This window comes from Phalacrocorax carbo, chromosome 11 (genome assembly GCF_963921805.1).
Source record: "Phalacrocorax carbo chromosome 11, bPhaCar2.1, whole genome shotgun sequence".
Taxonomy (NCBI): Eukaryota; Metazoa; Chordata; class Aves; order Suliformes; family Phalacrocoracidae; genus Phalacrocorax; species Phalacrocorax carbo.
In genome coordinates, this window is record NC_087523.1 from 13,062,839 (window position 1) to 13,639,554 (window position 576,716).

The 576,716-nt window shown below is 39.0% G+C and overlaps 1 protein-coding gene and 2 long non-coding RNA genes across 3 annotated transcripts; 2 read left to right on the forward strand and 1 right to left on the reverse strand.

Moving 5' to 3' along the window:
• The first annotated feature begins 30,505 nt into the window (after positions 1-30,505).
• On the forward strand, positions 30,506-448,324 carry LOC135315299 (uncharacterized). Its single transcript, XR_010374732.1, has 5 exons — positions 30,506-30,629; positions 197,955-198,002; positions 431,841-432,000; positions 433,004-433,111; positions 447,251-448,324. It is a non-coding gene; the product is annotated as an uncharacterized LOC135315299 (long non-coding RNA).
• A 2,153-nt stretch (positions 448,325-450,477) lies between these two features.
• On the forward strand, positions 450,478-453,728 carry LOC135315300 (uncharacterized). The gene is made up of 3 exons (XR_010374733.1): positions 450,478-451,989; positions 452,383-452,508; positions 453,603-453,728. It is a non-coding gene; the product is annotated as an uncharacterized LOC135315300 (long non-coding RNA).
• Positions 453,729-499,154: 45,426 nt separating this feature from the next.
• SLITRK4 (SLIT and NTRK like family member 4) lies at positions 499,155-508,607 on the reverse strand. Its single transcript, XM_064463170.1, has 2 exons — positions 508,518-508,607; positions 499,155-505,829 (listed from the first exon to the last, which is right to left on the reverse strand). The coding sequence occupies exon 2, from the start codon at positions 505,777-505,779 to the stop codon at positions 503,266-503,268; it is 2,514 nt and encodes an 837-aa protein (XP_064319240.1). The 5' UTR covers positions 505,780-505,829; positions 508,518-508,607; the 3' UTR covers positions 499,155-503,265.
• Positions 508,608-576,716: the final 68,109 nt, after the last annotated feature.

Genomic DNA, 576,716 nt, shown 5'->3' on the forward strand with positions numbered 1-576,716 from the left:
GGCATCGTGTCTCTACAGCCCCCCCAGGCATGATACTCAGCCTTAATGTGCAGTTGAACCCCTGTAACTATTTCAGAAGAGAAGCTTATTAGTCATAATTTTGTAGCTGAAATATTTCTACCTGCAAGCCTTCTACCTCACTGAGAAGAATGTAATTTTGTTGGTAAAAATAGCAGCACTGTAAGTCTTTCTCTTTTGAAACAATTTATTTCAAACAGATATTTTAATTAGTATTTTTACACAGATGCAAAAAAGCCAAGTTTATTCTCAACTTTTTAAATCAAGGCCAGCCTGTCATTATGCTGAGCATTATGTAATGTTAACAAAATAGAGGTGGTGCCTACACATCTTATGCTAACTGATGCACTTTATAGAGATACGAATATCAATTTACGAAAGCAAATAAGTGCAGAACAAACAGTATAAAATCAATTCCCCCACTGCAATGCTAGCAAAAACGGGCACAATCTTCTGTGAACTTACAGAGCAGTTCCAATGACAGTGCTTATCCACAGCAATATAAACAGGAACGCAGGTGGTAGAATACAGAGCTGGGCCAGTGGATGCACCCAGCTAACTGGTGGCCTGATTCGCCTGTTATCATAGTTTTCTGCAGATCTGCACTGGTGCAATCCAGACTACTGCAGCTTAAAAATGAACCACTGACACTCCACCATGATTTCATGTCAGAATGTAATTCCTGTATTATGTTATATTCTATTATACAACCAGGGATTATTATCAGACATTATTATTCTGTGTATGTTTTAGCCTTGAAGCGGGTTCAGTCTTTAGTGGGTTTCAGGTTTAAAAACCTACATTTTTGTTATGCACACACTCTTACATTGCTTGGGTAGCAGCAAAGAATAGAAGAAAAAAATTAGAAATTATCATATCTGTATGAAATAATTCTCAGTTACTGGAAACTTGACTTTTTTCCCTTTTTTCTTCCCACTCCCCCCTGAGATACTGTTGCCTTCACATTTTCATCATGACTCTTTGGTACATCCTTACATTCTGTCAACTTTTGTATATCTGACTTCATATGTCTTGAATCGCTGATCATTTTAATGTAATACATAGAAAATAAAAAATTGCAGGAAAAAAGGGAAGGACTTTGAAGTTTTTCACCTTTTAGCATGTTCCCACTGCACATAAGATAAAAGTAGCCAAAAATATTTCCACACCCCGTTGCTTTGTAGTGTTTGCTTGATTCTTAAGAGGAAAAAATGCTTCTCTGCTAGGTCTCCTTAGCCTTTTTAGGAAATATAACAAGATTTTCCCAGGAGAACCAGAAAATGGACAGTTTCTAGAAGACTGAACGTGATGCTGAGGAGTGCAAGCATGTTTTAAGAATATAGGCCAGAAAATAAAGTATAAAAGTGGGATACCCTGAATCTTATTTCGGACTATTTTCCTAGTCCTTTGCACATTATGGACTTGTTCTGCAATAATCCACTCAAGGTCATGTATGGAATTCTAGTCCAATAAGGTTTAGCACCTCCTAAAACCTTTTTTTCTATCTCTTCTAGCATACGTGTATGCATGCTTGGACTTGTTATTTAGATAAGGAGTCTGAAGATTATATTGTTTCTCTATTTTGTGGTGTGGAGGGGAGCAAACGTAAAGGCATTTCTGCTGCTTCCTTCCCCTCCCTGTGTAAGCAAGATGGGTGATGTCAGAAGGTATAAAAAGATGCATGAATAAATGATTAAGGAACTGGATTACGTATGGTCTGTGAATGTGCTGTATAAGTATTTGGGACCTGAATTCTAAAAATAGTGGTATAGCAGACTCTGTGTGGTAGGTTTTGGTCTTACTCCCCCCAGCCGCCCCGCTCCAACAACCAGTGATTGCAACTGTTAGATTTCCTGGGACTTTTTATGAAGACTGCTAGTTACACTGGTTTTCATGAACTGACTAATTTACCTGGTACTACATGAAAACTTTTTGGCACCTCAATGCCCTTATTTGTAATTATCACTTCTGAAAAAAAAATGGTTTATATGGAGATGATGGAAGTTTTTCATAAATGTTAAACTTCTGTTAAGAAAATCCTGTTAAAACCCAGTTACAAGCATTAGTGGCATCTGAGTTTAATAAATGAACAAATATAAATGATCATAGCATGGCAGTTAATGAGGGCTTCCCTTGGAAGACTTTGGATTTAGATACCAAATCTGTAAGCATTTCCCAGCTCATATACACAAATGCTTGGTGCGAGCGAGTCCTGAGATGCTGTCATAGAGAATGCGTGTATTCTAGAGCTGGAGGTTACCCTACCTTGGTAAACCTGTGACATGTTTGAATTGGAAACATATATGCAGATGTTTGATGCACACTTGCTGGTTTTGTCATCACCATTAAATTCATCACAACTTAACAGACAGAAGTTCAATTTCCATTTAATTAATGTGCTGTGATACTTTGAGTAATTTCTTTTATAAACATGTAACAAAATCTTTCTTAACTGTGAGTATTTGTCTAAATTCCATTACTCAAGGTTTCACAATGGCTGAATTTTCAGGAAACATTCTTTGATGTAACATTTAATCATTTAGTTCTTTGTAACTGACTTTTTTGGCATTTTCAGTCACTATTTCATTGTGCCTTAAAATAAAAGCAAAGCTTAAAAATCATAATTTTCTACCTGAAAGAATATTGAAATGAAAGTACATATAAAAAGGATCTAATTACAACATGCAAAAATAGAACGGTAAAAATCCTACACTTTTAAAGAACTTTGTTTTTAATTGAAGTTTAATCAAATTGCACTTTAGGTGTTTGAGTTCAAACAGAAAGGAAAGCTCAGAGTATTACCCTCAGTCTTACAAATCCTTTCTCCTGTGATAAGTCCTCCTTCACCTGAACAGTCTGACTGATGTCACTGGCTTGAGCCCTCAACTGCCTCAAGTTATATAGCCCAATTCACATGGAAATTAGCCTTTGAAATTTTGGCAGACTATATTACGGCCACATAATATGCCTACATTAGTCTTCCCTCTCTACAAGACATGGGAAAAAGTTTCTGAGACTGATGCAATGACAGTGGAGACTGTGACTGCCTGGAAGGATTAAAGATGGTGATTCTCTTGTTTGTGGACCATTACTTCAGCTGAATACTGTATGAGGTCTGATCAATGTGAATGTACCATGCATATGTTTGCAGCCACTGCCTGGGCTCTCCGCAGCACGCTGGGGGTTTCCAGGCTGATAGGAGGTGCCGTGAGAGTATCTGATGATTCACAGCAGGTATTCAGCCACTAGGTATGAATGCGTAGTGGTTTGGGGAATGTCCATGAAGAAAAGCCCACAAAACCAAACCCAACAAACACACATCTAGGGAATACAGTAAATCCAGCTCTTCAGAATCATTTCAGAAAGACTGCCAGATAGGAAAAGAGACATGACTGGGGGAAAAGCAGATGTATGACAGAACTAGTCACAAATGCCAAGTATAAATAGGGACAGATTTGTTAAGAAGCAGTTATTGATTCTTGTGCCTTTCCCTTCTGCTTTGATTGATGCCTTCTATTCCCTCTTCCCACAGACAATTATTCATTTCTCATTTTTCTTACAGCAGTGTTCCCATTTTCTTCTGTGCGTAAAGCGTGACCCCTCAGATTTCAGCAAGGCTTCCACTTATCCTTCAGAACTGGCTTCCCCTGCACTGCCTTCAAGTAATTAGCTGACTAAAATCGAGCAGTGAGTGTGGGTGCACTTACCAGAAGTAAGCAAACACGAGACATGAATTCTATGTTTTATTCTTCGTATGTTGCCTGTGTCCTCTATGCGTGTTCCTTGTAGATGCGCTGTGTTTGGAATGAAAACAATCCAGCCAGAGATCGCTTAACTCTGGTTAGAGCTGGGGGATAAGTATGTGGAGAAAGAATGCAGTGAAAATTAACTAAAAAAATAGATTCAGATCGAAATTCTGCAAGAATATTTTGTTCTTGTTTCTGCTTTTTGTTCTTTTGTTGAAATAAGAAAGGTAATAAATTTAAGTTCATTCTGAAGCTCCTTGTTCTAGATGCAAAGAATGCATCTTTGGGTTTTTTTACACTCTTTCAATTTTATTCAATTAAAATACTACTTTGAAATGGAAAGTGTAAATTCAATCTGAAGTGTTTCAGAAATTTCCTTCCCCATATGTTCAGTGAGATTATTCAGTAATTTGATCTGTATTTAAAGTTTTTCAAGTACCAAATGCTCTTTATGTTCAAAAATTATATACAGTGTCAAAACACCCAAGTGCGGTAAAATAGGTAGTTTAAAAACACAAATAATTAATAGCTTATAGACTAAGTACAATCCTAGTGTTCGTGTAATATTTCTAGCGTACTAGAAGGTAGTACAAATGCCTAAATGAGATGAATCACTCTGATAAAGCTGAACTGAAAAATTACTGTAACCTTTTTGAAACAACGCAATTTGACATTTCCAAAATGAAACAAGAGCCAAGATTTCATGTAGACTTTTCCCACTGAAGCTGTCAGAAAAATCAACAAGCTCTCATGATGCATTTTGAAGGAGAATGCATTATATTTTCTAGTTGGAAAATGGTATTGTTGTTTATCAGTCTTTTTGTTACTTGACTCTACTGTTAAAGAGATTTGGGAACTTAAAGCATGGGCCTTGCTTGTCTTTTGATGTTTTTTTAGCCATGTATTTTCTTTGAACACTTCTTCACCTTTAGTAATTGAAGTCCTGAGGTACAGGAGTACTTTACAGCAGGGATACACTTCTAATCTGAGGGTTAACTTCAGCTGGTCCACAGAACTGCTACCCCACCAGAATCCAGCGCCATGATAGTTGTAAAGAACAATTGCACATGAATTCTGTAAATTTTAAATTTCATCCACAATATTTGCCTTCCGTGAGAAAGCATTTTCGTCAGTAAGGTGTGTATTGACTAGAGAGGCATTTATTAGAGGAAGACATCTCCTGAGTGATTGCGAGTCCGTTAGGAGTTTGATCGAATATGCGGACACTGGTACTGTGCTCTGCACCACAGTTGGTCTCAGGTCCCCCGATGGCATTTCATGGAGAGAGATGGAATCTGGTTGTTTTTTTTTAATAGTAAGGGAACTTAATGAAAAATCTGCATTTAAGAGACTACTTAGGCCATTTGCAACCATGTACAGATGTTCAAGTTGCAATTGATAGTAACTTTCAATTATTCCTCTGTGAAAAGATATTGTAAGCATTTCCCTTTTTCTTTCTTTTCTTTTTTAAATCTCAGTAACTTACTGTTGCCGTCAGCCACAAGCAAGTTTGATGGAACATCACTGAGCCCAATTCTGTTCTCTGCTTTATTTGTCTAAATAAACTAAAGCAGTCACATTATGGCAAAACTGGTGTTGGAGCAGATTCAGACTGACAGAATAGAAGCCTGCTGATCTGCTAAATCCCATGTTAGTGGTGTACAGAGAGGAGAATGACATGTGGCTTTTCAGAGCCAAACCTGGATAATAAATCTCATATTGGCTAGATTTAGGCAGATGAATGAAAGTGAGCGCTAGTTAAACAGGCTGTCTGGTTTTCACCTCTGAAGAGATCAACTGCTATTTCACATACATAAAGGGAATACTATGTTTTACTTCTGGTGGCTTTGATAGAAATAGTTTAAAAGAATGCTGTCATTTTTTTAAGATTTCCCACAAGACTTCATTATATGGTGAAGCCCAAACAACAAAACCAAAAACCCCACCAGTCATGTCACATATAATAAAGTGGGATACTGAAGAACGCATTCTGGATCAGATCCAAAGTCTATTTTAATGAATTCAACTTTTCCCCGTGACTTCCCTTAAGCCTCACAAGCTCTTACAGAAAAAAGAACTTGAGTATACTTGCTATTGTAGAAGATTTGAGACATTTCATATTTTTATCTCTTCTCCTATTTCTTGTTAAACTTTCAAATTATTTTAGGTGGGCCTATGACTGTCTTACTGAAGGAGGGGTTATTGTAGGCCTGAAAAGGACAAGGTATTAAAACCAAAATGTAGATCATTGTGAACAATTCTTATAGAGAAACACAGTTTTGGAACTGGGAGATCAATTACTTGATCTGGTAACTATTTATAATAGCCCTCAAATATTTCAAGATATGTAATTTTTAAATATAATGTTACTGGAAAGGAATGTAAGGGTGGCAAATGATTGAAGTGTCTGTCAATAATGATTTAGGTCAGAAGAAGGTGAATGGTGCTCTCACAGTCATGTTGAGTCCTATTTTATACAGTAATTGTGAAATGCAATGAGAATAGTGGGGTGGAACATTACCTCTGTACACAGCAGATTTGACCTTGATATTGGAGGACTGCATTTCACAGAATCACAGAGTGGTAGGGGTTGGAAGGGACCTCTGGAGATCACCTCGTCCCACCCCCTGCTTGAGCAGGCACACCCAGGGCAGGGGCACAGGGCCGCGTCCAGGCGGGGTGTGAATGTCTCCAGGGAAGGGACCCCACAGCCTCCCTGGGCAGCCTGTGCCCCTGCTCTGGTGCCCTCACAGGGAAGGGATTTTTTCTCATATTCAGGTAGAACTTCCTCTGTTCCGACTTGTGCCTGTTGTCCCTCAGGCTGTCCTTGGGCACCATTGAAAAGGGTCTGGCCCCATCCTCTTGCCACCCACCCTTTAGATATTTGTAAGCATTGATAAGTTCCCCCCTCAGCCTTCTCTTCTCCAGGCTGAACAAACCCAGGTCTGTCACCCTTTCCTCATAAGGGGGATGCTCCAGCCCCCTGAACATCTTGGTCGCTCTCCCCTGGACTTGCTCAAGCAGTTTCACATCCTTAAACTGGGGGGCCCAAAACTGGACCCAGTACTCCAGATGTGGCCTCACTAGGGTGGAGTAGGTGGGGAGGATAACCTCCCTCGACCTGCTGCCACACTCCTTTTAATGCACCCCAGGACACCATTGGCCTCCTTGGCCACAAGGGCACAGTGGTGGCTCAGGGTCACCTGCTGCCCACCAGCACTCCCAGGTCCTTCTTAGCAGAGCCACTTTCCAGCAGATCAGCCCCCAGCCTACCCTGGTGCATGGGATTGTTCCTCCCCAGGTGCAGGACCTTACACTTGCTTTTGTTGAATTTCACCAGGTTCCCCTGGGCTCAGCTCTCCAGCCTGTCCAGGTCTCGTTGCATGGCAGCACAGCCTTCTGGTGTATCAGCCACTCCTCCCTGCTTTGTATCATCAGCAAACTCACTGAGGTTACACTCTGTGACTTCACTGAGGTCATTGATGACTATGTTGAACGGGACTGGACCCAGCCCAGACCCCTGGGGAGCACCGCTAGTGACAGGCCACCAAACAGACTCTGCCCGTTGATCATGACCCTCTGAGTTCTATTGTTCATCCATTTCTCAGTCCACCTCACTGTCCACTTATCCAACCTACACTTCCTTAGCTTGCCTGTGAGGATGTTATGGGAGACAGTGTCAAATGCCTTACTGAAGTCAAGATGAACAACATCCCCTGCTCTCCCTTCATCAACCCAGCCAGTCACGCCATCAGGTTGGTTGAGCATGATCTTCCCGTGGTGAATCCATGTTGACCACTTCACATAACCTTCTTTTCCTCTGCATGCCTGGAGATGACCTTCAGGATTTGCTCCCTGCATATAGATTTGTGAAAGGATGATAGAACCTTCAGTAGAGAGAAGAGCTTTAAAAGTCACTGACAGAAAGTCAGAGGTCAATTGCTAAATTTATTCAAAACAACCAACAGGTGTCTTTTCCCCTCACTCCTAAATCTACTTCCATCTATGGTACTTCAGAAAGAAATTACAAGTTTTAAGTTGGCAACAGCAGAAAAAATCCTAGCAAGAAACAAAGGCTTGAAGTTAAATTCAAATCCATATCTGCACATTCAGTGACGAATGACTGGTGCCAGTCAGAGATAAGAAAGGATGATTAACCTTAAACTACCATTTTAAGTAGTGGATCTATCTATCTTTCAAATCAAAACTCGACACTCTGTAAACAATGAGGTTTAGTACAGGAGCATCTGAATGTGGTTTGCATGAGAAGTCAGTCTACGTGGTCTGGCATTAAAAGCTCTGTTATTATTAAGAGTTATAGGGAAATGATTGCTGTTAAAATAACCTCCTGTCAAAATAAATATAATTATAATTCTTAAATTATTAAGGAATGTCTTTATTTTTATATCAAAATATACTAACAAGACAAATCTGTTGTTAAATCTATCTAATCTAAGCTTATTCTGAACTAATCAAAGCTGTACTTTTAATTGTATCAGACTTCTCAGGCGCATCAGTTACACGTTGATATATGCCCTTGGAAACCTGAAAATGCTATATTGGTTGGGATAAATTTGATCTGAGCTAGATAAATTGTCTGTTAATTTAGTATTGTGTACAAATTGCTATCTCAGTGGTGAACGTTTCATATTCATATAAGGTTTCACCAGAAGAGAGATAGCATGGCATAAGATAAGCCCAAGGGAATACTCAGGTTTCTGATCCTCTGTCATGCTTGTCTCCAAATGCGAAATGGGGTTAAAACCAATGTGTGTATCTGGATTATATTCTGACTGTGGTTTGAAACTCCATTTTGTGTTTCAAACTAATAGGTTTCAAATAGTAATAAGCTTGGGTTTTTTTGCTTGTAATATTAGGTCTAACCCAATCTGCTGCATTTTTTTTTTACTTTTTTCCAGTTTACAGTATTTTTCCAAATCAAAGGTATTCTAAAATTATTTTAACCTCTTGATAATGAAGAAATTCTGTACTTGTAAGGACTTCCAAATAGGGGAACAGGCTAAAGCGAGTAAGTTCTTACTAAATTCATGTAAAGAATCCAAAGGGCAGAAATTGGCCCTCTCTACAGAGAGAATATGCCCTTTGCCTCCAAAACTAATCCAGCCCTTGAACCAAATATGCCCCATGGTTAACAGCAGAGAGCAAGACTACTCAGTTAATTATGCTAATTATGCTCTACCTTGGCAGAAAGTAAATAGTTAACGCACACTTGGAAGATAGAAAATTAGTGCAGCCAGAATTTTATGACATAAATATTACAAATGAAAAGTCCCATCTTTTCATTTGCTCCTTGGATTGGAGAAATGTTTTGTTTCAGATTGCTTGACCCCCTCTGTCCCAGCCCGGTGATGGGAGCTCCTGCCACACAGCCCAGTATGGTGTAGGGCATTTTCTTCACTTTAACAGGTTATACTGTTGACTCCTATACTTAAGTGCTTCCTCAAGGGCATTGTTGGACTCGAGATGTTTTTTTACATTCTGTAAAAGTCAGTTGACAATAAAGGCAAATTCTGAATGTAAATGTTCATGGAAACTGTAGTTCTGTGAGGAATGACAGTTGCCATTTCAAAACGTCAGACTGATTACAGAAAACACAGGAAGGTTGCAACTGCAATTGAACCTCTGCTCTGTCGTCCTCCTTTGCAGTACCCTTCTTACCGAAATAGTTTCCCAGCAGTACTCTGACCCACTTTGTTCCGGCTGGGAAAATTTTTTATCAATATATTGTGTCAGGTTCCTACACAAACTTTTTATTCAGAAACCCATTGATTGTTTAGGTATAATTTAATGCCTACCTCTGCAAGTAGTTTGTCATTATAATTAGATGGAGTTAACAAAGCCATGCCCTCCATACTTGTTCTCTTTCCTATTCCCTTGCTTTCCTTGAAAAAACAAAACAGCAAGAAAGCACAGTACACAAACCTCAGAATATATTGTATAATGTTTAAAATGGTGTCAATTTAGCTTCATCACCAGTGTCTGGAAATGTCTCACGCATTGCATTCTGTTACGTTATTCCCGAGTGGTTTTTTTTTGCTGTAGCATTGATTTTTCTTAGGTGGCACTGACTGTTACATGCATAATTTCTAATTTACTCTGCCAGGTGAAATTTAAGTCTGGCACTCTTTTGCTTTATGTAAAGGGTTCTCAAATATGTGTCTTCTGACAATTGCGTGCCAAATTCTGTCCTATAACCTCTTTTCCTCTTCACCCCCATGTATCCCTGTATTCAGCACCTCTGCCCTCCTGAGAGATGCCTTATCATTTTAATGTTACTATGTCCCAAACTGGAATACTAAGGTCACTCTACATAGAATCACAAATTCATAGAATGGTTTGGGTTGGAAGGGACCTTTAGAGTCATCTAGTCCAACCCCCCCTGCAGCAAACAGGGACATCTTCAACTAGAGCAGGTCGCTCAGAGCCCCGTCCAGCCTGGCCTCGAATGTTTCCAGGGATGGGGCGTCTACCGCCTCTCTGGGCAACCTGGGCCGGTGTTTCACCACCCTCGTCATGAAAAACTTCTTCCTTATACCTAGTCTAAACCTACCTGCTTATAGTTTAAAACCATTACCCCTTCTATTGCTAGAGGCCCTACTAAAAATTTGTCCCCATCTTATTTATAAGACTCCTTTAAAGTATTGAAAGGCTACAGTAAGGTCTCCCTGGAGACCTTCCTTGAATCCTTAGAGAACTGTGTTTTAGTACTGCCTGACCAGAATTAGGATTTACAATTCAAGTTTACCAAGTATGAACCTCTCCCATAAAAATTTTCTTCAGTTCAACCTTTAAAGCCTTTTCTCATTTTATTACTGCAGGGGGAGATTCTCTCTATACCTTTCTACTAGTTGTCTTTAACATGCCCCTTGTCATCCCTAACAAGTTCCCACATTCTGTGTTTTTTATATATATATACACAGACACACACACATATATATCTATAAATAAATAAAAACACATATTGTGATATTTGCTGTGGTGGTGGGAGAAAGTTGACAAAATTTCTGTAGGGGGAAGAGCAAAAATGGACAAGAGAATTTTGCCATCCATAAGTTATCAGTGAAGATAAAGATACCAAGTTATTTAGTACCATGTGATGAACGCTGGTCACAGTCCAGATCAAATGATCTAACACCTGGTTTTCATGAAAAGTGGGTGACTGACTCAGTCTGAAGAGAGCTGATTGGAAAGGTGACGGCATAGATCCGTACGTGAAAATATGGCCTGAAGCACAGAAAATGATTATAAGTCTGTTTTTAGTTTCATACATCTTGCCTTTTGTATTTTGTGTGTGTGTTATAGCAAATCAAGCATCAGAAAAAAGTGTGTTCTTCTGTTTGGCTTAGACAAATCAAAGTAAAGCTGTAACAAAATTATTCAGGTGTTTCTGAACTGAATGAAAACCGTAAGAAGGTAGGATGTATATACTATTTTTCTTTCTAACTGGAGCTGTCACTATGTTTAAAATATAAAGAAGTGAGAGAGATATTTGGCAAGTAACAGCAAAATAAAATTTGAGTTAAGGTCAGACTTTAACTTCCAAATCAGCTGTCCAACAGTCAGGGAAGCCGTTGTCATTTTTTCAACATAGTTTTCTCTTAGGAATGATTTCCTTGTAGGATCACGCAATCAAATGCATTGCACCCCTCCTCTGTGCCTGTCATTTAGATGTATCGTGTAAATGTGGAAAGGGAAGGTCACCAAGTTCAGTGACCTTCACTGTAACAATATTAGAAAACTAAGTCTCCTGTTGTCTTGTTCGTTTTTACTTTTGTGTGCCCTAGAAGAAAACAATTTTTTACTTCTTTCGGAATTGTTAAGTGGACAGTACATAACCAATCAATTAAAAAACCAGAATAACATCCCAGAAAATAAATTCTCAGGGTGCTTCTGTTGTGCAGGACCTTTACTGTATAATAATGATGTAACTTTAAACTAACTGTGCTGTGAGGTTAGAACGCATCGTCAAGTGCCGAGCTTTGGCTCCAGTGTATTTCTCTTAAATAGATACAACTAGACAAACACATTCTAACACATTCTACTTAGATCTTCACTACTGTCTGTCTATAATGTTTTATTTTCTTATAATGACCAGGAGCTGCTGCATTGTGCCTTTTTAAATTCAGTTTGTGTGCTGCAAAATTCTAAGACAGGTGTACAAATGTCAGCCAGGCACTTTCCTTTTACAGGATTTACAGTTCTGTCTTACTTTTATACACTGTGGTAGAAATGTCTGCCAGAAGCACATAGGTACTTAGGTCTTTAAATGGAATAAGAATTACAATAATAATATTGATACTTTTAATTTGCATAAATTGGAAAACATTTCCCAAAGGTGTTTTAAAATTATCCTCTCGTTTTGCCAATAAGGAAAACAAGACAATGGAGAGACAGTAGGAATGGCCTAAAAGCCAACATAAATCAGCGATTAAAAAAAAAAAAAAAAAAAAAAAGAGTAAGATTCAAGAGCTTGGATGATATAAATTTTCATAGCTCTGCTGAAGTCAGCTGTATCCATTTCTACTGACTGGAAAGATAATATTGATCTCCAGAGTCTTGATGCAAGTTCCAGATTCCCCTCTTTTTTAAAATTTTGTTATTTTTTTAATAGGTATAATACAGTCCTCTCACACTCCCTCTGTAAACTCACTAGCTTTTAAACCGCTCTCAAGGTTTGTTGTTGTCGTTGGTTTTTTCCCTGAGTAAGGACTTCTGGTATTTGATATTGTCCTTTGGCAGGAAGCTAAGAGCTGCATTAAAAAGAAAAAAAAAAAGAAAAAAGTGACCAGAGCTGAAACTTTTGTTTAAATGATGAAGCAAGAAACAAAGTGGTGAGGTTTCTTAGACCCAGCTTTCCTCTCCAGACGGGTTCCAGTGTGGAGTGCCAATGCTGGACCCACACTTGGTTTTGTTTTGCAGCAGATGCAATTATATATTCATAATTTCAAGCCGGCATTCTCCCTTTGTCAAGGGCACTATAGACAATATAAGTAAGTGTTTTACATGTGGCTATGTAAGCTGGTTTGTTGGGGGAGAAGGAGAGGGTCCCTAGATTTGGAATTTGTAAATAGGTATAATGAGCTGAGTTGCAGCTCATCCACTCTCAGCACCTCTTAGAAAGGGTGCCTAGTTTTAAATTTTACATATACAGGGCAAGAAAACAGTCTCCACCTTGCAAAACATCTAGGAAAAAGAATCCTTTAATGTAGATCTGCTATAGCTGTGAGATTGATTAAGTCTGTTCTAGAAGAATCCATACAAAGGAATGACATCTGTCCACGGACGGGCTGTGCTAGAAGATGGGGAAGGCTGTCACTCTGTGCCTGTGTGGCTGGTACTTCTTAGTGTCACTACTTTGCCTGGGCACATGGCATCATCTGTCCCTGCTTTGTAGTGCTGAGGCTCAGTAGAGGGGAAACGGAAATGATTTAGAACTACTTTATGGCAGTGCTAATCCTTTTGTCAAAAGTCTCTGCTCCGCCGCAGCCTGATTCCCACTTTGACACTTCTTACCCATTTGGTTACTTGCCTTCTAATTTAGGATATTTTGCTAACAGTTACTGCTTTCTGGATGGTAACAGATTTTAGTTTCTTTCAGTTACCAGTACTCATACAGCAGATGATGCAGACAGGTGGGCACACTTTTCCTGAGTACCCATGAGACAGTCACGTATCTAATTTCTCTGAGGAAGAAGAGTATATTGAAAACTTTATCTGGGAAAAAATTAATGTCCTGGGCTTTTTATCTACTAGAAAACTTGCAATCTGCTATGTGAAATGAGTTGGTTTGAACCTGTCTCTCTCGAATAGCTAAATGCACTCTTGGTGACTGACCTGCCAGTGGAAATCCTCCTTCAGCTGCTGTCTCTCAGGTCTTCTTTCTTGCTGAAGTTCAAGGTTTATTTGAGGATCTCTGACCCTGCGTCTAGGGCCTCTTTGCTCCCTGATAGCTTCTAGCCTCCCAGCCTCAGTTATAAGAAGCTGCTCAAGCGGTTTGTCCCTTTTAATCTTTTAACAACCAGCAAGCTGGACTTCTTCTGACCTTTCTGCTTCTTTGCTCTATCGATCTGCCAAACATCAGCCCAACTCCCTTGGTGAGTGTTGGATCTATTAGGAGAAATCCTGGAAAGAGTTGGCTGGGATAACTTTCCTTTTTGGATGCTTTCCCTGGAGCTTCTCTTACCTCAAGCCTTCCGAGGAATGCCTCAGTACAGGCAAAAACCTTAAAGTTCAAAGTTTAGGGTAGTGCATTTTCCCTTAATAATTCTGTCTGTACGGTGGTGTTTTATCTGTCCCCATCAGCATCCTGCAGTCTACAACAGTGTTGCTGAAATGTTTGAGGTTTCTTAAGACATCCCTCCAAAGTGACACTGTAATGAAGGATTGTTCCGCTGGGTCTCCTGGGTACATTATTCCCCAAAGGATAGCTTTTATAAAGCTTGGCAAGCACATGGAAGGGTTAAGCTGCAGGTCTGTCCTTGTCTCACTCAGCCTCGTGCTCATCAGCTCTCTCTAAGGAACTGTAGATTTAATTACTTCACAAAGGCTTTGTTTTAACTTATCTCTTTGCTCATCCGTGCTGTTGATGTCAGTAGGGACTTGGCTGTAGGCTGCTGGTGGCAGACAGTCCCACGCCTATATGCTGCGGCACTGCCCATAACTAAGAATGGAAGCAGCCCTCTCACCTGAAGCAATTTGCTGACCCTGCTTTAGTTTCTGGAGGCAGCGCTGAGAGTCCGTAACTGTAGCTAGTCTCCTGGCACTGTCCTGTGACGCAACCGCCAGAGCATGCTCATTTTCTCCCAGTGCCACTTGGTAATCATTTGAGAATAAATCCATTAGAAGACGTTTTGGATATAAGAATTATAATTTTGCAAAACCGCCATCGCTACAAGCATTACCCTTTAGCTACTGACAGTGAAGTTCAAAAATCTCATCATGTGCTGGTTTCACAGCAGCTGATAAAGGTTAATGAAACAGAGGTTTAAAAGGCAGTGTTTCTGAACTTTTATGCTCAGAAAGGATGATTCTCATTATTTTTGGTTGACTCAGCCCACACGTTCCATTCACATTCAAACTGTATGACTCTCACATCCCTTCTTGCGTTACATGGAACCGTAAGCTATAGGCCTTGTTGCTGTTACAGCTGACAGAGAAGATTGGACTTTCTGAAGTGAGCTGGTGTCTGTAAATATCAGTACGAGATAAGATTTGTGCAGTGGCCTCTAGAGAATGGAACACCTGCTTCACTGAGTTATTTATATTAATTTAGAATGAGGTTCTGTACAATATTTCTAATAGGAATTGTTAACTGACTAGAGTATTAAGATTTTGTAGTTTACTTATGTCACTGAACATAGTTATGGTACAAGTCAATGACATATTCCAATAGGGAGGATTTTACTCAGTTTCCTAAAAGTCTTTGGTTTAAATTTGCTGTGCTCTTTAGAGTTACTGCTAGTTTTATGCCAGTTTGAGTGAGAAAAGATGGTGCCTTTTGACCTGCTTCTCGTTAGTAATGCACGATGAGAGAGGTTGTATCAATTTTTGCAGGATGTAGTAATTTTACATGTTCCTCAGGTGTGTGCTTTGAGATTATTCTATGCTCTTCTGTAAAAAGATGTATGTAAATATCTTGAATTTGTGGCACTACACTGAGTTCCACTGATGTAAGACCATAATAATGGGTTATTGAATTGGACCCGTTATATTCAAAATCCAGTCCCTGTCTTTTCTGCTCTGCTGTCGAATGAATGATCCTGACCTGAATTACTAACCTGAAGACAGGTTCAGAGCTGGTTTTTGGTGTTTTGTGTGGGGTTTTTTTTGTTTGTTTGTTTGGTTGGTTTTTTTTTTCTTTTTTTTTATTTTTTTATAGTGGGCCATGTCTAAGCACCAAGGTGCTAATAAAATTTAGGGTAACAATACTGAGCAATACTGAGATTTCCTGGTCTTAAATTCAAGATAAATGAGATTTGTGGTTTTGGTTTTATCCATTGTATTTATAAATGCTTCATACATGAGACAAGATTGTAAATAGTGGGCTTTAAGCTTAAATCAATGCTATGAGCACAGAGTGGTTGTTACAGCTGCTTTGCAGTTGGTAAGATACATGAGGCCATTTCATTTTTTCCATCAAGTTCCACTTGAGATGTCTCAATTGATATTTGTGTCAGAACAGAATTAAAACAGGAGTGAAATAGGGTGTTGGACAGGCTGTGGTGTCTGTGTGGATTTGCCCTTCTGAGAGACTACGGGTGTCCTGCGTATTATGAAAAAATACAGTCTGGCCGTTTGGTTGGAATGAACTGTTTCTCACACTGCGGTTGGAATGATCAGGGCACTTCCCAAGAACTAGGACTGGTGCGGGACTATAGACAAGGTGAAGTAACTCAGCTGTCAGAGGTGGCTGGGCTGGCAATTTCAGTTCTCTAGGAAATTCTTAAAATCATCACGACACACTTTGTTCTGTACATTTTATGAGAAAACAACAAGGATTTGCATCAGAATAATGGCTTCCATCTCTGCCCTCTAAGAGTGCCCTCTAAGAGTACTGAAAATGACCGGCTGTGAAGTTCTTAGCATGCCCGATGTACGAGATGATTAAAGAGGTGGACAGAAAGATTAAGCAACTTGCTCAGGGCTGTACAGTGAGTGAGAAAAGCCTAGTAGAAAGCCCAGTGTACTGACATTTGACCTGCAGTCTTACCAGTAGACTATATTGCTCTGATGTAGTTTTGACAAAATTAATCTTTTTATTGTATGTATTTTTAAAATTTTTGAATAGTGTGAGGTACTGACTGAGCTTGACCAAACAGAGAAGTTAATAAATAGAGGAATTTTTTAATATACAGCAACTTGATATCTATCTTAATAAGATTAAAAGAAGCAATAAAACTGTCAGATGCTGTCACCAATAGCTCATGAGGTTTCAGGTATAATAGCAGCAAAATGTAATAATAATAAAATGCCATCAAAGCGCTCTGGCAATGAATAAATGCTCTTGCCCATAATAATTTTAAAGAAAATTTACATTTTTAAGACCAGTTCCTTTATTATTTAGGCCTGTTTGCAGTAGCACAGCAGGATGAGCTGACATTTCAAATAATTGCTGCTGTAACAAAGACTGTAAGCATTTATCATAATATGCCAATTAAGCTTTAAAGGCTATTCAGCACATTTAATGAAGGCTGAAGATAATCACCCCAGAAGTGTATTATAATGTGCTGCACATCCCTGCCCCAAATACTGTTTTGATCTTTAAGATTCGTTTTCTTTAATGTAATGGTTTTGATTTTACCAAACTTGGGAATTTTTGATGCATAAATTAGGTATCTAATCATGCAGATCGGTTCATGCTTGGAGACAAACACGCGTACAATCAGCAGTAGTCAAAAGGGGGCATCTGCTACCGCATTGTTGTATAATTTGAGTGATTTACGTGTTGGTGTGATGGCCCATATACATGCTGCTTTTTCTGATGCTCTCTCATTGAGTGCACGGCTTTATGACATTTGATCTTTTCAATTTATAGTCTCTCACATATCATTTATGTTTACTATCAAAAGGATCATTTGTAAAGCGCATGTTCTGTTGATCTGAATTGGCAGAAGCATTTTTCAATCTGCCAATTTTTCCATTTAAATGAAAAAGAATTAAATTTATTAGCCTATAACTTTCTTTTTTTCTTTTAATGGTGGGTTTATCATTGTACTTAGCATTTGCTCAGACAGTGGAGTCATTCTTTCGGACCAGAAAGCGGAAGAGTGAAACATTTACATCTGTTTTGAAGCTGCTGTCACAAAAAGAACTATAAATCAAGTTGACTCTTCTTTTGGTTATGTCTTATCAGAGCAAAAGTAAGACATTGCTGATACCAAGGCAGGAGTTTGTCTCATTTCAGATGCATGCCAAAAGACAACTGTAGTTTATCCAACTAGGAATGGGCCTAAGTGTAAATCTGAGGTGAGGAGTAGAGGGTAGATGAATACACCGCTCGCCACACGTTGCTCTTGGGTGCTGTGCAAAAGCTGTCATGCCTTAACTATGGTTGCACGTTTAAGCCTAGGTTAAGTTATGGCTGACTGACATGAAGTTTCAGTTGTTTTGGTTAGTTTTCTGTGCCTGGTTTGTAGACTGTCTACCACTGTGGTTCCACTGAAGATCTATTGTTGCCTTGAGTGACACTGTCATGTATTTTCTTGTATCAATACATTAATGTTTGTCATGTGTTGTTTGTAACGTAAATGTTTTTCTTTATTATTTTTTTCTGACTCTAGACATCTCTATTGTCTGCTGCTACTTACTTACACTAGTTAAACAAACAGAATGGAAAATTTGCTGGCATAAAGCAACCAAAGGTTAATAATATATTTGTGAATTAACGCCTCAGAGAAGAGCATATTTTGTAATACTGCATGACATAAAGTCTAATGCTAAATACAAGTGGTGAAGAGACACAGTTTTCTTGAATTTAGTTGTTAACAAATGTCCTATTGAAAGCTAACAGGGGCAGCAAAGGCTTTGTCCAGAACTAAGATAGGTCCTGCAGCAGAGTGTTTCTATATATGGAGTTGCCATCTTTTTTGCTTTTAGTGAAATGTCAGAGATGTGTTGAGTCATGAGTAAAAACCCCAAGGAACCAAAGCAAAGGGGCAGAAGTATTAACATCTAGGAATGAAAAGCTAGATTCTGCAGGTGCTGAGCGCTGCTGAGTGACACTAAGTGGCCCCAGATTTTGTTGTCTCTTGTTTGCATCAGTAACTGTCACCACTGTCCTGCAAAACATCTTATCTGGCTTTGCTCATATATATTATTTGCACGTCTTTATTTCCAGAGGAAGCAACCGGTGAAATTGCCCGCACATTTCTGCTTCCCCTCCCTTGCATCTACTATGATCTTTCCATGGGTTTATGCTTTTGTATTTCTGTTTTGGACTGAACTGATATACTCCTCAAGGTTTTCCAAATACAGACACTCCAAGTGATCTTTGTCAGTCATGCTTTGCAAGTCCCCACAGTGCATGAATACCAGGCAGTGCCCGCTTAGTGCAGTGCCCAGTTCCTGTGGCCAAGTCATCTGACGAGTGTTGCGTGTCAGTGGCCTGACAAATGTTACTGCCACTTCCCTGAAAACTTCCAGATCTTCTTTTCCTAGTGTTTGTTCTCCTTTCTGCCTTTCTATATCATACAGATAATAAGCAAGTGTTATAACATCAGGATGTGCAATGCATATTTTGTCTTGACTAAGTATATGAACAATCACCATCAAATTAAATGGTTTTTATTACAAATATTTAAATTAGAATTAGCCTCTGGATTTTGAGTTGTTGGATTAAACTCAGCCCTATTGAAAATAGCTGTAATTCTAAGTAAATTTAAATAGCAGTTGGATTTTGCTCTGCTTTTGTGTGTTCTTGACCAAAAGCCTGAATTTGATCTGACACCCAGTCCAAATAGGAACGACCGTGATACTAATGGTGCAAACACAAGACAGAAGCAGGTCTGGTACAGTTCCCGCTGGCTGTGACAGGGCTATATCCATATTGATGCTTTTTTTGTCATGTAATTGGAAGATGGATGAGACACTAGGTATTATGGAAACAATAACAGAGTCTCTGCTAGACTGCGAAGACGTGCAAACTTCAATTTGACTGGGACATGAGGGCATTTCAAAAACAATGTTTTAAAATGTTTTAAAAAAACAAAATTGCTGTAAATTCCAAAGTGGAATGTGGGGGTCTTGCTGGAATGTAATCATAGATAACAGCAAACATCCGTAAGTAAACATGAATAAATCCTACAGCAGAAGCAGGTTACACATTTCAGTTTTGTGGTATAACTGAAATAATAATCTGACTGTTTTTGTCAGAAGGGGTGAGAGAGGACGGGTCCCTGTTTAAATTATATTCTGTTGAATCTGAAAATCTCCAGAATACACTGCTACAGAAAGTGTAGCATTTAAATACATAAATCCGTGGAGTTCTTACAGAGAGGTGCCTGACAGCCAGAAGGCAGTAGGCTAGTGCCCAGAGGGGCTGTTAGAGAAGATTCTGTGCTGGCTCAGCTCCCTTTCCAGTGCTAGTTTTTAGACAAATACAAACATTTATAGCCTCATATTATCAGAAACATTATCACCCTAAAGAGACCCACAGACACATGCTGCGAGTTGAGAGATCACAATGTTATGACAAAAAAAGTACCAAAAGTTGCACTTTTCCAATAAAACACAGGCTGCAGTCTCTTTACACGGAAGATTCTGTTTTAAAGATTAGGATATAAATTCCTAGGAAATCATACCTTAAATTGAAAACTCAGAGTGTTTTTATTTATTTAGGCTAACCCTTCACAAGTCCAGAATCAAAATATCCATATCTTCCTATTTAGCATGGCATCCAATGTGGTAATACCAAACATTTCTGAAATGTGGTGCATTTAACAAGCGCTGTGTTGTCACACAGCTGGCAGGTTAACTCTGCTCTCCTGTGTTGTTTCCTTTCGTCTCAGCCAGGGGGAAATCTTCAGAAGTTCTGATCACTCAAGTCACTAATAAAATGCCATACATTTAGTGTAATTAATTTTCAAAACAAGACTGTACGAAGTAAGAAATATTAAACAAATGCTTTGGTGATAAAAATAAATAACAGCATATATTTTAGAGGTTTTTGTTGTTGTTGTTGTTAATCACACCTGGGAGCCTGTCTCCTCTTGTCCAGGAGACATGTATCCTATCAAAGTACTTTCTGGAGTTGCTTTTCTGGTGCATATTTCCTTTCTATTTTTTCAGGTTTAAAAAAAAAAAGTAATTTTTTAGTATAAAAGCAAACTCCTTAAAAATATATCTTAAACATATTACCCATTTCATTTACATAAATATTTAAAGAGGTATTCTTGAAAATTACATAAGTCCTTGCTAGGATATACCAAACCTTACTGAGCCATAGAGGCTTCTTGTATGAACACCCTTTAGAGCTTTTAAGAAATGCTAGCTATATAATTGGAAAATGATCTTTTTGCCTTGGGGAACCCTAAGATCTACAAGGAAAATTTGCATTTAGGGGCCTTTTTAAAGCACTTTAAATTGATACCACATGTCTGATCTGTTCCAAACTACTTTGCAGTGAGGTAAGTTAGTAACAGAGGAGGTCAATCATATCTGTAACAACCTGAGCCGTTTTCGAGAAGAATCAGTCTTTGTCATTTGAAAGCCAAACAAAATTGAAGTTTCCCTCTCTATAATTACGAAGTGCAGGTGTAAGAGCCTATCAGATCTTAAGGTTAGAAACGAAAGCTTTCCATAATTAAGTCATTATTTATTTAACCTGTCTGCTCAGTGCTCTGAACGTGCTTGGGTTGAGTCATTCATTTTAAACTTATTTTAAAACATTAAAAAAAAATTACTTCCCTTGAAGCAGAGCAATATATAAGGGAATATTTTTATACAAAATCTCTTTCGATGTAATTTTCTCTGCCTCTAGGAAAAGAACATAAGAATTCTGTGTTTTAAAAAAGTTTGTGCAGAGGTGCCAAGTGTCTCAATGTGCCTATTCAACCGTATCAAGAAATAGATAAGAAAAAATATGTTTACACAGTGGCAGTAGAAGGTACCACACTGACAAAAGGCTCTAGTGTAACGGTTTCTTCATAGGATCTACATTGCTTCCTGGAATTGCCTGTTTCTCTCACATTGAGGCACAGGAGAACTATTTCCTGACTTGAGTGGCTTTGTGAGGTGCGCAAAATCCATAGGAAGAATCTGGCGCTTCGCACTCTTTTCTTTTATGGCACTACGGCGAGGTGTTGGTTCATTTCTCCTGTCATTAAGTATGCGGGGCAGGTAAAAATGATATATGTATGCCTTGAAATTTCATTCCATTTCCCTATTTGCTATCATCATTGAGAGAACGTTCAGATATTATTCCTGTAGGCTGTTACATTCATTCATCTTGGAACAGGATTTTATCCCCTTCCTGTTTGGTGATCAGCCTAAACTCCTAGCCTGCGGTAATGAAAAGTTATGGGGAGAAAAAGATGTGTATAAAGAAGTGTAGGACTGGAGATTAAACTCCCTATTGCAATTCATGCTATGCTAATGAGGCACGTAAGATCATTCAGAGCAGGGTAATGCAGTGATATTACCAAGAAATCTACATAATTTACTATGGGGAGCCTTTACTTAATACATCATATTTCAGCAAGAAACTTAATAAAAAGAAGCTTAATACATAAATACCACCAAGAAGCGTAGAAGATAATGCAGCATTTGATCAGAGTAATATATAAACACTACTGTGAAACCTAATTTCCAACAAGTTACTCGAGAATCAAAATATACATATTGCTTATAGTTACTGCTGAAACAATCGCTTAATAAGTAAGGATACCAGAAGAGGCATAATAAACATTTCTTATTATTTATTGCCTACAGTGGCAATATAACTCAATATTTGATTGAATGGTCTGGATAGGAAAGCTATTTCGCTTGCAAAGGAGGCCTAGCACTCAGCTCCAGTACGGCAAGAAGTGTTACCATGGTACTGACATGAGGCTTATCCCATGATTTTTTCCCCTCAATTTCATTGATGCTTCCATTTTTAAAGCTATCCAGTTTCCTTGAATAATATATATTTTGTGCTATATCATGTTTTGACTTTTCTTCCATCAAGGCTGAAAAGAACATCATTCATTTGTTCAATCAAGATAATGTTACTTGTTATTATTAGCGTTATGTGAGCGTTTAATATCTCTTTGAGAATCTGGCATGTCCGTTTGAAACAGAGATGTCATTATGTCCTTTATTGGAGAAGCGTCTTTCAAAACCATGGCAGAAAAAGGGTAGCAAAAGAAAGTGAAAAGACTTACATGAGATGATAGCTACATGATTTAGAGTCCCAACTCACTGGCAGGGGTCCATGTTTCTCTTCTGCATTATGTCTGGAGGCAGCGGCCCTGCATGTGAAAATATAGTTGATCTGGAGGTGTCACCTGTGTAAATTGTTTCAGAGAAGTGCAGAACTGTACCAGATTATTACTGTATTTCCGTGGGTATTAGGCAGCCTATATTGGTGTTAAGGGTCAGCTAATTTTCCTATGGAAAATTCTTAAATTGATCATTTTTTTCTCCTGTGTTTTTGTTTCAGTAAACTTCTACAACTAAAGTTAAGCAAAGATTCAAAAACTTGCCGGGTTGGTTTCTGTCAGGCCCGCTGAGAATACAGACTTCTGGGGCAGATGAGTTTAATCAGTCCTGATAGGCACACTGTCCCACAGCTGAAGACAGGAGGGCTGTATAACAAATCCTGACTTACAGCAGGTTACCTTGAAAACACTAAGAACCTGACTATAATTCATGGATTTTAGTGACTTGGATGTTCCTGCTGAAGATCTGGAAAGCTCTGGGAGCTTTGGCTTGGGCTTTCTTCCATCCACACAGAAATCTGAAGTCATCAACTCCACATTCTGTGGCTCGTAGTTTAGCCGTTGCTTCCAAAGTCTGAACATTTCCAAATCTTCATCAGTCAACTAGGTCTGACAGGGAACCAGAAACCATGGCTTTTAGTGCTGTAGTGGAGTCAGATGAATCTCATTCTTTGTCTTAAGGCCTTCCAGCTACCCTAAGCTCATTTCTCCCAACAAAATCAGCATGTCCTTTCAGAAATTCCCCACTTTCAGAAGGATTTTCCAAAAATAGGTGATCAGGACTGTCATGCGCTGAAGCAAAGATGCATCCAGCAGGGAGGGTGGTCAGGTGGAGAGGCTGGAAAGGAGACGGAACACTGAGCTATGCTGCAACATTTGGTAAGGCATTAAAATTGGAAAATTAAGAAGGCTGTGTTTGCTGGGCCGTCACCTAGCAAAGATACGACTGGGTCAGAGATAATGTCAAGTATTTTCCCCCTTCTTTTTGAAAGTTCAGGATTACTTTTGTGTCTTCTAGTCTTATACTGTAGGTATTAATGGCTGAAATATCCGTAGATACTTTTTTCTTTAAATGCCACAGCATTTCAGAACAAAGTATTTCAGAACAAACTTGAAATTTTTTAACCTTCCTACATACTCTCTAAGCTGTCTCCATGTCTCTAGAACTGGTGGAGTGCTGTCTGTCATCTTCAGCTCCTCTTCTGACACGCTTAGGTCCCAGCCCAGCCTGCAATGTTACAACAGGTTTTAGAACAGAGAGCCGGGGGACATCTGATGTGGCCGGCATTGGACTGGCTGCTCAAAGCTCAAGGTCTGGGTGTCAGTCATGCAATTTCTGTTGTCCTGTTTTTATTGAATGCCATTCCAAATGAAGACAATCAGAGTGATTCATGAATTACCCAGACAATTATTTTTTTTCAATCCTTTAGGTTTTTTCCCCTGATTTTCAGTCAGTTTTGGAAAAGCAAAATAGTTGGTCAGTATTGAAATGTGATGAAGTATGTCAGCTTATTTCTCAGTATCGGTAAAGCACTGTAAACCTTACTCTATTTGTAATCCCCTGCGTGAGGAATGCAATACCCCATGTTTTTATCTTTATTCAGCACCCTTATTATTCCAGTCACAGGAGTTTTTTTCCCAGTACTGTGTGCATGGAACATTATTTGTTTCTTTTTAGATTTGTAAATAAAAATTGATTTAGGAAAAAAACCTCTTTTCAACGGTCGTCTTGTTCGAGCCTTTAAGTATACCTTACAATGGGTATGAAATAAAGCTGAACTAATTTATGCTAAGGTGATCTGTCAGTGATCATCTCAGGAAACTATGATGGGTCTGATTTTGATCCCTAATTATAAGAGGGTAAGTAAAAATGATTCCATAAAGGTCATTTTTGTAAAAGAACTCTCAGCCAGAATGTAAGGCAGCTGTTATACAAGAGGAGGTAAAAGTAGGTGAGATGCTAATGAGATCTACAAATTAACCTGCCATTTCAAGGTCCTTTACATTAGTACTTACATAATCAGAACATGTTATCCGTTTTTGAGTATGAGGAGTGCTTAAGTCCTGAAAACTTTTTTTTTTTTAATTCCATGCTACTTGTTAAAGCATGTCAGTGAAAGAATATAGTTGGCATTTAATTTGGTACATACTGCATCTTCTAGACAACCTAACATTACACAGAAAAGGCATTTTTATGAAAATGATCAACATTAGTTAAACAGCCTGAAAATCTAGACTAATCAATTTAGGCTCCTTTCTTAAATAAATAAAAAAATGTGTTTCCACTCATTTATTGCTATGTTTATAGCTATTTACACAGCACAAACTGACAGCAGATAATATTAACTATTATTCTCAGTGTCCACAATATTTAGATATTTAACAGGGCATAAGAAAAAAAGAAACAAAAAAGTCGCCCCTCACATAGAAAACAGTTTCTCCTAAGTATCACTTGTCATCAAGAACAAATTTGTTCTGATTCTGCTCCCGTAATTATAGCTCACTGGTCAGAGTCTGTCTTTATAAGAGACAACGTAGAAACGTCTGCTTTCCAGCTCTGCAAAGTGAATCGTGAAGTCTAGTCACGGGGCTATCTTAAAGGTCACCTCACACAAGTTTCTCCAGCTGAGGAAGACATTGCATGCTGCGAACTTCACCCTCATGTTCCTTGCAGCAAAGTCTGACTCGCAGCATTGTGCTGGGGGCTTTCTCCAGCTCTGGCTCTTCTCCGTTAGCCGCTAACCAGCTGCAGCAGCTGCTTCCGCAACCCCGCCGTGCCACGTGCCTGTGCTCTGGAAGGGCCCTTCTCCAGTTGCTACCTGCTGCTGCAGTCTCCCCGGTGTCACTCGGCCCTGTTTGGTGACATGCTCCCATCCTGACAGTCTTACATGCTGGAAAAGAAGGAACTCAGTAGATCTGGCTGCTAACGCAATCTTGCTGGCAGATCCTTCGGGTATAGTTCCACAGTCCATTGAAGCTAATGAAAAATCTCTCACTCACTGAGTTTGAATCAAGTCTGTATATCCCTGTGGGTAAATTTCTTAAGATCTGGCTCTGTGGGGAGCTGAGTATCCAACTGATAGTTTAAAAACTATATTTAAATTAACCCTCTTAGTCCAGAGAAGTATCTTATCCTGTATCACTTCATAGGGCTTTGCACTGAAAAGGGATCTAACAGGTTGAATTGTGCCCCGGCCCTCACCTTTGCTGGCTTGCCACACTTCCACAAGTGTCTACCCAGCAATTAAAGGTCAGACCTGAACTAAGTCAGAGGATCATGCAGAAGAAAAGTAGCAGCAGGCCAGGTCATGGTGATGCCCCACTGTACGGAACAATAACGGCTATCAATAGTAAGGGCTTCTCTTGTCAGAAGACTTGTATCTCTCTGCTTGAGAAGATGGATTATAATGTGTTGCTATAAATGAAATAACTCAGCAACCTCAGGTGAACAGAATTTGGTCGATTTTCACTATATAACAATATTTTTGGCATATAAGATGCTAGGCCTTTAGTCATATCTCTCTCAATTAGTTCTGTATGTTTGGTTTAGCTTCAGCTTTCACTTTGCCAGGGGTTTTCTTTCTTCTCCCCATACGTTTTCACTTAATCTTACACAAGATCCTTCTTTGCTTTTCCGTGTTTCCCCTCCACATCCTAATCAGTCTGCCATGCCATTCTCAGTCTCCCCAGGGCCAACATGCTTTTAGCTGCACTCCATAACCTCTGCCCTGTGTCTTTCTCAGTATTTCTTAGATGTTTTGCTTTGACTCTGTGTTGCGCTGTCTTCAAGAAACCTGTTTGACTGTGGAGAAAAAGGCATGCAATGAGGCATCAATAAAGGGACAAAGATCAGGTACCTGGAGGAGGTAGAACATCAATAAAAAAGAAGGAAGGAATGCCTCCGAGGAAGATAAAGCAGCATGATTCACAGCTCTGGAGAATGCTAAGCAGGCATGAAATGTTCGTAAGGTAAATAATGGCCTAAGATCAAAAAAGAAAACAAAAGCAGATGAAGCATAGTATCAAACAGAATTTAAATAAATCATTATCTGGGAAACCTCTTTCTTGAACCATAGGACACTGAACAGCATTTAATTAAAAATGTGTGTTTGATCTTCTCATATGACTACTTTTGTAATATCTTGCCATTTATTTTGTTGATATTAAGGCCAGAAGGGCTGGTGTCCTGGGCTGAACAAGATTTAAATAACAAAACTTGTGCTGAGGTCAGTGAAAACAATTTGATTTACTTTATTGGAACCATCAACTTGCCTCTTCTTGGATCCGAAAAGCAATTTTTAACTTGACACCCACCGTTTTATCTCACTTTCTCTCTTACTTAGCGTTGTAGCTGGTAAACGTAGGAACTGGAGCTGTGCATAATGCCCTGCCGGGGGAATCCTTGACCCCTTTTGTAGCCAGGGCTGCCATTGAACTGACAGGTAAAACCTAGCCCAGAGGACTGTGCAAAAAAAGTTTGATGAAATCTTGGCCTTTGAGCATCTTTGCCTTTGGCTTCATCAGGAGCAAAATTGAAGTAGCTCGTATCAGTGTACAGCTGGACAAATAACAGCTGAGTAATTTTTTCTCTTTTCAGAAATATATGGTGATTTTTAAAAAAAGAAGTACAGAGAGTAATTTTTTCCCTTCACATTGCTGTTCAAGATCACTTGTTCTGCAATGGATAGCATTAAGTAGGCCAAAGATCTTTACATATGTCATTGTTGTTTGCCAACGTTAAATCAGAAGAGCGTCAACCATGTATTACCTAAGGGATGCTCCTCATTTATATTATCAATGCATTCAGTTGCTGTCTTAGGTACCAACTGTAGGAATTGCTTTTTATACAGCAAATACTTTACAAATATTGATAACAATTTAGCTCTAGGGCTTAGCTAGCATGTTATAGATGAGAAGAAAAAGGTAAGTAAAAGGAAAAGTGTACTAATGTTTGTTCTACAAAGTCAAATAAGTGATTTAGCATTTGGTAAGGCCCCTATGAATCACGGCAGGCTGTGTTTTCAGCAAGTTTCTGAAAATGAATCTGCAGTCCTTTTTAACATACCCAGGCCTGCCCAGAGCACTTGCCTTACATAAATCAATTCTGTTCATACCTGCTATGAAATGTAAGTCTTGATTCTCAGATTGCCAAATCCCTTACCTTAGGGAAGAAGAGCTGAGTGCTGTGGAGAAGATATACAACAGCAGCAGCACAGAACCCCTCGTTTGTAAAGCCCTTCAAGGAGAGAACAGGTCTTCCATCATCAGCTTTTCTATGTATTTTACAGTGTACTTGGTGCTGATGACATAAAAAAGGTGCTGTTCGGTCCTCATTGAGTCATGGGTGTATTTTTATGAGGCTTTTTATTGAATTTGTATGTAATTAAAAAAAAAAAAAAAAGAAAGAAAGCCTAAATGTAGATCAGCAGCACTGGAACTCTTGAAGCTGAAGATACTAGGCTTCAAATTGTATTTTTATGGTATAGCTCCCATATTTTCTGTTTTCTTGCAACCTTGTCAACCACAGGCCTTGTCCCAGCTGAGAGTGTCAGGGGTAGAGGCTGGAAAGCAGCTAAAATCCCCCCCATAGTGCGAGTTGCCTTCTGAATAGTAATATCAGTTATATGCCTCTAGGTATGATGGTAGTGCAACACTACATGACAGAAAATATTGTTATGTTTAATACCATTTTTTAACTGTAACGAAGTATCTGTTTCTGAGTTTCTGTAACACTTGCTCGAGGTACATTACCCATATAATTAAGCATGATTAAATGATAATTGCAGTCTTTTCACAAAGTAATTCCATGGTTGTTTATGCTTTGCAGAAAGTAGATGGCATTTATTTTGCATGTGTCAAGGAAAAGCTCTAAATGTTAAAGAAGTTGCTAGGGAATAATTGCCATAAATTTACAAAGGAATTATTAGGTAACATATGCCTGGCATTGAATAAGGTACTACACAAATTTCCATCAAGATACAATTGTATTTTCAAAAAGTCATTATTTTTGTCTTATTTCTGAAAAAAAAAAGTCATGGTAGAGTGAAAACATCTGTATTCAGTTATGGGTGATACATTATTTAAGTGAGCTGCCATGTTCTTTTATTTGTGAAACGCTCTTTTGTGAGCACCACAGAAGACCCTTTTTGCACCTAATTCTGGAGACACACAAAGCATGCACTGAGGCTCTTTTGCTTTCATATCTCTTCCTTTGAACGAGGATAATGCTGCAAGCAAAGGGTCAGAAGTTCTGTACCACAGCCTGTCACTTTGTATGTTAGAAAAAATACTCATAAACACTGGCTTCATTTGCATTAACTTTCTAGTTTGGATCAAGAGTGCACCTGTGAAGCAAACCTGATTATCCACACTTACTGTGCTTTGTTTCACATCCCATGTTTCAGTGCAGTCTTGCATCAGGCACAGTGGATTCCTTTTAAATGAAGTTAAACAGAAAGAAGGGATGCAGGAGCGCACCTAATGCTTTCCAGCAAGAAGGTCCAACACAGAGCTAGGCTGAACAACAACGTCAAAACTCGTTTCCTGAGGGTGTCAGGCCCTCAGCAGCAGCTCTCTGGCTCTGCAGGTCCACTTCTTTTGCCTGCCATTATTTGCTTATGTAAGCATAGCCTACGTAGCTTTTGGGGCCAAATCTTGGGTGATGTAAAAACCAGCATGTTGTTAGCCTAAAAATCTTCCTGGAGGTAGAGGTTACAGCAGCATCCTGTCCGGTGCTCCATAGCTGCTGCTGTGGAAGCTTCTGCACTGCTCTCTTGATGTGGGGTTTGGAATGAGACTGTACTGGTGCTCTCCAAAATCTTATTCCTCTCTGGAGGACATTTCAAATGAAAAAAATATTTCTTTTAAATCCAAAGGAAACGATCACAATATAATCCTAGAAATAGAATTTCTCTGAAATAGATTTGTATATTTATCATTGTGATTTTTATTTTCTTTGGGATAGTTGCTTTTTCTTTTTTCCAAATTGTTTGCTTCCTCTTTGGGAACGCCCTGCTCTACAAAAGCAGTTTGTATTTAGTGAGTCCTCACCTCTGATTTAACAAATAATTAAGCATAGGCTCAATATTAAAATGATCATTTATTTCAATTTTATTAATTGTTAATAGTAGTGGTCATAGAGCATCTCAGCATGTGGCGGAGAGGCCTGGGATTGTTTGGCCTGGAGAAGCCTCAGTGCAGACCTTATCAATGTTTCTAACTACCTGGTGAGGGTGTAAAGAAGAAGGAGCCAGGCTCCTCTCAGTGGTGCGGATTCATCCTCAGAGACATTCAAAACCCGATAGGACACAGCCCCAGCAGGGGCGGGGCGCTTGGATCAGATGGTCTCCAAAGGCGGCTCCCCACATCAACCAGTCTGATTCTGTGACGTTTTCCTCTACCTGGACCATAGCATTGGCTGAGGGATGATACCAATCTATGCCTTGTGGTACCTAGCTGTTGCAAAATCTTAGTGCAACACTGTGCAGAATGCACAGGTTGGAGCCCTCATTTTCTCGATATTTCTTTTCAGGTTACTTTTGCTTTGCAGTAAGCTTGACTTATGTCCTTTATCCTCTAGTGCTCCTGTGTAGTGAAATGACTTTTTTCCCCCTAAGACTTGTCTGCTTGGAAGGGATGTCAACAAAGTTACAGAAACCAAGACAAGTATTAAACACAAAAAGTCTCTGGGGGTGAGATATGCCATGTATATCCTGCCACAGTCAAGAAAAAAATTACCACTCAGGTGCCTAAATCAACTAATTAATCCATACTACATTAATTATGATAATGAAAAACTAATCATAGCTTATTGGCCTAAAAACAGATGCAAGAGAATGAGGGAATTTTTCAAGGCTGGCTGGGGGCCCCAACTCAGCATGCTCCAAGTCTACTGGAGGTACCAAGCAGAACCGAGCAGTGACTGGAGGTAAGAACAAATCCATTAATTTTTTTTGCTGTTATCAAAGGCAATGAAAAAATTGTCAGCCTCCTCTTGGAAACTAATTAAAGATCGTGTCAGTCTTCATGGAACATTTCTGTAAGCTTTTGTCTATTTCTAAGTTTGTGTAACATTTATGGGTTTCTCAAATATTCTTATAAACGCATTTCATAGAAAGAATGTTATAGTATTGGATGATACGCATTTATCTGGAATATTTACAAATTTCAGTCTGTTGAACTGCGTGTTTACAGCGTTAGACAAGACTAGCAATCTTTTAGTGACTAAGAGAGATTTCTGTGTTAGTTTTGATTACTGTGGTAGCAAAGTGTATCTGCAAGTGACGGAGTCAAATGTGTCTCAGGCAGAACAGAAGGGATGTTAAATCTGGGATGCCCCTGTTGGTTTGCATTTCCATCTTTCTGTTTATCAAAGCAAATTATAGTCTAGCAGAGACTAGTTTGGATCTAAAGCTTAACCTACATTCCCTTAACATCTGTTCCTAAGGAGTAAAAGCATATGAATCTGTACATGCTGATTCATTTTCAAAGGGAGACACTTCCTGTGAAAAGTGTTTCCACTAGTTCGTTGAAACATAATCCAAACACTATCTGCGGGACAAAAATGAATAATATAAACCAGGCTGAGAAAAAACTAAAAAGAGAAAGTGGGACAGGGGTTTTCACAGCAATGTACAGTGCAGGTAACCAACACAGAGATAACCCAACATAAGGCGTAACACAGGAACAAAGAAAATTCTTGAAAATAAAACTGAAGTGGGAAAAATGGAGCTGAGAAACACTGCACTGTCATGTGACAATCAGAAATAATAAAACAGGAGGAGAGTATTGGGAAAGCGCAAATTCTGAGTGTTAAAGCAGCTCTATAGGAAAAGAGAAAGAGTACGACATTATGGTGGAAAGAAATCAGCCTAAGGGCAGCAGAAAATCATCCTTGACTTAAATCAGTGTGAAAATACTGCCATACTTCATGTAGGCAGTGACAAGACTAGATAGGTTTATGAGGAAGCAAATTTGTCATGGAAAATGAAAGTAAAAGAATTATCACAAATTTTCACCCAGGGACAATTTCAACTCTTGTGCTGCAGGGTGTCACAGCAATAATCCAGTGGTGGAGAATCTAACCTAGAAATTTAGTAGGCACTATAATAAATGTAGCTGGATATTCTGTATCATTTTGGGTTATGGTGCTTGAGGATATGGTTTAGTGGTGGACTTGGCAGTGATAGGTTAGCGGTTGGACTCGATGATCTTATGGGTCTTTTCCAGCCTTCATGATTCTGTGATTCTATATCTTTGTTGTCACCACAACGTAGAAGCAAATGGCAAATATTTCTACACTTGTTTTTCTGAATCTTTGTCCAAAATCCTCTTACACGGGGGACATAATCTTACATCATTGGGGATAGTGGGCTTTCTTTCTGTTTTAACTAGGAATGTGATTTCTGTTTTTAAGTAATGCAGTTTCCATCACATCTGCTGCCTTTATGATTGAGTTCCTGGTAGCTGGGAAGGGCTCTATCCTCATGTCACAGCTGGAGTGAGAGAGATGGTATTCAAAGTTGCTTTCTTTCTTTTGAATGTGAATAGAAAATTATATCTTTTTTCCCAAATGGGAGGTGCAAGCCAGGCTGCAGAAGGAGTTATGTTACTGTTTCTATGAGGATCACTTTGTTAAGAGCCTTCAGATGGAGTGTAGCAGTGTTAACCAGTGTCGAGTCACCACAAGTGCCATACCCTCACAGACATGTGGATAGTGTGCTTGTATTATCCAGGACATCTGTTAAAGTGTGCTACTTCTAAATCTTCCAAGATGTGGGAAGGGAGAATGCTACATGGCAGAGGACAGGACTGTGGGTGGAAGGAGACTGGAGACCATAAAGAAAATTTAGATATAAATTGAATGGAGCAGGAGAAGAGAAAATGCCCTGATGATTTAAATGTATTTTACTGTGAGGCATTCCTTTATAACATACTGTCCTTATCCACTGAATTCTCCAGATACGAAAGTGAACACATTTAAAAATAGAATATATTCCTGAAACTACATGAAGATACAATTCCTGCCTGGTACACCTGGTTTGAATTCAGGATTTTTATTTGAAGTTTTCAAGACCTAGCTAGACCAAGCCTTAAGCAGGCTGGTCTGCATATGGTTGTATTGGGCTTGCATGGCCAGGTTTTTGTAGTGGGAGGGCTACGGGAGTGGCTTCTGTGAGAAGCTGCTGGAACCTTCCCCTATGTCCAACAGAGCCAATACCAGCCAGCTCCAGTATGGACCTGCTGCTGGCCAAGGCTGAGCCCATCACTGATAGTGGTAGTGCCTCTGTGGTAGCATACCTAAAAGGGGGGATGGGGCACAAAACTGCTGTGCAACAGCAGCCAAAAAAGAGGAATGAGATTATATGAGAGAAACAACTCTGCAGACAACAAGGTCAGTGAAGAAGAAGGGGAAGGAGATGCTCCAACTGTCAGAGCAGAGCTTCCCCTGCAGCCTGTGGTGAGGCAGGCTGTCCCCTTCCAACCCGTGGAGGTTAGCGGGGGAGCAGATACCCCCCTGCAGCCCGTGGAGGTTAGCGGTGGAGCAGATACCCCCTGCAGCCTGTAGAGGACACCACACCAGAGCAGGTGGATGCCCAAAGGAGGCTGTGACCTCGTGGGAAGTCTGCACTGGAGCAGGCTCCTGGCAGGACCTGTGAACCCATGGAGAGAGAAACCTTCTCAGGACTTGTGACCCTGTGGAAGGGACCCACAGCTGGAGCAGTTCATGAGGAAATGCAGCCAGTGGGAAGGACTCACATTGGAGAAGGTCATGGAGGCCTGTCTCCTGTGGGAGGGACCCCATGCTGGAGCAGGGGAAGAGTGTGAGGAGTCCCCCCCTGAGGAGGAAGCAGCAGCACAGAAAAGCTGTGAAGAACTGACTGCAACCCCTGTCCTCCCTCCCCACACTGCTCAGGGGCAGGAGGGGGTAGAGAAAATCAGGAGTAAAATTAAGCCTGGGAAGGAGGGAAGGGTGGGGGGAAGGTGTCTTATGATTTGTTTTTACTTCTCGTTGCCTTGCTCTGATTTGATTGGCAATAAATTACATTGTTTTTCCCAAGTCAAGCCTGTTTTGCCCATGACAGTAACTGGTGAGTGATCTCCCTGTCCTTATCTCAACCCACGAGCTTTTTGTTACATTTTTCTCTGTTATAGTGTGGCTTGGTGGGCACCTGGCATCCAGCCGAGGTCAACCTACCGCAGCAGTGTTGACTCTTTTGAGTGGGAGATTGACCTCCGTGATTTCCTGAGATCTCTTCTAACCAGAATTGTTCTATGATTCTAAAACTGAAATAATTTTCTGGAAAGGAGACCTATGTCTGTGAAAATTTAACTTATCTCTGTTTTCAATTACTGGGCCACAGACTGCTTGAATTCACTGGCTTTGTTCCAATGTAGCTGCATTAAATGTCTTACCGAAAAACCAATGTAACAAAGTACACAACCTGGCATTTTTTCCCAAACTTTGGCTTGGCTTCAGGTCAAGGGAAGGCTGATTGTTTTTAAAATTAATAATTCATTTTTTCTAAAATTGATAACTAATCATTAATTTTTGGCACTGTCACTCACCAATGTTTTACTGTACTTGTATTTGAAAAGCCTTCTGCCTGAAGGTAGGTATTGCTTAATTGTACAAACTTAACTACGGAAATATATTTTGCAGAGGTCCTTGGTTATAAGTGGTTGTAGCTCCGCTAAAGTAAATGTAACTAAGCACTAACTAAGATGCATAATTATGTATGTACCTGCCCAGGCAGCATGGGTCTATGCACCAGCATGCTTGTCCGTCTACTGGGCTGTTTGAGTTCCTGAAGGGCAACTGATGATCCTGGCAAGGTATCTGACTTGCTGTGGATGTTGACATAGACCAAACTGAAATATTTGTTGTTAACAGCCAGAGACATTATCTTAACTCAAGTGAATTTCTTTTTGGCTTCCTGGTGATTCCCAGTATTTGGATGTCAGTATTGTTATTGGCAAGTTACTTTATTTATGTTGTATGTATTATTTCACCTTGCTTTGGAGGTCTTTTTCAATGCCCTTTGATAAAGTTCAACTTTCTCTAAGATACGGGTAATTCCTCTCAAGGAATTCCCACTTCTATGACAAAATGAACTTTTTGTTCTAGAGCAGGGTTCTCATTTGTTTATGTAACCTGGAGCAAATCTGTGGGACAGTTTCGTCGCTGGTGAAATGAGAGTATAGACCCTTTCTTTCTGAAAGCAATCCAGGCTTTCAAGTGAAAACGACATGAGAAAGACATAGTTAGTTATCGGCGTTCACCTAAGAGAAGATGCCACATCTGCGGATCCCTGCACAGTATCAGTGCAGCTCATTTCTCTAATATATAAATGCGCTGCTGTTGGCTAGACCTTTCTCAAATAATCCTTATGCATATTGTAAATAAATCTTTAAACTCCTAGTTGATATGCCTGGTTTTCTGATCAGTGAAACTTCACTAACAAATGGAGTTGAACATTATGAATACTTTGTGGCACTACTGCAATTTAAAAACCAGAGAATCTGGACAGACTGCAGTGAATGGAACTTCTCATGTTGAATTCAGTGCAATCAGGCTTCCCATCGTCTCTCATTATTCTGTTTTCTCTTTCATTCTTGTTGGTTGAGTAATCACAAGTGAATACAGCTTTCTATGGAAGTGTGTCTTCTCTACCAGGCACAGAAGATAGTATGATTTTTTTTTTCTTTTTTTTTTCTTTTTTCTTTTTTCTTTTTTGTAGATTCAAGCCATATCCAGGGACTTTGAGATTATATTTATTTTTTCAGTGTCCTTTTCTTATTTTCAGATGTACCTAGGAATTTCTTTTCTCTAAGCTCTCCTCTTTCTTTTGTTCATGCAATAGGAGTCTCCAGATTTCTGCATGTTTATTTATCATGACGTTTAGTTATTGCTGTAATATAACACTCTGGAAGCTCAGGTATTGTATATATTTGTACCTAGTGTGATACTATATTGGATGTCTAGTGGATTTATCCTAGCAGCTGCAAGTGGTGTAGGTCTTTGTCAGACTTCTGTCTACTTCAATAAAAGAAATAGTGAGCATGAAGATTCCTTCATTGGCTGGGAATTTGTGTTCGGAGAACTGCTTTTTACAGTGAAATTAGTGGAATATTAAAGGTGTCTCCAACTTCATGGCGTATCAGTTGAATGAGCTGGCACATCTTTATTAAGTGCATTTTGATATTTTGCAAGCCATTTCGTGCCCTAGCTCAAATGAGTTAGGATGCCTTTTCCTTACAGGAAGGGAGAAAAAAAGTATAATTTTTACAAGAAGTTATTTTAGGGTCAGCTTATGAAAAACTAAATGAACTGGCAGTCGCAGTTCCCAGCAGATGGCAGACAAAGTGACTAATATTGGAAGGTCTGCTTTAAGGATTCTGTTCATGTTTCCACTGATTTGCACATATTCTGTGAAACAACCTACAGTTTCACTTCAAATGACAGTATTAATCAAAGTTTCAAAGTTTTGATATTTTTAAGTATTCTGTCTGAAACATCTCCTTTTTCAGTGCTGAATAATAACAACCAAAAATAAAATATTCTGTTTCCTTCTCGATCCCTGCTAGACACCTCTATTATGTCTACCATGTCCCGAGTTTCTACTGCCTCTGAGCTCCCCAGCAGCTCTGCCTTTGGTGCGTTGTCCTTTTCTCCTGTGCTTGCTTATGGAGCTCATTGGTCTCTGTTGTCATACCTTGCTTCTCCCTCATATTCTTATTGCTGACTCCCTCTTCCACATCTTTTAATGGGTTTCTTTTTGCCACCACTAGTCAAATCCAGCTGATGTGCAGAAACCTCCTTTTCCCTAGAAATACAGCCTTCTGCTCTTTTTTATCTCGTGTCCAATATTACAAGTTATCCTGTTATGAGTAGTTATGGATTCCTTCCTCTCATTTACGTCTTCTGCAGTTGTGCTGACCCTCAGTTCCCTTATATTTTTCTTCTCCTCTTAGGAAACTCTTCTGTTAATTTTGACCATTATGTTTTCTAACAAAATTAAAGATAAGACCTTAAAATCAACCAGATTGTATTATAAATAATGGAGAAACAAACCCACAGTGTTATAGACTAGGCTGCATGGCTTCCTAGACAGCTAATTCTGCAGATTCTCTAAAATCCATTCCTTCCACCTCTGGTTCTACATTCCTACCGATGCCTCAGTGTCTTATCCATGCCTTTCAAACCCCTCTATATGCGTTTATGTTACCCTTCCCCATTAAAACAATTACACAAAGAGGTTTTATCTTTTCCTTTTATTTATTACTTAAATTTACTTTTATTTACCAGTTAAGTTGACAAAAGCAGGCAAAACTTCTGTGTTTTGGACAGAGGTGTTGACATTACATGCAAGTTCTTTCTGGCTCTCTGTTATGAGGCTGAAGGTACCTGGTTATTATGGAGTGAATACTTGTAATTAAAGCAAGTAGTCTGCTGTCTGATCACCTCCAAAACCATAGTTTCAAAGTGCCTGGGGAGGCTCTCTTACCCATAGTGAGCTGCTAGATTAAAAGCTACACAAGTAAATTTCCTCTCAGTTTAACTTTTATTCTGACAAATGTTTAATATGTATGGTGTTTGCATTACAACTATAAAACATTTCCACAATATTCACTTAGCTTTACTGATTTATAGCAGAAGTTTGTTTTGTTTGCTGAAAAAAATTCCTCACTGTACAGAGAAAATAAGTGGAAACTCACTTACTTCACTGCTTTCCCAGCTAGATAAAAGTGACATCTGTGAAAACTCTGTATGAAGGAAAGAGTTTTTTGAGATCTGAATGAGACTGAGGGGCAAGAAGGAGGACCCAAGAAACTATAGGCCAGTCAGCCTCACCTCCATCCCTGGAAAGGTGATGGAGCAGTTCATTCTGGAGGTCATCTCCAGGCATGTAGAGGAAAAGAAGGATATCAGCAGTAGTCAGCATGGATTCACCAAGGGAAGATCATGCTTGACCAACCTGATAGCCTTCTGTCATGGTGTGACTGGCTGGGCTGATGAAGGGAGAGCAGGGGATGTTGTTTACCTCAGCTTCAGTAAGGCTTTTGACACTGTCTCCCATAACATTCTCATAGGTAAGCTTAGGAAGTGTGGGTTAGATGAGTGGACTTTTTGTAGTGGTGCCCTACGACAGGACAGGGCAGTGTGCACAAATTGGAATAGAGGAAGTTCCACCCGAATATGAGGAAAAATTTCTTTACTGAGAGGGTGACAGAGCAGTGGCACAGGCTGCCCAGAGAGGGTGTGGAGTCATGGTTTAGCCCCAGTCAGCAACGAAACACCACGCAGCCGCTTGCTCGCTCCCCCCACCCCTGAGGGATAGGGGAGAGAATTGCAAGGGCCAAAGTAAGAAAAATTTTGAGTTGAGATAAGAACAGTTTAATAATTAAAATAGTAATAATAATAATATAATGAAAAGGAAAATAATGAAAGAGGTGAAACCCTGGGAGGAGGGAAAATAAAAAAACCAAACAACAAGTGATGCAACCGCCCACCACCTGCCGACCGATGCTGCCGGTCCCTGAGCCGCAATTGCTGCTTCCCCTGGCCAACTCTCCCCCATTTAATATACTGGGCATGATGTCATGTGATATGGAATATCGCTTTGGTCAGTTTGAATCTGCTCTCTTAGCTGTGCCTCCTCCCCTCCCGGCTTCTTGTGCCCCTGGCAGAGCATGAGAGGCTGGAAAAGTCCTTGACTAGTACAAGCACTACCCAGCAACAACTAGAACATCGGTGTGTTACCAATACTATTCTCATACTAAGCTCAAAGCACAGCACTAGGCTAGCTGCAGTGAAGAAAATCAACTCTATCCCTGCTAAGACCATGACACTCCTCTGGAAATATTCCGGAAGTGGGGAAGGATCGTGGAGATCAGAGAGATTTGTGGAGATGAATGCTGGGGGATGTCCAGGGACCTTGGCTGTAAGGTCAGAGCCTGGTAGATGCCAGCAGTGGCACAGCACAAACCAGCTTGACTTTCTGCCTGACCTTCCTGGACCAGCTGCAGTCTCCTTGTGGGGAAGGGGCATGAAGTCCTGGTAACTGTAGCGCTGGTAAGAAACAAGAGAGTATGTGGGGAAAATCAAGTCAGGTAAGAGCTCTAATCTCATGGGTTCAAAGGAAGTCTGATATCCAGATCCACTAGGGTTACTACCGTTTCAAATAGAAGCCTATCAGCTTTCTGTGGTAGAATTAGAAGCCTGGCAACTTCCCTCTCCTAATATATAATATGATACATAACTATATAACTTTCCCTTCCTAATAATAAATAAAAAAGCAAAAAAGCAAATGTTTTAAAAATGTGGGTGCCCTGCAATATACTGTCCAGATGTCCTGAAAGATAGTGGGCTGTGAAACCTGGTAATTAGTAACAGAAAACACAGAGCAAGTCTAGATTCAGATGGTTGGTGGTTTTTGTTTTGGGTTGGTTTTTTTTTTTTCCATTTAGCTCTATAGATGCAAATTTGAAAGAGATGTGGAATAGTAGAGAACTGTTGGGGAAAACATGCAAAGAATTTAAATAGAGAAGCTAGCAATTGAACATAACTTTTCTGGTAAGAGGGGAAATGTTGCTTGCAGTTCACATCTTTGTGTTTGGCAGGTCATGCTACCCAGGAGAAACTTTTCCCTTCAGAGTGTCTGTGGGTGGAATCGTGGTTTAGAGTTGCTGCTGTAATCTTCTCCTCATCCCTTCCTGTGGCAGCTTTTAGGGTACTCATGGAAATGGAATAAATTTATACTCCTCTATCAAAGTGGTTCTTTAAACTTTGGAGAATTCAGGATAGGTTTGTAAAAAATGTAAACAAGCCAATAAGATCTCAAGGAAAGTCTAAGATTTATGCTGCAAAAATATTCTCTCTGAAAGCAAACGAAAAACAGGAGGAGGAAGGAAGACCTTGTGCTGTTCTACAAGTCATTACTGGAGGGACTGATTAGTTAATGAAATAGAGGTAACGGGTTCTGATGTATTAATTAAAAATATTGTTAGTCTGTCAAGAAAAGGCATTTTGATTTTCTGTGGTGGCTAACAATTTATGTGTGCATCTGACATTTTTCTCACTTCTGCTACTTTTTGAGCTTTGTAGCACATGGAAAGGAGGAAATGGTTGAAGAACACATGAGGCATTGCATTAGTACGTGGATGTGGTAGGCATTTGAAATAGATTAATGAGGAATGTACTGTGTACAAATAACATTTCACAAAGGGCTCTATGTTCAGGTTTGACCTTGTCTGTCTCTGTTCCTTTAGAGTACAACACCCAGAAGGGTTTGAGCAATGAGTAGAAATGCTGCTGCAGTCTTGTTCTTGCTCCCTGAGATTTGTTGCTAATGGCTTGAGTCATTAGGACCCACTCCTACAAAGATGGACTCAGAAAGTCTGCAAAATAAAATAGGCTGCCAACAGCTACCCAGGTGTAAATATATCAAAATACTAAGTACCACCTCACAGCTACAGTTTGTTTTACCCACCCGCCTCTGTATTTATCCTGAGGTCTCTTAAAGCTGATTTTGGGACATACTGAAGTAATTTAAACTAACATGCTTACATCAAAGGATCACTCTTATTTCTCACTAACTGACACTGTTGTGATTACAGTGCTTTACATCTATAAATGAACTGTGCTTTTCTAGATCTTCATTGTCTCTATTTTGTATTAAACGGGGGATATTTCATGTATCATTAGCACAACTTTTTAACATCATTCATTCCATGAAGTAGTTGTACTGAAAATTACCTTACATTGTTTTGTCAGTCCTGTGCTGTATATGTTTTTTCTTTGTTTTTCCACAAGACTTGAATTAACTAAAAAAGGAATGCAAATGAAAAAAAATAGAGGATTCCTCTATTCTCAGAATATGAAATGGTCACAGAAAAGTACTTTGATGTGCATTCCTGTGCACTAATCACTAATGTGTAGTCTACTTTACTGGCCCGAGAATCCAGGCCTGTGGCATTCAACTGTTTGTGCTGTCAGTCTTTCATATTCCTGTGGGTGATCCGTTTGCCTTTTCACCAAATGTTTATCTGAATGCACAGGATTATTTTGTAGCGTACTGAAATTTTGCAACAGGTTTGCAGCAAGTTTTTCAGGGCTTCCCTAATCCTTGCTCTTTCAGGACATCATGCTATATTATTTGTTTGCAAAACTGTTTACAATAGCAAATACTGTAATTGCACTACAAGGGGGTACCCGGAACAGTAGGAATCTGTCAGCCCAGAATTTCATCTCCCAAAGAAAAGCAGCTTCATCTGAGGACCTTTTCTGGACACTACAAGATGAGTATTTTCTTCTATGAGCATATGTGCTGGTTCTGGCTGGGATAGAGCTAATTCTCTTCACTGTAGCTGGTGAGGTGCCGATGGCACGTCGGTGCTTTAGCTGCTGTTAAGCAGCGGCGCCTGCAGCAGCCGGGGTCCCTCCAGCTCCCCGCGCTCTGCCACTGGGCAGGAGGCCGGGGGGCGGGGCCACAGCTGGGACAGCTGACCCCGACTGGCCAATGGGATGCTCATTCCATGCCATGTGACGCCATGACCAGGATATTAACCAGTTTGCGGCTTGGGGACTGGTGGCGTTGGGTTGGTGGGCAGTGAGCGGCTGCATCATGTGTGGTTTGTGTTGGGTGTTCATTCCCACTTCCCCCACCCCGGGTTTCACCTCTCTGCTTATTCTCCTTTTCATTGTGGTGGTGGTGGTGTTATTGATTTAATTATCAAACTGTTCATATCTCAACCCACAGGCTTTCTCACTTTTACCTTTCTGATCCCCTCCCCACTCCCACCAGTGGGGAGTGAGCGAGCGGCTGGGTGGGCCTGGGTTGCTGGCGTGGTATGACACTACTCTTACTAATTTTTGTTTCTAAGCAAAAACACATTGGAAGACAGTAAACAACACAACTGAAGTGCTTCTGCCTGATGGTGTATTTTATATCTCAATGTATCTCCTATCAAACCAGAAGTACTCCAGGCTGTGCTCTTTTGAAAGGTCCTCAGAACAGTAACGTGTACATACAAACATAATTTCACGTCTTTAAAGGCATAATAAACTTAAATCACAAGACATTAACCTTGAATGCACATTTAGGAGAAAAATGGTGCAAACAAAACAGCAATACAAGTTGATTACCATAAAAAATAATTTGCAGTATTTGAAAAACTACTAAAGCCAGCACTGCTGAAATGTTAATTCCAGGAGAGGGAAAGCCCATGAAAAAGCTTTTATAGGAACAATGAATAATGGAACAAAAGGACTTGGAGAAAATATGGATCATTAGTGTCCTTGACAAGGAATGTAACTGTCTATTTATCTTTAGAAGCTGTACATTTACAAGTGAGACATCCTGTTAATACCTATCACTAGGGAAGCTGGGTTATAGGGCCAGGGAGGAAAAGATGATGTACAAAACAGTGTCAGAGACTAAAGATAGTGAAAGAGACTGTGGAACTCTGTGGCTGGAGGTTGTTGTTGTTATTATTATTATTTAGAAAGAAGAGTTTCTGTGATGGGATAAACTTGGAACTAGCCAAATAAGAAGGCGGCAGGAGAACGATCCATCTGTGTAATCCAACAGTCATGGAAAGGAAGAAAACAGAGTGGTGGGTGCAAGTCGGGAGGGGTTGAAAGTTTTCATTATGAGGCAAGCAAATTTCTCTCTCAAAGCAAAATAAAAGGATGCCTGGCAAAAGGAATGGGTTGAGAATCATGAAGAAATAAAAGTGTAAATAATAAGTGAATGAAACAAAGAGGAGTAAAGCTGTATTTTAATAGAGTTTAACAGTTGAGTTGGATCTGGGAGTTAATGGGTTTGGATGACTCCAGGATCTGTCTTCATTTGCTAATGTTGGGGAAATACTTCCATTCTTTTAAAAAGAGATTCTAGATCCATTACATGTAAAGAAAGTGCATTTGTAAGGGGAAAAAAAGACAGCATCTTTGGGATGCTAACAATGGGATTCATTGTTATGCTGGAGATGGGAACTGAGCGTGGCAGTCACAAAATCATAGTGTGCTTTTACTATTGCATGCACGGTATAAGCTGTCAGCTGCAGAGAACTGTAAGACCAAGTGATTAATGAATTTTTGACTTGACTTAATAATTTTTAATGCGTTCATATTTGTGTGTAAGCTCTGGTCTTCATCAGACGGAGCAACTGAATTGTAATGCAGGCCGGCAGGAAAGAAATGCTCAGATATATTTTGAAAAATTGTTATGAATTAAAAAACTGTCAAAAATCCATATGCTACTAACCGACCAGAGCTTGAATTAAAATGTATGCTTGAGTAAAAATATCAAAGAAATCATTCACTATGATGATGTATTACAAGTTTAACAATTTTTACAGTGGTGGCACTTTTTGTGAAAAATTAAAAATGAGAGGATCATTGACTAGATGGTATAAGTACTTATAAATTATTGTTTCCATTTAAATCAATATTGGAATGTAGAACCAGTTTATACATTAAAAATACCTCAAATTTATCAAAGATTTTATAAATATGTATGACATTCAATTCACTATACTTCCTGTTGATCTTTTGAAAGCATACTTCGATAGTTCTACACCTCAGTGAAAATATTTGAAGGTAGAGTATATATTGGCTAGTCTGCCATTGTTAATGTCTGACCTAAAATAGAACGGTAGGACCTTTTCTTTAAAGGTATCAAATTGCTGAGTAATTAAATGTCCACAAACACAGTTAATTGGAAAGTCTTCTCATAGTAGCGTTTCTATGGCCCTATAAAAATGCAGAATTTCCCCTATTGTCAGAGAGCCAGGTTTCAACTCCCGTCTCTATGTATGTATGCATGTAACCTGTCAAAGTAACAAACATTTTTGTAATTATACCATCGTGGTCTGATATATTTATAGAATTGTAGGAAACTGAAGCTTTTTAGCAACTAAAGGTGCGTATCATTTTGAAGATCCAAGACCCTTCTTTAAGGTTGATATGGTTGGAAGTGGAAGAATCACGTAGTTGTCAATTTATTATCCCTCTGATAGTTTTCTCCGTGAATTGGCTCAGAATTGTCAGTCTGAGTCAGAAGTAGAGCTGGAATAAAGCTGATCTGCCTACAGGGGAACTGTTTGTGTGAAGAGAGATGCTAATGATCGTTCAGGAACTTAAAACTAGGTAAAGCATTAAACTAAATAAAAATTCTCACCATTGTGTGCTAACCATCATAAAACAAGATTCCAGGACCTCTTGCTGTGCAGCCTCTGCAAGCACCTGCTGCGGGGCACGTATGGAGTGCAGTCATAGCTCAGAAAACATCAACAAAACTAGCCTCCTTTTTCAGGTACAGAGTTCACCCACTTAGTGTGTTATAAGCAAAGAATTATATGATTGTCTTGCACCTGATGTGCAGCCCTCCTGCCTCTCCTGCAGTTAAGCTTAGGTGAAAATTTTCATGTTCCTATCTAAAAACGGCATATGTTTAAGTGCCAGTCTATTCTGGAACCTTTTGGAAGAGAGAGCTTTGTCTTGGGAAAAAATAGTTTATTTTCTTGAATTTATTAAGGGGAAATATGATCCATTTTTATGACTGTAAATATTCTGTTGAAGTGTGAGTGGTAGAAGATTCCTTGAAAAGTTCACAAAGCGTAGGTTAGCTTTTATATGTTTTGTAAAATAATTCAGAAATTCAGAGGGAAAAAAGCATAAAAAATAGCTCACTAAAAAATCTTCATTGAAAGAAGAGTCCAGTTGCTGGAGACATTTAATATAGGGACATTTTCTGATCCAAATATGGAGAGTGAAGACAACAAAACTGACAAAAACCCCAACTCAATCGTCAATGAAACTTTCCCATAGAAATCAGAGATACAAAAAAAGAACAGCTGGCATCAAGTGACACTTAGAGAAATTAAAATTGGAAAAAAACCCACAACCAGCAAACGATTTATTTAAGTGATAACAATTATTAGTACTCACTGGAATAAGTCATCCAGTGATTTGATAAAATCTCCTTAATTTAGAGTCTTTAAGAAATTCATAAGCTCACTCTAAGTTCAGATGGGATAAAACTTACACCTTATGTGCTGCAGATCATCAGACACATGGTGAGACCAATGTGTAAATATTTCACAAAAAAATAACATTTCTGTGGGGAAAGCCTTCCACTCCCATATTGAAAGTAAAATCATCTTTCTGTTTTTGCCTTTTTTGGTGACAGATAACAGAAACTGGATAAAATTTCATGAGAGTTTACTGCAAAATATTCTCCTTTCTCGGAAATAAATGGAAATCTGTTCATGTAATACTGTTAAAAAATTGAGATGTTGGGTCATTCTTTCTTCATTATTTTATGAAGACAACTAAAAGGAAAAGTGCATTATTAACCACAAGATTAATGTTTAAAAGAAGTAAAAGATCCATAAGGTCTCTGTTTCTGATCAGATGGAGGATGTGGTAGTAAGTGCTAGGCAACTGTGAGAAGGACGGCGTGCCATTTGCAAGTGCTTTGCAGCAGAATGAAGGGAATTGGCTGTGCAGTATAAAAGAAGCATTTAGTTGATTTAGCTGTACTGCGTTTCCCAAAGCTTGCAAATTGGGAGGTTTTGCTTTGCAAACTCGAGAAGGGACTCAGTAAAGCATTGTTTGACATTTATGGATACTCTGTCACATGAATCAGGAAAGCTCTTCAGCATATAGCATTGCCATTTTTTCTTTTGACAGTACCAAAGCAGCTTGTGAATTTCCCTGACCATCTTAATCCTTCCCTGAAATCATAAACTGTCTGTAACATCTCAGTATGGTGCCTTAGAATAGAATATGTAGACAAATATGTAAATTCACAGTCTTGACACAGGCTCAGGAGAAAGAATTTTGATCCAGGCTGAATTTTTTCATTGAGTTGGGTTCTTTTTCATTCATTTGTTTTTCTTGTGATGGATATGTGGTGAGTGGATGAAACAGGAATGCATATTGCCAAAAAGCCCATAGTGCCCATCTTGCATTCACGTTAAATAAGTTCCCAGTAAATACAGGACAGGAGGAAATTTGGTCCCAAATATAGGTTAAAAACCCCCTATTGTTTATGCAAGGCATTTTAAATTATATTTTCTTATGGTTTTATACATGGATAATTCTCTTTCTAGAACTTCAGGCATTGAGACCTCTTGAACCAAAAGCCATGCCAAATCCAAAAGGCCAGGCCACTGTACTACTGCCACAGCTATATGCCCACTGAGTAAGGCAACTGGAAAGTGTGAAGTATGCTGTATTGAAATAATAGCAATGTGGAAGGACAGCTTTAAAACTCAGTCTCATATGCATCAGTAGTTATTTAACTTTCAGTAAGAACCACCAAATGAAGCCTGCACCACAGGACTCTGCTGCTGACGGGTTCACTGAGCATGGCGTTCTGTTTCCTATGAAGAGATAGGTGGGGAAAGGTGGTATTTTTGACCAGATTATCCCAATTAAGAATTTATGATTAACTTAGAAATAGCTGGGTGAAATATTATAGTAAAAATTGTAAGTAAAGACAGACAGAAGTGGGATTATTCAGGGAAACAATGTTCCAAGTGAGTAGAAGGAAAGCCTGAAAATCTTAACTGCACTATTTGAAAAAATGATGTACAGAGAATATGTGCCAAGTTTTTCTTAAATAAATTCTTAAGATTTTATTTCTGATCTTCAGCCAAATCACATGAATTAAAGATCATTGGAGATTAAAGATCATTGGAATTTAAAGATGTCAAGTAAAACTACATTAGCAAAAAACTTCAGTGTTGAAATTTACCAGTATTCTAAGGAATTACATCCATTTGAAGTGCTGCAAGTTTTACATATCTATTCCTGTGCCTAAGGTTTTTAATCTAAATGGATTAGTGATTGTCGTTTTTGGCTTTGTAGGGAAGCCAGAAGAAAGCTTCCTTCCTATACATGCTATTTTGGAACTGGATTTAAGTATGTTTCTTCCATTAAGTAGAATAATCCACCTTTCAAGAGCTGCATTGGTACATGAATGAACAGGTATGCGCATAGGTCAGGTATCCACTGTAATGTTTTGCTAACAAGAGAGAAAAACCTCAGCTAAATTAGATATTGTGGCAAAATCAGTACAGAGATAAGCACTAGGTCAGAAGTGCATGTTCTTGTAGATAGTTTACGTATATATATGAAAGCACAATTCGTTCCTTTCCCACTGTCAAGCAAACACATAAAATGACAATACTAACTCATCTGGTTACTCTAAAAGCATGCAAACTTTGCCTGTTCTTTTCTTGACAGAAATATAGGTACTATAGTGCTGTGTTTTTGTAAGGTTGTTCTGAGGTAGTAGGATGGTATCTCTACTGTCAGCCTTTAATGATTGTCAGAAATGTGAGGATAAGGGAGAAAAATTCTAGTTCCTTGGGTTTAATTCTCATCCTTAATTAGACTGTGCTAATCTCAAAGTCAGGCCAAAATTAGCCTGTGTCCAGCCCATGTGTTGTGCAAACGGGATGACGGCGGTATGGTTCTGTAATCAACGATGCACCTACAACTGCAGCGGCCTCTGTGCTCTCTTGCTTCAGCACTCCTTTGGGAAGTTGCCTTTTTCCTTGGATTACACTTGCTATGACTGAACAAGACCTAAGTCTATGTTCCTTAGTAAGTGCCTTAACAATATTGCCACAACACTTTGCTAGTTTAAGCACTGAGATATTTTTTACCCAGACATATGTTTGATTTAGCAATATAAAGTCCATTTGGATTGGTAGTAATTGGAGGTTGTGTAGCTAGATTTCTTAATTATCCTTAACTTAATTTGAACCTTTTCTAGTTTCATGTTCTCCCCTTTTCTGATTCTGCTACAAAAATGCGAATAATTACTTGGGAAAAAGAAGTAGTAAACAGTAGATAGTATCGTATCCCCTCTATACTGACGACTGCAGCAGGTGGTAGTATATTTTCATAATGGCTTGCTCAGATTTCATATCCATAAACATATCTTTAAATTACCAAACAAAAGCTAATTTGAAAACTTAACATATGAAGGCTATGAACACCCACATTCGAATCACGAATTTGGTAGGAATCGTTTTTGTTTAGCTCTCTTGGCAGCAACATTGTTGCAAAGAATGCACGCCAAAAAGGGAAAAAAAAAAGAAAAAAGATATAAGCAAACGACACACTGTGGTTATCATCATTTTAATGAAGCCACTTGAACGATATTTATCTGTGACATATTGAAAGTGAAGTTCAGTCAATTGTGCAGAAGGCAATACAAATGTATGCATTCATCCCGACTCAAAAGCATAATCTTCTGCTTTAATTTTTTTTAATCTATGCATAGCCATAAATTCAAATCCTGTTTTTTCAAGAATTTATTTACCCACCCATGCTACTTTTCAAAACAAACATGAAATTCATCACCAGAAAAAAGCTATTTCATTCCCCAAGTTCGTACTGCTGATAATGACAAAGAAAGAAAGAAAAAAACACCCAGAACTGTAAAGAAGGCGATTTATCCAGCTCTGCTTTTCATTTAATACTTCTCTAATAGGATATAAGTTTTACAAAATGGGTTGTTTTTCACTGGTGATAAATCACCTTGGAAGTTCACAACCACTTAACCCATCCAAACCGCGATTAAGCTTCCTTCAATGCATCTGCAACCAAGAGCATCTGTATTTCATAAACGTTGTTTACAGACTCTTCTCTGAGAGCTCCCTGTTGAAAAACAATATATGCTGATGCAGGCAGGTGTTGCAGCTTCGTACACCAGCAGTCAGACTCAGTTCCTGCAGGCCTGGACAATCGCTGTAGTAATTATTGCAATTCCTACAGCAACGTTGTCGGAATTGTAATAATTTAAAACATCACAGCACGGAAACTTAATGTGTGTGCATTGGGTTTGTGTGGCCCGGTTTTGGTAGCAGGGGGGCTACAGGGGTGGCTTCTGCGAGAAGCTGCCAGAAGCTTCCCCTGTGTCTGACAGAGCCCGTGCCGGCCGGCTCCCAGGCACACCCGCTGCTGGCCAAGGCTGAGCCCATCCGCGACAGCAGGGCAGAGGGTGGGGAGGAGGGATCGGCAGAGGGAACGTGTGATGAACTGACCACAGCCCCATCCCCCTGCACCGCTGTGCGGAGGAGGCAGAGGAAATCGGGAGTGAAGTTAAGCCTTGGAAGAGGGGCCGGGTGGGGGAAGGTGTTTTAATATTTACTTTTTGTTTTCTCATTATCCTTCTCTGATGTGATTGGTGATAAATTAAATTAAATTTTTTTTTCCCAAGCTCAGTCTGTTTTGCCCGTGATGATAACTGCTGAGTGATCTCCCTGTCCTTATCTGGACCCACGAGCCTTTCGTTATACCTCCTCTCCCCTGTGCGGCTGAGGAGAGGGAATGGTAGAGCGGCTTTGGTGGGCACCTGGCATCAGCCAGGGTCGACCCGCCAGAGTGTGAGAAGAAAAGCATGCGCAGTAGGAAATGTTCCTTGTCTTTGCAAGTAGGGTACTTCCAGGAGAATATTTGGGTTACTGGTGTGGGCAAGGAAAGAGTCTACGGCACTTAAAAAGCTTGAGGCAAAAAATGTTCTCACTGGAGAAAGTGGGCCAGAGGGAGACCAAGCTGGGAGGGGAGTGGGGTGCCTGAAGAGTTACAGTGCGAGAATACCACATGGCCAGAAAATGTACTGGTGTGTGGAAAAAGCTTGGAAAAAACCAACCTAGATCATCACCTCTGCGTAACTGCCAGAAAGCCAAGGAAGCCAGGCTCCTCTGCAAGGTGAGTGAAGGAAATTGGGAATGAAAGGGAAGGTGGTCAGATAAAAATGATTATTTTTTTGAATTACTGGGAAGGAAACCTAAACCCACACTTTGTAAACACTATGTTAAGCTACTGGAAGATTCGAGGTCTTTAAATGTAAAGACCAATAATAAATTGCAGTGATAACTTGATCTCTTTAGAGGCAAAATTTGGAAAATACTTTCTGTATCTCACTCATGGACTGCGATAGAAAACCCAGCCTTGAGCATTTCTATGAACAATCTTTGTTCCGTAAATCCTGGCTGAAAAAAAAAAAATCAAGAGACTGATGTTTCCATTTTAACTTTTTAAAAAAGACAACAATTTTGCTGCACATTAAAAAGAAATGGCATCACAAATTTGTTTCACTTTTTTAGAAGTTATGTAACTTAATCATTTTGACAGTGGCAAATTTTTGCTTGAATGCTTTTTGAGTCAAACAGTATGAGAAGTTTGGCTTCCAATCAAAATTTTTCAGGTGGGAGGAAAGGTAGTTAAAAAAATTCTTGCACACCACTGATTCCACTTGAAATGTGAGTTAAAAACATCAGTGCACACAAAAAAGTAGTAATCTTTTTTCTCAAGTGCTGTAACAGACGTTAGCCATTGGACGCTTCACACATGCACCATAATTTTTATTTTATCCTATGTTTGCACAGCGATTTGGCACGTACTTTGGGGGATTCATAGGTTACTAATAGATAATAATTTAATGAAATCTACAAAAAAGCTAGAGCTGCTAGGTGTTTTCTCACAGTGGGAAATGAAGTAATTTTTGATGTGTTCATCATCACCTAGCATTGTCTACTAGAATTTAGAAGTAGCCTAATAAGGCTATGTGCTTTGGATTCTCGGCGAATCCTGCTCTCAGTGAATAAGGCTCTCAAAGCACATTAATAATATTGCACAAGCACACTGTGAATTGGACCCTCCACAGTGTAGTTTTCTCCAAAGATGGAAACCAAATTCCCGAGTGCTTTGGAGGCGGCAGTGGCAGAGCGAGGACAAGAAGCCTGTCTCTTCTTGCAAGCGTCTGTGCATTCTGCCTTATGGTCTGCACCCGATTTCCAACTCTTTCTTTTAAAATAACTGTTTATTTGTTTGTGTAGTTCTTCTGCTCAGGGGAGTCATAGTGGGAATGGAAGCCAAACCCAAAGCTCCTGTATCACAGATACCTATTTTATTTAAGCCTGTTCAAAAATTTAAACCCAGATAATTTTTTCTCCACTCTCATGTGGGAAGGCACTTCCAGGCTTCATCTCTGTTAGAAACTGCGTTCCGGTTTTGTGGCTTGCAGTTACTCAAGGTGACTTCATTTGCCTTTTGTTCCGGTGCAGATTGCCTTTGCGCTTAAATAGACCTTTTTCTTCCTTAGTCCCTTTCTGTCTCTCGCATTCCAATGAGAGATCACAGCTTCTCTCGGTGTGAGGCTTGCCATCCCCAACCAGCAAGTCACTTCTCAGGAGCAGATGACTTTTTACACAGCATGTGTTTCTACTTCCAGTCACAATGAAGGACTATTTAATTCCTTCAATACCAGGACCTGAAACGCATGTGACTTGCTTTCTTGCCATCATTCTACAGTGGTCAGAGAATAGATCTGGGAGAAAAACTAGAGGGCTAGTGACCGAACCTGCTTTGTCTTAGAGAAAGTCCCGTCACAGCGTTGAGAAGAACTGCTATTAGTCCATGAAGGTGGTTTGGCTTTGCATTTGCAGTGAGCGGGTCCCCTTCAAAAAGTACTGAAAATTAAAGTTCTAGCAGAGTTTCCCACCAAAAAAAAATATGTTCTTTTGCTGAAACTCATCCTCTGGCCCACAAATAGCAGTGTGCCCATGTAAAGGACAAGAGTGGGGAAGGAGAAGGGATTCCAGGGCGAAGTCCTGCAGAAAATCCTGGCAAGATCTGCCCACACTTAATTTAGTCTTTTTTCTCCTATCTTTGTCATGCCTCAGGCACCGCGGTGGGCGGAACTGTTTAACTGCTGTGCTGCTGTAACAGAAATGAAACTTTTATGGGAGGTTTTTTTTTTCCCAATTAGCTTGTCCCCCTCCCTGCTGACCATATAGGAATTCCAGTGTCATCTTTTAGTCAGCTTCAGTAAGTGCCTGAAGTTAGGCAGTGCTCATACTTCTCCGAGGAGCCGTACAGGCACTTGGTTCCGCAGTGGAACTTAGGGCTGTGCACAACTTTAACTGCTTGGGGGTTGCAGTGAATTAGGCATGTACCAAAAGTGTTTAAAGTTTTTAGCTGTTTGACAGGTTTGACCCCTGAAAGGAAAAAAAAAACTGTATCTGTCATAAAAACTTGTTGGATGGTTAAAGGTCTGTCATTAGCTTATTAGTTATTGTATCCATTAATAGGTTCTGCTGTGCTGAGGGAGATGAAGCCGTGTGGTCTTTGTCTGGTTTGCTAAATGCTTCATTATTCTTCCCAGCTGGAGTTCTACTGTGCATGTGTTTGTTTTCTGCACTGCATTATAAAAAGAATATGCTGCTGCAGGGTTATGGCAACAAGCAGCCAGTGCACTCAGTTTTACAGTGAGTCACTTGTGTCCAGAGACAAAATATGTGGACAACAGATTCAGACTGAATATATAAACTTTATTAACTTTTATTTGTAATAGAGTGTCCTTGTGGTAAGTTGTAACAGCAGAAGGTGCATGCATCAGTCTGGCATATACCAGCTACAAAATGAGTATTTCATACATCTGCGCCCACCTGTGGCACATAACTCATCCAGTGTTTTGCACAAGTGCATACAAATCCATGATTTTAGCATCTATGTGTAAGGACCATCTATGCGCCCAATGGCTTGGAGATTTAGGCATGAGACTAGTTTTTCAAAGGCATTTGAGAAGCCAAGGATGCAAATAGATACTGAGATTTTCAAGGAGGCCTGAAGAGGCTACATAAATAACTTCCTCTGATTTCCTAAAAAACACAATGTGATCTTCATTAGTGGTTCTGTAGGCCCAACATTGCCTATCTTTGTCCCAAGGATTCTTAAATACTTTATGAAGTATGTTGCATGGCAATTAATGTGGTAAATTCTACCCTGTCTCTGAAAATAAATGCTGTTGGCCTTGGTCTTCAAATACTGCAGAAATTTTTTTGAGTCAGAGCGAGCTAAATAATGTTACCTGGTTTGAAATTTTCCATCTTTACCTGTCATAGAAGTCTCCTGCTTCCCTTTAGGGCAACATAAGTATCACCTCTCTTCATTGCTGAAGCTAAATAATTTATGCAATAACCTACAGTAATTCTGTAAAGAGCAGGGACCAAAACCCCCTCCTAGCTTCCCCAAACAGTGGTCCCCATTTAGCATTACCCTTCCTTTTTTTTTTTCCTGTATGGAGTCCTGCGTGGTTTTTGAGCTTGTTTATCTTTGCAGAGGTTAAGGTCAGAGCCCACGTACCGGTACTGGACTTGGTCTAACAGGAGGCTCTGCGCAAGCGGAGCTGGCAGTTGCGCTGGTTGGTGGGAGTCGGTTGTGGCGGGGCACGTGTTTGCGGGTGGAAAGGGGCTTTGTAGGGCTCCAGGGCCAGGTCCCTGAGAAAAACAGATTTCCATGGGGGCTGATGCAAAAGCTAGAACACCACAGGGAAATGCTGTCAGTGGCCTGTGTTGCAAAGCAGATGGGCTGCTGAGCCTTCTTCCAGTTGGAGCATCTATGGGGCTTTATCACTTGGTACATGACGTAATAATTAAGACCAAAGGCTGTAAATATGTGCAAGCCTATTATGCCAGTGATGTATACATTCATTGGATGTTCCTGGGGTATCCAGAAGTAAGAAAGTGCTACACGCCTGTGGATTATTGTGGTAGATTTACAGAAGATCGCTCTCTCTATTTGAGGACTGACAGTAAATCTCACAAGCAGTCGACGTGTCAGTCACAGATACATCAGATAAGAGATTTACTAAAAATAAAAGTAACAATTTCATATTTTGCAGTGACTGAAGGCTGGTAACCCAACTGATAGTCTTGGGGAAATGGAAAAAGAGGAGAATATCTCTTCAGATAGCACCACTGTGCATGTACAGCATTCACATTGACCTCCGTTATCTCTAAATGTTTTAGTACTCTGCTGGAGTACTAGGCAGTACTCTTATACTCCAGGTTTAATACCAAGTGAGAAAAGACACAGTACCCTTTTCATGTAAACTCTGCAATGTATACACATTTCACCCAACAAATCATCAAGGGATTCTAAGTTAAAAATAACGCTGTTTGCATTATTTGTGGTTTCTGTTACTTATCTAGCAGGTGTAAAGAGCCATGAATTAAAGGTCAGTAATCAGTGTCACTGATGTGAAAGAATCCTTTGTAACAAAGAGCATGTACTATTATAATAGTCATGATTTGAACAGCATACTTGGTATAATGATATGCATCACAAAATCAGTGTACACAATGCTTTGCCTTCTATTTAAAAGAAGTATCTTTCATGAAATACAAATTACACCCAGACCATTCTAGATGTAAATTAGTTTTACTGAAACATGTACGAAGGATGAAATCCACTCTCAGATCTGCAGTTCCCTGATAGCCCATTGTATGTAGGCATTAATGCTATTAAAGGACACAGTGACTACTTCAGATCAGACACCCTGTCTGGTGGAAATCCCCTCCCACAGAGGTTATGGTCCTGGTCTCAGGTACTGCAGCATTTTATTAACTTTTTATCAGACTTCAGCACATACATCGCTAAAGAAATTGTAATTTCTCAGAAGCAAGACGTTCTATGGTGATCATAACAAACAGGCTGGAAAGATGTGCTTTAAGACTAGAGTCCTTAAATGAAAGGAAGATCAGAAATCCCAGGAGATGGAGACTCCATTTAAAAGCTTTATAACTTTTTAATGTATATATGAAACTTCCAAATTGGTATCTGCATGACCTCTATCCTATTTAAGCCCTTTTATGAAACCTCACATCATTTCTTATTAAAATGAAATAGAACCTTAATTTTTATAATTCTAAATCATATCCACACTGAGTAAACTGACACAACAAATACTTGTGAATTTAAAACTGTGACGAAAATATTATCAGCATGTCATGTGGCTTCTCCCTGAGACCATCTTGCTAGGAGCAGCCAGGACAGAACAGAGAAAGGAGTGTGAGGGTCCCTGGGCAAATGTAGCCTTTGGTTTGGTATAGGTTGCTGTAAATATTACATTAGAAGTATCAGGGAGACCAAGCTAGTCCAGAATGCTGCAAGCCCTAGGCTTGAAATAAAGGAATAAGAACTGAAACAGTTTGGTATATGAATAATTTTTACTGCAGAGTCCAAGAAAGGGATGGTAATGTTCAATGCCTTCAGTCATTCTCACAGTGCATTCATTTATTCTTATTACTGTAAGGAAGAAAAGGTGAAAGAAGGAAGATATACAGTGCAGGATGCAGATATGAGGAGCTCTGCTGCAGCAGAGGATTTAAAAAGCCACTCCAGTGTATCAGCCGTGCTGCCTGCACTGCAGCATCGCTGTCAATCAGCTGTGCTGAGACCAGACTTCAACAAATACCTGTGCAGAGAGCTGGAGCTTTAAATTTCTACCCCTTAGGAAGACAGAGAGTGCAAGAATCCTGTGACCCTTTTTATTAAAGGAGGAACTTGCAGTTATCGTCCCCCAATGCAAGAAATTATCTGTTGGAGGGAGGCTGCATTAAAAAAAAATAATTTGTTGTCAAATATTAAATGTCTCATTCCCAGCTCTAGCTGAGGGTGTTTGATACAACCTGATGTCTACGAGAGCAGCTTCAAACACCTTTGCATTCCTCTCTTCCTGGGCCAGGCTTCCCTGGAATGGATTCCAGTCTTAAAGGCTGTCAGCATCTTTGAGGGACTGTTAAAGCAACAGGGAAATGTAGTTTGGCCACACTCCTGGCTTACCTGTTTCTTCTCAGGTTACCAGAGAGGTGTGTATGTGTGCAGTTAAGCGTAGAAGTTCTAACCCAAACCGGTGTCTTGTACGTGTAAGATTTTCTCATAACCATAAGAGTAAGAGGCAGGCAAATTGTGCAAGATTTCTTCTTCCTGGAGGAGAATCTCTCCTGATAGTTCATTAAGAGAAATTTCCTTTAAGGTGAATGTGAACAAGTTGGGAAAGAAGCCTACAAAACTTGAAGGCAAAACATATTACTCATTCTTACTAATTTTGTGCAGTAACCTGGCTGCTTTTAATAAAAGTTTCTGAAACAGTAATTCATCATAAGCTGGCTCATGTTGCTACTCTTGGTACACTGAGCCTGATTTTTTCTGAGTCTGATTAATAACTTTACTTCTTCTGCCTATTTATAGTCCATCATGAGGTTTATCAAATGCCTTAGCTTTTTCCTCTAACTATTGTTTGTGATATTTTGTATTAAATATGTACATTTGAAATCTCATATAATCCTTACGTTATAAATCTCTGGTATAATAAGTTGTTGGGCTCTTGTTGTAATAATTTAAATTTATCTGGTTCTGTAGCTGTTAAAAATTCTGACCACATCAAATTTGGACACCTTATGAAAAATGCAACATCATGGCAATTGTACTTTGTGTCCTGGTGGATGACCTTCTTCTTCTAGTGTCTTTGTTAAACACAAATTAATTAGACCTGTAGGTACAGAACAGAAACGAACATGTGAAAGTCATCTGGTGACACTTGTTTTTTGCTATGGGAAGGGAGCACCTGCAGAATGGATTTCTGCCCACAGCAGCACAGTTTGCTGTTCTTTAACATGTGACTTTGAACAGCATAGAAATTCCTGAATTTGCCTAGAACAGCAAATAATCCTGAGTCTGTCAACATTTTAGGAGATAATTTAGAACCCAGTTGTAGAGAGCTACTTGTATCCTGTTTCATCATACTTCTCTCTTGATCATTTGTTCTGATCATCTCTTTACCTCCTGATTTGGCACTTCCATGACTAAACCCCGCCAGAATTCACCAGCCTTTGTTAAAATATTAGAATAACCTTTGCAAGCGATCTTTCAGTAACAGAGTGGATTTAATTCACATAAGCATTTGCATGCAGACATGTTGTATTTGTAGCTAATATGGCTCTAAAGTATTTAAATTTGTTTGTTTTATGAGAAAAACGCGAAGAAGTCTTGAGCAGAGATGATGTAGATTTTAACAGTTATGCCAATAACTCAGATGTGATTGTCTGATTGAGGTTACTAGTTCAGAAACTTAAACTAGGTCCATTGTGAAGCAAAGTAGGAAGAAGAAAACGTAGGCAGACATAGTCTGCAGGGTTCACCAAAAATTTAGAGGTTACAGGTGTGACAATAATATTGGCCAGTTTAAAATATCAATTATAGTTGTGAATACAAATGAAAAGGAGATAAAGTAACGGAGCGTAGTTGTTTCTACATTAATGTTTGTATAGCTCATTTAAATAGTCAGTGTACTTTGTGATAAGATTTTCACTCTACCTTGTTTTAAAACAAGGAATAGAAAAACCTGTGCTTATAATCAGTTGTGGTTTTTTGTTCTTTCTTATTTATGAAAGATATTTTTGACGGAAATTACAATGGCTTTAGTGATCTCTGTCTATTATCATCTTCATAATCATAATGTATACATGTAATGATAAGATATTTTTAAGGCTTAATAATTTTTCTATATTTTCTTGCCACAATAAAGTCCACATCACATCCTCCCTCTGCCAACAGTCGGAATATCTCAGTGACTGAATGAAGAGGAAAATGGGAGTTATTAGTCATGAAAAAAGCTAAACCACCTGTAGTCCTTGCTTGAAGAAGCAATTACAATAATCTATTTCTATTGTCATAATTTTGCTGGAAACATGAAAACAAATGTGGCTACTTGAAATTGAATAATGTTCTAGGTAATTTATCAAGACAGTTATTGTTATTACAAAGCCAGTGCAGACTAAGAAAAAATATATCAAGTAGAGATGGAATGGATGCTTTGCAAATAATTTATACAATATGAAAGTAACAATTTTCGCTGGTTTTGATCATCACAAATGTTTTCCCCCGCATTCCATTTTGCTCCTAATTATTGTAGTTATCTCAGGTTACCGTGTTGCTTATACCATTGAAGATAATTGTGTATATGTACATAGATCTGTCTGTGTGTCTAGATATACACGCAACCATATTTTAAAAAGCAGTTATTCAACAGCTTATTATCTTTAATCAGTAAATCATCTGATTTTTACAGGGCTGTGCCATCCAAATATATCTTCAAGACAGTGTTTATGTGCATTACACCCCAGAATCCATTTCAGGGAGACTGAAACTGCAAACGTGTGCTACACATTTCTGTGAACGCTACTTCCCTGTAGAATGTACTTTAAAAATAATTTCCCCCACTTGGCATATGTTCAAATGCTTTAGTTACTTGTTTTACATCAGACTGCTTAGAATAATGGTTTCCAAAAGCAATAATTTTTTTCAGAGAGGACTCTAGTTCTACATCGAAGAGAGTGTAAGAGCAGGATTTGTTTAAAAATTCCATCAAAACCCAAAAGGTATCCCAAGTTGCATCCCTTAGTATTTATATTAGAAGCGTGATGTTGTCAACTTTTTTTTTATGAATGCGTATTTAAAAACATATATCCTCAGGTAGCATTTGTGCTTCTGACAAAGCATGGTTTATTGCGTTCCCTTCTAGATCAAACAGTTTATGATGGCAAGGTGAGTGGTTTTCAAAATTAAAAATTTGCTGCCTGCTTGTCCTTCATGTCAGACATGATATTTCAGATACTTTAAAGGCAAGACAAAAATGACTGCACTGTTTTCATTGCTTCAGAAAAGAATTTCAGCTGTACAGGCATACCCAGCACTTCAAAACAGTTTGCATATTTTTAGCTAGAGGACTGAGGACGTGGAGGAGCTGGATTAGCGTAATAAACTGTCATGCTCCAAGCTCCCATTTAGTTTAGCAAGTCAACAATAACTTGTTTTGTAAAAAATGCAGTAAAAGAATGTTCAAGAGAAATGTGTTTCAAGAGATTCTGCTTGAGACTCTTTAGAGGAGAAAAGATTAAAGGACGTGGCTCTTTCTGCTTTGGAGAGATGTGTGTTTATGAATACTAACAGAGCTCTGGGCCTGTGAGCATACCTGGCTGCTTCTCATACCCTGCAGCCGCTACTCAGTCAACATAAATGCAAAGTTGGAGCTGTTCTGCTTTTTCTAGAGGCTACAGCGATGTGACAGTGCTGCTGAGACCTTCTGGTTTCCTGAATGTTACTGAGGCTATGACATTGCAGCATGACATCTTATGCCATTGCAACAAGAGAAGAGGGGTCCCCGCAGGTGGCTAAACCGCATTCACAATGCTGCATGCTGCCTGTCCACACCACGGATAAGGAGGCCCACAAATGCAGGATGACGCTTACCACATGCAAGGTGTTCCCTTGGGGTATGGCAGCTGGCCGAGAACTGCTCCGGGACACGTTGCACCAAGTAAGCAGTCAGGTGATCTCTGCATCTGGCCTCCAGCGTGGCCTCGCAGCCATACCATGGACAGTTAGATATCGCTACTATCGCCCAACTCTAATCTTTTTATAGGATTCCTTAAAGAAAAGAAGGCGCTAGCTGTGGAGGAGTGAAATATTCTTTTTCAAAATTGCACAAAATGTCTGAAAGGAAACGTGCTGCACCTGCAGTTGTTCTGTTCCATCATTAAATTCTGCTTCTTGTTTCCATATCGAAACACGGGGAAATCAGATGCCACATTTGGCAAGAACAAGCTAGCGGTTGCAACAGCCCAATGAGGAGACACTAAGAACGGTTCTCTCAATATAAAATTTTCTTGCACGTGTGTGACATCTACAGAGGCTTTCATTAACAAAACCGGTCTCCTTATGGTTTCAGAGCCATCCCTGATATTCCTAACACTGGCTGGTTTGTAATAAGGTCTGTAAAGACTTTTTTAGACTTCTGAAACGTGCATTACTGTGCATCTGATGTTTTTGAGGTAATGGCTCTAGCAAAAGCATTCTAACGTATCTGAAGATTTCTTGTTTGGGTGTTAACTGTTTTTATGATATGATAGCTAAGCAATAAAGACATCTATGATGTCCATAATAATACTTGCTGGGCATCATTCCTGCAGCAGGGGATTGTGTTGTGCACTATAGCTTAAAGGAGCTATGAGCAAACTCATGAGACACTGAAGAAAATAGTCACATGAAAAGATTTAGTGAAAGGAAATTCCAAATGCCCTCTAATATGTGGGCAAAGTATAAAAGTGCCGAATCTGCATTTACTCATCCTTGATTTAAAAGGTTAATTCCATTTTGTTCGCTAACAAATGGGATTGGATATTCAAAACACCAGGAGCAATTTTGACGACTATTAACTTCGCAGTTGTGAAATAACTGCAAAGGATCTAAGAACCATGACCTGAGGATCTATGTGTCTTTGCTTATTCACTTTTACATGAGCAGCTATTACTAACAACTAAACATTTACTTTTAAATTAGCCTTACAGGGAATTTTACAGGGCTTTTGCTGTGGGAAGGTGTCATTACTACATCGACTGCACTCTCATTTAATTCCATGATGGAAATTGCTTACGTTTGTTTCCATTCTGCTTCTATAAAGTGCTTTGCCTTACACTAAGTGCACTTTGGCTTGTATAAACATAAAGTCAGAAAAATTAATGTTCAATTTTTTGGCATATTTAGTCATACCCTTTAAGTGCCTTTCCATCAAATAGCTCACACCTAATAAAGGTAATGAAGTTATTTTAGATGGGCAATAGCATTCCATTTAAAACACTTACATTTCAGAATGAAGTCTGTATTATTTTTAAGAAACTTAGCGGCATAGCTACAGAGTGATCACTTGAGCACATGAGTTTGGTGCCTTGTTGAGTTCATTTTATGCTAAGTGAAAGTTTAGTAAATATTCTTTAGGATATTTTCATGGTTTAGCCCCAGTCAGCAACCATGCCCCACGCAGCCGCTCGCTCACTCCCTCGCAGTGGGACGGGGGAGAGAATTGGAAGTGTAAAAGTGAGGTAACCCATCGGTTGAGATGAAGACAGTTTAATGGGGAAAGCAAAAGCTGCACGTGGAAGCAAAGCAAAACAAGGAATTCACTCACTCCTTCCCATGGGCAGGCAGGTGCTCAGCCATCCCCAGGAAAGCAGGGCTCCATCACACGTAACGGTGACTTGGGAAGACAAACGCTATCGCTCCAAATGTCCCCTCTTCCTCCTTCTTCCCCCAGCTCTATATGCTGAGCATGGCGCCACATGGTATGGAATATCCCGTGGGTCAGTTGGGGTCAGCTGTCCCGGCTGTGTCCCCTCCCAGCTCCTTGTGCACCCGGCAGAGCACGGGGAGCTGAAAAAGTCCTTGACCAGTGTAAGTGCTACTTAGCAACAACTACAACATCTCCACGTTATCACCGCTGTTTCCAGCAAAAATCCAAAACACAGCCCCGTACTAGCTACTGTGAAGAAATTTAACTCTATCCTGGCTGAAACCAGGACAGATTTAAAATCATGTATTATGACTTTTTCTCCTTAGAACAGTGCAATCTTTACTCACTAGTATCGCTGATGTTGCACTTGAGCAGGCTCTTGCTTAAACACTTTGTAAACAATATGATTTTGTTGTTGCAACTGAAACTTGTTTCACTCCTCTTGTCAAACGTTTCTGTATTTCATAGTCAAACTCTTGTTGCGTGGCTGCCAGAGCAGCGACCTCTGCAGGTCCCTAGTCAAACAGGACATGATGTCAGTATGCATTTATCTACCTTTGTATTGGCAGGCTTGTTTTATGCTGGAAATTAGAAACCCGTCCTTCTTGGTTTTATGCTGTGGCTTCTAAAATCTTTCTGTTTTCATTTAGGCACTAACATATATAAATTTAACAGATCCAGAAGGATTATAGTAACGCTTAAATATTGCAAACCCTATTTCCCTTGTGGGTTCTTCCTTCTCCTTGGGAATAAATAAACCCACGAACATTTCACTCTAAATAAACAAAAGTGCTATAGATTGGCTGTACATTCCAGTTTGCTGAGGTGGGACAAATTCTGCCAGACCAGTGTGTTAAAAACTAGGTGCCTGAAATCACAAAGTAAATTAATATTAGAACATTAATATATAAATCCAGATTATCTAATGCCATGAAGCATTTGAAACTCCCTGAAACTTGAGTGGAATTTGGAAATCTCCAGTCCTTTGAAAATCCATGCTGTTTTATTTAAGTATGTAAAAAGACATTTATAGGCCCTGTATTGGACTGGGATAAGTATGAATATTTGGAAAAGGTGGCTTAGGTGACTTTGATGTGATTTATAAGGAAAAGTTTGCTCACAAAGAAAGTTCTGCCCCTCTTTTCAGTATCTGTAAAGATACAAAGCGTTTCATTTTGGGTAACACTTGCTACTGCTTACTATCCCTGACAAACTTATTCCTCAAAACATTTGTTTGCAAATAGAAGATGGCATAACCTACTATAATAAGAACATCAGAAACCCTCAGCTGCTGAAGAGCAACCCTTTTCTTGCTTGCCCCTCATTAGTGTCGATATATAAGGTCCAGCTAGCCTACTGCCAGTAACTCTACTAGAATTATTCAGCTCTTAGAATTTCTTCTAACTGAACACTTGCCTTGGAAAACACAACTGTTGGCTGTTTTAATAAAATATGAGGTTATTTATTTATTTACAATGTCACTTTTTTTAACAGTATAACTAATAGGAATACCTTTGATCGTAGTAGTTGTCTGATTCCAAAATCTACTAATGTTGTTTACTGAGTGCTCACCGCAGTTACAAGAAAATTAGATATACAGTGACTCTATTTAGTAAGAAATTATTCAACTTTAATGAAAGTGAACCGTAAGATAATTTTAATGAACTGCTGCATACTGCATGTTGCTTTGCTTCATAAATAAATCCTTTTGCATTCATAGTTGTAAGTGAACATTTCTGAAATGCATATTCAGATAATTAACAATTAAAGATTTCTTCTTGCTTTTTTTCTCTTTAACAATATTTTAAACAGGAAGCCCTTAGCAAAAAGAGATAAACAGCAGTGCTCTAAGCCTGTAACAACTCACATGAACACCAAGTTTTATCCACTATGAAAAGAACACGTGTGAGGATGAGGATTAAATAAAGGCCTTGGTCCAAATCCCATTGAGGTCCCTAGAACGACCTTTACTGATAGCAGTGTATTTGAATCAAATCTGTGCATGTCTGCATTTAAGCTTCATGTTCCATCCTGTCAACATGCTATTCAGATACATCCCAAACAAAATCTGCAATGGCAGTGAAATGGCCTCTAAAACTATTCTATTTTCATAAATCCATTTTTCTGAAGAAATTTTTTTTTGACCTTTCAGAAAGAAGGACTTTGGATACAGGCACAAATTCTCTGGATGATCATGCCAGTCTTGGATTTCCCCCAGACACCTTTGTTTCAGAAATATCTTCTCATAGCCACGTACGTTAGCTTTTGCTTGGGCGTTAGGATGGCTTTTTGCATGTAGCTGTGCTCAGATCCGTATGTGACCATGTGATTCTAACAAAATTTTTCCCTTTTCGCTTTTCAGTTCTTCATTGCAAAATTACACATTAGACTCAAGAAGGAGAAAATAGTCCTCTTGTGTGAAATCTGTGCTGTTTCAGAACCTGTAGGAATTCCTGCATCTCTGTCATAGCACAGGTCTCAGCTCACTCTGAGTTTCATCAGTAGATCTTCAAGCGAGATCAGTGTATAGTAGTGAAACATGCTTGCTGAGAAAGCATAACTAAATGGGTTAAAATCCTGCTGTGCAGTGTAAGAACTGCAAACACTGCCTGACTAGGTAAACTAGTCAGAAACCCTCCCTGTTCATAGGATTCACATCATCAGCCTTGTTGTGAACAGCTTTTGTTCTATTCAGACCTACAGCTACTGAACCTCGATCTTCAGTATTAGCACTAAAAATATTGATGCAAATCCTTACTGTGTATGTTTGTATATTTTGCTGATAACAAACACATTCAGAGCGTGCTACTCATTCATCTCCATTGCATGTCCTTTTTGTATGCCTGTTCTCCTTTACAAAGTAAACGTCTTTTGCTTTCCTGATAACTAGAGTTGACCATTCTCCTGTTGGAAATCTTCAGGTTGAAGTACTACTGCACTTCCTACAATACTAGCCATTATTTGTCTCCTCTGTTGCCCTCCCTTCCTGCTAACTGTATTCTTTGTGTACAGTTAATATTTTTCTATATTAATCAAGCAGTTACACTTTGCTGTAGTGCTGTTCAAGAGAAGGCTTTTGATGTCAGTGAGCTGTGTGTATGAATTATTTAAGAGAATTTAACTTGTTTACTTTAGCAGCATGATTGGTAATGGATGCTGCCTTTAACAGGGATCTTGCTTTAGTTTAATCAATGCAAACTGAGCAATAAAGGCAGAATATCATATCTTATTTGAAAGTAAGTCCTTAACACAAAGTATGTGAAATCATAGAATCATTAAGGTTGGAAAAGATCTCTAGGATCATCAAGTCCAACCATCCACCCAGCACCACCGTGTCTCCTAAACCATGTCCCAAAGTGCCACGTCTACATGTTTTTTGATCACCCCCAGGGATGGTGACTCCACCACCTCTCTGGGCAGCCTGTTCCAATGCCTGACTGCTCTGTCAGTTATGAAATTTTTCCTAATATCCAATCTAAACCTGCCCTGGTGCAACTTGAGGCCATTTCCTCTCATCCTATCACTTGCTGGGAGAAAAGACTGACACCCACCTCACTACAGCCTCCTTTCAGGTAGTTGTAGAGAGCAATAGGGTCTCCCCTCAGCCTCCTCTTCTCCAGACTAAACACCCCCAGCTCCCTCAACCTCTCCTCATAAGACCTGCTCTCCAGACCCATCACCAGCTTCATTGCCCTTCTCTGGACACGCTCCAGCATTTCAGCGTCCTTCTGAGGGGCCCAAAACTGAACACAGGATTCGAGGTGGGGCCTCACCAGTGCCGAGCACAGGGGCACGATCACTGCCCTGCTCCTGCTGGCCACACCATTCCTGACACAAGCCAGGATGCTGTTGGCCTCCTTGGCCACCTGGGCATGGTGCTGGCTCATGTTCAACTGGCTGTCGGCCAACACCCCCAGGTCCTTCTCCATTATCTAGCGTCTTCTAGCTATTAAGAACAAGTGAACTCCCAGTTTTGATTTTTGTAAAGTAATCAGATAAAACAAATTTGGCTTCTACTTTTTACCGGAATAATATTTACAGAGTAGTATAAATAGTACCGATGAGATCAATTTTCCCTTGTGAGAGCCACACATTTAGAGGGAGATGGTCAAACTGAATTTATATTCTGCCTGTAAATATTTTACATCTGAAAAGCAACAATTCAGAATGTAACTCCACCATGAGTTGCATGAATAGGCCTCCCCTCCTTTGGAGGGATCCTCAAAATGGATTTTTTCATTGTTTCAACATTATATTCAGTTTGTTATTTTTCCCGAGTCATGTGGGTCCTTCACATCAAAGCAAAAACAGTTTTAATAAATAGAAAAGTATCATAGTGAAATCAGATGAGTTGGAGAGGAGTTTCAAGAAACGTATAAAAGAATAATGAAACAAAATATCTTAAAAAGATGAATATTAAGGAAATGAGGAATATGAAGATGCTCACTATGGACTTATGTCAAATTCTGCTGAGAGTTTATTGCCGGGGGAAAAAAAGATCGAATGGCTTCCAAACATTCTCTTCTTCCCAGTGCTGAAGTGAAACAACTAAAGGTCTCCCTGCTGGAAGACCATGGCTTCTGACGTAACCTTATCTGAGACTAGGGGTAGCCTGTGATTCTTCTGTTGTATCATTGCGTTGCCTGCATTCACAGTGAGGACAGTCACCATTGGAATAATCTCCCCAGGGAAGGGGTTGACTCGGCCACGTTGGACACCTCCAAGATCCGGCTGGACAGGGTGCTGGGCCATCTTGTCTAGACTGTGCTCTGCCTAGAAAGGTTGGACTAGATGGTCCCTGAGGTCCCTTCCAACCTGGGGTTCTGTGATTCTGTGATATGCATTTCAAGGACTTGGGGATCAGACTGGAACACATTATGTAACAAGTGGCATGGAATCTTTTAATTCACTGGAAATATTATATTCCTGTCCCTCTGACTCAACATGCAATGATATTAAATTTCACTGAATCAGCATATATATGGAAATAAATGCTTTGCATTATTCACCCAGTCTGCACTAATAAGCATCTTCCTGGGCATAAGAGTTTCAATTTTAAAAGCCAAGTATGTGAAACTCCAGGTATTAAGGCATACAGTCTTATTGGCATTCACTCTAGGCTGTCTACCCTAAATACATTGCTGCTGTGCTTACTGCAATGCTTCATACTAAGATGTATGTGTAATTGCCACAGCATAGCTGCATGGCTCCAGCATTCATTTGGGAAGAAAAAAGTATTGAGGAGAGTGAAAGAAGTACAGAAATAGAAGTGGCAGAGTGAAATATCAGTGAGTGTGGTCTAGTTTGTCTTCATTTCTTTCAATACCTCATTTCTTAGACCACAGTTTTGCTAGTAGAATATAATTTTTCTGTGAGACTATCGTCTCTAAAATCATTAGTTCCCAGCTTCTATTTCAAATCCTTTTGCTGAGCAAGACAGAAGGAAAAGAAAAAAAAAGAATTCCTTATGTTCGTGGAATTTTATTCTGCCTGCATATGAATGTTTGAGACTTTGTGGACTGCCTGGCTTGAACACAGAAACTCTAGCCTAGCAGGAGGCCTTGAATTTATGGAACTGAAAGCACATGTTCTACCATTTGAGCAAAAGGACTAATTTGATCAGCTGTCATTAATTAGTCCACCTCTGAGAAAATGCAGAAACTGTAAGAAGAAAACTTCATGTAGATTAAATCACTGTTTTATTACCCAGGCGTGTGAGGACAGAACATCAAATATACTGATATTTATGGCTATGGCAAATAAACAGTTCCACTTATTGGGTTGCCTGTTGCTCAGTTACGCACATTATCCACATTGTGTCCGGAGAGTTGCTGGTGGGTAACTGGGAGGGAAGTCAAGGTCCGTGGTTGAGACTGCGAATCTGCTGCATTACTGTTTCGGTTCTACATTGGTTTCAAATGGCTGTTCAGTTGCTGTGGCTGTTTGCTTAGAAACTACACAGTTTCCTGCCCTCTACAGACACCACCATTTCAAGATTTCAGTTAATAGTAAGATTTGCCTAATTCTCCTATGTGATTAAAAAAGTTATTCTGTGCAATTTAAAAAGATCCATTAGCAGGGTTTGAAACACCATCTTTAAGTATGTGGATAAAACATACCTGCATAATTTGAAGGGGTTTAAGGTTGAACGCCAGCTAATGGAGACTGCCCAAGCTAGAGGTATGAGGAAGGAAAAATATCAAGCTGACTTAACATAAAAAATCAGTAAGTAATATGTGAGAGTTTGAGGAGAGCTTGTTTCTCATCTGGGTAGGGTGATTAAATACATGTGAGAGGTTTGCAAATAATGTATTGTGACTGGAAATCCACTGGTTCAAGACTCAGCTTAGCTCTGAAGCTTGTGGGGTTTCGGATGTCTCTATTGGTTAGGAAGAAGAAAGACAGATCTGATGAAGTACTGTGTACTTAATGAGATGAAGACAAGTGCTATCCCGAGACGCATTCTGAAAAGGTGGTGTGATACAGATCTTACCCTCTGCCCCATCATGCGAATTCTTAAACATCATTTTGCATCATAGTTCTTTAATCATTCACTTAAAAGCAAATCTGAATGAAATGCTGAAAGAAGCTCGTTGTGGTCAGATTTTCATTTTGTCTGTTTCTTGATTGTGTTTAATATCAGTGTGTTACATCTTTCAAAAGTAACTTATACCTTGTTTTTATACTTAGTCAGCTAGGATTAGTCTGCCATAGCGTGTAATGGAATGAGATATGCTTTGGATTTACTTTTGCATAGAGAGAACAACTTTTAGACTGTCATTATACCAAGACTAAAATTGCACCCAGTAATGAAGGCCAACTAAAATGTGAATCAGCTTCTCACTGATTTATACCTGCAACTCAATACTGTTTAATAAGAAGCATAAATATCTGGACCTGCACCTGTGCCTGAATTAAAGTTGTAGATATGCATTTGCTTGCAGAAGAGGAGACAAACTGGTGAAATTCTGGTATTTGAGCTCTAAGACATACACAGTGATGATATCTGGAGGATGTTTGAATTGCTTTCCCCAGTTCTCAAAGCAAAATATTTTACTTTTATCAGTTTTGTGTGCTTCAAACTGGATTAAGACCCTGAACAGATACTTGTCCTTTAGAAAATTTGAACAACATTTTCACTTTTTTTCGTACAGCAGGGTATGTCGCAGCGCCTCGTGTCCAGCTGTGGCATGTGTTGTGTGCACCCCTTTGGCCATGTTCAGCTTGCAAAAGCATGACATCCAGATGACATACAGAAGATCAGATCAGACCATCAATGTTCTTATCCGGCTTTATACTCCAAAGTCTCTCCTTTCTCATAAGTATCTTGGGTCTGTCTTTTAGCTATTCTGTCAATGTTTTACCTTTTCCCAAATCTTGAGACATTGTTATCAATTTACAGCAGATTCTCCTCAAAGTCTCTTACTCACACAGAGAATACACTAGCTGTGACGGTAGCAGTAAAGTGAGAAACAGCTCTTCCATAGACACTAGAATGAAAATGCTTAAATACCTGAATAACTTCGATGGTCACAAAGTCAAATCTTTATACAATTATAAATTCCTTAAAGTTAAGGTTTTGCTCAGAATAGCTATGATGGCAAAAATCAAACTAATAAATATAGCTACTTTGATTGCAAATAATAACTCAGAGTAAACTAAGTCTTGATTTGTGTTAATTGCTGAAGTAAAACCCAATTTAGCAATCCACTGATACTTGAGATTCCGTTATATTAATCAGGAATAACTGACCATCTCTTCCTATTTCTAACACAGAAACATGAAACTGCATTTTACCACTGTTTTTCAAAGATTATTTTATTTCATTATTTTAGAATTTAAGTATCGTTTTGCACATTGTTATATGTGGTTTTCAAAGCCCCTTTAGATTCTAATAATTGGAAGTCTGGAGAGCTTGATGTTATTGAAACTCTGCAATATGCTTATCTTGAACTGGTTTGGAAAACAAACGGAAATGCGTGAATACTGTGCAGGTTAAAATATATAATTGCAGAAGCTTTTTCTGTTGACTTTTGAGTCAGTGGCTCTCAGTAAGTGAATAACACAGCAAATGTTGATTCCATGGTGGCACATTCTATACACTTCTCAGTGCAATCAGCAGGAATTTTTCATTTCATGCATCATTTATAATTTGCTGCAATGATTATGAGACTTCTCTCTCTCCCTTTCTCTCTCTCTATATGTGTGCATATATATATATATTATTTTTTTTTAAGAGGAAGAGAATATGCCTTGTCAGCCTTCTCTAAGCTGTGAGTCTTTTCCTGTGTGTAAAATCTGATGGAATAAATTGCATCAATGCAAGTTTCTACATGCACTTATCTCTGGAGGAGACAGGAAAGAACACTAAAATAGTTGATGTAATTTAGGCACTTAATTATGGGATATGTTAGAGCATTTCAGTAACATCCCATCTGCTGCCCAACTGCAACCATAATTAATTCAGACCTGAAAATGCAGAAGCCTTGAGAAAATCAGGAGCATGAGGACTGACGCTGTTAATAAGGGTCTCCTTATCTCTCGAGCTTTTTATTGGGTTCCTTTTCAGAAAGACTAAGTAGATGATCGTTTTCCATTAACGTCACATGGAAGTTAGATCGTGGGCTCTTTCTGATTGTACTTTCGTTTATCAAACTAAATTTATTAGTTTATTACATCAGTGAAGTTTCAAACTTCCTTGCTTGCCTGCTTTCTGTTCAAATCATATGAGAAATTGCCACTTTGATCTCTCTTGTGGCTATTTCTATAATTCTTTAGACACCTTGGTACATTGCAGAGGATGATATCGGTCATCATTATTTGGGCAACTGGAAGGCAAATATGATAGATTTCTGTACTTCTAGGTAGGTTTCTCCACTGGAATGCAAATATATGGAAAGTTGAGTATTGGCAAAAAATGTGGCTATATACTCATTTAGCCTTCCCAGAATGTTAACTGAAAGAGCACAAGGGTTGTTTGATAGTATTTGTTCTTTCAAAATTTAATAAAGTCCTAAACTTTTTGTTGCAAGCTAAAGTCCATTGCAGTTTTTGCCATGGATAAAAATGTCCTGCTTTTATTAGTGAAAATAGTCTTTCATACTGACAAAAGCCAAAGTAAGAATTTTTGAGGTGCAAAACTGGTTCTTACCATGAAAACCAGGCATTTTTCAAATTGGAAAAAGCAAATAAACCTAAGTAAACAAGAAAAGATATGGACACAGGCAGGATTGATGGGGTGAATGGCCAGGTTAAACAGACCCAATTATGTCTTTTTGACTCCATATTGTTCTTAAGGTTTGTTAAGGCACTCGTGGGAACTTTAGGGAATAATAAGGCCACAATCGCTTCTCTTCTCGGTCTAATGAATGCTAAAGTTGCCTGTTTACAAACAAATTTTTTTTAAAAAAGAAAACCCTCAGCCAGTGTAGTAATTATTGCCTTATTCCCTCCATTTACTTATTTATACATGATAAAGGGTCTACTCAGGACTATGTGTGGCTGTCTGCTTCATGCTCTGATTCCGTCTCACCCTCTGTCAGAATCTTTTCAATCCCACATCTCCCTTTTTTTGTAGTTTTGTTCAACTGGGTTGAGATGCGTTGAGTCTTGTGGCTGCCTAGCTTTGATTGATCTCTGGGAATGCAGCCTTCTGAACAAGTTTGCTATAATTTACTACATGAACTGCCCTTTCATACTCAATGTTTTTTCTTGTCTGGCTGATATATGTGGTGGAACATCAGTAAAACTGGATAGAAGCTGACCTGGGCAGAGGCAAAAGACCTGAGAGTTGAAGGTACACAAATGTCTTAAAGATGTCTTGTTCTTGCCTGATCTGCTTTAGGTCAATCCCGCTGACACTGTGTGAGTTGAAATATAGCCTCCCTCCGGTGCCAAAAGGGGCACTAGAGCTACAGATTGCCAGCAAATAGGGGCATTATGTAGTGTCTTTCTTCCTTTACTGTTTTTTACTGTACTGGTCTATGAGAATGAAACCAAGACAGTAACTTTTACTCATGCTGCCTGTGTTTGGCTACCTCTCTCTTTTTTTCTCGCCTTTCCTCATGTCAAGAAAAAGGAAAAAGAGAGATTATTAAAGATTCCAGTGTAGAAATGGCTCAAAACTCCCCTTTAATCTACATGGAAGAAAAAAAAATGTTGACTATATGCAAAAAAAGGCTTTGATCAGACCAAAAAAAAAGTCCTCAGCAATCTAATAAGGCCACCTTGAAACAGGAAACTCCACAGGACACCACAGCTCCCAAAATCACTTTCTCTTCATCAAACCCTTCCAGTCAAAGTATCAAGGGAGTTCACAGCTTTGAGTATAGCTCTTCTGAGGGCAAACAAGCTTCCCTTTGCCAGTGGAAATATGTAACCCCATGCTTACTCATCCCCAAATAGTCTATATTACTTCAATTTTAATCGGACAGACAAAATGTATAGACAACACGTTCTAGTCACCCATGCTTCATTATGGCTTTTGTTGAATGACAAAAATAACCTGTTTAATCCATTTTACTCTCAAAAGAAAGTGTACGGTAATCAATATTTCAGATGTTTCAAACTTAGAAGAGCTATGGTTCTTGTTTAGAAAACATGAGGCAGTGCCGGAGAAATTAAATTAAATTGCTCAGCTATTTAGTGTTCTTATAATGGCAGCAGAACAAGTCAGGCTTAAAAAAGTTCTGTAAAGAGTGCTGTGTTTTTCCAGCACAATTATAATTAAGGTTGATGGATTGCCAGGGAGGGAAAGAATAGCAGATTTTCTGCATAATTTTTAGAGTTTGGATAGAAACTGGAAGCTGCTGAACTATCTGGTTGGAAGAACTGCTAACTGTGAACACCTACGGATGGACAAAGCAGGCCAGACAGCACAAAAACAGCTCTAACCTTTTTTCACTAAATGAAATCCTTCTTGACCTTCAGAAAAAAAATTGTAACTGATCCTCCAAGAACTTTTTATGTCACTCTTCTCTGGACTTCAGATTGAGTCATTAATTTGCTTTAGTATGCCTGTGACCTCTCTGGTGTTCTCACATGCCTGGTTTGGCTATGTTTGAATCTTTGCCTGTATCATCACAGGATGACTTCTGGCTGGCAAGTGAAACCCACTGAGCTGTTGTCACAGCTGTGCTAGAGGAATGTTGCTTTGGAGAGCTGGCAGTGTAACTTCATTGGTGCTCACTACCATACTGTTAATGGAAATCTCCCTAGTCAGGGGGAATTTCCAAGCACGGTCCCTCCCCTGTTGTCTCACAGTTATAAAGGAGTCAAACAATATGGTTCAAAATGTTGCCTAAATGTAAAGGACAATTTTTATAGGTGCTCCAAACCTACTCAAAGTCTGTTTGGATTTAGAACCATTCCATAAGACCCTCAAATATTGCAGAATCACAGAATCATACAGAATCCCAGGTTGGAAGGGACCTCAGGGATCATCTAGTCCAACCTTTCTAGGCAGAGCACAGTCTAGACCAGATGGCCCAGCACCCTGTCCAGACGACTCTTGAAGGTGTCCAATGTGGCCGAGCCAACCCCTTCCCTGGGGAGATTATTCCAATGGTGACTGTCCTCACTGTGAAAAATTTCCCTCTCGTGTCCAATCAGAATCTCCCCAAGAGCAACTTGTGTCCATTCCCCCTTGTCCTCTCCATGGGACTCCTTGTAAAAAGGGGAGTCTCCATCTTCTTTGTAGCTACCCCTCAAGTACTGGTACATGGGGATGAGATCCCCTCTGAGCCTCCTTTTCTCAAGGCTGAACAAACCCAGCTCTCCCCACCTATCCTCGTACAGCAGCTTCCCAGTCCTCTGATCATCTTGGTGGCCCTTCTCTGGACCCCTTCCAGCCTGCCCACATCCTTTTTGTACAGCAGGGACCAGAACCGTACACAGTACTCCAGGTGTGGCCTGACAAGCACTGAGTAGAGCAGAATAATGACTTCTTTCTCTCTGCTGGCGATGCCCTTTTTGATGCAACCCAGCATCCTGTTGGCCTTCTTGGCCGCAGCAGCACACTGTTCACTCATGGTGAGCTTTCCCCCCACCAGGACCCCCAGGTCCCTTTCCACAGAGCTGCTCTCCAGCCAGGTGGATCCCAGTCTGTGCTGCACTCCTGGATTATGTTTTCCCAGGTGCAAGACCTTGTACTTTTCCTTGTTGAACTTCATAAGGTTCTTGTTGGCCCGCTCTTCCAGCCTATCCAGATCTTCCTGCAGAGCAGCTCTCCCTTCTGGAGTGTCTACTTCCCCACTCAACTTGGTGTCATCTGCAAACTTCATCAGGCTACACTTGATGCCGGTATCCAGATCACTTATGAAGATGTTAAATAACATTGGGCCCAATATTGTTCCCTGGGGACTCCATTTGTGACAGGTTGCCACTTGGGAAAGGAGCTATTTACCACCACCCTTTGGTGTTATTCTCAGATGATGTTTGGTCTTCTGAATAAAGACAAACTGCACAATCTACATCTTCATGAGATTCAGTTTGTTAGTGTATATGGCTATAATAAAAATATTTCTGCTTGTGTATTTTAGCTGTGTGTAGGGGAATAGACAGGGATCGGTGACCGGAAGATCACGGGCTGTGACGGAAAGATAGACTCCTCCCCATAGGAGTGGCAGGAACAGGAAGCGCAAGAGCTATATAAGCGTGTGACGCAGCTAAATAAACGGACATTTTGTATCCATCGTATTGATGTCTGTGCATCACTGTCCCCAGGGTGGGTAGAGCCCTGTGTCCCGGAGATATGTGGGCCAAGATAAGTTCTCCCATAGAAGCGTACAGCAACAGCTGTGTACATTTTAAAGCTTTTTGCTCTAGTTCCTGATGATTCCTCAAGAGCAAGTATACTGACACCTGTAATATTTGACTCATCTTGGAAGTTCTTAATTTCCCCATGTGTTTTTTAGCTTGTTCTGAGGTAACTTGTGTTATCCACATATTCACAGCCAGAGTTACCCCTGAAGAAGGGAAAAAACCATTGTTTCTCTTTATGGAATGAAGTGTCTTTCCCCCCCCCCCCCCCCCCCCCCTTCATCTTGCAGTAGTAAAAATGGCATCATATAAGGTTTTAGAGTTAGATTCATAGGAAAAGACATTTATGTAAGCTTGTCTGTAGTGCGAGTACAAGTCACTGGAGAGGGCTATAAATCAAATATGTATAAACATGCAGTATTTTAGTTTTTATGAAGTATTCTATACCATTGTGTTTAGCTTTGTTAGGAGTATTACTGATCAGAGAATCACAGAACTGCATGAGTAAAAGAACCTAAAAATTATGTATCCCAGTGTATTGAGATAGAAACACCTCACAAATGTTTGACTTTTCTACTTAGCAAATAGTAACTTAAGCCAGATATTGCTGACTCTGTATAGCTACTAGGTGTATTCACCGTTCCCTCTCTGATGACAGACAAGTCAGTTCTGACTTCACAAGCATGCAGATACATGTATTGATTTTCATATTCCACAATTAAACTTGCTGAGAATGTAAAGAGCTATCAAGTGGAAGATTTTAGTCAATATCTAGTGCCTGCACTATTGATATATTTTAGTAATGTGTTTTGCTTTATATGAAATGAGGGTGCTCTTCTATGGTGAAAAATTAATAAATTAAATTATGTGCATATTAGGCAACTTTTAATAGAATTAATATCAGTGCAATTCATCATCTCCAAGTTCCATGTGTTCCAGTCCATGAAAACAACAATCTTGTTGGGTACTGTCCTAATAAATAATTATTTCTGCACCCAGTCCTGAGGAGCTTGTGAGGTTACTTGCTGGTTCATCAGTCCTAGTGTTGAGGTAAACCTTTTGTGATCTTCAACAGAACTGTAGTTCATCTGGGTGATTTTTTTTTCCTTCACAAGAACAAAATTTACATGTTTTGTTTCATTTAAAATTGACAAAATGGAAGGGAATTACTTGTATGAACATCTGTGAACAACTTTAATGGATAAATGCCACGGTATTCATCAGCAAACTTCTTTGGTTATAGTAAACCTTTGATAGTAATTTTTGGAAGCTTGTTGTAGGTCATAATTTTACTTACATTGCTAGGTCACAGCGTAGGATTTAAGAGCTGGAGGTTCAAGTCTTGCTCTCACTTTGAGTCAGAGACTTAAAATGATGAAAAAACCCCCCTTTTTCATGAAACCTCATAATTCAAATAAAAAAAAACAAAACTACCCCGATCATCTCTGCATCTAAGCTTTATAATGGTGGTTTCAGAAAAAAAAATGCAAGAGACTTAGATACTGAACTCCTGGTGAATAGAAATTGAAAGAGCTAGCTAAGTATTTGCTACTAGTTGATGATCAAATAAACTGAAGCATAAGGGTATGTAATGTACTTGAGAGTGGTCATAAAACTGCAAGTGGTACCCTCAAATCCTGAAAAGCTATGTGAGAGTGAACCACATCCATATAACATATAGAGCTAATTAAAGAGTAAATGAAGGTTTTTTGTTAATTGGTATTCTTAAAAAGTAGTTATAATAAACTGAGTATTTAAAACAAACCGAAAAACTGATTTTAAACTTTGAAGCAAAATAAAAATAGTTCCTATTCTGAATATTTTAAAGCTTATTTCTTCTACAAGGGTATTAAAAGAAAGTTCTGAGAGAAAAATCACGCTACATTTCATATAACAAATCTTTATTTCTGAAAAACTGAAAAATGTTTGTGTGGCTCCTTTTGTTTCTCTGAGTTGAGCTTGTTGAATTTGACTGGATTGTGTGAAAGATGTTAGTCTTGCCGAATATGTGTTTCCTTAGTCAAAAACTAAATATGCGTTTCCTTAGTCAAAAGCTAAACAAAGTGCTGCTCTTCCCTCATGTGCTGATTGCACTGCATCAGATTTTGGGTCAATCCTTCATAAATGCTCAGTGTGCATCAGGCCTGTTGCTGGCTATGGTTTTACCGCTACAGGTGTACGATTAGCAATTAACTCATTTGAACACTGAAGAGCCATTAACCAGCTTGTATTTGTTCTGACAGGTGTGTTGATGTGTTCAGGGGCTGGTGAAGTGTGTGCTTGGAAGAGTCCGTTACCAACTAGTCACACAGCTCATGTTTCTCTGCATCGTTCCTCTGGTTATCAATGACCCTGTACTCAAGGGAGGAAAATGAAATATTCTGTGGTAATTGAAAAAAGACTGCAGTGTGTGCGATGACACCAAGGCAATCAAAACTATCTCCATCAAATTGCAGGTGACATTTTCATTAGCTCAACAGTTTCTGGGTTTTGATTAGGAAATGACTCCTGGAAGAAAAAAAAGTCATGTCATCTCATAGTTATCTTACAGATGTTGCACTTTTTAATGTGCTTTTTTCAGCCTGCCTTAGCTCTCATATGGCAGCTGACAAAGAAATTTTGTAATTTAGGGCATTATTTGGGTAAGCGCTGAGATACTTCTAGTAGAACACAGGGAAGGTTTTATTGTCGTGCTGTCTATAGACTAAAAGTTCATGAATATGGACTTTTATGGACATTATATAAAGGATATGTAAAAAGGACATTATGCAATGTATTTATAGGAAAAAAGCATAACTAAAAAGTTGTATTTATAATTCCTACTGTGTTCAAAAGACAGTTTCACTGAACTTTATAATTTAGTTGCATGTTGAGGTATAATGAATCTTGAATATGAAAACCATGCAAACATAAATAAGTCCAGACAGGTACAAGTGCATTATTTTTCTGTAGCTTTGTGTGAATTTGTTAAAATCAGACTGGGGAATCGCCTGTCACATCAATCAGTAATGTGAAAGTGTGATGTTTCTTTTTCATTAATTCTATCTTTATATAACTGGAAGCTTTTTCTGCTTCTTCCTGGTCCAAATTCTGATTTAAGATTTGCCATGGGTGGTTTACATGAATAGTTGTTGTGAAGTTCTGTTCATAACAATATCCTTTCATTACTTCCTCCAGCTAAGAAAGATTCAATCTCGAAACACTCGGCAACTGCTAATTATTAAGCACATCTGCGAAGTAGTTTAGTATCGTCCCCACTTTACATATAAGGCGACAGATCCTACTTAGGTCTTGACGCTGAGATGCTCAGCAGCAATGCAAATCAGATCACACGCGGTTCTTCTCATCACAGGGGACACAGGCACTGTCCTGCTTCCCAAAGCCAAAAATTAAATCAGGATAGGGATTTGAACTTTGGGCTCTTGTTCCCCAGCTCCTTGGCTATTCTGGGCTGGCACACTCCCATAGAAGCTGCTCTAATTTGACTAAATAATTAAATATTAATTAGAGCAGAGGTAGGCAGTCACGGCCAAACAGTTTGGTTTGAATAAATCAGCGTTTTCTTGTTAAATAAATGTATTCTAAATAGGACGCTTTCTGATGCATTAAAGCAGTCTGATTACCTAAATGTAAATTAAAACCTATATGAAATCTCTAAAGAAGAACCACAGATAAATAAAAAAACGAGGAAAATAGTATTTGGATTTCATTTTTGATCAGCTGTAAAGAATGTGTAACTTTGGTTTCATGATTTTGTATTCTTGATGTAAATTTACAAAATCAAAGACAAGTTTGAGGGACAACAAAATACATGAGAACCTGATAAAAACTGAGACAGCTGAGGAGCAATGTCCCAAAGTGGACTTTGTAGGAATTATATGTGATTTTCCTGCAGCCTTCAAATGGTCTTAAGCAAATTCTATTGACTACTTCTTGGTAGTGAACAGCTTGAAGGAAAAGTAAATGAGAAAACAGGCTTTTAGAAAAAAAACAGAAAGCATTTTTTTTTTTTAACAGAAATGGTCATTTCTTTCATAAGACTAATCCATTTTGATGACTTTTCTTGGATATTTGCTTTATTATTTTCTTGCCGTGTCCCAGAAAAACACAAGCTATTATACAGCATTAGAAGTTGCAGGGAGCAGGAAGGCTAACTTCAGTGCTGTCTTGGAAGGGGAATCCAGAGAGCATCCCAGCCAGGCTCCATTTCTGACAGCTGACTTCTCTCTGAGCAGGAGGGTGGGTGAGGGCTTGCAGCTTATGGAGCGTCATGACTGAGCAGCAATAGAGGTATCATTGGTGATATTCTGATTCCTACTCCTTGTAAAAGAATCCATAATTTTCATGGGGAAAAAGTAATTCTGATTAATTTTTGATTTTGCAAACAGTTTACAAAAATGTTTTGACATTTTCAGAATTGAAGAGTTCTAGGATTTTGTTTGAAATAGGATTTCTTTTAGAAAACTAAGGTAATCCTTCGTTGGAAAATATGAAGGAATAGCATTAAATGAAAGACAAAATATTGAAACCAAACAATCCAGGTGAACAGCGTGGATTTTTCTTTTTTCTATTTTCAGACTATTAAATATTTTTAATATTTTACTTTTTCTTTCCACTCCGAGATAGGAAAAAAAATGGGAAACTTGAAAAACTAAGTCAAATAGTTTTTCAGCCTGTTTCAGAAAAATAAGAGCTCCTCATTTGGTGATTACTTTGGCAGCGGGAACAGCCTGGGGTTCACCTACTGTAACTTTGAAATGAATTCTCCATTTGAAGTACCTACAGAGAGTGTTTTGGGATACTAACCTCAAATTGCAGCCTTGGTGAAGTATTTGAGGTTAGGTGGGGCTTGTCTAGGCTCTACTCATCCTCTTCCCTGGCCAGACATAGTAATGGGGATGGAGGCAACATTTTCAGGTGGATAAATCAAGCCTGTGTGTTACAAAACTGTAAAGGGTGGTACAGCAAGGCAGGAGCTGAACCTGCTTTGGGAATGGAGAGCTTGGGCCACTTAACTGTCACTAGATTTCTTAGCTGATCTGCAGCAGAACTGAAAGACTACAGCGTTTTTTCAGCTTATTAATCCTGCATACTTATTAAGTTTACTTATACTTTTATGCATATCATGAAGTGTTTCTCCAAAATACTGCATGTACTTAAAGCAGATGAGTTCCTCGACCTTTTATAACAAGATGAGGCATGATTAGATGCCAGAGCGATGCTTCATTTGCACGTTAAGATAACTGTAACTGGAAATAATTCTCCATGTGGCTGGCTCAACAATTCCAAGTTTTTATACCCCGTTCAAAAAGAAAAAGGAGATTATTGAATACTGAGTTCCAGAAATCTCAGAAAAGACGCCTCTGTAAGAAAGTGTGACTTATCACAAAGGCTGCATATTTCTCCTCCCTGAATGCAAACACACATTCACATTCTTCTGTGTCTTATTGCTATATAACTTCTAAAATGCCATTAAGCATTTCCATTAGTGATGGGCAAGCAGGAAAACTGGTGGTACTTTGTACATTAAATTAACACTAAATGTTAAAAGTCATCCATATTTACCTGGCTGGTACTGAGAAGACACAAACTCAGAATGGTTTATGAAAACAAATAGTGTGGTGTTTTCAAAGTCCTTCCTGGAGATCACGAAGTTTCATTTACTACTTTTGCTGTAGCTGTGAGGTTCATTTCACAACCTTTCTTTTAATTTTTCTCATACCTGCTGTCTCTCTTACCTGGACAACAATTCTTTTTACTCCCTACCTCCCAAAAAGAAAACCCCAACTTTGACGTGTTTGTTTTTCAGTCTTCTTGTACAGCTTCTGTGAAGTTCTCAGCATCTTAACTCTGATTCAGCTCATAGTCCTGCCTGTTAAATGAGTTTTGGTAAATGAGTCTGACTACGTCAGCTTTAGAGTACAGTAGATTTGGGTCTGGATCTCTCAGTGAAAAACTTTATCCTGGTATTGAAAGATAACCTGGAGCAAACATACCTAATCTGGGAAGTAGCCTGGAGCTAGCCCAGAGGCAAATAGTGAAATTTGGGCCTGTTCTTTCTGAGGGCTAGTTTATTTGTAAGATGTTTGGTCCAGTTGTCATTGCCCATGGATATTATAACCGTTAATTTGTGGGGATTATCCCAGAAAATAGTCTTTTTTTTATTTTCCTCTATTTGTGCATGAGGGTATCATAGAGGTTGGTTTAATACACCAAGTGTTCAGCTCACTCCTGTCGGTGCAATGTAACCATCCACCAAGACAAACAGGGATACGCAGCTCTGGGCAAATCCTCCATCTTTTATGCTGTGCTGCCAGTCTCTCATTTAATAGCCAATGTCTTCAAGCAGGTAGGCTTTTAACAGTCCATGGGGTGCTAGCATGAATTTGGCATTTTTATCTCTTTACTTATAGTTTCATCCTCCATGATGGGTCTTATCAACCCTTTGTTCTGAGGAGAGGACAGAAATCTCTTTGGCTGAAGCTTTGATGGTCTTATTTGTCCAAATTTGCACTTCTGTCAGACTCTTGGCTGCAGCTCTACATTTCATATGTGAGGCTGTTATGATCCATTTAAATGCCTATGGGGATCTCAACAAGCTTTTTGAAAAGATTAATGACTTAGCTGTGGGTTTTATGATAGTGTTTCTAAAGAAAAGCCTGCATACCTAATAAGGTTATTTCTACAAGCCAAAATTTGCATTGCTCACCATAAAAGACAGATAGACTTTAACAACAAAACATCTGAAGCTTCGTTGTCTGTTTTTGTCTTTTGGAGATAAGTTTTGTACAAGAAAAGGGAAATAAAGAAGGGAAAATGAAAATAAATAAGAAATGCATCAGCTTTAAAATAACAGGAGAGGAAGGACAGGGATGTGAAGAATTCTTAACTTTAGAATCTTGAACCATATGGATATACCTTTGTTAGACTGTTATTGCCTGCAGTCTTATGTTTTTATTTGGACATGACTATAAATAGGAGTAATTTAAAATAGTGCTTGAACTTTCATAAGATTTATTCATGATTTATGTGAGTGGTTAGAAAAAGATTAACTGAATCATTAGCTAAATTGCATTTCCTAATACAACCACCAAACAGCAGGCTGGAAGGAGAGCGTTCCATTTGTGCTTTTATTAAACTATTGACCTAATAGAGTACAATTTTTGAAGTGCATTTCAAACTTCTGTGTTATACTCTTTAGAGACTTGTAAACATCTATCAAATATCAGCGATCATCTCACATGCAACAATTGTTTTCGGCTAAAATTTGACTGATAGCTGTTCTGATTTTCAAAATATGACAAGTTTTTTACTAGCATAAATCTTTTTCATTTATTGTGGAGATGAGTGACCTAGTGTGGCAACAGCTTCATTTATGAGTAGTACAGCACTAATAAGTTCTGACTTCTGGCTCTTACTTTCTCTAGTTTTCTGACTCTTTTGAGTTATATTTTATTAGAGTTGAAAATTTCAATGAGATTTTTCTTTTTCAAACTGTAGACAGTCTAAGCTTAAGATGTATTTTTTATTAGCACTTATTTTAAGCACATTCTACAGGTGAATTCCTGTAGGACTAGTAGACAAACCTGAAATTAGAAAATTGAAAATTTGACATAAACAGAAACTTACAAGGGAAAACAATAATTTGAGACACACTCTTCATGTAATGCCCTGACCTTAAGTATATGAAAGCAGTTCTGCTAAGAAGGACCTGGGAGTGCTGGTGGGCAGCAGGTGACCCTGAGCCACCACTGTGCCCTTGTGGCCAAGGAGGCCAATGGTGTCCTGGGGTGCATTAAAAGGAGTATGGCCAGCAGGGCAAGGGAGGTTATCCTCCCCACCTACTCCACCCTGGTGAGGCCACATTTAGAGTGCTGGGTCCAGTTTTGGGCCCCCCAGTTTAAGAAGGATGTGGAACTGCTTGAGCAAGTCCAGGGGAGAGCGACCAAGATGATCAGGGGACTGGAGTATCTCTCCTATGAGGAAAGGCTGAGAGACCTGGGTTTGTTCAGCCTGGAGAAGAGAAGGCTGAGGGGGGATCTTATCAATGCTTATAAATATCTAAAGGGTGGTTGTCAGGACGATGGGACCAGGCTCTTTCCAACAGTGCCCAACGCCAGGCCAAGGGGCCACGGGCACAAGCTGGAACAGAGGAAGTTCCACCTGAACATGAGGACAAACCCCTTCCCTGTGCGGGTGCCAGAGCAGGGGCACAGGCTGCCCAGGGAGGCTGTGGGGTCCCTTCCCTTCCCGGGAGACGTTCACACCCCGCCAGGACGCGGCCCTGTGCCCCTGCTCTGGGTGTGCCTGCTCAAGCAGGGGGTTGGATGAGATGATCTCCAGAGGTCCCTTCCAACCCCCACCATTCTGTGACTCTGTGAAAATGCTAGTAAAATCTCTCTTCCATAATGAATATGTTAGAAAAAATGCCTGCATTTGTGAGTAAATGAAGAAGAAGCAGTCCTGATTATGCAGCTATAAACCAGAGCAGAACAGATGCACGATTATATACATCTATTGCTTTTTCCCAAGTTATATTTCTTTTTTTCTAAACCGATAAACATTTATTTATTTAAGGTACATAGTCACTTTTATTATCATCTTCTGGATGTTTCATAAGAAAAATTGAGAAATGATAATATTAGCTATTGAAAATATCTTCCAATATTTGGAGGGTAAATCTGTTTGGAACATAACGCGTTGTCTGGCTCTAAATGCTATACATCTGTTGTTTGATTTGCTGCTACAAACACTAGATGCAACAGAGAAGAGAAATATGGTTACAGATTCTCTGATAATATTGCAAGGCACTTTTCACAAATGTTGACTATGCCTGGGTTAAGACTTTGTCAGATGATGAACAGACTAACAGGAAGACACAGATGTCTGCCTGGAGCAAGCAGCGAGGTGCCCTGGAGTCCTGTTTACTGTACAACCTGCTTTAGTCAAAGGGCGGGAAACATCTGGACAGCTGTGCGGTCTGCCCAGGGCACGCTTCTGCAAGATCAAAGTGGTGTTTGCTGTGGAAAACATAACAGAGGGTCCTCAGAGCCCTTACTAACTAACACATGTGATCCCATTTGCATTGCACAGGAATACTGAAGCCTGGGATTTCACAAGAAATCACAGACCACAAGAAACCACAAGACCCAGAAATTGACCTTAATCCTACCAATGATTCTCCAGCCTGTTTCCCACTGTGTCAGCTCTATGTGCTGGGAATTTATTGGCAGTTGTCCCAATGTCAATACATGATTTTGACAAGTTCTGTGGAAAACAGAGCTGCTTTGGCATTACTTCTGACACCTGTAAGGGGAAAGAGTTTCTCTGAAGCCCCCTGGTCCAGAGATGCCTGTGGGTTTTCATGCACAGTGTCTTTGTGGCAAAGCAGTTGATGCTTGCATGTAGAAAGTTGATTTTTAAAGGCAGATATGTTCTTATTTTAGTCTTATAAGGCTCATTTTATGATGCCCAGGGGTTTATATGTGGCTGTATGAACATAATTTTCTAATGAATGTTCTCAGCAGAATTTTTAATCTGAGTGCTAAACCAAATGAAGTAAAGAAACAGTGTATTATTCATCAAGATGATGCCAAGGTCACAGAAACTCGACTCTACAGCTGCTTAGGCGAGTTTTACATCACTCTACATTTTCAATTATTCCTGATTTGCAATTTTGTCTAGAGAATTTCTCCCCTGAAGCACTGTGCGAATTTACAAGAGGAAAAGAAGGAGTACACCAGATTCACCTCTGAAAGTTTGGGGAGTAAATTAAGAGTCTTTGATTTTGAATCTTTTGCATTATTTGCCTTTTTGAAAAAAAAAATACCCAAAGAAAAGAATAAAACCCATTTTCCTTGTTTCTAACACTTAAAGGTTAGTTGTGTGTTTCTCCTTCAGGGTTGCCATGGTGATGAAAGTAATGTTAAGGCCTAGCTAGGCAGGTACTAGATTAGGCTAAAATCATTTATCCTTCCTTTCACCTGCAAAATGCATGGCCAGAAGACGAATAGCATCACTTAGAGCACTCAGTCCTCTGACAGGCTGCTGTAAGCTCAGCCCCAAGAGTTCACATTAAAACATAGGTAGAAGTTTTGCAGGACTAAATTGTACCGCAGAAGGAGGCTGGCTTTCAAATGATATCTAAAATTACAAATATATCACTGGAATCAATAACAAAACTCAGCAACAGCAACAATAAAAGCCCCAGCTCTACCCTCTGCTCAAGAAAAAAAGGAGAGGGGAGAACATGCAGGCAGAGGAAGCCAAATGATTTCTTTTGTAGTGATGCTGAAACTTTTACTTACTGCAACGCCTCATTAGCTCTCCGAGGCAGGGCTCTCCCAGCCGCATAGGCTGTTTCACAGTCTTACGCTAACTCTGAATCTGATAAAGTTGCCCCGTTGTGTTGTTGGGCTCAGGTGTCCCTCCCCAGCTTTCTCAGATCCATTTACTATTCTGAATAATGCTACTGATCTGCCAAAGAGGAACCACAACTACACACTCCTCTGAAAATCAGCCTCAGGAAGACTTCAAAATGCTATTTTTTTTTCCCTGTGCTTCAGGGCAGTCATTTGTCTCTGCACCAGGCAGGTGCTTGTCTACTATGCTCTCAAAGACCTTCAGAAGATAGCTACAGCTACCTTACAGCTCTGGGCCGGAATTACGCTTCCTACTTTGGCTTTCCCTTTCAATACAATTTTTTAATTTAACTTTCTTCACAATATGCACATATATCATTAACGTCAGTTTCATTTAATATTAAATAAGCGCGTATAATCTGTTTCTTCCATCACCCCCAAAAAAATTATTTCAGTACTTCATATCTTAATTTAACTCTCAAATAGACTCTGAGGTTTGTATTGGTACCTTAAAAATGTATTTAGATGCATATAGGCTGGGATTCTTTATTTAATTGTTGAAAAACTAACAGCTTTGTGGTATATTCCTCTTAAGCAGAAGTGGAAAAATGTTATCACTCTCCTTCATACATTTATTTATATATGGCATAAGCAGTTAATGGATATTTCTAATGCCTCTTACGCAGTAAGTAGATTACCTGATGCCAGTTATTTAATTTCAAATATCTCACATTTTCTTATTTAGGATAATCAACATATTTTAACATTAATTATTTAACTGCCATTTTCAATCTTTTTAGTCAGGCATGCTTCTGCCTACTCAGGGAACAATTAGTCACTGCATTATTATAGATCTAAACCAGTTTAAGTGAATAAAAAGTAATTTGTACGTTTTGAATACAGTTGCATTCTGTTCTGAATATTTTTACACTGAAGACTGGCTTTCAGTTTCACATTAAGACATTTTTATTTTTCAAAATGGGGTAGCTAAGACTTATACAGTTGTTTTCTTATTTTAATCCTGAATTACTTTCAGGAACTCCACTTCCACTTGACTCTCAACCCCCTCCTCATCCACCAATAGCAAAAAGACAATATGGCAAATAAAATAATTCTCAATTAATGTTAAGGGGTGAAATAAGCTGATTAATATACAGTGTATCTACTGTACTTGTTCTCACTGGAAGCATAAACTGCAAAGCCAACCCTCTTTTCTATAAATGTAGATTCATACTGATTCTATGATGCAGCATGTGGTGCACTACAACCACCACTTCCAGCCTCTCAGCCAAGTAATTTTTTTCCCAAATCATGTTTATGGATGTTTGATTCCATAGTTGGTTGCACTGAAGATTTTGAAAAGAATTGTGTATTAGAGGTTGGGAGGATGAAAGGCTGAGCTCCGTGTTTGAGACACAGTTAAGATTTTGTTCCATGTCCTTGGGTCCTAGGTATTACCGTAATACTAATTGTAAGAGAAGGTAAATTTATAAACAGTAGAGTACCTGCCCTGATGCAACTTGAAAATTAAAAATAAAATATGGCCATGCTGTTTTCTAAGCATTTTCGAGACCAGGAGACAGTAGAAGCACACTAAAGAAGATAAACAGCTAAGAAAAAAACCTTAAGCTTGAGGAAGAGCGTTTCCTCACCAGGAAACAGGTCAACTCTCTTTTTCAACTTTTAATGGGATTGTAAAATGAAAGGGGACTTATTTCATGACCCCTATTCATCTTTCTTATCTGCGTTTCTTTCTTCTGTCTTGCAAAGCAAGCTTTGACTCTTTTGGAATATTAACCTTGATTGTGCAGCAAGAGATAATTTTCTCCTTCTTAATTAACCATTAAGTGTGTATTTGGATCAAAAGTATTCATGAGCAAAATTTACAAATATTACAGGATCTCTAATGTGCTTCTTAGAAGGTTTATTTTTTAATAAAGCTTTCCTTAAATATAAGAACGTAAGGTGGATCTATAATGGACATGAAAGAATGTTACAGTAAGACATGTGAAGTGAAGATTTTCCATTTTATCCCCAGATGACTGAGTCTTCCTTTGGGAAATGTTATAAAGAAATAATTCCATCGGTGGACAAAGTTTAAATATATTTCCAATTTGTTATGCTTAAAATATAAATAACCAAGTGAGACTTTGACAAGTAGATACATATTTTTCTTAATTCGTTCTATCATCCTCATGGAAATAATAAGTCTTCCTTCATGAAGGAATATTCTTTTTATTAATGCACTCCTAGAGAGCTGATTTTGGCTTTCTGTCTACCTTCTTCCACGAGGAAAGTCAGTAGAACTTCCATCAGTAACATCTATCATATTGTTCTAAAGTTTCCTAAACGAAGAGTCAGCAAAACAGCAGATAGAAGTGGCAATGAAGTGTCTCTTGTGAGGCTGCCAGCCCTTCAAGGCTTTCACGTGCTCCGTGAATTAAATGGGATGAGCGCTGCTACCAGGACTCCAAAGGAGGGCTTAGATTAAAGCAGCACCGTTGGTGCCACCAGTGCTAGAAGTCTGTGCATCAGTGTCATTCCCCAAACCTCATTTTAATGATGTAACTGCTTTTGCACAGAGGATGGCTGTGACTGCCATTTTTGCTGCTATTGCAAAATCTGCTCACCTCTTTTGAAATCTAAAATTGTTCAGTCTCAACTAGCAAAAACTTGACCTTGCAAAACTTTACTAGCACAAATAGTCTCAATCATGAAAGCAGAGCTGTTTGTGTGTATAATTATCCCTCATATGAGTAGAAATATGCAAGACTGACCTTTAAAACATGCTCTCTGTGCTATCATAACCTAAGAAAAAGAAGGCTATTTTTTGCTTTTAATTTAGGTGGCAAAGATAGCAAATAATTTACAGTATTAATTAATTGCTTTCCTTTTTTGAAAAACAAATATTAATAGTTGACTTGTTTTAATTTGAAAATATATTATTCTGAATATAGAGTATGTGCTTTTTCATGAAAAATTTAGTAAGGCTGTTTAATACTGTATATGCATTCACTATGTATCAGCAGCACCCACATTAACCCAGCAGACTGAAACAGCTCCATCCATTGACTCAATGGGCCGTGAAATAAAAACGTTCTCTCTATAAGCTTTGACACACTAGAACTCAGTGGATTGAAGCTCCCGTGATGAGTTACCAGGTGAATGATACTCTAATAAGACCTTTTTCAGGCCCTGACATAACAGATTTACAGTACCAAAGAAAGAGAATGAAACCTCATTTTTTCAGGGTTCTTCAGTTTAATGTATATTTGATAGTTAAAGTAGTTATATTTAGAGGTCATTTCAATGCTGTCCAAGCTTCATGTGAAATTTTCAAAAATGCTTTTTTTACTTATGAGGCTAATTCTAATTTTCAGTAGACATTTGGGGGACAGGCATATTCCTATCGCGCATTGCAAATGGTACAGCAGATTTTACGTGTCCACCCTTCTGTGAGCTAGTAGTTACTGTCTCTCTGCGGTGCTGGTGTGCAGCCAGGGAATGGATTGAATGAGTCCTGTTCACACTTCAGTGTACGGTTGTCTTAATTAAAACTGCCAGGTAAGGTGGTTTGAGTGGCTGACATCGCACTGTAGAGGATTAGGGAGTAATGGGTGTCCTATCCTTTTGTCTGAACCCTGGCCGTGATAGTCCTCAGCCTCTGCAGAGGACTCTTCTATGTGCCCTAGAAATAAAAAGTCAAATGTGCACTGACTTTTGAAAATATTATATTCAGATTTGCTCTTACTCTCCATCAAAGCTCCAAACACTCGATTCAGTTGTACCTCTGCTTCCTCTCTTGCCCTCACTCCTTCGGCTGCAGTGCTAGCCTGTCTGAGGGTAGAAATGTGTATGCAAATAATGCAGCAAATTGTTCTTAATGCAAAGTACATTTTACTGCAGATGCCAAGCATTTCTCAACCAACACAGAGCACAGCATTGCTTCGTGAAGTCAGCTGAATCTTTCTTGCTGGAAAGATAGTTCTTGCCTGCTCCCTGCATGGTTCCAGTCATTCTCAGACCACTCACTGCAATGGACTTAGGCACCTCTAACAGTATCTAAATTCAAGGGGCTGGTGAGAGCTGTAGGTAGCCTGCTGCTCCTGCATAGTCCGTGCAGGAAAGCTAAGCTAGGCACTGTGGAGGGTCTGCATGCTCTATCTTTCTCTAGGGTCTCTAAGTGACTTGGAATTTTTTCCAGGATCATGTGTTATGACCGTGTTGCCACAGGTTTTCATTGCTATACATTTCCCATGGCTCTGGCTATCTCTGTTATTCCTTGTTGTTGCTTCACTCCTATTGGGAAGGGTAAGGAGAGTACGTAGGTTACCATGAGAAAGCTTTCCGGTTCTTTCTGCCCTCCAGATAGGGTGGATGCTGTCTACTGTAATAGAAAATTAATCCAAATAATTTAATTTGAAAGGCAGGAGGTCCCTGAAGACACCAAATCTTTCAAAACCGGATTTTCACATTTCAGCTTCAGAACTGCAGGTTATAGACTGGTGAGTTGGAAAAGTTCTTAAGTTTAAGATGGACAAAGCACTTGCTGCTGCACTGTGGTTCTTACTAGGCATTCAAAATGCGTATAATGCTGCTAGCACGTATAAGAGCAGTAATGCACTTGAGTTTGCTTGTTGTCACCGTCGGTCGCTTGCTCTAGACTAGGTTTCATTTTGATGGGACTGTCTGTTAGGGTCACGCTGACAAAGCCACATGACCAGTTCTTTTGATCCCAAAAAGGAGCCGCTAGGGCAGAGAACCCTTCGCACTCCCTCTGAGGTCTGTTTCTGCTGCTCTGCATTCTGATGTCAATCATGGCCTGCCAGCCAGACCTGTATCAAGTCTTTCTGTGCTCCTGAGGCAGTACCAAGACACCTTGATGGGCTTTTATGCTGCACCTACACTTGCTGGCCCAGCTTGCAGGTGAGTCTGTTCCCAACCGCTGTGGCCAAAGAGCATGAGGGATCTAGAGCTGGGAAGCTCACCTGACCCCTGAAAACATGCAGTAGTAAAAGTCTATCCCTACACAAAGTCTTATCACTTGCTTTATAGATTTAAAAAAAAAAAATATTTTCAACAACTATATGACTCCCAAAGGGAAAATCATTTTAAAGCAGATACGATCATGATATGAAATACTGCAGGAAGCTGGCCATCAGAGATAAAGTTGTATGGTTTTGTGTTAATGGATGCAGCAGGGAAGTGGCCATTCCTACATAAACGTACTGCTAACCTTCTGCCCTGGGGGATAAGTTTATAATTAGGTCAAAGAAGAAAAAAGACTTCACTATTTCCTTGTCAATAAACAAGGTAAAGAACTTTTAAAAGGATGCTGTGATTATGATGATTTTGCTGTGAGCCAAGTTTATCTATACATAGTTAAAAAATAATAACAAACTTCATGAGACAGACCAGATAAGTATCTCTGGAGAGAGATGAGTCGTGATTGCAAACTTCTCCACAGTGTCTCCCTACCCATGGAGGCTACAGCTTCACAAAATTAAAAGTAGCAGATAAAGAGTCAGCTTGCTGTGGAGATTGGAGATTATTTTATTAATTTTAAAATTACAATGTCTTAAATGTTATCTGCCATAAATTGAATGAATTGAACCACCATGCACTGAAGTATTAATAAGCTTTCAGTTAAACTTTGCCACAGTGTTCTTACTCACTTATTCTTTCCAATACCAGCTAAAGGAACCCCTTTTATAATACAGCTGTAAATGTTGGACCCCAATTCCCACGTTATAATTGATGATAATATAACACACATTTGGCAAAATATCTGTAATTATGTATTTGTGTGAGGCATCAGATGCCTCCTCTAGTATTTTACAGCTTTAAATCTTTATTTAAATGGAGGTTATTTCTTAGCATTCATATTATTCTAACAGTAATTTGTATTTAATATCACACTGTCTCTGCTTTTGATTATATTTTATAATAAGATGCAGCAGGATTAGTTATCAGATGATGCTTAATTTGCATAATGAGCTAATTGAATCTTCTGGATTTGGAAGCAATCATCCCAGAACCTTGTTTTTGAAAACCCGTAGTCCCAAGTAGCAGTGACAAACACCATGCAAAGGGAAGTATTTTCTGGAATGTAGGGCAATTCAAAGCAGAATTTATCTAACACCTTCTTCAGTATGTTCATATGTCGCTTGTGAAAGAAATCAGAATTTGATAGATGGCATAGAGTGGTAACAAGTTCCAGAATGCCCGTTTTAAGTTGATCATCAAAAGGTTCGCCTTTCCTGAACTCTTGCTTTGACAAAAGGACATTGAGGTGCTGGAGCGTGTCCAGAGAAGGGCAATGAAGCTGGTCAAGGGTCTGGAGAGCAGGTCTTTTGAGGAGCGGCTGAGGGAGCTGAGGGTATTTAGGCTGGAGAAGAGGAGGCTGAGGGGAGAGCTTATCGCTGTCTACAACTCCCTGAAAGGAGGTTGTAGTGAGGTGAGTGTTGGTCTCTTCTCCCAAGTAACGAGTGGTAAAATGAGAGGAAACGGCCTCAGGTTGCACCAGGGGAGGTTTAGATTGGCTATGTTGTGGTTTAGCCCCAGTCACCAACCAAGCAGCACCCAGCCTCTTGCTCACTCCCCCCTGGTGGGATGGGGGAGAGAATCAGAAGAGTAAAAGTGAGAAAACTCATGAGTTGAGATAAGAACAGTTTAATAGGTAAAGCAAAACACTAATAATAATAGTCATAATAATATAATGAAAAGGAAAAGCAAAAGCTGCACATGCAAGCAAAGAAAACAAGGAATTAATTCACTGCTTCCCATGGGCAGGCGGGTGTTCAGTCATCTCCAGGAAAATAGGGCTCCATCAAGTGTAGCAGTTACTTGAGAAGACAAACGCCATCACTCCGAATGTCCCCCCGCCTTCTTCTTCCCCCAGTTAATATATTGAGCATTATGTCATATGGTATGGTATATCCCTGTGGCCAGTTTGGATCAGCTGCCTTGGCTGTTGCCTCCTCCCCTCCCGGCTTCTTGTGCCCCTGGCAGAGCATGGGGAGCTGGAAAAGTCCTTGACTAGTTTAAGCACTACTTAGGGACGCTTAGTACCAACTTAAGAACAACTAAAACATCATGCGCATTTACAGGGTCAGCATGACAACAAAAAACCAGAATTTTAAGGTCCACATAAACACGCATGCCTCAGTTACCATGTCTAAAATGCTTTAAACAGGTGCTACCTCTACAGTGGCTTCTTTAAATTTGTATTTTATCTGAAGGATTGAAATCTACTTCTAAACAACTGAGTATTAACAAAATGTGTCAACTCACTGTATCTCTAATGCATGCAATCTTGGAGCTACTCATATTTAAATAAGTTATGCTGAGGATCATCTGCCCTAATGTGTACAGACAGCACCATTCCTGTGAAAACTCCTCTTGCTAATCTCAGGGACCTAGATCAATGATTTCTACAGAAGAAAATCACTAAGGGTTTAGGGAGTAATAAGACTTCACTGCTATTCCCCCCGTATTGCTATCTCAAGGTGTCCTTGTCAGACTGTGTGTGTAACAGAATGGGCAAAGGGTTTATTCTCCTGATTCCAGCCCCTCAGATCCCTTCAAGTTTTCATTGAGATACTGTCTCTCTTACTCCGTTATATCTCTAAGTCACTGATCTAACCCAGTGGAACCAAGTTTCTGCTAAGGAGTGGAAAAGTACAGCTAGCGAACGCTCCCTTCTGAAAATCAAATCCCCGACTGTGCAAGGTGAATTCAAAAGATGTAATCTCATGGTTGGGGCACTGCATTAGGATTTGGAAAACTGAGCTTCACCGGTCAGCTCTGGGCTCCTTTGAAAATGACTTTGGGTCAGACTCTTAAATATATGCAAGTCTATTTTTTTGCTAACACCAGTGGAATTTATGCAGTCAAGATGCAGATTCTTGGAACCATCTAGGGTGGTTTTGTTTTGTTCTGGATTTTTTTTGTTGTTTTTGTCCAGTAAATCAGAACAATAGGCTATTCTGCTGGAAAAAATTTTGCTCTTACCCTTGGAGATGTATTATGACCACAAGTATGTTCAAATAAGATAGACCAACAGAGAAAAAATCAAATTAACCAGCGGAGGATACACATGCAAATAGCTGTTAAATGATGTTGTGTTCACTGGTTGAAACCCTTAGTAGCCAAATTTGATAGGTTTTCTTTACTTTAAATATATGTAAGACAAAAAAAGTTGTTTGAACTGGGACTCCTTATGTCCAGTTTTATTTCAAAATAGATAATATGTTTTAAGTAGCAGAACCCTAAAGAGAGTGCTGCGATGTTGCTAAGTATGTGTATGTTGCAAAGTTAAAGGTTTGCAAGAAAAGGAACTAGATAAACAACTGAAAAAAAGTAAGAATGCCCTTAAAATAAGTCTGAGGTTGTTTTCTGGAAATTGTTTTTTATCAGAAATATGTTTAATAGTTTTGAGGGTTTTGGGCTTCTAGCAGTAGCTGGCTGCCAGATCAGCTGAGCAGTCTTGCTCAGCATTCAGAATATCTTGTACAAGTGCATAAGTTAGGCGCCTTGACCAGGTGTCTCTGTGGAATAACAGGAAGTGAAAGCATCTACTTATTTTGAATTACTCAAGTTCTTCACTCTCTTTAATTTAGAAGCAGCACCATCACGGGTTATGAGTTACGAGAGTCCCATGCAGTTGATGTGTAGGTTTTAAGACTTCCAACCGGATACAAGGTGGCCTTGCCATTTTTTTGAGAGGTCTCTGGCACAGCGGATTCCTCTCCAGAACGCTGCGATGATAGAAGAGGTTTGGAAAGTTTAAAAGAACATCTAGCCTGAAGAGTTTATTATCCAAGCTAAAGTTAAAAACTTCTCTGTATTCATTGGTGTTAGTGTTTAGTCATCCAATGTCCAAATTAAGGACTTTTTGTCGCAGCAGAAGCTTGCAGTCTGGGAACATGGGCCAGTGGAAGCGAGGCATGACTAAAATGCTGGCAGACAGATTATTGGTTGGTGTTGTGCAGGAGGAAGTCTCTAAACTAAGAACCCTCAATCAATAGAGAAAGCCTGTACGCGGCTGGGACTGGGAGGCTGAAAGCTTCTGAACCACAGCTGGTGGTGGGAGTTAGAGCTTAAAAGCTACAGCTAAAGATTTCTTTACTCAGACCGTGGATTTTTGATCCTGAGGCATAGCAGCTAAAATAAACCCTAGCATGTGTAATCAGCTCATGATTACATACACGCCTGCTGGATATCTGAATCATACCTCTAGGAATCAGCTGATGGTGATGGATATATGCCAGGTCTGCGGGATCTAAACCACAGCGCGCCCAGGTGACTGGCCATATCGGTATTTGCCTGCCGGTTTGTAACAGCTTTTGAAGTGATGCTGGCAGTAGTTATACCTCCCTCACAAAAGAAATGGAAGCCTAGAGAAATCCTTTTCTTGTTTGGTGTCCTAACTTACTGGGAAGGCATTTGGGAGAGTGGTGGGTGAAGTGAAGAGACTCAGAACTTCAGGCAGAAATTTTGGGCCAAGCCGGTGCCGTGGAAATCTGGGGGTTCTGATACACTGTGTAAAAGCACATTTGAGCAATTTCTACAGATAAGCTATTCCATTTATTACTCTAATGGTAAGTGAGCCAGAGGATGCAACAACTGCTGAATTTCAGGGCCAATCCCTAGAAAGTTTGCTTGTCCTTCTGGCAGTTTTGAAACACTCCATACGTGTCTTCTACCGTAGCTGCCACGGGCCAGTGCGTGGTGAAAGTTCTTCTTCAGCTTAGATATACAAACAAGCTACCCTGGTATAAAAAACTGCAGTGAATCAGCGGCCTTAATTCACCGTGAGCTTGCTATCTGTGTCTGCGGGAATTACAGCAACCGTGCTTTAGCCTCATCTTCCTCTCTAAAGATTAAGCTGCTTGGCCCTATCTTTTATGCAGTGCGCTCTAGGAGGGTGGACACAGAGCGCTCTGTCTCGGGTGAGGTTGACCTCAGTAAATTGATTCTGTGATCGATAGCAAGTGCCCATCTACTTTGTAAGAAGTTCACTGCGAATCCCGGCACAAACCAGAAAGTAAAATATCCTTCAGCTTCATACCCATAAAACGCTGCTGGTGACATCCTAGTCTCACATGTAAGAAGCCAATGCCAGGTTCATTTGGTTGGGAATGGTTGTGTTTTACCTTTTGCTAAGGTCAGTATGAAAGTTTTATGTAAGGAGAGGGTGGTGCTTTCTTCATAATTGAATTCATGGTGAATTATTTCATTCAAAATATCTTAGAGTTAAATAGTCCATAAATTATAAGTACATTTTCCTAGCTGATCCTTCAACACAGAACGTGGCACGTCTGTAGATCACTTTCATGCTGCAGTAAAGTCTGTCTGCAGACGAAGTAAGGCACGACCACTCGGACGAATGTGTCTCTCCAGACATGCTGAAGAGCTAACGCACAGGGAATTAAACAACGAATATAGACAGAAAGCAATCTTTCACATCATTAGTAATAGATACTTTCTGCGTTTTGCGATTTTAGTCAAATTTAGAGCCTGCATAATTAGGAAGGCATTTGCACAGATTTGAAGTAACTTGAATAAATTAGGTGAAGACACAAAAATGCAAAAGAACTGTCTTGATTTAAATAATATTGCTGCTCATAGCTTGGCTAATTTACTGTGGTAAATTACGTGATAAACATATTATAATAATTTCTTATGTACTAGAAATTTTTCTCTGGGGTTTGCTAGATGTTTGTGAATTCCTGTCCTGCAGCAAACCGGAATGTTTAAGAATACAGTGCTGCACTGTCATCTTTCCAGTTACTACTATTTATCATTTATATTGCAGTAACATCTATTGCCTGCCCACTAATAAAAATGCAGGGAATGTTTCAAGTCCAGCCTCTAACTAAAATATCGAAGCCAAGGATAATCTCCCACTTCATGAAAATTGAAATGTTTTGTAGCAAATAAGATTTTGTAACTACTTGTTTTTCTTATCGCCAGCCTTCCTTCCTTAGAAAACAAACCAAGTTGTTTTTAACTTGCAAAAAAGGCGTAGACAGTCCGTGTTGTGACAGTTTGTCCCCAGAAAGTCGTACTCGGGCTGACTCAACGTCTTCGATCATCAGTAACAGTCTCCGTTTAGTCCATGGTGAGAGACGTTTGGTTTAGCTGAGTTTGAATGTTTGTTCAATTATTTTTCTGTGGTTGTTTGTTTCTGGGCTTGGCCTCTGCAGATTTATGTGTGTGTCCCTGAGTCAGTCATTCCTGCTGTACAGGCCATGTAAAAATAGCAGTGAAGGTTGTTTTGCCACATTAGAAGAAATTCTCTGTGGCACAGGAGCCTTTTTCCTGTGGGTGGCCATGGACCTGAGCAGCCCCAGCGGGAACCTGGAGAGGCGTAACATAAAAAATGTGGGAGCAGGGCCCGTCCGGACTTGCAGTGCTCTCTGTGTGCTCGTGGCAGGCTCTTTTGTGCATTCTCAGTCCACGGTTCTTGCATTTTAGGTGTGTTTAATTGGCATTTTTGTTGGGTTTTGCTGTTGTTTTTAGCTTCTTTGTGGTTTTGGGGTGGGTTTTTTTGCAGTTTTGTGAGGGTTTCTTTTCGTTCTTAGTGTTTTTCTTCTTCAATATGCCATTTTTTGTTATGGTACATTTTTTTCATCATGGTGCTTTATTGAGTGTTTTTGGTGCTTTCTTTTCATTTTTGGTGCATTTTTGGCTTTTTTTCCAAGCTTTGGGGTTTTTTCTGAACTTAGTTTGCAGTTTTGCTTACTTTTACACTTTTGGTGGGCTTTTTAGTGTGTCTTCTGTTTTTGGTTTTTTTTGTGGTTTTGTAGATTATATGCACTTTTTCCTTTTTTACATTTATTTTGTTTTTGAGCTTTTTTAATTTAGGGGATATTTGATATTTTGTCGGACTTTTTGATGTGGATTTTTTTGCTTTTATTTGTGGGTTGGTTTGGGTTTTCTTGCCTTTTTGGGACTGTTTCCCCTTCCTACATTTTCTTTTCCTTTTTTAAAATTTTGATTTTATTATTTTAATTCTTTTTTTTAATTATTTTTTCCTCTTTTCAAATTTTTCCTCTTTTTTTTTAGTTTTGGATGGTTTTGGCATTGAATTACATCTTTTTATTATTTGACAGTTTTGGTGATGTTTTGGTGATTATTTGACAGTTTCGGGGGCACTGCTGCACGTACCGCGCGCTATGGGACTGGGCACCACGTCTTCTGCAGTTCAGCCATTTGGAGAGAGGAACTAAAACACTTGGTAGGAGAGTAAGTGATGTTGGATTCTTTGTTTATGAGACAAAATAATGCGATCTGATCCTGGACACACTGTGTGCGATTTCGGGTTGAACCTGACAGAAGGGTGCCCAGAAACCCGAGAGCGTCCCCTGCTCCATTAAGTGCTTTTGCAGGCCTCTGGCACACGCGTGGTCTGTGGGAAGTGAAGTGCTCCCCGCTGGGCTCAAAGAAATCTCACCTCTCACGTGGCTCTCAGAAGAGCTCTTTCCTCTCTACCCTCTACCAGTCACAGTGTCCTGTCTGAGAGGGTGCCTAAAATGCTTGGAAGAATGCTGTGGAGGCTCTGAAATGGTCACACCCTGGGTACGAACTGAAAAAACACCTTTGGCATGAAGTTTCTCAAGCCACATGAGGAGTTTTGTCCTTGTAAATGCGTCCGCTTTCCTCTCATCCACTGATAACAGAGGAGATGCGCTGGTGTGCTCTCATACATGGTGTCTGTTTGACTGGGGGGTTCCCTGGGATTGTGTGCAACTTCTGTGGCAATCGGTGGTTTTTACTGCAAAGCTTGGTCTGTTGTGCTGATAACAGCTTTTATAATTTGTGCTGCAGCAATACCCAGAGGGTCATAATCTGACCGGGGATTCTGTGCCAGGCACTGCTTAGACATGGTGTACCTACATTTACAATTAAATTAAACCAGCTGAAAATGGGAACCTCTCTTGCACGCACCGCAGGAGAGAAGGGAACTGTGAAGCCGGCTGGGGATGCTCATCTTACCCATCAACCCTGTTTTCAGTATCAATATAGCAGTGATCGCAAGAGAGGGGGGTCTCAGGGCCCCAGGTGGGGGTGGCAATGATACTTGAATTTGTAGTTAAAGCAGCACAGATGTGAAATGCTTTAGGACCACAACGTGAGGGTCTGATTTTAAATGTAAACGTGCCCAGCAGGAGGTGGCCCAGGATACTGGAAGTCCATACAGGTAAGGTGGACAAATGGAAGTAATAGTTTCTCTGTGATACAGACAACTGAAGAGCCATGAGGATGGGCAGCCTGCGTTCGCAAAACAAACGTGTGGCAGAGGTGGAAGCCCAGCAGCCCGGACCCTCGGCCAGAGTCACCCTTTCCATTACCTGTCTGCGCTGACCCCTGTTGCGGATAGGCGTGCAGTCCTGAGTGAGACACAAGCTCGGGTCCCGTGAGCGGCCCGGCTGGCTCTCCGTGCTCGGCCCCAAAGCGGGGCAAGGCGAGTTGGACCTCAGCGCCGCGGGGTTCCGGTTCCAGACAGCCTCAATGGCAGCCGCTGCCCACGTGCTTTTTTCAATGCTGACACGTCATTACTTTCAGTAAGAAAAAACGCCCTGTAATTCCTTCTGAGAAGAGTGTGCAGGCTTGACTGTCCTGTTGTGGAGGGATTGAGCTGGTGTTACTTTTGGTGGACTAAAGGGGCAGTTAGTGCAGTGTACGTCCAAGCAGCATTTCCACTGAAACCACGGGAACTACAGAATGTAGCCTGGGTTTCCAAATCTTAATTAAATGTCCATTAAACTAGAACAACAAAATACCAGCTAAAGATAATGCGGGTTTATTTTCTTTTTCATTTTGTTTTTAATCCGTAGCTCTCTAAATGACAGACAGGAACTGTAATTCCGCAAATGCATGTGGTAACTAAACGACAACACGACACTTCTTTCTGTTGCAGAACAGTTGTCTACAAAAATGCATCCACATTTTCGCCGATTGTTTTGGAGATATAGATGAACACATTAATAATGTTGAAATCATAGTTAGGTTCATTTATGGCCCTCTGATTTAACCACCAGGTGTTGCATTCATGCCCTAGCAATTTATTTGATAATGTTTTCCCACCTTGAAACATACTGTATCATCCCAAATATTCTGTTTGGAATGGTTGTTTCAGTTGCTCAGTTGGCTCTTGCAAGTGTAATTTAACATTTTCATTAGTTCAGTAAAAGAAAGAATTTAAGGCCTTTTATGTTTCAAAGGCATAATGTGTGTCATGCTGGGAATCAGGTAGGAATTACTATTGCTTAATGAATACTTTACAGATCCTGTAAAGTAATTACATAGTGTAATTAAATTATTTGAAATTCAGTTTCTCACTTTGTTTCCTGAATAGACTTAATTTGATCTTTGGGTAGGGAATAACTTACTTTCAGTTAAGTCCTCTGCAGGCAGAATAGAGAATATGTCATTTGAACATAGGTGGCTTGGGACTTCATGGGTAAGAAAAACAAAGAGCTACCTTGTTTTGATTATTCTCTGTCTGACGTCTTGTGTTCAGCATGGGGAAGTCACAAAATTGCCATCAAGTACTCACTGGATTAGCTTATTTAAAATCTTTTTCAATAAATACATTATACAGCAATTAACAATAGACTTGTAGGTGAAATAATACTCGTGCTCGGTTTCTCAACAGGAGTTTCCATTTACCACAGTAATGCATGTAAATCCTCCTACAGAAAATACAGCACATATAAGGATTCAAATAGAAACCAAATATTTATGGGGCCTGATCAATTAACTCTTAGTGAGGCAAACTGACATGGAACTCAGTGAACACATTATTGTTGGAGCAAACTGAGACTGAGACTTCATGAATTAAAACATTTCAAATCCTTTTGTTCGGTCATCTGGGAAAATAAGTACATTATTTCTATCTTGGACTAAGTCAGATTTTTTTCTATTGGCTAGCAGGCCTTCCCGAGGACATCAGTTTTCTCCTGCAGCAACTTCATCATGGTTGCTTAGAGGACCCCATTGTTCCACAGCCCACAGCCCAAGTCCCAGCAGATCACACATACCACAGGACCTCTGCACTGGTTCTGTGACTGCCATAAATAGGTATAAAAATTAATCAGCTCTATATATCTCATCATTTAGGGTAAAAGAGAACTCTATTCAGGAAATGCAGAACAAAACCTTGGAAAATTACATACTTGAAAGTCCCTAGCCACTAAATTATCACTGAATAGGCACAGTTTTGGAGATGGAATTAGAAATATGTTCCAATATTTACAAATTTCCTTCATTTCCTGCAAGGGAGTAAGATTCAGCTCTGAGTCTTCAGTGTGAAAAGCTTCTGAACCCAAAGTCTTGGTTCAGGTCCATCTCTCACTGTGCTTAGCAATAAATAAAAAGGATTTCATGGCTGATTTAAAGAGTTAGGAGGGCTGAGCCAGTAGGTAAACAGTCAAGGTCTGAGTATATCATGAAATGTCAGGGAATGAACTGTACTTCTGAAGTAGGGAACCAGAAGCAGAGTGTGGGGACTCTGTGAGGTGTCAACCAGCTATTTACTGAAAAATCTGACCTTCACTTCCAGAAAAATTAGTGCTTTAAAGACACACTTCAGTATAAACAACCCCACTATTTCATAGAAAATTAAATAATTATGTTTTAAGGGAAAATAATTTATTTTTTTCCTTTTTTATTTTTTTTTTCTGTAAGGGTTTTAAGTAGGCAGCACAAAAGTATTTTCCTAATTCAAGTTTTAAAAATGTGACTGTGTTCAGGATGGACTGTAAGAGCATGCAACCTGCCAGCTTAATTAAGTTTCTGGAATGCTTCTGGGCAAAATTAATATATGTGGATGAAAGCCAAAATCAGCCTGACTAAACAGATTTTAGCTAGCACACAACTCCGAAAAACACAGGGACCTTAAAACACCCAGCCTAGCAATATTAATTATAGTGGTTAGAGAACTGTCTATCTTTTTTGTGGATGCCAATCTCCATTTATTGTTGTTTATTTCCAAGCCAATATGGTGATCAGAACAATCTTATAGTTAAATTAAAAATTAGAAGATGATTTGCCATCATTTTCTGCTTCAAACTCTTGATAAACGGCAGCTGATAAAAATAGAAAGCTAGACTTGCTCAAATAGCCTCAGTGCGAAACTGAATTAGTTCACAATGCAATAAAAGCCTCTGATATTGATGTCCTTTATGAACGTGGACTTCTAACTTGGCCTTTATCTCTTCCTAGAAAAAGGCCTCTGAATTAAATGCTTTCTTAGTCTTGTCACCAGACACAGCTCCAGAACATTTGGAGTCTAGCAGTGCTTCGCAGAGGCTGCCTTCGCTTGCCACAGAGAGAAGAAAACACATAGTGTGCCTTTGATTCCCTAATTCTTCACGTCCATGCCGTGCCAAGGTGGTAGCTCTGCTGCAGTACTGTGTGCTCCAGTGCTTCATTTTGCAACATTAGAAAAGAGGTAACGTGGCAAAGATAGATTTTTTAGTGCAGCAAAATCAGAGAACTCATCCTGATGTCTTTACTGAAACACGTTCCCATTGCCTGCGGAGGAAGGTTTACCCAGGAAACAAGGTGAGAATCAGACCATTAGGGGAAAATTCTCACGTATAGCTCGGTTGCATGTTTCCAACTTGTGTTGTTTATCAGCTCTGGTGAGCAACCAGGAGAGGTTCGTGTACTGAAAACACAGGATTGCACTGCACTGCATGCAGTAATACAGTGGTAATTATGGAGAAACTGATTAACTGATGTCAATGCAGAACAGAGACATTTTGGTCTTTTAATTACCCCCTTGAAGGTGGGTAAACATTGTCAATCTCTCTCCTGTTCTCTGAAATCTCTCAACTTCTGTGAAAGGACGTTCACAAAATCTCTGCTCCTCACTATAAAGTGGCCGAGGGATGCTCTGAATTAGTGCGCTGCAGGTACTGCTTTCACCAAGCCTCTCCTGGAAAGATAAAGAGGCCTTTGGGAGTGACACCCCCCTGGCACTTCTGAGTATTTTTGATGATGAATGTCCCTTATCAGAGAAAATTACACTTAGAAAACCTCCCAGAACCAGAAATTATATCTTCTGCTTTTCCTTTGCATTGTGGTTACCAGTAAGAACTTGGTATTTATCAAGTTGAAAACAGTAGCTGATTCATCCAATTTTCTTCTGCCATCAGTAGATTGTGAGCTTTAAAAGGTAACCACTGACTAATGGCCTATTCCTGATAATTCTGTCCTGTCACCCAGCAGTGGCAAAGGCTCCTCCGACTGAACCAGGTAGTTTCAAAAGCAGGAGAAACACTGGAGCCTGCCTTCCTATGCGTTACAGTGTGTGTTTGGATCTTCCAACATCTCAGTAATGGGCCCTTAGGCACTCACCATCTGACACAATATAATCACAAGCACTTCCTTTCCTTACAGTGTTCTGGTGAAAGTATGGGTCCCGTTGACCACTATGACGGTTCAACAAATGCAGTGATGCCGACTTGTTCCGCAACTGGCATAGTGTAGTTTTGGTCAGATTTATAGCTGAACACTAAAAGGACTTCAAATAGGTTTTGAAGCAACAAAGATACATATTTTCTTCTCAAAGCTATGCATCACCTTCTGGAGTACAAACATAATACTTGAACATCATGTCAGATCCCTCTTACTTTTTCTGGGCTTTAGTGTGTCAATTGTTATGTATAATATAGGAAGGATGTCTGTTTCCCAAAGAAGTCAATAACAAAACTGCTGATTTCAAAAGGAAAGTCCTCTCCCTAAGCTCAGATCAACCAAGCTATGGCAGTATATTCCATAGAGAATTTACAAATACATACACAAATATATACATACAAATATATAACCCAATAACCCATGAAATTATATAATAATGTTAAAAATGAGAGTCTGGTACTTTTATGTCATAATTTCTAATCATATTTAATTAAGATTAATGGCACCTTATTTCCCTTGTGTTCGTGTCACAGTTGGTTTTAAATCATGTTTGTTATGTGGCCTGACAATTTTTCATGTAATTACCTTTCAGGAATTCGTATAACTGAGCAATAAACTTTTAGAAAAATAGGCATTGGTCTATCTAGAATTATATGTAAAAATGCATTCTACATCTGGTTATTGGCATGCTTTGCTTATGACTTGAGATTATTTTACAACTAGAAAGAATTTTGAACTTGGACTTTACTCAGTATGCTATACTTTTGATGTTCTTTTTGATTAGTGAAGGTTACATGTGGAGTTTCATAAAAGCATGCATAAAAATATGTAACCTCAAGACATAGGAGCAAATTAATTTAGACAAAATGGAACAATATATCCCTGGTGTAACTGCGTGGAAGTTGGTGGCAGTAAGCCAGACGCTAGTTTGGACCATCAAACTGCGTATTGTTTACTTAGAAATTATTTCCAGTTGGAGCTGGCTTAGCCCAGGTTGGCTGTGTTGAAGCTCATTTGGGAGAACCACTGTCTGCAGATTTTGAGGGTCATGGTCTGCAATTCAACTCCAGTAATGTTCCGGATTACAGCCTTTGCATGGGAGATTTTACTAACTGGTTGAGATAGCTCCACTGTTCTTAATCCTTGTGAATCTAAATGGATATAAATATTGGGGAATACATTCTGCACAGAGAAATAAGCTTCAGGCACAACAGACACAGTTATAAAATATTAGCTGTCTTCATAAGCAAAATGTTCCTCATTTTTTACATACACTCTTTGTGGCTGCTCCAGCTTCCTTTGAAGTCAGTTTTGCCTTTGATTTAAATAGGAACTCTATGGGCCACGGACAATTTTAGTTATCACTTTTTCAAATTTCCACTGCTTCATTCTGACAACGCAGAGTTTCCAACACTGGTACCAGTGGCTTTGAGCAAGCCATGTAACTTTTCTGTATCTATCCATCTCTTAATGTTGACAGCTGCTTGGAAACTATGTCCAGGCTCAGAAACTTATATTTAGTTTGATGCATCTCTTTAATAGTCCATGTCTGAAAGTTCTCACTTTGGACAAAGTTCATATTCACTGCCGCATTTTCAGCCCCAGTAGACTGGAATGATGAAATTCAGAAAAGCCAGACATGATTCTAAATGCAGTTCTGAGGTGACGACAGAGCTCATATTGTTTCTCTGGAAAGCACTGATGTTTCTACTGTATCAGAAAAGATTAAATCTCACTTAATGCTTGTGAAGTGCTTTGAAGGTGAAATGTGCTATACAAATGATACATTATCGTTATTTATAATAATACTACAATATGCCTCAAGAAATAATCATGGAATTTAATAACAAATTAATTTTCCCTAGGTTGTTTTTTTTTTAACATCCCATAAAAATTAATAGAAAATTAAAGACCTGCTCTCGGAGTCTGACATAATGGTTCAAAAGACCTATAGGAAGGACATGTTTCTCCCTTTGGAGAATCTTGTATGAAACTTTCCTAGAGAACCTCACAAGTTTCATTTCTGTTAAATTCTGCAGGATTTTTTTTTATTATTTTTGCAATACATAGAATGAGAGATTATTAATGCAGGAATCTGTTTTTCATGTTCATGTGAAATTTTCAATCCAAAAATTAAAGGCTGCTTCTTCTCTACAGAAGAAAGAGCAACATTTTCAATCAGATTTCTAAAGAGAAAAATGAAATTTCATTTTACTTGTGTGCTGTAGCACATCAAGAGCTGTTACAATGTGTTCAAAATGCATTTACATGGGGTTTCTTAACATAACTCAGTGTAGGACCTTGGACGCCAATGGAGCTAAATGGAATTTTACTAGTCAGCATTAGCCTCACCCATTTCCACAAAGCATAAAAGCAAATATATCAATTTTATTTCTATGCTGTGGTCTCCATTTCCCTCTGTCTTCTCTTTCTGTATCTCTTTCTCTATTTTTCAAATCCTTCCCTGTATTTTTCCACTTCTCCTACTTGTTAATAGGAAAATATTTCACTGACAAACTGTAATAGTACAGCAATATTTTATTACTTCTGGAAGAAATATTTGGGGAAATAAAATAACATGTGGAAGTTACTGAAACGAGAAAAGTGAGAACTTTGTCTGTTTTATCAAAGTTCCATCTTCGGAACTGACTTACTGTTGATTTTCCCTGACAGCCCTTCCTTCTTTAACCAAAACAATCCCAAATTACATTTGAAATTCAACGAGTTGGCTGAGTAGAATTAGGAGGAGCTACTTTACATTTCTTATGAAGTTAAGAGGGAGTGTTAAGGAGTGCTTCATTAATTTCAGTCCTTTGTGAAAAGTCATCAGCCTTGAGACTATTGGTGCAGCAAAGAATCTGAGAAGTACAAATATGCAGAATGCTCTGTGGAGGGTTTATATGCATATTGCTCTGTCTGGTTTTATGGATGTGTGGAGGTCTACTGACACTTTTTTTGCCCAGCTTCAAATTAATTGAACTTTACCCCCACTAACTCCCTCCCCAGAGCTGTGGTGTTAGCAGTCGGCTCCCAAAGGTCTGAGATACAAGAAAAGAGAAAACAAAAATAGTTGAAGCAGCTTTCACTTAGATAAGAATAAGCTTTTAGAAATAAGGAACCTATTGTGGAATTTACAGATTAACTAATCCCAGGATTTGCCAGTCAGTACAAAGAACCCTGTCTCAAGAAGGGAGGAATGAGACTGTCATGCTGCATTTCAAAAGGCAGCTTAGCAGTAATGAAGTCTGAAAGTGAAGCGATGTTGTGGAAGCAGAAATCTGACTGGATTGGGGAAAAGGGTGGGTTGTGCCCAGTTTCTCATACAAGCCAAACTCTACCTGTGGTAGAATGAGGCAGTATGAGCACACCTTCTAACACTAGCAAGCAAAAAGGACACCCACATCCTCCTCTGGGTCTTCAGCGGCGCTTGGGCCATGGAGGTCGAGCGCAGTGACGGGGTTGGGCTGGTGACTGAAGAGCAGCTGGCTGTCGCGCCGCGTGCCAGGTGAAGCAGAGGAGCACTGGGTGGTTACGCACTGAGAAAGGCGCTGTGTGCCAGAAGGGGCTCACGAGTAGGGATCAGAAAGGGGACAGAAGTCATGCATGAGGATTTGGAACGAGCCTCATGCTGCAGAGCTCTGCACACAGGAGCAGCTTGTGGGAAGCACCCTCACGCAGGGCATGCCCTCCCTCCTTTGCCTCCTCTCTGTGTGCGGAGCAATACGGAGGGGCAAGCCAGCTTTCCTCTAACTGCAGAGTAAAGCCAGAATATGAAGCATCTTTATTAAGAAAAACAATAATGCTAAGCCTAAATACAACACATTTGAGATGGATTTGGGATTCTTTATATACCTGTTCTGCAACATGGGGTCAGTTTTCCAGAGGGGACATACTGACGAAGGAGCTTGGGCTGCAGAGGGGAAGGGTGCTCTGTCGTCTCCTAATCAAGGGACCTACAACAGCATTTGCACAGTGGAAGTATTTGGCTTTCAGCAGTAATGCCTTTTGCTATATATGTCCTTTTGATTTTTGTTTATTTTGCCAAGTAATCCAACGTTTCTGTGGTACGTTCCAACAAAAATGGTTTACTAATCCTTGTCAAAAAATTCTATTCAAAAAGACCAAATCAAAAACCTGGACTAAAAGACCAGTCAAAACTCTTGTGTTCCCTCATCTTTCCCTAATTCAGGACAGAAGGCAGCTAAAATTCCTTCACAGAATTTAAATTCAAGGAAATAAAAACATTTTTTTAGAGAAACAGCTCTTTGGCCTGTGCTTCCTTTATTCTTTTACTTTAACTTAAAGTTATTATTTTGTTTATAGCATATTCCTACCATTCCTTCAGTCTTATTTCATCTCTCATCTGTGTAATTTCCGAGAGTCTCTCACATGCAAATAATGTAATGAGTGCAAGAAAAAACTTGACTTGTGCCATTGTTGAAAGGGCTTGTCAGTCAAGAATTCTTGTGCCTTTTTCTGAAAAAGCTGCACTACAACAACAATTTTGTAATTTTCAACAGGGAGAGATTTGTCTTCAGAGAAGCAGCTGGGAAACCAGATGGGAAGTCTCTGTTTCTTCTTCTTCTTTTTTTTTTTTCCTTCTTGCTTTAACTGAGTTCTCTGCCATCAGAGTTGGTTCCTTTTCTCAGGAAATAGATGTGGCTGATACATACTTGGCATAAAGTTTGAACATTTCCTCCTCTTTAAGGAATTCCTGTTGTGCTGCAGAGTTGCCAGGTTGGGTTTGTCCGCTTTTTGGAACAAGTGCGTACAGCGTACCCTGTGATAGCTGGGTGGTCACAAAGGATGCATGTAGAAAACAAATGGGAGTCAAATTCTGGCTCAAGGCTACTGTCTCTGAATTGACCTTGAATCATTTTTTTCAGAGTGGGTTCCCAGTAAAAGCAGCATTCAGTTGAAATAAACTGAGTTCTCTCTTCTAACCATTTTGTAGCTTAGAAGATGTAATCAGACTCGTTCCTTTTGGTTTCTTAAGCTCCCTAACAAAAGAGAAGGAATTTCAATTCAAGAGTATGCTCTCTTTCAACTAGTTTCCAGAGGGCATTTCCAGCTTCAGAACTAGCACACCATTCTGGATCCGAGCCACGACTTAAAGTTTCTTTTTATTTTTGATGGTACCAGTTAAGTCCTAAGCCTTTCATCTTCCCCCCTTTGATATGTCAGTGACAATTTGGAAAACAAAAGTGTGTGTATACTTACCCTTCCTGACAAAGCTAAACAGTACCAAAGTCTGCAATACCAAATGTTTGTGTCATATCTGTAGCTTTGGGTATTTCTGGCTCTGATGTTTCTGGCTGGGATTTGCTGAACCACTGTCTTCAGTCTGAGCAAGCTGCACATGTAAATGTGCTGTTTCCTGATATGTCTAAGTATCTCTACTGTCTTCCAGCCAACTGTATAGTCAAAACAGAGCAAATCTTGTTTCAGAATCTTAACGTTTGATAGAAGTGTGGAAAATTACATAAGTTAGTGCTTAAATAATTTTAACTCTATCCTTCCATTCATACAATCCCGCAAGAGACTGTTCTTTCTGCTGTTTTAGTTGGCAAGTGACATTTCTGGCAGTCTTTTGTTTAAGACGTTTTCCCTATGGAGCTCCTTATCATACAACTTGTTGTGAGTACAAAATGTTGCTGATTTTAGTTCAGCATGTGGTTAATTTTTCTGAGTGAAGTGTATAATATCCTTTGTTCTTCATAGTGGGGGGATAGCTCCTATAATTTTGAAGAAATAATATTAAAGAACATCCTAATTTCATATCTTGCAGGCATATTCAGCAGGGACAGTCTTTCAGAAGATATTCATTCTTTTTAGCCCGAGGTATCAATCTTAGAACTAAATTAATAAACTCTAATATTTATTGTATCTCAATAATTAATTATCATAATTTTAATTATCATAACCATACAAATTCACATGAACCTTTGCAAGCAATACTATCACCTCTGGCCTTTTAATTGCTACCATGTAAAACCGTATCTTAACCCTTATAAATTATTCCAAGACTTCCTCTTTTACTAATCTGTTCTTTTCTGACATCATCATGACACTGACACAAAATAGCTGCTTGCGCAGATGTAAATTCATCTGTGATCAGCAGCAGATGGAGCAGGTGTGGTCAGATTGTTGGCTGATTTTTGCCTCCATGAAAAGGGATTTGGAAAATCAGCCCCTCCATTTTGTCAAGCAGTTTCTGAGTCCGTCAAAAATATGCCGTTTCTGAGTGATTCACACAGTGTGCAGACGCATACCAGCATGGCTATGCCAGCTACTTTGTAAAAGGAGTGAGTTCTTGTGATAAGGACCACTCGCTGTTAGTGGAGATATTTGTAGGACAGTGTCACAGGTGAGGCAATGCAGGAACATTTGGAGAGTCCCCAACGTGCCGCGTTCCCACACAGAAATGGACGTGAGTAGCAGCACTCTTAGAGCAGGGTGCGTGGCTGCCCTGCAGCTCCTGAGAAACCCCACGGCTGGTTCCTCTTAGACCCTGCCCTCGAAGGACCATTGCGTTTGGTCATTAACTCCTCACCAGAAAATGATGCAAGAACTCATTTAAACACCATCAAGGACACTGCCCTATTCAGAGTCAGAAAGCAATGTTTTTTCTTGAATCTTCCAGAACCAAATAAAAAAATGCTCATCCACTGCTGGTGAATCTTGGAACCTTGCCCACCGAAGTCTGTACCCTTTCTCCTCTCACCAGGACCATCAGTGTTTTAGCTGGCTGGAGCTATGCCAGGCCGGAAGGGGTCTGTCTTGGCTTTTCTTTTTTTTTTTTTTTTTTTTTTTTGGTGTTTTTTTTTTTTTTTTTTTTCTCTGTGGAAGGTGCAAATGGCAGGATATGTATTTACCTTGACTGATTTAAGTGGGTGTTATATAGGGCTTGAGACTCTCAGTTTCTGTGTTTCAGAGACAGAGAGTGAAACAGCAGAGGTGCTGTTCTGCTAGTCAAGGCAACTTACCAAGCCCCATCTGAAGATAAAAGGATTGCTGACATGTTTGAGCAGAACAATATGTCTTGGCACTGCTCCTTGACCCTTGTTTAAGAGCCAGATGGTAAATGTTCTCTTGCCAGGGTTCTATGTAGAAAACAGGCAAGCTATTTTGCTAAGAAAATGGCAGGCATGTCAGAATCAATAGACTTGGAAAGCTCACAGTGTGTGCCTCCTCCTGACAGACCGAGGGAAGCTGAGGATAGGGTGAGCTGTGACAAGGCAGTCACAGTGAGAGGTGATTCTGTTCTGCAAGCAGGGCAATTTCTTAATGACATATTACACGCTTCTGCCGTCTGTTTAATGCTTACAAGAAGCTGCTAGAAAGTGGATTGCAGTACAGTGGATTGCTCACCTTCAGATGTCTACGGATAGTCCACAGGCTGACGTGGCAGAGAGAGTCTGGCATCGCTTGTATCTGGCCACGGGAATGCGTTATAGCCTATCCTGCGGTGCCGCAAGTGCCTACAGAACTGCGGATTGTTTCCATTATTTGTGCAGGCATCATGGTCAGAGACATGGAGACAGATTCAGCCATACCCGTCTGAACTTGATGATTTCCACATGCTGTCAGTGGCCCTACTGCATGTCAGGGAGAAAGTGCCACGGGCAGCCTGGCTTACAGGAACTTCCCTCTCGTGTTGTACAAAAGGAAGCACAGGAGAGGAGGAATGAAGCAAAATGTAGATGTAGACTTGCCATTTAATATGGCCAGAGGATGCCACTGCATTGGGAATTTTCTATGCTTTCCTCACTAATATAAACACACGACAGATTTACATTGGCTCCAATTTGAAATTCAACCGGCTTCTTTAAAACAAATTGCAGAGTCCCATAAAGCAGAAGAATAATGGATGGAAATGGTTTACATGTTTGAAGAGAAATGGGAGAGTACTTAAATGTGATAAAGCATTGTGGAATGATTTACAGGATTGTTTTGGGGTGGGAACATTTTAAATCGCTTGAATCCTTATAGGATAATTAAACAGCTTATAGGACATGATCTTTTCAGAGTAACTGGTGTGACTGCAATCCTCTATTACTGGATTTAGAAATATATTTCAATTCAATTCTTAGCCCTGAAGAACATTTTTAACAGGCTATTTAAATATGGAAGCAAACGAGTAGCTGCTAGGTACCAGACTCTCAGCCACGCTGGCCAGGTTTAGAACTAAAGCACAATCTTGCAAACGGGAGTGTGGAATTAATTTTAAAAGAGTTACCAACTCATGAAAGTAGGCAGAGGGTTTTAATTAAAGTCAGAGGGGATGAGAGGTAGCCAGATTAATCTTGGAGGCTGGATTAGTTTATGAGTGTAGCCCTTTTGTCTGTTCTTAGCTGATACTAATTTCTGGTGCTGTATTCATTTTCTATAGAGATACACCATGTATTTTAAATAATTCCTGCTGCTTGGGAGAGTTAAATGTCTTTATATTTTTTCCTTTCACCTACTTTGTTTTGTGATGTATTCTGTTAACGGTTTTTGATCATAATCTAAGTCAGAAGATAACCTTAGGAAGCTCACAAGCTAGCCTTACTAGTCCTTTACCTTAGGTAACTCTCTTCAAAACAAACCATTTTCAAAAGCATCCACCAAATGGAGAATACCACGCATCATATATGTAATCTAAAAGGTAATCCAAAAAAAGGAAATGTAATCCAAAATGTAATCCAAAAGGTAATCCAAAAAAAGGGAAAACAAACATTCAAAAATAATAATAAAAACCCAAAATAATAAACCATTCAATCACACAAATACATAACAGACAATTCAGTCGGCTCAATGTTAAGAGCACAATAAATGTAAAGACTTAAAAACATGGCTGGATTGAACAGTTGTTTGGAATCTAACCAGATCCTCAGGAATCCAGAAACAAGTCTCCTTGAAACAAGGGCTGGATGCATCAGATGTGTTTAATATTTCTCATGGAGTCAAATGTCATTATATGCCCTTGACAATGCAATTCCATTTTCAGACTAAGGTCAAAATCTGTCCTTATTTCTTTCAGAAGTGGTTCTATCTATCCTTTATAGTACCCCTCATCATTATGATGAAAAACTATTTCAATCCGTGGCCAGCAATAGAAGCACTGTCTGGATGAAAGTTCTTTTATAGTAGCATGAATGTTGATTCTTTCAGGATTCAGACCTGTTTGTAAGGCAAGAAGCACACTTATTCTAAAGACGTCTAGTGAATGTATGTTTTAAAAAAGAACTTTTTTATAAGCCCAAAGAGTTTTTCATTGACGGCTCATAACCTTCATTTAAAAACACTCCTCACACACACATTAGTTTTTGTCCCTCTAAATCTTTTGTTCTCCTTAGAAAAGAAGGCTTTTGTTCATGTTTTAAAGTTAAAGAATAGCCTTTTTCCTGTATTTTTCAAAACAGTTTTGTTAAAAGTTCCATTTCCATATTTTTCTCACTTTTAGCTACTGTAAAACTTTTCCAAAACAAACACATAAACCAGATGTTTTCATGTCAACATCCATAAATCCCCTAATTTTTAAAGGTTTGGGGAGATTATCAGAGAGGCTTAGTGTTTCTATATTACTGGGGCTTTGGAAGGCTGGGGTGTTTCAGTATGCCGTTGTAATCGGTGCTTGTTTGACATCCTGAATGATGAGATATATTCTCATCAATATGGACCTCCATCATTTATATAACAGCTAATCTGATCCACCTTATTGATTTTAGCAATGATTTTCAAGGAGGAAGGCTACATTTTGCATGTTTATGTAAATGGTAAACATAAAGGTGTTATTCAATGACACATTTCGAGAAAATATGTAGAAGCAGTAGGTTCTTTTATTTTGCAGACTTCCCACCCATGCTGAATGTATTTCAGCTCTGGAGCAGGATATGGACAACTGAAAATATATTACTAAATGAAAGAACTCTATCAGAATGCTTTAGAACAATGCAGTCATTCCCTTGTTCTTCTGTAGTAGCTCCTCCTCCTTCTCCTTGTTTTGTGCAGCAGTGAGCCTACAGAGAGCACCGTGGAACAGGCGTGTTGGCAGGGGTGGAAATTAATAAATACCCTAAGTCCAGACGTTGTCAGGAGAACATCCAGAGCCAATGAACTGGAGATAATTCAAGTAGTAAGTTATCTACAGCCTAAAGAACCAGAAATGCTCTATGATGGAACCACATTTGTAACACAAACAGAACTTTTAGACTACCTAGCCATTTACATTAGTTATTCTGTCCTTGTCACAGTAGAGGTATTGTCCTTTAACAAATCTTTCTGAACACGCTCTGTTTGCTTATGTACAATAATAATTTTGTACTTTTTAATTAATACTTTCATTGTTTGCTGAGGACTTTAGATCCAAGAAAGTTTTTTTAATGGACATTTTCAGACGGTGGTCTAAATTTGTACATGTTTATGTTCCATGTTGTCACAGTTAAGCAGAAGGCAAATATGGGTTTCTCAGACTAGTATAATAATTTTTCAGTATTGCTAGTTATATTTCAAACATAGTTAGACATACTTAAGCTTATGCTAACATATGTGTGTGTATATGCACGCTAATTATAATAATTTCTCAAAGTCAAGAAGAGCTCACGTCCATTCTTCTACTATCTCTGGCTTTACCAGAGGGAATCAGCTAAAAGTACAATGAAGGTCAGGCTTCTCTTAAAACTAACTAGTCCTGTTGGCATATAATTACATACACTGGAATATATTAGAAATTGACCTTCCCTAATATTTCTAAATTTGTTCTTGGTGGCACAGCACAGTCAGGAATATCAGTATTTCTTAGACGCCATTACCAAAATTCTTCTCGGTGACTGGTAATGCTGGAATGTAATAAATAGGAATAGGAATATTCTTCCCTTCCTGTCATTTGTTCCTTCCTATCTTCTGCCTTTACTTCATTGGCTTTATGCTTAGCAATGCCCAACAAAGGTTTTAAAGCATAAACATGTTGATTTTAGTGGAATATTGATAAAGCATTAGGATAACTAATGAATTTGATATGATAACCTCCACTCTGGCATTACAGTGTAGACAGCATGAACAGATTTTTCAGCTGGGACAGAGGTTGTAGCCTTAGAGTTTATCTGCTTCAATAGTTGCCAAAGCTCCTGCCATTTTCTCAAATCATCTGTTTCCAGTGGGCATGTGAAGCACTGCCTAGCAAGATAGCCCACAGTCTATGACTTCCATTTCATGCTTCAGTGTTTTACAGTTATGTGCATACTTAAAGTGCAACGATTGCTGCTTGTTACCACTCAGATGGTGATATAGCATAAGAGTATCTGTTAAAGATTTCATTTAAACTCTGTGTGCTCATCACTGACAACATTACACATGCCAGTTGACTGCAAGTGATAAGACATGTATTTCCCCTGATTTTATTTTATTATTTTATTTTATTTTATTTTATTTTATTTTATTTTATTTTATTTTATTTTATTTTATTTTATTTTATTTTATTTTATTTTATTTTATTTTATTTTATTTTGTTTTGTTTTATTTTATTTTTTATTTTTATTTTAAGTTAAGTTAATTTTTGCTGGTGCTAAAAGGATAGACAGTAGTACCATGGTATTTGGGTTTAACATCCCTCTGCACTTGGCATTTGTCATATGTGTGACTTTTCTTCATTGCTTGTTTGGCTACCAGGCCCTCAAATTTCGGATCAGTCAGACCTATTGCTTTTGGGCAGCTCCACAGGGTGGGTAAAGACTCTGCCTTCCTGTAGCAGTGCTGGTGTGCATTTAATGGACGAGCATATACAACAGGCAAGACTCATAGTTAAGAGGCAAAAGGATTTTGTTAGAGTAAATTACATGGCTGGGAAAAATTAACTTTTTTTTTCCCCCAGACACCTGCTCTTTATTTCACCTGTTGGGTAGAAGCAGCAACCTTCAAAGCAAAGGAGAGGTTAAGGACAGTTCTGTGCAGCTTGGCTGGGTTTGTGTTTCTGGACTCGGGTAAATACCCAGGTAGATATTTTGTGATTTTGAACTTGTAAATCGTTCAAACTATATTATATCTGTCTTGGACAGGAAACCAGTTCTCTTGTCTGCCTTTAAAATCTCTTTGCTCCCATTGCTGTGGCACCAGAAATTATACTTAATTGCCAATGATGAATTGTGGCTATCATCATTTGGCTTTTCATAAAGTGGATGTTTCTGTTTCATTTTATTCTGAGAATTGCCCTTCCTCAGCCGTTTTGTTTAAGGTTGGAGAATGAGATGATAAAAAGTGATATTAAACATCTTTTAAAATCCTTAAGACTGAGGCGTTAGAGACTGTGATGTGGAGATTGTGGTGTAAATACATATAATTGTAATGACTTCACCACAGCCTTGTCTAGCTGTACGGGGAGAAAGGTTACTGCTTTACTAGTAAGGAACTACACTAACACAAATCTATATTAAGAAGAGGAAGTAGCAATTTTACTAGTAAAAGTGCTCCAAAAATCTTAAGTGTAGTGCTCAAGAGCTACTGTGACTGCCCAGTATTATACATTAAACTTGAATATAAGGCATAAAATGAAAAAAAAAAAATCTTCTCCCCGTAACTTTGTATTCTCTGGCTCTGAAGCAGTAAGTGTCAGCTTGACTAGATCTGTTAAAGAGCAGAATGAAAAAGAAAGCAGTATTCCTTGAGAATGCAGGGAATAAAAATGATACTGTTTTAACTGATGTATTTAGCTGCAAGAACACTTTATTTCTCCTGTGCTGTAAAACTGTGTTACAACTGCTGTCTTTTGCCTTGGGACTTATTTTGAATTCTATCCTTCTGGTGGACTACAGAGGCTATAAAAGACTAACTTTTCTGTGAATTTCAGCCTCATGCACCCAACAGAAACACAATCAGTCATCGAGGCTGGGCATCAAGCAAATAATGAATGTTACAATTAACATTAGAAAGCACTTTGCAGTATATTAATCCAGCCCTATAGTCTTGGGAACCAAGGCTAGGAACTTCCCAGGGTGCAAGATGGAAAACAGAATATTTTCAACACTGATTAGTGTAGTAATAGCACACTGTTCCCATTCCTACCTCAGGACCTCATTTGTTACGGCCAAAAAGAGGGATGTGCGTTGTGCATGACCCGTTACAGGTATTTATCCTGAATATTGTCAATATGCCATTGGAATGTTGTATGTATAATAATCACCTTTTAGTGTGTATGCATCTCTGCACCAACCCACCCACCCATCCATCTATCTATCTATCTATCTATCTATCTATCTATCTATCTATCTATCTATCTATCTATCTATCTATCTTTAATGTATGATTTTGAAAACATCTAGCCTCTTTGGGGCATTTAGGAGCACAGAGGAAACGTGTGGTTGCTATCTCACATGATGCAATAAATGTAATGAGATAATTTCTCAGATATCTATCATTCTACATCTGTAACTCGAGACTCACACCTAATGTAGAAGCCTTTTATTGCACGAAAGTGTTAAACGCTGCACTGTCTAAAGCCATGCTAATAAGAATATCACCGGTCATAATAAAGGCAGCATTTCTAATTCTAGGCAGGTATTTCACAGGATTGTTTAAATATTCATTATGCCTATGCCTAAAATGTCAGTACATACTCTTAAAATTTCACTACTCAGGTTTTCAAGGTCCTAATTAAAATAACCGTATGGAGTAGCGGATACCTTCTCTTTCTATACCTAATGTTTTCCTACATTATAGCTGCAGTAATCTGCATCAGGCTATAAGAAAGGTGAATGAGTTTTATTGCTACCTGACAGCATTTTGTAAAACCTGCATTATTGCTAGATGAGGAATACACAGCAGCGCCAGCTTGCTTTCTTCCTTGGGCATGTTATGCATTTCCTGCAGTAATTTGTTTCTCATTGCTATTAGCTTTTAAGGCCACTTTGACTTGAAAAAGAAGCACTACACTTAACATTTACTTGAAAAAATGCAAAAGAAGAAAGGGAAAAAATATATTTTGTGACTGTTAATTGTGCATTCTCTCTACACTGATGCAGAAGGAGACAGGAATGGTAAAAACAGAACATACAAGCATCAAGTGTCTCATCCCTGCTAGGCAAAGTATAGGGCTTTGTAGCATCACAAAGGACCGTTACCGTCCTGACAGCAATTTGAAGATTTTCCTCTGGGATGACTACATTTCAAAATAAACTCAAAGCACTGTAAACTTCAAAAAGAGCCTCAGAGACTTGGTCCATGACAGAGGGAGTCCCATTTGGCAGCCACAGCAACGTCTGTGGGATCTGAGGACCTGCCATGCCATCTTAATGGAGTAGTACAGCTTCCAGGGGATGGTGTAGGAGAGGAGGGTGAGGTAACAGATGAAGGAGTGTACTGCCACATTAAAAATCTATTTCAGGAAAACAAGCAAACAATATTGCTGCAAGATCTGCTTTGCAACTCTTCAAAAATATTTGTCCTTTGATTACCCCAGACTTAATTATTTTTCAGCAGTATCTCAGATAGTCTGTCATCCAGGCAGCTCCCAAGCTATCTGGAGCACATATAATACCGTGCAGTGGCACTGTGCAGTTGTACCTCGCTTGGCTGAGTCAGCTACCCCCAGAACTGCGCAATTACAGTGCAGGTCCTGGGCTAATTCAGCCTTCAGGGAACTGGCTGTTCTCTTGCAAGGGCTGCACTCTGCTACAGTGACTGGTGGCAACTTGTTTGGGTGTCTCTACCTCAGCACAATTCAAATTCCTAGTCAGATAACAGCAATACAAATTTAGCTTTTAATAAAAAATAAATACGAAACCAGAATGAGGAACATAGCCAATGAAGTGACATTTTATTCAGCTGATGGCTAGCCAAAAAGCCCCAATGGCTTGGGAGGTATGAGCTGCACATTCATCTCAGCAGAGAAGTCTGTTTGGGAATCTGTAAAGCTGCACTGATTTAATGTGTTTGTGCCCTCCTCCTTAACCACCTTTCTTTTGTCATCCAGAGGATGCCTTTGTTTTCTGTGCCTCAGCCACAGCAGTCCCAGTAACTCTAGGTGTAATTATATCCCCCAAATCTGTCCACTATAAATATTATTAGATAGTGAAATCCAGACACATGACAGAGCCATGTGCAATTAGTGGAGATACTGAAAACTAAAACTAATGCAGGTCACTGATTAACATATTCTGTGATTTTTTTTTGCCAGAATATTTATTAATTTTTAAGAGGAACATGCAGAATTTCCAACCTAATATTCCAATGTATCACAGAGTCTGGAGTTTTTGTGCATGAGGCATTGAATCCTACTCTATCTAGTTTTCCTTTTTGAATGTACCCCTCTAACCCATACTCCTTATGCAATTTCCATTGGTTTTTACTGGTTATGAGATGTTTTTCCCCTTGCTCAGCATGCCCTCATTTGCCTTTTTTTCACCTAGGATGTATTTATCCTACTGTGAATGCAAATTTTCCAAATCTTGACTTATTCCAGCCACAGGACTCATGACCTTCTACCTTCCCCACTGTGTTCAGATAATACACCAATAGTCTGTTGTCAGATATGATTAATATTACCTTTAAAAAAAATGCAGTGTGAGCCCTGCAGTGCATTTTACTTCCAGCAGATTTATGTATAGTCCGTTAACTTATTTTTGGCCAGTCTCCCACCATTAACAAACTAAAAAGCAGCCTACACTGAGCAGCTTGTGTAATCTACAGACATAGAAGTCAACAGGTATTTCCACCACACCTTGACTTAGCTTTAAGTGGGATGGTGATTAGCAGTTACTCAGTATTTGTGTCTGATTCCACTCCCAATAAATCAGGAGAAAAGGACTTGGATTTGAATCCTACCTGGTGAGGTCAGGATTGCACCGTTTCCATATTTAACTGTGGAAAAATACATCATACCTCACTTCAGTTGAGGAAAGACAAACATGAGTAATAAGCACATAAAACTGAGGACCCAGCAAAAGTCATCACAAATTCTACACCAATTGCTACTGCCAGAAGTCAGCATAGTCACGCAGAGAAGCTGTGCCTTTGGAAAGGTGAGGCAATTGTTCTCCTGTATCAGTGCTGTTATTCATCCACCTAGGGAGATAGGTACTAGCCACCAGAGAGGTGGGTTACAAACCTATGAGTCATTGATTTAAATATTAGTGCAATTTTAAATATTAGTGCAAACTGTTTTAAGAAGCCATTTCAGATAAAATTATCATTGCATGTCAATAGTAATAAGGTTGCTGCTGGAGGCCATCATGTAAGTGTGTGATTCCCCCGCGCTGCCCAAGAGTTTGCTGTCAGAGCGCTCCATGGCTGCCAGTTTTTTGAACAAGCTGAGTTCCACAAGAAATGGGTTGGATCAGTCCTGTTGTAATGTGAGCAATAGGGAATGAGCTTGAGTGTCCCTTCCTGGGTGAGATCAAAAGAGGAAAGAAGCTTTTTTTTTTTATCCCCCACATTCTGAGGACAGCAGAGATACACGTGCGTCTGAGTGACAGAAAAGCATAAACCTGATTCTTCACCTCTCCTCTTCTCTCTGAGCAACCAAACTGCTTGACACTTAGTGATGGCTGATTTATTAACTGGGTTTGACCTGCATTTATTGAGTTAGCACAAGCAAAATCACATCTGCCAGTGTCTGCCACTGTGGATGAAAGTTAATGTTTTAATGTGGGTACCTTAACCACAAACATCCTGAATCTCTCAGTTTCAAGACTTGTCCATTCCTGCAAATTACATTATTCCTTGTTATACATGGATGGGTTTTGCCTGCTGTTTATTTAAATATATTTAGTAATAAATGTGTTACCTAGTTATATGTGTAGTGTGTGTCTATATAGATACATATATGCAGCCTGATGCAGAATCACAAAGCTGTTGATAGCAAGCAGTACAAATATTTACAATCCAAATGAGCAGGGAAAACACGTTGTGCTGTTATGCTAACTTACCAGTGGAAGCGTGTCATGCATGGCTGAACAACAGAGTATTAAAAGCTGAGAAAATGCTAAATGGTGCTGATAATCAAAAAGATCCCTAAAGGCCAAAGACTCAAACAGATTTATTCCATGAAAAGTACAGTCTGTGTCCAGACCCTTGTACAACAGGAGTTTTAATCTGTTAATCAGGAAGACTTAAATAATTATTTCTATTTATGACAGCACTCAAAATGTTTAGGCTGTGTTCAGCCATATAGAGACATAGTATTCGAACACATCACTGGCTTCATAGTTTCCACATGGGAGGAGGACAGTATATAGAAAAGCAGCCAAACACAGAAACATGTGAGAAGGGTAACTGTTAGTGTGCATCACGTTAAGCTAAATGCTTGGGGTAAGTGTTGGTTCTAGTGTCTGTGAGACAACAGATCTGATTTTCATTCCCTTCTCTCCTAGCAGCATAACTAAGTTCTCTGATTTTCTACAGTTTGCTTTCTTCTTAGCCCTTCTCCACTTTTGTAAGCTTTCTGTAGCAAAGCCTGTTTCACACCTGTGTGTGCTTTCCCAAGTGAAACTGAAGGTAGATTTCCAGCGGGGCTGTTGGTGCTACTGTATTTCTACAGGGAGAGCTGTCTGCAGTAACAGTGTGTCTCACAGAAATTATCTTCTGCTGAAATAGCAACGTCCTAGTGTTCCCAGTCTTAATGAAAACTCTGCAAATTGGTGTTTAGTGAGTACGATTTGTAATCAAAATGAAAAATGAGTTTAGGTTGGAGAACTGCAGATAAAACTAATTATAACACCACCCCACAGGGAAACTGAAATGAAGAAAAGTTTTGGTAAAGGTTCCCAACTTAATGTGGCATGTCTGCAAACCAGAGCTGGTAATATGTAGCTGAGATTTCCATAGCTGCCCCAAATAAATAATACAAGTCTTCTGTATGTTTTTATTCTAAATTCTTAGACTGCTTTGCAAACCTCAGGCTGGTTTCTTGAGTACCATGGCCCTATCACCCTTACCCACTCTAGGAGAAAAGGTTAAGTTTTAAAAGAAAAGGCAACCAAGTTTCTCTTCATATGTTTGGTGAATGAAGGTGAGAGGCAGCTGGGGCTGTTATCTGTTTCATAGGTTAAAAATATATAAATGCATTAAGAAGAGAGTTTTTAACCTCTGAAGTAAGGGAATGGATTTGTTTCTTCTTTCCCTCAATAACACTAGAAAACTCCTTTTCTAGAACCAGGGAATATGACCGAAATGAACTAGACATGTATTGTTCTGTAGGAAAATTTAAAACATCTTTCCTTTGGTTTGGCAGCGTTTACTAGAGATACAAGAAAATCAAAAGCATTTATCTCAAGACCAATATCCTTTCTGAGCTGTAGGCAGGAATTTTTTTTTTGAGAGTTTAACTGAAAGGAGAAGTTGTCGGAAGCCGTTCCATATTTAGGTATTGAAAAACCAAATCCACCTCTCATTCTCTAGTACACACCAGATGATTAATATGTTGTTGCAAAGTACTGAGTGTTCAACTTTCAGGTTACAATGCCATTACTTTTCCTTTATTGCCAAATACCAAGAACCTGTCGTTCTCCCTCTGAACGTAGATGAAGTTTTCTGGCATCTAGTGTCATGTTTTTCATGTGATAAATCTACCGTTTTTACATAAAGATTGAGTAAGGTTGCTATATCTCATTTCAAGTGTTTAAATGTTTTATTTAAACTCAAATGTGAAGGGATTTATGTTATATGAAAAGAGATTCCTTGGGTACAAGGTTGTTGCAGATGAGAGGAATGGACCTCACTGAAAAAAGAGAAGCAGCAATATGTTTTATTGGGTTCAAATAATAATTTGACAGAGTTCAATAAATTAGATGGAATTTAACAAAGTTTAACAGTGGTTTACCAAAGTTCATTAAGTTTGATGGCAAGGTTCACCTTGTTAATTACTGCATGGAAGAAACATACAAAGGAAAATTGATTTAGAATTAAGTCAGAATGATTCACATTTGATGAGACTGGAGAAGCAAAGGGTAAGGAAGACCCTCTCATTGAGTCACGAGGTTCAGAGTAGATCCCCTTGCTTTCTAAACTCCTGATGAAGCCTAGGTGTGGCTAGGTCTAGTCTTAGTCTCAGACTTGGACAAGGGTTTATGTCTAATGGAATTGTCTATATAAGGTTCATAATAATTAATATTGAGTAGCTACATGGATTAGTAACATTTCATTAGTATGAACTCAGTCATGTACTGAGGATCTGTTGCGAGTAAGTGACCTCTCTGCCTTGGGCAAGGAGGGCCCTCTTATTCTCCTATCCTCTTAGTCTCAGGTAAGGGATCTCAAACCTTGAAAGGCATCTCTGCTCAAAGGGAGAGTCATGTAATGTGCAGCCCAGCCACAGTTCAGAGAGAGCTCCAACTGGGCTCATACCGATGGTAATATTTGTAGAGTGAAGTAGCTGGCGGCAAGTAAATTGTATAGACAAGATAGATGTCTTCGTTTTAGCTCTGGCATCTTGTTCTGTGCATTAGTTATCTTGCATTTTTGGCCTTCAAAACCACCTTTCAAAATATTTTTCTGAGGCACCTTCACTCCCTTGTATGTGAACCAGGAGCTTTCCAGCCCGCAGGTTCTCCACAGAGCATGAGGCCTGTTGCTGCTTAGTCAGCCTGAACCAAAGTACATGTCAGGGTCAAGTGTATCCATCACAAAGTAAAGAAAAAAAAAAAAGGATGGTGGGAGGTGAAGTGCTGCATAGCCAGGATATAAAGCAGTCAGGAAAACATAGCTCAGAAAGGTTAAGGTAAAGGCCAATAACACATTGCATAAACTTTTCCTGTCTACCAGAATGTCTTTTTTGACTAGAAAAAGCTATGAGTATGTTTAAAGCAAATCCCGATAGAAAATCCAGAGTTCAAATCACAAGAGATAGGCATTATCATGATTCGGCATTTTGTAATAAAAAGGGTGGGTTTTTTTGTTTTTTTAATAAATAACATGTCAACCCCCTCAAGGCTCACCTGCTCCGGCACCAGGAATCCACCCCACTAGTGCTGGAAATGGCCGTCTCACAGTGTGCAATGAGCTTCAGAGGAGACCAGAGAGAAAAATCAGAACTCACCAAGATGTCTAAAACCACCTCTGCTTCTTTGAGTCGCAGTGCCAAATGAGTGACCACAAGTCACTAAGCCACTTAGTTCACACAAAGGCTAATCAGCCCTCATTTTTCAGTGTTTTTTTTACTTTTGTTTGAATATTTTAAGGTGAGGTTGGCTTTTTTTTGCAACATTGCACAAATAGGTACTTCCTGTTTACATGGCTTATCAGATTTAATTCGTGTTGGGCCGTACAGATGATTTAATTAGAAAGTATGTCACATGTACTCCAGCTAATGTCAATGAACTCTGAACCTATTACTATTGTGTCTATGACTGCTTACACATTATGTTGTAATTAGCAATGAACTGTCAATGAACAGAGGGTACGGGTGTGATGTGCCTGACTTTGCATGAAAAAACCTGAAGTTAGTTGTATTTCTGGATAAAGTAATTTCAAGCTCCACTCTTGGACAGGGTAGATGTGTTATCAAGTTGTCAGAACTGCTATAAGGTTTCATTTATTTTCTTTGTGGTATCTGAAAGTCATGTCTGTGTTTGCTATTACGGCTTGGTTTCTGCATAGCTCTTTAATGTGTTTGTAGACATCTCATCAACAGCAAGAAAAATTAATACTGGAGCCAGTGGAATACATAATGCCTACCTGCAAATGGTGACTCGTTGCATTCAAACAAAGGTTGGAAGATGTTTGACCAGAGTAGGCTGTGAGGGGAGGGTAGTGATGGGAGAGATTATGATTTCCCAGGATAATAAACTGTCTGAATTGGAGAATGGAAATGTTCGTGGTTAAAATAAGAAGTGTGTTACCCTTAGTGCTACAATAAGTTTCCCATAAACTTTGTAATAAAACTATGCTTGTAGGAAGAATTTGGATGTATTTAGGGCATTAGGCATGTAAAGCCTGTTTGATTAAAATTGAAATGTGTATGTGAAAACCTGATAAACGCGAGTCCCATGTGACTGGAGGGAAAGAAGGAGGACAGTGTCAGGAAAGAACAGTATAAAAAAGGAAAAGCAAAATGGATAAATACTGAAATGAATAAAATAGTGCCTTGAAGAAGCCAACAAAGTGAGAAAAATAAGTGAAGGGGCTCTTAAAAGTGGATGGCGGTTGTGTATTACTTTCAAGGCAGACAAGGAAAAGCAGGGTTTGAAATTGCACCAATCAGGTTCAGCAAATATTTCTTGGAATGTTGCAATATTTATATAAAATGGGCTGTGGGATGATTAAAAAGGTCTTTTCAACAAAATCTTAAATAAAACCCTCCATGACCTGTTTGAATGCACGGAGAAACAGAGTCACAGAGTAAGTAAAACACTTGCACATGACTCCTGAAAATGTAAGTGAAAGAGCAGAGAGCACAGGTACCATTAATTGCCTTGGGCTTGGTCTCTGAGAGTTTGTCAGCCCCTGGCCATCTCTGAGCAGAACAATTTAGAGTAAAGACTTACAGAAGTTGAGGCGAAGCTTTTTTACACATCCCTGCTTGTTAGGGATCCTAAAATTCTAATTATATCTTTGACACAGGAGTGTTTCTTTTACCTTCTTCTGGGGCACGTAGTGATGGCTTCTGCTGACAGCATGCTAGAAAAACTCGATTAAGAAGGTGAGCCACTATACTTACTCTCACGATCCATTGAATAAATATTTCCAAAGCCTGCCCAAGGTATTACTCCATCTGGTTCCACCTGGCATTTTGGAACATGTTTCATTTAATGTGTTTAGTATAGATTTACGATTGTAAGGCAAAAAGCAGAAGTGAGACTAAACTGGTGCGTAATTCACACCTCTTTCTACCATGTAGGCTATACCCTTCGGCTCAGAGTGGATTCTGGTGTGGAGAATTTGAACGGTGTATGTGCTATATATGTTGCAGTGAGTTGAGAAACACAAATGTTGCTTGAAAATGTGCAAAAATCAAAGCAAGCTGGAAATTACCTAAGAAGACCAAGTAAGCACTGATATCACTGAGGTTATTTTAAATTTCCTGCTTATTTATTTATTTAAAAAAACCCAACATGACTCACTGTATTCAGATCAGTTTACGTCAAAGTCTGCATTCAGGAATGAAGTATTTCTAAATCAACAAATTTTTAGAATGATTTAATGATTTCATGGCTCTCCTACTCAGTTTATTTGCTAAATATATATCTATATAAATATTAAAATTATTTGCTTCTGAGCTCCAAGAGTTTTAACTGCATTCCATGGCCTGTCTCCCTTTAGTGCAAAATTAAAACTGCATATATATAATAAAAATATTTATCAGTGTTTACATAGCACTTCTCATTCAGAAGGATCCAGAAGTACTCAATAACCTTGAAACAAACTACATCAAGGCGTACTTTCTCCCATCATTGAAATGCAAGCAGGATGCTGGACTTGATAGAGCAATCATCTGTTCTGATATGGTGTCCTGCATTCCTGTGTTATTGTAGGCTGCTCTGGGGAGTATATGCATAGAATTGGAAATGATGTATTGTACTTGGTATGTAACTTCTTATTTGGGGTTGTTAAGTATAAATATTGCAAATCTATTTCTGTCATAAGCTTCCTATACTATAATAGTTTCCTCCACTTGACTAGAATATTACATGTTTGGCTGGAAGTATTACAGGTCATTTGCAGTTGCTGGACCAGTTAGATACAATGCTGACCTTCGTCTAGTAATTCCCTCCTTCAGCCACAAGCAAACACCTGTGGAGTGTAAAGAGATTAATGAGAACTGTCTGTCACCTTCCTCTGAAGTACTAAAGAATTGTTTTATAGAGTGAAATTGTTTTATAGGTTGTATTACTGAGTTTAGATGAAACATCCTCTCATTTTAGTGACTGCTAGAATTAGGACTCTGGTATGAACTTGAAGTGTTCTTATTAATATATGTTTCAGTGGACCTATGGGCTCCAATGAGTCAGTGAATGTCTTGTTCCTGGACAGATTCGGTATGGGAGTTTGCCCATTCCCTGCAGAGATTATAATCCAAGCAGGTTAGACACTTAAGTAACGAAGTCAGTGTTTAGATAGGTTGCATACAGATACGTTAAATAACTGTTATTGATATTTATTAGTGGCTTATTTTTGTTCATTACTTCCTCCTCCTATATTTCCATAACCTCTGTGTGATTGCGGTTAACTTCCCCCATGCTTGTTCCAAGAAAAAGTAATGCAAGATAAATTAAAATTATCAAGACAGGCATCAGTTACAGACAGTGTCAACTCATTCTTCCAGATATCAATCATCTATTCCAAGTACCTCAAAGACAGCCTGCTTTGTGTGAGTAGTACCCGATTGTTTTCCTCACTTTCTGTGGAGTTCCCTTTGGGTAAAAAAAGACAAGACAGAAATAACAGACTACAAATGGACACTTGCATGCTTCCTGAGGGCTTGCCCTGCCTCCTTGGTGAGAAAACTCTGCAGTATAGCTGAGCTGTAAGGGTTTAGTATGTTACAATAAACATATATAAAAGTGAATGGAAACTCTGTCTCTGTTCTGAGGCACTCTACATTTTCCTGGGGGCAATTAGATAGCAGGAGCAATGTTTTATTGCAATTGCTCCCTGTGGGAGTTTTTCAGAGACATGCTGTATGCTTGGGAATCTCAGCATGTCTAGATTTTACCAAACTCTCTGTGGCTTCATTTAGGCAAGGGTACTTCTAAATTAGGTTTTATGTACCTTCAGTTTCACTAATGGTGTTACAGATTACTTGGGACCAAGGAAGTGGTCTGGGACTCTCAGTTTTGGATTCAGTTCTTTGTTCTGCTGAATCACCCCTACTGACCCTGGGCAAGTCTTCTGACCTCTCTGACTAGGATCTATCCTACCTAACTTCTGATATTTAATGAGACAAGAAGTAGTCATGCTGTTGCCTAAAGCTTCCTGAATAATTAATAGACAAAGTATGGCATTTCTACATAGCTGTACCAATCTCTTCCCCTTGAATACACAAAAAGCTTCAAGCGTCTGTATTCTTAACTAAGGCATTTCAATTACTTTGACTGTATTTATGTGGTGTGAAACCACTGAATTCCTTGCCTTTGCTACTATCTATGAAATGAAGAAGGCTTGCTTTTTTCTCTTCTCTTTTTCCTCCTTGTTTTTCCCTCAGGCAAGTACTGTCTGCAACAATACAGCTCTGTACAAATGCAGCCTTGATTTCCATTCTCTAAATACAATAGTAGGGCCCTTGAATAGCCATAATACAGATAATCACAGAAATGCAGAATCATAGAATTAAGTTGGAAAAGACCTCTAGGATCATCAAGTCCAACTGTTAACATAGAACTGCCAAGTCCGCCACTAAATCATGTCCCTAAGCACCACAACTACACACCTTTTAAATACCTCCAAGGATGGTGACTCAACTGCTTCTCTGGGCAGCCGGTTCCAATGCCTGACAGCTCTGTCAGTTAAGAAACTTTTCCTAATATCCAATCTAAACCTCCCCTGGTGCAACCTGAGGCCGTTTCCTCTCGTCCTATCACTTGTCACGTGGGAGAAGAGACCAACACCCACCTTGCTACAACCTCGTTTCAGGTAGCTGCAGAGAGCGATAAGGTCTCCCCTCAGTCTCCTCCAGGCTAAACAACCCCAGCTCCCTCAGCCACTCCTCATGAGACAGTCCCATACTCCAGACCCTTGACCAGCTTCATTGCCCTTCTTTGGACATCTTCCAGCACCTCAATGTCTTTCTTGTACTGAGGGGCCCAAAACTGAACACAATATTTGATGTGCAACCTCACCAGCACCAAGCACAGGGGCACGATCACTGCCCTGCTCCTGCTGGCCTCACTATTCCTGACACAAGCCAGGATGCTGCTGGCCTTCTTGGCACACAGCTGGTTCATCTTCAGCCGGCTGTTGACCAGCATCCTCAGGTCCTTCTCTTCCAGGCAGCTTTCCAGCCACTCTGCCCCAAGCCTGTAGCGTTGCATGGGGTTGTCGTGACTAAAGTCAGGACCCAGCACTTGGCCTTGTTGAACCTCAGAAAGTTAGCATCAGCACATCAATTCCAGATCCCTCTGTAGAGCCTTCCTGCCCTCGAGCAGATCAACACTTGGGCCCAATTTGGTGTCATCTGCAGACTTACTGAGGGTGCACTCTATTCCCTCATCCAAGTCATTGATAAAGATATTAAACAGAACCGGCATCAACACTGAGCCCTGGGTAACCCCGCTCATGACCGGCTGCCAACTGGATGTAACTCCATTCACCACAACTCTGTGGGCTTGGCCATTCAGCTATTTTTGACCCAGAAAAGAGTACACCTGTCCGAGCCAGGAGGAGCCATTTTCTCCAGGAGAATGCTGTAGGAAACAGTGCCAAAGGCTTTACTAAAATTTAGGTAGACAAAATCCACAGCCTTTCCCTCATCCACTAAGCTGGTCACCTTGTCATAGAAGGTCATTGGGTTAGTAAAGCAGGACTTGCCTTTCCCAGACCCATGCTGACTGCATCTGATCCCCTGGTTGTGCTGTACATGCTACATGATGGCACTCAAGATGATCTGCTCCATAACCTTCGCCGGCACTGAGGTCAGGTTGACAGGCCTGTAGTTCCCCACATCCACATACTCTTTTCAGCCCTTCTTGTAGGCGGGCATCACATTTGCTAACCTCCAGTCAACTGGGACGTTCCCTTTTAGCCAGGACTGCTGATAAATGGTGGAAAGTGGCTTGGTGAGCACTTCCAGCATCTCCCTCAGCACCCTTGGGTGGATCCCATCTGGCTCCATAGACTTGCGTGTGTCTAAGTGGTGTAGCAGGTCACTAACCATTTCCCCTTGGATTATGGGGGCTTCATTCTGCTCCCTTTCCACAGCCTTCCAGCTCAGAGGGCTTGGTACCCTGAGAAACACTGGTCTTACTATTAAAGACTGAGGCAAAGAAGGCATTAAGTACCTCTAGCCTTTTCCTCCTCCCGGGGTGAGAGCCGGGCACAGGCCGCAGCCTGGCACCGTGTTCCCGTTGGGCTCTGGGAAGCGGCGTCAGTCGTGGCGGGTGCAGAGCCCGGGGGGCCGTGGCTCCCTGGCCGAGGCTCGGTGCCCTTCCTGCGGGTCCTGCCGCGCCCTCTTTGCGGTACTCTCGGCCACTAGCGCTGCCATGGCCTTCCTTCATGTGTGGCGGGGAGGGGTGGCGGGGCGTGGGGGGTTCGGCTACCGCAGCGCCCGGCCCCGCCCGGAGCTCGGAGCTGTGGCGGCAGCCGCGGGCTCGGAGCGGGTCTCAGCCGCCGGGGCGGTTTCCCGGGTGCGGGTCCCCGGGTGCGGGTCCCCGGGGCGCTGCGCGCCTCGGCCCGGCCGTGGGGAGCCCCCCTGGGTCACACGGCGTTTGGATCCCCCGCGGGGGCTCCTGGCCCCGCCCTGGGCAGAAGCTCTCGCTGTTTCTGTCCCGCATCAGTCGCATTACGTTTCCTCTGCCAAACTACGGGGCTGCCTAGTTTGCTTTATCACAGGGGAGGCTGTTAATTACGATTTTGGACTTGAATGTAGCACCTTATTTCCCGATTAAAGTTAATGCGTACCCCCCTGGCAGAAGTTTGAGTGATAGGAATCTGTTCAAGGGAACGGTTGGCATGTGCATCACAGGAAAGCAGTTCTGTTCAGTGGGTATTGCTTCCTTCCCTGTTAAGTAGCCTTCGGTCTCTGTTCAAACTAAGCCTCTCTTCCTACTGCAGTTTAACCCTTGTTACTGGAAGCCGAGTGCTGAGCGCTTTCAAAAGCTCCAAGTGCCTGAGAACGTATTGCGGGCCGCTCTACATACGCTTTGCTCTTCGGGGAGCACATCACACAGGTGCAGCAGCCTACCTGTAGAGGTCATAAGTTTGCTGGATTGCAAACTGGTATTTCCAAGGTGTCTTCTCAACATGCAAGTTCAGAGTTATATCAGCTGGAATTGCTCCTCACAGTCTGTCCCTGTCCCTGCCCGCCGCCCCGCCCTTCCTCCTCTCCCCCCCATTCTAGCTAAGGTTAGTTCAGGTAGTCGTGCTTTGTTTTTTGGAGTTCTGATTCTGAAATGTCTTGATTTATTTTTAATTAACTCCCTTTTCTTAGATTTTTCTGTATCGATTTAAGTACAAGGTTCTCTGCAGCTTGCCCACACTCTCATCATGCGTAAGAGCTCAAAAACCCGAAAGATATTTCCAGCACATACGCTGACACAGTGAGCTATTCCCTTTTCAACTGTCACCTTGCCTCAACAAAATGATTCAAATTATATGATTCTAAATAGTTTGTTATTGCCGCCTTGCACTGATCTTTTCTCCTAGTTTTTGCAAGGAGACTGTAACGCCATGGCTCTCTGTGGATGCAGAATGCAGAAAATGAGTGTTGTACCTGCAGCTCTTGTCTTCAGACAAGGCTGACTTCTAGACTCTGTTGTCAGGAATAAATAATATGGTGGCATTTTTATAGGCTGAGCCAGAAAGATTCTCTTATTTTAAGACAAAGGAGTATGACAGCTACTACTCTCAGAAGGAAAGCTTAATCAAAGCTTAATTCCCTCTTATAATTAAGTCTTCAAAATTGATACATGACACATTCAAGCATGGCATTTTTAATTTAATTAATTTGCTAAGGACTAAAAGAGTAACTCTGATTAAAAAAGTACAGTATGCCAAGCAAAACTTCCAGAACCATATCAGGAATTCTTTGCCTGCAATGCTCCAGGAGCCATGCAGGCCCTGGAAGTTATGGCAGCGCTACAGCAGGAACAAAATATGACCTTACGAATGCCACGCTGGTTCCCCTCTCTGCATTTTCTTGAAAAGAGAGTTGGGGCTCAGAGCTGAAGGTTGCATGGAGGAAGACTGGAAGGAGACCTGGAGTTATTGCATCGTATTGAATTATCCTTCTTTGAGAAGAGGTTCACATTAGTGTTGTATTAGATATCATGCTTGTATAAGGGAGAACGCACCTCAGTGAAAATAATTCCCAGGGATGAAATTGTCTGTATTTTCTCACTGGCATGGTAAAACAAAGCACAGATCGTTCTGTTGCTTGCTGCCCTCATCCTTACTGTCTGTTCAAACAATGAAGTGAGCATCAATTAAAAAAAATCAAAGCTACAAATTATGTGATAGAAATTATATGTCAGCATGCACTGTTTGGAAGTGTTGTTGTGTGGGTATTTGACTCCAAAAGTTCTCTGTCTAGTCTCAAGCACTTTCCATCCTGTCCCACAGCTAGGCTGGGTATTCTGGTGCTTGTCACATCATGAAGACAGTACAAGAGTGGTGGAGAGAGTGCATTAAAGCAGACTGTGATTTTGCTTTTCTTGTGATAAGCCTGATAAAACTTAGTCCTTGTAAGACAAACAGCCAGTCTTTTCAACGGGAGAACACTGTATGGGGTCACGGCAAAACTGTACACATTAGGAGGAGTCATTTGGAAGCACCTTTCGCTCAATTATCCTCAGTTTAATAACATTTTTACCTCTCCAGCAGGTGTCCCCATGCAGTAATTACCAAACAGGAAAAGACCAGACGTTGGTGTTGCTATACTGAATTCAACAGAGCTAATGAAGGCTTGTTGTAAATGAAGTGTAGGGAGAAACTGTTAGGGACTGTACTATTACCAGTTCTCCATGTGTCATCAATATCAAATAACTTATTTCATTAGAAAATCTGAGGGAACAGCTGACAGCTGGCTGAGCAAATTCGCTTCTTCTAGATCCCGGCAAATTTCAACCATAATTGTGGGGGTTTTGAGAAGACTTGCAATATTTGATGTTTTCTTGAATCATAAGGTCTTCTATATTATTTAGATGTAAAGACAATATGTAATATTTATATTTGTTTTCATAATACATTCCAGGAAAGGAATGAACTGTGCCTAGAGATTAGTAAGAATAATCATTCTTTGATGAACTGGTATCAGGTGCGTATTCTCACCAGAATTGTTTCCGGGAATCTGCATAGTGCTTTGAAAAGTTTCTGCTTTAGAACTAGACTGTACAGACGGATGACAGTGCTGAAATGAACCAGGATGCTTTCCCAAAGTTTCTCTAAGATGATTCATGCAGTAAGAGGTGTAGTATGTTCTTAAATAAGATAAATAAGAGCATTTGGGGTCACAATTTTTTGGAAAGGCCTGAAGAATTAAAAATCCAGCATAAAGCATTGGCTGCTTGTTGTTCTTGACAAGCCCATATACCTGTTTGTACACTTGTCTCACTTTTTCTGATGTCTGGACTTCCATTTCTTGAGTTACAGACGATGGATGATGACTTTATCATCTCCTTTCAGTAGAGGTAATAAGTGTTCTGGCACTACACCCTCTGAACAACAGCAGATTCTGTTAAATTGCCAGAAAAACGTCTTTTGACTAAGTGATATTTTCCAGTTCTAGTAGTCCCTTTCATTTTAAGCTGTCCTTCATATTTTCAGGATGTGTGTGATATGATAGCTCTCAAGTGAAGCTATGCACTGTTTGTTCTTGGAAACACTAGAATCAGATTCGGGTGATGATCAGGGGAGAACAGCCCAGTTTACAGAAAGGGACAACAGTACTTTGCAGTCATATTTGCACGTCACTGTATTCAGATCGAAGAATGTTACCGATGTCCTGCCCAGCCAAACAGCGGTTGGGTGGTCGCAACTTACACTGCTGCTTGCGTCTGGCCTGATTCTTCGTAAGAGCAGCAGTTGGTGAAAACTGATGGCCAGAATTAGACAATGTTTTTGTTGTTGCCACCAGGGATGCTGTGTTGTACTCAAAGGCTCTGCTGCTGCTAGTGAGCAAGAAGAGCTGCAAATACCTTGTGGTCAGTCTCTGGCAAGAAGTCGGATTCTCTACAGCCATCTTGTAGCACTACAATTCAGTTGCTATTGTCAGTTGTCACAATCCACCTGATTTTCTGGGGGGAAGACCTCGCATTTCTGTTGCAGGCACTTCTTCCTAACTGGTTAACTCTTTTGACAGAAAATTCTCCAGACATATCTTTTTCATTTTTGAGGCATTGGAGCCTAAATTTTCTTCAATCAGAAGCAAAGACTTGTTATAATTACTTGAATTTTTAAAAACTAAATGCTAACTTGGAATATTTGTCCTTGTTTTTGTTCAGTTGAATCCTGAGTAGCTCATAAGCTTTGTTGATGTTACTGCGAAATTAAACAGGAGCGACGCTCGAACTCTGAACCCCTACTGCTAATCTGAGTCTGTTTTTTCAGACCTCTGGCCTCAGAAACAAGTGCCAGCAGATTTACTTTCTTTTGTCACACCTGGACCTGAGATTCTTAACTTAGAGTGGGCTAGGCAGGTAAATATGTTGTGTATAATATTTTTTCTAATTTTCTGACAATTGTCAACATTGTAGAAAATTAAAATGCTGAATAGAGGTTGCCCCATCCCATCTCACCTAGCCAGGGTCTCTACAAAAGGGATATCTTTTATTTTTCCATCCTAAAGTAATTTTGATTCTTGCTGACAGGGTGCATTCACTTTCCTTCAGCACACTAGCTCTGGGCCAAATCAGTTCACGGCTGCACAGAGCATGTTTGTTCTCTTGCTGAATGGCTGAAAATGCTCCATGTAGCAGAAAGCAAATTCAGCCTGGATCTAATATCCACGCTACCAGCACAGTGCAGATTTAAAGTATTGTTTAGTAATCCGGAGCTCTTAACAAAGATGTGGCATAAATGCAGAATGCATTTAAGTACCAGTATATCTCAGTAATAGTAGTTGTATTACATTACATGTGCATCCCTCATAATTTTGGTCAGAACTTCACAAAAGAGGTTTTGTGCAGAGGTCCAGAGGAATTCTTTTTACTCCAAGGGGCTTTAATGTGGAAGCAGTTTGAAAAGAATGAAGAAAGAAATACTTTTCCAAATATACTCCTGACATACAGCCCTTTTTATTAATTAAAAAATTGATACTAGAAAAATTAATAGAGGTTAAAATCAGGTACGTTAACATGAAAGTAAAGCTCCATCAAAGAGAAGATAAAATATTAGCTATTTACTTGGATTTTCTGTGACAAAATGTATTTGGACAACAAAGATCATGAACTGCTTCTGGCATGTATAGAAATTACAATGAATGAATCAGCTGCTAATCCAGAGCTTGAGGCACTGTGATCGTACAGATGACATTTTGAATAGTGACACTCATGTTTAAACCACATGGACAGCAGCGGACTTTTCTATGGAATCTTTTTCCAAATATTTTGCTCACCTTGCTGTAATTCACTGTCATTTCGAATATAGCTCCATTGCGCCAAGTCCCAGAAAAGCAAAATGTTTGTTAAACATTTTAAAACCATTATTTCTAAGCATTTCTGATGACTGTGAGATTGTGAAAGAAAAGCTTCTGAAACTGTATTTATGTAACTCCACTCTGTTCTTCTAATGCTGGGCAGCTCTGACTTTTTAATATGTAACTACGGCTATTTGAAAGACTATTGCACTTCGACGTGTAGAAAGTCAAGGGAGGAGAAGAGGAAATAATTTCATAGCAGTAATATCAGTTGAAAGCAATAGACTACTTCAGGAAGTTTATATAAGTACCAGTTTAACACTAGCTGCCCTTTCAGTTCATCTCAGTTATGACCTGCTAAATAAAAATGCAATAAATATCTGATCTGAATAGTCTGGATATTATTTAATATCTTCCACTGGAAATTACAGGGTGGGTTTTTTTTGGTTTTGGTTTTTTAAAGAGGAATCTACACAGGTAGAGCTCAAATCTCATGAGAAAAACACTCGTTTCAGTTTTCCCAGCTTCTGACAAGCACATAAATTGAAAAATTTCTCTATGCTGTATTTAGGAAAAATATATACAAATAATAACTTTATTATTAAAAATTATTCTTAAGACACAGAATTTCTGGATGGAAATTATTTTGTCTGCCATAGAGGGAATAAATCGAGGGCCCGTCAATTCGTGCAGTTTTACTTCCAATATTTACTATATATCTTAGAAACTAGACCACGAGCCTTTAATTATTAATTCATGTTTTTGACTTTGTAAATGCCAGCTGAAATCACGGCCGCAGTGAAGCTGGTAGCAAAGCTACCAAAGAAAGCAAGACTTCACCCTGCAAGTAGTCAAAGTAGTCAAGGGAGCAACTGCTAGGACCGAGCACACGTCTAGGTCTTATGGTGATCTTGGCCATTGCTAGAATCCATCTGTGGAAGCTTGTTTACTGTCTGATGAGCTCAGGTATTTATGCTGTTTCTGTGAATATAGTATTGGGTCTTTTTATTGTTTTAGAAGTATTTTTTCTACTTAATCACTGTTAGGTGGAGGAGAACCTAAACAATGGAACATCTGTTCTTTTCCACTAACTCTTCCATATGAAAGAGTGTAAGATAATTACAGGGGTCTAATTATTAGTCATTGTTACAGGTAAAAACTATACAGGAGCTAGCTATTAATATGTGTACAAATATGCCTTCATTCATGCACATGTTTCTTTTAACATCAGCCTTACCCCAATGTCAAGTAGAGCCTTTCTGGCATCATTAAATAGTAGATTAACTTAACTGTTTTAGGAGCAGGTTTTTGAATAGTTATTTAAATTTTAAAAATCTTGCTATATTTGAACCGGTGGCAAACTGTTGATTAATTTAAATAGGGAAAGAGCTTTCAGTCTGCCCTTTGTATTTTGCAGAGAAGATTGAGGATTGCGTTGTTGGTTGGAGTACCAAAAGGCTCCTAAGTCAAAAATACATGCTTACTTGCAAGCTGTGGGGGGTTGACCCTGGCTGGATGCCAGGTGCCCACCAAAGCCGCTCTGTCACTCCCCTCCGCAACTGGACAGGGGAGAGAAAATGTAACAAAAGGTGCGTGGGTTGAGATAAGGACGGGGAGAGATCATTCACCAATTACTGTCACAGGCAAAACAGACTCGACTTGGGGAAATTAGCTCAGTTTATTACCAATCCAATCAGAGCAGGGTAATGAGAAAATAAAAAGTAAATCTTAGAACACCTTCCCCCTACCCATCCCTTCTTCCCAGGCTTAACTTCTGATTTTCTCTACCTCCTCCCTGCAGCGGTGCAGGGGAATAGGGTTGTCGTCAGTTCATCACGGGTTCTCTCTGCCGACCCTTCCTCCTCACACTCTTGCCCTGCTCCAGTGTGGGGTTTCTCCCACATGAGACAGACCTCTATAAACTTCTCCACTGTAAGTCTTTCCCAAGGGCTGCAGTTCTTCATGAACTGCTCCAGCGTGGGTCCCTTCTGTGGGTGCAGTCCTTCAGGGACAGGCTGATCCAACGTGGGTCCCCCACGGGGTCACAAGTCCTGCCAGAAAGCTTGCTCCAGCGTGGGCTTCTCTCTCCACAGGTCCACAGGTCCTGCCAGCAGCCTGCTCCAGTTTCCCTTGGGGTCACAGCCTCCTTGGGGCACATCCACCTGCTCCAGCGTGGGGTCCTCCACAGGCTGCAGGTGGATATCTGCTCCACTGTTAACTGCCACGGGCTGCAGGGTCACAGCCTGCCTCACCATGGTCTTCACCACGGGCTGCAGGGGAATCTCTGCTCCAGTGCCTGGAGCACCTGCTCCCCTCCTTCTTCACTGACCTTGGTGTCTGCAGGTCTGTTCCTCTCATATTCTCATTCGTCTCTTGCTGCAGCTGTGCAGGTTTTTTATCCCTTTCTTAAATATGTCATCCCAGAGGCACTACCACTGTCGCTGATGTCTCAGCTTTGGCCCGTGGCAGGTCTGTCCTGGAGCCGGCCGGCACAGGCTCTGTCGGCCGTAGGGGAAGCTTCTAGCAGATTCTCACAGAAGCCACCCTGTAGCCCCCCGCTACCAAAACCGGGCCACGCAAACCCAATGCACAAGCAGTTTCTGCTTAGAATGAATTCAGAGAAAAATACAGAAACTTCTGATGTGGCTAATGATTAAAAATGTTGCATAGCAATAATATGTTTCATACATCTTTTATTGGTATTTCTGTTGAATTATAATGTTTTTCAATAAAACCACTTTTCTTAACCTTTGAATCAAAGTCAAAAATTAAGAACACATTTGCTTGAAATTGTTAAGGTTTATATAACGGGTTTCTGACCCTTAGTACCTCTGAAACAGTTCAGTGAGAAAACCTTGAAGTAGGCTTGATATACGTTTTAAATAAAGGTCTTTAAGTCAAAAGGAGGTCAGTTGTGTGCTTACTGAACAGCATTTTTATGGATAAAAGACTAAGTAATTAAAGAAAAGACATACCCTCCTTTGTAAATACTGAGTTCTTTCATATTCCTAAATTACTGTTTCCATTTGTTATATCTCAAAGAATGCATTTGTTTACACAGAGAAGATAAATGTAATATAATCAGATTATAAAAATGAAATTAAATATAAACTCTTCTACATTTATTAACTTTAAGTAGCATAACTCAAATGATAAAAATATTCTTCTAGTCTTAGATTAAACATATATTGCTTGCTTATCCATTTTGTTTTGTGCAAATGCAGATTAAATTTTGAACTTGTGTCCTCCCCCATAACTGAAGAATAGACTTTGCTTCCACACTTTCAGTGCTGAAAAAGACTCCTCCACTTTTAAGAAAAGCTGCTATCTCAGTAGTTGCCATGCTTTTGTGGTTCTAACTTGGCTAAATACTACATCAAACAGCAGAGCATATAAATGATTGCAAAGCACTGTCTGTAAATTCTTTTTCAGCTGGCTGGGCAGGGATTTCTCATTTTATACATCATTCACAACTTGCTGCAGTGATTCCACAAAGTCACCCAGGAGGCTTAAAACAGTTAATGGGAAAGAAAAACTTCCTTTTGGTTTGGAATACTTTTTCTTCTCTCCTTTTAGCTCTGCAGTTTGCTCTGCTCTGTGCCTGCCTCTGTTGGCAACACTGGTAGAGCTTCGAGAGAGTGTTTAAAGCAGTTGTATTTGCTGGAAATCTTCCCAGGCTGCTTCTTAGTAGCAAGCGGCTACAGCAAAAGCAGCAGCAAGTAGGTGTAGCTTTCTCCCTGTAAAGGCAAAAGAGCCAAAAGAGGATTTGACTCTGATGTGCAGGTTAGGTGACTGGTTTGGACAACTAGCTCCAAGCCTGCCTCCGCAGCCCGGGACAGCCACACTTTCCTTGTGGAACGAGGGGCTGCCCCCAAACAGTGGCTGGCTTTTACAGAGTTGGTAAACAGCAGAGCTAAGGCATAGAGTGTATGCCTCCTCATAGGAAACATCGGATTTGTTGGAAGCCAAAGACATTTTACATCTTACAGGAGGTACAGCACTAACAGTACCCACTAGCTCTCCCCTGCATCCAGTATGTCTTTCACTTGCTGATGCGTAGCGTTTTCCATTTCAGCTTTACCAAAAATTTCATTTATCAGTTTATAGACCGTATTTTAATTTTGCTCATGTAAGTTATGAATAAGCAGCTGAATATCTGTCTTACAACAGAAAGGATAAACAGCATTAGGAATTCCAGGCAACAGAATAGATTTCTTACCACCCAGATCTGTGAAAATGCTGTGTACAGTAGCGAGTAAAGCAGGATTTTGCTGGATGTAAAGAAACATTATATTCCTTTAAGTTGGAATTTAAAAGTTAGTGATTCAGAATTTGACCTAAATTATGCCGGCAGAGAAGTGGAGTGATTTTATTGACTCTAATGGGCTTTTCTGGAATGACTGTAAATGAATTCAGTATTTCCAGGTAGGCAGTTAACTTGGAGTCATTTTCCTCTTAGAAGAAAAAAAGAAGTCTGAGGCCTGATTCTGTACTGCAGTGCTACCTTTTTCTTTCCAGGGCCTAGCATAAAGTGGCACTAACTTTGCAATCTCAGTTCAGCCAAAGGACTCTAAAAGCAATGCTCTTATTTGTTATTAGCATGGTACCCATGGTCAGATGGATGCCTCTCCACTTCAGTCATTACAGGACTTTGAAAAGGTCCCTTGTAGCTACTGATTGTAGTTGAAGTGTCGAATGAACTTCATTTATGTCAGAGGATCATTCCCAGATGCTCCTGCAAACCTGTGATGTCTCTGTATACTGAGAGATTGTGCAGTCATTACACAGTAGCCAGCACCGTGGTTCCAGCAGTGTCTATTTTACATTCCCTCTTTCTCTAGCTAGTCCACTAGATCATCCCCCTGTGGATAATAAGTGGCTGGTCAATCATTATAGATTGCTGTACAGGCTAATGTGTTGCTGACTATTATGGACCATCTTTAGCATCCTGTGATTGTGTATTTATAATTGTCAAAAATACATAGCAGTCAAATTTTGCATGACCTGTTATCAGCTACTAATCCTTTATTAAACCTTCAAATGCCATGTTCTTTGAGTATGAGATGTTACCATATTATACATTATTAGGTACAAACAAAGCAGGAGAATTTTTTTCCCCTTTCAGTCTGACACGTTAGCATTGTGATTGCTTTTAGTCTTATTTTATCTGTCTGGAGAATCCTGGATTTTAACTTGAAATGCTTAAAATCAAGTGGTTTAATTTAGTTGATGAGTAAGAGCACTGAGCTTCTCTACTAGATTTCGTTCATGAATGTTCACATCCAATGTGCTTCACTTTATTTTCCTTTACCTTGCTGGAGTTTCAAGTAGTGCCTGACCCTGATATTTAGCACTATAAAGTTATGCCTCATGGAACTCAACTGACAGATATTTGTTTGTAAGCCAATGAGATCCCAGTGCTAAAATCAGAACTACTGATGCCAGTGTGTCCTTATTTCATCTGTTCTTATTGCCAAAATAATTAAGGTTAAAATAACAATCCATTGTATATAACACATATACCTTAGTATCAAAGCTAGCTATTCTGCAGGACAGCAGTCATCTTTATGACTGATTGTATCATTCTATGATTTATGTATGTATGCGCATGTCCCTTTTTTGTTTAATCATAAATAGTTTGTGCTATTTAAGATGTACATTGTTTGAATTCTATCCTTGTGTACAGATTTGTTAAGATCATCTGTATGGAACACAGAAAAAGCCAGGCATAGGATGCTCAGAGTTTGTACGCTGCAGATATTTGCCAGAATTTAAAAAAAAAAAATCACCATTGAATTTATGAATTTATTTTTGGCAACTTATTTTACAGCAGTTAATTATTCATACAAATGAGGCAGAATTATTGTGAAAAATCCAATAAAAAAGTTCAATTAAAAATCTAAATTATAAGTTTAATCAGAATCTTCAGCAGCACAAAACCTGATTTGCATATAGTCTCATTGAAAAATGCTTTGTGTAAGATTGTAACATTGTACTTTTGTGCAGTCTCAGCTCTATTAGTTATTTCTGCTGCATAAATGATTATATATCATTTTATCAATGGCAATTTTTTTCCTGCAGCTGCAGTTCCTTTAAAAAAAATCACTAGCTCTCCATCTTCATACTGAGAATTCAGTAGGTTTCTCTTTTTTGTATAGGAGCAGTATCAACACAAAATAGGAAATCCAGAGAGTGTTCCAAAGGAAAGCTGTCCCTACCCGACTATTTCCTGTTTAGTTCTACTGAATTGTTGGCCTGCCATCATAAAAATTCATAAAAATTGCATTACTACATTAACAGCAAGTTTCAGAAAAGCCTTCTTGTTTTGACTAAAAGCACATAAATCCCAAAGAGTATCAGCTGTAATACAGACTGATGGGGAGGTTAGTTTATTCAGGCTAACAATATAATAGAAGTGAGGCCCCCCAAGAAAATTGATTTTATTGACTATGGAGGAAAATTACATTAAAAAAATCCACCTCAATTGATGCCTCCTTCTGTTTGGTTAGAAGGTGGTACAAGTTCCATGCAGAAGAGGGTTCAAACCCAAAATGGTTGAACGGCATTGGCTAAACTCTGCGAGTAAAGCAGTTTTTAGCACAACAGGATTTTCAGAATGATCAGTGAATACAGCCTGCTCCCCTGATAGGATATGTTTGTTCTGTAGATTCACATCCTCGGATTTAGATGTGGAGTTTCTTTCATCCTCCTTCTCATGCAGTATCCTCAAGCGTGGTGTTTGGATCTCAGTTATGTAAATGTAAGTTTCTCAAGAGCGAGAAGTGTGAGTCGACAGAGATCTAGTTACACAGATTGCTGTACATGGCTTTTTGGCTATACTTGTGATAGGGAAGTGTTCTATCTAAGAAAAGTATTTGACTAATAATGATTTGTGAAGAGAATAAGCTGAATGCAATAAGTGAAAAGAAAAAAACATCTGTATGCTGGTACTTAAGTGAGAAGTTGCTTATTTCAGGATGAAAAATTGTTTGCTCTACGGTCATTGTGGCTTTCTGTGACAGAACTCACTGCATTCATTCTTCAAGGTGAAGTCACCAAGGAACAGTCATCACTACAGTGTCCATTTTTTTGTATAGCCCTATGTCCCATCATTCAAATAATTCCACAACTCCCATAGATAAGTTGCTGAGCAGGAGAGAGAATATCACTCTCATCTCTTTTCATCTGGCAGCAACGCAGAAGGCTTGGTTGATCAACGCCTCTAATGAGGGCTATAAGGGTGCAGAGATATTTGGATCAAAGGGTAATCTCTCTCTTTTATGTAACTGCGGAGCCTCACATATCACTAGATTATTCTCTGCACTTGCTGTAAATAATTCTCCCCATCAGAGCTAAGCACTTTGCAACCATTGCCTCTAAATTATAAGATGATCTATACCACCTCCACCTCTGTGCAGTTCCCTGAGCAGAAGATGCTTATTTTCACTCAGCTCCAGCTGTAGATTTATGGCCATGGTATTACATTTTCTCTCAAGAGCACAATGCATTTTTCATATCAGACTGATTTTTTTTTTTAAATGTAACATTTCATCATCACCTATTATTACCATACTTTGGAAAGTGTAGTGCCCAGCTGAAAATATGAACTTCTCTCTATTTATTCATTTAATAGCTTAGTGCTGTAGCATGGTTGGGAGCAGATGCATCTTCCTCTGAAGGGGTTTCAAATAGAACTGGGTGTCCATGTATTGTGTGTGCTCAGTTGCCTCTTTGGGTGGCCTCTGACTGGCACATAAGGCAGAGGATGGAGGTTCAACCTCGAAATCTTTCTTTACAGCTGTGTTTATAAAGGTACCTGGATAAATACAGAATCTATAGACATTCAAGAATGGCTGGAAAGCCCTCAGCACATTAGTATCTGAAGTACTCGAGGCTGTGCATTACCCTGTGACCCTGACTTAGAGGCCACCCCTGTAGCTGTATAGCTGTGGCCTCTGGAATTAGTACTGTACTAGAGTTGCATCATTGTGTTGTTACCACACAAAGAAAAATAATGTCTAGAAATATGGATATAGCAAAGGATTCTAGGACAGTGGGATTACTGAAGGTCCATAAGGTTGTGTCAGAAAATCTGGAAATCTATTTTAACTTACCCAAGTGGCAGCATTACATTCCTTTATAAAAAAGATTAAATCCATTAGGGAAAGTCAAGCACAAAATAGCTATTGGTGTATGGCCAGTGTCATACACCAGAAATAATCTTATCTGTCCGAAAAACGAGGCATAACTTGCTAAGGCTACTTGACTATAGCTCCTGTTCAAGGTTCAGCATGCATCAGGGATGAATGAGATACTTTTCACAGCTAAGTTTTCACTTAGCTCATTCCATAGGAGCAGATACCAAGAGAAGAGTTCTGATTATATCACATGCCTGGGAGAAATGTGGCCTTTTTCAAAGTAACAGACTATTAAAAGTCTTCAAGAGCAAGAGCACAGTATCCTATTCAAGGTTAAGGAGATCTGCTTGATTTATATATAACTTTGAAAAGAACCGAAGTGCAAAGTAATATAACATGAACTGTTTGCTTGCCGAACATGACTTAAAAAAATAAAAAGCAAAGTAGCAATATCTTTTTTTAGCTGCAAAGCTCAAAAACAATGCAAAAATTGAAATGAAGAACTATTTTCCTGTGTCTCTCACGTGTAACAGCTTATTCTTTTAAATGTCTAATTGTTTAAAGCAGAGATGCCAGAAGGGGATTTCCTACTGCTTGTTGTACTTCTCTTTTCACTAGACGTTCCTGCTTCCCTTCACCTCCCCATCGCTGTCTGGAGGCAAGATTCAGTCTAACACCATTTGCCCTCATGAATATCCTTTTCCCACAGTATATTACTTGTTTTCTCTGGATTTCACTCCAGCAATCTGTTATCATTCTGTTACCACTGCCTGTTATACCTTTCAGTTTGACACCTAGTGTATCAGCATCACCCTTCTTTTTTGTGGGAGGGGGATATGAACTGGTCTGGGTGCCATTTTACCTGTCTTATTCCCACCCTGAAAGTCTGTAAACAATGTGAACTTTACTGCATCTATAAATCGTTTGCTGATAGGCGGAGAAAACATCTGAACGCAGTCTGTCCCCAGTACAGAAAGCTCCGCGTCCTGCTGACCTTGTGCTGGGAGCGCTGACAACTGACCAGTGTGTGTGTCCTTGTCCGGAGGTGCTGAGCAGTGTCAGGAGCTGCTCGTCTGTGAGTGAGTTGGCTGTCATGGAGACAACGTGAATGGTAGAGCACACAGAGTACTGTGTTTAACACCTTGGAGATGACAGGCTTATAACATGCCTTTTCAGAGTGAGTGTTAGAGGTGAGAATGACCACAGTAGCGCTGAGTCCTGTAGCTGTCTTTCCTTTGGCTATATTCTCTTCTTTTAGCAGTAATTAACACATGCGGTATCACACCAAACAGTCCACCTCTGCCATGCCCGGGACATCATGCCAGTTTTCAATCAGGAGCATTACGATAGTCACCTGCTGTGGTGAATTACCTCCAAGTACACCTTTGTGTGTCAGGTGTTGCTATGCCGTTTCAGATGTCATCAGCCTATTGTGATAGACACTGCAGTAATGAGACAGATAAAGGGCAGAGTAGAGCATTCAAAGGGTAAAGAAAAGAGTGAAATACAGAGCATACACTTTGCAGAAGGAGTTGCTATTATGATAGAAGGAACACACTGACAGGCAAAATAGAGATGAACCTCTTAATGCTTCAACTCTAGTGGAGCTGAATGAACATGATTGCTAGCGTTCTGTTAACTTACCTCTTCCTGAGAATAGATGCACTCAGTACTGCTGCTTGTGTCTATTCACAGAAGTCTCAGCGTGTGCGGAGGGGGGGCTTCTGAAAAATGCCTACCCAGAAATGGTGCAGTCTTTTATACAGTAATCTGGGATCAAGAATATAGCGGGGACTTCTTTACCACAAAGATACCGAGACAAAAATATTTGTGACTAAATTTCAAAACAGGAATACATTCAGGAGAAACATAATGAATTGAAAACTCTGTAAATTGAAACTAATTAAGCGTTTGATGAGTTGTAAGGAAAAATAGAATTTGGTCAGTGAGCAAATGTTTAGCTGAGGTGGAACCAGAGATGCTCTTCTCATGCGATTGGTTAAGGGTATGTAAGAAATGAACATGAGAGCTTACTCAGCGATGTGCTGCTTAGGATAGATGAAAACAGGATAGAAAAAAATCTATGGAGAGAAACATAATGCCTACTTAGGACATCTCGTTTGGTGTTTTAAATCACAATCCTGGAGGTTCCTACTTCACTCCACGGATGGAACATAAGCTTTTAGCTGTGGTCCATGAAATCCTAAATTAAATGTCTGAAGTAGACTCATGCCTGCACAAATACCAGCCATACAGTTTGAACAATTTAGTTGGTTAACCATTTAAAATTCAGTATGCCAATTCAATCTAACAGACCACTGTAGAGTGACGTACAATTGACACCAGACTCACAAATGCCCTACAAATGTTCAACCAACCAAAAAACTCACGCTACCCAATCTCTAATTCTGAATAACTTCCAATCCAAAATTCAAGACTTTTGACTGGAAACCCGGTAGATTTGATTCAAGGGAGAAAGCAGGAACCAAAGAAAATGGTCAGCTATGAAAGTTGAGAAAAGGAGGTTTAAACTCCAAATTGCTGTTCTCTGAATAGCTACTCCGGAGCAGCTGTACACATCTCAAACAAAAAAATCCAGAGTATAATACTAAAAGCTTCTACAGGAAGCTATGAGTGTAAAGTTGGAGTTCTGGAGGTTAGTCTGGTGTAACCAACTTCCTGACTGGCCAAGGGACCTCTTCAGTCGTTCTGGGGCTGTGTTTCTGCATTGACAGTGAAAGGACAGTAATCTTTGGAGTGCAGGACTGTGGATCGTGCTCTATACAATGTTTTGAGCATTTCTATGTTCTCTAACATGGTAAGGGATGTAAATACTGGATTCAGTTTGGCTTGGTTCTCACTGGAGAGACTCAGTAGTCAGTGGTGCTAAAGAACACTATACAGGCAGGAGCTACGCTATGCCGTTGGTCACAGAAATAGCAGAATCGGGCCATCCTGCATTGGTTTGGGGTTGTACAGTGTCACACAATCTTGAGAGAAAAGTATTAAGGAAAATAGTTGAGATTTGAGGGATGGTATGGTGCTGCCAACTGCACTGAATCTTTTAGTTTATTATACGATGGGTTCATAGACACTTCAAAGATGGAAAAAAACCAAAACTTAAAAAACCCCAACCCACTGAGTTTGAACCTAAATGCTTACCTGTGCATGTCGCTGTTGCTAATGCCAGCAGCGACCCTGGCCTTTCCTGAAAGTAAGTGCAGCTGATAGTAGAGTGTCAGTGCATTAACAGACTCTGCTGAAATCTTCTAATATATTGGTATATTTTTTAGTATATTGAAAAAACCGGTGGGGATTTTAAGGTGTTGGAAATTAAGTCTAATGAGCTGAAAGGAGAAAATAAGACACAAGCTGTAGCTGAGAAACATTCTCAAGACATAAATCAAGATCCTACACGTATGAAACTTATTCCTAATCACTTCACTCACTCATAATAAAACACTACATGCTTAGAGTAACTTTTATGATTAGGGAGAGTCAGTAAGTTTCTTTCTTAATTTATTTAAAGAAAATTTGAGCTTCAACCCATTCTTTAAATTTAGAATGTGATAAAAAGCAGAAACTAGAAGCAGGGTTAAATTGTGGTTTGATATTATTGCCAGCTTTTGAAAATTAAATTCCTTTTTTGACAGATAATCTGAAAAAATGTCATTCAGAAATTCTATGGTACTGGAATAATTTTGAAAATTTCGTGGGTCAAATAATTGATATTTTTGGGACAGCTTTTTAAAATTTTAATTAAATCTTCTTTGTAGCTTCTTAGTATCTTTTCTTCTCTTTCTTTTCTGTATTTTTCTCTTTTACTCTAAGTCAGGGAGCTTGATATTCCAAGTTTAATACTGTAAAGTGGTTTCTTTAATAACAGACGCTGTTGCATTGTATACATTACTGCTTGCTTTCCTTCCATCAGTATAGAATGAAAAACTGTATAGCTAAAACCTAACAAAACTGTACACTGAAAATCAAAAGCTCTGTTAAGACAGATCACAAGCATACCTTTTGAAGTTAAGTAAAACTGACAACATTCATTTACAGAGTTCAAACATCTACAGTGAAGCAAGAAGAAGAGACCCAACTTTCACATATAATTGGAATACCTGAAGGTGTAATGCTCAGACAAGAGGAAATAAAACAAAATGCCAAATGTAAGGGATATTACTGATAAGTTTATTCCACCAGATGAAGAACTAATATGAACAGGAGGGAAAACTAAGTCGTGGACAAATTTAGTTCAGTATTTCCACATGTATAAATGATGCTGAATTTTGCTGATTAAGGTGGTGATGTCATGTTTATTTTTTTTGCTTTCTTTGATATAATGGTGACTTTGTGGCACAATGTGTGTCTGTTAAGCTTTGAGCTAGCAGAGTATTCTAAGCATACATGTAACATTAGACATGGACTTCAGATCTTACTGAAAAACGACATGCCATAACTGACTGCAAACTAAAGCAACACATTTCTTTCCAAATTTGGGGCCTTTATTCCTGCACCCTTAGCATTTCCATGCCTGTCCAACACCCATAGCACAGGAATGAGCCTGTGAAGCTTCCTCTCTTACAAAGGGCTACCAGCCACCAGGGCCTATGATTTCAAAATAATACTTTATAGTTTTCATCTCCTCATTTTCAAGTCCCTGGTTATGGACTTTGTGGAGCTGACTGTTTGAGGTGCTGAGCCTGCCATGGTGGGTAACACAGGAGTACAGAGTTGTTCTTGTGGGCAGGGCTTAGACTAAGCCTAAACAATCCAGTGGAGGAGAGCGGGAAGGTACAAGTGAGCCTCCCACAGCATTTTCCAGCCGCTATGCTGATGCTGGCTCGGAGCCTTCTGCGATGAGTACTGGGGACGGAGGGATTTGCATAAACATGGGTCTGCACCGCGAAGGGCTCTCCATGCAACTGAGGAGGATTGCACAAGCTGTTTTATAAGGGCCTTTCCATATGGCTATAGCTGGGAACTTAAACACAAAAAGCCAGTTCCTGTTTTCATTGCACATTGCATATCCTGTGTGTTTTTCATGGAATCATAAAGGAAACGGTTCAATGTCTGCCTAACAAGTACTTTTTGAGGACTCTTTGTGCTATTACTATTGCCCAGGAGATGATGCCACCTGATTCAAAGCATCTGAAAGGTTTAAATGATACAGAAACTGCAGTAGCAAAATGTTAGATGAGACAGGCTCTAATTGTAGTGGTGAATGTAATATTTTAATATTTTAAAATATTAATAAAGAGTGAAAAGGGGAAGGATAAAAGGACAAAGGAAATATTCAGTCTGGATAAAACTCACCCCAGAACATGTAAAAAATAGAGTACCCATGGGCCATAAGAGCTATCAAAACAGGAGACAGGCCAGCTGCCTCTTGGGATGAGAGTCTTACGTCTTGTCAGTCAAGAAGAAAAGAGGTTATCTTTGCCTTTCACAGTATTCAGAATACAGCCACACGTGATGGTCTAGCTGGTGGAGGACAGAGAAGTATAGAAGGTCTGCCTTAATTTCTCCTTTATTTTCAGCACAGAATCAGGTTGGACAATTTTTAAAGTCTCTCTTCATTTAGTTAATGCAATGAAATTTTATGTCATGCAAGTTGCTCCTGAAGACATGATTTGAGCTTAGACATTCTTAAATTACTTACAACCAAACTGATTTTATCTGTCAGTCAGGAATACTTTATAATTGGTAGCTGGTTCATACTTTTTAACAAATATGAAGTAGAATCAGAACTTTTCCCTTCAGAGATTAGTCCAATGTGTCTTTGATATTTCTGATAGCACAACTTTCTGTTGTTAATTAGTATGCAAATTCACACTTCAGCGCTCTGTAGCCTGCCACTGAATTTTAATGGGGTCTATCTAAAACTTCATGATAAAGTACTAAATGAATAAAGGTATACAAGTACAGGGGAAGATTTTTCATATGCTTTCACAGGTGAGTGGATTTTACTTAGCCTGTATACTGGTGTTTCTGTATATCGTGAATTGAACACAGGTGATGTGGCTGGTTTTATGGTTCCTTGTGCCTTAGAGGAGACTGAGAGGAGGAGATACATATGCCCTAATTGCACAGCAGTCAGAGTATACCAAGGCAGCCATCAGCTGCAGACTCCTCCCTATGAAAACAGTGTCTACCAGTCTGGGTGTTGATGTTGCATCCTGCATGTAGACACTGCTGGCCTGCCTTCAGTGCTTGTTCAAAATTAAATATAACATTATTACAAATGCTTGAGAAGCATCATGTCTCACATGCATTTTGCTTGTCAGAAATATTGACTGATTTCCATCCTGATGAGATGGGCGGAGGTCAATCCTTGCAGAGAAGATTCTGGTTAATGTATAAATCTGTCAACAAAACATGAAGGAATATATTTTGTGTGTTTTGGTGTAATTTTCGTAATCTAAACCAGATTTCAGACACCAAACTACTCAGGTGGTTAAGGGCACAGCCATTGTGAATTTATTATTCTACTGCCAACTGCTGTCTTTCAAAAATGAAGGAAGTCTCAATTTTTTGTGGTGGACCTAATTGCATTTGAAGCTAGGTGTTTGAATATTCAGGATTTAAGTTTTCAGACTTTTTTTTGTAAGAATCAAACATTTTTATCTTTAAAGAAAGTAAAAATTCTTGCACGGTCCTTGTGACCCCCAGAGGGCATTCTTCAAGAGAAAAAAAACAGTATGTTTTGAGGATTTGCAATAAAAATAATGGCTGTATGCTTTTCAGTGTTTAGTATGATGGGATTATGATTGGAGCCACCCTGTCATTTTTTTCCCCCAAAGATATAAAGACAGAATATTCTTACATTCCAGATACTACTTTTTCATTTTTGTTTCTGCCTGTCTCTATGTGTGTATTTTAAGAACAGACTTTTGGCAGGGGGGAATGAATCGTCTGGAAGCCATTCTCTCAACTTCTGTGTTGCTGTTATGACCACAGCAATGAAAAAAAGGAGAAAGGAATTACTAGTATTTGCTTCTCTTCTGCATTAGAACAGATGTGTTTAAACAAATGCCGAGCAGTGGGGATACCCTAGGTTGATCTGCAAAAGATACACCAGCCTGAGCACAAGAGAGCCGTTTCAGCATGCCTGCACCCATGCTGATTTACCAGCTCTCTCACCAGAGCTACTGAACTGAGACACAGCACTATGCGAACAGGGAGGCATTACTTCCAATATCCAGCCAAACTTATTTAACTTTACCCTGAGCATCTCTATGCAATGCTCTGTTGTGTAGACATATAGTGAAGCAGATATTATGTGCTTTTAATAAACTAGCAGGGAAAAGGGGGGGTGGGTGGGGGGAACCTCTTCTGCCTGCACCTGTTCTGAACTTTTTGCTCTGTGCTTGTCTGAATGCAAAATGGCTCTTTGATAGCACAGGAATTACTTGAAAACAATTTGCTTTTTGATATGAAAAATGAGCAAGCAGACATAAAGCCTTTTCGTGTTGACAAAATCAGTGAAAAAGCTTTTGAAAGAAAATTAAAAAAGAAATCACTGATTTGTTTTAGTCAGAAGACTATATAATTAATCTACTCTCACGGTCAATTGGATGTGTGTGCAGAAAATAAAGTCCTGAAATATGATAAAAATTCTGATACTACCTTTCCCTGTAGCATTTACTGTCTCCCCTCCCTGGAAGTCACAATTTACGTATCTATTGAAAAAAAGTAAATTTATCTCAATTTATCTCAAAAGTTGCTGTGTAACCAGGTACTACTCTGGAAAGTAGTTTTAAAAAATGACTACTCTGTAATTTTTCAGGAAGCTTACTGTATTGTAGAATATCTTTTATCAGATCAAAGCATTTTACTTTTTTTGTTTCAGGAATAACCAGATAAATTGAATTAGCCAGATAAACTGATAAGAGACAGCCCCAGCCTTGCCACAATGCCTAGGGATTTCCTCTTGACATCTCTATGCCCATTAATATCCTCCTCCTACCCATTGTTTGAGAACTGTTGTGGAAATGTTTCTCAAATTGTGTTGTGAAGTGCCAGCACATTGTAATTTGTGTGGTTCATGATAAAACAGCATGATAACTCTTGCTCTAGGATATGGAGAAAAGTATGGGTCCATCTCCCTTGCTCCTCAATGCCACCCACCTATTCTGGTTGGCCTTAAATATGTCAACAAACTCTTCCCTGTTCATCTCTTGCTGTTCCTCCTCCCCTCAATGCAATAACAGGACTTGTTCCCCACCTCTGGCAGATCCTGGAACCTTAAAATTCCCTCTGCCCTAGAGCTGGCAGAGTGTCCTTTTATTTTTTTCACTGTTTAATGAAATTCATTACAGTTAAGTGAGACTGAAGGAGAGGAGTTATAGCTGCCTCTTGGAGTTTTACATTCCTGGCCAATGTAAGAAAGTTTTAAACCATTGTTATAATATGGTTTCAATGTGAAGCACCATTAAGTCAGTGGGCTGCTTTATTACGCACTAAAGCTTTAACACTCCGCTTGTTAAGGCTAACAGCACCATTCCCAGCACATTCAGAGGTGCACACCTCTCTGAAGGGCCTTTAGGTGTGATTCCTTGGAAATGTACGTAAAACAATTCTGTTCTGGGTATATTTTATTGTACCAGCAGTGATGCAACTTCAAAGGTAGGGAAGGATTGGGGAATGATAGCTAGGATAGTACAGAGGTATGGTTTTAAATTTTTGAGACTTCCTGCTTCCATTTGAAATGCTATGCAAAGTCCTAAGACTACTTACAGAATAAGATATTAGCCCCTTTTTGTTCATCCCTTGTTGTCTCAAAAGCATTTCTATTATCCACTCACCTATGCATTCACCTTCTATTTCAGTTTTTCTGCAGGGACGGAGCCTTTCACAACAAAATCTTTTTCAGGGAGCATCACAATTCACTCTTACAGCACAAGGTGAAAACAGATCTTCACATTTTCATATTCAACTCATGCTTGGACTGAATTAAGACTACAGAAGGAGAATGAATACATTTTCATGTTTGTTTTCATTCATAGTAGTCTGATGGGATAGATGAAAGTGTTTGAAGTTAGAAACCCATAGCAGGGTAACGTGCTAAGTACATGTTGCTTTTACCATTGTCTCAGCCCCACATTTAGATTGTTGGCCGGGCACTAATGTTTTTTCTCTGCTCTGTGTCAGAGTCATTATGTTGTTATTTGGCTTAATAATAATGTTCAGAATTTATATATAATAGAAACTGTGCACATTGTGAGCTACGTAACCATCTTTGTTTTCTGAGTTCTGGGTTTACAGTACAGTATGTCAGATGCTGCCCGCAGCTTACATATCACTTTTTTTTTAAAGCTGAACCCTTCAGAAGGGTCTTTTAGCAGAGCTTCACTGAAAGCTCTTTGGCCAGAGGGGTTCTTTCACTGCCACATATTACATCCTTCAGTAGAAATATAGCCCTGTCATTGCAATTTGTCTTAAGTGTATTTGTGTGTCTCCTGTATCAGTGTAGGCTTGCCTCTTGAATCAGTTGCCACTGCATGCTGATCTGGATCAAAACCCAGTTCCACACGTATGCTGTGCAAGAAAAGAATAGGTAATAAGTAGTTTAGGAAGTGACACAATATCTCCACGTTAGTTTTCACTAGACTAACATCCTCCCAGTCTTCATGGCCCTCCCTAGATTTCATGCAGTTAGCGAAGGCCTCCATTTGTTCTCCCTTCCCCATTCACTCCCCTTTCACTCTGAAGTGCCTCCAGACTCCTGACACCACTTTGCCTCACTGTGCTTTGAAATGAACAATTATTTCCTCCTCAGACTGTGAGGGGAAAAAAGCACATTTGGCTTTAAGACCAACTGTGAGGATGCGGGCTGAGAAGCCAAACGTATGATAGGTTTGGACAAGACTAGAAAACTACTGAGCGCTTTCCTTACACGTTTGATCAATTGTGTACATATTACTGGTTTAGGGACACATTACACTTCTAATCTGCCTCTCCCTGCCCTTTAAAAATGCCACAGTTTAAAGTGTTTGATAAAAATTAAACTACAAAGTTAGAAGCTGGAGAATTCATGTCATTATGCTTAAGTTGGTGTAAAGTTAGGTATTTAGTCTCTGCTGGTTGTCTTCAGCCACCTGTTTTTCTGTGAATATCCCATCCTTAGGCTGGTTTGCAGGGAAATGAAACGAGCTGCCCCTGCAACCTGGGTTTGATGTGAACAAAGTAAAAGTCAAACACACTTGCTAGGAGTATTTCCATACTCTGAAATATTAGTTAGTGTTTTCCTCCCTAGCTTACTGACCTAAATCCAGTTTGATATCTGTTCCTATGCATCACATTGCTTACACTATTTGCTGGCAGGTAATTGGGTTATTTAGACAAAACAAGCAAATCTCTTTTATGCAAGTTTCTGCAGTATGGCCACGTACCTATGACAGGTACTAGAGACATGATTTTCTCTGGTTGAGATGAAACGAAAAGCTGTACAAATACTTTCTCTCACCAAGCAAAAATGCAAAGCAAAAACATTGCATTACAATATTTTAGAAACATTTAGAAACATTTAGAAAAAGCGCTCTCAGAATGTTCTGGGTTTGTCAATTTTTGCCCAGGACAACTTACTTTGTTTTTGCTGAAACACCTGAGGACCCAGAGCAATAACATCCAGGTTAACTTCCATTTCCTCCTGAATGTGTTCATAGACCAAATGTGAGCTGGAAGGTCGAATGTGGGAGGGAACAAGTAGATACCCAGGAATTAAAAAATGAGAGATACCCAGTGGGCAATTTAAAAGCCATTGTCTGAGAAATCAGTGACCAGGCTATCAGAGTCTCAGAAGATATTGTTGTGTTTATTTGTTAGTAACTTTGCTTCACCCATTGCTTATAAGATGGAAAAATGGAGGAAAGAAATTAAGATAGGGAGTATTACGGGGGATATTCTAAAAGCTCTCTGAGAGGAAAGAGGGAGGCAAACATACAGTGATGGTTTGGTTTACTTAAGTAGTTGCTACTTAAAAGAACGTGGCTCTGAAAAATCTGCAATTGGTGAAATGAGGAGGGAGGGTTGGAAGATTCATTCTGCAGGTTTTTTTATGTTCATTTTGTAATACTGAAAAAGTCATTTCAGGAAAAGTAAACAAGAATGATTTCATTCTTGTGGTATCAACTGCTTACAAAAGACCTTTGAAATTCAGTAGGGTGGAAGCCCTCAGGGTAATATATGTCCACAACTGGAATCAGCTGGGAACGTTCTGTAACAGATTTAGAGGTTTTCTGTGCGAAAAATATTGATTACCCTAAAATGAATCTTTCCTGATCCCAAACTTTGGACAGATGTAGCATGGAAGGTCTGGTCAAAATGACAGATAAAGACATACACAAAATGGCCAATATCCACAATGAAAATGAGACAGAACACCACCTGAGAACAGCCAGGCACCAAGCACTTAAAATACTTAGACTCCATCATATGGGAGGCTCAGATTTTAATTACTGCTCTAAATTAATAGCTTGAACCTGTACTTTTAATGTGCTAGATGAGTGCCATGATGTCTGAGCTCTGGGGTTTGTAGTTATTCTTTCTCTCCTTCAGTAGAAGGAGAATTCTATATTTGACATGCATTAATTTGCTAGCAGTGCGCAAAATCCTAGGGAGCTGCACTTCACTTTGCAGGTACAAAAACATTGGCAGGTATGAAAGAGGAAGTCAGGCCTCACTGAGACCTGCAGAAAAGTTTGGCCTCATTAATAAATGTGCTGAATTACATAGATGTGAACCATGTCATCTCAGCAGAAACAATTTAAAACCAGTGTGACTCTAAAGTTGGAGTTATCGCAGGACTAGAAGGACCACAACTTGTAATGCATGTGGCACACTCATCTCCAGACTGGGTGGTCTATTTTCAGCGTAGATAGCATAGTTCCTTCTGTGACAAGATGTTTTCAAAACATCTTCACCTGAAAGATGAAGCTATTCTGTAACTCAATCACCAGCAGGGGAAAGTCTGTCAGTTCATAAAAGGTGTTACTTCTAAACTCCAGATTATATGGCTTTTAAGGTGACTGAGTCTATGCATTATTGATTATAAAGCATCCTCCTCTACAAGTATTTGGATAGTTACACTTCAGTAGTGTTTCTCAGATAATAAATGGAATGGACATTTCTCCAATTGCTCTTTTTCAGGAGGTAGAATCATTAATCACCTGCAGTACTCTCACACTGCAGCATGCCTGGGGATAATAAACACCCATTAGGAAACAACAGTAACAGACCATTCTTTTCTGAGCTCTATGGTGCTATGTAATGAAAATGTTAGTCAATAGAGGCTATTTTACCCCATTGAATTTCTTTTCTATTTGAGAAGTGAATTTAATGGTCGTGGAAAGTGTTCAGATGATGCCTCTACGAAATCACATGCTCTATTATTCCACTGTAGTGATATAGCGAGGGTTTTTATTACTTCTGGCCTGGTGGACCAGCTTCATAAGTAAATTTTTTGGTGCAGCTGCCACATTTCGTCTGCCCTGAGAAAAAATCAAAGGAATATTACTGAGAGGAGAGGGGACTCGTGTCTACTGGGAACAGACTGCAATCTTTGAAATTACTCAACAAGCAGAGGGGAAGCTGAAAGGAAATTAGCTGTTATTTTTATTTCTATCATTTACTTTATCTTGGGAGTCACGGGTTCAGGCCTGTACTCTAAAGTGATATTGATGCTTCCAAGTAATTTTTCCATGTAGTGCTTCAATTCTTCCTCTATAAAATGGAAGAAATGGCATTACCTTACTTTGTGAAGACTGCAAAAATAACTATATCAGTGAAACACTGATATTTCTTCCCTTATGAAAACTATTTTCCCCAAATGTATTCCATTTGATCCCAATCTTTATTAGACTTCATTATTTTCAATACAGTTGACAAAAATTACATGTAAGACCCCCTAAAATCCCTTCCCAATCAGATCCTCTTTCCTCTGAACAGCAATTAGTGAAACAAGAGTTTGAAAGCAAAACGAGTGAGGAAAATCGAGGCAAAAAGTGACTAGAAACATTTGCAAACCAACCTGTATTTAAAGTATAATGCTGATGGTTTCAGGATAAGTGGAATGAACAGATGAGCACAACAATTAACAAATTGTTGACTGTGAGTAGAGTGTTTGCATGTTACCAGTATATATGCCTGTATATAGCTCATAGCATATGAGAAAATTCTTAAATCAAATGTTCACGTTCTACTTCACACTAGGGCATCCTGGAGGCAGGGACAATTACACTATTAGCACCTTAAATTGCAAGATGACAGTTTTGTGACTTAGTTTTTTTCCTCTGTCTGTATCCTCCAACTGTTGCTTGTTGTTTTTGAAACCAGAAACCTACAAGGGAAAGTCTTCACATATAAACACTTTTTGTGCTGACTGCTGAGTGCTTTCCTCATTATCCTTTCAGTAAAGGTCTCTCTTGCTATTGTCTTTTAAATGGTTCACTGCAGACACATTTTAATATTTCACAAAATTTCTTCTCCTTCTTTGTTTCTTTTAGAGGGCAGAGTTTTCTCTTTTTTTTCAAAAAATAATAACAGTATTGCTTTGATGACATAACAACCTGCCTTTAAAGGCTAGAGCTTTGATGAAAGTCGGTGATTTCTTTTTGCAGTAGGAGTAAGTGTAGCTAAAAGAATTTCAACTAAAAAAAAAGACATGAAGACAAACTATTAAAAGATAGGAAAGAAATTATAAACTTTTCATGTTGTAATCACAGGGTAATAATAGCTAATTCCCTAAGTAAACTTAGCTAACAAAAATTGGACCTGGACGCCAGTTAAGTGCTGGCAAAACTTAGATGCTTGCATTTCTAGCATTGGCCACTTCAGCTTGGAGGCACTGGAAATTCCCAGGCGCCTATGTTTAATGTTCGCCTATGGCTCCAGTCTGGGACATGCCCTGTACCAGCGCTGACTGCAATGCCAGTCAGGGGGCCTAAAGCAGACGTGGCTGCCACGACACTGGGCTGTGGAGGTCAGCGGTAGGTGTCTCTGGTGCAGAGAGGGAACTGGAGAACTACACGCTTTATACAACACATGGAAAGATTTATGTAACTTAGGCAGGTTTCCCTAACACTCAGTATCCTTTCTGGGGATACGCCTTAGTTAACTGACGGGATACACTAAGGACAGGGGACAATTAAACCTTCTTGTGAATCAAGCAAGGTTGAACATGTCTGGTACATAAACACTGTGAAATGAAAGTAGAAGCCTGACCACACAATTTTTAGGTCAGGGAATGGTCTCAGAAACATGCTACCTACTTTTTTTTTTCCCCCTCAAATATTTAAGAACTTGAATTTGTTCATGAAATCATCTGGGGAAGACTTACCATTGGTTGAGAAAGACTGGGTCAGAAATCACCTCTGCAAACTGGATCCTCACAAATCAGTGAGCCCTGATGGGATGCACCTGCGAATGCTGTGGGAGCTGGCGGATGTTCTTGCTGAGACACTCTCCATCACCTTTGAAAGGTTGTGAAGGACAGGAGAGGTCCGCAAGGACTGGAGGACAGCAAATGTCACTCCAATCTTCAAAAAGGACAAGAAGGAGGACCTGGGGAACTACAGGCCAGTCAGCCTCACCTCCATCCCTGGAAAGGTGGTGGAGCAGCTCATCCTGGAGGTCATCTCCAGGCATGTAAAGGAAAAGAAGGATATCAGAAACAGTCAACATGGATTCACCAAGGGAAGATCATGCTTGACCAACCTGATAGCCTTCTGTGATGGCATGACTGACTGGGTCGATGAAGGGAGAGCAGTGGATGTTGACTATCTCCCATAGCATGCTCACAGGCAAGCTAAGGAAGTGTGGGTTGGATGAGTGGACAGTGAAGTGGACAGAGAACTGGCTCAACAACAGATCTCAGAAGGTCGTGATCAATGGAGCAGAGTCTGGTTGGAGGCACACAACTACTGGTTTTCCCCAGAGGTCTGTGCTGGGTCCAGTCCTGTTCAACATAGTCATAAATTACCTGGATGATGGGATAGAGTGTAACCTCAGCAAGATCACTGACAATACCAAGGTGGGAGTGGCGGCTGATACGCCAGAAGGCTGTGCTGCCATCCAATGAGACCTGGACAGGCTAGAGAGCTGGGCCCAGGGGAACCTGATGAAATTCAACAAAAGTAAGTGTAAGGTCCCGCACCTGGGGAGGAACATCCCCATGTACCAGCACAGGCTGGGGGCTGAACTACTGGAAAGTGGCTCTGTTGAGAAGCACCTGGGAGTGCTGGTGGGCAGCAGGTGACCCTGAGCCAGCACTGTGCCCTTGTGGCCAAGAAGGCCAATGGTGTCCTGGGCTGCATTAAAAGGAGTGAAGCCAGCAGGTCGAGAGAGGTTATCCTCCCCATCTACTCCACCCTAGTAAGGCTGTATTTGGGAGCACTGTGTCCAGTTTTGGGCCCCCCAGTTTAAGAAGGATGTGTGGAGAGCTACCAAGATGATCAGGGGGCTGGAGCATCCCCCTTATGAGGAAAGGCTGAGAGACCTGGGTTTGTTCAGCCTGGAGAAGAGAAGGCTGAGGGGGGATCTTATCAATGCTTACAAATATCTAAAGGGTGGTTGTCAAGAGGATGGGACTGGACTCTTTTCAGTGGTACTCAATGGCAGGCCAAGGGGCAACGGGCACAAGCTGGAACAGAGAAAGTTCCACCTGAATATGAGAAAAAACTCCTTCCCTGTGCGGGTGCCAGAGCAGGGGCACAGGCTGCCCAGGGAGGCTGTGGGGTCCCTTCCCGGGAGACATTCACACCCCACCTGGACGCGGCCCTGTGCCCCCTGCTCTAGGTGTGCCTGCTCCAGCAGGGGGTGGGACGAGGTGATCTCCAGAGGTCCCTTCCAACCCCCACCACTCTGTGATTCTGTGAAAATCATGTTAAATGCCTGTTTGTATAAATTTCTTTTCTCTTTGCAAATTGTTCACCTTTTTGTAGATTCACTGGCATAACTCAAGTGAACTATGTATTTATAATTGCAAGCAGATTTAAAAAATCATATTAATGATACTTTTGTTAGGAAATTGTAAAGGCCTAGGACTAAATTACAGTTTTCAATGATCTTTACTTTGAAAATTGATTAGAATAGTACTTTACACTGTCCTACGATTTGCTCTCTCTTTCATCTAATAACTTTTAACATGCTTGCTTAGAAAATAGAAAACATGAATCATACATTATCAAGATTGCATTGCAGACAGAACTAATAACTTCTAAAAACTTATAGTTTACTACAGATGTATTTCCAATGAAATTTATTATCCTCTTCCACCAAAATTATGTGTTCCAGTTTCCCCGCTTCTGTAATTTTCTCTTGGTCCTTCTTTTTCACCTAGGATCAAAATGAAATGCAGATTAAACATATAGTGAAAATTAATCTTTTGCTCCCATTTCCTAGTTCACTTACCTATGGTACAGAATATCAGCAAATTTCTTTCTGTACCTAGATTTATCAAGCCAGATTGTATTGGTTACAACCTTTATTTCTGGCAGTTTTTATTTGCTTTTAAAGAAGTTCTGTCTCTAGATGAAAAACCTCCAGTACATCACTGCATTTGAATGGTTTTAGGAGCTAAAATGCAGACTACAGGCAGATTTCAGCTGATATAAATCTTAGCTCCATAGGAGTGATAGGTTAGGTTATTTCAACCAGGTACCAGGCAAACAATGTTTTGGATGGGGAAAAGAAAGATGAATTTTTGTCAACATATAATTTTGTATGTATAAGCTATTTGTCTAGGAAGACTGTCCATCTTAACCCATTAGTTTAAAAGAACATTACTCTCTCAAAGAATCGATAGAGTTTGCTTAAAATGCAAAGGTGTATAGGGAATATGCTGTCAAGATCAACAGTGACACTTTTTAAACCCCAGCTTGATACTAAGCATCTTTAAGAAGGAGCTTGCAGCTCCTAGCTCTGACTGGCTTCAGCAGCAGCACTTGTTTCTCTTGGGGTACAGGGAGACCTGAGGAGTCCCTGATGTGATTGCCATGGGACCAAGGTGTGCGTGCATGAAACAGGCACATTTTCCAAGGCAAACCCCATCCTTTTCTAATTCTCTTGGTGCCTGCCAGGATGGAACTGGCACCACTTGCTAGTAGAAGAGACTGCTCTCTGTAAGAGAACATTTTTTCCTGAGCACACCAACAAGCCTTGATTGCCTGAAGCAGCCTCACCTGGGACCACCAACCACACACCTCTGCTCTTCTCCCTCTTCAGGAGCTACATTTAAGCTGTGGTCATGGCTCGTACTCCTTTCTTGAGCTGTGTAGTTGCTAGCCCTGTCTCCTGATGTCCTGACTTGCCAAATTGAATTGAGGATCCTCAGAGTTTCCCATGGACTTGATTTGCTACCTGGTCATGTCTGTTGATCACTGGGTGGCCACCAAAGCATGTTACTATCAGCAGCCTAGCCCTGCTTGGATACTACAGCACTGCACTCCACTGGGTAAGGTTGCTGTCCCTGCCATGCTGTGGTCAACCTCAGCTCTTGGTCTGTCTACTCTTGTGGAGCAACCCTGGTTCTCCTGCTCACTGACATGTCCATCAGCTAGTTTCAATTTGCATTTATTGTATCCCTTACTGACTGTAAAGTATCTTCTTTACTGCAAGTACGTACAAGGTGTAAGTGGGTCTGTCTCACTTCTGACAGTGTACTGGTCAAGTCTATTTTCTGATTTCCCAAGTCAGGAATGAGTTTTGCGTTTGCTAGACAATTCAGAAAATTCTTTGATAATAAATTCTAAGTTACTGGATAGTTAAATTAACTTTAGAGAGTACAGGCTGACCCTCTGTTCCTGCTTGTTTGTTTATTCGGTATAAAACTATATATAGTTTTCATCCACCCTATCTGAATGGGAAGAATGGATCTTTTAGGGGATCTAGCAGAGGGTAATTCCAAACTCTAGTTGCCAGGATAGAGGGGAAAACAAGGTTTTGTGTGTAAATAGAATGAGGTCAGGAGGGACTAAATGGAGGGAGAGAGATATAGACTAAAACCTACAACTGCAGTCTAGAACTATCTACAAAGAGAAGCTGGGCAGCGGTAGAAAAGAGTTGTTGAAGTAGAAGTGTTTATGTGAAAAGCAACCTTATGTTATCACAAAGAGTCATTGGACAATTGGTTATTGAAATATGTGATAATTCCTGAAGTCAGAAAAAGAGACCCAAGATGTGCCCTCTTAGACAACTGTCCTAGTTGCTGTCTTAAAAACTTATGCCATTTTTCCTTATTTTCACTAACTCAGAATCTTACACTGAATTCATATCAGTCCTACTTCAAAAGAAAGGATGAGAACAATTTGTCCAACTTAGTCCATTTTCTGTAGGATATTTGGCTTGAAGAAGCATAAGAAAGCATCATATGTGGATATTCTGGTTTAGCTAGGCCTAAATGTAAGCAGCACCATCACAAAATGGTCTTTAAAAGGAACCACACACTTGCTTAGCTTTTTGACTTGTGCATACGTGTTAAGAGCCCAGGGTCCTCACGGAACTCTCAAGGGACTTCAGCATTATGTGTGTTCTGGAACATGGATATTAAACCTGCCATGTCAGTTTCAGAAACTGAACTGATAATCTTTGACCTTTGTTGTTATTTTGGCCTTTAGATACCTCAAAGACTTTTTACATATGCTTAAATATTAAAATGCCTTAATTTATATATTTCATTTTTATGTCTTGATTGTGAAGCAGTTACATTTAATGAGCTATTGACAACTAGAGGAAAATTCAAATGTATCCAAATCTGACATCAATTACAAGTAAACCCATGGTTCTTTCTTTCCTTCTTGAAGGATGGTAGGAACAGTTGAGGAAATGATTATTGATAACAGACGTTTGCAAGACTGCATGATAGGCGATGTTTGTCTTGTTAGGTCTTGGCTTAGGAAATTTTGTTATTCATAAAACTGCTGACTTAAAAGGAGCTAAAATTGTCAGTGATCAATCTTTGGATTGCTTTCATTATGGGACATCCACTTACACGGAATGCTGTGTTTGGTTCATTTTTTCCTTTTTGCCAAGTTGCATAATTTATAATGATAGCTTATGAATGATAGCCAAATAGTTTGTGAAGCTAGGAGAACTTGATCTTCAGAGTAGTTTGAGCTTGGGGCACACCAAAGGCTGGCATTATGTAAACTTTTCTATGCAATTGTTTTAGTCTTTTTAATTGTCTCACTTAATCTTTTTTTTTTCCCAGCATTAAATCTCTCTGTCAGGAACTCTCTCATACCATAGGGAGGTGTATCAATGAAGTTGAGTTAGGTCTAGAGAAAAGACATTGATTATCTGGATAAATATTTAGCATGCAAATTTCAAGAATGATAATCTCTGCTGTGTGTGCTAGATTCTGAACTGGCTGTAATTACTGTATTAGCATGGCAGTAAAAGGATCTTTTTTATTTATTCCTGTTGATGTTCAGTTCCTTAATATGTATACAAAGAATTAAACTAACAATATTTTCAGGGTTTTTTTTAAAATGTATGCTATAAGTATATTTCTATTCTGTTATATAGAATACCAGTTGGTCTGTCTAAAGAGTTTTGTGGCATTAATTTGTATTCATTGCCACTGGAACCATAAATTAGAGAAGTGATTTGTTTATATACCCATTTTTCCTCAATCCCATCAGTGCCTGGGAAGAATACTGAAAGGAAGAGGAAAACTCATCTGATTAACACATGGCTCAGAGGCTGGTGCCATTGGTGGAATTTTGGTTTTTTTGATCACGGGGAGGTTTACAAGGCCTGGTGGTGGCAGATGGGGTTCAGCTGTCTCAAAAGGGGAAAAGGATTCTTGCTCATGCCTTGGCGGGGGTCATTGAGAGGGCTTTAAACTAGGTTCAAAGGCGGAATGGAATATAGCCAGGCCCACTCGAGGGGGAACAGGCTGCCCAGAGAGGTGGTGGAGTCACCATCCCTGGAGGTGTTGAAAAAAAACATGTAGACATGGCACTTCAGGGCATGGTTTAGGAGACATGGTGGTGTTGGGTTGATGGTTGGTCTTGATGATTTTAGAGGCGTTTTCCAGCCTTAATGATTCTATGATATTGAAAGACAAGCTTTACAGCTTCATATAGATTCCACTTGTAAGATGTAATTGTTTGTTATCAACAGCCTGAAATGCTGCCTTTGTTCGGAATCTGTATCCAAACAATGCTCCTTATATTCTGTGTAAAGGTAATTGAAAACTGTCTCAGTCTTTAAGTTTGCCAGTGTTTTGTTTACTGCTATAAAATTACTGTTGTTTTTAAGACGGCATGTTTAATTAAACAGTTTTCATGATTATGAGGTTACCTGCTGTATATGTTCAAACTCCACTGTATTCTAGACTTTTGAATTTGTCTATAGTTTTTCATCTCCTGATACTACAGTTTTATTAGGAATTGCAAGAGACAAAATGAACATTGTAGCATAGGATCAACTGGCATCAATACTATTTTTCCCCAAGTATGTTGCCCTTGACAAAAAAATTTGGCAGGTATGTTCAAGCCATGAAAAAAAAGAACACTATGGATGTTTATGGGCAATAATTTCCACAGATATGTGATGACCTGAGAACACAGTAGGAAAGTTTACATGTAACTATCTTCCAAGATAAGTTCCTCAACTGTATAGAAAAAACTTTGCTTTCTGAAAAACGTTACTATGTATAGAAAGTCAGCACTAATCTAGTTACACTGGTAGGCGTTGTCCTGCATACAGGACCAGCTGATAATACATTTTTCTGATCTTTTATTAATTATTATACTGTAGGAAGATTTCGCAAAAATGTCCCATTTTTCTGACTTCCTCTCTCTTACAATAACACAATGTGACCGGTTCTAAAGAGAAAACAACAAAGTTTTTTTCCTCCATCTTTTTGCATGTCCACTTTTGTACTTGAGGTGCTAGGAAAGCCATTGTTCCTGTCTGTCTGATCTCTTATAACTGTACAATTGCTAAATTCTCTCACAATTGCTTAAGTATTAGTAATTAATAAGTTCTCTCAGCAGGTTTCATAGTATTTCATTGAATTGTGAAATGGTTATTTGAAAACTGCCTTTGTGAAATCTTCCAAGCCCATATATTTTATCAAAGTAAACTTACAGGTAGAAGATTAGAGAGTTTAATACAAATAATTGTGTTAGTATCTATCTGAGCATTTATCAAGAAGAGTAGATCACACCAAAATTAATTACAGAGTCTTCTATAACTTATTTAGCAAAGCCTCAGCTTATTTGCAAATAACAATTGGGGTACTATCAATAATAGGACAATCTGAAGTCATTGAAAAAACTAATTAAAAAAAATTGGTTACGTTTAGTGAAACATCAGTTCAGATCAAAATTGCCTTCCCAAGTGATAATTCATCATCAAGTTTTTTTCTTTCATATGCTGGATAATGCCTGCAATGAATGATTCAAGCTAATTTTAGCTTCTTTTGAAATTCATTAGTAGCTGTAACCAGGGTAACCTGTAATTCTAATCTTAGTTCACTACAAAGTCTTACGCTGTTTTTATCAGATATTATGATGAACTCTTAATTTATACACCAGACATTCATTAAATCAATGAATCCACTGTCCAAGGAACCGTCAGTTTTCTGAAATATACAGTGGTGCTGTCTTTAGATTGTAATTGTTGGGGCTTTTGGGGTGTGTGTGTTGTTTCTAGGTAGTTTTTCATTACATACAAGGGATGTTTTCCAATATAATAACTGACTGAAAATGTATCTTCTCCTGTTGTCTCAGTATGTGAAAGTGAATGCCAGAAATTATTTTATTTAGACTGGAAACTGATACACAAAAATTAATAAATTTAGAAATGCAAATAATTTTTCTCATGCTCTTTGTTCCTGCTGTTAATGTGTTGAGCCATGTAGGTAATTCCTTGTGTCAGTTCGGTAAGGGATGGATGCTGCGTATCAGAGGTACACGTGTCTTTGCGTGGAGCAACACTGAGTGCAAAGGGCCCTATGGGGTTGATAGGAGTAAATGTGTCTCATGCACATATAAGCGATTATACAGAGGGGAAGAAGTGTGCATAGATAGGGCTAGTGCCTCAGAAGAACGCTATACCTAGTAGAATGGTTGTGTGTAAAGACTGTATCAGACAGAAATTATTTGTTTATCTCCCAGCAAGCATGGCTTGCATAGACATAGAGAAACTGTCAGAAAGTACACTTCCTATAATGACTTGGTCTTTTGTGGAAGTAGCAGTCTTCTGTCTTTTATCCCTTAGTGGGGAGACTTGCTCCTGAGCATCTTGATAATTAGGTGGATGTCAGTATGATTTAAGATGGAGAGAATATATTTTTTTCACAGTGTGGATGACTACCTTGTGTTTTCAATATTTATTTTTAGCTAAAGGATAATCACAATGGCTTTTTTCAAATGTTGTGTATACTTCTTGCTATATAGAACACAATTAAGTTTCTTTCTAACTGCATACTGCGCTTCCTGCAGCATCAGTTATATTGAATGATAAAGTTAGAATCACTTTGGGATTTCATCTTTATTGTTAAAATTGTCAGCCTTACAGAAGGGGACAATCAAAATTCCATCAGCATCAATAGAACCTATGCTTGTCCCAGCTGCATGTTATTTGTCCACCTCTGGTATATGGTGCATATTGCTGAGCAGACTCTAGATAGTCATGCATGTGAAATCCCTTAAATATCAAGAGTGACTCCTCCTGCCAGGACTATTCATTGAATTCCACGTAGCAGTCAGCTAAATATGACAGAATGAGTGAAGCAGTTACTCTAACACTTGCATAGAATATATACTGCATTATTAGCTTTCTTTCCATATTCCTAATCAGCTGTTCTGGTTTCTTCTAATTCTTACTAAATTACTTTTTTTTTTTTCTTCCTTTCAGAGAAGAGCTCAACTAATTTCTTTTTAGCTGTAGTTTGAATTATGTGCTATTTAGTATAGGTAAGTCTTGCAAAACAAATTTCAATTCTATGCGTTTGAAAGCTTTCATTGTTGTTCATCATTAGTCCCATTGTGGACTAATGTGTAAGACTGGGATAACTGAGTTTTTCACTTTCATAAGTTCAAGGTCTAGAACTTCTAGTTGCGACTTCTCTAGGAGGGCCGAGATGCTGATTTGAAGTCAGCCTTATTATGCTGGAACACAGTGAAAACCGTGGAGACCCACACTCAGCCAACACTCACCCGTCTGCAGGGACAATTGAATATATGCACAGGGCCAAAAAATGTCCTCACTTCTTAGGTGGTGATTGCTTAATCTCCCCTCAGGTGATGAACTGCCGTGCTGTTCACAAATAACTGAATCCCTTCCTGCAGTAGAATCCGTTTATTGTTGTGCAAATATTCTGTATATATTCTAGACCACACACAGATCTGAGTGACATCAGAGTAAGACTGCAGTAACCCCAATTAATTTCAGCAGGCTTATTCCAGATCTATCCCACTCAGAGATAAAAATGTGTGTATTTATCTTTGAATTACATGGCACAGAGTGTAATGATGAGATGCACTGAGCTCCATTCTCAGTCAGCATAATTTAATTTATGGTAGTCAATGGAAAAATGGTGATGCACACCAGATTGACAAGCTAGATGGACACTTCAGTTAAGCAAAACATGAATGCTAATTAATCTACTTTGTTCTACCCTGACTTAAAAGAAAAGAAACTTTTAACACCTGTAAGTTTTTCTTTATTCTTTTTTTTTTTTCTTTTTAATTGGTTAGTGAGAGCTGAGGATACTGGCATTTGTAGGAAAGGAAAATGAAATTCTAACTGGGTGGGCACTTTTCTCATGTACTAGCTTTGGTTGATAGGAGTTGGGTTCCTGCAACAGAAGATTCCTACATTCCTAAAAAAAAAAAGAAAAAATAGCATGCCCTCAAATATGCATTTTATTGATCTTCATCTATAAATTTTTGGCAGAAAAGGTCACTAGAGAAATCTGTTTCACTGTTCTGCACTCAAATTTATGGCGCAGATTCTGCAACTGTGTTCCATGGTACTTTACAGTTACAGCCCCAGCTGATGCAAAGGCAACGATGTCCAGCTACAGTGGAAGCACATGCCTATCCCTGAAGCACTGTTGTGATACGCAGTGATACACCTTCAGAAATAAAAATAAATTTTCTGGAGGAGGTTGTCACAATTTAAGTTAAAAGACATTCTTTTCCTTTTTCCTGTACCTCTGTGCATTCACATGGCAATTAAAACAAACTGCATGACTTCTCCATGGTTTTCTCCATGCCCCTCTTGTGTCATGGGAATAGCTTTGCAATCTGACTTGAGTGACAGTCCTTTCCTCATTGCATGGAAAGGATTCTTTTTACACACCACAGACAATATAGTCAAGGTACTCTGTACTATACAGTTCCTTCTACTGGATCTTCCCTGCATGGTCCCATCTTCTTTCTTGCATTAGGTCAGGAAAATATGTTTCAAAATCAAAAAATGAAAAAACTATTTGCGGTTTATAAAGGCAAATATCCTGGCATCACTTAATGTGCTGGAGGTTTTTATGTAAATGTTGATGAAATTGTGATTTCACTCATTCCTTTTATCCAAAATTTTTATTTTCACCTATATTTATTTTGAATTTCATCACATTTTACTACTTACATTTAGATTGTGAATAGGTGTCTGTTCTGTTTTAGGCTTGGCAAAGTACCACACAAAGTTATGGAGCTACAGAACTGTGTATTGTCTCATTTCAATAATAATATTGCCTTTGGTTTGGATAATTTTATTATTTCAATAAATATGCCTTATACGGAACTGGTGCCTTTTTGTCTCTGGATGCTATCTTATGACCATTAAATAATCAGTAGCTTTAGAAAAGGAAAGTAAAACTGCAATCCTGTACAGTAGCCCTCTTTACCTCTGTTTTATTCTATCAAACTGCTTATTTACTGGTTGGAAATCCAACTGATGCTGAGGTATTTCTTCCAAAACCTTTGGTGTTCAAGGAAATTTAGAAAGAATAACATCTGATATTTTAATAAAGAAGTGTGGCTTTATGCTGCAGTCAGCATGCTTGACTAGAAAATGGCCAACCGTGCAGAGAAGATAATAAAGGGTTTTTTTTTTTCATGTCCTCTAACTTGAATCCAGTAATTGGAAGAATGATGCAGTTCTAGGACCTAATTTGAAGGTAAAATTGTGTTATTGAAAGCTTTTGTTGTTTCCTATTTTAATTCATAGGGTTCAATCTGCTCTCAAAATGATGTTGTCATTGCTCTATTATGCCTGAATATTCCAAGTGCTGGAACAAATTTTGACTTATGACCATTGAAGGGGAAAAAACACAACCCAGGCCAACACCACCTTGTTTCATTTATTGTAGTCTAGCCACATCCATTAATCCAGATATCTTTATCTTCCAGTTACAGAAGGATGTGGGTTTTAAGAACTGGGATATGTTCAACAAATACGTTCTGCTCTTGGAATATACTCTGGAGCACAAAAGAAAACTCAGTTTTAAGACAAACTCAGTGCTGTTTAGTAAAGTAAAAATAACATAAAATAAAGCTCTTAACCAAAAACATATCCTCATATATCAGAACTTCAATTAGCTCTTTCAGTTATGCACATGATCTGCATAGTCTCAAAAAGTGTCATGAAAGCATTGAAAGTTTGCACTAAAACAATCCTTTTAATAGGTTTTCAAGCTGGAAATATTTTTTAAGAGTAGCTGTTTACAGTTGTTATTCAACAACTATGTAGATCACAGTGATAATATTTTTAGGTGTTGAAATTCAACACATGTAGGCCCTAAAAGGATGCAGGTCTCACAGGAGGTCAGAGGGAGTCTGCTCTGTTCAATACTTGTAGGTGCTTTGTAAATCATCACTCTAAAATGTGGGATGATGTTCAGCAATCTTGAGATCTCATAGATCACGTCTGGTACCACAGGAAGTTAGGAAAAGGGAAGAGATGGTGGCTACTCGGTATCTAAACAAATTGGTCTGATTTTGATCATGATCTAAATATGGGTCTTACCTTTTGCCCTCGGTGAACTAGTTCAATATTTTCTCAAGTTCAATGGACTTGCTGCTCGGGTTTTGGGTTTGCTTGTTTCTTACAAGGAACAGATTGTTTTTGATGCATTTTTGTGGGGAGGGGGAATTACTGTAATTTTCACTGCCGGTCCTTAAGTGCTTTATAGATGCTTTGTGTGCAATGACAATCAGCTCCGTCTCTGTTAGCAAGTGTCTTTAGCTAGATTAGAGATCAGGGAGCTGGACAACAGATTTTCTTAAGATTCTGCTGAAAAACAAAACAAAGACTAGACCTTCCATCTAGTAGCACAGTGCAATAACCTCAGGGTTATTTTGCACTTTGCATGTTTTTAAATGGTGTCAGTGTGATCGTCTGCTTGTGTTAGACTTGTGAGAAAGCAGGAAAACACAGTGAATTAAAGCTGGCAAGCAATTGTTACATTTGAGTGCTCTTGGACTTGCAGGTTTCATGTGTTTCTGTTGGTTTCGTGAAGTATTACAAAAATACTGCTCTTGAGGTTTTTTTTTTCTTTCTACATTACTATATCTGAGTTTAATATGATACTTTTTTGAAATGGGAGTTTTGCCACAGTTTTATTTGGAAGAACAGAAGGTGGTGCTTGAATTAAAGCTCCTTCAATCATCTTTCAAATTAATGAGAAAATATTTCCAATTAAAATCAGTATTTGATTAATTAGTAGTTGACTTCCTAAGAAGGAGACAAAAAAAGTCAGGAATGTTGTTAGGATGTATTCAATGCAAATCATGGGAGGAGAATGTGACAGGAAAGAAGCCATCGGTGCCTGAAAGGATACTGGTTATTTTGCTATAGGACGTCCTCCAGCAGCCTGTTCAAGTTGGTTTGAATGAACTAATAACGAAAACAGCTATCACTTATAAGTAGTTTGAGGCTAATAAGAGCACCCATCCTTGAGCATGAGGATTATGTGCACTTGCACATAATATCTTGCAAATGGCAGTCTACCGCATCAAAATAAATGTCAAGGACACGTGCACATCCTCAGACAATCAGTCTGAGGAGCAAATAAATTAGTTTAATTTTACTGTCTTATGTTGAGATATATGGTCCCTGCGAGACCAAATAAGAGAATGAAAATATATGATCTTTGAAAATGACACAGAGAAAGAGGTATCACTTAGACTTAGTTTTAGAACTTCTGTGTCCTTGACACACTCTTATAAATGGGTCCAACACGGACTTTTTTTTTTGCCCTCATGTGGAAGTTGTAACGCAAAAAGCAAATACAGTACTCGGTGAAGTAAAACTCAGCTTTCATAAAACTTGTGTGAATTTGGCCCCACAATGCATTCATTCTTTTCGGACTCTTCTAGTCTAGAAATCAGTCTAGTCCAAATCAGAGTTCTAATACTAAGGCAGCATTGTTTGTTTTCACGGTAGTATTGTAGCAAAGCCTACACACATGTAATCTGCCTGGCGTCTTCCTTCTCCTTCATATGCGTACCTATTGTTTCCTGCATCTTGCTGCTTCATGACAAGATGAATTACATTTATCTCTACACAATTTCTTGATCTGTCAGACAGCAGCAGAGCCATTCAAAAACCTTCCATGTAGTGTATCACTTGCTCATTTACATGCGATATAATATCACTGTCTTAATGTTACTAGTAGCCTGAATATTCCATCTGAAACATTAATGCAAAATGGCCTCATCTCTAAGGGAAGCAAATGATTGACTGCTTGGTTCTGGTTATTTAAATTAAAATTTTCAAGTGGAAGTAGCGAAGATTGTTGATATATTATCCAGAATTAAGAGGAAATCAATACAAGCCTTAATGACCTCCCCCCACTGCTCTTTAGCTTGCATTAGTCACATCTTGGGAGAACACTGTGGCCATCAATCAAGCAAGCAAATTACTTTATTTTCATATTGTGAACTTAATGGCAGCTCTTGCATAATCTTTCCAAGCTAGTTCTGAAATTTCGCATGAAAAATACAAGCAGAAAAAACTTCTGAAGGATGATAAACTTTGAAGAATATACAACCAATAATTCAGATGCAATTTAAACTTTAGAAAGCCAATTTTTGTTCTTTCCAAGAATATAATAATCTAGATATGTGACCATGCATGTTACTGTGTTGAACCAGGACACCGGATAGAATGAGAAGAGCTGTGCAACAGCAGCTGTTCAAGAGTGGTCTAAGTAGACCTCCTCTCCAATCTCTGAGATACCTGTGGGCTACAATATAAATAAAATGCTTGCTCAAAATAATAAATAGTTCTTTTTAAAATCCAAACCTCTGACCTAATTCATGGTTTATCAGTGACCCTTCATAAACTCTTCCATACAGAGTAAAGACTCATTTCAGATTCGTTCTAATGACACTAATGTATCCATCCTAACAAGGTTGTTTTTTTCACTTATTTGCCCAGGTTCCTACAGTGTGTTAGTAGAGCAGCTGAGAACTGAGCTCATAGCCCTCAGAAATGTTGGAAATTATTAGAAGAGGAATAGAGAAAAAGCAGGACAACACTGTTTCACCACTGTATAAATGCTTAATTCATACACTGCATTTTGAGTAACTTGCTAGCAATGAAATGATTAGCAGCAGGTTTAAAACAAATGAAATGCAGAGCTGTTTTACATAGTACAAATCCAGTTAGAGGTAACAATTTTAAGATGATTAGACAAATTTATGGATACCAGTTCCATCAGTGATCATTACATACGATGATTGGGGTACTACGTTTACTTCATGGTGACCTCAAGGCACTGCTTTCTCAGGATGGAGAAGAAAGATCACCTACTTGAAGAAGGATCACCTTATATTTATCCTTATTTCTTATGCTCTTTCCTTAAGTATGGGTTAGCTATTGTCAGAGAGAAAATAAAAGTAGAAGGCTATTTGGTTTATCTATGAAACTTATAGCCTTTGGTCCATCTTCTCCACCTATGATAAATCTTTAGCTATGATGAAAGATATGTTAAGAGAGTAAAACCTCTGGATTTGAGAGGCGAAGATTTTATTTCTGGATCTAAAGGAGATTAAGTCTATTTTCTGTGGCTGACTTCTATGTAGACATGCAGAAACTAAAGTTAAGTAAGATAGCAAGATTCTGATGTGTGTTGCTATTTCTGCCCCCCCAACCCCCACCCCCACCCCAAGTGTTTTATTCAAGAAGCTCACTATTATAAGACAGCTGAGTGGCATCTGCTCTTAACAGAGCTATGCAGGACAAGAATTTGTATTATCTACAAAATCAATGACTAATAAATGACTTCAAGTTACTAAGAGAATCTCAAAGTCATTGCTGTACCTAGCAGCCTCTGCCCAATCCTTAGAAAAACCTTTCTGCTCTGTATTTGTTCACGTGAGTTGATTGTAGGCTTACATTTTCACAGAGCAAAGCAGGTGAAATTACGTATCTCATATATTTGCTAGGAAAAACGTTTCTCAGAAGGTTAAATGAGGGATTAGTAGATACTTAGTGATTTAAATATATCTTGAAACCAATTTAATGGAATTAAGCTGTTGTGATATATGAAGGTATTTCAGTCTCATGTCCTCAAATGAAAGAGTACATGACCTGGCCTAAGTGACTCTTTCAAATATGGAAGAGAGAGGAAAGTACTGTTGCTTTTAGATGCACTCTCAGCAATCCCACCACGTCCCAGACAGATCTAGCAAAGGTGACAATTTCTTCAAGAGGTACTTAACTGATTAATGTGGGTCTTGCTGACTGTTCTTCATGCCTGCAAGGTGCTGGTGGCACTGCAGAGGTTAAGAAGTTCCAAACTGAAATTAGACTGTAAATTCTACTTTGTGGATGCAGTCCTTAGTACAGTGGCTTTCTAAATCTTCATATTTATTGGATATTAATGAAAGACAAATAAGCATGAATAATAAAAGCCAAAGCTGTCTCCCATTGTACTTCTCAGTCCCTAACAGTGGGAAAAAGAATGTAAACTGCTTACTCCAGAAAATGAGTATGACCCTCAGAAATTGATCCACGTCCTAAACATAACATGAAGAGAAGTGACAAGATGAAAGTTGAAGAAATGCCTTCTGAACAGCACCTGAAATATAAATAATAATCAACCATTCATTTGCTAATAATCTGTTCTGCTAGTCTTGTTTACGTTAAAACCTAAATGTGCAGAAAATAGACCTATTAATAAATTAAGGTCAGCATTATTTAATAGTCTTGAATCTATTCTACACTTGGTTTCCTTGCTTAACTGCCCACCAAAAAACCACCACCAAAACCAAACCACAACCCAAAACCCAACAAAGCAGTGATTTTTTTGTAGGAGTAAGTATATTCTCAGCATTGCATTATGGCAGAGTGATACTAATACACCCTGGAATCAGAAAGGAATGACCTTAAATCAAATTCTTTCTTTAAATACAACGTTTGGTTTGACTGTTAGTAGTAAGATAATGTTAGTGTCATAATAACAAAGTTGTGTTTATTTTGTTTGCAGCCCAACCAGAAAGTTCCATATAAACACTACATATTCAGGTTCTTAATCCCCTTTCACTAAAGTAAACAAATTAGTTGGGTTTTTTTTTCCCCCTCCCCTCTCTGAAAGAATGGTGGCATACCAGCATGTTATTCTGGGATCAAATCGGATTGTATTAGATCCTGCGGGCTGATTACCTAAATTTGACTGCACAAGATGGATTAAGATCACATTCCAAACTGCTGATTTAACTGGGTAACTGCTTCTTCCTACTTACCAGTGCAAGTTTATTCTGCAACTGCAATATTTTTCATGGCTGCTTTAATGAAGGAAGAAGAAAACTACAGTAAAGTCATTTTTTTCCCTGTGAGATTTCTGCTTTCTGGTCTGTCTTTCGTATTTAATTTAGTTATCCTGTTTTGCTGTCGAAGCTGTTATGAGTCTGCTGGGTAAAGTCTTTGTCATTTATGCTCAAAAAAATATAAAGGCGATAGGAAAAAAACCCTTCTCTCTCTGATAATCAGTTTGCCATATCACATAATGATCTGTGTTAAGTATCCCCAACCTTCTCTGCACCTTTACTGTACTGGTACTATGTGCTTTAGCCTGTCACAGGCAACTTGTGCTGAACTCATGAATTGCAGTAATCTCTCTGTTAGTTTTTACCAGAGTAGTTGCCTATCATAGTATTTCACACGCCTAGCAGAAACCCACTGGGGTCTTTTTGTGGTTTCTGAAGACTATTTTATGCTGTGTTCTGTTGATGCTGCTGCAAAACAGATGATGCTATTAATATCTATTGTATCCAGTATAATGACACCTCCATTTGACTCAGTTTATTATTCCCCATACTGCACTAAAAGATCTACATAATTTATTTTTCTTCAGTTTCATTCCAGCATGGACTTTTAATATGGTCTAAGAAAGGAAGGTTTACCCATCTTGTCCAGAGAGATGGGTGAGATTCTTAGAATCCAAAGAAATGTTGATCTAGCTACAATGATTAATGGCTACATATTTGCAGTTCCTATATGTTCCAGTGACCTTCAGTCATGCCTGAACCTGTTCTTAGTGTTTTCTTGTTTGTATGTGAAATGATATGGGTCTTGAGGACAATTTTAGAGATGTTTTTAACTTTCAGCATAACATAACATCATCTTACTTCTCCAATATAAAACATGCTAAAAATGCTTCTATTTTTCATATGTATATTTAAGTTCAACAGATGAAAAGAATAATCACAATATAAAAGCTGTGCCATTGCTGTCATAGCAGAGAGGATGGGTGCCATAGCCACACTCTACATCCTCTTTTGCCAAGTTGATTTGTTTTCCCAGTAGGCTTTAGTAGATTATTCTGTAGTTAGGGACTGTATCTCTAATTATGAAACAGTGCTGCAACTCAGCTAGTTAAAAGCTTTTCCCTTTTTTGACATTCTTTATCCTCTTGCTTCACCTGAGAGAAGACTGTTTTGGAAAGACAATTATTTCTGTCACAATTGCTTAAATTCGTGATTTAGGGTAGGAAGTAACATGCTGAGTCAAAGTTAATGAGTCGTCTACTGCAAACTGTGCCTGCGTTGACTGAAAAAGCATAAAGCAATTCAATTATAATCACTTATCTGTGTTTTTCATGACTGAGTTCTATTGCATGTACATGTTTTGTAGATTTCTCACCCCCCCTTTTAGGACATTCAAATAGCTGACGTAAGAAGCCATTGATTTGACCTACCACAAATGTTGGTTTCGAGTTTCTGAGGAGATGTGGAATTTGAGTATTCCTTTCATTTAGTGGTAAAAGGCATGCAGTAGCTTGTCACAAATAGTCCGAAGAATCCAATTTCATATCATCAAACCTTCAGCTTCAGAAATAATGCCACTTCTCTGCATTACTTTTGTCACTTGTTATAGGTACACTTTGTAGTCCTGAGTGCTGCAAACTAAAAGGCAAGTTTACTGCTTAGTACCAGTCAAATACGTGTATACACAATTAAATCAATCATGTTTCTTTCCCCTCCCCCTCTACCCCCACATGCAGGTGAAATTTTATTTTTAAAATATTGAGAGATAGGGAATCACAGTGAAAAGTTTTAAGTCAGTCGAAGGATCTAATAAATGAGCAGTCAGTATAACTGTGAAAAACTGGGGGAGGCATGGAGAATATACACTGTTTAATTTAGTTTCTTAAATGACGAGGCAAATATCCCTAGGATTGTGACAGACCCAAAAGAGGGGGTGAAAGAGAAGAGATTCTCTCACAAGGCAGCCCATAGCAGAGTGTAACTGAAAAAATGGTAACAGCAATGACAAAAATCTTCATGGATTTTTGTTCCAGTGATTTGGCCTTTCTGACTTCCTCTTTACACACTCTTCTGGTTTAGTAGGAGGCCTGACAGCTTGTACACTTGAAAATGTCTGTCGTTCTGACAAGCTAGGTGCCTTGAAAGCATTACTATGGATGTAGTCTTAATTTATCTCAGAGAAGTCATGATCAAGTTGATACTTTTTTCCTCCATGTCTATTACAAGTACGATCACTATGTTTTCTCTTTCTTGGGATGACATTTCAAGGAAATAAGTATTTCACAAGAATCTGAGAAAACTGTTAGTCATTTTTCTCATTTGCGTGGTGGTCTGTAATTTGAAAGTGGAAGCTTTCCAAGCTAAATTCTTGCATAAGGTCCCATGGACTAGGTATATTTTTCCCAACCAAATTTAAATCTAATAATTAGAAAGCATCTGGAAGCTAGCTCATGAAAATTATGTTGACAGAAAGCTCAGTGAGACTTTGCCGTGTTCAGCTTTGTAAAGCAGTGAGGCAGAGGATCCATTTGTGCTCAGCCTGGATGCCATGGTTCAGAATTAAACAAATAATGGGAAGCCAAACTGAAATGATTGTCATTTTGTGTCCTTAGTCTGATATGATATTTGTGTCTTTATTCCACTACCATTTGATTCACAGATCAAACTTTACAGTATTCTTCCAGAAGCAGTTGCACTCCTTATTGGCCAGAATGATGACCCCAAGCAGCTGGTGAAAAGGTGAGATTCTTGGGGCCAGTGGAATATAGCTGTGCACTGCAGAGACTGTTTGGTGCTGGTTGCCGCCTCACAGTTTCTAATCTTAATGTCATGCCATTGAAGTGAAGCACTGCTGGCAAAGAGCTTTTAGTGAACCCCAATTCACATTTCTGGCTACCTCTCGCTGCTGTGCATAACAGCTCTTGCTCCATTGCATGCTATTAAAAAAGTGGCCTCTTCATGACTCACAGTAGTGGAAAAAAACCCAAACAATTCAGAAAATAGATTCAGCCAATCTCTTAATATCTCTGCATTCTGGAGGCTGAAAGAACAGTCCTCCCTGCTCATTGCACCCAGAACTACAGCACAAACCTATTTGGCCTGAGTTTAGTGCTTTGACCCAATAAATAGCAATACACAAATATAATACAAATGAAAAATTATACACTCTCCTTTTAAGCATAACTGGCTATACCAGTATGGGAAATACCTAGGGGCTTGGGTAATTAAACTCAGTTTCCTATCTCCAGAAGTAAAGCTAAGAAAGTGGGAGCTGAAGTAGCATGTGAGCTCCTCAAGTGACCTTAATTTGAACTCTAAATGCATGGCAGGTTCAGAACATTTCAAGATAAGCTAATCAACCAAGACCGTTCCTCTCCAGTGCAAGTGAATAGTCTGCAGACATTAAAAGTATATCACGCAGTCCACTACCAATTGAAAGTCAGGTCAAGTTGGAGACAATTCTACTTCTGAATGTGGTTCAGACTGAAAATAAATATTTTATACAGCTATTGAAATACCAAACTTTAAGAAGTCAGTCATTAAGAGAGCTAATACCATGAATCAAGAACAGAACAGGATTCTTTCATGGAATTAATTCCTCTTTGAGCTTTTACTATAAGTGAATTTTGTGAGCTCAGCTTCACAAGGGTGTTCCACTCTTGCTCAGAAAAATGTCTGTCCCTGTAAGTTACAGGACCAATTAAGGGACAAAGCAAAGTCTCATTCAGAGTCCCTCAGCTCCAAAGGAAGTGTGAGTGTGACCATCAGTTTCTGTGCGAGCTGGCTCAGGTTCTGTGCATTGTGCTGATATGGCCACTTAGTTGTCTGATAGGTGCTCTACGTAATCCATGCATGTCCCCCATGAACCTATCATGTAAAAAATACAAATAGTTGCACTGTGGTTCTTCCAGATTTACAGTTTTCTCCAAATGCTAGCAAATTCAGTAAGACTTTTTCTACTGACCTCACTGACTTTGAATTAAATGCAGAAAGTTATGCCACACAAAAAGGCAGGTACTGCACTGCCTGTGAGCCCAGGTAGTTATACCCTGGTAGTGGTTCTGTTCCATTCAGTACTGATATCCTTTCCTTCCCACCTAGTGCAGTCTTTCTAGAATAAGAAAAGAATTTTCTCCTGGATTCTGTAACCTTCTTTCTCCTTTTTCATAGAGCTTTTCTGGGGTGACAAGTAGTTAAAATGTAAGTCACCTTTACTATCAAAGAATTAAGTGTCTTTTCATAGTTTCCTGCGCCATGTGGTACCACAGAAGTGTGAGTCTAGGTAGGCATTTGATATTCACACAAAAGAAAGCATATTGACTTACCTAGGGTTAGATCAAGTGTTACCTCATTAGCATTAAACAGCTATAATGGGAGAAAGATGAAAATAACTACAGAAATATGAGGTACAAACAAAGATGAAAAAGAAGGTGTGAGAATGGGACAAAAACATAGTTCCTTATTTGTAGGGTGAACTTAAAAGGTATCCTTCTCAGCCTGCCTAGCTTTTAATATATTCAGAAATGGAAATTAATCAGCAGTTGTTTGTATCTGTGCAAATCTGGCACAGGGTTCAGCTATGATAGCAATGAGCAGACTTTGAGACTAAGCTGCAGCTCTTCCATAGAGATATCTTTTGGCACTAATTCTATTCCATAGCTTCAGTATCTGAGCTGTTCCCATGTTCTTTTTTCCCCTTGACTTTGATGTATGAACATATTCTTCACTCTTGCTGCTTGAAGTATAAAGATATTATTCCTTTATATTTGGATCGGTTCAAAATTTTTTGCACTCAATGTGCTTTTCTCTATTACAAAATGAGCCTCATTGATAATTTCTGCTATTTTCTTCTAAGATTAAAAAAAAAGATTCAAAGGCAAAATGGTCCAATCAAAGCTTAGCTTAATCAAATAAATGTATTTTATTGCAATGGTTTTTCAGCCACTTTGTGTCTGTCTTTAATTTAATTCAGCTTCTGTTTGGTCCTGTTATGAACTAGAAACTTGTTTAATGTTGATACACTAGTCAATGTGATGCCATTATCTCAAACATCCTCACATCCATTCTAAAATATACAGGCTGTTTACCTGAAAATGGAAAGGCGTTATGATCTTTTTCCCAGATTGGAGAAAAACTAAATGGTGTGAAAGCTGAAGGATTGATTATTGTTCTCACATTCACTTACATTAATACAGTCTTTCAGGAAAGGTATTAGTTTAAGTTCTTAATTTTGAACAGTCAGTGCAAACAAATCTGCTGATTTCTCATGGCAATTAATTTGCTGAATGGTAGCAGTAATTTTGTCTGGAATTAGTGCCATTTTGCTTTGACTTATTCATGATCTCAGTCATATTCTGATATATGGCCTCTCTCTGGTAACAGGAGAGTCAAGGTATATAAGTCGACGGGCCACTGGTCAGCTGCTGTATGATTGGAATGTTACCAAGCAAAAGATGTGGTCTTGCTCTAAAACAAGCCATGTATGGCAGGGGATTTTCTTTATTAGCCTCTGCCAGTCTGATCCCACTGTCAAGAACACTAGTAATCCTTCTGGTGACATTAAGAAGGCTTGTGTCAGAATTCAGAAGAATAATCTTAATAATTTCTCTGGATTTGAGCACATTATTTGTATGAAACTGAATAATGTAAATTGCTAGTTTACACTGGTACACATATTATTTTAGGTTAAGCTTGTTATGTATTCCACTATAATTAAAAATAATTCAGTTCATTTTAGTTAATTGGGGGGTGGCTACTAAAAGTGGTAGAAAATGAGTACAAAATATTTTTCTTATTGCTATATTAAATGTTTTAGTAAATTACATTCTTGGCAGAAGTTCTTAAATCCTTTCTACTTTTAACTATTGAACTGTCTTTAAAGCATGGAAATTCTGTTGTGACGATGTTATGCACACAAAAACTTGTGTCATGATTTCTGAACCATTACTTCTTTTTACTTAGTTTGTATAAAAGTAATTTGGAATATCTAACTTTTCAGGTGTTCATGATGTTTCCCTCAGATAATGCTGAGTGATTTAAACACACAATTCAATATTGCAAAGAAACAATGACTAAGAAAAATATTTAGCAGAGAAATGTGTTTGTACAGTATTACATCTGACTTGTCATGCTTATATCTTTGATCTCATTTACTGCGATTCTGGTGGGTTTTTTCCTCAGCCATGTTTCACGTGTTGTGTTTTTTCCTCTTAATTACTCATTCACATGCATGTTGAATGTGTATAGCTGAACCAGTTAAAAGGACACTCTAAATGCTTGCAAATCACCCTGAGTTTATTTTGAAGTGATGAGAAAGAGGGTAGGAAACCTGTGGCTTAATGTGCAATGGAGAAATGGATTTGTGGGCATTGACTGCTCCCTTCCAGGTACCCTACAGTGTTATACATTCTCTCCAACCTATACATGACAGTTCAGACTTGTTACTGCTCATGAGGTTGTATCTAGACTTACTGTTTGCCAGCATGCAGTATTTGTTACTGTTTTTCCTTGTGGTAGCTGTTGTGCAGTACACGTTGAGTAGCTCACTGACCTAGAAACATCCAGATGATGCTTGGTGCAATTTGATGACCGAGACTGAGAAAAGTGTGATATGGGAGAACTCAGGGAGCAAAAGATCAAACCGATATAGGTTGGGTGCTGTTGGTGATGGTTACAAAAAGTGATTGGTTACATTGCAGTCAGGAAACACTGGGTGAGACTTTTACAGATGCCCTCTGTTTTTGGGGTGTACAAACCTTGTACCAAGTCTTTAGTCTGGGGTTGAGATTTCCCAGGTGCTAAAGGGCTTTAGACAACTTTTATTCATTTTCAAGGAACAAATATAAATCCTGTTAACTGCTTGGTATATTTCAATTTATATGTCTAGTTCCTATCCGTTCTTTGAATAGCATATTCTAGATGTTTAATACACCTAAATGGTACTAGATGTTAATGGTAAAACATCCTTGAGTTTGAAAAGAAGGTGATAAGGGACCAGGTTGTAAATCTGATCTTAGAGGCATGGAAGGTTTCTAGGAATAGTGTTAAGACAAACACAAACTCTTCCACTTACTCTATATGATTTTTTTTAATATAAAAAAAGATTTCCACCCACATTTTTCTAAAATCCAAGTGAGGGATTAAGATGATAGGAAGCTGGCAGGAAAATGTTGATGCCCCCTTAAAGAGTGGACATTCTGCTGCCTCTGTTGCTGTAAGGAATGTGTGAGGGAAATACTAGATTTTCTTCAAGGCAGTATGATTCATGGATCCTTGACAGCCTCTCATGTTCTGCAGCCACTGAATATTCTCGCTTTATAAACAGGGAAGCTAGGCTGAAAAGAATTGTCCTGTTGCATCTTTGCTACCTTCATTCAGAGTAATAATGTGGTTACATTGAGAATACTTACTGAGCATCCAGATGTATGAAAGGTGATGCATTCCTTCTTGGCTAAGACATCACTGCTTTGAATATCAGGGGATATCTGGAATATTAATGAGACCAGGATTTCATGCTCAGTATCTCAAGTTTGGACTCACTGCTCAAGTAGCTATAGTAAACAACATGTTTGTTTAGCTGGAGGACACATACCAGTCATAGTTCTCTTGACCGGTGTCATGTTCTATCCCAAGGACACAAGCTTTGGATCCACAGAACAGGCCTTAGTGAAGGATTTATTTTCCTCTTTAAAAGCCTATCACTTTTTTCTCTTTCCTTCATTCAACAACGTTTACCTCTCTAAATGTTTTGTCTCAGAGATCACGTCGACTCAGCCAGTGGTCTTCTGAATTGTATACCAGATGATAAAATAAATTACAAGAAGAGTATCGGTTATTTGTGAGTACAGTCCTTCATGCCAAATAAGAATTGTTTGAACAGGGAAGACGGATTGGTTTTGGTATTTGACAGCCTCGTGGTTTTTTTAACTGTCAGGTCATTTTTCTCTCTTGGATCACTGAGTATTTATAACATCTAAATATAAAGCAAAAAAATTGCTTCCAAACATATGTATATGTGTGTGTCTGTATCTGTGTGTATACAGTAGCTTATGCCATTGTCACATAAACAGACTATTCAGCTATAATATTATGCAGTTGTATGATAATTGCAATGCCAAGAATTAGGGGTTATTTAAAAGGTGAACAAGTAATGGTGAAATGGCTTTAGAGGATCTTAAATTCACAGTGGTCATTCACATAAATAACACTTTACCATTTCCCATCTGTCATCCTCTGTGAAGATTTGTGGTACCCTTTGATCAGATGACTTGTCCTTGAAGTACAGTTAGCATTCTAGTGTGAAATATCAACTGTTCTGCTGACAGAATGAGTTCAGTCAGCAAGCATCAAACACTATGTACAGCACCCATCATGGGAACAAACAGCTAAATAATTTCAGCCCTTGGGCAGAGAAACCTGCACTAATAAGTGTTGTATGAGGATTATGAAAGCCTTAATATTTAAAAATTAATTAATTCTGGTAGCACCAATATTATTAGTGAATTTGTTTTATCAAGCAAAGCAATGAACTGTAGTTACCTGATAATCTTGCCAAAGTAGTCACCTCATTGTTTAGGAAGCTCCTTTATACCTTTTCCCCTTGCTTTTTATTCAAGTAATTTCTGCAAGCAATTCCTTAATGTTAGTTCTAAATGTATTGTTGTCCCCAACTTTACATTTTTATGTAGTTAGGTCTGTATTATAAAGGGAAGAGCTGACTAATAATGCTGATTTGTAGTGGGGCAAACAATTTGAAGTGAAAGAAAATTATCATATCTCTCCAAATACAATATATAAATAAGTTAGGTGATACCTGTTCAGGTTTTAGAGTCCTGATTTTTTAATGACCTGATAAGTGAAGGAAATGAGTATCTATTCCCCACTCATCAGTCAGAGAATCTCTCTATAGAAGCTATCCAGCCCTACCATGTGACTATAAATTTGGTTGAAATCAGGCTGAACATCTGTCATCTTAATGCATGTAGGCCCTGACTGTGCTGTGGGGCAGCTGAATTTTGCAAATTACATCATAGCTTTCATGCTTTCATCATTCATAAGTTCCTTCTGGCTCAAATACCTGAGCTGCCTTTCTGCACAAATAAAGGCATGCGCACAGCGGGCTCCTGATTTTTGTTTCCCCCGTTGGAAAAAAAGTAGCACCAGCAGATATTTGGAGCCATGAAATGCTTTTGCTACCTACAGTGTAGCCTACACTACAGTGTAGTTCAGTTCCTTTACTTTTTCTAAAATATATTTTAGACTGATGACTATTAAAGCTGAGGAGCTGACCTTGAAGGAGCCTATGCTGCTGCTTGGATGGAACAGGGAATACTTAGAACGCAAAGAATTTGTGTATTTGAATACAAAGTAAGGATGATTGCATTTTAAATAGAGAATCAGCCTCTTCCATAATGAAATTTGGAGGCTTTCATATATACCCCCTCCTACAAGCATTTAAAAATGGAAATTTCTTTACTACATAGAATACTTGTATGAATGCAGATTGTGTGTCAAAGCATAAACACTTTGATGGGAGCTATGTTGTGTTTGAGACCGAATGCAGGCTACTGTGCATTACTGAAGTTTTTATTCTTCCATCACTGTTCAGACACAAAATGAGAAACAACTCTCTCGATATAAAAGTGCTGCAATCATTATTGTGTTACATGCAATGAACTTTTATTCTGATATTAGCTCCAGTTTTTCTTTTGCATGATGAAGAAATAAATATTGAGTGACGGCTTTACAAATAAGCTCTTACAAATTAAAAATATAACAAATGCATGTAGATCAAGCTACACCCTTCAGTTTATTCATTCAATAGACCTTTACTTGTTATGCTGATACAGATACACAGACTGCAAGGTCTAAATATCTGAGGATGCACTTCTTTTCTATCAAGTATGAAGTGGACTTAGTTATTATGAATATGTTAAATCCTCCAACCTCAAGTTCAGCTAATGAATAAATCTTGGATGAGCTCTATGAATTTTGCTACCAGCAAACAGATCCCTTTCTTTAGATGTCTGGATAACCCTGAGCAGAAATTTTTTTAAATAGTGATCAATATTTATGATAGGTTCATAAATTTATGTTAAGAAAATTAAAATAAAAAAATCTATTGATTTTACACATTATAAACGTAGTTGTCTTAATCCTTCGTTTCATTTAAAACCAAAACAAAACACACACACAAAAAAAAACAAAACACAAAAACAAGCCCCAAAAAACCCCAAACCAAACATTTTGAGCTGCGCAGTGGGGAACTGGTACGTTGTTTCCACTGAGGCTTAAGATGATTTTAAAAAATGACAAGTATATCTGTGACATTACTCAGATACCTGGAGCCCATCCAATTGTCCTTATAATTCCTAGATGGCATGAGACATTCTGCTGATATTGATTTTCACTGTTTTTCTCCTCCTTCCACAGTAGCAACTGAAGTGAGGAACAAGACAAAGATCTGACAGATTACCACAAAAATTCATTGCCTGCTCTCCCCCAGACAGTGTCTGGGCAGGAAAAGGGATGCACTAACTAGCGTGACTATGCTTAGCACCCCGTGATGCTAATCACAATTGTCATCATGTCTTTGAAAGGATGGTTACTGGGCTGAAAGGGTGTGCCAACCCCCACTCAGATACAATAGCTGCAGATTTAACAATGGGTAGAAATTATTTTCTTAAATCATAACATATTCATTATTCATGTTGTTTATCACAGTGAGATGGACTTCAGTAACAATTTATTGTTGGAATTATTTTCTGTGGTGGCAAGATATAATTTTGGCCACTCTTTTACATGACAATCCCTTTCTTTAGTGATCACTGATGGTTGAATTGCTGAAACTTCAGTTCCTCATAGTCTGAAACAGTCCACATCTTGGGAAATTATCAGGAATGAAGGAAGACTTCTGTTTTATCGGTAACTTTCCACATGATTAAGGGATGACAGAAGGTTGTTTTTCCTCTTGTAAGATGGTAATTCTCTTGCAGTAATGCTGATTATTTTATTGCTGGTAGTATTTAATAAGTGTTAAGTGTTTTAGGAATTTAGAGCCTGGAGTATGTGTCCTTTTAGCTAGATTTCATATATCTAGGCCAGTCTTCTCACTAAAATTATAATATATGGGTCTGATTCTGCATTCATTCAGGCAAAGCTCCCGTTGTCTTAGTGGTATGAGTTCAGACTGTGCATGGTATGTATGTAAGATGAATACCTGTATTGTTTTTCAGACAAAAGCTACATTAAATTTTCCTGGTGTGACTGAAGCTCACAAAAGGATGAAAATTCTCAGTGTTAAGCTTCTAAGACTTTGCTGCAAAAGTGTGACTTGAAGTTAAAATGGTTCCCTGTTGTGCCTTGATCCTGCTTGTGAATGTCTGTTTTTGCTGGTGCAGACAAAATTTAAAGTGATGTCTTTTTAAAAGCTGGGAGGGAGAAAAGTATCCCTCAACTCTTCTAGGGATATGAAAGTAGAGTGGTCCACACTGGCTAAGGCTTTCAAAGTCAGAAAATTTCCTTTGTCAAACCTGAAGCAGTAGATGGAGCTGAACAATGGCAGTTCTGACTTGAGGATATGTTTATTAAGAAAATGACTGTTGTCATCCCCCAAAGAACGACATAAGATAATAGTCTGTGTTGCCTACTACAACACCTCAAAGAGCCTCCATAGTAAAATGGCAATCGTTCAGTATTCTCCAGTACTTTATTACTTCACTAGGCAAGAGCAAGCCTATGTTGCCTATGACTCTACAGATGGTTTACCATTAGCTTAAAACTATGCATTTTCAAAGACATTTGTCTTTGGTGGGGGGCAGGGCAGGAAAACATCTGTTTATCCTGTAAGGTAATGAGCCAAAACTGAGCAAACTGGAAAACTGAAAGACTGACAAATAGAGTCTAGTGAAAATGTAAGAATTTGTGTTGCACAGACTCAGTAATTACAATTTTATTGCGATGGAAGGAGCAAGTTTCTCATTCAGTAACTGCATAAACCAGAAAGGTTCGTGTGTGTGTGTGTGAACTTTGCAATGGTTTCTTGATGATGTCTGTGTAATCCTGGATAGCAGACCAAGCAGGTGATGCAGATAAATCAAGGACGCTTCCCCTCAGGGCTTGAATAACAGTTCAGCTGTTGGTAAGTACTAAGGTAACAGTAGCTTGTTCCTGGGCTCATCCTATAAGTGTTTATACTTTCATGATTAGTTCAGAGGAAGTTGCTGTGGAGCCAGTCAGTAGAAATTGATAAAGGGGAAGAATTTTTAATGCAGCTTATTTAAGTGAAGCTCCTGTACTCCTACCATAGTTAGGGAGCAGAATTTCTTTCTAAATCAGACATAATTATATTGTATCAGTTTTAAATGCTGTGCTGCTAAGACTGTGTTAGGAGTTCAGTGTTGCATCTAACCTAAAAAGTAATTCTATATATCTATAATATATTAGATATTAGAATACAATAGAAAATAATGTACTTTTTAATATATCTCACCGCTACTGATTCAAACTCATCCTCACATTCAAAGTTAGAATTTATTTTTACTTTTTCTTCCCATTCTCCTTTTGAAAACATACACTGTGAGCTTACAATTAGACAAATGAAATGCACTTTGACAACCCCTGAGTCAAACTAAAGGGATGCTTATTATATTGCACATGAAAAATCATTCTTAATAGATTCTTTTTCATCAAGAATACCAAAGTGACAACTGTGACTCAAGCTTAAAAGCATAAGTAGAGAGAATACAGGGGAAAAACAACTACTGATAAGAGCAAAATGCTCTTTCATGCTGCTGGAAATAACTTTTCCACTTGTTCCTTTTTAAAATAGCTCATCTGTTGGAAAGAAGTTTGAGTATGCAACGCTTTAAGTTGATGCTTCTTTTCACTTAGAAGCAATCCATTAATTGGATTAATTTAATTGAGAGCCATTAATTGTTTAAGGGTCAGTTTCACTTTATGATCTAGAATATTATTTTCACATTCTAAAAGAGTTTGTCGTTGACTTCTTTATCAAGAAAATTTATTTTAGTGTCACTTCATCCAGTTGACTTAAATGGCCTATGGTGGATTGATATATAGTCACCTAAAAATATTTTACTTATCTGATGATATTATTTCCTGATTTGTACTTGGGAAAAATTGGAGAATACATTCTGATATCTTATAAATGCTTTGTAGTCTCAGTATGCTCCAGCTGTTTCATGGAAATTAGACAGTTGCAAGTGAGCTTGACTATCTTACAAACTGCAAAACCTGACGAATCTGGCACCCTTTACTTTGTTTGCTTCTTCAACAAAACCTGAGAAATAAAAAAACAACTTCGTTGTTAAGCAGCTTAATGAATATGACATTAAAATCACTGTTTATATGCAAAGACAAGCATACCAAAGTTTCTATTCTTTCCAGCAAAGCAGTGAAGAGCCTAGATTTAGCTCCACTCATCAGTAACCTGAACTACCATTAGATTTGTTTCTTTATGCATAGTAACAGTACAGGTATCCTTCTAAATAGGCTGGAGAACAGCTGCTTTGGTGTTCATTAGGCTAGAAATGGTAACTGACTTCATGAACCACATGTTTTGGAGCGAGTGACTCCACCATTTTTCTGTGGTTACACTTTAAGTCTTGAACGGCAGCCAAAATAATATGTTAATATATAGTAGTAAGTAATGCTGCTTATTCTTCAAACTATGTAAATACAGCTAAAACAAACTAAAGAAGATCACAACATGTCTCAGTTTATCACTTACTAACATTGATTGTTGTAAAATAAAGTGTGATTTCTAGAGATGAAAATATCATATCCTAAAAGATTTCATTGACTGATACTTGTCAAGTATCAGGATAATGTATAATTTTTGATGGATTTATTTTAATTATTATTCCTTTTAAGAAAACTAGATTTCCTTGAAATATTAATGAATTAACTTTAATATTTTTGAGTAGAAATAAAATTTTCTGAGGCTCTGTCCCAAAACCGTTCATACTCCAAAAGTTTCACCATAAAAAATCCTGAGGTTTTGGGCACTTAAAGTTCTTCAGAATGAAACAATCTGGTTGAAAGCTTTAATAAAAGTATCACTAAGTTATAAGATAAATATTGTCAGTATGTCCTTTTCATAAAAGTACTTTAAGTGAGACAAAGACCACCTAATGGCAAAATCTGGAAACTCTGTACAAGATCAGAAAAGAAGAAATAAATGTGATTTGACTATTCATTTACCTCCTTTTTGTGGAAGGTTCTTGTGTAAAGCTTAAGGAACAGATCCTGCACATCCTTACACAAGTAATTTTCATTCATGGCTCAAAAAGGAATTCTTCCACTGGATCTACTAATTTGAATGAAGGCTATTTTGTCTTTAATGTGAAAGGTTTTCCATGGCTGAAATATGTTTGGAAGAAGGACAGGTTGAGAAATATTTTTACCTCATTACTATCTTGGGAGAGACAAAATTAGTGGGAAACTACAGGCCAGTCAGCCTCACCTCCATCCCTGGAAAGGTGATGGAGTAGTTCATCCTGAAGGTCATCTCCAGGCATGTAGAGGAAAAGAAGGTTATCAGTAGTCAATATGGATTCACCAAGGGGAGATCATGCTTGACCAACCTGATAGCCTTCTGTGATGGCATGACTGGATGGATGGATGAAGGGAGAGCAGTGGATGTTGCTTATCTTGACTTCAGGTAAGGTTTTGACACTGTCTCCCATAACATCCTCAAAGACAAGCTATGGCAGTGTGGGTTAGAGGAGTGGACAGTGAGGTGGATTGAGAAATGGCTGAACAACAGATCTCAGGAGGTCGTGATCAATGGAGCAGAGTCTGGTTGGAGGCACACAACTACTGGTTTTCCCCAGAGGTCTGTGCTGGGTCCAGTCCTGATTAATATATTCAGTCCTGTCCAATATATACATCAATGACCTGGATGAAGGAGCAGAGTGTAACCTCAGCAAGTTCACTGACAATACCAAGGTGGGAGAGGCGGCTGATACGCCAGAAGGCTGTGCTGCCATCCAATGAGACCTGGACAGGCTGGAGAGCTGGGCTGAGGGGAACCTGATGAAATTCAACAAAAGCAAGTGTAAGGTCTCGCACCTGGGGAGGAACATCCCCATGTACCAGCACAGGCTGGGGGCTGAACTACTGGAAAGTGGCTCTGTTGAGAAGCACCTGGGAGTGCTGGTGGGCAGCAGGTGACCCTGAGCCAGCACTGTGCCCTTGTGGCCAAGAAGGCCAATGGTGTCCTGGGCTGCATTAAAAGGAGTGAAGCCAGCAGGTCGAGAGAGGTTATCCTCCCCATCTACTCCACCCTAGTAAGGCTGTATTTGGGAGCACTGTGTCCAGTTTTGGGCCCCCCAGTTTAAGAAGGATGTGTGGAGAGCTACCAAGATGATCAGGGGGCTGGAGCATCCCCCTTATGAGGAAAGGCTGAGAGACCTGGGTTTGTTCAGCCTGGAGAAGAGAAGGCTGAGGGGGGATCTTATCAGTGCTTACAAATATCTAAAGGGTGGTTGTCAAGAGGATGGGACTGGACTCTTTTCAGTGGTACTCAATGGCAGGCCAAGGGGCAACGGGCACAAGCTGGAACAGAGGAAGTTCCACCTGAATATGAGAAAAAACTCCTTCCCTGTGCGGGTGCCAGAGCAGGGGCACAGGCTGCCCAGAGAGGCTGTGGGGTCCCTTCCCTGGAGACATTCACACCCCACCTGGACGCGGCCCTGTGCCCCCTGCTCTAGGTGTGCCTGCTCCAGCAGGGGGTGGGACGAGGTGATCTCCAGAGGTCCCTTCCAACCCCCACCACTCTGTGATTCTGTAAAGGTTCTGATATGGTGGCTTTGAGAACAGGAATAGTGACATTAGAAGTGCCAGCCATAAAGTATCATATGTGGATGCCCTCCTGAAAATGACAAAATTGAAAGTCAGAGCCTGCACAGATAAAGCACACGGCCTGTGATTTGGTGACAGAGAACTAGGTAAATGAAGTTTGTAGAATGGTATAGTTAATTTGTAGATAGAGAAATAAAAAAGTCTTGATTACTTTTTTATCCTTCCATTTGCGTTAAGGTGAACTTAATTGTATTGGCATCAGGAGTGAAAAGAAGATTGTCATATCTAAATATTACATGGCTAATGATACCCTTAAAAATTTGCCATTGTCTGATAACCAGCCCAGAGAGATATTTAAGTAGGGGTCATGGCAGAAGCTGTGGCCAGACCTTTGATCTTCTGATTGACAATCCTGTGGTAGAAAATAATTACATTACAAATAAAATGAAGCTATTTTTTAGGATAAAGTACAAACACTGCTCAGTGTACTAATGTTAAGGATAAAGATGTAATTATAAGAGTAGGAACAGAAATTGTGTCCTGTCTCATAAAGCTTCTGGTAAACATCTACAAAACCTGAAATAAAGAGTTTTAAAGAAAGGAAAAAAGAAAGAAATTGGTTTGTACATATGCAAACTTTGCTGTAATAAGACTGTACACCATGATATATTGGCCTACCTTTGTTTTGTATCTGTGTGGACAGCTGCAGAAACTGAGTTCTGCTGTCCCCATTTTAAGCAGCCTGGGTGAAAGACATCTACTGTCTCAGACACCTGCATTGCTGTGCTTGAAGTAATAGCTTCGGAATAAGAAGTATTCTGAAATATCAGGCTCATGTCTGAACTCTATAGAGCTATTCCCAATATATGCAAATAATATACCTTGGACTGTAAACAGCATCCTCTTAAGTAGTATTTGAGACTGTGAATTTCATAATATAAGTAGGTCTATGCAAATCCCTCATTACTAATTATTTTGTGCATGTAGCTTTTTATTTTCCTTTTTTAATTCCTCAGAGCTTGCATAAGACAGCACATGTTTGAGTTACCAGGTAGGTAAATCTAACTTAGAAAGTGTTTTGTATCCCACAACGGTGTTCATTTTCTTCAGAATGTTTTCAGATACACATGCTCAAGGAATGGTCATTCTTTTTTAAACAATAATGTTAAAGTAACATCCTAATTCTAATAATGTACAAATTATTTATTAGCTTTTTCCCTTTCTATTGCAAGAGCCATGGGCTTAGATTCTTTTTTGTCAATGATCTCCCATCATTGTAGCTGTCAATGTAGCTGTAGCTTCATTAGCCAAGCATGTGGCTCTGGGCATTAGTGTTTAATGGGCCATGGTTTTCACCTGTGGTTACCAAATCCGAAGTCCTACAATTTCCACCCTAGAAAACACTACGTGACCAAACACGGGTTTATGGGAACTTAATCTGTAACAGTGAAAGGGTAATGTAAGGATACCAAAAGCAAGGGTGTCTGATGTAGACACGCAGTTTTGCAGTAAGGGAGAAAGAAGTATGTTTCAGTTTTATAATATACACTTCAAACTGAACAGAGTATTTTAAAACCAAATTTTACCTTTAGTTTTTATTTTATAAATTATTTTTATTTTTATTTATTACTTTCAGATATTTCTAATCAAAGTTTAATTCTATTTAACCGCAGTTCAAGAATTTGTTCTAAGTACTTAATATGTTAATTACCAAATCTGGTCAACCTTAATAGGAGGGTATGACACATTTACCTATGAGTTCTTTGGGTAGCATGCATGTTTTGTGCTAGATTGTGCTTCATGAAGTCCTGATATAAGTACTGTAGCAACAGTGAAATATATATACCCAAAGTAAAATAAACTGAGACACAGTGAGGATAGATGACCAAAATTGTCTCTGGTAGGCATGACAAATATAGTTCTTTCCTGCTTCTTGACCATATGTAAGGTCTCATTAAAAGTCCAGTCTTCCCCAAAAACATTTTTAATTAAAACACATAGTGAAAAGTATTTTCCACATTTATCTTTTTTTCTCCTCTCTCTGACCATATGAAATTTCCTATAGTTTGGTGTATCTGGCTTTTGCAGCTTCCTGGGTGTAGACACCCATGCAGGAAAGGAGGGCTGGGACAGGATTTCTGTCAGAGCTGGTGGAGTAGAATCATAGAATCATAAAATCATTAAGGTTGGAAAAGACCTCTAGGATCAGCCTCACTCGCATTCTGAGGGGAGGTTTGTATTCAAACCAACTGTATCCAGTTATGATGAAACTAGATATCGTCCCTGATCTGGCTAGAGTGCGTCATCCTAAATCAGAAAAGATAAATTTGGCCACTTCCTATAATTGTAGTTTTTAACTCTGATACTTTTCTTGGCCTCAGATAAAACAGAGGGAACATTTTCTTTAAAAAAAAAAAAAAAAAAGGCAGCTTGAAAGTGGGCTGCCAATGTCCTCCTCTGTCTCACAAAATGAAGTTTCCTTGAAAGTATTTTCATTAGTGCTTTTTATTCTTTCCCCTGTATGCATTTAAACAAGTTGACACCTTACCAAGTTCTGCTCGCAGTGGGGATTAGATGGCTCCCAGATTCCACATTTTCACTGCAATCCTCCTGCAGCTGAAACATTTGCTGCACCTTTTACCAGACATCAGGAGAAAAGCCACAGCCCGTAATCACTTCCAATGACACAGGAAAGTGAAGAGTGAGCTTGATTCAGAGATCATTAAGTCTTTTTACTGCACTCAGCTATCACAGGATCCATTTGGAGAAGGTTTTGTGGCAGAGGGCGCCAGATGCCAGGGTTTCTCTTCCCAACTCCCTTAGTCTTTCTGAGTAGCCATGGGCAAGTGATCACGGTTTGCAGAGACATGACATCTTGAAATTCTGTCTCTGGTTTGTCTCATTACAAAACCTTTCTCCTTGTGTCTCCCACTGACTTGACACATCCACTATTGTTATTTTGTACGCTGCACAGTTTAGCATATAAATAGGAAATACTTTTTCAATATACCATTGTTCATTAATGAGCCACTTAATCATTAATCAGCTTTCCTCCTCTCAGTAAAACACAAGAACATTTTGATATCTACCTCTGGCTTTGTTGGGAGCTGCCCCAGATAATGTTCATAATGTTTTATTTACAACATACTTTACAGCTGATAGTGCAATAAGACATTGCTACATTTTGCTTTATTAGTCCACTAATCTGGCAGTTCTCAAGCATGATTCACACCATTTCTTGGCAGTTGGATAGTAGATAGGTATATCAGCAAAGCTTCATTTGCTTTTCTGAAATCTGCTGCAGTGCATATATTATGTACTATGGAGTATTACAGACAGCAGAACTCTCCAACTAGCTCAGGTTTCATGCCTCACGTAGCTGTTCATCCCTCTGAATTTTTATTAAACTTTGGAGTTTCACTGTAGGCTTCCTGGGGTCTAATTAAGTGTTTACTGATCTGTGTCATAAACAAGATTTCCAGAATATCCTTATGGTAATGAAATGGCTCACATGGGAGGGATCCCACTGAAAGTGGGTTGATTCTGGTAGTCTGCCTCTGGGCCAACAGCACACAAAAACATTATGTTTTTCCAACTCTGTTAACAAGGGTCCTGACCTCTCCAACCATTTATTACTCTTGGGAGGTATTATGATCTGTTTCTAAATTAGTTAATTGAAAACAAAGATAAATTGGGATGAAAACTTCAGGTGGCCAAGACACGTGCATTAGAGCAAATTGGGGTTTGCTCCAAAGAAATACAAACCTGGTGATAACTTTTAATCTTCCTCCTCATGTTTCCTTGCTGCCCTTACTGCCACCTCCTGCAGTGCAGCAGGGCTGAGACGGCAGTGGAAGGTGCCATCACGTCCTTGGCTTGCTGATCCTTTGTGGTGAGGAAGCAGTGGAGAGGGAGGGGGCAGTGAGCTGGGTCCCTTTGTGGGAGCGTCCCAGAGGCAGGCAGGAGGGCAACAGCCCAAGCAGTTGGCCACTGGCTGTTGTGTGTGGATGCTAGTGGCGGGTGACAGAAGAGGGAGGTTTTGGTGGGAGCCCAGAAGAATCTGTGTGGTTCCAGAAGCCTTCTTGAGCCTGGGCTGGGGCTGGCCTGACTGGTGGGCAGGGGGTGGTGAGTGCCTCTCTTGAAACCTTTTATTTATCCGGGCTCACACATTGCATCTGATGTATCTTATTCTAATCTGCTGGCTTATATTCTTTTAAAACACAGTTTTAGTGGTATAGAGCCTACAGGTGCTTTTGGCTTGTGATTATAAGTTTTTCCTTGAAGAGGTGGGCAGGAGTACTGGGAGCCTGGTGATCTTGTCATGAAGAGGGAGTCCCAAAATAAATATCCTTTCTTCCTTCTTTCTGATAATGATGATAATAGAGCTGCTTTCTTCTATGATTTTAGGTCTCTTATCTAAGAAATCTATCTGTGAAGTAGTCAGTCCGCTATGAGACAGAAATCTCTTTTGATCAATTTTTTTTTTTTTTTTTATCAGAAGATAGTTATTCTGGGGCAGGCTGTCTATCTTTTAATTAGCAGAAAAAAACATCAAAGGTTTTGGGCTCCATCCAGCATAGAATAAGGGCATTCTGACATCTCAGAGGTTTTAGCAAGAAAACTGCCTCAGTCCGAAGGGAAATTCATGGCTGAAAGAACGTGCTGACTGAGGAACAGCATGAACCCCCCAGGAGGGGTCCAGGGTGGGAGGAAGACTTTTGAGGAGGAAGGATGATGTGAGTTAGAGCATATATCCTTCCCACAGCAGAAGTCTTGCCTGAGGATCTGAACTTCAAAGTCATTTCCCACAGACAACCTACCACGTCAGGCAGTGGCTGAGATAAAATCCTGGGACAAAGTTGAAAGAAAATAGCCTTTTTCAGAGGAGAGTCAATGGCAGCTCTACCTCAGCTGAGTCTGTGGTTTTATTTGTTTGTAAAGAATAGCTCACATAATGATTAAATTGATTTTGTGTCACTTTTCTGTCTTCTGGCAGAAAGACTTCAGACACTAACAAAACCCCATATACCTTTCCAGGAATTAATAATTAGAGCTGCCCAAATTATGGTGAGGATGGAAGTTGTTTTGGAACACCTTAATTATTCTGAGAAAAATGGCAAGCTCATATTTAAATTGTTTGTATGTTATGTAGAAATGAAAGTGCATCTATAAGCATTACTGAATGAGAACAGTTTCTCTAAGGTTCATCATTAGAGTTAGAATTGATGAGTTCAGATAGGGGCTTGAGAACATGCCTGTGTAGGTGACACAACTCTCAAAGGACAAGGTTGTGGGTTTTGTTTGTTTTAATAATTTTGTCACACAAAGGGAACAAGGAAAAAGTTAGTTGAGTTAAAAGAGAAAGGGGCTTGTTTTGTTAGGGAATAAAAAGACTTAGAGGCAGAAAAGGAAATTAAGAGAAAACAGCTAACCCTTCAAACGAGGGGGTTACTTCCTCATAGGAAACAACTGTGACAGTAAAAGCATATCAGCTGTATACAGGAAGAGTGAAAACCCGTAGAGTTATAAAGGCTCTTAAAGTTTGCATATTCCACAAACTTTTTCATAAAGGTATATACAAACTTGACAATAAAAAACCCTACACATTTCTCTGTGTAGATCACTAAGTCCCTCAGCTGCGGTCTGATCTGATGTCCATATCCTGGCTAATGTAATGACTGAGTAGAAATCCAGCCAGATCTGTGCTGGTTCATGCTTAGAATCAGTTTGTGGAATATAGGGCTTTAAAGTCTGATCCAAAACCCTCAAGAATAAGCAGGAGTTAATGAGGTGTTTCAGTACATGCCTACCTTCTGCACTAACAGGCGCTGTAGAACAAAGTACATGTTTACTAAGAGTGATTTCACTGTTTAGCACCTATTACTCTAAACAGAGTCATGAAGTAATATCAATACCTGTATCCTAAGGAGGAGAATTCAGAAGCCTTTTATTTGTGTATGGAAGATCTGGCATTAAATGACTTGGAACATTCTTACTTGAAGCAAGGCATATTTTATAATATCCCACCACTACCCCAGGCACTGCAGATTTATAAGAAGTACAGATGCACAGGAGCTTGTAGGGACCTGCAATTGCAGTGGGTATTGTGTTACTTCCAGATGCTTATTAAAAAAAAAGCAGTCTTGGTTTAGCTTCTGTTGCATCAAAAAATATAATCAGCCATGGCATTGCACAAAGTAGGCTGATAAGAAATAACAAAACAGTCTGTCATGTTAGGAATTTGAAAGGGAACCACTTTATATCCTCCCTCATTCCACCCCTGTTAAATACATATGTTTCTTTTTAAAGACATCTTTGATCACTCATGTTTTGTTAAAATGTACAGGAGCGTACAATGTCGTGTTAGGACTGACTTTCAATGCAAATTACAATCACAATCAAAGATGTACGTGGAATATTTGTTGCAAAGGAAATGACTTTGCTATGCCTCCATCCCTTGCTATATATGCTTTTTATTTGTCTTCCTTTATATCAGCTTACTGTTTTGATGAAAAAATGAGTTTGCTTTGAGAAACTCAAATGAAGATAAAAGTTTGATTGAGTGAGTTGCTTTCTATTAATTTAGCAGAATTTATCAGCCAGGAGGAAAGGAAGAAGGTACAAAGCAGCCCTTGATATTTGGAAACTCAGGTATCACTATGTATGTTTGTAGGAAGAAAATCTGTTAGGAGAAAGTAAGAGTAAATTTTTTTTCTTCTAAGTAGCTGTCTCTGCTGTATCAGGAGTTACAAGAACTTTTTTTTTTTTTTGGCTTTTTGACAGACTATGCATTTTCTGGCACTTCCCCCGCCCCCCCCCCCCCCCCCCACCCCCAAGCTTGCTAGGCTTTTGCTCTTGTCTCACAATTCTCTTTGAGTACCACTTAAATGCACCCCTAGGCCTAGAAGGTCTATAAAGGCATGACTCATGTACTTTGATTTTGGCCTTTATCATTTAGAGGCACTGGTTTGGTAGTGCTAAGGAAACAATGAGATTTGCTGCGTCCATATCTGCCATTCTGAGGGGGACTTCTCTTAAGCCAAGCAATCCAAACCAATTTTTGAAATTAATTTGTCAAGCCAGCATTTATTAGTTAAATAAAACTTCTTGTGTAGAGCTATCAATGAGCTTTGTGAAACTAAATGCAAAGCTGCTTGTAGTGGGAGTAGTTCTGTGTAACTGAAGATGGCTAAAATGTGCACTAAAAGCTAGCTGTTGGGACTCAATTCATAATCAGCAAAGAAGTAGGGATTTCTCTCATGCAAGTCATCTCAGTTGGAGGTGCACACTGAAAAAGATTGGCTGACTCAGGCTATAGTATGTCCTCTTTCCCTGTGTTGACTGTGAAGTCTAGATTCTTAGGTCAGATGTAGATATTTGGATTATAGACGTCCAAAGCTAGGTGAGGTGAAACTCATTGTCCATGTCTGCAGGAATCATGCGATCACTATGTCAGGCTTGCCCAAATACCTTTTTCATTCTGTACTTATGGAAGTGTTTTTGCTGGTGTTCAGAGTTGACCTTATCCTTCTGAGGACACTATGAACAAAAAAGCTGTTCACATACATTGTTGTGTTCATTTGCCAAGCAGAGCCCTGCTGAGAGCCAGTCTATTGGTTAACTTTATTTCATGTCAACTGTCCCTTTCTGTACTTTTTGGCAGATGAAGGACAGGAGTGGGATTGTAGCAGACAGAGTTCTTATTCTGGAGACACTTTTGTGGGAAAGCATTGATTTTATACTCAGAACTCTGCTAGGAGAGAAGCTAAGGAGTTTACGCTGTAGTTGGTTAAGGATGCAAGGACAGCCTGAAGATCAGTTCCAATTATCAACATAACACTAACTTCTGTGTCACTTCTGACCCCCATGCTCTAAGTTGTAAAGCAATAGCTTGTAGAAGATACCCTTCCCTTTTTATTTACAGACTTCTGATACAAACTGTTAATATCTCTTATTTAGTTGTTTGGATTTGGTTCTCTTCAATCTACCAGTGTTCCGGTGTTTTCTTAGGAGGATGTTTCTTCTAGCTAATTATATTCTCATTTTAGGAGAGAACACATGGGTAAGACCAGATCAGGACTACTGCATCCAAGCTAAGACATCTCCACCCAGTAGTGACAATTTTGTTGAAAGTAGTCAAGCAAAACCTGAGGAGAACTGAGGTCTTTATTAATGTTATAGGGACTCTGATCATGCTCCAAGAAACAAAACACCAGTAAAGGAAGTCCCAGGTGACTTTCCAAGGTTTTCAAATTTCTATGTGACTGTCATGTACCTATGGATATTTGATGAATGAGAGAAAGTGGGAAAATTGTGGGAAAATACCCCAAAACAGCATTGGATTGAAAAAAAAAAAGGCATTAGTAAGGTTGTGATATTAAAATGTTGTTCCTCTGCAGAGCAAATAGAGAAATGGTGTGTTAGCCTACAAAGGCGCAGAGATGCGGTGTTAATGCAGCGGCAGAATGGAGCTGTCACAGACACAGAATAGTCATATGGTCTGGCAAAAGGCAGACTGTTATGGTTTTTTGGACTAGAATGATTCCGTTCATTTACCTTTTCGTGCAATGGGGACATGCTACCTCATCCCAAGTTGCTAAACAGCAGGACGAAGAAGCTACTACAAAATTCCAGTAACCAGCTAAATAACTTGCTGGTGGTGCTTGCAGGTTCATGGTAGGAGGATAAAGTATTGCCTTAGATGATCACTTTTCATGATGAATAAACTGAGTTGGATATGCCTTCCACAGTATATAACAGATAGAAAGATGGTACACATCAGCTTGTTACACTACATTTGTGTCTTTAAATGAGATGTTTTAATCAATTACTGCAATAAACAGCATAGGGTGTTACAAGCAGTAAAATAATTCAAATCTGAAAGCTAGCCACAGCAAATGACAGGATGTTTTCTGTCTCGATACCAAGAGATGAATAATCTGTGGCTGCAGAAGAGGATATAGTATAAACTGGATAATGCTAGTAGATTTAAGAACCCACGTCATGGAGAAATGTGTTTCACAGCTGGTCAGGACTAAGGCAAGTCAGGGAGTATATCTTATGGCTAGTTGTGAATTCCTACGGACAGGCATAAAGCAGTATGATTCATGTAGAAATTATGGACTGATAGGGGAAAGAGACCATCTGATCTCATAAAATTTTGTCCTAAGTCTGAGTCCAATATTTTTCCTCTTTGTTCTCTTTAAATGATGGAATCTAAGTTTTGGAACATTACTTCTCCCAGTTCTGGAAGACGAATTGTCACTCAGACAAGTGCTATGATTAGAAATCTAAAAGTGTGTATTGCTGTATAAAACGTAGCTGACACTGACTGTTTAGACAATGAGCTACAGTTTGCTGAAGCAGAATTTGAATGATTCAGCACCAACGAGGAGGTAGCATGATGTCCTCTGAGTACCCGCAAAGCAATGGGAAGAGATTGTCAGCAAAAGCCATCAGACAGCTGATGGAAAAGGCAAAATAGAAAGCAAGCCCTGCTGCCTTGTTGGACCACCCCCTTCTGTCCCCAGGTCTCAGAGATTTAACAGTCTGGAGAACACTAAAAGCACAGATGCGTGAGTGAGGCCTACTCAGCCAAGCAGCCTGATTTAGCCCAGATCCCTGGCCATCACAGATGGGAAAGAAAATGTAGGTTAAATGTTCAAGTTGGGACACAAAACAGTAACAAAAGTTATGTACAGGAAGACATAGATCAGATCAGAATAGGTATCTGTCAATTCAGAACTGTAATGGAAATGAAAACGAGGACAGTTGTGAAGTACTGTTGGACAGCTGATACACCCAAACAGATGAGATTGATGCCAGGACCAGAACAAATCTTAGCCTTCTGTTGTTTTGAAGCAAAACTGGTTGACTTGAAGCAAGACTTGCATAAGCAGCAGTGATGGAAACTAGAGTATGATTCTAAAACACTGTCTTCTAGAGACTGTGATGCCTATCAAGCCATACTAAGGACCATACAGTTCAAATATACATTGTAATAATAATCTCTGACAATCCCTAAACAAGCAAATCAGGTTATTAAACAGCTGCCATTTACATTGTTTAAAAGATGAAAGGACCTTAAATGTCAGAAAAGGGAAGAGTATGGAGGGAGCATTCAGAAACTTTGTTGCTATGCATGTTGCTTAGCCAGTAGCTACACTTTTTTAATTAGTTGTTTCTGTAATATGCAGACAGTTAAATTTTGTAAGCAAAGGATTCTTTCTCACTGTAATTAGCAGCACAGCTGGTTTTTGGGAGGAGTTTCAGTAACCCAGCCTACAACTGTTTTTTTAAAATTAATTTTATTTATGCCTCTGTACTTTTTTGAGAGGAAAGACTTAGCCATGCTCCATGTGTTTGTAAGGGAAAAATACCTTTGACTGACAGTATTCTGAAGTATTCATTTTTACTTCATACAGAATACAGTGTATATTTGAATGTACACATAATGTAATTAGCAAATTCTAATCAAGAATGTAAATTCTAGGTAGGCATTTGTCAGATGTCATCTCAATATTTAATGGGATTCCTGTTTATGACATTATAATATTGAACTAAAAATAATAAAGTTGAAGAGAACAATTTTTGTTTTAGTAAACAGAAGAAAATTGTCCACAGTTACGCGAACATAGGAAAGACATCACAGTTTGTGTGTATGCATTGGTATGTTTAGATATGTCACAAACATTGAATTGCTCTGGAAATATTGTCTCAGAATTAGAAAGTAAAGGTATGGTCTTATGATGCCAATACAGGTCAGATAACACCAGTACTAGATTGTGATGTTGAAAGTCTAGTAGTGGATAAGAGTACAATGATTTTCTTTTCTTCTTCTGAATTTATTCCCTCTCTGTTCTTTTGTTTTCAGGGCATTAGAGGAGCAATCATAGCAGAAAACCAGGGGAGAAGAGGACTGGTAAGATGATGGTCACTCTTTCTTCTTTCAGTGTTTCACACATATATGTGTACACACATGTATACATATATAAAATGTTGTGTACAGCTATATAAAAATATAAGTTTGTAAGTGGTGTTAGCATTTATTTCTGTTCTCATGCCAGTAAAAAAAACGTTGACTTATGACAGTCTTTAACTAGTGTAAATGAGAACACAGTCTTACACAGCTGAGTTTTAGTTCATTCTACTATTGACTTTCACTCTGAATCTGTAGTTTTGAAAAAACTTGACCAATTCATATGCAACCTTGTTTTAATAAAGGGTGTTCTTTTTGCTTCTTTTGGTAATACAGTATACATAGTCAAAATGGAACCATTTTGACACTAGTCTATTCTTCTAGTGTTCAGTCTGGAATAAAGATGATAACTGCAATAAATAGGGCCAAAGTGACTGTTCAGTTATCCCTTTCCAGGCCTGGTGTGAAATACTGTTTCCAGATGTGAAACAAAGACATGCTTATGTTCTACAGTAGTGTTAGATTCAATTCATGAATAGATTTCAAAACTATTTACATGTGTCATAAGGCTGATCACTGCCACAAATATTTTAGTCTGAAGAGAGGAGGAAAAGATATTAAAAATGAAAAGTAGTAAAAGAATATCTATGTCTATTTGTATGAACATGCATATTTTCCAAACCAGCTGGACAAGCTGAAAACTGTTTCTAACTAATCATGCTGATGAAAGCTTTAAAAACCAAAACGCATTTGTGTGTATTGAAGATATCCTTAAAGGGGAGCTGTGAATTATGTTGTGTTTGTTTTCTTCAAATTTGATCTTTTTGTAACTGTAACGTGAGGTCTCAGGGCATGTAACAGTCTTCAGCCATTTCTGTGTAAAAGAATGGGTTTGTGTTTATGTAAAGTATAAGATATTTTAACAAAATTAAACTGAACAGGATCTTGTTTTTTAAATAGCCTGGTTACATCATCAGAGCTATTTTTAGAAGCACGTCCTCGTTTGACTCATTCAATGCCTCTTAAGCACAATATGACATTTAATTTTTAACTGTGTTCTATTTGGAGATAAAAATATTGAGATGCTAACATTTTTTTAGTAAGTATCAAAGCAGAATCTGGACATCTTACAAGCCCTTAGCATTGATAGGCCGAACACCTCCTGCTGAAGGACCCAGGCAAAGAACTGGGTCTTGCACTGCGTCAAGGTCTTTAAATTCTCTTGGAAATCATGGCTGTATCCTGTAACAGCCCTGCTAAACTTACTGCAGCATGATTCTTTTGCTGTTGCAAAAAGGATCTGTGCCTGATGATTCATTTTTAAGCTCCAGTTAAACAAATCAATGAAATGTAAAATTCTTAAGACTTATTCAGTCCCATGGAGAGAGGGAAATGATGCTTCTGTCCTGACTGCATGACTGTATTATTTTCCAATAATTGGCTCTTTGGCTAGGTGATAAAATACTTTTTTTTTTTTTTTTTTTGCCTCTGCACAGTCAGACTTCCTGAAAGGAAGTGTAACAGCAGTGCAGAACATAAAATAATATAAAATGCCGTGGAAAAAAACCAGCTGTGAAAGGTAGTGCAGCAACAAATATCATGGTGTGCTATCAAAAATAGTTTAGAAGTAGTAACATGAGAAACAATGTAAAATCAAGAAACTGCATGTTTGGGATCTGATGCTTGTAATATTGCTCAAGTCAGAACCTTTCCTTGGTTCTCTCCAAGAAAGAAGAGAGCTTCTTCCCAGAAAGAAACCTCCAGGTTAGAGAGTCATTAAAGAAAGGTTTGCTGCTATCTTCATTTCACAGCATACTCTCTGAGATTTCTGCAGTCAAGTTCTTAAGGACTATTTCATTAAAATGAAAGTTTTTTCTTATTTCCCTAAGTGCATAATAGTATTGTAATGTTTTTGCAACAGGTAGCTGCTGATACTCATTTATCCAACTAAAAGCTACGTTTTGCACACCACCCTATCTTCAGGAGACAGGCAGAGCGAGATACCTTTTCTTGCATTTTAGTCACATCTACTGTAAAACATTTCTCTTTGTGTTATTTTTCTTTTTAAAGATACTGATGAAAGCATCTGTGCTTTTCTTGATTTACATTTGATTCTGAGGGAAGAATGAAGGAAAAAAGTAATAGTATTTAATTCTTTATTTTTGCATATCAGTGATTGAAAATAAAATGCTCACATACAACTCTGAGAATCCAATCAACTGTAGTAACTGAATTTTGCTGTGTGATTGGAAATGGGTGAATTACTACAGCTGTTTTCCTACCTTAACTCTGTATGCCATTCCCTGTAAAAGGTCGTATGTGTTTTGTTATGCATTTACTAAGTTTATGTGGTGGATTTTTTCAGATGTGTTAAATGCCTTCTAGCATCACACAGAGTTCATAAATATTGTGCTTTGCAATCTGTCCTGCAAGGAAATAACAGATTATTGCTCAGTTGACAAATTAGCAATATTCTGTATTAATACAAGGCCTTCCTTAGATTCAAGAGGTAACCAGCAACTGTTGGAGCCAAGTTTTGGCAATTTTACAAGGATTTAATAATTTTTCTCTCTCTCTCATCCCATATCTAATGCAGTGCACATACAGAGTGCAGTGCAATATGGTGATACTTTCAATATCACGTTATAAACATAGGCATCTCTACAGAAACACAAATTCCAAGTATCAGTACAGTCGCCAACTAATGTATATTTTATCTCACTCTTAAATAATTTCTGAAAATAATTTTTATATTACTGAAACATGCAACTTTTCATTGCTAGTGGCCCTGTGCCCATTATACAAAAGTGGAAAATCTGGTGTATTTTTTGGCAGTGAGATGCTGAGCATAAGATTTTGGATCTTTCTGTTATGCATTGGTACTGTCCTTAGCACAGACAAATGAAAACTAGGTATCTAGGTGTTTTGAGAACATACTTTAAACATATTCTAGTATTTAGGCTGCAAGTCTTGAGACTTGAAAGACATATTTTCTAAGTATGCAGGAACAATTTGCCTTTTTTTTCTAGTGTAAGAAGATAACTTGACTTTGGAAGCAATTTGGAAAGCGTCTGGTGTGTGTGCTTTTACGTCACGTTGCTTTTAAAAATCTTTAACATAAAGAGGACCTGAAATTAAGAGACTTGTTTTCCACCTGTTAGGTCATTCTTGAAATCACCCATTTGGGAGACAAGTCAGTGCTGAATCTGTAAATGTTTGCCTCTGTCTTGTGTGATTTAGAATAGAAGGACATAACGGATCTGTAGTTAAGTGAAATCACTAGTAGTCTTTTCCATCTGTCACACAGGTGAAACCCTAAATCGGCACGGTTTGGTTTTCTGAAAGCATAAATGATTCCAGAATATGTGTTTGTTTCTGCATCCCATCATTGCATATGAATATATTTACCTCAGTGCCACTTACTAAAATCAAGACATTCTAGTTTTTCCATTTCTAAAATAACGTAACAGGGCTTACAATTGTTGCTGCAGTGGGCAGTTAAGGAATGTTTTTAGCTTAACCAGATAGTGTCCTACATAGCGATGTCTCGTGATTTTACCATAAAGGCTTTGTATCTTTTCCATCTGTGTCTTAAGGAATGATAGGTGACCTTGTTGTACTGAAAGGAAGTATTGATCTCCTCAGAATCAAAGAAGTTAACCTAGCCTTAAGTACAATGTTAAAATACATCAGCAATACACACACAAAGGAGAAGTGTTTCAAGGAAACAGGTATTTTCTGCTTACCCCTAAAGTGTGTCAGAAATTAGAATGAAAATACAGAGCTGAAAAGCTGTCAGGTTTTGTCATGGTTCTCCGATACTTCTCTTCACACTTTGTTTTCTGTGGTCAACAGAGTTCATGAGAATCTCAGTTTTCATTTTCAGTGAAATTGTTTCTGACCATTGTTTAGAGAAAACCTTGAAAACACCCAATGGCCTCAGAAAAGCAGGAGGCAAGCAAGAAACTTTTACACTTTTTCTTCAAATGAAGTCTTATGGCTTTTAAGGTAACATTAGGATTTTTGCAGGGCACTGAATTAGATTTTTTTTTTTTTAATGTTTGTGCTTGGCAGTGCTAAAAATTATGTTGGGGATCTATTTGAGCACATTCTGGGAATAAACCATGAGGGAATTTTGAAGCTGCAACAACCAGTGTGCAAGTCTGTTCTGGCTTTTCTGTTCTGCCTGTGAGACCATCACATTCTAAAAAGCAATGGTAATTACTGTATATCATGAAAAAATACACGCATTATTTTAAAAGTTACTGCAGAACTCTGCTGCTCAGTATCAGTGCACCTATAATATAGATCTGGTGGATATCAGTGTTAATCTTTTCCTGTATGAAAAGTGTGACCTTGACTAAAATTACCTGCATTTTGATATTTAAGTGCCCTGAAGTAATCAAGTTTCAGCAGCCAAACTTTGGCCTTAGGTTGATTGCGTTGTTTGGTTTATAGTTTTTAGTACTAGAAGGAACTATTAGTACTCCTTGTCATGGGTTTGTTTTGGCAATTGTTAGCGAGAGGTGTTCTTTCTCTTATTGAGGCTGTCAGGATTTATCTCACTAGAAACCAGTAAACTTGTACTAGCTGTAATATAAACTAATGGAAACCCCTGATGGGTTGTTTGTCTTTGTAATTCGTTATACTTTAGCTTTGTGTGAACTTTTAGTAAATCCACATTGGAACCACTTTATATCATCAATAAATCACTTCTTCCCAGCTGTATGTTTGCCAAGTAGTTATAACAAGATAAACATGTAGCACAAAGGACATCTGAAAAGCTTGAGATGTCCTTTCAGCTGAGGGATGTGTTAACTGCAAGCACACAATTTTCTGTAGAATTCAAGCATTCTGTTCACAGAATTTGAGTTATTTGGTGTCAAATAATAATATTTTCAAGTATGAGATTGTGGGTAAAAAAAAGGGGTGGGGGAAGAAACTATGTTTTTGCTGTTTTACAGTTATGTGCTTGGATCGTCTGTGCAGCACCTCTCTGTAGTTGGAATCAAGTGAAACTTAACTATACTTCTGAATGATTCTTCAGTAACAGAGAAAATAGGCCTGAAATTTTCAAGATCAGCATGGAGTTATTGAAGAGTTGTTATAAACTAGTGAAGGCTTTATCCCGAGGCATAAGATAAAATCTTTTCCAGTGTTTGTGAGATGAATAGTCATATTGAAACAGCTTAGAAAAATTATTTTTAATGACTGAGGGAAGTTATTCATTGTGGAGAAGAGCTGGAAAGCTGTACAATAATTCTAAAAAGTCAAATTTGTAGCAGGAGAGAGATGCTTGACTTCGGTCCCAGTCCTGGCTATGTTTTTTTCTGAGAAGACTGGATGGCTTCTTTCTAAATGGAAAGTCATCTGTCAGCAGGAGGTATCAGAATAAAATGGAATAATGTTGGTGTAGGTTCAATGCACTCCAGCAATCATTTGAGGTAAATTATTTTAGAGAAAATAGACTGAGTTCTCTTACAAACTTCACTGTCTGTTGTAAGCCTGGAAAGTTCCTCAGCCACCATATCCCATATGCCTTCCTTTCCATTTCCCCTAGTCTAAGTCCTTTCTCATATGCTTTGTGTATGAATATGTGACACTTATTCTTCCGTAAGAATCTGTATGAATTTGCAAAGCTTTTTGTGGTAATTGCTGATAAAGCGGAGGCCCTGGATGTAAAACTTTTTAAATGCAAAAATTCCAGTTTTAATATCTCTGTTCTGTCCCATAGTTCATTTTGGCTGCCTTGCTCATAATCTGCACAGATTATTTTACTATGATATAGGGAAATTATTAGCACTAATGCATTTAATAGGATTTTTTTGTTGTTTCACAGAATGGATCCTCCAAAGCCCTCTGGCTCTCTAGTATGTTGCATTAAGTAGTATTCACTGTATTAAATATCAGTAGAACACGTGCAGCACTGGTATGCAGGATATTAATGAAAACACGTTGTTTTCCTTTCTCTGTCTTGGATCATCTAATCCATTATATGGATGCCTTTCATCACATTTCCTTAGAGGTTAAGAACTTCTAAGTAAGTGGCATTTTGAATTAAGTAGTCACTTAATATGTTCCAGAAAGAACTTGGAGCTGTTGGGGGAACATAGCGTAAAGGTCAAGGAAGTTAAAGCTCTGTCAGTTACAGTTCATGTGTAAAATAAATTGTAAGCATTGAGCAGAGCATGGATGTAAGTAGGCCTAGATCAACAAGAGATTACTATACTTGATTGTAATACCCATGTTTAAACCAACATTGACACTCATGCTTATCTATACCTAGTACTGAATGCCTAAGTGCTTTTATCTATAAAATCCCTGGTTTGACAGATAATTCTGTAAGTGCCACAGTCTTAATGCTGCTGGGATGCTCAGTGCTCTGTCGTACACAAAACACAGCAAGATTAACAACGTAGGTAGGTTCTTGCAGCAAGACCTGATCTGGTGTTTCGTGGATACTGTTACTCTCTGGAGTTCAAGTGGTTTAGGGTGCAGTTTTCTCTTACTGAGCTCTGTAACAATATTTTTTGTATTCTTACTATTACAGTTTATAATGTAATTATATTTATTTAAATATATATTTTATGTTATAAATAAATATTAATACATTATTTCTGTTACAATATAATAGTACTAATAGTATCTTATTAAACAAGACAATCTGTTACAGAGTGTAACATACAGATGCTTGTGTGCATACCGTGTGACTCCAGCACTGGTACGTTCCTCACAGCCTCAACTGTAGTGAAATCAAGACCAAACCTACATGCGGGGGTGCCATCCAGAGCACCTCGTCTGTAATGCGGATGCAAGGTCCTCCGGCAGTTAGCGCTATAGCCGCACACAGTGCGTGCTTAGGACAGGCAACTGGCACAAACTTTGTTGTTGGTAAAAGCTTTCTTGTTCCTTTTTAGGTGTACCTATCTATCTTCTTCTGCACATTATGGACAGCAGAGAATGTCTAAAAGTGCCCAGTTGTTTTATAAGCTTAGTCACAAGAACTTTGCTCATTCAGTTTGAGTCTGCTCCGCCTCATACGCCCTCATGCGTACAGTAGTAATTACGGTGCTTTAAGGATGTGCTGCAGTGACATTATGGTTTGTCAGCAGGGTACTACTACTGACTGTTGTCATGGAAAATTTATATTAACAACATTGTTAAGTAGGATGTTTACTGGTTTCTTAGTGAACTGCAACAAACAATGCCACTGTACCTTGTATGCTGTTTAATAAAGAACATAAAGTTAGTGGGGAGGTACATCATATCAGAATGAGTACCAACATGAAAAAGTACCCCACCCATGCTTATAGCTCTTACAGCTTTCGGTCATTTTCTTTGATACTACAGGTGCACGCATTTACATCAGCTAAGGGTCTGTCAAAATAAAATTTTATATCTGTTATAATAATTACTATGTGTATTGGTATTAACTTTATATCAATCTTTCTGAAGTCACAAAAGAACCCTGCGTTCAGAAGATGTGTGACAGATGCTCCGATTCACTGCTGAGTGTAAGGCTGTGTCTCAGATCTGCCTGCTCAGACCTGCTGAGAAGTAGGTGCATCAGGCTGAATTAGGGGGCTTATGGAAGCTGCAGAGTCATTTGCTTAAAGAAAATAGACTTTCCAAAGCCACGGGCCAGCTCCTATTAAAATCAGTGAGTCTCCATCTGACTTTAATGGACTAGATCAAATCATGGAGAGAGCTGATGGTGCATGTTGAAAACATAGCATTTAAAGAGAAAGAGCCGCCTTTTCACATTTAAAATTTGCAGATACTGCTAGGGAGAAGATTTTGAGTGCTTGTGCTGTTGGCATCAGGAGATGAGGAAAGACTTGGAAGGATGTTAGGAACCAAAACAGAAGCAAAACTGTACACAGAGGAATTGTGAATATAGTCCTAAGAAGAAATCAAAAGCAGCCCATTCACAGGGAGCCATGTGACACCGGAGAATGCAGTAGTGTTTATATATTGGCTGATTAGGTACAGAAAAGGAGAGGAACGAGGGCGTGGAAGTCATTCTTCCTGAGCTGAGGTGTTTTCACTTGCTGATAATAAACATGGTTATTAAATTTACTGTCAATGGCAAAGACTATAGAAGCAGACCATCTAAATATATTTGTGTATTACTGTGTTTCTAGCTTTTTTCCCTAAAAGCTCTTTTGGCCTTGGGAACCTCAGCCAGTTAAAACTCACCATTTAACTCTTCTCAACACTTAAGGTTGGCTTAAAACATAATGAGATTTTTAAAAATAATGAATTTTTATTGCTTTTTATTTGCCTTCTAATTTTTAGCCTTTAGGTCCAACTAGATGTTGAGAAACCTCCATTAAATACAAGCTGGGGAAAACAAAAAAAAGATCTTTCTTAGGCTTATGAATTCAAGAATCAGAGAAGCAGCTGCAGGGCTTGGAATGTGTCTTCTTTTAACATAATGATTTTCTGAAGGTGATCACTTGCATGTACTTCCAGGAGTCCCAATGAATTTTCAAGAACTGTGTTTCTTAGTTTTGATTTACATATATGCCTACTGTTCTTATAGAAAATTCAAGACTTTCTCAAATTTGTGCTGCTTTTAAGAGGCCTCAGTGGTCATTCACAGTTAAATACAACCATTAGTCTCTTAAAAATTAGGCCATTTTAGTTCAAGAAATGAGACATTTTTAAAAACTACTCTTTATCTGAAACTCTAGTTGTGATGTGAAGTGCTGTGATGAGCTGTCATATTATTCTCTTGTTGTTGCAAGGAGTCTGCACTGTTACAACCTCAGTGAAAGATTCTGTTTCTAGTTCTTACTCCACTAAAATCAAGAACTAAAGAATTCCTGCTGAACTCTTGTGTATGATTCTGTGTGTTCCCTCAGATCAGAACTAGTTGACCATCTGTCTCCTTTACTCTTCTTGTCCTATGTTACACTTATTTTAACTCCGATGTGTGACATATCTTTGCTGAAGGGCTGGATGATCACCCACTTCTTCTCATACAAATACCTTATTGCAATAGGTCTGACAAAATCTGTATTGCTGGTCTCTTCTTCAGTTTCTACAACTTAATATTAGGGACCAGTTGCACCACAACTTTTGAGTTGAGAGGAGAAGCAAAAAGCTCTGTGTTACTTCCTCTATTTTAATCCTGTTTGGAGAAATGTAGACTGTGGTTGGTGAGGTAATGTTTGGGTGCACTAGTCAGCTAAAACATTCAGTGGAAGAGACCTACTGGTTTTGGAGTACAGAAGATGATACTTATGAAGCTTTAAGACAAGGCTGTGAAATATGCCAATTTACTAAAGTAACAGGATTTTTGGATGTTATGTCATAGTGTCTGATACCTGGTTGGTAGTGCTTAGACTGTGCTATCACTAATTATGGGGCAAGCAAGTAGTGGCAGATAGTTGGAGAAATGTTTGAAGACATGCTGCTTATCACAGATAAATTCTGTCTCAAGGTATGCAAGATCAACTTAAGGCTCATTTATTCATTTGACAATCTAATCTTCTATAAGTGTTCCGCCTCTTCAGGGAGGATGCTTTCAGGTTAGTAAATATTTATCAATGCTAACGTCTTTTTAAAACTGCATCCTTATCTTTATTGTTTAAAAATAACACTTCCTGGCCTGGGGGGGAGGGACATGAGGGAGCTGATTGTGTTCCTTTATTTCTCCCAAGACTCAAGCAGAAATTATTTATAAGGTTTTCCTAGCTCTTGCTTTTACAGAGAGAACTTTTGGCCTTTTAAAGAATGATATTTGGTTGTGTAATTAAATTTGGTGTAGCTACAATATTCTCCCAAAGTTTGCAAAATAGTCCTTCCAGCACCTTGATGCAGATTATATCATATAGCTATTAAACATTGATTATCTTTTGAAGGAAAAGCAAAGATTAATGACTCAAACTAAAATGACAAATTAGATGTGTGTGATGAGATGCAGTCTTGCAGTGATGTAGGAAATAGAACAATAGGCAAAAACATTAACTTGAGATTAATAGAGCCACATTCTTAAGTAAAAAAAATTAGCTACCCCTTTTTGTAAAAAGGAAAAAAAATAAATGCTTGTCTTGCACATATTAGATAGGCATATAATGATGTTTTAGGACAGTCTGGCTGGCAACTGCAGTCTTACTTATTTGGTAGGAAGCCTGTCTGCAATGCTGACAAAACAAAGTCTTCCTGGGAAGAGACTCTGTAAAGTCCGTTCTCTAGAGCGTTCCTGAGAATTTTTAGAAATTAGTGTAGATGCAAATACATTTTATTGGTAAAGCTTATCTATACAGAGCTAAATCAGTGGCCAGATGTGGTGCATGGAAGGGATTTCTCCCTGGTCAGCTTGGTAATGACTTGTTGGCTTTTATTTCCTTTCCTATATAGAATAAGTTTCAGTCCACTTCCTGGGATTGCCTGGGCATTTTGTTCAACATATTTCTGTCCTCGTGGATACTGCAGGTGGGATGATCCCACCTCTGTGGCTGCAAGAGCTGGAGCCCTGTGGTGTTATAGGAGCAATAGCAGCTGCTGGCATTAGGCAGCGGTTCCGGAGGCAGGGTCCCCGCTTCATTTTGTTATGAACAGAACCATGTCCTGGATTTCAAACACCAGATAACAGGTGCTGGGAGAGGCTTCTGCTTTTGCGCTGGCTCCACCATCTGACTAGCTATTTCCAATCTCCTTGTGTGACAGGTCCAGCCCTGGGCCACCCACTGGCGTGCTGAGTGAAATGCTGGTAGTACGTGATGCAAAGTGACACCTTTTTCAGAAGTAGTTAGTAACTGATGTACCTGCAGACTTACAGAAGTCTGGACTTGTGTTGGTGCTCTTATGGAAGTTAACCTTCTGTAAATATCTGTGCTGTTTTCTCCCTCTCTGTGAGCAATGTATGAGTACTAATCCTTGTATAACCCGCCTCTACAGAAGGTACTCTGTCTTAAATGTGATGTGTATGGTTAGCTGGTTGTGTGCTTTGCTCAGATGAAAGGGTGGTGTGTTTTTTTCATTTTGTTTGTTTAAGGAAGAGTTACAGGAAGGTAAGCAGTTCTTTTATCTTTGTTCTTATGTATAACATCTTTCTGGCAGGCCTATTCTGAATGCAAAATACTGCATTCATTTCTAAGTTGGTTGAAAATGAGGCCAATTAATGTAGTGTAAAATCATACTGTAGATACAAATGAAGATGCTTTAATCCTTAGATAAATCAGGTTGTAGACAGGGCTCTGTGCTTATCTGTCATGGGAAGAAGTTACCGTGATCCAGCTGTCACCATCCTTCTGTGGGTGCTTGCTAAAAGAGCTGCTCACATAAATACTCTCTAAAACTCCCTTTAAATGTGTAGGTTTAAGCAGTTGAAATTGGTAGGCTGACTTAGCTCATTAGTTTCTTGACTGAATTAGGTGACTCTGGGAGCACATGCACAAGTAGTGTCTGCCAGCAGATTGGCTGAGTGTCCTGTCTGCTGGAAAATACTGACAAGTAGATGAGTATTACAACTTTTTCCAGTGAATTAGCTAGATCTGGAAGAGGGTATCTGTCTGCAACCTTTTTTTGTCTTCCCACTTCTGTTGGTAATTTTGGCCTTGTAGATGTATATAGTCTCTTTTTCTTCAAAATGGGAGTCATGTGAATGAGTACTTCCTTACGTTGTCTTGAAGGTGGTTACCTATGGTGGGCCTAATTTATTGATAATGTGTAACAGGGTGTTATAAATGGTACGACTAAGGAAGAACAGAAAGGTGGGTTTAAATCTATGTTAGGTCTGTTTAAGTCTGTGTTTAATGTTGCAAAATCTAACAGGTGTAAATAAAAAGGATTTAACTTTCTCTACACTTGTTTTACCTCTGAGGCAAGATTCTCAAGCCAATAGAAGATATCAAGTGTTCCAGGTTCACCCATCCCCATAGTTTGCTGATTACACGTTGAATATGTCTGATTGGTGAATACTCTATACACTATACAGTGATTCAGTGACTTGTTCCTTTCTTGCTAATTGCTTAATATTAGTTTTCAGGAATGTATTCCTAAAATCAAAATCATTGATTTCCAGAATATGTCATTCAGTTTAGTTCCTTTTTCACTCTGTGTAGCAGATATATCAGGAGAAAAGTTCAATTAGATGGCTGACTGCCTAGTATCTCTCTTGGTAACTGTAGATTTAAAATGGCATTAAAGTGCATTCCAAGTTGTTCATGTTTTAATGACTACTCATTTGACTTTCTGCCGAAGGTGGGGAGCAATATTCTTCCCTGATGCTTCCTGGCTTTCTAAGGCAGAGCGGCTGAATGAATTTGGAAATATTGTACCTATCTGTTTTGCTTGGTATCTCTGCCTTCCACTTTTTTCAGTGACTTATTCTTTGGTCAGCACAAAGTAATTTGCTTACTCTGACTGCTCTGGAGAAGGAGCCTTTCCCTGCTTTTCTGCTCCCTGTTTCACCCACCTACACATACACACAGACCATATTCAAATAAGTATTGAAATATTGAGTAAAACAGAATTTAGCATTGCCTGAACACATATAAAGGGGAAATTCTAAACAGCGTCTGGAATTAATAATGTTTTGCTAGCGTAGATACATTTTCTGCATGGCTTTAATAGCAAAATCAAGCTTTGAGTATTTCAGGAACTGAGTTTACTGGGCCAATTTAGAGGCAAAGTAAACATAGGTTTTGTGATGGCATTTTGTCAGAAATGCTGGGTTTTTTTCAGCAGCCTAATAGTATTTGAGCCTTAGCGGTGGGCCTATTCTTCAAATAGAGTGTAGGCTCTTCCTGCTCAAATGCCTCTTCTTTACGCTACCTCCATGTCCTATGTATAGTGGTTACATTATCACATATTTTAGTTCTCTGTATATAAAAGCTGCAATGGTAGTAAAGATAAGCATTCAAATATTTTTGTTTAACTTGTTGGCACAGAGGTAATTGTTGTAGGATGGTACTGGGATGTTTGGAGGCTGCATTGTTTAGTAAATTGGTTTGGTTTTCTTTTTTCAACTGAGGATTAAGACCTATTTTAGGGTTGTAGAAAGATCAGCAGTTTCGTTCCATTAAGACGTGGGAGTGAGTAAATACTTGTAGACAGTTATTACAGCCTGGTTTTGTTCCAGTGCTGAGGAGAAATGGAGGTGCTGGTGCCTGGGGAGGAGGAGGGATAGAAGGAATGGAAGGGTGGCAGGAAGACAGATGAGGCAAAATGGATTGCATTTTAAAAATGTTTAAAAAACGCTGTCATTAGTAGTTAGACAAAGTTTAATGTTAGCTTGAGATAGAGTAAAAACAACATGGAATAGCTCAGTGATTGATGACTCACTCAAGATTCAGTTAGAAAAAAATAATCTTTAAATAAACTGTGTAGATCTTGAGATGCGCTGATACTGAACTGCTTCAGGTACAGAGAAAATACTGTGCAGTGTTCCATTTCAGGATGAGACTGCTCTGAAGACTGGGTCATTGCTGGCAGTTTGTTTCTGGCCAAAGCTGACTGGTCCAAGTCATCACGTTGCTAATATATTCTCATTCTAGAACTTTGTGTGTAGCCAAAAGGGTGCTTAGCTTTTCTGTTTGAGTAATGCATTGGCCATCTGCACTCTCTGCTCCTGCAGACTGAATACAGTTTTGCCTAATGGTTTCCTCTCAAAAAGAACTTAATAAAATCTGCAATAGATGAAACAGTGATTCTCAGCTGCACAGTTTAGCTGTGCAACTGTACTTATCTTACAAACAATAGGATGCCTTGGTCTGGTTTAGGATTTGGCTCAATATGACTGTCATTCATTATTTTTAATAAAGATGCTCCTGTTGCCTACAGAGGGACTTCTTACAGGATAACGGCAGAACATGTATAATACTCTGAAACATCCTTAAAAATACCTGCGTGCCAAGTGCTTTATTTCATATTAAGTGCTCACTTCTGAAGAGGGCACTGGACCTGCTCCAGCAAAGCACTCAAACATGGACTTAATTGTAGGCACAAAAATAGCTTCTGTTCATGAAGTATGGCTTGGCACAAATCCAAAAATGAAGTACCTGCCCACAGAGGGTCTAGGCTGGTAACTACTGAGGGCTACTGAAGTCAATAGGAATGTGTTGGTATGCTTAATGGCAAAAAAATGGATAAGCAATCTCTTAGCCCACAGTGTTCGACATCTTCAGATTTTTCTGTTGCTCACTCTTTTCCTCTCTCCTTTCACCCAAGACAATTGTTCTCTGGTTTTCCGTCACCTGTGTTGACGTTCAGTGTGCTGTCTACACATGGCCATTGCTCTGAGAGCTGTAAAGACGGCCTCGATTGTCGCAGCAATGCCATCCTAATCATCTGGGTTATAACTGCTGGGATTTTTTCAGTTTTAGCACTCAGCTTCAACCCCTTAGTGGGGAGATGCTTTGTAATAGAAATACTCGTATAAGCATGTGCATATTCTGCGGCCTGGTGAATAAAGATGGTGTTTAAAAATCTCCGTTCTGTTGCTGGTTTTCCTTCTGACCTTGTATCTATGAGCTTAAGACAAGACAGTTCAGCTCCTTTGTGGATCAGTGCTTCTTGTGGTATAATGAGGAATATGAAACATGCCTTCTGAGTAGTCCTGTTTGCCCAGCTGTCTCTACTGATGAGCTATAATACCTTTGTAATACCTTTGGTCAAGCCCAGCTGTCCTATGGATGGGACTGAATGGGGTGACTTTATGTGGCTTTATTTGGAGTGACAGAAAATATTCGCGGAAAAACACAGTCTTCATGTCTTTTAGCCAGAAGAACAGGGGGAGAGGGAATTTTACCAGATATAAGTGAACTCTGAAGATTCAGAATGGCTTCTTATAGGTGCTGTTTAAAAACAAAACAAACAACCCACAAATTGCTAAAAGTGTATCTGGATGCATTCATGTAATTTCACAAGTCTGCCAGAGTTTCAGGGGTAGTTTTGTGAAGAAAATCTCTTGTAGCAATGGGTAGAGCTGGGAAATTGGTATGGAGTGTGCTATGAATACAGACCTTTAATCAGTTAATAATTCAAAATAAATTTAACATCTGGGTATACTGGGGTTTTTTGTTGGTTTTGTTGCTGCCATGTGCCTTATGGACAAGTTCTGAGCGATACTGTATTGTAGACAAAGAATAAGAGAAAATTCCCATTAAAGAGGATTACAAAGTAGAAAAGATGAGTAAGTATGATGGGGAAAAGAGAGTATTTCCATTTTACAGGTGAGTTATGAAGCTTGGAATGCTTGTTTAGAAATACAGAGAATGCTGATGGTCCTACTGGGAACTGACTCAGGCTTGACATCCAGCTTTCTTTATCCTATGTGTTGTGGAACCAGGTCATGATATATTTCCAGATCCCTTCAGAAAGCCAAACTAAAGCTTTTTGCTACAGGATATAATCTGTTTCCTGTCTGATGTATTGGTGGTATTAAAGCCCATTAGAATTAATCATCAGTTTAAATTGCTTCACCACTTAATCCCAGAGAGAGAGTGTCACCTCTGGGATGCATGCTTTTGAATCGCATGTTTTCTTGCTGTGTCTCTCAGAGTTCCCCTCAAGGTTTATTGTCAGAAAGGCTAAACGATTCCCGTGGTGCGTCATGAATCAAATGTGCAACATTGCTAAACTTTGTGTGAATGCTCTTTTCAGAATCTCTCCACTAAACCTCGCTGGGGGTACCCCAGCTTCAGGAAGGTGTAAGAGAGGGGGCAGGTGGCAGTTTGCCATCATAGCTTTGTGACATGCCTGGTTCTGAAGTACGGTGGACTCCACCGAGGAAGAGGCTGAATCATAAGCTGTTGGCATAACCAAAAAACATGAAACCCTGCTACACAGTGTTGGTGTTTGAGATGTTCCTGGTTCTGCTGAATTCTATCAGAGGTTGCTGCAGACTCAGGCCGGTAGCGGAGCTGGCTTTTATTTGCCCTGGGGAAAACTGGAAGTTACTCTTCCTGCATAAATTGCTTATATTTTTTTTGTAATGGGTGTTTTTCCTGCTTGCTTTTTCTAAACATAAAAATTTATCACAGTCTAGGTCTAAATAGTTGCCATAACATGCAAATGGTGATGGGTGTCTCGTTTGTGTGCAATTCCTGCAGTTGCCGTTCTTGCAGTAGCAGAGTTAAGCACAGGACTGGGGGGGCAGTCTGGGATTGGTCTGAAACTTTTTTGAATTTTCTGATACGGAGCCTCACAGGGTGGGTTTCTGGACTATGGCTACTAATACGAATAATATATGAATTCATTTCTTGGGGAGACGTAATGATCCTGAAGATGCAGCATATGTCTCGACAGGGATCTATTTTCCATGGACTGTGCTTATTAGTCCCACAGTTCATTATGTTCCATATACTCTGTTTTCCTTCATTTACAGCAGAAACAGACTACAGAAGTGGTCAATGGATGAGAGAGTGATTCCCACAGCAGTTACAATTTCTTATGAAGAGTTTATTGGTATATACCTCTCTTGAGGCATGTTGTACCATTTTATGACCAGAGTGCAACTGTAAATCTGCTGACATCCCTGGAACTTGCTTCTAATCCACCTATTTTGTGTTTGTCCTAATCTCAAGGTAGATCTTAGTTTGCTGTGTGCAAAACATTTTATTCTGAAGTTGATATTTTTAAGCAAAATATATTTAAACTATTAATTCAAAATAAAAGTCAGATCTCTAGAGTATCGCTAAAAGAATCCTTTGGCTGAAGGTCTGTTAAAGTTCACTAGAAGGTAGATTTGGTTTGCAATCACCGTTTGTCCCATGCCAGAAAGTCCTATAATCTTAGTTATTGTCAGTGAAATGTATGTGTTTCTCCTTCATCAACTGGTCTAGTAAATTATTGTGAATAGTTTTAAGACTGGAATATTTAACAGGTCCATGTGGAAACACAGTCTTACGTAACTGAGGGCATAGTAACTTACCTCAAGTCAAGGAGCCTAAAGGACAAGCACCTCTTAAACTGGAGGTCCTGCTGAAAGGATCCGACTGTGGCAACAAACAGAGCCCATCAGCTCTGATGAGGTGACTGCCTGTTCTCATACGCTTACTGTGCGGTAAATGCAGGTGTTCTACTAAAATTAAGTGGGTCGACTTGTAAGTGGACATTCTCATTTGGACTAGTTTAAATCTGACTTAAGTTTCCAGGGTCTACAAATTTAACTGCTTCTTGAGTTTAAATGCTCTAGGATTTTAATTAATTTGTCTATCAGTCCAAACTTGGATCTTAGGTATATTTCTCATTTCAGGCTCAATAATGACTTTCTTTATACACAGTTTATAACTGGTGGGATAATGTCACATGCTATGTACTCTTTGTACCCTGGCACAGGGAGTACAAAATTCTGGATCTCTTCCTTCCACGGCTTACATAGAATTTTAATATATGTTAGTTTGTTTAAAGGATCAATGTGTGAACTAAAACTTAAAAAAATTGAACAAGAGTTATTTTCACAGCTGCAGGAAGTAGAGGTGAGAGCAATGTCTTACTGCCTATATTCTCCTCCAATGCCTTTTTTAAATTATTAATGGATTCTAGAAGTAAAATGTAAAATTTTACTCTACAGTAACAACCCAATTATGTTCCTTCAGATAAATATCATGACAGTTTTTCTTACACTGGCTGAATTTCCCAAGAACAACAACAAACATTATGATCAAACATAACTCTTCAACTGAATGACTGTTCTGGTTTGTTTTTCAGGAGGGTTTCTGTTGTGTACATGCACCCATCTCTAAAATCCTAAAGTTGTGGCAGACTCATGAGAGATGTTGCAAGTGTTCTGATCCCTCAACGCACTATTAATTCAGATAAAGCAGTGTAGATGCTGTAAGGTCACACTAAGTTTAATGAAAGCTTAAGTTTTGGCCTGTAATGTATTTGTGTTTCAGATCGACAATGATTTACTCTATAAAGTAGCTATGGCACATTCCTTAAACCTTACTACCTTCTTAGTGGCTGAATAATTTGTTATGTCTTCATATATGCACCAGTTCAGAAAAGCCTTTAAACTGGTTTAAAACTTCAAGCAATCAAATAATCTGGTGAGGTTTGTCATGTTCTTAATTTCACCTGTAATTAAGATGAAATGAACCCTATGTTGGATTCTTTGAAAATGTCTGGTGAAGAGAATGATCAGCTGAGTTAACAGCAAAATAATCAATGTTGTTATGACAATAATTCAGCAGTGTACCTGCAAAAAATAGCTGTGAAGCATTGTGGAGTGCTACGTCTTGCATCTGATGGTTTAAAAGCAAGAGATAAATACTCAAAAATCTCCCACTCTGGATAGCATGGAAGTGAAACAAAATCCTTCAGATTTTTTTCCAATGATTTTCCAATGTTTGGTAGAAGGAGAAACTGGGGGACATGGTGGAGGGGGAGTGTTATTTGAAGGTATTCAGCTTTGGTTTGTCTTCTTCTGCACAGTGACTGGAATGAGATACCTTAGTCAGTGATTCTGCATGCCACCTGAAATCTCAAATTCCCGAAAGGCTTTCTTTCCTCACCTTTAAATACAAACTCTGACTTGATGTCTTTCATTCACAAAGATAGATGAAAATAGCTAAAGGGCAGCGAGCTCGCTTTGGGTGATATACAGGGGAGCCTGCTGTCAATAATTATTACTGCAAATAATAATAAAAAAGCTAAAGCGGTTAACTTTGGACAAGAACAAGTACTGAACAATTACATCTGCTGTCTAAATCTAATTGGTGCTGTGGGTCTCTGCCCATGAACAGGGACAATACGTGCTTGGAACAAAGTAACAAATCTCTCATTGACTTCAGTTGTATAGGATGCAAGTATAAAATGGCAAGTAACCATAACTTTATGTAGGTACTGAAGAGAGGGATAGATCAAGAACGTGGTTAAATTGAAATAAAGCAATTGAGGAGGTCTTCTAGTTGTTCTTCCTGAATACTTTTAGATATCTTTGTGCAAAACCCACAAAAATAATACTGCATATGTGAAGGTCGTATCCTTTGAGTGTTTCTCAGCGCTCTCCTCTGGTTTTGTAATGAATAGGCAAGGAAAAAAAAGTGTTTGCCTATGAAGTGTTTAGTGAGCTGATTCTGATTCATCTGGTAATGGTCGTGGGTGTTTTTTTCTCTCCTTTGAAGTGCTAGTTCTCTTTGCGCTTGACAAACAAGAATTGAATTATCCTGCTCTGTGTTTTTAAAATATTGTAGTGCCTATAAAGAATACTATTGCTGTGCCTTTCCAGAGTGTTGTATCTGCACAAAGATGCAACTATTTATCTTAGAGCCTGAGACAAATGAAAGGGTTGTGTCAAAGAACCGAGGGAAAGAATTTGTAGAGAGATCTGCTTTTGCCATCTTGGGTTTGGTTGATGTATCATTCTGTTACAAAACCTGAAAGAGGCTTCCTGCCCCTTCAAATTTGAGTTTTATTTTCAATTTATATATCTAGTTCTGTTTTCCAAGCTAATGGTTTCTATCATTAGACCACAGACCAAATTTTGGACTAAAAGACCAAATTTTGGATGGTCTTTTAAATAAAAATAAATCACATTCTCTTAAATAGTCTTGTTAAGGCACAAATCTTTTACTTACAATAAGCAGATGTACTGGAGTAAGAAATCATTTCAATTTGAGGGTCAAGCTCAGTATCAGGTTTTCAAAAACTGTGAAAAACTAGCCAAAGGAAAAAAAGTAAATTGGTGAAGTTTGTAAGGAAACAGCAGTTTTTCTGGGCCTAAATATAGACCAAATAATGTGGTATTATGTATGTAGATTCCATTTTGATTAATGATCAAGTCCTATTTCAGATCACTGAAATAGCCTGGGATGTTATAACTTATTAGTGCTTCACCTATATTTTCGATGTGTCTAATTCATACAGGCTAACAAGAGAAAGGGCTGTGAATTTCAAAATAACTGTGCAGTGGGAGAAAATAAAAAATATTCTTTGCCTTTATAATTTTCCTAGAGTTTCTTTTTTTTTTTCCACTTACTGTTAATTTCCAGCACCATCCAATAGTAACAGTCTTTCTTGTAAGAAAAAATGTTAATTAAAATCAATGAGCTCCTCAATTAAATTGTCAGATTGCTTGGAACAAGCATCTCAGAGTAAAGGAGATGCTCATTAATACAATAAATTATTTTAATGTCTATCTCTTAAACAGACCACCGCATTGTTACCATCATGACTAAGATGTGAATTATTGGAAAACCATTGTTTGAAACCTAAAAAGCATGCTAAATGAGCTCACTAAGAGACTGTATATTGAACCCATAACTGAAGATTTATATTGTACATTGTAGGGATGAATGGTTTTCTGTGGAGTACAAGAAGCCCAGCCTCTTACACAGTGCCTCTTATAGGAAACTTTCAGTGGTTTTAATCTGACATCCATTTTTTTGTGAGCAGAAGCTACATTTACACACATCTGTGCATACAAATAAGCCAGAAAATGTGCCTGCAGTCCTAAAGTGGTGTTTGCACTGGCAGAAGTTGCTGCGTGCAAACATTTTTATCTGCATTGAACTAGAAACCACCCTTTATTTTTCTACTTTTGATTTCCTGCCTGGTTTGTCAAACTTCCCTCAACCAGCCAAAATTTCAGTAATAGGTGAGAACGTTCTCGGTACTGCATGTAACAGATTTTTGCCTTTGAGGCATGTAACATTAACCTTCCTCCGCCTTTCAGATGAGTTAGGACACTGTCCTGCTTTAATTGGGCCAGATGTTTCAAAGTAGCAATAGAGGTTCTGCCTAAACAGCATGATTTAGATGACAAAGCAGTCGTAGCTTCTGTACTTCTGTACTGCCAAGTCAATTAAGAAGATGCTACTCTTCCATCATGGCATGCTGTAGAGACGCTAAAGAAGCAAATTGCTCCTACCACATATCCAACATCACAATCTCTTAACAATGCAGTGCCAAGTTATTTTGGTCCAAATATTACTTGAAATAATTTATCTACTTCAGACCTTGTAAATCAGGGAAAGGACATTTATATTAGTAATGTACAATTAAAGAACACTCTTACACTTATGTAAAACTTCTGTTGATTGTAGTAGGATAACATTATCTTGTGAAATAAGCTCATGATACACAGGACAATAAAAACCAAAAAGCAGCCCTCTGCTCTGTCTTTTTGGGCTCTGCTGCTTTTTGGGCAGCATTTCATTCAGGTTCTACTAATCCATGTTTGCACCAGATGTTGGAAGAGCTTCATCATCCAGGCATGATGAAAGAAACATAAGTGGATATTCTTTAGAAACTGAGGACAATGTGATGATTAATTTCTCCCAATCTCTTGATGCAAGTTTGGTGCTTTGCCTGGTTTTTTTTCTATTTTCTTTTGTGATATAAATTTATGCAGAAGTTTGAAAAGGTTTGGGTGTTTCTGCTCTTAGTTTTGAAGTTCTCTAAAGAAAGGGTAAAGATATCTATATGTTTCAATAGTCCTTGCATAACTATAGATAGTATAAATATAACTAGAATCCCCCAAACATCTAGGGCTTAAAAAAATCTGGGGAAGAACGTTAAGCCCAGGTACAGGTGTAGAATTTCTGTGTGCATGGTAACGTTGCAGAATTCCTCTGGGATAGGGAAGGTGCTGCTCATAGCTGCCCCATCAGTACTGCATTTAGATTCTGCTCTGAGGCTTTTTCACTTTCTTTGCCTTATGTTTTTGTAGTATGATGATATAAATTAAAAATGGAATCTGCTGTCCCCATCCAAAATTCCTTCTTTGCTTTGGCTGGCCAGAAGGAAAGAAAACGGAGCATATTCCTGTTTTATCTTCTGATGCACTAGTTCCTCAATTTCTATAGTAATTACCAAGCTGGAGCTAGACAAATTGATGGGGTTTTTTGGACATCTAAAGCAACCAGTAAGTGGTGAAATGATACAGCAGCTGCATTGCCCATTGTATCTGAAAGTGCTTCCCCTAAGCTAGGACTACACTGACCTATGGCCACTGCGTTCTGTACGTTCTCTGGTGGTGGAGAGAAAGAAATGCACCTTCAAAAGCTGGGAATGCCAGTGTGAAAGGTGTGTACAGTCCACTCCTTATATAAAAATGAAAAGTCATACTTGTATAATGTCATTTTTTAAAAATCCGTATTATTATATCCTGCCTTTCAAAGTAAGTAGCTGAATATTGTGTTAAGTACTGGGGGGGACTTGGATGCTTCAAATCAGGTGCTTCAGCATGCTACAGCTGTGTGTCAGTGGTAAAGTCAACTCATCACTTATTGCAGTTTGTTTCTGACAGAAATGTGGACATGATTTAAAGACAGCTATCTATTATGGATTATTTTATAATTTACGTTAGCCGCTTCTCTTTCAAAATTTGCAGCACAACAGTAAACGTTCAGTCATGCTGACTCATTGCATGAAAAATAACAATTACTTTATTAACTAACTAAGCACAGGTATGTTCTTGTTGATTCGCACCACTAATCTAGGCTGTATCACACACATTTGGTATCACTGAAGTGCTTAGAGAGGGTTCATTTTGATTCCACCAAACCACACAGTGGGTTTCAGATCTAGGTTTCTAGTTTTCCTAGGTAGCTTGCCTGGCTAGTAAAATGGACAAAAGCCATGGCTGCATGACTAAAGGAAGAGGCAGGATTATTCTTTGGCATTTCTGGTCAGGTAATTGAGAACAAGGGCCAGCAGGTGGAGTTTTATGCAACTACCACAAGCTAGAACCTCATTTAGAAATGCTTTTGACCTGCTGTGACACAGCAGCAATACCTTCATTGATGCTTTAACTGGAATACTTAAAGACTCCACCTGTTGCATTGGTTGCATAAACTGGAATATTAGAAAGTAAAGCAAATGCTTAGAAAGCCAAATCCTAAAAACAGCCTGTCTGGCTTTTTAAATTAAAAGGAATTCAGGGTGCTTAGCATGTATTTACTGCCTTAGCTTTCTGAATGATATCATCATGACAGTGAGGTAACTCAGAGGGAAGCAAAATCTTAGCCAGCCAAATTCACTGTCACTTTATATTTTTTTTTTAAAATCTGTCCAACTTCAACTAGTAATTTAACTTTTGGTAGTATTTCATGCTGAATTTGCCCTGAGATAAAAAATTGTAAAGCGGAAGATGAGAAAATCAGTCTCCATTTTCTTTAATTGGTGTTTTTATGCTACTTCTCAGCCCAACACATGGCATTTTCTCTCCTGTGTACAAAATGTAATACTTTCTTAACATCAGTTTCAATAAGAATAATTTCAACATTTGTTAATAAAGATTGATGGTTTTTTTAATATTCCAGTAAAAATCAAAGGCAATGAAATGAATGCTTTGACCTTCTAACCTGTGCTAATCCTCCTCAGCACCTAACTTAAGATGCAAAGGTAATCCAAAGCATGTGGTTTGGGTCTTTCTGTTTTGGTCTGCATTTAGTGGTTGCTAAGCACATAAGTCTTACACACAGAGTCAACCTTCATCTCATAAAACTGCATTATTTTGGACAGCCCTTTTTGATAACCTTCCTGATGGACTTGTGGTATTATCAGAAAACTAACATTTTCAGTTTTGTTTTGGGTGCTAAGTACAGATTTATGCATTCAGATTGGCAATTTAGTACACAATTAAAATATCCAGCAATGCCTGCTTCAGCAATATCAGTGCTCAATTTCTAAGACATTTCCCTCCAAACACCCTATTTTTACTGACTATTGATTTACTAAACTTTCATCCGCTTGGTCCAAACTCGACTTTGCTTTGGAAAGTTCCGTAACAAATATTCAGCTAGATCCATGATTTACAGCATAAGAATGTGAGGAAAAGTGTATTTTCTGCTATTCAGAAAATGTTGGCACTTTTTTGTGTTGCATAAGTCTAAAAGCCTCTTTTAAAGCATCAAGCTCAGCAGGAGGCATGAGTATGAGTAATCTGCGCTTTGCCATGTTTGAAGCAATTGGTTTTGAAATAACCAAGCTATGCAAACTTGAAAATACCTGTTTGTGGGAGCCTGGCAATATGTTCATTTCCTTGATATCAGAGAGAGAAACAAGCACAGAAATGCTGTTAACTTTTGTTAAGTGCTGAAGTGGTGGTGAAGAATTGAAGTCTTTATGGGTATATTGACCATTTTAAGTTATACAGACTCCTCTTCCATACCGGCTCCTTACAATAATGTGATCATTTATAGAAAATTTAATATTTAATTAGTTTGTTATGATATGTCCCTAGGCATCGATTGATGCACAGGTTCTGTATCACTTGTTCTGGAACGCACCATTGGAATAATCTCCCCAGGGAAGGGGTTGACTCGGCCACGTTGGACACTTTTAAGAGTCGTCTGGACAGGGTGCTGGGCCATCTTGTCTAGACTGTGCTCTGCCTAGAGAGGTTGGACTAGATGATCCCTGAGGTCCCTTCCAACCTGGGATTCTGTGATTCCTTATAAACATTGCTTTAATTACTTTAATAGAGAACAGATGAACTCCTATTACAAAAAATGGCACGTATGTTTAAGAAGTTAGATCAACCCATTTGATTTTGCTAAAATGCAAAACCTCATTGTCTTGATTGGACAAGAAAGTTTCTCAACCTGTTCATCAGGGCATTTTCCTAATATATTCTACATTTATGCATGAAACTGCTCCAGAGCTAGGGAATGATGTCATGATGTAACAAGTAATAACAGGCAGTGCATTTCTTGGCATGAGTTTGGGTTGGCTTCACAAATGGGTGTGCTGAAAGCATGGTAATGTGGTTAGAAGTTATGTATCTGTTAAGCACCTGGTTTCATGTAAAAATTCTTTCATTGCAAACTGCCGCCTGGATCTCTCAGGTATGATGAACACATGTATTTTGAAGTTGTGATGAGGCATTTGCTGAGGATCTTTATTGTCAATATTTTTCTAATGCATAGTGCAAGACATCTGTTTATATTAGTTAAAATTGCTTCCAGCAGACCACAGGACAAGAGGTAAAAACATTAATGCTGAGACATAAACAATTACATAATATTTATTGGCCAATCTCAGGCCCATTGTGTATCTTCAACAAGAAATAGTCTCATGGTTCTTTTCAGTTTTTGTTGCTGTCATTCCTAAAAGATTTCATTCTGCTAGAAATTTGTCTTTCTAAGATTCTCTGCTATTATTAACAGTGCCATATTGATTGGCCACTGCCTGGATATTGTTCTTTCAAGTGCCTTCTTGGGCTTAGATTTCTAGTAGTTAAAACCTATGGAGCTGGATGAGTAAGGACAAGTGTGAAATATACAAAATGAGAACTTCAATATCATAAAAGACAACTAGAAAATAATGAAGACTCACTGCAAATAGTTCTGTTTCTGCAGTGAAACCAGAGGAGTAGCTCCTTCTAGTTTTTATAAGATTTTGTTTTCAATTTTTTTTTTCTGACTTCCCTATCTATGAATACAGAGAAATCTGGGCTTTTGCTGTAGACACATAGAAATGTCTCCTTGGTTAAATGTAACACCACATGCAGTCTCGTATTTTTTTTCAAGCAATGTGCAGAAAATCTATTGAAAGTGAGTAGAGGTAATCCTGCAGACAAACTGCCCCAACATGGTACTTTTTTTTTTCCTGTGATATCTCGTGAGGTTAATTTGTGCTTTATAACCAGGTTTTGAATAACATTAACTCATTTTTTTATGAAAACAGGAAGAAAGGCATAAAAAGCACCACTGAGAAAGACTGGAATTTACAGCACAGTTTAGGTGATTCAGGCAACATTACTACAACAGCAGCATTAAGCAAGTTCATGTCATTGCTGCTTGCTGTACTGTGCTTCCACCATGATTCACAGAAACTGAACTGGGGCATAAGCACTCAAATAACAGCATGTCTGCACTGTGAACAATTGCCTATCTAGGCAAATCTGACTGCAAAAGAATAATGATGCCCGGTAAAATGGGAAACTCAGTAATTCATTGAATAACCCAGTCAGAATAACTACAAAGCAGAAAATCCTAAGGCAAAGCAAAAGCATAAAAAAAATGAGCAACAAAGATGTTTAGGGTAGAAACCATGAAAAGTATAGCTGTAATTTTGATGATTCATCACCAGATTTTAGTACCAGATATGATTTATTAATGCATATTGTACTAGGTGCACATTAAAGCCAATAGGGAAGAAAATACCACAGGAGAATAAGTCTCAATCTTGTTTTCAAGGTAATCGGAAGCCTTAGAGCAAAACCAGCAAGTCCTCCAGGTATAGCACGTAGCGTAACTAGATCAAAAGATAAAACTTGGTTGAGTGTCAAGCAAAAGATACCCACGGTAACTATTGTTGAACATAGAACATTGCCCACATGGTACTTACTTCAAAGACCTCTGAGGATTGTGGTGGGGTGTGTGCAGTCTCTTCTGTTCAGAATGAATGGAATTATCTTTTTCTAGTAGTGATTATCTACTTAGCATTTTGCAGTTGTTTGTGCAGTGGCTGTGCTAGAATGATGAAATGCCTGTCAATTATTACATAGAAATAAAATCATGGTACCTACACAGCACCATTTTTTCACTGTATGCAAATCACAAGGAAGTGCTATAAAGAAAATAATTACAGCTTTGTTTTTGGAAGCTATATTTAGGTGCTATCCTATAGGTGGCAATATACTGTAATACTTATGCATTTAAAATCTTACCGCAAGAGACTCGGTGACTGTTAAAAAGAAGAAATGCTTTTTTCCTTTCACATGATATCCTTACATACTGCATTTGGACATAGCTGTTTGTGTGAAACAGGGTGGTCTTGGTGTGCTACAGTGCAGTTTCAGAGTTTAATGAAATATAGCAACCATTTTTTTTTAAAAATGGACTGTTAAATATATTTATTTCAATGATATCCTAAAAGGTAAAAGTGGCTTTTTCTTCCTTAGCCATATGTTCCCTCTAAGAATACACATTCAGGACAAAAATTACACCTAAGTAGGACATATCTTTTTTCTAGCTTGGTCTGCCACGAAGACTTCTAAAGTAGGTTCCTAATATGGATTAGCACTGGAGTGATATTTATTGGCAGTAAAGATAAGACATTTCTGAACCCTCTGAAAGTTGAATCTTAGGTGTTGAAAAAAGATCAGTGTTACTCTATTTAAACACCAGGAAAAAATGACACTCCAGCACTAATTTGTGCCCAGGTTGATGGCTCTGCCTATATGGGTTCTCACACAAAACTATATTTCGTTATAATCCTGTTAATACTAAATGAGTGTTGAGGGAGTAGGACAGAGGCCCTGGGAACCCAAGTTAGTATGCAACAAGCTTTGTGTACTCTGCTAGTAGTCTGAATGGCCAAAGAACTGCAGTCAAGCTGGAAAACTGAATATTTTTTGAGAGATTTCTTGCAAACTGTTGCTTGCAAGATGCTGAAAGGCAGATTGGATAAAGGCTTTCTGTAATATAAACAAAACTAGCTGAAACTCAAATATTTGATGCTTGTGATTCTGAACCCTTACATTCCTACATCATCTGCTCTTTAAGGCACAAAGTGGCTGGAACGAATATGCATGCAGTCCTGTGGTATTTGTACTACCTCTGTTTCCTTCCCTAATCACTTTTGACAATTTTTTTTTCTACATTTTGCACATTACTTTAAGCTATTTGAAATAGTAACCATTCAGGTTTCATTCTTAACACGTCTTGGATAGAATTTAAGTACCATTCTATAAAAATTCTCCATGAAAAAAACACCAATATGTTTGTCTTGCTATTTTTCAATCCCAGCTAAAAAAACAAACAAACAAAAAACCCCAACAAAGACAAAGGAAAAAACCACCCACAAGCAAAAGCAAACAAAATATTTGATCTTCTCCTTACATATTTTTTTGGAAGGCATATCACGTGTCAGGATAGAAAATGCCATTTAAATAGTGAAAACAAATCTCTAAATGTTTCTCCGGTCTTATAAGACGTGGTTTACATGCTTTGCAATAATTTTATCAACTATTGAAATAATTCATGATTCACTAATATGCATAGTGTAACTCAAATCTAGTTAGCAGTTATCGTAGCATTCTGTCCTGTCACTAAGTCTTTTACAGGCAGGGAAAAAAAAGTGCTGTATTTGAACAGGTGATCTTGAAGAACAAATGGCTTAAGAGTTAAATGTATTAATTTCCTGTTGTCAGATCACCTAAGGTATAATTGAATTTCAAGTATAAGTTGAGACTTCATTAGGAAAGCTTCATCAAAGGCTATTTATATAAGCAATATAAAATTAATGCCTTGTATGATACAGTCCTCTTTTCCCTCCATGTTTCTTTTGTATATTTAGGTGCTCCTTGACTGCCGACATAGCATACATTAAAAATAAACTCATTTTTCTGGCACAAAATCCCAAATGTCTGTTATCTAACAACTGTTAGTTTGTCATGGTGAGCCAATGGAACTGAACTGGCTGGGCCATCCCCTGCTGTGTTTAAAAGAAGTTTTTCTTTCTATTCTCAGAAGTATCTGAATTTAATGTCTTCTTTTATGGAGAAATAAGATTTTGATGTGAAAGTAGGCAACCACAAAGGATGTGAATCTTTTGCAGAGACTCAAATGAATAGAAGTTAACAATGCAGGCTGGACTTTTTTGAAAAGAAGGGTAAAATGGGTGACTTGTCTGCCCTCACTGAGATATTTGAGAGAGGAAAGGGGTACGTGTTGTAGGATTTCCCTCCTCATTGAGCCAGGTGAACAACAGAAAGACCTCTGATTCCTTCCTCTCCCCCACAAAATTGCTCCTTTTGCTTTTCTGTATGTCCGTATGTTTGCTTCCTTTCCCTTTCTCCTTTTCTCATAGAAAGATTTGTTGTCTATTAGACAACAAATACTGAGTACCTTCCTTTCTCACCTCTTATTTTGATTAGCTATAACTATCTTCTAGGGCGAAATATTGTGGAAATGTTCATCTGTGGAAATGTTTTTAAAAAAAAAAAACCAAAATCATCTGCAAAGATGGAAAAACACCACCTTACTTCTACCTTAAAACTTTTACCTTGATAATTAGATAAAAAGTATTGAGAAAAGGAAGACCTGATAGGTACTGTTCAATTTGTTTGAATTGACTTTCAGTCAGGAACTGTTTACTCATATAGTTGACATTAAAATATGTTGACTATTTCACTTAAACGTAAGCCAATTACGCAGATGACAATCATAGTACCAAAAGACAATATATGGAGGCACACTGAGATGAAAATACCAGAACTCACTAAATGCATGTTAAAATAAACTGAAAACATCTGTTTGCTCCCTGAGTGCAGGAATGCTGGAGGGTTTTTCTTATGCTATTACAGGGAATATTAATGACAGTAGGATCGGGACTAAGTACGTTTCTTGATATTTTAAGCAACAACAGTTCTAGGAAAGGACGCAACAGGTCCAGCTTTAACATTGAACTTTATTCATCTTATTTGATCTTCTTTGCTTCTAATTTTCTCCTGATACTTTTCCATGACACTTCCTTTATCCTCTGATCCTCTTCCTGCTTTCACTCTGGCCCCAGCCTTTCTATCGATTTGTTATGCTTCTGTGTCTTTCGGTTCTGTTTTGCTTCTTGCTCAAAGGACCTTCATTTTGATCTAGAAGGGAGGGAGGAGAATGAGGAGAGGTTTCCTTTCAGTTTTAAAAACTTATTGATAGGAGATTTGAGAACTTCAAACACGCCTTTTTTACCTTCTTCTTTTTTGCAGTTAACTTTCTTTTGATCTCATATTACTGATCTCTCTTTCTCTTCCTCTTTTTTCCTCTGTGTATGTCTATCAAATGGATGAAGAATGTGTCTTACTCCTTATCTGCTCTTACTCTGTTTTCTTAAAAGCTCTTCATTTTTTGTTTTGAGGAGCGCATCTTCTTGATGCTCTGTGGGGCTAAACTACAAACAACCGAGAGCAAGTACTTTGTATACGACAGCGCTTTACCCTGGGTTACACAAAGTTCCCCAAAGGACTGGAGGAAGTAGTAAGAATAACCTCTGTACCCTTTTCACTGTGAAATCCCCATTATTCTTCCCTCCATCTTGATGTCATGTTTGATACTGCTGTTTCTGAAGCAACTCCTTTCATTCCATAGAGAACCTTGCAACGTGAGGGAGAGAGTCTCACACAATATCTGGAAAATTAACAGAGACATGAGATAACGGCAGTGGAACAAATGATACATTACCTTTTTCCTCCCCACCCCCACCCCCCCTTTAATTTTCCTCCCTTACTCCACAGTCATGTTTGGATTTAGTTCAAGAGAAAGGGGAAGAACACTGAGAGTACATACGTCTCTCTGTGTGTGTGTCCGTATATACATTTTTCTGTCTGCGCCGAAATATATGGAGGAAAAATTTAGTGTCCAGAACAGCAATCGGTAAGCTTAAAAAATTGAAATGTAGCCAGATTATAGTTTCTTAATTTCAGCAATTTAGGTGTCACAAGTGATAGGGATGTTCAGTATTTTAATTCTCAAATTGACAACAGATCACCTGTGATTTAATAAATAAACCAGTAATTTTGGGGGTTAATGTAGTATATCTTTAAGACACGAATACTCTGGAGAAAAAACAAAACCACCACTTTTTCTTTCCCCACTTGCTGCTGCTCCCCTTTAGAAGTCATTACAGCTAATTACCTACAAGGATTAGCTTTTTCAGTAGGTTTTTCTTACAATGTGTCATTTTGAGCTGAATTCTGACTTAGAACAAATGCAATCATCTAAAAGAGAAAGCAGAGATTAATCAGCTAATAGTGAAAGAAACTTGATTACACAAAAGTGGCAAAGCATGAAAACCCTTGCACTTGCAACCCATAAAATATTAAAATAATTAAGATTAGACAGTAGTGAATGTAAAGAGCTTTGTGTCCTACTCCACTTTTATTTTAGAAGCGTCTTGATTTGCTTTGCTTGAAGAGACTCTTGAGCTATGTGACTGACATAATCTGAGTTCTGTTGCTCCTAGCTCCTATAAGTAATGCCTTGGAAGGTGTCATCTGGGACTTGGTTGTTTTCTCTCATTTTTAACTGTACAGGGATTTTAGTGTTAATACTGTGAGGAGATGAGAACTGTGCCAGGTGAGGTTACAGATTTCCTGTGGATCAGTGCTGTGAGACAATTATGGGCAATTATCTTTTAACCCCCACCCCCCAAAAAAAGCCCAGACCCCTCACAAAACCCTCTTCACACCTACATCATTGTTCTCCCCTCTTCATGGAAGAAACAGAAGGTAGATTTCCTATGGAACAGGAAGAGGACCCAATCTTATGCTCCTGGGCTGAAGCGATGCCTGAGGAGAAGGCAGAGAGAAGAGAAAGCCATGGGAAGTGAATCAAGGCAGTTGATCAGAGATCAGCCTTTCCAAGCATTTTCTAGACTGCAGTCTGAATTCTGCAGTTCTCTCTGCAGCTGTTCTAGTGCCTGGGAGTGGAGAGCAAGCCCCACCTCAGGCAGCACCCATCACCCGTCAGCTCAGAAGGTCTGGGTAGTTGAGCAGCACAAATCAGTGCAGAATGTAAAGCTGGCAAGGTTAAAGAGGTAGAAAGGAGAGATTTGAATTCCCCCTTTACATGGATGTTTTCTAAATGAAAGTTTTTTCCTCAGGAATATTTCCCCTCAGGAGATTTAAGGTTCATTATGGAGAGATTAATACAGATTTCAGCGAAGTTCACAGCAACAGAGAATAAAATGCTGAACTGTTGTTTAAGGAGGAGATTGTTTTGTGCCTTATCCTCTAATACTTTAGTGTAAACTGATATTTTCTTTCCTGGTAATTATATAATTTAGACTTTGTTATTTCAGAGGGAGAAAACAAACTGTGTAATACCCCAAGAGTTCTGGAAGAACAAAAGCTGAAGAAAAGGACAGTAAAAATGTTACAGGTGTAGAACAGGAGGGAAGGAGGTGACAGTATCAGCATATAAAGGAGGAGAGGAAAAGGATGTTGTGCGTTGTGGGATAGTTGTGCAGGAGTGATGACACAGAAGCTCATAACAGCTTAAAATATAGTGACAATTTTTAAAGAGATTTACTCCAAAGCTTTTTTCTTTTTTTTTTGCTTACAGGGAGGATTCATGATACCACTGTAAAATGATCTCTAAATATGTTTTAACATTGAATCTCTCAGGAGTATGAGAAAGAGAAATTTCCTTCATAGATATGTTTTCTGTCCATTTGTTTTCCAAAACCACTTCTGCCTTCAACAGAGATTTTTTGTGTAATGCTTTATGTCTACAAATTATTATTAGTTCTCTAGGGTAAAAAACCAAAAAGATAACCACGTCCCTCCTCTTCCATATTAATTAACAAGTAAACCTTAAAATATAGGAGGGTCTCTCCATTCAACTCCATTGGTGTTAATTGAGACCCTCCAGGCCAATTTTTGTCACTTAACTGCTGTTCATGTCAAACAGAGCCAAATGGATTAATTTTACAGTTAATGATATGTCATTTAATCTTTGGCTTTATAGAGAACAATATTGTACTGTTTCAGCATTAAGGTATTTATTCATAAAAAATTTGATGTGTTTATGATCTTACCAGTGAATTTGTTATCAAAACCCAAGCTAGCCATTACACTTAAAGGTTGATTAAGAGCTGTTATTTTATTAAATACAAGCAGGTTTCCACGCACAGAAAATTAACTGTTAGGGGAGCAGAGCAGTGCTGCATATTTAAGTGACACTGTAGATATGTTGTGTAATCCATTACATAACAACAACAGAAAAACACCAAATGTTTAATTTTCCTGGAAAAAAAGCACAGAGATAATTGGAACTTGATATATTGTTGGTGTAAGTAGAGGAGCTATTATCCAAAGACATAAAACTTGTATTTTTCACACTCCAAAATAGCTTTTCTTTTTTAACTTGCATTATAGCTTTATACTTCGCTGACAGAACATGATATCCAGCAGATGTGCCTAACTAGAGACACAATAGAGCTGGTAGAACTAGCTTCTCCCCTGCCCCCCCTTTTAATCTTCTTTTTAAGAATAACTGCATTGGATAAATTACTCCAAAAAGAAGTTATGTAACATGTAGCTATTTTTTTGAAACAACCAGTAGAAAAATTCTAAATTTTTTCTTCATTTACATTTACTTGCAATTGGATGTAATAGATTTGTTATATATGCTGTATTTATTGCTCCGTTTTTACTAAGTGAGGCTAAGAGGCATCATTTTCAAAACAAGAAAGAAAATTGTTAGTTTTTTATTGTATGAGGAACCTTTTGTGGACTTACTTTCTGCAGAACGCTGTGGATGAGAAAAGTTTTCAGGGTCTCAGTGAAAGAATGGAGAAGAGTATAGAAGAGAAATTCCTTAAGAGTTCCTAATCCATGGAAACAACTTTAGGTCAGGCAGACCCTGAACTGCTGAGATTTGAGAATACTTGGAGAAAGCATCACGTATGCCTGAGGTAGTCTTACATTCCTGTTTCTTATCTGCTATGGTACTGTCACAGGCAGTGGACCAGACTGAAATAGACAAATCTTTCAACTGCTCTGATTTGGTCAATCCTATGTTCAAAATATTTTGTTTTGGTCCTGCAGGAACTTTTGAAGTGAAACTTTTCAGAAATTTTATGCTATAATTTTGAAAACACACTTAACACTTAGAATTCCCTGATAGATAGGAGCTCTAGTGTCTGGGCACGAGACTACTATAATGTCATGCACATATAAAACCTCTAAAAGTATTAAAACAAGGCTTATCTTCCTCAGATTATGTCCTTGCATACTAGAACAAGAATGATTGTCTTTTTGCTTGCCTTTCCATAGCATGCTGACTATTACTAAGGCCAAAGTCTATAATAAAAAATAAAAAGAAAAAAGTGCAAAATGCTGTGCTCTTGATAATTCTTGTAACTCTGTCTACTTATGATCTAGACTCTAGTGTTTGAATCCCTGCATCTATTTCTTGATTTTAAAAAAAAATCACTAATTTGAGAATATATATCTAGAATATAAAACTGTGCCATTAGTCATATTGTCACTTCTGCAAATAAACATGACAGAGTAAGAAAATTTAAAACTAATGTTTAAATTAAAAGAATTTAGGCTTTTTATATCTAGAGGGGTAAATATTAAAATGAGTATCAAAGAACCTATATCTTTGCATTATTTTCCTGTAAAATGACAGACATCCAGTCAGTCCCCTTGTATTCGAAGCAGCTATTCTCTGGAAGTATTGTTTCTGCAAACCCTGTTTCACATCACCCCTCCCTTTTTTCTGTCTCAACGATGTGCACTAAATTTCCTTTTCCTAACTAGAAATGTACTTGTATAAGAGTGTTAGTCTATTTGTACTAAGAGTTCTAGGCAGTGCTAGTCTGATTTGGGAGTTACATCCACAGAAACACGAGTTCATCCCCACTTCGAAAACTGATCTTATTAGTTTCTATAGACTCCTATGGTACGATGGTACCCTATGACCTATTTGGCCCACTGATTTTGGTCATTCAGCAGCGCTTCACAGCTTCGCAGGCTTCTCATTTCTAGGCATTCTAGTTTTGCTTTTTTAGGCATCACACAGAACTGTTCTCACCTTTCCCCCCGACCCCCCCCCCCCCCATCCCGTTGTGCCTCTTTCTGCTCAGCCCTCCTTATCCTGACACTCTGTTTCAAGAATTTACCTCAGTGATAATGTTGGCCATTTCTTGCCCTGGTTCAGCTATAGTTTCTGCCTTTTCTTTTACTGAATGCAGGAATACTGCTTTTGTTTCAGCATTTTCAACATATACCTTTGTTGACCTTGAGAGTTTCTCAACATTAATTACCTTTTAATTCCTGCAATAGGCACAGAAATCCATTACTTTACCTAATTTTTGAGGGGAAATGAATTTCAGATAGCGTCCTCTTCTTTGCCCAAATATGATTTCCAACAAGTAACGAAAGAGGCCAATTTGCACCCCGTCTTCCTTTTATTTCTGCTGGTTATGGGTACCCAAAGAGATGCATTTAGTAAAATTTGCTTTGGCTCTGAATTCTTTTTAATATATATATAAAAGTTATAACTTTATCTTGCCATGCCCAGAATTTTGGTGTCTCTCTCCTTCTAATGTTATTATCAGTGTGTACTGGAAATTAAAGTTCCTCCAAATGCATTCAGTCTGGCTACCTTATGAAAAAAATCTCTGCAAGAGTTAAGCAGATTTGTTTGTGATTCTCCTTGTACCTCTATCCTTGGATATTTTTTCTTATTTCTGTATTTATTAGGCAGTTTATATTCTTATTTTGAAACAATGTATTATTGCTTAAAAGGTTATTTTTATACTGGAGATGAATAGTTTGATTCTGATGTGACCTGAATAGAGAGTGTAAATTGGCTTGGAATTAGACTGCAATGGAAAGATCCCTTGATCTTGCGGATTTAACCACCTATTCTTTAGCCGATTCATGTGCACCCCTAAATGAGCTTAGGAATAAATTACTAGCTGTCCTAGATGTGAACCTCTCATGTTATTGGTTTTGCATGGTATCAGCTGCACCACTTTATTATAGAAACCTGTTCTATTTAGATAAAGAGCGCATTGGAATTTAGCAGTAAATTTAGGAGAAAATCCATGTGCTTGAGCTGAAAGTGGTTCTTTTTACCTTATGATTTTTAAATTGAAATCTTTGAGCAAAGTTAGAGCAGAGCATGTTTTCCCACCTGTTTTCTCTCTTTTCTCCTGAACACAGAACGATGACTCTGGTATGAATCAGGGGTCCTTTACTTGCTGCAGTGACTCAGCCAATGACTCTGTGTGTCAGTAGGAATGTGTTAACCCACCCTATTAACTCCCTGACTGTTGGGAGAGCCTTCCCAGGCAGACCTGTGGTCAGGGAAGCAAAAGCTGACCTTTTTTTTTTTTTAATGTAGGAAAGGGTTATGGTTTTATTCATGGAAGCTTTACTTTCTGAAGTCTGTTTGGTTGTTTTGCCTAGAAACTAGTTAGAAATGAAACAGTGGGCTCTGAAGGGAGTTAAAGTCTTGATAACCGTGCTCTAAATAAAACACTTCAGGTTAGCAGAAGTGAGTGAAAGTACTTTCAGTGACTAACCAGGGAGCAAGAAGAAAACTTTTTCTTTTTCTTTTTTAAATTTTTTTGTCATCTTGGAGGATGTAAACGGAATAGGCTGGGATTTGAGTGTATAGTTCATGCTATGGGGACAAAAAGGAGATAACTTACACCTGTAGACTGTCTTAGCCTTAATCATTTCTTATACAGATTTTCTTCTGCAGGGAGAGTGGTCCTTTACTTGAAGAGCAATAAGCAAAGGATAAACCTGCTTGTAGAAACAGGTTTGCTTAAGCTGTTTGCTTAAATAGCTAAAGATTGCTCAGATTACAGTTCTGTTCAGCACCTCTTAATTGGATGAATGGGTGGAAAGGAAAAAGCTAGTCACCAGAGGAAGGAAAAGAAGGAATGCGGAACCCCTAGACAGAAGTCCTAACAGAATTTCCATGGATGTTCAAAACCCAAATCTATGTTTAAATGCTTATTATCTTGGCCCGCTGAAGTCTTTTGGAGCACTAGCCTGGGGTGAATATACAGTGTGCGTGTATCTGAATAAGCTAACTGATGGTAGATCTATTCTTGGGTCACCCACAGGCCCTTTTTAGCTGTTTTTTTTCCCTAAATCTCTGCTGCTGTCAGTCATGTGTGCCCTGGGAGAACAGGATTTTTCAACCTTACCAATACTGATTCTCCCTGCACAAGTTGTCAAACTGATGATTGGAGTAGTGAAAAATCTACAAAGTCGCTATAGAAATTCTGTTTATTATTAACAAATACCTTAAAATTAGCTTACTTAAAGTCGTAAAAAAGACAATAAATGCTAGCATTTTATCGATCGCAGAACCAAAAAAAAAAACCCAAACCACCACCTTTGGCAATGCTAAACAGGAAGTTGTCACTAACGGTTAAAGAAACAGTTTTGTGTAGTGCCATGTAATCTCTAAATCCCTCTCCTCCTCTGATGATTGACCATTCTTCATCCCATGCCTGGCTGAACAATTACTGATCTTTTTAACTGTCAGCAGGATGCTTCCTTGCTGTATCTGGGGCCATAAGGCTTTGTAGCAGAACATATTAGCATGCCTTTGTAAATCAAAAAATGTGTTACCTATCTCTCTGAGTACAGGGGGCCTAGGTTTTTAAGTGCCACTGCAGAAAAAAAATAAGCTGTGGCAACAAGTGTGGGTACTGCATATGCGGTGTATATAGAATCACAGATTCGTTAAGGATGGAAAAGACCCTTAAGATCATCATATGTCACTGTTCACCCTCCATTGTGTTCCAGTAGCAGCATTTTGGCATGCCATTTTGATGTAATGAGATTTTAAAGTTGAATCCAAATCTGTAGCATTTTTCACTTTCAGGAATATTTAATTTGCCTTTATCTCTCTCCTTCTCTTTCTATTCATCTTTGACAGTGAAAAGTAAAGAACGACCACGGTAGGTGACCTACTGGACATTATGAAGAACGATGTTAGCTGCAGAAATATTATGTTTGCTTTGCCCTTACATTGTGGTGCATGGGTTTTTGCCTTCATCTTTTACAGTCTGTGCCCCCATCATCCTCTCTGCAGCAGTTCCAGAGGAACCTGGAGTTCTGCAAATTCCAAGTATTTATCAAGTTTCTTACTTGTTACAAATAGCTTAAGATTGTGGCTTTAGGGATTCCCTGTTTAAATGAATGACGGAGATCACTCTGAACATTTGTTAAAGGTTTTGATCTGTTTCCAGCTGAGCTGTCTTTGGCTTGGAGGTGTGGTTGTCTTGCTGACTGGGTCATGCCTGCTTTTCCCCTCTGTCCTGACAAGCTGTCAGTTCTGTGTTGATATCTCTATTTGGTCCTTTTCTGGTTTCTTTTTTTAGAACTTAATTCAGCTTCTCCTTTCACTGTTCCATCTCACTTTAAGCCAGCTAGTTCTTTTTACTGCAAGGCATAACAATTTGATATGATAGACTATCTGCAGTGGTATATTTTTTTGTCTCTTACCCAGCTTGGGTTATGTTAATAACATTATTTAGCACGTTCTTATGGCTTGAAATAATTGCACAGAGATTAACTAATTATTCAGCACAGGGAGGTAAATGGAGGAAGAATTATCATTTGGTTTTTAAATAGAATGAAAGCTGAAGCGACTCACTCAAGCTCTATAATGAGTTGGGGTAAAAGTAGATGAAGGAATTGCAACTTTTTTTTTTCTTTTGAGAAATAAGCTTATAATGCCTTTCAAGACACAATGTATTTTAGTAACTTAATATATCAAGGTAGACTTGATAAATGTATTTCTTGTTACAATACCACTGTCATTTTACCTGAGCATCTATGAAGCATGAATGTTTTCTATATTCAAATCTGTGAGCACCTAATGCAAAAAATACTGGATAGACCAGATTCACTTTGATATGAAGGAAGTTTAGGCTATGCCAGTACAGGGTGATTGTATAAATAAAAACTTACGTAAATTAAGTGTTAGTTCTACTTTCTGCTTTTGCTTCATTGGAAAATTTCAGCCTTATGCTTCAGAGTGGCACAGCCAGTACTTCAAAATTAAAAAAAAATACACTTCAGGAAAGTATAAATACATTTCAATCTAGGATATTGCTGAAAGAAGTCACAAGGCAAAGGAAAGGTTATAATGAAGGGTTCTAAAATAAAACAAGCTGTCCTCCAGGTCCATTTCCTGTGGCTACTACTTTAGGACAGTAGAAACATTTCATAAGCATTGAACAAAAACGGTTAATTTAATATGAACATGTAAGAAAATGTACAAAGTGTTATGGGCACTTTTGCCTGAAGGCAGAAAGCAGGACTTGATGGTGCTTGTACTCAGACCAATCTTGCATTCTCAAAGGTTATGGAAAATTATTCTATACTACTGCAAAATAATGTTTTGGATGTCTTCCTAACCATAGTGGTTTGTGAAATCACTACAACTGATCTTTTGTTTGTTTGTTTGTTTTTAATCCATTTGGGACGCTATCTGGTTATAGTTATATATAGGTATATAGTTCTAGTAATCTCTGGGTTTGTATGAATGAACATTTTAAGTGTTTATCCTATCATTATCCTATCAAATAAAGATTGAAAGTATGTGTAGAACTGGGCCCAGGATAGACTCCTCTAGAACTCTGCTTAAAATGAATTTCTGGTTGGCAGCAAACTGTTGATTACTGCACTTATATGAAGTTTTTTTCCCACCTTCTCTAGTCTTCATCAAAACCAAATTTCCTAGTTTACTCATGAGAGTGTCCTGAGGGACAGCACCAAGTGCATTACTAAAGCCCAGACGGATTGTCTCTGATGCCTCCCCCTTATCTGCTAGGACCATTATCCTGTCACGGACGGAAATTGGATCATTTTGATGTGATTTGTTCTTGACAGATCCATGTTGGCTGCTTTTTATCACCTTTATTATCCTGTAGGTGCTTTTGAATTGACTCTTAAGTGATTTGTTCTAGTATCTTTCTGAACATTGAAGTTAGACTGGCTGATATATAATTTTCCAGGCCCTTTTTCTCATTTTGAAAATACCCATGAAACTTGCCCTTCACCAGTCCTTTAGAAACTTCTCTTTATATCTTCAGCAAATTCACAGAAATAAGCATTAATGACTCACATATTGCTTTGGCTATTTTCCTGTGTACCCTAGGGTGAACTGTATCAGGTTCCGTCAACTTGGATGCATTTAATTTATCCCAATATTTTTTCACTGCTTCTGTTTTTTTTCTTTTCTTTTTTTTTAGTATTGTGCCCTAATCTTCATCTATTATGCTCGAATGCACAATTTTTTTTAAACAATGACTGATACACTCTTTTAGAGGTTTAAATGAGTGTATTATAAACATTCCATTTTACATGTACGCCCTATTTTATGCATGTTATTAATGTACATCTCATTTAAACCCTCAAGATGAGCTTTACAAGGGACTTGAATGGTTTTCAAATCTTGCAGTTACACTCAGGAACAAAGAAATTGCATTACTGGAAAAAACTCAGTTACTGAAATTCATCTGTGATTTGATAGTAGCTGACAACACATTTTAAACAGGAGTGCAAGTGGAGAGATGATATACCCCCCATTGCCAACGCTATTTCTTTAATAACTGAGGAGTAAGTTTAATTCTTAGCATGATATTTTATTTTTTTAATCAAAACCCGAACCATTCACTTTTAAATGTCTGAATTTTTCTCTTGTCAATTGTAAAGATGGATTCTCTTTGAACCTTACTAAAATGTTAACTACTTGGATTTAAGATTTAACTGTATCTGTGTAATATTTTTTTTTTAACCTAAGCAGCTCATACAGTGATTTTAAAATTTTGGTACAGTTTTTACTTTTGAAGAGTAAATAGCAGTGGGTACTTTGTAATGTGTTATTTTGTGGGATTTTTTTCTTTGTTTTCTATATGCAGAAGGGATTTTTATCTCTGTGTGGGTCTTTAGTTCAGATGCATTCTCTATTGCTCAATTTAGACAAACCATTTGTTACTATGGATTTTCAAAATTGCTCAATTTTCCAGACTTGTACAAGAATCCCCCCCTTCAACCAAGCCAATTTTTCAGCATTTCTCATCCCATATGCAATGCATCATTTCATTTAATGGTAGCAAGGAGAGCGTGCAGTGTTCCTAACAGTCCCAGAGATACTCTATGGAACAATCAAAATCCTCAAGGACAATTTACATGCAGCCAATACTGACTCAGCAGAGTTCAAGGCACTTTTTTAAAGTATATGTAATCACTGTCTATTTTGAGCACACTTGCTTGCACAATGGCTAGCAAAAGATACATAATTTGGGGAGAATATCTTTGGTTTTGTAGTGCTATCTCAAGTTTTCAAGACGGATACGTAGTCTGGGATGCAGAATTCATGTATGAATTTAAGCCCTGTTACTTTGAGAACAGTTTTAAAAGTAATGCTTGTATGTGTGTTTATAGGTGAAAGGTTCTTGCTCTGAACTGACTCTGGGGTACCTATATACTGGAATTGTTTGAAAACTAAAGGTTTATTACAACTTAGAAAGGCCCATAAGAAGAGAAACCAATGCAACCATCTCTCCCCTCACTGCATTTTGTCTTGCAGTGGTAGAAAACCCAGCAGCACAACGTTGTTTAAGCTGTGGACAAATTAACCATAGCATTGCTACCTAGCAGTGCTAGGCGGGTAACATTTTAGAAGAGAAATTATCTCAGGCCTTTTGAAGGCCTCTTTTGTGATTAGCAACTATTCAGATGCAAATAACAATATGAACCAGCACATTTCAGTACCTTTAATATCCATTCTGTATTTTTTCTGGACTACATACCCCTGCCTGTGAATACATGTCTTGCAATTTTTACCATAGCCTTTGTACGCTGTAGACTGATTCAGCGAAGGCCATTGGTTAGCCTGAAACTCTGCGCCGTGAATCAAAGATGTCCATCTGGGGTATCTGTTCAACTTTTAGATTTCTAGCTGGTTATGTCAGGATGGGGGTCTTCCTGAGACTGCTGAGATATTCTGCTTTGTGCATGTATCTATATCTATGTGTTATATAGATATATTTTATATTTTTATATATAAATATATATTTATGCAAAACTCCATGTTCTGAAGCTTTGTAGTTTTGTTTTCATTAGCACTAAACTAGAAAAAAAAACTTATGAATGTTCTGCTGTGAAAATGGTGGCTGAAGAAAGCTGTGAGTCCTGACTGGTTGTGGATGTGAGGTGCAGATTTAAGTCTTGACTCAGAAAGATCTGTAATAGGACACTCTGGCTAAGATACAGCAGGGTATTTCATCTGTATCGTTCTAAATTATTCTAAATAAGGAACTTGAACCTGGGTTTCACGCAATCTAGGAAGTGTTTTATAGTCTTTCTTTCATTTTTGCCCAGCAATCCATATGTGCTATTGAAATAGAACTATTTTAGCTCCAGCAAAATTTCACTGTGGCAGAAATGGTTCTGTCAGTGTTTCCTCTTTATTTGTCTGAAGTCCTGCATTCTGTGGGGGATCCTAGCTACAGAAGCACTGAACAACTGACGAGATGCTGCAGTCCTTGTTAGGCTGTTACTGCAGCCTGTTTTACAAACTCATTGGAAAGTCTTGCAGTCAGTTTTGTATCCTTAAGTTGTGAGATAGAGACCTATAAAATATGAGCATCACAAATGTTTAGGGATGTGTTTGCAAAGAGAATGAGAGTATGAATATCTGAATTTCTGTTGAAATAATAGTATGGTAGGCTAGAAGATTTTTCATTTAAATACTCTTTAATTTTAAATATTATTTCCTATTCTACTTAAGAGATAAGCAGTGCTTACAAGCTAGTAAGTGGTGCACTTGTCTTAAGTGACATAGCACTACGGGCATTTTTTATTTCATATGCAATGGTTTCCTTCCCTTTTCTAGATGGGAAAGAGGCTGCCCATGGAAAGAAACTGGCATACCTTCTGCTATCTCCATACTTCTAAAGATCAGTTTACTGATGTTCTGTGTAGTGGGCATGCAGATCCAACATACAGCACGACAGATCTAAACACAGCGGGTCTTTCACCTTGCTGTATATTCACCCAAAAGACACACCACATTGTATTACCGTCAGTAAGAAAAATACTGTCCTGACCACTTATCACACTGATTGGGAAGGTAGTAATATTAGTACAAATTTAAATGTGTGCATCAGGGAAACTCACAGTGTGTATGAGATCTTCACTTAATTCTGTAACTCAGAACATAACAGTGACATATATGACTCTGTAATAAGTCTCTGGTTCAATATGCTTTTGAAAATTGTACCCTTAGCTCTCAGTATGTCATTATTTAGTTGCAACTTGTTGAGCATATTCTTACTGGAGGTAGACCCCTCCACATTCACCCGTTTACTGTCTGTAAAATGAGCAGAAAATTGTGTTTGAATAACCAGTTGTCCTTCTATAGTCCATTAGAGAATTCACTTTTCCTCACTGTTGCCATGCTGTTCATTTCCAGTTGTACTAGTAGTCAAAATTACAGGTTTACCTTGCCTCTTACATGCAAAATAGAAATTGTGTATCAAATCCATTTGAATCATCATGGGTAATAAGTAACAGGGGAATGGAGTGGTAAAGGAGTATTCAGTAGCCAGAAAATGCAAGAGGATTTGGTAATCAGGATGTAAAGAATACAAGTCTAAGAGTGAGGATAGAATTCGAATTACCTAAAACTTATATGTTTTGTTTGGATCTCCTCCGTTTTTATTACTTTTTTTAAAATCATTGAATCTTGAAAAAGTCCATTTGTGTTATTATTGGTTCATGTGCAGCATTAAGACATTTGTTTAACATGGCATACTCAGAAAATCCAGTTAGATTAAATTCATGTTGGCGTGGTCTCCCTGCCATTTCTGCTTTCAGCTTTATCTGCTGCAAATAAGCTGGAGTTGAAATAAATATTAATATAGTGATACCAATGGCATGGACCAGCTGTTTGTACATACACCAAGGCTGTCCATCATGTTTAGGAATGCTTTCCTTGTAAAACATAGTGGGTGGCTGCTATAAACACACAGGTGTAGGGGCATGCAGGGAGAGAAAACAGAATGCTACTGGTAAATCCAGCCATCAGGACCGACTCTTTCCCAAGCATTTTTTAAATTACATTTTCATTTCTAAAACTGAACACTAATCTTTACTGCAATACAAGGATTTGTGAAATTAGGTCAAATAATAATTTTTTTTTCCTTTTTCTTACTGTTGTCATCTTGTGCCACAGTTTTTTCTTTCTGCTAGCATTCAGCTACAGCTCAAAAGAAATGGAGAAGATACTTATTTTAGTCTAGCTTGTCTCAACTGTTAACGCAAATATTAAATTACTTTGTTAAAAAAACAGATGTATTTTTCTTTTTTTTTTTTCCATAGAAGAGAAGGGATGAACCTTAATTTATAAAAACTTTGGCTTATGCCAAGACAAAGGCAATGTTCACCTTTCTCAACTCATTAGAAGTTAATTCATGGATATGTAACATGAGTGACTGTTGAGTGTTGGACTCATTCTGCCACATTGATTACATTGAGGATGGTTGGATAAGATGTCAGGAGACAGGGCTGCTGTGCCTTTTTGGAAGGGTTAACAGAAAGTAAAAATTGTATAATAAGCTAGCTGTTATGCAGAGCATAATTCCCAATTGAGATACAGTGACTTTATGGCACATTTTACAAATATAAATCTTTTGTATTGAAATACCTATATTTAACGCTTAACAGCTAATATTTTATTAAATACAATTTTTAACGTGCCACATAATGGATATTACAGTAAGAAAATAACAGCTTGAAAACTTCATTCACAGAGCAAGGTTCCAAGGACATGCAGCTCTGGAAAACTCCCATTCTTCCCTGAAAATTAGAAAATTCTTTCCATCAGGGTGGAAAGCAAAGGGGAGCAGCTTCTGAGACTCCATGGCTTTTCTAGCCCATGTCTCTGCATAAGCATCTTGGGACACTTATATATGTGAAGAGCAAGAAGTATGGTTTATTGCCCAAACTGCATGATAAAAGTGCTAGCGTAATCCAAGTGATTCAATAGTATATTTCTGAGTAAAGGGAGAGGCTCATACGCATGAAACATGTTCCTCTTTGTTGTTCCTATCATTTCCATCTACTTGTGTCTTTTTAGCAAGCTCCTTAGGCAAGAAATTCTGTCTGCCCAGCAGCAAACTCATAGGCACAGATTAAATGTCATTAACCTCTTTGTCTTTAATTGCAACTATATATATCCACTAACAACTTCCAGCTCTTTAATAAGCAATTTGTATTCTTTTCAATATTGTCACATTTTCAAAAGTAACTTAGGAGCTCTAGGGCAAGATGTTTCCAATATTAATCTCAGAGAGACAAGTCTCTAAGTGTTTGAAAGTCTTGCTATATCTTTAGGTGAAAAAGAACTTGGAAACATTAATTTAAGTCTATTTTTAAAAGTTAATACCGAGACCCTAAATCACTTGGTACTTTTCTAAAGTACTGTTTTCTTTGTAATATTTGAACTACATTCTTTCTTTTGAAACGAAACACAAATATCTGCTAATTAGCTTATTTTTCTGTTTAAGTATTTTCTTTTTAGATAGCAATTATTTCAACAGAATGGTACTTAAAACTTTTAAAAAATAGAATTTAAATTATGAATATGACTGTTAGGGAAGTCAGCTATTGAAAAAAAGGAGACAGTTACTGAAATATTTTTGAAAGAGCATTATAAACTGTGAAGGACTTCACAGGAAGAATAATAGGACAAGTTTGCGTTGGATAACAGAAACCCAAAGGCAGAAGCTGATATATTATAAAAGACGGTATTTACGGCTCATTAGGTAAAGTCACAATTCAACCCAGTGTTCAAACACATGACACTGATGGGGAAAAAAGCCATATAATTAATCAGGTTATACAGGAGAAGGCACACAATTAAAAGAAAGCTCAGATCTAAAGTCAGCTGTGTAAAAGTGTGTCAATGGAAGCCCTGGCTCCTTCCTATCCTGTTTGGAGAGGAGCGTGGTATGCGAAAACCACAGGATGCGTGAGTCATTTCAGAACAGTTCAACACAGTCATGGTAAAGAAACAGTCTCGCAGAACAGATGTTTCTGTTGTTTTTATATACTTTTTTCTACCTCAGGCCCTATAGGCCCTGTTGGGCTACATACTTTTTATTGTTTTTTGTGTGTGTAAAGTACTTACTCAAAGAACTTCCATCTAAACGGACAAGATGTTGAAGGGGCGCAAGGGCAAGGGGATGCAGCAGAACAGTGGCAAAGCGAATTGTAAACTTTAGGCTGTAGATGGATGCTACATACCGGTTATCTCAGCAACGGGTATATACTGCTGTGTTTATTTTGTTCCCATACCGACAGCTACAGGCTGCCTGATACAGGTCTTGTTCTGAGTGCGCTGGCTGGGAATTCAAAGTTCCTTTTGAGCTTTGAACTTTTGCCTGGGACATCTAGTGTCTGCTCAGGAGAAGTGAGGGAAAATGCATTGTTTGATATAGGAAATCCTGGGGAAAAAACCTACTTTCTGGCTGCTGCACTTGATATCAAGTATTTATTAACACTGCAGCCTTAGACTTTTTCATGACTGTCATGTTTGTGCTTGTTGCTGAGGTTATTTTTGAACATCAATTGGCAGTTAAAGTAACCTTGTCCAATGCTCTTTTGCTGCTTCTTTTCCCTTGGTTGCTTTTCTCCTCTCATTCTCTACACCTCCGATAAATATTTCAAATTCAGTTGTTGCTTTTTATTGCACTTTGGTCACAGAAGACAGAGAGCTTGGCTTAATCTGCACTCTGGAAGGTAGATAAGCAATAAAAATGGGAGCAGAGAATTCCTGGGTCAATAGCCTTGGGAATAATGGCACAAATACAATGCTGCAAACACTCTTCAGGCTGCAATGGTGAATTTTGATTTCTTTGGCAATATATATGCTTATATAAAACAAGTCAACAGAAATATTAGAGAAAGGATAAATGAGAGAATTGTGATGTAGTGCGAAGACAGTACAATGAGGATTATTCTCTTTTCAACATACTTTTAAAAATCTGTTTAATATTTTTAAGTCACTATTTGCCTTTTGGTTATGGGAACATTGTTAGATAATCAAGAAATGAGGTTCACAGATATATTTGGTATTTTAGAAAAGGACAAAAATCTATGCATGGAGGGGTGGGATTTGGGGGACGGGTAAATTTGTTGTTTATTGCTCCATTGTAAGATTCAGAAGCAGGTGGTGTGCAGGGGTACAACGCTAGGTGCAGAGTGCTCCTATTGCAACAAAGGTGCTGTGCTGCCGCCAAGGCAGAACAACACTGAAATACCCTTATTCCATATTTCCTGAACTTCTTTTTAATCTTCCTAAATAAGTATCTTTACATTCTCCAACACAATCGCTCCTTTTAGCAATACAAACACAATTACTTGACTAGCCTTATCAAATAAATGCAGTGGCTTTTTTCCTTCACCCCTCAGCTCACTTTTCTGTTTCCTCAGATGCATTTTTACCTGAAGTACATCAAACATCACATCCTCACAGTCAGTAGACCGATGGTCGGTCCTTATCTCTATTTGTTACTGACTTTTTATTTCTCAGGTTTGTATTTTTTGCATGTTTTTAGATTAGGGAATATATTTGTGTTTTAATATCTGCATAAATGGTGGTTTTAAATTGCATTTTTTTTTTCTAAGTTCATGGAGGTCCCATAAAAATGCAATCCTTATGCCTGATAAATTTTAGAAATTCATAAAAATACTTGAGTGTAATTCCTGTAACTCTCAAAGAATAATTACATATAATTTGGAAAGCACAATACACTGAAAAGAACAACGATACAATAAGTCACTGAACAGTAGCTCCAGATGTATTTAATAAGGTGATATTGCTCTGATTATCATCTCATTTGTTACATTCTAAAGTAAAACATACGCCAAACACTTCTGTCGCAGGTAAAAACTGTGTGTTTGCTTCCTGTGTAAAAGAAAGACAGTTCCTCCAGTTAGAAAAATTCTGGAATATGTTACTGAGCTAATTCATGATAACAGTCAAGAAATGGTAATGATAGATATACACGTAGATATGCAAATTAATAAAAACAAAAAAAAAATATAATTGCTGGTTTAGTGTTCAGGAGGTACGTGGAGATTCAATGAGCTTACAGTGGCATAGAGAGAGTTTTTTCTGACTTAATTTGTTTTGTACACCCCCCTCCAGGCATTTTATGGCTTCAAAGAACCAAGTCATTTTAAAATGGCATTGAGACTGATACTATTGATGCTATTGTCATGTTTTGCTCTCTTCCATGGATAATTATAGTGTATTTACTTTAATCAGATTGGTTAGGTGAGGCTAGTGGTGGGGAGATTCGTGGTGATGAATAATCATTCAAGTTCCCTTATAATTACCAAATTTTAAGAAGAGCAATTATTTCGCCAGGAATTCTGTTTTGTCAGGAAATCTTATAGGCTGAAAGCCTACGATTTAAAACCATGCGTCAGCTGAGATGTGCAACCATGAGCGCAATGTTTGTCTCCATTTTTATGTAGGTTTCTCTTGGTAGGCTTCAGTTCAGAGGTAGAAGATACAAAAACATTCATGTGCTCAGTGGCTACGCCAAAGCAACCCTACACTCTGCAAGAAGTCAGAAGGGTCATCCTACAGCAGACGGTTAAACTGACTCCTAGATGGAAGTGATTCTTGGTGCAACCTTCCTAATAGGTAGACTACAGCTTTCTTTGAATGGATTTTATTACACAGACTACATCCCAAAAGGTGATGGAAGAGGGGTATGTGTATAAGCTGTGTGTACCCACACAAAAATATTTTGTTCTTGATCTCTCTCAGGTACCTTACTTTGCTTTGAATCTATACATGTGCATCCTAGCTTGCAATATACACGAACCCTGAAGATGAATCTATGGCCGTTCTGGAAGACTGAAACTCTGAAAGCTTTTACCTTGCTTCTTCATTGGTCCTCAAGATAGTAGAGTTGTAGCTTGCTGTTGGGTCATGTGTTTCTACTTTAGCCACCTTAGCCTACTAAAGCTTTTGTTTTTTCTTCCTGATCCCCAGCTGTTTACTCTTAGATAAAATATATTATCTAACTTGTTCCGTGTCCCTGAATCCAGACAGGCCACAGGGCAGTGTGTGTGACGGGGGAGATCACCCCTGAGCAGATCTGTAGTCCAAGTCAGTTTAACTCAAATTTTTACATGTTTTCTATTACCCTACTAGGTGCTGTGCCACAGTGACCTTGTTCTGCAAACTCAGGAGCTGGGACTCTCCTATTGCCTATTTAAATTCAAAACCCTTGCTGTCTATGTTCTTCTACACTACTAGCACAACTTTCTCCAGAGTAGCACTTAATCTATTCTGATGTGGAGGTGCCATTCAATTCAGGCTTCCAATTTTCCAGAATTAGTTTTGTGTGTCAATTCTCATCCTACTGTTATGTGAATTGAACGACTAGAGCAAAAAGAGAAAAGAAGCCCTTAGTGAAGTCAGTGGTCTAGCTGTGGGTGCAGGACTCTAAGATATCCTTGTGTTATAATGCAATTCATTTCCTGGAGATCATCTGATTTTATGATTTTCAAGCAAAGTAAAATACTTATAGAGTAAAATCCATTGCGAGTCAGTTGCTAGCACCTCATGGTGATAGGCTGCATAGATAATTTTCTTTCATGCTTTGATGAGAAGAGGAATCAAGACACTACTTGTGTGTGAGGCATAAACCTTGATATTGCCTTGAATGGTTGCAGTATGCTGCAAAAAGGAATTTTGTGCTGTGAAATAGGGGGGAACCCTCTGGATAGCATCATTATCAACTGTGTGTGATTCAGTTGAGATCACTGGTGTAGTGTAATGGAAAGTTTGGTATGGTACAATTATGTGTAAATAAACTCAATACGCTGTGACATGAATGATTGCTCAGTGTCAGAGCTGTAACTGGGAAATGATTAGGCTGCTTTGCAATTGTGAACAAAGGCTGGCAAAAGCTGTGAGAATGAAGGCAAAGGCTCCGAGTATGAAAATAGAAAATAGTTTAAGCGTAAAAGAAGAAAATACCAAGATACAGTAAAAACAATTTTACTGCACAGGAAGCATTTCAAAAATAATTGCTGCACTTCAGCATGATTAATGAAACCACAACATTCTGCAGAATAACGAGTGATGCTGGAATAACAGGAACTTATTTGACATATCATTGTCTGAGAGTTAAAACATTACTATGAGTCTAGTTACATTAATTATAAGATTAAATATCCCCTGTAGAGATATCTTCTACCTGAATCCTTTAACCTATCTTGAAAGAAATTTTTACGTAAAGAGCATTTCTCAGTTTCTCTAAGAAAAAAATACTTGATTGCTTTAAGAGAAGAAACTAGGCCTTTTATTATTTTTCCAATGTAAAAGTTTGTGGTGTTTATTTTGTTGGCTTTTTTTTAATATGTGTTTATAGTTTTCTCTGCTCCCTTTTTGATAACACTGTAAGGAATAAAGACTAATATCTTCCAGGATGTAACCAACCCTGTAAGAGATTTGGAATTAAATATGATGTACTTGTGAGTTTGTGATCAATCCCAGACACAGAGGCAGGGTTATTCTCCTACTCTCTCTGTACTCTTCTTCTGCTCTTTGTTTAATCATTGATTAAACAAAGTAATTCTGATTTTGGTAAATAAGTTATTAGTTCAGACATGGACTTCTTCCTTACTTACGTGGACTTCTTGGGTGAGCAATTGGCTAATGGGTCGAGCTCAAAGGGTCATAGTCAATGGGGTTACATCGAGCTGGCAGCCAATGTAGTGGGATTCCGCAGGGATCCATCCTGGGGCTGGCACTCTCTAATCGCTTCGTAAATGGCTTGGATGCAGGACTGGAAAGAATACTAATTAAGTTTACTGATGACACAAAACTGGGAGGAGCTGTTGACACTCTCGAGGGCAGAGAGGCCCTGCAGAGGGAACTGGAAAGTCTGGGGAGCTGGGCAATCCCCAACTGTATGAAGTTGAACAAGGGCAAGTGCCGGATTTTGCCCCTGGGGCACGGCAAGCCTGGATGCACAGACAGGCTGGGGAACGAGGGGCTGGAGAGCAGCTCTGCAGGGAGGCACCTGGGGGTTCTGGTCGACAGCAAGTTGAACATGAGCCAACAGCGTGCCCTGGCAGCCGAGAGGGCCAACCGTGCCCTGGGGGGCATCGAGCCCTGCATCGCGGCCGGGCGAGGGAGGGGATTGTCCCGCTCTGCCCCGCGCTGGGGCGGCCTCACCTCGAGTGCTGGGGGCAGGGTTGGGTGCCACAGGACATTAAGGATATAAAGCTACTGGAGAGTGTCCAGAGAAGGGCCATGAAGTTGGTGAAGGGTTTAGAGGGGAAGCTGTATGAGGAGCGGCTGAAGTCACTTGGTTTGCTCAGCCTGGAGCGGAGGGGGCTGAGGGCAGCCCTCATCGCGGTCTGCAGCTCCCTCCCAAGGGGAGGAGGAGGGGCAGGCACTGATCTCTTCTCTCTGGTGACCAATGTCAGGACCTGAGGGAATGGCAGGGAGATGTGCCAGGGGAGGGTCAGGCTGGGTATTAGGAGAAGGTTCTTCCCCCAGAGGGTGGTGGGGCACTGGAACAGGCTCCCCAGGGAGGCATCACGGCACCAGCCTGGCGATATTCAGGAAGCACTTGGACATCGCTCTCAGAGGCATGGTGTGAATTTGGGGTTTTTCCTGTGCAGGGACAGGAGTTGGACTTGATGATCCTTGTGCATCCCTTCCACCTCAGGACATTCTGTGATTCTACAATTCTTACCACCTAAACAATACAACCTACTTTTATACAGAATCTCTTAATTTTGCTTAGCTTCTATTCCAATTCAGATTTGGAGACAAAGGTTCATTAATCTAGATCCTCTGAATCTAAGAGACAGTGCCTTGTTCTGCCAAGTCTACCAGAGTCTACAGATTGTTTAGCTACACTGCTAAACTTTTAATATGGCTAGATAGGATGACAACTTTAGTCAGAAACTGGACAAATTCTTTCTGCTTTGCCTGCAGTTGCAATTCTGCCTTTTTTCCCCCCTCTTTTTCATTTTCATCTTTGTAAATTTTCAGGTTTAGTGTTACCACTGTCAGTTGCAGACTGTAGCAATGGCTTTCCTAAGGAGATATAGAAAAGATATCAGAGATACTGCTGTAAACTGTGTTTTGAGAACATTGTTTGTCTTTTGCATTTTTAATTTTCAATGTATATATGAAGGAGAACAGAGTTATTTTTATTTCACAGTTTCTTGTCTCTTTTGATAGCTGCAATAATTTGATAATATAATTAAGGAAGAAAGATTCTACAGGCAGCTTGAAATTATGTTAAACATTTTTAACTCCTGCTGAAAGAGAAAAGAACAATTACATGCAAACAAAAATTCCACGAGCAGGGTTGTCTTCCAAGAGGAAAAATTCACTGAAGTATACAAGTCTGAAGGCAGTTGGCTGGCCTCTTGGCTTAATTCCCAAAGTAAGAGGCCAAGAAGTGCAGCCTAATCTGATCATCAGTGTCTGGAAAAGATTCTCTATATTCTGTCCCTCTTAGCTGAAGAGGACAGTGTTTTATAATAATGAACAGGTACTTGGAGAAAGGTGGTTTTGAGTCACCCTCACACCTAAATAGGATCCTCAGAGCATTAATTTTTTAGGCATATCCATATAAAATGGGGACATGAATAATTTCTTACTCCTTGCGTATCTTAGTAAGCTCTTCTGGCTTATATTTTGTCATCATTTGATGATGGCTTTTTTCTTTTCTTTTCCCATGACTTGAGAGAAGGTTTTCCACATAGTCTGTGTATGTGTTGCAGTAGAAATGGAGATGATAGCAGGGGACAGCCAGTGCTATATTTTTCATCTTCTTCTCATGTGTTTAGAACGTAGGCATAGCAGCTTGATACTTGTTGCGTTAATAGGTGAAGAAATTTGGCAGAAAATAAACCCCCTTGCAATCCAGCTGATCCTCAGATGTCAGCGGGGCTGGCGACGGCTGGGCTTAGATTCTGAGTGATACCTAATTCAGTGCTGTTAGTCCGCGAGGGATTCACTAACAGGACGATTGCTATTAGTGTAGTCGTGCCCAATAGCGCTTCACGGCCAGGTTCACTAATAGTGTGGTTTATTGAAGCAACAGAAATGCAGGTTCTTGTTGGATTACCGGTGATAAACACACTGTCTGCAGAGCACATGCACGTATAAAGTGCTAAAACACAAAACACAAAATAACAAGCTTGTTCTCTAAATTTCCCAGGGAATCACTCTGTGTAACCAAGTGTTCGAGTCCTACCCAATAGGCGTCCCAATGGGGGAGAAGAGGTGGTCAGCCCGCCGACTGATCTGAGTAGTCTGCAATGGTATCTTCCCCAGCGTCCCTCTCTCTTGGGGCCATTTTTATACTATTTGATGTTTAGGTGGAGCTTGAGTGACTATAATCGTACATACTTCAGTTACTGATTGTTGTAGAAATCCCTCGCTTCAATTTAAAGGCATAGACTAAGAGAAATTCAGAGCGCACACTCAGTGAGAGGTGGTTGTACCCTGGAGGTGGGTAGCTTTGGGATGTAGGTGTGTGTTTTACTATTATAATAAGGTTATAATGAGCAAAGTTCACCCACAGGGCACAATGTTACTGTGCTGATCCAGGCATGGTTCCATGGTTCCATCCAGCCCCTGGGTCTGCAGTGATTTATGGATGAGTTAGGCCATGAAGCCTTCGCTTCACTCCCTCCTCCAGTTATTTCCCTTAGATTAGTAGACTGAGCTTCCCCAGTGTTCCTAACATCTCAGATTGCAGGTGGTTTTGCTTAGGGGACAATCACTGAACCGATTTCCAGCATGCCAACTGCATTCCACTCTGGAAGTCAACTTTTATGAAATGTGGATATAACTTTAGCCTCAATAATCTCACCCCCAGTAATCATTCCACAATAGTTTGTTAGTATTCCAGTCCAAACAAGGTCTAATATAGGAAAATGGTAGAAGTGTGCATCACTGGCATTAGGATCTGTCTGGCAATAAAAAAAAAAAGGTGTGTGTGTTTTCAAAACGTAATGTTATCTTGAATAGCTCTATATACAGTATTCAAGTATCATACAGCAAATAAGTTGGTTGCTGTTGCTTACTTGTAACTGTGGGAAGATACGTGAAAAGTGTGTTTTGGGTTGTCGACAGTTTCCGTCCATATTAAAAGCAGTGAATTACAGTGTAGTGTGCTTATGATTTCTCATCTCTAGAATCTTCACAAGAAAAATAATATTTATCTGCAAAGACATAATTAAATGTGTAAATATGGTATACAGACAAGAATAACACCTCTTGAAATTCTCATTTTTCACTTTTCTTCAAAATGCTCGCAAAGAATTGATCTAATGTCCACAGAAATTGCTTCAATGGTGATTGTATCAGGCCATGACAAAATTGCTAGCCTCCATTAGGAGAACGTTGCTAGTTTCTTACTGTATTTGCCAGTCTCTATTCTCTTTTATTTTGTTCCTTGTGCTGTCTTAGAATTCTTGTCTAAAATTAACCATTGAGAGATAGTAAGCATATACAATTCTATGAACACTTATCAGGTGTTTAAGGGACAAATCAGTAATACTTTTTAGATTACACCAGCAATGGTTTGAGCTAGCTTCAAAAAAAGTCATGTTGCATACCTTATTTATCTGTGGAACATTGTTTCTAGTGTAGAATTTTTCCAAATGGCAAGTGTGGGCGGTAGATTTCTGAATGAAGGACTTCATATGGTTGGCAGTTAGCAAGTCTTACAGGCATAAAATCACTGCTGATAATGATTTGGAATAGTTTAATTAAGCTAAGAAACCCAAGTTAGTTTACAAGGCTGTTCTAATGTAAATGTTTTCACAGAAACTTTGATTTCTTTTTCTTATTTAATATGATCAGACATATGGTGAAGTTTAGAGTTTTCTGACAGTCTTCATTTCCCAAGCACTAGAAAAAGGTTTCTATAGCAAGTTGCAAACAGACTATTAAATGTAATCTTTTATTTGATATTTATTCATGTGCTCAGAAATGTTCTAGATAGTGATGGCTTTTTTTGGTGTAGCAGTCCCATAAACCCTGTCTTATTCTGTTTATTCTACAGTTCTCTGATCTCTAAGCAGGTAGGTGTTATCCAAAATTCTCAAGTACTGTTATCACCTTTCTTCATTTTTTATTCCTGGCAATAATCTAAAGGGTGCTGAAAATGCTTGGCTAACTGTTTGAATAAAAGCCTTGCACTTATTATGGTCTAATAATCTCTTTCTTAAGTAATAAGGTGTGAATTATAAAATAATAATTTATAGCTAATGTGGTTTAAGCCAAGTGTCATCGACAGTGTCATGGTTGAATTATTACATCGTCATTCAAACTCTGAAGCCACTTGTGTGTTCATAATATGATTATTAAAAAGACTGAAAAGCATATTCATCAAGATAATTAATTTCTTTTTTAAAATGTAGTGCTCATGGAAATATGCCTTCTACCACATCTTCTTCTTCTATGGAAATAAAGTTTATTTCTATTTCTGAAGATTAAATTACACAGTGCTTGAGGAATTTCTGTGTTTCTGGAAGTCACCAGCTCACACGGTTATTTTCCATTTAGACAAGGCTTGTTCAGCTATTTCTAATACGAACTAATGAGATAGAAAAAGATTCAGAATTTGAACAAAGAATGAAAATTTGTACAAGTATCACAACTTTTAAATTTTAGTAGTGTCTCATTAGTAGTAATAAGGAGATAGGTCCAAAGACAATAAAACAACAAGGAAATCTAAGGAAATCTGTATATGAATAGGCATGGGCCTCTGTGTCACAAGTGTTTTTTCAAACTGCTGATTAAGAGTCCTTCAGTGGTTCTTACCAGAGCTGTTCAAGAAGTGACCAATTCCTTTGTAGGGATGAGGGAATAGAAAATTCTCATTCACCTCAGTCTAAACTTTATCCCTTTTTTCATAACTTAGGCAGGACCTGTAGCTTTTGCTTTGAAATTACATCCGCTTCATTGCATTGCTCCTCCTGTGAGAGCAAATGCCTTTTTTATGAAGACACTTCAGACATTTCAAAAAAGATCCTTAAAACACACTGTGTATTTCTTGCATCCCAACACATTTTCTTCTCTTTCTTTCTTGATTAAGTTGGGGAACACTCTCTTCTACTGGTGTGTTTTCTCTTTATGGCTCTGAAGTATTCCTTTAGATTCACTAGTCCAGGTGCAAGCAGCCTTGAGTTGTTCTATTTTCCTTCTTTATGCATCCTGAGCTACATTCTGTTCCCCCAGAGGTGTATAAAAATTCAGTCACTCTCCCTTTGATTTAAGGATTAGTGAATCTCCTGTGCATTTGCTTTTGCTGAAATGTTCAAAAAATTTTTCAAACCATTCCAAGGAACCTAAGATTCCTCCTCCTGTTCGAAATAGGTATTAATTAAATCCTACTTCAGGAAAAGCCTGAAAAATAAATGTAGGAAATGTCAGTGAATTTTCTTCTTTACTTGGTACAATAACTATCAGGTGTCAACTTCAAGCTGACCTGTCTTAAAATGAGGGGGTGTCTGGTGGAGATTTTTAAAACAACTAAAGGGAAGATTAACTACAGAGTCTAGAAAAAGTCAAGGAAAAGATGTCTTCAGCAAATTTATGACCTTACAGCATTTGATGATGGCCATTGGTGCATGGGAGCTTGAATATCTTTTAAATTAAGAGGTGATGGAAGATCTTAACTGGAAAGTTTTCTTCTTGTAAGTGTATTTGAGTTAATAACTGCAGTGATGACAGAGCAAGCACATGGGTATAAATGACAAGTAACTTTTCTGCAGTCAGTGAATTATGTAGTTGTGTATTTGGTTTATAATTAGAAGTGGACTCCTTGACAAGTCCGTGTATCTACAAAAATTAAATAAGATTATTCAGATGCACTTACATAGATTATCTGTAGGAGGGGGTTCTAAACTAAGTGGTAAGGGTATTTAGACTTCAGGTGCTATGGTTAACACACAGCATTTGTAGTCAAATTAGAGTAATCAGAAAAAAGAAAATCCTTGCCACATTGGTTTCACTAAACTGTGATTATTTGAAAGATTTCAGTTGCCAGTAAAAGAGAAACAAGTAAAAAGCGTTCTACCTTCAGTGTACAAGGAGGAAGGACAGAAGGAGGGTATTAAGGAATTCTTATTAATCCTCAGCAATTATGTGTTTAATAGAGTGGTAAGGATCTTTATTCTATTAAGAAACCCCCGACAAAAGAAGAAAAAGATATGATGAAAGAGAGTGTAGATGAAAGAAGCTAGAACAGGATTTCTTGAGTCAGGAGATCTCTACTTTGGTCAGGACTACTCATGAAACTAATTCATGGTGTATGACTTTGATCAGAAGTTTTCCTTTTGTGACATATTTCCTTCTTATATAAATTTCTACACCTTCAAAAAAGTGCTGAGAGATAAATATTACCAATTTAGGTTATTAATTATAAGTAAAAGTAAGAGAAGAACAGAATCAAAAAAATATATTTTTGTCTTAACTGAAACTGCTTGGAAAAAACACTTGAGTAAACTGACTGAATGCACTGAGGCTTTAAATTTTAAATGTGGTAATTGTATAATCATAATGCAAGTCTTCTAAATGGAAAATATTCTCCGTCTTTCATTTAAACAATGTACTCTATAAAGCACCTCTCTGATCTGGTGGCCTTATCACAATGAAGTGATGAAACAGAACCTCCATATAAGAAATATAAACGTGTTAAGAGTTGAAGCTATGTGCATTTCACATCTTTCCAAGGGTCCATTTATGATCATATTTCTTCCTATCTCACTAGCACTACTATCCTTTTTTATTAATAGATCTTTTCTAAAATAGTCAGGGTACATATTCCTTGCTGAATTGCATAGCCTAGGCTTGCTTTCAAGATTTCAGGGTGTGTGAGGAAGAAAAGACTGAAGTTAGGTTCAATGCAAGTTACACAGGCATCAGATTGATCCTCTATGGACAAGCTGCTCACTGAGAAGCTCCTAGGGCACAGACGTTTCTGATTGTGCACCCAAAATGTATTTGATGCTGGAAGAAACTTGTGAAATCAGATGATTAGCAGAAAGTGGTTTAGCTAAACGCAACAGTAGCTTTTCGCTATGGTTGTGCTCACAGAGGAGGTGTAAGAGGGCAGGCCATAAAGGTTCACAGGAGGCAGGACAGATATCCTCTAACAGGATAGAGGCTTCCCATTATGTACATTAATAAAAGTACCTGGTTTGCAGTGTCAGAGGTTTCTGCAGTGTCAGAGTGAGGTGGACCTAAGAGGAAGCTGCTAGATGATGTGAAAAAGATTATTATTGCTTTATGGACTTTTCCTTTGTATCCTCTATGGACTTAGCTTTTGTGGATTCATATCTTAACCACCCAGGACTTTAGACATGTACCTGCTTTAAAAAAAGCACAAAATCTAATGGAAATGGCATGATATTTCTCTTCAGGGGTACAACAGCCATTAACTTTGAGAGGGTTAGAACTGTAGGGTTTAATTTAATTTTGGCCCCATCACTTCAGTGTTTAAGGTACCTTCTTACCTTCTTCCCCCTGGCATTTGCACATGCCAAATGGAGTTCAAAGTACCTGTATTAGGGCAAAGTTGTTCAGAGTGCATTAGAAGTAATGATAGCCTGAGCTAAATGTAAAAAGAAAAAAAAAAAAAAAGAGAGAGAAATTGGAACTAAATATGTTATGTAAAGCAAAATAAAACTAAAAAATAACAGAGCAGCACTTCAAATATTGCTGTCTAATTAGCCTATCTTTTTATTCTTTATTTTTGACGCTGTGGGTGTCAGTAGCTTAATGTACAGCTAAGCATCCAACACTATTTTCTGCTTTGTTTTATACATGGCAATTGGACAGATAGTCCCAAAGGGTGCCTTTTTATTATGGATTATTCCCAGTGAACACCCTGGCTGCAAGCACTCTATGACAGCAAGGTTATTGTAAAATGGCTTTTTTTGCCCTTTGAAGTGGAACTGTAACACCGAGAATAACTTTTATGAGGCCTTGTGGGAATCTTGTTCTTTATGAAACTCAGTGATTATGTTCAGAGGCTGGAATAAATGTTCCCGTGAACTTTTTAAAAATAAAAGAAGGGAGGAAGAGGAATTGAGAGCATTTGTGGCTCTAAGGGTCAGGTACTCTATTACATGTAGTTTACTGGATTCCTTGCCCTAGCTCTCACCCTAAACTAAGGCTAGACTTGCCTAGGGACTGCTCTATAGAGCAGGAGGAATTAACCGATAGTCTGTAGAGCAGGGAGTTATCTGATAGTATACTATGTTTCAGCCATTTTCTATGTGCTGTTGTGAGTGATGAAGGCAGAACACCAAGAATCTAAAAAGAGGATCTTTTGCAAGGTTTTCAAAGGAGGAAGTTCAGGGGTTTGGTGTTTTGTTTAGTTTTGTTTTGTTTTTCTTTTAAAATATGTAAAAATAGTGGAATGAGCACCATAATCCTTCCCTAACTGATTTCAGTTTGTGAGGTAATGCTGAATAGCTGAACAACGAGCAAAGGCTAGGTAACTAGACTCTTATAATTTCACACTATAACTTTCTTTAGAGTTCTGAGTTAAGTATAACTTTCCTCTTGCTCAGGCCTTTATGCTTATAAAGGCAGAGAAACAGACATCCTAAGCCACTGTGCTGCTTCTGGATCTGGTATGGAGTAGTTTCAGGAAGGCCTGTGGTCCCAAATATGTGGAATGCATGAGTATATCCAAGCCCTCAGCTGCGCCTCTGGCACCAGTCATGAACTGTACTTATACATGGTCCATCCATATATTATCCAACCTTTTCCTCAAATCCATCTAGTTTCTCCCAGACCTGAATACCCTTTCTTGGTGGCATGCACTGAAATTCTGTTTAACTCTCGTCTTACTCATCTGAGCTCCTAACAAAGCCTTTTCACAGCAATGGAGAATTTTCTCTGATGGTAGGTGAAATAGATGAATCTGAATCCAAGTCCTTACTGCTTTCCGATACCTGTGATTCACTAAAAGTAGAATCCAAGTAAAATATGTCAGAAAAGAAAGCCATAGGTTACATGAGAGCAATGCAAGAAAAGACTTTAGGATCAGTGTGGCAAAAGGGAGAGAAGTGCAGGGAAGATACAGTGATTTCATTGCCATGTGGCTTATCAGCCCTCCTCTGTCATCATCTGCCTGAATAGAATTTTGTCCTCTTAGCCCCTCTCCATGCTATGTGAACAAATGAAAACCCTAAAGAATTGAAGGACAATACAGGAATGAAAAGAAACCTAACATCACAAAAACAAGTTTCAGTTTTTCCTAGTGTTCACAAAGATTAATTGAAATACAAAGCCAGCAAGAGACTGTGAGACCCTGAAAAGCAGTCCTTAGAAAAATAAATGCAGAAATGTTTAGTTACAGGGCTATAAGACTCTGTTTCCCGATTATATAACACATGGCAAAAATACAAGGAAAGACATGGGAGGAAAAAAAAGCCACTTACACTGAAAATCTTTTCAACTTCTTGTTATGCTCAGCTTTTCCCTGTCACTGGTGAAAATAAAATATTTGCTGAACTGAATAACATCACTGAATTCAATGCTGAAAGAAAACGCTGACGAGTCACACAGTTCCAGGGCCAGAAAGGTAGGATGGTTAGACACCCAGTGGAGCGTATTTTCAGAATCCCCATTTATACACGGGTTTGCATTTTCGTGGGTGATCTTGAAAAGGAGGGAAGGCAGACAAAGGAGAGCATATTAACATTATCTACCAGAAAATTTAAAGAGCTATATTTGTAGCTTACTTCTTAAGACAAGAATTTGTCCTTTCATTTTTAAATACAACACAAATGGTGGGTATTATCTGTCTGTGAGATGCACTGACAGTAGTTAGAGCTGGGACAGACTACCAGTCACTCATTTCAGTGCTGAGAGTCAGTCATGATGTCTCTTAACCGTGTTTTTCTCCATGAACAAATTCTCACAGACACTTCTTCCTCATCTTATTTTTACAGGCTGGTTATCAGGAAAGTTAACAGCTAGAGAGTAGAGTTAGGAATGCACTTTGTGTTGTGTTCATGCTGGTGAACATTGTTCTGCTTATCCCTTCCAGGACTGATTCCCTCTGTTCGCTCAGAGATGTATAGCAGCAAGACAGTTTTGTTCCCATTGAACAAAATTATGTCCCATTGAAGTTGATGTATTTTAAGACCACATTGAAAGTTAAACATGTGCTTAGAAGTCTGAGGATCAATGTGTTTCAAGCCATCAGTTCTGAGAGTGAGGCCCTTAAATCAGACACAATTTCTTTGTCAGCTTGTTCACTGGGTGTAAGACCAACAATACTGATTTCACTAGTTAGTTGAAGCATGTACTGCTGAGCAGCTGGAGTTTGTGCCATGTATTAACAATACAGGAGCAGTTCTCTCTCTGGAAGTTGCTGTATCATGAGCTTTTGGAAGGGGAAATGTGCTTTACATTGTATTCATTGATACATACATATGAGAGAGAAGTTAAGCTATGAAGCTTTGCACAGGAGGCGCAGAAGTCTAATCGTGTAGGTTTCATTATTGCTGTGGTAAGGCAAAACTGTTCTCTACATCAGCTGCTAAGAAATGCTGCTGCAGGCTTTTAGGCGATGCATCATTGGTCACCCTCTGTATCTCCATATCTGTGAGCTGATGAGGCCCTAATTCATTGAGTCCTCCAGAGAGAGAGCTACTGGTGCAGAAAGTGACTAAATTCTGCTGCTTGCTTGACAGCACCAATTTTGTTAGTTTTCTCTGTTGTTGGAGGAGAAAAGAAACAATGAAGGAAGATCACAAACTATAACTTATTCTTATGCTAGAAACATAGTTTTGGATGTTACAAAATATGTGGCCTATTTTTGCACTTTTTCTAACAGAAGTGGGAGTTTCCAGTGATGTATTTCTTTTCTTAATAGGATGTGCACTTTGCAAGAATGACTCAGTCATTTGCATGTATTTCCTCAATGGCTAAGTCAGTGTTTGAGACAAATTTTAGGTTCATGCTGTTTTAAAGGTAGCCTGTCATAGGTTTCCATGCACTTCTACAGAGCCTCTGAAGAGAATCTTCCAATAGTTTTGTTTATTTCTCATCATTTTATTCTCTATTATGCCTGTTTCTATATATAGTTTATATAGGTTAACCTTTTTAACATAAATGTCTTCAGTATTTATGGTATAGAGAAGTACCCATATAGAGTTCTACACTGTTATTTCTTGTTGCCACATTAGTCTCACAGTATGTGATTTGGGGAATGCAAGTGAGCATAGTACTCAAGGTGTGAGCAAGAGTTTGTTATTGCTCTCAGTAATAAAACAACAGTGCCCTTTTCTACAATGTATAAACCTTTATTGAAAACTCTCTGTTGGTATTCTCTTCGCTTCTTCCAACCTCTTTGGAGCAATAAACATTTACAAAACAACCATCCCAATCTAAGTTAATATATAGAGAAATTACACCCTCTCCTTATATTGGATTATATTGGTTACATTGAAATGATACCAGGAGAAGTTTTTGCTAGTAATGGGAATGTTGTTGGCCTTTGACCTTGATTTGAGATTTGGAAATCTCTTCCCTATGAAGCATTGTAATTATCACCCTACTTTGGGTTTTCATTGAAACACTTCTAACAACAATATTATCAGAAGTGTATAATGTGTTCTTCATTAGAAATTCCACCCAGAGGTCGTGGCAGTTTGTATTAAAAATGAGTCTTAATAATATCTTCATCACAACAAGGAGTCTCTTTCATATGCTGTCACTTGTTTAAAATGGTCTTTTTCCACTTGGCTTTTAGACACTTTGTGATATAAAATTATTCCTCGATTTTATTAAGTACAAACATAATATTCTCTTTTGGTAAACTACTATTACAATTGAAACAATTTTTTAAATCAGTTCGTGCATTTGATTTACCAGAGGTTGTGTGCTTAGAATTACTTTACATTTTAATTAGAGCTGCAGCAATCTGTTAGCTAGCACTGAACTCTGATGAACATGAGTCTCTAGGCATGTTTGGAAAAGCTCATGAATTCTGTGCCGTTCGCCTAATGAGCTGTCGGAAAGGTTCCATCAATAGTGTCAAAAAATTTGTTTAAGGACCCTCCAGACGTGTTCAAGAAGCTTGAATGAGCAAGGGCTAACACAAAACAAGTGCCATTGGGCTAAATGTTTCTGGAAAGGTCCTTTGCTGCTTTTATAAGGAGAATTAAAGGTCATGTTTGAATGCTTGCTTTTGAGGGGCTGTTTTTGAAATATGGATTGTAAAATGTAACTATTAATAGCTTCAACATTATCTCTGGAAAAGACAATACAAAGACATATCTGATTATCTCCTCTGTGACAATACAAGGGTGGATAGGGCCTTTTCTGCTCTCCACTAACAACAGCACAGTGATTTGAGGAGTACACAAAAAACCAAACTTCTCTTTGGGGTTCAAAGAACCCCACAACCATTGCATGAAATAGAATCGTGATACACAATAGCCTTTTAATGGATTGGCAAGTCAGTGGAAATCTAGTAACCTCAGCATTTCCACAGTGTTACAAGTAAGATTGTGAAAGAGGAATACTCTTTTTGACAGTTTCTGCGCTAAAGGAGCTGAAAGGCACAAGGTGATGATCTCTTCACATGTCACTGGCCTACTATTCATCTGGGAATTCACAGAGAGAGACTAAGTCCTCTGTATTATTCACAGCATGAGGGTTATGGCATAGCATCCTTTTGGAGCTGATAGGGTTTGTGAATGTCACTGTGCAGGATATATTTTCAGGAAGATGTGGTAGAGTAATCTGCTGTTAGTAATAGTCCTGTAAATCATTTATAACTAACACTTGTGTACTAGCTAATACCTTGAGTTAAAAAAACATAGACATCTGTTCTCTAACCATATGTCAGTAGTCTCACTGCTGTTATTGATAGAAATATTCCAAGTTTGTAAGGAGAAAAATATGTATAAATATTTAAAAGTGGAAAAGCATGCACAGGAATATTTACCTCTGATGAGGCAGTGAATAAAATATCAGCTCCTTACAAGCCAAGATACAGTGCCCAAAAAGATTCCAGGAAACCCCAAGTCACAATAAAGCTATCGGGTTCTAAGATAATTCTAATTTTTTTCCTTTATTTTTAGGAATTGAATCTTGCTCTGCAACACAATCAATAGTCAATGAGATATTTTTGATTTGAGAAATAACAGATAGTTTTTAAACTACCTCATTCAAGTCTTGCTTTACTAGTTAGCGATACTGATGAAGTTTCAGAGACAAAGGACAATAACTTAGGTTTGCTTCTGATCTGTAACATACAACACTGTTAAAATTAATTTTTAAATAACCTGCCAATGCTATAGGCAGTTCTGAAACAATACATTACACTTAAGACTGAAAAGAAAGACTAAAGTCTGGAACCTAGAGTTGCAGAATTTTTATATTATATGTATTGCCAGCATCATTTCACAGAATCACACACATAAATTTTCCTTCTGCCTAATCTTCTATTTGCAATAATTATTAAAAAAAAAGGGGGGGGGGGGAGAATGTGTGTGGAATTGGTTGACTCAAGTTTTCTAGGCAAATCATTAATGAAGTAAAACTTCATGTTGAGAACTACAGTACTAAGTTCCCATTTCCTTATGAAAGTAATGCGGAGACTGTAGTAACAGGGTTTGTCTTCCAATTTTTGGCAAGTCCTAGGTAATCTGCATCAAAATTCTAATAAGTGATTGAGAAATATTAAATGTGCTTTGGTTGGGAAGAAGGTATGACTGGAATGGCTTGGTAAGTACTGAGGCTTTATCTGAGAGAGAAACCCAGAGGTTGCTGTTTAGATGTTGAATACTTGCAATGTTACAATACACCTGGATTCAAATTAGGTATGTGATTAAATCTCTAATTTATGAAAGTCAAGATTTTAAAAAGCCAAGCTTCTTTGTGTGCTGCACGGTAAACGTCTCATAGAAGATGTTTTATAGAAGACTTAGAGAAGAGAATATTTTCATACATGAAAGGAGGTTGTAGCGAGGTGTTAGTCTCTTCTCTCAAGTAGTAAGTGATGGGAGAAGGGGAAATGGCCTCAAGTTGCACGAGGGGAGGCTTAGATTGGATATTAGGAAAAAATTCTTCACCAAAAGGGTTGTCAAGCATTGGAATGGACTGCCCAGGGAAGTGGTTGAGTCACCATTCCTGGAGGTATTTAAAAGGTGTGTAGACATGGCTCTTAGGAACATGGTTTAGTGGTGGACTTGGCAGTGTTAGGTTTTTTACGGTTGGACTTGATGATCTGAAAGGCCTTTTTCCAACCTAAATGATTCTGTGATTCATGAGCACAGATGTTTCTTAGGTATCTAGATTCTATTTGTGCCAATGAAAAAGTTCCCAACAATACACATCTATGAACAGTTAAAAAAGCCAAAGTGGATAACAGATGCATGTGAAGAAGATTCTTTAGACCTTTGTGCCATTTAATTTTTCTCGTTTGCACAGGGATGCATCCGTACTCTGACTTATACGGATATATGTAAATTATCTATTTAGTTTCCAAGTGTAAACAGTTTAATAACTCTTAATGAGATTTGATTCACAATGAAAAGGGATTTATTTTCTTCACTCTTCTTAAATGCAAAGCACAGATTTTCCCTTCGATTTAGCTAGCACAGCTTTCTTATGTGTTCATAGCATTGTTTCAATTAGACAGAAATAGTGTTTCATTAAATATGTCATCTACATATAAAATTACCTTCCCAAAACCTGTAATGAATAATTGCCTTCCTTTTAATTAAAAATGGGGGACTTTCAGCGGACATTATTTACACTACAGAATTTGATGAAAATCTATTGTCAGCTAGTGATTATGGCTATCTATCTGTGTCTTAACTATATCCATACAGCGTTAACATACATCATTCCTGTGATACTAATCAATTGACTATCTATTCTGTGGACTAACAGTACTATGGATGCACAGATATCCAAGCTGGCCAAGGTACCATCTGTGCATTTTTTGTATCCATGTATGTACAGAAAATAAGACTTTTATTACCCAATTTTTATCATTAAGAAAAATAAACTTAACCACAAAGAAATGCATTGAGCATTGATGGAACTTTTGTGTCTTAGATCAAAATTTTTCATGTCACTGTCTGTGTCTGCTGTCTGAGGAGGAGGGTGAGAAGATTCCTTAAAGGCAGGTTTCTCAAGTATCAAGAATATAATCTGAAAATGAAGGATAAACAACATTTTTGGGCTGTTATGAGATGAATAGGCTGGTCCATGACCTGCCTGACATTTTTGAAGAGTTGATTAGCACCCCACCCTGGGTGTATATCATTAAAATGGTTCTTAAACTAGCTGTCACCATGTATTTAGTGGGTCTAATGAAAGAATTAAAGATGTAGATACACATGTTGCTCAACCTGGATGATAGTTTTTCTGCTCTTAACAAATCATGGTTTGCCACTGGCTAGTATACCTGAACATGAACTTCATTTAACTATGGAATAGGTTGTAATATGTGTGGCTTGTTGGAAATAAGCTTATGTATTGATAGAGTTAGAACTGTTATGACTAAAACTTGTTGCTTTGGGGGAGTCAGAAAGGCTTCAAGACAAGAAGCGCCTAAACAAATTTACGATGACAGCCTTTGACCTTAGAAGAAGCAGATGTACAGAACCATAAAGATAAGGAACTGCAGAGCAAAACACTAAACCAGAACAGACTATCCCTCAGTGACAGTATATACGTGATCTCAGAACTGAGTTTGCAAGAAAACAAAAGTTAACTAGTGGATACAGTGAGGAAGAGTATATCCTTCATCCAGAGACCCCTAATGAACACCCGGAGACACCAACAGGCATGCGCGAAGGACAGTTGCATATGATAACGAGTTCTTGGAAAATAATGAAAATATATATCTTTTCTCAGAAAAGTAATGAATATGTATGTAGAGCTTGTATAAATTATGCAACTAGCCCTGCACAGGCACGCACATTAGGAGGACTAAGCCCCTGTGCATCCAGCGCTGCAATAAAAAATACCTGCTTAATAGTCGTTCAGAGTATTGAGTCCTGATTTCAGCTTTTCACGGCATCAATATAAACACATTTTTTTACTTTGAAAGGTACTTGAACACTAACATTCTTTGCTCTAAAAAGTATGATAAGAGCCTCTTGCCTATAGTGACAGTTTATATACATGCAAGCCACAAAAATTTCCTCTTTAATACATATGGACATCTAGACTAGGAAGTCAGGTATAAAGCCTCCCACAAATTATATTGATCAATGCTTTATCTTTAGGAGTAGTTTCTGTTTTGCTTTACTGCTTTTTCCAGGAAAATGTAAAGATTTCTTTTTTCTTTGATGTATCACTGTCATTTAGATCAATGTGATGAATTACTTTAATTTCAATAAGTGTATGTATTTGGACCCATTGCAGAGCATCAGAATATGTAACTGTATTATTTTTGAAAAGACCATCTGTACCATTGGATAATTTCACTGCCTTACCCTACCTTTTAGGAAAACCAGTGTAAGAGTTCTCTTTGATTCTCTCTCTACAATACTCACACGTATGCGTACAAAAAAGTGGAATGGGAATATTGAACTCCAATAAAGAGTTGGCAATTTAGAATGTAGTCCTTCGCTAGCAAGTGTGAAATACTGCATGCAGGACAATTGAGTGACAGGCCCATAACCTGTTGGTATCCTTTGGACAGTCTGCTGTGCTCCGTTTAGTCTATATCAGCAAACACTTTAGACACAGCACTCATGTCATGGCACTGATTAACCTGTTTCCACTTTGATACTTTACACTGGAAATCAGCATCACCTGCTGCCTTTAATGGTCTGGCCATCCCCTCAGATAGGACAAACCAATTGAAGTACCATAGCAGGTACAGAAACCCTATTCACAGAGCACTGGGAGCTCCAAAAGAGGGTTTTAAGGGTGATTTAAAGATAAAGGAGTAGGAAAGAAGGAACATAATGTTAACAGTAAAAGCAGTTACAGGGATACCCTGGAATATTTCAATTACAATGTGGTTTTAAGGAAAAGAAAACCTGTATTCCTGCCTCCCCCATTTATTTTTCCTAAGTCGTGCTGGTTGAGATATTATCTTTGCAATGTAATCAAACTAATAATGTGGGGTGGGGTTTGTTTGCTTGTTAATGTAAAGACTGAAAATTATCAGCACAGACTGTGCAGGAAGGTTACATAAGACTGAAAACCCACAATACAGTATGAGAGTACCTGTGCTGGATCACACCAAAGATCAGCCTAATTCAGTGCCCTGACTCAGAGCCACCCTTCTCAGTGTCTGTGAGAAGCTGTAAAAGATTAGGGAATGTAAACCACTTCCCAGACAATCTAGAAACTGTAAATTTTTCTGTGGAACTTACAAATGTATAACTACAAAGAGAAAATCTGTAGAGGAGAAAATATAAACTTCACCAGATGAGCTATTCAAAGTGAATAACTATAGCAATGTGGTAGCTTCTTAAAGCCAAGGTACAAGTCTTTGTTAAGAAAGATATTGTAATCTCAGTGGTTTCTATTCACAAAAGTGGCAGCTGAGAGCTAAGTATAATGGATAGCTCTGCTCTATACATATTAGGTATACATGCATCACGTCTGCATGCATTATGTATAATGTATAATGTATAATCAAGGTGAGGTCAACTTGGAGCCATCACCAAAAAAAGAACACCACCCTAAAAATAAAAATTTAGATATGGATAAAGCATGTCATCTGGAGCACAGAGACATATGTCATCAGGAATATCCTGACTGCCAACGATGTCGCTATTTGGATACATGGCAAGCAAGAAATGTAGCACACTGTGCTGTCACCTGCTCCAGAGATTTGATTTCTTGGACAGTGAATGAGCCAGCCAAAAAAAAAAAAAAAAAAAAGAGGCTGATAGATCTTAGAGACCAGAGGAGTTTTTTTGGTCCACAAAGTAAAAACCTCTAGTTTCAGATGCAAAGCTGCTGCTGTTTTCAGTCCAAGATGAATAATACAGGGGAACACATGTAATATACACCACATCTGTTTCTACTTAGGTCAGTAATGCTACTTTCTATAAAAAAAAGATGTTTAGGTTTTATCTTATTTCAATGCTAATTATAGACAGATGAAGTGTTTTTCAACAAACAACAAACAAAACAAAAAAGATTTGTTTTCCTTCTAACAAAGGCTTTCAGACATAGAATGGCTTTTATTAATGAAGTCTTGAGATAAATCAAAGATTAAGATGGGAGAACAACCCATTTTCTCTAGTTCCTATTCCATTTTTTTCCCGTTAGAGAGTTATGCTCCCATTTACGTGACAGAATAGTGGTCATGCTGCCCATCTTCCTTTCTGAATACCACTGGAACACTGTTTCATTAACCCACAAAGTCTATCAGAAAGAAAAAACCCAGTGTTTGTTAAGTAACTAAAAGTAGAATTTGGGGTTACATAACATGTCTTTATATCACAAGTAAGCTAGGATGTCACAGGGGAACTTAATATGCTCAAATAATTATAGGTCTACGGTCTACTGAAATATTCCAGTAGTATCTGGCTCTAGATGAGTACAAAATACAGTTGGTAAATACTGACAAGACAGTTATGTTCACCATAATACAGACAGGCTGTCAGCCATTGCCTTACTGTAAACATAAAGGAGAAAGATTTTTGCGTGTTTTGCTCTCATATTTGAAAGGTGAAGGAAATCGTAGCTGGATGATGGCAGTTTAGCACTTAGATGTGTCAGACATATGTGCTATCCATCGTACAGAACAAGCGTGGTATGCTTGAAAACAAGAAAATGCCAACCCAAGATTATTTAGGCACCAACTCTCCATGGCTTGAATTCTGGTGAGAGTGCCTATTTTTTAATAGGATAAGTCTTTAAGTAGGTGATGTTTGGTTTTCATTGACTATTGTAAAGTGTTCATTTGAGAGAACATTCTGATAACCTTCATGGACTGATGAACACAAGCGATAGCTATTCCTAAGGAGCCTAATGGCTTAAATGAGTAGGAACTGATCTGTTCTACAAACAGCTTTCTCTTAAATTCCTGACATTCTGCTGTAACTATTGTTTACTCATTTTAGGAAATTAAAGAGTATAATCTATGCTTCATTGCATATTTGGTGCAGTTATAATTTTCAAAGCACAGCAAATTAAGCTAGTGAATGTCTTATCTCACTAAATACCACTGAAAGATTTCTTGAGAAAAAAAAAAAATCAACTTTCTTGATGGAGTTGATCATCTTGAAAACAGATACAGAGTCTGAATATGCCTCTCTGTTATAATGTCTTTAATATATTTTCATATGTCTAGCAAACATCGGTTATGCCAAAATGTCTTCTGGTGTTACAATGTCTTATTTTTTTTTCCTTAAATTTCTTAGAACTATTCCCATTAAGATTATAGTTCTTATATTATTTTGCATAGCTTTTTTGCTTTCTTTCCAAGGTAACATTATCTTCTAGTTTTCCTCAGGCTAATGGGAGTCTGATGGAAACTCTGTTAAATGAATTTTCTCAACCAGATGTGTCACGTTTGAGCTTAATAAACCCAAGGGGAAGCTTTTCTTCTGTGAGTTTGTCTAATTGTTTTTTGAACCTAGATAAGCTATTGATATCTGCACGACTCCTGAGGCAGTTAGTTCCAACATTTAACTACAATAAGTGTGATTAAGTTCCACCATTCCTTTTTTTTTGAACCTGCTATCTGGGATTTTCATTTAGCTATTTCACATTGTTACTTATGAAGACATTTATCATATACCTCTGCAGTCATTTCTTTTTCATGCTAGAAAGTTCTCCCTTTCTGTAGCTTTGATTGCAGGCATATTGCAGGTCCGTACAGAACCATCAAAAGGATTCTGTTTGTTTTTCTGTTCCTTTCCTGAAGTATTGGATTCATTGGGGTTTTGAGCACAAAACTGGGTGTTTTTAGAGTTACAACTATTTCCTCTTTCCTGAGTTTATCAGTGCCTGTGTGCAGTTAGGGGTCTCTTGCCTTTCAGCCACTTTTAATATTTATCACCATTCAGGTTCACCTGCTATTTTGTCACCTGATCGCTCAGAACTTTGAGGTCCTTTTGCATTTTTTTCAGTCAGCCCTCATTTTCAGTACTCTGAATGATCTAGTATCATTAGTGAATGCTATCACACCTTTAATTACCTCTTTTTCTACATCTTTCTCCATTTTAAGTACAGCTTTGTTTAAACAGTTATAATTTGTAAATCTTAGGAAGCAAATATCAGCACTCGTGGAGCTGCTAGAACAAAACCAGTCTGCTCAGGGCAAAGCCCCTCTCTTGTTCAAGTACAGCATGGTTATATAGTGTTGGAACAACCCTTTCTGAGGGTCATATCAAGTACTTAGGCTCATATTCTCAAGGCTGCCACCTCTCACTCGGTTCATGAACTGCATAATGATGAAATGTGAAGCATTTATAAATACAGTATTAGTGGCTGCCAATTCCTAACTACTGCTGGGCATGGAGAATACTTACTGATTGGTGAAAACAGGAACACTGGAGCCTTAATGCTGAAAGATGCTTAGCTATTTACCTCCCATAAGGCTTTGCTGATTATGGCTTCTAGGTTCTTCTTTCTTTGTGTTTGTTATTGTGAAGCTAATGCATAACTTCAAAGTTTCTTGATTTCTGCTTGATATGACAAGCAAATGTGGCTAAATAGCTCCCAAATAAGTAGTGCTTACTACATAAATAGAATATTTGAGCTGCCATCACTGAGGAATTTTATTTCATTCTTCACTGACAAGTCTAGCAAATTTTATTTGGCGCTTTTGACAGTATGTAATGTGTAGGCAACGTGTGCTGTGTGTATAAGAGATGCGCCGCATCATATGAAATATTACCTGTCATTAGAGCCCCCATCAGTCACATCTGACTGGCATAAATCAAATAGAACAAATTCCCATTTTTAGAATAGGAATTGTTTTGGCAAGTGTGCCATCACATAAACATATTTTGTTGGAAAAAAATAGAAATACACCAAGTAGCTGAAACGACATGCATAAAACTGCAAATAAAACTGACAATAAATGTCAATATAACAAAGTTTATAGCCTATGTTCTTGCAGAAACCCTTAATACAAGCTGATGTGACTTAGAGTAAAAAAAAACTGTTACTGTTAATAAATATGAATAGTGGAATACAAACAAATACAATTTGGCAGCTGATGCTAAGTTAATATTTCTTATGTAATAGTACATGGTGCACATGTATGAATCTTCTCTTCTTGGTAGTATGGTGATTCTCAGGAGTGAGGCTTTCTGTCTTCCAGGCTTTTCAGATGACGTGCTGTAGGTTTTAGCTGCACTTCACATTTCAGGTTATGATATTTTGGGGAAATACTATTCCAGTAGCAGCTCCAGCTAAGAAAGGATAACTCTTGTTTATGTAATTCAGAACAAAATGTAGTATTCTCAGAGAGCTGTGGATGTAGAATTTTGTATGCCATGGTATTTGAGCAAAAAGCCTGTCAGAATATATAAGATTTGAATGTCCACGAAACTACAAAATTCACCTACCTAGATTTTTCTTTTTTAAGCACTAAATAGGACATCTTGTCTTTCATGGACAAGAAGTAATGGGGTTTTTTTTCAGAGCAGAGGAAAACTGTAAATTGTAAATTTTAGTCATCTATATTTTCTCTTGAGCTAGCCAATAGTTTACATCCTCATAAGTATTCATCTGTCATGACCATTTTGACATTGTGAATGTAATTCCATGCAAGTTACTGGTATTTCTGTATTTTTGCAAAGGAGATATATCATTGTAATATTTAATGAAAGAACAAATGACATTATTATTGAACTACTTGCAGCTGTGGAAAAATAGTTTTTTTCTCAGAAAGACTGAAGTTCACTGTCAATTATTTATGCGGAATGCAAAACATCATGAACCACCTTAGTATTGGTGCAAGTGGTTTTGTATAAAACTGCCTGGGGGAACAATTCTCTACTGTAAATGGGTACAGCCATAACTGTAATCAGCCTGTGTGAAGAGTTCTCCTATACAGATGAATAAATTTTGAGCATAAGGCTAGACTTCAAATAGGATTTGTATGTTTACTGTAAATGTAAATAATATGGCAGACATTTACATGTTTATTGAGCTATTCATTTAAAAGTTGAAAAGAGAATGTGGAAGCACTGACAGCTGACTCTTATTATTGCAATGCATTTATGCATATGGAAGTCAAAATCAACAGAAAATTATTGTAATGGAAATTACATTTAATGCCATACTAAACCATTTGTAGGAATAATTTTATAAAAGGAAAATATGAACTGAAATTATGCCTTGCTGGCAACATTAAAAGAAATGAGAAGCATCTAAAAATCAATATTCTTTTTTACACTAAAGTATATTACCAATGATAAAGACCAACTTCTTGCTATCAAAATTGTGGTGATAACTAGCGCATACTCGTTCCTGGAAGACTGCTTTAAAAAACTTGCGAAATTCCAATACATCAAACCACAATGGATGCCTAATTAAAAAAGAACAAAACAGTGCCTGGCATATAATGTAATTGAGCCATTAATTTCATGATTACAATAAAGGATTCAATGCATGGTAGCATATATTAGAATTACATTTTTAACTGCATTGGTTTATAGTCTCTACTATGTAGAAAATAAAATATTATATATGTAAGCACTTTAATATGTTGGTTTAGGATATGGGTCCACAGTGCAGCTAAGTCTTTGGAAAGACCTATTTTAATGGATTTTTAACAGGATTTTGAAAAGACTACTCACTAACTGAAAACATGGAGATTTTTGAGATTTTTAGAAAAGAAAAAAAGCAGATTATTTTTCAGGTTGGGTTAGGGGTTTTTTTTCTAAAATCTTGTACTTGTTAATGTGAGTAGACAGTGAAATAAACATGCAGGTCCATAGTAACGGTATTTGACTTGGATCTCATAGTGGTTTATATGTTGATTTTTTTTGAGCAAAGTTTTTCCAGCATAGTTCTTTTGAAGCTGATACAGTCACAAGGCTAATAATTGAAAACCATTAACCCTAATAGTTGTAGCAGTGGAAGATGGAAGAAAAAATCATTTGTGACCACAGCACGCTCCTACATGGAATGTCTGTCCAAAAAGGAAAAAAGTTGTTCAGAGGCAAAAGAAATATGTAGTTCCTTGGTTCTGTTACAAACCCAATTTGGTAATCAAATAATTGAGCCAAAAGATACAAGGAAGTAATAAGCTTTTAAAAAACTTGGCTTTCCTGTCAAAGTAGTGAAAGAACTTGGGGATCTGCCCTTTCTGGGAGATAAATTTAGTTTGGCTGCAGGTAGATCTGTGGCTTCCTAAAATTATATAGTTCTCTTCTGGTAACCTGCGTGAAAGATTTCTGTATTTTCCGTTGTACAGAAAAGCAGGACTGACTAGTTAGAACCATACAGATGAATGCTTTAAAATGTTCTCTAATGCCTTGCCCTACATAGAAGGACACAGGTGCACAGAAGAGCACAGCATTCAGAGAAATTTGTTGGGCAATTTAAAGTAACGGCATCACTAAAATGTCAAGAGGTTTTCTTATGCTGTAAGAAAAGAAATTTGGAAGTGATATCAAAGCCAGCAGGACAAATCACTGGTTCCGCAGATTCTCTCATGCAATTACTAGAAGGACCGTATGTGAAAGTGGAGGAAGATGTAAAGGAATAAATACACATGACACGACAGAAAGTAATAGAACCTGTAACTGGGGGCAGAAGCAGAGAGTAATGATCTGGAATCTTAAAGAAAAGGTTGGTTGCTATAGGTATTTTCTTTGAGCGATTTAATGAAGCAACTTGCTTAGCCAGCATTATGACACAACGAGCAACAACAATGTCCACAATTCTTTGTAAACACAGTGAGATGGTTTTGGATGGTGGTCTGAAACGTTACCTATGTGTTATCCTTTTAAAAAGCAGCACAATAACCACCCCTAAGATATTTCTTATTATCCTTAGGTGGACTGTTGACAATGTAGTGAAAGGCTGTTTATTCTTTGTGCTGTGAGTCCACACACATGCAGATAGCTTAAGCCTAGGTAGTACGGGCGAGTCCCAGGAAAGGAGATTGCTATCCCTTGCAAAGTCTGCAGAAGAAAAACCTTTGAATTTAGAACACTTCAAGAAAGTGGGATCTGGATGTACCTGTTCTTTTCGTTCATACATCCTCCTGTCTCCCCTATCCTGCCACAGCTCCGTATACCCCAGAGGTTTGAGCATCTGGGTCTAATAAGAAAAGTTGTTTGGCCCACAAAGATTTTTTTTTTTTTTGCTGTTGACAAAACAGGTAATTAAGTGGTAAAGTCATTGAGTTTCCCCTGCAAACTTGGAATCTTGCACTAAGCCAAAGGGAAACAGGGGTAGGAAGTGGCCTACTGTTTCAGCTTCTGGGCATAGAATGAAGACCATTGTGCTGGTTTTGGCTGAGAAGGGGTTAATTCTCCTCACTGTGGGGGGCGGCTGCCTTTCCAGCTTCCTGCGCTCTGCCGCGTGGCGGGGGGGGGGGGGGGCTGGGAGGGGCGGGGCCATGGCGGGGGCGGCTGACCCCGGCTGGCCAATGGCAGGTTCATTCCGTACCACGTGACACCATGAGCAGTATATGAAGGGGGGGCAGTTGGCGGCTCGGGAGCGGCGCGGCGGCGGGCGGCGGGTCGGCGGGCGGCTGCGGCGGTTTGTTTCGGCGGTTCGTTCCCTCCCCCCTCCCCCGGGGCTTTGCGCCTCTCGTTGTGCTCCTTTACATTGCATTTCTATTGTTGTTTCTTTTCATTTTCATTATTAAACTGTTCTTACCCCGACCCACGAGCGTTCCCCTTGTGATTCTCTCCCCCGTCCACCAGTGGGGGAGTGAGCGAGCGGCTGTGTGGGGCTGAGCTGCCGCTAAACCACGACAGTCATCCGTGTGAGGCACCAGAATGAGCTATACACCCCCACGCTGGGCTTTGCTGGTGCTTATAAAGAAACAGTTATCCAAGTTCTCTTTATATAATCCTCTTTGAAAGCTCATGTACTGTAATAAACAGAAGAAAAACAATTTCGTAGGTAAAAAACCAAAGTTGAAAAGAGCCAATCCGATAAACATTTCATGAAACTACACCTAGATACATGTATCAGAGAGGTAAAGAACAAGCATCAATAGTATGTTGAGCACACCTGTGCTCTGTTTGAACAGTATATACATCCTCTGAAGCTAAAGCTCCATGGGAACTTTTACAGAAGGGTAGAAGTTGGCTGAAAGCCTGAATCTAGATGATGCCACAAGTTCCATTCAATTTAATGAGCATTCTAATTTATTGAGTTCACCTGCACAATAAAGTAAATGCACAATGTAATAAATTGAGGCTGAGTTCCCCTTTCTAGAGTTTAAATTCAACATGACTACATTTTCGTGCATTTCCTTTATTGTCTAAAAAGGAAAAAACAAAGATTTAGCTATTTAAAATGGCCAACATAAGAAGAACATCCTACATTTGTGTTTGTAGATTTTGGGTTATTTTTAATCTGTAAATAAATTTAACTGAATGAATACTTCATTTGCAGCAGGTAGGTAATTAACTGACTCTATAACACAATCCTTACTAAAATATTCTATGCATATGTAATATCAGTGGCAGTTTGAAAAAAACATTCATTTTAATTAATTTCCATATATTAGCATAAAATATTAAGAAGCTTGTGATTTTTTTTCCCTACTGTTGATCTTACTTTTGTTTCATTACCTACCATCATTTAATGAATATGTTGGTAATTTTGTGGGATTTGGCTTCATAGCAGAGTTAAGGTTATGTTACAACTTTGGATTTTCTGCCCTACGTGACTAATAAAATTGCCTTAATGGATTTTTATGTCTTCAAGCAGCATACAGAGTAAGAACTCACTTCCCTTATAATGACAGCATAAAAGACTGCTAAAGTGGCTGCTTTTGATCTCAGACATGATCAGAGTAACTGATGTTATACTGTTACCATCATTTGCAGATTTTGCGAAGCTCAAGCATTTGCCATAAATCCAGTGTGCGTTGACCCCATAAAATTGATCTACAGAGCAGTCCTTCATATCTGAATCATGTGTTTGGCCACATCTGATGCTTTGATTGTTTAAAAAAACCAACCTCATCTGTGTCTGGTAGCATTGGCTTTCAATCCAGTATGGAACTGAGAAGCATCTAGAAAGGGCATGATGGATTTGACTGCTGTCCTGGGGTGCATCGAGCCCTGCATCGCAGCCGGGCGAGGGAGGGGATTGTCCCGCTCTGCTCCGCGCTGGGGCAGCCTCACCTCGAGTGCTGGGGGCAGTGTTGGGCACCACAGGACATTGAGGGTATAAAGCTACTGGAGAGTGTCCAGAGAAGGGCCACGAAGTTGGTGAAAGGTTTAGAGGGGAAGCCATACGTAGGAGCAGCTGAAGTCACTTGGTTTGTTCAGCCTGGAGCAGAGGAGGCTGAGGGCAGCCCTCATCGCGGTCTGCAGCTCCCTCCCAAGGGGAGGAGGAGGGGCAGGCACTGATCTCTTCTCTCTGGTGACCAATGTCAGGACCCGAGGGAATGGCAGGGAGATGTGCCAGGGGAGGGTTAGGCTGGATATTAGGAGAAAGTTCCTCACCCAGAGGGTGGTGGGGCATTGGAACAGCACCAAGCCTGATGATATTCAAGAAGCATTTGGACAATGCCCTCGGATATATGGTGTGAATTTGGGGTTTTTCCTGTGCAGGGACAGGAGTTGGACTTGATGATCCTTGTGGGTCCCTTCCACCTCAGGACATTCTGTGATTCTATGATTCTATGACAACAAGAAAGTGAATAGTCCATAGGGTTCAGTCATTTTATGGCAAGTTAAAGCAGCAAAGTAGTTCAGAGGAAACTAAAGATGCCCATACACTTCAGAGTTCAGGACAGCTTTTGACCATGAGATAGAAATGTAATAGTTAATAGAGAATACACAGCAGATACATATTATTCAGCACTGGCAGCCAGAGTATAGGTGTGAGCTGATATTGGTGTGATAAGCACGATCATGTAGAGTTGCACATCAGTCAAGTGGAGTACTCTAACTGGAATACAGTACTCTGTTGCCATGTAGCAGGAAGAAAAGACTGCTACCCAAATAATGCTAGTTTTAGATCTCAGGTAGCTCTTGCATGCTTGCCAGGTTGATTATTAGTGGTCTTGATGTTGGTAAACAGCTTTATCAGCTGTTTGTGCTAAGCTAAAAAGAAATAATGCTGCATTTGGTGACATGGCACGTTTGTTGTTTGGTTGCAGAGACAACAAAATGGAAAATGCCCAAAAATCATTTTGGATTGTTTCACAGAAAGGGGTGATTACACTACTGGGAGGGGTTTAACAGCAAAGGTCTTTTAGGGTCAGGAAAGACTTGAGATCAAATAACTGAACTAGCCTTATGTTTGTCCATTTAGGAGATCCTTATGGAATAGGGTGTCAGCCAGGTCACTGATAAACAATTTTAAAAACAAATTGTTCTTATAATGAGAACTAGAGTAAATAATTGATTTGGAGTTTCCAGAAACAAGATGTGTTTTTCATATGAACTCTGAAAGAGTGCTTGTGTAAGAGAAATTTTGCAGTGTGAGCAAAGCTGACAGGGAGCGTTTTAGATATAAGCTGGCATGTCTCACAGTTTCATAGCAGAAAAGTAGAGGTGACACTTGTCATCGGTATATGTGAGTGCCATTTTTACTAAAGGGTTTTTTTTTTCAAGGATTACATCACAGATACTAAGTCTGTAATGAATATCATCTTGGTGTTACACTACTAATCATACCTACTGATACCTGTCAGAGATGAGCTGGTTGTAATGCTTCATTGCAAACACTGAAAGTGCTGTTGGATGGTGGGCAGTTGCCTGGCATGAAATTTTACCTGGTTTTGTATAAAATAATAATTCACAGTGGCAACAAATTAATGAGCCTTTGCATATAGTAAAGGTAACAGTTTTATTTCATCCTGGCTCAGATGGAAATTTTGAAGCTACAGTTCTCTTCCTTAGTCTAGAATATATAAACACCTTTTCCAAATATGACAGAAGCAGTCAATTTAAGATTGTTTTAAACGTTTGCTATTGAAAACTTTAAAAAAAGATTAATATATTATTAGCCTTTCACTGCTTATTGTCTGAAGATAAAAATTGTGAGGTTGAGAGTTTAATTTCTATGTTCCTTTCTTTCCTAGGTGGTGAATCTCTGTACTGTAGTTGGGAAGTTCAGTGTGAGCTAACTTATCGCTTCCATAGGCACTTTAATTTTACAGATTTGTTAGAAGGGATTAGGGTAAACATCTGATTCTTCCATTCTTCCAGTGGTGCTTAAGTTTAAGCACATGAATAATCCTGTTTATCAATACAGGTGAAATATAGATTAAATGTTGTCTGTATAATGTTTACTTTAAAAGGATGTGAATGTGGCAAATTTGTGAATAGTGTGGATAAATAGGTCAAGTAACCACATATGTAATAAAGAAGATCACATAAAGCATAACTGGGGGGAAGGACAGAATTAGTTCTTTCCATAATTACTAGAGAAGTCCTCAACATCTGCTCCATATTAAGATCCCCAAAGCCTTTAGGCAGCAATAAAGTTACTTATTATGGCAGATTGAGCCTGACTTGCTTATTGTACTCTAGATATTAAAATTATGTTTGAGCATCACATCTGTCCATCTATTGACTGCTATTAAAAATAATAAAATGGTTAATTGCCTGAAATACATAAGTGTCCCTTAATTGTAGATTCATATGGTAGAGAAAAAAAAAAAAACAACAGAAAAAAAAAGATATTATCTAAACATGACTTAGATTGTGTCATGGTTTTAGCTTGGAGGGACACCCCTCCAAGTGAAAGCAAACTGTGGCCTGCACTCTGCTGCCAAAGAGATGGAGAAAAATACAGTAGCAATATCAGTTGTAGCATACCACTTGGCTGCCTTTGACTCCAGTTTATTTTGAAGTTCTAACATGTCTGGCACAGCAGCACTCAGTGGTGGAGTGACTTCACTCAGGCCACGATAGTCTACTGTTAGTCTCCACTCTCCATTAGATTTCTGTGCTGGCCATATGGGACTGTTAAAGGGTGAGTGGGTCTTGCTGATGACTCCTTGGTTCTCCAGTTGACAAATAAGCTCATGGATGGGGATCAGAGAGTCTCGGTTGGTGCGATATTGCCGCCGGTGCACTGTTGTGGTGGTGATCGGCACCTGTTGTTCTTTGACCTTCAGCAACCCCACCACAGAAGGGTCCTTTGAGAGACCGGGCAAGGTAGACAGCTGTTCAGTTTCCTCTGTCTCCAAGGCAGCTACACCAAAAGCCCACTTGTAACCTTTTGGGTCCTTGAAATACCCTCTCCTGAGATAGTCTATGCCAAGGATGCACGGAGCCTCGGGGCCAGTCACAATGGGGTGCTTCTGCCACTCATTCCCAGTTAGGCTCACTTCAGCCTCCAATACAGTTAGCTCTTGGGATCCCCCTGTCACTCCAGCAATGCTGATGGGTTCTGCCCCTATATAGTTTGATGGCATTAGGGTGCACTGTGCGCCGGTGTCCACTAAAGCTTTATACTCCTGTGGGTCAGATGTGCCAGGCCATCGGATCCACACAGTCCAATAAACCTGGTTATCCCTTTCCTCCACCTGGCTGGAGGCAGGGCCCCCCTAGTCCCGATCATAATATTAATCACTCAGTTCTTGTAAATATGAATCATGAGTGTCTCTATTAGGATGAGAAATAAAATCAGGGCTTCTGCTCCTCTGTCTGGGGAATTGCTTACTGGAAACTGGAGCAGCAGCTTTCCTGGAAAACCCCCCTGAGTGATTGTTTTACCTTGCAGCTCATGTACCCATGCCTCTAGGGTCGAGGTAGGTTTCCCATCCCACTTCTTCTTGTCCTCTCTGTGGTCATGCAGGTAAAACCATAGGGTGCCCCATGGTGCATATCTTCTCTCTTGAGCAAAGGGACACTTACTCCTAATGGCTGAGGTACTGGTCCGTACTGGTGGGGAGTAGAACATATCCTCTTCAAGCTGCTGAAACTTCTGGGATAGTTTCTCCACAGCTGAGACGAGGGAGGAAGAGAGATTTGGTTCGTACTCCTGGAGTCTATCAATCACGTCCGCCACTGTTGGTGCCTGTCATCTTTCCAGGTCATTATTTCCAACGAGTTCCCATGCACTGATGGTGCGCTTCATACAAACTTCTGCCAGATGGGTTTTGTGCACTGGGCTTCATCTGGATCTTTGGATGACTGTTGATCATCTAGGTCACTATAAACCACCTCAAGCATGGCTGGTTCCCTCAGGTACTGGAGACACTGGGGATGCCCACCGTCTCAGGCATTTGCCCATACTATCCCTCATACCCTGCCACCTATAGCTATCCAGCCTTGGGCCAGATTTCTGGATGATATTTTTAAATTGCTTATTAACCTTAGACAGAGCTGAAATGGTCTGCCAAAGCAATATCAACAGATATATCTTAACTACCCAAGGATGTTCAAGATACTGAAAAGTTGTTGTAATGAAAGAGAAGGTATTATAAAAACAGTAGCTAAGGTGCCATTCTGTATTTTCTCCATAAAAAACTCTCAGAGGGGGAGGTATAATTGCTAATTGTTTCCATGAGGTGGTACCTGACGTACAATAATGGCTTCAATATAAACTTCAAATACCAAATAAAACTCAAGGCCAATGTTTTAAAAACAACTTTCCCAGGCAAAATATCACTAATCACTGCTGGGCACAGCACACCACAAAAACCAACACCAATCTTTAACAGACATAGCAAATACAAGAGCATGGTGCAGATCGGATAAACTAATATTGAGAACAGAGTCTATATTGTGACCAGCAACTGTTATTATGTCAACCCTTCATGCTCCACTTTGTGTGCCAAAAAAGACTGTCGTGGTTCAGCCGCAGTCAGCAACTAAGCACCACACAGCCGCTCGCTTACTCCCCCCACCCCTGAGGGACGGGGGAGAGAATCGGAAGAGCAAAAGAAAAAAAGCTTGTGGGTTGAGATAAGAGCAGTTTAATAATTAGAATAAAATAATAATGATAATATATTATGATAATAACAGTAATGATATTATAATAAAAAGAAAAAGCGAAAAAGGGAAAAAACCTCAGAAAGACAAACGGTACAACCGCTCACCACCCGCCGACCGACGCTGCCCGTCCCGGACCCGCGATTGCTGCCTCCCTCCCCCGGCCAGCCCCTCCCAGGTAACACACTGGGCATGACGTTACATGGTATGGAATATCCCTTTGGCCAGTTTGAATCCGCTCTCTTAGCTGTGCCCCCTCCCCTCCCGGCTTCTTGTGCCCCTGGCAGAGCATGGGAAGCTAGAAAAGTCCTTGACTAGTACAAGCACTGCCCAGCAACAGCCAAAACATCGGTGTGTTATCAGCATTGTTTTCATACTAAGTCCAAAGCACAGCACTAGGCCAGCTGCAGTGAAGAAAATTAACTCTATCCCAGCGAAAACCATGACAGATTGCAACTTAGATAAAGCTCTGCCCTTCAGAGATCTGGCTTTCATTTCTGACTCTGGTGGTGGGCTGTTGTCTGGCCGGGGACAGCCGCTTTGTCCTACTCAATCAGGTAGTTTATATTAGGATAATGTCCCCCTTTCTTTGCAACCATAACCCTGATGAGTCAGGAACTCTCTCTCACTGTAGCCCTCACAAAGGCAGAGATCTAGACACAGCTGTGAAACAGATGCTGCTTATGAAGGGATAAGGATGGGAAGAGTACAAATAGAAAAGGGTATGTGAGGATATGGGTGCCACAGGTGCCAAGGGCAGGTAATCAGAAGCAGGGAATAGAAATAGGAAAGCAGTTGTGAATTTGGAGAAAGAAGTAAAAAGATGTTAAAGGCTTTAATCTTTTATTCTCTGTTCTCTTTTCTTCTTTTTGTCCTCTGATTGCACCTGCAGTAAGTGTAACGTAGAACCACCTCAGGGGAAGTTGGAAGAAAAGTTAATTCAGCTCATTGCTCACAGGAAATAGCTAGCATCATTTCAGGTCAGTTTACATAGATTCCCAACTACCAAGGTTGCTTATAGTGATACTTAAGTAATGGTCCAAATGTATGGCAGTTCTATAAATGCTACATGTGGTTGGTGAACCTGTGGATAAGGTGCAAAGCAGCATATTCTCAGCTGCTGCTTGCATACATTAACTCCATAAATGATGTCAGATTCTCATTTGCTTTCCTCTGGTGATATTAGTAGGCTCTGTGTCCCCAGAAAAATCAGCAAGTGAATGGAATAAACTCCATTATAATGTAATTTTTGCTTTAAGCTGCATATTAAACAATGCTTTCATCTGCCATGCGTCTCCTTTAGCAAAGATGGAAAGGGTTTGCTAAGGATGGATTGTAAATTGGCACATCTCATTGTGTAGTGCTTTGCATAAGATCTGCATTCAGTCTTTGAATTCCCACAATTGCTGATATCTACAATTTACTCCATACTATCAGCCTTGTGTGGAAACAACAGATAACAGAATTACAGACCCCTGAAAGTACACAACTGTTCTTCAGACCTGAAGGTTTGTCAGTTAAAGAATGGAGGAGTTTGCTAGACACAGTTGCAAAATCAACTACAAGGGCAGCACTGGTGTCGGTCTGCGATATCAGTACTGCAGTAACGCATCAGAAATATCTTATTGCATTTACACACTGCATTTTAATTAATTTTGGTTTTATTTTGGTTTTGTAAAATACATTTAATGCCTTAAATAATTGTTATCTGCAGTTGTTGCTTCAGTCAACCTCAAAGGAACAAGAAAACAAGCAAACGTGTCAAGGTAATATAGATACATTGAATAACATTTTACAAGTTGTTATCTAATTAATCCTTTTTTAATTAATATGGGGGTTTTTAACTTCTCAAAAATTATCTTCTGACTTGGTTTTTCTCCCTTCGCTTTTTTGTGTGTGCATCCCTCCCTGCTGCTGTGTCTGATTGTTAGAGCTATTCCAGACAGTTTTCCTTCTGTAGGTTTGGAGAATATTACTAAGGTAATATTTCTGAAGAGCTTCCTGGAGAGCATGTGCTGAGAATGGTACTCATGCTGGCTGTACACAAAACAAATGTTAAATGTACTGTATATATATTAAAGAATAAATAAATATTAAAGCATCTGTAGTACTTCTTTTGAAAAGGAACTTCATGGATTACTTGTAACTGTACAGAACACATTTCAGGTCAACCCATCAGTGCATTGAAAGATACCTTATAGATTTCTGTTACCTTGAAGTGGCTTAGGGAAATGATGAACAGTGTTTACTTAGTCTGCATTTGTCTAATATATTTCAGCTTTTCATCCATTAAATGTAAAGCTCTTGGTTGGAGCTGTTTGCCAGCTAGTTAGCCTGATTGTTTCAATCCTGGGAAACCAGGATATTTTTAGGGTTTTTTTCTAATAAATGCATTAGTCATCAGCTCTTGATGACTCTGGCTGTCTGGAATCTCAACAGCATTGAACAAAATGTTCAAAATGTTTTTACTTTAGGTACAGTCACTCTTACGGTCTCAGAGAAAATAGTACAGTTTGGTAACAACAAAGCAGATCTTCCAGTCCTACCTGTGTGAATTTTTTCCCTATGGGTATCTTTTCATAACCTTTTTTTGTTTTAATCATTTTTTATGATTTTATGTTTATTATGAATTTGACCCAAAATGTGATATGATAGTACTCTTTAATATAATTTAAATGCTTTTATTTTTAGAGACTAAATAAACATTCCTTCCTTGAGCCAAACATTTCCTACTTCTAATGAATTTGGAGGATGTTTCCTGACCTTTACTTACTATTAACCTGTAAAATAAAAGGTAGTTCTTTTGATGTAAATATTTTAATAGGATGTACTGGAGATGAAAGTGGACATATATTTTTTTTTTAATTACTGGAAACTGATATTTGTATAATTTATATATCTTTTGAATAATCTTTGGTATTATGAAAATTGATGTCTGTGTATGTTCATAAAAGACTGTCAGATGAGTTCTTGTCTTTTCAGACTCAAGATAATTTGCACCATTAGAACACATTCATGCCCCACTCTCATTTAGTCTTAGGACAGACTATTACTTGCCTAAACTGAGAGAAAAGGAAAGGAAAAAAAAGGCAATCTTTTTTCTTTTTCCCTAAAGAGAGGGAAAAAAATGGAGCAGTCAGGGCTAACAAGACATGTTTCCGAGGGTCATGTAGCGAGAGCATGAAGTAAGTACACAGAAAATATTAAAGAGATGACATAAATTTACACCTTTCTGTAGCAGGAGGTATTCCTATGGATTTTATCTGGTAAGGAAAAAGTCAGTGATTTACTCATAAGCCCTGTGCAATGCTTTTGACTGTACTTTCGGTTCATGTACAGCCTGCCACGTGAGGACAAATCCAGGTTTGTCCTACAGCACAGCATCCATCATATTGAACCATATTTATCACCCCTCTTGCAGAGCCAAAGCAGAAAACTCAAAGTTTTGGTAGGATTATGGTGAAAGATAGGCTGAAACAGAAAGACCCCAGAGAAAGGTACAAGGACTGCTGGAAGGAGGATTCCCAGAATGTGTTGCTAAGCAAAAGGTTCATGTTCAAGCAATGCTAGCGCAGTACCAAGCTTAAAAATATCCATGCACAAACGAACTGAATCTCCTAAAAAGAGTGTCTGACAGAGGGTGTTTGTTTGCATTCTGTCACATGAGCAGTGACTTCTGTTCTTTTACAAAGAGGACGCCAGTGTTTTCTTTGAGTCCAAGATCTTCATGTTGGTATAATACCAAGCTATTTTGCTTCTGCCTACTTTTTTCTTGTTATCAGGACATTATCAGGACATAGAATTCTTATTGTAACTTTTTTTCTCCTTCCATGCCATTTAATAATTAGAAAGAAAAAATTCTCTAGTCTTAGCAATAGAAAGAATAACTCTCTACTTGGAATATGCATGGCCAGCTGGGAAACTGTTGCAAGCCCAACTAAAGTTTCCCAAGTAAATATGGAATATATATGATCATGCTGCCTTTGTGTGTGTATGCACGTATGTGGGTGTGTGTAACAAAAGAAGAAAATATTGCCTTTCTAGTGACCAAGAGAAAGTGCCTTAGCATCAGTGACGTGGAGCTGGGTGTGTTAATGTTGCAGGAGCCTTAAAGATGGAGATTCACAATTGGAAACGGAGGTAGATAATAATGGCATTTCAAAGCCATGCAGTGGGCTGCTTAGGAAACCTTCTATTGGTAATGATTTCTTTACAAATGGTTTTATCCTTTGAGTTCTGTAAATATTGTTTGTATCATAAATCAATAGCACCTGGGCAGTAAAAAAGGAGATTTTGTTATAACCAGTAAGGGCCTAGTTTTGTAGGAATGGTGACTCTTGGGTTTTGAGGCGTTTTTTGTGTTTGGGTTCCTTTTTTTCCCCTGCTTGTGCTCTTAGTGTTCCTATCATTGCTTCACATAGTATTCGCCAAGAGGAGTGTGTCCAAGAGTTGTGGTGAGTTGGGGGAGAGTGTTTCCTCTGAGCTCTGTTCTGGCAATAAAGATAAGGGCTGCAAGAGATTGTACCAGTCAGATCTGTCAGTGGCTATGGGTAAATACACGATCATTCTGTCAGTGCTTAGCAGCATCTTTATTGACCTCTCATCTTACTAGTTTTTTGTGCTCTTGTAAACGAGAGAGTTCAATTGTGCATTGGTGGGTTCACAATTATGGCAGATCTTTCTTTTCTCCGCTAGATTATACTTGTTTATTTTCAGTCAACAGTACAACACTTCCTGCAGAGCACAGAAGAGATCTGAATAAGGAAACCAAGGGAAAATGGTGGGTGTGGAGAATTTGTACATTGTAGAATATATTATGTAAATTAAAGTATGACTGATTTCCTTTCTCAATGCTATGTCACTTTTCTTGCAAAATGTGTTAATAGAATAGAATAGAATAGAATAGAATAGAATAGAATAGAATAGAATAGAATAGAATAGAATAGAATAGAATAGAATAGAATAGAATAGAATAGAATAGAATAGAATAGAATAGAATAGAATAGAATAGAATAGAATAGAATAGAATAGAATAGAATAGCCTATTTTGGTTGGAAGGGACCTACAATGATCTTCTGGTCCAACTGCCTGACCAATTCAGGGCTGACAAGTTAAAACATGTTAAGGGCATTGTACAAATGCCTCTTAGACACTGACAGGCTTGGGGATTCAACCACCTCCTTAGGAAGCCTGTTCCACTGTATGACCACCCTCTCAGTAAAAGAAATAAAATTATATTCATATAATGTCTGAATTATTTGAAGAAAAAGAAAAGAAAAAAGAGAAAAAGCTGTGATACCGCGAGTGTGACTAATGTGTGCCCAGTGGTTAGAGCAGCGAGTAGGGATTCGGGTGGCCCAAGTCATTAGTTTGCCTTGTAACCTCAAAGTTCTCTCCTTTGATGGTCTCTGTTTCTTTCCTAGCAGTTTTTCTTCTCTAGTTAGAGGACTTTGGCAAAAGGACTGGCTTTTATATTGTGCAGCAAGGGGAAATAATGATATTAATGTCTCTAGCCATTATTATAAGCTAAATAACATCTAGCGGAATTTTTTGAGCCTTGAAATCCTATGGGAAGGGTCCTTCAAATAGTTAGTGGAAGTCTTGTGAATCTGTAGCCTGCTGAGATTTAGGCAACACTTAAACACCAACATAGTTTTTAATTACAACACAACTATAACATAGCTCTGTCTGGGAATCTCAGTCTAAACCCCTTGTTGCATAGTGAGTTCTGGGTGTGCTGCACAATCTGTCCATCAAGTTCTGTGTTTATCTCATGAGGTGTTCTAAGAAACCAGTGCTAGTGTGAAGTTACCTTTTTAGTTGCAAACCAGATTTGTTAAAGTGCCACACAAATGCTTACCTGGTTTTCATTAGCAGTGTCGTTTTGCTTGTCTCTTCATTTCATGTTTGCATTGTACTTCTATACTGCAATGTTAAAAATAAAGTAGCTTGTCTAAGAAGAAAAAGAAACCAACTGCTTTGAAATATGGAATGAAAATTGTTTCATCCCGTTTGCTTACGGTCCTCAGCCAGTTGCCATACTACAGAAATTTCACTGAAAAGTATCACTGGGATATAATATTTTACACAGCACAGCAGGGTGCAATCTGCTTGCCAAGCCAAATACATCTTGCAGCAGACAAGAGTTTTAAAGAATATACCCATGAGGGACTACTAAATGAATGCAACTGGAGAGTCCAGAGGAAAGAGCCTTATTGTAAAGAATCAATGTAAGCTTGAACAACCGCTGACATTAAGACAAGCAAGATATAGGCTGGTTTTGTATAGAATGGACAGTATGAAAAGGTTTAAGTGATGGTGTCCATCATCTACAGTACTCAACAAATAAACTATTTCTTCAGCTACAAATATTCACTGACACTGAAAAAGGTTTGTGGAAGACTGGAGATAAAAAAATGCTTAAAGAATATGGAAAAAGTTCTGCTGGATCTTTTAAAGGATTAAATGATCCTTTTTAAAAAGGATCTTTTAAAAGGATTTTAAAGGAGATTCTCTAAAAGATCTTTCAGGTTAATGTTGGAAGGAGAGGACTACAAAATGCATCTAAGTGTAGTAGTGATTAACTGCATAAAGAATCACAGACATTTGTTCTGTGCAACACCTTATCTTGTTTTTAAGACTTGGCACACCATTGAACTTGGTAAGTATGTGTTAATTGCTGCTGAACTGCTTTTTCTCTGAGGTATTATGAGGATCTTGAGAGTCAGGTTAAAAAATGTCTTATGGCAAGTACGTTTATGTGAGCATTCTTGTGCATGGCTTTACCGCTATGAAAGAAAGCAAATTTGTTTGTATTTATATAAAATGGAGTAAAGGAGCTAATAGATGATGAATGTCAGAGGAGAAAAAGCTTGTGAAATTGTGGTGAAGATTTTTCAGAAGTTTGGAGTTTCTGGAACAAAACCTACAACACGCCTAACTACAGTCAAGAAAACCACTCTTCACTGATATGTAGAGTAGACAGTGAATTATCGTTCAAATAAGGCAATATAAAAGCAGAAGCTATACATGCAGTAATTAAGGAGGAGGAGGTTCTTAGACTTTTCCAGTATAGCAGGTGTAACATTTTTCTTTTTATAATGCAGTGTTCTCTCACATTAGGGATAGCCGTATTCTAAATTTGAAAAGAACCTGGTTACATTTTTATTAAAAAATCATCATAGTAACTTAAGGGCAATTATTTCTAACTTGTCATACATTTGTCTAAATTATGAGAAGACCAAATTATGTTATCGCTGTTTATTTTGTTCAAATGAAATGTTGCTTTTTGTCAAATTTATCACATTTATTATTTTACTACGGCATTGGCCTTACATATTATTACATAATATTACATATTCAGAAAGAATTTTGAGTAAGTGAAGAAATATATATGGCTTGCTTTCTGGAACTAAGGCAAAGAGGTTACCTTCATGCATCTTATCAACAGTGTTTCTTGCAGCATAGAAGAAAAAATCCTATAAATTTCTATTAATTTTCTTTTTTTGAGACGGGAAAATGAGTTATGTGTCCAGTTGTTGGATCCAAATCGAAATTACCATTCTCTAACTCATTCATTAATTGATTTCTAGGTTTCCTAGACTAAAATATTGAGGTATTCACTCCAAAGCAATATTAACAGCTACCCGATCAGATTCTTGCATGCTTATACTAATTATTTCAATCAATATTTGATACAACATAGTCAGAAAATGAGTAATATTACTTTAAAATTTCCAGGGCATTGAACTAATATGTTTTGGTAACTTCTTGAACGTAAAGAAATAATATTGTAGTAGAATGGAATTCCTAAGTGAATTTCATGGCAAAATAAAATAATACTTTTCTTCAAGGAAACCAACTACTGTTAATTTTCTATGACTCAGTTCCTTAGGGTACTTAGATATAGAAATCCCCTTCTGCTGATTTGAGTCCAACTTTGCTTAGAATTGTTATCCTCCTCTTCATTTGGTGTACCAAGTTAACCAAATGAGGCAGTGAAACTGTTGACTAGTACATGGCAAGCATATACAAAATAAAGATCAATCACAATAATTTAATCACCAACTAAAAATAGCCCTTACTAGAGAGAGCTAAAACAAACCACAATCTAAAAGGGGTCAAACAGTGTCATGGTAGAACTGGTTGTTAGTAATTTGATTTTTCTATTCTAAGTTGTAACTGATCCTTTTGAGGGGAAGAAATGTTCATAAGGTATTAACATAAACATGGCTTGTAGCAGGGAAGAGCAAGGCGCCATCTTAATTTGCTGCAAACATTATTTTTTGTAGATATTAGGGAAAAAAATCTATTCATATAAGTGGGGAACCGTTGGAACAGACCATTAGGGACTTTGTGGAAAACTTAAAAGACAAGTTAAACACTGCGAATGGTTTAGTTATACTTGATTTCTCCTCAGTGAAAGGAGTAAATGTAGCTGAATCTCAGGAAGTTTCTGTCAGGCTTGTATTTCTATGATTTTGTGATCAAAGTTATTTAGAGTAAATGTGCAGGATTGTTTACAAATTTCTGTGTCTAGCATATATTCACAGTTATTTTACAAAGGATTAAACAATTTCAGAATGGGTAGGAAGTCAAACCTCTCATACTCCAAGGCATAAGCCTACTTCTGAAGCTTAAAAAGAAGCTTTTCTTATTCATGTGTCTTTTCCATACTAATGCTTTCACTTTCTAATTCCTTCTGAAGCCAATGGCATTACTTCTGTTGAAAATGAGATACTGGACTAGCAAATACTCTTTCCTTGTTAGTATTTTCTTTTTACTTCTACATATGTTTTCTTCAGTTAAATACAACTTAATAGGAAGTCTTGTGTTTGCCCTTACTATGGCTTGCTATAATCATGCTGCTATGTAATAAAAATTAGGATTGGCGACCAAATTATCATTCTCTCTTTTCCATTTAATACATCTACCAACACAACACTAGTAATACAACATCATTTAAGCAGTGAGATGAGCTAGATACCATTTTTATGTCCTCTGGGTTTCAGTGTACATATAAATCTGATGTCCTGCAAAAAAGTCTCATGTACAAAACCAAGAGCTCTGAATCCGTAAATGACAAAATTGATGGGAGATTTCACCGTGTCTTCTTGTCATCGTTTTATTGCATCCACCTCTACAAATGTCTTATATTCATCTGGTATAAGTTCCCATTTCTGAGGGAATGATATCTGTATGTAAGTTGCTTTTCCATTTTTCATACTTGGCATTTAATTTTTTATTTTGGGTTCCTGGCTGATTTTTCATTCTGGATAACAGAGCATTTCCTTGCATTATAATATGGATAACACAGATGCTGTTATTAGTTTCTCTAAGACCTGCAGTTACCTCTCCAGTTCCATTCTGTTGTTTTATTGCTTTGTACCTTATTTTGGCTTATAAGTAGAGGATGCTATTTCTGTATGCTAAGCTTTCTGACTAGATGTCGAAGACACACATGAGCAGCAAACCTCTCTATTCTGTTTCTGAAGTAATTACAGAATTATTTTCCTCTCATTCTTGTGTTCCTGGCTGCCAAGATAAGGATTTTCCTCTTCTGTGGAATATGGAAGAGCAAAACCTGCAAAATTCTGCGCCAAGGAGAACCTGCCGATTTCTGAAGTGACATATTTGCATACCAGAGAGCAGTAGACAGAGGACTACCTAATTTGCACATCTATCTCATCTAAATCTAAGTGGATCTGTAATTGGACAGGGCCATTGGAATCACTCCATCTCCATTGTAGATGGTATGATTCCTCTAAAATGCTGGTATGATTAATAGTAGCTTAATTAATGAATGATCCCTGTTGCACTGATAAAGAAGCTGTATGCAACATACTCGCCCCTGATGAGGTTTTTGGCCTCTAAGCAAAATATTATAAAACCAGTGCAACCCTGTCACCAACCACTTACTTTCTAAGCCAGATTTCCTATGTAGAGAAAACATTCGACATACTGTTCTTGCATATGAAGTATTGGTGATTAAGATGCTGGAGATAAGTATTTAAACTTTTCTTATGATTTTCCTTAGAGCCCAGATAAGGAGTCAGTTCAAAAGAGTTTGAGTTAATTCACAAGATTACCCAAACCTTATCAAGAAACCTCTTTTGCAGGCTCTCCAGCAATACAGTTGTCAGTACAGCGTTTTTAGAGCTAGCATTACTCCAGAAGAGTATTATCTGTTTCAAAACTTGCTAAAGCAATTGGAAGCATCCACAGTGATTTCAGTGGGAGCTGGATCATGTCCTTGCTGATCATCATGTGTAGGCCTGATGGTTTCTGACTGCTACTGAAAACCCGCTCTTGTAAATGAACCCCCTTACGGGTGTGATGGCACATCGGCTCATGAATCATACGTGTTAGCCATTATCACTCTCTTCAGTGTGGTGAAAGATGGTAATTATGTAGCTGAGAGCATGGCTAAAGATTTTTAAAGCAATATTTAAGTCTTGTCCCTTAGCTCCTTAAAATAAATAAGTAATGCAATGAAATAGGGCTGTATGGCCTAAACTGAGAAAAAGGTCTTTGCATTTCCTTCCAAAGAAATTCCGTTACTGCTCCTGGCATATCTGCAGTAACTCGGAACTTTCTAAATGTTTAAGTTCACCTTTGACAGTATGATTTAAAAGAGGAGATAGTTTCTAATGATTGTCTATAAATATATTGAGTATGTTACAAATGCCATTCAGTCATTTCCATCTGTGTGAGATCAAGATGTATGTTTACACAAAGTGCTTATAATGTCAGGCAAAAGCACTGACCCATCGTTTAGAAAAGAAACAGAAAAGACACTCCAGAAAGTGACTGAATAAAAAAAATTATTAGCTTTTCAGAGATGATTATTCCTCTCTCCTCAGTAAATGAGGACTGAACGATATCTGTGCTCTATTTTAGGCATCATAGTAGGTGCCAAAAATTGGGTAGAATCAAACAGGCTATAGTCCTTCTGGAAAGAAATGGTAGAGAAACTCATCATGACCTTATGCCTCAGGCGTCACAGAACACCCTCATAGGAGATTTGCCTGAAAGCCTTAATTGAAATCCAAGCTACTAAAACCCCATCAACCAGCCTTCTCACCCAAAATTTATTAGGATGACTTGTTTGTTGCTGCTATTATGCATGCATTCCACCGAGAAAACCACTAGATAGGAAAGTGTTTAACTGTATTAGCCTTTTCTATCACTGAGTATTTCTTTGAAGTACTGAACTTTGGAAAGTATTAATTATCCTTCTGTCAGATCACGCCATGCGTTAAAAATTCTCAACTAGTAAAAGGGGAAAAAAAAAGTGCAACTTGAATTATAGTTCATTTGTAGGAATAGTGAAATCTATATCCTATTTTGTTATTGCTGGTTTTGCCTTGATAAGCTTTGGTATTTCAGTCATTCATGATTAACTGAGATTGTTTAGTCTGGAGAAGAGGAGGCTGAGGGGAGACCTCATTGCTCTCTACAGCAATACGACAGGAGGTCGTAGTGGGGTGGGGGTTGGTCTCTTCTCCCAAGTAACCAGTGACAGGACGAGAGGAAACGGCCTCAAGCTGTGTCAGGGGACATTTAGATTGGATATTAGGAAAAATGAAAGAATGGTCAGGCATTGGAACAGGCTGCCCAGGGAGGTGGGGAGTCACCATCCCTGGAGGCGTTCAAAAAACATGCAGACATGGCACTTCAGAGCATAGTTTAGGAGGCCTGGGGGTGCTGGGTTGGTGGCTGGACTTGATTTTAGAGGTCTTTCCCAACCTTAATGATTCTATGTTTCCTATTGTTTACTTATTTTGTGAAATTTTTTTAACCATCAGAATTCAAAGGATTAGTCAAAAGAAACCAGCATTCTCTTGAGTAGTTTCTTCTGTTTCAGTTTTCTGCTTTTTCTGAAATCTGCCTTCAAGAAGTTTGCTGGGGAGGGGTATCTTTGAGTTGGAAGTGCTATTCAGTTTCATTTTATTTCTTGATTTATTTATTTCATGCATTTTAGAGGATTAGGCTCATTGCTGGGACTGTAAGTGTGGTTCATAAAATCGCCTAGCCAACCATTAAACTAGACATTATGAAGTTAGTGTTTTCAATCTTCGTTTAGATAAGTTAAAATCAATAAGAATGATGTGTTTACTCTAGTGGAATGGAAATGTTCACATAAATCTCTAAGGCACTGATGTATATCTGTGGAAATGTCAAAGGTTCAGCACATCTCTCATTGCACAGGGTAGGTTTTCACAGAATCTGGATAGATGGCCTAAATAAAGATGTCTGGACTAAGATTTGCTTTTGGTCAGAGCTTCAAGAAACACTGTACTGTGTTACAATGTGAGGAAACTTCTGCCTCTTTTGAAGAGCTTTGGCTTTTACATTGCTTTAGATCGGGAGGGGGAGGAAAAAGGAGAACACTCCCTTCTTCGTATTTTCCCATACCACACCATAATCTGCATTTATGGAGAGCTTTTATTTAAAGCAAATATCTATTTAAGGATTTCTGTGTAAAATCTTGTCAGTTCTCTGCTACATCAGTAACATATTTACCACAAAGGCTTTCTTTCTGTCTTTGATAGACACTGTGTCTCCTAAAATTGTAGAACAGTTTACGTAGAAAGAAAAATTTAAAACAAACAGAATACCACAAAAAAACCCAACAAAAAAGCCTAGTCATTTGTGAGTGACAGAAAAGATTACACTTATTTTTTTTCTTGACCTTTTTCCTCATTTCTTATACAGTGTAATTTCTTATCAGTGCTTTTCCTGAACTTGAAGAGTTTGTAATACATCTGTCCTGTTTTTATTCTCTGGTGTCCAGTATAGATGTATGCTGCACCATTTTCCTTAAGGAAGCACTAAATTGGAGCTCATTGTTATAATCCACTGTTTTAGGGATTTTTTTCTGGGAGTGTGAGGAGGGAACTTTCTGTAGCATAGCATCTCTGAGACCTTTACCCTCTCTCATTTGGGTCTAAATTGGTGGACAGATTTGAAAGTCATTATGGAAGTTGCAGGGGGAGGGAGAAGGTGGTAAGCAGAGGCAGTCAGATGCACTGAGTGTGGTTGTATAGATCTTTCCTTCTTTGAGGAAGACTGCCTAAAAAATAAGATTTGGAGTTACGGGCAAAATTGAGAAGCAGCAGGACTTATCTCAAATGTGTGTAATAGTCAGTGGAGGAAGTTCATAAGAATTCGGAACTGAAACAGATATATTGTGTTCCTTTTTGATTAAACCCTTTTCCTAAAATTAGTGTGCAAACCAGCCAGTTAGAGAAGGCTTTCCCTTCACAGGAATTAGCTGCTCCGTTCAGGTGTTTTCCAAATGAAAGGAAGTGCACATATTTTCAGGGAGTATTTTAATATCTCTGTCAAGAAAAACAATGTCTTCCTTTCCCATGGGTCAAATTTTTCCTTCTGGCAAATCTTGTTACAGGGCAGCTCACTAAAAGCCTTTGTGTCAGTTGATTTCTCTGTGCAATAGTTAAGAGGTTCATCAACTTTTAGTTTGAGAAGAGAGGAAAGAAAATTCTTGAGGGGAATTCTATTTCTTTTTTCAATTTTCAGTTCATGTTCATTGGAGATACAGTAAGCCATTGCATTTCACATTGAAAACGCTATACTAGTCTAAGCATACAGCTCACCGAAGGCAAAACTGAAAGCAAATACATTTTTGTCCGTAAACTCTACCAAAATTTCTGTTCTTCCTTCTAAACTGAAAGTTCAAAATCAATTGTATAACCTGTAGATTTTGCAGTTGTTGGTCCAAATAAAAGCAGCACTGGATCCCAGCCTTCGTTCATTCACTTACTCAACAGTAAGTCAGGACCTGTTCAAATCTTTTTCTTAAACTGGAATTACAGAAAAAAACACTGACTTGTATTGGTTCTCAGAACAGGTGAACTGTGCTGTAGATGCTGGAGGGCAAAACTGAGCTCTGCTTTGCTTTAATTAGTAGACACTTTGCAGTTAGTAGAAGATTGCAACAAAATCAATCTACTACATGATAATCTGCATTATATTTCAGAGCAATACCTCATAGTGCACTCTAAAGGACTTTTATAAAAGTGAAGTAGTGCACCTTTGCTAGCAGTTTTTAATTGGTATGTGTTCTCCATAATTCCTCTATATTATGAAAAATGAAAGTATGAGAATAATGTAAGCTCTATTAATTTAAATACTATTTGTCTACATTGAAATCTCAGATGACAAAGCAATTGCAGAATAATATAGAAAATGAGGAGGGGAGAGTAATAAAAGCATGTTCTAACTAAGACCTGGCTAATTATTGGTTTTTAATTTAGGTGATAAATGTTGCCATTTTGTTTGGAATCATTTGGATTCTATAGCTCATAGCTTGGTAAAAAACATTTGTAGTTCTTATCTTTTTAAACAAATGTGGCATTAATTGGTCACTCAAAGTATATTAACCTTCCCAACACTGAATTCCAAAAATACCTTTTTTGGATAATCTTAATTCCAAAGAAACCTATTGCTTTTTTTTTTTTTATTTCAAAGACTGAATTCTGAATTTCTCATTAAAATTATTGAACTGATCTTGTAGAAAAAAACCACCATATTAACTTTTTTTTTTTCTTGTGTGCAGAGTGCAAACTCTTCAGACCTAACAGATCACCTTTTTTTTTTTTCGGGCTGAGTAGGCTTATCTCATTTACTTTAATGTTATAACAAACTTTTCTTGTCTTGGAGAAAGTACAAATTACATTCAGATCACCTTCCAAAGGTATAGAAGCAGTAGAAGGTGATATTAGTCTTTGTCAACATTAAATTGTTAGTAGTGCAGTGTAGCAAATATATAAGACATAATAAATTTGCTGCAAATACCCCAATGTAGATGGAAGTAGACTGGTAATAATATAGTAAGTCCTTGTGCTATATAATTTATTTAATACAGGGAACTGATTTCAGCTATATTTTGAGAAATCTTTTTTACTCACTTGAAATAAAATTTCTACTAACCAACACCCCTATATGCGCAATTTCTTAAAATTTAAACAAATTCACCATGCAAAGGAGAATCATACCTTATATGAACATTGTATTAATAAGACTAAACACTTCTGTCATACTATATAGTTATATGGCCTCTGTCATTTTATTAAATAAACTAATCTTGTTTCTCAGTTGATTTATCAAATATTCAAGCCTCTATTCCCATGCATTCTGCCAAGCACTGGGGAGCATCCTGGTCTTTGGAGAAAAATACAGAAACCTACGAAAGTCTGCAAGGAAAGATCTTCAAACAACTGTTTTGACATGGTTGTTCTGGACTGGTTCCTCTTGCAGGTGCTCTTTTTTCACACTAATTTCCTGCTTTGGAAAAGCTGTGCTGAAATTTCTGATGTCATTTTCATGGCACATTGAGTCATCAGTGGAAATCCAGACTTGCAGAGACAGTGAGTAATTATGAAATACCTATTCCTGATGAATTTCTCATGTCAGTCCTCTAGCTTTGGAATCACTGTCACTGGTTACGCTAAATGAGAAGTAATCTTTTGCCAGAGTAAACATTCTCACATCACCAGCTAACCCAAGGTTAATTATTGCGCTTCAGATTCATGTCATGCTCAGTTTCCATGTGAAAAAAAGCCCTAAGGCTGATCTTGTACATCCCAGGCTTACAAGAAATCAGAGGAGTTTGAGAAGGAGAGTACAAGTGTGCAGAAAGGAGAGTACAAGTGTGCAGACTTCTAGGGACTCCTGTGTCCCAGTAGCCTCTAACAATAGGAGCTAACAACTAACAGTATCCCAGTTCTGTTCTAGTAAATCCAACCCTGAAACTTGCACCCAGTTTCCTTTATAAAAACTTGTAGTAATTTTGAATGAAATTGTATAATTGAACCAAAAGTATTTTCTACCCACTCTATTTTAGAACCCAACTTGCACTGACAAAAGTAAGGTGAAGTGCTTCTTTTTCGTAATAAGCCTAAACAAATTCGGTCATATATATTGCTGTGAACTGCATGTATTCGGGAGAAATTCAGTTACTTTGTTTTCCCACAAAGAATATTTTCAAGTGTTTGTGGTAATGGGCATTCTGAAGCTGGGACAGGAGGTTGCTCAAATGCAAATTGTGGTGAACTGGTATGAGTGGCATTACTGGATAATGGCCAAGATGCTGGAATCACAGGTTTAAGTTGTTGACTTTATGCAGGGATTAAGAGTTCTTAATTTGTATCATTTTTTCCTGAAAAAGGATAATAAAAACCATATCCTATATAACATAGGATATATAATATAGGCTGCGTCCCTGGGGCCCGGGTAAAGGATATCAATAGGAGACTTCCTGGCCTGGAACAGCCCTCAGACTATTACCCATTACTGGTTTTTCATGTGGGTGGTGATGAAGGCAAAAGCTTAGTCCAAGGGCAATCAAAAGAGTCTTCAGGGCCTTCAGAGAGTTGGTAAGGGAATCAGAAGCACAGGTTATTTTTTCCTCTATCCTACCAGTTGTGGGCAGAGATATGAGCCAGGGACTCCTGAGATAATAGGAGCTACCAGTGAAATACCTCAAAGGAATTAAGGTGTGTTCCTCTGAGAAGGTGACACAGCCAGCAGCCCAGCTGAAGTGGCTCTACACCAATGCACACAGCATGAGCAACAAACAGGAGGAGTTGGAAGCTACCTTTCTGCTAGAAAGCTATGACCTGATTGCCATTACTGAAACTTGCTGGGATGAATCCCATGACTGGACTGTGGCTCTCGATGGCTACAGGCTGTTTAGAAGGGACAGATGAGGAAGGAGGGGCAGAGGACTTGCCCTCTGCATCAAGAAATTGATAGATTGTGAAGAGCTGTCCCTGAAGAATAACCACGAAGAGGTCAAAAGCTTATGGGTAAGAATTAGAGACAGAGGCAACAATGGGAACCCTGTGGTTGGCATTTACTACAGGCCACCCAATCAAGGGGAGCCTATTGCCAAATCCTTCTTACTCCAGCTACAGGAGGCTTTGCGCTCGCAGGTTCCTATCCTGCTGGGGGACTATGATCACCCTGACATCTGCTGGAAAAGTAGCATGGTGAGCTGTAGGCAATCCAAGAGACTCCTGGAATGCATTGAGGATGAATTCTTAAGCCAGCCCTATTCTTAAGACAGCCCTACAAGAGGGGATGCAGTACTGGACCCGTTGGTCACCAACACAAATGAGCTGATCGTTGATGTCAAGATAGAGGCAGCCTGGGCTGTGGTGATCTTGCACTGGTGGAGTTCACACTCCTGAGGGATATAGGTCAGGCAAAGAGTAAAGTCAGGACCCTAAATTTTCAGAAAGCAAACTTCCAGCTGTTCAAGGAGTTAGTCAGCAGGACCCCCTGGGAAATGGTCCTCAGGGACAAGGGAGCAGAACAGGGCTGGCATATCATTAAGGATGCTTTCCATACAGTGCAAGAGCTCTCAATTCCCAGGTGTAAGAAATCAGGAAAGGAAGGCCAGAGACCAGCATGGATGTGTCAAGACCTGCTGGTCAAACTAAAAGGCAAGAGGGAACTGCACAGGCAGTGGAAGCAGGGACAGGTATCCTGAGAAGACTATAGATGCACTGCCCAGTTGTGTAGGGATGGGGCGAGGAGGGCCAAGGTGCAGCTGGAGCTTCTACAATTACGACAACCAGAAAAGGAAGGTCAAAGAAAGCGTACCTGCCCTGATGAGCAAGGCTGGCAAACTGGTAACAACATATAGGGGAAGGCTGAGGTACTCAACAAATTTTTTGCTTCGGTCTTCACTGGCAAGCTCTCTTCCCACACCTCTCGGGTGGATGGATTACAAGACAGGGACTGGGGGAGCAAAGTCATGAAATCACAAAATCATTAAGGTTGAAAAAGATCTCTAAAATCGTCAAGTCCAGTCACCAACCCAGCACCCCCAAGCTTCCTAAACTATGCCCTGAAGTGCCACGTCTACATGTTTTTTGAACGCCTCCAGGGATGGTGACTTCCCTACCTCCCTGGGCAGCCTGTTCCAATGCCTGGCCACTCCTTCCCTAAAGAAATTTTTCCTAATATCCAACCTAAACCTCCTCTGGCACACTTGAGGCTATATCCTCTCATCCTATTGCTAGTAACTTAGGAGAAGAGACCGACACTCACCTCACTACAGCTTCCTTTCAGGTAGCTGTAGAGAGCAATAAGGTCTCCCCTCAGCCTCCTCCAGACTAAACAATCTCAGTTCCTTCAGTCCCACCTACTGTAAGAGAAGATCCAGTTAATGACTGCCTGAGGAACCTGAACATATATAAGTCCTAGACAAGCTGGAGAGGTGGGCCTGTGAGAACCTCATGAGGTTCAACAAGGCCAAGTGCAAGGTCCTCCATCTGGATCAGGGCAACCCCAGATATCAATACAGGCTGGGGGATGAAGGGATTGAGAGCAGCCCTGCGGAGATGGACTCGGGGGTACTGGTGCATGAAAAGCTGGACATGAGCCAACAATGTGCGCTTGCAGCCCAGAAGGCCAACCGTATCCTGGGCTGCACCAAGAGCAGCGTGGCCAGAAGGTTAAGGGAGGTGATTCTGCCCCTCTGCTCCGCTCTGGTGAGACCCCACCTGGAGTGCTGCATCCAGCTCTGGAGCCTCAGCACAGGAGGGACATGGACCTGTTGGAGCAGGTCCAGAGGAGGGCTACGAAAATGATCAGGGGGGTGGAAAAACCTCTCCTATGAATAATGGCTGCGAGAGTTGGGGTTGTTCAGCCTGGAGAAGAGAAGGCTGTGGGGAGACCTTATTCCAGCCTTTCAATACTTAAAGGGGGCTTATAAGAAACATGGGGACAAAGATTTAGCAGGGTCTATAGTGATAGGATAAGGGTTAATTGTTTTAAACTAAAAGCAGGTAGATTCTGACTAGATACAAGAAAGAAATTTTTTACAATGAGGGTGGTGAAACACCGGCCCAGGTTGCCCAGAGAGGTGGTAGATGTCCCATACCTGGAAACATTCCAGGTCAGGCTGGACGGGGCTCTGAGCAACCTGATCTAGTTGAAGATGTCCCTGATCACTGCAGGACAATTGCAGTTGGACTAGATGACTTTTAAGGTCCCTTCTAACTCAAACTATTTTATGATTCTGTGATAATACGTTTCAGAAACTTATAAAATCAGCAAAATTATGTAAATACTGCACATTAAAAGTATTGGCTTTGTTGTTGATTAATGAAGCCTTGTTTATGTAGTTATTCCATGTTTCATACATGGAATGAGTCTGCTGCATCTTTTCTTCTCTGTGTGCCATGAAGCTATATGTTCACTGGTAATCATCATGTGGCATTACGGGGTCAGAGTGAAGCACAGGTATATTTTCACTTCCCTAAATTATGGGGTTGGCAGGCAGCCTACAGATTAAGAGAGATCAAAGGTTGCAGTTCTTCAAGAGGGAATTGGTGGAGTGTGCCAACATACCACTTCTTTTTTCCCAGGATTGACTCCATACCACAAAGTGTTTGCGCTTCCTCGCTATGCTGGATTTTTGGTAAGCTGATACCTGATTCTGCACTCTCTGAGAAGGGGTTTGGGACTCACATGTTTGTGCTGGTCACATAAGAAGTAATTGTATATGCCTTTGGCTAGCATAACTGTGTCTCTTGGTAAAAGAATCCCAGAGATCAATTCAGTGTTTTATTATTTATTAGAGAATATCAGCTGCTTTAGGGTCACTTCGGTCCACAAATGTTAATTCACGTTCTGCTTAAGACTTATGCTATTTTCTATTCCCTTTGTATCCATGTGAGTATTGACCACTGAGACCGGGGAATTAAATATGGCATGTCTGTCACCACTGACATGCAACACTTGCATATAGCTGGGTTTAGAAACCAGGGAAGTTTTATCATACAACCTGAGAAGCCACGAGGGTCCATCAAGCTGTTTGTCATTTCCTTATTGATTCCCAGCTGTCAGTTTTCCTTAGCCATTAAAAATAGCCTTTCTCTCCTCTCCCTTCTAACTTCTGAAACCAGATAAATCATTAATTTCCTCCCTTAAAACAGAAAGAACAGATTAATTTCTTAATGATCCAGAAATTTTTATTTAATAAAACTCACCTATCAGAGAAACACATCAAAGTTCACAGATTCCCTTTAACTGTAATTTTTTTCCTGTTAAACCTGTAGGTGCTTGCAAATGCCACACCATACTGATGCTGAGTTTCCATGGTACTTCATAGCAAACCTAAGTAATAGGAGAAAAAAAGAGAATTAAAAAGAGATTGCTTTTTACTAGCTGAAGAAAAACATCTTTTACTGTCTAAATAGACAATCTTTACTTACAGTAAACTGTATAAAATTACAGTGCTTAAGACTTGTAAGCAGGTCTGGGTAAGACCTGCATTATTACGCGGTGTTGTGAATGTCCCAGAAAGTTTTGGGACTAATTTAGGGAACACTTTTCCTGTCAAGCTATCAAAATGTTTCAAAGAAGTGTGAGGGAGGGAGTGGAGGTATGGATATATATGGATAGTGGCCATGATTGATGAACTAACTTAAGGTCAGATTCATATCTCAAGACACTGCTTTAACCTGTTGTTGAAATTCTTACTATATTTAGGTTTTTGTCAAGGTTCCACTCTGTGATTACATGAAAAATTATGCTTTTTTCTTTAAAGGACCTAGCCCATATGCTTCTTTGAAGAAAATTGAAGGAATTAATCTCTAGAGGGTAAAACAAAGAGATGAAAGTAGCCTGCTTTATACTGTTTGTGAAAAATATGGCATCTCATCATGCGGGGTGTTTGATTCATGATTTATTTTAACACAGTTGTAACGCTGGGGTTTATGACACTACATACGTTTTTTTCCTTTTTTTTTTTTTTTTTAAATTTTATTTTTCACCAGAGCAGGAAGGCAACGGGCAGAGAAAAGACGAAAGGGTTTCATTTTCGTTTGCGAATATTTAAGTTGCTGCAGAAGTAGACCTAGTTGTATTAATTTCCAAGGAACAGTAATTTACCCATTAATCTGTAAATGATCCGTTTCTAGAGAGGAACATTTATCTTTATATATAAATGCATGGCTATTCACAAGAAAGTGGTGATCAATTTTGCAGCAACATGCTAGAGTGTATTGAATTATTTTATTTCAAATTAGATGGAATTGCCGTACAGAATAATATACCAGAGTATCCCTGAAATACTTGTAGTCATCTGTACTGTGCTTTACAGAGGAAAACTGTTAAATCAGTGTATGTGAAACACAAAACCAAATTCTTCTTAGCGACATCTGCGTAAATTAGAACAGCTCTGTAGATACCAGCTAAGTTACTCTGGATTTACGTTGTTGTAACTGGAAACAAACTTTGTCCAAGAATCTTTCTGAAAACGTACAGACTCTTAATTTGAACTGAAAATAACAAGGTAGTATTGTCTGCTTGTTCGTTTAAGAGACTGTTTTACTGAATCTGGGAGGAATGCAGAATGAATCGTCAGGTAATTTTCTTACAGTATTCAGATACTCTTTACTGGTGTGTTTCATATATATATACTCTGTATATACTTTTAAATACATGTTGCTAAGAACTGGATGCATTCTGTTTCTTTAATCTTTTATGCTTTGAAGACTCTATATTGTTGAGTTTGCTGCTAACGTCTGTGGGTTTTTTCTGCACCCTTGATGTTAGAAGACTTTCCTGGAAAAACATATACTTGCATAAATTTTCTTTGCGATGCCATTTTTATTCAAATGGATTTAGCTGCCAGAGGAGGGAGCACAGTATAGGAAAAGATGTTAACCAGGTGTCAAGTTAGTATTTGAGCCTGGAATAACACATGACCTTGACTGCCATTTACCTATTTTCCTCTCTTTAACTCTTGGACACTTTTGATAGTAAGATAATGGAGTTGTGCATCTCTTGCTATGTTAAATATGTCCCCTGTTAGAAAAAGGACTGGTTTTGGTTGGGCGCTTCAGGTACTGATATAAATCAGATTGATAACATGAACTAACCTGAATTTCCAAAAGAAGTTTCCCGTCCTGCAGTAAAAATTTTGCTTCAAGTTTTGACAAAAGGTTCATTGATCCCAAAAGTGCTACAAATGTCAGTCACGAAAATTTCCATATTTAGACCCAAATCTAACATTTTTCTTTTCATCAGGCTACATTGTAAAAAATCTGATCAACCTTGACTGACATGCTGCTGCTCACTTAGGATAATTCATGTATCACTTGCAAGAATATTTATTTGTACTTTCACTTACTGTGAGAATTATGTTCTCCAGAAGTCCTTAGCAAACATAGTGTACTTTCTTTACAATGAGATTGATCATATCTGGAATTAAAGTATACCATCACATACCTATAAATAAAAAGAACATCTTTTTGTGTTGCTGATTCACTGAACTTTGAGATATTCCTTGGTAACAGTGTAGAATATGTAAAAAGCTTTTACTGAAATATGATATCTGAAAAACAAATGCCCTGTCAACAGATGCTCTTGTAGACAAATAGTTTTCATAGAGGAGACAATAGATATAACTTATATTTGAATTTCTGTAAAGATAGTTGCATAATAATCGTTCTTCGGGAATGCACCTCAAGAATCTGTGGCCATCTGAGCTCTGACTTTTTTATTTTAAATCATGACAAGGAATTGATTGGTGGAGTGTAGGAGAAATTATAAAAGGACAAAAGTCAAATGTGACTTGCTGTGTCTCGCTGTGCTCACTTCCCTGAAATATCACACATCAACAACAGTTCATGCACAAAACGAAACATACTGTTGGAGTCCTGAAGAGAAAGTTGATGGAGATATACTTGTCAGTTCTAGTGTATCAGGATCATAGCTGCAGTGCTTTTGACCTACAATAACTTTTTTGCAATTGCCTCATTTTCCACTCTCATTTGTCTTCAGGTTCAGGATCTTGATGGAACCAGTATGTTTGGGCTAAAATAGCACAGGTAGCAGTAGCATCTAATAACTTGAAAGCCTGAGAGGAGGAACAAGGATCTTCAGAAATTTCAGGAGAAAAAAGATAATTTTTACTTTTTCAAGGTTTGGAAACATACTTCATATTGTTGCCAACACACTTTTACAGCCCTGCATACAGGTACTAAACCCAAAGTGTTTCCACAAAATCAAACAAGAAAGGTACGTGCTGCTGCTCTCTGGTCGAAGTGCTCCTCTCTTCAGCAGAGGATGGTATACATCGTACAATAACTATATGCTATGGAGTATCAATCATCAAGCCATATATTCTGTACAATGGTGGCACAGTATATATTTTATTTTTCCAGAAAGATGAATGGAGAGGCAGACAGTTGTAGAATGTGCAGCAAGTTATAATTAAATGTTAGCCGAAGGCTAATATTGCTTTGGTTAACCTGGCTTTGTTACCCAAAAACTTCCATGAGAATTACCTAGATAAATTCTTTAAAGAAAAGCTTGCTACATCTCCATTTTGAGATGAGAAGCAGATTATGTCTGTGTTATAGCAGCAGCAAAAGACAAAATATTCAGTTAAAAGTCCTCAAAAGAAACAATTGTCTCAAAGCAAGTACCAATGTTTAAATATGCAATGACATTTTTTCCTTTTAAGAGAGATAAATAGGTTTCGTATCATATCCCATCGGGAATCTTTGCAATCCAATCATTTCTGTTTCTGTTTTTCAGCCAAGAAAGTATCCTGACCCTAATTTGAAGGCAAATATTAGATCTCTGCTTAAGGCAGAATGGTCATGATGAGTTTGCAGTACTAAAGCATATTTCTGTTACTCTTCTCCTCCCTGAGTAATGCATAACAGGGACATTTCCTTTGTCAGTAAATAAATTATGAAATGTTTAATTTATGCTCAAATGTGCATTGTTGATTCAAATTTGTTTAGCAGGAGAGAACCATTCTGTAGTTGGCTTCCTGAATTTTGGACACTACCAAAATATTTAAAGCGTTCTTGCAAAATGGAATTCTTTAATAGGAATGCCAGCACTGGAACAACCTAGAATTGGTCATAACATTGTGCTCTATATTTTTGGGAGGGATATCTGGTCAATCTTGTGTGAGTACTTCAGAATTTGTGCAGTATTGGTGAAATATTCTTAATGCTATAAACATGCTCTTACAGAGACAGTTTACAAGCCATGCTGAATGCAGTCAGTCTCTTGTGGAAATCAACAGCCAACATCATTGTCTCCCTAATGATGTCTGTATTAATTATTATCTAGAGTTAATGAATAACCTTCCATTCTGGTGGAAAACTTGCTACCACTGGGATTAAATGTTAAAAGAGCCTGTAGTTAACAATAATATATTACTGAGAGAAAACAGCGAGAAAGCTAAATCTTGACCCATTTTTGTCTTCATACTAGCTGATCATTTGAAAATGTGCATTTGATAGTGAAAAATATGCAACAGGAGAGCCCAAGCAAACTGAGTAAGACACAGCTTTGTCATCGGCAAGTGTCTCCCAGGGTTTGAGTAGGAAACCCACAATATACACACCCACACACCCAGGCACTGTATCATTCATGCTGCAGATGACACTGTCATTAAAACTAAATATGAAAGTTCCAAGTTCCTGAAGACTGTAAAGCCATGTTTTTCTCCTATTTAGGGTATCAACATCCAATTTACTACTTGCTCCCATAGTGCTAACCTATGGTAACTACATATGTGAAATCACAAAACCATACAGGCCGTGGTATTGCTATTCATAAAAAGTTTCCTTCCCTTCTTTAGAAATGCATCTTGTTATAAGGAAACATGCAGGAATCTAATCTAATAATATGATCAAGTCCAGAAACTACAGTAGCCACTTTTTCAGTCTCTATTTTACAGTTAATGTGAGTCAAAGATGCTGGCAGGAAAGACGTTTGCAAAGCATGTGAGATAAAATGGAAAAAGAAAGTTGCAGCTGAGCAGGGTGGTCTAACAACTGCCATAAGAGTGAACGGTGGAGAAATAGATAGCAGAGATAAATGAATGGTCTTTCATAAGGGCTGATATTCTCAGAAAAGCTCTTAATTTGCCTAATTGTTGCTAATGCTATCTGGGAGCTGCTGAAGGTATTTTGTACCACCTGAGAACCTGACCCAGAGGGAGGAAATTAAGCCAGAGATGTCACTGCTGAAAATCCAACTGTATTTTTGATTGCATCTCTATTTTTTTGATTTATGCATAAGTTTTTTTTGTTGTTTGTTTCATTGAATTTTTCTGTTGATTTAAAAAAAAAAAAAAAGATAAAGACTTCCTTTAGATGGCTTAGATAATGGGTTTTTTTATGAAAACTACTTCTTCCTTTGACAAAACCTAATGAGAATTTAGAGCATCAGTTCTTCCAGAGTGGTTTGGGGTTTTGTTTTTGAGTCAATGTATTATGGCATTTATGGTAACTAGGTCTCTTGCTGTGGTTTAAACAGGTCTGCACCTATAGATTTCTTTATATAGGATGGCTTTTGACCAGTATACTAGTCTAACAAGAAGGCTGCGTACTCGGGAAGAAACACTTATGCAATTGAAAGGCTATGATGGTGAGCATTGTGTTGTTTTCTGGAAAAATGTGAGATGCCAATTTGCAGGCTACATGCCAACTTACGAAGAATTGGAATAATTATTTAAAAAAAAAAAGTAAAAGCAACTGGAAATTAATTCTTTCTGCAAGATAGCTTTAATCCTTAGGTATTATCATATGAATGCAAAAGAGGAAACATCATTAATGAACTGGTGAATGATATCCCATTCAGATAGCTTTTTAACTCCCCAAAATGTTCACTCTTATGTGCCTATATACATCTCACTGCCCTCTGGCGATTCTGTTTTTTGAAGTGCGAGATTCTCATTTAGTTTCTTTTCATCCTTCAGGAAGGAGTGGTAAGGTTCCATGATGCTAGAGCACCTCAACATGTTATTCTCAAAGCCTCACCTGTGAGACTCAGTTAACTCTTTGTAAACTCCCATACCTGGCTGGCAGAGAGGAACAGATTGATGCCGATGGGTGACTCAGCAGTAACGGCCATGGCATTGCACTGTGACAGTGTGAGCTGTTCTTTGGTTCCTGAGTTGGCCATGCCAGCAATGCAGGATCTGTAATGAGCCTGTACAGAGAACCGACAAACTTCACTCCTGCTGGGCATAAATTTACTGTTTTCCTAACATAATCTGTCCAATTTCTGCTGGCGTATTGTAGAAAGGTGTGTGGTGTCTGTGGCTGCTGCTTTCCTCTTCCATCACCTACAGATGATTGTTTGTGTCATGAGAGCCCCTACGAGTTTCTTCACATACAGAGATCCCTTTGCTAAGCCCTTTATAAACCCAGAGATGATCCCTGCTCATCTGAATTTACAGTCAAGGTTTGTATTCCTCTGCACCATTGTAGTGGGCACAATGTACTCTGTAATTCTGATTCTCTCACTATATTGATTCCCTCCCTTCAAAACTAAAATTAACTTTTTTTTCTTTTTCTTTCTGTCTGGTAGTTAATGTGAATGAACATCAACATCCATCTCCATTAGCAGTTCTTTCTTCAATTAAATTTAAACATGATCTACAACATGCCTCAGCTTTTGGGACAGAAGCAGGTATTATTGTTCCCAAAGTATAATTTTTCACATCCGTCTTCTCCTTTATTTTTGCGACAGTGTTGGTGCAAGTTCTTACATGCTGCTTAACAGCAGATATAAATATAGAAAAAAGGATACATTTCCATTTTCTAAAAAAAGTGGCTTTACCAATTGCTGATACAAAGCATATTGACATCTCTAGTATTTCCGTTTATCTTACGTACCCTTTGTTCATGGGTCCCAAAACAAGAGAACGATGCATCTTGAGAGGAAGAACTACAATGGTGTAATTAGGAAAAGACACTTATAGCTGGGTATATTACATTTCCATAAGTTAGTATAAATAGATCCTGCTGATTTGGCAAGGACGTGAAAGAATGGGCTATCATGAGGACTAAGGCTAGCTAATAGATTTTGCTGCTGTATTTTATACCTTTTTACAAAGAGTTTGCTCCATTTACACATTTTGTCCTACTGTTATCCGAGTCCAGTATTTAGAGTACTCACTGAATCTGACTGAGAAGAACTACTTTTCAGCAAGGATTAATTCTGTCCGGCAGCGGGAAGTTAGGCAGGCCAGCTAAGGATGCTTATATGATTTTGCTTTGCCTGATTACCTCTGGCAGACCCAATAACCTGTAACAGAGATATCAGTCCCTTGTGTTGTGGTAATTACATACTGGAACTCTTCAAAAGAACTTCAGGAATACATATAATATGCATTCAGAAACTTTACCACAAAAGATAAAACCAGAAAAATAATTACGTTAATTTTTTATTGGGTTATCTTGAATACTCTATTAAATAATAGAATCCAGGTATGCTTTGAAGGCACAAAGGAAAGAGTGCATGAAAAAGCATATCTCTGCAGTTTTACTTTGGGGATATCTAGTTCATGTTTGCTTAGATTTACTATAAGAAAAGACCTTGAAAGTGAGACAATCTTTGTTCTAGTAGTCCTATTTAATCCATACATGACTGGATTGAGATAAGTCTTGTACCTTACTGATTTATAGACTTCCTCTTCTATCCTTATCACTGCTAAAGAGGAAAGACTTATCCTCTGTACAGAGAATATGTAGCTAGATAATAAGTGCAAGCTTGAAAAGTTACACCAAACTGTAGGGCTTCTCAGATGTCACTGTCAGGAGGATTTTCGGTTTCATTTCATAAACTCCTTCCTATTTTCCATATGGATTGAGTAGGTGATGTTTGCTGGGAAGTGGCACAATCACAATCCTTATGCAAGGTGAGGATGTGATAAAGGGTGCCCACTATCTTGTTATAATTTATTTATATCACATAATATTTACATTTTTGCACCTCATTGCTTTGTATACAGCTTTCGGGTACTGGATTTACGTGAGAAAAATATAGTAAGTTAGATGCAGGGATCTCATTAAAATGAGATTCCTTGTTCACCCCTAGGATCGCAATAGACTGACTACATAGACGAGGAGAGGAACGGCTATATTCCTGTTATTTTCTGTTCCCAGCAGAAGAACAGGTTTTATAGGGGTGGATAAGTGAGAAAGGTCCCCAGAGCCCTGAAGGCCAGGGTGAATGCCAAACCTGCCTCTGTCCCTGCTGAGCACGGCGGGGGACTGTACCTACCAGGAAGCCACACTGTATAATGTGAAACACCTTCCACCAGCTGTTCAATGGTGAATCAGGAGCAGAGACAGCAACATTAGCACAGCTGTCAGGATTTCTTTCCTTCCTTTCTGTACCCTGGGCTTTCTCATCAGGCACCTTCTTGAAAGCTGGACTTTACAAGACCTTCAATATACCATCAAAACACCCTGTGGGGAAGTGATGTTTGTGACAAACAAAGTCTTCCAACAGGTGGAAATCAGGAAAGCTTTGCTGGGCAAGCTTTTACTAGATCTGGCTTGGGAGAGCTTACAGCTCTTTTTAAGTGAAGAATTAATAAATGTGGGCTTCCTTCTAATTTTACAAAAGCACAGAAGGACTATTATGACCTACCTTCTTTTAGTCATTAATGTAAGGAAAACCAAAAGTACATGTCTCAGAGGCAAGCATGTATATTTGTACGCTGGTACTTACCTATTCACATGGCATGAGGCAGGAGGAGAGCTGTATTTCTTTGTTTTCATGTGTCTACGTGTAAGTCGGCCAAATTAAGGTGAAATCAGTAAATCAGAGTAGAAATTCTGACTCAGCTTGCTTAGCAATATCGGTTCTGAAATAGAAAAAAATAATAATATGTCTTTCTAGTTCTAACTCCGTGTATAGTCTTATGCTAATTTAATTCTATGCAGTGTTCCTGTGTATTATAAGATCATAATGGACTTTGAAAATAATTTAGGGAACTTTGTTTTTTAACAGCAGTTACATTTATAGAGTGAAATGTTGTTGCTGAGTTCCAGTTTACCTTTGTATTTGCTCTGCCACTGCCTCTCTTTCGGCTAGCCTTTTCTGCTGCCCTCAGAATATGCCTTTCTACTTCAGAAGTGGATACATTCAGAGGCTGTTGTTTATTAGCTACATTTAGTGTCTGTGTGTTACATCCACTTACATTAGTAGTAGTAGTAGTCTTATTAACTCCTATATATATTTATCGTGTAAGAAATAGGAAGCTCTTAGTTGTCATTCTAGGAAATTCTTAATAGTGAAACCTTGTTTTAATACAATTTTTATTTTTAGATAGCCTAAGGCTTTGTCATGGAAGTCAGTGTCTTGGATGTAGCTGTGAAAGTGGAATTACATGCAGGAAATTAGAGAAACACATGAAAAGTCAGTCTTCTCTTACCACTTTTCAAGCAGTAGCAGAATAAGAATTAAGATATGGGTATCTTTATTCTCAGCTCCTCTTGAACTAGCCTCTAAATATTTCTGTCTCAAACTTGAAGTAACCTCACCTTTATGTCTCTTATTTGTAAACACTTATCTATTTTTCCATAATGATTTTGAGTTAAGCAAGCAGTGTGCGGTTGCTTTGGCCTCTGTGGATACATCAAAGAATCTTCCATCTAAGTAAATTTTCTACTTGCCAGTGTTAGTAGAGAAAAAGAATCTAATGTTGTTTAGTGAGAAGGATAAACTGATGAGTTTTATAATGCTGCATTCATTTTAGTGTTCCAAGGTTATAGTCTGCAGCATTAGGTTATAAAATAGGCATCAGTGAATACATTTTCTTGATTTTGAGCTTCAGTCTTAGGGGAAGGAAGCTGAGATTGTTTTCTTGTCCAACAAGAGCAACACAAATGAAATTCTGCCATAGTATATGGCTCAGTAAATGAGAGTGACATCAGAAAGATAGATTGTAAAAAGAAAAGGTATAATTATCCCAAATGCAAAGGAGTATGGGTCAAATATGAGGTTTTCCTTTTCATAGATGACCATGACTTCAGAAGCTACTGTATGTTAGTTATATTATAGCTAAGTGCATAGCGAACTGTACAAGTGGGGAAGTGACCTTCATGGTGCCCGAAAAAGACATTTCATGCTTGTTAAACATACCACGTATAGCAAAGTTATGGTCATGATGCTTAAGCGAGGGAGGAACTGTAATTAATGGAAACAAGTGCATTTATACATGGACAGCAAATACTGACCAGTTCTCTTCTAAAAGGATTAACTTGACTTTCCCACAACACTGCATTTTGAATTAGGAATTGAAGTGGCAGTTCTGCAGTGATTTGTCATGTAGAATTTTTGACTGAACTTTAGCAATAGGATAAAATTTACGAGGAGTTTGTATTCTCTACATCATAGGTAATGCTAGGAACATATGTATTTTAAAGTTGGTTATCTTGATATTCATTAAAAGGAAATATTTAAAAACAGTTGCACATTATTTTTAAGCAAATAATATTTTATAAACATTTAGATTAGGGATGATTTTCCTCAGATTTAGAACCATGAACCTTTAGGGAGAGGAAAGAAAAAGTAGATGAAAGGATAAAAGTTTTGGTTACAAACTATTTTTAGTGGAGTAATTTCAGGTATTTAAGGAAAGTAATTTAGTCTCAAACTCAAATTGCATAAATCAGAAAGACTGAGATTCCCATTATTCATTAAGATTTTTCTAGCCTGTTTAACTCCCTAAACAGGTACAGGACTGTATAAGTACAGTGTGTTGCATCTTTTGTTAGACGGTGTCAAAGAAAATACTGCTCCTGTCTCACTGAAAAACCAAAGTCAGCGCACACAGCAGTGACTAACACTACTAGTAGTGACAGTAGTGCTGCGAACACTGGGGAAGTAAAAACTGGGGGAAGGTTAAGTGAATTTGATGTTCTTATATCATGTAATACACCTGATTCTTATCTGGAGAATATAATCATCATCTTCTGGTAGGGACAAATACTGATGTTCTTCTCCATTTCCCCCTTTTTCCTGTAGTCTACAGTCTGAAAAACTACAGATCTTGTCTGCTTTATATCAGTCTGGATGTTTTGATAATATACTGAACCTGATGGCAAATTTTGTACAAGAGGTGCCATGTCACGTTTTAGGTTTTCTAACTGAAAACAAACAAACCAAAAAGTATTTTTCAGAGTTTAACGTTATTTCCTTCTTAGAACTTGTGGAATGTGGTGTAACTTGTTCTTGACTTCACTATACAGTTATTTGGTTATTTGGATATATTTGGATATTTAAAACAAAGAAAACTTTCCGCTTTCCTTACACACTAAATATTGATAGTTGTTTCACTGAAATCAGCTGAATTTATGTGAGGAGACATGGTAATACCAATTGCCTTAGTGAATGCGTGAACCTAGATGAAATGTGGATGGAGGGAAGTAAACATCAGTGGCTTTTTCTACATATGGTCGGTTAGTGTTTCTATTAAGACATATGCTAAACCTGTAAGTGGGTTTTATGAATGATTTTTTTTTTTCTGAGATTATGCAACTTTGATCTTGTTTTCTAACCAGCATCTCATTTAGGAGGATTGGGGAATAGTAGGCAGAACTATTTCCTAGAATTTGTCCTCACAACCTCAGAACAGTTTTACAGAGCAATTTTAAAAAACAGATTGCAATGCATAGAGTCAGATTATAACTTGCTAAATTAGCTAGTACTTATAGGAGAGCAGCCATGGCAACAAGCAGTTTAGTGGGCGCGCTAGATCCCTGGACTTAAGCAGGTTTTGTGGCCTCCATTGACTCTAATGCTACCATAGCAACACTCCTGTCTGCAGCAGATAGCTTATTTAAAGCCAGCACCAGTATGTCTACATAAATTGTCATTACGCCTTTGAATTTCGTAATAGACACATTTGTAAAGATAGTGGATGTCTAACAGCTGTGAGAAGTGAGGCTGGAGGTAGATCTTTCTGGTTTACTACAGAATTTGGTAGATATAACTGAGTTGATTGTCAGGGTAAAGAAAGGGAACTTAGCCAGTGTAGGTGTGCACGGGGATAATTTTGGCTGGACTAAACACACATTCTATATTTGTTGATGAATACTAGGTTTTTTAGTTGGTGAAAAAACACTGCTTGGATTGTTTGTTCTCCTTGAATAGATTATGTTGAATCTGCTGACTCACTTGGCAGCATTTCCCTGTGATTAAGTAAATATACCACAATTCCTCAAGCTACAATTCTATACTTGTAAGCTCAGGTATTCATATGTAGTTTGCAGAATATCAAGATTAAAAGGTAATTTCAGAAAAGTAAGAAAATTTGGCTCTGTAAGAAAAAATGCCAAGGAGTAGCACTGGCCTATATGTCCCAGAGCTCATAAAACAACACAATTTTATCCAAAACGTACCTGGATTTCCTAGCGACCAGTGTGCTGCTCAAAATCTTATAAACATTGAAAGAACAAAGAGTGCAACTGTCACAGATAATAGCTGTAAATGAAAAGATTTAATCACATCTTTTGAATTCACAGGTTATACAAACTGAAACCCATAGTTTTCTTAGCCTCCTCTGGGATATTGAATTCATTCATAGTAGGTGGAGATGTAACAACAGCAGCCACCTCATTCCTCTTCTGAAGCCTATACTGTTGCACTGTGGTCTAGCTGGAAGTGATTCTCATGGCTTCGCAGCAGTCACAGCTTGTTGAAGCTCATTGTGTTATGATTTTCTTTTCCAGAGCCACTCATACATCACAGTAATGTTCTTTATCTTACATACTCTGCTACTGCATTGCTGGGGTCATTCCGAAGTACTTAACACTCTGAATACAACACAACCTGAGCACCTTATCCTAAATTTGTATTCCACTGTATCAGCTGAATTCCTAGTGCTTGAAGGTTGGCCCTCATCATGAGGATTCTGGGACAGAAAAGTTTTGATGATTACTATGTTCTGAGTCTTGAGATTTGGAAGATGAATGTTAGCTATTTTTTTACTTCAGACGTGGTGGTATCTACTGAATTTGAAATCCGAGTGGCTTATCAGCCTATGGGAAAGTGTGCCCATGAAGAGAAAAAACTTCCGTGCAAAGATCCAAAATCATCCCTGGCACTGAGCAGTTGGGGTCTTGTCCTCTGTTATGTAATTTTGTAATTGTCATGGTTTCAGCTGCAATAGAGTTAATTTTCTTCACTCTAGCTGGTATAGTGCTGTGCTTTGAAATTAGCATGGAAAAAAACCTGTTGAGATAACACACAGATGTTTAGGCTGTTGCTGGGCAGCGCTGATACTAGTCAAGGACATGTCTAGCTTCCCATGCTCTGCTGGGTGCACAAGAAGCCGGGAGGGGAGGGGGCACAGCTAAGAGAGTGGATTCAAACTGACCAAAGGGATATTCCATATCATGTAACGTCATGCCCAGTATGCTACCTGGGAGGGGCTGGCCGGGGAAGGGAGGGAGCAATCGCGGCTCGGGGACGGGCAGCGTCGGTCGGCGGGTGGTGAGCGGTTGTATCGTTCGTGTTTCTGCGTTTTTGTTCCCTGTTTTCCCTTTCCTCCCTTTTCCCTTTTATTATATTAACCTTACTGTCATTATTATCATAATCATTTATCATCATCATTCTATTGTAGTTATTAAACTGTGCTTATCTCAACCCACAAGTTCTTTTGCTCGTCCGATTCTCTTCCCCATCCCACAGGGGTGGGGGGGGGGGTGAGCGAGCGGCTGCGTGGTGTTCAGGTGCCAGCTGAGGCTGAACCACGACAGTCTATTTTTTGGCGCCCAACGTGGGGCGAGAAGGGTTTGAGATAATAACAGTTGCTGGTCACAGCATTGATTAATCTGCTCGCAGTATTAGCTTGTCCAGTCTTTACCATGCTGATTGTAAAGTACATGTTAAAACTTGCTGTTGGTTCTGTCAGCTGGCTGTGCTCTGCAGTGATTAGAGATATTTTGCCTAGGAGACTTGTTATTAAAACACTGGCCTTGACTGTTATCAGTTATTTAGGTTTTGCATGGAAGCCGTTACTGTACTACAGCTACCACCTCATGGAGGCAATTAGCAATTATACCTCCTCCTCTGAGGAGTTTTTTATGGAGGAAATACAGAATGGCACCGTAGCTAATATCTTATGTAATGTCTCCTCCCTCCTTACAACAACTTTTCAGTATCTTGAACATCCTTGTGTAGTTAAGATACATCTGTTGATATTGCTTTGGCAAGTGGTATCAGATCTGTCTAAGGTTAGTAAGCAAGTTAAGAATATAATCCAGAGATCTGTCCCAAGGCTTGATAGCTATGCGTGGCAGGGTATGTGGGAAAGTATGGGCAAATGCCTAAGACGGTGGGCACCCCCCATGGTGTGGGACTTCACCCCTGAACAAGTGCAGAATCCTGAAAAATTAGTAGAACATTTGGAGGAAATATGTTGTCACCCTGGCAATTCCAGAGACATACAGATCACTGCCATGTGCTGGGGTCTGGCTTATGCCTATCGAGCCCTATTTAACACTATTCAGTACCCCCAAGGGAAAGAGAAAGGAACTACTCCGACCCCCGTGACAAGTACTGCGGCCACCCAAACCCTCACGACAGACACTGCAGCTACTCCAACCCCAGTGCCAAGCGTTGCAGCTGAACCAGAGGACCAACCTGTGCCAGTATCAGTCGCCCCTATACGCAAGAAGAAATCATGGAAGAGAAAGTCAACTCGTTTAGAAAGAGATTACGATGAACCAGGGCCATCACGAGAAGAGGAGGAGGAGGAGGAACCATGTGTACAAGAAACGGAAACTACCCGATCTCTATCCTTGAGTGAGTTGCGGGATATACGGAAAGATTTCGGGCGTCATTCAGGTGAGCACGTTATCACCTGGCTGCTCCGATGCTGGGATAATGGGGCCAGTAGTTTGGAATTAGAGGGGAAGGAAGCCAAACAACTGGGATCCCTCTCTAGGGAAGGGGGCATTGATAAAGCAATTGGAAAAGGAACACAAGCCCTCAGCCTCTGGAGGCGGCTCCTGGCCGCGGTGAGAGAGAGGTATCCCTTCAAAGAAGATATTGTATTTCGCCTAGGAAAATGGACGACCATGGAGAAAGGCGTTCAGCATCTAAGGGAATTAGCCGTGCTTGAGGTGGTTTATGGTGACCTGGACGATCAACGGTCCTCCAAAGATCCAGATGAAGCCGAGTGCACACGACCCATGTGGCGGAAGTTTGTACGGAGCGCACCATCCTCGTATGCAAACTCATTGGCAGTGATGTCCTGGAAAGATGACGAGACACCAACGGTGGCTGAGTTGATTGATAGACTCCGGGAATATGAAGCGAATCTCTCTTCCTCGCTCGTCTCTGCTGTTGAGAAACTGTCCCGAGAGTTCCAGCAACTCAAAGAAGATATGTCCTACTCCCCACCAGTACGGACCAGTATCTCAGCCATTAGGAGTAATCGTCCCTTGGCTCAAGAGAAGGGATACACACGACGGGGCACCCTATGGTTTTACCTGCGTGATCACGGAGAGGACATGAAGAAGTGGGATGGGAAACCTACCTCAGCCTTAGAGGCACGGGTACGTGAGCTGCAAGGGAGAACAATTACTCAGGGAAGTTTCTCCAGGAGAGCTGCTGCCCCAGTTTCCCGTAAGCAATTCTCTAGGCAGAGGAGCAGAAGTGCTGATGGCCTGACTGATCTTAACAGAGACACCCGTGATTCATATCTACCGGAAGTGAGTGATGAATACTATGATCAGGACTAGGGGGGCCCTGCCTCCAGCCAGGTGGAGGAAAGGGATAACCGGGTTTACTGGACTGTGTGGATCCGATGGCCTGGCACATCTGACCCACAGGAATATAGAGCTTTAGTGGACACCGGTGCACAGTGTACCTTAATGCCATCAAACTATATAGGGGCGGAACCCATCAGCATTGCTGGAGTGACAGGGGGATCCCAAGAGCTAACTGTATTGGAGGCCGAAGTGAGCCTAACTGGCAATGAGTGGCAGAAGCACCCCATTGTGACTGGCCCAGAGGCTCCGTGCATCCTTGGCATAGACTATCTCAGGAGAGGGTATTTCAAGGACCCAAAAGGTTACAAGTGGGCTTTTGGTGTAGCTGCCTTGGAGACGGCGGAAATTAAACAGCTGTCTACTTTGCCTGGCCTCTCGAAGGACCCTTCTGTGGTGGGGTTGCTGAAGGTCAAAGAACAACAGGTGCCGATCGCCACCACAACAGTGCACCGACGGCAATATCGCACCAACAGAGACTCTCTGATCCCTATCCACGGGCTCATTCGTCGACTGGAGAGCCAAGGAGTCATCAGTAAAACCCACTCACCCTTTAACAGTCCCATATGGCCAGTCCGGAAGTCTAATGGAGAGTGGAGGCTAACGGTAGACTATCGTGGCCTGAATGAAGTCACTCCACCGTTGAGTGCTGCTGTGCCAGACATGCTAGAACTTCAATATGAACTGGAGTCCAAGGCAGCCAAGTGGTATGCCACAATCGATATCGCTAATGCATTCTTCTCAATCCCTCTGGCAGCAGAGTGCAGGCCACAGTTTGCTTTTACTTGGAGGGGGGTCCAGTACACCTGGAATCGACTGCCCCAGGGGTGGAAACACAGCCCTACCATTTGCCATGGACTGATCCATAATGCTTTGGAACAAGGTGGAGCTCCCGAACACCTACAATACATTGATGACATCATCGTGTGGGGCAATACAGCAGAAGAAGTTTTTGAGAAAGGGAAGGAAATAGTTCAAATCCTCCTGAAAGCTGGTTTCGCCATAAAACAAAGTAAAGTTAAGGGACCTGCACGAGAAATCCAGTTCTTAGGAATCAAATGGCAAGATGGTCGTCGTCAGATCCCCATGGATGTGATCAACAAAATAACAGCCATGTCTCCACCAACCAGCAAAAAGGAAACACAAGCTTTCTTGGGCGTTGTGGGTTTTTGGAGAATGCATATTCCACACTACAGCCTGATCGTAAGCCCCCTCCATCAAGTGACCCGGAAAAAGAATGATTTCAAATGGGGCCCTGAACAACAACAAGCCTTTGAACAGATTAAACGGGAAATAGTTCATGCAGTAGCTCTTGGGCCAGTCCGGGCAGGACAAGATATTAAAAATGTGCTCTACACCGCAGCCGGGGAGAATGGCCCTACCTGGAGCCTCTGGCAGAAAGCACCAGGGGAGACCCGAGGTCGACCCCTAGGGTTTTGGAGTCGGGGATACAGAGGGTCCGAAGCCCGCTATACTCCAACTGAAAAAGAGATATTGGCAGCATATGAAGGGGTTCGAGCTGCTTCAGAAGTGGTTGGTACTGAAGCACAGTTGCTCCTGGCACCCCGACTGCCAGTGCTGGGCTGGATGTTCAAAGGAAATGTCCCCTCTACACACCATGCAACTGATGCTACGTGGAGTAAATGGGTTGCACTGATCACCCAGCGGGCTCGAGTAGGAAACCCCAGTCGCCCAGGAATCTTGGAAGTGATTATGGACTGGCCAGAAGGCAAAGATTTTGGAATATCACCAGAGGAGGAGGTGGCACGTGCTGAAGAAGCCCCACTGTATAACACACTGCCAGAAGATGAGAAGCAATATGCCCTGTTTACTGATGGGTCCTGTCGCCTTGTGGGAAAGCACCGGAGATGGAAGGCTGCTGTATGGAGTCCTACACGACAAGTAGCAGAAACTGCTGAAGGAGAAGGTGAATCGAGCCAGTTTGCAGAAGTAAAGGCCATCCAGCTGGCCTTAGACATCGCTGAACGGGAAAAGTGGCCAGTGCTCTATCTCTATACTGATTCCTGGATGGTGGCAAATGCCCTGTGGGGCTGGCTACAGCAGTGGAAGCAAAGCAACTGGCAGCGCAGAGGCAAACCCATCTGGGCTGCCGCACTGTGGCAAGATATTGCTGCCCGGGTAGAGAACCTGGTTGTAAAGGTACGGCATGTGGATGCTCACGTCCCCAAGAGTCGGGCCACTGAAGAACATCGAAACAACCAGCAGGTGGATCAGGCTGCCAAGATTGAAGTGGCTGAGGTGGATCTGGACTGGCAGCATAAGGGTGAACTATTTCTAGCTCGGTGGGCCCATGACACCTCAGGCCATCAAGGGAGAGATGCAACATACAGGTGGGCTCGTGATCGAGGGGTGGACTTGACCATGGACGTTATTGCGCAGGTTATCCACGAATGTGAAACATGTGCTGCAATCAAGCAAGCGAAGCGGGTAAAGCCTCTGTGGTATGGGGGACGATGGCTGAAATATAAATATGGGGAGGCCTGGCAAATTGACTATATCACACTCCCACAGACCCGCCAAGGCAAGCGCCATGTTCTCACCATGGTAGAAGCAACCACCGGCTGGCTGGAAACATATCCTGTCCCCCACGCCACTGCCCGGAACACTATCCTGGGTCTCGAAAAACAAGTCCTGTGGCGACATGGCACCCCAGAGAGAATTGAGTCAGATAATGGGACTCATTTCCGAAACAACCTTATAGACACCTGGGCCAAAGAGCACGGCATTGAGTGGGTGTATCACATCCCCTATCACGCACCAGCCTCTGGGAAAATCGAAAGATACAATGGACTATTAAAGATGACACTGAGAGCAATGGGGGGTGGAACATTTAAACACTGGGATACACATTTAGCAAAAGCCACCTGGTTAGTCAACACAAGGGGATCTGCCAGGCGAGCTGGCCCGGCCCAATCAGAATCCTTACGTACTGTGGAAGGGGATAGAGTCCCTGTAGTGCACATAAAAAATATGCTGGGCAAAACAGTCTGGGTTATTCCTGCTTCCAGCAGAGGCAAACCCACTCGTGGGATTGCGTTTGCTCGAGGACCTGGGTGCACTTGGTGGGTGATGCGGGAGGATGGAGGAGTTCGGTGTGTACCCCAGGGGGATTTAATTCTGGGTGAAAACAGCCAATGAACTGAATAATATGCTGTTAATTGTAATATGATGTTGTATGTCATCACTACTATGGTTGCATCAGTGGAATGTTATCATGGTGGGAATCTCCCAATTAATGATAATAGCAAATGAACTTTCAATGGAACCGAGCAAAGTGCAGCAGTGAGAGAACACGAACTACCAGTGCAGCGGTGATGGAACAAGGACTGACATGCAACAACCTGACCCCACGCACACCGCCGCACCGAAGGACCCTTACAAGAGATGAAATCCAAAGTCATGGACTAAATGAACTCAATGGACATTTTACAGGCATTCTACAGGGGGGTTCCATAAACTAGTGGAATGATAAATGAAAATCTGTATATATATATATTGTTAAAGGGTAAGAAGATGGATAAGGATTATTGAAGTTGTACTGAATAGTATGGGACCTGAGCATGATGTCAATGATATGGAATAAGGGGTGGATACTGTCATGGTTTCAGCTGCAATAGAGTTAATTTTCTTCACTCTAGCTGGTATAGTGCTGTGCTTTGAAATTAGCATGGAAAAAAACCTGTTGAGATAACACACAGATGTTTAGGCTGTTGCTGGGCAGCGCTGATACTAGTCAAGGACATGTCTAGCTTCCCATGCTCTGCTGGGTGCACAAGAAGCCGGGAGGGGAGGGGGCACAGCTAAGAGAGTGGATTCAAACTGACCAAAGGGATATTCCATATCATGTAACGTCATGCCCAGTATGCTACCTGGGAGGGGCTGGCCGGGGAAGGGAGGGAGCAATCGCGGCTCGGGGACGGGCAGCGTCGGTCGGCGGGTGGTGAGCGGTTGTATCGTTCGTGTTTCTGCGTTTTTGTTCCCTGTTTTCCCTTTCCTCCCTTTTCCCTTTTATTATATTAACCTTACTGTCATTATTATCATAATCATTTATCATCATCATTCTATTGTAGTTATTAAACTGTGCTTATCTCAACCCACAAGTTCTTTTGCTCGTCCGATTCTCTTCCCCATCCCACAGGGGTGGGGGGGGGGTGAGCGAGCGGCTGCGTGGTGTTCAGGTGCCAGCTGAGGCTGAACCACGACAGTAATGTAGTACATTGCAGATTGATTACGTGGTATCGAATCTAGCTGATGTAGCTGATAACTGGCCTTCAGTGTTCCGAAAGAAACCTGGTTCATAAATGCCACAGAAACTTGCATTCGCTGTATGTGAGGCCACTACATTCTTCCAGGTAGGGGACTAAAGGAAATTAATAAAAACATGACTCCTGAGAGCCTATCCAGAGATTTTTGGAGAGGCAAAACCCGATCTGTATGTGCAATTATTTTTCTCTTTGAAGGGCATTCTTTCTCTTTGAGTTTGCAGGTAGTAACAGAAAGTATCTTCAGCATGAAACAAAATTTACATGAATATTTTCTGCAAGTGGAATTAAAATACAGCAATTGTAATTTTGAAAGGCATTTTAATTATTGAAGAAGAGACAAAAATAATAAAAGTTAGCAAAAATATATCATACCTGACAGTTGTTCATTATTAAAGTATGAATGACCAACTAGGAAAGTAAGTAGCATTTTAAAAAAATGTTATATTCTGAGAAGTGAATTAAAAATGCTGCTGAATTTAAAGGAAAGAAAAAAGTAATATTAGTCTGTGCATTAAAAGCTATTATAAAGTTCAGAGTAAGATGTAATCCTGGAGGCCTGAGGGGCAAATTGACAACTAAAACCTAAAAAAGACTAATTAGGGGTTTATTAAGGTAAACTTACATGAGGATGACATCTGCTTCTGAGGATAGGTGTTTGAACATGATCAAAACCAGGTAAGAAGAGTAAGAAAAGTAGCTAGGAATATTCAAGGATTTCTCCAGCAGCTTTCCTTTCTGCCGTATGTAAACAATTTGTCTACGTGCTGGTTATGCACATCTTATTATTGCTTATAGCTTCAGTGTCTCTGTGTTGCTTGTAACCCTGCTCCACTGTACTGTGAAGCCTTTTCATTTGTACAGAACAGAAGACATGGAACCTTTTCATTTGTGCTCTATTAGAAATGTTTTTAAAAGTGTCAAGTCTATACATCATGTATTCGATTTTAAGTGATGGCACTATGCCAACAATACACAGTTGTGTAGAATCTAAGGGTGAAAAATTAAGCCTATATGTTGTAGGCTGTTATTTTGCGGAAGTCTAGTTTCAAAAAATTTTCCACTTTTATTCATTATTCAGATATGCCCCATTGCTGTGTAAAAATGCCTGGATTCTCAATATATGGGGAATTAAGGTGTTATTATATATTTATGAATTTTATATTTTTATTGTACTTATTTATTTCCACAATATTGCTGCTCATTGCCATGTCAATTTGCACACTCAAAACACTTCAAAACATTTTCCATTAACATAACACCATTCTTTGCTAGACAGATCTAGAATCATGAACTCTGCTGTAAGAGAAACTCTGAAAAGTGGATTAATTTAAATTTTAAAAAGTGACCCCCCTCAAATATATAAAATTTTTAAAAAGTTAATAATGTATAAAATTTCTTTTCATCTCAACTGTAGGATGTGAGTATCACTGGGTGATGTTCCTGGGATATCACAAGATCTTCAGTCCAGAACAGACAGTTTACTTTCATTATGCTCTCCTTGAAATAAGTTGCCGTCAGTTGAAGAGAGTCATCTGTTTGCTAGTCATTCAGCAGCAGTATTTTCACACCTATTTTTCAGCATGATTAGGTAGCAGTATGAATCTCTTGTACCTGGAGACAGTACAAGTTAGCTAAACTGGTTAATCTAAGCAGCAGGTTTTAATACGATTATTTAAAATAGAAATTGTGACCATACCAATGCCCTTAGGTAATTACAAGATCTATGTTGAAATCTATATAAAAGTCAGTAGTGGAGATGTTTAAACTGTACATGGATTTGCCTCAGGGAGTGCCCAAGGAACTTTTTAAAACCACTAGTCTGAAACAAGTAATTTCTCTATTGAATTTCATATATTGTTTTCTCTCGTTAATCAAATCTATTATTTGGCGAGATTCTCAAATGGTTTTGCTTTTGAATGGCTCAGTGCTCCAAAAGCAATTTTGACAAAAAAGGACAAAGGAACTTACATTTAGAAAATTAATGAGGTCACTGAGTTCTGCCAGGATAGGGAACAAGAGGAAATGAGTTGAGATACGATTGTTGGGATAGTTTTTTCCAAAGACTTTACTGTTTTTAGTAAACTTTATTACCTTTATCTATGAAGCAGCACCAGAAGTAATGGAAATGAAGCTGGAAAGTTATGCAAACTTACAAGTCATGGAATTTTTCCAGATGATGCTGTTTTGTTTCCAGCCTGTAGTGAGATGAAATATGTAATTAAGTTGAGGTTCAAATTTTAGAACTTCCACTTTAATACAAGAGCAAATATGTATTTTTTAACTGTTTGTAATCCATCTGTGCTTAGTGCCTTCCCAGTATTTAATCACCTAAACCATAAGATGTACAAAAGCCATGCTACTTTGTCATGCCTTTCCTGCAAAAAAGTGAAAAATAATTGTCACAAATAAAAATAAGGTTGTTTTTGCTAATGAGCTTGTTACTCGGTCTTGTGAGTAACATCAAAGATTAATAATAGGGTGGATATATGTCTGTGGTAATTATCACACCATTTTTTCTCTTTTCCTATATTCTTCTCATGTTACTTCTTAATGTGTTTCTGTTCATTTCAATTTCTCAGTAGACAAAACGCATGAAATAACACCGATTTTCTTTGGACCTACTTAAAAATAAACTGGAAAACTCAATTTCCAAGTCAGATTTTTCAATCAGAAACACATGAGAAGAACAATAAATTAATTTTTAAATGCCTTTATTTACAGAGATATGATAAAATATACATCAAAAGGGAAAACTTTAAAAGTGCCGTAATATATTTTACTTCTTTTTTTAACCAAGCACAGGTAAGCAGCGTAGGTTTTATCTGTGGCCACAGTAGTACTAAGGAGACAGATTGAAATGCATATTGAGAAAATGAAAAATTTAAGGGGCAAATACAGGGATGCCACATGGGGCTCTCTTTGCCTTCTCTTGTAAATGAGAGTATGCTCTTCATGCCTGTTTCTGCACCCTTTGAATGATATGCTCCTTTTGTACAGTGCTGCCTAAAAAATTACTTTTGCCCTGATTACAGTGAGAAGTTGTGAGATAAGAAGTTGATTGTAGGGATAGGAATAGTGCAAGCTTCTTGTAGGCACTTTAACGTACGGTGCATCACACCTGCAAAATATTTTGCCTTGCTAGAATATGCCCTTTTTCACTCACCGAGGCATGTAGCCTGGCTGGAAAACTGTAGCACCCTCTGAAAAGGGCTTTGCCCTGCCAGGATGGGAGAGGTTACTTTCCAATCCAGGCCCTTTATGGATTTTGGTGGGCAACATTTGTCAGTCTCTAAGTCATAGGAGGTGCAATTCAGACATTTTCCTGTCTATAAGCTGCTCATCTGGGCATGCTGTTCCTAAGACACAAGAAGACTGTTACACTTCTAAATATTGAACATTAAGAGCTGGAGCTGATCAAGACTTTTTCTCAGTGGAGTTCTCCTGAAGAGCGTGCTCAACTGGGAGGATTGTTATGGGACATATTGTTTGAACTGAAACCTTGTTTCTTACAGATCTGACAAACAGACTTGTCAGCTCTGGTTGCTGGCAGCCTGTTCTCCCTTGGAGACCGTTACTATATTGCCTTTGGCAACTGTGCTCAGCTGCTAGTTCGCATTCACAGAGCCAAGATGCTCAAGCCAGGTGCCTCTATCTACACTTAACAGTGGAAGCGGAATGTGAGCGAGTGTCATCAAGCCTTAGCTTTCTGACGGGAGAGCTTGTTGCCTTGCGTGTGGTTATGCCCAGTATACAGTCTCTATGAACTCTCCAGGAAGTGGAGGAGCAAGCTGGAACCTGAGCTGATATAATAGTGTCACTAATTATCTACTTTCAATGAATTTCCAACTCCCCGAGCTGTGTGAACAGCTGTTATTAACAGAAGATAAAACAAAGCAGCAGCTAGCTGGAAGCACGGTTTGCAAGGATAAATTGTAAAATGTCTCCCTAAAGTTGATTTCTTTTTTCTTTCTGAATTTTTGGGTAGTCACCTCATCTTCCTGGACTGAAATAAAGTATTTCCTTTTTCCTTTATCCCTTTCTGTGGGGCAGTGTGTTTTTCCAGCTAATAATTCTTGTGACTTGTCCAGGCACTCTGTAATTAAGAAATTAATAACTGCCCAGAGCAAGGCATATAAACACCCCTGCTGAATTGAATCTGGGCATCTGCTCAACCTTTGCTAACCTGAGCAGCACCCTCTAAACCTCTCCACGTGCTGTTTACTCAAGTCTTAAATTATAATGTAGAGAAACACAGGGAACATGAAAAGCACAGAAAAAAAAAACTTAAGTTGAGATTTATGCTTCATTGGTGCTTCATAAAGAAAAACTCCAGGGAGTGTGCAGTGCTGAGAGCTTGGGGTGGGGATTTTGCCTATTCATTCTTCAATTTCACATCAAATGTTCATAGCCGTGCATTGTGGATCTGAGCCACAGCATAGATTATGAGCTTTGGAGTCTAATTATGTAAAATAAGAAAATATCAAACAAACTTCAGCTGCTGTTTATGTAATTTGAATGATCGGATCACATTCTTTTTGGTTTTAAGGCCATGACAAAAACATAGCAAATGTTGTCCTGTGCCACTCAGCTCTGCCAGCAAGCTAACTTTAATTTCTATGGTGGTTTTATTGCTGAGGTCAAATAGCCATTAAGAAATAATTTCTACTCCTCCCTTTTACCAGAAAGTGGCTGCACAACCTTCAAATTGAAAAAGGGTTGTTTCTGAAAGAGTGTCTAGAGTTCAGAATCAAATATTTAGAATATTTCTGCAAAAGAGCACAAGAAAAGAAGGGGCAAGAAATTTTGAATCACTTCATCAGTAATTAACTGAGGTGGAAAAAAGCTACATGAGTTAACTTCATGATCATGCTTGGGTCTCTGTGATTAAAGGTATTCAGCTACCAAAGAGCAATGTTAAAGTGTGAGGATCAGGTTAAAGAAGAAAGCATATTCTTAGCAGAAGCACAGGTGAGTTGCTGTATGTGATTTGTCCCTATAAGTATCTCACAAATATTCCTGAAAGATGGGAAGAATTGATGTTATTATTGACAGAAGTAAAAAAAAGAAGAGGTTTCCCTCACTGCATTCATTCCTTTCTACACAATTAGCGAGACATATTCTACAGGAATAAGATGAGACGGCTGACTTCCTCAGCACTTCAGCTTTTAGGCTGCTTGAGGTGGATCTCAAGTATGGGCTTATTAACTTTTTTCTATTTTTCCTAAGACTCCAGTGAAGCTTTTTAAACAAATGTTATAAAGGAAGATGTTTTAAATCAGTCTGAAATATCTTCTGCCATCAGTTTGTTCTTTGTAGAACTAGTTTGATGTTTCTGGTGTTTCATACTGTTACCTAATATTCATAATCAACTTGATTAAATATCTAACAATACGTGTCACCAGTAGTATGATTCTAATTTGAATTCTAAATTGATTTTTTTAACAAAGTCAGTTCTAACTAGGAAAACAGTGAATCAAGTTCCCATAAACTGTCTCAGTGGCTACAGTAAAACTACTCATTTGCTTGCAGTTCAACATCTGCACAACTGTTTGATCACTGGAAGTGAAAATTACCTTCTTATAAATGTTAACACATTGAGTTTTCATATGTACTGAATTTGGGGGATCCAGAAGCCTCAAATTCATTTATGGAGTTGTATTTGACCACCAGTGATAAGATTTCAAAATTGCTGGAACTATGGATGCCAAGTTTTCAGTCAATGAAAAGTGGAAAATTGTAGAGCAAGACAAACTGGCTGAAACACTTCAGTATACTGGAGATAGAACGATTTACACAGCCTGGAGTTTTCCGTGTGTGGTTGATAGTGTTCTCAGTATAACATAGATTGCCAGGCTAAGGATTTTTTTTTTCTATGCAGAGGAATGTGCAATGTACAAAACTTCTAGCAGAAAACAATTCTGCATTAAAAAATCTGAATTATTAGTAACAGCCAGGACATGAATTAAGGTGATATTGCCTGAATATCTATTATTAGTGATTAAGACAATAGGAAGAAAGTATAGAATTAACAATGGGTGTATGAATCATGTGGTTTTAAATTAACAAAAAGGAAAAAAATAAAAGGAAGGAAAAAGCACGTAGATTGAATCAACCTGCCATTGATATTTTGGACTAATTGTTTTCTCTTCAACAGTTATGATCAAGAAAGTGTAACAGGATATTTCAGTAATTGTTTTTTAGGTTTGGTTTTTAAGAAAAAAAAGAACACTCTCTTTTTCAAAGGATTTGGGTGGTGTTCATCCTTTCTTAACTTTTACAGGTTTTGCACAATCTGTGAGTTAATTCATTGACAACTTTTGAACTCCCATAGTAAATCATGCCCCTTTATAATGAAGATATAATCAGAAATTGCTGCTTGGGTATGGGATGACTGAAAAGGAGAGCAGACTTGGTTGATCCATAGGAAGTGTCTCTAAAGAATGCTCTGAAAGGATCTCTAGAAGATTCTGGGCAGGACGGGGACTGGATGAGGAGCACAGACTCTTACCTGGTGGAAAAAGAGTAGCCTGATAGTGATGGTTTTGCTTTGTCCCTGGACACACTGGCAGAGGACATAGGTTCCTAAAGCAGACATCCATTTGAAAGACTTCAGCGGTGGTTCTGCTGAGGAAATGGAGGCAGGGTTACTGCACCACACCAAAGATGTGTATGTTGATCTGCTTGGTCCATATAAATTGCCATCTAAATAGATGCCGTAAATAAAGTAATGCACTGATGTGGATTTATTTCCATTGATTTAATAATGTACTTTGTCAAAAATACTTTTCATTTTATCAGAGATTTCATATGAGAGCTTCATGGGAGGTCAAAAGCTAAAAATGGCAACAAAGTTGCCATACTAAGGCTTATTAGTTTCCCCTCCATGTTGCTCTAAGAAAAATGTTTCTGACAACCTAGGACAGAAATGTGTTTAAGAAATTGTGGCTAGCCACAAAGGTTAATGTCCAAGTTAAATAGTTGCAGAAAAGAGAAAAGTACAGCATCTTAGTGGGTTGGAAATTGGTTGAAGGGCAAAAAAAATTGAGTAATCTTAAATGCAACCTTGGAGAAAACTTGGTATTATGTGTTCAGTGAAACCCCTGTTTCAGTAAAGGATGTATGTGGTTGGAAAATTCAGTTTAGAATTGGTAAAGGTGTACATAAGACATTTATGTGTTTGAGTGTATATTTTTATTCAGAGGATGTTGCAAAACACCAGATAAATATATTCAGAAGGGAGCTTTCAGAGAAACCACTTTGTGATCATGAGTCTGGGTACCGTCATGATTCACGCAGTTCTTGGGGGAGGTATATAGCTACATGCAGTTTCATAGCATTTAAGCTTGGAATTGATAAGGAAAGATCCTATTAATTCACAGAGTCAGAGTAATCCTATTAATTATATAAGCACTAATCCAGTTAGTTTAGAAGTCCTCAAGACATTCCACCAACATTTCCATCAACCTCCATAGCACTGCCATTTGAGACCACTGATGCTCCATTTTAGCGTCCCAAGAGTGAGATAATTAGTATGGTTATGACAGTGTTCTAAATGTTATACTCTGTAAAACCTAAAATGCTTATTTTAGTTTGCTATCCATTATAATTAGTTTACTGTCTATCCTGACCTGTTCCATCTTGTAGTCTACATGCTACAGTGATCATAGGTCAGCAGATAACAGGACAATCCACAGGTTCTTTCGATTCACCAACTTCTTACCAATCTTGACTTGCCTCAGACTTAACAAGAATTAGACAGAGCAATAATTAGTAGAACTGCATGGTACCACTTCTAATTGAGATTGCCAATCAAAGGCATGTTACTGAAGAAAGAGGGGAAAATAGGATTGAAAATTCACACACATAGCTTTTTGAAGTCAAGGCTTTTGGAGCTTTAGAGTTCAACAGAATGTTACAATGCACGTGGTATAATGCTTCTGGGGTGCATTCACATAGGTATTCAGCTGCCTCTGAGCTAGCATGAGGAACTCAACAGTGTTCATTGAGCAGTCTAGAACTGCTAGAGACCCCTGCACATCTGTCCTACAGCTGCTTACCTAACAGAAGGGTGGCACCTTCACCGGAGCTGTAGGTCAGCCAGTGTGTATGCATCTGTCAGCACCTATCAGTAATTTAATTTTCAACTTGTTGCTTTCACAGACTACACTGTGTAAGCGGAAACCTTTCTTGCTCTCCAGCATATCAAGTAGTTGTGGATGGCTCTTCTGTTTGATGTGACTAATGGTATTCTTATCATCTCTCTATGACTAGTCCAAGTGAATATTTTTCTATTTTCTAAAGTTCTGTTTAATTTCTAGATGGTTTGGCTGAAATTACATTCAGAGGAAGGTGTTAATTGCTTTGGTGTATGGTAGAACACAGCACATTTTCTTCTGATTCCTAGCTTCTCTCAGACTGAGGGACATATTTAAAAAATGCTTCACAGTCCAGGATTGCCGTTGCTTTTTCGGCCATCTCTGTCTCTGCTTATATGAACTGTAACAGCTGAAACTATTATTTATGTGCCTTTCTCAGCTCTGCTTCCTGAGGGTGACTCTTCTATGAGTGGCCTGTGATTGTGTCTAAGAATTATGTAACTTTTTGACAAGTTGAACATGTCCAGTGAGCATAACCGTTCCTGCCCATACAAGTGGCTTCACTGTCCCGTTTCCAGTGCTGTGATACTTCCCATTGCACTCTCTTTGAGGTTATTATTTATGCTTTTAATAGTCATTGGTACTCCTGAGCCATGCAAGAAATGTTTAACTGTTGTACCTTTAATCGCAATTGCTTTGATACAAATATCTTTTACGGTGCTAATGATTTAGAGAAGTTTGTAGTTGCCCAGTGTCAATTTAACAGTTTCCTTTCCCTTGTCTCCTTCTCCTTGGAGGGGTGCATAATGTAAAAGCAACTCATAGGGTAAGGATTTTAGGTCTTGGCTTGACATGTCAGTATAAAAATAAGTTGAGCAGACGTTTACATTAACATTTAATTGAATTTATAACAGGCTACCACATCACATGCATTAGTAATAAACATTAACCAAAATAAAAGAAAACATTACATGTGTGCCCTAACTAGCAGCATGACATGAGGAAAAGAACAGATACCTCAGCAGCTGAAATTCTTACTGGTAATGGGATGAGAAGTGCAAACCATCTGTGGCTTTTTGTGCTTTTTCTTCCTACTCTTCCAAGTGGGCAGGTGATTTGGCCTGTTAAAGTTGACTTCAAGGCCTGCTTGGGCCCAAAATGAAGAATAATTACAGTGAGTCTCAGTGTATTCTGGAACTCTCAGTTCAGAATAAACCCTTCTGCAGATAGGGCTGGATCAGAAGCTTGTTGAAGTTAACTGGAAATTTTGTATTGGCATCACGAGGTTACGGATGGGGCCTTGTTAGAGAAATATTTTCTGTCATTCAAGAGACACACAGACTGCTATGCATGAGGAAAAGATCACAGAGGATCCCGTGCTGCTAATAGCAATGGGAGAACTGATTTTAGTGTCCTTTTCTGTGGGATATCTGGAAAGCAAAGGACACGTAGTGAACAATCCAGGCTCGAACTGCGCGGACTTAATCTGCCTGGGAACAAGAGGGCCTCAAGGATGTTGCGAGTTAAAACCAATGTATGTAGCTATTAATAACAGCTGTGATTTTGTAGTTCCCAAGGCTTACAAAGCGGCACGGTACGAACTTACTGTGGGAACGTGTGGGATGGCATTACGCCTTCCTGATAAGTTGCATTCCAAGATTGGCCACAGGTGCTACTCTGTCAACAGGGGCCGCATCCCGTACCACCGGCGGGAGTGTCTCGTTACAGCCTAGCAAAACCAGGCGGGAGTTGCCGATGCTGCTATTAGCTATCCTTGGGATAAAGCCCAAGGCCATGCTGACCAACTAATAATAGGCTTGTATATAATAAACAGTAGAGGCTTGTGTGTGATAAGGTGGTTGCAGAGCTATATTAACCGCGCTGTGTCTGTAATAAACTGGCATTTGCTTGGTCATATTGGTCGTGTGCAGTGTCCGTGACTTCTGCATCAGCACTTTTCTAGTGTACTGGGGATGGTTTCCAGACCATGATTTTCCTCTTAGCTGTGTTTCCAATATGTCCCATCTAAAATTCCTGTCTCTATGAAGCAATTCCTCAACTACTGACTCTTTTTTTTGTTTAGTACTATACTCATAAATGCCAGCAGGTCTCTAAAATCTGGAGTTACACTTCTTGTTTCCTCTGTATGAGTTGGAATGCTGTCTGTATACTCACTGACTCTATTTTTTTGGCTTAAATAAACTTTATGCTTAACATTTTATAGTCCAAGGCAACTGGTATATCCGACATCCCAAGGTTTGTTCAAGATCAGTTCAAATCCCACATGCCACATTTTCTACTTCTGTCTTGTAGATTATCCTGTTTTTTCTTGAAAATAGGACTATTTTTCAAATAAGATTCTGAATGCATGTAACCAGATCCTAATGTCAGCCCATGAAATATGATTATAAATGAAAGTGTCAGAACCCTGCAACTTCCTGTCTATACTTCTTAATGTTCCAGATGCTCAGAGTGCTCTCAGAATGGTATCTGTCTTGTTATTTAAAGTAACAATGTGTATCATATCAATAACAGCAGTGCTTTTATTTTAGCTAATATATTAATTTACCTTTATTAACATGCTCATTTCTATCAGCTGTCAATGTAGACTTTTCTGTTCTTTGTTACTTCTGAAGACCGAAAATGAATGTTAGCGATCCAGCTGGTGTGAAGGCAAGGAGCAGCTGGTAATAAGACAATTATTGGAATTATTGGGCTGTTCACAACACCCATAAGGCCCATGTACCAGAATTATAGCTGTTTATGAGGAAACTCTTAGTAATAGTTCATCCTTTTGTCAGGTAAGTGTTATCTATCTACAGGAAGGCATAAATACCTGTCATATTGGTAGCAAACCTTAAGAGATTATCTTCAGAAATAAGTAGGGTGGTGGTGTTTTACAATGGAGGTAATTCTAGGAACTGTGAATTGCCCTTTTATCTCAGTGAATTGTTAAATCTCATATTTTAATTCACATGCTGAAGACCAAAGCTGTAACTCAAGCATGCTGGAAACTGATGAAAACTCTTCCCTCACCATATTTATTTATGTGTTCTAGTCACTTGGTTTTCTTTCTATATTTTGTTTGAGTTACCTTTATGTCAGAACAGCCAAATTCACAGGTTTATTAAAGAAATCTTTGCCCAAGTTATGAACTAACAAGATACATTAATTACAATAAATGTAATTAATTCACTACCAGCAAATTTAAAATAGACAATCTTTAACATTAGATATGCTCAACAGTATCTCATGGATACTATGATTATTGATGTGTGCATGTGTGGTGGTGCAGCCCCCCAGGCCACTCTGACATCCCAGGATAAGCCCTGTTGTGTCATCTGGGTCATAATGCCTTGGGCACCAGGCAATCTCTGTCCACACCTGGGCCATCTGCTCCCTGACTGTACCAGAACTGTGGCCAGGATGTAAATTATTGACTAAAGCCAATCATCTCGATCCTATAACTAGTGATCCAAAAGTGAGACCTTTGGAGCTCTCCAGGACCGCAGCGGGCTGCGTGACCCAGCATCTCCCCCTGGGCTGGGACGCTGCTCAGGATAGATTTTGTGAGGACTGAAGGATTGCGAGGACTCAAAGGCCTGATTTCATGAGGTTCACTGTCCCTGCGCTGATGAAAGCCAGCCCATATAAGCGAGTAATTTATGAAACTCACAAAAAGGGAAATTTTATTCACAGGTTAACCTTGGGGTGTGTGTGCATGTGTGCAATTTGACTATATATATTATCCCTATTCATATAAATCATTGACCAAGTCTGAGACTAAGATTGGACCTAGCTGCACCTAGACTCCTCTCTGAAAGGAGTTTAGAAAGCAAGGGGGTCTATTCTGAACCTTGTGACTCAACGGGAGGGTCCTCCTTTTCCCCTGCATCCACAATCCCTCTGAATCATTCTAACAAGCATAACTGAATTTTCCTTTGTGCACCTCTTCTATCTAAGTAATAAAGTGAACCTTGCCGTTCTTGAACCTTTAACAAAGTTGATATGTTGATTGTAAAAAATTCCATCAAATTGCTGTTTAGCAAATTTAAATTGGCCGATGCTGTTAAGAATTATACAACCTAATATTGTGATCTATCTGAAAAATATTAATAAAAGTCTTAAATTGCTAACCAAAGTTGTGTAACAAATCATATTCCTGACAATTTGGTGTAGTCGGCCATATCCACAAGGTTGTATTTGCGACAGTTTGGCATAGTTGGCAGGGTATACACAAGATTTTATTTGCGACAGCATGACTGTTCAGTTTCACATCTTTTTGGCTTTGGGAAACTTAAGTACCCAATGAATATTTTACATTCTGTCATACATTTTTTCATTATGAAGAATCCCGTAAAGTAGAACCTCACACTCAAACACTATGTTCCATGTCTGATGTTTGATTATGTTAATTTTAAAAAGATCCTTTCCTGTTTATTAATTGCCATGCTATTCCCTGTGCAATTCCCCAACACAAAGTATGTGATGTCCACGGAGAACCCGCTTTTGAGCATTTATTTCAAAAAAATATTCCTGCAAAATGTTAATAAAGAATTAGCCAATGATTAAGAAGAATGTCAGGTGATTAATAATGGTTGAGATTACTATTCTTAAGATGGAGAAACTGACACGCCTAAATAAGAGCTACATATATTTGTTTGCCATCCAGTCTCCTGTTTGAAAATGGTTTATCTTGTACTGTGGTCTTATTGTGACAGAGGTGAAGTCTTTATAGTTTTAAATGGTTTCACTTAGTGGAGTAAGATGTGGTTTACTGAAATGAGGGATCTAGTACTTATTCCAGAAATGTATGCATTGCTCTGATTTGAAATCATTCTATGACATTAGCTGAAAAAGCCAGAAATACTCCCTAACTTTGGCATCATGCTTTTGTACAAGAAGTTATTAAGCTTAGTGGAACTACTTGTGCTCAAACCTGAATAAGTTGTAGTGTATGGTTTGGGGCTTGAGGTCATGAGTTAGATGCCAGGATGAAGCTCTGTTAATGTTATTTTTGGTTGTCTTCCATCCTGAAAAAAACCTTGAAGAAATTGCTAAAAATAATGTGCCATAGTAAGTGTTGCCTTAGGAAAAGCAAGTTATTGCTTGAAATGTCTTCGTAGAAGTGTTGACACTTTTTTTTTTTTGTAAAAAAATGAAAAGTACAGCAGAAATTCATTTATTAATTTCAAATTGTCTTTTATATTTTCTTTTTTTTAATAGACCCTCTACTTGATATAAAACAATTGTTTTTCTTAAATAATTGAATATAGTATTTGTTGATTTGGTATGGATTTAATAAATATAAAATTCCCTGTAACTGGAGGGTTTTGTGAAATGCAAAAATGTATTTCTGTTATTGTTTCCATTTTAAGCTGTGTAGAATATATTTTAATTTGTTTATTTGCAGCTTATGTAATGATTTTCCTCTATTTCCTATTACTTATCCATATATATTTTTTGTGCAGTTCTTGCATAAAATTATTTCAGTCAGACCTTTTAGAAATCTCACTTCATCAAATTCTATTGAAATGCAAAGGTTTTCTTTCTGTGTGTTTACCAAGTTTTAAAAAAAACACTAGAGCTACTGATTTACTTGCAATCCTCTGACAAATTGCAAAGAAACAAGATGAAATGAAAATCTGCTGAGTCGTTGTTCAACAAAGCACAAGTTTTAAAAATAGAGTTGAATGGAGTATATTAATAAGTTTGCATGTAAAATTGAAAAGACAGCGAAGATGCAACACAGCTGAACTTGTTGATTCAATTAATAACAATCAGTATATGAAACTTAGACTTAGAAAATGGACAACACTTTATGGACTTTGAATCAGGCATCTGGGGAAATTATGCTGTGTAATGAGATACCTTGGGTAATTTTCTGGTTCTTGGTCTTACACCATGCAAGTATTTGCTTAATAATCATACCTACATACAATGTAATCACATTACTTATCTTTTCCCAGAGAAGAAGTCATTCAGCTGCATTTCTGTGGCTTCTAATTATACCACTGGAATTAGAATTTAGACATAAGAGCTGATGGCTGGATAGAATACTTGTGTAGCAGCAGTAGAGCAAACAGTAGGAAAATTTAAATTACTTACATTTTTCAACCCTGCACTACTATGGCTAGGCACCACTTCCCAAGCTGCTTATTTTTAATTAAAAAAGATAAATCAGCATTGTTATATTCCATGATTTGTCTTTGCAAGCAAAGCAAATAAAATAGTTGCTGCCACTACTTATATGATTAATTGAAGGATGAAAATGACAAGCAGTTTCAGAGAATGAAACAAGTTACAGAGCATCAGAGAGAATGATAGTAGACAGGAAAAAAGGTCTGATGTTTGTATTAGAAATAAGAGTTCCTGGATGTTGGAAGGGAACTAAAATGAAAGGTAGTCCCTATACGTAACAAACTTCAGTGAATACAGGAGAGTTTAGAAAATAGAACTGTGGAATCGGTAAAAAAATATTGTTACTGTTCTTTTTATTGATTTGTTCCGGAGCTGCTTCTTTCCGCTGATATTTTGGGTTGAGGAAATTCCTCCTTGTGCTCTGTAAGGAAAGGCAGTTTGAGGTTCTAGGAACTCCTTCCTTTTTGTGATGATGTAGATGCCTTGACTGACAGCCAAGTACACAGCAGCTGCCAGCTCTTTCTTGTCATCTTGCCAAATGTAGATTCCTGGGTGAAGAGGAAAAGGGGATATTGTTCCTAGAATTCTCTTTTTTTTTTTTTTTTTTCCCTTCTATGTAATGAAAGAAGGCAAGAAACCTTGATGGATCTGAAAGAACATGTCTGAGGTTCATTGCCATATAAAAAAAAGAAAGTGCTGAGGGACTGCATATAGTTTAGGGTATGGCTAAGTAGCAGGGCGAATTTAGCTGGACTGAACTGCTTCAGGTACCACTGAGAGCTAATGTACTGTCTAAGATGTATGTAATAGATGGCTATGTTATGCTGCATGTTATATTACATAGGTGAATAAGGAAGTAAAACTTCCTTTAGAAATTTAAAAATAGGATGATTCTAGGACATATTGCAGAAAGAAACCTAGAAGTGCATCCAGTGAAAATAAAAGAATTGCAGTGATTTATTTAATTTTCTAGTGAATAGAAATGTCTAAAAATCCAAAACAAAACCAAAACCAATCACCAGACTACAAGGGAGCAAATCACAGAGCCCCTTGAGACCTAGAAATTGGCATGTCAGTCACTGGTGTGAAAGGGACATGTTTGCTTGTAGGATTGATCCTACATGTTCCATCTGAGTTCCTATTGCAAAAAACAGCTGTGTTCCTTTGCTCAGGAGACTTCCCTGAATTGGTCTTTCCCCTGAAAAAAGCTGCCAAAGTCAATCATGTCCAGGAAATGACAGACTTACTTCTAACATAATTTAGAAGCAAGTTTGCCCTACATAATAGACACATAATGATTCCTCCAAACAGTTAGCAAGGTTAGTTTAACTGCTAGATGAAATAAAAGACTGATCAATTTGAATTTTTCAATTCTGAATGTTGGAGTTGTGTTTGTCCAGATCAATTGCTTGGGTTAAAATTACTGTGAAGTGCTGTCCCACATACTCCTGTCCGTTGCTTTCAAGGCAAATTTAAATGCTTTCTGTTTAATATAAAATGCTGATCTTCTATTTCATTACAGATTCATTAACCCACCATGTTTATGATTTAGCAGTAGAGAGGTAATCTATTGCTTTCAGTGCTGAGCCAGTGATTTTTGAGAAGTCTTGAAGCTTTTGCTAAATTGCCTTTGAGTATGTATGTTGTCCACATCTGCATATGCTGTGAAATTCCACAGTACACTAGCTACATTCCTCAGGTATGTCACCTATCCATCCCATAGAGGACAAATTCAATCTGCACGGCACTGAAGGCTCAACTCGAGGCTTGTGGAACTTATCACCATGTATTGAATCCATCCATTTATGTAAAAGGGTTTAAAATTTCATTCTTGATCATAGGGTGCAATGCAAAAAGGAAAAGCAGATACCAAGGAACTACGTAACTATACTATACAAGAATCCTGTAACTATATTGTCTGTTATCTGAGGAGACAGGACAAGTAGAAGGGTCAATGTATCCCTTGTATTAAATTGGATATGTTTAGGGCTTATCCTATTTATAGTGGCATCTAAAGCATTAGATAGCAATAACATAGAATTCCCACAGTATTATGTGCAACAGAAGTATTTTACAGATTTTTCTTGGCAATGCACTGTTCAGTTCTTTCTGTTGCACTGGTGCTGTACCCTAGGTTAGATATACCCTGACAATAGAAAATAGCCCTTGTGTTGTTGAATTGCACACATTTTAATTATCAGGGAAAGTCCAATAAAAGTGTTTTCTGCATTGGTGAAATGTGTCTAGATGGAGTTTTCTGGTGTGAATAACTTCAGTAATCAGAAAACTTCAGAGGAGTTTTGAATTATCGGTGAATTTCAGTCTCAGAAATGATTAATGTTCCAATACTGCTTTATTACACTCACTTATTTAAAATACCTATAGTTTAGTTTCTGTTTCTATTACATATGTGTGGTTCTCAGAATGACATGGACTTTCTTCTTGAGTCCGAAACTAGAGCTTGTGGACCAGATAGATATTTTAATAGCTGTTATTATAAAATGCATAATTAAATTACCCTATTACTCAATATAAATTTAATTTAATATTTTTTAAATTACATAGTAATGTTTCATTATGCACAACACAAGAATTCCTTTATTCTAATCCACTTCTGATAGCTGGTTGATCCACAATACTTCCATTTTCTTATAATAAATTGAAAAATCATATATTTAGAAATTTACTTCCTGTAGTTGGAGGGAAGAATTGTTGGACTTTTACTTTGCAGTAGTCCAAGAATTTTTTTCAATTAAAATTATTATCTAGATGTGCCCATTATTTTCTGACTTGACAATTATGGACCTCTGTGCAGATATATGGATGGCCCGTAATAATAATTTTTTTCTTTAAAAAATAAATCTGTTCAGCTGAACAGTAGTTTTGATGGGTTTATTTCCTATGTGTAAAAACAAAGCCAAAGAAATCCTGGGATGATGGATTAGGTTATAGTCGTCTTATCTGCAAAGGATGGATTCTATAAATCACTCACAGAGTACTATTTTACGAGACCTGTTGTCCCAAGTCCACTGTTGGACTTTGGGGATCCAATAACAGTAATAAAATGGCATTCTGTGCCTGCAGATTACTAAACGCAGAGCTCTGTGCAGTCAGTGAAACCAAGCTATAGAGCTCAAAGGGCTGGACCCTTTGCTGTGCACAGTAGTGTGTCTGCTTGCACAGGCTCTGATCCTTATTGCCGTTGTTCTTCCCTGCGTTTTGCAGCAGTGCGACATAGTGCTTCTTTGAAAGCTTGCTTTAATGTCTGCGGAAGAAGAACGCAACTTCTGGTGCTACGTTACCTGAAAAGGGTGTGCTGGTTTGCGCTGGGATAGAGTTAATTTTCTTCAATGTAGCTGGTATAGTGCTGAGGGAACCCTGATGTTTTAGTTGTTGCTGAGTAGAGCCCATACTAGTCAGGGCTTTTCCAGCTTCCCGTGCTCTGCCACATGGGCAAGAAGCCAGGAGGGGAGGGGCCGCAACCAAGTCAGCTGACCCAAACTGGCCAATGGCGTATTGCATATCATATGATGTCATGACCGTTCTATTAACTGGGGGGAGTTGTCTGGGGGATGGAGGCTCAGCGACTGGCTTGGGGACTGGCGGCATTGATTAGCAGGTGGTGAGTGGTTGCATCCCGTGGTGTTTGTTTTGGTTTTTTATCCCTCCTCAGGTTTTGTTTCTCTCTCGTTATATTACTTATCATTATATTATTATTGTTGTTGTTATTATTATTGTTTTATTTTAATTATTAAACTGTTCTTATCTCAACCCTCGACCTTTCTCACTTTTACCCTTCTGATTCTCTCCCCCATCCTGCCGGTGGGGGGGTGAGTGAGCGGCTGCATGGGGCTGAGTTGCCGGCCAGGGCTAAACTACAGCAAAGGGTAACCTCAAGTGTAACTAGCACTGCTGCTAGGATGTTCCCGCTAAACACCCTAGGGATGCTGAGAAGCAGTGTTGGGATATTTCAGACAAGGCCACATGCAGAAAGTGAGGCCATGCCCTCAGTGGGACATTAGGGAGATACGGAAAAAGTAGTCCAACAGCCATGACATACTTCTCCTGTTGCCCTCCTGCTGTGGAGAGAAGGGTAGGCAAGGCTGTGACTAAGCCAGTTAAATTGCATTTGCTTGAAAAAGTGTAATGTGTTTAGGAGAGTCTTGTTATACCACCTCAGCTGTAAGATTCATCTTCCCTCTGAGGTCAACTAGCTTACAGAAACCCTTCTAACTTTTGGACTGAGAACTTTCTGGAGTTCATGGCCATATCAGGTATTATGTACACTTTAAATTTGCCAGCTTCTCTTTACTTCTGCTCTTCCCTCCTTCCGACCAAAGCAACAATCCATCCTGGCATTGTGATCTCCCCAAAACTACTGAGGGTTTTACTCCACCATTTCCACTTGGTAATTAGTCTGATTTTGGCTGCACATCGTAGTCCAGTTCACTGCATTTATTGAGTAGTCTGATAACTATTTTAAAGCGTTTGTTTCCCTTCCAAAGAGAAAAGCTGTTCTCATTTCATCATGACACTCAGGCTGGTGAAAATTGCTGGATTCACTACTGTGTGTACCAGCTGAAGCTATGACTCAGTAGTTGCACTTTGAAATGCTATTGAGAAATACAGTTCATTTATAGCATGACACAGAACGTCCATAAAGGATAATTATCAAAATGTAGTATTCTTTTATATTCCAGCTATATTAGTGATATGAAATGTGTGGAAAATATTATCATTTTAAATCATATTTTACATAGAGAATTATCTGATTACCACCAAAAGTCTTTGCAGCAGTTTTTAATTTAGCCTTATGCATTTTTAACATGACAGCTGGAGCACAGCATGCATATGGCATACTAATAGAAAAGGCAGCTAATAGTCAGTTCTCTCTATCTGTTCTTGCAAAGAAAAGGAAAAGGAAATAAGCAAAAATATTTAAATTGCATGCTGCTGGATCAAAGAGACATGACATGGCAAACTGAAGCAGTGTTCAGAGATTACTTCATTATTCAATCTCTGGTTTGTTTTTCAGAGACTAGCTAGCTTTTTTGTTTTCAATTAAACTACTGTAGTGTACATTGAGAGGTCTATCATTTATCTATCAAATAGAAAGTTGCGCTGGAAATGCAGCTTTACTGTAAACTCCAGTTTCAGTTGCTTCTCACTTTGCAAACAAGAAGTTCTCCCGAGTTGAATTTTCCTCTATTTGATCATGACATTTTGGTGCTTGTTTGTTTCTGCAAAACTGGGTCTTATTCAGCCTTTTTGAAGCTAGTGTTTAAAAACAAACATGCACTAAATGACTAACATGAAAACAAATGTTTCATTTTGTTATTCATACTGGGAAAAAGAAGAGAAACAATGTAGGGAGCTCACTATTTTTAGAGAAAATAAGCTCAAAATCTTTAAAATAATATGTATTCAGCTCCCCCACTCTCTCATGATAATCTCAATTGTTTCTTTTTTCAAACTAAATTTTAAAATGTATGGGTTTCATAGGTGATCTGCTACATGGTATGATTTTTTGCAGCTATTCTGATTAATACAGTGGATTCAAAATGAGCTCTCAAAACTCAATCCCATCAAAGATTAATGAACTTCAAAGAAATGTTAAAGACAACACTATAACCAGGCTAAAACTATGAGGAAATATAACATTGTTTCTCATTGTTCTTCTCTTTTTAAAGGAAAAACGAACTCTAATGTAAAATACAAGCAAAAAGCTTAAGAAATCTTGATCAACAAAGAATTTCAGTTTTGAGGAATGGCCGTTTAAGTTTAATAAATACTATGTTTCAGTTATGGTCTAAATCTAGCATAATTTTCCTTTTAATTTTTATTATATCATGTAAGGAAAACAGAGAAACTAATGTTTTAGTCAAAATTTTACATGGTTATAGCTCTGAGAATCAAAAATACTTCCTTGTCTTGTGATTTCATCACAAATTCACTGGTTTTCTACCATGTTGCAATTTTACATTTATCACTTGTTTAGGCCTATATTCATCTACGTGTGGGCAACCGAGTCTATTTGACCCAGGCACTAGACCAGCATTATGTTCCTGGCTTCAGTACTAGCATACTGGCCAGCTTTTGACAAGTTTCTTCTTTCTTACTAGAAATAACAATCCTGAACTATATTTGTAAAGTGTATTTGAAGTACACAGATAAAAAATGTTATATAGCAGTAGATATGATGTATTTTGACTTGTAATAGAGTTCCTTTGCACTGCTGTGGAAAACTGGGGGAAAGTCAAATTAAAAATATCTGTAGTGCAACATCCTCATTTGTTAAACAAGCCAGCCTACTGAAACGTGAATACATTAAATATCACTGTCATCAAATACGTATCATGGAACTGTGAAGGGGGATTAAAGAAGAGCAATAGTCTTCATCTTACTCTGAATAGCTGCTAATGGTCATTGTGATCTGGACTCAAATTTTCATTGAAGAAGGTAAGTAAAGAGAAAATTTTCCCTTTATAGGCTCAAGTTGCCTGTCTTAAAGTTCATGACCTCTAAATCAACCACTGATGGCTTAGCACATGAGAAATTCAAGCAGAACTAGAATACTTTAAACACCTATTGACATTCTGAAGCAGTTTGCTTTCTGACCTTTCAGGACAGAATGAGTTCAGCCAGCAAACAAGAGAATGTCAGAATCTGCTGCAGAAAGTGACTGCAATTATGAGACTAGAAAAGGAAACAAATGCCTTAGGCAATATTTTGATTGCACAATGGTGGGCAGATTATGGATACAGTACTTAGTAGTGAGGTGATATGCAGGTACCCTTTTAAAAGGTCATGCCTGCCTGTGTTGGGAGTGGTTTGGTTTGTAATGATTGCAGAGTCTCTTATCTGAAGCAGTTTCCATATGTGATGGGGGCGTTGCCTGTGCAATATTCCTGGAATACAGAGATCCAAATAATAGTATTTCTGGAAATTGGATTGCTGTTTGGCCTATTTGTGAAGGTGTTTAATATGATTCATAAAACGATGGTAAATTTCCAGTTTGATTTCTTAACTGACTCTGCATCACGTTGGTTGAACTTGATCCTCAGCTGGTGCCAGTTTGTTAATGTAAACACATTGAATCCGAATCACCTTGCAACATGCGATTTTAAATAGATATTGCCATATCTTCTGATGTACTTCTGCTTGGTAATTGAAATGCAATGAGGATTTGCTGAAAAGAATTGCACAAATGTCCAGAATCTTCATTTGCTTTCTATTCTCCAGACTCTTTGGGCCTTCTCTAAGCCCTGGAGAAACTCAGTGAATTTGGATCCTGTTTCAAAGAGGGTGATGCAGCCACTTCTCTTGTCTATTGCCGTTCTTGGAAAATCAGAAAACCAAGTGAATGTTCTTTTCTAACTTCAGTGCCCCTTTTATTTGATTTGTGTTCTGAGAAAAAAAAAACAACCAACCAAACAAACAAAAGAACCCTTACAAGAACTGTAAGAAATTTATCAGATGAATGTTGCATCCTTCACAATTTTTCAAGTGCTTTTTATCTTGGTGGTGGTTTAGCAATGTAATAGAAAATAATGCGGTTTTGACAGCAATTCGGTAGGAATTTTTGTATCAGATAATGAGAAATGTGTCGTCTTTGATTTAACTGGTACTTGCGCAGTAGATTTGGGTTTGCCTACCACATGATTAGAAGTTAAATTGTTTCTCTGCCAAGTCTTGGTATCACAGGACGACTGGAGTTCCTTCTGGCTGCGAGCTGCCCTGAAGGACAGTTCCACCATGTGCACAGTTGCAGTGCTACAGAAGTTCAGTTAAGCAGAATTTTTTCACTAAAATAACCTGGACATGCAGAAGGGACCTTGCAAGAACAAGATTCACATATACAAAATGATCCCTCATCTCCTGAACTTGCATCAAGTATGCTCTCCACGGTATTCCTCAAGGATGTGAAATGCAGACCACGGCACAGTATCTTCAGTTTCCAGATATAACTGACAAATTCAGCAGTCATTCCACTGTAGCAACCTCAAACTTACTCACACAGGCAGCAGAAACATGCAGGCTTTTAGTGTCTTTTGAATTTTTAAACAATATTCATTTAATGTAATCAGCTAAAATAAATCCACAGTGCTACCCTAGTGATATGAGTAATATCTGAAATACAAAAATAGAATATATTCAGAACAGCTGAAATATTTTACTTTTATGATTGGCTTTGAGTGATGTATTAATCCCTGAAAAAGTTAGGGCTCTGGATTTTTTTTCCTTTTTTTTCTTAATAACTTCTGTTTCAGAATAATAAGAAGTCTCTGCAGGCAAGGTACTTCTGGAGGATTATTCACTGATCAGGTGGTTGTATGTACTTGACCTTCAGTCCCATGTGACAGCATACCTGAAGAATAGATTTAATCCTCTAAAAATGCACTACTTTTGTGTCTAATGCATTGAGTATCACCTGCCTCCCTGCTTTTCACAACTTGAGAAATTCATAAGCTTGCTAGGATGCATACATTTAACTCTCATTTTGCAGAATGACAACATAGTCACTATACCTACTGCAGTTATTTTTTGATTCAGCACAATAGTGAGGATAGTCATTTTATGGCAGACAGAATGAAGGTAGGATAAGGTGAAAAACAAAGTTCTCGAGGTCAGAGGGAGAATCTCCTTGTCTGCTGCTTTATGGTGTCAGAGGAGCCACTGGCACCTGAAGGCAGTTCCCTTCCCTGCTCCACATGGGTAAGTCCCACTGACTTTGTGCAGATCAGTCTGCCTCCTGGGCAAGAGCTTTGAGTGCAGGCTCAACCGCAATGGGAAATCGTGGAGTAATATTTGGGTTGGAAGGCAAATGGCAGTGGAGTTTTTCTAACTAGAAAGTTTGCATAGTAGATTCTTTTTCACAAGGTCATTTTGTCTGCTTCTGTGTGACTCAAGTGCTGTATCAAGCCAGCTCAGGGGAGAGGAGATGTCAGAGTTAAAGCTGAATTTCAGAGCCTGGCACACTAAGGCAGTGTATAATATTTGCTGAGGGACACTGGTGCTTTGATTATACGTCACAGGAGGGTTATGCATGCTAGATGCCTTGAGGGTCGTGCCACATATCTTCCCCAAATGGGATCTGTGTGCAAAGATTCTGTAAAGGGAAGGATGACTCCCCAGCTGCCTACGGACATTAGCCGATAGTTTTAAAGCATTCCTCCCTACCCAGAGTGCGGCAGTGCAGAACGATGTATCAAATCCTCTAGCGCAGAAGAATCTCTTTGGAGGGAGGTGAGTACAGAAGTGTGAAACCGGGAGCAGTGTGAACAGCTGAACATTCCCTACTACTTCTTAATATCAAAGTTTGCAGTTTCCCCCTCTCCCCGTGTGTTTCTCCTAAGAGAAAGTATCTGACGCAGAACAAGAATAGTTTTTTTGAAAAAATCAAAAGCCAAGATGCTGCAGTGAGCAGCTAACCTGGCACAGCTTGCTAGTGTCTAGAACAAGCACCAGAGAACTTTCCGGGATGTTCATACTTGCATTGCTGTCATCAATATGCTGGTATTGTAATCAACAGGCTCGCTATGTCCCATTAGCCTCTTTAAGACTAAACCATTTAACTGAGTTATGACATATGCCAAACGATAATAGGCTAACAAATGGTAATGTCGTTTTAAGTTTGAAAGGATAGGAGGTTTTCTCCTGTACCGCATGGCTGCATTGCACAGCTTAGAAGCAAAATGAAAGAAGGTCTTTCTGTCAGTTTGGGATGAGGGAGGAAGAAGAACAGAACGCTGTGTTTTACAGGTTGGTTCATTTGCTGCTCACTGATCTGAGGAGTCTATGCTTGCTCCCTCTGTTGCTGACCAGCTAAGGGGTCTCAGTAGAGACAACTGCAGCCCCCAGTGAAAAGCCCAGGTTCACAAAGGTGTTTAGAAGCACAGCTCCCTCTGAAGCCAATTTAGCTAAAAGGAGTTAAAAGTCACAATGCTGCTGAAGGTGTTGACTGTACATCTTTACACTTAAATTATTGAACCACATTTGTCTCACTGTGGTCCAGGGTTCTTCTGTCAGTGGCAGTCTGTTCTCACCGTAGCCACTACTGGTTAAACATCCTTCCTCACATGTCTAATAGCAGCATATTAATTAAGAGTGGAAATAAAAGTCTGTGGAGGATTGGAAAAGGGAACTTTACACTAGAATTCTACCTTTATAAAAGATTGTCTGCACATAGAGAGCTTCACAGATCATTGAGTTCCTGCCCTCTGGTGCAGGGGAATCCTACAAGACAATGAGTTTGCTACCAGTGGCTCTAAATTTTCTCAGATTTTATCCAGCATTATTCACCTTCTTTACAATAGGTGCTAAAAATATTTTATGTAATACATGCTTTTACAAAAAAATCTAAAATAATTATAGAAAAGAGGTGGAGTGTTGCAGCATTATTACTCCTATTGCTGCTACTTTATTAATGCATTTATAAGGACAAAGATTAAATATTTACAAGGTTTACTCTGACTTGGTGTGCTGATATTAATCATGTTATGTGATAAGGTTGGAGCAAAAAACACACATATCTTTATACACACACCACTCTAAAATTCTAATTTACTCTACCCAATTACTTAGTAAAGATAATGCATTACATATGAAAAGTTGAAGTAGGAAAATAGGGTGATCGGAAAATCATAAAGCAGCACTTTCTCCACTGAAATTGTGCCAGGACCTTCTGCAGATGAGCAGCAGCACTGATCAGCTGTGGTGTCCTTAACCCTGGGGGACAACGGTGGAATACTTCTGTTCCAGCCTTAGGAAGGTTGTGACTCACATTTAAACCTTCTTATTATCGCCTTTGTGTTTTTACCATACGAGTCATTTTGCATATGCTGGATACTTCTTTTTTCTGTTCGTTATGCCCTAAAACCACTCTGAAGATTACATTCCTTGAGAAATTGACCATTTGTATTTAGGTCTGGAGGCCTTTGGCTTCATCCTGTGCCTTGCATTTTCAAGGTCTCTAGTATCATCTTGTGCTTATACTCTTGGGATCCCTACTTTGAGGTGTGGAAAACATGTCATTGATCTTATTGAAATTTGCTTATTTGCTCTTCCTAGAAAGGTTGGACTAGATGATCCCTTGAGGTCCCTTCCAACCTGTGATTGTGTGAAATGCAGGTGGCTTTCTGCAAAGATTCAATGTGCTGTTTTAGATGATATGCTAGACTGACGCTCAGCTGGAATAAATCAATGCAGCTGCACTGACTCTGTCAGGGCTGTACTAACTTGAACCAACTGAATATGTGGTCCTCTTTTCAGATATTACTTTCTCCCATCAGATGTGCAATTTGGTTAAGTTTTCATCTAAGAAGTGTTATAGTTTTGCACACTTGTACTCACTGAATTTAGCACACTTCTTGTTAGAATGAACAAGCTCAATTCATTGATTATCCAATCTCAATATAGAAGTGTTACTGATTATCTCCTATTTCTTCTGGGTTCCTTACTGTACTGCAAGTGTGAGAGTCACAGTGTTATATCTTGCCAGTGCCTTTGTCGTACCCCTGTGGTAATATTTAATTTTCTGGCAATTATTTCATATTCTGGTTTGGTGGGTGTGCACAGTGAGAACAGTGATATGACATCTGTGAAGACACGGTTTGAAGAACACTTGTTTGTTTTAACAAATAGTTAATGTCAGATTGTTTTATGTAAGAGACCACAGAGTACTTAGACAAAATACTCTTCTCATCCAAACTGGAAAGGTATGGTGCACATTGCTGATAACCTCTTATCACTCTGACTTTGAAGGTGATGGTTTAAGTTTTCCTTTGATCAGGGACATTTAATTATAGTAGAGAACCAGTTCTGCTATCGTTAGTTGAAAAACCCTTATGTTGAAATATTGACTTTTCTAAACACTCTAAAATCTGTGCATTAATTCTCGAATCACCCTGTGAATTACTGTGCCAGGTGGAGGAACAGAGTTAAAGTTTGAATTTATTGGAACAAGGAGCTTCCTAAACACATTCCTTTCAAATCAGTATTTTTTACCATTCTTTCAAATTTATTTGTACATCTTTAGGGATCAAATCATCTTGTGATCCTATCTTCCACCCAATTCATTTCTCTTGCTTGATTTTAGTGCCAAATTTCCTAGGATACTGGGCAGTTACTGGAGTAGCTGTTGTCATGATATCCCCTGGCTGAAGCTGGGAAAGATAGAGATTTTTGTGTATTGAGTGAGACGAAGAAGTTAACCTCAATTAGCTTAATCGGCACAAATGTTTGTGCTTGAGAATCAGCTCTGGTACAGCTGTCCCTATTGCCAGTTGGTGACTGCTAAATCAGAGCTGTCCTGAACTCTGAACAGTGCCTAAGGGCTCCTACAAGTGAAACACATACAGTGGCAGGCCGGTGTACCCAGTAAAGTAATCCTTTCCCTTGTGCATTTGAACAGTAAATTATACCCATCATTCATTTGGAAAGCAAGGCAAGTTTTAAAGTGTGCTTTTCATCTCAGTTGCTATGTGGTTTTAAAACTAATCTGCCTCAGACTAATGCTGTTCTGTAAGTAGAGTCTTTTGAGATTTTCTCCTCGGTTTATAACTTTCCTCCTCTAGTGCACTTATCAGAGATTCAGTATAGTTTATTGCACTCTTACACAGGCCGTGCTCCAGGCTTTGCCTCAAGTCTGCAGGATAGCCATCAGCAGGTCACTCGTACTCCAGCAACTTGGCTTTTCCTTCTGTTAATGAGAGCACCAGAGCTGACACTGCTGTAAGGTCTCGTGGAAGACACTGAAGATTTATTTAACAATGGAATGTTCCGTAATCTGGCATGCTACATCTACACAAATCCGTCTGTATTATATCATTCCTTCTGCACTCTGATTTTGTTATACTGTGTGCGTGACGCTGAATTGGAGGTGGCTGCAAGAGCTACGAGTAGCTCCTGACAGGCAGCCATCAGTACTATCTGGAGTCCTGGCATGACATGAAGTTCTGGTTCTTGTATTCTCCCAGAAGTCAATGGACTTAAGTAGCCCCCTCCAAAAGAGGGGATCAGATACCAAAGGTGTATTTATTATTGCCCTGAAAGCTTCTTAAATGCATGGTTTATCAAACTGACTCCTTGATATCACTTATCGCCAAAGGAGAATCTACAGTTTGTATAATGCCTGGCTCTGCCAAAACTCTTAAACATGGTGACACTGAGACAACTCATAAACTCAGGGCTAAGGATGTGCTCTAATGTTGTGCTGGCTCACTTCCTGAGTCTTCTTGTTAGTCTTGGAACCAAGTAAAGGTCACTACAGAGGGCTACATTCGTCCCCCAATCTTTTGTTTATCTGTATGTTCTTGCATTTCAACACAGCAGATATTCCTAGTAACTCTGCCTTCTGATGAAATAATATTTGCTTTATAATTGTCTGAGAATACGCAAATGTGTTATGTATAATCACATTTGGGAGAACATAATTTGAGTTTAAGGGAGTTATTTTTTCCCACAGCAGATGTATAATTCAATTAACATTAATGTTAAATCTAGATATCACTTTACCTCTGCTGCACCGTGCAGGTAATTACTTTCTGGTTAACTTAAATTCCTTTGTAGTTGCAACAACAAAGTTATTCTTAATGTGTCTAGAGTACTAAGTCTTGTTTGCAGGACTAGTGAATCCTGTGTCTGATTCTGTATGTTCTAGCATTGGACTGCTTATGAAAATGGTGTGATTTCTTCTGCTGTAAGTACTCTGTTTAAACAGAGTGTTAAAACGAATGAATTAAACCATTCAGAGTTGAAGAATTTCCAGCTCAAGGTTGGAGTCTGTGAACATTTTTGCCTGTCCCTAAATGGGATGTCTACAGCTCTAAAGGCAAGGAATCTCATGGCAGTTTTGGGGGGTTAGTCACACTGGAGCTAAGAACAAGTGTAAGTGTCTCCGTGACCAGGTTGGTATGCATCAATTAAAATCAAACATTTGATCTTTGTGGTATTAGAGACTTTTAAATGGAATATGGCTGTGTATGCCTTTATGTTATTCCACTGTGTGTTGGAGGGAAATAATAGGTTTCCGTGCATTGGTGAGCTTGGTAGGATACTGTGAAGTGTCTTCCACCTGCTGTGGCAGAGGGGAAAGAGGGTTTGTACCTTCAGTGTTAAGCCCCAAACTTTACATGAACTGTCATCTCCTTGCGCACTGATTTAAACAAGATCTTATTGGGCCCCTTCTTTGCTGAGACAACATATTAGTTGCATCTAATTCTGCTAGTTTTTGAATCTAGTTCTTCTCAAAAGTTAATCTTTCAGCTGACAAGCTTTGCTGGAATGATGTATTGACAAAAATCCAGGGACTCTTGCCTGAGGTTTTCTTGTTTTATGGTATTATTTTTTCTTTCTTTTTCCTGGTATTCTCAGAAGTGCTTTCAGAATGGAGGGCTTCTTTTAAAATACCAATTGATATGTAAAAGCCACAAAATAGAAATCTCAAGGTCCAAACCCAGTTTATTCTCTGATAAATGGTCCTTTGGGGAAAATCAATTACAATTCCAGGAGGTAGAGTTTAATCATGTCTTTTGAAAGGTTAAATGAAAATGAAAGGTCATACTCAAATTTATCCCTTCTCAGAGAATAAATGTTTTGTCTAAAACTGTCTTAGCCCCATATCTCTCTATATATGTATATACCTATACCTATATAGATTTTATGTACATATATGCAAACTCACACACACACACACAACAAAAATGCCCTGTTAATGCATTCTGTCATGGCAACCTGATCTTCAGCTACTCAGATTTATGATTAGTGAGGGACATATTGAAGGATATATAGATGTGTTCCTGTGAGGGCAAAATAGGATGACAGATCTGGTGGGAACTCCTATTTTTGCCTTAAAAACCCCTAAAATTTTCTTTGAGAAAGAGAAACAAGAACAAGGAGGGAAAGCAACCTTGTGGCAGCTTTTTCACAGCAATTACAAATAGTGCAAAATAAGTTCATTAACTAAACCTAAAAGACCTAGATTAATTTAAATTTTTTTTCCTGAGAATACTTATTTGCTACAACCCTGCACTGTATTTCGCTGTGGAATTAAATTCTGATATCTCTGTCCTTCACCATGTAATAGAACATAAGGTTGTTCTTAATTGTTGCTCTAGGGGTAAGTTTGCAGATTTTTCTCTCAAAATTAAAGTTTATCTATTCCCGCATGAAAAATGAAACCATGCTGAAAAATGTGGAACCTTCCCATTCCTTGATATAAATATCTCAATATGAGTGCCTTGGTCTTAGTTTTTAAGGTGTCTAGCTTTAACTTTATATTGCAGAGAATTTTCTTCAGTGCAGGGGTGACTAGGTGAATTTAAATGGTCTGTTAAGTAGGAAGTCAAATACTAACTGCAGTAGTCCTTTGTGGCCTTGAATTTATGAGATCCTTAAAATCTATAACACTGTGTAGTCTTTGACGAATGTTTACCATGCTCACTGCCCTTGGAAGTTAATTCATTGAGATTTGTGCAGAATGGAGGGGAAAATTGTACAACTGATGGTATTCAGGCTCTTGCAGATCTTCAATCAAAACCCACTTTTTTTTTTTCCTAGACTGTCAATTTCTTAATTTTAGGTAATTTCTCAGACGTTATATGTTTCGTGTTTAAAATTCTGTGTACTTTATTAATATGACCTGCCACTTGTTCACTTCCTTATTTTTAATAGTGGATATCTCATCCTTTATGGTCTGTGCTAGTTAAATGTATGCAAACTTTGCCCTCAGTGTCAGTGGGACTGACACTGGACTGAAATCTAAAGTGCATGTATTTGTATGTGGGTTTTTTTACAGAGTTACTGCTTGTACTTGGGAAAAGCATAGGCATCATTCCAAAGATAGTGTGTGGTCCATAGGCAAGGCATGCAACTTGTGAATATTGGTTTTATGAGCTCATTTCTTACTGTGTGCATCCCTGTAATATTCATCTACACTGATTTATAGACAAGAATGCAGAGTGATTTAGATTCATGTATCTTTATGAGCCAAGATGGACTGGTCTAGGAAAGACCTCATAGAGGTGCCTGTCAAACTGAATCATCCTGGGAAGAGGGTATGATGCCGTGACACATTCGGGGAGATTCTGTTCGCTGAAACTTCAGCAGAATATGAAATTGCAGTTCGAACGTTTGAAAACTGTTCTGCTTTGTAGTAGCTTCAGTAGTAACTCCATGAGTCCTCTTAAACTTTGGAACAGGAAAGCCCTTGAACTTTTAGAGAATCAGTAGACCCTGTCTTTCTGCCCTGACTCTGAAATGGGTAGAGCTTCACAGGAGCAAAGCTAGCCTGTAGGAAGTAGAGAGTCTGAGGGGAATGGAAGGCTGATTTCTTTTATTGCTAGATTATTTTATTTAACATAAATATTCCTTGACAAATCAGGAGATGATTAAGGCATCCCAGATCACTGAAAACTTTTGTCACCATTATAATTTTTAAAACCTAACTGGATATAATTTTACAGAGGAATCTTTTTATCTTCACATAAAAAAAGAAGCAATGAAGAACTCATCAACTAATCCAGCTAACACTTCATATTTCACTCCTAGACTGCTCTAGTAATCAGTTATCATGCCATCCTTCATCCTCATGTAAGCTAACTCCTGGGCAAAGAGAAATAATCCATTTCAGTTTTAAAATTCTTCTGAAAGTAAGTGAACTTGATCCAAAGACTAATGAAATAATTAAACATTCTTCCTTAAGTCTTAATATGGGTTTAAGATTAGACCCTTTTTTGAGAAATAATGTATTTAATCTGATTAATACACTATCCTTTATTTACAGCATAGACTGTAAGACAGAACAGAAATAATAACAATTCCTAAAGAACATAAAAGGTCAAGGTTTTCAGAGGTTTTGCTGGGCCAGATTTTCCCTGGACAATTTTAAAAGCCCTATTAAATTTAACACCTTTGCAAATAGCCATAAGTGGGCTATGCAGTGTCAGTTTTTTTATTTCTCCCAGGTGGACTTACTTACTGCCTTTGCTCTCTTCCTGTAGCAATCAAAAATGCTAAGCAAAAGGTAAAGGTAGATATTAAAAAGTTGGCCTGTGGCCAAGTTGAAGTAACATAGCACTTTGGGGAAATATTGCATGTTGGATACTTTCGATGTACATTAACCACACAAGAGGAAACAGCTACAGATGTTAAGAGGTTAATTACTATGAGTGAAACAAAATAGCAATGATGATGTCAAATTAGCCTACCTATGTCTCCTGAGCAATTGAAACACTCACACAGATTGTGGAAAATAATTAAGTTCATAATCAGTCATGGTAAATATTATGCTAATTATTTTAATTATTACATTTAAACAATGGTATTAATTAGCTACTTTTTAAAGTTCAGTTTTATCACAATCATACCAAGAATCATTGAATCATAGAATCTCCTGAGTTGGAAGCGACACACAAGGATCATCAAGTCCAACTCCTGTCCCTGCACAGGACAACCCCAAATTCACACCATACATCCGAGGGCACTGGACAGAATTATAATTATTAAGGTTTGCTTGATGTTTTGAAAGAAAACTCTATGCTCCTGCCAGGATAGGGCAGGATAAGCAGAGCTTCCAAGGAGGAGGTATGATCTCCTATAGCACTTGAGTGAAGGCTTTTTTCTCCTGTCACTTACCCTTTATGCAATAATTTCTGTCAAATGCCTTTCTTAATTTGCTAGATTCTAGCAGATTCCAACTTTTGGATTTTGGATGTTGTTCAATGAGTTTAACTCTCCTCATAAAGGATAACTCAGTGCCTAAACAGAACTTAATGCAACTTAGTCCAAGCACTTACAACAGACATAAAGCTGTGACTAGCTCAGGTGACCTGAATCCATCACTAGATCTGGCCTGCAGCAATTAGTAAAGGGGGAATTTTCTTGGCAAAGACATCAGATTTCTATGTACATAATGCAGATCCTACTGATTACAAGGAACTAAGACGACCCATGCCTGCTAGCCCCCTGTTGATTCTAGCCCCAGCTTCTTCCAGTTGATTTCACAACATGTGAAACTTCCTCGGACTACTACCCATTACTGCTCTTCCATGTGGGTGGTGATGATGTTGCAGTACATAGCCCAAGGGTGATTAAAAGAGACTTCAGGGCCTTGGGATGGTTAGTGAGGGAATCTGGAACACAGGTTATTTTGATATCCCTCCTTCTGGCTGCAGGCAGTGGACAAATTTTTGCCTCAGTCTTCATTGGTAACCTTTCTCCTCACCTCTCCCAAGTCAATGCACCACAGGATTGGGACCAGGGAGGCAAAGCCCTTCCCACAATAAGGGAAGATCATGTTCATGACTGCCTGAGGAACCTGAACATACATAAGTCTATGGGACCTATTGAGATGCATCCCAGAGCCCCGAGGAAATTGGCTGACGTAGTTACCAAGACACACTCCATGATATTTGAGAAGTCATGGCAGTCAGGTGGAGACCCTGGAGACTGGAAGAAGGGAAACATAGTACCTATCTTTAAAAAGGGTAGGAAGGACGACCAAGGGAACTACAGACCTGTCAGCCTCACCTCTGTGCCTGGGAAGATCATGGTACAGATCCTCCTGGAAGCTATGGTAAGGCATATGGAGGACAGGGTAGTTTGAGACAGCCAGCATGGCTTCACCAAGGGCAAGTCCTGCCTGACCAACCTAGTGCCCTTCTGTGATGGAGTGACTACGTCAGTGGACAAGGGAAGAGCTATGGATGTCATCTATCTGGACTTCTGTAAGGCTTTTGACACAGCCCGCCACAACATCCTTCTCTCTAAATTGGAGAGATACAGATTTGGTGGGTTGACTGTTTGGAGGATAAGGAACTGGCTGGATGGTCACATCTGGAGGGTAGTGGTCAATGGCTCAATATCCAGATGAAGACTTGTGATGAGTGGTGTCCCTCAGGGGTCCATAATGGGACCAGTACGGTTTAACATTTTCATCAATGACATAGACAGTGGGATAGCATCCACCCTCAGCAAGTTTGCAGATGACACCAGCTGACAATCTGGAAGGATGAGATGTCATCCAAAGAGACCTAGACAAGCTGGAGAGGTGGGCCTGTGAGAACTTCATGAGGTTCAACAAGGCCAAGCACAAAATCCTCCATCTGGGTCAGGGCAACCCCAGATATCAATACAGGCTGAGGGATGAAAGGGATGAGAGCAGCCTTGCAGAGAAGGACTTGGAGGTACTGGTGACTTAAAAGCTTGGTGGGTGAGCCAACAATGTGTGTTCACAGCCCAGAAGGCCAACTGTATCCTGGGCTGCATCAAAAGCAGCGTGGCCAGAAGGTCGAGGGAGGGGATTCTCCCCTTTTACTCTGCTCTGGTGAGACCCCACCTGGAGTGCTGCATCCAGCTCTGGAGCCCTCAGAACAGGAAGGGCATGGAGCTGTTGGAGTGGGTCCAGAGGAGGCCATAAAAGTGATCCGAGGGCTGGAGCAACTTAAACCGGTTGTGAAAGGACAACTCCTTAAACTAGAGTAGGGTAGATTTAGACTGGATATAAAGAAGAAATTTTTTACAGTGAGGGTGGTGAAGCACTGGCACAGGTTACCCAGAGAGGTTGTGGAGGCCTCATCCCTAGAAAAATTCAAGGTCAGGCTGGACAGGGCTCTGAGCAACCTGATCTAGTTGCAGATGTCCCTGCTCACTGCAGGGGGGTTGGACTAGATGGCCTCTAAAGGTCCCTTCCAACCCAAACCATTCTGTGATTCTATGTATGCTGGAAATTGCAGAAAAAACTCTGCTCTTACACTGTATCTATCCCTTCTATAAGTCAGGAGAGTTAGCTGATCTTTTCCATTCATGGGTGGCAGGCATTCAGCTGTCCATCTCAGATGCATAGTTTGTTTTATGTGACATGGGTAAATGCATGCCAAGAGAATCTTAATCTCAGAGGATGAGTCTTTACTGTTGTCTCAACAAAAGCTTAGCAAGGACTAGAGATTTATAATTGGACTGCATTGCTGACTTCATTAGAAAAGATGCATGAACCTCTTATAAGCTTGTAATCTATGTGCAGTAAAACCAAGACACAGGAATTACTTTGCTGAGTGGCAAAGCTTCAGAATATCATGATCATGGAAGTCTAGTTGATTAAAAGATTCAGGGTGCCTTAGATGTTCATGAAAAATAAATCAAATCAGGAAACTTCTTTTGTGAATCCAGTAGCAAAATGGATGTGTAACAAAAAGTCAGATTCTTTTGCATAAATTGTAATTCCCCTGATATATGCTTGGACTTTTCCATGCAGGTCCTTTACTTCAGGCCATTCCATTCCTGCTGGTATGCAGCACATACTATCTCAGTGTTGGGTTATTGGAACTATGGGCTTTTTGAAACATGGATAGTGTTTGCTGTTGTCTGCCTGAAGTATTCTATGCAGACAGACTTTCCTTGTGGCTAGCCATCCTCCATTAAATAAAAAGCATTTTGACATGCCTATACTCTATGGTATTTTGTACTTATAACTATTTCATTACTTTGTTGAAAATAATTCTGGAACATGCTCCTCAAAGTTCTGTTTCCCGTCAGCCAGTGAAATCACTTAATTGTCTGATAATCTGAGATATTTTACCACATAAATTTCCCCTTCATCAAGGTTTAATTGTTAGGCTCCACTTACACATTTCTAACTAATTGGACAGGATGTCCTAATAGTCCAACTTCTGCAGAACTCAAGGTATAATTTAGGTCTGGAAATAGGCTGCTTTATCTCAATTTGTGATTCATTAAAACACAGAAATATTGAGATCTTGCTTAATATCCCCTTTCAATCTTTGCATAACATACAACAAAATTAATCAAAGAGGATGTTTCTTCATATTGTTAATAAGTCTATATATAGAAAGATGCAGAAAGACACTGGTACAACTGTATGCTAAGGTAGTGTGATCCATTCTAGACTCCCACAACAGAAGAGTTGATGAGAGACAATAATTGCACTAATCTATGTGAATGTTTCAGTTCTGTGAAGTGAGGCTTTGTAGCCACTGGAGATTCAGCAGTAGTTGAGTAAAGGGGATTCTGTGTATTGCCTCTTCTGTATCTTCAAGTTTTGCATCTTGTACATCCATCTGTGCTGCCAGTATTCTGACACAGGGAAACCTTGGGCTTTTTATGCTGAAGTTGAAAACAATGCAGAACTGCTGGAAATCTGTGAAAGAAAATGCAACACAACTGAAAAACATTGCTAGGTCATGCTGCAGTAGTGTTATCCCACATGTGGGTGGAGGCAAGAGAAAGAAGCTGGTAAACTTACTATCATACATTTGGCTGAACAAATAAAACTAACCTGTCTACTCAAAGCAAGGTAGTCAATACTGCAAAACCTGATGAAACATTTTCCTCAAATGAGGCATTCCAGAATGAGGTCACCATTTCTGTGTGGAGGAACTTATGGAAAGGTTGGAAGTAATTTACCCCAGACTTTCAAAGGTATTTAGGTAGCTACTCTCACTAATTTCAGTGGAAGTTGAGCTCCGTGACCTTTGTGGTCTGTCAATCACATATAGTCAAAAGGACTTTGGGATACCAAGTTCTACGAGCTAGCCTAATAAGCCATATATACACAAGTTAACTCATATGTTTGTGACAATGTGAAAATGGGAGCTGGCAGAATGAAAGGACCAAATAGGAAAGGGATTTCATTCGAGGAGCAGATAAGAAAATAGCATCGCTGTGTTTCACTGCTCAGCATGTAAAACATCTGTTTAATTCCTTTATGTCTTCGGTGTCCTTGTGGCTAAAGATCCAACATTAACAACATTTTATTAGACAAGTCCATGCTAGTAAAATGCTCCTTTTTAGTACTGTATACTGTAATTCAGTGTTTCCATTTGTTTTAGCAGCTGGCATAATAGGATAATTTCTACTGTCATGTCCTCCAGTTGTCCTCTGCTGAAATCTAAGCTATCATGTTGAGGGGCAGAATACAAAAGGTAATTTTCAGATAGACTCATCTCAGAAAACCTTAGACAAAACTACTTTGAGTGTAGAATATATGCTTGCCAGACATGCAACCTCAAAACTTAGTTGTATTTCACAATGAATAAATCAGTTATTTCTCTTTGTGATGTATTGCTGTAAGTAAATATACGGAAAGTGATTTTTAGAATATTGATCTCTTTCTAGGTAAAATGGAGACATCAACCTTCAGTGTGCTGTGTATGTATATGTGCCTTTGTGTGTGCGTTTGTATATACATATGCACTCTCTGTCCACCCCACCCGGCATGCACACACAATGTGGTTGGCCAGCATGTAAAATAAGAAATGTAGATCTGCCATTTTGATTCATGCATCGGTTTAATTTAGTTGTAGCTGTCGTTTGGTGCCCTGGGGTCATTTTGGAAATGAAAATTAAAAGTTCATACCATTTTATAAAAGAATAAGAGATTTTTAAATTATTATTTTAGGAACAAGACAGCATTGCTGCTAGCATTATTACAGAATGAAGGCCAAGCCATGAAAAGGTGTTGAATAGATAACTCTGGAGATAGGAAGGCTTTGCTTTTCTAGTGGTGTGATTGTACTCCCCACATAACAGCCATTTCACATTGCTGAAATCTGTTCCATCATCACAATTCACATCAGAGTATTTCCTCACCTTCTTTTGTAAAACTATGCTTATGGTTCAGAGTTCAGAGATCCAAGGAAACTGACTGAGATGTTCTTGACTTTTTAATATGGAGAGCATTCAAGCACCATGTCGATGTGCTATTAGTCTAAACCCCAGAGTAGACAGAATTCCCTTTCATGCTTGTGTCTTTTGTTTTTTGTTTGTGGGTTTTTTGTGTTGTTCTTTTGTTTTGTTTTGTTTTATCATCACACTCATTATTCTGGATAGCATTTTTGTCAATACATTGGAATACATAGGTCAAGCAAAGTAGGGCCAAGCTGGCAACCATGCTAAAATGTTATTTTAAATATTTAATATTTTAAAGGTTGTTCCTTCCTTCTGAGCATCACACAACAAACATTTTGTAACATCTCTTGGCTTCAAAAGACATGGTGATTTCACACAAATATGAAGGACTTTGAGTCAGACTCCAAGGCCCCCTGTGAACAGTAATGAGTCTCTACATTCCTGTGGATTTGGTCTCAGGTTGTTTGCAAGCATCTGGGTCCTCTGCAGGCAAACAGGTGTTGCTTATACCACATCAGTATTGCTATTGTAACTTGCCCACACCACGACAACCATTTGTCTTTCAACTTCATCCCTTAACTTTTCTCCTTTTATTTTACTCATTTTTTGTTTTTAATGAGATTTTTGTCAAAGTGCCTTCCCAAAAATATGGAAGGTGGACATTTGTCATGTCTGAAGTATAGTGTTTGCAGGTTCACATCCTGAGATATTGCCTACAAGAGGCAGTCCAAGCAAAGGAGTAGTGAAACCTATAAGTTGCTCATAGAACCATTAGAGCAAAAGCGTACTCTTCGAGTGATCAGATTAGCTCATATACTTTGAGCATTAGCTAACAGAGTTCCAACACACTTCTTGTCACGTGGTAATGTGGAGGAAATGTATTTGTATTGTACTGTACATACTGTGGTTAGTGCTGCTTTCAGGTTGCATTGCTGTGTGCGGATTACCAGTCCTTTTGCTGAACATTTTTTAACACGCATTATGCTCCTTCAGTACACTACACTCACTCACAAAAACCGTGCTGATTTCATTCCTAGCATATACTGCAGTTTTCCAAGTTTCTTTTAATGAAGGTATGTGGGAGTAAAGAACAATTTATACTAAGAAGAAAGTATTAAAGATGAGGGTCAATTTAGCATATAATTGAAAAATTTGTCAATGAGTCTGGTTAACAAGATTCCTGGATGCAAGAAAAAGTGAAGTATTTGAAAACGCTACATTTCTAATTAATTACACAGAGCGTTTGCTTTTGGCTTTTTTTTTTTTTTACTTTTTTTTGAAAGATCCGTGTTGAAAGAGCCCTTGTCTTTTCAATGAGCAGAATTGGAGCAGAGTAGATAACTTCATGTATTTTCTTTTAGAAAACGAAATAGCTTTGCAATCTCAGAACTTAAGTGGAGCTGTGACACTGAGGGATCACATGTAGCTTCTGAAGGTACCGAAATAAAAGATGGAGCCAGGACACTCCCTGTGGTACAAAAGAAGGGAACTACTCCTCTATCTGATATGCAGAAGATACCTCAAGTACCCAGCCTCAGAGTCTGGCCTCTCTTCACCAAAGTCTCAGGCAAAAATGTAGTTTATACCGTACTTGGAAAATTCTCATGGTTCTCATGGCTAGACAGTGGGTGCAAAAGAGGTGAGGAAAGAGTGCAAAAACTCTCCTTTAGTTGTTTCTGGTGTAGTAACTATCTGCTTCGACTTTTCACTAGGATTAATGCAACTAAACAGGATCATTTTACCACCCCGTTCTCTCTGTGATTTTGTGTGTGAACTGGCAAAGGTTTTTTCTGATTTTTAGAAGTGTGCAGATTTTTTTTCTTTCTATTTATTCCTTAACTTTGAGCTTTTATGATCAAAAGCAGAAAAGACAGATAAGTGCCTAAAGGATGCATTACACACAGGATCAGAAGTATATATGATTTGGAATAAACCTTTAGCCAAGAATTATTTCAAATGAATTGCGTGTAGCAGGTAAGGCTGAGTAAAAAGAGGTTGTTTGTAAAGGGGAATGTGTGTGATCCCATTTTGGGTCCAAACCTTCACAAAGGCTGGAAGAAATGTTGCCAGCCAGCCAAGGAAATTCATACATATTGTACAAAAGGACAAATGCCAGACATTTGGAGGGAAAACATTTCCTAGGCACAAATAGAAGCAGAAGATACAAACTGAACAAGGTGTATTGAATGAAGTATTCATTGTGGAGTAATTGTCCAATGCTACTGTGACTGTTGGTTGTCTTTGTTACTTCACGCTGTTTCTGCTAAGCCTGCAGATAGATATAGGCAGTGTCTCTAGGGCTGGTAAACTTGCTATCACATAAAGTTCTCTCTGATCTATTCTAAATGGCAATTATACAAGCAAATTGAGTTTATATTCAGGTTGAAGTTTGATAAAGACAACCAAATCAAGAAAGCAGCCAACAAAGCAGACATGTAGTCAACAATTTTTGTCTTATCCCAAAATAGTATGAAGAGCAAAATTCAAAAAGGAGGAAGATTTGTGAACATTTATGAAGTGGTGAGGACATGCTTACACTTCCTTGTTTTCACAACACGCACTTCGAATGTCTCCATAAATTTGAGCCTGCCCTTACAGAACAGATGGCTAAAAGAGATTTGCACCAAAAGCTCTAGATTTATGCTTACCAGTTGCTGAACCCAGAAGCACTGAAAGATTTGCTATTGCAGTTTGACTTGAATGGTTATGTCAGTTCCCATCAATACAACTAATGTTTGCGCAGTGTGAGCTTTGGCATGAACAAGAATAAAGAACAATGTTTATTGGGGCTATCTGAAAGCCATTATTGTGGAGCACATGAGAAAGAACAGCTGTTACCTCTCACTGAGAAATTCTGTTACTGTGCATTCATGTCACGGGACAGGGAATGCCCCTGAATTTGTTTTCTTGAGCCTAATCTGTGGCACAGAGGAAGAGGGGAATAATGCAAGAATGGGAGAATAAATGGGCAGGGACCTTGCCTCTCTCTCTGCCAGACCACTGACAGTCGCAGATGAGTGAAATCACCACTTTCTGGGCAGCTTTTCTCTTTCCATATGGTTGCAGGAGGACAGAAAAAGGAAGAGACATTCATCAGGATGTATGTCAGGTCCATGCTATGGAAAGAGACACCCAAAAGTGTTAGATGCTATGGTATCAGCTGATGTGATGTTGAAATGTAACCAGTATGGAATAAGTACTAAATAGCAGACTTCTCACTGCTAATCCAAGTTTAGTCAACTGGTCTTTTGTGTTCCCCCAGCCTCTGGTAATTAAGATGGTTTATTTTAGCTTTTGGATATTCAGTATCCTTAAAAGCCGTGCGGTCATTTTCTCTAGTTATCTGTTATGAACCATACAGCAGTGATGACAACAGGGTCTCCAGCAAGCTGCCTTTGGAGTTCAGATCATAGGGCCTAGACCCTGTAAAAGGCTCAGCAATTGCAGTGGGAACCAAGAGTATTTCAGAGGATTAGGACCTCTGTGAATATGAATTAAGATAGCACTTACCACCCTACTATTCACTACCAAGTAAAATGAAAAGTCTAGCAACAAATTTTAATTGATTTTAAGGCGGCACAGATACAATTTTCACCTGAATTACTTTTACTGACTCTCTACCAGAGTAGGCTTACTGATTCTTTCCTGGCATTCACCCAATTAGTACGCAGAAATTATCACTAATTAGAGACATATGAGAGACTGACCTTGCTGTTATTCACAAAGCAATATCTACTCCGTTTAAGCAACATGTTACAAGAGGTGTCTGTGGAGCTGAGCCAGTGCATCACAGTTGCAGTAATGTGGAAGTCAAAGGTAGCTGCTCTGAGCTGTGTACAATACCCAGCCTTTGTGAAACATGCTTTTTAGTGGACAAGCACATTGATGATTTTCCAGGAACTGATGCAATATTTTCTGTTAAAAATGTAATGGACAGTGTACAATGTAACTTTGTGGAAAGAGCGCTGACTTAGATGATGGGGGAAACTTGGATTCAGTTCAAAAATCTGTCTTCTATATATGTGGTGAACTTAGGTAAGAGATGATGTCCCCCACATGTCTTAGTTTGCACATGCCAACTTTTCCTTTTGAAGAGCTTAGATACATAAGAGGTAGGTATGTTGTATATTTGGCATAGGGCAAACAGATGATACTTTACGCAATTTGAGCTACAGATTGTTTTTCTTTATTTCCAGGGTTTAGGGTTTTTATTCTGATGGTTAACAGGTAAAAATGTAATTTTCTTATTTTTTAACTTCAGCTTAATATCAACTTTCGACCTAGTATCAACTTCACTTTGATTTTCTTTTTTACATTATGTATGGGTCACAGCTTAAAGATTTTTTGATTTCTGTCTGTAAGGTGGAATGATCTAGTTTAATTACAGATGAAGCTTGGAGAGATAGCCTTTCTCAGAGCTGAATGATTAAATGTTTTGAATTTCTCAGATGTGTGCTGCCCTTTAGAGGGCATGCATATTGTCTTAATAAAGACCAGGATGCCAGAACATACTACAAAGGCTTTTTCCTTCATGATTTCCTTCAGATGAAGTCCTGCATGCAAAAATTTGAAGCCAGTATACGGCAAGGAAGTATATTTTAGCTGTAATTATGTCAAGCTTCATCTCTTTTTCAGAAAAAAATATGGCACTTCCCTTTAGTACATTGAGTACCTTCATCTATTTACAACTGCTTAAGAACATTCAGTGTTCCACAGTGACACCAGTTTGTATCTACTGCTGCATCCCTCCTGAGCAATAATAAATCAGTCATTTGAAATGTCACTAGTAGGTGGATTAGTAGGTGTTAAAGAACAGTTCATGTCCTTGCACATGTGAGAGTTTACAAAGGAAATGTTATATATGCTTGCTCCATTCTTGTCCTCTCTCCTTACAAGCTCAGTTGGCCGCTGGTGGGGACAAGGTACTGAGCTAAATTAAACTGTGCGGTGACCTAGTGCTGCTGCTCTCAGTTACATTGTTATGTTCTAGGTGTCACTACAGAGATGGTTATAGACAGCCATGCTGCTTGTTGACATTGATTTGGGAGCCCACCAACCACTGTGCACAGCACTGTGCTGTATCTGAATTAATAAGGCACGCTAAATTCAGCCGGCAGAGAGCCACGCCAGGGTGGCTGCACGGTTTCCAGGCTGAAGCTGGGTCATGATCCACTAGGCTGAGCAATGGCAGAGCTAACGTTGTCTACATCCATTCGTCTGCATTGTTTGTCTCTTGGCAAACTGAGGAAGACATTCCTGGATGATCAATGTTTGGTTCACATTTGGAAGGTTCTTTTTCTAAACATGATTCATTAGAAATGTTTATTTCCTCTGTCTCCCCCCTTTGAAAAGAAAAAAAATAGTATGAGGTTCTGCATAATCCTGAAAACCCATGTAAATACATGAAGTAGTCTGCTGTTTATCCATAAGATGTCTGAGATGCCAGATCTATATAAAGATGAATTATTATAACAGGAGAGTTGTTTATGAAGATCTAAGGGTATAAATGGGGTGGAAATGAAGGTACAAATTAGCACATAATGTGGTTGAAAAAGGCTGGTCATCTCTTGGCACATAAAACCTTCATCAGTTTCCATAGATGTTTCTATTTCAGACCTGGCAATCGTTCCTGTGACCAAAAACATGTATACGTTTCCACAAAAATATTAGCTGGTCCAAGAAGAAATCATAATATCTTTTATTATTTCCAAAGTGATCTGGGTCAGGGGAGATTTTAAAAATATCCTCTGTCTTCTCTCTCACTGTTCACAGGCCAACATGCGGACCCTTTAAGTGTACTTCTGTCAATATTCTAACTTCTACTGAAATAATCCATTATAAAGACAAAATAAATTTTGCACTTTTGCCATTTTTACTGTAATTTACAAACTACAGCAGAAATTAATAGCACTTGCACTGATTTGTAAAACTCAAAGTCACTGTAATTTTTAAGGAGAAAGCAATGCTTGTATTTTAAGAATATTCAAAACCTTTTGTGCAGAATAAGCCTGTCTTCACATAATATCAGCTGTTTTCACCCAAAATACAGCTGTCTGGGGTACTAGCAGTCTAGGGCAATTTACATAAACCAAACAAATATATTTTGAATACAAGGAATGGAATTTGCTAGTTCATGCTGCAGAATGAGTTAAGCATAACCCACAGAAATGTTGTCTCTTTCCACGACTGCCTGGTGAAAGAGAAAACAGTTTTATTCTGATCTGTAGATAATGACCAGTTGTATCATTTAAGTGAGTACTTCTGTCTTGAATCTGCTGGTATTCTAATTAATTTGCATCAGCTGCGTTCAGCTGTGTTCTTATAATCACTTTATGTTCAACACTTCTATTCTCTGGATCCAGTTACAGAAATACTGGTATTTTATAAAAGTTTTCAAGAAACAAATGAAACAAAAACACTGCATTTGCACGCACCTTTCAAAGAGACATGGTATGTCATGTACGTGAACCGAGTCTGCACACTTTCCTTATTCTGCACCCACTTCTGACATGATCTGGCAGCATGAGTGAAGCCTACTAATGACAACCGATGATCATACATCACTTCACTACATTACTTTATGTGGGTGGAAAGATAGGTGTAATGAAACAGAATTGATAGGGCAACATTATTTATAGTACTAGTTACCCACAGGATTGTTGTGAACTAAACCTGCTATCAAAAAGCAATGCCCTGTAGACTTAGATGATATAGGAGACATCACTGGGGTAAATTCAACCTTGTTTAACTCCACTGATTCCTATGATATTTTCAACAAGTATGAACATTGGAAGGTCTGAGCCACACTTGCTTTCTTCTGGGATTTGGATCACTGAATGCTCTAGTCATTTTTTTTTTTTCTTAAATCATATCTGCTAGAAAAAGTGCATGCTTTCCTCAAGCCGTCCTTATTAAACAGAGAATATGAGTGGGTCAAATAGTCCATGAACACAGATCACCGTTAAGTGAAAGGATAGAAAAAGAGACTGCTTGTTTATCTGTAAGAAATTACTGTGGAGATTTTTTGTTGAGGAACATTCTCCTTTTCACAGCAAGAATGAATTATTGTGGTCACACTGCCAGGAGTCTGACTGTTACAGAGTTTTCATGTGAAACGTGAAGCTGTCAAATGTAGGAGCAAAAATTCCTATAATTCCAGTCTTACATGGAATAACTGATGACTTCCATGGTGAAACAGAATGATTGGCTTCATAGTACAGCTATAATGCAGAGAGACCTTTATTGAATCAAGGACACAGTGACATTCACAAATCTACCAGTAGGGGCTACCACACGACTCATGGAATAAACACATTAAGAAAAAATTAATAAACTGTTCACAGAAAAGAGCATGTGGTGGAATTACCTCGAGGGACCTAAATATAGTGTTCTACCAGATGGACTGCAAGAGAAACACCATCTGATTAGAACAATATAGGTTTTTCTATATGACTGTTGCTGTGCATGGACTTGTCTATGCTGGAAATTTTTCACCTATTTCCCACTAGCTCATTTAGGAAAATCCTTCCTTACGCATTGCCATTTCCCCTCTTTGTTTCTTCAAAGCTCACTGCTTTGAAAAGCTTAGGGAGAACTTCACTGAATTTAATAGAGCAGTTGCAAGAGGGGAAAAGAAAAACTAACCACTGAAGTATGCTGCCTTGTTGTGTTTTGTTTTGTTCTTTCTTTGTGATTAGTGTCACTGTCAAATAAAATTGAATTTCTCAGATATAAATATTGGCATCCTTCAGGCTTTTCTCTCTCTTCCAAAGCCCACTGGACCTACAGTAGAGATTGATTATAGTCTTCATCAAGGCAGCCTGAGAGCTTTCTTCATAAGAGTTCGAATCTCTGTCCAAAAGCACCCTGTGTAGATTACCCACAATTCTTTTTTTTTTTGGTGGTTTTACAACAAATATGTTTTAATTGAAGTGTTTAAATTTGCAACCTGCTAATCTGTAAATGTATTCAACAGTACACTAAACAAGTGCAGAAAATTACACACCTCTTCTTGTTATTAAATTTTACTCTGCCTATGTTATTGAACTGAATGAGCTGGATTTAATCTAATCTTTTCAAGTTCCTGGAACTTCTGCTCAAAACATGAGAGTGTTTATCATACATAATTGTTTCTCCTTTGTAATGCTCTTCATTACCACTGTTTGCATTCTGCTTTTTACATGGTCTAAATTGCCTTTTAAGTATCAAAATTCATTTCAGCAAGGCAGAAAAGCAGCAGTAAGAAATATGTTTGTTTCATGATACCTGCTTACACAAGTCTTAATTCTCCATAAAATCTATCAGTGAAAGCAATAGAAGCCTTTGCTGTGCAGAAAATTAGACACCCCAAACCCCTGTGGTGTTTTGAAGCCTTTTGTGTTTGAAGAACTAAAATTTTGTTGCCTCTGCTTGGATGTTCAGGAACACTGAGAGCTCTCCTGTATTATCTGGTCCAGCAATCATCCACCTCTGAACCTCCAGTTAACTGCATTTGGCTTCAATCAGAGCAGCCCCCTGACGTGCTCCCCGTGAGACCGCTGGTACTTGCACTTGGACAGCCCAGCCAGGTACTGGCTAGTGCAGGGCTCAGGGCTGCTGCGGGCACTGTGGTCTGCAGGCACCATGGGTTACAGCCCCCTGCCAACCTGCGAGTGGTGATGATTGCTCTGGTTTAATGATTTGGGTTGAGTTTGTTTTTAAACGCTTGAATGTTACATGGCTTGTTTTAATTAAAACACTTGCACAGTGAGGAAAATTTACCCTTTGGCACTAGATTACTCTCAGAGATACTATAAAAGAAAATATGCATTAATCTTCTCTAGCAAGGGGAGTTGTACAATTAACATCCTAGGAGCCAGAGCTGCAGACCAGGAGACAATGGCAAGGAGTTCTGCACTGGTGCAGTTCAGTACATATAACTGTTTTGCAGGAGGCTTTTCTTTAACTGTGAGAACTGGAGAGGGGTTTGCTCAGCAGCAGGTTGTGGTGTCAGAGTGTTGATCCTGGGGAGCAGAGGGCACTGCTAACACACTCTGTGGCAGAGGAAAATGGAAACAGCCCCCAGCATACGTACCTGCCTCCAAGTGTGGGGCTGGGCTGCTGTTGCTCTGGTTGCCATTGCTACACTGTAGTACTTATTCCTTTTGGAAGAAAACATTCTTGAGTATGATTTGGATTTTCATGTAAATATAGGACATAGACATGTGCAGTCTGGATTTGTAGAGTCATAATACACAATTTGTACTAAATCCTGTATGTATTCACCCCTAAACTGAAAGGGGTGGTAAGCGTTTGTCATGTCTGAAAAGGGTGGGAGACAACAGGTGTAATGTCTTTGGGCTACGCTGGTACCATGCCACTGAAGAGAAATATTCAAATCTAAACCAGTAGAAAACACATGGTATTCAAAAGGCAACCTTACTGTGGCTCATCATAAACTTTGAATCATTTCTTTCTGTCTTTTAAATATCTAACGTCTTTAGAGAGCTGAAAATGTAATTTCTTTATGCCACTGATAAATATAGATACTTTGTTGCTGCTTTCTTTTTGTTTATTTATTTTTTTCTAAGTCTTCTGAGTCCTCCTTTCTCAAAAGCAATATCATAACAAACATTCTGGAGAGTGTTTTGGTGGTGCCTGTTTGTAAGACACAAAATCACAAAGCAACTGCTTTGAATATATAATTCATCCAGGTTTTCTGATCTAGAGACATTAATAGCTTGCTACAAAACCTAAAAGGAAATTTATAGCTGTGTGGGGTTGCATGTAGGATTACCTTTCTTGACATAGAAGATGAAACATACAATCTATCCTAGAAATGAATATTTAGAACATTTTAAAATTAGCTGTAATATAATAAAGCACGCGTGTCTCTCTTTTATAGAATCAAGTATTTTTAAAATTAATTTCCCACTGAAAGTATTATTATTTTCCCCAAATTGTTTGCTATGTTATATGTGATGTGACTCAAGAAACTACTACATGCATCAGTTCTTGGGTTTGTGACTATCTATGCACACTATAGTAACAAGGCTGCTTTTGAGAATGCTTTGGGACCTAGTCTAGTTTTTAAAATAATCCTCCCTCCCTCCCTCTTCTGTCAATTTGGCTTCTGTGAAAAATTCAGGTCTGGTGCTTAGCTAAAGTAGTCTCTGCTTCATAAAGGTCCTGTAGGAAGGTATCTGCTATCAACTACCATCTATGAAATGTGAATCAATTTCTGGGATAATTCTGCTTATATTTCCCACTGGTTATGTTGTTTCACGAAAACTATAGATACTTAAAAAATTTTCACTGGAAAAAGTATTATCTGAATTTTGGCTAAAATTTTGCTTAGAAATATCCTAACTAGCCACATCTTTACTACATGCGTCTGGAACAAGAGGAAGTCCCGACCTTCACTTAACCAGGCACTGTTCAGCTATCCAGCAGTGATTTAGTTCTTCTAGCTCATGAGATTATTGATCCAAATTGAAATATTCTTGTTGATTTTCAGTTCTTCTTGACCTGTGTAAAATCCCAATCAGTCACCTAGAGGTAGAAGGTTCTTACCTAGTTGGAACTGCACATTGACATCAATTAATCAGTATGAGGATCTTTAACCAGGTCATTGTGAAGGTTAATATAATAAATATTCATGAATACCAATGTAAATCAACCCTGGAAAATATGAGTGGGATGACCCTTAAAGAAGTTGCAATCAGCTGTATCATCCATCATTTTTTAGATCAACATTACATGGATCACTGTTTAATTCATTGTTATTCTCTGTCCAACCCCTCAAAATCTCCAGTTACAGATACTTACGGATAGATTGGACTCCTCCTGTGATAATTAGCTTTTCTTTTAAGGACCATGTATTATGCTTCAGGCTTAAATTGTGTGAGGATGACTGCGATCCCTCTAACGATCCCTCTCATGATCAAGTTCCTCACAGTTGCAGTGGATTCATAAGGAGTAACATGAGGAAATACAAACCGTGGTTATAGCCAGGGAGTGTATTACAAGCTCACCTTCAAGTAATCAACAGGATACTAAGAAAAAAAATATTTGCTAGACTATGCCCTAAGCTCATCCAGGCAGCCTTCCCTTAATTTTTCAGTAGTAACTTTTTCTGCAAATTATGTCCTTTGACTAACAAAAAGCAGCATGAAAGAGGAGAGGAGGTGTCTGCCACAATCTCCTTGTGAGGTTCTTGGATCAGTTTGTCAGAATGACAAAGTTCAGACAGTATAGGCTCTTCTGCTAATGGGGAGATAATTAAAAATCTGTAGGCTTTCCACTGAAATAGCTGTCACAAGTTGCCTGATGGAATTTAATCTGCTTGATAATTGATAATTGTAACTGTGAGGCAATTTATAAGGCCCTGTGGTTGCAGATAAGAAAGAGTTAACGGAATGATCACTTTTCCCCACCAACTTCATTGCTTCCCTCACTGTGATTACAAAGCTAATTAGTGGCAGCTCTCCTAAAAGACTGCAGATCAGCCACAAAGGGACAGCCTGGAACTTGGCCAGAGAAATATCTCAGGCAGGAGAAGATTAGAGCCACACATCGTCATATATTTCTGTGAGAGATGATGGGAGACAAAGAAATTAAGAGCAACATTTGGCTGCCTGTCTCAATCCCCTTCAACTTGCCCCTGCAGAAATCCCAGGTTTGGATTCTCTCTGTCTCTCCCAGGGCTGGAGGTAAGAATCCCAGCACAAACAAAGTAAACATCACATGGGAGAAAAACTGAAAACTGTGCATGGATTTATGGATTTAGAGGCTTTTTTCTTTTCTTTTCCTTTTTTTTTTTTTTAATCCAGAATCAGGGAGATCAGAGAAAGCTGCAGAGATGATCAATGTTTTAGCTTCTTAGATGCTGCTAGGGGAGATGTGGACACCAGGGGGTGCAATGACCACTGTCTGAAGCGCTGAGGACTCCAAGATGCAATTACGTCCTCTCTCTATGTAGGTTAAACAGAGGAGAGATTATCCTGTGAGATGTGTTGTAATGAAACACTGGCTGTAATAATTGTGTTGCCAACAATACACTTAGAAAACTTAATTTTTTATTATACAACTTCGAGCATAATCTTCTGAGTATCTGGCAACATGAGTGGGACTGCAAAGCCAGGAGAGCTGAGAGACTTTCTGAAACACCATAGCCGATTCCTACACCTAATTGTTTGCAGCATTGCCGCTATAATTGTTCACAGCAGAACTAAGCTATGCAGTGGAACTGATGAAAACATGCATGATGATAGAATAAAATTAACTGTAAAAGGTTCTTAAATATAAGTTAATATTTAATATTATAGGATTATTCTCCAGTCTTATGCTAATTTTGCTGAAGTAAGAAATCCTTTCACATTGTTGTCACAATGCAGCTTTCCACACAAAATCAATCCTGATGATAACACTAGCACTTAGCTGATCTCAGAAGGCTGTTCCATTGTGTTTGTGAAGTCAATCCCTTATTACTTGTCTGTAGAAGTTCATATAAGATGTGTTGAAAAGCTTGCAGATAAATAGCTCAGTGTACATCATTGCATCTCTTATTATGGAAATTGCTGTGATCATTTAGATAGAATAGATTTGGGACTTCTTAGTTAGCAACAGAGTTTCTGCAGAATAAATGAAAGAAAAATACTGATAGGTAAACTTCAGCAGAATTAGAGGATTGAGAAGAATAGTGTAAAACTTTTATAATAATGCAAGGCTGTTCAATTAAAAAGCTAATAGTAAAGGACATATCTGTTTGTGGAAAAACCCACAAAACAAACTGAAAAGAGTTTTAACAGTAAATGCTGACAGACAAATTAAGTAATAAGTGGGTTGAAAGGGTTTGTGTTACTTACCATGATATAAAGCAGCAAGTACATAATTGTAATTGACCACAGTTTAATCCATTTGCAGTTCACTGTTCAGTGAATATTAAGATACGTAATTTCAGTAGTGAAAGCAAAATGAGATAAATGTGATATGGCTTGCCTTAGTGATATCTGAAGCATAAAATGTCTGTCTTCAACCTATAACCTCTTAAAAATAGAGCTAATGTAAGTGAACATGGTGCCATTCATTAGCATGTCAATAGAGATTCTCTAACATGGTGCCATTAAATTACTGTGGTGATAATTGAGATATTAAAAGAAGACAGACGCTAGGTCTGTTTCTAGGCTCTTGTAACCCTTTAGCAATTAAATTTCAATGAGATAACATAACACAGCTATAGCAAAAATTAACAATTGGGAATATTTTCTGTAAGATTGCCTTTCTCTAAGTGAATTCATATTTTTAAAGGGCCAGATTTTCAGTGCAGACTCTGCTTGGTTGGTGTGATTTCAGTGTTGTTAAAAAGGCCAAAGGCTGGCCTAAAGGGGCTGATCAGGATTCTCATAACGGGGATGAATGGGACATGGGTGGGGAAGGTTGCTGGATGTTATAGATTCAGTGTATTGTCTGCCTGAAAAGCCTGGGAAGTGGGAGAATGGAGAGAGAGACAGGTGTGAAAGAAAGAACCGAGGTTTTCAGTTTGTAAACTGTAGAGTAAAAGTGATGGAGAAGTGGTATGGACCCTGACCCTGTTGGTCCCACTCTCTGGCAGTAATGACCATCTGGCCACCTGGTAATATGCCAATGGCTGCCAAACCAGAGCTGGCTGAAGGGATCCTTGCTTGGGAACACCTGCTCCATCACGTTCTGCACATGTGGGGGGGGGGGGGGCGGGAATGATGAACAAAAATCCCACAGCAAAAGCAAAACAAGCAGATGTGAATCCCATTGACCCTCTGGAATCTATTTTGTTGGAGTAATTTCATAAAATCTTATTTTCATCATGTATTTAGAGGATTATTTTTCTTTTCTACATCTGGCCTTCCACAGCTTGACATAATAGTATAAATTTTCCATATTTACTAACATCAAAGATGGGGGATACTAAGTACCAACTGAAATACGTTGTTTTCTTAGCTACATCAGTGTCTCCCCTTTGCCTTGTAATGAACCAGTTTGATGCACTGACACAGAGCCACTGAACGCTGTAGTGCAAATATGGTAGAGTTAGAAGCACTGGCTGCTAGCTAAAACCACCTGCTGTTGATGCTCCTGGCCCCAGGCATCTCTATTGGCTTGCAAATTTTTTCCCAAATGGTGCTGGGAATCTAAATGCTGGATATGATGCTCAGGGAACTGAAAACCATACAACACAGTGTGCAGTATGACACATCATTGTGTTCCTAAGACAGCTTCTCATGTAAATCTCATGCAACTGTCAAACCTTGTGGCATATACTTCAGTTTACAGGCAAAATTTCCTGTGTCTGAATGGCAAAGAAAATTATAGGGAATGTCCTGTTTCTTTCTCAGTCGTGTTTGACTGTGGAGCTCTACTTGCTAAGGTCTAAACCTAACATGGATAAACTCTCTTGCCTTCCTTTGACCTTGCAGAATCTTGGGGATGGTAAATTCCAGGAACTTTCCAGGGAAATGGACAGGCCAAGAGTGGAGGAAAAGGCAGCAGGATCTCTTCCCCAATCCCCTTTCCTTCCAGGTAATCTGCTAAATGCTGGAATTGGCTTATTAGAGGCTACTAATGACATTGTATGTGAGGGCTAGTCACACACTGGGGAAAGCTGGGATTTCTTTCCGTCACTGTTTGCTTTATCATGCAAGGCACACTGAATAAAGCTGATATTTCCCAGGTCACTCAGAAGTGGCAGTGGTCTATCAGATGTCTGTGCAATGTGTTGTGATGCCTTCCAGCATATCCAGTATTGGAAATTGCTCATAGCAGATTTTATAGAGAGTTCTCTGATTGCTGGGGGCTCCCTCTTGTAGTCAAATGAACCTTCAGGAGATAAAAGCAGCCACTTCACCAGGTTAATAATTTTCTATTAATCAGGAATAAATTGTAGTGTAAAAGACCTACTTGCAGAATATGGGTCATAATGCAAATCATCTTATTGTATTGGTTTCCTTTGAGGTATGCCTATTTATACTAATCTGAATAGTTGGCCTTATCTATATAACAGTGATAGCATATGGCTTTTAAAAACTTCATGCTGCTGTACTTTAAATCAGGGTGATCATTAGCATCTCAAAAAGCACCATAGCATGGATTGAATTATCTGTAATAGCTTCAATATGGCAACACCTGGCTCAACAGGTGCCTAAAGTCACAGCAGGCCATCTGTTAGTGGTCCAGTTGGATGATTTCTAAATGCATCTAGCAAGAAAGCAAGGACACTGGGGAATAAATTTGGAGAGAGGGAATCCAGCAACCTGTGCTCAGAATGCCAGGTACAGAAGCAAAGGAGGAATGTGTATTGTAAGTAAGGCTTTTCATTCTGTGTTTCAGTCTGCTGGGAAGATTGGAGGCACTGTGAAATTTTTAAATAAAAGCTAGATATAAACTTGGAGACAAGCACCAGCTGTTCATTTCTCTTCGGCAGCATGTGGAGGAACAAAGGCACATTAAAGACCAACAAAAGGATTGAAACAGCATAGAGCAGCATCTGTGTGGCATGATTCCCACTACCACAGGGGCCTCTGTCTTTACAGATAAACTTCGCAACAGTGATAAGAGACAACTGGGTAATGTTATTGCCCAGTATTAAAGATCTGTCTGGTATATAAGTCCTTGTGTATATCTATACTAAGTCATGCACTGCTCTGATCATATGTGGCTATATCCAGTAGGATGGCTTGCTCTGTGCTGCAATAGGACTGTGCCACAGGTCTATGAGAAATGAGCCTTCACTCAGGCAACATTGGCTGTAAATCATCTAATGCATAAAAGCTGCTGCTGTAGTGTTAAAACTTAACTCTGGTGATTTTGCCACATTCTTGTGGATTAGCAGCATGGCCCCTGGCATGCAATAGCATGCCTATTAAACTTGCTGTGCTGGCAAGAAAAGAGCCCAGACAGAATACACAGCACCAAATATCTCAAGGTCTTGAATGGCCATTAGTATCGATATAAGCAGATCTGGCAGACACCAGCCATTCTGTTTGTTTCTAGTGCTAAGGGTTTTTGTGGTTGATTGGTTGGTTTTTAAGGCAGAAGGCAGCAGAGGGAGGATTGTCTCTTTGCCTCATCTGGGCTTATTCAGCACTCTGGTTCAGGCCGTATCTTCAAGATGATGCCTTCCCCAAACATGCATCCCACATAGGAAATATCCTGGTGCATAAGCACAGCTTGTGTGGGACTGATTCACTCAGCATGGGCCCTGTAGCAGAAGGGCAAACTAACATACTATGGAGAGTCAGAAGCAGATATGCTGCTAGGCCCCTGAGGGTAGGAAGGAAAGAGACTTTTTAGAGAGATCTGGTGATAGCACAGAAAGCTGTTGTCTCCAGAGGTGGCACTGAAAGCTGCTTGATCTAAGAGCAGGCCCAGAGAAGGTTTGCCCAGTGAGGACATGAGCAGAGGGACTGGTTTTATCTTTTTCTCTCTGAGCTGTCAGGTCAGAGCTTTTGCTATATTGGAAGTTTGTTTAGTTTATGTTCTAATGAAATATTAAAGCAGGGATTTAGAGCTTTCTTCAGCCAAGCTTCTGCACCACCTGGCATCAGCAAGCAATTCAGCTCCTGTATGTCATTTAGTGAGTAGTTTTCCCTTTTCTAGCAAGTTCAGCTCCGGAGAGCACTAATTTGGTTTCACAGAGAGCAGAACAAAAGTGATATCTGTCTCCCCGCCTGTAGGAGAGCTGGGCTCGGAGGGATGAGACTGCTACCCTTTCTGTCCTTGCAGCATTCCTTCTGGTTTCAGTTCCTCAAGCAATGATACTGTGGCATGTTGGCTGGAAAGTGATTTGCTCTTTGTTACTTTTGGCTTCACAGTGGTTTAAGTGAATCATTCACGGACAGTAAGTTTTAAGAACCTGTTTCTCTGACATTTAATGCCATAGGGAGTGGACACTATTAATTCAGAAAATGGTTTCTTATTCATCTTCTCAAATTCCCTTAGCATCATAGGCACAGGAAAACCATCCTGAACATGCTGATTTCATATATGTGCTCTTTATATAAAAAGAATGCATTAACGCAAATTTTTTTATCATTAGGAAAGGCTAAATTGTAAGACTCTTTACCCATTAATATCTGTGATCTGTATGCAAAAAGTCTCCCCCACTAGTGTTTGAAAGGAGTTTCAATCCTGTTTCTCCATGTGTGAACACACATGTTCAATTTCACCCTATGTACATTATCCAGGAAAGCACAGTTAAATGTTCCTAGTACATGAGTCAAGTTCATTTAACCCAGCTATAATTTGGATGAAAAACAATAGAAGTACTGCCTAGTGTATTAAATAATGGAAAGTACACTCTTATATAAGAACCTTCTGACTGCTTTGTTGAAGAGCACGTAGCTTCATCGCCAGCAGGGTATGCACTGCATGATCTGCTCAGGCTTTTCTGTCAAATGTGCAACTAGTCTGAATAAGTAGAACCAAGAGCCTTTACACTGGCAAATATCCTCAGTGTGTAAATGTTATATAGTGATGGTTAGCTTGGCGGTTAGTTGAGACATTAAGAGTGTAAAAGGTAAAAGCTGAACATGTACCTTATAATCAAAGGAGAAATAAATGGGCTTTTTTGCTTATATTTTTGTTGGTATCCATGCTAGTGTGTTCCAAGTTTCTGAGATTTACATTTGCATTGAGCTTTCATGCCACGCCATCTAGCCTGAAATATATCAGTGGGAAGATTTGTCCTGATGACATCCCCTCCTCTGGAACATAGAAAGGAGTGAACGGCAGCTATCTCTGCTGACAGAGCTCATCCTTCCACTGTAGAAGGCACCAAACACTGATTACAGAGGTTCTGGATTTAGCAGCCCCCTTTCCTGCATTAAGTATCCCTGAACATAGAATATGTTCATGGGTAGAGACCTGCCATTCATTTCAATATTTCCCTTCTTTGCTGCAGAGATCCTAACATTCACATACGTTCATCAAATGTATAAAAATATACTATTATGATATTGCATTGGTAATCATTCCCTTCTGTGAGGAAGGAAATGTGAAAAATAGCAGGACATCTTAGCATTTATCTGTCTATTAACAGGGGTTGATCAGGATTTTAATTTTTCTTCTAAGATATTTCAGATGCTAGTCTTGTGTCAGTCTTGTGTTTTGAATGCTAATCTTCCTACTGGAAGATTATGCATACTGCTAAGTTGCTTTGGTGTGGGGTATAGCAGGCACATGCCTGTATTATTTTTAATTAATATGAAAAATGCCAAGGCATCGAAGCTTTACCTTTTATAACCTTTGTTACCTCCTCTCTGTGGAACACACAGATTTTTTTTGTGGTCTTTTGGTGTATTATATGAGAATTTCCTGAATTCCAGAATGTAATCAAAGTATTTAGGTAATAGCTGACAGATTAATGCCTTTTTCCATGGTAAAGAATTAACAAAAATTTTGTATTCAATTCACTGTGTCATGGGAGTCTGATCCTGAACCAGGAATCAATCACCATTCAGTATGGGGAATTTTAAATGTGAGCAAAACCTGTGGATTCAGTTTTGGTCAAGAACTTGCAAGAAATATTTCCATGCAAGCTAGGGTTGATCTGCATGTCTCTGCAAAACCCATGAAGACAGTTTTGATTTGAATGTGCCTGGGGATTCACATCAAGTGTGTTTCAGGCCTGAAAGTATTTTTAGTATTCCTTGTGTAAGAAAGCACAGAATTTGATAATAGGTTAAAGCTGTCCATCTACCAGAGACCTATGTAGTCTATCTTACCTAGCAATGTTAGCCTCTATACCTAAAGCAGTCACCTTGCCATGAAAAATTATAAATGTTTAGTGAACAAATGGCACACAAGTCTCTCCAGTCTGACAAAAGCAAAGGAGAACAGTTTCATGGGCTAGGTCTCCTGGGCTGGTACAGCCTGCCATGTCTTTATTCAAGTTTCATTTTTATGGAAAGCTCTTATGGTACCATGATAACCAAGTCATCTTTTGTGAAAACGCTGCTACTTTGGCTGCTGTTTGTCAAAGATTTGTTACAGCAGAGAATGACAAACATTGGTAAGATGCCAAGCATGTGTATAGTCATCTTGTCAGCTTCTGCATGTGAAAGTCATAAGGAAACAAAACTCTATTCACATGTGTCTTTCTCCATTTGACCTGCCTCTGGGTGGTCTGAAGAAAAACAAATCCTCTACAATTAAGGCTATAGCTTTTTTTGATGAAGAAAATATAGGTTTTCTCTTCTTGGTATTTATATTTTGAAAATAATTTGAAAATAGTATTAAAAAAATAGATTGTGTTTAAGGATTATTATAATTTAAACCTGTGTTTTGTATTGTCCTGCACTTCACATTATCATTTATGCTCTCCTGAACATGTGCATGCTGTTATCATTCTAGTCTAAGAGCAGTTCCAGTTCCTTAATGAAGCATTAATGTGGGAGGCAGTAAAAGATGCCTCTGACACTTGCTTAATTAGCTTTTTCTCTGCCACCACTTCCCTGCTACTTAAGGCAGTTGTACCTTAGAAAATAGATTTATTGACATTTTCATTACAATATTGCTGATAACTTGAGGTGCACCCATACTCCACAGTGTGGGAGTGTCCTGATTGTCACTGCACTCTCGGCACAGGCAGCGACTGATAACTTCATTTCATTCCCTGGAAGTGCCAAGGTCATTGATTTGGAAGTCGAGCTTACTGTAATGAATGCCTAAGTGGGAATGAAGTTGGATATCCCAGCTTGTCCCCTTCAACTTCAGTAATTCAGGTGAATATGAACCCAGATCCAAGACACCTTGCTTTCTGGGGAAAGAGAGGGTAAAATCTAGCAGCCCACTGACATGGTTTTGCAGTGACTACAGATTTACTTATTTTGTAGCGGAGATGAGAAGTCAGATGCAGCCAGAGGCAGAAAGGAGCATGAATAGCAGGTTAATCTGTTGTGCTGAGAAGCACTGCTGCTGGCTTTACAAAGGTCAAGAGAGCAGCATCGAGGATGTCCTGCCACCCACATTGCTTGAATGACAGGAGTCATGAGTTTTAGAGTGCAACTGCTTGAATGACAGCTGGAGATAGGGGATTTGAACTTTGGCTGAGAGGAATAGTCTGTTTTCATCATAAAGAAAGCACAACATGGCTTTGGTTGTAGCAAAAGAAGTTCAAAAACACTGAAATACAAGGTTTTTTAAGGTTTGGAGCCAGATTAAGCATGCATTCCTATAAAAGCCAGGGCAATATAGAGGAAAGGAACATTTGAACTTTGGGGGTTTGGTGATGTTTGATGAATTTCCGTATTGGAGTAGCTTGTGGGTGCTTGCTTGTTCAACTAAATAGGAAAATACTAGTAGAAAAAGCTGGAAAAAAACCCAAAACACACCCCCAAAAAACCCTGTCACGAAATCATGGCATTTGAGTTCCTCCTGGAAAGATACTGAGTAATTTTTTCTCCTATTCTGGCTTGAGTTTAAATACACATGTCAAATCTCAAATGGGAAAGGGGCAGACAAGAAGGGAAACTAAGGAGTGCAATATAAAAAAAAGACACTTCAACGTCCTCTAATTTTTGAAGGTATTGTAACAGAACAGCTTCTTTGTACGTCTCTGTTGGTGAGACTGAAGGAGTCCACTGTGAGCCTGCTGCGATATATGCACTCTATGTTGTGTTTTTTTTTTCTTTTCCTGGAGAATGTTTTTCAAACATAAGTGCAGGAGGAGGAGAATGGTAAGTAAATAACATTTTCTTGCTGTAACTTTCCCTCTAGTCTTTTAAAAACTGTTGGGTTCTGTGCAAAGATGTCATGGTTTAGCCCCAGTCAGCAACTAAGCACCATGCAGCCACTTGCTCTCTCCCCCCACCCCTATGAGATGGGGAAGAGCAAAAGTAAGAAAACTCATGGGTTGAGATAAGAACAGTTTAATAATTAAAATAAAATGTTAATAGTAACAGTAACAGTAATAGTAATAATAACAATAATATGAGGAAAAGGAAAATAATAACATATATATATAAAGAGAGGCAAAACCCAGGGGGAAAAAAACCAAGGGATGCAACTGCTCACCACCCACCAACTGATGCCACCAGTCCCCGAGCTGTGATCACTGCTTCCCCTGGCCAACTCCCCCCAGAAAATATACTGGGCATGACATCATATGATATGGGATATCCCTGTGGCCAGTTTGGATCAGCTGTCTCGGCTGTGCCCCCTCCCTTCCCGGCTTCTGGCCCCGGCAGAGCATGGGGAGCTGAAAAGTCCTTGACTTAGCAGAAGCACTACTTAGCAACAACTAAAACATCACTGTGTTAACATCATTCTCATCTTAAATCCAAAACACAGCACAGTACCAGCTACAGTGAAGAAAATTAACTGTATCCCAGCCAAAGCCATGAGAAAAGAGAATTGCACTGAATTACATTCCAACGGGAAGAAGAGTGGCAGAAATATCTGCTGTAATTAATAGCTGTTTGTTCAGTGTCTGCTGGGCAGAACAAACACCAGGGCCTCAAAACCACCATTTTTGGCTCTGAATGGGCAGGTGGTCTTATGTCAGCCTTTTCATAGATTATACATAGTTGGGGACTTCTTAATCAGTGTTAGTAGCTTACAATACCCTGAGAGACAAATGCTGTCTGAAGATTGCTAGAATATTGTGCTGCCTTTCAAAGACAGGCAAGAGACCCCCCCATGGGAAGTATGATTTTCTGCTCCATCTGCTCTGGGTAAGGTCAAAATTGGAAAGTAACTTTAAAGTTTGCTTGTTTTGTGGGTTTATTGGCTTATGGTCCCTGTAGCATTGCTAAGATATAAGGAAAAGTTCTTCTGTAGGGTGCTCAGTCTAAAAGAACAATGTAGGTACAGTTTTTTAATAAGAAGTAGGGGATTTATGTATGTCCATGTGTGTGTGTTCACCTTGAAGGTTAAGTATTAAATATTTTATGTTTTCCATTCTTGTCTCTAGTGTATTCAAGTGTATACTAGAAGCATAGTAATTATAGAGAACAGAACAAAGAACGTATGCCAACAAGGAAGAGAAATGCAGTAGGCATTTGTAGTTGGTCTGCACCAACATAAAGGATAATTCTTAAATTATCTGCAGAACAAAGCCAAGGACATTACCAATATTTCATTATATAGTGATCATTAAAGAATATTCTTTATTACAGAATTTCAGCGTAGCTATTTATGCACTGGGCACTATTCAGTTAAAACAATACCTTCTTAGACTTTAAAGTAGGTCTGCATTTTTTAATCCAGCCTCAACATTTTTAGTGAGATATTCCATCACAATAACACAGTATCTCTCATGCTAAAAGACAGTTATTTGATATTGTGTACTAATTATGGGAATATTCAAATAACTGCAAGTTACTGGCTGTAAATTAAAATATAATTTGATAAATACATGTTGTGACTGTCTTTATGCATAATCTAATGCTGTCAAGGAATCAGGATTTTTCCCTTTTCCCTCTACTAATTAAAAGCAAATGAGGGTACTGTGTCTAAATGCGCTGCAGCTCTGTGCCACTGTATCTGTAAAGTGTTACCATAATTCTTTCACTTTCACGTCTTTTAAGTATGAAATTTGTGGAACATGGGTGCTTATTAACCTTGTTGGTGAAAGGAGACTATTTTTAAGACTCTTAAAAAGGTAAGGAATAATAATTCCCACCCTGAGTGGGTGATGGCAGTGTTCTTATCCACATGTTTTGATATTTGTAAATCTAACACTGAAACAAGGTGAAATCTTCAGGAATCCTAAACTACTGGATAATCCACTACTCCACTCTCAACAGGAGATCAGGCTGGAGGCAATGCTATCCTTTACCAAAGCCTATTGAAGCCAGTAGAAGATTTTCTACTTTTTTCAGCAGGTTTTGGATTAGACCCAAGTCACTTTTGAAACCAGTATATAGTGTATATTTTGTGGGAAATCAAACTAATATCCCAACAGTCTCCCTACTTGTTCTGTTTTACATCCACAAATGTATTAAAAGCCTACATCTCATTGACAGGGATGTAGTCACCTAAATGCCTCATGATTACACACCAATACATACCAGGGACTTTATCCTACTTTTGTCTCCTTAGTAAAATGCTACAACAGAACATAATTACCAACATGCTTTGGGACTGTATGATTCATTCTACACATGCATTTTTGAGGTAATGCAAAAATACTTGGTTTCAGGGCCTGAATGCTCACATCACCTAACTTGATGCTATTACAGGTTGACACTAATAGGCTGCTCTTACAAAGAGCAAGTGAAGCACAACTTGAAAAAAACCCACTTTGTTAAGAATTACAACATATAAATGATTGAATAGCCTCAGTGAAATTTAGGTTTTGCTCTTTTCCTTTGACTTCAGGAAAGCCATTATTCCACCTGTCTTTTTCTGTAGTTTCCCATCAAGCTTATGAAAGGCAAGAAATTAGCAAACTGAATAAAGAGTAAATGGGAAGAGTTTCCCATTACCCATGTTTCATAAAGAAATCTGAGATCAGGAACACTAAGCAATTTTAAGGGCAAACCCCATATTTCTTATTTGATCATGTAGGTTTGTCAGGCTTTGATGGTAGAGGAGAAAATGTCTGTTCTTTTGTTTTTGTTTGTTTCATTCTTTTCCCTGAGAAAAAATAAGGAATATCTGGAGATCTGAGGAGCTGCTGAGGGAGGAAAAACTATGTTTTTGTTAAATACTTTGAATGAGTACTGAAAGAATACCCAACATTGAAAATTATATTACTGCTACACTCCAGTTCTTCCAGGTGGATCTAAAATTAATTAAGATTTCAAATTATGTGATTTTGTTTCAAATTTATACTAGTATACAGGTCCAATGCCTGTCTTCTATGTATATCTATATCTCCTGGAGCTACTTTTCAATTAATATGTAGGAATGCCACGTTCATTTTCCAGTTTTTACCTCTACGAAACATAGTTTTCTTCTGCATCTGCATTAAAGCACTATATTTTTGATATGGGGTAGGATTCAGAACGGTATGTAAATACCTTTCTGCTAAAACATCAATAATATTGATGTTTTGTATTTCCACTGTTTTATTTTTTCTTACTTTACAAACATCTACAGACAAAGGGCAAATACAAATACCTTAATATGCAGAACAGCTCCATCTCAAATATTGCATAAATTTGGCATTATTCTAAAATAAAGAACATGTAGGTATTTATTACATAAACCTGCCCAGCAGTACTTTGTTTCATAAATAAATTATGCATAATACATTTTTCACTCTTAAAAAAGTAATTAAATCTTAACTTAAAAGAGAAAAATAACTAATGTAAATATATTTATAATTCAGCTTCCTTCCTCTTTCTCTTAATATGAAAGAAATGGAGCTGTTGCATTTTTCTTCCCAGACTTCCAAACTTCCCATAGACTTTACGTCTCTCCAGATAAATAACTTACTGCATCTATATAAGGGATACCACATCTACACATAATGAGCAGTAGTACTACAATTTCTTAAATCCAGTTCCTCCTCTGATTTGTTTGAATGACCTGCTTTTGGTTTGTGATAACATCTTTCTGTGATGCTGAGAACTCTGCTGTAGGCTTCAGGACCAGGTTTGCCATATTTTCACCCTTACTTTTCTTCTTAGCTCACTCTTGGCAAAGCAGCTATTATGGAACTAATTTTTTCACTGCTCCATATTCTTTCTTTCCTCTCCAATTTCTCTTGGCTAATATGAAATATCTGGTCCCTTAATTCCTTCTCCCTCTCCCACCTTTGTTGCCTTATTGTACTTCTCTTATTTATGACTTTTATTTCTCCATCAAAGTATCAAGTCTCCAAACTTATGAATAAATCTCCAGAATGAGACCTTTTCAGCCTTCTCCAACCATGAGTAATATAAACCAGATGGGTCCAAATTTTATGAATGGTCTTACCCAATGCTTGTACTTTCAAGAGGACTTGAATTGGTGACAGAACCAATAGCTCCCCCAATCCCCATCTCAAACCTTCAGACTGAAAATTAGCATTTCTTTGCTTGCTCTTTAATAACGTCACTTGTCTGAACACAAACCTTCTGTGTCTGTATGTTTCCCCCTATCTTTGTATCAAGTAACTTATTGCCACTAGAATAAATTATTGACAGAGCTAGACACCAGCAAAGAATACCCTTTTGTAGCAGCATTTTACTGCAAGAGATTTCTAGGCCTGAATGTGCTTCTGTCTTGTACAATGGTGAGTTAAAGTTGACACAGTTAATTTGTGTTGAAGCTGACCTAATCCACAATGAGGTTAGTGAGAAGAAAAGTGATCAAAAGGCAGGCAGTGAAAATAATGGTTCTGAACCATGAGAGAAGTCCTCAGGTTTTATTGATTTCATCCCTTCTCTGCTAAAACCAGCGAGATTCTGCCACACAAAGGGTAGGATCTTGCTTAATGTTAGCCTCCCGAAAGTCATCTGTCTAGTCAAAGCTGGCCATCCACGCTGTCTCTTGTGGAGGGGAACAGAGATAAAGAAGGGCCAGTGGTTTGCTGGAGCTGTCCATTCTCCAGGTGGCTTAAGATAAATGAGATTAATAGCCCTTTGCAAAGTGGTGGTGAGTAATGTCCTGAAGCTCTGGTGGGTGAATTCAGATGTTGGCAATGTTTGCAGAGTTACCACCTATTGGGGATTACCATCCTTGGAGTGGATATGGTAGGATGTGTGCTGTTTCTCTTCTCAGCTGTCACAGTCCGCAGTCCAGTATGTTATGTAAAAACTTCCAGCCCTAGTTTAATGAAATATTTCGGTAATACACCATCGACAAACATGGCATTGTTTCCAGGGTGGAAACTTTCCTCCATGGATTACAGTAGACACCTGGGATAGTATCACTCAGACTTTGCGTAATCTTAGTGCGTAGTTATCTGCAAAAGTCCTTGTACTTTCTGTAACCCCATTGAAAATACTGAGACTGATACCAGATTAAAGCACTCTCAGTGGGAAATTATGTGAGAGAACTGGGACACTTTGAGAATTCATCCATATTAAAAAAATCTTATTGAAAAGAAAAATAATTCAACTGAGACCAATGATGGGCATTTTCCCTTCCTCACTAACCCATGTACAATAAAAAATTAGCATTCTTCGCTCAGCTGGAGACTAGTTCTTATTGCAACCGTGTTTCATCTCTGTTGCTTGTGTAATGGATGTGTGCTGAATGAACCTTAGCTGCACGACCGCAATGTGAAAAATAATAAAGGTGGATATTTTTAAGGCTAGATAAATAAACAGTACTGAAACCAGTATGGGTCTGGATTCATTTTTGGTTCTATGTTTGTTTTAGAAGAGGAAAGGGAACCGAGAGCAGAGTAATATTTGTGTGAGAGAGGTAAGATCTGATCACCTTCCTCATCTAAACCAATGTTGGGAAGCCAGTGCTTTGCACCAATTTGTTCCTGATATCTTTCACTGTCAGGTAGGTCACTGGTGTGGTGCAATGAGGTATGGGGAAAGGTGGATGGCACAGGATTTTCATCAGCTGGGAGCTGCATGCAGACAGGATATTGTCTTGTACAGCAGAAGAGCAGACTGTGTTTCATAATCTGACCTTTTGTGCATTCCTCAAAGCCTGCAACAATCATTGGAAATATTCCCATAGCCTTCTAAGAGCTGCAGGCTGGACCAGGTCTCAGCTAGCAAGGAGGTGCTCAGAGCAGTGGACTAGTCTTGCTCTCCGCCATTCTCAGTCCTGTATCTGTGTTTGTGTGTACAGTAATGAAAAGGAAGAGGAAGACCAAGAGTCACAGGAGGCTGCTTGAGAAGCCAGTGCCTGGCTAGTTTCGTGCGAGCATTTGCTTTTTAAGGGCTTGTGCTACAGGAGCTGGGGAAAGGGACTGGGAATAGAGAGAGGAGATTGATTTGTTTGACAACCATTTGCAGTGTGTTCATCTTTATAATTCAACCTGATGTCTCAATCTGAACACGTTTTATTGTAGGTGTTTGGGAGTAAACTGTCACTCAAATTGCCTGCTAGGAATTTCCTAATTAACAATGCTAATCAAGATTCGCCTCAAGGTGTTGTTTAGACTCATTAGTAATACAAAGAAGTAGCTAACAGACTTGTGTGGCAAGACTTGAGGAAACAGATATATCCAGAGAATACTGTCTGCTTGTACCAAAACCATCAAGGACATGAAAATGACAAATTTCTTAATGTGGGTTATAGTGAGTCACAAGGCCACATTGTGCCCAGTCTTAATGAGTGGATTAATTGGATTGTGCTTTGAGGAGGGAGAGTGGTAAGGCACTAACCTGGGAGAGTGCCTTAGATAGGGGAGTTTTGGAAACTTCATCCTGAGACAAAGGAAAGCAGCCTTGAATAGCGGGACTCTGCAAGTTACTGATTTGCACTGCCGTCAGAGACAGCAAGCTCCCAGAGTGTGTCAGTTGTGCAATTCTCTGCTGGTACTCAAAGCCATATCATTCAAGGTCGATATACTCATCATTCTCTCTATAGCATAATGCCACCAGGTGCCTCCAGGCAGGTCTGTGAAATAGGGCCTTTCACACTGGCTGTGAGTTCTGCATTTGAACATAGCTCTGGCAAGTTAGTGTGGAGGAAAAAGAATTTCTTCTGGAGGAAACCATGAGACCTGTAGCTGACCAACAGTTTTGCAAAATTCGGGATCCTCTGCTGTGTCACAAGATATTACCTAAACAACAGGGTTCTGAAGCGAGCCAGCTCAACCTGGCTAGCTGCGAGTACACAGATGGGAACAAGCAGACAAACAGAAGCACTGGCACTTCCCTCCATGGAGGTACAAAATGTTTGTAATGTCTTCTACCCGCTAGCATAGGAGGCACCTTAGAAACATGAGTGATGACAGCAGCACGAATTATTTCCATTATAGGGAAAAGTCTTTGTAGGCAATAATTTTGGCACTTGTATCTATTAGCAACAGATTAGTGGTAAGCTTGAAAATAAGACAGGGTGGCATAATAAGGTTAACTATCTCACCATGCACCTAATACATTCATTTGTGTGGAATTTATATTGCTAATTGACTTGGTAAGAAATCCTGCAGTTGGCCACTGAGGACTCAAAGGGAGTATAGCTTTCTGGTTTGTTACCTGGAAAAGAATCAAGGCTTAATCTTGAGTTTAGCCTGTGTTTGAGTTATGAAAACAGAAGTCTGAAGGCCATAGGGAGTCTCTAGGGAAGGCAGTCATCTGCCATTTAAGATTTAAGGCTAAACTTACTATCTATTGTGTATATTAAAACTAAATGATCTGACAACATTGTAAAATATTGAAGTCTTCCTTGTGGCAATAGACTAGTTTGTTATAAGTACCAGTCTCTGATTCAAAAATAGTTAGGAATAAAAACTTTTTTAAAAAATATGAAGCAGTCTCTTAAAATCAAGATGTTTGACCTGTACTATTTAAATTAGAAAATCTGACTTGATAGTCAGCCATCATGAAATGTGTAGTTTCCTGAGATTTTGAAGCACATTAAATCACCAAAAAGATGTGTGGACATTAACAGATGTGCATATGTTCTCATTGTCATGGTCCATTCCAGTTTAAATAGAATATCATAATCTATTAGATAAAAACCTGTATATTATAGCAGCTTTGCATGATTTTCTTTGCTGTGCAGAGTCTCTTTCTCCTATCAGCAAGAGAGGAGAGGCTGTAGCAGTTAATGGGCACAAGGGGACTCTGCACAGCCTTGAGAGCACAATTGCTTTGGTTTTGGCCTACACTTAACTTCTTCGGTGTAGTAGCAGGGTTTTATATTTTGCTGGTTTGCCTAAGAAATGTTAAAAGGAAGTTTCAGACTCAGTGCCTGTGCAACTGTGTGGCTGTTAAAGGTTTTTAGAAAATAATAGCTATTTGTTTGGAAAGAAATAGTACTGGCATGAACTCTTCGTGCTAGCCTGTGTTTGAGTAACAGTGAGTCACCAAGGTCACGGACATTTTGCCTTATCAGACCATTTTTGAGGGAAATAAACAATAATGGCTGTAAATTGCATGTGTGTAGATGGGGGGAGGAGGAGTTGGGCAACAACAGAAGAAATTATATTTGTATCCTGTGGCCTGTCTTTGCTTCTGTAAATAGGCACACGATGATAGATAATCAGCATATGTTTACCTTGCTATGTCAAATTATATAAATGGAATGAGATTACATTTATAAGTAAAAGCTGCAAAACTGAAGCCATACCTTTGGATGAGAGAACTTCATAAATCTGTGTCTATAATCAGAGGACCAGAAGCTGGATGGGTTTATGGATTTACTGTTTCTTTTGCTTGCCTTGCTGTGCAGAGCAAGGTATAATCTTCAGACTTCTACCTGTGAGTTTACTGCCCATATGAGTCCAGGAGTGACACCAGATTATGCAATACAGCCCATGAGAGTGTTATGCTAGGAAGTAAAAATTATAATTACAGGTTAGAATCAACAGGGAAGCAGCAGACTCACCGATGATGTCAGGCATGTGCCTTGTATGTTTACAAAAACACCCAAGTTGTACCTGTCTTTCCTCAGTATCCCGGAATACTATGGAATCGCAAGTAAGGTCTTGCTGTGTGGCCAGGAGGGCAAATAACTTCCAGATCTCTGAGCCTTTGATCTCAGTCTTACAGATTATCAATTCCTTCTTTGACCAGGACTTGTTATCCCCAAAAGTGAGTTTGTTCACCCAGTGTGCAAAACGCCAAACTACGCACAGAGCGGAGGTATTCTATTTAATTCATTTTTGCGCAAAGATTGGTGCTAGGTGGTAACCCACAAAGCTAGCGCACCGCACCGAGAAACTACAAGGCGTTATTTATACAGTTGAATGTGTCAGTCACCGCCAACATTCACAAGGTAATAATTTGTTAATTTCTTTCTCACTTCAACTTAAAGGTACATGCTCAGAGAGTAAGGGGCTTATGGGAGGGTGGGGTGGGAGGGGGTAGGGGGGCGGGGGGTGTGGTTCCTGGCCTATGGACATGATTTTTAGTATTATAATGAGAATAGTTCACCAAAAGGGAACTTTGGTTTTGTTCTTAGCAACATCCCAAGTAGTTGTTCTCCTTGACTATACACTTTATCACCCTGTTCTCAGTGTCTTGTTTGCTTTGATCAGTCTCTCAGCTCTCCTCAAGGATATGGTTGTAAAACAAGTGCTTCCCTATCTCTCAGTTCCCTTCTCTGGCTGTCAAATTCTGTTTTGCCAAGCTTACATGGTTCATTGTTATGGCTTAACAGAAAATTCAAAAAATTCCATTTTCTTTGGGAAATCACACCTGTCATCACAGCAGAGAAACCTCAGTCATTTCCTTAAAGTAATACCAAAAGGAACAGTAGTAACATTTCCCACATAATATGTCTAAACTTTAGATGCATGAAGATTTGGTGTTGCTTCCACTGTCCTCACACAATTTCACCTCCTGCAACAGAATGTTTGTGCTCCTAGATTTCTCATTCTAATTAAATGTAAAAACAAGTCTCAACAATTTGATTGTTCACTCAATCAGAGAAGTCATTCCTTTCTTGACTAAATCTACTGTGGGAAAAACAAAGCAAGCTGGAACAGAATGTGCTTTAATATTGAACTTGAAATGCAGTAAAGGAATAGGTCTATGGAATCGGGCGATAAGGCTTTCTTCCATGACAATTTTTTTCTGAGTGGCATATTGAAAGAGTTCTTCCTAGTTCGTCTGTATTACTGGGCAGTTTTGAAATCTGTATCTTAAATTCTTAGAATTGGTGTTACAGGGTAGCCTCACGACAGACCATAGCTGCAAAGTATTTTTTTCATCACTTCTGAGGGAAACAAAGAGATTTATGCTGATAGCTTCTGAACTGATTGAATCTCAGCCTTGTTTTCTAGTGTAGATTTTTGATATTCCATTTATACTTGCTTGTGTTTTTTCAGCAAGTTTTTTTCATTAAGTACTTTTCCTCCAACTTTCTCTGTGTGAATAAAATGAAATAGTTCACATGATGGCTACACCCTTGATGTCTCCTACTTGAGGCACTCATTCCGTTATGTGACAAAGAGTACTTCTGAAGAAGTATTTTCAGGTTCACTTTTAAGCCCTTTGTCCGATTCTCCCCCCTCTTCCTGTTCTTTATTTCAAGTGCTGCTTGGGTTTTTAAGCTATTTCTTAAATGACTGGGATCACTGAGAATTGTCATCTACCCAGGCAGATGTTGCAGATAGTATAATACAGTAGTATAATACAGTCTATGAAGGCCATTTTCTACAAGATACTAAACAACCTAAATTTTATTCAAGTATTGTAACAATCAACTGTCAGCGTTGGCAAGTCTTTAATCAAAGTTTCATCATTCATAGAATACCAACAGCTTTAGTACTTCTGATCCAGTTGTCCATATCACATCTAGGAATATTCTGAAACCAAATCTAATAGAAATAAGGATCAACTACAGTTTTGTAGCTGCACAAAAAAGTGAAAGGAGTTTGATGTGACTGAAATGTGATTGAGACCACATTTGGAGTGCTGTGTCCAGTTTTGGGCCCCCCAGTTTAAGAAGGACGCAGGACTGGTTGAGGAGGTCCAGCGGAGAGCTATGAAGATGTTCAGGGGACTGGAACATCTCCCTTATCAGGAAAGGCTGAGAGACCTGGGTCTGTTCAGCCTGGAGAAGAGAAGGCTGAGGGGGGATCTTATCAATGCTTATAAATATCTAAAGGGTGGGTGTCAAGGGGATGGGACTGGACTCTTTTCCGTGGTGCCCAATGGCAGGCCAAGGGGCAACGGGCACAAACTGGAACAGAGGAAGTTCTACCTCAATATGAGAAGAAACTCCTTCCCTGTGCGGGTGCCAGAGCAGGGGCACAGGCTGCCCAGGGAGGCTGTGGGGTCCCTTCCCTGGAGACATTCACACCCCGCCTGGACGCGGCCCTGTGCCCCTGCTCTGGGGGTGCCTGCTCACGCAGGGGGGTTGGATGAGATGGTCTCTAGAGGTCCCTTCCAGCCCCTGCCATTCTGGGATTCTGTGGTCTGTGTTTCTGTGAAATGGGGTCACAGAATATGGAAATCTCTTTTGATTAAGAGCATGAATAAATAGTTTGCAATTGTTTTCATCTTTAATAAATACAAACACAGAAAAATAATTTGCAATAAACTATGTTATAAAGTAAATTATTTAAGTTATCAGTTCACAGACTGCTGTCTTTATAAACTTACTGTTCTATGGCTGTCATTGGGTGTTTTACACTGTGTTATGTTATAAATGTCATTGTAAATGCCAGAAAGTGCCAACTACTTGTTACTGAATTTAAAAAGACTGTCAGAAAAACCTGGATATTTGGAACTTCTTTTGTTGCTACTTGAATATTGAGGGTACTTTACAAATCCCAAACACTTTGGATAAATGAATACTTTCCCTTTTTGTCTTGCTTTATGCGTATGTACTTCATAAATCTTCAGATAACTTTACTAGTGGAAGCAATATTTTAATTCATTCCATGATTGGAAAATTATAATTATTTCAATTTTAATATAGGATATTTTAATATAGTTTAACTTTCATTTAAATATTGCTATTTGAGTGATCTATCTGTTAAATATTTTTATTCAAGACTTTCAAAATTTGCCAGACATGATTCAACCAAATATTTTTTGTCATTTTCCTCCAGTGTTTGCCTAGTTTCCTTACTTTACAAAGTAGTTATTGCAAAGTAGCCATTCCTTCCAGAAGAAGCAATCTCTGAATTGTTTCATTATCCTTATTAAACAGGAAGAAAGAACTTTCTCAAAACTACTGCAGTATTTAAGGTGACATCTCTTGTTCTGCACATAGAAAGGAATATGGCTCCATAAAATCAGGACTATTGCAGGAATACTCCTACTAAGCAGGGAAAGAAAAGTATGGGCTCTCTGTAAGAAGTGTATTATTTAAACCCTAGTGCATCTAACAGAAAGCTAGTCTTCCCTAAATTATAGCCAAACAGCTCTATCCAGCACCATTGGGTGAAGTTATTGATGTCTATTAAGGTCATTACCTTTTTCTTTTTATTCTAGATAATATTGTGCACTATGTGCTAGTTGGTTTCCTTGTTTACTGAGTTTTCACTTTGTAAGAAAAGGTAACATCAGCATGCTTGCTGTGACTGAATACATTTATATGTATTTATTTTTATTCTCTGGATGATTAGGACTGCTAAAACATTATTTCTCCAGTAAATCTTGAAAACCCTAACTGAAGAGAATGTACTACTACAATCCTAATCTGCTGTTGTTGTTAGGCTTACCTTGTTGACGGAAACTGCTCAGACCTGCATTACTCTGTATCTCTATTCTAACATCGCTTTTATTAACAGAGGACTGGCAGATCACTAGCAGTGTTTTATTATCTACTTGCCAAAAGATTGCTGGATTAACTGTTTTGCACTTACATACTTAGTTACAATAGCATGTTACCTGCAAAAGACTGCATATGTTAAGTGCATAAACTAAAACACCAGCATGATAGACACAAACCTTATCTGCAATTGTCCGAAGTACATCAGTGTTGTATTATGTGAGCTGTGAAATGTTAAACTCATTTACTGCTGGTTCATCTTTATCTCCAAGTCATGACACATGGGATATTGCACCTTCTGCATTTAAGTGGAAAGTCCATAATCACGTGGAAAGTAGGGGGAGGGGGGAGGGGGGAGGACTAATATTTCTGTATTTTACAACCTTGTTAGACACCAAAGATTCATTGCACTTTATAAAAGTTTTAAAAAATTTATCATACTTTACTTATTTGGATTACTCATTGTCTTCGATCTTTTTGAATTTGCAGTTCTAGCAAGTGCCAACTAAGGGTATAGCATCTGCAGTTAATATGATTAATTACTGATCTGCCAATCTTGGAACCTCTTTGAATAAGGTACAACAGTTGATAACCCTGTTCTATTTTAACTAATTTCAGAAAAATAATCTGCAAGTTTCTTCAATTGTTTAAAAGTCAAAAAACAACAGGGTCTTATTTCAGTTCAATCTTAAAATGTCAAAAAACCCTGAAAAGACCTCTTGATACAAATATTTGCAGTCTTTAACATTTGCCTACAAACACAAAGTTTAATTTAAATAAACTATGTGGCCTTAAAACATACTTTGCAGCCCAATCATTTAGCGTCTGTCTTCCTTTGGGAAATCCATTGTGTTTTAGGGTGACTGTCGAGAAACTTGTGTTGCACGGTGCCCACCCTCCCCCCATGGGGCCATTGGCTGATCGAGCTCTTTTTGTTGTTTTCTGTTCATCTTGAAAGTAGTCTGCTGGAGCTGCTGCATTGTTAATGAAAACACGCTGTGTAGTGCCCGAGATACTCTCCTTTGAAAAAGGAAATTAAATTTTAAAAGCTTAATTAAGATAATGCTGAAGATCCAGTTTACCTACAAACAAATGGGATCAGAGTTAAGGGAGTGAATGTTGTTGTGCCAAAGACATTCCAAGACAGACATCTTTAAGCTGATCTTGTGCTGCTTTATTTGTAAGCAATTGTGTAGCTTTCTTATTTATTGCTTATCACTAGTGAGGTAGCAGATAATTTAATTTGTGATATCACTGACAGAGAGGCTTCCTCATTACCATCAAGTTAATTTGTACTATTAAACGTGTCTGTTACTTTTCCACTCACATTATGAGCCATTGTAGGATGTGTCCTATTGCAGAGCAGCACGTTCCATGAACACTTGCTAATTAGAGAACTGCAGTGCAGGCTGTGATTAAAGCATTTAAATTTCAGAATGTTCTGAGGACCTGGCATGAATTAAGAAAATGCTGAGTGAGCTTCCTTTATGGGAATTTTTACTAGTACCCGCAGTTCCACTGAGGACTTCTGTTGGGATTTGGTCTGGTATGTGCATACTGATATGATATTAGTGGTTTGTTTATGAAGTGAATGATGCCTAGTGTCATATCAGTAGACATTTCATTTTAGACCCAAAAAAGAAATTCAGGCCTTGCTCCAGGCTTTCATCTTTAATCTCCTTCCCTACAGATGCGTGTCTTAGTCCAAGAAGTCAATTAAGCTTCATGACAGTTCCACTGCTTCTTCACCTGTTTCTTACAGAATTAGGTTTGTCTGACAGCTACCTGATAAATCCTCTGTATTCTGAAGGACCTAAGAACCCAAACTTGTTTTATTCGTTAAAATAACATGCGAAGTATATAGAGTATTTCCTTCTGAGATCATGTTTAAATACAAAATATTTTTTTATTTTTAAAGTATTTTGGCTCACAATAAAAGTATTGATTACTCTGTTCTTATAGGACATCTGCATGCTTGTAAGTACTGTTAAAAGGTGGGACAGAAGAAATTTTGGATATTTTATACTACTTACCATGATCCAAACATGAAAGTAGGATGCACATCTTGATATTGAAGGGTGTAGAGTTTGTGTGAATGGAGGTTCAAGGTGTGTAAACTGCCAGGCTGAAACAGGATTCATAATTATCACCCCTTTTTGTATCCAGAAGAAAAACTTCACTAGGTTAAAGATTGTCGAGTGTGATTTTAAAGAACAGAAACAAACACAAGTGGATTGAGGAAGGAGGAGGACAGCAAAGAGAAGGGGGAACAATGGGCACTTTCTGTCTTTCATCCCTGCACTCTATACTGAATTCAAGCACAGAAATATTTAGGGCTCCATTCTCTGCTTGCCAAGGCTTGTGGTCCTTCTGTTTAAGTCTCTTACCATCTGATCTCTATTACAACATACTCTTTAAGAGGAATTAGTGATAAAACAGCTCCCTGAAATAGAAGTAGTAGTGGGTGGGCATAGTTGAGCCTGCCACAGCAAGCAAAGAAAAACTTACATTAAAAATATGAAAGATGCAAGCCATTTAATGTGACACTTTCGAGGTCTTTCAAAAGACTTGTCTCTGTGGAAGCAGATGCAGAACTGTGAAGCTGAATGGGAAAGCCTTCTTAAGACTCCTGAGCATATTATTACGAATCTTACCTGTGCTTGTGTCAGTTAGATAGTGAGGTATCTTCAGGGAATATGTCAGAGTGACATTCAGTGACAACACCTGGAAATATACCACATTATTAATGGCAGGCAATTCTCACAGACTGCCTTCTTTCGCTGCCTGCTCTCAGCCAAATGATACAGGAATCCTCTCTGACAGTGGTCACAAATAGGAGTCTAAATCTTCTTATATTGAAAAATGTTCCATGTCAATGTGTCTAAGCCAGATAAACAGTATCAAACAGAATTAACTTTAACATGAGGGAATGCTTCAGTTTCTTGCTGTAGGAGATCAATGCAGGCTCTTAGGTTTCTACTCAGAGAGGCCCCATGTTCACTAAGCACAACTCTGCTCCATTGGACATACTTCTTTCTGTGGGGCAAGCCAAGGTTCCAGACTCTATTAAGCCTTAAGTCTCTAGTGAAATGAGATTTCCCCCAAAAAGAAGCATTCTTCCTTGCTTGCTTTTTCATTCAGGCTAAATTTAAAGTCACAATTCATTTCTCTGTCTCTCAGTCACTCTTCTGGAGTCAAAACTGTCTCTTGGTTTTAAATGCCTGGCTCTAACAGATTATAGCAGATGTGTTTCCCGATTAAAATAGTTCAAATTTTGGCCCTTTAGAGGCACACAGAGCTACACACACAAAAAAAAATAATAATCCAGTGCTAGTGCTCAAGGGAAAAAAAACTCAAAAAGTTAGGCGTGAGTCACAGTTGATGACTGTCTGAGACTGTACATTGATAGCACTCAGTAGATATATGAAGAAAGCAATTTGCATATACTAGCAATGAATCAAGCAGGAGGCTTTATTTACATGTGCATGTGCGTACACACGCACACACACACAATTTCCTGCAGGTTCCCTATAGCAACTTGGGTTCGTTTCCAACACAGCCTATAATTCAAGGGTGCCTAAGATCAGAACACTGTTTTGGGTGCTTTGAGCCCTCTCCTTTTACTCCCCTGGACTCCTTCCAGTAACTGCTCTACAGCTGTGCACCCCATTCCTGGACAGTTGCACAGACAGCTGAGCATGGTGGGTCCCGCACAGACACGCTTTCAGAAACCACTTTTGCTCTTCGCTTGCTGTAGCTTTGGCCTGGAGATGCCTTCGGTGATAGTCACCTTCCTTCTTGCACTTGAGCGTACGATTTAAGCATAAAGAAGGCAGATTTTTGCTTGCCTAAGCTTTGTAAGTGATAGGTCTTGATGGCTTTCCACATACTCTCTGAAGGGAAAACTCTTATGGTAAACAGTAATTACTTTTTTATACTCACAAAACAGCATACTGTCTTGAACCTGTGCTTATGAAATACTACTGGTATTTCACTTTGTTTGCAAGTTTGGAGGCTAGGGAAGAATTTCTCATGCAAGTTAGACTGACAAGAGGCTCTGTGGACTCTCACTGTAGGTTAATTAATTGGGGACTATGGGCAGGGTTAAAACACAGTATACCTGGCTGTGATTTATTTCTAGCCTCTAGCATCTGGCTGGTATGCTATCAAGCTGAGGGTCAGAAAATGACCATTTCCCACAAGTAAATATAAGTCCTTTGTCCTGTCCCAGAGGAGGAGGAAACCTGAGGTTCTCACACACAGAGCCTTCAGGACACACATATGCCCCTTTGCAACAAAGTGAAAGAGGGTTTCAATTGTATAGGGCCGAGGGTGGCCAACGGAGACAGTTTGTTCATTGGTAGTTGTTAAACATCATACAAAATAAAGGAAGCAGTGTTTTAGCTGTCTCACTGAAAAACATAGTTGTGCTTTTCATTTTGAAGTGTATCCATTTGTCTAATTGTCATCAATCCACTGTTCTCCAGTTTATACATTATTCAATTATTTGTAGGCATTCCAATTTATCTTTTAAAGTCAGTAATTCTCAGTCATTCACAAATGCTCAATTATGACTATTAATTTAAAGAAAGCATGTGGCAACTTTCCTGTCCTGTCTTCCAATGACTTATACTAAAAGCAATGTGAACGACATATTTGAGTGTACTATTCCTCATTTGCAATTTGAGCATACTGTATAAAATCTTTGCAGACACTTGTGCTAGAAAAGCTTTTTCACTGGAGTATTTGGGAAATGCAAACAGAAAGGAATAGGAACAAAGCAAATGGATATTCACATAACATTTTTAATGTGTTCTGCAGGCTGTTTGCAGAGATTAATTTTTTTCTGTTTCATCAATCTTATATATATAATAAGCAACTAAAGTAATGCCTGACACAGATCAGAATTTTTTATGCCTAGCTACTCTTGCAGGTCTTGTGGGTAGATTTTTCCACTTTTGCTAGTTCCATCTAAGGAATCTCTTAAAGCAGGGAAATCCCAGGTGACCAGGAGCAGGAGAGATTGTTCTTTATATCTTTTCTCCTGGAGCTCCTAGTACAAGTCATGCCAAAGGAGATGGCAGCTGATAAAATTTAGAGTACCCTAACACACTTCCAGCTTGGCCTGGAATTGAAGGCAAAGATACAGGGACTTTTCATTCAGCTTTCTGACAGCCTGTTTCTGCTATGTACATTGTAATAGTGTGGAGACTTCATTTGTTGTTTATATTTAATATTTCATATTCAAAATTACATCCTCCAAACAACGTAGCACTATTTGGAAGTCTAGGTGCATTCTGGGAAGAATAATGAAAGGAAATAAGTGAAAAGCCCCAGTATTCATTCTCCTGCAAGCAGAAAATATATATTTTCTACACACTTTATGCAGAGATTAATAAATCAATGATTGAGTGTTAAATCACAAGAATATGGACCAGATTTACCATCTTTAACCATGAAACAAACTTCTATTTGTGTGGAAAAGGTTGCAAAATCTTATAGTTAAGAAAATTTAATTCATATGTCAGCTAATAAATATTAAATAGTCCAAAATTTGAATGTAAAATTTCCATTAATTTCTAAAGGGAGGCTATAGGAGACTGTGTATGACCAGTCATGGAGGAAGAGCTAGGAACCTGCTTCAAAAAGCTAGATGGTAAGGTGCAGTGGGAACCATATTCGCAGCTACATGAGTTGCTGACTGAATATAAGAAACTTTGTCACAATGAGACAGTGAATGGATTGCTGAAATATGTTGTGCAAGTCCCCATTCTTTGAGAATTTCATGATCAGATTGGATAAAGCTCTGGGTAACCTGATCTGACCTTGTAGTTCACCTAGCTTGAGCAGGAGCTTGGATTAGAAACCAGATGATGGTCCATATAACCTGAATTGTCCTATGATCGTACCCTGTAATGCCATATGTTGATTAAGCCAGAGGGAAGAAGCAACTGGGAGGGAGTCATAAGTAATACATACCAACAAACCAAGTAGTTCACCTAAGAGGGAAAAGATGGACAGTGCCTAGCACTCTGTGGAAATTTGAACCACTTTGTAGTAATTCTTAATGCATATCTCACTGAAATATGAGAATAGAGATTGTAGTTTTGGGGAAGCTAACTGAGCATGGGCAGAATGAGAACCAATAATATTAAGTACTGATCTCCACCTCTTGCTGAGCTGTAGAAAATCCAGGTTTGAATGAAATTTGACTCATTTACATCTTGATCCTGCCGTGTACTTAAGAACTTCGAGATGAACGTTGAGAGAAAGGAGACATGGCTCAGCAGGTGACTGATATATATAGACACAGTCGTGGACCGTTTTGACAGAACTGAACTATTTAGTATCTCTTTTCTGTTTCATACTGTCTGCAGCCCTGACATCTGATGGCAGAAGTCTCACAGATGGAAATTAACTCCCTTGAATCAGAAGGATGTAGGAACATTTTTGATCCGGGGAATCATCAGTTATACAATTACAATTATCACTGTGTTTTATACAAACAAAAGTGTTGTACAAGAAGACGTTGCCCATGTCGTTTGCAGTTGGCCAGTGGAAAAAACATGTAGTGTTATCTATCATTTGATGAATGTCAGCTGCAATGTCTCAAATGGGTTTAATTTCATCAGCCTTTATCCCTTTCCTAAGTTTAAAATCAAATAAGAAATACCTGTTGATGCTTGCTGAAAGTATGAGCAATGCCCATTTGTTCTCTGAGCTTGACTTTCTCTGTCTATAGCTCTGCAAGTGTCCCCTTTGATCAGGCAGAAACATCACTGTGGGGGAATCCAAGATACTGCTGCTGACAGCAACATTGAGGTATTTTTAGTTCCTGCTGTTAAGCAAAAACAAATTACCTTGATTTTTTTTTTTTTTAATGGCAATTCCACTTACCCAGAGGTGGGTGAGAGGAGAAATGACATGTTATTTTCACTTGCATGTTGTTTGTCATTTTAAAATCCACAGTCAGATGATAGCTAAGACCCCATAAGCCAAGAGCTTGCACTGCTTTTGTAGTGATTTTCCACTGCTTTCTTCTTTTGGCTTTTTAATAAAAGATAAATTTAAGGCAAAAAGAAAAAACACATATAAACCTTTAATGCCCTTACCTGAAAAGAAAATGTTTCCGTAGAGCCTTAGTAAACCCAGGCTTAAAGTAAACTCTGAAAGAAGATAGCTAGCTCTGCTTAGATTAAAAGAAAGAAAAACAAACCTTGATGATGATGATGATGATGATGATTGCTCTAATAAATAATGTAGTAAGCTTTAGTTGGGTAGCTTGAGATGTCTTGGCAGAACTATCTGATTGACACAACTCAAGAAAAGCACATATTTAATTTGAGATCTGTTGAGAAGAGCTTCACTGATACCTTATAAAGCACAAACAAAATAATGTTTGTGCCATTTTATGACCACCACAATCCTGTGGAGTATATAATCCAAGCCCTGCTGGGAGTGTGCAAAGTAGATTCATAAAGGAATTTTTACTTTTTGCAGTCAATTTTTAGGACCCGACTGGAGTTAATGGCAGAGTTCAGAGCCTATAGATCTGTGTGAGGAGAGTTAAGGGCTGTGAACAGAAGTAGGTAAGGCACAATGGAAAACCTGTTTAGCCAGTAGGATGTGAAAGGAAAATGAAGAAAGGGAAGGAACATTCAAGGGACTGTAGGAATACCTTGTGAACTCCCTTTCCTGGATCCAAGGCATTCTTGTCAAGACAAAAAAGTTAGCAAGAAGGAGAATCTGATAAGACTTTAGAAGATCCTTTGTTTTGTCTGAGCTTCATTCTGGATAATCTTAACTGGACCATCTCTACCCCGTACCAAGAATGTTCAGAGAAAAGACAATATGAATGATTGGCATTCCCAGGGTTGAGTCTGAATCACAGAGTTTTAAAACAAGTAGGGATTTAGCTGGGATTTTCTAGTGGCAATGTGGCCTGTGCCAGCTAGCACTGACATGAGAATCCAGATTCTTTTGCAGGCGTTCTTAAAGTAAGTCCTGCTGCAAAGTAGGGAGAGACAGAACAGCTTCAGGAACTATATTATTCTTGTATTGCTCCTCATAAAATGTTAGAATAAATTAAACTTTCCCTGCGTCTTGTATGACAATTAAGGAAACCTATTCTGCTCTGCTGCCCTCAACTATTCTCTGTAAAACTCAGCTAGCTACAGGAGTGCAGCATTATTTATATAGAAGTGGACCACCAGTGTTGAGGCATTTAGAAGACCCTAATGCTAGGAACTAAAATGACAGCTGATGACCTACATGTGAAAAGAATGTGGCATTATCCCCCAAGATATAAGCTACATTTATGCATTTGTTCATTATTTATGATGAATCTGTCATGTGCATTTGAGAAATTACACATCAGGATCTATAATAATCTTACAGAATATTTTGTAATCTGTGGCTGCTAAATTGATAACCTGGGGTTCTTTACTACTGACTCAGTTTTGCTTGCACACCGCATCTCATTCTCTTACTCACCAGTTCTTTTTTGGAAATAAGGAGATGTTTGTCTTTTAAAATTACCTCTTTTGAAAGGCAGTGTACTCTCTGATTCATCTAATCAAAGCAAGGTGCTTTTATTTTCTTTTTCCTCCTTTGCCTCATTTAGGCATTTCTTGTCAAACACCAAATCCAAACCTAAGTGACTGCTGGCCTGGGAGTTCTGTTTCTTTTATGCACTCTGCCAAACTCTGGCATAGAGCCCAGAAGGAGCTTAAAGCAAACTTATCTCATTTCCACTGAGGTCTAATAGGTGTGGGAATTCCCCCAAGGTAGCACAGAAGTAATTTTCTCATCAGCTGTCAGTGGTCTCAATCCACATGGCACAGATAATTTAAGCATCTCAAAAGGGTAGCTTTAATTTAACAGGAGCTCAGACTGGGTCCATGACCTTGAACAAGAACATGTGTTTTCTCCCTGGTTTGTGGAACTCAGATGCATTTTATTGACCTCCTGTTCAACTTATATTGTCTAATGAAAGCTGTCACTTTCTTAGGAGATACATATGAAGCATTCTGTGAATTGTTGGAGTAATGTTATTGTCATAGGCCAGTGTTATGTTTGTAGAACAACTCTGTCATTGCATGGAGTTTGACTGAGGGGAGAATATCCTACAGAAGCTTGACATCACCTAATAAAAAAAATAATTTCTCTATTTTTTTCTTATCTTCAGCTTTGTCTGCCAAATTACAGAATCACAGAATGGCAGGGGTTGGAAAGGACCTCTGGAGACTGTCTCATCCAACCCCCACTACTTGAGCAGGCACACCCAGAGCAGGGGGCACAGGAATGCATCCAGGTGGGGTGTGAATGTCTCCAGGGAAGGGACTCCACAGCCTCCCTGGGCAGCCTGTGCCCCTGTTCAGGCACCCGCACAGGGAAGGAGTTTCTTCTCATATTGAGGTGGAACTTCCTCTGTTCCAGTTTGTGCCCATTGCTCCTCGGGCTGTCATTGGGCACTATTGAAAAGAGCCTGGTCCCATCATCCTGACACCCACCCTTTAGATATTTATAAGCATTGATAAGATCCCCCCTCAGCCTTCTCTTCTCCAGGCTGAACAGACCCAGGTCTCTCAGCCTTTCCTCATAAGGAGATGTTCCAGTCCCCTGAACATCTTCATAGCTCTCCACTGGACTCTGTCCCCTGTCCTTGAACTGGGGAGCACAGAACTGCGTGGAGTACTCCAGATGTGGCCTCACCAGAGTGGAAGATAACCTCCCTTGACCTGCTGGCCACAGTCCTTTTCATGCCCCCTAGGATACCATTGGCCTTCTTAACCACACAGGCACGATGCTGGCTCAGGGTCAACCTGCTGCCCACCAGCACTCCAAGGTCCTTAGCAGAGCTGCTTTCCAGCAGGTCAGCCCCCATCCTGTCCTGGTGCATGGGATTGTTCCTCCCCAGGGGCAGCACCTTGCACTTGACCTGATTGAATTTCACCAGGTTCCCCTGGGCCCAGCTCTCCAGCTTGTCCAGGTCTTGCTGGATGGCAGCACAGCCTTCTGGCGTATCAGCCACTCCTCCCAGCTTGGTATTGTCAGCAAACTTGTCAGTAAACTCTGTTGCCAAGTGAATCTTAGTACTGCTATTGCACAAATAATGATATTGAGAGGTTTTATTTATTTCCAGAGATAAGAAACTGGTGTGTTTTCTTAAATCTGATTTTTTATGTCCAGATCCAAATTTGAGTCCCGTATTTGCTTTCATGCAATTGAACTCAAATATGAGTAAAAGAGGGGAAAGGGCTACAAACTGAACAGGGTAGGACACTTAAAGGGACATTTCTAATACTGACTCCTATGGTTTGGATTGATTAAGTGCTAGTACAAGGAAGTCAGCACACAACTTTCCTTAGAGTAATTATATTACAGAATAATTCACTTAGATGTTTTAAGGCAATTTATTTATAAAATATTTGCATGTTAAAGGCAACTGTTATTCTTTAAACTAAGTTTGCATTAAGCTTTTAACTAAGTTTCAGGAATGATGTATTGAGTGAGCTAAGCTTCCATAAGTTCCAGTATTCTGCTTCATGAATAAAACTGTCAGAGTAAAGCAACCAATAACTCTCTGTCTTGACATTATGTTCAGTATAACAAATAAATCTTTAGAATCTCAACAGACCTGGCAACTTCATTAACAGTTACGCCTGCAGCAGAGAATGAAGGAAAATCAATTCATGGAGTCTGATATGTTAGGGTTTACAGCAAAGAGGGGTTAGTGGATTGCTGATGAACCTCCTGTGTTTTACCTCTATCTTCCTCTTACAGAGGGGAACAAAAATTGTAAGAAGATAATACTTCCATCCAAGAAAGGAACAGAGTATGAAACAAGGGGAAGGATGTAAATTATATGGAAATAGAAGCCAAAGGACTGGGCTCTAGCCCTGTGAATCTTAATTCCCTCTTATAATAAATATCTATTTCATATAAAGTTTCTTGATTGCAGCTATGGCATTTAGAAATTCACTGCTGCAGAAGACAATAATTAGGAGATTAATTTAATTTCAGATTAAAATCTATTAAGAAGTAGTGAATATGCTATACCTCCCTTGGTTCTCACTGAAGTTAGTAGCTCTCAAATACTTCATGTTTAGTGATGGTTCAAGCCTTCTTCCAATGAAGGCAATGAGAAAACCACCCTGACTTCAGAGTAGTAAGTAAGGATTATGTCTTCATGAGTAACCACCGAAAATCTTGAGTGTACAATGCCATGCTGAAATATTTGAGTTGTTCCCCCCGCCCCAGACATAATTATTCCTTATAATACAGACACATCAAACTGGCTCTTGGCTATGATGAACTCTTAAAGCTCTAACTTTACAGAAGCAGAAAATTATATATGCTTTTTTTTTTTTTTTTTTTTTTCCCTCAATTTAATCACTTTGAAAGAATTAAGTCCTAAACCCTTGGATATAGTGATGTAAGGTTCTGGAGTATGCTATTATGCCATGGTTCTAGTTGCATATAGCCCATTATTTTTTCATTAGTCAATATAAATGCTGTCTTTATAGTGGAGAATAATGGTGGTTTTTTTAACCATGTTGTTAAATTGTTTAGTTTATACAACCGTGCTTCACACCTAACTATCTATAGAGTTTGGGATTTACCCTTTTTAAGAGAACCTGTAGTGTGAAAGAAAACAAAAGGGTAAAGATTAGTGGATGAGCTGTACTACAAAGTAATGACTTGACTTTTTCTTTTTCGAGCTCATCATGCAGTTACAAAATCATATTTCATACTTTTAAATATCTGCTAAATGGATCAGGTTTTACCTTGTCAGCTTCAATAGCAGTGAAGGTCTTTAGAAGAACATGCTGTAAAATAAAAAAAAAGGAAAATAAAGAAATAATAGGAATATGTTTTTAAATACAAGTACATTTTTTTCCTAGTCTTCCAGCAGAATAGATATATTTCAGGCCTTAGATTTATAAGAAACAACTCAGTATGGTTTTTGCTCCACTGTTTTTTTTCCAGAGCAGAAAATAATAATCACAAAATCTGAAAATTTTGCCTAGCTACATAAACTGTAATCTAAAAGAGGATAATAACAGCAAAGAACTAAAGTACATTATGTCTTTCATTGAAATTACAGTGCTATTGGTTTCAGGTTTATCTGATGCATGGTTCTTGTGATTTGACTAGGAATATTTACCTGCTTATCCTTAAGCACATGTTTGAATGCTTTACTAGATTGGGATGACTATAAGTTGTCAAAAATTTCTCTGTTCCACGCTCACTCCCCCACCAGCAAGATGGGGGAAGAGAAACAGAAGGGTAAAGCTGGTGAGTTGAGATAAGAACAGTTCAATAATTAAAATAAAACAATGACAATGACAACAACAACAACGCAATGGAAAGGAAAACAATGAGAGCCACGAAACCTGGGGAAGGGGAAATGAACAACCAAAACAAACCACACTTGACACAACCACTCACCACCCACCAACCCAACACTCCCCAAGCCCCTACCACCCTGGTTAATATACTGGTCATGGCATCACATGGTATGGAATGAGCATCCCATTGGCCAGTTGGGGTCAGCTGTCTCGGCTGTGGCCCCGACCCTCCCAGCCTCTTGCCCATGTGGAAGAGCAAGGGAAACTGGAAAAGTCCGTGACTACTACAGGTGCTACAGTGAAGAGAATTAACTCTTTCTTAGCCAAAACCAGCACAAAACCTCATAGAACTGGGTATGAATTCAGCGGATGTGCATAAAAATGTATCAAAGCTCAACCACGTTAATCTTTTATTGTCTAGTAATCAGCAAGGTATTGAAGTAGTCTCCTGTTGACAGAAATAGAACAAAGACTTTTTTTCATAATCTAGATGATTCTTTCTCCCTCCTTCTGCTCTTCTAATTCAACAGACCTTCTCAAACCAAAATCTTTTGGAAAAATCTTGGAGGTTTACTATATTCCATGTGTTTAATTTTTAATCTAGAATATATTAGCATTTACCCTAGATTTTCATAATATTCTGCATAGTCATGAAGTTACACAGAACAATAAAACGCACATTCAGAGACTGATTCTTCTTTGATGAAATATATATTCAGCAGGTCGCTAATCATTTCTCCTTGGATTATGGGGGCTTCATTCTGCTCCCCATCCCTGTCTTTCAGCTCAGGAGGCTGGATACCCTGAAAACAACTGGTCTTGCTATTAAAGACTGAGGCAAAGAAGGCATTAAGTACCTCAGCCTTTTCCTCCTCCTTTGTCATTATGTTTTGCCCTGCATCCAATAAAAGATGGAGATTCTCCTTACCCCACCTTTTGCTATCTATTGTTATCTGTATTTATTGTCTTTTATGGCAGTAGCCAGATTAAGCTCTAGTTGGGCTTTGGCCTCTCTCATTTTCTCCCTTCATAAACTCATGATATCCTTGTAGTCCTCCTGAGATACCAGTCCCTTCATCCAAAAGGCATAAACTCTCATTTTTTTATTGACTTCCAGGCAAAGCCAGGATGGTCTTCCCTGCTGGCTCATCTTCTGGCACATGAGGACAGCCTGCTCTTGTGCCTTTACAATTTCCTACTTGAAGAATGCCCATCCATCCTGGACTGCTTTGCCCTTCAGGACTGCCTCCCAAGGGACTCTGTCAACCATACTCCTAAACAGGCCAAAGTCTGCCCTCTGGAAGTCCAAGGTTCTGCTAACCACCCTCTTTACTTCTCTGAGAATTGAAAACTCTATCATTTCATGATTACTATGCCCAAAATGGTCTCCAGCCACCACATCAGCCACAAGTCATTCTCTGTTCACAAACAACAGGAGGTCCAGTGAGGCACCTTCCCTAGTTGGCTCACTCACCATCTGTGTCAGGAAGTTATCTTCCACACACTCCAGGAACCTCCTAGACTGTTTCCTCTCTGCTGTATTGTATTGCCAGCTGAAATCTGGCAAGTTGAAGTCCCCCGTGAGAACAAGGGCTAGTGATTATGAAACTTCTCCCAGTTGTTGAAATAGAATATTACATCTGTCTTTTATCCTGGTTGGGGGGTCTACAACAGACTCCCATCATGGTATCTGTCTTGTTGGACTTCCCCCTGATTCTTACTCATAAACACTCAACCCTCTTGTCACTGTCATTAAGCTCTAGACAGTTGAAACACCCCCTAAAGTACAGGACTACCCCACTGCCTCTTCTTCCTTGCCTATCCCTTCTGAAAAGCTTATAGCCACCCATTGCAGCACTCCAGTTGTGCGAGTCATCCCACCATGTCTCTGTGATGGCAGCTATGTCACAGTTTCCCCACTGGACAATGGCTTCCAGTTCTTCCTGTTCGTTGCCCATGTCATGTGCGTTGGTGTAGATGCACTTCAGTTGGGCGATTGGTCCCATCATCTTTCCTGGAGGAGGAGCCCTAATTCCTACGTGACCATTCTCAGGTGCTTCCACGGTTTCTAACACATCCATAACTTTTGCGTCTTTGCTGCTGCACGGATCTCCATCCCCTACCTCCACTGAGATGGCAGACTGAAGGACCTTGGTAGCACACCATCCCTCAAACATTGGCGTGCTGCTCCCAGGCTTCTCTCTAGTGAGCCTGGTTTTATCCCTTCCCCACTTCAAATCTAGTTTAAAGCTCTTTCAATGAGCCCTGCTAACTCCTGCGCAAAGATCCTTCTCCCCCTTTGAGACAAGTGTACCTGTCCGTCGCCAGCAGGCCTGGTGTCATGTAGACTGACCCATGATCAAAAAATTCAAATTTCTACCAGTGACACCAGGCTTGGAGCCAGGCATTGGTCAGCTGGGTCTGCCTGTTTCTTTCCTCATCATTCCCTGCAACTGGAAGGATAGAGGAGAGCACTACTTGTGCTCCTGATCCCTTAACCTGTTGTCCCAAGGCCCTGAAGTCTCTCTTGATTGCCCTTGGACTTATTCTGACTTTATCACTGCCTGCCTGAAAAATCAATAACGGATAATAATCTGAGTGGCGTACCAGAGTAGAAAGATTTCACATCTTTAACCTGGGCCCCAGGAGGGCAGCAGACTTCCCCAGGAATGGGTCCAGTCTGGATATTGGGCCTTCTGTTCCCCTCAGGAGAGAGTGTCCTGTGACAGTGACCCTTATTATAATTTATACCCTGAAATTTAAAAATCTCATGCCAGGTGATTTTTTCTAATGAAGAGAAAATAATAAAGATTTCCATTAAGTAGAAATAAAATGAACACTACCAAGAGAGTATCATGTAGCTTAGGTATTTTTCTTATTATTAATATGATCATTCAAAACAGAATAGAAAGTATTTTCTATGTCATAGCTTCTTGGGAGCAATGTGCCCTTTTTAACAAAAATGCATTTCTACCTAGTTCTCATTTGGGCTCAACTTGTGTGATTGCAGATAATTTTGACTTATCTAATGACTTCTTTTTTCCCTTCTTTTACTATTGTATATGTGTTGAATTAAGACCATGGATGGAATAATTGAAAAAGACCCGTGTGTTATGGGATAGAACCATAGAATCATTAAGGTTGGAAAAGGTCTGTAGGATCATCAGGTCCAACCGTCAACGCAACACTACCAGGCCTCCTAAACCCTGTCCCAAAGTGCTACGTCTACATGTTTTTTGAACACCTCCTGGGATGATGACTCCACCACCTCTCTGGGCAGCCTATTCCAATGCTTGATAACCCTGTCTGTGAAGGAAGTTTTCCTACCATCCAAACTAAACTTCCTCTGGTGCAACTTTGGGCCATTTCCTCTCGTCCTATCACTAGTAACTTCAGAGAAGAGACCAACCCCCACCTCACTACAACCTCCTTTCAGGTAGTTGGAGAGAGCGATAAGGTCTTCCTTCAGCCTCCTCTCCTCCAGACAAATCAACACCACATCCCTCAGCCGCTTCTCATAAGACCTGCTCTCCACACCCTTCACCAGTTTTGTTGCCCTTCTCTGGACACGTTCCAGCACCTCAATGTCCCTCTTGTCCTGAGGGGCCCAAAACTGAACACAGGATTCGAGGTGGGGCCTCACCAGTGCCGAGCACAGGGGCACGATCCCTGCCCTGCTCCTGCTGGCCACACTATTGCTGGTACAAGCCAGGATGCTGTTGGCCTCCTTGGCCACCTGGGCACGCTGCTGGCTCATGCTCAGCCGGCTGTCGACCAACACCTCCAGGTCCTTCTCCACCAGGCAACTTTCCAGCCACTCTTCCCAAGCCTGTAGCGTTGCCTGAGGTTGTTGTGACCCAAGTGCAGGACCTGGTGCTTGGCCTTGTTAAACTTCATACAGATGACCTCAGCTCATCGATCCAGCCTGTCCAGGTCCCTCTGCAGAACCTTCCTGCCCTCAAGATGGTCAACACTCCCACCCAGTCTGGTGTCATCTGTGAATTTACTTTTGATATTCCCCAGAAAATCCCTAATTTTTGCAACATTTTCAAAATTGAATTGCTTACTATATCAGTCAGTCTGTCTGGTCACCAGAAGTATGAATCAATAGAGAGAAAGTGATCATCCCTAGAAGTTTAATTCAAAGATTTTCTATTCATGCGAAATACTGAAAGCATCATTCACATCTTGGATTCCCACACATCCTGTGGAGGTTGGCTCCAATCTGCAAAAGAGCTCTTCACCAGTTCAGGATCTGATTTTTGTAGCTGAACAGACCAATTCCACAGATTTTTTTTTTCCTAAAGTGTGTCTTGATTCTGCTTCCACTAAACATGTTTTAGTTGACTTCAGATGAAAGAGAGGCCTGTATTAAGCATATAATATTCTGATCTGATTCATTAAAAAGACAATGAATCTCCCAAAACAGAAAATATCTCAGCAAAACAGTCACTAAGGAAGATCTTTGTAAATTCTAAATTTATTTCCACTTAGAGAATCCAATATGTATGCCTGGACCTATAAAATAAAAAATAAACTTTGGGGATGGGAGCTAAAGTATAACAGTAATGTAAAAGATTATTCTATTGGTTATCAACTGAAAATTATGCATATAAAAATAAATAATTTCATTATTTTAATTTTTCTAAACCATAAAGAATGGTTAATTATGTCATCAGCATGATCAAAATAGTAAATTGGATATGAATTAACTGACTTAAATGTCACTTGGTTTCCTGTTATGGAGTATGCAATTTAACTAGTGAAGGAGATCTGTTTAGCCTTCTGAATATCCAAGCGGATTAGGGATGAGGGAATATTGCAAAATCTTCAAATTCTGCATCAGTTCTAAGCACTTTCTCTCTTACCTGGGCTTACATACTGGCTTTATTATTAAAATTTATTTTGGGGAAGTTCTTGCAGGCCTAGAAGGTATTTCCCAATTTAAAACGCTTATAGATAAAAGGTCAGGGCATAGGAGATGAGCAAATTAATAAATAGACTAGGATGTCAGATAAGGAAATGTAATGAAAGCAAGTGTTCCACTCATATGCAGTCAGCAGTAGTAATCATTTTTCTCTATCTGCCTGGCACAAACTCACCTTGTTTTTTTTAACATAGTGCAGCATGGCTTTGCACTAAAGACAGATGCACCTAGTTAGGCAATTTTCTGAAGAGATCATACTATAATGCTAAAAACTGATGCACCTAGTTAGGCAATTTTCTGCAGCAAGGGATGATACTATAATACTAATCTCCCTATGCATAGAGCTCTTGAAGGATCACTTTAAGCAAAGGATCTTTGTCATGTCAACTGGAATGAACATTCAAGACAAATTTCACTGTGTACTGAAGTGCACCGAAAGGATGATGCATGGGCAGAAGACATGAGAGAAGCACTTTTTATTTCTTTGTTATAGGTCCAATGATAATGGTCTTGAGTCCAGGTTTCCCATGTGCTCTCGAGATGCAAGAAGAGTCAAAGCTCTTTCTCCAGAAAAAGACCTTGGAAGATTAAGCATACTCTTGGAGACTTTCTTTCTCTCATAAAAGCTAAAGATGCAGTGTGAAAAACAAAGACCATTTGTTGACTGCATCAAGTAATCAGTTATTTTCATCGTCAGTATATTAATATATATCAATTCAGTATATTTTTCAATCATAAATTGGTATGTGTAATCAGGTTTAAAGTCTTCTAGGACAGATCTTCTGAAGCTGCTTTCCATACTTCTGACAGTAGGAAGAACTTAAACTCTCTTCATTTTTCCAGTATGACTAGTTTATAACAGATGATTGGTCCCAACGATTCCTTACTAGTGATGAGCACTCTGGGCTGCTTTATTGTTGATTATGCATTTGAAGAATATGATGTAGAGCATTTTTCTTCTGTAGAATAGGCTACCTGCATCCACGGAGATGCAAGTTAATGGGCTGCTGACCAACTGTGAATTATTAGCGTGAAGTTGCTACTGATAATGATTATTTGTTTAATTGCTGCTTCATGATACAAGTAACAGATAAATATTGATTCTGGAAGATTTGCTTCTTTGAGCAATGAAACTTTTGAAGTCCAATGTTTTTCTTGACATGTATGCCCTTTGGTTGGATTGTCTAGCATCTAAGGATGCAGAGTCTTTTCCTACCCTTTTCTCCTATGGTATCTGTCCTTTACCTGGTCTTTGATATTCATGGAACTTGAGTTAAATTCTCTGAAATAACTATCTTTAATCAGATTTGGTTAAAATCAACCAATAGACTTCTAAGTAATTGAGGGAAAATAGAGAGACTGAAAAGGAAAAAATCTTCCATATTTGTGTCTCCCAAAATACCTGGAAAAAGCTTTCTGATAGCAATGTCATAGTATACACTGACGAACTTCAAATATAAATAATTTCTCAACACAGGGAGGTGTGTGATAAATCCTCAAAAGCACTCCAGATACCTGCCTGTATTCTTGTTTATGATCTCATTTTCTTTAATGGAAAATAAGATTAATGAGGTGTCTGTTCATCTAGGCTAAAGGTTCAGCATTGCAGATGGCCATATAAAAAAACAATACTATCTGCTCACGTAGCTGAGTTGAAATCCTTAGAATGACATGGCAGAAACAGGGGTAGTAAACATTCTGGACAGCAATAGCTGTGGGCTCATTTTCTCTACGGTTTTATAGTGTCCATTCAGCTCTGATTTTTCACTGGTGAGGGAGAAGAACAGCACTGTCAAGTGACTAGTGATCCCACTGCCTTGCCATTATTTCTGCTGCCCATGTAGCTCCACTCCACTGAAAGCACTGCCTGTGATTTCATTTGAATACATGGTGATAAAAGATTTGTCCAGCCTCAGCTGAATGATAAAACATCTGCTCAGTGTCATGGGAGTAAGTATGTCCTTCCTTATTCTCCACCACATAGTCCTGCACCGTTAAGGCAGCAGAAATGCTAACGTTGACTTCAGAGGCAGTAGGACAGTGCTGGACGGCTCTAAGCTTGTTGAAAGTTAAAATGTAACAAGATGCAGCAAGGCATGCTTTAAGCACAAGCTAAATGGTCAGCCACCCAGGACAAGCTGCCAGGAGCTGTGACTGAGTTGAACAAGCTGCCGGCTGCTGAGGTCCCAGTGGACTGTAAGACATGATGGCTACTTCTGGGAAGATGGCTGCATCTAGCAGTGGTGTTATCCCCTCCACCAGGGACAGCAAGCTGAGTTCCTCAGAACTAGCTCCAGCTACTGCACCTCCCCATCTTTTTATATTTCCATTCCCCTCCTGTGGCCAGAATGACTGGCCCTTAATGCTTGGAGCATCTAATGAGCTTTTGTCTATCTTACTGAGGAGACTCCAGCCAGCTGTGATGCAGAGAGAAAATGAAATGCAGTATTTTCCTATGAAAAGTTACTCACTGCTGTTGAAACACTTCTACGCTCTCCCTAGCTTAACTGCTGCAATCCTTTTAGTTTAACACATCCTTTCCTATATACATGCACTTAGGAAATTATTCCTTTCTTCCCCACCTGTAAACCATGCTGAGACCTCTTTTGTTTGTTGCCACATTAAATGAGAACATGTTGTGCTTATGCCAGGAAATAACAAATACCAATCTATTGTCACTTACTTTTTATATGGCTACTTTTATCTGAGGATATTAAATCACCTTAGGACTATCAGTTAGCTGAGAACAGGTTTTACTGCATCTCTGAAGTTAAAAAGTAGTGAAATAAGAAGACGTCAAATATTTATCCAAATTTTCATTGCCTTTCTTTTTTTGTGGTTTTTTTTTTTTTGTATTTTGTTTTGTTTTTTCATTGACATTGCAAAGCTCAGTGAACTCTCCCAGACTTTGCATCCCAGACTACACTATATGTAATCTGATTGTCATAGATATAGAGGGGCACTTCAGGTGAGGATTGTGTCCATCTTCCTACGCAACTGGTGGTCTGCGGCTTTGCAATAGAATCACCAAGCTGGGCCACACTGGCATATGCCTTTCTACTTACAATAAGAGCATGTTCCTGTGAACAAGATGGTTGCATGAAACTGCAGTATAATTCCTGTTCGGCATTCTAGAGAGCTCAAAGGGGTTTCATGTTTCTTGAACACGTATTCAACACACTTCCAGGAACGAAGCCTTTCCCAAGATTTGTGATGGGAGAGGGGAAGGGATTAAGATAACTTTTTTATACCCTGTTGCCATTTAAACAAACTAGAGCAAACCAATATTTTGAGCTTGAATGAAAAGTTCTTAGATATGGCTGTGATACTTTGATTATGTCCTTATATATTCTAGGCACTTTGCTGTCAGGTGGAAAAGTTAGATAGAAATGCTATTAATATTTGAATTTCATCTTTAGTAGAATCTGCACAGGCACAACTGTCCACTGTCTAGCAAATCGAACAGTACCTTCTTGTCTTTAAGAATGTGCTTAAAATCATTGTTCTATGTATTTTCTGTGCTTTGTTGGATTAAGACAAAATACTCAATGCTTCTAAGCGCTCAGTGCTGCTCTAGAGAATCTCCTCATGAAGGATGTGAGATAGTTGTATGTCATGAACTTGCTGAAAAATCATCATGATGATGTTGTGGGTGCCTTCCTTATGGGTAGGTTTATCTCAATGAATGTCTCTGTCCTGTCATTTTGATACCTTTCTCATTACCATCACTCACTTGTTCAATGCAAAAAACCCTGATTTTTTTTTTCTGCTGTCTGAGTGATAGGGTTATCTAAATTGTTCTTCTTGGTGTAGTGCTGCAATTCATAATGTTATGAGGAAAACTATTTGTTTCCCATTTCACCATAAATTAAGGCCTTATATTTGTTTCTAGTGGATTTATTTGAAACAGTTCAAAACTTTTAATGGGAGTTGGGTACTTATTTGTCCTCCCATGTCTTTCCCTTATGTCGCTTACCTTTGTAATGCCCTCAGAAGAGTATGGATAAGATTTTCAGCAGCAGTGGGATGACTTTCAGCTTCCACTAATTTTCATTTTTTCCTTCTTAATTGCTTTGATGCTTTAAAAACCATATCATTTGTTCATGAATGTTTTTAGACCAGTATTGACCAGCTACCCCACAGTGTTAGGGGTTTCACCACCTTCCCCAGATTTCTTCTGCTGTAGCATTTTTTACCTTGAGGTAACTGAATTCTTTGGAAACTTAATTTACCAACAGAAATAATGGCATTCATGAATGCAAGCTCATTATCACAGGAATCCCTTTGCAGCATCTTAAAATAAAATAAGTTTCATAGTTATGCCAGTATAGAAAGACACAAATATTCAGCAATAATTCTATTTTTTAAATGGCACTTAATTTCTTAATTTGTATTTGATTAGCTGTGAGTTGTTAGCTATGTTAAACTTGTATCTTAAATTCTTATGATATTTTAGGTCAGTTGTAGAAAAGAAATCATGCATACTGTCATAAACTTACATTTAAATGGTTTGCTTTAACAATAAATCATTCTGTATAGACAGCTTGTAGGAAGATGAAAAAAATAAAGAATTATTCTGGGGTCAAAATCAGTATAAAATTCACATCAGCGTTAACATAGAAGATATATTTGAGTGTGTTATTTAGTAACTTGAACATTTTCCACATTCAGTAATTCCATGTTATAGTAAAAGGGATGATTTATCAAAATCTACTGCACAATCAATTTAGAACAACAAAATAGATGACTTTATTTGCCTGGCTTCAGTGTTATTGAATTATCTACGTGAAATGGTGTAACTATGTAAAATAAACTGCTTCATAGGAGGCATCTTCTGAAAAATATTAGTATTACTAAGCACTTCCCCCCAGTTCTTCAAAAAGGTGTCAGTTCAAGAAAGTATATAAATTTTAATGGGAAATTATAAATTTTTGGGCACTAATTGAAAGCCCTGAGGTCATTGTAGTTTTATTCTTGAGTTATTTTCAAAACTTCAGTCATAAGAGGTGAGATTTCCAAAAGTGTTTAAGTGATAAAAGGCTAAAGTGTATAAACTGTTGATTCTCCAACTCACAGTCTGGAAGTCTGGAAATGTACAACCACCAGCTGCAGGAGGTGGAAGGGATGTCCCAGAGGAAGGTTCCTGGCACTTCTGCCATGTGTTGTGGCCTCTGATGCATGTCCCACTGGTCCCTGCCAGAGTCCAGAGAGCTGGCTTTCTTCTGCTCTCTCCTAACAAGTTTTATGTTCCTCTTAAAATGGAAGAATAGAAACCTCATAAAATACATAAGTAGGTAAATGGCAAAAAGAAATGTTACAAAAATATTTTATTCTTAAATTGTAAACCATATGTCATAATCTGTGTTATGAGAAGTTAAAACATCACATGAATGATGCATTTTGACTTTACTGGTCTGTTGTGGCAGAAATTTACTCTTTCTGGCAGGTTAGTGGACGTAGATGCAAAACTGCTCTGTCAAAACATTTCCTATCAGATTGACTTAGGATCACATGCAGTTGAACAAGATAGACATTTGTAGGTAATGTACAGCTGGATTTGCAGAGTTATCTGAGAAGGTGAGTGAGGGTTGTGGAAGCTGGATGTCTAACCAGGGGCCAGGTTTGTAAATCCTAATAAATACTTAGCTGTGTTGTTAGGACTTAGACTGATACCTCACAGGAGAAAAGATGCTCAGTCAGACTTAGAATGAGTTCATGCTGAAACCAGAAATGATACTGCCACATTAGGTGGGTAGTGAAGGAAAACCAATTTCAAGTTCTGATATGGTGCTAGCTCAGCTTGTCTGCATGGTGCTCTATCATCTAGGTGTGCCTAACTTTGGAGAAGTAATTCTGATAATACCAGTGAATTATTAACTGTTTTTTTTTTTCCCTATTATAAAGATAAATGCATTAAATAATCATTAGAATGACAGGGAAAGGAGAGGAGCATAAAATCAGAATCTGGGTATTTTTGCTGCCAATGTTCCTTGACTTTGGTCTGGAGCTCTAGCACAGTATCTATAAGATCCCTCTTATTGATTAAAGTTCAGTTAAAACTGAAGGAAATGGGTAGAGAAGCACACTATCATGGATCTGTATTCTGGGAATGGGTTTTAAAGTGTATGCTTAAGAAATTCCATCTACTCCCTGCCCTAAAGGCAGGAAGTTATTGTAATTCTTCAATTTGCAGATCATGCAGGGAGTAATTAAGCATTTTTATTTTGTGATAGGTGTAAATTAAAAAGGAATGTCAAATACCCAGAAAGCACCTCACTGAGTTTTTTTTGTAGGTATGTGATTGCTTTTTGTATCTGAAAAAGTTTAGATATCCAGGAAAAAACAGTGTTGCACTTTGTGTATATTTATAGCTTTTCATACAAGACTGTCCAAGGACCTGAAGACACATAAATACTAATAAACAATGTTAACAACATTGGTGTGAATCCCCTGAAATTTCTTGTATTCAACCCTCATGAAACACCTTGCTTGCCAAACATGAATGCTCATGCGATGCACTATATTTAGAGAACATCTGAGGGCCATATGAACACCTGAATTTGATATTGAACAAAAGTGATCATGCTTTAACACTTATATCTGTTGTTCACTCTTTGTTATTTACTGTTATCTATTTTCCTGCTTAGGATGTTTCAGGCATCTCTTTGGACAGCAGAAAAAAGACAAGTCAGTTGTCTTAGATCCCAAATCACATGCGATGAATAATGGCTAGCAGGCAGTTAAAGGGGACAGTTTGGAAATCCTCAGGAGGGCTGAAATGCATTCACCAAAACTTCACCTTTATCACTGAATATGACAGAAATATTTGTTTGCTAGTGTTACAGAAATAAAAAAGTTTGTGTTCCCTTATTAAACCATTGTCAACCCCTGCCCAAATACAATGTTCTTCCACCTCCCTAGCACAATGGTTTGAGGTTAATGTGAAGCAAGGCTCCCAAACTTTTTGAAATTGAATTTTTATATCTATATATTTTCAGGCAGATCTATAAACTCTAGTGATCTGTCTGTCTTAAAACAGCAAATCAGGGACAAAACCAGAAACAAAATCTAAGACTTAATTCTGGCTCTCCAGATCTAAGTAGTAGGTTTTGGTGGCTGTTTTATAATCTGTAAAAGAAAATGAAATTACATTAAAGGGAATATTAAGCTCAAAGCTTTGCAAGATTTTAATGATATTATAGTTTGTTTTAGTAGAGAAATATAATGTTACAAATAAAGCTTTCAAAAAGCAGTAGTATGTAAATATTTTTCATATGTCGATTTACCATTTTCCTTTGTAGCCCTTTGTACCTCTTGCAAGTCTAATGCATAATTTTTAGTAAGAGATACCAGCCCTGTACTGCCTGGAACATCTTTCATGATCTAATTTGATTGCATAGAAAATAGAGAACGCAGTAACTGACCAGGCAGGCTTTCTTAGATGTTTAAAAAACAGAGTTTAGTCTTTCCACTTATGAATAGAGTAATAAGCACAATGTGATATCCTGTTTCCCAGGTAATAAAATTAGAGGCCCTCAGAGTTAAATATTCAAGTCTGCAACTGCTGAAAAAAGCAAACAATCAAAAAAAGATGTTTAAATCCTCAGCTGCTTGGGCAAAGTGTCAAGTTATATTGGTAGTAAAAATGTCCCATCATACAGCTCTTCATGCGAAGCCTGGATTATTTAAAAAATACCCTAATCTAATTACAGCCTTCCTTTAGCTGTTACTTATGTGTACAATTATATAAAAGGTTCTAAAGACTCCCCAAATTCTTTTTGATAACTGGTTGTTTCTTTCCCACCTTCCCCTTCATCTATTGTGAAATCAGATAACCTAATATCGTTTCCATCTATGACTGCTTGTGAAAAATGTGTGAGCAAGGCTTTGTTAAACGGTTAACTCCAAAAGAAAAGGAGCTGGGTCTGATAACCCAAGAAATCTCATCTAGTCTCCTTGACCTATGAAATGTCTTGGCTCAACTACAAGGAATACGTCAGAATAATTACTGAAAGAGAGAAAAAGCCAAATGACTTTCAGTCACTGAATTGCCATGAATCCTTTTAAAAATAAGGTCTAATTGACTAAAGCATTATTTATTTTCAAGTCTTGTAATTGTATCATTGTCATGGAAGCTTATCAGAAGTACCAAAGCTGACTATTGGTATAAAATGAACCTGGCTTATGTTAAATCCCCAATGAGTGGGGATATCTGTTCGTGACAGATAACACTACCAGCTAAATGGCCATCCAAAACGCCTAAGTCTTTTAAAATAGAAACAAAAGAACAAAAAAGCCTTGTTTAGTTTTCAGACAGAGACCTCAGTTTATACGTGGACAAGAGATTCTTCCTGTTTAAATGACAAGCGAGCTGGGATTTTCCAGAACTCTTGTTTTAAGTTCATATCATCAAAGTCAAAAAGATTGACTGGAATAGCAAGCTGAGTGAGGCTGAACCTCTTCGAAAAATCTATCTCATTCTCCAGCATGAGGAATAGAGATTGCTTTTTTGTCTGTGGAACATGTGTCCAATGTAGGATCCTATGATTCCTTCCTTCTTCAGGTAAAAATATTCTAGAACATAAGAAACTTCTGAAACTGGGTCAGTGCCTTTGGCTTTGTTTTAATATGCCCAGCTGGATTTTTAAATCTACTTAAAAATCTAGTCTATAAAATGTACCTAGGAGTTGTGCTAATGACGAGCTAAAATAAGGAGGCTTGAAAACCACTAGAAAAATAGAATTAGGCCAAAAATGTTAAATGAAAAGAAAAGGGGGAAGCACGTAGTTAACTTTGAATATATTTTGACTGAAGTTTTGGAGAGGCTACAGACAAGACTAAGACATATTGGCTGTACAGCTGTTGTTTTTCAAACAACCCATCCCCTGCACTTCCCCTGCCAGTCCCTTTCATAGAAGATTTTGTACTTGGACGTTTTTTATGGCACTATAATGTAATGCTTTGTCCTCTTTTTTTAGCTACAGTTGCCAGTTGTGGCAAGCTGTTTGATGCTTTCAACATGTGAAATAAAAGACCTTGGAGATAAGGCTGATGGTATCAAATTCTTTTAGATGGTAATTTGTGCCATATTTGAACTGTAGCCTTCAAAGCTGAAATGCTGTATAAGGGCGATGCAGCTGTAGAAGTATATAAATGCCCAGTTGCTTTTCTTGTAGATTGGACGTGATTTTTATTGATGTTTGTAAATTTGGTAGTGAGAGCAAAAGTTGTCTAGTGCAAATATATTATAATACTAGTGTCTCGCCCCTCATGTTTTTTTCTCCTGTTGATCCTATAAAACAGTTCTGTAGGAAGGAACACAGCTGTTTCTCTGCACAGATAGCTGCGTTCACCTCTTTTCTCCATGGGAGACATTTGGACAAGATGGAAATTTGAGGTTTGAGAAAGGGTAGACAGTCTTATTTATCGTGATGTATGTACAAAATGAAATTAAAGATGAGACTGTGACACAAGGTAGCCTGAAGACAGTGACAGTCCATGAAAATATCCTTAATCTCTGTAGTCTGTATTTATGGGTAGTGGTGGTGTGCTAGCAAATTTTACCAAAAAATACTCTGAATCTAATTTTTACGCTTAGTTTCTTTTTACCATCCATTTAAGGATTAACCTAATAAAGTTTCAGGCCAACTACTTGTCTGTTCCTACAGATGAAAACCATGTCCAAACACCTGTGTGTATAAGACCGACTCAGCTGTGCTCAGTTTTCCCAGGAGTCTGGGAGGCCGTAGCTGTGAGAAAGGGGCTGTGCATGTACTCAGTAGCGCAGAAGCTGGAGGGAGACACACTGACATGTGTTTGCTCAAAGAGGTAGGAAACAGGCATAACCTCACCAATAGTCTCTTCCTCTAGACACTGCTTAGATGAATCCCAGAGGTTACAAAACCACCTGGGTTTAACCTTCCTCCAAAATCCTCTGCAATTTAACTTGAAAGAGCATTGCTCTGCTGGGTCATCTCATTCCCACTGAGAGTTGCAGAGGTGCAGCCATCTCAGAGATACGCAGAAGAGCACCAAGGTCCTTCACAAGAAAATCTTTCTTACCATCAGCTTTACTGAAAGCCCAGATTTGTTAACTGTCCTTATAGAGGAGCTTCCAAGGGTGATAATGTTGCTGGAGGCAGTCTGATTATGGAAGGTGTGATCATTTCTGCTCTGCTTGGCATAGCTCTTTGGCAGCTTTCCTTTCTAGCCACTGACTTGGTCTCTTTCCTTTCCCCTGAGATTCAACATGGAACTGTATAAACTCACTCATGAAAAGAAAGTTGGTGGGGTTTGTTGTTATTTAAAACAGGAGTGTTTTGTAGTGACAGGCAATTAAAGAGATGGCGCTTTCTGAACATGACATATCACCTAGTAATGTCATTGCACATAACGGGGGCACCGTGCTGTGAGACATGCGATGGCTTGTGATATGTCATGAGGCAATTTAGTTAGAAATTAACTTGTGTCTAATCTGATCAGTAGGCTGTTTCAGGTGATTCAGTCAATGCAAAAGTGTGGATGGAGGGATGCTTTTTAGTAGGTAGGTGAGGGAAGGTGACTAATTTGCATTTTTAAAGCTAGAGATAGCAAAGTTTTGTCTTTCTCTTGAAACTGCCTTCAAGATTTTAATTGTTGTTCTGATCAATACTTCTAACTGTTGAACTTTTCCTTGAAGGAAAGAAAAATAGAACAAAAATAAGTATGTGAACAGTTGCATACACCCAATTATCACACAGGAGACATTAAAGCCATACTTTCAATAACATAAATCAGCACACTTGTACTATTTTTAGTGCAGTCTCATAGTTTCATTGCTCTGAGTGCTTAAATTCCAGGTTCTTATATGTATGTTTCATAATCACTTTGAATTACTATAATGTTTCAGTTTTCAAATTTATTCACTAGACAATATTCATCAGGCAAAACAGGGGTAAATACAGCCAGGGATTTAAATTCTAGTGGTTATTTGGAAAATGTACATATGACATATCAGTAGAGATGTTTCTCTGTATTCACTTTAGCCTTCTCCAAGGCTTCTAGGTGTTTTTGTTTTATCTATTACCCTTTCAAATTTGTTATTTAAAATCTGCTCAAATGGACCCAGAAATGTTTTTCATCTAAAAGTGGGAAATAATAATTTTGTTTTAGTCTGTATATATAGATTTTGTAAAAATAGTGTTTTAATGAACCATAAAATTGATTCAGCTTTTTTGTGACCTTTTACAATTCTAAAGAAAGGAGTTGATGATTTGGAATTTAACCTGCTATATTGTTCGTGTAACCTGGATATTGCAACATTTCATGGCGACTGATACCCAGAGATCCAAATACATAAGCAGTTACACGTGTGTTGAAAGTAACTGGTTTTTTTTTCCCATTGCCAAATGAGAAGTGGAGGACAAAAATAACCTAAATAGGGAAATATCTAGAAAACAGAAAATTACAATAGAATTAGATTTTTAAAAGGCAGCAACTTCAAGTTTTAATAAATAAAATAACAATGTATAAAAGAATTTGCTTTTTAAGTGTGTATCATTTTTAACTTGAGAGTATTCCTAGCATTGACTTGACTGCATTTAACAGGAAAATATGATGATCTTGATACTTAGACCAGGTGCATGTTCTGTAGGACTACTGATGAAATAATTTAGTTTAGTGACTAAGAATCTATACTAATATTTTTATTTAATATTATCTTGCTCCACAAGTGGCCTTATATAATTCAATGGGACCTTTACTGGAGCAAGATGTTCCCACAGCTGAAGGGTAATCACACAATTATCAGTTCCTTCCTCTAAAATTAAGATCTAATTTTGTGTTTCCTTTACTTGAACAGCCTTGTTTACAGGGTTCAGTTCTTGATTTTTAACATGTGAAAGGGAAAGGGGTTGGAGTTTTATATTGGACTGATGATATTTCTTTTAGTAACAAAATTTTACTTTTCAGAACCTACATATTAATGTACATTGAGAAACTTTCCTGCTTTTGCACCTGTAAAATATCATTGAGTGTGTATGGCACTGTCAGAATGACAGTGTCAATTACTGTTAATTCCTGCAGTGGAAGATGACCGTTTTCCTTGTTATGCCAAGAAGAGAGCGAGCACTCTGCTTCTGCTTAACACTGAAGGTTATTAGTGACTGATGGCTTTCAATACTCACCATGGTCATTAAATGTGTCAAATTACTGTCAGCTGCAAGAGGCAAAGAAGCTGCAAAAAAATTTTTCTGACTTTTGGAGAAATGAATGCAGATGGTTGGATGAATCTTAAAACCACGGAGGTTTTGCTGAGACCTCAAACCATACTGAGTTTGCAAACCTTGCTGCTCCTTTTTGAAGCCTAATATTTTTTCATTGTGCCCTTCCAAAAGAAATGTTTCCTCCATTAATAGCAGTCCACACTAAATCTAAACAAACCCTTATAAACAGAGAGGGTTTCGATGTTTCTCCATACCATCTTGTTCCTAGGTCTTCTGTAAGAGTCTGAATTTTAGAAGCAGACATGTCTATTTCCTGCTAGCAGCCAGTTAAGATTTTCTCCTCTGAAAGGAAGCATCACTGACAGTGCTTGTTGATATATCTGTAAAGTACTGTGAACTTCATAAAACTATAGTAATATATATTTTTAATTGATTAAACCTGTTTGGCAAACAGACAAAAATGCTAGTGATACAAAGAGAGAGGGAAGTGGAAGAAATGGGAACCAATTTATTAATTAAAAAACTATTTCATTGAGCTCACATAAACAAAAATCTTCCAGTCCTTTCCAGAGCTTCTTTACACAATTATATCTTCCATCAACTAATTTTTAGTTGAGATTTGTCTTTTGTCCTCTGCCAGTGCTTTACATTTGGCTTATGCAGAGTTCTTGAACATCTTACAGCTACCATCATGTCATGATCCTTGTTCATTTGAGTCAGAAAAGGCATGATTTTTGAAGCAAGGTGCTAGGTTGTATGCATAAAATTTACAACTACCTTGTTAAAAGGTCAACAAACCATTCTTTTTATCCCATCTGAGCACATTTTCCTGCAGGTTATAAACTCCTATCCTACTCTACTGTCCCTTTGTAACAATCAGTGAAAGGAAAAGTCTGTTTAGCTCTTCCTCTGGTACATTTGTCACTATCTTCTCCCGAGATCTATTCACAAAGGTTTCCACTTCTTCGCTTTCCTCTCTATTCCGCTAATAATTCCATTCATTCTACATTAATTTGTCATTAAAAATTTTGTTCCAAGCTCAATCAGTTTTTTTTTTCCACTTTCCTGAGTAGAATGCAAACCTCAAAAGCCTGACATGTATAGACTTGGCAAACGGTGTTTAAGAATATATTAGCTCATGCATTTCAATAGACTTGTTTTTGAACATCATTACAGGATTACCTTTTAAAATGTAGGATCTGTCTGTACTGAAACAGTTTAAAGGCATGAAGTCCCGTATACATCCAGTGCCTAAAATAATGTTTAAAATCTGTGCTGGTTTGTTTTTAAATACAACACAGTGCAGTTTCACCAGTCTTTTGCAGGCACCTCTAAGATGCTGTGTGACCTCTGAAGCTGTGTGAACTAGAAGCCATATTGTCAGGGTTAATGAGGCACTCAGCCCAAGCTAATAATCTCAGTTGGGAAGCAGGAGATATTAATGGAGGTTCAGAGCCTTGCTACAAGCCTATTGCTTCTGGTCAGCACATCTGCTTACAGAGAGAATATGCTCAGGCTTATGTGAAAAGATCATGGACTTCAATCTTTTTGGGGAAACTTGTAGACATGATAGTAAAAAACCAAATTCTTGGTTTTCTAAATAGTTTGAAATACGCAAAACATTCACCTGTCTGTTAACATAGCAGTGAAGTCTGTTATGCTTCTCATAAAAGAACTATTTGTTACCTCAATATTATTCTCGCTTTGCCAAGGATTTTGGTTTCACACCAAACCAAGGCCAGGTGTTTTAATTGTTAGGCATGACATCTCCCCATCAGTCATTGATGCTGAGTGAGTAGTGAACCATGTTCTATTTGATTTCTCCACCTTAAAGGCAGAGTAACTCTATCGATGTTAGTCGAGTTACTTTTGATGCATATGTGGGTGAATACAAGCAAAGCTGAAGATAATAAAGTTGTTCCATTTAAGTGAATTCCCAAATAACATCTCTACTTTCAAGACTTATTTCTGCTTTTTTGTATCCATACACTTTGAAAAAACCCACAGAAAATACCACAGTGGCACCAGAACTAAATTTGTAAGCTTAACCATTGTGTTTCTTGCAATATGGTAAAGTAGTAAGTATAATCCTTACTGTGACTGACAACTGTAATAAATCTGCGATCAGTAGGTGCAAGTGCTATATTATGTAAATTGCTTTGGAAAAAAAAAAAAGGAAGGACAACACTATTAGAAACTGATTGAAAGGCCACAGTTCTTTTCATCAGGCTACTCAGTCCACAGAGTATGAAAGTTAAAACGTCTGTGGAACATGCAATTGTGAAGAAAAAAGCTGTTTAAGAAGAAGTACTAATTAAAAAAAGTAAAATTCAAATACTCCTTAATGACTATTTTGCTAGATGAATTCTGGTATAGGGGATAACCCTAAAATATACCATTCTGTTGTGGACATCCCAGATTAGAATCGTAGAATCATAGAATCATTTAGGTTTGATGAGACCTCTAGGATCATCAAGTCCAACCGTAAACCTAAACTACGAAGTCAACCACTAAACCATGTCCCTAAGCATCATGTCTACACATCTTTTAGTACCTCCAGGGATGGTGACTCAACCACTTCCCTGGGCAGCCTATTCCAATGCTTGATAACCCTGTCTGTGAAGGAAGTTTTCCTACCATCCAAACTAAACTTCCTCTGGTGCAACTTTGGGCCATTTCCTCTTGTGCTATTGCTTGTTACTTGGGAGAAGAGACTGACACCCACTTCAATACAACCTGCTTTCAGGTAGTTGTGGAGAGTGATAACGTTCCCCCTCAGCCTCCTCTTCTCCAGGCTAAACAACCCCAGCTCCCTCAACCTCTCCTCATCAGACTTGTTCTCCAGGCCCTTCACCAGCTTTGTTGCCCTTCCCTGGACATGGTTCAGCACTTCCATGTCCTTCTTGTCCTGAGGGGCCCAAAACTGAACACAGTATTCAAGGTGGGGCCTCACCAGCGCGGAGCACAGGGGCACGATCCCTGCCCTGCTCCTGCTGGCCACACTATTGCTGGTACAAGCCAGGATGCTGTTGGCCTCCTTGGCCACCTGGGCATGCTGCTGGCTCATGCTCAGCCGGCTGTCGACCAACACCTCCAGGTCCTTCTCCACCAGGCAACTTTCCAGCCACTCTTCCCCAAACCTATAGTCTTGCCTGGGCTTGTCGTGACCAAGTGCAGGACCCGGCACTTGGCCTTGTTAAACCTCATACAATTGGCCTTGGCCCATCAATCCAGCCTGTCCAGATCCCTCTGTAGGGATCCCTTCTACCCTCAAGCAGATCAACAGTCCCACCCCATTTGGTGTCATCTGCAAACTTACTGAGGGTGGACTCAACCCCCTCATCCAGATCATTATTAATGATATTAAATGAACTGGCCCAGTACGGAGCCCTGGGGGACACCACTTGTGACCGGCATCTAACTGGATTTAACTCCATTCATCACAAATCCTTGGGCCCAGCCATTCAGAAACAGAATAAATGTGCTGTCAAATATCAAATACCTGTGAGAGCTCAGTGTGGCTTCTTTGCTGCTTCACAAGAGCTCAGGCAATTATTAAACTTCTCTCATCTTGTTAGACTTGTAGCTGAACTATATGACATGCTGTTGCTAGATGGTAAACACTAGGCCTTCTGTCAGTCATTTCCCTTTTATAATCTGCCTGCTTTCTTCTGTCAGCATCCGTGCTGTTTGGAGTTTACTTACTGGTTTTTGTCTCTCCCAGGGGTAACTCATGTGGTGTTGATTGGTCTTCATCATCCAGTCTGTTTCTGTCCATGTTTGTCCACATGATGATGTTTGTCTGGGGTGGTTTTTCTCCCCTGTTGTTTATTTAGTTCATTCTCAAGATGAATGTCACTTAAATTTTACACCTGTTTTGTTTCTTGCTCTGTTGCAACCTAAAACTGTAATTGTCCCTTCTGTGAATTCCATAGCAATAGCTCTGCTGAGTTCTGTTTGATTGGTGAGACAAAATCATTTACACATCCACATTTCTTAAAACCTCTTTATGTCAGTTTAAAACCAGTACGAATTGGTACTTGGTAGTCATGTGAGCCAAGAATCTGAACAATAAAGTCATATTCTGTTTTGCAAATCAGTAAATTCCTGTTCCTTAAAGTGTGTTTTGGCTTGCAGACCCACTGCCAATCTACCTGCTGCTTGTCAAGGTGTTAGACACCTTTTCCAGATCATATTTAATAATGCAGCTTCATAAGGTGACCTCTTTTCTGCATGAATGTTGAATTTGACCTTCATTTTGTTGAGCTCAGTTCATTACATATTCTCTCTTGCTTGCTTCTGCACTCTCTAGGGAACACTCTCATTTCAGTGCACAAGAGGTTTCACTGCTAATGAAAATCCCTAAGCACCACAATTAAAATTTACTCTGCTGTGCTCAGTGTATGAAAAAGAACAATGTATATTGCAGTTAATAATCTAGATCTCATTAAAACCAACGAGTTATTTATTTCCACATCAAGTCAAAGTCATTTACATGAATACATCTAAAGGGTTAAAGAAAATGAGCCAGATCCTGGCATTAGACAGGAATAGGCTGGAATCACAGACATCTGTTCCAATATAACTTAGTAAAAATACTGCTCCAAAATAAGTGACTCCAGCATTTCTTTCTTCAGATAGTCAGAGCAAGCTAATGTCACCGTTACAGAAAAGCAAGACTTACTCCATTGCTGTGTATCTCAATTTCCTTATGCTGTTTGACCACTTCCCATGCTAAGAATACTGTCTGACATGACCGTCTAGAAATATTTTAGAGTAAAAGGCTTTCCCTATAAAATCTATTATGGCTATGTCTTTAATTGTTCTGATTAGAATTGAATGAGTTTCTAAAACAATTTTAATTTGAATGAGTAAATAAATGATCTGCGTATGATGGAGAGAAATGGTGCAGAGGGATTATCTCTGTCCTTTTTGGTAAATCTGAATAATCATTTGTGACAGAGCTGTCTCTGATGTAAATACTTCTGTATTTCATATCTCCATGCATATCTCTCTGTCTTTCATTCTTCCTCTCTGTTGAAAACTGTTCTCTGAATTAACGACAGTTTAGCAATGGTAGAGGTCCGACTCATCTCAAGTTATATCTCATCATCCTGATACACAGTCCACAAAAACTGTAGGGAAAGCAGCTGCCCTTGCCTTCTGAGTCACTTATGCGGAGCACCTATGCAAGGCCTCTCTGATGCTAGAAAGGAAGTCTAAACATGCCTTTAAGCCAATACTTCCCCATTTCTTTCCTGTACCAAGAAAGAAGCCTGAGCTTCTTCCCACTCACAGAATCTCAGGCAAGGATCTACCCCACTGACATTTCCTGAGGCAACCCACCGGGTGATGCTACAGCAGCGACGGCTGTGACGTTCTATTTAGTATTTATTCTTTAGGAATGTGTCCGAGAGTCAAATCCCCTTCTCTGCCAAACACTAATTCTTGGCATCTCTCCCTTTGACTTCAAGCCTCCGTATAGGCAGTAGTCACAACACCAGTAGCCTTTATAGGCTGTGTTTCACTATCATCTCTGTTATAACTACATTGTAATTTTAAACAACTGGAAAATTAACCAATTTCCATATATTTAAAAGGAAGATCCATACTTAATTACAGTGCATGAGGGTATTCTGCATATTTTTTGTTTAACATAAGTAAAAAATAAAAATTTTAGAATTAGAATGGGAATTGAATTATTCTTAAGTCTTAAATAAAATTAATAGTAATGGTAAACTATAATGAAAGTGAGATGTGTGTCTCATGAGTATTTATTCAGCACAGTAGTAACTCATTTTAGTTTTTCATTATAAATTTAGTTCTTTATTATAACTTTAAAGGTGCAAAAGAGAACACATTTTGTTTGTGAGATATACACAAAAAGTGTGCTTAATTTCTTAGCATTTGATACCCTTTGACTGAATCTATAGATATCTTTCCCTTAGGAGGACTTTCAGAGGTCTGAGTCAGACTTTAAGGCTGGACTCTGAAACTCTCAGAATACATAGTTAGTGAGGCTCAATGTTCGTAGAAGTTCCAGGAAGAACAACATTGGAATTCCCAAATTCCAATTACAGTTTTCCTTCAGGAACAATGAAAGTACTAGAAGTCTTCAGGGTAAATATATCCAGTGAAGAGATTTCAATCTGTGACTTTGACAAGAAAACACTTATTGAAATCTTAACAAAACATTAGGAAATCTGAAAGTCGAATCTCTAGTTTCTTAAATTCATATTATAAGTGAACTGAGGATTGTTACTGGAATATTTCATATGCAGGTAATTTATTTACTAATTTATTAATAGAATTTGAAGTTTAAAATTCTTTTATTTAAGATTAATCATCAACAATCATTTTTTTTATCTCAGAGCTTTTCCTTCAATGTTAAAAATATACTAGCATGTAAATCATAGTGTTGTAAGTTTTTAAAACTATAGAAAGACTAACGCTTGAAATTTTTAAGAGGCAGAGTTTATTACTGTTATTCTAGTAAGAAATTTTGTATTAATGTTGATGATTTCCTATTTCTAGGTTCCAACTAGGAAAATCTGAAACTGGTATAGTAGCATTGCATTATCTCCAGTGGTTTTCTGAAAAAGGGCCATTGTATGACTAAAAGAAGACATTTTTAGCGTATAATGCATATGTATGGAAGTATCTCACAAGGCAGAGAAGTTCTGCAGATACAGGGGCAAAAATGAAATCTCATTTGTGAAATAAATAGTATGCTGCAGCTTACTCATATATGGAGAAACCAGGCAAATAAATAGAGATTAAATAGGCCATTTTACATACATTTAGGAAGGAAAAGTATTCTGCTTGTTGAAGCCCAAACCAGCAATTTATTGGTTAAATGATGACCATAGGCTTGGTTGTGTGAATGCAACAGAATACAGCATTCATATCTGAATGAGTAACAAAAGAATTCTCGGAAAGGTTTTCTTTGGTTTTAGGCACACATTTTTAGGGCCATTTCTGAGAATGTGCATCTGCTTTAAAAATTGATCAGTGTTTTATCACCAAATTGTAAAGTGACAGCCTCAAAAACATTAAAAGCAAGGTGCATGTTCCTAGTATATGTAGTACCTTTGTCAAGGAAAGAGACAAACAATTCAGATATAAATTAAAAAGTATTATGTTTATGGTAATTTTTCAGAAATAAGGGATACAGGAATTTTCTACATTTACATGCAAAAGGCAAATCTTCTGACATGAGTTCACAACTGCATTTCTTCTGGTCAGCCTCCAGTGAAAAGGTTCCAAGACATGCTCAGTTTAGGCAGAATCTTTTATGTGTGCATTTGTGATTTATAATAAACTTGTGCCTCTGGGGAGGTCTTAGAGCAAAGGGGAATTTCAAAGAAGGTAATATATAAAAGCTTTTAAAGTTATTTTATACTTCAAATCTCACTGTGAGGATAAGTGACTAAAAGGACCATGATGCTCAATTACTAATTTACTATTCCTGTGCAGTGTAAGATCTTCTAGATAAAATGCATCACATTAGTGAAAAACCCAAACACCTATTCAATTAAAAGATATTGCATCAGAAAAGGCAGGAAGCATCCTCCTGAAAGTGCTGTGCAATGCACACAAAGCACTTTTACTTATTTCAATTCAATTTAAAACTCAAGCATTGTGAAAAAACCAAGCTACATTTTCCTTATCAGCACAATTTATGAAGTAGAATTTCTGGAACTGCAGCTGTTTGCTTAGTTTCCATTTTCTCCCCAGTTCTCAATAAAATGATCATGTTCATCCTTCACTAGCAGCAGAAAAGAAAGAAGAACTATTCTTCCACAGCAGCTTACAAAGTGTATTCAACTCAGATTTCCTACACATTAATACCCCTTAGTTACTCCAAACACTTTATGTTTGTGTATAAAAGTGTTCATACTGACTTTTTTTCACATTCGAGTAATTGAGTACAATATCTTTTAATGCTGTTAGAACCACAATGCAACAAAATATAAAAAGATACTCTCACTAGCTGATTCAGTTACATTTTTCATACCAAATTTTAACCCCAGAGTCTGTGAAACGTGTCATACTGTGGTCTCCAATTCTTATAAATTGGCCAGCATGACTCAGAGCTAGCAGGAGCCTTTGGAGTGGTCTGGCTGTAGTTTGGGATCTCTCTCCACAGAACAAATCAAGTGTCAGAGTGCATCTTTATGTTAGAGTGAAAAAACTATAACTTAATATTTCAAAACTTGCCATTCTGAAATAACCATAGTGAACCCACGGATAACTACATGATTTGAAACTCAGAATTACACTGTAAGCACACTGGCATTGATGGGGTGCATAGGTAGAACTAAGCCCTTAAATCTGGGATGTGCAACCGTCATCAGCTGCACTTTTGCAGAGCAACTTTTGAGTGCGTTACGAAGGCATGTGGAGCGGTAAAAGAACCATCATAGAACTGAAGAGTCACTGTGACAGTCAGTAGCAACAACTTCCAGTTTGTGGTAACCTTTACTCATGGAAATCCTCTTTGCAAAGACTGGAAGGTCTTTTGTCAGTGGGAAGCTGGGAACCAGACACTGAACCTTTCTTGGGTGCAGAGATAATAAAATACCTTTAAAGATACAGGCCTACAAGATGCAGAGCTGCAGAGGAGCACAATTAATACAGCAGATTTCGCTCTTTGTAGCACAAAGATTGTCATCTTAGAAGAAGATATTACAGACCTTGCTTCATCTGGTATTCCGAAAATAGCCTGAGCTTCTCTGGTAAAATTCCTACGGTGGATATAGCAACTTTAGCTGAGAATTGTGCTTTACTGGCAATAGCCAGCCTAGTATGAAACAGAAGAATGTCAGTGATGTATAACAGCAGAGGATTGGTATACAAGTCCTATATAATCTCCACAATCCAGTTCTCAGTCTAAGAAATTATTAATAATAACAATAACTAATAAAGAGATAGAAGCATCCCTTAAAGAGAAGGTTGCTAAAGCTTTTTGCAGCTGAACGGTGAGATGGTTTCTAAGCCAGATAGGTTGGTCAGAGTCTGGCAGAAGGGTCTTTCCCCATTGTGTTGGCTTTGGGGTGGTGTACAGGCTGGCAAAGCCTTTTACATTTCTTTTAGAAATGTTAGCAAAGTAACTAAGTGTGAATGATTGTGTTTGTCTCTCCATGCTTACCAGCTACGGTTTTTAAAAAGGTTGTCTCAGAGGACTCCCAATAAACCATGGTATGGATTCCTCCCCATTGTCTTGTAGAGCCCAGTGCTGCATTGCGACACCAGTGAACAATGTTTCACGTACTGGGGTGCCCTGAGTGGGTTAAGGTAATTTCTGTGAAGAAAGGGTGGAATACTGAGCACATGGATTGCACAAGAGAGGTTAACTCTTCCATCATTTCTTTTAGCCTTCAAAGTAAATTAAAATGCACAAACGGCTGGTGCACACCTGCTCCCGAATTCAGGTCCTACTTGCCTCATATCTTCAGCTCAGGAGACACTCACCTTTCCATATTTGTTAAATATTACTTTTCAGTATTTTTCTAGATGAATACTGCTTTCATGTGTTTGGTGTTATTCTTGGGATACATAAGCTTTTTAAAAATTGTTTGTTTACCAGAAAAGACATAAGAGGCTAAAGAGGAAAAAGATAAGAAATCTTAAATATTCTGTATGCCTTATTTATAAAAATTGGAATATGGAAATTAGGTGCATGAAATCTAGAGCTGCTGAGAAAGTGACATTTCTGTCCCAGGAGGAATTTCAATATTTTGATGTTGGCTTTCTCTTTGAGTAAAATGGTAATCAAAATATTGTTATGGCTTTCAGAATAAAACCTTCCAAAAAAAAAAAAACCCTAAATTAAGAAACACATATATGAAAATATTTTATAAAAATTATATGGAGAATCAGCATACAGTTTTTATACAAAATATTTAGAAATTAACTGGTGTGGGAACATTCTAAGATTCTTTTAATTATTGCCTCTTTGATCAAACTTTCTATTTCATTACAGTTCTTTAAATAAAACATAAATGTATTATAAACAGCTAGGGGTGTTGTGCTGTCCTGGAAGAAATCTGAGATTTAAGATATAAAATAATTTTCTGTATAAGTTGTGCTGGATTCCTTGTATAGTTTGTATAAAATGACTTAATGACTTGAAATAGCATAAAACCTTCCAGTCTCTAAATACAAGCTCCCCACTCACTGTCTCTGCTTTTCATAGACTTGCATTCTTTTGTTTCCTGCTGGTAGTCCCAGAAACTGGGTCCCAAGTTTTCCCAGTGGATTTAGATCCTGTCTAAGAGCAAAAAACCTACCTAGAGCATTACACTCACAGTCCAGCTTTTACTGCAATGATACTGAACAAAACCTTATTGCAATAAACTACTTAAAAATGTATGCTTGCATTTGCTTACTATGTTCTAAACTGCGAGCTGGACACTTCTTTAGCTTGATTTTCAGCAGTCATTCAGTCATTTCAAAGGAACGTTAGCCTTTGAAGACTATTATTGTGAAATGACTGTTAAGATTTTTATTTTGTGATACATGGACAGAAAAAATGTTTCATATTTTTTTTGTTATTTACAGTAAAATATAAGTGAACAACCTAAAAGGAGAAGGCACAAGAAGAAAAGTTTACAAGCTTTTCTCGTATGACGAGATTGGAATAAAGTAATCTGTTGCTCAAGGTCTTTGTTACATTCCAAATGTGAACAAAAGGATCGGTGGCTACCTGAAAAATTAAACGTTGGCATTTAGTACACTATTCAGAGAGATTATGCCAGAAGCAACCAGCAATTAGTTCTAAAATACCTCTGTGAACAGGTTTTCTTTTTCGAGATGAGAAATGAGACATACGGCTCAGTAGACCCAAGGTACTGCTATGGGCATGTTTAGCTTGTTTGCACATTATGAGGTCTTACAACAAATAAATAAAATAATAGAGAATATTTACAACAGAGAGAAGTGGAAGCACAAATGCCAAAATCTGTGTACTTGTCTGTTCAGACTGAGACTCATTCATCTACCGTCTGGCATATTCCATGATTGGTTCTCAGATGTTAAGAGCTTTTGTTCTCCTTGAGCAGAGGCAAAGATGCACATTCTTCTTCTGGAGATCAGGTTAGATGCTCAGACCGGGAAAGTATTAAAGCCCATACTTTCAATTATATCTGTCCAATAGTGTATGTAAATATATACGTAATATTGACTGATTAAAATATTTACCCATATCCTAAGATATTCTTGCTTAGATATGGTCTTTGAGTTTTAACTTCATGCGTTAAGTTTATTCTTAATTAAGTTAAGTTGTCTTAAACAACTTAAACATAAAGCAGTGGTTTAGCTATTATGTGTGAAGGCAGCTAGATGATGAAAAAAGCCCGGAATATGATAAGCTAGGAGTATATATCTGCCTTTCACATCAGAAGAAAAAATTTCACCAATTTTTTCTTAATTTTTCTCTGAGTTTTCTCCAGCTGCACCATTTGTTTCATGCTGGTTTTATTCCAAAGAACTGCCATGAATTAGTACCAGGCAGCCGAGAATTCATGGGGAGGTGTGTCTACAAGATGGGTGGTTTTTTGGTAGAAAACCTCAATATTTATTGATAAGTTTGGGCCAGTTTTTTTAAAGTTTATCAGCTTTTCTGAATCAGAATTAGGACCTTATTCTCTGTCTGCAAAACTGACAATAAAATACTATAAGCGCAGGTCTCAAGAGGTATTTTCAATCTTTTCTGGAGCTGTGTTTGCCCTGTGTGTTCTACGACTAAGTTCAGAATCTCTGTGTATGTGTAAATTTAGTAAGTAACAGTTAAGAGTTTAGTCTGCTTTTATGTCATTGCTTTCTCCCTCACTGGGAAGCCAACCTCTAAGGCTCTGAACATCTGCTGTCATGTAGCAGAATGGCAATGCTTGTGTCAGAGTGTAACACTGGTGCTGGAATCAGGGACAGATATAGTCTCGTTTAGCATATGGCAACATGTGTTCTCATCAGTCATTTGTCTGCTAATATGTGCCTACATCTGAATCTCAATGAGGGGGAGAAAGTGATGAGTGAAAGCCTGCCCTTGGATATATATACTTCTCTAGAATCATCACACACAAGGTTAAACAAAGATCAGTTGAAATTACTCGCTCCCAAAAGTCCACACTGCATCCTTTGTACTAATTTCTACAAGTAATTGGAAATCTAACATTTCTGACCATCAGGTCCTATGGACAACTCCTACAGGTTCTGCCATCACAAGAGGCACGTTCAAGTTACTGGTAGCAAACACTATTATATCCATAAAACATTGACTAGAAGCTGTCTCAATTGAATGAACTGTGTCTCATAAAAATCCACTAGATTCTACTTTAATAATGGAAACAGAATAGTTTTCTTTCTCTGGTATCTACTTAAATCTGTATAGAAGCTGATGAAAGGATTCACTTTACTGATAATTGCTCCATATTTCTGAGAAATAAGATGATAGAAAAAACCAGAACATCAGCTTTAAATAGTTTGGCTGAGGTGTTACAACTGAAAAATAAATATGAGATAGTCATAAAGTCAAATTGATTCAAGGCTATATGACAACACTAAAGGCTCTTCACATTGCTTTGTTTTTTCCTTTCATGACTGAACAGTATGTATAATTACGTGTATTTCTATAAATCTGTGTGTTTGAAGTTGTTATGTAAAGATTTGCCCTAGGTTAATTCATTGCATCTCAGTGGAGCTCATGTTTGGGCACTCTTCATGCTAGGTGTTAAACAGCAAGAAAGGTGGAACCGATCCAAAACTTGAAAAGAGCTGTAATCTCTACTTGATTACAATGATTTTTTTTTCTTTTGTTATAATCAGGATACAGGTTTGAAAAAATGTCAACAGACCTGATACAAGATCTACCACAGGTGTGGCAAGATCTAGTCCTAAAAGAACAATCCATCTCCTGTTGGAAAGGATGGCAAGCTTCCCATCATCATTATTTTTTCCTGGATTGGATCCTGAACTGTCTCTAAATGTGTGTGTGTTAAGTTCTACTGAGAACCTTTTCCTCAGAAAAAGCCATACTTGCACAGGTGGTTTGGCAGTTTGGAAAATGCAGTTCAACCTTTGTGTGAAAGATAAGCCCAGTGGAAATAAAAAAAAGAAAAGTAAATATAAATATAAAGTAAATATATATAAAAAGTAAATTTATATATGCATATATATAGTTTGCTACTCAAATTATTCTAATGTTTAATGCTTAAATTAGTCTGCTCTGTTTAAATGACAGTTTTGGATTTTGTACTCAAGAAATGATTTTGCAGTAAAAATGAAGGACAGCAGAATAACAAGAGTCTCTCAGCTCGAGGAGATTCCTGAGACTACCCTAATGTCTTAATGCAATGTTAGTACCATTTTGTGTTAGAAAATTATTTCTATTCCCCTGAAACAAACAATTTTATAAAATTATATCAGGAATTTTTTGCATTTCTAATGGGAATTCTGGTATTTCTGAAGATCATTTCCCAAAGAAGAGTGAGTCTTTCAGTTTTGAGCAAAGTCCAAATAATCAGTCTGCATAGATTTATGGGAGCAAAATCTCTACAGAAAAGTTCACAGAAAGGTGATACCTTGGGGAAGGAAATCCCCACACATATTTTCTTGGTGGCAGCTCTAGTTAAGAACCTTCTCTGGCTTCAGCATCTTTCCAGTGACCCCTCAGTAGTGCCAGTACAACATATGGAGCCTGATGTTGAATCAGTAGGAAGCTGACGTTAGTAACAACCCACCATTTTGGTTTTAATTACCCTCCACCCTCAGACTCTTCTAAAAAAAATGAGAGGTGAAATAGTGGTAAGAATTGACTTTTAGGGATGTAGGGTGTAGGGAAGGGGAACTGCAGGTGTTGAAACAAAAGTCCTTAGTATAAATGAGCAGGTTGAATTTTGCATTTTCTCTGTTTGTTTATTACATTGCTATCTACGTTCTATTCAAAAGCATTTTTAAGCAAATCAGGCTTTCTTGTGTCCATTCTGCAGGACAAAGAGTGGTTGCAACTACTAGCTGGAGAAAACACGTTACAAGTAAAAGTGCCTGCTGGAGTCCAGAGTGTCTGGTTTTGCACTGCTGTGCTCTGTTGGCAAAAGGTAAGTTGAAGCTGCATAGGAAGCAGGCTCTGGAAACTGTCTTTAACATAGGAGAACATTTGAAGTTAGCCAAGTCTTTCCCTGCTGCCAGAGGAGGAAATACTATCCCCACTTGTTCTTCCCAGCCCCTACCTTTTGTTTACACAAGTGCCATCCATCTAGTAATGCGAAAAAAAGCCAAGTCTGGGAACCAATCTTTATTTATTTTGTCGGGTGAGTTGTAACTGGAATGAGTTCCCTGAGCAGCCACATGAACTTTTCTTCTGGCTAAAGTGAAAGGATGGTTTTGTTGGTATATGGAGGGCTTTCAGCAGCAATGCTGGCTTACAACATCTTTCAGTGCTCAAGGAACCATGAGTGCAATTCTCGAGGAAAGACTGGCAGCTTCCTTTAAAACTAGGGGGCAAATGGAGAAATAGCTACCTTAACCTTGAGGTTGGTCTCACTATATCTTTTGAATTTGTATATGAACACTACATAGCATAGTGCATGCACCACTAAGCCCACAAAAATGACAAAGGAGTGCATTATCTCTGCAAAGCACAGAGCTTTGTCCAACTTCCATTAATACTGAGTTAAAAATGTAGCCCAAAACATCAGTCCAGGATAAATACCAGATGCAGAGAATAAAAGATATGCTCTAGTCTATCCTCTATCTGGACACCTGCAGTTTCATGACTTTCCCAACTTATTTGTATTAACCTGACTTTATATCACACTCGGCTTCTTTTCTTGCTTATCCATTGATGCTCCCTCTGGGGCAGATTGCTCCTGGCTGTGTTGTGAGAGAGCAGTCTGTGCAACATCAGGATATGGCTGCGGTTCATGCATTTCCCTGTGACTATTTTCTGTGTTCACTCCTTGAAATTAAGGATACATTAAAGGAATGGGTACTATATGAGGTCATGTCCTTAGTTCATATCCTTGTATCAGGTACAATGAAGACAATGAAGACAAAACAGGTTACCTGTTTTCCTGGTCCTCACATTTATTTCTTAGTCATCTGTAGTTAAAGAATGTTAATCTGATGGGGCAAGTGTTCAGTTCCAGTGGTACATTTCCAGTTTCTCTCACCTCTTTGTACACCTCCTTTTATTCCTGCATGGGGAAAAGAGTCAAATTCTTTTTCTACTATTATTTATTTAAAAGAATAACATGGTCATCTGGGATGAGACTTTGTATGACAAGTTTCAGTGCCATGTGAGTTCTTTATCCTTGAGCTATAAACCAAAGAAGGAAGGGAAGAAAGGATTTTTACAATAGAAATACTCACACACTATATTAATTGTGTCAGCATGAACTGTGGCACTACAATAAAGGTTGTTTTAATTTTACTAAAATTGAATAGATTGCTTTGAATCGACTGCAATCTTATAAGGGACTTATTGTAAAACCTACTGATAAGATGGAGTGGCATTGTTCTGAACTGTGGTTCCTGGGAATGAGATTTCAGAAGAACTTAATGCTGACTTCTATAAATCTTTGATCAGTGGTACTAATGGAAATACAGAAACACCTTATCTCCCAACGTTTCCACTTTTCAATAAGATGTTGCAAGATTATTATTAAAAGAGAATTCTGTTCCCTAAAGCTTTCATCTGAGGGGGACCGAGCTGCTCCTGGGTAGAGTTGTGTGCTTTTAACTCCTACTGTCTCTATGGGAAGCTGAAAGTACTTAGCAGTTCACAGAATTTGGCTCATGAGCACAGAAAGTGATGCAAGTAGATTGTCTAAAACAGATGCCTAAGATAGGTGTCTAAGATGGGAGTGATTCATCTGAGTCTTAAACAGTTGTTTTCAGGTGGACTCTAAAATCAGCCCATCTCTCTGCATTGTCCCAAACTGTAGCCTAAATAACTGTCTTTTGACTAAATGCCTAATTTTCTGCATGGCTAAAATCAGGAGGGAATAAGAATCACAGTACATCTTAGTGGAAACAATTCTCCTCAGATTATTTGGAATCTGAGCCAAAGACTGCTTCATGATTTCCATGGTAAAAGATCACATGCTGAAGGCTAAGCAATAGGTGATCAAACCTTGTCTCAGTGTTAGTTCTTCTCCCAGAAACAACCCACAAGCATTATAAACTTAAACCTGTTCATAAGAAATGTAAAACATTTTTGTGTCTCCTTAAAAAAGGAAAACAAAAACAGAGAAAGTACCTCCTCAGTTTCTGAGGGATTCTTCTATTATTCCAGAGGCTTTTTTATTAACGTTGCTGCTGCTAGTTAAGAGTCCAAAATTTGTTTCATGACTAGAAATACAAAATATTTTTCCAAGTACTTTTACACACACACATAGCTGTTTTGACAGCTTTTCTATGTTGCTGAATGTATTGATCCTGAAAGCTTTGTAAATGGCTGTTTGACTAAGCATTTGTGCCAAAAAAAAGCTGTATTTGTCATTTACTATTTTGAAACAAAAAAAAATCAAGTTGAAAACAAATTGACGTGTATAAAAGTATCAGGAATATCCACAGACAGAATTAATAACTATGACATCATTAGAAAGCATTTTGACTTCTACTGGAAGATGTTCCCCGATCTCTAACTGGCAGAGTTCAGGCAATGGACTATGCGAATTAATTATTTTCCCTTTGATCTTACAGATTTCTTCTGCCTTTTTTGAAGGATCCAGTACTGACAACTTTCAGATGCAAACTATTGGACAATATGCAAGATAGTTTATTCCAGGATGGCAGATTCTATGATCCTAGAGGCTTTTCCTCATTTGCAATTCTCATATATATCTTTTATCTTTTTTTTTTTTTCCCTTAAGCCCTAGTCACACTGTCTAGGAGAAGAAATAACTCTGTGTGATTTAGCTGACCAAATATGTCAGAAATCATGAAAAATGACTAGTCCTATAGTAAATAGTCAAAGAAAAGGAAAGAGTAAAAAGCAAATTATATACCCAGACTATCTAGGAAACAGTCATTGTTAGCAAATGCATTTTTGGAACTTAGGAATGGCTTATGAATGATTCATAAAGAGAATGGTGATAGATTTTGCAGCAAAAAGCATCAGCACCAAATAATTTTAAAAAATCTTGAAAATAAAATATGTGATATTCTCAGATTAATCACTTGACTGAGGCTCTATGGTTTAAGTTAGTAATCACTAAATTCAGACAATCATATTTATCTGAATTGCCTTGACCTAATTGTAGATTTTTTATCTGCAAAGCGAGGCAGGATGCTAAGGAACGGGAGTTTTGTCTCTTCCCTTTCGCTTTAGAAATATTCAGTTATGTTTTGCTAATTTCATTTGTCATTTCTGATTCTGATCCTAATCTGATCCAGAAGAATAAAAAGTGTGTGAAAATGCAAACAAATTTAAATTCAGTTACAACTTAGCTGACTAAAGATAGGATTATGTCTTATTTTAAATTAACATTTACTTACAGCCTATTTATAACCTCCATCAATGACAGATTAAAAGACTGACAGTTTATGACACCATCATCTGAAAACTTTATATAGACAACTACTAAAACACCTTCACAAGGAAAAATATCCATTCACACTAACACATGCTCCTTCACACATTGAAGTATGTAAAAATATTCTACTCTTATATTTCTTCATTAGTGATCACTGAAGCAGAGCGACATTAGGTTAAATTGACATCACTAGTTGCCTTTGGTAAACATACAAGGAGGGACTTTTCTTTCCTTTTAAAGTAAATTTTGTGAGCAACCACATAGAGGAGGTTGGCAGATGTGACCGTCTACTCATTTAGGGAAGGCCCACAACACAGCCGTGTTCACAGAAGACCCTTCTAGGCTGTGCAAACTCTGGAAATGCTACATCAACATTGAGTGAAGAAGCTCTCTGCATGGATGAGCAAAGAGCTTTTAGAAAAACTCAATTGGAAGAAGGAGGTTTCTATGTATGTGGAAAAAGGACTGGCCACTTGAGAGGAATATAGGAACATTGTCAGGGCATGCAGACAAAGCAGGGAGGAGTGGCTGCCACACCAGAAGGCTGTGCTGCCATCCAACGAGACCTGGACAGGCTGGAGAGCTGGGCTGAGGGGGACCTGATGAAATTCAACAAGAGCAAGTGCAAGGTCCCGCACCTGGGGAGGAACAACCCCACACACCAGTACAGGCTGGGGGCTGAACTACTGGCAAGCAGCTCTGCTAAGAAGGACCTGGGAGTGCTGGTGGACAACAAGCTGACCCTGAGCCAACAATGTGTTCTTGGGGCCAAGGAGGCCAATGGTGTCCTGGGGTGCATTAAAAGGAGTGAGGCCAGCAGGTCGAGGGAGGTTATCCTCCCCATCTACTCTGCCCTAGTGAGGCCACATTTGGAGTACTGGGTCCAGTTTTGGACCCTCCTAGTTTAAGAAGGACAGGGAGATGCTCGAGCAAGTCCAGCAGAGAGCTTTTTTGTGAGTCTCATTGGTGTTTATGACAAAGGTAGAATGAAAGCTTTTCAGTGTCATTATGGCTTATGAAATTCCAGGCTTTCTCAAATGCTGAAATTTAGACCCTATGGAATTTTACACACTGAGCCACAGGTACCAAGAGATTTACTGCACTAAGCAATAGCTGAACAGGGATAATACATATTCAACTGAGAGAGTTTCAGGTGCCAAAAGGGTAGTTGGATGGCTGAATTACTCTGTGAATCAAATGTTAAATCTTGAGAACATTCTAAAAATCAGAATATTACTGTCTGGTGTTACTCTTTGCTCTCTAATCCAGGACTATATAGTGTAGACCAATTTAATTTTACAGGATGAGTTCACACTATGTTCTATGTAACACTGCTGTCTTTCCATGGCATCTTTCTTTTGCAAAAAATTTATCTTTTTTTAATCTGTCACAGTTCATCTCTATTGTACTTTTGAGAAATTTAAAACAGAATATTATAGTGAAGAATAGGAGGACCAAAGATCTTCCAAACTTCACTCTACACTATGTGTATTGTTCAATAATCTACCACTTCGGGGATGTCACTGAGATGACTGTATCATTGCATATTTGATATTATCACCTATAGGGTTTTGTTTTATTTCTTAAATACCGTGTTTGTTTACTGTGGCACCTGTTATACCTTCAGCAAGCATGAAGGGTTTTGCTTTGAAGTTAAGAAAAATCAAGTAAACACTGGGAGCTAAAAACTATTTCTATGTTGGTCAAAGAGATTTTCTGTAAAGAGCAGAGGTGGGTCTTTAAGAAGTACCCACATGGGGGTTAGAAAGGATAAGCAGATCTTGCAAGTAAGTGGGGAAGACTTGTTTTGCACATGGTGAGGGCTGTCTAGAAGAAAGTATGGAGTTGAGGTTAAGAGATATGGGCAAATGAGCAGCCGTGGCTGGAAATAACAGCAAAGCAAAAAGATGATGGGAGAGTAATGGGGTGTTTAACCAAAAAGGATGAAGATAAGGTGATTAATGATCAGTCTCCTTTCAGCCTGCATATGGTGCCAAAACTACATTAAATCTTTGACAGTGGCATTCAAGCATTGATATTGTATGCCACCATTAAGGAATTTTCCAAAGGGTCACCCAAACCTAGAAAATGCATGAGTCTCTCCTCTATTCTACTAGCCAGAAATCACTTGAATCTTTGTGTTTTTATTTATGCTCCTTGAGCTGGTCCTGTGGCAATGGGTCCTAAGGCAGTAGGGCATTCAAGCACATGCTTATTTCTGATCAAAATCATGCTTTACTTTTTTTCAACAACCCACTCAAACAGAATTATTGCCTTCTTCATAACGGCTGGAAAAAGAAAAATAGGAAAAAAAAGTAGGAAAGAAAAAAGGAATGCAGTAAAGTGCACACCCCCTGCTTAGTGCTAAAAGAAAAAAAATATTAGGTTTTTAATTTAATATCATTTTCTACAAGTGTTGTTCCTGTTTTAGCTCTGAGACTTAACCCTAATTCCAGCTAAGCATACATACTAGTGGGCATAGAGCTGAAGTCAGTGATATTCCTCCCGGAAGCTCTGGAGGTATTTCACATATTTCCTAGCTACCCTGGAAGTACCACATATAATGCTCCCTTGCTCTGGGAACATATTTGGCATTCCAGATCTCTGCTGACTATTCCAGATTACTGAGTTGTTTAAGAAGATAGTCATGAAGCGATAGCTCTTTCTTTATAATTAACTTATTTATTTTTTATCCATAATAACAGCTCATTTCAAACACTTCTCATTCATTGAGAGAGCTACACCCCTCACGTATGCTGTATAGATTTTTTTAATTTTCTCCTGTAAATGTTCTATGATGCCTGTAAATTACCACTTTGGACTAATGCTTCAGGAATTAGATCAGGCACGCTGAAGTAAGACAAAGTAATTCCAGAGTAAACTGTGAATATTATGTGCTGAGAAACTGAAAAAAAAAAGATATGATAATCTAAAATTGCTGTTTTCATATTGATAGAATAAGCCTGGCTTTCTTTCATTGAAAAGCTACATAATGCATTTCCATTCAAATTTGATATGGACATAACCACTGTGCTTGAGAGTAAAAGCCAGCACTTTGTAACTGTTAATGAGTAACAGTGTTTCGTGTCAGAGCCTGACCTTGACACTTGCATCTAGCTTTGCATTCCAGCTCCCGAGTAATCCCACATTTAGGATTATGTACAGGTTCGCCTCTTTTAGGGGCCTCTTTCACATTCATGGTAAGGATTTAAACAAATGCATTACTGAGCATACGTGAAAGCCCGCGGGAGCAGAAAAGATTTTGTTTCAAATGTGAATGCTATTAAAGTTAAGCACATATTAACGTTTTGCTGAATAAAGATGGATTTAACTGTTGCTTAAATATTTCCCTGAGTCAGTGATTTGGTCTGGTCCATTGCAGTATGAGGCCATCTGTGAGTTTTAGATGTAAATCTGAAGTCTGGGAATCTTTGGAACAGAAGAGATATGTGCTGTGGTTTTTAAGATTTAATGTGAAAACTTTAGAATAATGTTGTTAACATTGTTTGCAAAATAACTGCAGTAGCTATATATTCTATCTAGTCCAGATGGATAAAATCTCCAAGGGATGTTTGTTTTTATGGCCTCCAGCTTATTATTTCAACGCCTAACTTTTATGAGGCAAACATTATTTTAGCAGTCTTTTACTGTCTCTTAAATGCAGTGAAAGGCAAAAGAGGACCACAAATCTGTTATATTTAAAGTTACTGAACTAAATTTCAACAATCAGCCTAGACCTTGTACATTTCTTAAATAAAAATAAGGGTAATTGTCTCTTGACCAAAGCTTTTTCCATATGAATAAAATCCAGACATTATATCTAAGGATTTGTCTGTGTTATTGACTCAGTGGTGTTTGGTGATAACATTCCATCAGGCTGTGTTAAAATCAGTGTAATTTGGTTCAGAGTTGAGCTCAATACATGCAATGTATAATAAGTAGTCAGTGTTTGAGAGTTGTTAAAATAATCTGAAAACGGACACAGAACCTTAAGAATAGGAATGATGTGACCTCGGGAGTTCACTGATTTCCTTTACTAATCCCATACAAATTGAGCTTTAGCTAAATAATGGTTGACAGCCATTTGTCTAACCTGTTTTTAAAATAGCCCGGTGATGCAGAATCCCCAGCTTCTCTTGACAGTTGTGTTTTAGCACTTAACTCTCTTGCCATTCAGCATGTTTTTAATGCGTACGTTAAATCTCCCTGGTGGCAACTTAAATGCATTACTTATTGTCCCGGAGAATACATTAGCACTTTCCTCTCTTTCCCAACCTTTTCATGACATCAGCTGTCATCTGAAGTCCATACTTGTTTCTCGCCTTGGTCTTCTCTCAGCTAAATAAAGCCAGTACTCTCCAGCTTTCTTCACAGGTTTTGTTGGAAGAGTGTCAGTGTTTCTTGCTCCTTTCTGGATGTTCTTCAGTTGATCCAGCCGTAATGTTGTGCCCAAATCTGGTGTAGTATTCCACCTGAGCCATACCAATGTTACAGACACTTCAGGTATTTTCTGTACAGCATGCCAACGTATACCTCCCGGTGCATTATGGCCCTGTGGATGTGTGTTCCAGTTTTGGTCCATTAATTCTCAGATCATATTCTGTAGAGCCATTTCTATTATTCTGTCTTTCTCTGTCTTGTAGCTGTGTGTCACTTTGTATTTAATGCCACTGAATTACTTATTATTTTGTTGATTTCATCACATCACTTCAAATTTCATTCGTGTCCTCTAAAGTGCATCCCATCTCTCCCAGCTTGTTATCAACTTCAAATTAAAAGTGCTTTCTATCCTGTCATCTAAATCATCAATAATGAATCTAACGGCTGGAGTACAGGGTGGATTTAGGGTGGCAGAGTTCTGTTAATGGCAAACTTGAACAAGTTTTCACGGGATTCAGTTTGCTTCTAAAATTATTCACCCAGTCCACCTTTACCTTTATTATTTATTTGTGGAGTAGCAGTGTTCAGCGTTCTGAGAACTGGCATGTCCTAAGAGGTCCCGTGTCACACTGCAGACAAGGAGGAAACATTCCGAGCTGGCTAGACCATAAAGATTGCTATTCGTAATGAATGTGGAACAGACCTTGGAGGTTTGGCAGAGTTATTTATTGAAGAAACAGGTGGTACTGAACATAAGCAATTGGGTTTCTTGGATCTGTTAATATTAGAAAGCCATATGAATCTTTTGTAAACCAATTCTGTTGTGGTTTAACCAATCCACAGATCCGCTGCCTACTTACATGTGCTATTCAGACATTATCATGTCTTCTCAATACTTTAAAAATTTATTTATAATTCTTTCACATTTTCTTTTTCACATCTTGATACTGCAATCATAAGCACAGATGTAACTCTGCAGGATTTCTTGAATAACTGAAAAGATTTTTTCTTTGGTAAATAATGTACATAATTTCACTAAAATGCAGTTTAAAACAAATTCATAGCACTTTGTGCTGAATAATATGAAGGAGGTTTTCTTCTGTGTCTGTGTGCATGAAATTTTAAACAGTTTTTTTTAATGTTGGCGAAAACTTTGTCCCAAAGAATTTAACTTTCAGTTTACCAAAAAATTAAAAATATATATTTTGGGAGGTTTGAATCTTTCTGGACAAATTACATTTTTCATGTTTGCCTCCTATAAAAATGTTCCTGTAAGTGTATAATAAAAATGAAAAACAACAAAGTTTAGTCAGATTTTATTTACTATAGGGAAAGATAATATTCACAATGTTTTTTGCTATTTTAGTAGTCTTTGTACTAAAATATTGAAAGACTACAAATATTTTATATTTTTATGGAAATTATGCAAACAGATTATGGAAATAATCTAGACCATCATAATATCAATGAAGAACACTGAAAATATTTACAAATACATGTTTCTGGAAAGTTGTACAACAGTAATGTTTCAGACCGAGTTTTATTCAAACTCAAAAAAGGCCATTTAATGATTTCCTCACAAATGTTCAGTCCTGAGTACTACTGACGCTGTATCAGCAATTTGTTGCAAAACAGCACTAAATGTGAAAGCAAACCAATATGAACCTAAGAAATCCTCTTAGGGAAATTTCTGTTTGGGTGGCAAAAAAGTTTTTGATTAATTTATTTTCTCTTTCCAAACAAATTACCTAGTTTTATGTCATTTGCAGTCCAGTATAATTAGATCTTGACTGACGTGTAACTGATTCTATTTGAAGAGCAAACAAAACCCAGCTCTGACTCTGTAGATCAGAATATTGATGATTTCAGGTGAAAAAATAGATTAGGGACACAGATGGCTTAAGCGACCATGCTGAAACTACACCTTTCTGAAACTCTACAGCACGCTAGGAGTGCTTTTGTAACTACAGAAAGGTGACCAATATGTGACACTGGGTTTCTGTTAATTATGGGAAGGTACAAAGGCGTCCATAAACCAGACAGTCTGTAGCTTATGTAGATACCAGAAAAAGTCAGAGCAGAAGGGTCAGCTTTTTTGTTCCTTGACGTCAGCACTGTGCTCACTCCTTGCTGAGGACAGCACTGTGCAAAATGGACTATTTATTCCATAGCAGCTCTGAGCCATTTGATCCTTAATCTCTGGGTTGATGGTTTTTGTTGTAAACTCTCAAAACCCAGAATAAATGTCAAATTTTTTAAATATCTGCATTCTTGTGAAAATGTTTTCTTTGCATACTCATACTTTGACATCAAATGTGCCTTGAGCGTTCAGAGACACATCCAGACTGAATTCATTCAGCTGCTGGATCATCAATGAAATAGAATCTTGATGTTTTGCTACATAAACATGCTGATGGACATTTGCTGATCACTATCAGCTTAATTCAGTGTACCAACCCACCTTTGTGTACTGTGCTGTGCAAGTCCTTTATAAGAAAATGTAAGAGGGAAAAGGAAGGATTATTTTAGACAACATTTACAGGCTCATGTTCAAATATTCCTGAATGAAGTGAAACCAATCAATAACATGAATATATTAAAGAGCATATATGACCATATTTGCTTAAGTATGTATCACTCATTGGTATGATGCACAGTGAATTTGTAAGGCTGTTAAGGAAGAGGTTAAAGATGCGATGGATTTTTGTTTCAGGAAGAGATAAAGGAAAAAATACAGTGGAAATTTAATTAAGTGAACGGGATGATGCATTTTAAAAATGGCTTTGGCGAAGTGCAGAGGAATGGGAAATGAACCAACTTATGTAAGCACAAAATTGATGGACCTACTTTGAGAAAGTGTCCTTTGGAGGTATGTTTAGTTCTTTAGGGAATGAAAAAGATGATTAGAAAATATTTGAAGATGTAGAGTGGGGTAGCCCTGGTGATCATTTGGACTCATTGAGAAATCTCAAGAATGAGCTTTCAGTAAAGTATAAAAGATTAGTCATCATCAATAGTTATTTAACTGTAAGATTGGAAGGCTTTAGAAGAGATGAAATGCCTTAAAAAACTAAGTGAAATGTGAGTTGGTTTGGTACAGGCAGATTTTCAGTAAATATTTAATGAATCCATCATATTAAATGATTAATATTTTCACAAACAGATGATTCTTTAATCTATTTTATGAAAGCATAGAGGAATCTAATGTCCAGGACTTCCGGGACTTCAAGCTAGCAAAATTGAAATAAAGAAATTAAAATAAAGAGAATACATGTAAGTGGATATATTTAATTATTGGAATTATTTACCTTTGCATTATTAGCCAAATCTATCACATACTGCCTTTCATCAGCTCTACCTGCCATTCTAGACGAAGGCTACCACTAATAAATTAATCTGAGGCTCCAAAACTTCTTTATACAAAAAGAAAAAATGAAGATGTCCTGGTGTTTATTCTTGGTCCTCCTGTCTCAGAAAGCTACAGCCTACACCATGTATTCTGAAAGATCTTCTGTGCTTACACAATAAATGTGACACAATAAACACCTGGAATTGCACACATTTCTCTTGGCTGTTTGAATATCTGGTACCAGATGCTCAGAGCTGCCAGATTCTAGACATTCTGAACATAAATTAAAGAAATCTTTTCAGTCAAAATAACTATCTTTAGTTTTAAGGTAAGCTTCTAAAGCAGTTTCTAGAAAGATCATCTATTTTAATTTCATTATTTTTTTGTGTAAACCAGACTCACTGATCTCAAGAACTATGGAGTTCAAAGGTTGCTCCTAGCATGGTAATAAGGCCCAGTTTACTCAACTGATGCTTGTTGTTTCATATGTAGAGCTGACCAAGAACTTACTAAGTGATGCTTGTTTTGTTGATGTTCAGACTTCAATTTGTTCTGATAACTCTATGGAAATGTTTTAAATTCTGGGAATGTGAACTCCAACCATCCCAGAGTTGTGTTTCAGTAGAGGACCCTCCCAGCTTCTATAATAATGGACACTGCTCAAAGGGGTCACTTCAAACAGAGCCAAATGAGTCTTGGATTATGCTGCTCAACTAATCCTTTGCAGTCCAGACCAAGTCCTTAATTTCTTGTAATTTTCTGTCATCTTGGTGATACCTGCCCTCGGGGTTAGAACTGCAGGAAATCAATGTTTTCAGGTCAGTTTAAGGTCACCTGTACTGCTGCAGTATCACAAGACCCTTAAGGAACTGTCACAACAGCATTGTAGCACCATTGCTTTTTCAGCAGAGCAGGCTATTGAAAAGGACTTAGGGATTACTTGTTTTCCTCACTGGTCTTTTCCCTTTCATCTTCTGGACTGATTACTTACCCCAGCACTTAATACCATACTCAGTCTTACTTAATGCTGTCCAGTTGAAACATTCAAAAGTCCCAGATTTCACAGACGTAATACTTAAGTATTTTATTCACCTTTGCTAAATGAACAAACTGCAAATACGTCCTCTTATAAAGAGGCTTCTGCCAACAAGACATTCCCAAGGTATGGCACTAGACTTCGGTTTTACCTTAAAGTATTTTGTTGAAAGCATTAAAGTAACCACAATGAACTTTCTCATATTTTAACAGTTTTTCAATTCAAGCTTTATACGTGTGTACTGGTTTTGGCTGGGATAGAGTTATTATTCTCCATAGTAGCTTGTATGGTGTTATGTTCTAGTGTTATAACTAAAACAGCCTTGATAACACACCCATGTTTTCATTTTTGCTGGGCAGGGCTTACACAGAGTCAAGGCCTTTTCTTCTTCTCACCCCACCCCACTAGCGAGGGGGTGGGGGTGCACAAGGAGTTGGGAGAGGACATGGCTGGGACAGCTGACCCCAACTGACCAAAAGGTTATCCCAGACCAACTGATGTCATGCTCAGCAATAAAAGTTATGGGAAGAAGGAGGAAGGGGGCACATATGGTGGTAGAGTGTTTGTCTTCCCAAGTAACCATTTTGCACGTTGAAGCCCTGCTTTCCTGGAAAAGGCTAAACATCTGCTTGTTGATGGGAAGTAATGAATTAGTTCCTTATTTTGCCTTGCTTTCACATGCAGCTTTTCCTTTACCTATTAAACTGTCTTTATCTCAACCCACGAGTTTTCTTACTTTTACTCTTCTGATTCGCTTTCCCATCCCACTGAGGCTGAGTGAACAAGCAGCTGTGTGGGGCATAGCTGCCTACCAGGGTTAACCCACAATAACATGTCCTTAGGGGCTCTCTAAAAGCCAGTTATTTTCTTTATCTGTTTCTGTTAAAAAGACTGAAGACAGCCAGTAACCTAACCATTTATCTTTCTGTTGTCTGTAGTGTTAGAACACTATAGATGGCATAATTCAGTACCAAAAAAATCTATAAGCATTTGACCTTACATTATACCATATTAAAAAAAATATGAAACATACTTAATTGAATAGTATTTCATTCTCTTGCCTTTCCAACCAATACTCATTAAAAAGCTGGCTCATGCATACAGATTCTTAAAGGTGCATTTCTAGTTTTCAGGGTATTTTAGAACAACACTGTATGTTCTGCTGGACCACAGTTCTCTGGTGGAGCTCCAGAGGTGAATCTTTCCCATTTGACAGGAACTGTAAAATCATATTCAACATGGAAGTTGCATTTATTTTTCATTTACCTTTCATTTTGAAGTTGACCAAAGTGTCAGACCAACACTCAGAGAAAAAAATCTTGATATAGGCCTGGTACAAATATTCTTACTCACAAACCCTTTTTTTTTGACTACATGATGTAGATATGAAGCTTTATCTGTGGGTCAAACCCAAAGAGCAAACAATTTCAATTGAAAATGTGGATTCAAAAATGCTGCTCAGCCTCACTGTAAGTAGTTGCACGCCAAGTATTTTACAGCAGTCTGTGAGATGATCAAATTACTTTCAGCTGCTGTTTTTCTTGTGAAAGGGAGTGAAGAGAAGCATCCGCTTTTCATAGTGGTGGGTGATACAGGGGACAATATGCAAATACTCTTCACCTAAGCCTTTTTTAAGAGGTTTTAGGTTCTTTTCATACCAGCAGGATAAGGTCATGTGTACACTAATACTTGCTGTGAAGGGGGAAGCGGGGGCGAGGGCAAAACGTGATAATTCTTGGGAGTAAAACAAGACACGGTGTGAATGCAAATGAAGGAAATTATAAAACTTGATCTAATTTGCCTGATGGTCTTTCATTTTTGAATATGCTATGAGACTATGGAATATGCCCGGCTATTGATCTGTTCATTAGTTGGCCTTAAGCAAGTTGTACATACATTATTTATTAATTTCCACTTTCTTTTATGTTTCTAGGAATATGGATCTTTGGAAGAAAAACTTGTTCTCCATCTTCAAAGCAAAATGATGAGTGATCAACAGTATTTTGGGGAATGGAATTATTTTGGGCAACATAATTTAAGCAAATTGCATCCTTAAATCTTTAATTTCTTTCTTCCTACAAGGAAGAACACTGCTGAAATAAGCAGGTAGAGAGGCTGTCCAGGAAAAGTGAGAAAGAATGTGCAAAAAATAACTAGACCCAGATGAATCCATTGTGCCCTGTTGTGAGACACACCGTAAGAAAAGCACAAAGAAACAGAAAGAAAAAAAAATCTTCTTTATTGAAGCAGAGTGTTTTCTGTGAATACTTCAAGGAGTGCAAAAGCTTTGATGAATAGTGAAAGACAAAATATCACCTTCAAATCCCAGGAAGGAACAATACCTTTGTTTTATATAAAGCCAATTGTAAGCCCGGTTGGTTATGTTTATCTCCATTCTGTCTTAGCATTAAAGTCTCACCTGTTGCCACAGTGACCTTGATGTCTGTCACTAAGTCTGACTTGAAAAATACACAAAAAGATCTATGATATACATGAGGAAACCAGGATAATTCACATGTAGCTACCTCTAATTTCTTCCCTTTTCTACTATGGAAATGCAATCATGTAGCTGTGAAATTTAGTAGTTCAGCTTCCTCAGGCAATCCTGCTAATGTTGTCAGGAAGAACTGTCCTCACCTAGCTGCAGAACACATTTCTGAAGTCTATCTACAGCAGTTCTTCACTGGTTTTCAGCATCACCACATCTCCTCTGGATCTCATTACACTGTTCAGATCAGGTTTTCCCAATTGAAAAATGCTTTAGAATCAAAAGCAATATTTTTCACAGCAACTTTCCACGTTAGATGAGATTTGGGATCTTGACTAGTATATTGGTTTGTTTGCTGGTTTCACAGGTTTGTAAATATTTTTCTTCCTGCCAATTTTAAGCTCCCTCTTTCACCTCTCTAAGTTCCTCTTTTGAAAGACTTCTGAGGTTTGAAACTGATACCAGGTATTTTGCCTCTGTTTTTTTCCTGAAAGGAAATAAAGGCTCAGTGAAATAAAACTTGTGGTTGTTTTTGGTTTGGGGTTTTTTTTCTTTATTTAAATACTTCCTTATACAAAAATACTTTTTTCAACAGGTCTAAAGCCCACAGGTATATGCTCTTGTTCATGTTAGACTGGAGGATTTAGTGGTGCTGTCTGTCCTTAATTTCTGTCAATGCAGGAATGGCAACACTCTCTCTCTTTTGCACTGCTGGGAGACAAGGGTGGGCTTCTTTACCTTGAGCGCTGGCTGCTGGAAAATTGAAAGGCTATTGTAGCCTAACCTAATTAGAGAGACACGTCCATGGGGTATTTATTCTCTGGTTTTATTTCTTGGCATTTAGGTCTTGTCTAGAAAGGTAATCTGTAGAACAAAATAATAGTAGTAGTAACTATTACTGAGTATTTGTTGCATGCTATGCTAATAAGTATGTTAAGATCACACTTGCTAGCACAACAGGGAGTTCCACTCAGTATACCCATGGTCAGGCTTGTGTACAGATCATGTGCAAACAGGTTTCTGAGAGGAGTCTGGAAGCAAAGCAATACATCAGTTGTACAGATTTTGCAAGGTCTTCCTCCCAGGCACAGAGGGAAACACAGGAACAAGCATTAAGGTGCTGAGCTGCTTCTTTGCCAATGTTATAATGGGCAATGGATGTTAATGATAGGATGAGAGGAGGAAAGAGGCAGTAGGTGTCAAATCAGAAATATCTCAGCCAGAGAAAGCAACCTTCTTACTGTTGTTTTGGAGGGACAACCACAGCAGCTACTCAAAGTGTCCAGACCACCTCTGAAGGTCCTTCTCACAACCCTTCCTGCACTGGATTTTTCTAGTTTTTGGGATGAAGCCTGCTGTGCTGAGGCAGGTATTGCCTGACAACCTCAAGGCTTCCAGCAATGCTCTGCCTGCTATTCCTCATGTTCCCAAACATTCATACTCCAGGGGAAGAGAGTAAAGATGCAGATGACACTGCTTTGCAGGCAAAAATTTGCAGTTATTAACATGAGTTGGTTTGCAAAGCTGTGGAAGGGTCATACAGCAACATATCGGATATGTCCAGCTACTAGCACTGAAAGATGTTTTATTCAAAATGATCTATTAGAAACTTGCAGCCAGCTATGTGGTGAGAGCTGTGGCTACAGTTCTTATATGTAACTTTACAAACCAATCTCTTCAAATAGTTTTGCTTTAAAATACATCTTCTTGCTTACAAAAGCCTTTTATTCTTTAGACTAGTCCATTTCCAAAGTGAGTAAGAATTGCAGAATCACGGAACGGTGGGGGTTGGAAGGGACCTCTGGAGATCATCCCGTCCAACCCCCTGCTGGAGCAGGCACACCCAGAGCAGGGGCACAGGACCGCGTCCAGGCGGGGTGTGAATGTCTCCAGGGAAGGGACTCCACAGCCTCCCTGGGCAGCCTGTGCCCCTGCTCTGGCACCCGCACAGGGAAGGCATTTTTTCTCATATTTTTCTTGTAAGTCAATCCTAAGCTGCAGGAACACTGAATGGAGAGGTATTTCCTGGTGCAGGAAATCTCTGTGATCCATAATTTTGGTAATGTTCTCATACCAATGATTTTTCACCTGCTCTTGGTCAGTATTCCTTGGAGCTTTTTCAACGGTGGATGCTACACAGAAGTCTCAAATTAAGATGTCCTCAGACTAAATTGTTGGAAGCAAGTTCAAAGAGTAGCACGTAGGGTGACATTCCCTGTGTTACGTCTCACTTAATGAATGCCTGCAACTGCAGTCAGAAGGCCCTTTTAAATTAAATTTCCTAATTGGGCTTAGAACCTGAAATCAACTTACCTCCACAGAAATCAACAATTCTGTAACCACAGTAGTACAGAGCCTGGGTGTGGGTGAAAATGTGTAGGCGGAAACAGGACATAATTTTATTCTGCTTTCTTGGTGCTGGTAATGTCATAAACATCCTGCCATTCTGATATTATTGTGTTAATGTTAAAATATTTGGTTGATGCAAATAGGAGTCGAGATGTAATATTCTTTATATGGCATTGCCCAGAGCAAAGCAAGAACACCATGACAACAAGTAGCCTGCAAGCTGTCATGTTATTTGTGTTCAGCCTGCAGAACAGCTTATAAAAAGCTATCAGCTGACAGGCATCGTGAACATCAATAGTAATTGAGAGAGAAAGAATAGAAGAATAGCAAATGGTGAACATGAAAAAAATAAAGTACAATAATACACCCTAGGAACAATACTTTTCCATACTCTTGGAGTTTTCTTAAATGACAGCCATTTATTAAAAAATACAACTTCACATATAAAACCCTTGAATGCAACCAATTTAGCCTTCAGACATCACCATCCCCCTATAGAGAACTTTACTAATCAAAGGTGACAGCACACAAGAAACCCTTCTAACATTCTACTGAACAAAACTATCAAGCAATTATAAAATTGACAAAGATGACTACAGGGATATGAAGAAATTTCTTCTAAAACTATGTATATTACATAGAAAAATACATCCAAAGAACAACAAATCATGTGAACAGTAACACAGTATTTAAGAATATTGCCTGTGGTGCTGTCAGTGTCTTTATAAATATATCTCTTAAGATTAAGCATCACAGCAGTTATTCATCTATATTTTCTATTCTAAATCCATCTTTCAATGTTTAGGATTTTGGACTAGCTTATTATTGTTTTGCCCCACAGAGAAGTACCAAGTGACTATGAAGCAATGCACCTTTTTGTACTGGTGAACTTGATCACACAGGTCACTGCCCAGGGGAAATTCAGTTCTAGGGAAAAAACAATAAGCAAAAGACCATACATTACACAGCTGGCTTAGTTTCAATGGAACTATTTGTGAGAGTAAAGTGAGTGGGATTTGATCCTTTAACTATTATTGTTTCATTTGGAATTCAGAGTATGTGAAATTGTGGCCAGGTGTTTTAAAATCTGAATTTTTACACACAACACTCCACCATCTCACTACCATTTTATGTTGTAGCAATTGGGCATCCCCTGATTAATAGACTTTTCTGATTGGCATTCCTAGCTGTCCCACTTTTTTCTATATCCCTTGACACCTAACATTGACATATGTCAGGAAATGCAGAGATATGCTACTAATACTGGAGTATTTTAGCACTTACCTGTGGAAAAATAAAATTTGTCAGAAAGAATGCAGGGCACCATTAATATACGTTGCTGAAGAAGGCTGATTTTTTTTCCATGTCACAGATTCAGCGTAACTGGTTTCCTTGAATGACACGTGAGAACCAATAAACTACTTTTACAGTATACTGCACCACTTTTTTAATACCAGGGACCTGAAAACATAAACTTGTATTTGGCTTCACTAATGATGTACCCTACTAAAAGTATGAACAGTTCTGCTGACAGGCCATCTGTTTGCTGTCAGCTACGAATCGATAGCGTGGCTCTCCACTGCATCAGCTGCATAGGAACTTCTTGAAGAATTCGGTGAGCAATCCCTAGAAAGTAAACTGCTTAATTGTATTTGTCTTAGCTGCCACTGTAAGAAATTAACATCTCAGTTTTTCTCTAGGTGTTAAGAGAAAACAAAACAAAACAACAAAAAAACCCAAACAAAATAAGAACAAAAAAAGAGCATTGATACATTATTCATGCCTGGGAAAAAGAGAGGCAGTGATGGAGAAAGTAAACAAACAGACCGTCAAGGGTAAGTTTCCTGGTTTTGGACCTAATAAATATACTTCTGAAGTTCATAGTGCTGCTTCTCAGTAGTTTTCCAATGTACAAATTGTAGGTCATCTTGGGAAACACTGCTTTGAATGCACGGGCTGTTGATATAATTATGATTCACTGAGGAAAAGCAAAATTTTATTACTTCAGTACATAGTTTCTGTCATGTGTGAGTTTAGATGAGTGTTAACAGAAGTTAATGACCCAATTTGCTTTGATATCAAGAGATTTCAAAAAAATGAAGGTTGAGTATGTTCAAACAGAGGAAGAAACTGAACCTACATTGCATGGTTTTGGATATGTGCTCTAAACTTAAGGTTACCACATAAAAGGATCATCCTCCTGCCATGAGGTTTGTGCCTCATTTTAGAAAGAAGACAAGGCCTCTCCTTCCAGGAGGATGTTCCAGCTATGGGACCCTGCCGGTGATGATTTCCTGAGACTCCGATTAACTTCTCCCTCCAGAGAAGAGTAGCAGCATTTCCTTGTTATCTATGTAAGCCAGTCTATTGTCTTTAAATGGCTTTGAAGGGAACACATCTTCATTGCACAGGTACTCACTGACCTAACACTGGGAATTAGATTCCCCTCCAAGACCCAGATAGCTCAAGTCATGTGTGAGAGCACTCATGTCCCTGTTTGGATTCGGCACTGATGAGCTGCACAGTGCCTATAGCAGAACAGGGGCCAGAAATGGGGATTTCATCATTCTAGGCAAGAACGCTAAGCACTGAGTCATTACAGTGCAGAGCTGAACTTCTTGTCCATGCCACAGCCATGAACTGAAACTGTCACTGTCTGTCTGGCTAACTCACAACATGACAGAGGAGTCGTTTGGCCCTGCAGCACTGGGATCTCTAACATCTGCAAAGGACAGGCTGGCCTTTCTTTCTCTCATCTCCCAAAAATCTCACCTGAAATAAAATCAGTTTCATAGAATGTAATTTATCTGCTATAAAGCTATAAACAGCTGAGTCAAACCTGCTGGCATTTGCATTATGAATGTTGATCCAGTTATTGAAATTGTCAGCTGCTAGCACCTTGTTGCAATAATAAAATAATGATTTACTCAGGGCTTTTTGAGAACACCTTTCATTCCAGGCCATCCTCAAGTATGTTATGAACCCATGCACAAGCTATATATAGGAAGCACTTCACCCACCCGTGACAGGCAGCCACCTACGGGATGAATCACTGAGCCTCCTCACAGCTCCCATCACTGGGACCCAGCAGATCAGAACACAGAACAAACAAGGATGGCACAGTGCTGGTCCTCAGCTCCCTCATGCTTCTTTTTCTGCACACTTATTCAGGCCCTACACCAAAGGAAAGCAGTTTGTAATTTTTTTTCCTGTTATGTAACTCCCAGGCTAATATTTATTCATTTATTATTAACACCCATGTTCTTGGGGGAGAAAAAACAAAACAAAACAAAACAAAAAACCGGAATGTCTACTGATCACCTTTGGTCAGGTTATAAAGCTTCATCATAACAGCTGTAAGATTACATTTATGCCCTCATCATTAATGTATCTCATAGCTATGAATGGGTTTTTATTTTAATTTGTTAAGAAATATTTTCTATCACAGACACAAAGAAGAGCCACCTCTCTGTCGCTAGAACCATGTCCAGAATTGTTCCTTCAACTTCTCCCATCTCACTCGACTTAGCCTGCGAAATGTTAACGCTGTCACGCTGTGGGATTTGTCAGCCCAGAGAAGGTACTTTTCCATTGCGATTACATTTGTGTCTCAAAGAAATAATGTAAACATCCAAGTTATCATCAGCTGTAAGAGTGAAAAAAAGCCCTGCTTTGCTGTGCTGACAGTAGCCGGCTACTGGAGGGATATTATTGAGTCTGCTGAGCCCCAGCATATCCCCAATACCTCCTGAGTGTCTTCACTCAGCAGGGGCCAGCGACACATAACTTGCCATCCTGCAATAACCATGAAGGAGTCCTACTGAAAGCCGGAGGCATCACTGTCAAGAGATTTATATTTTTTTAATCCTGAAACAAGATTATATTCCATGTGGGAGCTGTGAAAAACCTTGTGGAAGCAGCATAGCCTTAACTTTCAAAATCAAATGCCTTACTAAAGAGATCTTCTAAACCTCATAGAATAAGATTTTTACAAGCTACTGCATTTTTTCAGCTTTTTAGCACAGAGAAAGATTCTCTTACATTTTTAATAGAAAAGGAAACTGAGATCAGATTGAAAGTATATGCTGAGCTCTGGAAACAGCTGCAATTCAACCCTTCTTTTGGCATATGCTAACTTAAAGAAAGCTCATAATTTTCAAATCATTTTCTCAGAGGAAACAGTGCTGGTGTTTGATTCAAAAGACAGTTTTATTCAAAACTTACTTGTTTGGGGATCTTTCCCTCTTTCTGAAATTCAGCCTAATTTTCTGTCACTGAGGATTTGGAAAAAGAAAAAGAGATGCAGATCAGCTGTTGAACACTTTCTACTCCTTTCATCTAGCACTGTCTCATCTTGCAAACTGTTCTTATGTCATTATTTGCATTCAATTAGTAGTTGGAGTGAGTCACTGAAGCACACTGAATACAGTGTCTGCTGGATTAGCAACATTCCTGTTTAGACCTGGTTTAAAGTTTTAGACTCAGGTTTTATTTGGACACCTCTCCCAGTTCACAGTTCTGAACTTTTTATGTCAAAATCTGTCACATTGCTGAACCTCCAGTAAGAACTTTCATGAATGTACACATAGAGAATCTGATAGATCTTTTGGTCACCAGATGTAGGATATAGGTGTTCCTGCCCATCACCTAAAATTTAGGAATACAAAATCTGCATGCATCCATCCATGCCTCCAGGTAATGCACTTCAGTAATGGATCTAATTTAACTGGTGATTTTCCTTGTTATTTTGAGGAAATGGCACAAATTATTTCTAACTGAGATTCATGAACTTGGGGACATGTGTACTGATAGACTATTTCCCTATGTAACGAGTCCCATGCCAAACCTTGCTCACAGTAACATCTATGAGATAGCTGAGGCACTCCAAAAAAATGACAGTTGATGTTGTGTAGGATGCCTCAGTTGGAAATCATGTCAAAATTGCAGATTTAACATGATAAGGTGTAAAATCACAGGCCATGGCTTTATGTCTCACTCTTCTCCCAGCTTGTTTCGTTCTGATTTATTTTCTTCCATGGCTTGCAGTAAAATATTGCAGTTTATTTTAGGTACAATCATTCCTAAGTTGGCAATCATGGCTGTGATCACATAGGCAGCATAAATTCTTATAACAATAGCCATAATGATTTGGAATAAGGTAGAGGTTTTTTACATTTTCATGATTACTTAAGCATTTTTATGATGTTGTACAGTAATTTCATTCCTTTTTACTTCTATTGTGTTTTGGCAAAATTAAAGTATATGCATTTTCAAAGTCTTATTAATACACAGTGTGATATGATACTCATTTTGAGTTTAATATTCTATCAATAGCCATATTAGGATTTAGTCAAGACTTGTGACACATACTTAATGCTTGTTCACCGCCTATATTTTAATAGCTCCTTTGGGGTCCTGCTAGAGAAATAGAGAAATCAATGTGTACTCCATATTATAGATCTTTAATAGAGTATAAATTGGTCTTAGAGTTATATAATGTTAGAATAAGTCATAAATATTTCCTTAGAAAAATATAATTCACACTAAACCACACCCTTACGTTTTACAGATCTCAACTATACATTTATTATTGTCACTGCAATAATTATCTAATTATAGAGTTTTGCAAATATATGTTGCAGTTTTATGTTCTAAACTAAGGAAAACTAGTAGAAAGGATGCCTTTTGACAATAAACAGTGACTATTCAGCAATGATAGCACAAGAATTATGATAGCACAAGAATTTTTTCTGAGAGAGTTAAGCTGCTCGCTCAACTACAGTTTTCCTCTTGAGCCTTTGAACAGATAAACGCATGGTCTTGGACCCACAAAGGATCTTAAAGTAGCTAAAACTAAAATATTGACCTTCAAACTTGCCACTCGTCATCTCACTGTGGAGCAATATAATTTCTCAAGGCACGAGTGACTCCCAAAGGTGCATCTAACCCACTTGGTTGCAAAGTCATTCTCTCTCTTAAGGCCTATGATCAAATAATTATTTTGGTATAGAGAGTGGAACAGTTTTGGAAGTGAGTAACAAGAAGCTTGTTGAGAATGCCTCCTGCCTTGATGTACTGGCACACTGAGTCAGAACTACTTTCCTGAATTTTCTATTAGAAGACACAAAGCTCGCTGAGTTTCCTGACCTGACAAGAAAAACATTACTGTGATTCCTGATTGGATGGATGCATCACCCTCCAGCCCAAATTGCAGGCCCATCCAACATATTTCTTCTCAACTTGTTTGGCTTTACTTCCTGGTCGCTCTCAGTCTCTGACTTTCCAAGGTTAAGTTATGCAAAGATGAGCTTACATCTTGGCAATGTCTTCCATCTCTCTTTGTCCCCATTTTCAAAACGAGAAGACTATTTCTTCAATTTATAGGGCACATTGAATGCCAAATAGACATTGTATTCAGAGCAGATGCTCAGATGTAGGCTCAGGGTACTCGGAATGTCCAGACTCCTCCTCATGAACACTCTGGCAAACCTGCCTGTGACTGAGTCTTCCACACCTCAACTCACCATTCCTAATTCATGGGAATGTCTTTGGATGTTCCGACCTTCTGGAAAACTGGTAATTATATAGTACAGATTCACTTTCTTTTTAGAAAGACCTGATCAAAATCTGTATTGTTTCTCAAAATTATTAATATCAAAATTATCATTTTTTTGAAATTATTTGCTTCCATGGGAAAATTAGAAAACTCTACTTTCATGTCTATACTGAAATTAAAACTTGTTCAAAATATTCTAAATTCCCATGAAACAAAACTGAATTTCAGTGAGCTTTGATCTAAAAGCCTTTTCCAGCATCAGAGCCTAGTTTCATCTTTTGAGGAGCTATTAAAATACTGAAGCCTTGTTGTGATAAATCTCAGTCTGTAGAGGGGAATTTAGTGGCAAAATTTTAATCTATCTCATGAAAATGCTGTCAAGGTCATAATAATACTACTATAAATAGAAACATGCACAGTTTACCTCAGTTTTTACTTAACCTCAAGGTCCGTATGATATCTTGTGCCAAAGAGCCTCATAGCAACTAACGCTTAATTTTGTGAAATTGCACAATGAAGTAACCTCAAACTGCCATGAACTGATGTAAAGCCCACTATACCTCCATATTCTGCGGTTATCTTCTTCCCATTTACAGTGCCTTGTTTCATTTTTAATAAAAAAGAACACTGAAGGTGAATTAATAAAAATACTTATTTCTGTTTACAGCCTTGATCATTGAGGTTGACTTGGCCATTCAAAATAATTCACTTTTCCTCCCTACTTAGCCATTTGATCCCATAGAATTACTCTGATTATCTATTAATTTAGGATAAAAATCCGGAATAGTACATAGGCACCTAGACTGTGGTGTATGCAGGGAGCAGGAGTTAAATGAGACCAAAAATTTTACTTAGACTGAAAAGGTGAAAAATTCCTTAGGTTTTCTGCATTATGCTGCTGTGCATGTCCAGAAGTGCTGCCTCGGTACTCATCTTCCACACAAAGCTCCTCAATATTTCTAGGTTAGGGCATAGATTAAGGAAAAAAAAAAAATCGTTGTTTTTTCTGTTTTCAGAACAACTGCCTTAAACCCAGTAGGGAATCCTTTCCCCTATTTTTTTTTTTCCTCTTTTTTTTCTTTTTTGGGTGTGGGTGTGGGTGTGTAGGGGGAAGGTGAGATTCAGGACACCAATTTTACTATCAAAGATGTCTGTTGGAAGAATGTAGACCATCGGCTGAAATTGCCCATGGATAGTGAAGCACTTTAACTGCACAACAGCAGGGAATAGTCAGCTTTCAGAGACCCCTTAGAGAAAGAATTACCAACATGTACATGTTCCAAAAGAAAACAGCATAGCTTTAGGGTCCTTCTGTGTTCCTATCCCTCATATACCCTTATGTTGCACTCTGTTCCTCTCTCCTGATACTAGGAACTGAGTCAAAAATCAAAACCAAATTATATCAGGCTGATGTAATGATGAAAAGGGCTTGGCATGTATCTCAGCCAAAGGAAGTCCAATATCTTCTTCTTGATATATGTAAAGTACTCCATGCGAGAATATCACTTTCGCTTGCAGTATTTCCTTTGTGCAGGCTATCTGTGTGTCGTTTAATACAGAATGAAAGATTCATGAAAAGAGAGACATGGATGAGAAATTGCAACCCAATAAGGAAATGTCACAAGTATTGTTTAATACAGTGTGCATGAGAAGAGTGTTACATTTATTTGCTTCTCACGGAGAAGGACATTATGTTTAGTAGATTTTTTTACTTTAAAAAGTTTAGAGGTGTGCATGGACCCTCCATGGGGCAGATATGGTAGAAATCATGATATTGGGAGCTATAAAATTCTAAGGCTCTGGATCAACAAGGCTGTTCTTATAAGGTGGGTGCTTTCTCAAACTCGTAATGAATTTTTCGGGTGTACATGTTGACAGTGTAAGCATAGCACTGAACTGATATCTTTGGGACGAGGTATATTTGCATGGACACATTACAAAGAACCTCAGTAAGATTTTCTTCCTTTCCCATTTAGAGAACGGACGGACTTTGAAATTTAAAAGTTCATTGCATAAATTTGTCTGGTGGTTCTAAGCTATTGCTCATGTTTAAAATAATGCCTTGAAGAATGAGCAGAAAAGGATTTTTGTTGTGTGTGCACAGCTGTATATTTGTGTATACATATTGTTTCTAGTACTAGGATGTATTGCAGGCTTCACGCTGCCTTTGATATTCAGGATGTCATAATCGCCCTATGTAGACTTCTGTGCCAATTGTTTCTGTTCCCTGGTGGCATAAATGCATATATTCAAGTATATTTAACTTCTGAAATTTATTCCATTCATTTATTTATTTTTATTTATTTACATTGGATCTGAATGTGCATATAAATAATTATACTTTTAATTATGTCAGCTTTGTAAGGCACCACGTGTTAAATGGTTGTTCACTCAAAGGCAAGGGAGAGAGTCTGGGTTTACATTGTATGTAGAGCTTTCTGGCTCCAAGTATTAAATTCCAGTATAATGAGGACCTTGTGCTAGTTGTACACCAGACAGGGATTCAGCTTATACTGCCAAAGATCTGGCAGCAATGAAAGAATGAGCAGCAACTGCCAAAAATTACTTGATATTGTGTAAGCCCTTGTGCTATACAGTCTGATAGCTGAAAGGGTTCATGTGCAAGAGCAGAATCTGCAAAGGAAATTTATACAGTAATGCAAAATTTGTAATAACCATCTGCTCTGTATCCCCTCCTTTCCCTTTATGCATGCATACACATTCACACAAATCGCATAGCTATAAAACACATTGAGTCCATATTAGCACTTTGGGATTAATGATATGGTGAAAAACATTTTATATTCACTATATCACTACTTATCACTATAGGATATTTTTGTTGGTGGAGAGGAAGAAAAGTTCTTTGAGACCCAAGGAAGCAGAAGCTGAAATTAGGCCCTGCAAAAGTTGGAGATTTCTGGTGGACCTACTTAATTTATCTTTTTTTAAAAAACTGCAAAATGGATCTTAAAATGTTGAGGGTGAAAGTAGGTTTGGGGAACCATAAGCAGAAAAAGAAGGAAAACATAAGCCCACTGTTAAACGGAAAAGGAGAGTTAATCACCAATGATGCTGAAAAGGCAGAGGTCCTCAACACTATCTTCACTTCTGTCTTTACCAGCACTTGCGGGTCCCAGGCTTTGGGAACAAAATTGCCAGTTGATCCAAACACCGACCCACCATCAGTGAAGGAAGAGTTAGTACATGAATTACTACAGGAGCTTGACCCCTACAAATTGATGGCCCCAACGCCATCCACCTGAGGGTGTTGAGAGAGCTGGCTGATGCCATTGCAAGGCCACTCTCCATAATCTTCAAGAAGTCATGGAGAACGGGGGATGTCCCAGAGGACTGGAGGAAGGCAAATGTTACCCCTATCTACAAGAAGGGCTCAAGGGAGGATCTGGGTAACTACAGGCCCATCAGCCTTACTTCAATTCCTGGGAAAGTTATGGAACGAATCCTCCTGGGGGCCACCACAAGTCAAATGAAGCACGTGATTGGGAAAAGCCAACACAGCTTGACTAAGGGCAGATCGTGCTTGACTAACCTGGTGGCCTTCTATGACAAAGTGACTTGCCTGGTGGACATTGTCTACCTGGACTTCTCCAAGGCCTTTGATACGGTCCCCCACAGTCTCCTCCTGGAGAAATTGATGCGTTATGGCCTAGACAAGTGGTCTGTGCAGTGGGTGGGGAACTGGCTGACAGGCCGCACCCAAAGGGTGCTGGTAAATAGCTCCTTTTCCAAGTGGCAGCCTGTCGCTAGTGGAGTTCCCCAGGGATCTATATTGGGCCCAATGTTATTCAACACCTTCATAAGTGATCTGGATACTGGCATCAAGTGTAGCCTGATGAAGTTTACGGATGACAGCAAATTGAGTGGGGAAGTAGACACTCCAGAAGGGAGAGCTGCTCTGCAGGAAGATCTGGATAGGCTGGAGGAGTAGGCCAACAAGAACCTTGTGAAGTTCAGCAAGGACAAGTGTAAGGTCATGCACCTGGGAAAACATAATCCAGGAGTGCAGCACAGACTGGGATGCACCTGGCTGGAGAGCAGCTCTGTGGAAAGGGACCTGGGGGTCCTGGTGGACAGAAAGCTCAACATGAGCGAACAGTGTGCTGCTGCCGCCAAGAAGGCCAACAGGATGCTGGGTTGCATCAAAAAGGGCATCGCCAGCAGAGATAAAGAAGTTGTCATCTCACTCTACTCAGCGTTTGTTAGGCCACACCTGGAGTCCTGTGTACGGTTCTGGTCCCTGCTGTACAAAAAGGATGTGGACAGGCTGGAAGGGGTCCAGAGAAGGGCCACCAAGATGATCAGATGACTGGGAAGCTGCCATATGAGGATAGGCTGGGAGAGCTGGGTTTGTTCAGCCTTGAGAAAAGGAGGCTCAGAGGGGATCTCATCACCAGGTACCAGTACTTAAGGGGAAGCTACAAAGAAGATGGAGACTCCCTTTTTACAAGCAGTCCCATGGAGAGGACAAGGGGGAATGGACACGAGTCGCTCTTGGGGAGTTCCCGGTTGCACATGAGAGGGAAATTTTTCACATTGAGGACAGTCACCATTGGAATAATCTCCCCAGGGAAGGGGTTGACTCGGCCACGTTGGACACTTTCAAGAGTCGTCTGGACAGGGTGCTGGGCCATCTTGTCTGGACTGTGCTCTGCCTAGAAAGGTTGGACTAGATGATCCCTGAGGTCCCTTCCAACCTGTGATTCTGTGAAGCTGGGGGGAAGGAGTGGTTTAAATTTTAGAACAGATTTCAGTTTCATTCCTACAAGAGTAATAAAAGAACTTTGCAAAATTACACCAAAGATAATCAAAATATTTTTGAACTGGAGAAAAAGCTCCATTTATATTTAAGCCTTTTCAAATGTAACTCTTGCTGTCTTTGAATAGAAGTGGTTCTAATTAGCTGCTTTTTGAGAAGTACTTGACAAAATGAATGCTTATGTACCCTGCTCATTTATCCAGCCTTTCTCCAGAAACCAAGGCATAGGTCATTTTAACATAGTTTTATAATATTATCATTTTAACCTCTTTGCAGTGTATGCTATGAGTTCCTGGAATTTTGTGAACATACAAGCATGAACTTGATGTATGAAGTATGACCAGCAGGTCAAGGGAGGTGATTCCCTCTCTCTCTCTACTTGGCTCTTGTGAGACCCCACCTGGAATACTGCATTCAGCTCTCAGGCCTCCAGCATAAAAAAAAGCATGGACCTGTTGGAGCAAGTCCAGAGGAGGGCTGGAACACCTCTTCTATGAAGACAGGCTGAGAGAGTTGGGTTTGTTCAGCCCAGAGGAGAGAAGGCTCTGGGGAGACCTTATTGAGGCCTTCCAGTACCTAAACAGGGCCTACAAGAAAGCTGGAGAGGGACTTTTTACAAGGGTATGTAGTGATAGGACAAGGGGTAATGGCTTTAAACTGAAAGAGGGTAGATTTAGATCAGATACATGAAAGAAATTCTTCACTATGAGGGTGGTGAGGCACTGGAACAGGTTGCCCAGAGGAGTTGTGTATGCCCCATCATCCCTGGAAGTGTTCAAGGCCAGGTAGGATGGGGCTTTGAGCAACCTGGTCTAGTGGAAGGTGTCCATTCCAACCCAAACCATTCTATGATTCTACGATTTACTCTTCAAGATGGTTAGCCTGATTACAAGACAGTCTAAGAAACCAAGACAATATTTTAAAATGAAATTTAAATAATTCTTGTGCCCTGACAATTCTTTTCCCCTTGGAGCATCTCCAAGAGGATAAGATGGAGGGTGACAGTACTGAAGGAAATTAAACAGATGAAGACTATTTGTAGACCAATTGCAGACATACTAATCTTGTTAATTTACATTAAAATCTAACACTTATCCAGACCTCTGTCATGTCAAAAAGCAACAAAAGAGAGATATTTCTAATTTCTCAAGTGGAATTCAGTTTAAATTATGTTCTGCTACATCCAGTGAGGAATCCTATTAACGTATATTTGCAGTTGCAACCCTTGGAGCAAATTTGGCTCTGTTTTTTTCTGGTGATAGTAGATCATTGTTTTAGTTTATTTGCTTGTACTTCTTCCCACCCTCTGTCAATTGCTTTCCTTCTCCCAAATGTTACCTGTATCATAGTCATCATCATTATACAAATTATGCAGAAGGACCCTGTGCTTGTATAGTCTTATTCTTACCATATTCTGCTGCATTACAATGAAATAATGTAATCAAAACAACTTTGACTCATGATTTTCTGACAAGTACACACAATCTAAACTAGCCATGCTGGTAACAAGAATCTGTATGTAATTTGTATAGAATATATCTCACCTAATTTTAGACATCCAGAATTAAATATCTTGTTGCAGTTAATCATCTGGACTCCCTTTAAAGTCAACAGACAGTCTAGCACCTCTAGAGTGTGATCCTTCTCAGTGATTTGAGACATCTGTCCTAGTCTGAGATGCACCAACTACACCATCTCAAATTAGCCATTTAGTGAAAGATAGGAAAGACGAAACCTCACCTTTAGGATTACAGGTTGGTGAGGGTGGTGCAAAGACAAGTCCCTGTGCCTGATATCCTACCTACTTGGATCCACAATAATGCATAGTTCTGTGCCATTTTAAAGCTCTAATGCAAGCTCTTGCTGTTGCATACGTATGAATAAATGAATCAGCATTTCTCAAATGTCACAGAAGCATATTTGGGCTCTGCCAGCTTACTTGCATCAACAGGGGTTTGTTCTGTTAGCGTTCAAACACAGCCACTGCATGAGCTTTCGAAGATCCAGGACTCCCCAGGGGAATGCTTACCAGGACTGTGACATATGCCACTCTATTTTAAAATTATGGGTGTGTGAACTGTGCAGCACAGGTTTGCACAAAGAAAAGTCACATGTCCTGACTGAATGACTACATATGTTTCATGGGATTCTGTTTACGAAGGACAACAGATGGACATTTTAAGCCTTTAGTAAAAGCAGAAAAAATATATACTGCCTGACTGATCCATTAACAGAGTTTCTCCAATACAAAACAAAAGTCCAACCAAGAGAAATGTTTCCAACTTGTTTAAGTAGGTAGTACACAGCTGCAGTAAAGTCTTTTGGCGTTGGTAATTCCCAGACACTTATCATCATAGACTGGCTGAGGAAAAAAAATATTTGTCATTTTCTTTTAATGAGCACTCAGAATTTTTTGCTAGCTGCCAATAGAATTATTTTAACAGGCTGTTAGAACAGAGGGGGAAAATGGGCTACATTTGTGTAGGAAGTGATTAATTGTTCAGACCACATCTTTCTGCGGATTTCCATATGTAACATGAAACTAGTTTTGTGCAGTGACTTAGAATAATTACTACTGTGAAGAAAAGAACTATTCTGCACAATTTCCTACTTCATCTGAAGCACAGATTTAGTATTGTAGAAGAATGGCAAATGAATAAACATGTATTTGAAGTACTATGAATTAGTGAAGTGGATTAGCATTAAATAAATTTGAAATCAAGACTAACAAATATAAACCTCCTTAAAGCCAGAATAGAAATGTAATATAGCCATTCTCAAATAAGGCTGAGGATTAAATGATGAAATATTTGACAGAAGCTAATGAGCCATCATCATAAGCAATAGGGTGTTAAAATGGAAAAAGGGAATTGCTATGAAACACATTTTTTCTGATTAATTTTTAGATTTTTCTGAGTACATTTTTTCCCACATGCATATGAATTCTGACTGCTACTTTCTTGCCAATTTGGAGCTGAAACTAATGGCTTGTGACCATATAATGAGTTGTAATATTTAACTTGGATTCTGTGATCCCAAATGTGCTTGAAAGTTTTGATATTTTTGTTCTACATGTGGCAGTGCAGGGAAAATGTCCTCCTAGTCATATGGAGTTACAAAAATATTCATTATTGTGAGATACAAAATTATGCCTTCACCCTTTCTCTTATACTACTCTATGGAGAGGAAAACAGAGGTTGCATTCACAGGCTTTTCATAAGCACTGTGCATTCAGTTCTCAGCAGGTGAATGAAACATCTTAAAGTTTTTCTACAAAGGCAGTGTAGTGTGATGGTTGGAAGAGGTGAGAAAAGTGACCTGCCTGTTTCTGCTAACATCTTTTTATGTCAAGGCGGCTGATTTCACTTAGGAAAAGCTTTTTCAAAGGCCATCATCATTGATTTCTCTCTTCTACTGCTGAGGTCAATGACAGAGTTAGTGTTATTGTGATTCTTACCCATAAATACCAATGTGAAAACTCTCATCAACTTCAGCATAAGCGAGAACAGGGCAATACTAGACACTCTTGGAAATCCCATCTGCTGCATTGCAGTTTACTGCTTGTGCTGGTTTTGGCTGGGATAGAGTTAATTTTCTTCATAGTGGTATGGGACTATGTTTTGGATTTGTGCTGAAAACAGTATTGATAACACAGGGATGTTTTCGTTATTGCTGAGCGGGGCTTACACAGAGTCAAGGTCTTTTCTGCTTCTCACCCCAGCCCACCAGCAAGGGGCTGGGGGTGCACAAGGAGTTGGGAGCGGGCACAGCTGGGACAGCTGAGCCCAAATGACCAAAGGGATATTCCACACCATATGGTGTCATGCTCAGCAATAAAAGCTGGGGGAAGAAGAAGGAAGACGGGACATTTGGAGTGATGACGCTTTGTCTTCCCAAGTCACTGTTACGCATAATGGAGCCCTGCTTTCCTGGGCATGGCTCTAAACACCTGCCTCCTAATAAGAAGTAACAAATTAATTCCTTATTTTGCTTTGCTTGCATGCACGGCTTTTGCTTTACCTATTAAACTGTCTTTATCTTAACCCATTACTTTTTTTACTTTTACCCTTTCAATTCTCCCCCCATCCCACCAGGAAGAGGACGACCCAGTGTCTGTGTGGGGCTTAGTAGCTGGCTTGGCTTAAACCACGACACTGCTCCATGAAAACGGGCAATGACTACATTGTATGATGTATTTGAAGGTTGAACTACTAGTTCAGCTAGGTCATGGTTGTTAAGTAAGTACCAACTGTTATTAAGACTTTATCCCCTAGAAATACTGATGCCAATTTTTCCCCACTTGACAGCTGGAAAGCATGCTTGCAGTGACCTTGTCTGGGTATATTTTTTCATTTGAAGAGCAGTCAGAATATAATGAGTAACAAGTTCCTTCAATAATTTGAACTACATACTTTCTTCTAGGTAATCTATGTCATCCCCTTATTTTGAAATAAGTTCCTATTATGAAGCCATACCATCTAAAAATAATTATAATCAGAAAATGAGCTTTCAGATTGCTACAGTGCAGAAGATTAAACTTTCTGCCTCATGGGTTTTTTTCCTATGGTTGGAAACTTTTTTTCAGTACTGTTTTTGATTCAGGACACAACTAGGAGGAGTAATTATTGTTATTCCAATGTGAAAGAGCTGACTATTCCTTTTCCTGCTTTGTTCTCAGTTCCAGACAGTTTTTCTTGACTTTGTTAGTTCTTAAAGCCTGGCAGTTTCACTCTTATAACCCTGCATTCTCTAAAGAAGTAATTCTTCTCTCAGGCTAAGTGATCTTGTACCTCTTACTTCCACCATCATGTCGTCGTGGATCCACCAAACCTCTCTGAACCTGTAGTGCTTAAAAATATGAGTTCTGCCTTTCCATACCTAATAGAAGTTCATTCTCTCTAGGCCTCTAGGACTGGTTAGGGTACTAGATGTTTTAATGCTTGGCACTCCAAAAACATTAGTTTGCATGCAGCCTAAAACCTGAAAATATTCAGATTCTGGGATATGGATTTATGGCCTCAGTGTAAAATTGCCGCTCATGGAATTGTTGGTTGTGTTTACCATATCAACCGACACATCCGTGCTTGGAAGACTCTAAGATATTCCTTTTAAGATGTAGTAAAAAAACAGTGCTAGACCGTACTGTGATACATTCTGGGAAAGTTTCAACTACCACTGTTTTTCCTGTACGTGGTTGAACAGAAGAGATCTACTCATGCCTGTTGATCCAGCAAAACTGAGAACTACATTCATTTTTAAAAGATGGCAACAATCAATGAAAAATTAAAGAACATAGCTATAAATTATTCATGTCAGTAAATCCCAATAATTGAAATATGCCACATGATGCAGAACATTAAAAATTTGCATTGCTTGTCATATCCAGATCAATATTAAAGAGATTGTTAAATTGAGAGCAGGAGAAAACAGCACATGTGGAAAAAAATCAAAAGTGAACCACAACCTAAAATCCATAAATCACTCAGTCATAAATAATTAAGGTGATCAACCCTTCCTTTAGTAGAATATACAATACATTTAGGGATTGCCACTTGTTTTGATAACATTTCAAAGCTTACACTACGCAACTCTTTTGGTTTGAAGTTTTATTTATTAGCAGCATTAGTTGTTCGGTTCATTGCAATTTAGATGAAAACTCAGAACCACATTTTCAGCTGATGCAAACTTATTTCTCTCCACTAAAGCTGCTGGACTTCTTACTCAGCAGTTGATGTAGTATCTTACATCACCTTAAAAATTAGCCAGTACATTTGAGCAGAATTTAAAAAGTAAGCAAAGACTTGAACAATAGTCTGGCCTACCCCACAGTCTGCTGAAGTTGATGAAAAGGCTCTTACTGGCTTTGGACCAGGGCTGCTGTTTTGATTTTATTCTCAGGTCTAGATATTTAGTGATCATAACTCAACAACTAAGTACAGAGAACAATTTGTCATGAACTTTCTTCTACCTACCCTGAAAACATTTAATGCAATAGGCCAGATGAATTTTCATTAGACTTCTTTCACTGATGGGAAGTTTATGGGGCTCTACATCCCAAAAGAATGGCACCCAATTGTTCCTGAATGTTAACTTCGTATCTTCAAGCATTGATATTCTAGACATACAGTGGCAATAACAGGTTCAGATTCTTCCAGAAAGGCATGAAAAGTGCAGCCATAGTTGTGGCATGTGCAGATCTCTTGTGTCATAACCTCTCACATTGCATCCTCGTGATGCAAGCGATTTGTTGAGTCACATCGCCAGGCACAGGCTATGGTGGTATGCTGTGGCTGACAAATGCACTAGGTAGTACCAAGGGTCTGCTGCAGCTCTCTCGATGACCCCAAATGGGCAAACAGCCAAGGAACTGCATAATATCACCCTGGGAGGAATCTGCTGAAGTGTCAGCACACTAAATGTGTTAAGCATCATTAGCAAGATTCCTAATTACCTATTTTGAATTAAGTATTGGCACATGCTATTTACTGCTACAGAAGAAAAAGTGTTAATTCATTTGCTGACAAAGAATTCTGCCTATGAAATTACTCCAGCACTAGAGCCAAGGTAAAAATATATTTGTAAATATATTATACATTGAATTCAAATTATGCAATTTATAACATTTCCTATCATAGCAAGTAATGAGAATTCACACTGAGTTTTCCACTACAACCATTTGAACTTCTGCCATTTGAACACGACGAATACGACCAACACAACCATTTGAAGAAACACCTCATTCCTTCTCAAATGAGTGGGAATACTCTCTGCAGTGCCCAGAGGCAGAGTCTGAGAATCTTATCCTTGATCTTATTTGGTTGAGTGGGTTCTCTTCTAGTCAAGGGCACTAAAAGCTTAATGAAACATTTCCCTTGCTTTCTGACCACCATGCTTAAGCTGCTCCTGTCAATGCAGAGTGACCAAATGCACCCGGTTTTTCCAGTACAGTTTCTTCTTTCCATTTTTGTCCAACCTCATCTATTTTCTGCTTTAATACACAGCTTAATAACACACTGAATTATATGTTAAAAAAGCGTTCATGCATGTAACATGCCAGTACTGTTTCTCAGTGTGGTGGAAACCTCAGATGTTTCATAACAATCATCTTTGTCCTACTGAATATACAAAACTATTTCTTCATTTCAGCTTCGGGACAGAAAAAGTAAACTTTTCAGCAGTGTATTGTACAGATACAGTAGCTTCAAAGGAAAGCATTTTTGGTTCCTTTAATAAGTAACAAACACTTTGGATGCACATGAGACTATATTTGAATTTGTTATGATATTTTTTATTTGGGGTTTCTGTTCAGAGTGGGTCTTTTCTGTTGTTTTATTTCATCTGTTCTGTATATGCTAAATGGAGAGGCCATAAAAATTAAAAGCAGACTGTGACCAACCTAATGGTTTATGCCTTATGTAGACTGTCTAAATGGACAATTTCCAGCTTCGCTCTCATAAATATCAAATGTATTGCCTTAAATAAAAGTATCCAATCATCATATAAGCACATTTTTACTCTAGCACCCAATATGATCAGTATAGCACCCAGTGTCATCAGCAGAGGCTTGTCTCTTTATGCCAAGTACAAGTCAGAAATACCTCTCAAATTCTTCTCCTTTCTGTTCAAATCCTCACAGTGCATCCATTTCTACTGGAATGGAATAAGCATTCTCACAGCAATGGCAATAAAAGTATCAACTTGGGACCAAATGTCCTCCCGTCATAAAGAACTACTGGAGTATTTCAGAGGAAATGTGGCTTGAGCTGGAAAGTTATGACCTAAACATGAAAAAAAGAGGGAGGACTAACCTCTCATGTAAATCAGTTGCTGAGCATGGCAAGTAGAAAAATATAAAAATAAAGAACAATGGTTAGCAGATGTGCTGTTACCATGAGATCTAAAGAGCGGGGGAGGAAAGGGTTACGTTACTGACAAACCTCAGAAGCCACTTCTATTATATGTGTTTAGTTGAGTGAGATTTTAAAGCACTCAAGAAGTGCTCAGAACCAGAATGAGTCCATTATCATCAAGGATCTGCAGAAAACAGAGTGCAGGCTGGAGCTGTAAGAAAGATTAATAAGTCAAGGTCTGCAGAAAATATAGTGTTCAAGGAAGTTTACAAATGTTAGAGTTTGAGTATGAAACACTAGGTCAGATTGTGTTATACTGTGCTTACAAAACCTCCCTTGAGGTGGGGATGTTTCCATAAGCACCAGCTTCACCACATCTGCAAAGCAGAAGTTTTTTGCAGGAGCATCTTCCTCTATTCCTTCAGTTGGCAGGGCTATAACTTTCAAATCATTGTATAATCTTAGCCAAATTACTTCAGATAGGGGATTTCAGACAGTGATGGTGATACACAGCTCCTCATGAGGTCAGGATTCATCAGGAAATGGAAATATGTCTCTTGAAGGTGAACGGCTGATGGCAAGCAGCAGTAACAGAAGTATGGAAAAAAAAATTCTCAGACTTTCTGATTAATATGAAAGACATTCCATTTGTGAAGAATACAGGGGGAGCAATGTGTTCCCCCTGCCAAGCAATGTGTTTTGCCAGCAGGGGCTGGACTGCCAAATACATGAGCCACTTCAGCTGGCAGAATGCCCTGATGAAATCATCTTATTTGGCAGCTCTGTATTTCTAATGAACTGTTTTCCTAATTCCATAGCAAGAATGATCAGTGTGCCATGGGAACTTTGCAAGAAGGATGGTGTCGAAAACACACCTAGAGCATGAGATAGCATCACTGCTGTGCAGGATCCTGGACATCATTGTCCTAAGTGCTGGCCTTAAGAAGGATAAGTTAGGAGAAGCTGATTAGGTTAATCTCCCCCCTGTTATTTTGGACTCTGGCAGACTTCTCAGCATTGCCATTCAGCAATGGGACAGGGATGCTGTGGGGTTCTGCTATGTTTGCTTTCTCCCTCATATACAAAGTGAAATGGTAAGTGAGGGTGGGGACTGTATAAGGTTTATAGCATAGTGTATGGCTTGAGCTAGCCTAGATGAATCAAAGGCAAGGACAGTTGGGTCTGGTAGCTACAACTATAGAAACAGTCAGGTTTGAGCATTTTTATTCACTTTTATGGGGGTAGGGGCCACCTGCCTGCGGCAGTTTCTCTCTGCTGTGCTGTGCTTTATTATGACAGAGGCCAGGGTTAGTGTTATCTCACCCTTCTACTGAGACAATGAGTATGTGCTTTACCTTGGCATTACTTGATGCAGTGCTCTCTCTCCCTCTAACAGAGTGGTGTTTACGGGGTTTCTGTGTTTTTGTAAGAATTTTGCCAGCATCTGGCAGGTGAGCCCTGCATTATGCACCTCTGCATCAAGAAGCCAACCACAGAACTGCCTTGGGGCAACAGAAAGATCAGAGGTGAGACCTGTCCTCCTTTTCCTAGCAAAAATACCACGTCCACTCCCAGAAATAGTAATACAAAATGCCCCGCCCCCAAAAGAAAAAAACAAAACAAAGCCCAAACAGAAAAAAAACAACCAAAAAAACCCTGCACTGTTCCAGAACTAACCCAAAAGGAGACAAACCAGTCTTTGAAATACCCTTTCCCTTGCTCCTGCCTTGTTGAATCAGGGTGGTATTAAGGTTCTGGCAAATCATAGCTCTGTCCCCTCCTGTCCAATCGGAGAGGGTGATGCTAGCCCTGGGAGAAAGGCACAGACTGAAGGCACAGAGAATGCTAGCGAGTAGCCTACACTCCTGGACCTCATGTAGCTAATCTCGTGGCAGTGGATATTTTCCTCCTGCCTGTTATTCACTCATGCAGGCTTGGCAATCACAGCCTCACTACAATCATGATTTGATCTTAGCTAAATAGCTAGACATATAAAACCTGGATGGAAGGGGGGTTGGGTTTTTTTTGTTTGTTTGTTTGGGGTTTTGTTTTGGTTTTAAGTGTAGTTATTTATTATTTCACTAAAATTGACCTTACCACAGTCCTCTTGCTACTTCTGTGCAAACAGAATTAATTATGCCACTATTATTATTATGTTTCTGGAGATTAACCAACAAGTTGAAACACAAACCAGGAATGGACCATTGTCCTGATGATGTGACAATAACAGTAAGGAAACTGAGCAAATTAACATGAAGAACTCAGGATTTTAATTAAATCAAGAGACACAGCACAAGGAATTTTAACAGTGAATACCTTCTAAGACTGTTTTTTATTACTGTCAATTAAATTGCCTGATTTCTAATTTTAGCTGTTGTTCTGCTTTGTTTACAAATATTTAATGGCACAAAGGCATGGAAGTTCACTTTTCAAAAGAAATTAAGATGTACAAAGGTTACATAATGGAGGAAAGTGATGAACGTCTGTGGCATCATGGTTCTTTTTACACATTTGGGGTGGGTTGCTGCTTACAGACACCTGCTTAGCAATGATGCCAAAGCCATTGTGCTTCATTAGCTTTGACAGATGACCAATACCACCTAATAGCCTTGATTATGACAGACAGCCCATTTCTTTAGCCATATAAAATCTGTCTAATCAGTTGATAAAAAGAGGTCGACATATATATAAAATAAAAACTGAAACAGGCTTTTGAATACTGAAACTTTAATCTATCTAGCTGTTGGATTTGGCAAGGAACAATAATCAAAATTTGGATTTGCAGAAAATAAGCCCCTTGACTTGATTTCCTGTTCTTTGGACATCATCAGACAATCTTTTGCATATATAGTTAGAATGACTGAGGTAATTACCATCTAGGTATGTTATTACCTCAGTGCTGAAATAAAAGTTCTGTTTATTTAAGAGAGTCCTGTTATCTCTGACTATCCTGGAGGTGGTTTTTGTCTAATTCAGCTGACTTAACAGAGGAAGAAATGAGCACCAGAGACACTACCCTGTCAGGTATTTCAGGTGTGGCACCATAACTGCTGGTGGAAGTAAGAACAAGTGGAGGTGATTTCCTATGCTGTTATAGCTAGGTCCAGAGAAGAATGTTTGACTATGCCCTTCGTCACATAATGATGGTATCCAAATATGTACTCACCTTTGTGCATAACCCATTTGGAGTTGCCTAAATTTGTCTGTCAATAATTTTTTAGTTTTCACCTTAGAATCATAGAATTATAGAATCGTTACCTTGTAAATATAAAGCAGATATCTCAAGAAGTAACTATGTTTACTTTGATTTTTCTTCACATTAAAAGGTCATACTTAAAACATATTATTGAAAAACATTTACAAACGGTTCTGCTACCTATTAATAATATGCAATTGCCCAACAATAAAAATATAATGGAGCTATGAATTACTATTAATTGTGGTTAGACTGCTTTCTTATTTCTTAGAAATACCTTTTGAAAATACTTCTGCAGTAGCCTCCATGTTTTATTGAGTTGTGAATTCTGTTTTGCTGATGCAGTTCCATAGTTTGCTTCATGTTTAATGATTTAGTATTGGTTTTTTCCACTTTAAGTGAATAACTGAAGCTTGTTCAATGTTTACATTTCACTGCTGTAGATCTCAAATAATTTTACTGGTATTCCAGTTGAAGCAGTAATGTTATGATTCCTCACTTCCATGAATATTAATAGAAATGGAAAATGCATCAGATGATTTAAAAACTAAAATATTTGGGGGAACTAAACCCTCCTAATGAAGATTGTACTTGAAATGCTCACTTTTGGGAATTAACTGATATTACAAAAATAGATGTCAAGTTTGAAACCACAATTTAAATTACACCCATCATCAAAGTCCACATCACATTCTAAAAGCTAATTTTTAATACCACTTCTTTAACTTTATATTCTGTTTGCAATGTCTGGTTTTCCTCTGCCAAAGAGTAACCCTGCAAGCCACAGCGTCAGCTGGGGTAAATCAGCACAGGTTCACTGAAATCTGTAAATCTAGCAGTGTTCACCAGCGGATGACTAGCACCAGTTTCACAGATGATGTTGTGGTGTATCAACATCTACTTTATCAACACAGCCCTGGGCATTATCTTCTTACAGAAACCCAGGAAATCTATGACTTCTATGCACTACTGAAAATTTCTGATAATCCTGTTGTAGTTACAGGCACCAAATGTTCCTGCCAAGCTGATGAACTCCACCAGCATTTCTGAAGAGTGAGAAGACTGGCAGAAGTAGACTTGCCCACCTCCCAGGTTTTGCTTTGAAGCTGGCCTAAGCTGGCCGAAAGCTGTGGTCATCTGAAAGTTGTTTCATCTGAAAAGAGGTGCTAGCTCCAAATCAGACGTTATTGTAGCTTCTTACTATGTCCTATGCTTTTTATGTAGCCGCCTTCCTAATAGGTGTCTAAAAAACCCCACCACATTCTGCAGCTGTGTTCACAGTTTTGAGCTGAGTACTGCAAGTTTAAAGGATGGAGAGGTCTAGAGGACAAGCAATCTTCCCATTCCCAAAACAATCTTTCTACAAACCAAGGGTACAGCAAACATTTTTAGATACAGAGTAAACAAAGAGCCAGCCCCCTTAATTTCAGTGGATCTAATCTCGCGTGTAAAGGCAGGCAGACGCTCCAGGTTCTGCCACAGTAAGGACTCAACAGGGTTAAAGAGTGCTCCCGACACAGCAATACCAGCACTGCTGCTAATGTAGCACTTTTCCAGTGAATAAATTGAAGATTCTTCTCTTAGGGAAGGTTAATCTAGCACCTTTCATGGGCGCGGTACTCATTAATATGTATCTTGCGTTTCTAAAACCCTGCCTTCTGCTAAAAAAAGCCCTTTTACGCAGAGTTATTCATATTGCCTTCTCGTAACTTCCTGGGATCTTAAACATGAAGAAAATTACTGCATTGCATTAGTACATCCATAAATGGCAATAGTCTTTTTAAATGTAAACATCACTGTAGATTTGCATGTACTTTAAAAGCAAATGCAATCAGAGAACTTTGGAAACCAGTATATTTTTCATTAGTTTATATAAACATATAATTTAGTTTTAATACTCTGGTCTTTTCATTATGGTAATTCGGATCCCAGTCCAACACGGTGCTAAAGCTCAGGCCTAACTTTAAACCTGCAGCTAATCCTGATGCCTTCACTGGGACTTAACAAGAACCCAGGCAGTGCACAGAATGGGAATCTACGGGATGAGGGAAATTTAGGAAGTGCATATAAAGAGCTTGTGGTGGTACCTGTCTTAAGCACCCTACCTGAAGGTCAGCATAAATGAGTTTACTACAGAAACTGAGTACAGTGGATATTTTAAAGCAGGCTTTTAGGATGGAAGTTTGCCTGTTGGGGTTGCTGTTATTGTGGATTTTACAACTGAAACTTACTTTCAGCATGTGAAGGTTTTGGCACTAGTATGACTGTAGTAACCATGGTTACTTGTGGGCTACCATTGTTATGCTGTGTTATAAGACAAATCAAAGAGCGCCTGCGAGCGTTACATGAATATCGACCTGACCGCAATATGTATCCGCTTACGCAAGTAGCTTCGTAGAATTTTAGTAGCATGGGGAGGGGGAGATGTAGGGGAATAGACAGGGATCGGCGACCGGAAGATCACGGGATGTAACGGAAAGATAGACTCCTCCCCATAGGAGTGGCAGGAACAGGAACCGCAAGAGCTATATAAGCGTGTGACGCAGCCAAATAAACGGACATTTTGTATCCATCATGTTGATGTCTGTGCATCACTGTCCCCAGGGCGGGCAGAGCCCTGTGTCCCGGAGGTATGCGGCCCAAGATAAGTTCTCCCGTAGAAGCGTACAGCTACATATGACCATTCTTGATCCCAGGTAGAGGAGCAAGAAAGGGAGGGAAACATCCCACCGTCTTTTTGTTAACATTCCTGACAAGTGTGCTAAAGACACTGGAAAAGTACCATACTGCTAATGCTGCCATCTGAGCAATAAGACATGCCAAATTCTAAAAAACACCTCCCTCGGGGGAGCAACTGAAAGCTGTTTATAAAAGACCAGAAACTCCTGTCTGAGATTTATCAGCAACTGTCACAGGTGAGAAGTGTTTACCAACAAAGCCAGAACAAGTGACAGAGAAGGTGATGACTCCTTCAGGATGCTCAGACTTTGGAATAATTCATCTTTTAGCAATCAGCCCCAGCAAGTCCCAAACCAGAGCTTTCAGCAGGCCAGCTTTTGCACAGCAAACACACCTCCCTTCACTGGGCAGATCTAATCTAGCCTGACTGTATCTGCAGCTACCCTGAGGCAATAAGGGAAATGGAAAAATGGATCAAAGTGGATCTGATTCTGACTTCCATGAGAGCACTGCAGAGTTGCATTTCCCTGTATTCTATTTGTTTAAAATCTTGGCTGATGGCCAGGCCTTCAGATAGGTAACTGTCTTAACAACTGAGTACTCTACACACATAGTTTTTTCTCCCATAGTCTTACAATTTTTTAAGCAATATGAAGAAAAAGGCTGGGCTCAGTGGTTTCAAAAGTAGGGGTTATTGACTAAGCTATTGCTCTAACACACACAGGCCCCTCTGTGTTGCTTATACTCTTGGACAACACAGCAAGGACTCACTCACAAGGTGGGTATGCTTCATCAGCATGGTGATCAGTTAGCAAAGATTCCCCCTTGACAGAGTGAGGTTAGGTGGGGACAGAGAAAAGATGTAGCAGCAAGCATCCAGTAATTTGCCCCATCCATAAGTAGCTCTTAAACTAACAAAGTATTAGGAAACTCTTGGAAACCACTTTCTTTAACTGCATGAGGAAACCAGAAGCTTTGCCTACCTGAGGACTGACCTTGCAGTGTGTCAGTTGTATCATAAAACCAACAGAAATATTTTTGTCATGTTCTGCTCTCAGAGTTCATAATTTGACCTCTAGGGACTAAGTGGAAGTTGTGGTTGGCAATTAAAGAAGGACACTGAGAAGTTCCTGAAAGAAGACACAAATTTTTTGTTAGATATCTCATTATATTTTGACTGCTCACCCAGTTGCTCTTTTTTAAAATAAAGCCTTCATTCAAGGTTTGCTACAGTACCTCATGATTTTTTGATTCCAGGCAGTGTTTCTTTCAACTTTTGAAAGGATCTTTCAGGCCCTGACAAGTATCTGCCAGGAAAATTGACTCCAAGTGCACTTGTCGTCTTAAATAAAACAGCCACTGCCATTTACAAGTGGATTTCTTTAGAGACAACCAAAGGCATCAAACAAGTATGAATTGCCATGCTGACCTCAGCCCCTCCTTTCTTCAGGACTTTAGCAGCCAGCAACAAGGCGTAGTTGTAAAGGCCCTATAACGTATTTGCATCAATGTCAATACAATACAATCTTGTTTCCTCACCACACCAACACACTGCCCATTACAACTATTAACAGATCTATGAACATGAGGGAAAGATCATTGTCAGATTTGATGGATGTGTAGCATTTCTGCTCTGCGTCTCTCATGTTATCTGAGACTTTGTGCCAGGAATTGTCATCACAAAGATGTACATCTTTTCTGTTCTGTGGCCCTATATTAAGTTTTCCTACTGAAAGTCTGCTATAATATAAACATTAATCAAAAATAGGTTAAAGGAAGATAGTATAAAGAAGATAGCATGTGACTAATACAAAACATGTTTCCAAAGAAACTGTGTTTTTCATGTATCTTTTTCAATTTTTTAAGATCATCATTAAGCTACTGCTTCTAGTGGGGCTTTTGTTGTGGCCTAGATCACAGGGCCTTAGCAAAGGCAGATAATAACCCTTCCTTTCTCACACACTGACTCCCCTGTTTTGACTGCAAGCACTTTGGGAAATATATGACTTTTACTGCATAACTTTAGAAAGAACAAAAACTGTGCTGTAATCTCAGTTGCTGTTTATGTGTTCTAGCTTAAGTAGTGCCAGATAAAAAAAATTACCCGTCTTTTTACATCTGTATCTTTACAGTAGAGTCATTAAGAAGTTTCCCAGCAACATGTACATTTAAAGGCTTAAAACAAAGTTCCACTGAAACTCCTCTAGGTACCTTGAGGTTACAATACACTGTGATAACCAGCAGTTTGCAAATGGTAGCCTGCAGCCATAACAAAAAGCATGCTTGATTTCTCTATTCAAGAGGTGGACAAGTAAAGCAATAAATATGCATTGTGCTTTCCTCTGTGAAAAAAAACATCCAAACAGGAACAGACAACAACATTTGGAGAAAACACTACTGAAATAGAGGCAGGGTGCAGCCTGAGCACTAACCTGCCTTCCCTTAAAATTCTACTGTGTAGAATCATTGCCTACAGGACCCCCATTTTGCTGAACTATTTAGCATCCAATGATCATTGGATGGACTGCATCAAACCAAACGATGACTGAGTGAACTTTTATCCTTTCTTCCATCTTCTCTCTCCCTTCACCATAAATGAAGCCATCTTCCATCATCCCTCCTCAATAAACTTATCACTTTCCCCTCCATGCTGTTTATGTTGATCTTTTGCTTGCAGGATATATATTTTTTTAAAAAAAAAAGTTTTGGAGAATTTTGCAAGAGGAAGAGGAAAAGGAATAAAGACAGGCATGTGAGATAGCAATAATAAAACTGAGTGGCAGCTGGAAAAAAAAATCACATGAATTAGGCAAGATTCATGGCTACTGAAAGAGAATATGACTCCACTGACACCAACAACCCAAAAAAAGGTGTGCAGATATGCCTGTTTCTCTTATATTGCCATACACAGTGCCTGCACTAGTAAAGGAGTCACCTAACTTTCCACTAACACAGTGCAATCCTGTTTCTTTCCTATTACTAAATACTTTTATATCTAAATCACAGCATTTATTACTTTATATTTCACTTTCTGACACATATTCATGGCTGATTCCCAGGCTTCTTTTCTCGGCAAAAACCATATTAATACCCCTGCAAGTGAATACCTAGAGAATTTATTACAAGAGGAAATGGTTAGACAAATACAAACCTCAGAGGAGTTTAATCTACGTATCAAAATACTTGCCATTCTGAAAAATTGAAAATGGAAAGCATGATACAGATCTGGATTTGGAGTAGAACCAAAAATTCACTCAAATAATTTTGCTCTCCCATACAGAAGTATTTAATATTTCTTAATTCAAAGCTATAAAAAATTCCTTCCTGTGGGCACTGCAAAGAAGTATATTTTTTTAATTCCAATGAACTGCCTGGAATTCTATCAAATCAGATCCAGTTTTGGTCTTTTTGTTATTAGGTTTTTTTCCCAATCAAATTAGAAATGCAATGCATTACAGGGAAGACAATATTTTGTAGCTTCAGTGAAGCAGCCGATAGACTCAAAAATCTTACTTCAGAAGTAGAAGGGACTACTGATATCAGCAACGCCAAAGCAATATATCATTTATTCCTTTTAGAAATACTTACAATTTCCAGTCTACCACAGAATCTAAAGTGTAATCTGCCAGGATTTAGTTTAATATATAAATGAGGAAAACTACATTAATACAAGTTTTAAAACCTTAAACATTTGTAGCTGAAATAGTTTTACCTTTATCAAAAAGCCCCCAAGCGCAATGCAGCTGAATTTCTGAGAGCCTTCCTCTGCTCCAGTAAGAGCAGCTTAAATTCTCTTTTTCTTTTTCTTTTGGTTTTTTTTTTTTCTTTTTTTCAATAAGTCAGAAATTGTCCTTTCTATAGCCTGAGGCACCCTTTACTGCTCTTCTGGGTGGTACAGCATTGTTATCGGTCTAGATATTACGGTGCCCAAATGCCATGTCATCTAGTAGGGGAGATGTTGCGACTGCGAAGCTTGGGTTTATTTTTACTGTAACAAATTAGTTTGTTTCACATGTACGCAAATCCCAATGCAGGGAGTCTTACAGTATGCAGGTAATTCCGTCTCTCAGAAATCCCAGGTCAGCACAAAAGCCTGGTATTGGTGGAGCCAGTCCCGCCTCTCACCCATGCTTTAATCAGTGACTAAGAGAAAAGGCAGCTTCTGCGGTTTCCACAGCTTCATCTCCACTGCTGTGTCCCAGAACCTGAATCATCAAAATAACTCAACTGCGAGGTGGCACGCAGCTCCCAGGCCCAGGGCTCCTCGCAGGGCGGCCCAGAGCTCCTCGCAGGGCGGCCCAGAGCTCCTCGCAGGGCGGCCCAGCTGCCCAGGGGCAAATGTGAACGCGAGGCAGGCTGCATCGGTGGGTGAGGTTACCTGGGCACTGCAGATCTACAAGAGTTTACCATGCAGACCTTCTCATCTAAGAGAAAATGGATATCCATGTGTTTTCTAATCGTTATAAACCAGTAGATTAATATTAACTATAATAATTAGATAATATAGCCATATCTTCAAAGGCGTGCTGGCCACGATCTTTAAAGATAGGTGCTCGATATTTGCAAGTACTTAAAGCACTTTGAGGATTTGAGACTTGGTGCCGATCCACACAGCTCTTTTGAAAAGTGGTGGAACTGATACTGAGCTCTCTGGATCCCCAGTGAGACCCAAGTTCTTTTAAAAATTTGATCCCAGATGAAAAACTGGTTTTGCCTACAAGAAAACTCAAAACAAGCAAACGAAAAAAAGCTCCGTACAATGTAGATGCACAGTACGAGCACATCCTCCTCTCTGTCTCCCCATTTACTTTAAGAAAGCCTGAGCAATCGGGGCAGCCTGATTCCTCTGTGCTCTGAGGTAGCACAGCCTCATCTTAATCCAGGAGTGTGAACACAACAGTATAAATAATGGGTGTACATCCAGATATACATTCTGGGCCTATACCTGTTCAGTTCTTTGTGGTTTTTTTTTAGCTAGTGAAGAAACTATTCAACCATAAACTCAAAGCAGTTGATTTTGTGTTTTCTGGTTGGGTTTTTTTTTTTGGTCAGAATACATTTTTGTATAACATCTTGAACTCTTCAGGGGTTTGGTATAAAATTTGTCTCCTTGCACTAAAATACCTTATCATTCAATTTTGGTTGTTGCTTTAAAATTTTTTTTTTTAATGTCAAAAGCACAAAAATTCTTCATGGCTATGATCTGTATTTGGTTACTCTTACATTGATTCTTACACCTTTTACATCCTTACATAGCTGAAACACCATACAGGTGAAACTAGATCTACTGATGACAACAGTATACCATATCTGAGTTACACTGAAGAATTTTTATGATGAAAAGTTTCCAATTCAAGCAACACCACAGTTTTCATAGTGCTGCTGAACCTGCATAGAGTTCACAGATCCAGTTGTGGCATTGCCTCTGCTCAGGACACTAGGATGAGTTGGGAAGGGCTGTTGCTGAGGCTGTAGCAGTTTATACTAAGGGCTAAATACTGGATAATTTATGCTGCTACTTAAATGCAAGATGCTAGTGAGCACTCATTCCCATGAAATCATATGGTAGCCTGAGCATTTGAACCAGTCTCAGGCATAGCTTCCAACCTCCAGCTTTTTATTCTCTAGTATTTTTAATGTTTCCACATCTGCATATGCTTGTGTGTCAAGCACATACATTACTCTTATTAAAAAGGTGCTATACAAACCAATTTCACCATTGCTACTGTTGAAAAGTATGAGTTGTAATTTATTTCCTGAAGGGAATTTAATGCACAAAAATACAGTTTCCCTGTATGTGGCTTGAAAATTTATAAGGACTGACAAGCTTTTGTCCATGTATCCTTACATTTACAACAATGTGATCTGTTGCTCAGTATGAATACCAGACCTACAGCCCTGACAGGGCTCCTCTGTTCATTCTTAGAGAACATACACCGTCACCAACACGTGACTTACCATTCTTTATCTGAGTCCATTTCTGTGAAGTCAAACTAATAGCCACCCTGCATAAAATGCACATAGCTACACAGGTATAGGGGCTTTTAGAGTCCCGTATGGTGCTATGTCTGACAGTCTAGAGGATGAGGAAAAGTACAAAATATTAATCTATTTCTGTTCTTACATTTATACAATTCAGGGGGGGTGTGTGTGTCTATTTCTCTGTGTATTTGGATAGTTAAACCAGAATATTATCTTTGTATGCAGAGGAGTAAGTACTCTGAATTCAAATGAGAAAGCAAAATCCACTCCCATTTCATTTACTAGGTGATGAAATTGTATTGAATTATGTCAATTCCTCTTCTTCCTCTTCACTTCAAATAACATGTTCTGTTTTAACAGGGTCAAAAATGGTCAAACAGCCACAATTGGTACCCACTGCTAGGCAAATGGAGAGCAACAGTGTGAGTGAGCTTGAGAGGCTGGTTAACTCTCTGGGGAAGAGTGGGGTAGAGGTTTCAGTATTTGTCCTACTTCTTAGCAATCATGTAAACAGGATTTTGACCACACTTGTACTGGAAGATGGCTGTTCTCTGTTGAAATATAAAGTTGCCAAAGAAAATATAAATGTGGAAATAGGAACATGCAATTTTCCCAGTAATGCATGGAACAAAAAGACCTTTTTTCCACACCCAAAAAAAGTGTGTCTTTCTAGCAATTGTCTTATAAGAAATGATCCTACTTATCTAGTTTAGGTGCAGAAACAATACCATCTGATTACAAAGCACAGAGGATTAACACTTAATGGCAATCAGCTGGAATGATAGAACTTTCACAGTTTCTCAGTTAACAAGAGTGAATAAGAAATACATCTGCAGAAAATCAAAGCATGCATTGATGGCGTTCAGAAAAAAGAGGTAATTTTATTAGAACAAATGCTTGTAAGTACCTATGTTATTTTCAACAATCTACAAAAGAAGCATTACATTTTAAAACTATATTATTCAGCGTATCTCCTAACCCTTTCAGTTTAAACCTCAGCTCACCCTGTAAGAATCTTTTGCTTACTGGCTGGACCTTTAAATGGCCAGCAATCAAGAAGGTTGAGCTACATGACAAACTAGCCTTCTGGTTATGGATTTTTAATTATTCTCAATTACTCTTTCCCTTCTTTGATCCCTTATTACTTGTTTTTACCAAACAGGATCCCAATCCAACAGCCATTCAACTCAGCAGGAGTCATTTAATTAATGAAGTTTTGATCTGTAACAGCTTCTTTCATTTGCCCTACAGACTATCAGGATCAAATCATAGCCGAATGATGTGGTAAAACAAATTGTCTTACTAACAGCAGGAATGATAAAGTCTGGCTTCCAGACAATTCCTGTCCTATTACCACCCCCACCCCATCTCTCCCGATAACTCCTGTTTCCCCAAAGCTCTATCACAGTGGCTCTGCCCTGCACGTTCCCAGTCCCCCTGGCTTTATTCTCCTGTCTTACAGCAGCTCCTTCTTGTCCCCAGGCCCTTCCCCTGTTTATTCTACATCAAACCAGCCATCCTGCCATGCTGCCAGCTCTGCCTCGTGCTATGGAAGCGAGGAGTTGCCTCAAGGGTTTACTGGTTATACGACTGCTATAAACTCAACTGAGAGCAGTGGAGTACTCCCTGTTTTAGTTTCACTAAAGGTTCTTTCTCATTTACCCAGCTTCCAATTTTAACAGAATGTGTAAGAATTTAACATCTTCCAGATCTCTCTGTGCTATCAAATTAGTTGATATTTGCAAATTTGGTTGGGGTTTGCCAAAAAAAAATCAAAAGTTTCTAGCAAGGAACTGACTCACAGGTAGATGGACAATGTCCTCATGAGTTGCGTTTCCTTAAAAAGCCAGACTAAATGTTCCCAGAAGAAGGTTACAGTCTTATAAAATCACAGACCAGGTATGAATTATAGTGCACCAGCAGCCAAATCAATTCATTTTCAAGAATGGGGTCATAAAAGAAGAGTTCATTGGCTCACGAGAGGTAATTCTGATGTACATTTGCAGGAGAGTGTGTAAAACTCTCAAGATAACTGAATGTGCAGTGGGGGAAAACTTGTTTCCAGCTCTCAGGGTGCTGGTCATTGCAATCCCAAGCAAGCACTTACAGTTAAATGGCTAATGTTGTTTATTCTAGGGTTTAGCTTGAAATAGAACAGAAAATCTCAACTCCCTTGAATTTCGTACCTGGAAACTGAGCTTAACGTTTCCATTTAGGCTTATGTCTTTGCAAGACTGAATTGCAATCTGAAATCTGAAATGCTGAGTTTTAGGAGAGAGACATTTTCATTTTATTTTATCTCCAAAGTTTACTTCGCCCTTCTGCTTTTGTAACAGGACCAAAAAAGCTCATGCAGAATGTCAAACTGTTGTCCTCTAGCTACACATTCAACAGATGTTTACATCTGCAAGTTCCACTGGAGAAATAAACGCACTGAGCACATTGCCATCAGTTAAAATACAATGCTGCCTCTTCACAAGACAGACCGTGCATAGCTAAGCATCAAAATATGTTCCCGGTACTCTTATTATTACAATATGACCAAATAGTCTTCACATTTTAACGATGTTACCTTCTAGAGCGATGATAATAATTTAATCTGCTTCAGTGGAGACAATAAAAATTCTTGTATTTTTACACATCTCCCTGCTGTCAATACTGGATTTTTTCCACATTTTTTTTATGTAGAATGAGGAACCATTTACCAAACACAAGTAGCAACTAGCAAGCTGAGATAACCCCAACTAAAAATGATTAAGTTCTTTGCCTTTTTCCTGCTGTCCTTCAAAAAAAAACTCTTAAAAGTTAACAAACTGAATTCTCTTTCTGACAGAAACACCAAACAATGCTTGAAACACTGCCCACATCTGTGAAACTATAATCAAATTCACGCCTGCATTGGTTGCCTGGGTAACAATCAGACAGTCGCTCATACAAACAAACTGCAAACAGCAGAAGGAAATGTGCTTTAGGTGGAAGCATCTACTTCTCAGAGCTTGTGTCTTGTTAATTTAAGAAATAATCATATAATATGAACATATTCACAAGGTAGCGGATGAATGGAGGGGGAATATTCTATTCTGATTGGCTTGCTCATGAGGATAAGGAAGACATGTGAAAGGTTGTGAGCAGCTGAATTTAAAAGCACAGTTCCATCTTTATCATTGTTTCCTTTTCTTCTCCCTAAGAAGCACAGCATGGCGTTTGGATGTAACTATATGTCACTACATAAAAGGGTGATTCATTACCTCTTTTTCAGCACACAGTTTAAGTTATTGTCTACACTTTCCCCTCATAGCTCAGGCCCTTAATTGATCGGCTTTGTTTTAGACTCCTACTAATGGTATACAGAAGAGATGGCTCTTCTGAATGTATATAGATGCAATAGGCACTGCAAAGGCCGTCGTTTCCACAGCAACAGGGACCATGCAGGAGCTGTGAGCCAAACTTCATCTTCACCCCTTCCCTCCCCCCTCATGTCTGACCACACAGGTTTCCTTCTTCACACTTATCACAGATGCTTCCGGGAGAATCCAGCTACATTTGGACGAGTGAATGTCCCTCATACAGTTAAATGTAGGAGTTGTATAGTCAAGTATTGGCTTCAGGGCTCACATGATTTTAAAACAATCCCAGTTCGTTAACCTCAAGCATTCAAAAATTATGTTTTAAAAAGTAAGGTTTACTCCAGTAAAATCTTCAGACTTGAATAATGAGTATTTTTGTATGCAGTTTAATCTGACTTCCGCGTTATAAAACTTACCTGAGGTTGGCTTGAAAGTTAGAGGGGTATTTATTGGTGTTGTTGCTTTAAATTAATAAAATGCAAGCTTCTTACAGAATAAGTCAGACCAAGGACAAAGAGGATCTAATATAAATAATCATTACTATAATAGTCATAGTAGCATGCTATAAATTAGGCATATTGCAGTTCTGCTGTAACATTAGTTTAAACCCCCCCCCCAAAAAAAAGGAAAGGAAGTAGCATGTTCAAAGTAACGTTCATTATCAAAACCTGAATCACGTGCCTGCTAAAAGCAAACATTGCAGAGGAACATACTTTTACCGCAGATTCCCCACGCTGCTACGTACAGCATAAAGACCCTAAATAGTGCCTTATGTCATGGGTTTCAAGTTGGTGGGTGTAACTGTAAAACTGAAAACATCACTAAAAATCAAATATAAAAATGCTGTTTGGAAGCTAAGCTGACATATGGGTCACTGTAGCAGATCTAACAGAAACAACACTAATGTGGGAAAGGTACATCAGCAGGACGGTTCCTCGCTTAGCCAGTGAATAAGCCTGTTGCAGTAGCAAGGATCAAATGCTGGCTTTCCTTCATGGTCCATTTTCCCACCGAGTTCATAGCTCGCTCTATTTTGGGGAGTTTGCTTTGCTCTTAAGCAAGAAGTAGCCATGCACTACATAATGCTGCACTGTTTACATGGCACAGATTAACTAAAACCAGCTGTGAAGTAAATGCTTTCTTCACAGATCTTTACACTTGTCACGTTTGTATGGTAAAGAGTAGATTTTGCAAAAAAAAAAGGCCTCACCTCTGTGCATGGATTTGCAGGCGTGTGCGCTCGTGTGCGTTCTCACCTCCTACTCCGTACAACCAGCTGGCCGGGAGCTCCCAAATTGCCTTTGACCCTGGTGTAATTACAAGTCAAAGAGAGCTGCTGATCATATGGTGTTTAAATTTAACCCAACAGGACTTTCTAAAAGGCCGTTAAAGCTAAGGAAAAGCTTTCTGCTCCATCGAGAGCTCTGAATAAAGTCCGTAGTTGCGTTCTGGAGGAAAAGAGGAATTTCTGCCTCCTGGTGCTTGCATTTAAAATACTTTTTTTTCAGATAATGTCATACTCCCATCAAAAGCAACTGTCTGACAGTCCCTCATCTTTTGCCTCCTTTTCAGACCACAGTCTACTTATGTCTACATTAAGCAGATTGTAAAATAGCATGCCCAGGACTGGACCAGGAGCAGGAACCATCCCCTGCCGCTACTGCAAGCACTGGCCTCCAGCTACTGCAGTTCCAGCTTTGATCAAATGACTTGAAGAAGTTGACTTCTGTAGCTACTAGCTCATATGCTTTTCCATACCAAATTAAATACAGAGGAAAGCGTGGTATAAAGTTGTGACCATGAACACCCAAAGAAGAAATACACCATAAATGCAAGAATGGCCCTCAAGTCCTCAGCGTTAGATCATCCACCATGTATGCCTCTGCTGACCTTACCTAGAGGCCATTTTACTAGGTAAGATGAGGAAACTGTCATTTGTGCTTATTGAAATCAGTAATGTACTTAAGTGCTGTTAGCATTTTTCAGGACTGCTTTTTGTTGTTTGTTTTTTCTTAAAACTCTTGAAAAATGTGGAAAATCTTCAATTTCATTAAAAAAATTTCCCTATAGGCTTTTGCACACATATCAACCTGAAACAGATTATTTGGTTTTCAGCAATGAAAAATGAGATTTTTCCCAGTGGTTTAGCAATAAACACATTAAAAGTATTTAAAGCTTATTGCAAAGCAAAACATTTTAATATTTAGTGTAGTTTGTGGAACATTTTTCCCTGAGATACATATTTTTTTATCCCTTCCCTGCCCCCTTACCATGGTTTGTCCAGCTCTAGAAAAAAACAACAGGTAATGATGATACTGATGACTCTCTGGGTAGCATCAGGAGAATGAAAGAGTTTGTTGCTTTGTGTGACTTTTTCCTGAAAGGTCTAGATTATTTTGTTCATGCATCTTTACTTGTTGCTGAGGCATTTTGTAGTCTTGGCTGGGCATCCTTTCTAAACCTAGCTTGAAACTGAATGGCTAAAATGAATGAATGAATGCATTAATGAATGAGTGAGTGAATGAATGAAGAAGACATTAACCTGGGAAGTAGAAACTGAGGCAATAGTATGTTGTACTCTGAAGTAGTACAGAAAGAAACAGATGGCAATTGTTGATCCTAGAACCAGTCATTTTGTCTGAGAAGAAAGAAAAATCTCTACAAACTAGTGCTAAATGAAACATACCCTTAGCAAACTGCCTTATGTATGGAATTGTGTTAAAATATAACAGGCATAAGGAGATAAAATACAGTACAAATAAAAGATAAAAGGCATGCTACGTATGCATTTATTTTTGCTTTAAAAATCCTATTTTTGTGAGAGAGTTTATTATTTACACTTACAATGAAGAACCCTGGGGTGTTTAGTGTCTATATTACAGAGACAATTTTTTTAATCAATCAACTCATTACCTGATGCCTCTACGAAGACAAGCTTCTATGTCAGCAATTTGTTGCCCCCCTCACATGACATTAAATATGAAATTCAGCCATCAAAGCCTACCATAGACATCAAAGCCACAAACCCACAGCCTTCAATGCCTACTATATAGTCACAACAGCTGAAAGTAGAACACACTGCAGAACACTATTTCATAAAAGTAGAAGAGCATTATTTTTACTTTCCATCTCCTGCACATATGTGCCAGGGAGAACTCACAACCTGTGCTTCACATTTCTGGAAACAATGCACTAAAGTTTGTAAGTGCTGGTCTGGTACATCATTTAGGTATCCGTGGATACATAGATGTAAAGAGTTCTTGAATTACATCCTGCTTCTCTACTAGTTTCTACACCAATGAGAGTTGCTGCAGAAGCAAATACCGTGGGTCTGAAGCAGTCTACCATAGTTGACGAGGAGATGCCATTAGATTACAAATCTGAATATCTGAATAAATTAGGCAGCCGGTACAACCCCAGTTGGTCTCTGTTTATATGCAGAGTAAGCAAGAAAAGGGGAGACGAATGGGCTTTAGCTAGTATAAGGCATTTTCTAAATTCACATCATCTTTCCATGGTATCCACTGGAAAAAATGATACTTGTTCTTCCACCACACTGAACTTCCATGAACCCCGGTGACACTGCAGAGCCTAGCTCCATGGGTAAAAGTCATCCTAGGGCTACTCAGATCAGTGGAGCTCTACTGACTCCAGCAGACGCAGGAGATGCTGCCAGAGGGTCTCCACGCTCAGTGCTAGTGAGGGTGGAGCCTACCTTCTCCACCCCAACAGTGAAGGCAAGGCTGGGAACATTCTCAGCTCTTTGTCAGGGAGCAGCGAGCTCCCGAGTGACACAGCTGCCTAGAGGCTGAGTGTCCTGCAAGTCATAAGATACAAGCAGACTTACTGCTGATGTCAGCAAGGAGAAGGCATATTTGCCTTGATCATTTTTATTTGGTAATGTTTGATCTACCTACCCTTAAAAGAAATGCTCCCCCTGTTCAGGCCCTCTGCAGAATGGCAGTCTCCTCACACTATTTCCAGCCAATAGTGCCGGATCTGCTTGAAAGTTAGTGCCAATACTGGCATTGGAGTCTGAAAAGCACATAGAAAGAAACAGGACAGAGTCCCCAGCACCTGGTTCTGCAAGGTAATACAGACGTTGCTCTTGCTCCCTTTCATTCAAACACCTATATGAGCTCAGTGCAACAAGCTCTTTCCTAGATATCTTCTGCACCTTCTGCTAGACTTTTTAGACCAGGCTTTCCTGAGAAGTCAGACTCAACGTTGCCTAAACTCAGCAAACTGACAAAAAGCGACTATTGTTTTTATCCTGTTGCACCCCTTCCCTTCCTCAATACACATCCACTGACATTTAGAAAGCTGTCCACTGCTGTCCTCTAGAGTGGTTACAAAAAAATGAAGGAGGGCAAGACTGGCATTCTATAGACACCCTTTTGGTGCTCACTGTATTAAACCAAGAAAATTCACATTCACATACCAGAGGTAATTAGCTAAGGAAAATAAAGTGGTGTGAAGGAGGCTGAAATTCACTGTTTTTACAGAGGCTAATACATGCAGTGGCTCATCCCAGGCTATAGTGTGCTAAAAATGAAGGTGATCCGTGTTCTGCCACCTCATTTTGCAAACTGATATTTAGTCTTGGATCAGAGAAGAGCTTGACAACACCTTGCTGTAAAAATAAAATGATAGATTTGGGTCTGCATTTTACAGTCTCACACACTGTTCTTTGATACTTCTTAGGCAAACTTTCTGTTTGAGGTTTGGAGATGGTTTTATTGTTTTTCCTTTCCTTGCAAAGATTTGTTGCTCATATCCAACCTCTGAAATCTCTTATGCACTTCTGTCATACTTTTTTTAAAAAAATCATTTGATCTTGCAGAATAAATAGTATAAATAATTCATGAGAGACATTTTAAGGTCCAAATTCCACTCTTCCTTTCTTCCATGTACTTTGTCATTTGGCATTAATACTACTATAAACAGACACATTTTGGTAACAAGCTAGGTTCCCTGTGGATACCAGGAGTACCATCAGTTACAGAAACCAAACCACGCACACAAAAAAACCCTTGCATAAAACATTGGAACAATAAATATTGCCAATGCAGTATTGATTCAACCTACCCTTGAATTATGTTAAAGCTTTTAATTCCATGCTCATTTGCTGTTTTTCCTTAGGATGGTATTACATTTAGTCATATACCTTTCTGAGACCTTATACTACAGTCAGGGCATTTGAACATGAATGTCAGCATTAGCGACATTTTCAAGTTTGTGAAAAACATTTACTTTAAAAACACAGCTCTGCAAATCTGTGTTCCTAGGCTAATAATTTGCTTAATTAATATGGTGTATAAGCCATTATTTAACACTTTTTTAAAGTATGTGACATATTGCAAAACCTTAAACTTATCGCATTATTTCATGAGTGACAGACTGTGGTCAGCATTTTATACCAAATTCTAACGTGTTGACATAAGCCTCAAAAATCTTTCAATCGCACAGCATGGCAAACTATACTGGTTGCTCTTTAATAAAAGGGAATAGTTTTAAGGATCCATCAACAGTTTTTGTTCCCTCTGGCTCATCAGAAATGCCACCAGAAGAGGAGCAGGCTTCTGTTTCAAGCATCTAACTGGATGATATGGCAGAAAGAAGAGCCCCGCTCACCGCATACAGCCCGGCTACAGCTGTTTCTTGGTGACTAATGGGGGAAGACTGCTGTTCTTTGGCTCTGTTCCTTGTAGGTACTTGGGATGACACTAGGGGTGACTAGGTGGGGTGATACTCCTTGCAGAGATGGTGGTGCTCTTCCCTGGAAGAGGAGGGATAAGAAGAGCAAGCACGATCCTCAAATCTACAGCTTCCCAGGAAACTCAGAGTCATCTTGTGGCCTGGAATTGCTTAGCTCTGCCCCTTGCTTGCTTTGGAGTTCACCTTTTGTCATGACTGCTGGTCTTACAGCTCTCCAGAAGGCTCATGGAAGAACATGAGAGTAAATTAGCCCATCTGTTTTCCTTTGGCAGAGATTCAGCAAAACACAGTTTAGCAAAATGCTTAAACAAATGCTTAACCTTAAGCTTGCTATTAAGGACCTAAGAAAGTGCTTTGCTGGATTAAGAGCAAAAACTACTGGAAGAGGAAGAGGGTGTTCATGGTCTATTGCATAGTGGAAGGCTTGAGAACTGAGAGGGAGATTGCTTTCAAGATATGCCAGTATTTGTGCATGTGGTATGGGACATAAAGGGCAAAGATGGTGGCCATGTGTGACCACAAAACAGGAAAGAGGCCATGGCATGCAGCCTTCACAAGCCATTTTCATATGTGGGGCTGGGGTAGGAGGGGAGGAAGATTGCACAGCACTGCTTTTTGACAGTGTTTTTGCTCTACCAGCTTGTGTCTTGGGCTGCTTCACCCTCTAGATATTAGAGTGGCACAAGTCACAAGGAGGCACAGAGATGAAGACCTTAATTCCCAAGGGTGCAGAGACTTAACTGCACTGCCCATCGGTGGGGGGGAGCACACATAAGGATGTTGCGTAGCTTCTGTGTCCTCCTTGCACTAGGACCTGTGCTAATATCTCAACTCCTCACATAATCACTGCTCCATCAGTCACGGGAAGTAGAAGCAAACAGCTCAAGTTTTATGTGATGATGGGGATGGTGAAGATCCAGGTGACAGTTTCACTACAGGATCATAACAACTCTCCCTTTGCAATACAAATACTGCCTGCTGGTGTTTACTCCTGCCTTTTTCTAAACTAAAATAAGGCAACACATTTGCACATGACTAAGCTCTTCATAATGCATTTTACCTCCTGCAAACCGGATATAAATATAATTATTTTTTAAAAGACAGAGAGATCTACCAGATCTTTATATACAGGTACTTGTACACAACACAATCCATCACCTTTCCATTAAAGAACTATACAAAATGAAATATTTAATAAGTGATAAATTAAATATTAATGGCCAATGCATCACAGAGATCTCTAAAAGTTTACATGAGTATACAAGTTAGAGTGCTTATTTTTGCAGCAGCTCAGCCTGTTCCCACCTAACACGTTAATTTGCTTACTAAGTGCTTCACAGGCCTCTAAGCAATCCCATGGCCCCAAAGTCACCTCTAAGTAAAAATTCCAGCTCCAGACCTCCAAACTCAAGTTGTTTCAGTTCCTCCTTCAGCATCTCTCAAATATCCCCTTACCTCACCATGAGCTTCTCAGCTTATTTGTGTCTGTTTCCACCACCCACATTCAGTTTTACTGTAGTTGGAGGTTGTGGTGGCACAAATAGAAGTGATTAACCCCTGATTTCATTCACACCAGAACAAAACTAGCACCCTCCTTTGCAGAGGGAACTGCAGAGCTTTTGTAGGAAGTTTTGAGCCAACAGAGGAGGGGAGGGTGGAAGGATGCAGAGCTCAGGCAGCTGGGAAGTGCTGTGTGCAAAGAGGAGCACCCTGCTGGGGTAATTAAAGAGCTACTACCAGATTTATTCCAAGATCAAGGCCCTAAACATAGTTCCTTATTTCACTCCCATATCTTTGAGGAGCTGCACACAGAAGACTTCTGAATGCCTGTTCTGGGGTGGGGGAGGAAGACTCCAAGCCCTAACCCCAAAAGTACCAAGTCCCAGAAGCTCCTGGATCCTTTACCTCTTCACCTATGACGATACTGCAGACTGGGGTTTAGAAGCTCAGCTTACAGCCAGAGCCTGAGGATGGTCTGCACAGTGGTTTCCTCTCTCTGTCACTGATGTGCAATGCAGCCAGATCCAGTTTCCCAAACAAGCATTTCTGTGTCTGTTTCTTTGTGTCTCTGTTACAAGCCTCTCATGTAACACCTCTCCCCATGCCCTGTGTGGCTGTCATCCTTCCCACTGAGGAACACAAGCGAAGACAGCCTGAGGAGGTTAACACCGCTCATTAATCGATCAGCGGAGCCAGTGCCAAGCGAAGTGAAGTGCTGTTTTCCCTCCCGCCCACTGCGTCAGGGCTGAGGCTGCTGCTTCTGAAAAAAGCCCTGCTGGGAGAAGGAACAGGCATGCCGGCTGGATGAACAGCCCACAGAAAGGGATGTTCAGCAGCTATGGGGTCAGGCCCTTTAGCTGGAAGTGACACCTGGGCTTTCTGCAGAGGTTTTTCTAAAGCCATGCAATACCTGGCTGGCTTTGCATCACCCTGACAGACAGGAAAGCCGAGCCCCTCTCAAACAGCCTAAGCACTTCTCTTTCTGCAGCCTGGCATGTAAGTACATATTCTGGGAGTTTTGAAGAAGTCAGCCCCCCCTCCTCCTAGATTTGGCTTGCTGACAGAGTATCAGGTCCTTTGGGACAGCTGCTGTCTCTCATGGAAATCGGTGGGGTTATAAATCCTGCATTTTTTTCTCAACACCTGAAAAAAAAGCCCCGTGGTGACAGTTTACACAAATAGTTCCACAGGCTTCTCAAGAGCAAAGCAAATCCTAAAAAGAATGTAAGGTTTCCATCTTTAATCCCCTCAAAATAGCTTAGGTACGTATGATGGAAGTAGCTGCGAGAAATAATTACTGCACAGGGGCCCAATTACTCACATACTTCAAAACAAACCAAAACTCCCAGCTGGTATGAGTGAAGGGCTTAAAAGGAGCGGGTTAAGAAATGGATAAAAACATCATTTCAGACCTCTATGTATCAGTTTAAATTTGGTTTTCTTTATTCTTACTACAAATTATCATTAACCTAATTGTGATTCTTACCCATCACTGGCATCATGTGTGTTTGTTGGATTTGAAGCTCCTGTTTCACATTAATAAAAGCCTCCAAACTCTATAGGAAATGAAATTTTGGAAGGTTTGTATAATGCAACTGATACCATAAAGCCTTGCCCTGAGGTCCGTTAGGTGTTTAGAGACCTGCTGCAGTGTTAATGTGCCTTAATATGGCCTGTAAAGGTTACAAATATGGAGAAGTGATACCCTTAACATAAAGGATTTTCTTTATTACTTTCCTTTGGTTTCTTTAACAAAAAAACCTTTCTAGAAGGATCAACTACAAACTATTCCATGTAGTTTGGGTTGAGCTGGAATCTCTTTGCAGATAAGTCTAAGTGACAGAAACACTTCTCCAGCCTTAATTACAGTAGCAGTGTCGAGTTGTGCTGCGTTAAACTGACCTTTGGCTTTATGTTAGATGAGCTAAATAAAAAAATAATAAATTCCCGGCGACAAACACAAGCATATCTTATAATCCACAGTGTGAAGTTGTTACTACAGTGCCATCTTCAGTGTGTTACATACAGTGGAGTTTTCCTGCAGAGGATTTTTCATTGTTCTTTATGGGTTGGAAATGGATTAAAGGAATTTCTACTGCACAGAAGAATGATGACAAAAAGGTGAAAGCCTTCTCTCTGTGTTAATGAGAAACAGTGTTGTGATTCAGAAAAAAATTATTCTGCCAGAAGCATGTGTAATTATCAGGCAAAACAATCCAAGTCTGGCCACCACAATAGGCTTTGAGGTAAAAAATGGTCGTCCCCATCTACTGCCAGTGACATGTAGCAATACTGCATGGAGATAACAATTTTGCACGTGAACATGCATTATAGGTAGTACATTACAGTATCATTAGAAGTATCATGCAAGTTTCACTGTACGCTATTTACAGACAGGGAAAAAACATACTTCTCCACAAATTTGACAGAAAATATGGTCTAGTTGTACTGTGGAGGATGACACATTTGGTCAAACAAGCTCTTCCAGCCTGGTCACAAACTTCAGAGTTTAGACTGGACCCAGAGGTGAAAATTGCTTTTCCTCTTGCAAAACAGACTAGCCCATATATTGAAGTAGCAGACAGTCAAAGAGGGAGTCTTACATTCTTCATTACAAAGCTGCTGTGCTGTTCTGCTCCTGTTACTTTGCTTCCTTGCAATGTCAAAACGAGGATGTTACTGAGCCCTGCTACAACCTTGTTCCTTGGCCCAAGCCATGGATGTTCTGGGCTATGCCACAGCGATCTGCTTCAGAGAGTATAGGAGAAGACACTTTAGCAAAGGTCGCTGCCATGCTTCTCTTGTCTCTGGGGATGTCTTGTTTGTGAGGCCCATGGCAAATGCCTGCATAAGTAGGTATGAATACATGTTGTTGCTTCAACCCCATATGGCACTCAGAGACACTAGGCAAACTGACCTCACGCATGTGTTATGTCAGAGGGAGTATTTGTGTGGAGAAAAGAAATAGGAATCGACTCCAATTCTATATCTCGGTCCCACAACTTGCCAGCATAAGCAAAAACTGCCAGAGATCATAATATAACTGAAAAAAAAATGGGTGATTTTATTATTATAATGCAGATGTTCTCTTTGGAGGAACATATTTGCTTGTCTTTTTTAGCCTTATATATTTTCTTGCATATGCATCAGAGCTGTATTGCTCTGTATAGAGAAAACAGATCTATCTAATGGCTGAAGGAGAAAAGCATACAGAAAGGAAACCCCAGTTTATTCATTCAGTGATATTTCTCAACCTGAACAATACAGTACTATGTACACTACAATGATATTCCCTTTTTGAAATTGATTGTATGCTGATAACACTCATCATTTACATACCACTTTCATTTTGAAAGCATGTTACAAATGTCAGGGAATCCTTATGTACACACTACAATATGTAATCCCTACTATCATTGCTGTCATACGCTGAAGTGGTATAAATAACTTGACACAGCTACACAGAGAGGCTGCGTCACACTCGTTCTTGTTGACCATTACTTCTGCCAGTTGCTAACTGTGTATGTGACTACTGCAACAAAACAATAAAATCACGTTCATGGCATCACTAAAGGGAAACTCCAAATTCTAGGGGAAGCTACTTAAAAGTTGAAACCTCTTAGTTCTTCCGTAACTTATATTCTTGAGAAAGGATTACAGAATATGGACCTTATTTGTTGGCAGTATCCCAATCCTCTCAAAGTACTTTCTAAATCTTTTACCCAGTTAAGGCAGAAGTAATCTTCATTGAACAAAAGATCTTAAATATAGGTTATTCATGACATTGTAGTTCTTTCTTTACATCTTTGAAAACCACGGGAATTAAAAGCAAAGTTTTGCTGGACATTTGGACACAATCTCCTGATCACATTTGTAAAACTACCAATTTATTGAACTGATCCCAAAAGTAAAGATCTTCACAAGGATAAAACAGTGCACCCACATGGCAATATTTAAGAAAAAACCCTGTAAGAACCCCAATTATTTCAAAGTGTTAACCCCATCCAGAGACATCACTCCTTGTATGACATTTGTACTTTTGTTGCTAACTTCACCAAATTGCAGGCACACCTCAATAGGAGCTTAAAGACTGCTCCTGGAGAATGCTAACTGGTCTAACTTCCATAAAGCAGAGAAGGAACATTCAAAACCTTGCATTTAAGTTCTACCACACAAAAGGCAGCAAGAGAGTTAGGTTGTATCTTTGCAGCTAAATTGTGCCCTGAGCAGCACATGTGAGTTCCTTGGCTCCCAGGGCATATTCTAACCCAAAAATGGATCAAGTTGAAAAGCTGCATGCTAAAAATATAAACCCAACTGCTTGCTTTCTCTCTTAGTAAAACACTTTCTAAATACAGATATTGCCCAACAATGTGACCATTCCTTAAAATATCTGTATTTTTCTTTTTCGATTCTGAAAAAATCAAATTCAGGTCATTTTGCTTTTCAAAAAAAAAAAAAAAAAAAGTAAGTTGTTCTCTGACACTTTTCTACAAAATTATTTTTGAGTATAAGCAAACACGGACTGCGCATATACCAGACTGGCGACCGGGAGTCTTATTTGCAGTGTACAGACAAGAAGAATACCCTGCTGAGAAGGACTCACAGAGTCTATGAAATCCTCCCAGGGAGCAAGGAAATCTGCTGTATGGTACACGTCTCCTGTAGCTTCTTGCAGCGAAGAGCTCAAAATCTGTCAAAACGCTCTGCCCTTTGTGACTCTGCTCATTGAGATGTACTTACTGCGCAGCAGCTCATATTCAGATGTGAGCACTAATGCAGCTCATGAAGAGAGACTCTACCAAAGAAAGTGCTCAGCAAACATTAGCTATGGACTAACCTCCATACCCAAACAGCATCCAATGTACACACAAATCTATCCACACCTCACTTAAAAACCTCATTAAGAAATATATATCACATCTGGTTTAACATAAATAATTTGTCCAAGACTGTTCAGAGAATAATGACACCAAAACACAGCTCGGGTAAGTGGATGCAGGTGTCTGCAGGATTTAGCCCACAGTCGGACTGTCAGGATTCAGTCGACTGAATCACATTTACTTTATGCTGTACACCTTACAGTCAAGAAAAGCCATGGTTGTCCAGCTTCAAAAGCCCAGCATGAATCTTCCTAATGGAAGCTTAAACAATTTCTTACTCCTCTCTGTTTCAGATCGTATATCTGACATGACTCAGAAACCGTCCTGGAAAGTCTCCTATAATTTGCCTTTTTAAGCTGTTTTTTTGCAAATTGACAAATCCTACTCCTTTGTCTCTTTGGAAACTGCTATTAACCAATGTCTAGACAAACACTCAGCTGTGAGGGATCGGGCATACTGAAGGTGAAGTGAGAGCATGAAGTGGAAGAATGCCCTGGAAGGTCATAATGCACACATTTCCAGGAAATTACATGAAATTAAATCAAGAAATGAAATGCTTGTGGATAAGGGAAACTGAGGAAGACTTCTTTGTTATTGTATGTATCCAAAATGACTACTAAACCGTACAGAGATCACCTTTTTTTTTTCTGGTTAAACAAAGACCAAAGTGACAATGATGTAACACTTTCGTACCCCTCAGAGTTAATTTACAATATTTCAAGCCTTTGAGTACACATGCATGGATGTGTGTATATATATTCACATACACACATACAAAATATTCAGACTTAGTACCAGCTAGGTCTCTTTTTCTTATGATTGTTATTTGTGCTTTTAAGAAATTGTTTAGTGTTAAATGACTACAAAAATTCCCAGCAAGAGAATGAAAAATCAATATAATACAGCATCTGTCTGTTACTAATGACTGGTATTTTAAAAATAACAGGCTGCTCAAAATGTACTGTTATCAGACAATAAAGAAATTATCTAATGATCATGAATAAAACATGAATAAAATTATTAGGAAAATAAAGATACTTACAATAAAGTCCCTGCTTTAGAGACGGAAGAGCAGGGTAAGTGTTCCATTATAGGGAGAAAATAAATTTTATTTTTGAGATAGCATTTTTATTTTATGTGATGCATACCCCAAGTCTATGTATTTAACCAGCAGCCATAGTACAGTATCCATACTACATCTGCAGGATGCCCACAGCTCTTGAACCCTTGTAGAGTTTCACTGACATCAAACAGACACAGGACTGCACCTACTCTATATTCTGCCGTATGGTTATTTGACACCAATAAAGGCTTTACCACAGAAATCAATAGTACAAAAAGCAAGAGTATGTTTTATTTCAAGAAAAAATGACTTAGCTTGTTTTTTATTTCAATGACAGAGCAGTTCCTCACCTAATATGGAAAATTTCTGCTTTTGTGTTCACTAGGGTAAGACTGATCTGATTCCATTGAAGTCTGTTGAGTTAGTCTGGGTTTACATCAGTAAATTTCTGAGATGAGTTTGTCCCTGAGTATTAACATTCCTAATTTTATTTTCCAACACAGCATCAGTCCAAATACATAAGGATGAATGAATTGCAATTAGAAATAAAGACTAAATAATGGAAATACATGTTAACAGAAAACTACCGAGTTCCTCTATATTCAGGAAATCAGTGAACACATATTACATTCGAAACATGAATACTTATTCTTGATTCTCAAGTTTTTCTTTAGAAAGAAATTCTGTGTAATATATACATAGGCCTTTTTCAGTTAATGCTGTGGGTCTGCTTCTAATGTTACACTGCAATTGGCAGTGAAAAAAAATCAGTATCAGGACCTGATTTTCTAGTCCATATCACATTCTGATTCTCATTCACCACCATTACAATGCATGTTAAGTCCTACAAAACAGGGAATGTTCAATCTAGATGCAATTCTGTTCCTGTTCTTCTCCCCTCCCAAGATGATTTGTATTAGGCTTTGTAAAACATTTTTTACTACAAAATCTAAATTAGTTAGTTAAACTTCCACCTAAAGATGCCTTTTCACCTTTCATTTTATAACTAACCTAACAGACTGAAATGGCATATGGATTGGTATTTTTCTTTTTGCTAAGGATAAACTAACTTTTCTTTCCTCTGAAAAATTGCCTTATTCAAAATGATTGAGAAGGGAGTACAATCAAAACAAATGCCCCTAGCATATGTGATTGTTCCCCTAAGCACTTCTGTGCTGAAGATCTCAGAATCCAGCTAAAAACTATTCTGCTTGTGATAAATAATGAAAAAATTTCACTGACTTTGGAGGGACTGTTTGTATAACCAAGGCAAGGAGGATTTTGTTAGACAACAGAAGATAGGAAAAACTTTCATAAATAATAAGAAATTATCAAGGTGATTAGAAAACATTACTGTTTAAGTACTTTATGGAGTCTCTTTCATCCACATATAAATGGTCCGAAAGAGAATATTAGAGGCACTTAAACAAAATCCAGTTTCAGAAATACAACAGTACCAAACAATTTTATTAGTATTTCATACAAGTTTTTAACTCAACACTGGCTAATATTTTGATGTTGCTGAAGGCAAACAAAATTCAAAATCAATAGCTTTCTGTGTTTTACATTGGACTGGAGGTTATAAGTAACTGTCTTAATTATAAAATAACCTAAAATAGTAATGATTGAAGCAGGGTAAAACCAATACATTTTGTTTACTTTATTTCAAAATAGAGTTATTATAAATACATTCTTGTTATATTTCCTTCCCAACTCTTTGGATGCAACAAAAAAAAAAAATCTCACTGTGCTCATTTCATACAAATTCAATGTACAAATCATGCAAAAGATACAGATATTGTACCACTATCAAGTTCTGGATGTGTTCTGTTGATTCTGAAACATTTGTTAATATTATTCACAAGGCCATGCCTTCTATAATTTATATTGTCATTATGGCTTTTTAAAAAAAAAATTAAAAAAAATATTTTTATACTAGATTCCTATATTATTGTCAATCTTGAACACTAAATGCAAAATATAAATAGTCTAATGGTCTCGCATTCTTGCACCATGGTAGTTGCTTTCTCATAAAATTGCACAAATTTTTTCAAGGAAATGATTACACTTTATTGATTTTATTTAAAATGGAAACTTCTTCATAATACAATGAAGACAACATAATCTGTTAACACCTTCACTGATTTAGTGTATGTCTATGGGTCTTAACAGCCATTTTACAAGCATGGCCACTCAAACCAATATAATGAACAGATAGATCTGTTAAACCACATCCGAAGAGTCACCTTCCCAGACAGACTATAGATTTGAATGGACATTACACTAAAACTGCTGTGCAGACACATAACACTGTTTCAAAACATGGAGGAAATAAACTGACATTAAGGTTGTCATTCAAAGTAACAAGTCCACAGAAATATAGTGTTTTGCCAGCCTCTGCATTCTTCTCTCACACTACTATGCCTACATATTGCACCATATATGTAAAACACTTAGGAACAATTTCTACAGGAAGGCCTTTATTGATGCTGGTGAACCTACACTCAACTGCATAATCCCAAAAGAGTCACTGGGTTCTATGTATTATACACAATGTTTCTGAGCTGGCTCTTTTTGAAGTCAATGACAAAACTCTATTTAAGCCTCATTCTTGGGCAGGTGTTTAATTATTAGCTCATGAATAGTACCTCGGCACATGATTTAGGATGAGCTTAAATGCTTTACTGGACTGGGACCTCAGTGAGCAGGAAAATGTGACCCCATGTAATGGTACAACAAAATGGTTCAGTTTTTCCTCTTTTAATCAGTGAACAGAAGACCTCATCACAAAAAAAAAAAAAATAATTAAAAAACACACAGAAAAAATGCAAACCAAAACAAGCAAAAAACCAAACAAAAAAACCTCTCAATTTTTTAGCCGAGGAAGGTATGATGATAATTTATCATTTTTCTGTTAACACAGGGCAATGCAAGACATAAGCACATCAGTTTTCACATCACTTAAAAGTATTAGCTTATTTGTTATTTTTGATATTTTTAATGCATGCCTCTTGAGAGAAGGGTATGAGACATGACAGGCTCTGACAATGCACTGAAGTGCATCAGAAGCCTTATGCTTTGGTAAATCCCAGTGAATCTTGACACGTTCTCAAAACCACACAGTGCAGAGCAGGCACAGTGACCCATTATTCTCAGCCTGCTGATGGAGCCATTATAGCCATCATGTCAGTGCATCTTTAACACTCCTTAATCCACAGACTCTTGACACAATAAGCTCAAATGTTCTTATTCAAGCCTTGGCCATGTATTGCATCACTGGGCAACGCAGAACTTTTTATGCTGGAAATGCATACGTACATAGTACCCATGTCCTGAAAATCCCTATGACATCCTGAATGAAGTCAATAATTGTGCATGAATAGCAGCAGCTTTTTGAAAGAAACTCAGCCATTAATTTCTCTGTTATAATTTTATTATCTGAAGTTATGTATATACTTTGTACTATGGAGAAAAATAATAAAACAACCCTCTTTCTAAGTTACAAGAGCATAAACAAATGCCTGACAGTAGAAAAATGTTGTCTTGTTTTCCTTTCCCTTAAATAAAGAAGCAGTGCTTTTTTTTTTTTTTTTTGGTAAACTTTGTTAAAAATATACTGCAGGCTGTTTGCCAAGTATCATTCCAGAATAAAAATTTTCACAGCAGTATCATAAAGCCCTGAAATTAGAGGTTTATAATGGAAATAGCTGACACAGCCTTCTCCACAGTACTACTGGGTCTTGCTGTAACACTTGCTAGTTTCAAATTAATGAAAAATGTTCATGTTTATATACTACTGATCTTAACTGATTTACGTATTCATTATAAAAGGTGGGGAGAAGGTTCTGGAAGTAAAGGAAATAGAGGGTCTTATCCAAAGCTCATTGAACTGAATGAAAAAATTCCTTTTCAAGTCAAAGAACTTCCATTAATCTTACAGTATAGATTTTCTGTATGATGCTTTACCAAGGTATCTCCATTCTCACCTCAAGGTACTGTCTATCAGTGAGATACAGGGGGCATTTTCCATTCTTCTGACTACTTTTTTTCCCAAGCTATTTAGATTCAGCTTTCACAGAGGCAGGTTTTTACTCTCTAGATACCAGCTACACAACACTCTGAACTGAGACCACTATATTCACTTTACACTGTGGTTTTAAATAGACATGATTTGCCATGTTGTTCACTGTTCTGATCAGGTTTTTCTGACAGCAGCCAGACAGATAATAAGAACAGAAAACTTATGCATATACAATTAAAATATCACCCTTACCATGAATTCCTGTAAATACTTGTAGTGACAACTATTGAGATTAAGCTGTAGAGCCCTGAAAAGCAAGACAATTGACAGCAAATAATTGCCTGAGACACAATACTAAAAACTAATGAATCTATTTTAAAATGCACCATTGGTAACAAATCTGAAATAAGATAATATGCTAATTTCACAAGAATAGTACAGAACAATTTTATTATTATTATATCTGATCACTTAATTCTGGATAATGCTATACATTACATCCCCAGTTTCTGTTTGGTATATTGTTCTGTTTTTATTTATACTGAATGATTAATGCATTGTGATCAGGAAAACAAGTCAGGCATATTAAATACATATTAAGGAGTACATATTTTTCCTATTTAGTATACAAAGTATTTCATAAATATGAATTATATTACAAAAATAATTTCTGCTACGCTCACACAGTAAGCACTTTGACAATTTTGGACAACCTGTTGGGGTTGCAAGTGTTTCACGTAACTGAGAAGGAACTCTAGTTTTAATTGGAGATGAGTCTTATAACAGATTCTGCATAAACATCAAATATTTTCTTCAGATGCCACAAATACTGCAGAAGTCAGTTTGAACTGTTTTCTTTCTTCTTTTTTTTTAATTTTATGTATAGACATGTATGCTTCAAGTGGTCAAATTTATTTCATAGGTATGTAATGCATGGTATATTTTAAACAAATATTTGCACAATTTAACATTATAATTCCAGTGGTTTCAAGACGCAGGCCATAAATGTAACCAATTTACACATACTATCGAATGTTCTCTCTTTGCATGCTTGTTACTTTTCAGATAATCTTTAAACAGTGCCATTACAACACCACAAATCAAAGGATTACTCCAGTTCCACCAACTTAAATCCACGTGCAGGATGAAGGACCCAGCTGAGGTACAAATACCAGTACCAGGTTTCTTGTGTTTGTTCTAACAAATCACAAGGAGACGATGGTTTTGCATTTAAGGTACAAAACATATATGCCTCTTGAGGTTAAATTCAGTGTAATGTGTATAAAGCATCCCTTTGGCAATAGAGTTTGCAGTATCCCTACAGGATTCCACAGGGCATGAGCTTTATGTAGTAAAATCTATTAAGGAAATTCTCCTCTACTTGACAAATCATATGCAGCTACAGTTAATCAGACACCCTTGGATACACCTGCCTCTATGCCTATCAATATAATATAGTATTTGGAAGTTAAAAGTCAACAAAAGGCACTTTCATCATTAAATAAATGTCCTCTGTAGGCAATAAGATTGCATGACCTATATTTTATTCAAAGCTGTTTGTTCTTCAAGGACTTGTAGGTAGTCAGGTGAACCCTGAAGTTTAGCTTTTAGTTCAAAATATTCACTTTTTCTTTGTTCTACTACAATTTTACTGTGATTACCACCTATTAGAGATTTCTTGGGTTTTTTGTCTTGTTGTTTCTCTGGATAACGTATTTCAAAGCCACTGACCCCTATGCTGTTGTATTCTTTTTTACTCTCAAGAAAATTTTGAATAAATACATTGGAATCCCTCCCAGGAAATAACTCATCCAGTTCGTCGATTGTGCTAAGTCTTTTTCTGGTATCGACATGCAATAAATCTTTCTCCTTGTCATTAATATTTCTCAGAATGACTTTTTGCCCTGGTGGATCAGCAAACGTGAAGCCCGTTTCAGACTCTTTTAAGCCACAGGTATGACTTTTGCTCATCTGCTCAATGGTTTGAGGAATGAAGGCCTCTGCACCTAGTCCATCTTTTTTGTTTGACTTGTGATCGTGCTTTCTTAGCTGCAGTTGCATAGAACTGCATTCTTGATTTCCAATCCCTTCATGCTTTACAGTTGGTTTTTTGTTGCGCCGAAGCACAAAAACAAGAAGACAAAAAGCCACAAACACTGTTAAAATAAGCACAACTAATATGCTTAAGATTAGGATGGACAATGGAACTGGGCCACCAGGAGGACTCCGAACTGGTCCCAGCGGTGTTGTAAAAGTAACAGCGGGCACAGGACTAGTGAGCAGAGCAGATGGCTTGTTTAAAAGTTTAGGACAGAGGATCTCATTTTTCAGAGACTTAAGTTCAATGTTAGCAAACTGTACAGGTGTTTCACATTTCAATTCCTTCACCACAATACCTTCATTTAGCTTTTCAAGCCATAGTTTTAAAGCAACCAAATCACAAGTGCAGTCCCATGGATTACCTTCCAAATCAATTTGTGTAAGAGATTTTAGCTGATCAAGAACGCCACTTACAGGTAAATACATGAAATGATTGTTCCTCAGATTCAGTCTAGCAAGTGGTGCACCAGCAAAAATGTACGCTGGCAAGCTTCGTAGAAGATTGTTGTTCAGGTAGAGCAACTGCAAATTTGGCATTAAGTCAAAGGTGCCTGCTAGGATTTCTCTGATAACATTGTATTCCAAATACAGATATTGCAAGTTGTGGAGGCCAGCAAACATTTCTGGGCTCAGACGCTCTATCTGATTGCCATTGAGATATAATCTCCGTAAATTTGTAAGGTTGCGGAAAACTTCTCCTTTGATTGCTGAAATACGATTGCTGCCTAAATGTAACAAATCCAGCCCTTCAAACTCAATGAAATCTGTAGTGTCCACATCCTTAATATAATTGCCATTTACATGCAGTTTCTTGGCATTTAAAGGTTTTGGTATTAGTTCAGCCATTGACTCTATATTTCTTTCTTGGCAATTTACACTTAATCCCAAGTCTGACGGATGTGTTTTGCAAACGCAGGGGACTGGACAAGGAGTTAACGGAGGCACCCTGGTCTGGTAAGACACGATTTGACTGAGACTGCGATTCGATAGCGCTTTGCCTGCTACTATCCCCGAGATCTTCGAAGGATTTGTAGTCTTTGGCGGCTTTGTGACTAATCTGTGCACTGATGTTTGAGTGGTGTGGCCGTTCGGTGTGCTGTAACCAGGCTCCAGTTGCGAGGGAGGCAGAATGCGCACATCAAAATCACTCCCTGTCCCCATGGAGCACAGCTCTTGCTTGTTGGTTTCTTTCAGCAGCCTTCCATACAGGTCACTGGGCGTTTCACAGATAGCTTCTCCAATGTAGATGTTATAGGGCATGTTCTCCAGCCATGCTTTCAAAGGCAGCAAATCACAAGTACAATTCCAGGGGTTGTCTTCCAGCTGCAATTCAACAATTCGACCAATGTGTTCCAGAACTCCAATGTATGGAAGCTTCTGTATTCGATTCCCTCGTATATCCAGATGGGTTAGAGAAGCAAATCGAAAAATGTTATCAGGAAGAAATGAAATCAGATTGTCATTAAGGATCAAGACTTTCAGCTTGTGAAGCTTATTGAAGGCTCCCCGTTCAATAAACTTGATTAAATTGTAGTCAGCCTGGAGATACTCCAAGTTCTCTATGCCAAGGAAAGTGTCAGCTCGGAGAATCTTTAATTCATTGTTGTTCAAGTGCAACTGTTTTAATGCACTAAGACCCATAAAGGCCCCTCCCTCAATGTTCTGTAACTTATTATTACCCAGTTGCAGGGACACTGCATGTGTAAAATTAAGAAAGGTATTTGGATATAGAATAATTAGCAGGTTGTTTTGAAAGTTGAGGTGGTAAAAATTAGACCACGGTGGTTTAAGCTGATTTGGTCTGTAGACTGCAACCTTCTCACAGTTGACATAGAGTACATTCTCAACTGACACACAGGAGCAAACATTGCAAATTTCCACAGATATATCAGCATCTGCAGTTGTAGAAGAAACTGGAGATGACAGAACCAGAAAGAGCCACAGAAACATCTTCTTGTGATCAGCAAGCAACCTTAGGCTCCTGAACAAAGATAAAGGATCTAAAGAAGAAAGAAGGAAAGAAAAAAAGAAACATTTTTCAGTTATCATTGTTCCAAAACATCATTTGGGTTAAAAATTGTATTCCACTGAGCTACTGTACTTGCCAAGGATTATAGATAAACCACAAGCACTGAATTTAAAATAACATGAAAGATTTTAACAACCGAACAAATACACGTGAGCTAGAACGATTTCAAATACGGAATGTAAATCTCTGTAGACAAACACAAATAAGTCTGAGGTCTGTCAAATATATTTCTCTCTTGTACGTGCCAAACATGCATAACTCACAAAGTAAAATAACCAGAGGAGATTCCAATTTTATGCATATTTACTCTGCTCAGTCCTGCACTGCTCATATGTTGCCATGCATTTCAGGGATGTTAATCACAAATGGTGTTTTGCATGCCCAAACATCTGGGTTGGGATAGCACAATATTGAAGGGATGAAGTCGCAGACACAAAAAGCAACGCCAGTAGTCAATGTATATATCTATAGCATCAACACCTACAGGTTACCACTGAGATAATAGCGAGATTCACTCAAGGGATACACAGGCATGCACACACATTGTTTCTGTCACTTATTATACCTAGTTTAAATACATAGGTGGTAAACTGATGGCAGAAATACAATGAACTATCCACAAAACAAGATCAGCTCCGGGTGGCCAACGGAAGCACACAGATACAGAGGAAGCATGCACACACATAGAGCCCCATCCCCAGGAGTAACAACAGTACTCTGACTTGCGGGGCAAAACAGTCACAATTCACCACCCTGACACTACCGAAACCTGAGAATAACTTTAAAAACAAACAAACAAACAAACAAAAACCCAAAAAACCCCCAACACTATGTAATTTGCTCTTATCCCTGCACTAATACAGAGGTGGCTTTCAAGAACCCTTCACATATAGTCAGGTCAGCTGAGCTGCCATTTTTTATGCAGAACTGAAGCCACAGCGTTTCCTCTGAGTTAGAAGGCAGGGGTTTTTTTTTGTTTTGAGTTGGGTTTTTTTTTTTTGTTAAACAAATCAGTCAATAATCAATACATTGCTCCCCCCACTTTCCACATTCCCCTCATTTCCCAGCTTGTCCCTTTCATTTCCTGCTGTGGGAAGCCACCGAGTTGGCAGGAGGGAGCGAGGATGGAAGTGGAGAAAGCAGGAGCCAGCTGGAGGGAGGAGAATCGGGCTGGAGGGAGCTGCAAGGAGGGGAGGATGCGCCAGGGGACCTGGGAGGGCAGAGGAGGCAGGCAGGAAGGGAGGGAGGACAGAAGGACAAGAGGGAGAGGGAAAGCTGAGAGGAGGCAAGGAAGGAAGAGGGCAAGGGATGGCTGAAGGGGTCAAGGAGGCCGCGGAGAGGGACCATGGGGAGAAGAGGGAGCAGAGCAGCCGCTGCTGATCCCCGCAGCCTCCCGGCCCCGGCCGCGGCGAGCGAGCCCCCGGTGGCAGCCCCTACCGCTCCACCTCCCTCCCCCTCCCAGGCGCCGGCCCCCCGCATCCCTGCCTCGCCCACGCTCGAGTCCCCTCTTCTTCCTCAGCGCCGGGGCTGCGGGCGCTGCGCGGGGCTGGCGGCGGGTCGGCGAGCCCGGCCGGGAGTGCAGGCGCTACCGCAATGGTTTGCCGCAGCCGGCTCGGCGGGTGCCGGCTCCGCTCCGCCGTGGGCGCCCCGTCGCCCTCTGCCTCCGGGCGGGGGAAGGCGGGCGGGACGCGGGCGCACTCACACCGCACGCACATGCCATGCCCGGCCGGGAACGGGCGCAGCGCGGCGGAGCAGCCCAGCATCTCTCCCACCCTCCCCTTGCAACAAGGCACAGCCGCGCTCCCCGCAGCAAACGCTCCCCACCCTCCTTCGGCACCTTTGCAAAGTCCAGCCCGCAGCACACTCACACACCCCCTTCCCCCGGCCCCTCCGCACAAATCCTGCCCACCCGCGTCCCTCCCACACCTCCACCGGCTTATGCGGGCCCCCGGCCCCTGTCCCTCCCGCAGAGGACGGGCAGCGGGGCTCCGGGAGGCGGCCGGCTGGCGCGGAGAGGCGGGCGCGATGGCAGAGCGGCTCCGGCAGGAAGCCACTGTCGCCTCGTCAAGCCGCCCCCCCCCCCCCCCCTTCCCTCTTTAAAATAACAGCAGTAATTACTAGAGCAACGAAAACAAAACCTTCGGAAGAATTAAAAGAAATGAAAACGCCGACGTAGGCGCAGCCCCGCCGTGCCCCCCTCCCCGCCCGCACTCACACGCCCGGCGGGGCGGCCGCCCCCGGCGATGCTCCCGGCGGCGCTCCGCGGCGAGCCCGGCACCGTCCCTACCTCGGCGGCCGGGGTCGCCGCGGCCCCGCTCCGCTGCGCTCCGCCGCTCTCCCCGCGAGGTCTCCCCTCCGCGGCGCCGCGCAGCCGGCGAGCGGCGGGGGCAGCCGGGCGGCCGCCCGGGCGAGCAGCCCCGGCCGAGGCGCGGAGCACGGCGGAGCCCGGCGCTGCAGTGCCCCGGCGGGCTCCGCCGCATGCAGCAACCGCCTCGCTGAGCCCTGCCCCGACACCGCGCTCCCCCGCACACATGCGGGGAGAGGATCCCTCTGCACACGGGCGCCCGCTCCCATCGCACTGCTCTCGCCCACCCCCTGCACGCAGAGAGCCCCCTCCCCTCCGCCACACGCACACTCGCACACACATGCACGCACGCACCGCGCGCCCGGGCGCTGCTTCGGCGGGGGAGGGGGCGCCGCTCCGGGGGAGCAACGCCGGCGCCCCGCAACCGCGAAAGCCTCTCCCGCACGCCCGGAGCCTTCCGCGGGGAGATGCGGGGCTCAGGCGGGCGCGGCGGGGCGGGAGGCGCCCCCCGGGGCGGCGGGAGCGGCGGGGCCGCGGGGCCGCGCCGGGGGCCGCGGGGCTGCCATGGGCGGCGCGCAGCAGCTACAAGTGCAGCCCGGGGCAGCGCCGGGACGGGGCCACCCCGCCCCCGCCCAGCGCCTGGGTGCTCGGCTCCGCGGAGGGGAGAGCGGGGCGGCGAAGGGAAGGCAAGAAGGCGCTCCCCCCCCCCCCCCCATCTTTCTGATGACACCCCCCCCCCGCCCCCCGCCGCGTGAAACAAAAGTAGAGGTGGAAACTGAGTGGGCAGGGTGGTAACATTTGCTGCATTTAATGTGAATTGCAATTGTGGAATAAATTCGCTGTGAGGAGACATACCCGACCCGTTCTTTAGACAACACAGCTATTTGTGTATCTCCTTCTTTGCGGCTAGGTGAAATTCCTCCTCTGCTTAGGTAACAACTGCAGTCTGATGAAAAAAAATCCTCTAATGTTATGCACTTGTGCAATACAGGTTCTGCTAATTTAGAACTCCTATTTCCTCTACCTTTCAAAATCTACTTTAAAATGGTAATGAATACCCCCAAACAAGGTGACATCGCTTTCCAAGGCAGAGTCGTCAGCTAACCAAATGAAGTCTTGCAAGGGGAGTTCAGCTGCTTGTCCTTTACCGTGAATGCTAACACAATTCAGTTAGAAAACTGTTTACGTATTGCACACGTACCAGTTGTGAGTGCTAGTTCTGGGCATTAAACATCAGGGAATGGAAAACAGCAACTGCTTTCTTCATTTAGAGAAATGAAATAAATTGCTTGCTCCAAAGGCTGACTGTATCTAATTGAAATAATTGCAGAATGTTATTTTGCATTATGCGGATAGACTGATACCTGAAAACAAATGCGGCTGAGACATCAATAATTTGCATATCACAACTGAAAGTGATCCATGATTAATATTCACCCAACTAAAAATCGAAGTCTTTAAAATGTAAACTCTTAATTATTGAACCATTAACAAACTGCTGTTCACATCAAAGCGAATGCATACATATAAAGGGCCCAGGTTAGAAGGATTTGTATGTCGTTTAAGCTGAATTTTTACTCTAATTTTAAACTATTTAAATGGACTTATGGAATAGAGAGCAAAGATCTACAATAAAATTCATTTAGGAAGATACGTGGTTTATAAGTCAGGCATGTGGTTTATAACAACAGGCTCAGAAATGCAGGTGTAAAGATCCAGGTGTCAGTTTTGTTTAACCACCTACATTAGGCTGGATGTTAAACTAATTCCTTGCTTATTTAGTAGGTGAAAGAGCATATAGGCAGTATCAAAGACAGATCCCTACTCCCACCACCATTCAAACAACTGCTAAGAGACCAAATCAAAGATCAAATAAGGAGCATAATGAAAGTTCATACTTTAACCAAGTAAACTGTGAAACAAATGCATATTTAAAAGACCTGAAATTGCACTGTAACTAAATAATTCTTGATGTTTCTCTTATAAGTGGCTATTAACAATGACATGTTTATGGTGTTGTAGAACTCATCTGAGAAGGAAACTTAGTTATGCAACACAATTTCATTATTAGGCTTTTAGTATGTAGTATTTTTATATTTATTTCTAATTTACAGTCACAAAAAATAACTCCTCCTCCCAATCTTATTTAAGTGGTTTCTAAGCCACTTGTCCTAACCTACAACATGTCAAACTCACTAAGATTTTAGGCTTATATGTCAGGACAACAAACCAAACCAATCTGAAGCTAATTTTAAATATAACATAAGCACAAGCTTAAGGTCAAGACTGTGATCCAAGACCATGACGTGCTTAAGGAATAAAGCACTTTAAGGGGTTACATCCTAGAATCGCTTGGTTGTACCTGGTTCTTTGAGATCTGGCGAGAAGTTCTTTCACCATCGGTAGAAATGCTCTGTGTAGCCTGATGGTACATAGTAAATGGAAAAGAGTGGAGGCAGAAAGGGCAGGTTGGATTATCTGGTCTGCTTCCCTGAAGTTTCCAAGATCACTTCAGGCTACACACCATGCCCATTATTGTCATCGCTAACCTTTTCTTAAATTTCTTGCTGTGATGGAGCCTCATTCATCTCCTTTGAATTTTTTCTCTGTCTGTTGTTTGCCACAGGAGCACGCATTTTTCCTTCTTCAGTTTAGTAAAAGGAGAGCAAAAGCTAACAAGAAGATAGATTAGTAACATGATTTTCTGCAAAGAGGCATATTTGAAGAGAAAGTAGAAATGCGAGATTTACTGCTTCCCACCCAAGGAGACACTCACAGGGTGGCATTCAGTAACGGTACAATTAGCTTATCAATGTCATTACCATAGCTAAGTTCTCAGGAGAGAAAGGTAGTTTTTACTCTTGGCTACTGAAATTCATCATGCAATCTGCGCAGAATGTAAAGCAGCCTATTTATATTTTGTTTCCTTTCACATTTTTTGTGAGAGCTTCTAAACAATACTTTTCTTCTAAACCGTAGTGCTTGGTCACCTACCTCTCCCAATTTACTTCTGGGCTGATGCAGGAACTTGAGACTGAAATTGTGCTTTATGTGTGTTCAAAGTCTGCCAGGAGAAAAACCTTCCTGTAACAGAATCATCAAAATGCAGAGGCCAGTTGAGATGCTGAATCTACTGCTCACAGCACGAAACCTTGGAGAGCATTCTCCTCAAGCTGTTCGGCACACATGCAAATAAGACTTCAGCTGAAGTCGAGGGGAGTTCTATTGCTTTGTTTTTTTTCATCCACAGTGATTTTCTGAGTGAGAAATGAACTGATAGGAAACAGGAGCTCAACATCCTACTCATTCCTGGGCATTTTCAAGTACAATTTAAGATACAGTATCTGAACTCAGGCTGCATGTGGACATGTAAGTGGCGGGGAGGACGTGTCTTTCATACAATTGCCAACATCCTGCCTTTATGCTACCTATGGATGCATGGGCATCCTAAATGCTTTTCCACAGGCAGTGAAATGCACTTCTCTGTTCTCTTTCCCATTTGTTTGTTGTCATCCTGAAAATGAAATAAGGGTTAGTGCCCTGTGGTTTGAACGAACTAGAGATACTGGTGACCCGCACACCCATGGCTCTTGAAATCAGAAGTCCAAGACAAGGACTTGCAATTGCCGTGACCAGCACAGGAGCACGCTTTCCTTCTTCATGTGCTGACATCTGTATTGGCGTGGTCAAGCCTTGCGTACCCAGCTACTGAAAACCCGCCTGGGAGAGAAGCAGTGTGCACACAAGTGTATTTGGGTTGTTGTGTTTGAAAAGGTTCATGCCAGGAGCAGGAACTCAGGTAAAAACTCTTCAGAAATGAATGGGTATCCCTTTGGATCAGGCTCTACTTTATAATTTATAATAAGCACTACGTGTTACTCCTTCCATTTCTCAAAGACTGGTAAAAATAGCCCAAAAGTTAATATTGTGGCCCTTCACACAGGGCCCAGGCACAGAAGAAACTGATTTTTTTGAACACATGGAAAGCTGGTTAACGGTTCTTTGAACAGGAAAGCAAAGGTTTGAGTTGGCTCTGTCTGTTTCTGGAGCTTCCATGGTTAAACAATTTTGGTTTAACAAGTCTACAGCATGTTTCTGCTCTCAGATAAATCAGTAACAACTGCCATACTCTGCGAACAACATCCAACACGGCAGAATACAACAATGACTGTGAGCACTGTCTTATAATAGGGCTTCAACTGATAGGACATAGCCCTTTGAGGAGGAAAAACAGGCAATAACTCCACCCATTGTCCCTGTCTTCTGTGTATTTTGCCAGACTGTCAGTCAGAAAAGGGGGAGGGAGGGCATCCTTGAAAACTCTGTACGTACTAGAGCGAGTGCCCACATGTGCATCCTTTTAAAGGTACACTGTGATAGGAAACAGGGCAAGTCTGCAATGCACTGAAGACAGAACCGATGTGAAAGAGTTCTGTGCTAAATAAAGTGGAAGAAATGCTGTCAGATACATGTCGCTGGCTGGGTCTGTATTGTTTCCACCTAACTTACTCCATTTTATCCAAGAGCCTTCTTCAATGTGCAACAAGTAACCCATCATCTGCTCCGAGAAACTGCTGAAATGCATGCATCCCTTCAATGGGGATTGGCAGGGAATTTTCATTCCATCTTCTACTCGTTTGCATGAGTCGTCATCTTGAATTTTTGTTAAAGTGGGCATGCTGCTGGTAGCAGGTCTTCTGACTAATTCTCTCTGTAAACTCAGCCTGCGAGGATGTCCAGCTCCACAACACTACTCTTGCCAGATTTTACTGTCAGGGCACAATGGGTAGCCATTTAATTTCACTAAATTGCAAGACGTCTTGTGCTTGACTAATTTTCTTTCTCTGTTCTCATTTACCCAAGGGTTGTTCACCCTTCAGCTCACTATCTGAGGCTAAAGCCAAGCTTGACCTATCCTCCTGCCCCCTGAGATAATGAAAAGTGTGAAATCAGAAGACAAAGAAACTAATTAAAAAATAATGGATTAAGAACTTACATAGGATATTTTTCCCTAACGTTGTATGATATAAGATTAAATGCAAAACCTAGAAGTAATTGCTGTTGTCCTACCCAAATGTCTTGTGGAAACTGCTCACTAAACTGATTTCTCAAGAAAAGAAATATATTTAGAATAAGGATTTCGTGCTAGAAAACTCTGACATTATTGCATACACCGAATCATGAAATAACACTTCATCCTCCCTGAGTGAATGGCCTATTAACTGAATAAAAGAACTATGCCCATGTATTGCAGAGAAAATTTAAAGAAATGTGATTGTGGTTGGAAATGATGGAGGATAGGAAGAAAAGACATACTCTGAGAAGGGGGAAAAAATGTATTGTGTTACAAGGCTTGTTTCTTTGTTTCCTCCTAATGACTTTGTCTTCAACAGTGGAGCAGGGGAAATCTTTTATTCTATGAAAACCATATCTGTTAGGCTTCTAGTCAGGATTGGATGGGTTGAGGTCACTTGACATAAACAGAATGTGAATTTAGAATAGTCTAATTTGAGTTCTCACTCTTCCACATTTTTCTCACATGTCTTATCATCTTCTGGAATTCCACAGACTTAAACGGGGCTTCTCACATGTGTAAAGGTCCATGGTATAAACCCCTCATTAAGCTACCTGCAAGCAGAAGTGTCTCTTTATTTCTTAGAAAGTTCAAGAATAAAAGTATGATAAAAGAGAATAAAATAATTGTAGTTCAATCTTTAGAATGAAAAATATTCTATTTCTGCTGAAGTTCAAGCTGGTGCTGGCTCTTGGACAAAGATCTTCAAGCTGTGACAATGTGGAGCAGGGAACGAGCGCAGAGGAACTTGCCAGCTACTCATCTCTTGGCACGCTGGGATTGTCACTCCACAACTACTGCAGTTCCTTTGCTCATCGGCTGAAAGACCGCTGTGGTAGAATGAGTAGGCATCTACAGAAGAAACCATGTGCTTTAGACTTGTTGTTTGATTTAGGGAACAAGTTACACGAAGGGGGAAATATCTGAAGCAAATTAAGATATTGCATGGGTTTGCTCTGCTCTACTTTAATCTGCTTTTGCTTCTGGGGTTTCTTTTGCAGCTGCCCTAATTTCCTCTACTTTTAAATTTTCTATTAATTTCAATTAAGGCCTTCGTAGGCTCATGAGACTTTTTTATTATTGTTTTTAAAAAACCAGGCCTACACTATCTTTCCTATCGCCTCTAGAAAATTGCAAGAGAATGTAGGAACATGGTCTTTCAAGAAAGAAGAGAAACTGAAGCTACTTCAGCAACATAGTAGCAACAGTTTTTTAACCTAATGATTAAACACCAGTGGTGATCTGATATAAACTAGCTTCAGGGAAGGGATGCCAAACCACTAGCCAAAAAAGAGACATTTAACAACAAACATTTGGACACCATATCAAAATGATCAGGAAAGAGATTGTGGCTGAGATGGATGTCTTGCCCTCTTTAAGAATTTCATCCCCATCTGGGTGGAAGGGGGAATAGCCTCTCATTAGCTGGCTGCCTCACATAATTGTCTCCAAGGCCTGAGCAGCCAATCCAGACCATTCCAAAAGCAGGTGGAATGAAATCTTCCTCATCTTAGCAAAGACTTCAGCACAGCAATATATAAAGGCAGTTCTGCTGCATTCTCCACTGGATGGATGCACCAGAAAACAGGAGCTGAACCATCAAAAGGAAGATGGAAAAAACAAGAAATATCTTTAAAAATTTAAAGTTAGGTTTTAAGGTGGGTAAAATAATTAGGGCAGTGAAGTCTTTCAAATTATTTTTTTAAACGTCCTACCATTTACAAAGTATATCAAAAGAAAGAGAATTCTGACAATATGACACAACTCTTGTAATCACAGCACTCTTTGTAATCACAGCTAGAAGCGTGTCCCAGCTTCTAGCTACATGACATGCCTAGCATCTACAGATAAAACTGAGATGCGTGCTTAGAAGACAATGTCAGAGATGAAGGGCCAAGTTCTGCTCATTTTTATATTTATAGGTTGTTTCATGAAAGAGGGAGGACTGCCTGTCCTCCCTGTTTCCCCTTATCATGTCCCTGCTACCAGCCGAAAGGTCTTGTCATACTCTTCCCTTGTGCCATCTCTGGGCCCTCCTTGAACCAAATGACTAACCTCAAAATTATGATTTTTTTCTTCTCTTGGTTAGGTTAGTTTTCAGCCAAATTAATGAACTGAATTGGCTTATAAAGAGCTCCAGCATGTGTCAAAGCTGGTGTATGATTAGCGGTGGGAGTACCCAGCCACTTACAGGGTGAGAGAGAGATGGGGGGAGGTATGAGGAGAGAATGAACTGGACTAAGCACACAGCAACAGCGTATGTTAAATGTTTTACAATGTCTTCTGTAGCTTCACAGTCATGTAAATTCAATTTTATTCAAAGTTTATATAGAAAAGTAAAGGAGAAAATAAACTTCTGTAGAGTTTTTCTTTCCACTAGAACAAGGTCTGGATTTTCTTGCAGTTGGACCTTTTAACATTTAAAAAGGAAAAATATACTTTCTTCCCACATGTCCATGAAATCTCATTTTCAGAAGAAACATTTATGCATATTTACTAAACAGTGAAGGAATCAAAGGCAGATTCATGTAAAAAGCCTAAATCAATGCCTGAATGATGGAAACATTGTAGTCCAAAGGATGTTGCTAACCTTATTGGAATCCTCTTGTACCGAAAGGAGGATATGCTTGTAGACACATTCAGTATAACCGAAGAAATAAAAAACATTGTCTCTGCTTAATCTCAAGATCTATGACCTGAATACTTTTCTGACATACAATATTTCAGGTCTTCTTCAAGATGTGAAGTTGTAACCTGCTAGGCAAAACTGAAGCCAGCATGCTCTGAACATAAGGGGAAATTTCTTTTATTAAATAAGTGACTCTTATATCAATAAAGCTATTAAGATATTCACATATCAGTAAAGCAAGTAAGAAGCATTGCAGAAGGATGAAGAAGAAGAAAACAAGTTTGGGAGGATGGCTAGGAATGCATAAGTAATACTAGAGACCTTTATCCATTAATGGAACTAACAGAAGCTGACATATGACAATGGTAATGAACCTGTCTTATCTGTTTTAAGACACATTGTATGAAGAATTCAGGGAGAAGGGAAAAAAAGATTATTCTTTGGTTAGTTAAAAGACTGTAACTTCAAGGGATTCCTTTTCTGCTTGCTCTGCATGGAAAATATACAAAAGCACCGTAATTGCAGAACATTTAAATAAGTAAATTAAAATAGATCCTACAAAGTGAGAGAAAAAAAGTCCACCCTGCTTTAAAGTAATATTTAAAATAAAAAATAAAGAGGATTACTTTCTATTTTATGCCATGCTTTAGAAGGCCAAGAAAGTCTGTAGATTTACTTTAGAAAGTCTGTAGATTTATATGGCTGCTTTGCCTTGAGGTTAGCCCAAATGAGATGTCTTCTTGGTGTTTACAGATGCCAAGAGAACTAACATCTAATTTTTCCCCTTTTCAGTTTGTTCTGAAAACATGCTGTATTGACTTCATGTCTTTTTCTTACACTATTTTGTGCTGTTTCTTCTATTTCCAAGATCATTGCCATTATTGCATTTATTGAAGGAAACTTTCATTGGGGTTGCAGGGGATGTAACTATATTTCCTTGACAGTGTTCCTGTTAGTAACTCTGTGGTTTTCATTGAGGTTGTTGAAGTAATTTTTGGACAAAGTCAAGGTCTAATGCATCTTTCACTGAAGCCAAAGAAATCAGACTCAGTTTTGTTTAAAATGAAGGTTTCTGATGCTTTCCTATTTTAGTAAAAACTTCCATGGTGTAATGACTGTTTTGAAAATAAACTTTACTTCTGTGTGCAAATCAGCATTAGCTCATACTTTAAATATGAAAACCAGTTACCTAACACCATGAAATGCTGTTCAGGTATGGTTTCCCTCCTGAGGTTGTAGCTAGTTTTGACTGGTGCACAATGGACTATAATAGAAGATGAAAAGGCTCTTTGGCCCTTTAAAACTGATGTGTAGCTGGCAGGTCAATATGGATACGTGCGTACAAAGGTCCAAGTTTCAGCTGAGGTCAGTGGTCAGTAGTCAGTGGGAGTGAATCTGTACTTCAAGTTTCAGCTTAACGTCTAATTTTTCCAGAATTGCTTACCAACATTTAATAGCATTTCTCTACCTGCACCCAAATATGGTGTTATGGTTTAATGCTGTCCAGCAACTAAACCTCACGCAGCCACTCGCTCACTCCCCCCAGCGGGACAGGGGAGAGAATCGGGAGAGTAAAAGTGAGAAAATTCATGGGTTGAGATGAAGACAGTTTAACAGGTAAAGGAAAAGCTGCACGTGGAAGCAAAGCAAAACAAGGAATTCATTCACTCCTTCCCATGGGCAGGCAGGTGCTCAGCCACCTCCAGGAAAGCAGGGCTCCATCACACGTAACGGTGACTTGGGAAGACAAATGCCATCACTCCAATTGTGCTCCTCTTCCTTCTTCTTCCCCCAGCTTATATACTGAGCATGATGCCATATGGTGTGGAATATCCCGTTGGTCAGTTGGGGTCAGCTGTCCGGGCTGTGTCCCCTCCCAGCTCCTTGTGCACCCGGCAGAGCACGGGGAGCTGAAAAAGTCCTTGACCAGTGTAAGTGCTACGTAGCAACAACTAAAACATGTCTATATAATCAACTCTAGTTTTAGCGTAAATCCAAAACGTAGGCCCATGCTAGCTACTATGAAGAAAATAAACTCTATCCCAGCCAAAACCAGAACATATGGTTGGGCATTAAAAAGTGCAGTTTAGGAGCCAGCCTACAAAACAATGTAGTCAAACTCATAATGCTCAGTCAGACTATTTTTTACCCAGTTTTTGGAAGTAGTTACTCACAGATGTGTAGATGTGGCACTTCAGGACATGGTTTAGGAGACATGGTAGTGTTGGGTTGACAGTTGGACTCGATGATCCTAGAGGTCTTTCCTAACCTTAATGATTTTATGATTCTACTCTATGATTATTGTTCTGCTTAGTACAGGCTTTGAGGCCATATCTCATTAAAATCTTATCTTATATTTATGTTTTTGTTCATGTGTTTGTTTTCTGAATCACAGAAGACTATTTCAGTTCTAGAGATTTACTGAATAGATGTTAGAATGTGGACATTCCTGAACCTACCAAAACCAGTGTTATTATTATATTCAGAGTTGAGAGTCCATATTCCTCAAATGCATCCTAGAGGCTAACAGCTGAATTTTGTGGCCTTTGTTCTGCCAAAATCTGTCAGCTTTGGATTTCTTTCATGAAGTGACATCTCTATCATATGAAAAATCCCTATGCAACATTTAATCATTTTCTTGTATTTCCCTGATGACTTACTTTTTAATTAAAATAAGTATATTTAAAAGAAATGTTATTTTTTAAAAACTAATTTCCAGCAACACTTAAGAATCAGCAGAGCTGATAATCCTAAGGTAGAAATGTCAGATATGAAGTACAGGAGAACAGAGTAAGAAAACCTACTCCAAAATATTTATCCTGGGACTATTACATTGTGGTGGCATCACTGTGCAGTTCTTTGATAAAGAACATTAAAGATGAGGTTCTCAGATGCTTTCTCCAGACCAAAGCAGAACAGAGCTACCACATATGAATGGAAAATTGAAGCTTTTGCTGGCTTTATACTTTTTTAAATCTTTCTGCATCTGAAAAGAATTAAGAAAGCAAATGGACAAACACAAACTGGAACAAGCAAGCAAATGTAATATAGAAAACACATTGACAGTTTTGCATGGAATCCTCCCAAAATCATAGAATAGTAGCATCATGGAATCGTTTAGGTTGGAAAAACCCTTTAAGATCATCAAGTCCAACCATTAACCTAGCACTACCAAGTCCACCACCAAACCATGTCCCTAAATACCTCCAGGGATGGTGACAAAACCACTTCCCTGGGCAGCCTGTTCCAATGCTTGACAACCCTTCTGGGGAAGGAATCTTTCCTAATATCCAATCTAAACCTCCCCTGGTGCAACTTGAGGCCATTTCCTCTTGTCCAATTGCTAGTAGCTTGGGAGAAGGGACAAACACCCACCTTGCTACAATCTCCTTTCAGGTAGTTGGAGAGAGCGATAAGGTCTCACCTCAGCCTCCTCTCCTCCAGACAAATCAACACCACATCCCTCAGCTGCTCCTCATAAGACCTGCTCTCCAGACCTTTCACCAGCTTCGTTGCCCTTCTCTGGCCATGCTCCAGCACCTCAATGTCCTTCTTGTACTGAGGGGCCCAAAACTGAACACAGGATTCAAGGTGGGGCCTCACCAGTGCCGAGCACAGGGGCACCATCCCTGCCCTGCTCCTGCTGGCCACACCATTGCTGACACAAGCCAGGATGCTGTTGGCCTCCTTGGCCACCTGGGCATGCTGCTGGCTCATGCTCAGCCGGCTGTCAACCAACACCCCCAGGTCCTTTTCCACCCGGCAGCTTTCCAGCCACTCCTCCCCAAGCCTACAGCATTGCATGGCTTAGTTGTGGCCCAAGCATTAGACCCAGCACTTAGCCTTGTTGAATCTTGTACAATTTGCCTTGGCCCATTGATCCAGCTTGTTCCAGGATTCTCTGTAGGGATCCCTTCTACCCTCAAGCAGATCAACACTCCCACCCCATTTGGTGTCATCTGCAAACTTACTGAGGGTGCACTCGATCCGCCCATTCAGATCACTGATAAAGATATTAAACAAGACTGGCACCAACACTGAGCCCTGGGGAACAGAGCTCGTGACTGGCTGCCAGCTGGATTTAACACCATTCACCACCACTCTCTGGGCTCGGCCATTCAGCCAGTTGTTTTGCCCAGCAAAGAGTACACCTGTCCAAACCATGAGCATCCAGCTTCTCTAGGAGAATGGTGTGGGAAATGGTGTCAAAAGCCTTACTAAAATCCAGGTAGACAACATCCACAGCCTTTCCCTCATCCACCAAGCTGGTCACCTTGTCATAGAAGGGGATCAGGTTAGTCAAGCAAGACCTGGCTTTCCTAAACCCATGCTGACTGGGCCTGATCACCTGGTTCTCCTATACATGCCGCAGGATAACCTGCTTCATAACCTTCACTGACACCAAGGTCAGACTGACAGGCCTGTAGTTCCCCTGATACTCCTCCCAGCCCTTCTTGGAGATGGGTGTCACATTTGTTAATCTCCAGCAAACTGGGACCTCCCCGGTTAGCCAGGACTGCTGATAAATGATGGAGAGTGGCTTGGTGAGCACTTCCACCAACTCACGCAGTACTTTTGGGTGGATCCCATCATTAACATTTGAATTATTAACATTTGAAAAATTGCAAAAGTTCATAGCTGAAATTTAAAATTTAGAATACATTTCCACTTGTTCTGACAATAAATATTACACATGATGTAACGCTCATCTCAGATTATGATGTTCTTTATAACACATTTTACGAATCACCAAGCTTCTCTGTTTTTAAATCCTTATTACTCCCTGTCAGAAGGAAACACTGAGGGACAGAGCTTGAGCCTCTTTTTAAAACTCAGGAGTGAGGACCTTCTTAATGCAATAACTGTTAGAACAGACTGATCTGCAAGTGTCTCTAGTTGCTTAACTCTTATTCAGGTGTGTAATTTCATTAAATTAATGAGAATTAGGTGTGTGTTTTCTTGCCTTAATTGCCTTATTTGTATAAATAAAGACTGGATAGGGTGGTATTATCTGATAAAGGGTTTCAGTTCTCAAATTCCTGGCTATTAATGTTCAAGCCACAGTTCCTGCTATATAGCTGCACGTGTCTGCCTTCATGCTCATCTGTCTTGACTAGAAAATCACATCACTTTTCTTTGTGAACTACTTTGAAGGTTTCAAATGACAAATAACAGACTTTAATCCTCTCTTTTTCCAAACAATTTGTAAATCAGAACCATCAAAACACACGTGCAGTGAGAGAGTACGGCCTGTGGTTTGAAGACCATTATGGTTCACTGCATCTCTGAAGTACTTTGAGCTTACATTTCTTAGATTTTATTTCAGCATCTTTCTTGTATTCTCTCCAGCCTGTTTTTCTGAAGAGTGAAGCAGCAAATACAGATATACCGACTAGCACCTGATAAGACCGTTTGTTAAGTGAAATTCTCATCTCCATTACAATCTTGCAGCTTCCTATCATTATGAATAGGTTAATCAATGACTTCACTGCCCCAGTGAAGCTGCCAAAGATCTGTTTGGATGCATAGAGGAAGCCCATATTAATATCCAGAAAGACTAGTTTTGCATCCTTCGAAATAATTATTTTCACTGCAATGAACGGTAACAAAATCAGGTTTTGAGAAAGGGCAAGCAGTCATCTCTTTGGTGAGTTACTGTTTGCTTAATGGCACCTTAAAAATGATAAGTTTTTCACACTGCAGAAATTAGTCTGCCCTTGTACCTTTGAAATAGTATAACATCAGTCTGGAAAATGCCCTGAAATGTTTCACCTGTGTGCAAAACACAGTGGATATCTGCATATCACCACATAGGGGTGGGCCTGAGACCCTCCCTGTGACTTGAATTAGGCAATGAGCAGACAGCAAGTGGATATGCATTGCCAGTGTACAGAGCTGGCACGTATATGATATGTAGTCCATGTGCGAGGCATCCAGGTGGGTAGGAGGTGATGGGGAGAGGAAGCACATTTTGCTCCTGCTAGAAGCAGAGCTGCTCCAGTTTTGCATCTGCTACTAAATCTCTTAACCTGACACTTGAACACATCAAAAGAACCTAACCTGCATTTTTGGATCTAAGAAAACAAAAGCTCTGGCTCTCCTTCCAGAGGGCTGTGTTTGCTCCCCATTGGTGTGGAGGATCAATCAACACAGATTCATGGCCCTGGATTGTATCTTACCATGCCTTAAGCTCCTCCTGACAGCAGGAGGTAGTTAACATTAGCAACCCATTTCCCATCCCACTTCTAGGTCCATTTTAAATCATTATTAAGTCTTCCTGGTGTTCTGGGTTTTTTTTGTGGTTTTTTGTTTGTTTGGCGACATTGTTTGTTTTTTAAGGGAAGGGAGAAACTATCTGTACAATAACCGATTTGAAATAACAAAAAACTCTTAGTTAAAATTGGAGTCTACAATACTATTGCAGACCACAGATTCAACTAATGTAAAGCTGTGCTATTTGTAAACACCTTCCCATTGCCTGGGAAAATGGAACAGAACATGCTGGACTGCCAAGGGCTGGGGGAAGAGTGTTATCTGCAAGTACTTCATCCTGTTACCTCTGAGAAACGGAGGAATTGTGCTGGGAGTCAGCTGAAGTGAATGCAAATATCTATCCTTTCCAGCTGAAGAGCCCTCAGAGCTGCTCCAAGTTTGATTGTCATTAGCCCAGTGCCGTTATTCCCTGCCTTGTAGAGAAACTGGAGTTAGAGGTCTGGAAAATCTCTGGAAGCAAAGTTGTGCATTTGGGTCACTGAAAACATTGGACTCAGTAAGTGAACATGCTCATGTCACATTTTATGTGACTAAACCTGCTTTCTGCAGCCACCCCTATTTGGGAACCTAGGCCTTTTCGCAACAGCACATGCTCCACACTTACTGGAGGACCATTCCTCTAGCCTTGGGCAACAGGCCAACACTCATCGGCAACTGAGCTGAAACTCAATTGAGTCAGAGATCATCACGGATCTGTCTTAAAGCCTTGTTTAGAGTTTAAGAACAGACTAAGCTGCCTGTATAGATATATGAAAAGTATTTAAGGGCATTAACCTCTGCCCCAAAATGCTTCAGTAAGATTTAGCCTCTTTAAAGTGCGTTTTTTGAAAATGCAACTTCAGTGATTTGGAAAACATTACTGTCTATTTAACTCATGCATTAATTCCCGTGAAGGAATATGCACTGTCTACTGTTGCAGTCTCTGCTTTTGCTCTCTCTGATGGAGTAGGAGCTGGATCAAACTCACACTTTTTTCATCAAGGACGGGGAATAGATTAATTGGTGAAAAGTGTTTTCTTCTGTAATTTCACTAAGGAAGAACATTCCTTGACTATTTTCTTTGTTTCTTCTACCAGAGCTGACAAACTGAGGAATGCATAAAATATCAATGTTTTCTGAAGAGCTTTTCAATACATTGTGAATTATGTTTCAACAATTCTGAATCTGTAATAAGGTAGCTGCATTTCAATGTACTAATCACCTGAGTTATCAAAACTAGTGACTGATCTGCTAAGACAGCTAGCATTACTTCTAAGCTGCTCCATGGGGTAAAAAATTGAGAGCTTTCCAAATAGCACAATCATTGTTAATTAGATAGGAACTTGTAAGAAGGCAGCAATGAAATTAAAATAATGACTTGGTCGAATATACTTGAAAGTCCAGACATTAATATCTGATCAGGAGGAGCTCTGAATTAGACTGAAGCAAGTTCCCGAATTGGCTTCTTATTATTCAGCAGGCAATCTATATGCAATATTTAACAAATCAGGCATTTGATGAATAGTTGTTGACAGATTTTGTCTACTTCACTGCTTTTCACAAAACTGCATCAGTAAGACTAGACACAGCATATGTCTAGGAGGTCCCACAAACTTTCTTATGGTTTTGTATACTCAATTTCTGAAATCCACCAAGGAACTGTTAATATTGTCCCTTATACAGAGTCACTTGTTAACAGGTCTGGAGGAATTAGAAATCTGCTAAACAGCTCCCTGGTGTTGCTTTATGGAACTGTTAGAAGAGCTCTATGTTTGATTTAAGAGTATATATTGACCCAAATTTGGCTGTCAGCAAAAACAAATTGATGATTATCTGAAAGAATCCAACACACATGGTGTAAACAGAAGTGGAAACTCCCCCTATTAATGAGAAGGGAGAAAAGCTACTATTCACAACTTAATCTGTAATGTTTCATTCATGAACACAATTACCCAGAGCCTATTTTTCAAGTGTATAGCCTTCAGATATTATTCAGTGTTTGGTAACTGTTTGTGGATCTGTCTGATAAGAATCTATCTATCTATCTATCTATCTATCTATCTATCTATCTATCTATCTATCTATCTATCTATCTATCTATCTTCAATTTGCTCAGATCTTGCAGAGTGTCCTCAGTCAAGATTTGGGCTCTGGGACAGGGAGCAACATGGTTCTGTCGCTGACTGATGGCCATGCAGCTAATCAACTTGAAATTGGAGGGACTTTCTGGCAAATAAACAACAGCCCACTCCAGAGACAGAACTGGAGACTGTGGAGCTAAGGCAGCATGGCCTGGACTCCAGAGCTGGAAAGTGAGTAGGCATGGGAAGGAGGATGAAGAGCTATCACGTCTATTACAAACAGAGCAGCTTCTTGGGCCTGGCCATGAACAGCAGGGGAGAGCAGCTTTGTTAAAGTCATGTTTTAAGCAGGAAATGGCTGGTTCCACATACCTAAACCAAACAGCCCAGAGCCCCACAGTGCTCGTTGTGAGCTAGATATTCGCCCTTGAAAGAGCTTTGAGACCTGGCACAGGTATTTTAGTTTTTGTAGGTTTGCTTGGATCCATGGCCTTGTCTTTACTGTGGCATAGGAGAACATAAAAATCATTCCACCCTCCCTGTAAGAGTAAAGACAGCACTCCCCGTGAGCAGGCTGGCAAAGGTACCCTTGCCACTAGCCAAGAGGGGAGCTGGCCTGACTCTGGATGAGTGCAATGTTTCATTCCTCAGTGAATCAGCTGAATGTTTTGCAGCATAAAGTCACAGAAGAGGCATAAAACATAAAGCTGCACAGTAATTTTTCAGTTTTCACTTAACATCCTTCTAAATTAGGAGCAAAGCACCTAGATCAGTTTAGTAACTTAGGCTACTCTGCTTTGTTTACGCTGCAAGTTTTGTAGTGAGATTAATTTGTTAAAAGTTTCATTAGGAACCTGAGAATTTCAGTGGGCTAAACTGCAGTGCCCTTGTTTCTCACAAGCCAGCCTGTCTGTCCTTCACTCAACAACAATTTAAGGCAAAAGAATCACAGATTAATTAATTGGGCCTATTTGGCATCTCACAATGCAGTTAGAAGATGTAGCTGGGCCAGTAGATGTCAAAAGGAGCAATTTCTTTATCCTCCCTACTCCAAGCTGGAGCATCTGCTTGCATGCATGCATGTACACATATGTACACACACACACACGCAGAGTGAACAGGATTTTTAGCCTGATCCCTCTCCCGGTCTGCTTTAGTACACAAGGCCAAACAGTTGTATTAGCACAACTGATGCAAAGGGGCAAAGTGAGTGACAGGAAAATATGATGCTTAACAGGTTCTCAGAGGATGTACATGTGAAATGGCAAATTAAGATGCTCCTTTGGCCATGGTCTGATAGTACAGCCTCAGACCTTCAAATATCCAGAAACACTGCAGCAACAGAATGCAGAGTCCTGTTCCCACCTTGCAAAGTGTTTGGCTCCCTTTGCTGGTTCAAGTTTGCTCAGGACATTTCCATTAGACTAAACATCATGCTGACCATTCAGACATTAACCATCCATGCCTCTTTAACTTTATGCCTGATCAGGTGTCGTCTGTCTTCCCACAGGCAGCATGAACCAAAATAAAATCTCAGAGCCAGCATAAGCTCTGTATCATGTGCCATAATTTAAGAGAAATGCATACAACTCTGCGTACACCTGATCTGGATTGGTTTTGTACCTTTGGGTGATCTTTGTTTTGTACTTTTGGGAAGGAGTGAATGGAGGCAAGTCCACTCTCAGGGCTGCAGGTGAACTCCCTCCTTGCCCACCTCACCTTCCCAGGTGCCTCTGTACAACAGGTATGAGGTTCTAGATGTGAAAGGCCTGTCAATGGATGATGTGGGTGACAGTCCATCTACACCAGAGGTGTTGCCAGGGTCAGAAAGGCCTATGCCCTGTATCATGACCACCTCCATGAGGCAGAAAAGATGGGTTATAGTTGTAGATTATTCCCTTCTGAGAGGAACAGAGGGTTCAATATGTTGGACAGACCCTCCTGTTAGGGAAGTCTGCGTCAAGACATCCTGGTCAAACTAAAGATCAAGAAGGAAATGCACGGGCAGTGGAAGCAGGGACAGTATCCTGAGAAGAGTACAGGGACACTGCCTGCTTGTGTAGGGATGGGGTCAAGAAGGCCAAAGTGCGGCTGCAGCTGAATTTGGCAAGGGATGCAAAGAATAGTAAGAAGGACTTCTACAGGTATGTCAGCCAGAAAAGGAAGGTCAAATAAAGTGTACCCACCCTGATGAATAAGACTGGCAAACTGGTAGCAACGTACAAGAAGGCTGAAGTACTGAACAACTTTGTTACCTCATTCTTCACTGGCAACCTCTCTTCCCCCACCTCTCGAGTGGATGGGTCACAAGACTGGGACGGGGGGAGCAAAGGCCCCTCCACTGTAAAAGATCAGGTTTGTGACCACCTGAGGAACCTGAATATACACAAGCCAATGGGACCTGACGAGATGCATCCCAGAGCCCTGAGGGAATTGGCTGATACAGTTGCCAAGCCACTCTCCATGGTATTGGAAAAGTCATGGCAGGCAGGTGAAGTCCTGGTGACTGGAAGAAGGGAAACATTGTGCCCATCTTCAGAAAGGGTAGAAAGGAGGACCAAGGGAACTACCGACCTGTCAGCCTCACCTCTGTGCCTGGCAAGATCATGGAACAGATCCTCCTAGAAGCTATGCTAAGGCATATGGAGGACAGGGCAGTGATTTGAAGCAGCCAGCATGGCTTCACCAAGGGCAAGTGCTGCCTGGCCAACCAGGGAATTGGTTTTAAACTAAAGGAGGGTAGATTTAGACTAGATATAAGGAAGAAATGTTTTACAATTAAGGTGGTGAAGCACTGGCCCAGGTTGCCCAGAGAGGTGGTCAATGCCCCATCCCTAGAAACATTCACAGCCAGGTTGGACGGGGCTCTGAGCAACCTGATCTTGTTCAAGATGTCCCTGCTCACTGCAGGGGGGTTGGACTAGATCCCTTCCAAACCAAACTATTCTATGATTCTGTGATTCTGTGATCTGACATGGAACCAATATAGTACTGATAAGGGTGCAACCACAGACAAAATCTGAGGAGAGGATCATATTTCAGTTTATAGTTTAGCCATTTACTGGAGCTGGCCAATATTTAGAGAGCACAGAGAGATCTATCTGTGTGTTCATGATTCTACAGATAGAGTGTACTGAATGTTATGGTATGGCAATTCATCTCTTTTTTTTAAACAAAATTTATGGACAGATTGCACAGAAACATGCCTTAAATTTGTTATCATCTATTAATAGGCAGGCATTACTGATTTTGTCTCTGTTCCAAAATTGGATTAAAACATAAGCTACAGGAATGTTCTTAATCATTCAGATTCTCTCTAAATATAAGTTGTGACTGATCTTTACTGGCATCCAAAATATTATAATTAACATACCATGATAAAAATGGTACATTTTCCACTATGGGAAATTGTTCTCTATTAATAAACCAACCAAGTGCATATCTACTACATATTACCATGAGCATAATTCAAAATAATATGCACCAGGGGAATATATGTTTGGGTTCTACCTGCCCTCTGGTACACTCCCAGTAGGGTTGTTGCTGTCAGAATGGAAGAAGTGTCAAAAAAACACCAAATGCTTTTGCGTGCAGTGTGCTTTACTGGGTCATATTTGTACACTGTAAATGATTCTATTCAAACCAGCCGAGAAAACTCGAGCTCATGTTTTATTATGAGTACAGGTCTTCTTTATCCACGAGATGGCACTCTTTTTGCCACTTCTGTACTAGACAGGACTGAGTACAGATGAAGTATAACAGTAGAAAACAAATCCAGCCATAGAATACAGAAAAATAATGTTTCTTTTCATTCTTAATTTATTCAAAGAAGAAGTAATTTCTCATCATTTTTATAGCTGTATATTTCAGTTGTATCAAACTCACCTTATAAGGGACTGAAGTGGACATTTTTCTTCAATGTCAATGCAGATACATTTAGATGTTCACATTTTGCCCAAAGCTGCGCATTCACATTCATTGTTGATTGGGCACAATCTCCACATAAACCCACAAATTTTACAGCCTGACTCAGAAGTTGCTGAAACTTCACATACCTTTCAGCAGAGCTGGCAACTCGCACTGTTTGATAACAATCAGGGATAGTTGGATGTGACATTAGTCTGGGTTGTAATAAAAATATTTTAGGAGCTAATTTTTTAATATAAGATATTACAGAAGCCTCCAAAAGGAAAGGAAATGTCATAAAATGTCTGAAAGACCCTGGTGGCATCATGCATCCATTGAACCAAATACTACAGATGACAAACTTACAACCACCTCTACAGTATTCCTTAAAGCAATAACACATTCTCTGATGGATCATACTAATTGATAATCTTTATGTAAACTTAATTTTTGCACCACGGTGAAAAAGGAACTTGTTAAAAAGTAGCTAATACTGGCTGCTTTGTTATATAATGGATATTCGTTATATACATGTGCATATATGTATAAAATATAATAAAGTATTGTCTACTGTATTGCCACTACAGAGCAGATGTCTCATTCACAACATCAAAAATGATGAGCCCTAGGCAAGGGGTTTTGTCCTTGCCGGAGTACAGTGACTCCTGAGTGATTCCTAGTTCCACATATGGCAGCATGGCAGCAGCGATGCTGGGCACGGCGGGGCCAGTTCCGCATGCAAAGGGGCAGTGTTTATGCAACAGACAATTGTTGATATATCAGGAATGATAATCCTGCCAGCAATTGCTGCTGGGGTAAAGTGCTACATAATGACTTTTCCTGGGGAAGGCACCTCATGCAGAGTCACTCATGGTACAGTCTGTGCCCTTCCAGGTGGGAAGGAAGCCCAGAGCCCCAGCAGTATGCCCATGGCAGAGCAGCTCAGCAGGACAGGCTGAGATGAGCATGGAGGGCCTGGTGATGAGGGCCTGATGGCTGCTGCCACAGGATGGGATTGATGGGCTGGGTGGGTTTGTGAACTGGGACTTCCAGGGGAGGGTATTGCAGAGGGACTGGGAGGGATGGCGATGAGGACTGGGATGGGGGAAGCCACCAAGAACAGCCGCCCCCCTGCACACCCTGACTCTTCCACTGCTGACAGGCATCTTTCACAGCACTAGGGCATCTTTCCAGGCTTTGGGTTAGACAAGATGTCTAAGCAAAGTGCCAGCTCATTTGCCCCCTGTATGGATGCCCGAACCCTGGTGCCCTCCAAGCTGCAGCTAACCATTTCTAGAGCCCCAATGCCACAGTGCGGGCCCATCTTTTCCTGTACCTGTCGTCAAAGCAAAGAACAGTTTTCTTGATGGGAAGGAAAATGTCAGGAACTGTGAGCAGTTGTTGTTCAGGCAGCAGAAAAGAAACCGCTGAGCTGCTGCTGCTGTGCATGGAGCTGGGAGCAGGTGCAGACTGCAAGAGGGATACACCCTAAATATGACATGGTTAAAACAGGGACTTCTTTCTTTGAGCAAAGCCATGGTAGAGCTACATCAGTATCTGCAATATGATACAGAGGAGACAGTAATTTGCTGCAGTGCTAAACATCCATGGGAGGTTCCCCAAATTTCTTGTACTTATTTAAACCTTTAATGTATTTTTTTGGGGTCTGTGTGTATGGGCATCACATATAGAATGCAAAGAGGGAGCAGGGAAACATTACAGGCAGGTATAAAGACAATAAAGGCACAAGTATTTTTATTTTCAAATAACCAAGCTATATATGTCTTAGCAACTGTTCCTGTATCTCTCACTGACTATTGGTACACATGAACCTCTTCTGGAGATGGAAAGAAGATGGTTACAGCTGAGGAAGAGGATATGAGAGTAATCAGAGAAGTAATGTGGAGGCAGAGTTACAGGTGCGGGACACTGAAACAAGGCCTGCCAAGCCTCAGATCAAAGCAGTGCACAGAGACATGAGACAGGGACATAAGTATGATAGTTTTGGGAGCACGGGTTGTTCTTTTTTTGTTTTTTCTTGACCCACAGTCAGCAGGTGATGGAACACTGGGTAAATCCTTGCCAAATAGCAGCTAACAGGGTAACAAACATGAAGCAGGGGGGTTTCTCACACCGAGATTAAACAGTGGGAACTTGGGAGAAAATCAGCACCATGAGCTGCTGATGGCATCTGACTTACGGCTCAGTCTAAATCCAAAACACACTCTGACAAAGAACCAGTGTTTTTTTCTTCCCACAGTGGCAGGGAGGTCCTGCCTGCTCCCACAGGTACCTCTGTGGCAGGAGCAGCTGTGCTCATGTAAAGCTCTGCGCAACCAATTAATCCAGTCAATGAGAACAGCAGCATATATATAAACTAGGTTATGCAGCTTGCATATATTTAGCATAAACTGACTTTCAGAACTATGCTGGCGTAATTCCTTTTTCACAATTGCTGTGTAAGCAGGAAACCCACACATTTAACATCTTCAAGTTGTACTCTAACCTTTCTCTGCATTGCTCCCTTATATTCTGAGGAAAAGCCCTGACTTGTCTAACTCTACTAAGTAACAACTATTCTCATCTACAGACTGAGATTTGTGCTCTGAAAACTTTTCCGCTTACATTTCCAGAACAAATTTTTTTTTAGTCAAAAGCCATGTTTGCTTTCAAAGAGTTGTTCTGATGTATGGTTTAAACAAATCCTACTAACCAAGCATTGCTCCCTAGTGATTGGAATTAGGCACAAATAGCAGTTTTCTTCTATGGAGATTCCAATCCCTCAAGAGTTTGTTGTTTGCTTCCCCCTACCCTGCTCTGACTTCGACTTCTGGAGTCTAATCTCATACTGAGCTCCATTTTTGCTTGTTACAAGGCACATTTCTCTAATTTTAGCCTACTACAGATGTGTCTTCTGAAAGAAATCCAATACAAAGATGGTTAGAAGAAAGAGTATGAGAAGCTGACTTCAGCTGCCTGTGGAAGCTGGAAAGCACTCAGCATTCTTGTTAGATTATTTTCCACCTTTTTTCTTCCCTGCTAGTCTGCATAGGAACCAATAAAGTATCCTATAAGAGCTCCTGTAATCCCAAACCTACATTCTCTTCCACAACAATAATAAAAAAGAAAAACTATTGCTTTTTGTATCTAGTAACTTACATTCTGTTCCTTCCCTGGAGGTACTGTTGAAGTTTGCACTAGAGTAATATATTTTGCATCTTTGCTTTTCTCAACATTTTTCTCTTCTGCTTACAGACAATTAGTAAGAGAAAATTCCTCCAACAGGGTTGAACTCAAATGTTCTGTGCCTTGAACTCTGACTTTGCTCTATGCTGGAAATTTTGGATATTCTAGATTTGTGGCTTCAGAACACTTGTTTTTGTTTTCTCCTTGCTTTACAGAATTACTCCTGCAATTCTGGTGGACTAGCTGTCAGAGGCATATACTTTGTTTGATATTTTAATTCTAATGAGGGTCTCAAAATTAGAACAAGCCCTTTATAGTGACAGTGAATGATGACTCACTGTATAAGAGTCTCCTAGACAGATAATTATTTAGGCATGTATTTCAGGGGATCATCCATTAGGTGTCTCAGAGGAACAGATTATTTTTTTATCAACAGGGAAGACAAGACAGTGAGTTAAATTACCTTGAAGGCAATACTGACTCATGAGGGGTAGTGGGAAATGATTTGAGAGATACATGTATGTCCTGGCTAATTCTGGCTTTTCTTATTTAGTGTGTGTCATTTGAAGCTTGCTAATTGTCAAGATTTTCTTGAGCATATATCTGAGACCATTCACTAGGCCTAACTTAAGAGTTTGTTGCTTAAGGGATGAATGGTCTTAGCAGTGATTGTGGTCTGACATTGTCACCCCAGATCCCGCCTTGGGAAGAATTAAGGTTTCAAGCTCAAAGGGACTACATACGGTAACATCATCCAGGCTGCCATCAGTCGTGACTACAAACTCTGCTAGCAAAGCAGCCAAAGTAGCCCCAGGTTGTATTTATATTCCATTTCATTCATCCTGAAAGAAAGCATCACAGGCTGGAGGAAATTCATGACATTTCTGAGGTACTTGAAGATGGACTTCAAATTGTTGCCTTATAATTGTAGCCTGAGCGATTTGACCATCACAGTAACCTTATTACATTTAGATGAGCTCTTTATAATACTACCTGGGGGCTTGGCTCTTCATCAAAGTCAAACCTTATCTTCTGTAGTAGCTCTGGTCACTGCCCACTCAGCAGGATGCAGGTGTTTACCTGGAGGAATTGTGGAGGCTGCTTAGGACAACCTATGATATCTTGAGCTGGCAAGGTATACTGGAAAGTATGAGGAGGTATAAAAGGATATAACAGAGGGGTTTCCCATACAAGGCAAACATTATGCATTTTTAACATCCCTGATGAAAATTTCCTCTTTCCCCGTGATGCATATGAAGTACTTTTCCCTTGAATCTTGTATGCATATGATCTTACCTTTGTAGCTTTTTCAGCATTAATCTTTCTACAAATGTGTTGTAGGCTGGCTATCATAACTCAAGTTATCATTCAAATACTTATAATTACTGCTGCGTCAAGTCGCCAGCAAATTATTTCCTCTTGCCCCTGAATTTGTGTTCATTCAGGTTCTCCATAGACCATTTCCCTAGTGACCACCCCCATGAAATGACCCTTTGAGAATAACCATAGGTTGCAACAGAAGAAAAAAAACCAGGGTAGTTTAATGTGAAAAATCATTTACAACTTTGTTACTGGTTAGTTGCCCTGAACAAATGCTGCTGTTGTGGCATGAAGTCAGTGGGTGGCTTTCAGGTGATGATTGTAGCATCCAGGGCAAATTATGACTTTGGAGCTGCAAGATCATATATCCCCTAATCACCTCATCCCTGGAGCTTCTCAGAACTACTACCTTCTTTTAATTTTTACATTAACAAGGGCATAAACACTTCGTAGGGAACTAAACCCATTAGATAGGGCTCTTCATATTTGAATAAATGACTGCATCTTTTTTTTTAAAAAAAAGATAATGGAGAACTTCTTACAAATGTGAAAATTAATGAGGTTCCCTTATGCAGTCTTTGATACAGACTCACTCTGTCTGGGTTAATTTGACTTAATTTTAAATGCTTCCATGATCCTATATTTTCAATTTCTTTATCTAGTGTTCACATATTTTCCCATATTTTTTTTAAAGCAAGAAATCTTGCTTATGCTAAAATAGCTTCATAAAATATCTCCATAGAATAGCTCACATTTGAAAACAAAAACACATTTATTTTCAAAGACAATGCCAATAATTGGAGCAATTATATAACAGACAATGCTGGTACGTGCAGATAGCTATCACAGATCAAACCCAGGAGCTTCACTGCAGAATAATCACTTTGCATTGCAAGACAGCAGCAAACCATATTGATGTTGGGAATGGATGAGAAAGAGAGGAATGAAGAAAGCCATATGCACCAGTGCAGTCCCTAAATACAGTGGTTAAATTAGTACAAATCCAATTTATGTTATTATTTGGTGTACACACAAATGCAGTGTACGTGGTAGATCCAAGTTATGGTTACAATCAAGTAGATAAATCCTTGTATTAAAATCTGAAACTACTAGTTCTATTAGAGACCTAACAGAGCTCTCTAAGATAGGCTGAACAGATCTTACATCTCTATCTCAACACGTTTATATGATGGTCACCGTTGGGATTACTACACTGGGGTGCTGCTGAAATCACTGCGAACACCAAACACAGCCATTGCCAGCCACTGAGGAAATAACTGTTTTCCTGTCTACCAACCCTTTCCAAATAAAAAGAGTTGAAAGTTACCTAGCTATGCACAATATTGATTTTAAAAACCCAACAACACAACAACCAAACAACCAAACCCAAAAAAAACCAAACAAAAAACCCAAACCAAAACCCCACAACAGTGTGTTTTCATGGAAACCAGCCTCTTCATGTACTTTAAAAATACAGGCTATTACTACTTTTCTGTTATTATTGTGAAATTTCAATACATATCTCTATCACCACCTCAGCCTTGGATATATTCGGGCTCTGGATTTAATTTCTGTGGAAAGTAATTTCCATTTTCCTTCATTTATATAATTTTAGTTTAGCAGTTTTAGTCAGTGTGTAATCCATGAAACTTCAGTAGCTCTGATTAAAACCAGCAAAACACATTACCGTTTGTCCATCTTCATTCTGGGGAAAGAAATGTAAACAGTCCTTTCCTCTAGGGACTTAAACAGTCAAAAAAATTTGCACAGAATTGCTATTACAGCATACATCCAGAGTGAAAGTACCAGCAATATCTACCACTTTCCCAATGTAATGATGTCCATATCCCCTTCAAAGTGCTTGAAAACCCACAGGACTTGTCCGAATATAGGTGGGTTGACTATTATATGATTTTAGTGCTTGATCCAGCCTGCTGACTCTTTGTCACTCATGTTTCAAAAAGAAAGGGATAATGATCTGCAGGTGCATTACCTGGATGTTCCGTATCTCTTCTTAAGAGGAACCCTTGGAAGGAGCCTACAGTGTTAATAATGAAACAACAAAATGAGATTATAAAGAATAAAAATACTGAATCACACAACACCAAACTATTTTCAGCAAGAGCAAAAAACCTAAATAAAGGTTGCTCTACATTTTCCAGATTCTGAATTTTTGATTGAAATCTGGAAATTTAGAATTTTCATGAGTGAATGAAAAATGTCATTAAACTAGAATAGACAACTTCAGTTGTAAGGGACATAAAATGATCATCTAGTCCAACTGCCTGACCAATTGAGGGCTGACCGAAAGCATACTGTTAAGGGCATTGCCCAAATGCCTCTTAAACATTGACAGGCTTGGGACATCGACCACTTTTATAGGAAGCTGTATCAGGTTTGCGTGGCAAGGTTTTGGTAGTGGAGGGGGCTACAGGGGTGGCTCTGCAGGAAGCTGCTAGAAGCTTTGCCCATGTCCAGTAGAGTCAGTGCCAGACATCTCCAAGACAGACCCGCCACTGGCCAAGGCTGAGCCAATCAGTGATGGTGGTAGCACCTCTGGGCTAGTGTATTTAAGAAGGGGGAACAAAAAACCCCTGTGCAATTGCAGTCAGAGAGAGGAGTGAGAATATGTGAGAGGAAGAACTCTGGAGACACCAAGGTCAATGAAGGAGGAGGGGGAGGAGGTGCTTCAGGTGCCAGAGCAGAGATTCCCCTGCAGCCCTTGGGGAAGATCATGGTGAGGCAGGCTGTCCCCTGCAGCCCAGGGAGGTTAACAGTGGAGCAGATATCCACCTGCAGCCTGCGGAGGACCCCACACCACAGCTGGTGGATGTGCCTGAAGGAAGCTGTGACCCCATGGGAAGCCTGTGCTGGAGCAGGTTCCTGGCAGCTGTGGAGAGAGAAGCCCATGCTGGAGCATGTTTGCTGGCAGGACTTGTGACCCCAAGGGGGACCCACACTGGAGCAGTTTTGTAAAGAACTGTAGCCTGTGGGGAGTCCTCCCCTGAGGAGGAAGGAGCGGCAGAAACATCACGTGTTGAAGTGACCGCAACTCCCATTGCCCATCCCCCTGTGCTGCTGGGGGGAGGAGGTGGTAGAGAAAATTGTGGGTAAAATTAAGCCCAGGAAGAAGGGAGGGGTGTGAGGAAGGTGTTCTAAGATTTGGTTTTATTTCTTATAACCATACTCTGATTTGATTGTTAATAAATTAAGCTAATTTCCCCAAGTCAAGTCTGTTTTGACCATGATGGTAATTGGTGAGCCATCTCTCCCTGTCCTTATCTTGACCCATGAGCCTTTCGTTATATTTTCTCTCCCTTGTCCAGCTGAGGAGGGGAGTGATAGATGGGCTTTGCTGGGCACCTGGCATCCAGCCAGGGTCAACCCACTGCAAAAGCCTGTTCAGTGTTTGACCACCCTCTGGGTAAAGAAATGCTTCCTGATGTCCAGTCTAAACCTCCCCTGGCACAGCTTTCAACTGTTCTCATGTGTCCTGTCACTGGATACCAGGGAGAAGAGGTCAGCATCTCCCTCTCCACTTCTCCTCCTTAGGAAGCCATAGAGAGCAATGAGGTCACCCCTCAGCCGCCTTCTCTCCAAACTAGACAAGCCCAAAGTCCTTAGCCACTCCTCATAGGACATTCCTATCAGCCCACTCACCAGCTGTGTTGCCCTCCTCCAGACACATTCAAGGACCTTCAGATCCTTCTTAAATTGTGGGGCACAGAACTGCACAAGTATTTGAGGTGAGGCTGCACCAATGCTGAATAAAGAGGGATAACTGCATCTTTTGACAGCTGGTTATGTTGTATTTAATGCACTCCAGGACACTGTTTGCCCTCTTGGCTGCCAGGACACACTACTGACTCATATTGAGCCTGCTGTCAACCTGCACCCCCCGGTCCCTTTCCGCAGGGCTGCTCTCCTGCCACTCCTCCCCCAGTTTATACTTGTGCCTGGAGATACTCTGTCCCAGGTGCAGAATCTGGCACTTGGACTTGTTAAGTTTCAATCTATCTAGATTGCTCCAATCTATCTAGATCCCTCTGCAAGGCCTCCTGTCCCTCAAAAGAGTCAAGAGCACCTCCCTGTTTGGTATCATCAGCAACCTTGTTAATGGTGCATTCAACCCCTGCATCCAGATCATTGGTAAATATATTGAACAGAACAGGCCCCAGAACTGAACCCTGAGGAACACTGCTGGTGACCAGTTACCAACCAGATGTAGCCCCATTCACTACAATCCTTTGAGCTCTGCCCTTCAGCCAGTTCTTCACCCAGCACACCATGAACCCACTCATCCCACAGTTGGACATCTTGTCTGATAGGATGCTCTGAGGAATGGTAGCAAAAGCCTTACTGAAATCCAGAAGAACTACATCCACCACCTTCTTTTCATCCACAAGGTGGGTGACCTTACCATAGAAGGACACCAAATTAGTTAAACAGGACTTTTCTTTTGTGAACCCATGTTGACTGTGCCTGACAATTGCATTATTCTTTAATGCCTTTCAATAGTATAATCTTCTCCATAATTTTTCCAGGAACTGAGGTTGGACTAACAGATCTGTAGTTCCCTAGGTCTTCCTAGGTAGACTGAAAAAACGTTGACTAGCTTCCAGTCAGCAGGAACCTCCCCAGACTCCCAAGACCTTTGGTAGATGACAGAGGGAGTTCCATAACATCTGCGAGTTCCTTCAGTACTCTGGGATGAATCCCGTTAGGCCCCATGGACTTGTGAACATTCAGCTGGTACAGCTGCTCCCTTACAATTTCAGTGTCCACAAATGGAAAGTCACTGTTCTGACAGTCATGGTCCTCTGACTCGGGACCAGGCAGCCCAAGGACTATCAGTATTATTAAAGACTGAGGCAAAAAATACATTGAATGCCTCGACTTTTTCTTCATCCCTGTTAGTCAGATTACTATCTTCAAGAAGTGTCGGTCCAAAGTTTTCTTCAGACGTCTTCTTGCTATTAACATACTTTAAAAAGCCCTTCTTTATACCTGAAACAACATTTCAACTTTAATTGAGCTTTGGTCTTTTGTGTCTTCTCCCTGTACAAACAAACCACAGCTCTCTACTCTTCCTGCAAAGCCCGAGTTCCTTGTTTCCAGAATTTATATATATTTTTTCCCTCTTGAGCTCCACAAGGAGTTCCCTGTTCAGCCAAGCTGGTCTTCTGCCCCACTTGCTTGACTTATGACAGTGGAATTGCCTACTTCTGTGCTTATAAAAGGTGGTTCTTAAAGACTGACCTGCATTTGTGGACTCCTAAGCCCTCAAAAGCAGATTCCAAGGGTACACTGCTAAATAGCTCCCTGAATAGCTTAAAGTTTGCTCTTCTGAAGTCCAGGGTAACAAGTCTGCTGTCCTTTTTTCTTATTACACTGAAAATTTTAGACTCAACCATTTCATGATCACTGTGGCCAAGAAAGCCACCTACCATCACACACCCCCCGAGTCCTTCTCCGTTCGTAAATAGCAAGTCTGGGAGAGCATCTTTCCTAGTTGCTGCTTTTTATGTCATCTTTTCCAACTAAACCTTGAGTTAACAGATAATTTTCAATCAGTCAAAACAAGTAATCAGAAAAGTAAAAAAATTGTAATGAATTTTGTCTTTCAACCCTGAAGAAATAAACAATACTGCAGAACATCAGGGTTGAAAATATGCACCAATTTGAAATGTGTCTAATGACCATTTTGGACTGAGCGCAGATGAGGAAAGAGAAACTGTGTATGAAACTGTGTTTATCTCACTGAGACTGTGCTTAGAAACAGAGGTCATATACTCTATGGATGACAACCATACCAGCACCTTGAAAAAAAGAATATATATGGATATCTTCATATTATAGGAAAACAGAAATAAATGTTTGAAATATGTTTGTGGTTCTGTATATATGCATGTATATACACAACAACAAACAAACTAAATTAGTAGCTAAGACAGGATGAAGAGTAAGCATGAAAACTTTGTGGTCTACAAACACCATGGGCTGGCATGATTTGACTGGGTTTGTACAAGAGAAATTACTGTAAAAGCTGCAAATAAATTACAGGTAGACATGAGAAAATCAAGAAAAACTTGACAAATTGTTAGATTGTGGACTTATGGAACATATTATGGCTGTGAAAAATCAGATTTAATTCAACCAAAGAAAGATCACAGGTAATCATTATAAATTGGCAATAGAATTTGATCTAACAGATAATTCTAACTTGGCAAGAGAATTTAAAGTAACAGATTCTTCCAATTCATTTCAATATGAAATTGGGAGGAGCTATTGACACTCTCGAGGGCAGAGAGGCCCTGCAGAGAGATCTGGACAGTCTGGGGAGCTGGGCAATCACCAACTGTATGAAGTTGAACAAGGGCAAGTGCCAGATTTTGCCCCTGGGGCTCGGCAAGCCTGGATGCACAGACAGGCTGGGGAACGAGGGGCTGGAGAGCAGCTCTGCAGGGAGGCACCTGGGGGTTCTGGTCGACGGCAAGGTGAACACGAGCCACCAGCGTGCCCTGGCAGCCGAGAGGGCCAGCCATGCCCTGGGGGGCATCGAGCCCTGCATCGCGGCCGGGCGAGGGAGGGGATTGTCCCGCTCTGCCCCGCGCTGGGGCGGCCTCACCTCGAGTGCTGGGGGCAGGTTTGGGTGCCACAGGACATTGAGGGTATAAAGCTACTGGAGAGTGTCCAGAGAAGGGCCACGAAGTTGGGGAAGGGTTTAGAAGGGAAGCTGTATGAGGAGCGGCTGAAGTGACTTGGTTTGTTCAGCCTGGAGCAGAGGAGGCTGAGGGCAGCCCTCATCATGGTCTGCAGCTCCCTCCCAAAGGGAGGAGGAGGGGCAGGCGCTGATCTCTTCTCTCTGGTGACCAACGCCAGGACCCGAGGGAATGGCAGGGAGATGTGCCAGGGGAGGGTTAGGCTGGGTATTAGGAGAAGGTTCTTCCCCCAGAGGGCGGTGGGGCACTGGAACAGGCTCCCCAGGGAGGCATCACGGCACCAGCCTGGCGATATTCAGGAAGCACTTGGACATCGCTCTCAGAGACATGGTGTGAACTTGGGGCTGTCCTGTGCAGGGACAGGAGTTGGACTTGGTGATCCTTGTGGGTCCCTTCCACCTCAGGACATTGTATGATTCTATACCTTTTTTGTGTCTTGTATTTATGATATAGTTTACCGTATAGGAAGTGCAGAAATGCTGCAATATTAGAGACAGAATATAAAAATAATTCAGGACTGTACCTGACAAACCACAAGAGCAATTTGCATCATTTTAGTTCAGCTGTTCTGTAATATTCCAGACAACATTTGCATCTTAATACTGAACTGGATGACCACGAAGTCAAAGCTGCACAATTCATTAACTTGTGTTTCTTTTCATTTAACTTCATTGAAACTTCACTTATCCTTGCAAAAACATACACTGAAACCCTGCCAGATATGGAATAGGAAAATGCCAAAGTAATCAGCCACCAGAAAGACATTTGAACACAGTGAGAAAATGTCCTTGAGCCTGAACAGAAGGCAAGGACATCAGTAAGTGTGCAGATAACAAGAGATATGAAACTTGGTGAACACCATACTATTTCCCTGCAGTAAGCAAGGGGGGGGAGGGGAGGAGGGGTCAGCCAGAAAGGATCATTGAGAAAGAAATATTACACATTTCAAGAAATGTTGACCATTATTTGTGGTCTTTATTGTGCTACCAGCTATTGAGAAGACATCCTTGCTGAAATGCTCACAAGCGATCAAAATGCTGTGGTAGAAACATGTCCCTTGTTAGAACTGCAGTGCATTTCACAGAAATCCAAAGTGGGAGTGAAGGAGGTTTAAATCTCACAGTGGTCCTCAAGCATGTGAAGCAGTCGTCTCTGAAATTCAACCACCTACACTAACATACTAAGGCCCCACTCCTGCTACCTGGGAAGTCAATGGCAAATTCACAGAGTCCAGTGAAAACAAGGCTCAGAGTCCTCATAAATACAAGGAAGAAAATACTGAATTTAATGAACAGCACCTTGATGAAAACTTCACATATACAATTCCCATGTGTTTACCCAACCTTTGGCTTGACATCACAGTTGCATATTTTTTTTTGTAACAAACTGATGATAATTTTAAATTGACTAAATATGTCATTTCTTAAATGAGAAAAAAAGTCTTCAGCAATCCCATAAGAGTAATAAGAATTCCTCTCTAATTTGTTTTGCTGAAAGCCTAGTACATTAGCACCTGTTAAAAGGAAATGTACTAACAGGAGTCCTAAAAAGAAAAAGTAAAAATAAAACACACATTAAACCGCCACAAAAATTCTCCTATTTTATTAATGGCCTTTGTACACAGTGATGTAGTTCCGCAGAATGCAAATTTTAAGAGAGAATATATTTCCAGAAAGCTGTATTCTGTAATGTGGTGTAAATTTTGCATAAAATTCCCTGATGTGTTGTTATATATACATCTGGTAAAACTCGCTTAATAAAATTAAAAATCTTTGCTATCTGGGAAGAATAGATTTTTAACAACTGATTTCAAAGTAGCTGGGGGATAATTAGGTGATAACAGCTGAGATATATGAAGAACTAATTATGTCAAAACAAGTTCTTGCTTCTTGACACTGTAACCAATATACAATATACTGGATAAGAAGGAAGAGGTGATAAAAACTCCCTTTTTTTATCATTAGTAATGTTTTTAAACAACTAATGGGAAATGCTTTTTTATGAAATTGCCATCCTGTAAGTGCACGACTAAAAGAAAAATAACAAATAGTAAACTTAGAGTAGATATGACCAATTCATTGGTAAAGTGGACTTTCAAGTGGAGGTCCCTAAAGATGCCTGTCCTTTCCTTTATTCTAGTCAACATTTCATTAATGACTTTGGTGATAGAATAAGGAGACACTATCTTTAGGGATTATGTCAAGCACTTATTAATTTCTTTTCATTTTTCATTTTCAGCAAAAATAATTTATATTTGATATCCAAAAAAAGCTTTCTCGTCAGAAGATTAGTGAACCAGAGAACGAGGCTACCAAGGTGCTCTATCAAATGTCTTAGACTACAAATTTTAAAACAGAGTTTGGACAAATAGCTTAGATGTAGTTATGGCACCTCAGCCCAGGGAGGTGGGCAAAATGACATCTCACAAGATGGTGTCTGTCAGCACTTCACTCCTGTGGTCCTCATGAGAGTTCTTCACCTCAAAAGTGCACAGAACATGCTGTCTTTCTAAAGTACAACTAAAGGTATTTTGGATATTAGGTAGTGCTAAAGACTAGATGCAAGAAAGTGGGGCAAATCAAAAGGATAATTTTAAAGGCCAGTGTATTGGCAAAAGTGTGAAATCTATATTTAGTACTCTGCTATCAAGCACAATTCACCTGGTTTGCAGGCTGGTTCTTAGTGCTGAGATTTGGGTGAAATTCATGATAAAAAGAATCACATTAATTTTACTGTTACTGTACTGTCCAGAAATACTCTTACATAAGAGACTTGTTTCTTAAGTCAGTTGTCTAAAGCAAAGGAAATCAAACAGCTCTCATAATGATTGGCATTCTTCTGGCATCCTAAGGAAGACACAATTTATGATGTGATAATGGACCAGACAGAAGTCACTGTCATCTCAAACAGCAGACACTTGTTTTCTTGCACTTGGAAAGAACTATGAATCTGGCAGCCTTGCTGAAACAGGGAGGTAAAGAGAGGGTACCAGAAAAGTAATGGGTTTTGGTCTGCACAGGGCAGAAATTCAACAGAAATATGCAGCTACTTACTGCTGTGCATTAGTGAAAGATGTAATTATTTGCAACACGTGAATAGGTAAAATAAAGTATCATTTGCTGTGACAAGATATCTTACTGAGTTTAAAACAGGACATAGTGCACTCCAACAGTAACAGTGTTTACAAGCCTGAATTTATAATCTCTTTCTCTCTTATTTTCAGAATTATCGAAAAACTTTCATTTCACAATTGTTTTTCAGAGTACCATGATAGACTTTTTTGTAAAGACAGAAGCAATGAATGAAAATGACATGGTTGGGACATTCTCCAAAATTAGTTTAATGCAGCTACTCATTGAACAAGAGTCTTTTTAGCAAATGACTGAGATTTGCTTTGTAGAAAGTTATGGCATTTGCTAGATCCTGAAGAGTAATTTCAATGAGCATAAGCAAAAAGACTGAATAAAATCCACCACTGTGTTTTGACCTGAAATTACTAAATATTTCCAGTCCAGTGCTTAGATTTCCTTTGTCTTCTTGAGTCTCAACCTCAAAGTAAACACTGGGGATGTAAATTTTTCAAAAGAAACTAGAATAAGTTTCATCCCTCTTCAGACAAATATTGCCAAAATGTGGACAGCTGCTTGGTTTTGTTTCTCATTCAAGCTCTTTGGGGATGTATGTTCTCTAGAATGACAAAGTATAGTAACTTTTCACCTGCATATTGTAAAACAAAATTCTTCTATGGTATAGATTATTTTCAGACAATAGAATATTAGTGTGAACTCTGTGCATCTAATTAATGCATTCATTGTTCTCAACAGCTTTATGCTTTTGTATTGAGATTTTTTTTTGTTTTATGTAGGTACATTTAGTATTGCAAATATAGCTTTTAGATAGTAGAAATTATAGTGTACAGCCGAATGCAAACTGAGTAAACATTCCGTCATTTGGCTGAATCTTGGTTGCTCCCATTACCTTCAGCTATTAAACTTCTTGCTTTATCCCATTGTGTCTTAATTAATGGCATATAGCCATTGGGTGACTAATTCATAGATTGATGGAATGAGGGTTGCAGCAGTCAAATCAAATGAACTATATATTAACCTGTGGGATATAAGCTCAGCAGGGCCATTCAGAACTTGGCTGCAATGATAATAGGCTTTTTTTACACAGAAACTTACACAAAGCATAATAATATTCAGCATTGTCACAATTACATAGAATAGGCCACGTAATATTTTTTTCAGTGTATGACAGAGGTTAAGGGGCAAACGTGGACTGTAGCTGTGGATCTGTATTTACCAAATAAATGCAATGTGTCTTGCTCAGCCTTCCTCATACTAAAATGATCATGGGAAAAAGGAACAATTAACTGACTAAAACTTATGGAGAGTTTCTATAAAAAGGTTGTTAAATGCCGCCTTCATTAAAGGCAGGCAATATTTCAAAGATGGGCAACCTTCAAATTCACTGAGGTTCAGTGATCACCTGGGGCTATCCAAACAATACTTCTTGAGTTTGGAGAACAGCTTTGGAAATCTCATAGAATAGATACTTTTCCTATGACTTTCCTCCTATTTCATGTTCAAGACTAAACTAGTCTTTTCTGGGGAGAATCAGTGGCTTGTTTTTAAAGACAGTCAAAACCTGAGAAAATTTTAAGAGCTATTTCCTATGGAAATACGGTTTATACAGGCTAGATGTCCATCTGCACATTAGTCTGTCAATCCCTACCAAACAACCTTTACATCTGTTGTCCAACTGTGTCTAGATTTAACAGACATACAGAGAAAATCTGCAGCTAACAGGAGCAGTAGGACCCATGTTCACCCTCCAGTCAGGGTAAGACAATAGGGGTTCTTTTTGGCTTACTCTCCACCTCCCCAGGCAGCATGCAGTTAGCCGGGAGCCTCTCAGCACGAGCCTGAATTGTGATCACTAGGTCCCCTGCAAAAGGGATGGTGGGCAGGGAGGTATAGTTCAGAATATATGCTTGTCAAGGGAAATTGTTGAAAAAAATATGGTCAGAGGGAGCTTGGGAGAGAGCTGCTTTATTATGATAAGAGAAAGTAGAAGGATGTAGTAAGTGAATCAGTAAGAAATCAGATTTCATTAATTCACTGAGAAGCTTGCCTATTTCTACAAACTGATTTTGACTATGAAAATGTGAGCTCCAACAACAGAGCCCAATATATCTATATGCACTTCACAGAAAAATGCATGTATAGCATTGTTAGAAATTTTCACACCACTCTAAAACCTGAGTAAATGTATAGGTGGAAATGCAAGAATCAGTCAGACCTCAGCTCTCACAGCTCTCAGGATTTGCTCTGGCACTAGCCTTTTCTTATCCCATCTCTGAATTTATGGCCCCTAGCTTCACACACTTTGCAGGCCACAGTCGTGATGTCTCATCTTTGCACGAAGAGCGTGATGCCACAGGCCATGAGAGACTCTGGGGTCTGTCTGTCTTTCTCACTATCTCCACTGGAAGCTCAGCAGTATCTGGGGCCTTTGCAGCCTCTGAAACTGGGAAGTTTTTTCCTTAAATAAATGGATTTTGAGCATTTAGTTCTGCATCTATTAGATATCCAAATTTCCTATGGGAAAATAAGGTATTTCAACACCTCATCTGCTATACCATGAATTCAGACAGTACTGAGCTGCTGTTATGCTGAATTATTTCAGCACTGTGCTGAGGAATTTGCTTGCATTGATAATGTAATCATTACCCTATGGGGATTTCTGGATTTTTTGTTGGTTTGTGTTTTTTTTAAAAATATTCATCCACAGTGAAAAGTGCTTGATACTATTGTACAAACATTAAATAAGACCTCAAATCTGCATTTCACTCCTGTCATCTCTTATCTTTAGGAAAGGATTAGAAGCTAAGCCTCTTTACCAAAATCTCCGAACATATTAATTATACAGTACACAAATAATTTAATTGCACACAGAGAATAGACATTGTGAAAGTTTCATACATACTTCTCTTTATATCATTGAAGTTATTGTCAGACTAGAGCAATTTTTATATTTTTCATTGTGAAATTCTATCCTGCTTAACTGTAATTTATAGTGTGATAATATACAATAAAAATTGCTAATGTTCCCAGTATATAGTAATGGGAAAGTCTATTGAAGATCCAGAATAGCGAAGATATTATGATCCTTATGCACCTCTTGTTAACAGGTAAGGTCAGACCATCAGCTACGTAACTCTGACTCCACTAAAGTCCATGTAGCCTCATCCATATACCAGAACTGAGGTTTGCTCGCAGTGTTAGCTGAGTCACTGTAAAGATCTTCACAAGAAAAACTTGGCATAGTGAGTGACTTGCCCCCTTCAAGTCTTGCAGTGTACCCATTATAAACTTAAAAAGAGAGTAACCATCAGCATATCCCCAATATCTGGCGAAATGTGTTAAAGATATCAGAGTTAGGGGAGTAGAAATAGATGGAGAAAATTTTACGAACTTAATGCTGTGAAGTATTAATATTTCTAATGTAACCAGTAGCCTTCAGTTGCCCTTAAATCACATGGAGATGCTCAAAGTCATCAGCCATTCTGTAGACAGGTGACATTTACCAAAATAAGCTATCCAGAATTACTTTTCTCAAACTATCCTTTATACATAAGTGATTATAACTTTGTTGTGTTTTTATTCTCTCTTGTCTTACTTCTGATTTTAACATTTTAAAAAGTTATTTTCTGGAGCCAATTTACTCGTAACTGTCAGAATATGACTTGTATATCTTGAGATTTGTGTATTCCTAGATTATTTTTCTTTATTTTTGCAGACTAGAATTACTACAACTTAAAGGAGAAGTTGCTCAGAAAGGTATTGTGGTCTAAGAAGAGTGGAAGCACCCATGTGTATTTATAAAACCACAACTGGAAATTCCATCATACAATCTCTTCAGCAGTTAACTAATAGATACTCTCTATGTAGCCTCAAAAAAGTTTCTTTACTGACTTATGATCACCTCTCTGGTAGATCATCTTCTTATTCACCTGTCTCAGCAGAGATTTATCAGCCTGACCGTAACATTTGTCATTCTGGCTTTCCTTTGTCCCCATCTGTGCTAGATGGCTTTTCCTGGGAGTCTAAGCCTCACGTAGTCATTGTCAGCTGAAGGAGGTAGAAGAAAAGAGACAGCTGACAGTTAAAGATACTGAGACAGATTCTTCTCGTGATCATGCCAACTTTACAGTAGTATGATGCTATTGACCTCAGTGCAATTCATTGTAGCTATTGACTTCAGAGCTATTGACTTTCGTAGTTCTAGTTTAGAGTGTCGTGAGGTTAAAGTGAGGGCAAGCGTATTAGTCTGTGAGAAAGAACAGGACCCCTGGATCCTGCTGATTTGTTAACTCATCTACCAAGTGGATACTACAGATATTTATATATGAGCTTTAGCTACTGTATACAAATTCCTTTCGTGTTTTCAAACAGATTATGTTATGTTCTTACCCAGCCCTAAAGTTATAATTTCTACCCTGAAACTTACCCACAATTACTTAATTAGGTAGGCAAATTATGTTTAGACATGTAAATAACAATTTTTCTGAATATTCCTTGAAAGTTATAAGAACTGAGAATACTATAGCTAAGTGGTTTTATGCACATGCTGATTTTGTGATTGGAAAAGCACTATAGACACCAAAGGGCATATTCTCTTATGGAGTTCCCTCTGACAGTAAGGGGCAACCTACACATAAATAGAGGAGGAATATATTGGTGTATATTCATATAAATTAATACAAAGATGACTGTTTTCCTTTTTTTCTCCAGAAGTCTTGTGCTCTTTTCAGCTGCAGGTATTCAGTTTCTTCTATGAATGTCTCATAAGCTAGAAAGGGTCATGGCAAGCCAAACAGTAAGATGGAAGCTGGCCATGAACCTCTCCCATAGCCGTGTGTCATCTCAGCTGAGACATAAGGACACACTTCTATCCTCCTGAAGCTGTGAAAGAATTTTCTGAATTTTTAGCGCAAATAGAAGTTATATACCTGCCCATATTAAATCTCAGATATGCATATTTTAATTAACTAAAGTTATTTGGCAGATCCAGTCAAAACATTTATTTCCTGCCCCTGACTAAAGCACAATAGCTGTGTAGTGCTGAACAGCTGTTGAGTTTTACAGAAATGGATGATAGCTGTGTATGTAAACATGTCTCTCTCTTTCATTGGTTACTGAAAGAATAAAGAAAGTGGGATGTAAATATGAGATATGTTATCAATAAAAAGCAATTTCCCAATTTTTATTATCCTATTCTTTCCTGTGTCCCTGTCAAAAATGTGAAAAATGACCTATTATTTCCTCCAAGCTCAAAAAATTTATAATAAAAAAGAACTTTCAGTTAGGAGCAGGGTTGCTAAAAATCTTGAACATTTTCAAACGATCACCAGAAAAATGAGGTGCTCAAAATACAACAAAGATAATAAACCTTTCCTTTTACAAGACATTTGTAAAGGATGTATTCTTATTGTAATTTTTACAAGTGTAACTCTCAGCCTCTTCAAGGTTTTCTAGTGATCATTATTTTCCTTCATGTCATTTTGAATGATTTCCTATCTAGTTTATTGTTAATGCCTTCCCAGAAGTGTGAAGTATGGACTTATGATTTCTCTCTATAAAAATGTAATGGATCTCTCCTTAGTAACAATTCTCTCCAGTAAATGGTTTAGGGTAGCTGCTGGTTTACTAGAAGACTATGTTCTTAAAACTAAGCATACCTGATTTTGAATTCTGATGACTTGCATAGTATATGAAAGAATAAACACAAATCTGATTATCATGCAATATACTCAGGATCTAATCCAAATCAATACATCAAGAGACTTCAGAAGGAGTGAGATAAAGTTTTTATCTTATTCTTTCAGACACTTTATGCAGTTTTCCTACTAGATGCCTATGAATTAAAAAGGCTATTTTTTTCATAGTAAGCACAGCATCTATCATGTCAAACAACTCCCTATAATTTTAAACAGCTATGAGTATAGCATTTATTTTTCTCCCTCATCCCTTGCAACAATGATATAGTTCTGTTTTTTGTATTGCTGGGATTTTTAAGAATGATGCTGATTTCAAAATTATGTTGCCCATTTACTGGTGAGTCATTTCATTAATATTAGTGTCATATGTATGAATAGCACTTCATAGAGTAAATAAAAAGACAGAACTATGTCCTCTATGGATTTTATGTCTTTTCCGATATTTTGTGCAACAGAGCAAAGAAAGATAAAAACTGTTACACAGGATAAGACCTGTTATCCATCTGATACCAGTATTCTGCCTCTGAGATCATTTTTCCAGGATGCAATGGCTTCAATTTTAACATTTTTCATCCATGCTTCCTGAACTGGTAAGATATGACTATCTGAGCACTCCTACCAGAACAAACTTCATAACACTTCTGTGAGAGAACTGGACCTGAGTCACCCGTTATAAGACAGAGCAAAAAACAATCATTCACTTCCCACATATGAAAACTGGTTTTCATTCATGGCCTATATAACTGGCTTGCCCAGATCCGCCAGAGCAGGTTTATGGGTAGGAAATAATATACTATAAGGATAAATAATGCTGAGCATATAATAAAATATTATTTTGTAGTTATGTTTTATAAGCATTTAAAGGGAACTTAAGTATTTTAGATCCATCTCATCTTTACAGAAGGAGAAAGAAGAACCAGAAAAATGAAATTATTTTTGTCTTAGGCTAAATAATAATATTCCAAGGTTGAAAATGGAATGAAGAGCGGAGAGACTTTACAGCACCTTGTAAGGTCACTTATACCAGTGTGGATGGAAGCAATGTGACTGCAACTTCTCGGGAGTTTTCCGTAACTAGTTTGGTCTCCTGTATGTGATATCTCAAGGCAAGCTGAAAAGCACACACATGAGCCTTGAGACAATCCTTTTTCATAGCACCTGTGCCTGAAATGAAGACCGCCTCTGTTTGCAACCATGCAATGGTTAAAAGCAGCATTGATAAGGTCAAAGGATGTCTTTTGAAATCTTTAGAGTTGAGCGATATACTTGGAGATCTTGAGGTACAGGTTTTGCAAGTTTCAGTGTAATGAAAAAGAAAAGCCAACAGCGAACTATGTAATATTGGTTTCATACCAAAAATATTGCCCAAATTCCTCCCTATTTTTTCTCCTAAACTATTATCTTTCTCCTCCCCAAGATGCTTCACTCTAATAAGCATAATCTCATCTGAGAAGAGGCTGCTGATCTATGTATTCTTGTAAAATACTGTACCTGGGTAACTACACTCAACTTGCAAACAGCTTCATGGGTGAATTTAATAATTGTTACTGAATAGCTGGTAAGAAAATAATTTTGATGGCAAGTTCAAAGGTGGGATTCAAACAAAATTTTTACTTATTTGAAAGGTCCTGTTGACTTCATTGACCAAGTAATATTTACAGAATTACTCCCTTGAAGAACTGATGGTCTTAACATTTTAAGCATTCACCTCACTGCACTGCACTAGCTGATTATTTATTTTTTTAAGAGAGCATTTTTTTCCTCATTGTTTATTGGAGTCTCCCTACCATAGGCAAACAAAAACAATGAGCCTTTTGATTGGGATTGAAAAAAATGGAAAGGGGAGATGTGATAAAAGGCCAAATTCTAACAATATGCCTGCAGCTATATAAGTCACTGCTTTTAGATTAGATGCAATGCCTGTGTCACAGCTCTGTATTCACTTTTAAAGCTAGGATAGAAATAATACATTTGGTCTTCCATGACAAACCATAGCTGTTAGTTCTATTGTTATTTTTTTCCCCTCTGTATATAAGAGATAAGGTGCTGTCAGATAGACTAGGGCTGCAATTATTTTGGTAAATGGAATCCAATGTTGATCTCAATGCATTTTTGAAATCCAAAAAGTTCAGAATATTTATTATTGCTTTTGCTTTATAAATCACATTCCTCCTCATGCTTAGTTCTGGGCATAAGATACTGTTAGCTACAATTCAGTGAAATTTTGCAGGATACAATAACACCGAACTGTCTCATTCAATAACTGAATCCAGTTTATTCTTGGATAATGAAAATGTTTTTCATGATTCATTGCAACTTTCCTTTGTTCTTTATAGGGTATCAAACCATTCGATGGAAATTATCTGAACGTGTTCCCTGACAGCAACTTGGTGATCACTAAGGAAAGGCAAGAAGATCTAATGTACAACTGTACAGCAGGTTTCTGGAGCTATTCCTATGTAACTCTGGCAGCTTAAGATTAATAAAATACAAAATATTTACCATTTATAATATGATTTAAATTTAGCAATGTGAGACATGAACATGACAAGATTGAACATGTCAAGATTAGTTGAAATCTCACTCTTTAGAGTAGGCTTTGTCAGGACACTCACAGACAAAGAAGTAAAGGAGCGACTGCATTGAATTAAAAAAAACCCAGGAGCCGAACAGTTCCATATAGATATGTTAAGTCATGTCAGTCAACTTGCAGTGTCAAATGTCAGTAAAACTGATTGGGGATTTTCCACCTAAGTATTATTTAGTGGAAACTGCATATCCTAAACTTTTTTTTTCACAAGATGAAAAAATAATCCAAATACCAAATCAATTTAAAATTGAAAAGCAAAAATAGTGGGGGGGTGTGGGGTTGGAATGACTTAAAATATTTATGTTTCTTGAACTAAACCAAAAATTCTGAATCTTTTCAGTTTAAACTGTGCCTGCTCATAGTGTCACGGTGTCTCATATATGTTGTAATCTGGGTTAATGCCTCTACTTCTCTTGAGGGCCAGGACTCTCTGCAAACAGACAACATGCTTTTCTGTTTGCTACTTCACAGGAATCCCATGTGCAGAGCTGTACCTGTGATCTTTGTTGAGACCAGCATCCGTGGGGATGGTATCAGTTCTTTGGGGACAGCTCTGTTAATATGTCAGGGATTTTGAGGTGCAATGCAGCTTAATATGCTGTGCAGCAAAGTCAAAAACATCATCATTGACCACCGCTTGAGACAAAGGGTAAATGTGATTAGCTACAACGGATTTGCAGATAAGTAACCTTACCAAGGCAGGATAAGTCAAATTCTCTTTGGAGTGAGTATCAAATTCCTATTTGATAGCTTGAAAAGTGCAGTACTGAAAATATTTCAAAAGCTGTTAAACACAAATAAGATTTTTCTGCCACATTTTGGGGTGTATTTTGCATTGCTTTTAAAATGTAATTTTTTAATTAACCTGAATTTCTAATAAAAAGGACCTCAGAAAGGAATTAGACTTTGAGTAAGTTGACAGCACAAGAGTACATGAGGCAGTTCTCATTCTAGCAAGAACCAAAGAAAAGTGTGCTGTGGAGACACAAGCTTTGCTGAAGTCTGTAGCAGAGTTCCTTTCTGTTTCAATGGAGCCAGGATTTCACCCTGTGTTTTTGTTGCCTGTTTTCTAACCACAGTCTGGAAGACTACGGTAAATAATTTTCATAACTGCCAGAAAGAGAAACTAGAGCAAACACCGAACATAAGAGCTCATATATTCTCCAAAATAGTCCCTGCACATAAAAATGTCTAATAAAATCTCTTGGAATTGCTCAACAGTGCAAATGAATCCTGATGCATTTTTCATTAATAATGAACGTCAGGGAAGAAGAGAATTCAGGCATTAGGTTGAAACCAAGACAAAAGTCTTTACAAAAGGAGTAAAGGCTCACAGTGGCTCTGTCCAAACATTTCTTTGGAACCTAATTTTGCATTCTTTATACACAAGAAACTCTCAGCCATCTCAGCAGAAATTTGGTGGTTGGGTGTGCAAGGAATACAGGGCTAGGCTCTGGAGTGATAAGCCTAAAATAATCATGGCTTCATTCCTCAAACTTAGTCAGGACTCTTCAGATGTTCAAAAGTGAAATGTAAATAGAATGGAATGCAATGGAATGCAATGGAATGCAATGGAATGCAATGGAATGCAATGGAATAGAATAGAATAGAATAGAATAGAATAGAATAGAATAGAATAGAATAGAATAGAATAGAATAGAATAGAATAGAATAGAATAGAATAGAATAGAATAGAAATGCCAGCATAAAGACCAAATAAATCTTCATTTTGCCATTTAGAAATCCAGAAGTTTTCCTACTATCTCACCAAGTGCCCATGATTACTTCTAAAATGCAATATAAGACTTCACAGCCACATTTCTGTAATAATGAAAACTCAAAAATCTTTCTTCAGCCCCAGCTGCGGTATTCCGTTCAGAGCACATGCATCTTGTTCTTAGTACTGTTTTAATCTGGGATCAATCCTGGGCCAATCCCTTACATAATCTGGACTCACCAGAAGGCTGAGATAATAAATATACAGTATGTCTCTTTGAGTGTAATCCTACATAGTAACGGTGAAGGATTTTTAGTTATGCCAAATATTTATAATACCTGATCAATCATTACAGAAGCTGAACTCCCATCTAAATCTACTGCACAAAGTCCAGGTCTTGCAGAAAGGAGATCCTGTGCCACATCCATCATATCAGAGGAGGTCCAAATCCATGACGGGGGAAGATGTTTTTAAGATGTTCTTATGACGATAAGGTCCAAATTCTTTATTCCAAATGGTAGGAATGAATTTGTATCTTGAAATAGTTCACAATTTCGAAAAAACGTTGGCAGTTTTTTCTCCCTTTTGATTTTGGCATGTGCATATTGATAGCAGACACACTGGATTCCACAGCTTCTACTGCTGGAACTAGCAATTCCTCAAGGTATTCTGGAAGCACCAGTATCTTTATTTTGTGAAGGTTTTGTTTGTTTGTTTCAAATAACTTATGAAGGCATATACAATCTTCTAAAGACAGGATGAGGAAATACTCAGAAAACCAACAATTCTCCCTATCCATAGGCAAAATAAACTCAGCAACACAAATGCAGTCTTATATCAAATGAACCATGTAATGGCTTTGAAGAGAATGTGTATGTGAACGAGGTGTCTAGTAATCGATTATAGAAATTAGTATATCTATCTAACCTGTTTCAACCTTCTATGGCTGATGTAACACAATGCTAAAACAGGCAGGTTAACACTTAATTAACACTTAATTGCCAGGTTACAAAACTGAGAAATGAAAATAGCAGGGACAATTTCATTTTAGTCTATTTGACAACTGTGTTCTTTGGTGGCTAGAACACAAGCGATAGAAAACTAACACACTTTACGTGTCTGATGTATCAGACATAAGACTGTGTGATATATTTTACATATAAATGTAAAAGCAAATTGCACTTGCATTGACAGGTGACCTTAACTCAATTCTGCCAACACATTCAACTTACAGGCAGCATTTAAAAAATATGCTAAATTCTGATAAAATACCTAGTGAATATTGATCCTTCATGATCACAGAGAAGCAGTGTGTCATTGTTCTATTTATAGTGGGGGGTAAAAACCCCAGCTTCTAAGCCACCATAAGACTCATAAAATAAATGGAATTTATTTTCTTGTAATAAAGCATTTACTTCCAAGGAACACAGAACTCTATATCCTCTATCCAGCTCCCAGATAATGGATGTATCCTTATACCATCTTACTGCTTCTCCTGAGAGTCTGATCAATGTGTTTTATTATGATTTCTCTACTACATCTGAAAGATGTCATTACTGCATGAAGTCATATTGGGGAAGCCTCGTTCAAAAGCCGCTGCAGCTGTTCCTTAAACTGGGTAATGTCTTACCTCTCAAATTCATCTCCTGAAATCAATATGGCTTTTTGGGGGAGTAAGATACTACTCACCATAAGGAGATCTTCACGAACGTAAAGAGAGCAGACAGAATTCAAAAAGAAGTGGTATATTGTATTGAATATACATTAGATTTTATTTATATGGCATACCTAGGTGTTGGTCCCCGATGTCGATACTTACATTTTTGTGATGTAAGGTATTCTCAAAACGAAACCATGTTTTGAGCATTTTTATCAAGGCTGCGTTTTTGCCAGTATCATCAATGATCAGTTATTTTGTAGCTGGTGGCAATGGTGCAGCCACACATGAAAAATAATAAAATGGCAAGCTTGGCTATAGAACAGATTTTACAAGACTTTTTTGTGCATTAGGCTTTCACTATACATACTAATATTACGTATAATAACAGGAAACTATGCCAAAATTTATCAAAAAGCATAAATGATGACAGTGAAATACCTACATTGAAAACACAGTGTCCATGAAAAAGAGTTTTCTTCTACTCCCAGAATAAAAGAGCCAATACCTGTTAAGGCATGAGCCATGTCAGATAAATAAGCAAATGCTGTTCACTTAGTAATGCTGGTGCATTCAAAAGAGGGGCTTTGATAACTTCTCTGATGGAAGACTCCTTCTGCCAAGTGGCAGAATCAAGACTACTCTGAAACACTGCTATGAAACAACCTAAAACACACAGTGGAGTTGTTACTACAGCACTGTACTCCATACAAAGAAATAAGAATAGAAAGGGAAGTAAGAGCTATGAAATAAATCCTCTCCAAAACTATACAACCTAAGATCATACTCTGTGCAGCACTGTATTACAATTGGGATTACAATGAGTAGGATAAGGGGTTTTTTATCACAAGGTGACCATTTCAAATCAAGTCCAACTTGGCAGACCATGACCCCAAACCACTATAATCTAAAAGTATTTGATATGAAATTATTTAGCCATTTCAATCTATGACCTAATGGATGTTCATATATAAAACTTCTGTTCAGCTGGCACTAACTAAATCCCTGCTATACTCATGCAGCAGCACAGATTGAAGCATGTGAAAAATTGCTCCTGGTGATGATCCCACTGGAAAACTATAAGGCATTACACCTACAGCTTTTTTTTGATGGACTGAAAGTCTGAAGCAACACAGATTATTTGTTTAAAAGGAAGAACTCTTACAAATTTGAGAGCAAGAGAAAAATGGAAAAAAAGGTATTCTTTGAGAAATTTTTAAAAATCAAACTTCTGTGAATCTTTACAGCAAAAACACTGTAAGAAATTATGAGCCTCAGGCTTTTCTGCAATGATCTTGCTTACAGTGTCTTTTATATTCATTGCATTCTACTTTCACATCAACAATACAGGAACAAGCAATGTACCATGTTTTATTGTGTCTTATTGTGCCAGCATTATAAAATACAAGAAAGCTGAATGAAAGGCATTATTGAACATATTTTTGTGTTACAAATTCAAGACTTAAACAAAATATTGCAATCTGCAAGACTTAAACAGCTACATGTAGCAAGCAGAGTTTTAATTAAAAGACAGTCAGAGGCTGAAAATTATGCCTGTAGATAATGGTTCTAAGAGGGCACTTATGAATATCTTAACTCAAATCTTTATAAGGGACATGTTTCTTCACCTTGAGGATCCATTCACCTACTGACACTATACAGTCTGTGAGGTTGCCTGCAAGGCAGAAGGTCAGCATAATTTCCTTGATATGTTGTTCTTGCTTCCCCAAAAGAGCACACTGAAGGATTTAGCACCACAGGAATTACCACACTTTTTACACTGTGGGGCACTCAAGCACATCAAGCCCTTTAGGAAACCTTCTAATTGGGCTTCCTATCTGCAGGGCTCTAACTCTAGAGCATAACTTGCTACCAAAGTCATAGAGCATGGACTGCTAGCTACAGAGAATCAAGCTTAGCAAGCCTCATGAGGCTCTAAATAATTATTTTGGAACTAAATCAAAAGATTGGGGCTCATTTTAAAGACAACCAACCAAAGAAAAAAAGAGGAAAGCTGCATTAAAGTATAACCTGTATCAGGAAATAAGAACATCCTGATTATTCATCCAAGGGGTTTAGGTTTTTCTTCAGTCAGACACTCGACCTATGCAATGTCATATGTATAGCATTGCTTACGGACCTTACAGATGTTCATTAATGTCCTCTGACTAATTCCTACGCATCCCCAGTCAACTGGGCTTCACAGATCTGGGTTGGGAAGGTGTTCTATGGAGACATACAGCAACATTTTTTATTAGAGAGAAGCATATATTAATTGGTCCTCCAAATCATTTTGGTTGAGAAAAGATGATGATGTTTGCAAACCTTTTTCCAATGATGCCACTATTTTTTTTAACACAATGTCAATAAAAAAAAGATTAAAATGATTGAAGGCAGTAGGAAAAAAAAATCTACTTAATTGGCACTGAAGAAATCCCTCCCTCACGGGATGAAATAGTCGTCAGAAAAGAAAAAACCCACAACAAAACTGTGCTTATCACACAGCAACTTTCCAGAGATCTGACAAACACACAGGTAGTGTTACTACTGCATGCAGGGACAAGGGTGGATAAGAGGTGTTGTGGGACTAGGAAGGAAAGGAAACATTTTGATTGGACTGTACCATAAGCATTTGGCTTTTTCTTGGTTGACTGAAAAAAGCAAACTGATTTTTGTATATATCTGAAACATGGAAAATAGTGTAGTTAGAAGATACCCAAGTCAATGTTATATGAGCTAGTCTGGGTAATGAGATCTGCATAGCCATGACAAAACAGAGATCAGGAAGATTAATGTACCTTGATCTTGGCAAGGACTCCCAGTATCCAAGACAGCTCATTTAAAACTCAGGGTTAGGTGTTTTTTTAAAACTCAGGGTACAGTACACTTCAGTCTGCAGTGTAGACATTTTCTGATGTGGCTTTAATGAAGGATAGAAAATGGGATTGCTATTGAACTTACATGATGTAGTTAATTGTGCAGTGGTGGATTTTCCATCTTGCAGAAGTCGCAGTTCAGAATTAGACAAGTCTGTGTTAGTTTACAAATCTATCCATGTTTCATTTTTTGTTTGTTTTGTTGTTTTTTTTTTAATGTTATGTCTAAGCAAATCTGTTATTTCCAACAATTGCCAGATACCACAACAATTCCCTGTTGCTCATCACATTTTTCTTTCCCCATCTTAGATGACACTGTGGTGCACTGAGCAGAAAGCAGTGATTCACTCTTTCAGACTAGGAACATGTTACTAGAGGGGAAAAAATAAAGAAGAATCACTTTTCAGCTGATGGTACCTGTTCTGAAAATCAGAGCAATTGTAAAGACGAGAGTTCACATACATGAAAGGACCTGAGTACATAACTTCAATAACACTCCTCAAAAATCCTGCTGAATGTACAATGATCTGTGCCCCTAAGGTCTTCCATTTAGTTTCCCTGTGGGGTCTGATCCAGCAGGCTGACTCAGAGCCCACCTGATGGGCACTTACGAGACTGAGTTTCACAAGAGGCATAGTGACCATTAAAAAAAAAAAAAAACAGGAAAAGATGTTATATATGTACATATATGTATATACACATATGTATGTGTGCATAAATGTATACATACATACACACATACATACCGTCGTGGTTTAACCCCAGCCAGCAACTGAGCACCACACAGCCACTTGCTCGCTCCCCACTCTGGTGGGATGGGGGAGAGAACTGGAAGAGTAAAAGTGAGAAAACTCTAAGATAAGAACGGTTTAATAACTGAAATAAAATAGTAGTAAAATAATAATGCTAATAGAGTACACAAAGCCAGTGATGCATGATGCAATTGCTCACCACCTGCTGACTGATGCCTAGCCGGTCCCTGAGCAGTGGCCTCCTGGACAGCTTTCCCCTAGTTTATATACTGAGCGTGACGTCACATGGTATGGAATATCCCTTTGGCCAGCTGGGGTCAGCTGTTCTGGCTGTGCCCCCTCCCCTCCCGGCTTCTTGTGCACCCCCAGCCTTCTCAGTTGTTAGAGCATGAGAAGCTGAAAAGTCCTTGACTAGTGTAAACACTCTCCAGCAACAACTAAAACATCAGTTTATTATCAACATTATTCTCACACTAAATCCAAAGCACAGCACTATACCAGCTAGTGAAGAAAATTAACTCTATCCCAGCCAAAACCGGGATGCATACACATTAGTCAAATAATAGCTATTTGTCCAGAAAAGAGAAGAAAATGTTTCTATATTTTACTACATATTGTCATGAGGTTAAAGGAAAAAAATCCACAAAACCACAAAGCACATTTTGGTGTAGAACATGTGTCTTACTCCTAATCAGCTCTAAAATACCATCTTCTCTTTTCACTTTTCCTACCAATGAGTCTTAGTTGTTTTGGCATACAGGAGAACTTCACGGCTGAACAGGGCATAAAACCCAGGTCCTATCTCTTTGTGGGCATCTGTGCTAACCACAAAGACTTTTTACAAAGGTAACCACAGCATCGTGGTGCCAGCTGTGATGTTAAAATGTGGTGAGCTTAGCTAAGCCTTTAAAAGAACTGATGTGAGTGTTCAAATGCAGAAAAGGGCGTTAGATGCTACATGTACCTTCAAACTTATGCATTGAAAGGGATTCTTAAGTGACTCAGATTTGCAGGTCTCGTTCCAGAAACCACACATATGCAGTGAGGCTTGATTCCCATAGTGGACCAAACTGCCTCTTTGGACAGAAGAAAAGGTAAGAAAGGAGCAGGGGAGGAACTGCTGGAAAGCAACTCTGTTGAGAAGGACCTGGGAGTGCTGGTGGACAACAAGCTGACCCTGAGCCAGCACCGTGCCCTTGTGGCAAAGGAGGACAATGGTATCCTGGGGTGCATTAAAAGGAGTGTGGCCAGCAGGGCAAGGGAGGTTATCCTCCCCATCTACTCCACCCTGGTGAGGCCACATTTGGAGTGCTGTGTCCAGTTTTGGGCCCCCCAGTTTAAGAAGGATGTGGAACTGCTTGAGCAAGTCGAACGGAGAGCTAGCAAGATGATCAGGGGACCTGATCTCCCTTATGATGAAGGGCTGAGAGACTTGGGTTTGTTCAACCTGGGGAAGAGAAGGCTGAGGGGGGATCTCATCAATACATATAAATGTCTAAAGGGTGTCAGGACGATGAGACCAGGCTCTTTTCAATGGAGCCCAACAACAGGCCAAGGGGCAACGGGCACAAGTTGGAACTGAGGAAGTTCCACCTCAATATAAGGAAAAAACCCCTTCCCTGTGCGGGTGCCAGAGGAGGGGCACAGGCTGCCCAGAGAGGCTGTGGGGTCCCTTCGCTGGAGACATTTACACCCCACCTGGACGTAGTCCTGTGCCCCCACTCTGGGGGTGCCTGCTCAAGCAGGGGGGTTGGAGAAGATGATCTCCAGAGGTCCCTTCCAGCCCCTGCCATTCTGGGATTCTGTGATTATTACTTTCAGGTCTTTTTGAGCAATGATACTTTTTGGCTAAAGGTATCACTAAGCAGAGAATACAATAATAGAAAAAAAAAAACAGCATAAACATTCACTCAGAGTAATTAATTAGGCACCACAATTGCATGGTGTTGGGATCAAATACTTTCTGTCATCAGATTTCAAAAGAACTTTTATCATGTTTCTGTACAAGAACAAGGAAATGCAAAGAGCATAAATATTTCAAACTGCTTATAATTAAAACTTCATGTGTTTGGCATGAACCTGCTCTAGCAAAGAAGGCCAGCTGTGTATTGGTTATACTGCCAATACGTCCCCCTTTCATGTTAACAGCTGGGTAGTAAACATTGTGTGGCACTGCTTTGCCACAAAAAATATTCTCAGCATGCTTGTGTTAGTAATGAAATCTTGTCATTTGTACTGCAGCATTCATATTAAAAGCAAAATGTGAAATGTTCATCAAGGTCCCCCTACCTGTCCTTTTGTGTGTGAGTTTTTTTCTTTTGAGAATAGCCAAGTTCTCTGAAGGAAGCAGTAAAATGCCCTACCTGACTGATGGTATCAGAGTGATACTCTGCATGAGGAAAAGAATAAAGGGCTGAAATCACAGAGGGAATTAAATGATGTTGTAATGAAGAAGCACTGTAATATGAAAGAATCAGCCTGATGGAGCTCTCATTTAATTTAAACAGCACAGGACAAATTCTGCTCTCAATTACATCAATCCAATACTAATTAAATTAATAGGACAAAGCAGAACTTGACTCTTTATCCCTTCTGAAAGAAAGAATAGCAATTGGAGGGGGGGAAAACCAACAACCATGCAACGTATTATTTTTGTTGAATAATAGGTTTAAAATCAAATCTCAAGTGGCCTCGGGAGACTCTGTGCCACTTAAATGCTAATCTCTGCAGTAGGCTTTCTGGGTCTTGGAGCTACTGGTTTATCAGTTCTGGAACAAGAAGGACTGCACATCCTTCCACCTAAGTGACCACACGCTCATACCCACAACCTGTTCCACTGTCCACCAGCATAAATTGCAAATATGGTATTTACCCAAAATAAGACTGGAATATTTTCATTGACCTCAAGGAAAGCATCTTTCCAGTCTTCTTTTTTTCGCAGTGCCTGAGTCAAATTTCCACCAAAGTCATCAAGTCTCAAAGACAGCAAGTCTCAATAGCTCCATTTTCTTAATTGTAGTAATAGTTGGGATTCCTTAATTACTGGTCCCATTTGGATTACAAAACCACCTCACTCTAGGTCTCTAGCCATAATTTCCGTCTCCACCCTGCCATCCATTTCTTCTGTTCTGGACTTTAAAACCAATCTCAATATTTATCACAACTAGCTGCTAATACAATTGTATACATCCAGTCTTGCTTAAAGGCAGCCAGAGGACTAGTATTTTTCTCCTGTCCCTGTTCACTGTTAATTATAAAACTCCATTTCTATAGGCTAAATCATTCCTAATAGCACTGAGCCAAGGTCTATTCAATTTGCAGAGCTGCATGCAGGCATTTTATTATTTTTACTAGTGCAATTATTTTCTTTCATCCACACAGTGAGCCAAGGTTAAGGTCAATGGTATACAATTTGCTTCTACTCCAGTTTAATAAGGTCAAATGCATAATGACTCTGTGGTATATTATCATAAATTTATTTTCCACGGTAAAGTTAAACTGATTAGGATAATGCAGCACACCAGTTTTGCATACTTTGCTCATATCTAAAATCAATTTGTGCACTCAGGTTATAAGTTTGGGCTGTATTGTTGTTGTGTTCATATTCACCACATATTCTCAGAGAGCGAATATAGGTTTTTCTTATATGTTGCGAAGTATTTTCACTACAATCACAGCTCAACTCAAAAAGGAAGTTGTTATCATTTTACCACACCAAATCAGTAAAATTAAGCAAACCATGGTACAACCACTACTTAATCCAATGTAATTACATCCCGTAATATCTTTGTAATTAAGAGTCATAAAGTTTCTTTGTGGTCTGTAGTCCTAAAGAATGTTTAGTTTTCCTTTAACATTTATTATGGAGTAAAAGACAGAAATTTTATATCATTAGCTTTTTTTCTGGGAAACTGAAACTTAGCAGTTTCAGTAATTAAAATAAAATCAGCATCAATACTCTACAGTTTGAAAGCAATACAATCATTAAATCATACAATGTCCTGAGGTGGAAGGGACCCACAAGGATCACCAAGTCCAGCTCCTGTCCCTGCACAGGACAGCCCCAAGTTCACACCATATCTCTGAGAGTGATGTCCAAGTGCTTCCTGAATATCGCCAGGCTGGTGCCGTGATGCCTCCCTGGGGAGCCTGTTCCAGGGCCCCACCGCCCTCTGGGGGAAGAACCTTCTCCTAATACCCAGCCTGACCCTCCCCTGGCACATCTCCCTGCCATCACCGCAGGTCCTGGCGTTGGTCACCAGAGAGAAGAGATCAGTGCCTGCCCCTCCTCCTCCCCTTGGGAGGGAGCTGCAGACCATGATGAGGGCTGCCCTCGGCCTCCTCTGCTCCAGGCTGAACAAACCAAGTCACTTCAGCCGCTCCTCATACAGCTTCCCCTCTAAACCCTTCACCAACTTCATGGCCCTTCTCTGGACACTCTCCAGTAGCTTTATACCCTCAATGTCCTGTGGCACCCAAACCTGCCCCCAGCACTCGAGGTGAGGCCGCCCCAGCGCGGGGCAGAGCGGGACAATCCCCTCCCTCACCTGGCTGCGATGCAGGGCTCGATGCCCCCCAGGGCACGGTTGGCCCTCTCGGCTGCCAGGGCACGCTGGTGGCTCATGTTCAACTTGCTGTCGACCAGAACCCCCAGGTCCCTCCCTGCAGAGCTGCTCTCCAGCCTCTCCTTCCCCAGCCTGTCTGTGCATCCAGGCTTGCCGTGCCCCAGGGGCAATATCTGGCACTTGCCCATGTTCAAATTCATACAGTTGGTGATTGCCCAGCTCCCCAGACTGTCCAGATCTCTCTGCAGGGCCTCTCTGCCCTTCAGAGTGTCAACAGCTCCTCCCAGTTCTGTGTCATCAGTAAACTTAATTAGTATTCTTTCCAGTCCTGCATCCAAGCCATTTACGAAGCGATTAAAGAGTGCCAGCCCCAGGACGGATCCCTGTGGAGCCCCGCTAGTGACTGGTACCATACTTTAACAATATATTCTTTTACTCCGAAGACAATATCCTGGACGTGTGATTTGGAAATACATGGTAGCATTAACTTGTATACACACAATACATTATGCTCTGACAGAAACTGTCATGGTGAATGCAATGAAAGCATGTGAACAAGTATTAGACACCTAAGACCATTCACTGTCATCCATGATTAAGTACCCACTGATACTAAACTAATCAAATAATTACATTTGCTGAACATTAACCCTTTCATTTTGTGTAAAAGACAGTCCCTTGTTTTGCTACTGAGTGCTCTTTGATTGTTCTGGTTTGTCTTTTGGAGTGTTTCCTTGCCCAATTCCTCTAAAAGGAGTTAAATTATATTTAAAATGTCTTATTAGTTTAATATTTCATATTTATTATTTTATAATAAATGTATACAAGGTCCCTAAATTAACTCCTTTTATATTTTGCAGTATATCTGGGATTACATGTTTGACAACTGGTATAAATCTGTTCTGTGAGCTAAAGATTTCCTGAAATGGCATATAACAAAGGAGAATTTTCACACAGTTGTAAGGCACTTCACTATGTTTGAATACACATAAAAATTAATTACATTGGACTTTGAACTACTGACATTTTACAAAAGATGGTTCAGACTGACTCAATTTATATTTTAATTCTGTTGTATAAAATACTTTCTTTAAATGCATTGGAAAAAACATTGATGTTATTGGTCCAAATTTACTAATGGGGACTTGAGCTTGTTCATGCTTTCTAAAATGAATTCAGTTTTGTAAACATCTACAAATCTCTTTTCTTCCTTCTGCTCTGTGGCCCAGCTTATAAACAGTACAACAAACTGCCTTTTTGCAATATTTAATCCACAGATGGTAAAATAGCCATAGTGCAAGACAGGTTTGTGTAGACTGTTTTCCTGATGACAGCAAAGTTAGTGGGATTTTACTCCTCTCAGCCCATATTTCTCATAGTCGCCTCAGCAGATCTGCAGTGACCTGAAGCCACTGTGGTATCAGAGGCCTGGATCTCATGGAAATATCAGAGGCTTAAAAAACAAATATCAAAAACTCAATTAGGAAAAAACCCGATGAAGTACATAATTACACATGGTACTGTGCTACCTAATTGAAAAAAAACTCTTCATCTTGTCCCTTAAATTAAACTATGAGCTTCAGTATACTGTTCAGAAATAAGCTCTGGCCCATGACAGACCTTCATCAATATCAGTGCTGAACCCATATTCAACCATAATATCTAAACAATGTTAATACAAGAAAATTTCGTCCAATTCTGATCAGAATACAAATTGCTGATAATACTGGTAACATTACCTTTGTATCTGTTTCTTACAGTCTGTGGACAAACCTCTTGGATTTTCAGCAATGTGTACCTGAGCTGGATAAAAACAATATTCAGACAAAAAAAATCAGAATGAATGTTGCTTGGGAGACAACTATGTTAATTAGATTTTCAGCATTTTATTATTAAGACTTAAGCCATTGGGCTTCATGTGAAAAGTCAAACTGCTTCATTAGGAAAATAGAACAACCTGGTTTTTCAGAACTGTAGGGAGAATTAAGATTCAGAGTGCACAATCACATAGAATAAATCAGAATGAATAAACATTTTCCAGCTTATTATATTGGAGGGATATTTTTCCAACAAATGTTCATTCAGTTTTAATACAACATTCTTTGATTTTTGACTCTTGGGAACCTTCAGTGCATTTTTTTTTCCTTTCAAATTCCTCTTATAAAATATAAAATCATGTGAAAGAATACTCCCCGCCTCAGTTCAGAGGCATCATCCAGGCTTTCAGCATATCTAGTGCAGTTTCACAGAAACAAAAGGCTAGAAAATATTCCACTTGAGTAGCCATGCAAGGAAAAGAGAACATGGTTGCAGACTATTTATATGAGCTTTTTCTCAAAAGTTTATGTTCTTCCAGAGTAGATTTTCAGCCTTTTCTTTGGTTAGTCTCTGCAAGAAATTTTTATACCTAGAAGAAACAAAGAGCTGGAGTTGCTGATACAGCTAAAGGATATTCTATATATTTAGATTCTGCCTAACTTGCTCCTCTAGGCTTCCTTGGCCAGAATGTTAATGCCACTAAGAACGGGGTAATGAATGTTTTTGTACTTGCTCTAAATAATAAAGCAGAGGACCAGAAAAGACATAAAAGAGTAGAGAATCTGGAAATCAAGTATGCACCAAACTGGCTAACCTTTCCCACCCCACCCGATTTGAAGATAAATACATGGACTTGGAAGGGCCTAAATGCATAGAAAGGGCCTCCTCTTTTTAAACTAAGCTATAATTTGCCACACTCCTTTCACATTGATTCATCAGCATATGGCATCACTGCACTGCTTGTCTTTACACTCCATAGTTTAGACAAGAAATGTGTGTTTCCAGGGTGAAAAAAGATGAAAAAATCATCACAAGAGTCTGAATCAGCAGAAGATATCTAAGTTATCTGGGCTACAGAAGCCCAGAAGGAAGTTTATGCCAATCCTGATCTTTCCTTTGGATAGATCCTGGATCTTTTAATACGCAGCAATGACAAGCAAATTTGGGCTGGATTGCAATATACAGAAGTATAGTGAGCATACAGTGCAATGATTCCTTTTAAAAATCTTAAAAAATAATTATTGTCCAAATTCCCTTGCCAGAAAGAGAGAAAAAAAACACAACTGATGTCAAGGTTTGGTAACAACATATAAGTAGATCTGACAGGACCAACGCCACCTTTAGCTAGTGGTTAGCTTTCTGCCACACATTCATCAGATTCTTGTGTTCTGCTTAGTCATACTTAACTACCCATAATTCAGAAGAGCTCTAGTTGCATTATAAATTATAACACTCCTCAACTGGAAATGCATCAGCAGACAGCACCATAATAGATAAGAATATGACAGGGACATAGTGTAATTTCCTCAAGACATCATACTGTCTTAAATCAGATCTTCTATTCTCCTTTCCCGGAAGACTCTTAAACAATTTGATAATTATTTTCTTCCCAGAAGCATATGGTAATACAGGTTGCTAAAATAGCTTTGGTCATATTTGTGGGAAATTAACATATTAATTACAAGAATTGTCTTAGAGAAACAATACATGCTGTTAATTGTCACGGTTGTGTTTCTTTTGCTTTTATTGAAATGGTAAACAAATGGTAAATAAACGGCACAGGAAACGAGCTACTAAATGCAAAGTATTTTTAAGGTAAGCCTAGAGAAATTAGAGACAATCAAGAACAGAAGTGAATAAAGAGGTGTTCTCAACACATGTAATGTTGCAAAGTTTGATGCAGATGCTCAAATATACAGGGCTGATAGCAGATCTTTTATTGACTTTTATAGTAAGGCAAAAAAGGAAAGAGGCTCTGAAAACCATCTGCAAAGCATTTTAAGCCAGGTAGCACTCTGCACAAGGCTGACTGGCAAACAGCCAGGCGGAGGGTAGCTGTGGACCATGCAGGGAGGCTGCCTGCGGGAACACCTCACACCAAAAAGCACTGGGAGCTGCGGGTGTGTGGTAGAGCAGGGCAAACTGCAGGTCACATACTTCAGGAGCTCTCTCAAGGTATCTGTCTAAACATGTTAGCATTCCTCAGGGAAAGGCATAGGTTTCTACAAGCAGGTCTTTGCCAGGGATATACCGTGGCCAGCAAAACAGCTCTTTCAACAGAGCTACTCCAAAGCTGTGCCAGTATAACAGAGCAATGTCATGTTTTTCTTCCCTTTCCTCCCCTTCTCTGGTTATTTCCCAGCAGGGGCCATGGGGCAGTTTAGCTTTTTCTTGTCACAGGCCACATTCAAAGAAGCACACCATGCCCCCTATTAGTAGATTTGTAGGAGTTCAGAGAGGGACAATTTATTGTGGCAAACCACTGTAGCATGATGCAGGGAAGAGGTTTCCCCCGAGCTGAGGATGCCATGCAGAGCACTACACTTCACTGGAGGTGTGCTTGCTGGAGGAATGTTTACACAGAAGTGCCTTCCAAATGGTATACAAAATGAGGACAGGAGGCTGCAATTCAGTGTATTTCAGCATACCGAAAGCATACAGATATAAAAGGGTCTTTGAACATGATTCTTTCACAGGAAAACCAAAGCCTTTCTTTAATAGGAAGTTCAGAGATTTTTCTTGGATTATACTATAATTTTCCTTAGAGGTAGTTTTCTTTATCTATTCCCTCTGAGGAAACACAACTCAGGGCAAACCCTGCTGGGCTTGTACAACAGGCACTGATGTCACTAGCATTAAAGTTAAGAGTAAAACACAGAGAATTGAGCCCACTGTCAATTGGAGTTAAGTGCTATCCACTAAAGGGATTATTTTTTTTTTGTACCAATTTTTAATGTAAGATGATGAGTACTGTAATTATAAGATTTTTTACAGTTGGCTTTATATACACTGTCATAGAACTTGGCAGACACAAATGGAAGAAATCACTGCCAATAATATATTTTACAAAAGATCACTCTGTTCTTTACCATTGAAATAGAGCATTGACATTTTTTAAAAAAAAATGAACAATGCCTCCCACGTTTAATATTTTACCTTTCTGGAGCAGAATATATCAATGCTGAATTTCATATGAACTGAATGCCCTAATGTTGTTGCCCCATATGTTCCAAGTGCCAGGTCCTGCCCCTGGGGAGGAACAACCCCGTGCACCAGGACAGGCTGGGGGTGACCTGCTGGAAAGCAGCTCTGCTGAGAAGGACCTGGGAGTGCTGGTGGGCAGCAGGTGACCCTGAGCCAGCACCGGGCCCTTGTGGCCAAGGAGGCCAATGGTATCCTGGGATGCATTAAAAGGAGTGTGGCAGCAGGGCAAGGGAGGTTATCCTCCACATCTACTCCACCCTAGTGAGGCCACATCTGGACTGTATATCAAGAAGGACAGGAAACTGCTTGAGGAGGTCCAGCAGAGAGCTATGAAGATGTTTAGGGGACTGGAGCATCTCTCATATGAGGAAAGGCTGAGAGACCTGGGTCTGTTCAGCCTGGGGAAGAGAAGGCTGAGGGGGGATCTTATCAGGGCTATAAATATCTAAAGGATGGGTGTCAAGGGGATGGGACTGGACTCTTTTCCGTGGTGCCCAATGGCAGGCCAAAGGGGCAACAGGCACAAGTTGGAACTGAGGAAGTTCTACCTCAATATAAGGAAAAAACCCCTTCCCTGTACGGGTGCCAGAGGAGGGGCACAGGCTGCCCAGGGAGGCTGTGGGGTCCCTTCCCTGGAGACATTCACATCCTGCCTGAACATGGTCCTGTGCCCCCTGCTCTGGGTGTCCCTGCTCAAGCAGGGGGGTTGGAGAAGATGATCTCCAGAGGTCCCTTCCAGCCCCTGCCATTCTGGGATTCTGTGGTCTGTGATTCCCAGCTTCCAATTATCTTTGTGTATATTATGGCAAAATTAAGTGATACCTATACATTTCAACTGTCTATGTTATCATAGACAACTTACTTATCTTTAACCTAATTACTTATTGCTGGCATATGGTATCTCTAAGATAAAAAAAAATAAAGAAAAGAAATGCAGAGACAGGCAGGCTGGTTATGATTTGATTATCACCATTAGTACTCTTGGCCTGGAGTCCAGCAGCAGTTAATTCCTTTTTGACTAAGATATTCTACACAGTTTACTACATGGCTAGGCATCTACACTCAGCTTGCAGGCCAATTATTTTCAGCTTACATATTGCTACAAACCTGTGTTGTCATACTTTCTATACTTCAAAGTTCAACGCAATAGGGTTTGGTGGTTCTTTGCTGTTGCTCATAATTATACTGTGGGCTGGATGCTCTCCAGCAGGAACGAAGTGCCTACGTATGATTGAGGAATGGGGCCTTTCCTGCATGTAGGAAAGATGTATGCTTAATTTCAAGTAAGCTATTGTAATCAAAGTGGTTATGGAAACAACTTAGAATGCATATAAATTACATTTTCTGAGAGAAAAAATTCCTATTAAGAAAAAAGACAAACTCTAAAAATGCAGATCATATGTACAGTCCAATAAGCACAATCACTTTAAGTAGCTCTTCCATGAATGACATTGATTGCTGAGTCAGTTAAAAGAGTAAATGATGGAAGAAAATAACAAAAAAGAAGTAATAATGGGCCTCTCATCATTCGCTAAAAGTCATACAGCATTTATTTTAAGGATCAGTAGTAAGAAAACTTTCCATTCAAAGCTCTTCTCTAGAAGAAATAAAATTTAAAAATAGATAAAACTTTTATAGGTCTGCTATTTGCCATAGAAGTTCTGATTAAAGCTGAGTAAATCCACAGGGTGAAGAAGCTCCTTTTCCAAATAGCATCAACTAAATCTTACAGGCCTACAGAGAACCTGGTCAACCTTAAGTAAAGCAACAAGCATGCAGCACTTATGGAGAGGGAGCAGCATCTGCACACCTACAGCTGTTCCTCACTACCAAACAGGTGTTTCCACTTCTATTTGCTGGTTGACATTTGCTTCGCTCTGTTTTTACTCTCTTCCTCACTTACAAAACGTTACCCTCGCAGTATATGTTTGATAGGCCACAGGGGGACTATCTGACAAAGAGCAGGTTTATATTTGGTCGAGAGGGGAATGCTGGCTGGTATGTGTGCAGGTACTTTGCACAGGCTGCAGCAGAAAAGGCTGCAGCATCCCAGTTTATGCTTATAAGTTTATAACCTGTGTGGAGGAGGACAGGCATTGGAGGCCAACTGTGCATTGATGGAGGAGCCCATGGAGCTGCTGGAACAGTGCTTTTGTCAGTAACCAACAACGCTTCTCCCCATCTAAAATCCTGCCCAGAGTGTTAATGCACTTGTCTGGGATTCTGGGCTGGCCTTAACACCACGTTAACATTTTCTGTCAGGGCCAGAGTAAGAGTTTGCGGCCACTTGCACAAAGCTGCTAAGTATCTTAAGGTACAACTCAACATCAAGCGATATGAAAAATAGCAGGATTCTTATGAACCTGAAACTCAAAATCAAGGACATCCAAGTACCTCATCCTCTTAGATACGCTGGAATTACCGTGGAATATTACCTAGACCCATCACACACGGGCGTGTAGATGAAAGAGATCTGCATTTATTTGTAAGTCACAGACTGCATTACCAAGAAGAGGTGATCTCCGTAATTGTGCTATGTAAAACCTAGCACAGCACACTAACAATGCTAGATTATATAAAACCACTGGTTCAGAGAACAGTGATGAATGAAGACATGGGCTATCAGCAGGTATTATGCTTTTTTGCATATTTCCAAAAAATACTTGGAACATAAATACTGTTAACTGATATTCTTTTTTAATGCACTGGGATGGGATTAATTTTGTTTGTAGGACACAATCTACCCCGTGCTGCACCCATCCTCTGAATACTTCTTTCTAGACAGACATGCTGCAGTGTCAAACATGGCACCATCGTTTACCTTACTCGATACCTTTGTTTTATTTTCTGCCCCACAGCTCCGTGAAGGGTCATCAGCCAAATGTTTGTTTTTAGCTCCTAATCCATTTATTTTCCCCCCATACATCTTGAGGTTTTGGCAACACTTCATATCATCCTTATTATTCAGGGCCTAATTCAAAGAAGCCAGCTCATGTGGAGCCTTGTTGCTTTGCTTGTTCTTAATCTACGTGTAAGAATACAATGTGCAAGCCTTGCACGGCCATCTTCTCAGATTGTCTCAAAAGCTTACTGAAGTGTGACTTGCCTTTTCTGAGACCTTGTGGGCTGTCTTTAATTAGACTCTGCTTTTCCAAATGCTATTCTGTTATTTTTCACAGTGTTCATACAATCCTCAGCAACACTGTGCATGAGTTTTCAGCTAGGCTTCAAAATTAGTTAGCATAATTTTTTATCCTTAAGACTGTTAGTGACAAATAATTGCTTCACTCCATGTCCACAGTCTACAGTCGAAACAGCAATCTGCTGCTAACACAATGCATGACTATTGTGGACTCTTTTCTATGTTGCAGGGACGCAGGAATAATGTGCAATGAGAATATGAGAGTATGCAGTTCCAAACTTGTCCCCTTTCTTCTTAGGATTTCTTTGATATGAGGAAGATTCCGCATTTTTTTATCAAAGACATTTGTAAAAATATTTAATTACTTTGTTATCACCACATATTTTCTCTGTAGGAAGTGATGTGCCCCAGTCTGAATAACCTCAGTGGGAGGACTAGTAGTGGCACTGAAGAAAGCAGTACTGTGCCCAACACCTACACCAGAGAGAAAATGTGAGTTCAGAGACATGGCAGCTGAGAGGTATTTCCTATTCTGAAGTAAAGTGATAACAGCTTCCCAAAGGCAGGCCAGCCCATGGTGCATGCCCATGTTCTCTCCCAAATCCACAAGCTTTTCTATTTTAAGTGGGATAGAAATTAATTTTATAAGTTCTGGACTTTCCCCTACTCCTTACATTACAAAAGCTGTTTTCATTCTAAAATTAGAGAACATTTGAGATTAGAGGTGTCTGTGGAAAAATAACTGTGGGAAAAAATACCCTTTGTAGACTTTGATCCATTTCCAGGTAGGGAGCATGACATTCCATTGTATCCTAGAAGCTAGGCTTCTTCGTGAGATGGTGTCTTTTATGATACATTTAAAGCAATCCCTCTTTTCTGTCTAAAACCCCAGTTGTGGGGTCCTGAGTTACAACCCTCATAAGGCAGCTAATTCTTAGCTAATTTCTTAGCTTAGCTAAGAAAATACAGCATATATTTGTTTTGAATCACTTTAAAAGTGTCTTGTGTCATTTTGATATAATGAATCATTTCAATTTAGGCTGAATCACTGCAGAACACTTTGCTAACTCTGACATTTTCGAGAAAGAAAGCTTTTTTTCTTTTAACTCGACACAGTTGCCTAACGAGTTCAACCCAATAACATATTCTTGTGCAGGTATAGAACAGAGTCATCTGGATTCACACATGTAATAAAATCAATACCACAGCTTTTAAACAGAAGTAAATTTACACTTTGACCTTTCTATTCACAGGTTGTGGTTTTCTGGCATTTTTTAAAAATATGGAACGGAACAAAATGGGAAATGAAAAGGAAAGAAATACTAGTTTGATGTTGATCACATAAATGTCCTTTTAATCAAATAGTTATAAGCATATCAAAGATAGGCTTGACATGCTGTTCTTTGTTAACAGCACAGCACAAATTCAAAAGAATTAATTTATATAGTAATGATGGATATATTAAAAAATATTTATTAAATTCTATTTCCTCATAGAGAAAGACAAAAGTTCTTAAGCAGATCACTACTGAAAAGGGAAGACTACACAAAATGAAACTTTTTAACTTCTTATGGTCTAGCTATGAAAAATAAAGCCATTCTGCAGAAAGTGGGCAAGTAGAATGATTTTTAATTATACTTTGATTGAAATATTCAAAGTCAGGTTGTTCAAATTAGTTTTATGCACTTCACTGAGGACCTAAGTAAAGGCCTTTTTAAAAACAAAATGCTGGGAACCCATACCTTTGACACACTCCAACCAAATCTGAAAAACCGTAGCATTTTGGGGTGCTGAGCATCTTAGTTATGTTCCTTAAACACACTGTCTCCGTTGTTCACCTAGGCACCTAACTTTGGACAGTTACCTTTAATCTTTATTTTTTAGTAGATCCTGGTACTTCTATTAAGCCCCTTACTGAGTTCAGTAGCACAAGATATTTTTGCCTGGTAGCTTAAAGGTCATAACCCATTTAACGTGAATAATAATAAACAGATGCACTCAACTTCTACTGACATAAAACTTGTAAATATGCAGTGTCAGGTTCTGTTATTGCACAATGAGTTAGATGACTCTTTTGACTTCTGTGCATGAATGACTACAACCTATCGGGTTAGTGCAATAGGCATAGCAGCCAATGAATTGGCTACAACGCAGCTGTAATAAGTAGTGGTTTGGAAGTGGCACTTCTGAACCTGTGGCAAGGAATAATCAAATAATATAATTACCAGCATGCAGTTTGAATTTCTCATTCAGCAATACATCTCATGAGGGAATTAACATTCTTAATATAAAGATTAATGTTTGGAGCAACGATTAGGCAAACAAAGGCCTATTAGTGCCTATGAGTTTTTTTCTCAGGCAGCATCAGCTGTGAATGTCCTTGTTAGAAGATATTGTTTGAGCTGGTTTTTCTTAAGACCAATGATGGAGATTCCATTCTCTTATTCCAGTCCTAATAATCAGAAATCTTTTAAAACTAACACAAAATCCTTTATGCGGCTGAAATTCAGCTCTCTTTTTTCTCTTCTATTGGGCATGTAAAACAGTGTTATCATATAGCTCCTGTAGCCTCTTGCAGAAAAAAATCTCCCATCTTCCCTAAGTTTTTTCTTTACTAAAGCAAACCAATGTTTTATCAACATTCTATATTGTCAACTAACTATCTTATAGGTTCTGGACCATCTGGTTATATTTTTCTTTAAGTGGATAATATTTGACAATCCAGAAACATTGTCTTAGACAAGATAAAAAATATGAATGGATTTTCTGCATATCCCAAAATATATCTCATGACATTAGCCTTTTTTCCCAAAAATGTAACTTCATTAAACTTAAGTATTATCCTTTAGAATATCACTTGGTAGTTAAACACCAATCACTACTACAAGCATAGTTTCCAGGACTTGCCTTCTAAAGCTCCTGGGATACTTATGCCTATCATCTCATTTACACCTTCGACGTTCTGGCCTCCAACCATTGACATATTCAAGATGACATTCAGGTAACTGTGTCAAGAAAATACAATTTCCTGTGTAATTTTCAACACCTTATCATTTTACTTTGAAACGACAGATTACACAGAGGTGCAGAAGAAAGCCAAATAAGGACTGCAAATACAGGGTTAAAAGAAAATGTGAATAATTTTTAATTACAACTAGGTTAATTACAACTAAGGAGAGAGTACCCAAAAAGCTGGGGAAAGAAAAGGGAACACTGAATGAACACAACTATAAACAAATAGAGCCATGAAGGTTATAAACCTCTGCATTCCTGCTATATAAAGCAAAGTAGGTCAAGACTTGATCAGTTTAGGTTCAGATAATAGGAAGACTTGATCTCCACCTAGTCCCGCTCTACACTATAGTTTGCTTGTGCTGGTTCTACCTCCAATCTGCTACAGAGAAAAGAATTCAAAAGATGGATCCAAGTACCAAATTTATTTTAAAACTCACAATACTGGAGCTCAAATGCATGGTTTTCTGGGCTTAAAACCAACATAAACAGAGATGAATTTTGCTTTTGGGTCACCAATATTGTAATTCCATAACTTCTTGGAATATTCTCTGGGGCTGTCAGCAGTCATCTTAAGACTTTTTGAATTGACGCCAGGCAGCAAAGTCCAGAGACTACACCTACCCGGCTTAAAATAGTATAGCACTGGGCCCTTAGTATCCTACACCCAGCTCCGAGCAGCCAGCTAACAAACCAGGAGCAAGCACTCTCCAGCTACAGCTATAAGCCTCATTCCTGTCTCTAAAAACCCTTCTTAGCATTTTTAATATAATTATCATGGCAACCAGAAGTATTTTTACCTTATAACTGTAGTGGTGCATACAAGCCTTTCACACTTTGTGCTCATTTTAACAATGTCACCAGTAACCTTCAATAAAGCAGTGACCTTATATTGTATGGTACAAGTTGTTCCCTGTTTGTTTAGTCATAAACCTTTTGGTTCTGGCTTGTCCTTGGAAAGCAAACAAAGAAAATAGAATCTTAGTGCCTGAGTGTTTTGTTGGAACTACAGTAACTTGATTTAAAAAGTTTAGCTACCAAAAGGAGTCACGGAGAAGGGAATAATAAGGGGTTTGATGACTCATTAAATGAATCCTTTGATCTAAGTTAATAACATGCATATAGTCCAGTATTTATGCAGAGTGACACTGGATGTAATTGGAGCTCTGTAGGTTATCCTGGCATAATTTTTACTTTAAAATTATATTACATGTAAATTGCTTACACAGAGATCAAAAAAGAACAAGTCATATTATAAGATCATTGTAAATGCTGTCATAGTGAAAGTTGCAACAAGTATGTTCCACCCTAAAGTACAGAATCAAACATTTTAAGAGTTTGGCCAATGGAAGGTGCATTAGCTTGACTCTAAAATACATGGATAATAACTTTTTGCACTGGCTTCGTTTAATATTGTTAATTTGGTGCTACCACTCCAACCTCATGATAGTTCATGAGCATTGGGGTACAAAATTGTTAGTAGGAAATGCTATAAGAAATCTTAATGAGATATTTTATTTTCAAAGGTATAACTGAAAAAGTTAGTGCATTTCTACGTACTTACATTGATCAACACTGTTGAAAATTATTTGGTTTTATTTCCCAGCTGGTTTTCATTCTCCAACAGTACCACTGAATGTATTGATTTTTATGAAAAAAATTAAACCAAAACCAAAATCCATTATAATTTTCAAAGAATACTTTGGGTATTGGCCAGATGGCAAATTTGTGCCTGTGTAGTTAGAACGAAATCTGCATATGTAATAGAGACCTGCCTGTGACCTGCCCCAGGTTTATGCTGTTTCTGTTCCTTGGTTCTGAAGCCCTGTTTCTATATATCAAGCCTCTGAGCTATTTTTCAAACACTCAACGACCTGCCTGGCGAAATGTAAAAGAACTGTGCTGCATTAGAACAAAGGCCTGCCTAACTTAGTAGTTGATACACAGTTAAAATCTACTGGAAGAGAGACATTCAGTTGAAGGTTCTGATTGAATTCAATCAGATTATATCTGCATTTTTCATCCTGTCCCCCACAGAATGCTTGTTTCAGCATTAAGTAATGCTGCTTTCAGCACTAGATAATCTGTTACAGGATGAGTGCCACTACCTATGAGAAAGTCTGTGGGGTTTGGTACTTTCTACACTCTTCTATACTTCCTACCACTAGATATATCGATGTTCAAATCACTGCCAAGAAATGTAATGGAAGTTCTTGCTATCCATTGCCAGCCTAGCTGCTATTACCAAGAACAAAATAACCCTGCTTATTCTGCATCCAGAGAGTTTTGGATGAAGCCATATATTATGAACACAAATTTGCATAAAGAAGGCAGCAAGAGGACTACTTCTTTAACCACTTTGAGCAGGCACAGCTGCTGGTTTGCCACTGAGTGCAGCTAACCCGAGGAACAGGAGCAGGACATGCCCAAACTGCGGAGTAGTCTTCAGAACATTCAAGAATGGATTCCGACATATAAATAGTCTGAGAACCTGAATAAACTTTCACCTTTTTCCACTGAGTATTGAAAAAGTTCCTTGCTCCAAATTTTAGTAATTTACGTGCATTAATGCTTAACATATGTGTGTCACGGTTTTAGCTGGGATAGAGTTAATTTTCTTCACTGCATCTGGCCTAGTGCTGTGCCTTGGACTTAGTATGAGAATAATGTTGATAACATGCTGACGTTTTAGTTTTTGCTGGGCAGTGCTTGTACTAGTCAAGGACTTTTCCAGCCTCTCATGCTCTGCCAGGGGCACAAGAAGCCAGGAGGGGAGGGGACACAGCTAAGAGAGCAGATTCAAACTACCCAGAGGGATATTCTATATCATATGACATCGTGCTCAGTATGTTAACTGGGGGGAACTGGCCTGGGGAAGCAGCAGTCGCAGCTCAGGGACCGGCAGCATCAGTTGATGGGTGGTGAGAGTTTGCATCCCCTGTTGTTTGAGTTTTTTCCCTCCTCCCAAGGTTTCACTTCTCTCTCTCTCCCTCATTATTTTCCTTTTCATTATTATTATTATAATTATTATTATTATTACTGTTTTACTTTAATTATTAAACTGTTCTTATCTCAACCCATGAGTTTTCTTACTTTGGCCCTTCCGATTCTCCCCCCCGCCCCACAGGGGTGGGGGGAGTGAGCGATTGGGGTGTTTAGTTGCTGACTGGGGCTAAACCACGACAATGCGTCACAGATTCTGAATAAAGGCCTGCTGTTCAACTCTGAGTGCCCTGTCTTCTGGTTTCTTAGACTTTAATGAGAA

Bases quoted from the DNA above. Each gene is read 5' to 3' on its own strand.
- SLITRK4 (XM_064463170.1), bottom strand. From the start codon at position 505,779: ATGTTTCTGTGGCTCTTTCTGGTTCTGTCATCTCCAGTTTCTTCTACA.